The sequence below is a fragment of the Homo sapiens genome, chromosome 22, assembly GCF_000001405.40.
Source record: "Homo sapiens chromosome 22, GRCh38.p14 Primary Assembly".
Lineage (NCBI taxonomy): Eukaryota > Metazoa > Chordata > Mammalia > Primates > Hominidae > Homo > Homo sapiens.
The window spans coordinates 31,678,360-32,161,185 of record NC_000022.11 but is presented as its reverse complement, the minus strand read 5'-3'; the positions used below and the strand labels follow the sequence as shown (position 1 = coordinate 32,161,185).

At 45.3% G+C, this 482,826-nt stretch overlaps 5 protein-coding genes, 6 long non-coding RNA genes, 1 other non-coding gene and 8 pseudogenes across 64 annotated transcripts, besides 24 other annotated features; 8 read left to right on the top strand and 12 right to left on the bottom strand.

The window, feature by feature from the left end:
* The first annotated feature begins 737 nt into the window (after positions 1-737).
* On the top strand, positions 738-12,180 carry C22orf42 (chromosome 22 open reading frame 42). 6 transcript variants are annotated; one of them, XM_011529922.4, is made up of 10 exons: positions 751-1,285; positions 1,964-2,202; positions 6,868-6,942; positions 8,560-8,624; positions 9,092-9,119; positions 9,635-9,699; positions 10,167-10,194; positions 10,707-10,867; positions 11,406-11,433; positions 11,573-12,180. In XM_011529922.4, exons 1-10 carry the CDS (start codon positions 1,251-1,253, stop codon positions 11,644-11,646), a joined length of 798 nt encoding a protein of 265 aa, XP_011528224.1. In that variant the 5' UTR covers positions 751-1,250; the 3' UTR covers positions 11,647-12,180. The 6 variants fall into 6 exon arrangements, with proteins under 6 accessions (XP_016884121.1, XP_016884120.1, XP_016884119.1 ...); XM_017028629.3 differs by lacking the exon at positions 751-1,285 and adding an exon at positions 1,341-1,729; NM_001010859.3 differs by lacking the exon at positions 751-1,285 and having other exon boundaries at positions 1,883-2,202.
* Positions 27,057-27,158, bottom strand: AP1B1P2 (AP1B1 pseudogene 2; annotated as a pseudogene).
* Positions 27,717-39,209, bottom strand: AP1B1P1 (AP1B1 pseudogene 1; annotated as a pseudogene). Its single transcript, NR_040114.1, has 4 exons — positions 39,069-39,209; positions 37,152-37,292; positions 28,679-28,965; positions 27,717-27,974 (listed from the first exon to the last, which is right to left on the bottom strand). The product of NR_040114.1 is annotated as an AP1B1 pseudogene 1 (transcript).
* Positions 37,117-37,617: an enhancer, noted in NCBI's record as "H3K4me1 hESC enhancer chr22:32519556-32520056 (GRCh37/hg19 assembly coordinates)". NCBI's record gives its function as "activates a minimal SCP1, AML or CMV promoter by ChIP-STARR-seq in naive H9 embryonic stem cells {active_cell/tissue: H9 hESC(naive)}" and the evidence as "EXISTENCE:reporter gene assay evidence [ECO:0000049][PMID:30033119]".
* A 307-nt stretch (positions 39,210-39,516) lies between the features above and the next one.
* Positions 39,517-54,329, top strand: LOC105373000 (uncharacterized). Of its 2 annotated transcripts, none has more exons than XR_938172.3 (3): positions 39,517-39,775; positions 41,184-41,331; positions 54,244-54,329. It is a non-coding gene; the product is annotated as an uncharacterized LOC105373000 (long non-coding RNA). The 2 variants fall into 2 exon arrangements; XR_938171.3 differs by lacking the exon at positions 54,244-54,329 and adding an exon at positions 46,103-46,276.
* Positions 48,157-117,925, bottom strand: SLC5A1 (solute carrier family 5 member 1). 3 transcript variants are annotated; one of them, NM_000343.4, is made up of 15 exons: positions 117,770-117,925; positions 111,172-111,243; positions 94,147-94,251; positions 93,160-93,219; positions 92,586-92,690; positions 79,215-79,320; positions 78,032-78,112; positions 76,527-76,747; positions 76,151-76,286; positions 74,859-74,966; positions 69,424-69,574; positions 61,835-62,003; positions 58,949-59,164; positions 56,295-56,400; positions 48,157-51,196 (listed from the first exon to the last, which is right to left on the bottom strand). In NM_000343.4, exons 1-15 carry the CDS (start codon positions 117,902-117,904, stop codon positions 50,973-50,975), a joined length of 1,995 nt encoding a protein of 664 aa, NP_000334.1. In that variant the 5' UTR covers positions 117,905-117,925; the 3' UTR covers positions 48,157-50,972. The 3 variants fall into 3 exon arrangements, with proteins under 3 accessions (NP_000334.1, NP_001243243.1, XP_011528633.1); NM_001256314.2 differs by lacking the exons at positions 111,172-111,243; positions 117,770-117,925 and adding an exon at positions 101,842-102,048; XM_011530331.2 differs by lacking the exons at positions 48,157-51,196; positions 56,295-56,400; positions 61,835-62,003 and having other exon boundaries at positions 59,044-59,164.
* Positions 121,242-121,721, bottom strand: RPS17P16 (ribosomal protein S17 pseudogene 16; annotated as a pseudogene).
* On the bottom strand, positions 123,987-190,363 carry LINC02558 (long intergenic non-protein coding RNA 2558). Its single transcript, NR_149128.1, has 5 exons — positions 190,274-190,363; positions 187,712-187,799; positions 179,781-179,914; positions 173,007-173,104; positions 123,987-124,075 (listed from the first exon to the last, which is right to left on the bottom strand). It is a non-coding gene; the product is annotated as a long intergenic non-protein coding RNA 2558 (long non-coding RNA).
* RN7SL305P (RNA, 7SL, cytoplasmic 305, pseudogene) lies at positions 179,759-180,039 on the top strand (annotated as a pseudogene).
* Positions 191,004-191,113: an enhancer, noted in NCBI's record as "active region_18875". NCBI's record gives its function as "activates an Ori minimal core promoter by ATAC-STARR-seq in GM12878 lymphoblastoid cells {active_cell/tissue: GM12878}" and the evidence as "EXISTENCE:reporter gene assay evidence [ECO:0000049][PMID:35858748]".
* Positions 191,184-191,233: an enhancer, noted in NCBI's record as "active region_18874". NCBI's record gives its function as "activates an Ori minimal core promoter by ATAC-STARR-seq in GM12878 lymphoblastoid cells {active_cell/tissue: GM12878}" and the evidence as "EXISTENCE:reporter gene assay evidence [ECO:0000049][PMID:35858748]".
* On the bottom strand, positions 203,583-216,651 carry YWHAH (tyrosine 3-monooxygenase/tryptophan 5-monooxygenase activation protein eta). The gene is made up of 2 exons (NM_003405.4): positions 216,366-216,651; positions 203,583-205,047 (listed from the first exon to the last, which is right to left on the bottom strand). The coding sequence occupies exons 1-2, from the start codon at positions 216,450-216,452 to the stop codon at positions 204,394-204,396; spliced, it is 741 nt and encodes a 246-aa protein (NP_003396.1). The 5' UTR covers positions 216,453-216,651; the 3' UTR covers positions 203,583-204,393.
* Positions 203,638-203,989: an origin of replication, noted in NCBI's record as "site of nascent strand synthesis determined by PCR of size-fractionated nascent DNA; promotes replication of a plasmid". NCBI's record gives the evidence for it as "EXISTENCE:fractionation evidence [ECO:0000100][PMID:9356241]" and "EXISTENCE:genetic transformation evidence [ECO:0005027][PMID:7690594]".
* Positions 207,680-207,782, bottom strand: LOC124905158 (small nucleolar RNA U13). Its single transcript, XR_007068165.1, has one exon. It is a non-coding gene; the product is annotated as a small nucleolar RNA U13 (small nucleolar RNA).
* On the bottom strand, positions 212,034-216,352 carry LOC124900477 (uncharacterized). Its single transcript, XR_007068065.1, has 3 exons — positions 215,951-216,352; positions 215,508-215,686; positions 212,034-213,722 (listed from the first exon to the last, which is right to left on the bottom strand). It is a non-coding gene; the product is annotated as an uncharacterized LOC124900477 (long non-coding RNA).
* Positions 215,681-215,730: an enhancer, noted in NCBI's record as "active region_18873". NCBI's record gives its function as "activates an Ori minimal core promoter by ATAC-STARR-seq in GM12878 lymphoblastoid cells {active_cell/tissue: GM12878}" and the evidence as "EXISTENCE:reporter gene assay evidence [ECO:0000049][PMID:35858748]".
* On the top strand, positions 215,820-227,665 carry YWHAH-AS1 (YWHAH antisense RNA 1). Of its 4 annotated transcripts, none has more exons than NR_171018.1 (3): positions 215,820-215,953; positions 223,071-223,270; positions 226,737-227,663. It is a non-coding gene; the product is annotated as a YWHAH antisense RNA 1 (long non-coding RNA). The 4 variants fall into 4 exon arrangements; NR_126507.1 differs by having other exon boundaries at positions 215,824-215,953; positions 223,071-223,197; positions 226,737-227,665; NR_171020.1 differs by lacking the exon at positions 215,820-215,953 and having other exon boundaries at positions 222,737-223,197.
* Positions 216,051-216,390: a silencer, noted in NCBI's record as "silent region_13642". NCBI's record gives its function as "represses an Ori minimal core promoter by ATAC-STARR-seq in GM12878 lymphoblastoid cells {active_cell/tissue: GM12878}" and the evidence as "EXISTENCE:reporter gene assay evidence [ECO:0000049][PMID:35858748]".
* Positions 216,461-216,680: a silencer, noted in NCBI's record as "silent region_13641". NCBI's record gives its function as "represses an Ori minimal core promoter by ATAC-STARR-seq in GM12878 lymphoblastoid cells {active_cell/tissue: GM12878}" and the evidence as "EXISTENCE:reporter gene assay evidence [ECO:0000049][PMID:35858748]".
* Positions 216,461-217,331: a biological region, named in NCBI's record as "H3K27ac-H3K4me1 hESC enhancer GRCh37_chr22:32339841-32340698".
* Positions 216,474-217,331: an enhancer, noted in NCBI's record as "H3K27ac-H3K4me1 hESC enhancer chr22:32339841-32340698 (GRCh37/hg19 assembly coordinates)". NCBI's record gives its function as "activates a minimal SCP1, AML or CMV promoter by ChIP-STARR-seq in primed H9 embryonic stem cells {active_cell/tissue: H9 hESC(primed)}" and the evidence as "EXISTENCE:reporter gene assay evidence [ECO:0000049][PMID:30033119]".
* Positions 216,691-216,780: a silencer, noted in NCBI's record as "silent region_13640". NCBI's record gives its function as "represses an Ori minimal core promoter by ATAC-STARR-seq in GM12878 lymphoblastoid cells {active_cell/tissue: GM12878}" and the evidence as "EXISTENCE:reporter gene assay evidence [ECO:0000049][PMID:35858748]".
* Positions 217,061-217,210: a silencer, noted in NCBI's record as "silent region_13639". NCBI's record gives its function as "represses an Ori minimal core promoter by ATAC-STARR-seq in GM12878 lymphoblastoid cells {active_cell/tissue: GM12878}" and the evidence as "EXISTENCE:reporter gene assay evidence [ECO:0000049][PMID:35858748]".
* Positions 217,332-218,189: an enhancer, noted in NCBI's record as "H3K27ac-H3K4me1 hESC enhancer chr22:32338983-32339840 (GRCh37/hg19 assembly coordinates)". NCBI's record gives its function as "activates a minimal SCP1, AML or CMV promoter by ChIP-STARR-seq in primed H9 embryonic stem cells {active_cell/tissue: H9 hESC(primed)}" and the evidence as "EXISTENCE:reporter gene assay evidence [ECO:0000049][PMID:30033119]".
* Positions 227,666-231,092: 3,427 nt separating the features above from the next.
* On the top strand, positions 231,093-235,891 carry LOC105372998 (uncharacterized). The gene is made up of 3 exons (XR_001755494.2): positions 231,093-233,023; positions 233,876-234,087; positions 234,635-235,891. It is a non-coding gene; the product is annotated as an uncharacterized LOC105372998 (long non-coding RNA).
* On the bottom strand, positions 233,602-233,912 carry LOC124905102 (uncharacterized). Its single transcript, XR_007068064.1, has 2 exons — positions 233,824-233,912; positions 233,602-233,736 (listed from the first exon to the last, which is right to left on the bottom strand). It is a non-coding gene; the product is annotated as an uncharacterized LOC124905102 (long non-coding RNA).
* Positions 233,876-234,076: a silencer, noted in NCBI's record as "peak4483 fragment used in MPRA reporter construct". NCBI's record gives its function as "represses an SCP1 promoter by STARR-seq MPRAs in K562 erythroleukemia cells {active_cell/tissue: K562}" and the evidence as "EXISTENCE:reporter gene assay evidence [ECO:0000049][PMID:32103011]".
* Positions 243,716-244,216: an enhancer, noted in NCBI's record as "H3K4me1 hESC enhancer chr22:32312956-32313456 (GRCh37/hg19 assembly coordinates)". NCBI's record gives its function as "activates a minimal SCP1, AML or CMV promoter by ChIP-STARR-seq in naive H9 embryonic stem cells {active_cell/tissue: H9 hESC(naive)}" and the evidence as "EXISTENCE:reporter gene assay evidence [ECO:0000049][PMID:30033119]".
* Positions 248,518-249,017: an enhancer, noted in NCBI's record as "H3K27ac hESC enhancer chr22:32308155-32308654 (GRCh37/hg19 assembly coordinates)". NCBI's record gives its function as "activates a minimal SCP1, AML or CMV promoter by ChIP-STARR-seq in primed H9 embryonic stem cells {active_cell/tissue: H9 hESC(primed)}" and the evidence as "EXISTENCE:reporter gene assay evidence [ECO:0000049][PMID:30033119]".
* DEPDC5 (DEP domain containing 5, GATOR1 subcomplex subunit) lies at positions 253,153-407,218 on the bottom strand. Of its 41 annotated transcripts, none has more exons than NM_001364318.2 (43): positions 407,190-407,218; positions 406,207-406,324; positions 402,553-402,640; positions 400,484-400,530; positions 396,126-396,211; positions 394,518-394,601; positions 392,323-392,372; positions 383,018-383,087; positions 377,201-377,279; positions 376,311-376,372; positions 369,084-369,153; positions 368,369-368,441; positions 363,483-363,586; positions 362,530-362,604; positions 358,348-358,482; positions 356,963-357,024; positions 356,271-356,344; positions 354,995-355,064; positions 351,539-351,575; positions 350,545-350,665; positions 345,974-346,194; positions 341,961-342,164; positions 339,549-339,684; positions 338,396-338,493; positions 327,206-327,271; positions 324,031-324,214; positions 322,341-322,501; positions 317,974-318,091; positions 317,374-317,541; positions 315,949-316,168; positions 314,219-314,352; positions 303,633-303,741; positions 299,753-299,818; positions 290,442-290,596; positions 287,854-287,931; positions 286,781-286,913; positions 284,921-285,029; positions 281,434-281,661; positions 267,435-267,604; positions 263,533-263,704; positions 259,384-259,444; positions 255,120-255,202; positions 253,153-254,981 (listed from the first exon to the last, which is right to left on the bottom strand). In NM_001364318.2, exons 2-43 carry the CDS (start codon positions 406,262-406,264, stop codon positions 254,689-254,691), a joined length of 4,812 nt encoding a protein of 1,603 aa, NP_001351247.1. In that variant the 5' UTR covers positions 406,265-406,324; positions 407,190-407,218; the 3' UTR covers positions 253,153-254,688. The 41 variants fall into 41 exon arrangements, 35 of the variants coding, with proteins under 35 accessions (NP_001351247.1, NP_001129501.1, NP_001229825.1 ...); NM_001136029.4 differs by having other exon boundaries at positions 324,031-324,187; NM_001242896.3 differs by lacking the exon at positions 407,190-407,218 and adding an exon at positions 407,022-407,167.
* Positions 269,386-269,920: an enhancer, noted in NCBI's record as "OCT4-NANOG hESC enhancer chr22:32287252-32287786 (GRCh37/hg19 assembly coordinates)". NCBI's record gives its function as "activates a minimal SCP1, AML or CMV promoter by ChIP-STARR-seq in primed H9 embryonic stem cells {active_cell/tissue: H9 hESC(primed)}" and the evidence as "EXISTENCE:reporter gene assay evidence [ECO:0000049][PMID:30033119]".
* LOC124905101 (transcription and mRNA export factor ENY2-like) lies at positions 269,696-270,074 on the top strand (annotated as a pseudogene).
* Positions 288,549-288,843: a silencer, noted in NCBI's record as "tiled region #5531; HepG2 Repressive non-DNase unmatched - State 13:Ctcf". NCBI's record gives its function as "represses a minimal TATA promoter and a strong SV40 promoter by Sharpr-MPRA in HepG2 cells {active_cell/tissue: HepG2}" and the evidence as "EXISTENCE:reporter gene assay evidence [ECO:0000049][PMID:27701403]".
* On the bottom strand, positions 323,888-323,948 carry RNU6-201P (RNA, U6 small nuclear 201, pseudogene; annotated as a pseudogene).
* Positions 330,950-332,149: an enhancer, noted in NCBI's record as "P300/CBP strongly-dependent group 1 enhancer chr22:32225023-32226222 (GRCh37/hg19 assembly coordinates)". NCBI's record gives its function as "activates an origin of replication core promoter dependent on BRD2, BRD4, P300/CBP, MED14 and CDK7 cofactors, with strong dependence on P300/CBP, by STARR-seq in HCT116 cells {active_cell/tissue: HCT116}" and the evidence as "EXISTENCE:reporter gene assay evidence [ECO:0000049][PMID:35650434]".
* Positions 343,695-344,807, top strand: RPL17P52 (ibosomal protein L17 pseudogene 52; annotated as a pseudogene).
* Positions 370,572-370,631: an enhancer, noted in NCBI's record as "active region_18872". NCBI's record gives its function as "activates an Ori minimal core promoter by ATAC-STARR-seq in GM12878 lymphoblastoid cells {active_cell/tissue: GM12878}" and the evidence as "EXISTENCE:reporter gene assay evidence [ECO:0000049][PMID:35858748]".
* RN7SL20P (RNA, 7SL, cytoplasmic 20, pseudogene) lies at positions 403,688-403,984 on the bottom strand (annotated as a pseudogene).
* Positions 407,093-407,402: a silencer, noted in NCBI's record as "silent region_13638". NCBI's record gives its function as "represses an Ori minimal core promoter by ATAC-STARR-seq in GM12878 lymphoblastoid cells {active_cell/tissue: GM12878}" and the evidence as "EXISTENCE:reporter gene assay evidence [ECO:0000049][PMID:35858748]".
* Positions 410,613-411,172: an enhancer, noted in NCBI's record as "active region_18871". NCBI's record gives its function as "activates an Ori minimal core promoter by ATAC-STARR-seq in GM12878 lymphoblastoid cells {active_cell/tissue: GM12878}" and the evidence as "EXISTENCE:reporter gene assay evidence [ECO:0000049][PMID:35858748]".
* Positions 410,829-411,123: an enhancer, noted in NCBI's record as "tiled region #5994; HepG2 Activating DNase unmatched - State 1:Tss, and K562 Activating DNase unmatched - State 1:Tss". NCBI's record gives its function as "activates a minimal TATA promoter and a strong SV40 promoter by Sharpr-MPRA in HepG2 and K562 cells {active_cell/tissue: HepG2 | K562}" and the evidence as "EXISTENCE:reporter gene assay evidence [ECO:0000049][PMID:27701403]".
* On the top strand, positions 411,054-479,839 carry PRR14L (proline rich 14 like). Its single transcript, NM_173566.3, has 9 exons — positions 411,054-411,193; positions 422,275-422,799; positions 435,576-435,648; positions 443,895-449,103; positions 456,460-456,531; positions 457,465-457,636; positions 459,424-459,530; positions 472,959-473,030; positions 475,383-479,839. The coding sequence occupies exons 2-9, from the start codon at positions 422,326-422,328 to the stop codon at positions 475,657-475,659; spliced, it is 6,456 nt and encodes a 2,151-aa protein (NP_775837.2). The 5' UTR covers positions 411,054-411,193; positions 422,275-422,325; the 3' UTR covers positions 475,660-479,839.
* Positions 411,412-412,044: an enhancer, noted in NCBI's record as "NANOG-H3K27ac-H3K4me1 hESC enhancer chr22:32145128-32145760 (GRCh37/hg19 assembly coordinates)". NCBI's record gives its function as "activates a minimal SCP1, AML or CMV promoter by ChIP-STARR-seq in primed H9 embryonic stem cells {active_cell/tissue: H9 hESC(primed)}" and the evidence as "EXISTENCE:reporter gene assay evidence [ECO:0000049][PMID:30033119]".
* Positions 465,648-466,149: an enhancer, noted in NCBI's record as "H3K27ac hESC enhancer chr22:32091023-32091524 (GRCh37/hg19 assembly coordinates)". NCBI's record gives its function as "activates a minimal SCP1, AML or CMV promoter by ChIP-STARR-seq in primed H9 embryonic stem cells {active_cell/tissue: H9 hESC(primed)}" and the evidence as "EXISTENCE:reporter gene assay evidence [ECO:0000049][PMID:30033119]".
* Positions 479,840-482,826: the final 2,987 nt, after the last annotated feature.

Below are 482,826 nucleotides of genomic sequence, written 5' to 3'. Positions count from 1 at the left end.
GTTGTTCTTATATAACAGTTTTATTTTACGTGACACCTCATTCGCTACAACCATAAATTCAAAGTTTCCCTAAGAAAGTAATCACTAAAAAACTATTATATTCTTAGTATGTAAATGTTAGGAAATTTCCTTAATGGTTTGAGTTACTGTGTGTGTGTTACTTTTGAAAACATGAGTTGGGATGTCACAGAATGGACTTAGCCTACAGAGGTTTACATCCAATTTTCAACCAGACGGTTCCATTTCAATGTGACATTTAAAGAGTTCAAAACTGTCTCATTCCCCACACCTCTTTCTCGTCCTACATTCTCTGTCTAGGGGAGAATCACTGCTATTTACACAGTCCATCAAACTAGGGCCTTAGCAGCCTGTTTTTCCTTCCCCTCTTCTTCCACGTCTAATCACCAAGCACTTCCTGTTCTATCTCCCAAATGATCACAAAACTTTTCCTTCCACTTCAGTCACTGCTGCTGCCTTTTTAGCCTTACTGTTCTCCAGATGAACATAGAGTATCTTAATCAGCCCCACTGCTTTCATAAAGCCCTCTCCACTGCGCAGAGTGACGTCACTGCAAGCACATCGGATAGAGACTCCTCACCCCTGTGTGGTTCAGTGACTCTCGTTTCCAGAATAAAATTCAAACTCTACCCCAGCATCTAATTTTGGGTCAGATAGATCTGCATTTTCATTCCAGGTTGATTCACTGTCCAGCAGTGTAGCCTCAGATAATTGAACCCTCTAAGCCTTTGTTTGCTCATCTGCCTGAACTCACTGAGGGTTGGGACTGTTTCACACATGCAGTATTGGCACTTAGACTTAATGTTGAATGAAGGGGAGGCATTTTAAAATTCACATCAAAAAACTGTTATTCTTTAAAAAAAATACTAATCTACAAGGTCACTTCCCCTCCAAGCATGACGTCTACCTTTACTTTCTGATAATCATGATCGGCTTGTGGGGATCAAGATTACTCAGGATTAAATTCTGGCCCCATCTTGAGCCGTCATGGAAACTTGGGGAAGCTACTTAACTTCTCCATCTAGATTGATTCTGCAAAATCCGTAAAATGGAATGGTTTCTGGGGGTTAAATTAGTATACCACTGTTGGAATACTGTCAGGCTTGCCAGATATTTACTGTTCATCTTCATCAAATGAGGACAGTGGTATCCCACTATATGGTTTTCAATTTTGTGTAAGAAAAACGTGCTTTATGCATTGTTAGTAAAAGAAATATCTGAATATCCCTGCCATGGAAGAAAGAAACAGAGGGAGAAAAGAGAGTTGGTAGGTCCTAGCATTTCAGAACTGGGAAGGATGAGTTCAGTCCCTATTTTATAGACAATGAAGGGAAAGTGTGATGTGTCCTAGGGTTTCATTCAAGTCGCAGTCATCACGCTTTATCGAGAGTGGGACCAGGGCTCTAGGAGTTGCTGTGGTCAAGTTGAAGACAAAAAGTAACACTTGTAAGACAGGAGAGAAGCATTTACTTACAAAGCAGTCCGAAATTTGTGTATAACTACATTTGGTGAGCAAACGAAAGCTGCCAGACTCAGAAAAACAGAGATGCTAATGGAACTGACTTTAGTAACCAGGGTTTTCTATTGAGTTCATTGCCCAGGGTGACTTCCAATAACAACCTCCAACCCCTGCACTTTTCTCAGGACTGGAAAGCTCAGGCAGCCCAGGATGAATAATGCAGTCACCACAGAGGGACAGGGTGGCCACAAGGTGGGCAGCAGCAGGGATGGGCATTGTGAGGCATTTGGTGGGTCTGTGGGGTCGGCCATTGTGAGCCACTAGCCTGACTTGGTTGTTTCCTGGCAACCAGGTGACATAGGAGGTTTTGTGGTTACTAGGCAACGGCCAGGGCCAGCAGCCTTCAGTCGGTAGCTGGCCGTAGAAGGAGGAGGAGCTCCGACTACATTCTGTCCTTGTGCCTCTTGGACTTTTTTGTGTGTTTAGGTGCCCAATGGGGAGCAAACTGACTTGCTGCCTGGGCCCCAGCGGGGGCCTCAACTGTGACTGCTGCAGGCCAGATGTGGGACCCTGCCATGAGTGTGAGATTCCTGAGACTGTGGCAGCCACAGCACCAGCATCCACCACTGCAAAGCCTGCCAAATTGGATTTGAAAGCTAAGAAGGCCCAACTCATGCAGTACCTCAGCCTCCCGAAGACGCCGAAGATGCTGAAGATGTCCAAAGGTAAAGAAGCCATGGGTGCCATTTGCTCTCTGGCATCTCTCTGGCCACCACCGCCCCCACCCCTTTGCAGTCCCTCACCCTCAGAGACATCCTCAGCTTCCAGCTCCCTCCTGCCCATAGCCGGCTTTCCCAGGGCTAGGCATGGGGGACAAAGGCTGGTTCTGCCTCTTGTCTTTGTTGTTGAGCCTTCTTTGTTGAGGACTTTTTGGTCTAGTCCCGGCCCTTTTCTCAGTAAAATTTCAAATACTCCAGTTTTGGAGTCCCCATCCCATTCTCTATCCTTACCCATCCAGCTGGTCTGGTACCTAAGTGAAGGAGCCAGTTAAGGGCCCAATTGTTTCTTTTCTCCCATTCCTTAAGGTAGCTAATAATTGGGATAATTTAGACTCAAATATGTGGAGACTTCTTAAATTCAAAATAGAGTTTGCCATGGAAGAGATTATATGGTATTCTTAATAGATGGTTTTAAGTCACATTGACAGAAGCTGCTTTACTTCTTCCAATTGTAATTTGAAGAAAGAAGGAAAAAAAATTGGGGGACATGCTTCAAATGACTGCAAAAGGTATGAAATGTTAGTGCCAGAGCTGTAAAGAAATTGCTTTTGTGTTGGTTTTACCCAAAGAGTTTAGTCATGGAGCTCTGATTACTTTAAAATTCCCAATTTGACATGAGTGTCTCTTCAGCCCTACTACAGTGTAGTCCCTATATTGTAGACAAGGAAGGGAAAGTGTGATGTGTCCTAGGGTTTCATTCAAGTCGCAGTCATCACGCTTTATCGAGAGTGGGACCAGGGCTCTAGGAGTTGCTGTGGTCAAGTTGAAGACAAAAACTAACACTTGTAAGACAGGAGAGAAGCATTTACTTACAAAGCAGTCCGAAATTTGTGTATAACTACATTTGGTGAGCAAACGAAAGCTGCCAGACTCAGAAAAACAGAGATGCTAATGGAACTGACTTTAGTAACCAGGGTTTTCTATTGATTTCATTGCCCAGGGTGACTTCCAATAACAACCCCCGCCCCCCTGCACTTTTCTCAGGACTGGAAAGCTCAGGCAGCCCAGGACGAATAGTGCAGTCACCACAGAGGGACAGGGTGGCCACAAGGTGGGCAGCAGCAGGGAGGTGTGAGCCATTGGGTGGGTCTGTGGGGTCGGCCATTGTGAGCCACTAGCCTGACTTGGTTGTTTCCTGGTAACCAGGTGACATAGGAGGCTTTGTGGGTACTAGCCATTGGGCAGGGCCAGCAGCCTTCAGTAGCTGGTAGTGGAAGGAGGAGCTCTGACTACACTCTCACGACTGTTTTTTGCCTCTTGGTTCTTGTTATGTCCCTTTCTTTTTGAAATAAGACGGAAGGTCCCCACCTTCATAGACATAGAGATCCCATCTTATTTGTTTTTTAAAATAAATTGAAAAGTGAGGCGGAGCCTTGTGAGGATGATGGGAGAGGGCTTCCAGAGAGGAATTTCTTCTTTGGAATTCCTGAAATGGGAACAAACTTGTTTTGGGAAAAGGACAGAAAGACACAAAGGTGGCTGCAGCAGAGTGAAATGAATATGATGGGCTAAGGCCTTGTACACGTAGTGAGCATTGACAAAGAATATGGACTTTAGTTGAGATGGGAAACCACTGGAGGATTACAGCCTGGGGATTACTGTTAATCCTCCAAGAAGAAGACTGACCAGCGGCTGTGTGAGAATGTCCTGTAATGCAGGCAAGGGTGGAAGCAGGGAGACCAGCTAGGAGGCTGGTGGCGAAGTGCAGGTGAGAGTCAACAGTGAACAGACAGACGATCATGACCTGAAATAGGCTGACTTGAGAATCTCTAGAGTCAAGTGATCCTAAAAGTAGGTAATAAAGTGATAAATAGAGAAGTCACAGAAAAAGAAATGCAAACGATCCTTAAACACATCTTCACACATAAGAGAAAGGCAAATGACAACTATACTGCAGTGTCTCTCCTACTGAGTGGAATTCCAAAAACGTGGCAATACATTCTTTGGTTTGGCTGTAAGGAAAGTTGCATGCATATATTGCTGGTGGAAATGCAAAATGGCTCGACTCCACGAAGGGGAATTTGTCACAATTGCAAATGCATTTAAGCCAGAAATCCTACTTTGAGGCATTTTATCTCGAGGGTATACTCCATAAATATGAAACAACCTATGCACAAAGTCCTTGTTGCATTATTTTCAATAGCTCAATATTGGAAATAACTGAAATGTCTAGTAAGGGACTAGTAAAATTAACTGGTACTTCCACCTAAAGGAGAACTATGGAGCTGTAAACAAGGGTAAGATGTCATTTTACTGCTATGGAGTGATTCCCAAGATAGGTTACACAGAAAAGCAAAAAGGGAGAACATGCGGTAACATACATGAAAGAAAGCAGGGGGAATAATGTGTGATTATTAAAACAAACAAAAAAACAACGCTGGGGAATTCTTGATGCTGACCTGTGACTGTTTTCTCCTTAACTTCAGTGGGTAGCCAAAGTGCGTGTTTTCTCAAAATGTTATTTTGCTATGGGTTTTCCAAAGGATGTTAACTGTTTACTTTTCACTCAGAAGCTTTGCTTTGTAATTGATTGTGCATTATGTAGTAAATAGACTGCTCTTGCATTTTATTTGATCCTCTCAATGTTTTAAGTTAGGTGTAATATGGGAATTTTCCTTGTGTCACATATGAGAAGGCTGGTTCTAAGAAGTATAAAGTGAGTTTTTCAAGGTTTGAAAAAATAAATGTCAGATCAAGAATGTAAATTCTAGACATGGCATATAAAACTAGAATTTATTAAAAGGTACATATGAGCTGCTTTGGATACTACCTCTTTTAAAAAAAATTTCCTTTAGTTTATTAAAGTAGTTAAGCCTCAGGATTAAAACAGTAACATTAGATAATGAGAAATAAAATGGAGATACTTGTAACTCAGTAATGCTTTTTCTTTTTAAGAGACAGGGTCTTGCTTTATCACCCAGGCTGGAGTGCAGTGGCCTGATCATAGCTCACTGCAGCCTCAAACTCCTTGGCACAAACGATCCTCCCACGTCAGTCTTCCACATACCTAGGTAAACAAGAGCTCACTACCACATCTGGCTAATTTTTAAAACATTTTTTGTAAAGAAGAGGTCTCGCTATGTTGCCCAGGCTGGTCTCAAACTTCTGACCTCAAGCAATCCTCCTGCCTTAGCCTCCAAAAATGTCAGGACTACAGCCATGTGCCAGGACACCTAGCCCAGAAATGTTCCTAAAACTCTGAAAAATGAAGTTAAATGCTATTAACAAATCTATAAATGGATAAAAATATACTATGATATATCAAATGTCACAGCTCAGTCATGGTCACAACATTGATTAAAACGTTAAACAGTTTAGGCAAGTCTGAGAACTGAGAGGGAAGTACAGGATTGCTTTGGAAGCCAGAATTAGGATTGTCGGAGCAGGGGAAGCAGAAGCAAGGCGTGAGTGTGCACAGGACTGGGGCACGCAGCAGCTCCATGGTATGCTGTGTGTCCTCTTACATGGCAGGCCACCTCCAGGCCAGCAGATGAGAATCACCTGATGGGAGATTTAGGTAAAATCACCCAAAATAGAGTGGATTTAGGTAAAATCCCAGACTGTGCATCATAACTGAGAGACTTTAAATGTTTGTCTTATGGGTCATAAAGCTAATCAAAGTGAAAATGCAGGGATAATAGACCAGGTGAGTAAATGCAGTAAGCCACCTGCCATCTCTCCAGGGCATCAACCATCCCAAAGAAATATTGGGGCAGCAGGATTTGACAAAGCTTGTGAGAAGAGCTCTCAGTTCAGGGTCCAGGGCATGATCTAGAGGACTCAGATGTTCTGGGATCTCTGTCCCCAGGGAACCAACTACATTCTTGTCCCAGATCTTCATGCCTCACTGTGGTAACTCTGGGCAAGTCACTCAAAACGTCTAAGTTTTAATTCATTGAATTGGAAAATACGGGTTGTAGCCCCTGCTCTGCCTGTCCCTCAGGGCTAATGTGGGGATCAAGGAAATGACAGATCTTTTTCATGAGCTGGAAAGCATCATGCCCATGGAAACAGTGAAGTCACCTTCCACCCTCCCCTGCCCGGGAGCCATACACGCTCCCTCTCTGTATTCAACCACTACCAAGTATCTGGATTATTCTCCCAGACATTGAATGATTGAACACTGTTGGGCATTTACAAAGCATGAGTCTTCTTAAGCCTTTATCTGTATCTCATCCTTTTTAGCCCTATAGATCTTAGTAGGTCTATAGCAGAGATCTACTAACATTCCCACATCTCAGAATAGGGAACTGAGGCACAGAGGGGTTCATTTCACTCTCCCAGGTATGTGCAGATTCTAAGTAGGATTTGAACCCAGGCCATTCTTGGTGACTTGGATCTGCTGCTTTTCTATATTGTCTCATCTAAATAAAGGTATCTGCCTGCACAAACAGTCTGTTTTAAATGCAACGAACCTTGCAAAATCTTCCAAGAACCCAAATCTAATTCAGGTAGAGTTGAAAAGCAGACGGTGCAAACCGGGATCAAAACTTTCATCTGTGAATAAGTTTTTACTAATTTCTCTGCTATCCTCTGCCAGCAACATGTCAAGCACTGTCTTTATTATAATACATTTCCTAGAATCTATAAGAAGTCTGCTCTACCTTGCAGGTTTGGACGCCCGCTCCAAGCGCTGGTTAAAAATAATATGGAGACGGCACGGGATTTGGCCTCTAGAAAATATAGGTAATGTGGAAATTAAATCATTAAGTTCATTTAAGCAAACAATTCCAGTTTATTCATTCAGTGCTCCATATTAGAGAAACTCAGTAAATGCTATGTCATGTTCTTCATTTATTTCATTTGTGCCAATTTAAATGCATTAAATCAATGGTAGATGATACAACTACACAAGTAAAGTAATATTGACAAGTTAGAGTTGTTCTTTTGTGTGTGTGTGTGTGTGTGTGTGTGAAAAGGTCTCATTTGTCGCCCAGGAGTGCATTGGTGCAATCACAGCTCACTGCGATCTTGACCTCCCCAGGTTCAGGGGATCCTTCCACCTCAGCCTCCCAAGTAGCTGGCCATAAGGCACGTGCCACTATACCAAGCTAATTTTTTTTTTTTTTTTTGTAGAGATGGGATTTCACCATGTTGCCCAGGCTTAGTTCAACTTTGATAGTAAAGGACATCTCAAATGTTTAGACATTTGCTTTCAGTTTGGTCAATTATGAATACAGCTATTATAAACCTTCCTGTGTCTTGTTTGGAAACACAATTTTTAAAATGTAACTGAGGAAATACTTAGGATTATGATTACTTGCTTGTATGGTAAGACTACATTTTTCTTTGTAAGAATTTCGGTAGAATTTACCAGTGAAATCATCTGAATATAGTGTTTTAGTTTTTTGAAAAGATATTAATCATTGATTCAATTTCTAAAATAAATATAGGCCTATTCAGATGATCTATTTCTCCTGAGTTTTGGTCTTCTAAAATAGATTTTAACAGTTAGCTCATTTCATCTACTGTATCCAATTGTGAGCACAGATGTGTTCAGGATATTCCTTTATTATTTACTATTTTTTGATTTGACTCTTCTTAAACAGATATTATTAGTACACTGTGACTTCTTTCTTTCCTTTGTGGGTAGCCAAGGTAGAGGTTTATCAACATTACTGATCTTTTCAAAGAACTGGTTTTTGGTTTTGTTGATTTTCTCTGAGGATTTCCTGTTTTCTATTCCATTGTATTCTGCAATCATTATTTATTTTTCCTCTGTTCTATATTACACTGCTGTCTTTCTCTCATTGCCCAAGTTGAAGCTTAGATTATGAATTTAGATATTTCTCATTATTGACACAGCACCCTGAATGTAACTCATTGAATGTAATCTCATTAAAATGCACACTTAATAATTAAAATGATAAATATGTATGCTTCACTACAATTTGAAGAACACAACAGGGTAGATGATCAATGTAGTGGCAGGATATGTAGATCCACAGAAGTTAAATGATCTTGTAACATTTCATAAAATTGGGGATTTGCCTGGACCTTCAAATGGGGAGGAGGTGTGATGAGATGCTGTCGCTGAACCATACAGTGCCTTTCTGTATTAAACTGTTCTTAAGGTGACATTGATGAGGTTGCCCTAGCTGGAAAGCCAAGGCTCTTTCATTTCTTTCTGCCCCTCTCCTTTGCCTTCCCTCAACACCAAGGAGAATGGTCCAGCAGCAGCTCAGTCCATGCCTGTCAACCGCCCACCTCCACATACTCCAGCCCCGGTCCACATCCCCCAGGGCTCCTTGTGGGATTCCTCAGCAGCACCAATGCACTGACTGTCACTCTGTGTTCTCCTAGGTCCCACTGAAGATGTGCAGGCGTCTGCACACGGCGGTGTGGAGGAGAATATGACATCAGATATTGTAAGATGTATTTCTTTCTCTGGAAGAGAAATGCTTTTTGTTTTTTCTGGGGCTTCTAGAATATCAAGTGAGTATCATTTTTGACTGCCATCATGATTCAGGCCTCAGTGTCATGGACTCTAGAGACCGGTCACTGGAGGTTATGACCAACTGAGGCCTGATTGACGATGGCCGTCAAAGGACGGCATCACTTACAAACTGTTTGGTAGTGAGTGTATTTCTCAGTAGCAACCTTTTCTCCTTGAAAAATAATTTTGTATTTGCCAGCCAACATAGACTTGCTAAATATTCCAAAAAACCCACTGCATTTTCCACAAGCATCCTCTATGCTTTATTTGGGGGCCAGTGACTTGATCACTGTTTCACATCCGGTTTTTTATTTCACCAAGTGAATAAAAGGCCTTTGCCAACAGAACCCAGCATGATCTGATCCTCATGGTGTTTCTTTTTCTTTTCTCTTATTGCAGGAAATACCTGAGGCCAAGCACGACCACCGTACGTATTTTTTTTTTAAACAGCTTTATTTACATGTAGTTGACATGCAAAACAATTCACTCATTTAACGTAAGTGATTCAGCGTTTTTACTATATTCACAGGGTTGTGCAACCATTTTACAATCTAATCTTAGAACCTCTTTATTCCCCCTCAAAGAAACCCCACTAGTAGTCACTCCTCTGTCTTTCCCAACTCCCACACCCCTGGATCTAGGCAGCCACGAATGTACTTCCTGTTTCTATAGTACAGCGCCTTTCTGTGTTAACCGGTTCTTAGGGTGACTATTTCACATTCATGAGGTTGCCCTAGCTGGAAAGCCAAGGCTCTTTCATTTCTTTCTACCCTTCTCCTTTGCCTTCCTTCAGCACCAAGGAGAATGGTCCAGCAGCAGCTCAGTCCATGCCTGTCAACCGCCCACCTCCACACACTCCAGCCCCGGTCCACATCCCCCAGGGCTCCTTGTGGGATTCCTCAGCAGCACCAATGCACTGACTGTCACTCTGTGTTCTCCTAGGTCCCACTGAAGATGTGCAGGTGTCTGCACACGGCGGTGTGGAGGAGAATATAACGTCAGATATTGTAAGATGTATTTCTTTCTCTGGAAGAGAAATGCTTTTTGTTTTTTCTGAGGCTTCTAGAATATCAAATGAATATCATTTTTGACTGCCATCATGATTCAGGCCTCAGTGTCATGGACTCTAGCGACCGGTCACTGGAGGTTATGACCAACTGAGGCCTGATTGACGATGGCCGTCAAAGGACGGCATCACTTACAAACTGTTTGGTAGTGAGTGTATTTCTCAGTAGCAACCTTTTCTCCTTGAAAAATAATTTTGTATTTGCCAGCCAACATAGACTTGCTAAATATTCCAAAAAACCCACTGCATTTTCCACAAGCATCCTCTATGCTTTATTTGGGGGCCAGTGACTTGATCACTGTTTCACATCCGGTTTTTTATTTCACCAGGTGAATAAAAGGCCTTTGCCAACAGAACCCAGCAAGATCTGATCCTCATGGTGTTTCTTTTTCTTTTCTCTTACTGCAGGAAATATCTGAGGCCAAGCACGACCACCGTACGTATTTTTTTTTAAACAGCTTTATTTACGTGTAGTTGACATGCAAAACATTCACCCATTTAACGTAAGTGATTCAGCGTTTTTACTATATTCACAGGGTTGTGCAACCATTGTTACAATCTAATCTTAGAACCTCTTTATTCCCCCTCAAAGAAACCCCACTAGTAGTCACTCCTCTGTCTTTCCCAACTCCCACACCCCTGGATCTAGGCAGCCACGAATGTACTTCCTGTTTCTATAGTACAGTGCTTTTCTGTATTAACTGGTTCTTAAGGTGACTATTTCACATTGATGAAGTTGCTCTAGCTAGAAAGCCAAGGCTCTTTCATTTCTTTCTGCCCTTCTCCTTTGCCTTCCTTCAGCACCAAGGAGAATGGTCCAGCAGCAGCTCAGTCCATGCCTGTCAACCGCCCACCTGCACATGATCCAGCCCTGGTCCACATCCCCCAAGGCTCCTTGTGGGATTCCTCAGCAGCACCAATGCACTGACTGTCACTATGTTCTCCTAGATTTGGTCGAAGATCTCAGTGAAAGCCTATCTGTCTGTCTTGAAGACTTCATGACATCGGATCTCAGTGAAAGCCTATCTGTCTCTCTTGAAGACTTCATGACATCAGGTCTCAGTGAAAGCCTATCTGTCTCTCTTGAAGACCTCATGACACCGGAGATGGTAAGATGCATTTCTTTGTCTGGAAGAGAAATGTTTTTTCTGGGTCCTCTTGCCTTATTAATGAAATGAAGATATAAAAATCTGACCATGTATATTATAGAAGACAAATACAATTTTTTTGTTGGCTGGAATATCAAGGGAATATCATATTCGATTGCCATCGTCCACCAGGTCTTAGTGGATCATGGACCCTAGCGACCAGTCACTGGAGTTTATGACCAACTGAGTCCTGCTGGATGACAGTAGTCAAAAATGAGCGCATCACTTACAAACTATCTGGTAGTGAGCATATTTCTCAGTAGCAACTTTTTCTTCTTGAAAAATAATTTTGTGTTTGCCAGCCAACATGGACTTACTAAATATTCCATGAAAACCCATTGCCTTTTCCACACACATCGTCTATGCTTCATTCGGGGGGCCAGTGACTTGATCACTGTTTGACATGTTGTTTTCTACGTCACCAAGTGAATAATAGACCTGTGCCAACAGGGCCCAGCATGATCCGATCCTCATGGCGTTTTCCTTTCTCCTATTGCAGGCAAAGGAGAGATATGAAGATTACCTCTGTAAGTATATATATATCTAGATATATATAGATATATATGTAGATATAGATATAGATATAGATATGTAGATATACATATATGTAGATATATATATATATATATTTTTTTTTTGAGATGAAGTCTTGTTCTTTTCCCCTAGGCTGGGTTAAGATGGCACGGTCTCGGCTCAATGAACCCATCAGCAGCCAGGTTCTAGGACTTCTCCGGCTTTAGTGTTCCAAGTAGCTGGGATTACAGACGCCTGCCATCACGCCCAGCTCAAATCATTTTATGAATGCATATTTCCATCTGGGTGAAAAAAAAATCACAAGCCTCTCTCTCTTCCTACTGAGCACCTGTGAACAGTGACCTGCAGTTTGTGGCTGCAGCCAGTCCTCTTGCAGCCTGGTGTTCTTACATTTCATTCTGAGGCTCACATTCTCAGTCACCATGCAGAAGAACACCCGCCCCATCCTGGGTCATTACAGAGTGGGTCAATCCATCTGCTGCATCTGAAGAGCTGGGTCCAGCTTCTACAGTGAATCCATATATTTCTGTATTTCCTGGATAAGGAAGAGCAAAGGAGCTGAGCTGGTGGAGGAAGAAGAACTAATATTAACTGACTCCTTATTTTGTGCTAGTACTGTGCTAGTTACATATTTTATCTCATGTAATTCTTACCAAACTGTAAGGGGGTTTCGGAGTGATGGAGACAATATTGATGTTATCTCCATTTTAGGGTGAGAAAATAAAGGCTCAGAAATGTTATATTACTTGCCCAAGGTCACTCAGCTGCTAAGAGCCAGGATATGAAACAGAAGCTTTACATTAGAAGGGTTCAAATTTATTTTCAATTTCCCTGCTCCATTCTGAATAGGTATTGGCATTTACCCTTGGGCTATGTAGAACAAGTGCTTTGTCACCAAAACATCTATTGTGAACTCTTTCTGCCCTAGTAGGATTCGTGCATTTTATCTTCTTCAAAGTAAAAACCTTTAAGAGCCAGGAATCTGCCACACTGACTCTCAACTTAAATCTCAGCCACTTTTACCTTAAAATTCAGACTTGTGTAGACCTCTCTAGAAGACTTGGTGGACTAATCTTTAAGAGTTCATTTGCATGAGGGAGGAAGAGGAGCCCACATTTGGACCAAAGACATGCCTAGAAGTCGGCGCAGGAGGGTCAGCAGGAAGTCTGTTTCTTAGAGTTCCTCCAGCCCAGTCTGAGTGGTAGAAATCAGGAACTGAAAATAAATCTGAAAGGTGTTTGAAATCATGGTGAGACATGGGTAACATAATATATTGGGGGTTTGTGTTATAAATGAGGCTATTTTCGTATGTTTAGTATTTTGTATTTTTAGTAGAGATGGGGTTTCACCATGTTGGCCAGGCTGGTCTCGAACTCCTGATCTCAAGTGATCCCCCTACCTCAGCCTCCCAAAGTGCTGGGATTACAGGCGTGAGCCACCGTGCCCAGCCATATATATTACATATATATATATATATATATATATATATATATATATATATATATGTACACACACACACACACACACACACTTACGGTGGGCCAGGCACAGTAGCTCATGCCTGTAATCCCAGTACTTTGGGAGGCAGAGGCGGGCAGGTCACAAGGTCAGGAGATCGAGACCATCCTAGCTAACACGGTGAAACTTCATCTCTACTAAAAATACAGAAAATTAGCCGGGTGTGGTGGCGGGCACCTGTGGTCCCAGCTACTCGGGAGGCTGAGGCAGGAGAAAGGCATCAACCCGGGAGGTGGAGGTTGCAGTGAGCCAAGATTGCGCCACTGCACTCCAGCCTGGGCGACAGAGCGAGACTGCCTCTAAAGAAAAAAAAAAAAAAAAAAAATATATATATATATATATACTAAATACATATAATATATTATTGGGGGACCTGCCCTGATAATCACGTAGATTCTTTTCTATTTTTCCTAAGCGTCAGCTGGCTTGAGAAATAAAGGGACAGAGTACAAAAGAGAGAAATTTTAACACTGGGTGTCCGGGGGAGACATCACACATTGGTAGGATCCGTGATGCCCCACAAGCCACAAAAACCAGCAAGTTTTTATTAGGGATTTTCAAAAGGGGAGGGAGTGTGCAAATAGGTGTGGGTGACAGACATCAAGTAATTAACAGGGTAATAGAATATCGCAAGGCAAGTGGAGGCAGGGTGAGATCACAGGACCACAGGACGGAGGCGAAATTAAAATTGCTAATGAAGTTTCAGGCACCATTGTCATTGATAACATCTTATCAGGAGACAGGGTTTTGAGATCAACCGGTCTGACCAAAATTTATTAGGCGGGAATTTCCTCTTCCTAATAAGCCTGGGAGCGCTATGGGAGACTGGAGTTTATTTATCTCTGCAGCCTTGACCATAAGAGACAGGTACGCCCCAGTGGGGGGGGCAGTTCAGAGACCTACACCCAGGTGCGCATTCTCTTTCTCAGGGATGTTCCATGCTGAGAAAAAGAATTCAGCGATATTTCTCCCATTTGCTTTTGAAAGAAGACAAATATGGCTCTGTTCTGCCCGGCTCACCGGTGGTCAGAGTTTAAGGTTACCTCTCTTATTCCCTGAACAATTGCTGTTATCCTGTTCTTTTTTCAAAGTGCTCAGATTTCATATTGCTCAAACACACACGCTGTACAATTTGTGCAGTTAATGCAATTATCACATAGCCCTGAGGCGAAATACATCCTCCTCGACTGACAAGATTAAGAGATTAAAGTAAAGACAAGCATAGGAAATCACAAGGGTATTGATGGGGGAAGTGATAAGTGTCCATGAAATCTTTACAATTTATGTTTAGAGATTGCAGTAAAGACAGGCATAAGATTAAAAAAGTATTAATTTGGGGAACTAATAAATGTCCATAAAATCTTCACAATCCACATTCTTGTGTCATGGCTTCAGCCGGTCCCTCCGTTTGGGGTCCCTGACTTCCCGCAACAATATATAAATATATATATATAATATATAAATATATATATAATATATACATATAAATATATATAATATATAAATATATATAATATATACATATAAATATATATAATATATACATATAAATATATATAATATATAATATAGATTATATTATATATTATATATATAATCTATATTATATACTATATATAATATATATATTATATACTATAGATTATATATAGTTATATATAACTATATAATATATAACATATATTATATATTATATATAATCATATATATAATTATATATAATATAATTATATATTATATATTATATATATTTATATATAAATAATAAATAAATATATATTTATATATCAAATATATAAAAATATATTTGATATATAAATAATAAATATATAATATATAATATATTATATATTATATTATATTATATATTATTATATATTAATTATATATAATATATATAACATATATATTATATTATATATATTATATTATATAATATATAATATTAATAATATAATATATATTATATATTATTATATATTATATAATATATTATATGTTATATAATAATATATAATATAATAATATATAATATATTATATTATATAATAATATATATGTTATATAATATAATATAATATATATTATATTATATTATATTATATTATATATTATATAATATATAATATATTATATTGTATTATATTATATATATGATAATATATTATATTATCTAATATATATCTTATATATTATCTAATATATTATCTAATATATATTATCTTATTTATTATCTAATATATAAGATAATATATAATATATATTATATAGTTATATAGTTATATAATTATATATAATATATATTATATATTATATAAAACATATAATATATATTATGTAAAACATATATTATATATTATATAAAATATATATTTTATATATATAATTATATAGTTAATATATTATATAATATAATATATAATATATAGTTATATTAATATATTATATTGGCATAATATATTATATTGGCCAATATATTATATAATATAATAAATTATATATCATTATATAATATAATAAATTATATATCATTATATAATATAACAAATTATATATCATTATATAATAAATTATATATCATTATATAATATAATAAATTATATATCATTATATAATATAATAAATTATATAATATATCATTATATAATATAATAAATTATATTATATATCATTATATAATATAATAAATTATATTATATATCATTATATAATATAATATATTATATATAGATATTTGTTTTCTTTGAGGCGGAGTCTCATTCTGTCCCCTAGGCTGGAGTGCAGCGGCGCAACTGCAAGCTCTGCCTCCCGGGTTCACGCCATTCTCCTGCCTCAGCCTCCCGAGTAGCTGGGACCACAGGCACCCGCCACCACGCCTGGCTAGTTTTTTGTATTATTTATTTTTTTAGTAGAGATGGGGTTTCATCATGTTAGCCAGGATGGTCACGATCTCCTGACCTTGTGATTGCCCGCCTCAGCCTCCAAAAGTGCTGGCATTACAGTTGTGAGCCACTCTGCCTGGCCAGGTAAGTATATTTTTTAAAAAACAGCTTTATTGAGACATAGTTGACATGCAAAACAATTTACCTATTTAATGTGGGTGATTCAGTGTTTTCACATTTACAAGGTTGTGCAATCATTGTTAGAATCTAATTTTAGAATCTTTTCATTCCCCCTTCAAAGAAACCCCACAGCCATTAGTAGTCACTTCTCTCTTTTCCCCAACCCGCATATCCCTGGCCCTAGGCAGCCACTCATCTACTTCCTGTTTTTCTAGATTTGCCTACTCTGGCAATTTCCTTTTTTTTAAATTTAATTTCTACTTTAAGTTCAGAGATACATGCGCAGGATGTGCAGGTTTGTTACATAGGTAAAAGTGTGGCATGGTGGTTTGCTGCACCTGTCAACCCATCACCTAGCTATTAAGCCCTGCATACATTAGCTACTTATCCCGATGCCCTCCCTCCTGCTTCAGCCCCCGAGAGCCCCACTGTGTATTGCTCCCCTCTCTAACATTGTACATATTCTAATACTGCTCCCTTCCTAATGACAAATCTAAGTGATGAGTCAGGGAAGATTCTCTTGCCTGCTTTTGTCTGGAGAACCTCCCTGGCTTCAGGTTCCTGATAGGTGTGAGGACCTGGGGTACGTTGTGAGAAACAGATGGCTCACTGAAGAACTGTGATCATCTGCTAGGGTCCCTGGAAACAGCCATATCATTTAGATGGTGTGGGTTTGTGTGCAAAAGGGCTGGGAGGTAACTAGTAGTGAGTTAATATGTAGTGATTATGAGTGTGTTTGTCAATGTGTGTTTCCCCCAGAAAATGTGGACCCACATGCACAACACAGTACAAGTGTGACTGTTTTTGAATTCCTGGCCTATAGTGATCTTCTCACCTCGGCCTCCCGAGTCATGTCATTCGTCTAATAGAAAGGAAGAAAAAATCCCACCACCACCATACACTTCACATAAATCACCTCTTTCCTCCCTCATCACAGCTGTACTGGAAGGCCAGTTGAATATCCTACTTAGATATTGTGGGATGGAGAGGGTACAGAAAAGAATGAACCCAGATTTTAACCTCCTGAATGGAAGAGGCAAACATGAACCCAGAAATGGGTCCCAATGTTGATGCTCTGTGTTACTCAACTGTGTCACTCTGGCATGAGATAAGGTGTCCCCACACCAGGGAGTTCCAGCACTTATGTGTATACTTGAAACTGTAATGGCCTATAAAGCATGCCAAACATTGCCCATCATCCAAGGGGGCCTCAGTGGTCACATAACCCAGGGTAGCAAAAGATACTGGAACAGCAGGCGTTAACATGGGCATTACTGTGAAACACACATAGAAAGCCCACAGGCTTTTGGTCAGCTCACAGATTCGGAGAAGGGTAAGATACCACATAGAACAGTACACATCAGCATCTGTTAGAGCTGGGGTCATTCCTCAGCACTTGGTCAAAGCAGGGGAAAATCAGGAAGATAATTGTATTGTATTTAATAACATGACCACCTCAAGCCTCAGAAATGCTCCAATCTATAGGAGACAGACAAGGGCCAGTGCCACATCAGAATGCAGAGGACAACATTGTTGTTAGCCTGGCACCCATCACCCTCACTGGAGACCTCCTGCATAGCTAGAGTAGTGAGGCTCAGCACTCACCATGTGCTGACCCCCATGATGGACGTTTCACTGCCGGGGGCTGGTGGGAACATGAACAGCCACCGACTCAATGGACGCACAGACAGTGTAAAGAAAGGGAAGACCAGAAAGAGAACTATCACAGGGTTAGCACTCACTATCTCTAAATAATAGGGAAATGCAGCATTTTAAGGGCTTTTTTTATTTACTTGTCTTTGTAACAAAGGATTAGTAAAGATATAATACAATTATTTTGCCTACTGTTCTTTCAATAAATGAGTAGAGTGACAGTCAGTGCACTGGTGCTGCTTAGGAATCCCACGAGGAGCCTTGGGGGATGTGGACCGGGGCTGGAGTGTATGGAGGTCGGTGGTTGACAAGCAGGGACTGAGCTGCTGCTGAGCCATCCTCCTTGGTGGTGAAGGAAGGAAGGCAGAGAGGGGTGGAAAGAAATGATGACCGAGCCTTGGCTTTCCAACTAGGGGAACATAGTCAATGTGAAATAGTCACCTAAAGAATAGGTTAATACAAAAAGACACAGTAACAACTTCATTTAAGACATAAATAAGAAATGTCACCTCTTGCTTAGCCTTTCTATTCCTCACAGCATTTGACTCATCTGTATACTTTACTCCTGCCACCTCTCTCCTTCACCCACCTTTTCTAGGAAAGGCCTCAGAGTTCATCCTCCACAAGCCATCTTTAGCATAGAGAGTGGGGCAGGGCTTGTTCCTCTGAAGTTAGACCCTGGCCCAGCCACATGTGACACTCAGTTGTGGTAGGAAGCTGGGAAGGAAAAAGCTAATGACATCTAACAAATGTTAGATATCTTCAGATAATGTTACTAGAGATAGGAAATGCCATGTTTATGTGGAAACTCAGTCTCTCTTCACTTAGCCTAGTCATAGTTTCTGTGTGCTCTGCTCAGGAAATCCTGTAAAATGCAAAGGGTACAACAGGTTTGCTTGAGGGACTGAGCATCAGGCTGAGCTCTTGGCTTCCTTCCTAGGAGGATAAAGGGTAGGTCAAGCTTCACAAGGTTGGGGAAGACAAACTCAACACTGGGACAGGAGAATCTCCATCATGCCCTGTTGATGCTACTGTTGAAATAGGTTTTTGTTTGCTTCTGAAAACCTTCACGCGCAGAAAGCCAAGGTAGTTGCTTTAAGTCATGATGAATGTGAATAAAGTGGACCACATGATGATTTGAGGTTTCTTTTGGAGCAGGCATTCTATGGAAATACATTGCTTTTCAGTAGAATTTGATTGTCCTGTATGTGTCAGTATCTTTCCATGAACAAAACAGAACAATGAAACTGTTTGATTTGGCAATGTCACTTGTTCACCCGAGAAGTGATTTTCTCATGACCAGATTGCCCTAGACATCTTTCATCTCTAGAGAATAGATTCCCCATGGTGCTTCAGGGGCCCTGCTATGTATGATTCAAGGAAAATATCAGTGTTACCAACATTGAGGTTCTTAGAATTCATGGACAGCTGCCCAGTGGGCTCCATGGGAGAGAGCGAGAGAGAGCCTCATGCTAGACCTGAAGGGGAACATGATTTAGAGGATCAGAAGGAAAAAAAATGAGGATATTGGGACATTGTTGGAAGAGAAGCTCAAGGTTGCAAGGTTAGGGGCATCAGTTCAACATCATCACCGGGGCCCAGGCAGGATATGAGACCCCTTCTGAGTCGGAGTGAGCAGGACCTGGCCTTCCTGTCTGCCGAGAGTATGCTGTGAACATCATCCTAAGTGCTTCGAGAAAGCAGCTTCCTTATTGTACCATGTCTTCCCCATCTCTTTGTGTGATGATGGCAATGACACCAGCAGAAATTGGTGAGAGGGGCAGAACAGGAATCAGGTCCCCACTTTTCTGACACAGAGCAGACAGGACACGAGTCAGTAGGGATGGACTTCAGGGTCAGGCCAGACACAGAGAGGTCCCAGACCTGATCTTCCTGGGGCTGTGACAGATAAGTTTTCATTTTTCACCTCTTCTGGAAGTCACCTGGGGAACGGTCCTTCAGTAGACACTGTTGGCCAATGGTTGTCTGGCCCAGAAATATGTTTCAACTAGACGTACGCCCCAGTTCTTGGCCAGGGCAGTGGCAGCGCTCCCGAGTAGCAGGGGAAGTGGGGAGGGACACGAGTTCCAGTGCAGGGTGAGCTCAGCAAAGGGGTGGGGACTGACCCTAGGGTCCAGGTCATCGAATCCGCAACACCTCAGTTTCCACTTACTTTGGAGATGGTTTAACATCTTCAGTATCAAACTTGGGGTCTTCCCACAGATGGATAGAGGAACCCTGGCCATGGGTGTTTGCTGCCAGGGCAGTGACTGTCTCTTCCTCATTTGTTCTTATCCCAGAGCTCAGTCCTGGGGAAGACACGTTAGGCCCCATGAATGTTTTAATGAACACACCCCAGGGATGAGTTCTAGATCACCCCTGGGCTGGGATCTAGTGCAGGTGTGGAAAGGTTTTCTTCACAGCCTGTCCAGCCTATTGAGCCCCACACTCATCCTGGAGCCTGCCCAGCTTATGATTCAGGGTCCCTGGAGATGAGGGTGAGCTCCTGAGGACAGCGAGTTGCCCCTACCTCTCTGCTCCTGCCGCCGTGATCTTGTCTAGACAGGGTGTGCAGGGCCATGCTCTTCCACTGGGTGCAAGAGCGCCCCCTGCTGGAATCCCTCTGGACCTGGATATTGTCCTCATGGTCATATCCCCAGCCCCACACAGTGACTGGCTCTTATGCAGATGCCCAGGAAGTAACCTTAAATGTATGCTAGGATCAGAGCAGCAAACGATTCTGCAAAAAAAAAAACACCAGGATAGGGGAGTCTTGTCTTCCTCATTTCTGGATCTCTGGAGCTGTCCCGTCTAGTGTGGTTCTCAGTCATATATGTGCCTCTTCATGGTTAAATAAATTTAAATATATACAATTAAAAATTCAGAACCTCATCAACAGAGACCATGCAATGGCCCAGCAGCCACATGTTTATACAGCTCGAGTTTTCCTTCTTTCCACCCTTTGATGAGAACATGATCTTCAGGCTGGTGCTGGTTTACCGGAAATTCTCGGGGTGGTACATGTGCTAAAAGACTTTTAGTTTTGAGGGAAAGGAAAGTGGGAGATAAATCAAGTATATAATTTTTAAGAAATGGACCTTTTATTTTAAATGTGGGGACATCAGCAGTGGACTTTATAGTCCTTGGTGCCTTCTTACTGAGAAATTTCCTTTAGCACCTATTTTTATTAGTTTTTATGTAATGCCCAACCTTGTTTTTTCCTTATTCACCTGGCCTTGTTTCTCCCTTAGCTAAGAGAACCAGACAAACTCCATCTTGGCTCTTTCACTGGCAGACCCTTCCTCAAGGACTTAACTTGTGCAAGCTGACTCCCCAGCACATCCAAGAATGCAATTAACTGATAAGATACTGTGGCAAGCTATATCCGCAGTCCCCAAGAATTCGTCTGATTGATAACGCCCAAAGCCCCGCGTCTATCACCTTGTAATAGTCTTAAAGCCCCTGCACCTGGAACTGTTTACTTTCCTGTAACCATTTATCCTTTTAACTTTTTGACTACTTAACTTCTGTAAAATTGTTTTAACTAGACGCCCCCCCCTTCCTAAACCAAGATATTAAAGTTAATCAAGCCCTTCCCTCGGGGCCGAGAGAATTTTGAGCGTTAGCCGTGTCTCGGTTGCCGGCTAATAAAGGACTCTTAGTTCATCTCAAAGTGTGGCGTTTTTCTAACTGGCTCGGGCACAACATTTAGACCGAAGAAAGCCAAACACCATTTTATATTTGACAATGCTTCCTGTATGTTTATACCACATAAGCTAGATTTCACCTTTATATTAGTGTTATTAATGTTAAACAGTTTTAATAAAACTTTGTAGACATATTTATTCAATTTTTAATGTCTGACCTTTTATAGACTTTTTTAACCTTTTATAATTTTTGTCAAAGAGCAGGTTAGCGCTTTAAGAAAAATCTGTTGTGTTTTTATTTTAATGTCCAGTTCACAGAAAAACTGGATGATACCCCTTTAACTTTAGCCAATATGTTTACACACAGAATTTTCTTTACAATTAATGTTTCAAAACTTGCTTAAACCTTCAAAACAATTTTTGTAACCTTTTAATGTAGGTAAAAATCCACATTCTTATGCTTCCTTATAATCCTTTTACCAAAGGCATATTTTACTTTCCTTATATACCTTGCACATAAACTGTTTCTTCAACAGTTTTACATTCAGGAGGATAATTAATTTAAATTATACAACATTTCTTGCATAAATTTCTTTTTCTAACACTTTTTTTCATGATTTTCACAGACAATTCTTCGACATGTCTCAACTTTCTGACTTATTGGAAACATCCCTTTCCTTAAACAACTAGTTAATTTATTTCAGGACAAGAATTTTCCATATAACATTCCTTTTTATATAAATTCTGCACCCCCACTTTTTTTCTTTTTTCTTTTTTTCGAAGATGATAACCATTCTTTTCCAAAGCAAACTTCCTTCAGGTCTGTGGACTAGACTGTCTAAGGCCACAGATTAGAAGTTACTATCATACACGTTACACTGTTAACTTTTAGCAAAACAACTTTACTTTTGTTGAAAACCTTGTAAGTGTGGGATTTCAATTATCCTTTGCTATTAATAAGACTTTGTTTAGTCCAGATTAACTTAGAATTGGTATAGATGGCTTTTTTTTTTCCTGGTTCTGTAAGTACTTCAAGGCTTGGCTGGGTGGCAAAGTTGAGCAGACCAATTATTAGGCAATTTTCCTAACTCTACTTCTACAAGAGTTTTCCTCAATTACAAAATACCCATTGTGGTTTTTCTCCTTAATCACCTGGGAGGAACTATCTATCATCCTGTCCTGAAGGTAGTTCCTCCTAGGTCTGGTCGGATCTTTGTATGGTAATTAAGATTTAAATTCCCTGTTAGGAAATCTTCTGGGTTAAGGGAATTTTCAGGGGTTTATGTTAAATCATCTTTTTCTAACGGAGTAGCCCCATACTTTAAGATTTTTGAGTTATTAAGCTACCTTTTTGCTTTTTTTTTTTTAACTTAGGATACTTCTGAACTGGTGAGGTGTGCTCACAATGAGGTTTCCTCTAAAAGTTATTTTTCTACTTTCTTCTGTCAGCAAAGCAGTTGCCGCTACAGACTGAATGCATTCGGGCCACCCGTGGGTTAATGGGTTCAAGGAATTCACACCAAATCAGAATCAAAACCAAAACCAAAGTGCAGATAAAGGACACGCCCGTTCGTCAAGCAATTTAAACCAAGTCAAAACCAAAACCAAAACCAAAACCAAAGTGCTGATAAAGGCACGCTGTGGGTGATCAGGCCATGCTTCCACTCAAATGGAGTGGACAAGTTCCCAAGACAGGTCCTGTCAAGCAATTCAAGTCAAAATCGAAACCAAAACCAAAGTGCCGATAAAGGCACGCCCATTTGTCAAGTAATTCAAACCAAGTCAAAATCAAAACCAAAACCAAAGTGCCGACAAAGGCACGCCCGTTTGCCAAGGAATTCAAACCAAGTCAAAATCAAAACCAAAACCAAAGTGCCGATAAAGGCACTCTGTGGGTGATCAGGCCATGCTTCCACTCAAATGGAGTGGGCAAGTTCCCAAGACCAGTCCTACCATGTTCCAGATATACGGACTCCAAGCGCCAGTTCCCTCCCGGTGCTCAGCCACTGCATTGATCCTCTGCTGGGGCCTGCCATGCACTGCTCTGACAAGGCATTCCACCGGGGCAAATGCCTACCCAGGAGCATGCTCAGGATCCACGTAGCTCAAGCTGGCCAGAGTCCCCTGCAGGGATGCTCCACAGGGCAAGCCTAAGCCACCTAAGGGGCTGCTTCACTTCCCGGTCAGGGAACCAAGAAATGTAGCAGGATGAGCCACAGACAAAACTCCTCAGACACCGGGTTAAAGAAGGAAGAGGCTTTATTAGGCCGGGAGGTCAGCAGACTTGCGTCATAAGAACAGAACCGAGCTCCCCAAAGAAAGAGTTCCTGGCCCTTTTAAGGGCTTACAACTCTAAGGGGTCCACGTGACAGGGTCGTGATAGACTGAGCAAGCATGGGGTACATGACTAGGTGGGGGTAAGCAAGGCAAGTATTTCTCCACACCATTGTCTGTGATCTATAGATAGCACAAGCGATTAGGGTGGGGGTTAATCTTCAGCCTACAGGCTAAAGCAACACCAGAGAGGATGGAAGTGAGACCCCTGGAGTTGTGGTTGTGGTCAGATTGGACCTTCCCGTGGCTGCTGAGACTCTGGGGCATTGGGGATACCTGAGGATGCCTCCCTGCTCTTACTTTGTGGTCACCAAGAGATCAGGGTTACCACAACCCTATAACGTAGAGAATCCCTGTCCCCTTCCATGCCACTTCACTCCTTAGGGAAGCAAACGCCCTCCCAGGAGCTCATTCCCATTCCTGGGCCACAATCAAAGGGAAAACCTGATCCAGACATGAATTTCCTTGGGCCTCTGCATTTCCAGACATCCTGTCATTGTATGCATGGGGCTGACTGTCTCATCTCAGCTTCAGAAGCGCAGGCAGAGTTGTGGACACCCTGCTGAGCAAATGCCCACCGGAGTCAGGGGTTCAGCTTTCCTGCACCACAGCTGCAGGTGGGGGCTGGGGAGGGGGGCATAGGGGGTCCTAGGGAGTAGTTTTTGTATGAGCCTGTGTCACAGCGCTTGATGTTTAGCAGAGAGACCCAGCTGACCGTCCTAAAGAAAGGTGCAACCGAAACTCACTTCACGGGGCCTTTATAACTGAATGAGACAACATACTTAGGTATCTGGTCCTTGATATCTGAGAGATGCTGAGTAAATGAAAATGATCCTTTCTCCCTCTCTGATACTTAACGCGGCCCCTTACATTAGGCTGCTGGTTCTGGAGAGTCGCAGGGAAGCAGGATGGCTCACGCTGCTTTCTCCACAAGCTCTGGCACCCGGTAAGAACCAGCACAGCATGCATGGAGCACACACCATACACTAGGCTTGGTGCTAAGAGCTTTACATGCTTGATCTCATTTAACTGCCCTCAGAAGTCAGGGGATGATCCCCATTTCAGAGAACACTGAGGTTCATAAATGTCAAATAACCTGCCTGGAGGAATCAGGTCTGAGAACAAGGTCTGTGCTCATGACCACTGGGTGGAACCCTTCTCAACATGGTACCCGTGGTCCCAGAGTCACAGGCCTTCTTAAGATGTGAAATTTGGTTAGAGATCAATTTCCTATCTCTGGAATCATCATATCCCCTCTCAATTCTTGTGTTTACAGGCAAGGGCGTGTCAACATAGAGACTTAGGAGGACAAAGTGAACTTCCTGAGTCCCAACAGGCAGGAGTCCTGCCAAAGCCACAATGTATGTGTCACCTTGGAAGATGACGCACCAGGAAGAATGCGGAGGAGGGAGGAGGAAAAACTGCTGATGAGGCTGACTTGCTCTTTGGGGCCTGTCATATCAGCAAAGCCAGCTCTTTTGAGATGGAAGAACAAAGATGTTTCTCCTCTGTGAGGAGGTGACAGTGGTGTTCTGGGTGAAGGAGAGCAGCTTTGTCCTGGAAGGAATCTGACTTGGATGGAGGCCCAGTTGTCCAGCAGGTGCCTGCTCCCTTTCTGCTCTGGCTTCCAAAGGGCTCTCTGCAGAGCTCCTTCCCGGAGCTGCTGGCAGGAGGTCCTTTGCTGGGGGCAATCCATGGGGACGTCTGGAGCAGTGGGAGCCTATCTTGGGACCTGGATGGGAGCTGCTCCACCTCAGCACCCGGGTTATGAGGCACAGGGCTGGGCACCACGAGGGCATGGGTGAAAGTGGCCTGGATTTGGATTTCAGAAGAACTGGGCTTGAGTCCTAGTTCTGCCATAAACCATGTGACTCTTAGGCAGTCACTTTATGTTTTTATTTCAGTGGCATTAAAACTGTCATTACCTACAATATGGGAATTGTAAGGAACTACTGAGAAAACAAATCTCAAAATGTTCTGTGCAGACTCTCAAATATTGTGCAAATATTAAACTGTTGTAAAATCCAGTCTCTGCCTTTGAGATTTTAAAATCTGGTGAGCAGGTAAATGCAAGTACACATAACAGGAGAACAATCTCCATTTAGTGCTGGGTGATGGGAACAGAGAGCAAATGCTTTGAGTTTGGGGTAGTGGGCTGGGGTGATGAGGGAAGGCAGGAACACGGGAAAGGCGGACCTTGAATTTTTTTTATTTTTTTGAGAGGGAGTCTCGCTCTGCCGCCCAGGCTGGAGTGCAGTGGCATGATCTCAGCTCACTGCAACCTCTGCCTCCCGGGTTCCAGCAATTCTCTGCCTCAGCCTCCCGAGCAGCTGAAATTACATGTGCCCGCCACCATGCCCAGCTAATTTTTCTATTTTTAGTAGAGATGGGGTTTCACCATCTTGGCCAGGTGGTCTTGAACTCCTGACCTCGTGATCTACCCTCCTCGGCCTCCCAAAGTGCTAGGATTACAGGTGTGAGTTACCACGCCCGGCCTTGAATGGGTTTTTAAAGATGAGAAGACAAGCTGGGTCACGGGGCGCTCCCACAGGGGAAGCATGAGCCAAGGTGCGGCAGCCGCTCTACGCACGACCTGCTTTAGCCATCGGGTGCGACAGAGGCTGCACACCGGTGACAAATTAGAGAAATCCAATCTGCACATATGTTTTATTTGCACCACACAGTGTTTGTTTAATATCATCTGGCCACTTAGGGAGATTTAAAATGAAAAATCCAGATTTCCCATTCTTTTTTTTTTTTTTTGAGACGGAGTCTTGCTCTGTCACCAGGGCTGGAGTGCAGAGGTACAATATCGGCTGACTGTAACATCCACCTCCCAGGTTCAAGCAATTCTCCTGCCTCAGTCTCCCGAGTAGCTGAGATTACAGGCATGCACCACCACGCCTGGCTAATTTTTATATTTTTAGAGGAGACGGGATTTCACCATATTGGCCAGGCTGGTGTCGAACTCCTGACCTTGTGATCCGCCCGCCTGCGTCCCCCAAAGTGCTAGGATTACAGGCATGAGCCACCACGCCTGGCCCAGATTTCCCATTCTTTTTAAAAACTAGAAGACCTGGCCACACTGGGTCCTCTTCCCCAGCCAGTACTGATCCTCTGGAGTTTCTAAGAGAGTTCATGCCACACCCACTCCATCGCCTGCTGCCTTTCCCACCTACTCCAGTTAACTCACTCCATCACCACCTGACCTGTCGGCATCTGGGCTTGTGATTCCTGAGTAAACAAAATTTTCTACTGGGAATAAAGTTTTATGAAGGGAGCTGTATGAGGGGAGACATGGGTCCCTAGACACCCTAAAGGAGAGACTGAAGTGGACCCCAGCTATAAACCCTCCCGTCAGCCAGCTTCCAGCTGCCACCAGGCCTACTCCTGCACACCTGACATCTTTGCCCACGGTCATTGATGCAATCACTTTCTTCACTGCCTCCTCCTCCTTCTCCTTCTTGTCACTATTGAGCTCTGCCTTCAGCTCAAAGATCTCCCCTAAGGAAAGGAGGCAAGCATGAGTGATCCCTCCCTACCCTGGCAGGGGATAATTCCCGGTATCTAACTTCCAAATGAACCAGAGGGAGGCACGTAAGACATACTATGCTGTTGGCTGAGGACAGCTTCAGGTGCCTGGCCTCAGGTGGGACAGGCAACAGTGCGGGACGACTATTAGGATAGGAATTAACAAGATGGAAGCTTGGAGATCAAGTGCAGTAGCTCACACCTGTAATCCCAGCACTTTAAGAGGCTGAGGATCGGCCGGGCACAGTGGCTCATGCCTGTAATCCCAGCGCTTTGGGAGGCTGAGGCGGCGGATCACGAGGTCAGGAGATCAAGACCATCCTGGCCAACACAGTGATAGTGAAACCTCGTCTCTAATAAAATACAAAAAATTAGCCTGGTATGGTGGTGCATGCCTGTAATCCCAGCTCCTCAGGAGGCTGAGGCAGGGGAATCACTTGAATCTGGGAGTCTGAGGCTGCAGTGAGCTGTGACGGTGCCACTGCACACCAACCTGGGTGACAGAGCAAGACCCTGTCTCAAACGAACAAAAAACAAACATGTTTTTTGTAGGAGAAAGATCTAAATCCTGGTTCTGCTGCCTGCTAACCCCCAGCAAGTTGAAATCACTCTGAGCCTCAGTTTCCTCATCTATAGAATCAAGATGATGATGCCTACTTCACAGGGTTGCTGGGGGCTTAACTGACATAACGCATGTAAAGAACAAGGCCAGGCAAGGCTGAGGTGGGTGGACTGCTTGAGCCCAGGAGTTTGGTTGGGTGAGACCAGTCTGGACGACACAGTGAAAACCTGTCTCGACAAAAAATATAAAAATTAGTGGGTATGTTGGCATGCATCTGTAGTCCCAGCTACCTAGGAGAATTGATTGAGCCCAGGAGGTTGGGGCTGCAGCTCCAGCCTGGGGGACAGAAATCCTGCCTCAAAAAAAAAAAAAAAAAAAAAAAAGAACAAGCACAGTACTGGCATGTAGTACATCCTGTATAGATGCCAACTCCCCACTTCCTCTGACTTGGAGGGTATCTTGTTGGTTAAGACCATAAGTCAGGTGAGCCCTAGCTGGGGGACCTGCACATTTCCCTCCACCTCTCTAAGCTGGAGCTCCCTCATCTGGAAAGTGGGGGATGATGATGAAAGTTGCATTAAAGACTAAAGTGTGGAAAGCACCCGGCAGAGCCCCAGACACCCAGTGAGAATTCAATGAGCAGTGGCTCTGGCACCACCCACGTACTGAACTCAACAGAGGTGCCCTGGGCTTCTGTTAGCTCCCAGGCCAGGCCATGCGTATGCCCATAGCTGCCCAAGGCAACTCTCCTGCCTACCTGGCTCTGGAGAGGTGGGAAGCAGGCAGGCCTCCCTTTAGGTGTGTCTGAGGGTGGGTTATGGGGCAAGGTACTAGAAAGGGCCCACTAAGGCCCGAGGCCCAGTGCCTGGTTGGAGCCCCTGAGGACAAGGGTCCTCAGGCTGGGCTGGCAAGCAAAGGGCAGCCCGCTCACCTCTGGGCCTCGCGGTCGTCCTTGGGCGTATAGTTGGTGAGGCAGTCCAGGATGAAGATCTGGCCCCACTCGGTGCACTCAATCAGGGCTGTCAGCAGCTTGTTGATGAACTGTGGGTTCAGATGGAGCAGGTTGTTGCTCGGGTGAGACTCGGCGATTTCTGAGAGCGCTGCCACTGCGTTGGCCACCACCTGGTTGAGAGGGTGGCAGGGGCAGAGGCTGGAGGTGCTGCTCACAGGCCAGGGAGCAGTGGGCTACTGATGCTGGCTGGTCAGAGGTCAAATATCCTGAAAGGAATATGACCTAATGAGGAGGGTCTGGAGCTGCAATGAGACCAACTCCAAGCACTCATCCTGCTGACTCCTCTGCAAATTGGAAAAAAAAACAAGTGTGCCTGCCATTTAGAAAAACAAGAAAGACCTAGCTCCAAGTGCCTAGCCATAGAAAGCATTCCCAGCTTCCTAACACAGCAGCGCCTGTCTACCAGCAACAGCAGCTCACTTCAATGCTTGTCAGCTGTGCTTCTCAGAGATCGGGGATTGCTGCAGAGCTCCTCGAGGCTACTGGGAGTGGATGGGGGCTGGAGAAGAGGGGCTTGCCAGGTGAAGCTCCAGGCCCTCAATCCATTTCCACTAGAGCAGGTGTTTTTGTTTGTTTGTTTGTTTTTTGAGACGGAGTCTTGCTCTGTCGCCCAGGTTGGAGTGCAGTGGTGTGATCTCAACTCACTGCAACCTCTACCTCTTGGGTTCAAGTGATTCTCATGCCTCAGCCTCCCAAGTAGCTGGGATTGATTACAGGCATGCACCACCATGCCTGGCTAATTTTTGTATTTTCAGTAGAGATGGGGTTTCCTCATGTTGGGCAGGCTCATCTCAGAATCCTGACCTCAGGCGATCCTCCCGCCTCAGCCTCCCAAAGCTCTAGGATTACAGACGTGAGCCAATGCACCCAGCCTATTTTGTTGTTGCTGTTGTTTTTGAGATGGAGTCTCACTGTGTTGCCTACTCTGGGATGCAGTGGCTCAATCTTGGCTTACTGCAATCTCTGCCTCCTGGACTCAAGCAATCCTCCTGCCTCAGCCTCCCGAGTAGCTGTGATTACAGGCATGTACCACCACACCCAGCTAATATTTGTATTTTTAGTAGAGATGGGGTTTCGCCATGTTGGCCAGGACTTAGTGGGCCCTTTCTAGTAGCTGGTCTCGAATTCCTGACCTCAGGTGATCTGCCTGCCTCAGCCTCCCAAGTTGCTGGAATTACAGGCATGAGCCACTCGCACCCGGCCTCAGGCAGCTGTTTGGTTGTTTTTTTTTGTTTTTTTTTTTTTGAGACGGAGTCTAGCTCGGTGTCAGGCTGGAGTGCAGTGGCGCCATCTTGGCTCACTGCAACCTCCAACTCCCAGGTTCAAGTGATTCTCCTGCCTCAGCCTCCCGAGTAGCTGGGACTACAGGAGCATGCCACCACGCCCAGCTAATTTTTGTATTTTGAGTAGAGACAGGGTTTCACCATGTTGGCCAGGATGGTCTCAATCTCCTGACCTCGTGATCTGCCTGCCTTGGCCTCCCAAGTACTGGGATTACAGGCGTGAGCCACCACGCCCGGCCCATTCTTCCTTTTCTTTGTGGCTTCATACTTGAGCTGGGAGACTCTCTGGCCACAGTCCTGTTCATTTTGTGTCTTCTCTACTCTTCAAGGCTGAGACAATCCTGTACCTCCAGAAGTCTTGGCAACAGGGTTTCTGCACCATCTCAGCTCCTGCAAGCACAGTCATGTGGCCATCTGGTGTTGTGGCTGTGGCTGCTGCCTCTTAGTCAGGCCCAGTAGATGCCGTGATTAAGTGAGTGCATGTGTTACCACGTGCACAGTGTATGTGTGAGACAGCAAGAATTGTTTCCCCACTGTCATGAGCACAGGAGGTGGCCCCAGACACATTATTGACCATGGGAAGGCTCCCCATCCTGACCTGACCTTGGTATCCTTCTCCACAGAGCTCTGTGTCCACTGGGCTCTTCTTGTCCTCTCACCAATGTGGATATGTTTATTGTGTCACAAGCTGGCTGAGCCTGAGCATGTCCGTTAGCCTCTCAGGAGGTATATCAAGTCTTCTCAGAAGGCAAACAGATCTTCTCTTGCATCTGTGGAAGTGGGGACATAACTGCAGGTAATAAGAGCATCCAGCAGCTTGGCCGGGTGCAGTGGCTCATGCCTGTAATCCCAGCACTTTGGGAGGCCGACGCAGGTGGATCACAAGGTCAAGAGATCAAGACCATCCTGGCCCACATGGTGAAACCCCATCTCTACTAAAACTACAAAAGTTAGCTGGGCGTACTGGTGTGTGCCTGTAGTCCCAGCTACTCAGGAGGCTGAGGAAGGAGAATTGCCTGAACCTGAGAGGTGGAGGTTGCAGTGAGCCAAGATCGCGCCACTGAACTCCAGCCTGGCGACAGAGCAAGACTCTGTCAAAAAAAAAAAAAAAAAGCAGCCAATATCATAGTTATAAATGGACAACTTTACCAGCTTCAAAGGAAGCATCCAGGTCAGCGCCAAGACCTCTGTAGACTTGTGGCCAATGGTGTTTCCATCATGTCTTGCGCTCTCTGCCAGCAGCCTGACATCGGCCATTGCTATCCCATAGTCGCCATTTGCACACCGCTGTGCACATCAGTCACTTCGCTTTTGCTGATCTGGATCAAGTCCCTCTCACCAAACACTGGCGTGTCTTTATGTGCACTGCACTCTCCACTGTCAGCCTCTGCTGCATGGTCCCCTTACAGATGCTGAATGTCCATGCGTGCTGCTCTGAGCCATGCAATATGATAATGTCCAGTCCCTCGGACTCCGTGAACTCCTCCATACTGTCTTCTTCACTCCTCACAAAGCACCCAGTCCTCGTCCACATGAGTAGATGGGCAAGCGCTGTCCCCACAGGCTCTTTTCATTGGACTCCCACGGAGGGCACTGAGGACTAGTTGGGGGCACCTAGGACTACTGACTGTTCTGCCTTTGGATAGACATGGTCTATCCTGGAACAAATTCGTCTTCCAAGGGAGAAGATGAAGGGGCCACTGTATTTATAATGCCCCAGGGACCTGCTCACGTCTGCTCGTCCTTTCTGTAACCTCTACCTTGGTTGGACCTGCCTGTGGGCCGCCTTTAAACCTCTGCAGCCCACTGTGACCCCTCACCGTCACACAACACTGTGTCTGCATCTCCATCTTACACAAAGCCACCCTAGCAGGAAAGGACACCCCCCTCCTCTCAAAGACTGACACTTTTCAGCAAAGGGTGACCCAGAAAAGATGCAGACAGAACAAGGCCAGTGTACCTAAACAATACCTACCCAAGGAATGCTCAACTTTCTATAGTACCAGAAACTCATACTTCATTTCAATGGACTTCACAGGAGAGTTTAGAAATAAAGATTGGACAAACTATAGAAGACACACAGAAGTATAAACACACAGAGATGTTGGGCAGATATGCCAGGCAAACACTCATGAAACAGAAAGTTGATGTGGCTGTGGTGATAAACAGCAAACTCAACATGCTTGAAGACAATGTGGTTTATTTTGTCTTTAGAAGATCAATGCCTAGGCCAGACCAGTGGCTCACACCTGTAATCCCAGCACTTTGGGAGGCTGCGGTCAGCAGATCACCTGATGTCGGAGGTTCGAGACCAGCCTGACCAACATGGAGAAATCCCATCTCTACTAAAAATACAAAATTAGCCAGGCATGGTGGCACATGCCTGTAATCCCAGCTACTTGGGAGGCTGAGGCAGGAGAATCGCTTGAATCCGGGAGGCAGAGGTTGCGGTGAGCCAAGATCACGCCACTGCACTCCAGCCTGGGCAACAAGAGCGAAACTCTGTCTCAAAACAAAACAAAACAAAACAAACAAAAAAAGAACATCAATGCCTATTAATAAATGGTTCAATTCAAAAAAGAGAATTTCAGCTCTCAGCTCCAACACTGATGAGTTGTGTGACCTTGGACAAATCCCTTCGCCTCTCTGGACCTTGTTTTTTGGGTACTTCACATGGGGATGATAATAGCACTGATGACTGGGTTGTGGTGAAAATTAAGGGAGACAATCTGCATAGTAAATCCTCCATAAAAATGGGCTTCTGTGATGTAGGGTGAGCTCCTGGAGGACAGGGTGTTCCTGGAGGACAGGTGTTCCGTTTTTTCCGGGACACCTCCAGGGCCCCACCCCCAGGGCCTTGCTCTGTGCCAGACACACAGTAGGAACACAGATTGCTGAAGGAACTGAGTCTCCATTTCTGTGGCTTCTGGCCACAGACCCAGAGAGCCAAGGCAGATTTTCAGAACACCCTCCCCACCCCGGCCAATTCTCCTGTGTTTATCCAACTCATTTCCTGGCTAGGTGCGGGCAGAGCAGCAGCCCAGGCCTGGCCTTCTGTGCTGAATGTGGTGGGGGCCAGGGGCAGCTGCTCCTCCAGGAGAGCGCCTCCCAGTGGAGGCTAGGAAGGAGGGGAGGGCTGGGAGTGGTGGTGTTACCAGAAAGGGGTCCCGATCCAGACCTCAAGAGAGAGTTCTTGGATTTCTCAAAAGAAAGAATTCAACATTAAATTAAATTTTATTTTCGCATTAGTGCATCTTTAATGCTAAAGTTACTTTTTAATAAAATTTTATGAATCTATCCAATTTTAATTAATTTGACTATAAGGTAAGATTTTGGTAACAATTTATAACTATAATTTTTTTCTTGTTAAAGAACAGATCAATGTTCCCAAAAACCCTATTATTTTGATGTACGGGCCCAGATTCTGGCTCTGTTTCAGCGTCTTGTGTTTAATATTTAATTTATGGAAGAATTAAATAATACCCTTTCATTTTAGTCAACTTGCTCACAGAATTCTTTACAAAGTTTCATAAACCTCCTATAACTTGCTTAAACTTTATATTCTTTCAACTAAAAATAATTCTTAAACTTTCGAAGTTAGAAAAAACTCACTTTTTTTGAAAAAACCATTTTCCCATGTCAAAAACACATAATTTTTCTTTTTAGTGTAAGCAATTTTAATTACATACCAGGTGCGGAGTCTAGGATACAAGACAGAACTGCAGATAAAGTCTGACTCTTTCTAGCATAGCTAGGAGGCATGGTTAACTCCACCTGTCCCCAGGCCTCACCTAGAAATCTAATGGCTCCAAACCAGGTAAACTGAACAATTTTCCAAAGTCAAAGAAGCAGTTTATGACATTAAAGCACTTAGCGAATTCAATCTCTGACTTAATTTAAACCAAATGTCTAAATTTTGAAAACATTTTCATTTTACCAATAACTTTTAAAAGCCTTTATTTCCCAAAGATTACTGAAGTTACATGAACTAAAAGGTATGAGAACTTCTATTTTTCTGATGAAATATTTGGGAGCTTTCATTTTCTTTGAAGCCAATTAAAGCTCCTTTATATAAACATCATACACAGCACTTCCAGACAAGATCGAGCAGTTCTAAGTTTTTCTTTCCCATCTTATGACTTTCTGACTTGTCCTATACTTCCCTTTTTTCATCTTTTATTTTATTTTGAGATGGAGTTTCGCTCTTGTTGCCCAGGCTAGCGTGCAATGGTGCAATATCGGCTCACTGCAACCTTTGCCTCCCAGGTTCAAGTGATTCTCCTGCCTCAGCCTCCTGAGTAGCTGGGATTATAGGCATGCACCACCACACCTGGCTAATTTTGTATTTTTAGTAGAGATGGGGTTTCTCCATGTTGGTCAGGCTGGTCTCAAATGCCTGACCTCAGGGTGATCCAGTTGCCTTGGCCTCCCAAAGTGCTGGGATTACAGGCATGAGCCACCGCACCTGGCCTACTTCCCTCTTCTCTAAATAATTAGTCATTCTACTTTAGAACAATAATTTGTAATACAAGATCCTCTCTCCCACAAAATCTCTTTCCTTCATAACCTTCCTTACCATAAATACATCTTCTTACCCACAATTTTTTTAGCTCTCTCTCCCCTACTAATTTCTGATGTCCACCCACATCCAAAAGGTCAGGTAAAGCAAGGCAAAACAAAGCAGAGCCTTCCCCAGGTTTTGAGAGGGACCTGTCCACTTACACTTCTTGGGGGTCCATGAGGAAAACAGAGGCTCCTCCTAAAATGGAGTCTGTGGCACCTTCTGTTTTTCCCAAGGACTCCCAGGCTGCCAGAAATTACCTTAGCTCCTCTCATGTGGCCATCAAGAGTGGCGACAAGACAGACTAGGGAAATAATTCAGTCAACTGAAAAGAAAAAGAAAAAGTTAGTACTGTCCCCATTGTAAAGATGGATAAACTGAGGTACCACACAGCTTAAAAATTCATGTTCGCATAGAGTTAGGCTCCAAAGCTTGCTCAACCATCCTGTAATTCTGCTAACTCTAGGCCCAGTCACTGATGCACTTGGTATGGTAGCTCATGGCCCTCTGAGAGCTCAGAACCTGGGTTTCATGTCCTCATCTACGGCTATATAATTTAACAATTTTCCTCTGAATTTGTTGGATTCTACCCCTATATATCTCAAATTTTATTAATATTACTGAATCTTAAAGGAGGCTGTGATGCCTTTAGTCTGTAGAAATATTAACCTATAAACAAAGGACTATATGAGGTTAATGGTATTCAAATTTTTTCTATATGCTTTAAAACATTGAGGGAATATATTGAGAAAGACACCTAAGAAACTGCAACCAATCTACTCTGGACAAAAATTTAGACACCATCTCTTCAAAATAAGCTATATAGTGGTACATATGCATATTTTTACGTATATCAACAATATTTTACATATTCATGACCTCAAAAATAATTAAAAAGTGTAAAATTTACAGACCTCATACGTTTCTGTTGGCTTGAAAAAAATGATACAATATAGATTGTTTCTTTAAAGTAGTCAATAAAATGCACAAATTTCTAGAGTAATCAGTTAAAAAAAAAAGTTCATACCAAAGATAATATTATTAGGAATAAAATAGGGCTCAACACTGCAGGCTCTTAAAGGCAAAAGTTAGTGAAGCCTTGTTTGTGGTAGAGAATCTTGGCCTAAAAACATTATACACATGATCCTCCCCTTCCTTTTCCTGTTGCAAAGATGTGGTGATGAACCAAATTTGCTCATGCAAATGACAATACTCTTGAAAATGGTGGCAGAGAAATAAAATGAAAGGAATGTGGTTCACTTAACAATCTCATAAATTGGAACTTATTACCCCTGTGCCTCTTGACTATCTCCAGACTAATATGTGAGAGACATGAATTGGCTGTTTGCTACCAATATTTTATTCAGTGCTTCATTTTTTCATTCCTTGAATAACTACTTACAGGATCATGAAAGCACAGCTACTCAAGTATCTAAATAATTATGCAACAATTTTTTTCCTCATCACAATAATGGACCAATTATTTTTAAAATACAATACACTGGGCCAGTGAAGTGCCTCACCCCTGTAACCCCAGCACTCTGAGAGGCTGAGATGGGCAGATCATGAGGGAGGTCAGGAGTTTGAGACCAGCCTGGCCAACGTGGTGAAATCCCGTCTCTACTAAAAATAGAAAAATTAGCCAGGCATGGTGGTGTGCACTTGTAATCCCAGCTTCTCAGGAGGCTGAGGCAGGAGAATCGCTTGAACCCAGGAGACAGCAGTTGCAGTAAGTGGAGATCGTGCCACTGCACTCCAGCCTGGGCAATAGAGCAAGACTCTGTCTGGGGGGCAGGGGTGGAGGGGAATACAACATGCTGACAAGTACTCTATTTTTAACTCAGGTTTGGATTGTTGTTTGTTAAGGCCATTGCTTATGATAAAGAAAACAAAAGGAGGAGGAGGAGAAACAAGAACAGACACAAGAAATAGAAGCAGCAGCATAAGAAAATGAAGAGGAACAAGAAAATGATGATAAGCAGAAGAAAAACCAGAAAGAAAAAAAGAAAAAGAACAGATAAAGGAATCAGGAGGCCTATTACACATCTTGTCCCCTTCCTGATTCATGAAATTTTAAAAAGTTCAAGACTACCCTAACAAAAATCAAGCAAAAAGATACACAAATAGTCACCTCCACAAACTTTGTTAATAATGACACAATGGTGCCACTCACGCCTGGCTCAGGCACCCGCAGGAGGATAGCACCCTCCAGATTCTGCAGAAGTGGGGAAGACTCCTCCTTCCCCTGGCTATGCCTCCATTCCTGCCACAGAGGCCCACAGCTTCCTACCCACCCCAGGCCAGGCTGGGACAGGCGAGCCAGTCCCACAGTGCTCCCACCTGCCTTCCTGGGCCCCAGACTTGCTGCTGCTGCCACCACTAGCGCTGATGCCAATACAACCACCACTGATGTTACCCTCAATGCACCAGCCCATCCTATGAGGCTCCTAACACCTGGCCACCACTGCAGCCCTACCTGTGCCCTGACAGCAGCCAGCCACCCTCCTACCGCTCTGTCGCTCTGCAGTCTCCATCACTGCTCTCCTACCGCTTTGGCACTCTGCAGTCCCCATCGCTGCCACCAACCACAGCGAGGCGAGCCACAGTGTCGCAGGCTCTAGCCTCCAGCAAGCAGCAGGTAGTCCCTCCTCTTCGCGCGGAGCAACTGGGCAGGCAAAGCCAGAAAAGCCTAGAACGGGATGCAGAGAGTGGTAGCATTAGAGCCTCACCTTGCCATGCTGGCCACTGGGTGGCAGGTGTCAGTTTCAGTGAAGACACTCACACCCACCCTCTAAAGTCCAGCCTCTCCTTTTGGCCCAAGCTGGCCAGTGACTGGGCCCTGGGGTGGGGACTGGAGACACCACAGCGTCCAGGCTTCCTACTCCATAGGAACTGCTGGGCCCACCCTGGCTGCATTTCCTGGGAAGCAGGAGCAGCAGAAACTCAACCCCAGCCAGCCCTCCCCACCCAAGTGCCGGTTCCCATTCCTGACGCCTCCACCCACAGGGCCTGGTCACCCCGTGGTATCCGCTACTCTATGTGCGGGGGTCCCAGGTGGTCTCTGCAACACGTAGCAAGAGGGCGCAGGCCTGGGAACCATCTCGGGGCTGGGGGCTGGGCCCTGCTCAGGATTCCCCCAGAAACTCGAGCAGGAGGAGATGGCCCTCTGGAGCCTGAGTCAGGGAGAGGAGGACTGCTCCTCTGACCACTGCTGTCACTGACACCTCTGCTGCCTGCTGCCAGGGTGACAGTGCAGCCCCCCGATAGCGCCCCCAACACCCTGCCCCCCATCACCAGCACCTGATAGCGCCCCCAACCTGCCCCTGCCTCGGACACTGAAGCACCTGCTGGCACCTGCAACTTGCCCCCAGCCACGGGCACTGCAGCCCAGGGTAGCAACCTCAATCCGCTCCATGCCATAGACGGTGTAGCCATGAATAGCGGCCCCAACCAGACCACCGCCACTGGCAGTGACGCCCCAATATGGCACCCAAACTACCCCCCACTGCAAGCAGTGCAACCCCAGATAGCGCTCCAATCTGCTCCCACCGGGAGTAGCAGCCCAGGATAGCGCCCCCCATGCACTCCCTGCCTCTGGCAGTGCAGCCATGGATAACGCACCCAACCCACGCCCTGCCGCTGGCAGTGTAGTCCCCAATAGTGCACCCAACCTGCCCCCGCCCCCTGAGCCAACGTGGCCCCAGATAGCATACTCACTGGCTCCCTGACAGGCAGTACAGATCTCTGATAGCACCCAGCCCACCCCCCTCCACCCACCATGGGCAGTGTATCCTCAGTAGCACCCCCAACCAACCCCCCACCCCCTCTCCACGGGCATTCTGGTCCCTGGTAGCACTCCCAATAAACCCCGCTACTTCTGCCTCAGTGTAGCCCCCGATAGCAACCTCAACACCCCCCTCCCTGCCGCCAATAGTGTAGCACCCTATAGTGACCCTAACCCGTCCCCCACCACCAACATTGCAGCCCCAGATTGTGCGCTCAACCCACTCCCTGCTGTAGGCTGTGCAGCCATGGATAGTGCCCCCAACCAGCTCCCAGACGCAGGCAATGATGCCCCAGATACCACATGTCCCACCCACCACAGGCAGAGTAGCACCCAATAGCGCCCCCAACCTGTGCCCAACAAGGGCATTGCAGCACCCGATAGTTCTCCCAACTCACCCCCTGGCCGCAGGCAGTGCATCCCCAGATAGTGCCCCCCAAAACCACCCACTGCCGCTAGCAGTACAGATTGGGATAGTGCCCCAACCCACCCCCAGCCACGGGCAGCACACCCCAGATAGGGCCCCAACCCACTCCCCTCCACAGGCAGTGATGCCCCAGATAGCACACCCAACCAGCCCCTCAACACGGGCAGTGACGCCCTGGATAGGGACCCCAACCCACCCCCCATGCCTCAGGCAGTACCTCCTGGGATAGCGAACCTATCCCACCACCTTTTTACCATCCTGGCTGCACTGTCGTCTTCCTTGCCACCACCAACCACAGCAGCAAGGGGAGCCAAGGCAGGCTCGAGTCTCCAGCGTGCGTGGCAAGTGCCTCCTCCTCCTTCTCCTGTAAGCCTGGAATGGAGCAGCTACACCAGTGGACACTGAAGAGCCTAGAATGAGGAGCCGCCTCACTTGGCATCCTTTATATGTGGAGTTGATGCAAATGAAGTTCCTGGACTACATGTTCTGATTGGACAAGAGAAACCTCTAGGCCTAGTCTGATTGGACTTTGTTATCATGTTCTGATTGGTTATCCTAAGACTTCCTCTCATCCAGTCACAACACGAAAATAAAGCCCAATCATAGTAGACCTAGAGATTTTTCTCTCATCCAATCAGAACATGTAGTCCAGGAACCTAATTTGCATAACCTTTGTAAGCGAGAGTCTTGCCATTCCAGGTTCTTCTACGTCTGCCCGCCCATCTGTTCCGACCCCAGATTAGAGAAGGAGTTGTCACCGGTGGCATGCTGGAGGCTTGAGCCTGCAGCAGCATGGCTCGCCTCACTGTGGCTGGTGGCAGTGAGGTAGAGTACAGCACAGCCAAAGTGGTAGAAAGGTGGCAGAGTAGGTGAGCTATCCAGGGACTTGTGGCGGGGGGAGAGGGGCAGTGAGCTCAGGGGCCAAGGATTGGATGCACTATCGTGAACTACACTGCCCAAGGTGAGGGGGGGATTGGGGGCGCCATCTTGTGTGGGGGGTGTGTTAGGGGCAGTACTGGGTGTTGCACTGCCCACGGTGGGGAATGGTTGGGTGTTATCCCAGGCATCATTTCCTGCAGCAGTGGTGGGGTGGGGGCTTGTTGGGGGCCTATCTGTGGCTGCATTGGTCACACGAGGCTCGAGTTGGGGTGCTGTCTGGGACATCAGTGCCCATGGTGGGGAACTCCTTGGGTGTGATATCTGAGGTGTCACTGCCCATGGCTGGGGGCTGGTTTGGGGCGCTATCTATGGACTACACTGCCCACAGCCAGGAACGTGTTGGGGGCATTATCGGGAGTGGACTGCCAGTGGCAGGGGTGGAGGGACGGGTTGGGTGCTATTGGGGGGCTGCACTGCCCAGCAGGGAGTGTGTCGGGTGCACTATCCGGGGTTGCAGTGCCGGCAGTGGGTGGCAGATTGGGTGCACTATCAGGGGCTACACTGTCGCGTCAAGTGAGGGGTTGGCGGCGCTATCCTGGGCTACACCGCCAGTGATGGGGGGCATGTTAGGGTCGCTATCTGGTGCTGCACTCTCGGCAACGGGGTGGGTGGCGGTTGGGCGACCTACCCGGGCGTCACTGCCCAAGGCTAGGGTCTGCTTGGGGGCGCTATCCCGGGAGTCACTTCCCATGGCGGGAGGCTGGTTGGGGGCACTTTCCGTGGCTGCACTGCCAACATCAGGGAGCAGTTTGGGGGCATTAACCTGGGCTGCACTGCCAATGGCAGGGGGCAGGTTGTGGGCACCATCGGGTGCTGCAGTATCCTAGATGGGGATGAGTTATGGGGCATTATCAGGGGCTGCACTGCCAGTGGTGGGTGGTGGACACGTCAGTGACAGCGGTGGTCTCCAAGAGAGGAGCGGTCCTCCTCTCCCCGGACTCCAGACTCTAGACGGCCACCTCCTCCTGTTTGTGCTGAAGTGTGGCGGGCGCACAGTGTTTCCGCGGGAATACTGAGCATGGCAGGGGCCCTAGACCCACTGTGCTTCCTGGATCCACGTCTTCTTACTCTGTTTAGCAGAGACCACCTGGGATCCCCAGGCATACAGTAGCTGATACCATGGGGCAACAGGGCCCTTTGGGTGGAGGTGTCAGGAACGGGAACTGGCACTTCAGTGGGGAAGGCTGGCTGGGGTTGAGTTTCTGCTGCTCCTGCTCCCCAAGGAGTACAACCCGGCTGAGCCCAGCGGTTCCTGTGGAGTGGGAAGCCTGGGTACCATGGTGTCTCCAGTCCCCACCCCAGGCCCCAGTTCCTGGCCAGCTTGGGCCAAAAGGAGAGACTGGACTTTGGAAGGTGGGTTTGAGAGCCCCTGCCACCCAGTGGCCAACATGACTAAGTCTCTCACACTACTACTCTGCATCCTGTTCTAGGCTTTTCTGGCTTTGCCCATCCAGTTGCTCCGTGCCAGGAGAAGGAGTAGCCACCTGCACATGCTGGAGGCTGGAGCCAGGGACACCACGGCTTGCCTCGCTGTGGTTGGCGTGGTGGCAGCGATGGAGACTGCAGAGTGCCAGAGAGGTAGGAGGGCGGCTGGCTGCTGCCAGGGCCAGGGCAGTGCTGCAGCGGTGGCCAGGTGGTGGGAGCCCTGTAGGGTGGGCCGGTTCATTGAGGGCGGCAGCAGTGGTGGTTGTATTGGCATCGGTGCTAGTGGTGGCAGCAGTAGCAAGTCTGGGGCCTGGGAAGGCGAGTAGGAGCACTGCAGGGCCAGCCTGGGCTGGGTAGGAAGCTGCGGGTGCTGTACTGTGGACCTCTGTGGCAGCAGTAGACGTGCAGCCAGGGCAAGGAGGAGTCTTCTCTGAGGGCACCCTCCTCCTTCTGGGGCCTGAGCCAGGCGTGAGTGGCACCATTGTGTCATTATTAAAGTTTGAGGGGTGACTATTTGTGTATCTTTTTGCTTGTTTTCTGTTGGGATAGTCTTGGACTTTTTCAAATTTCATGAATCAGGGAGGGGACAACAGGTAGAATAGGCCTCCTGAGTCCCTTACCTGTTCTTTTTCCTTTTTTCTAGTCTGGTTTTTCTTCTCCTTATCATTTTCTTGTTCTTTTTCATTTTCCTATGCTGCTGCTTCTATTTCTTCTATGTGTTGTTGTTTCTCCTTCTCCTCCCTTTGTATTATTTATCCCAAGCAATAGCCTTAACAAACAACCATCCAAAACTGAGTTAAAAATAGACTACTTGTCAGTGTGTTGTACTCCCCCCTCCTCCCTGCCGCCCCAAGACAGAGTCTTGCCCTGTGCCCAGGCTGGAGTGCAGTGGTGTGATACCGGCTCACTGAAACCTCTGCCTCCCGGGTTCAAGCGATTCTCCTGCCTCAGCCTCCTGAGAAGCTGGGATTACAAGTGCACACCACCATGCCTGGCTAATTTTTGTATTTTTAGTAGAGACAAGGTTTCACCATATTGGCCAGGCTTGTCTCGAACTCCTGACCTCGTGATCCGCCTGTCTCAGCCTCCCAAAGTGCTGGGATTACAGGCATGAGCCACCTCGCCCTGCCCAGTGTGTTGTATTTTAAAAATTATCGGTCCATCTTTGTTTTAAAGATGAGGAAAAAAATAGTTGTATAAATATTTAGATACTTGAGTAGCTGTGCTCTGAGCACTTCCTAAGCTGCATCCCTTAAGTTCTGGTATGTTACATTTTCATTTTAATTCATCTCTAAGTATTTTCTAATTTCCCTTGTGATTTCTTTGACACATTGGTCGTTTAAGAGCATGTTATTCAATTTCCATATATTTATGAATTTTTGAGTTTTTTCTTCTATTACTGATTTGTAATTTCATTCCATGGTGGTTGGGAAAGATAATTTGATGACTTCAATCTTTTAAAATTTATTGAGACTTGTTTTATGTCCTAACATATAGTCAATCCTGGAGAATATCCATGTGCACTTGGGAAGAATGTGCATTTTGCTGTTGGTGGGTGGACTCTTCTGAATGTCTGTTAGATAGACTTGGTTTATCATGTTGTTCAAGTCCTTTATTTCCTTCTTGACCTTTCTAGATGTTCTGTGCATTACTGAAAGTGGTATATTGAAGTCTCCAACTATTATTATAGAATTACCTAACTCTTCTATCATCATCTATTCAATTCTGTCAATATTTTCTTCATGTATTCTGAAGCTCTGTTGTTTGGTGCATATTGTATAAGAAAAAATGTTATTCTGGCACTTGTTAAAACAGTAATGCAGACCTTATCTGTCACTCTTGCAATAGGTGTAGGGACTACTGCAGTGGGTTTTTGCAGTAGGGGAGAGAGATTGGGTTCAACTTTACAACAAGGAAAAATGGAACAGAGGGTTGGCGAATTAGTAGATGGAAAATTACTAAGCACATAAGGTGATGCTTGCTAAACTAACTAAACAGGATTTTTGCTGAAGACTGGCCAAAGTAATCAGATATCACCTGAAGAATGGTGGGAGATGAGGAGGATGATCATATATCAAAGGTGATCTGATATTGAGGGTGGGGGAGTCTGGCTAAATCAATTTGACAGGATTCTTGCTAAAACTGGGTGATGCAAAGATGAACACAGAAGCCCAAAGCTTGGGCCTAGTCAAACAGAGGGCTCAGAGGAGCCTGACTAAAGTTTGTTTGAGAGGATCTTTATCAATATATGTTTATAATTGTTATATCTTAATGAACTGACCCTTTTATCAACATATAATGTTGTTGTTTCTTTTAGCAGTTTTTGTTTTGTTTTGTTTTTTTTGAGATGGAGTCTCACTTTGTCACTCAGGCTGGAGTGGATCTCAGCTGACTACAGCCTCCACCTCCCAGGTTCAAGTGATTCTCCTGCCTCAGCCTCCCCAGTAGCTGGGACTACAGGTGCCCACCACCATGCTCACCTAATTTTTGTATTTTTAGCAGAGATGGGGTTTCACCATGTTGGCCATGCTGGACATGTGCTCCTGACCTCAAATGATCCACCCGCCTTGGGCTCCCAAAGTGCTGGGATTACAGGCATGAGCCACCACACCCAGCCCTCTTTCAACAGTTTTTATTTCAGGTCTTGTTTTCTGATTTTTTCTCATATTGCCCAACTGTCTTTTGGTTATCATGGAGTCTCTTTTTCCATCCCTGCACTTTCGATCTATTTGTGTCTTTGGATCTAAAGTGAATGCTTCATGAATAACACAGTTGAATCATGTTTTTATTACCCATTCTGATGATCTCTGCCTTTTGATGTAATTCATTTACATTCAAACAAATTACTGATAAGAAAGAACTTATTTCTGCCATTTTGCTATTTGTTTTCTGTATTTTATACCTTTTTGGTCTCATTTCCTCCATTACTGCCTTCTTTTGTGTTTAGTTGATTTTTCATAGTAAACTTTTTATTTTCTCATTTCATTTTATGTATATTTTTAGATATATCCTTTGTGATGACCAAGGGGATTAGATTTAACATCCTAAAGTTACCACAATCTCTTTTAAATTGATATCAACTTAACTTCAGAAGCATAGAGAACTCCACTTCTTTTTTTAATGCAGTTTTTACGTTATTGAGGTATGGTGAGGCCAACAGATCAGAAGACAACTGCCATTGAAAAGACAGTTTGTAACTTAACAGTTCCCAAGGCAAAGGGGCATGCCACACCACAAAAATCTACATGGGGAAGCCCCAGGGTTGCTCAGGAGGCAGGGGAATGGGAGAAAAACATGGGCAAGAGCATTTATTATGGTTTTGTGGGAAGAAATGCATAAAGCAAGGTAAGCAGGATTGGCTAGTTTGAATAATTTCAGAGGGCTCTGGGGCATAGGGGAGGAAAGGGATGAAAAGTGAAGATGGAGACTGGTGATGTATGTTCACTGAGGTCCATAAAATAACTGGACCAGGAAATAAGGAATGAGGGGAGATGAATGGGCACAAAGAGAGAATAAGAGAAGGTAAAGGGGCCAGAAGAAAGGTTGAGAAAGAGATGGATGGACTTTTAAGGAAATGATGGTGCAATTCCTGATCAACAGCCTGATGGTGTCCTGCAGCCCTTTGAGCTAACTATAGGAAGTGGAAGGGATTTGTTCTAAGCATGTAGATGTTGGGTAAGATATGGTCAAGTTGGTATGGCCCCAGGAGGAGAGAACAAGGTCTGAAAGGAAGAAGTTTATTATACTCTCAGATCCCAGAGAGGGGATAGTCATATGTCACACAGGGACATAGGGAAAGCACTGGTGTCATTAGGAGGCAGAAAGGAGTAAAGGAATGGGCCAGCACCTTAATTGGAGTTTCCTTGGGAAAGGCAGAACAGGGCAGAGTAAATGGTTTAGGATCGACTAGTTTGAACAATTCCAATGGGCTTTGGGCTATTGAATTGGTCTCTAGTTGCCTGGTGCCTGGCCCTAGGATTATTCAGTGCAGAGGAAATACTGGCTTAGTGTGTGGAAGTTGGATTTGGGGTGATAGACTTGGGATTGGTTGGTTTGTATATGAAAGACATGCTCCCAGGCAAGCTCTTTACTACCTGTAAGATAGAAAAGCAGACCTTGCTATCTGTAAGGTAGAAAAGCAGAAGCTGCTTTGACCTCCCTGGGAAGAGCAGTCTTTCCCTGAGTCTGCAAGATCCCCCAAATACCAGAGCATCAAGAATACAGAAAATAATAAACATATAGTTCATTGGCCTTGTGATAAATTGATACCAACTAGACAAATAAAGAATCTTAAGAAAACACAGAACAGGATCTAATCAGTTTGACAAAGGTTAGGGTAGGTGATCTCGGTTCCAAGTGGTAGCACCTAACACTTCTAGCTGACAGATGTGTATTTTTTGTTGAACCATTTTCTTAAGAGGAAATTCTTTTTATTTAAATTTAATTAATTCTTTTAATTACACCTGTGAAATCCCAATTATGTTGTCATATAATCCCACTGAAAAAATCATAATGTTAGTATTGACTGGTTTCAGGGTAGCTTAGAAAGGAGCTGAGAGTGGTTCCTGTGTATAAACATGGTTCAAAAGGTAAAGGGATGGCTTGTTCTCATGGAAGGAAGGAAATCCACAGAGCACTATTTGTAGTGCCTTCTCAGTCTCCTGAAGCGAGGCAGAGGAGAGGGAAAAGTGGAGAATTTCACTTGGCTGGCGTTCCCTAGAGGACTGGATCTGACATGAAGCTTGTGTTATGTTTTGAGTTTTGAGAGGCTAAAGGGAAAGGAAGAAAAGCCACTGGATGGGTGGACAGTGGAAAATGTCTAGACTGTCCTGGATTCGGTTTCTGGTTTTGCCAGTGATTTGCTGTGTATATTTTGGCAAATTATTTAGTCTCAACTGTGTATTTTGTTTTTTTGAAAAATGAGGACCTTGGTGCTTGTAGCATCTACCTACCTCCTGTCGTTGTGATGAGGACACTTTGAAAACGGGATGGGAGCTACATATGCAAAAGATGCCATACAGATGCTATATTAACCTGCATTATAGTCCCACAAATTAAAATGTATTCCTTTGATAAAAATAAAAACATTAAAACCCCATAACATCCTGATTCCCTGTTCTCCAGAGATTCTGGACAAATACTAAATATATCTATGGTGAGCTTAGTTGGCACAAGATATGGGTCAGGAAGCAGGAGGCCAGGATAGTTGATAATTGGATCTAGCAACTTGAACAATTTTTAAAATATAGGTAAGTTTAGAGATTATTTCAACTGCAGAGCCACTAGTAAACATGAGGTGAGTAACTCTGCCTGTACAAAGCCCCGTTAGAATAGACTGAGCTACTTAGGGTGAGCAAATGATAAATTATGCTACAATAATTTCAGGGGCACTATTCATTTCCCCAAATTGAAGATGGTATTCTAGGCCGGGCGCAGTGGCTCACTCCTGTAATCCCAGCACTTTGGGAGGCTGAGGCGGGTGGATCATGACTTCAGGAGATTGAGACCATCCTGGCTAACACGGTGAAACTCCGTCTCTACTAAAAATATGAAAAATTAGCCAGGCGTGGTGGCACATGCCTGTAATCCCAGCTACTTGGGAGGCTGAGGCAGAAGAATCGCTTGAACCCGGGAGGCGGAGGTTGCAGTGAGCGGAGATCAGGTCACTGTACTCCAGCCTGGGCAACAGAGCAAGACTTAGTCTCAAAAAAAAAAAAAAAAAAAAAAGAAGATGGTATTCTCTATGGGGTTGAATGACTGCCTATCTGTCCTCAATTTATAGAACTGAAAAATCATGCCTTATCAGGCAGAAAAAACTTCTTTAAATATAGATGCCTATTTCAAAAGGAATCTTTCAAAATGCAAAGCCTGGCCTCTGTCCCTACAGAGTGAAGTTGGTCCTGGGGCCTTTGACCTACCTGAGAGCACTACTTTGCTTGTGTGTAGCTGTGCCCGGCATTGCTGTTCCCTCAGTGACATTCCTTCTTTGGAACTCACTGGAACGCACTCTTACCTAGTGCTGAAGTCACCATCTTCTAAAAGAGGTGCTGCAGCTTGTGTTTTCTTGTCCTTCTTCACAAAAGTGAACCTCGAGAGAAAAGCATAAGTGAGCTTGCCTGGATGAAAGGGGTTTCTTAACATCCTTCCTATCCTGTCCAAAGAAAATCTCACCTAACCTCCAAATTGTAATTTGATGGATGAAGTTGTTTCAGTGAGGTGGCATTGTCTTGGTAGTTTGGTGGGGATGGGATTAGGGAGGTGTGGATGAGGTCAGTGGGGCCGGTGTTGTGTGACTGGCTCCAAGGGACTCAGGTAAGTACAATTCAGCCCCAGAGCCCCATGTTGCATCCTTAACCCAGCCAGCTTTTGAAGTCCTGAGAGCCACTCAGTGAAAGAACAGGCAATTTAATACCATGTATCCCATGCTTGGAAAACTGGTAGCAAAAACCCATCTGATAAAGGGACCTTCTTCACACAAGAGTGCTGGCAGCTCACGCACATGCAGTTCAGAACCAGACCAAGGGCTGCTTAGAGTAGTGATTCTCCAGCTATAGCTTGCATCAGAACCCCTGGAGGGCTTGTTGAAACACAGATTTTTGGGATGCACCCCCTCCCCTGACATTTCTGATTTTGTAGGTCTGGAATAGGGCCTGAGAACGTGCGTTTCTAACAAGTTCCCAGATGATTTTGCGGCTGCTGGTCTGAAGATCACATTTTGAAAACCACTATTTAGAGTTAACTTCTAAAGGGGCTTCATTTCCTCACCAACACTGGAAGAATGGAGAAACCTTTTCCCCAGTTCCTCCTTTGAGATTTGTAGAGCTGTGTTAGGACCGAAAGCCTTTTCTGAAATCAAAGGTGTGTAGGTATGGCTGAGGTACATTACAGCACCCAGGGAAAGAAAACTCTGACCCCATTGACTTTTAGGGCCCATCTGCTTAATTCTGGCCCCTCCTCTACGTGTCCAGTGCCTGTCACTTTTTTTGGAAATTATTTTTATTTTTTAAATTCACAAATAATAATTATATATACTCATGGCATACAACATATTTTTATATATGTACATATTGTGAAATGACTAAATTAAGGTAATTAACATCTATTACTGCACATATTTTTTTGTGGTAGAACACTCACACTACTCTCAGCAATTTTCAAGTATATGTTATATTGCTATTAACTATAATTGATACATTGTACAATTGATTTTCTGAACTTATTCCACCTAACTAAACCTTTGTATCATTTGACCAACATCTCCCCAGTCCCTCCCTCCCCCAGCCCTTGATAACCATCATTCTACTCTCTGCTTCTGAGTTTGACTTTTTAAGATTCTACATATCAGTGAGATCATGTGGTATTTGTCTTTCTGGGGCAAGGCCTGATATTTTACAAGCTTGACTTTTGTGTTTGGTACTCATTAAATAGTTTATATGCACAACTCCCCACCCACACTGGTTCTCAAAGTCAGTCTCACAGGTGTAATATTTTTTCAGGCAGTAGGGTGAGGGGGAAAGCAGTAATGTTTATTGGGCATTTTCTACGGACCGGGCCTTTTAAGCAGTATCAATTGACCTCACCTAATCTTTACAACAGCTCTGTGAAGTCTGCATTATGCTTGGAGGAACCTGAGGTTCAGAGAGTTTTAGGGACTCAGCCAAGGTGAGGAACTTGGTGGTCATGGTGTAGGGGTTGACAGTCCCTCCTCCCTGCTGCAGAATGTCCCAAAGCAGCCTTCTAACAGTGATACAACATCTCTCCTTCAATTCTGAAGACCCTGGAATGGGGATGGGATGTAGACAAGTTAGAAGACCAACACCTATTGAGCACCTACTTATTTAAATAAATGTTATACTGATAAATGCTGTCAATGTATAACATTTAAATCTGTGAGCCAGGCATTTATGTCTCTGTTTTCAGATGAAAAATGAAGGTTCAAGGACATTGATCACGTTGCTCGGGGTATATCTGTACTCTGAGCCTTCTCCTCAGGTTGGTCTAGGTGGATATCTTCTCCTGACCAAAAACTGATAGGAGTCAAATATTTTCACGGTCAAAGCAGCTTCTGCTTTTCTACCAAGGCTCTTCCAAAACTTCTGGGAATGGATAACGATGTTTTCTGGTTCTACTTCACCCTGAGCACAAGGGAACCTGGTCCTTGAATGAACCTGCACTCAAAAAATCAAACTAAACACCGGATAGTTTAGATTGGCATAAATGCAAATCAGAGTGTTGGGCTTTGCTTGTATTTGCTGACATGCTATAGTACCAGAGTCAAGGTGCCAGGGTCCTGGGAGCAACAAATGCATTCCCATTGATTTATTGTTGAAAAACCCTCTGATCAGCCTACCCAAAGGCCCTGCCCTACCCTGCCTTGCCTCACCTACATACGTTCAGTTTGTAATTCTTTTTCCTTTTGCTGCACAATAACTGCTTCCGTTTACCTTTTTCACGGGAGACTCTGGCTTGGAAATCTCCAAAATGCATACTTTATCTGTGTTGTGGGTTTGTTTAGTATCTCTTCAAGACTCACTTGCTGACTTCCTAACCCTCAGTTTCTCACAGTGTGACTGTATTTGGAGGTAGGGGCTTTAAAGAGGTGATTAAAATGAAGACATTAGGGTGGGTCCTATTCCAATATGACTGATGTCCTTATCAGAAGAGTAGATTTAGGACACAGACAAAAGGAAGGCCACGGAAGACAGAGTGAGATATGACCATCTGCAACCAAGGAGAGAGGCCTCAGAAGAAACCAACCCTGCTGACATCTTGGCCTCCAACTTCTAGCCTCTAGAACTGTGAGAAAATAAATGTCTGCTGCTTGAGCCATCTGGTCTGTGCTACTTTGTTATGGCATCCCTAGAAAACTAATATAATCAGTTTGACAAATGCATCCCAAGTCATTAGTAACCAGTGAGCATACTTTGTGTAGCCACAAGAAAAGGTTAACTAAGGGCCAGGCTCATGTAAAAAGCAAGCAAAGATTTAAAAATAAATGCCTATGTCATTCATTTATTCAACACGCATTGCTGAAAATCTAAGACATTCCAGGCACTGTGAATGCCAAAATGAGTGGAATCCCAAACACGGGGAACTCACAATGGACATTTTAAGAAGCCCAGAAAATCCCCTGGATTCAGGCTATCTGCCTCCCCCACTAGCTTGAGGCTGGGGCCCGGGTCCCTCCCTTTTGTGGAAGTACTACCTTCCTCAGGCCTCCACTTCAGAGAGCAAACACCCAGGACAGGGAGCCCATCAAGCTCCATCCTCAGCTTCCATGCATTCCTCAGTTTACCTGATTGACACACTTGAGAGGGAAAGTCCAGGCAAAACTCAAGAGGGATATGATGAGGGGAAAACAGCTTTCTTTTAAAAAAAAAATGGGGAGGAGGACGGACAGGAAAAGTGGCAGGAACCAGGGAGACCAAAGTTTCTAAAACAATATTCAAGGATTATAAACCACACTGACACCCGGAATCTACCTGAGACAGACTCACGTCAGACATCAATCACATGGCTTCTGATTCTTAGTCTGCCTTTTTCTGGATGTGACTGAGTGGACTTCCCTTCTGCAGCTCCAGTAGGTACAGATGGCTGTATCACACTGGCTTCAAATGCATAAATTAACAGCAAACTAATGGTTTTCTTCCAGCTAGCCTATAATTACACATGTACACATTTATCCACCTGGGCAAAATTTACAACTGGCTGATTTCCCTTCAACACCACAGGACGAGACTAAAGGAAGGTGAGTAAGAGTCCAGCCATGGTAAATCTACAGCAAAAGGTAGGACTCAGGCAAAATATGCATGGCAAAAGACAGCCACGGTCACCAGGATGATGCCATTGACGTTCAACACTGTCCTCCACAAAGGCTTCTCAGAGGTGTCCGTCATCTTCATCTTCATGGCTTTCTCCTCTTCCTCAGTCATCTTGGGTGCACCGTGCTGCTCTAGCCCACAAAATAGGTCATAGGCTCTCCTGAAGATTCCTTTTTTCTTCTCAGGAACTTGTGTTTCTGGGCAAAGGCATAGAAGAATTATTGGACACAGAAGCAGGATGGACTAGAAAAGTTTTCAGGGGAGAAGCCACACCATGAAGCATCTGCTATTCTGCAGAAATTTCCCAAAAATGAGAAATTTCCCCAAATTTCCCCCATATTTTCTTGTTTTAAGGAATGAAAACGGTAGAAAATGTTCCAACAAACTTAATGACAAAATGGTCTTACTATCTGCATCCTTAGGATCAGCTAGTCTAAGTTTTATCTCTATCAGGCCCAATGCAAATTCATTTTGATTTGGAACAGTCAGATCAAATAATAGTTTATAATAAAGACACATTAATAATAGGCTGGGGAATTGTGCCATAGGAAGGAAAACTCAACTCTGAAACACAAAATCTCATATCTGTTCACTACATCACCAGAAAGCAGTCTGGCTGGCATGATTCAGGAGTGCGTTGGTTACATCTGTCCATTCTAAGGCTTCACAACAGACCCAGCCAGGTGGTAAGAACTGGTCTGAACAGCTCCTGTTGCGGCGCAGCAATGAGCAATACTTCCCAGGCTTAGGATCTAATGTCACATATCAGCACTGCTTAATCAAACTGTCCACACCTGGCCCTGATGCTCAAATTGAATACCCACCAAGGGAACTGATTCCCTCCTCTGAGCCCAGGCGTGGCCCTGGAGGTAGACAAACCTGGTTTCAAATGCCCACTCTGGCACTCACTAGATAAGAGATCAAGCCCACTGTGTTTTCAGCACCACAGTCACAGACCCTGCAAAGCACTTTCCCATTTTTACAAGTCACTGAATTTTATCTTTATTTTTTAAGAGACAGAGTCTTGCTCTGTTGCCCAGGCTGGAGTGCAGTGGGGTAATCATAGCTCACTGCAGCCGTGAACTCCTGGGCTCAAATGATCCCCCCCACCTCGGTCTCCTTAGTAGCTAAGCTGGGACTAAAGGTGCATGCCACCATGTCCAGTTAAATTTTTTTTTGTAGAGTATCTGAGTATGTTGCCCAGGCTTGTCTTGAACTCCTGGACTCAAGCAATACTCCCACCTTGGCCTCCCAAAATGTTGGGATTACAGATGTAGGTCACCATGGCCAGCATCACAGAATTTTAGCTTTAAAACATCACAGAATTTTAGAACTGGAAAGAATCTCAGTGACCAAGTTCACACGAGTCAGAATTGGGACCAAAACCTGGCTTTATGGTCTTGTTAATTCACCTCCCTTATCTTCATGTATCAGAAGAATTGGATAAATAATACCTTCTTCATTGTACTAATGAAGAATTTAATGATTTAATGAGAGAGCCTCTAGCTCTTATTGGGGTAGAGCCTCTCTTATTGTGGTAGAGCCTCTACCACAATGAGACCTTTTGACACTCAAAATACTCCTAATCCATGTCCCTTGACACAGTAGATGTCAAAAAGTGTAGGTCTCTTTCTATTCTCTCTTTTGTCTCACACACTCACACCTCTCCCCTTTGACTCACTCCACCAAAATAGCAGAGTGGGAAAGAAGGAGTAATAAGCTAGGATCACTGATGACCTCAAGTGAGAAATACATGACTTTCTGGGCCAATAAAAAGTTGAATGGCCAGCTGGTGTGGTGGCTCATGCCTGTAATCCCAACACTTTGGGAGGCCAACATGGGTGGATCACGAGGTCAGGAGATCGAGACTATCCTGGCTAACATGGTGAAGCTCCGTCTCTACTAAAAATACAAAAAAATTAGCAGGGCATGGTGGCATGTAGTCCCAGCTACTCGGGAGGCTGAGGCAGGAGAATGGCGTGAACCCGGGAGGTGAAGCTTGCAGTGAGCCGATATTGTGCCACTGCACTCCAACCTGGGTGACAGAGTGAGACTCTGTCTCAAAAAAAAAAAAAAAATTGAATGGCCTTAGGAAATTCTCTGTGTCACATTTTCCTGTTCTGGAAAGGAAGGAAAATTGGAAGAATTGTACTTGCGTTATCTGCCTTAAGAGGATGATGCATTGCTGAAATGAATCACTAAAGTGTTTATAATTAAAACATGTTATGATCATATCATTATCGATGATGGTGGTGGTGGTGGTGGTGGTGAGGATGATGATACTGGGACAGTGATGCACCTGCAAAGCTTCCTTGTGTTGCTGTTTCTCAGAGAATGGTGAATGTGACATTCATGGTCTGTAAAATCCCTAAAGATAGCTTAGTTTATTGTGCTTTAATAGGGTAGGATGTTCAGTCTGATTTCACCCTAAGTTCATGAAGACACAACAGAATTTGAGTGCTGCCATGAACCTCAGAGGTCACCAAGTCAAATCTCTAGCCAGTACGGAAGTTCCCTCTACAGAATCCTTGACAGATGTACACATACTGCTCATCCCTGTCCAGACCAACTCAATTAGAAACTCTTCCTTCAAAGCAATCATGATGGTGGTAAATATAGACAATTCTTACAGCAGAGCATAAGAGGCATGGGTTTTCATTTAGAATACTTTTATGTGATGAATCTGAGCTTTAGAACAATGGAATCACTTTCCCAGAGTATTAGGAAGAGAATTGATGATGATTAAATCCCAGTTCTTCCTGATTCCAAATCTCACAGTCTATCTCTGCACTATCTTGCCTCCTTACTCTGAGTTAAAATCGGATGAATTCTTTTCACCCACCAGTGTTAAGTCTGCCTTCTGGCATAAAAATAATCTCTTCTTCCACAATAAGATCTTTTGACACTCAAAATACTCCTAATCCATGTCCCTTTAAAATCTATGATATTCTTACACAGTGTGGAGACATTTTTGGAGGTAGGAGAAGTAGAGGGCATGTTCCTGCCTGCCTGCCCCAGGGAGGCAGGAAGGGGCTGTTTTCAGCACCATGGCCAGCTGCTGTGGCTCCAGGCTCTCTCCAGTATTTGCAGTCACAAGTTTTAGAATTGAAAGGTACTCGAAGATCAAGAGCAGATTGTAACAAAGCTGAGACCTTAGGCACAGCCTCTCCCTCCCTAAGCCTCAATTTACATGTCTATAAAATGAGATGATAAGACCAAATGATCTCTAGGGCTCTTTCCCCAGGTAGGATTCTATGATGTTCCTGATGGCCAGATTGAGAATCTGTTCTGAGCTACACCTGTGCTCTCCTTCAGATGGAGTGATATGAGGCCTCCAGCCCAGCACCAGGTAAAGCACATATGACCTTGAGCCCCCATAGCTCTGCACACCACACACCTCCACAACCATCCTCCACGTGTGCACGTTTCCCACATAGAGAGGAAAAGTTGCAATACTGAAGTAGAAGAAAGTATTAACTTACAGGATAAGTCTCTGGGCACTGACTAAGCGTTATTTCATTGGTCTTCGAGAGAAATTTGATTTTCTGCATTTGATATTGTAAGCCAGTATGACATAAGATCCCAAGGGCTTCTATCCCCTCATCTTGATGTCACTAGAACTGGCCATAGCTTTGGTTCCATCTGCCCTCAGTTCACAGGCTATGTCAGAAGAGCTCCAACTCTTCTCTTATCCCTGGCCATTCCTCAAATCAAGGCAGGGTGGCAAATTCCTCACCCACACTTACTCACTGAGTGCTGTCAAATATGAGGGGTAAGAATCCAATCAAAAATGGTCTAAAGATTTTAATAGACGTTTCTCAAAATATGATATATAAATGGCTAATAGGCACATAAAAATGTGCTCAACATCATCAATCATAGAAATGCAAATCAAAACTACAATGATATATCATCTCATCACAGTTAAAACGGCTTATATCCAAAAGACAGGCAATAACAAATGCTGGTGAGGATGTACACTGTTGGTGGGAATGAAAGTTAGTATGACCAGTATGGAGAACAGTTTGGAGGTTCCTCAAAAAACTAAAAAGACAGCTACCATATAATTCAGTAATCCCACTGCTGGGTATATGCCCAAAAGAAAGGAAATTAGTATATTGAAGAGATATCTGCACTCCTATGTTTGTTGCTGCACTGTTTACAATGGCTAAGATTTGGAAGCAACCTAAGTGTCCATCAACAGATGAATGGATAAAGAAAATGGGTACATATACACAATGGAGTACTATTCAGCCATAAAGAAAGAATGAGACCCTGTCATTTGCAACAACATGGATGGAACTGGAGATCATTATGTTAAGTGAAATAGGCCAGTCACAGTAAGACAAACATCTCATGTTCTCACTTATTTGTGAGATCTAAAAATCAAAACAATTGAACTCATGGACATAGAAAGTAGAAAGATGGTTACCAGAGGCTGGGAAGGGTAGTGGGGGTCTGGGGATGGGGTAGGGATGGTTAATGGGTACAACAAAAAAATAGAAAGAATGACTAACCTACTATTTGATAGCACAACAGGGTGGCTATAGTCAATGAAAACTTAATTGTACATTTTAAAATTAAGAGTGCAAGGCCGGGTGTGGTGGCTTATGCCTGTAATCCCAATACTTTGGGAGGCCAAGGCGGGCAGATCACCTAAGGTCAGGAGTTTGAGACCAGGCTAACCAACATGGAGAAACCCCATCTCTACTAAAAACATACAAAATTAGCCGGGCGTGGTGGTGCATGCCTGTATTCCCAGCTACTCAGGAGGCTGAGGCAGGAGAATCGCTTGAACCCAGGAGGTGGAGGTTGCAGTGAGCCGAGATTGCGCCATTGCACTCCAGCCTAGGCAACAAGAGTGAAACTCGGTCTCAAAAAAAAAAAAAAAAAAAAATTAAGAGTGCAACTGGATTGTTTGCAACTCAAAGGATAAATGCTTGAGGGGGTGGACACCCCATTCTCCATGATGTGCTTGCTTGCAGGCATGATTGCATGCCTGCATCAGAACATCTCACGTACCTCATAAATGTATACACCTACTACGTACTCACAAAAATTTTTTAAATATGAGGGGTGAGGGAGCTTGAATGATTCTGTACCCTTTCTTTCCCTTGAACTCAGAGTTAACTTCCCCAAACCCACTTATCCATCTCATCCCCACCCTACTCCTCACTGCCCTGGAGGGGAGACATCTGAGCTCTGATAAAATTATTTAGGGAAGAACTTCAGTAAAGTCTTGTTGTTGTAGGAGTAACTTTTATGGTTTAGGATCTGCTCTGGGTCATAAGTCACCTATTTCAATGGTCTCCTTAGGGCCTTCTTGGATGTTCTCCTCTTCCGCATCCAGGTCAATACGCTCCTCTTTGCTGTTGCGCAGGCTCCAACACAGACGGTAGAGCTGCAGAGAAGGCAGAACAGGTCAACAGAAAGATCCAAATAGCATCTTGGGACAAGAAGTTGGGGGGGCAAAGAGATATGCATCAAGGAAGGGAAGGGAATGTGGCATCTCAGTACCAGGAAGAACATACACAACGATTCTCATCCATAACATTATCTCTAAAAACATTGGTAACTTAGATAAAAGTAATATACATGTATATACTAGCCTCTATGATATATGCATATTCAGAGCTAAAAGATTGCCTCATATGGAAATGTTTGTTGAATGAACTCTTTTACGTGTGTGTGTGATAAATAATTTGTTCCTTTTAGCACTGGCAGTAGGAAGCAACAAGACAACCATTTGTCCAGGTTAGGAGTGTAAGTTCAGATTTTTGCACTATGTCACATTATGTGGATAAGAAGCTAGAATCATGAGCCATAATAGAATATGGTAGAGCTGAAGGCACAGTTTCTATTGACATAGTCAAGAGCATGAACCAAATACTTGATCTAGAGCATGAACTCGGTCTAGGGCATCAACTAGAAATGTGTTTGGGTTGTAATACTTTCAAAGACTTGAGACATGAGGAAGCAGTTGATACAACACAAAGAAAGCCTGTGACAGGTCCAGCAAATAGATGTGATTCAGTTCTGCTGCCATAAAAGCAGTCTTTGTTTGACGTTAGGTTTGTCACAGCTCTTAAAAATTTGGCAATGAAGTTGAAGGTCTCTTAGGGATTCCATAGTCTGTGCATGCATGAGTAAAGTAAAGGATTAACAAAATCCTTCTGTTTTCTAGGAATAAATATGACCTTGGGTTAACTTTCTGGCTCTGTTCCCTTGGAAACCTGGAAATCTGTGTTGGGTTACCAGACTACTAATAAAAATGGCTCATAATTGGTCATCTTTATCTAAATTGGGAGAGCCATGAATGAATTCTAAACCAATGGGGGCATCTAGAGTTAAAGAAGAGTAATTGCAACTTTTGAAGTCTTGAATCAATTAGACTTTGATATTGTTAGAAATGTTTTACATCCTATGGTCAATTTTTGGTGGACTAATTTGGAAAAAAAAATCAAGAGGCAAACTATATTTTGGGTTTCCCTGAGTAGACTGATTTTTGTAACTAGGTATGTGCTTTGTTGGGACCTTTGAAAGCTTTGACCATGGGACTGTCAAAAGAAATACCAGTTTCTATTTGGAACATAGGCTTCTAAGCCAGGTAGCCCTGTACCACCCATGTGATCTTACGCACCTGAGCTGTCACTTGGGGAGCAGGTTTCAGAGAATAAGCCCTGGAATAAAGGGTGGACAACTGTGAGGACTCTGACTAAAGACATGGGCTTGATATCAGCCTGTTGGCACACCATGTTTCCTGGCATGTATCCTTCCACGTGAAACCAATGGCAAGTCATGTGAATGTGAATATAAGATGTATAATTTTGCTGAGGCTGACCAAGAATGTTGTGGCATGTCAACATCACTAATCATCAGAGAAATGCAAATCAAACTATAATGAGATATCATCTCACCCCATTTAAAATGGCTTTTATCAAAAAGGCAATAATGAATGCTGGTGAGGATGGGGAGAAAGGGGAATCCTCAAACACTGTTGGTGAGAATGTAAATTATCACAGCCACAATGAAGAACACTATGGAAGTTCCTCAAAGAACTAAAAATAGAGCCACCATATGATCCAGCAATTCTACTACTGGATATATATTCAAAAGAAAGTAAACCAGTATATCAAAGAGATACCTGTATTCCTATATTTACTGCAGCACTATTCACAGTAGCCAAGATATGGAATCAATCTAAGTGTCCACTGACAAATGAATGGATAAAGAAAATATTGTACAAATATACAGTAGAGTATTATTCCACCATAAAAAGAATGAGATCCTGTATTTGCAACAACATGGATGGAACTGGAGGCCATTATGTTAAGTAAAATAAGCCAGGCATAAAAAGACAAATTTCTCATGTTCTCACCATATATAGGAGCTAAAAGTTTTAAAAACCAAACTCATGGAGATAGAGAGTAGATTGATGGTTACCGAGGCCAGGAAGGGTAGCAGGGAATGGAGGACAGAATGGAGATGGTTAATGGGTACAAAAATACAATTAGAATGAATTAAAATCTAGTAGTTGGTAGCACAATAGGGCAGCTATACGTAATTTATTATATACATATAATTTAAAGACAGAGTCTCACTATGTTGTCAGGGTGGTCCCAAACTCCTGGACTCAGGTGATCCTCCCACCTTGGCCTCCCAAAGTGCTGGGATTACAGGCATGAGCCACCATAATCTGTATTTTAAAATAACTAAGAGTGGAATTGGAATGTTCCTAACACAAAGAAATGATAAATGCTTGAGGCAATGGACACCCCAATTACCCTGATTTGATTATTTTATATTGTATGCCTGTATCAAAACATTACATGTACCCCATAATTATATACAACTATTATGTACCCATAATAATGAAAAATTTAAAAAAAATTAAAGAACATTGCAGTGTGAACATGAAACAAGGACAGATCCCCTAAATGGATACTCACATGCACATCCGGAATGGGTTTGGTGAGGAGGGAGATGACCACGATGGTGATGAAAGAAATGGCGAAGAGGATAATGGCAAAGTACAAGTAGTGCACCCCACAGATAATCGTGGGACAGTTGCTGGGCTCCATGCAGCTCCCGGTTCCATAAGCAAACTCAGTAATCATACGTGAAATCCCAATCAGAAGTCCTAGGATCAGTCCCCAAAAGGCTCCCTGTGAAAGAAAACCCTGGGTTAACTCATGCTGAACACACAAAACAGATGGCCTTTCTAACATTCTTTGGAGAGGCATAGGCAGAGGCAAAGGAACAGAGGTAGGAGAAGTGGTAGCTCCAGGCTGTCTGAACCCAGAACACTGAAGTTCAGAATATGGCTAGGAGTGCTATGCACTCAGACAGACACACTCAGTGTGTCTGTCTATCATGTTTCAGCAACATGATTTCACCTCGATCATTAAACAAGGAGCCATAATATAATGGGGTAAAGTGTCTAATAACTGGAATAGAATGTCAACCTACAGACTTGATTCCAAAAATTCCCTTTAACTTGAAAAATAATTTGAGCCTCTCCACCTGCAGCTACTGTCAACACCAATCTCCAGATTTAGGCATATTCAGATGAAAAGTAATTACTTGTGAGGTAATTTGTATTTCACAAAGACATGGGAAAAGAAATTGGGTCTTTGGAAGATGAAGGAGAAAGAAACTTTTCCATCAAAATATAAATAACACTTACTTTTTTAGCCCTCTTTGTAGTTTATTTTATGAACTATTTTTAGTTTGAGAACATAAAATTATACTGTGTTTTTACATTAAATTTTGGGTCTGCATATTAGAATATGGAAGACTTTAAGAGACCAGAAACATGAGGGGATGATTTTTCAGGGTTTTTTTTACTCCTTCCTTCCTTCCCTCCTTCCTTTTTTCCTTTCTATCTTTCCCTTAGGTAAGTCCTCACCTAAAGGACTAGGTTTGAGTTTGGCAGGCCAGTGGCAAAATAGAATGTGCTCTTAGAAGGGTGGCCCAAAAGAGCTTTCACAGTTTTATCAGGTGCTGGTCAGCCTCTTTGCTAGCCATTGGTATCCCTGCACTTTCTATTCCAAATTATCAGCTATCCCCCACACATGGCATGGCATGTGTTTTTGTCTCCAGGTCTTTGTACAGCTCATTCTATCTGGGAGAATACAGGCTCTTCTCTTCCTGGTAACCTCATTCTAGCTTAAATAGGACAAGCTACACAGGGTGGGTGCACCCTTTCTTGCTGTGGCCACAGCACTGTGGACACAGATCCAGGCAAGCACCAACCACACTGCCATGGAATCACAATAGTTCTCTGTCTCCCAATCTGAACCGGGGGATTGCCCAGGAAAGGAAACAGGTTTCATTCACTTTGTGTTGCTAGTGCCTCACCCTATGCTGGCATCTGGAAGTGACTTCTAGATGAAGAAATAAATAAGGAAAAAGAAAAAAATATGTTCCCTATTCATCCCCCATGCACTATTTCACTCAAAAAAATTATTTCTTAGCTGGGCATGGGGTGTGCCTGTAGTCCTCGCTACTTTGGAGGCTGAGGCAGAAGAATCACTTGAGTTCAGGAGTTTGAGACTAGCCTTGGCAATACAGTGAGATTCCTGTCTCAAAAAAAATCAATAAATTTGCCACGAAATAATTTTTTAAAAATTCAAATTTTTTCATAATAAAAACTCAACAAATTAGGTACAGAAGTAACAAACCTCAAAAACAATAAAGATTATAAGCTATATATGACAAACTCACAGCTGACATCATACTGAACAGGGAAAAATTGAAAGCCTTTCCGGTAAGATCTGGAAAAAGAAAAGGATACCCTTTCACCACTTTTATTCAACATAGTACTGGAAGTCCTAGACAGCGCAGTTAGGCAAGAGAAAAAGGGCATCCAAATTGGAAAAGAAGAAGTCAAATTGGCCTCATTTACATATGATATGATCTCATATTTAGAAAAACCTAAAGATTCCACCAAAGGGATCACTGTTAATGAAACCCTGACCTACCTTTCCAGCCACATCTTCCATCTTTCACATTCACAAACTCTCCTTGAGCCAGGTGAGATTCCATACAAGTCCTTCACCCTCACTCCTGTCCTACTTCTGCCTGAAAGGTCTGGGCAGTACTGTTCTCTGACTTGAATGCCATGTCTTCCCTCTCCAACTTCAAATTCTTCCAGCTCCAGCTGGTCCAAGGAGCCTTCCCTGACAGTTTCAGTCCCTGCTAATAAAGCCTTTCTTAAATCCCTTCCTGCTCATATCATGTGCTGTATTGTATCCCTTACTTCTTACGCACTTTGTTTTATGTATAAACTGCTTGTGCACCAGGACTTTGTCTTCACTGGGCCCTGAGAGGTGCTGGCTGGAAAGCCGAGTTCACAGTAGAGCACTGGAGGTACCTTGTGCTAGGACTTTCTCCCACTCACCTAGAGGCTACAGAATGCCTAGGGAGTGCCATGCAGTCAGGTCAAAATCACCAAGATTAGATAGAAAATCTAATCTTGGCTTGTAATCCTAGTACTTTGGGAGGCTGAGGTGGGAGGATCACTTGAGCTCAGGAGTTCAAGACCAGCCTGGGCAACATAGTGAGTCCTCACCTCTATTAAAAAAAATTTTTAAGAAAATCTAATCTTGGACAGAGGAGACAGAACGTGGACCCTCCCATACCAACTCCCGAGGAGCTCACTCCAACAGAGAGCCCCATGGTCCCTGGAGGCTTTCCCTACAAACCCTCAGCAGCACATCCGTGTCTGCTCAAGATCTCTGGGAAATAGAATCCCTCCCACAGAGAATATGCAAACCCACATGGAAACTTCTATGCCAGAATGACTTTTCTGGACATGCCCAGATGATACCTACTGGCTCATTGACTCTCTTCCAGAAAATAGCAAGCAGGAAGACAGCCGCAATGGGTGGTCCCAAGTAACTGGTGATGGACTGGATGTAATCGAAGAGTTGCCCACTTTGTGCTGACTGCACAATGGGCACCCAGGCGATGCTGATGCCAATCAGCACCAGGATAAACAACCTGAAATTAAAGCCCCCACAACAAGGTGTCAATAAATAGCTCTACATGAGTATATATATATATATATATATATATATTTTTTTTTTTTTTTTTTTTTTGAGACAGAGTCTTGCTCTGTCACCCAGGCTGGAGTGCAGCGGTGCATCTCCGCTCACTGCAAGCTCTGCCACCCGGATTCACACCATTCTCCTGCCTCAGCCTCCTGAGTAGCTGGGACTACAGGCGCCCGCCACCACGCCCGGCTAATTTTTTGTATTTTTTTAGTAGAGACGGTTTCACCATGTTAGCCAGGATGGTCTCCATCTCCTGACCTCGTGATCCGCCCGCCTCGGCCTCCCAAAGTGCTGGGATTACAGGCGTGAGCCACCGCACCCGGCCTCTACATGAGTATATATTGCTATGTATTATACATATGCATACATACATATACACACTACCACCACCACCACTACCAGCAGCAAATATAACCACAGCAAGAAAAAATAATTTAAAAATGTATGCTTGAAGCTTTTTTTGCCTATAGGAAAGTCATTCATGCCTATGAATTAGTGAAACACACTTGACTTTCAATAGTAGCCTAGGCCCACTCACCACCATAAGAGAATCTCATTTTGAGAGGCAATAGAGTATGGGAACAAGGTATGAATTTTAGAGCCTGATAGTCCTGGATTCAAATTCTTATTATTTCTGTGTGACATAGGAGACATTTCTTAACCTCTCTGAGTCTCAAGTTCTTCATCTGTAAACTGGGAATAGGACTGACCTTGCAAGGTGGGAATAAGAATTAGTGATAGTAGTAGTGATACAAACACACACATGCACTGAGAGAATATTCTGTGGGAGTCACATGACATACACACCAGTGACCTCAATACAAGACCATATATGATCATGTGTACAATACAAACTAAGATCTACAGCAGTATACTTGAGCAAGAATATTCATGTGTTTTTACAAACATATTTTTTCATTCTTTTGTGTAAATATCAAGGAGTGATACTGCTGGATTATAGGGTAGATGGACATCCAACTTTATGAGAAACTGCCTGACTGATTTTCAAATTGCCTCTACTGTTTTGCATTGCTAGCAGCTATGTATAAGAATTCTGTTTGACCCACACCCTCACCAACATTTGATATCAATCTTTTGAATTTTAGTCACTCTAGTGTGTATGGTTTTGATCTCCATTTCCCTGATGCCTAGTGATGGCATTGAATACTTTTTTAATGTGCTTTGTTAGTCTTTTGGCTGTTTCTTAATTTGGTTGTTTTATTATTGAGCTGCTTACATATTCTGGATATAAATCCTTTGTTAGATATATGTTTAACAAATATTTTCTCCCTTTTCACTTGATTAATGGTGTCTTTGATAAACAAGTTTTAAATTCCGATAAAAAAAGAATTAGTGATAGTAAAACTAATCTAAGTGATAGTTAACTAAGTGAGAGTAAAACCTTGCAAATAGCAGGCACTTAATAAATAGTAAAAACTATTATTATTGTTTTCTTCTTCTCCTCCTTCTTCCCTTTTGTCTTCTTCTTCATAATAATGGAGTTATTAATAAAAACACTACACAAGATGATTTTATAAAGGAATGGTCTAGATAGGAAGAAACACTACCAGGTATTTCTACCTCTCCTCCTGCTGAGTTTCACTTCAAGTCCTGAAAAGACTGGAGATGTCCTTGCAAGCTCTTCTTATTTGTGCTCTTGATTGAATTAGAAAGATGACTGTGATTCCTTTTCTCACTTACTTGCAACTTAAATTGACCTCCACAAAGCAATGTTTTCACTCACACATTTCTCCCTCTGAAATGCCTTTCCACTGTCCCCCTTTTCCATATCCCACCCACCATTATGGACTTAGCTCAGGTTCTCCCTTCCCCAGGAGCCTTTCCCAGCCACTCATGCCACACTCATCACTCCCTTATCTGAGCTCCTGGTTGATCTTACAGTCCCCACAGCAGAGTTTGGAATGGTTTCACATCACTGTGAGCTCATCCAGGACTGGGACAAGCCCCAGGGCAGTAATTACAGGATACACAAAAATGTGAGCCCCAACATAGTCTCAGGGCCATGGGATTCATCCCTAACGAGGCAACAAAACATTTTCTGTAGCATTTTGCATTTGATCCACCTAAATAACTGGAAAAGTCAGTAAGTGCCTTTCTAAGGGAAAATCAATCAAGGTAACAGTGCTACTTTCTATGGTTCAGAGTAAAGATCCTCTGGCACAGTCAGATCTCCTTTGGGTGCCAGGTATCTTGTCAATTGAAAGTGGCCTACCATGTTTGCTTTGCTTCGTTCATTCCAATCTTGAAAATGAGACCTATGAGGTAGCAGCCTATACCCCTCCTGCACTCACTGGGAAACTTTCCCTTGACTGACATCCCAGGGACTTGGCCCACCTGCCCTAAGGAGGTTGACCTGCATTAGCCCCATAGAAAAACAAGCAAGGCTCCTGTTGATCCTCTGTCCAGAGCATCTGCTCCATGGATAATCATGATAATGAGCACACCTGACCCAGGTGTTGATACTTTAATGCTTTCAGGACCCTATTGCATTTATTAGCCCATTTGACAACAAGAAATGTGCACAGTGCTTGGTGTTTTAGACTGACTTTACAGAGTATATTCACAAGCACAACTGAACCTTCACAATCGTTCTGCAGAATGTTGCATCAAGGGGTCAAGTCATCAGAGGCACATGGGCCTCAAAGATGGCCAGTGTGGAGAGCTGCAGTGTGAGGGGCTGAGGAGGACAGTGTGGGGCAGTATAAGGAGCCTTGGACAAGGGCTCAGTTGGCTGCAGATTCCAGTCCTGTCTCTGCCACTGTCCAGACTGTTTGGATTTAGGCAGGATGAGCCTCAACCCAAATGACAGCCTGAGGGGTAAATTAGGTGTTTCTTATGTCCCTTCTAACTCCAGAGGGGCATTGTTCAATGATCTCCAATTTAAAGTTAAACGCCACTGTAGGATCTAGAAAAAAATGGCAGACAGGAGGCAGGACTAAATTGTAGCTCCCACTCAGATGGACAGAGCATCATGCAGAGACTAGCATCATGAACTTTTGCTCCAAGAACTACTGCAGGAATATACCAGGAAAGCCAAGAGGATCCACAGACCCTCTGAAGGTAGCAGATTGCTCCTGCAGGACCCAGGAGACAGCCCAAATACTGTGAGAGCCCAAACTGTGAATGTGGGAAAGGGGGATCATCCGCCCCCAAACACAGACCCTCACTGGGGAACCTGAAGGTCTAGATCACGGGAGAAGTATTTCAACAAATAGCGTGATGAATGGAATAGTACCTCACATCTCAATACTAACGTTGAATATAAATGGCCTAAATGCTCCACTTAAAAGATACGGAATTGCAGAATGGATAAGAATTTATCAATCAAGTATCTGCTGCCTTCAAGAAACTCACCTAACACATAAGGACTCACATAAATTTAAGGTAAAAGGGTGGAAAAAGACATCCCATGCAAGTGGATACCAAAAGTGAGCACAAGTAGCTCTTCTTATATTCTTTAACGTTTCAAAAGAAACTTTAAAGCAACAGCAGTTAAAAAAGACAAAGAGGAACATTATATAATGATAAAAGGCCTTGTCCAAGGGGAAAATGTCACAATCCTAAATATATATCCACCTAACACTGGACCTCCCAAATGTATAAAACAATTACTACTAGGCCTAAGAAATAAGATAGAAAGCAACACAATAATACTGGAGGACTTCAATACTCCACTGACAGCACTAGACAGGTCATCAAGACAGAAAGTCAACAAAGGAACAATGGATTTAAGCTATACCCTGGAACAAATGGACTTAACAGATATTTACAGAACATTGTACCCATTGACCACAGAATATACATTGTATTCATCAGTGCATGGAACATTCTCCAAGGTAGACTATATGATAGGCCACAAAACAAGTCTAAATAAATTTAAGAAAATTGAAATCATATCAAGTACTCTCTCAGACCACAGTGGAATAAAACTGGAAATCAACTTCAAAGGGAACCTTCAAAACCATGCAAATACATGGAAATTAAATAACCTGCTCCTGAATGATCATTGGGTCAACAATGAAATCAAGATGGAAATTTTAAAATTTTTTGAACTGAAAGATAATAGTGACACAACCTATCAAAACCTCTGGGATACAGCAAAGGTGGTGTTAAGAGGAAAGTTCATAGCCCTAAATGCCTACATCAAAAAGTCTGAAAGAGCACAATAGACAATCTAAGGTCACACCTCAAGGAACTAGAGGAACAAGAACAAACCAAACCCAAGCCCAGCAGAAGAAAGGAAATAACCAAGATCAGGGCAGAACTAAAAGAAAGTGAAACCAAAAAAAAAATACAAAAGATAAATGAAACAAAAAGTTGGTTCTTTGAAAAGATAAATAAAATTGATAGACCATTAGCAAGATTAACCAAGAAAAGATGAGAGAAAATCCAAATAAGCACAATTAGAAATGAAACAGAAGATATTACAACTGACACCACAGAAATACAAAAGATAATTCAAGGCTACTATGAACACCTTTATGTGCATAAACCAGAAAACCTAGAGGAGATGGATAAATTCCTGGAGAGATACAACCCTCCTAGCTTAAATCAGGAAGAATTAGATACCCTGAACAGACCATTAGCAAGCAGCGAAGTTGAAATGGTAATTTAAAAATTACCAACCAAAAAAAGTCCAGAACCAGACGGATTCACAGCTGAATTCTACCAGACATTCAAAGAAGAATTGGTACCGATCCTATTGACACTATTCCACAAGATAGAGAAAGAAGGAATCCTCCCTAAATCATTCTATGAAGCCAGTATCACCCTAATACCAAAACCAGGAAAGGACATAACAAAAAAAGACAACTACAGACCAATATCTCTAATGAACATAGATGCAAAAATCCTTAACAAAATACTAGCTAACTGAATCTCAAAACATATCAAAAAGATAATCCACCATGATCAAGTGGGTTTCGTACCAGGGATGCAGGGATGGTTTAACATATGCAAGTCAATAAGTGTGACACATCACATAAACAGAATTAAAAACAAAAATCACATGATCATCTCAACAGACATAGAAAAAGCATTTGAAAAAATCCAGCATCCATTTATGATTAAAATACTCAGCAAAATTGGCATAAAAGCATACCTTAATGTAATAAAAGCCATCTATGACAGACCCACAGCCAATATAATACCAAAAGGGGAAAAGTTGAAAGCATTCCCTCTGAGAATTGGAACAAGACAAGGATGCCCACTCTCACCCACTTGTATTCAACATAGTACTGGAAGTCCTAGCCAGAGCAATCAGACAAAAGAAAGAAATGAATGGCATCCAAATCAGTAAAGGGGAAGTCAAACTGTCACTGGTTGCTGATGATACAATCATATACTTAGAAAACCCTAAAGACTCCTCCAAAATGCTTGTAGAACTGATAAATGAATTTGGCAAAGTTTCAGGACCCAAAATTAATGTACACAAATCAGTAGCTCTGCTACATCAACAGTGACCAAGCTGAGAATCAAATCAAGAACTCAACTCCTTGTACAATAGCTGCAAAAAAAAAAGAAAGAGAGAGAAGAGAAAAGAAAAGAAAAGAAAGGAAAAAAGACTTAGGAATATACCTAACCAAGGACGTGAAAGACCTCTACAAGGAAAACTACAAAACACTGCTGAAAGAAATCACAGATGACACAAACAAATGGAAACACATCCCATGCTCATGGATGGGTAGAATCAATATTGTGAAAATGACCATACTGCCAAAAGCAATCTACAAATTCAATGCAATTCACATCAAAATACCACCATCATTCTTCACAGAACTAGGAAAAACAATACTCACATTCATATGGAACCAAAAAAAGAGCCCACATAGCCAAAGCAAGACTAAGCAAAAAGAACAAATCTGGAGGCATCACATTACCTGACTTCAAACTATACTATAAGGCCAGAGCCACCAAAACAGCATGGTACTGATATAAAAATAGGCACAGAGACTAATGAAACAGAATGAGAGAACCCAGAAATAAACCCAAATACTTAGAGCCAACTAATCTTTGACAAACCAAACAAAAATATAAAGTGGGGAAAGGACACCCTATTCAACAAATAGTGCTGGGATAATTGGCAAGCCACATGCAGGAGAATAAAACTGGATACTCATCTCTCACCTTATACAAAAATCAACTTGAGATAATTCAAGGACTTAAATCTAAGACCTGAAACTATAAAAATTCTAGAAGATAGCATCAGAAAAACCCTCCTAGGCATTGGCTTAGGCAAAGAGTTCACGACCAAGAACCCAAAGGCAAATGCAACAAAAACAAAGATAAATAGGTGGGACTTAACTAAAGAGCTTCTGCACAGCAAAAGGAACAGTTAGCAGAGTAAACGGGCAACCCACACAGTGGCAGAAAATCTTCACAATCTATACTTCCAACAAAGGACTAATATCCAGAATCTACAAAAAATTTCAAACAAATTAACAAGGAAAAAATAATCACCTTACTCCAAGAATGACTGTAATTTAGAAATAAAAAAAATAGATATTGGTGTGGATGTGGTGAAAAGAACACTTTTACACTGTTGGTGGGAATGTAAACTAATACAACCACTATGGAAAACAGTATGGACATTCCTTAAAGAACTAAAAGTAGAACTACCATTTGATCCAGCAATCCCACTACTGGGTATCTACCCAGAGGAAAAGAAGTCGTTATACAAAAAAGATGTTTGCACACGCAGGTTTATAGCAGCACAATTCATAATTGCAAAAATATGGAACCAGACCAAATGCCCATCAATCAACAAGTGGATAAAGAAATTATGGTGTATATATACATATGATGGAATCCTACTCAGCCATAAAAAGGAACGAATTAATGGCATTCGCAGCAACTGGATGAAACTGGAGACTATTATTCTAAGTGAAGCAATTCAGGAATGGAAAACCAAACATCATATGTTCTCACTTATAAGTGGGAGCTAAGCTATGAGGTTGCAAAGGCATAAGAATGATACAGTGGATTTTGGGGACTCACGGGAAACGGGTGGGAGGGGGGCGAGGGATAAAAGATTACAAATTGGGTTCAGTGTATAATGCTCAAGTGATGGGTGTACCAAAATCTCACAAATCACCACTAAAGAGCTTACTCATGTAACCAAATACGACCTGTTTCCCAAACATGAATGGAAATAAAAAATTTAAAAATAATAAAATAAAATAATAAGTAAATAAAGTTAAATGCCACCAAATGGCACATATAACCAGCCACAGAAATTATTCCCATTCTACCCAGGCATCTGCCAACCTTCCCTAGCTTGAGGGGTAACACAGATGGAACCTCTCTGATCATTCAAGCTTTTGTGGCTTGGGGGAAGCTGCATTTACCTTCCGGCAATCATGAGCTCTTTCTCAGATGCTCTCTTGCGGACCTTGGCGTAGATGTCCATGGTGAAGAGGGTGCTGGCGCTGTTGAAGATGGAGGTCAGGGAGCTCATGAGGGAGGCCAGCATGACTGATAGCATCAGGCCTCGCAGTCCTGGAAGAGAAGGATTTTTGAGTGGCACATAACAGCACCTTCAGCTCTTTTGTACTTGAAAAATATATGAGGACTCAAGATTTGTTTGCCTTCTGAAACCATGCCATGTTATCCAATTTCTGTCTCCAAAAAGACTAGAAGCTTTAAGAAGTAGTCCTATGGCTTTAAATTTATTAGCCCATTATAAGCCCACAGCAGCCACAAAGAGCCAGAGACACAACATACTTGAGGTGAATACTTTGCAACTGGACGATGATGAAGGTGGTGGGGTGTGTGTGTGTGTGTGTGTGTGTGTGTGTGTGTGTGTGTGTGTTTGTGTATGTGTGTTTCCATCTGAGGGGATTTTTATAAGGTCTCTCACCTGAAATATTTATGATATAACAGAAAGAGATTTAAACTATTATTCAAAAGATGGGGCTCTCAAGAAAGTAAGCCATCCACAGACTGGGAGAAAATACGTGCAAATCATGTATCTGATAAGGGTCTAATATAAGAACATATAAAGAACTCCTAAAATTCAATAATAAAATGACAACCCAATTTAAAATGCCAAAGGATCTGAATAGACACTTCTCCAAAGCCATACAAATAGCCAATAATGACATGAAAAGATGCTTGACATCAGGGGAATTCAAATCAAAGCCATAGTGGGATAATAACTTTGTACCCACTAGGATAGCTATGATAATAAATTTTTAAAAAACAGAAATAACAAGTGTGAGTGGAGATATGGAGAAATGAGGACCTTCATATATTGCTGGCAGGAATGTAAAATGGTACAGCCACTGCAGAAAATAGTCTGGGTCAGTCAGTTTTTCAGATGGTTAAACATTCAGCTACCATATTACCCATCAATTCCATTCCTAGGTGGAATTTCATTTCTCTCTACCCAAGAGAAATGAAATTCCATTCCTAGGTGGAATTTCATTTCTCTCTACCCAAGAGAAATGAAAACATATGTCCACTCAAAAACTCATACATTAATGTTTGTAATATTATTACTTGTAATACCCAAAAAGGAGGAGCAATACAAATGTCCACCAAATGATAAGTGGATAAACAAAATGCATAAGCAATTGACAAATGGGTAAACATGTGATGGAATATTATTCATCAATAAAAAGGAATGACATACAAATACATGCTAGGACACATATGAACCTTGCAAACATTATGTTAAGTAAAAGAAGCAAGTCACAAAAAAACACGTATTATATGATTCTATTTATATGAAATATCCAGAATAGGCAAATCTAGGAATACAGAAAGTATGTTAGTGGTTGCCAGGGACTGGGAGGTTGGGGTGAAATAGGGAGAGACTGCTCATTTCATTAGCAGGTATAGGATTTCTTTATGGCATGACACAAATTTTCTAAAATTTATTTCAGTGATGCTTGCACAACTCTGTGAATATACTTAAAAAACCACTGAATTGTACATTTTAAATGAGGGAATTGTAGGATAGGTGAATTTAAGCTCAATTAAGTTTTTTTGTTTTTTTTTTTTTTTTTGAAAGACAAGGCTGTATTTCTAACTCTGATCCTAAGCAAGTTACGTCAAGCTCTAGGCCTCATTTCTTGATGTGTTAAACAGGGATACCTTCCCAAATCAGTATACGGAATACTACACCTTCCCAAATAGGAATACGGAACTCTTGTTATTAAAGTTTTCTCAATTATGGCAAGCCTGGTTGGCTATAATCTCTATTATTCTTCCCATACCAAGGAGTGTACAGGGGGACACCTGCTGAGGCTAGAAGGCCAGGCCAAGCTGAGGACCCACTAACAAGAGTTTTACAGTTTCAGGAGTAAAAGTAACCTTAGGATCACCTAGACCTATCATCCATCTGATACATGAATCCCTTCCACAACATTCCTCTGCCCATCTCTATAGCAACAGGAAATCTCCTACCCTACAGGGAACCTGCCCTCAGACAGTTCTGAGTAGGCTGAAATCTACCTCTCTATAGCATCAAATGTAGTCCTCATGGTACCCAACAGAACAGGTCTTACTCCTTATCCATTTTGCCATCTTTCATATATTCAAAGATAACTCATGTTCCCTTGAACTCTCTCTTCTCTATATTCCTATCTAACTGCATTTAGGAGACCCAAATGTTTAGAACTTTACTTATACCTCTATTAAACTTCAGCTGGTTAGATCTGAGTCAGCATTCATGCCTCTTGAGATCTTTTTGGAACACAATTCTGTCTTTCCTCTAGGTTTTATATCTTTAAATAATTTATGGTCTCACCTACAGCCTTGCAAGATGAATTCTAAAGGCTGCCTATTCTAATTATTTTGTCATTTGTTGCGAGGTTTTTTTAATGGCTCTTTCTGAGTTTGTGTGGTATAGATCACAAACTATCAGAGATATAGAAGTTATAAAGATCATCAAGTCCAATTATCTCATTTTTCAGTTGATAAAGGTCCATTTCAAGGAGTTAGTAGGAAGGGCTTTCAGCCCTAGCTCTGCCATTCGTTCAGGATTACTTTGCCTTGAAATTGGTAAGCTGGGATAGAACTTTCCCCACTGTATGACACTCTTATCAGACCCCATTCATTTAATTACTCAACAAATATTTGCTGAACACAATTTTACAGTGCATAATTTTACAGTGGTCTAGGCAAAAAATAATGGTCTATCAGACTAGGGTAACAAAAGTAAAAATAGAGAGACATACATTAGGAGACAAAATAGACACAAGTTGGTGTGGATTGGTGGGAGGATCACCTACTTGCTGAGTGGAGGAGGCTGAATCTGCAAATGGAATGAAAAGGAGCAGCCAGAGAGGATGGGGAAAATTTAAAAAGACAAACAGGAGAATACAGTATGATGGAATCCAAGAGAAGAGAACAACTCAAGAAGGATGAGTGATCGATAATGCTGAATGCCACTGAGGGATCCAGTAAGGTGAGGAATGGAAAATATCTATTTAGTCTAGCACAGGGAGGTCATTAAGGAATACAGTAGGCTGGGCATGGTGACTCACACCTGTAATCCCAGCACTTTGGGAGGCTGAGGCGAGTGGATCACCTGAGGTCAGGAGTTTGAGACCAGCGTGGCCAATGTGGTGAAACCCCGTCTGTACTAAAAATACAAAAAAATTAGCTGGGCGTGGTGGCAGGTGCCTGTAATCCCAGCTACTACAGAGGCTAAGGCAGGAGAATTGCTTGAACTGGGGAGGTGGAGGTTGCAGTGAGCTGAGATCACGCCATTGCACTCCAGCATGGGTGATAAGAGCAAGACTCCATCTCAAAAAAAAAAAAAAAAAGGAATGCAGTATTTACTGAAGCCAGATTACAGCCAAGAGGAGGGACTAGCAATGGCACAGGGAAGCACGGCATTTTATTCTGCATGCCACACATCTTTCTGTTGTGCACAGTCCACTCCCGCATAATGTTTAGTCCTCACTAGGAGGGTCTGCCCACCTAAAGGAATAACATAAACACTCCACAGAGGCCAATGCAATCCATGCCAGAACTTTTCTAGAAGAGTCACTGTGACTCCTGCTAATTGTAACCTTATGAATAAGCAGCCCAGCTCAGTAGGCTAGTTAAGTATTATTCCCATTTTTATATAATTTGAATGCAAATGGTTTGCCCAAAGTCATGCATGAAGTTTGTAGTTTTTTAATTTTTTAAAAGACTCTCCCGAATTCCTCAATTCCAGCCTTGAGCAGCGTTAAGCATGCCAAATGCCAGACACCACGTTCCTGCCTGGCCCTGGAAAACTCACCTCCCCTCTATTGGCTTCCGTTTCCCCAACTGTAAAATGAAAGAATTTGACTAGTCTCTAAGTTTCTTTTCAGTAATACAATTTTATAGGTTTATTCTAAATTTTTCTAGGTAATAACTTTGAAGTTTTGTTCTCCTGAAACCCCCTAACCTAACCCCCTAGCCAGATTTGTATCCCTTGAGCCAGAATTAGGAGATTTTTCTGAAACATGACTGTAATCCCACAGGTCAACTACAAAACTCTAGCTATTCAGGAGTCACAGCTAAGTACTCAGTCTCCTAGGAAAACAGATTCTTTATGGTGACAAGCCGCCTTGAATGCCATCCATCTCCTGCCTCAGACTTTCTCATTCTAGAGCTGAAATCTTGCCTCTTTCCCCATGTGTTTCCTTGGAAGAGCATAAAAGTCAATTCATTCTCCAGGTAAAACCCCTTGGACCTAGTTCAAGCCTTCATTTTAACATCTGTTGGAGAGCTTTTTAAAAATATTTTTTAATTGGCAAGTAAAAGTTATGTATATTGAGGGTATATAATATGATGTCTTGAAATATCTATACATTAGCTCAATTGAGCTAATTAGCAAATATATGCATTACCTTAAATACTTAACATTTTTTGTGGTGAGAACAGTTAAAATCTACTCTTGGCAATTTTCAAGTATACAATACGTTGCTATTAACTATAGTCACTATGTTGTACAATAGATCTCTTGAACTTATTCCTCTTAACTGAAATTTTGTATCCATTGACCAACATCTTCCCAGATCCCCACCCCAACCCCTAGTAACCACCATTCTACTCTCTGCTTCTACAAATTTGACTTTTTAAGGCTCTACATGTAAGTGACAATATGTGGTATTTGTTTGAGTCTAAAGTATTTCACTAAACATAATGTTCTCCAGGTTCATTTATGTTGTCATAAATGACATAATTTCCTTCTTTTTGAGGGTGAATAGTATCCCATTGTGTATATACTGTATATTACATTTTCTTTATCCATTCATCCATTCATTCATTGATAGGCATTTATATTGATTCCACATCTTGACTACTGTGAACAATGCTACAGTGAACATGGGAGAGCAGATATCTCTTCAAAACACTGATTTCATTTCCTTTGGCTATATGCCCAGTCATGGGATTACTAGATCATATGGTAGTTCTATTTTTAATTTTTTGAGGGACCACCATCCAGTTTTCCATAATGGGTGTGCTAATTTACATCCACTGTTGGAGAGCTTTGAAAGACCTTCTGTATGAGTATGGAAAGTCATGTTTTTCTCTAACAAGTTTTCAGATCATCTCCTTTCCAAGCCTGACTGATGGGCAAGTCCCAGAACTCATAGAACCCAACCAAGTCATATGTCTCCTTCCCACTGAGAGAGGACATGTCCAAAAACTGAGGACACCCACAATGATGCTTTCCCTTCTAACCCCCCGGCTAAGAAATGTCTTTGCCCAGAAGGTTCACAGGAATGTAGGTGGTGCCTAAACCCAATCAGCCTCCCAAGAAAGACTCTACCAACCTCCCAAGAAAGAATCTCACCATTGGGCATGAGCTCCACCACTAAGGTTGGATAGGCGATGTTGGTACAGCCAACCTTGGTACCGCAATATTTCTCACATTCTGAAGGGACGACACAGGCAATTTTTTCTGGGAAGAGATGGAGAGCCACGTCAGCAAGCAGACATTGGGGAAATATTTCCAAAATTCACCTTCTTTTTTTTTTTTTGAGACGGAGTCTCACTCTGTAGCCCAGGCTGGAGTGCAGTGGCACGATCTCGGCTCACTGCAAGCTCTGCCTCCCGGGTTCACGCCATTCTCCTGCCTCAGCCTCCCAAGTAGCTGGGACTACAGGCGCCCACCACCATGCCTGGCTAATTTTTTGTATTTTTAGTAGAGATAGGGTTTCACTGTGTTAGCCAGGATGGTCTCGATCTCCTGACCTCGTGATCCACCCGCCTCAGCCTCCCAAAGTGCTGGGATTACAGGCGTGAGCCACCGTGCCCGGCCAAAATTCACCTTCTTAAAACAAGGTTTCAAACAGGATATTCCTTTCCAAGGCTCTGAAATGGTTCCTCAGGAGTGCAGCTCTCCACAGAACCCTTTGGTGCCTGCCCCGCCCTGCTGGCCCTGACACACTGATGAGCTCTGACTAAGGAAGAAAGACAATTTCTAGGCAACGGAGGAAAGAAATCAAAGAAACATTCAGGGTGGAAGGATGACAGCAAGAGATTAAGCAACAATTGAGCAAATATTATTAGGGAGAAGTGACCTGGAGGCATGTCATAACTTTAGAAGATTTGAAAAAAAAAAAAAAAAAAAAGGAGGAAACAATTGTCGACATAAGAAACCAGGGAAGACAACTCCAAAAGTTCCCTCAAGTTGCTCACTGTCTAGCACAGGAGCAATAATGCTTGGATATGACCATAACAAATAAAGAAGAGGGCCAGGCGTGGTGGCTTATGCCTATAATCCCAGCACTTTGGAAGGCCAAGGCAGGAGGATCACTTGAGGCCAGGAGTTCAAGACCAGCCTGAGCAACATAGCAAAATCCCATCGCTACAAAAAAAAAAATTAAAAATTAGGCAGGCATGGTGGTACATACCTGTAGTCCCAGCTGCTCAGGAGGCTGAAGCAGGAAGGTCACTAGGGCCCAGGAGTTAGAGTTGGAGACTGCAGTGAGCAATGATCACACCACTGCACTCCAGCCTGGGTGACAGAGTGAGACCTGGTCTCAAAAAAAAAGAGGAGGAAGCGGGAAGCTATAGAGCTTTAGAAGTGACTTGGAGACAGAAAAAGGGAGAGTGGTTTGTGGGTCCAGCAGAAGTTATTACCTGTGTACAGAATGCGGCTGATCATTCCTGGCATCACCATGATGAACATGGGCATCAGCTTTAGATACCCACACAGGATGCAGCCACCCTTCACGTGAGACATATTCTTGGCTGAGAGGCAGCGCTGCACAATGACCTGCCAGAAAAAGCCCAGTAAGGGAGGTGTGCAGACCAGAGACCCTGTGACACCTTTGTACTTCCTAGCTTCGCCATCTTGGGTCATTGGCCTGGCACTGCTGTATCACTGGGGCGTGGCAACTTACAAACCACCTGAGCTCTCCCCTCCCTGTCCCAACCCTGCAAACCACAGACAGACAGGAGTTCCTGTAGGGCCCTGGAGAAGACTCTGTCCATCCCGCACATCCAGCTTGGGTACCTGATCTGTGCACCAGTACCACAAGGTAAGGATGGACATCCCAAAGATGAACCCAGGCCATGGGAGGTCTCCCGTGAGGGGATCTCGGAAGATGTGGAAGGAGTCGGCCCTTGGAGTGTAGCATTTTTCCTGAAAGGTGGTGTTGCCATCAGACACTATGGTTGGAATGGCTTTCATGTACTTTTCCATGAAGGCGTCATAGCCTCCCACTTCGTGAAAAGCTGGAAAACATCGGTACAGAAATGAACATTCTGAAACCTTCAACTCGTCATAGCAGCTTCTTTCCATAGATGCCTGAGAAACTGAGAGGACCCAACCCACAGACAGAGCCCTCACTGAGTGGCCTTGGGCAAATCACCTTCCCATTCTGGGCCTCAGCTTTGTCATCCATAGAATGAGATTAGTAGCCCTGCCCAGCCCCCTTGGGGGCTATTATGGGGACCAAAGCAATCACTTGTAAAAGTACTCCAACTGTAAACCTCTTTGTAAAAGGGAAGGGACTTTTATTAATCAAAGAAAGACCTTGGTTTGGGACCACATACAAAGACTCTGTTTTTTCCCTCACCCTCTGCTGTCAGCCATGGCCTTTGGAGCCTTGGACTCAGGCCTAGAGACACACAGACCTAGACACACACAGTGGCCTTTGGGACCTCAGACCCACACCTACCACTCCTGGACCCAGCATGTGGTGGGATGGACAGGGAATGGGTGAGGAATCCAGAACCTGCCACCTCTCAATTGTGTGTCCTTGAATAAGTCATTCCACTGCCTGCCTAGCTAACACCCAAGGCCTGCTGGGGAGAACCAAATGAAAGTCCTTAGAAAACAGAAGAGTGGAGAGCAAATACAAGTTTTTGCAGGATACACAGTGGGCCTTGAGCACCTAGAAATAAAATGTACTTTCTATCCTCCCATAATAAGTACCCTTACCTAGGTTCTCCAGTCTCATCTTTAAGATTTCATAGACAAGTAAAATTGCAAAAAAAAAAAAAATTAATTGGAGGGCCAACCCTGAGGAGCCAAGTTTTTAATTTTGCCAAATAGGGGCATTAAAAGGAACATTATCACCCACTATCAACAATTCATAAAAGAAAGGATATTTGACATCAAAATGTAGATAAGATATAGCCTAAGATGGAAGACGCAACATTTGACTAGATTTAGCTTGATGGATATTTAGCCTTATCCTTTTTTGTCCAGTTTCTCTGCAAACAGAACACCATGTTATCACAGGCTCACAGCACAACCACTAGCCCAGACTGGTGAGAGAGGGCAGCAGAAAATCCAGGACCAGCCCCAGCTTCAGTCTTCCAGGGATAAGGAAGCTGACCCTGCATACCCACAATGACAGCCCATCTGGGCTGGACCCTCCGTTTGGAAGGGCAGAGCATGCCTCAGCTCACTGCCTAGTCTGGCAAGCAGGTAGAGAGGCTGGACTTGCCTTCCTCTTCCTGAGGCCCTCTACCTCTGCTCCCACCTCCTCAGCCTGCCCTGGCCCCACTTACCAAACCCAGTCAGGATTAAAGACCCCACCAGCATGATCACCGTCTGCAAGGTGTCCGTGTAAATCACCGCCGCCAGGCCCCCTAAGCAGGCAAGAAGACAACACATCTGACCTCGTGTGGAGGGTGACCTGTCTACTTGCTTCCTTCCCCACTCTCCACCCTCTACTTCTGCTGGCCTTCTGAGAACATCCCCACAGTGGTTTGCCTGCCTCTCCTTCCTTCCCTCCCTTGTCCTGTTACAGTATTTTGCTATTCAGCATGTTCCCACAGCTCCACCTGTCATAGAAGTGGCGAATGTTTCTCCCTACTTGAGGGGAAAGAGTCTGGTGTGACCCTTTTGAGCCAGAAGATGGCTCAAAGGAGATGACTCCTCTGTGGTAAGAAGAAGCGTCTTCCACACACAAGGCAGGGAGGAGCAAAGAGCTGGCTGTGGAGATGGTGGGACATATGTCTACCTTTTTCTTAGTCCCCAAAGCTGTGGGGCTGCAGTCAAGCAGCAAGTTCTAAAGCTGATCCCTCCCACCCCCACCAAGGAGGCAGAGTGACCCCTCTGCAAAGGAGCCCCAATTGCTATTTATGCACCAGCTTCTTGGGTGGCCACTTGAGTCCTCTTCTGAAACCTCTGTGTGTGAGTCACTGCCTTTCTCCCTCCTTACAGGGGCTCCCAGTCCCTGACACATCAAATCCAAGGCCTCTGCCTGGCTTTCCAAACCCCAGTATACTGTGTTCAAAACACACAGTATGCTGTGACCTCATCTGAACTATCAAGCTATATGGTCCCCACAAACCCCCACGATCCTTCAGTGGCCACCCTCCTCCAGCCAAGAGCATCTGCGTGCCCACCCTGCCTCCACTCCCCTGTGCTCACTTATTTCTGCACCTGCCACTGCTCTGATTCTCCCACCTTAGCTAAGTCATCTCCACAACCCACAGGGCCCAGCTCTGCATGCACTCCTGTGAGAAGCTGCCCTGACTATCCCAGCCAACACCACAGCTTTCTGAAACCACTTGTATAACTTGGAGGGTCTATGAGTTGGTACTAAGCAAATACCTCACTCCCAAACTCTTACCTGAGTGTATCTCTCCTCAAGAAGAGAAACCACCTCTCCTACTTCCCTTTATCCTTCACTAGTGCCTGATCCCGAGCTGGGTTTGAGGTGCTGGTTTATTTGAATGGACTCACCTGTAATTGTGTAAAGGGCAGTGATTGCCAATAAGAGAAAGATGGCTAAATACAGATTCAGGCCTAAGGCCAGATTGATGAATATGGCCCCCGAGAAGATGTCTGCCTGGAAGGAGAGGAGAGGCGGAGTTAGGAGGGAGAGTGGTCAGCTGCCTACAGGGCCTGTAGTCTCTCTACTCCTGATTTTCCAAGCAAGCTTTATTCAAGATGATAATACGTATTCCATGAGAAAAAGAATTCCATGGTCAAAAAGGTCTATAAAATGCTAAACAGAATTAAGGCAGTTTCTTTGCCACACAACTTTTCTGAGCCTTTAATATATGCCATGTACAGTCATCCCCAGGGAGGGAACACGGTACATGACATCTCACAAACTCACTCAACTATTGAACTCTTTTTGCCAAGGAACAGCTATTAACACTTAGAGGTTCCTTGCAAGTCACCTGTAGACTGTTGCTCTGAGCTATTGTCCATCTTTTGCACCTCAGTGTACACAGGTTTATCAGAGCTCGTCCCCAAAAGCAAGTCTGAGTGCTGGAGAGTCCATAAGTGAGAAACCCCACCCCCACCCAGGAGCGGGGAGAAACTTAGCAAGTTTGTAATTTTAACTCCCCAACCCGGATGCAGTCCATCTTGACTCAGACACAACCAGAACATCACCAAGCACCTCTTACATAGCAGGCTTGGTACTTGCTGGTTTTATTTAGATTATTTCATGTAATTTCTGGGAGAATTGCTCCCTCCTCACTCCTGAATTCTTGATGCAGTTCTTCCATCTTCACCCTTTCTCCTCCTTCCTGTCTCTTTCAGCCTTCTCCTAATGAACCTTCTACCTGGCTGGATGGTGCAGTTGCTCATATAAACCAGCAGAGAGCACCAGGGTCACCCCAAATGCATGTTCATGTCATCTCCAAAACAATACCAGGGAGGGTAGTATTAAGGGATGATCATGGTGAGTCTTTTTTATTTATTTATTTTTTGACAGAGTCTCACTCTGTCGCCCGGGCTAGAGTGCAGTGGTGCGATCTCAACTCACTGCAACCTCTGCCTCCTGGGTTCAAGCGATTCTCCTGCCTCAGCCTCCTGAGTAGCTGGGATTACATGTGTGCACCACCACACCCAGCTAATTTTTGTATTTTTAGTAGAGACAGGATTTCACCATGTTGGTCAGGCTGGTCTCGAACTCCTGACCTCGTGATCTGCCTGCCTTGGACTCCCAAAGTGCTGGGATTACAGGCGTGAGCCACTGCGCCCAGCTGAGTCTTTTGTTTTCAAATCTCCAGGTGTGGACGAAACTGGACTTCCCTAGATGGAATGAATGCACGAACTGTTTTCACTGCACAAACCCTAACATTTCACGGCACGCAAACAGCACCCAGACGGAGCCTTGGGGATGGGCCAGCAGGGTTGGACTCTTACTTCTCACATCTCCTCTTATATCTTGCATCTCCTCTCTAGTTCCGTTTCCCAGTCCCCATCCCATTGCTGCTCCTGAGGGCCCTCCAGTGTTTAAGTTTCCCACCATACCTGCCTGTCCCTCCTATGAGAATCTCCTATTCCCTCCCTCCATCAGTTAGCAAAGAGCACATCTAATACCAACTCCATGCTTCTGAGCTAACACGTGAGCCCTGGAGGGTGATTCGACCTCCTTCCCGAAGGTGGGCCTTTTGAGGACCTGATGCCATAGTTCCCCTCTGCCCAGATCTCCCCTGAAGATTCTCTCACCCAGGGGACCCAATGTCACCATCTTCCCTGGTGAAGGAGGGGAGGCAGAGCCAGGAGGTGGGAGGAGAGATGGTGAGTTAGAAAGAAACTCCTCTCTCCCTGGAGTTAGCAGTCAGAAGAACCAGCATTTTAGCCCCAGTGCCGCCACTCTAGGCCTGCAAACCTTTGGGCAAAACATTTCCCCTCTCTAATTCTCAGTGTCCTCGTGTTTATGCAGGAAGTCCTGGCTCCAGGGACTTGTGATTCTCAGTGGTTGGAAGTGGGAAAGGTCTGCAGTGAGGAAAGCATTCTTCTCCCGGGTTCTGGACCGCTTCCATTCTGCCTTGCCCTCTGCAGTAGCCCAAGAGGAGGAAGGCGCCTCTGCTGTGCATAAGTCTTGCCAAAAGTGAAATGGCCACTTCTTCCTGACTCTGCACACTGGGCCATTTGAAATTGTAATGAATATTTATAATGCTGGTCCCTCTCCTCTCATGCCTCTACACAGTCACATAAAGTTACTTAAATTCAAGGGGCCCCATTCACTGATTGCAGTGAAATTCTGTTAAATGCACACACGTTTGATTTGGTGGATTAGCTAATAAGTGTAAATAAGATAGGAAAAGATTACAAAGCTGACACTGCCTTTAAACTGCCCTTGGTTGATTTTCCAGAGTAGTTAATTTTTAATGCTTTATGACAACATGCCATCGTAGACTGTGATACCCTCATTAATATGTGCCTTGCTGTCATTAGTCACAAAGAGGCAACACATAAGTTATAAGATAATGCTATAAATGACCTCTATAAAGACTTCTGAAAAGTGTTGGGCTAATAAAAGTCTTGTTTTTATGATATTCTATTTCCTTCTAACAGTACAGATAAAGGATTCTAAGGAAACCTCCCTGGTGAATTGAAGAAACCTAGGACAAATTCTTCCTCGCATGAGTCATTCTAACTTCAGAGATGAATTCTGCCTTGGCATGCCAAAGGCCAGGCTGGGAATACCTTAGCTAAGCTTATGTAGCTGACTCCAGCTGAGCAAGGCCACTCTAGTCTGGGTGCTCTGACATTAGTCTTTGGTCCTTCCTAGCTGCCAAACAAACCCACTAGGGTTGTTTTTTTTTGTTTGTTTGTTTGTTTGTTTTCTTTTCTTCATGTTCAGAGAGTTTTACAGTTTACCAAGGACATTTAGGCACATGCGTTATTTTGATCCTCAAAACAACATTGAAAAGTAAGGGACCTCCTTTCTGCTTTCTGGAATATTTTCTACAGAGAGCAAGGTCTTTTTTTTTTTTTTTTTTTTTTTTTTTTTTGGAGACAGAGTCTTGCTCTTTCGCCAGGCTGGAGTGCAGTGGCACAATCTCGGCTCACTGCAACCTCCATCTCCCAGGTTCAAGTGATTCCCCTGCCTCAGCCTCCTGAGTAGCTAGGACTACAGTTGCGTGCCACCATGCCTGGCTAATTTTTTTTGTATTTTAGTAGAGACAGGGTTTCACCCTGTTGGCCAGAATGGTCTCAATCTCCTGATCTTGTGATCCACCCACCTCAGCCTCCCAAACTACTGGGATTACAGGCCTGAGCCACCATGCTCAGCCAGCAAGGTCTTTTTTAGCAACAAAGAAAAAGTTTTTAATTTACTTTTAAAATAAAATCTCAAATAAAATAATGTATGTGTGGGGGGTTAAAATAAACACCACAGGCCAGGCACAGTGGCTTATGCCTGTAATCCCAGCACTTTGGGAGGCTGAGGCAAGCAGATCACTTGAGGTCAGGAGTTTGAGACACCAGCCTGGCCAACATGGTAAAACCCTGTCTCTACTAAAAATACAAAAATTAGCCAGGTGTGGTGGCGCATGCCTGTAATCTCAGCTAACTGGGAGGCCGAGGCAGGAGAATTGCTTGAACCTGGGAGGCAGAGGTTGCAGTGAGCCGAGATTGTGCCACTGTACTCCAGCCTGGGTGATAGAGTTTTGCTCAAAAAAAAAGAAAAACAAATAAAAATTGAATAAATAAATAACCGCAGAAGTTACACACTGAAAAGTAAAAGTAGCCCAGAAGTGACCACTGTCAAGAGATTTTTGTCCACCAGAGGATTTTTAAATGGCTTTCTAAAAATTATATGTCAACAGTTATGTTCTGCAGCCCCTAAAAATAATAATTATGAAAACTGAAACTGGAACATTTACAATTTGATGGTAGGGGTGGGGAGAAGACAACAAAATGATGCGCATATTCTAATTGCAACTTTGTGAAAGAATACACACAATTTGAGCAAGGCCAAAATATGAAAATATTGGTATTGGAGTTAAAGTGTGCATCTCCCACCCCAAGATTTTTAAATGCCAATGTTACATTTTTCCTACAGTTTCAAAAGTGCAGGAAGCAGAAATTTTAAAACAGAATATATTCTTTATGGCTATACGGGTACCCATATATATATGTAGTAAAAATATAAAAACATAGTCTAGAAGAATCCACACCAAGTTCAAGACAGCATTCACCTTTTAGGAAAGAGGAAAATGAGACCAAGAAAAGGGTATAAATAGGTCTTCGGCTATATCTGTAATGTTTTATTTCTTTTCTACAAATAATATATTGTTAAGATCTATAAAATCTGAGTGGTGAATATAAGGGTGTTTGCTATATTCTTTCTGCATTCCTGTATATTTGAAGTATTTCATTAAATTTTTTATCATAAAAATAGGGGACTGTATAGGGAATGCAGCACCAGCTTTGATATAAAAGAACTGTCCTGTCATCCTATGAGACCATTTGTTTCACAGCTTATCCCAGATTGCTCTTTCCCTAAATTAATGTTAGCCCTTAAAAGAGAGTAGGGGGAAGGATGGAGGGAGGGAAAGGAAAGGGAAGGGAGAGAAGGAAAGAGAGAACGAAAGGAAGGAAGAAGGGGAAAGGAAGAAAGTGAAAAAAGGGGGAGAGAGGAAGGGGGAGGGAAGGAAGGAAAGAAAGGGAAGGTAACAGAGGGAGAGAGAAAGAAAGGAGAGAAGGAGGGAGTGAAGGAAGGGAGGGAGGGAAGGAAGGAAGGAAAGAAGGAAGGAAAGAGGGAAAGGGGAGGCAGAAGGGAAAGAAGAAAATTTCTCCAATGCTGCTAAGCAAAACCAACTTGAAGTGAAATAAAAAATTATGGTCCTCTAGATCAAGAATTTGCAAACTTTCTCTGTAAAGGGCCCGGGAGTAAATGTTTTATGCTTTGCATTTACTGTCTCTGTCACACTCTGTTGTTAAAGCATAAAAGCAGCCACAGACAACACAAACAATGGGCTTGGCTGGGCTCCAGTAAAACTTTACTTACAAAAATAGATCGTGTGTTGGATTTAGCCCAGGGGTGTTGTTCCCATCACGTTGAAAATTTGGCTGAACGATGTCCATGGAATTCATGGGGAATAAAAATACAGACCCCCGTTGGAAAGCATCTGCAAGTAACTGAGTCTCTGATTGGGAGCTTGGGCATGTTGCTTCGCCTTGGCTCTGATGTTTTGAGATCCAGTGATTTTATATGTGTGTGTTTGCTGTCCATTCTGGTCGTAACCAAGATGTATTTGAGCATTCGATAAATCCTGCCTAGCCTCGCAGTTTCAGATGGTGAAGCCCCATTACTCAAATTTCTCTTTCCACTTGTGAAAGTGAGTGGCCCTGGGAATGAGCATTCAAATCTTAAGCAAAAGCAAAAGCTCTTCTTTTCACCCAAGGATCCAAAATGGACAGCAGAATTGCTGTAAACATTTACTGTAGCTGTGATCTGTGATAACAGCCCTAGGAAACACAAATGGGGACATGAACATTCAGTCATCACATGTAAGTCATAAAATCTGAGGCTTTATCTCCAGGGATTGTGCACATTTGCATAAGATGCACATGCCGGGAAATTTTACAGAATGGAATGCTTCTCAGAGCTTGATAAGGCAGGTGCTCGAGGGAGCCAATAAAATTCAGGAGCTCATGGAAGGACAATCAGTTCTGAGTCTCAGAGCCCAAAAATACGTGACCAAAAGATGGTAGCCATAGCCAACGCTCCACATCACAGCTGCCAATGGCCTGGGCCACATCTGGGCTCTGCACCTACAATGCCCTGTACTTTCTCCTCTCTCCCATTAATTACAACCCCACTGGATCCCTACATTCTCCCCAAGCCTTCGTGGCAGGTCCCTGGTTGTTCGCTCTCTGGACAGGAATCTCACACTAACCCTCCTCTCTTCTCACCCATCACAAACCATCCGTGCCCTTCCACACACACACACAATTGGTGAATCTTGGTTTGTGTGGAATATAAATGCCTTATCACCGTATTTTGTTAATGAACAGTTATTTTCTTTTGTCCATGAGCCCTGCATTCCTGTGTGTCTTGAAGTGAGCTTCTAGCAGGTACAGTTGATATCGGTGTAATTCTTTTTAAAATTTCAATGCTCTGTGACCCATGTTGAACCTAAAACCAGCCGAATTTACGAAGACAAAGCCTTGCCTGTCTGCATCCCTCCCTACCCTACCCCCTGCCCAGATGTCCCTCCTTCAGATCCTTCATATACCCAGTGTGCAGCTGATGTTCTCTCCCCATAGTCCTCTCAAATCCTACTCTTGGCAACTCATTTATATTGTGAGGTTCATTTAACTGGCTCTCTTCATTTTTCCCAGGGTCTTGAATTCTAACCTACTCTGTACTGGAAGAATGAAAGACTTAGAAGGTAGGGGGCATATAATGTCAAAAGGTTTAGATTCAGTGTCAGGAAATCTGCTTCTCATCCCAGTTCTGCTCCTGTTTAACCCCTCATAGTCCCTTCCCCTGTCTGGACCTCAGTTTCTCCATCTGTAAAATGAAAGCGCAGAACATAAGACCACATGATCTATCCCATCCCCTCATTCTATGCCTTCATCCCACCCAAGCACAGGGCAGAACACTGAGAACAGACTTTGGCACTGGAGAGACCCTGCTCCCAGTTCTGGCTTTGCCACGTACTAGCTGTGTAATTTGGGGAAATTACCTAACTTCTCTGAGACTCAGTTTTCTCTCCCATAAAATGGAAAATAAAATAAAAATCCCAGCCAGATGTGGTGGCTCACACCTGTAATCCCAGCACTTTGGGAGGTCAAGGCAAGAGGATCACTTGAGGCGAGGAGTTCAAGACCAGCCTGGGTAACATAGTGAGACCCTATCTCTAAAAAAAAAAAAAAAAAAAAAAAAGTAAAAAATAGCTGGGCATGGTGGCACATGGATGTAGTCTCAGCTACTCAGGAGGCTGAGGCAGGATGATCACTTGAGCCCACGAGTTTAAGGTTGCATTGACCCATGATCATGCCACTACACTCCAGCCTGGGCAACAGAGCAATACCCTATCTCAGTAAACAAACAAATAAATAATAGAAATCCCTACCCATGCTGTACTCTTCTGAGAACTGGAGAGGGTGTAAGTAAAACCCCTGTTGGAGACTAAATGACGAGACCAGCACTAAGTAGAGGGCAGCTATCAAACTTCTTATGTATTTGTCAAGGGATCCCTGGTCTTGGGCAATGGATGGAGTAAGTATAATGTTGGTCATGGCCTCCACTAATATCATGATTCAGCCTCCTTCACTTTCTCCTCCTTTCCTTCAGGGTTAGTTTTTAATTATAAGATAAAAGCCTGGGCTTTTCAGTCTTATTTGGTTAGAGACCAGTGTATAGAGTCTGGACTGGGAAATGCTGGGAAGGCTGGAGAAATCAGGCTTCAGCTTCCTGAGGGAGGGCAGTGCATCTGTCCAAGAAGAGAAAGGGAACGTGAGCAGGAGGGTGACGAGGGTAAGGAGCCTCAAAAATCACACAGAGAGGGAGCAGCACACAACACATACAATTCAAAAGCCAAATTTAGAAAAAGCGGGCTCCTCGGGGATGGGCTCCATCCAGATCTGAGCTGAAAGAGGCTGTCCCTCAGCTCCCTGGGGGCTCCCAAGTCCAAGAAGGTTTAATCAGTAACTTGAAAAATAGGTGAGGTGATAGAGAAGGCAGGGAGAGAGGTTGGGCACCTAATTTATTTATATGACCACCCCTGCCACCCCTGCACCAGCTCTGAGGACAAAGAGTGCTCTTACCATGGCAACTGCAGTCCACAGACTTTCACCTGCTTGAACTGTGGACTTGGAGGACACTTGCCTGGGAGAAGGGGAGGCCCAGCACCCTTCTCTACGTGCACAGTAGACAGGTACCACCCTCCTGCTCATTGCAGTGTGACCTCCTCACCCTCCTGCTCACATTCCCTTTTCTCTTCTTAGACAGACACACTGCCCTTTCTCAGGAAGCCAAAGCCCGATTTCTCTAGCCCTCCCAGCATTTTCCAGTCCAGGCTTTGCACACTGGTCTCTAATCAAATAAAATGGGAAAGCCCAGGCCTTTCATCTTATAACTAAAAACCAACCCGGGGGCCGGGCGCAGTGGCTCACACCTGTAATCCCAGCACTTTGGGAGGCCGAAGCGGGCGGATCATCTGAGGTCAGGAGTTCGAGACCAGCTTGGCCAACATGGTAAAACCCCGTCTCTACTAAAAATATACAAAAATTAGCCAGGCATGGTGGCGTGTGGCTGTAATCCCAGCTACTCAGGAGGCTGAGGCAGGAGAATCACTTGAACCCGGGAGGTGGAGGTTGCAGTGAGCCAAGATCGCGCCACAGTACTCCAGCCTGGGCAACGAGAGTGAAACTACATCTAAAAAAACAAAACAAACAAACAAAAAAAACACCAACCCTGAAGCAGAGGAGGAGAAAGTAAAGGAGGCTGAATCATGACATTAGTGGAGAAAGCACAAAGGCATGGGTCGAGGGCAGAAGCAGTGTGAGTCAGGAAGCTACACAAGGAGGCAGCACTATTCCTAGGTGTTGGCCCCAACTCCAAGACAAAACCTTAACAGCATTATCGGCAAGAGCCTGTTTTCACCAAGTTCAGTGAAAACTTACGTGCAAGACCATTCAGTGGGAAAACAATCATTTCTTCAAAAAATGGTACTGGGAGAACTGGATATCCACATGCGAAAGAATGAAGTTGGGCATGGTGGCACATGGCCATACCATATACATAAATTAACTCACAATGGATCAAAGCCCTAAATATAAGCACTAAAACTATGAAACTCTAAGGAGAAAACAAGGGGGTACATTTTCATGACCTTGGATTTGGCAGTGGATTCTTAGAAATGACACCAAAAGCATAAGCAACAAGAGATAAAATAGACAAATTGAACTTCACCAAGATTTAAAACCTTTGTGCATCAGAGGACATTATCAAGAAAGTGAAAAAACAACCTACAGGATGGGAAAAAAATTTTTGCAAGTCATATATCTGATAAGGGTCTAACATCCAGAATATATGAAGAATTTTTACAACTGATCAAGAAATAGACACATAACCCAATAAAAAAATGTTTATTCATGTAGGCCAGGACAGGAAGGTAATAATGTAAAAGGGAAAAATAACTGTAGTAGGCTGAAGACCTACACATGTATATTTCCTTTAAAGAAAGAACCAAATGTGATGTGATCTAGACTTTGTTCAGATCCTGATTCAAACAAACTAACTGTAAGAAAACATTTTTGAGTTTATTAGGAAAATCTTGATATGGGCCAGGTATTAAACTACCTAAATTAAGAAATTACTGTAAATTTTGTTAGATATGATAATAGCACAATGGTTATATTTTTTAAAAGTCAAAGGTACATTCTGAAGAATTTACAGTGAAATCACATGGGATCTGAGATTTGATTTAAAATACTGCTGAGCGTTATTCACAGTAGTAAAGATATGAAATCAACCTAAATGCCCATCAGTGGTGGACTGAATAAAGAAAATGTGGCACATATACACCGTAATACTATGCAGCCATAAAAAAGAATGAGATTACATCCTTTGCAGCACCATGGATGGAGCTGGAAGCCATTATCCTAATTGAATTAATGCAGGAACAGAAAACCAAATACTGCATGTTTTCTCACTTATAAGTGAGACCTAAACACTGAGTACACATGGACACAAGGAAGGGAACAATAGACACTGGGGCGTACTTGAGGGTGGAGGATGGGAGAAGGGTGAGGAACAAAAAACTATCAGGTATTATGCTTATTACCTGGGTGACAAAATAATCTGTACACCAAACTCCCGTGACATGCAATTTAACCATATAACCTGTACATGTACCCCAATCCTAAAATAAAAGTTGGAAAAAATAAAATAAAATAAAATACTGCTGGGGAAAAAATTGGAAGAGGATAGATGAACCAAAAATGGCAAAATGTTGACAATTGTTAAAGCTAAGTGATCAGTGTTAGGTCCGTGAGTGCTTGTTATCCTATTCTATCTTTGCTTATATATGTTTGAAATTTTCCGTAATAAAAAAAATGCAAATGTTATTTAATGTTGCTGTTGTCTCAACTTTAAGTAATCAGGAAAATAGAAACACTAGCAACTGTATTTTCAGAACCCTACCTAGCTAGAGTAGATGGCTCAATTCAGATCCAATCCAACTCACATCTCACCCAGGGCAGATCTTTTGCAAGATACTGAGATTGGACCAATCTCGCCTTTGGTGCTGGATAGGGGAGAACAACAAGAGAGAGAAAAACTGATCATAGGCAACGAGATCACCATTTTGATAGAGCAATGAGCACTTTGCAACTGCTGGCTAAGGGGAAAAGCTGGAGCTACTCCCTATGTGATCTCAGAAAACACCACCTCTCTCTCTGCCCTACTGCAACCCAGAGAGCTTCTTGCAGAGAGTGCTGAAGGCTCTCAGTTAACCATGTTCGTTATCATTATATCTTCATTCATTTATTTATTTATTTAGTGACAGGATCTCACTATGTCACCCAGGCTGGAGTGCAGTGGTGCAATCATAGCTCACAACCTTGAATTCCTGGGATCAAGTGATCCTCCCGCCTCAGCCTCCTGAGTAACTGTGACAACAGGTGCACACCACCATGCCTGGCTAATATTTTTTATTTTTTGTAGATATAGGGTCTTGCCATGTTGTCCAGGCTGATCTTAAACTCCTGGTCTCACGCAATCCTCATGCCTCAGCCTCCCAAAGTGCTGGGATTACAGGCATGAGCCACCGCACCCAGCCTCGTTATCATTATATCTTACATTTCAAGAACACTTTGTGTTTTCAGATAAATTCACTGGATGCTCACCAACACCCAGTGATCTAGGCAAGGCAGGAATTACTATCCCCATCTTACTCATAAAGAAGCTAAGCTTTTATGACATTTGCCCCAGGTCACCTGCTAGTGGGCAGGGGAACAGACTAGGAGCCAGCTCCTTCAATTATTCTCCAAGGTAGTTTTCTTACTAAAGTCCTATTTTCTTTCTCTTATTCCTTATCATTTACATTTTCTTTTCTTTTCTTTTCTTTTCATACCATTGCTTTAACCTTTATCAGACTGACAGTCACCTTGGGGACAAAAAAAATGCACACTAAAATCTACAAGCAAACTTTTCTCTTCCTACCATCTTTTGGGCTGTCAGAAAGATATCTCAGAAGTTTAGTGGTTTCCTGATTGTTTTGTGTTTTTTTATTGTTGCTTTGTTTTGTTTTACAATCAAGAGGAATTGACCTGAACACTTACAAGGAAGAAAAAGTGAAGTAAAGAAGGAACACAAGGCCGGGTGCAGTGGCTCATGCCTATAATCCCAACACTTTAGGTGGCTGAGGCAGAAGAATTGCTTGAGTCCAGGAGTTTGAGATCAGCCTGGGCAACATAGTGAGGCCCTGTCTCTACAAAAGAATTTTTTAATTAGCTGGGCATGGTGGAACACACCTGTAGCCCCAGCTACACAAGAGGCTGAGGTGGAAGGATCGCTTGAGCCCAGGAGGTAGAGGCTGCACTGAGCTATGATCATGCCATGCACTCCAGTCTGGCAGTCTGGGTAATACAGCAAGACCCTATCTCACAAAAAGGAAGACAAAGAAAGTAGAAGGAAGAAGGAAGAAGAAGAATGAAGAAGAAGGGAGGGAGGGGGGACGGGGAGGGGAGGGGGAGGGGAGGGGAGGGGGAGGGGAGGGGGGAGGGGAGGGGAGGGGAGAAGAGAAGAGAAACACAATGTTTGCTCCAGTAGGTCAGCCAAGAGCTCTGCTCAGCTTTCAAAGGTACCCCAGTCGCCCTCCAATCCTTGAGAAATCTCAGCTCTGCAAGGTGGACCTACAGCTCCAGGTTGGCAAGGACAGCAGGCTAGATGGTAGAGGGGCAGCCCCAGTGGCTGGGTTCAGAAAGAGTAAACATCCCCCAGAGAGTTAGCAATTAAAGGCCCACAGAGCTGATTCCAAGAAAAAGCAGGAGCCTTGTGCAGGGAAAAGGACAGTGAATTGAGAATCGGAGACCTGGATTCTACTCCTGATTCAGGAGAAGTTCGTTCCAACTGCAGGGTTTTCATTTCTCTGTCCATGAAAGAAGACAGAATCTCAGCAGTGCCTTCCAGAGTTGGCACTGGCTGCTTGTGTTTCAGTGCATGAGAAATGTCACATAGAGTCAGATTTTACCCTGGCAGGGCACAAAGGCCCATGCCTGCCTCTAAAGTTGGGGCCAACCCTTAGATATCCCTAACTCCCCCCTTTTTTAAATTGACAAATAAAAATTGTATATATTTATCATGTACTACATGATACTTTAAACTATATATTATGGGATGGCTCAGTTGAGCTAATTAACATATACATTACCTCAAACAAATACTTATCTTTTTTGTGGTGAAAACACTTAAAAATCTTTTTTTTTTTTTAAGAGGCAGGTTCTCACTACCTTTGCCCAGGGTGGCCTCAAACACCTGGGGTTCCCATCTCAGCCTCCTGAGTTGCTGGGACTACAGGCACACACTACTAAGCCCAGCTAAAATCTTTCTCTGATTTTCAAAACACATTGTTATTAGCTATAGTCACCATGTTGTACAATAGATCTCTTGAACTTACTCCTCCTATCTAACTGAAATTTTGTATCCTTTGACCAATATCTCCCCAACTCCCCACCCGCTCACCCCCAGACCCTGGTAACCACCATTCTACTCTCTGCTTCTGAGTTAACTTTTTTAGATTCCACTATGCTGTATTTGTCTTTCTGTGCCTAGCCTATTTCACTTAACACAATGTTCTTCAGGTTCATCCATGTTATGGACATGGACAGCATATTCACAACAAATGACAGCATTTCCTTCTTTTTTAAGGCCGAGTGGTATTCCATTATGTATATATGCCACGTATTCTTCATCCATTCATCCGTTAATGGGACTTATATTGATTCTATATCTTCACTATTGTGAATAGTGCTACAATGAACATGGGAGTGCAGATACCTCTTCGATATATTTATTTCAATTCTTTTACATATATACCCAGTAGTGAGATTGCTGGATCATAGGGAATTCCATCCCTAACTCCCTTTTAATCTTCTATTAAGAACTGCTTTCCCTGAACCTTCACAAACCTGTTTGTGTTTTCAGCCTGCACCACAGTGGAGGACAGATTTCCATTGAATTCCATTGGCTCCTCGATGCAGAAATAGGACTCTACTCCAAGGCGCAAGAAGGCTTAAGGGGCCAAGTTAATAGAAATGTATAGAGCCGCCTCTTGGTGGGCAGCATGTGATGAGGAATGAGAGTGGCAGCTTCTGAGACAGCCCAGCCCTCTGGGGCAGTGGACTCACCGAGATCTTGGTGAAAATGTAGAGCAGCAGGGACAGAAGGGAAAGGTAGACCTGGATCCGCTGGCCTCCAAACCGCTTCCTCAGGTACTCTGGCATTGTCACCACCTGCATGGGGTGCGAGGGAGGTCACTGCCAGCCACAGTGACCAGAGGGCCCAGAGCAGACAGAACAGTGACACCATCCTAATATCAGAGCCACAGAAGTGTGGTCAAGGATTCATAACTTTTGCTGGCCAGAGAAGTCTGCGAGGTGGCCAGATGGCCCCTGACCTCCAGCCATTTGCTCATTTTAATCCCATATGCCCTACCACTGTAGGAGTAGCTAGGTGTTATCCCAGCCCAATAAACCTGTCACTGGGCATCACTAAGGAGCCAGACCCTTGCCCTGGAGGAGGAGGAGGAATATATCCATATAATGCCACTGCAGACAGTCGGGAATTTCATAACCTGGGAGTGAAAGCCAATCCACAGATTTTTCTGCCATTTATCCCATAATGTCTCCTCTGCCCTCTAGGAAGACCAAGCTGACAGATACATTTGCCAGCAGGAAATGAAATAACAGAGCAGATACTTACCCCAGCCTTAATATAGATGGGGACAAACAGCCAGCCCAGCACAACCACCAAAACCAGGGCCTGAAATGAACACAAAAGGTGGACTCAAATTAGGAGGAAACTTAGCCCATCCCTGCCACCTGAAGGGCCCCTCAGCTGCTGCAGAAAAATTACCCAGCATGTTCTCCCCTAAGGAGCCGTTAGAGACTGCAGGAGGCCTTTGCTGCCTAACTGACCCATGGAAATAGCAGCTAGAAAACAGCAGAGAGGAGCCCAGGAGGCTGCTCATCAACATCACAGCAGTGGGCCACAGCTAGAGCACTGGGTTCTCCTTCACCTCTTCCCTGGTTTACACAGAGTAAAATGCCATTTAGAGAGCTTTAATAATAACAATAATAATAATTAATAATTACATTTATTATGACGACTACTATTATTATTAGAGGCCAGGAGTTCAAGACAAGCCTGGGCAATATAGTGAGGCCCTGCTTCTACAAAAAATTAAAAAATTCGCCAAGCATGGTGGCACATGCCTGTAGTCCCAGCTACTTGGGAGAGTGAGGTGGGAACATCGCTTGAGCCCAGGAGTTTGAGGCTGCAGTAGGCTATGATTGCACCACTGCACTCCAGCCTGAGCAGTGGAGCAAGACCTTGTCTCTAAAAATAAAATAATAAAAATTTTTTTAAAAAAAATAATAATAATAATAATGGAAATCTGGTGGTAAGCATTTCCAAACCTCAAACATGGCTAGAAGGGCCTTGGCTTTTTAACATGAAGAGAAAACAGAAAAAATACTATTGCTGTCATACCAGTGGTTTTCTCATGCTACTCTGGTGGAAAGGGAGCAGGGCCCTGAGGCTCCTGAAGTCATGCCCCTCCTCTGTCTGCACCCTGGGGTGACCCTGAAGGGTTCCCTAACATCTTCAGCTCCTCTGAGCATAGATTGAACTGGTTGACTGCTAAGGCTCCTTCCAGCCCCAGTGCACCATGGCTGCAGTGTTACTCACATTCCATTCAAAGCCTCCAATGGCGATGCCTGAAGCTGCCCCAGTCCCGGCCAGCCCCACAAAGTGGCCACTTCCAATGTTACTAGCAAAGAGGGAGGCTCCAATCTGGAAACGCAAAAGAAAGTCAGGTGAGGGCTCTGTGCTCTCCCAGGACACTCAGAGTGGGTCAAAGAGAGAGGAGACATGTCAGCCAAGAGAAGGACAAGAAAGAGCAGAGGTGGGCTGGGAGAAAACTGTGCTGGAATCATCAGGGACAGCTGGTTCAGAAGGCAGATGTGGAAACTTGGAAAACAGTAAAGATGAAAAGGAGAGGATTGGAGAAGGAGCAGTGGGATGTATCCCAAAACCAGATCATCTGTGAGTCTTTTGTGGGCCCCGTGTCCAATCCTGAAGAAGATATGGGAAGTCCCACAGCCACCAGGCCTCCCTAAAAATCTCCTTCAAGGCTGTGTGCCTAGGAGCATGAGCCCTTGATCTCCATATCCCCCAGCATGCCTGGTGGCTTAGGGTCTTGCCCAATACAGGCTCTCAGTAAACACTGACAATTTTCTTGAGAGAAATCATTTCAAAGGAAGCCTCTGGACCTTAGTCATTTGGTCAAATGAGGAGGGGCGTGGAGCTGATGATTTGCAAGTGATTCCTAGCTATTAAATTATGTGACTCCATGAACTCCCAAGTAACAGAGATGATATTAATAATAATAATGATTCTCTAGATCATACAGTATTGATACTTTTTACAAAGGTTCTAGGGACCACACGGACACGTGCACAAAACACTGCATTTTTCAAGGATACGCACATGTCTAAATACAGATTATAGAAGACAGATTGGAAGCACATGTATCAAATACCCAAGAGTGGAAGACTGGAAGGGGAAAGGAGAATAAGACTGTGAATGGTAGACAAAAAAAGAAAGTATCAGGTAAAGCAAGAGAGGGATCTTGCACAACCAATCATAATACTGTGTCAGCAATTCAATTGCATTTGAGGCCAAAAAGAACTCCAGAAAGTTCTAAAGTCCTTCTGTATCCAAGAGGAGAAGGTACAGCAGCATTTGATAAGAACCAAACAAGTGTAATTATCCCCATTCTTGCTAAGCAGATGAAGAGTGGCTTGTAGTTACTTATCTAATGTCCCAAAGATGGTCCAAACCTGGAACAAAACGCTTATTTCCCAAAAGAGATTATGCCAAGAAACTGTTCTAACTATACCAGCCCCTATTCCCAGTATAAGGCAGCTGGTGCTTAGTGCCAAATATTAAGTCAGGGGAGAGGGAGATTTCTGAAGGCTTAGCCAGAAGAAGTTCTCAGAATGACAATGAGGAGACAGTGGTTGGTGCAGGTGCATTAATACATTTGCTCAACAAATATTAACTTAGCATCTACTACACGTGTTAAGCACTAATAACAGCTGTGAATAACACAGACAAAATCCCTACTCTCAAGAAGCTTATATTCAAATACTGTAAACATAAATAAATAAACAACAAAAACAATGATCCGAGAGTGGTAAGTGCTATGAAGAGAATAGAGGGTATGACAGAGTGATTAGATTGAAGAGTCTGAGAAGGTGACTCTATGGACTTTCTCTAATATTAAAGAATTACTATTATAATTCAGACCTTTAAGCTGAGATCTAAATGACAAAAAAGTTAATCATTCAGAGACCACAGGAATAGCATTCCACCTAAGCAAAGACCCCCTGACACAGGTATGCACAGTTGAGAAGCAAAAAGAAGGTTGATATATGATAATGATTTGTGATCTTAACATTTTAAAATAGAGTCATTTAGGCTGGGTGTGGTGGCTCATGCTTCTAATCCCAGTACTTTAGGAGGCTGAAGCAGGAGGATTGCTTCAGACCAGGAGTTGGAGACCAGCCTGAGCAACATAGTGAGACCCGGCCACTACAAAAAAAATGTAAAAACTTAGCTGGGCATGGTGGTGCGTGCCTGTAGTACTACCTACTTAGGAGGCTGAGGAGGGAGGATCAATTGAGCCCAGGACCTGCAGGCTTCAATGAACTATGATCGTGCCACTGCACTCCAGCTGAAGTGACAGAGTGAGACCCTGACTCAAAAAAAAAGTTAGTTTTATTCTAAGTGAGATGGGATGACACTGGAGGATTTTAAGCAGGAGAGGGACAGGACCTAATTTGCTTTTTTAAATTGCTCTAAGTTGTGTATAGATTGCAGTGTTGGGGGCAAGGAAGAAAATAGAACAACCAGCTGGGAGACTATCCCTGGCTTAGGTGAGAGGGGACAGTGGCTTGGACTAGGGTGACAGCAGTTGAGACAAAGGCAAGCGTAGAGATTAGGGAGTATGTTTTAGAAACAAAGTTGGCAGGCTCTGTTGATAGGTTAGATGTGGGAAATGTGGGACAGAATAATCAAAGGTAACTCCTAGATTTGGGACTTGAGTAACTGGGTGGACGCCATTCATTAAGAAGGGGAAACTAGGGGAAGGCAGGTTGTTTAGAGACATCTACCTCCTTCTGCTCAAAGCTTGAGGGGGATAACAGTCCACTTTTTTTTTTTTTTCCTAAGACAGGGTTTTATTCCTGTCACCCAGGCTGGAGTGCAGTGGTCCATCTCAACTCACTGCAACCTCTGCCTCCCAGGCTCAAGTGATCCTCCAGCCTCAGCCTCCCAAGTAGCTGGGACTACAGGCGCGCACCACCACAGCCGACTAGTTTTTGTATTTTTTGTAGAGACGGGGGTTCGCCATGTTACCCAGGCTGGTCTTGAACTCCTGGTCTCAAGCAATCCATCCGCCTTGGCCTCCCAAAATGCTGGGATTACAGATGTGAGCCACCCTACCCAGCCTAACAGTCCACTTTTAATCAAAAGTTTCATTCTGCAAGTGGCCTACCTGCCCTGACCCACTATCTTTTCATTTATCACCTCTTGCTTGATAAATAATTAAGCCTAATGCTGTACTATTAAGGACATAATTACCAGAAATTATTAACTGCATTAGATGAGTCATAAGTTCAAAAAGTCCTCTCCAATATCTCTCCCAAACAGGGACATTGTCCTTTAAGCAATGTCAGGCTGTCCTGAAGTCCCCACTCACTATCTGAGAAGAGAGTGGAATGAGGCCAGGAGAGTTCGGGTATCAGAATGTCCTGAGCCCAGGTTCTATTCATTTCTATTAGGGGAACAACCTTCCTCATTCTGGACTCCCTCTCTTTACCCCATGACCTACACTTAATCATTTACCAAAACTCTGACTCTGCCTTCACAATATTATGGCCACCTAGCTCTTTCTAGATAGCCCTTGTGCTGCCTGTCACTATCTCTCAACAGGACCAAGTAGCGGGCTGCTAGAGGATCTCTATTCTCTCCTTTCCATCAGTCACCTCCCCACCCACCCACATGGCCAAGCAACCTCCCTAAAGCACAACTCTGATCATAACACTGACCTATTCAGAGACTTTCCTGGACACCCAAAAGGGCCTGTCAGGTGGTCTTCCTGACAGCTACAGGCCTAAAAACTGTCTTAGGAATATAGCAAGGTTTCAAGGTAAAGTTCCCTCAAGTGCAGAGACAGCATGAGCTTTACAACTCAAGTTTGAATGTTTTCTTGACCTCTTACTCTCTGGGTGATTAGAACATCTGCAAGCCTCCGTCTTCTCTCATGGCAGGGTTGGTGCAGGAGTCAAATGAAATAATGAACCAGTTGTGACTGACACAGCTGATTCTCAATCAGTGTCCCTTCCCTCCTTTCTCCTCCCAAGAGGATAATTACTTCACCCTCAAAGACACTTAGCAAAAGCTACAATGGATACTGTTATAGACAGAATTGTGTCCTCTCTGCAAAATTCCTATGTTAAAGCCCCAACCCCCAAGGTGATGGTATTTGGAGATAGGGCTTTTAGGGAGATAATAAGGTTAAATGAGCTCATAAGGGTGGGGCCCCAATCTGATAGGATTGGTGTCCTTATAAGAAGAGACACCAGAAATCTCTTTCTCTCTCTCCCCATATACATGCACAGTAAAGAGGCCATATATGAGGACACAGCAAAAAGGCAGCCGTCTACAAGCCAGGAAGAGAGGCCTCCCCGGAAGCCAACCCTGAAGGCACCTCAATTTTTGACTTCTAGAACTATGAGAAAATTAATTTCTGTTGTTTAAGCCACCTAGTCTGTGGTATTTTGTTGTGGCAGCCTGAGCCAACTAAGACAGACACCATTGTTTTATGACCTGTACTCCCCTGCCAGGTTTTTACACTGCCACTCCTGTTGCTGGAACTCACCAACAATGCGTTCATCATGCCAATTTCCCAAACATTTTCTCTGTCCACTCCTCATCCATGCTCATGCCCATTTGAGAATGGGCACCACTCCCATGCAGGGAGTGACCCAGTGCCGTCAATCATCACGTCCTTCTCTAGAATTTCTCCCCCATGTTCCTGTGAATTCAGGATTTCAGACTTTATCTAAAATTTCCCCAACTTGATCTCACCTCTCACTTACTACTTTACCAACCCTCCTCACCCTCCAATGGGACTCAAAAGGCCATTACAAGTATGTGGATACTTTTGCTGCTTGTTGTGCAAGATGAACTGAGTCTGACCAAACCCAACAGGTCTGAGAGCATGAGAATTGGGAAAATAACATAATGTCACATCACAAAATGCAGAAAGGCTATTTATTCTTTTGATTTTAGGGAATTAATCACATTTTACCACGTAGATGTCCTATCCTGGAAGGTTGGTGGGAGGGGAGATGTACGGAAAAATTAACCAATCATTGAATCTTTCAGAGTGGAATGGGTCTGTGGATGCCACAGCTTAAGTCCCCTTTGCAACACCTCCCAAGTGATGGTCAGTTCTTAATGCATACCTCTAGTGACAGAGAACTCGCTACCTTACAATGCAGCTGAATCTGTGGTAGAACAACTCTACTTGTTAAAAAGTCATTCTTTATTTGAGCTGAAGTCTACCCATCAGTCCTGCTTCCACCCTTTATAGTGCAACAGAACAAGTAAAATCTCTCTTCCACAAGTTAGCCCTTCCAATATCTGAGGACAGGGATGGTTTCCCTGCTTCAGTTTTCCCCAGACTTCTCATGTGTCTGTTCCTCTTCTCATGTGTCTGTTCCTCATCGACAATGGACTTGATTCTCATCACCATTGTTGTTCTCTGCTGCCCTGAGCCCCATCTCTGTCCCCAAAGTGGACCTCAGACCTGAATAGACTATTCCAAACATGAGCCATCCAAAATGAAGCAAGCTGCCCCTCTTGACTTCCTGTAAGATTTTAACATCATCCACCTTCAAATCCTCTTTGAAACCTGTCACTCAGCCATGAGTTCTTGGCAGTACGGAGGACCTAGGCCAGTCCCTCTAATTGCCATCACTATTAAAGAATCTGCCTCTCTGTTATTTGGAACATTCAGCAAGAACAGATTTCCTCCCATTGCAATTTAGATTCCTGAAAAGACCAATTTGGTTTGCCTTAACAAGACACAATGGCTCTATCACTTAAATTCTTTTTACTTTAGTCCCTCCAGGGTTTGGCACAAATTTAATGTTTCCCCCTTGTGCCTCCTCTAAAGGGAAAACTACCTAAACCAAAAACATCAGGCAAAATCATTTCTCCCTACTGACTTTTTTTTTTTTTAAGACAGAGTCTCGCTCTGTCACCCAGGCTAGAGTGCAGTGACATGATCTCAGCTCACTGCAACCTCCCCGTCCCAGGCTGAAGTGATTCTCCTGACTCAGTCTCCCAAGTAGCTGGGACTACAGCTGCATGCCAGCATGCCCAGCTAATTTTAGTAGAGACAGGGTTTGACCATATTGGCTAGGCTGGTCTTGAACTCCTGACCTCAGGTGATCTGCCCGCCTCAGCCTCCCAAAGTCCTGGGATTACAGGCATGAGCCACCGCAGCCAGCCGCTACTGACAATTAATGTTAGAAGTCAGAAGCTGGCAGGAATTGCATCTGTCTCTCGAACCAAAGACAGGTGTTACTCTATTTAATGACCCACCCAGACCTATTGAAATCAGAGTAATAAGCTCTTCGGGTGATTCTTATGCCCAACAAAGTTTGAGAAGCCTGCCCTAGAGTGTATTGAAAGCCACTGTTTCCTCCTTAAATTTGTTTTCATCACTCTTTGGAAGCAGGGATGCAGTCTGTAACTACACAATTAGAATGCTAAAATCTGGCCTGGTGGTGTGGTGTCTCAGGCCTGCAATACCAATACTTTGGGAGGTTGAGGTGAGAGGACCACTTGAGGCCAAGAGTTCAAGACCAGCCTGGGTAACATAGCGAGACCCCGTCTCTACAAAAAAATTAAAAACTAGCCAAGCATGGTGGCATGTACCTGTAGTCCTAGCTACTTGGAAGGCTGAGGTGGGAGGATCGCTTGAGCCCAGTAATTCAAGGTTGCAGTGAGTGTAATCATGCTGCTGCACTGCAATTGGGGGGACAGAATAAGACCGTGTCCCCTCCAAAAAATGCTAAGATCTGGAGGACAAAAAGTGAAAGAGGCTCTCTCCAAAATTCCCTGCTTAACTGCCAGAGTTTTAAAGATCTGTTACCCGCTGGGCACAGTGGCTCACACCTGTAATCCCAGCACTTTGGGAGGATGAGCCAGACAGATGACCTAAGGTCAGGAGTTCAAGACCAGATATGGTCAACATGGTGAAACCCCATCTCTACTAAAAATACAAAAAAATTAGCCAGACGTAGTGGTAGGTGCCTGTAATTCCAGCTACTCGGGAGGCTGAGGCAGGAGAATCACTTGAGCCTGGGAGGCAGAGGTTGCAGTGAGCCGAGATCGCGCTATTGGGCTCCAGCCTGGGCAACAAGAGCAAAGTTCCATCTCTTAAAAAAATATATATATATATGTGTGTGTGTGTGTGTGTGTGTGTGTGTGTGTGTGTGTGTGTATGTGTATATATATGTGTGTATGTATATATATGTGTGTGTATATATATGTGTGTGTATACATGTGTGTATATATATATGTGTGTGTATATATGTGTGTGTGTGTGTGTGTGTGTGTGTGTGTGTGTGTGTATAACCATGGCCCCTGTGCTGCCCAGTGGGCGGCATTTTCACTTCAACCACATGCCAACATATAGAACATGGAGTGAAAGAAACTTTGACTGATCTCACCAGGGAGGCCCCGGAACTGGAAGGCTTGGTAGAATCAAGACTTCCATGATACCATCAGGCCGCAGCAAAGTTATGAAAGCAAAGATATTTCGACTGGAAATCCACTGAAGCTACTCAAAATCTTGGTGGGAAATCATTCCGCAAACAATTTATCTCCTCAAGAGATGGGATTGTGAGAGTTCTCAGAGGTGATCTCAACCACCAGAGACAACAAAGGTTGTTGACCAGAGCACTTTTCAACCTCTCAGCTGTGGCGTGAAATTCAGAAGAGGAATTACAGGCACTCCAGACTCTCTGCAATAAAGTCAGTCCCACCTTCTCCAATCTCAGCAGCCCTGCCATGCCCTGCCATGTCCCCTCCACTCTGGCAAAACCACACTGGCTCAATTTCCAAGATGTGCTCTGTGCTTTCCTGCCTCCTGCTTTTGTTTATGACATTTTCGTTTTTCCTGGAATGCCCTCTTCATCAAGCTCTGTCTATAAAAACACTTCCCTCATCTGCAGAATAAAGCCCAGTCCCACCTCTCCACTGACACCATCCAGAGCCGATCTCCATCCTCCAATCTCTTACCTCATGTGTTGTCTGTTCCCCTCTCCTGGTGCGTGTCACATCCCCACTTTGATAACTGCTTCCACACAAGTCTGCTGCCCCAAATACCTTCTAGCCTTCAAAGAGCCCACTTTTGGGACAGAGTCTTTTTCTGTCGCCCAGGCAGGAGTGCAGTGGCATGATCTCGGCTCACTGTAACTTCTGCCTCTCAGCTGTGGCATGAAATTCAGAAGAGGAATTTCAGGCACTCCAGGCTCTCTGCAATCCAGTCCTGCTTCCACTTAACAGAGGACATTCTTTGCACATGGCAAGGACTCAGTAAAGATCTGCTGAGTGAGTAAGTGATATCAAATCTTTGAATGTTCCACTTGGGGAAACAACAGAAACCATAGCAACCAAATGTCTGAGAGCTGCATTTATTCCCACTGGGGCATGGAGTCAGGACTCTTCTCAGGGACATGCCAAGGACCACTCTCTCCTGAAGAAGAGGCAATAAACCTAGCCTGCCAGGCCTACCCAGGGCCCATGAGAACAGCAGGGTATACTGGAGACTATGAAGTGGCTCTGTGAAATATCAGTCTGGCAACCCACAAGCTCAGTGTTCATAAGAACAAGACCATAAGGGGAACTGACCTTATAGGTTAGTCCGTCAAATAGGATTTTTTTAATGTTAAATACTTGGTGTTGGCAAATAAATAGGCTCTCCCACATATTTCTGGTAGAGATGTAAATTGATACCATTTTTCTGGAAAGTTGTCGGTTGGTACACGTTAAAATCATTTAAAAGTTTGTCTCCTTCCACTTATATGACCCTATTTTTAGGACTCGGTTTTAAGCAAATTATCAGAGATGCAGACAAAGACTTAGATACAAGGATTTCATCAGTATGTTCATTGCTATGTCATTTACAACAGAGGAATGTTGGAAACCACGTAAGGGCCCAACAATAGAAAAACAATTGGATAAATTCAAGTTCATATTTATGATAGAATTTTAAAAAAATTTTTGTAGAGATGGGATCTCGCTATATTGACTAGGCTGGTCTCAAACTCCTGACCTCAAGCTTTCCTCCCAGTTTGGCTTCCCAAAGTGCTAGGATTATAGGCATGAGCCACTGCACCCAGCCATATGATGGAATAGTGTGCAGCCATTAAAATTATAGCTTTGAAGAATTCGTTATGACATGAGGAGATACAAACCTATATACCCTATGAGCCCCAAAATGTTTAAATATATGCATAGGTGTGTGTGTGTGTGTGTACCTGTGTATACATATATATATCCAAATTTAACAATGATTATCTTGGGAAGACAAAACAATGAGTGCATTTTTAAAATACTTTTCCAGTTTTTTCACAAGGGGTTTGTATAATTTTATAATCAGAACACAATCCTTTAAAATCTTTAAGAATAAGGAACAACAATTCCAGAGCTGTCTCAGATTCACTAGCAGAGCCTGAGGACTGAAAGCAAAGTAGGCATGTAAGTTATGTGTTTTTTGGGGGGATGTAGAAAAAGACGTGAAAATGTCACTGAGTGCTAGCTACAGTTATGTTTTGTGTGCCTGGAAATAGAAAATTGACATCTTAACCCAGCTCATGTGATGTTAGAGCTGGAATTACCTTGGAAATGATTACAGCTGACCTTGTTATTTTCCAATGAAAATAAAATTGTAGCCCAGAAGAAGAAAGTGATTCACGTTTACATATTAATTTTATCTTTACTTTCACACCCTAAGGACAGTAAGTCAGCATGTGCACACTCAGGATCACAAATCCAGGCATCAAGAATTGTCCTGGGGGCTGGGTGCGGTAGCTTATGCCTGTAATGCCAGCACCTTGGGAGGCCATGGCAGGAGGATCACTTGAATCCAGGAGTTTGAGACCTGCCTGGGCAACATAGTGAGACCCCATCTCTCCAAAAAAATAAAAAATTAACTGGGTGCAGTGGCACTGTCTATAGTCCCAGATACTCGGGAGGCTGAGGAAGGAGGATCCTTTGAGCCCAGGAGGTCTAGGCTTTGATGAGCTGTGATCACACCACTGCACTCCAGCTTGGGCAACAGAGTGAGATCATATCTCAAAAAACAATGAAAAGAATTGCCTAGGGCAATGGACAACTGGCTTCACAATCAGAGGCAGCCAGGGGATTTTTAAAAAGGATCCTGTATCAATAATCATACTTGAAAGTACAATTAAATGGCATGGACATCCTTTTCCTCCCCTCCTTCAAAGCACACTGTGAACCTTCCAACCTGGTTCTAATCTTGGTTCCGCCATAGCAAACTATGTGACCTTGAGGCAGTCACTTTACTGCTTTTAGCCTCAGTCTCTTCCACTGTAAACCAAGGATAATAATCTTTTTTGGCCTACCCTAAAGGGTATTACTGGACTTTAATGATGTGACAAAATTTAAGAAAGTTTTGCTCCACAAAGACATGCTATTCTGAAGAAGTATTGATGCTTTTACACAGCCCATGTTTTTATAGATTACCCTGAATTTCCTGAAAGAAACAGAGTCATCGTTTTCTCCTTGAGGAAACAAGGTCATCATAGCCCAAATGGAAAATGCAGTCAGCTAATTTCAGGAAACATTTTTCTTTGTTAACAAACCATCTAAGACCCAGAGTGTCCAGAATTCTGGAGATGGCTTCCTGCTCCCTGCTTTTGTCCTTCTCTTTAAGGGATATCGGGAGATCCCAGGGCGTCTTCTCCATGCCTTCTCTAGGCTGTGCTGGACTCCTCCCTTGGGATATCCTCCAATAGTGGTCCTTAAACTTTAACATAATCAGAACACGAGATATACAGTTAAGTCTGCCTATCTTGAATATGCAGATTCACAGATAATATATTCATTATACATTTGTAGCATAAGTATGTCCCGAATATTGCATGGGACATACTTATGCTAAAAAAAAAAAAAAAAAAAGACAGGAAGGTATGTATTGTTTGCCTGAAATTCAGATTTAACTGGGCATCCTGTATTTTTATTTGTGAAATCTGGCAACCCTAATCAGAATCACCTGGAGGACTTAAAACACAGACTGGTCAGGCATGGTAGCTCACACCTATCGTCCCAGCACTTTGGGAGGCCAAAGGGGGAAGACTGCTTGAGCTCGGGAGTTCGAGACCAGGCTGCGCAACATAGCGAGACCTCACCTCTACTAAAAATCAAAAATTAGCCAGGCGTGGTGGCACGCACCTGTAGTCCCAGGTACTCAGGAAGCTAAGGTGGGAGGATCGTTTGAGCCCAGGAGATCAAGGCTATAGTAAGTTATGATCACGTCACTGCACTCCCACAGAGCAAGACTGTGTCTCAAAAAACAAACAAACAACAACAACAAAAAACATACGCAGATTACTGGGCCCCATTTGCTAGCGTTTGTGATTCAGTAGGTCTGGTTTGAGGCTAGAAATTTTGCATTTCTAACAAGAGTGCAGGTCTTGCTGATGCTGCTGGTCTGGGTACCACAGTTTGAGAGCCCCATCCTGGGAGAATAAGAAAGGGAGAGGAGAATGCTAATTTTTACAGCACCACCTTTGGGCCAAGGGTTGGACCATGTATTTCATTTGCTTTTTCTTATTTAATGCCCACTACAGTTCTGTGAGGTTTGTATTATTCTGATCTTCATTTACAGATGACAATAAGGATCAGAAGGTTGAAGTGACTTGCCCAAGGTCTTATAGCCAAAGGTGACTGAAGTCCCAGGGGCACAGGGAGAGGCTGTAGCACACACTGACTTTCTGGTTTTTCCCAGGACATTCCCTTCTGAATGTCCCTGAAGGGGCACAGTGGGGTGAGAACCTCCTACCCATCCCACTGTAAACTCAGGAATGGAATGTGCTCATCTGTGTCATGTTTTCATATTCCTTCTTCACCTTCTAGGAACTTGTCTTTAATCATGATTAGTGTCTCTCTTAGGAAGCTCTCTCTTTCCACAGAGGAAGTTTGAAAAGATTTAATCTTGGATCATTGCCATCTCAAGGATCACACTTCCTGGATTGGGACAGAAAATCAGATGGAGCTCCTATATTCAGAGTATTTTATTTCTGAGACTCTAGTAAATATTTAGGCACAGGCTTTGTTCCAGAGTCATCACAGTCTCTATTTACTCGGCCAACTCCTATTCCCATGGACAATGGTCCTCTTTCACTCATTACCTTCATGAACTTCTCTCCTTGCCCAAAGAAACAAAGGGGCAAGAAATCAGGAAACCACTGACATTTTCCCACCAGTTTTTGGCACAAAAGGCAGGTGAGGTCTTCCACTGGCGTTTAGAGGTTAAGGAGGCTGAAGACCAATCCATCCTCTCATCGAGATGAGCCCATCTTTGGAATCATCAGCAATTCAGGGTCACTCACTCAAAGCACCTGATCTAAATATACCATCTTGGCCGGGTGCAGTGGCTCACACCTGTAATCCCAGCACTTTGGGAGGCCAAGGTGGGCAGATCACATGAGGCCAGGAGTTCAAGACCAGCCCGGCCAACATGGTGAAACCCTGTCTCTACTAAAAATACAAAAAAATTAGCCAGGCTTGGTAGCACAAGCCTGTAATCCTAGCTACTAGGGAGGCTGAGGCAGGAGAATTGCTTGAACCTGGAAGGTGGAGGTTACAGTGAGTCAAGATTGCACCACTGCACTCCAGACTGGGCAACAGAGTGAGACCCTGTCTCAAATAAATAAATAAATAAATAAATATACCATCTGTACCCCACACTGGCCCCCTTTCAGTTTTTCAAATATCCCAAGCTTCTTCCTACATCAGGGCCTTTGGCCATTCTGTTCCTTCCACTTGGGTTACTCATCCCAGAATCTTCACATGGCTGGCTCCTTCTGATCATTCAAATCTCAACCTGAATGCTCAATCCTCAGAAAGGCCCTCTTTGAGCCTATGTTGAATAAGGAAGACCCTTCTCCCTCCCACTGAACCTCACCCTTGACTCAAATACACTTTCTTCTGAGCACTTAACTATTATTGATAATTTTACGTATATTTTGTAAGAATGTGAGGGACATAAACACACACATGCACATGGATATATCAGCACCTACATGGCATCTGGCACATAGTAGGTATCAACATGCAGTTGTGGAATGAGAGAATACTACTACATAAATAGATGAATGATTCAATTCACAGCTTAAGGAGGAGAAGCTGGAGATGAGAAACAATTACTATTTTATTTTTTTTTAGATGGAATCTTGCTCTGTTGCCCAAGCTGGAGTGCAATGGTGCGATCTCAGCTCACTGCAACCTCCATCTCCTGGGTTCAAGCAATTCTCCTACCTCAGCCTCCCAAGTAGCTGGGATTACAGGCACCTGCCACCACGCCCAGCTAATTTTGGTATTTTTAGTAGAGACGGGGTTTCATCATGTTGGCCAGCTGGTCTTGAACTCCCAATCCAGGCGATCTGCCTGCCTCGGCCTGCCAAAGTGCTGGGATTACTGGTGTGAGCCACCGCACCCGGCTGAGAAACAATTATAATGATGATAATCATGATAGGCATCCCTTGGACAGCATTAACTATATAGTGTCCTAAGAGATTTACATGTATTAACTAATTTAATCCCAGATATATTTCTAATATGAATAATACAACGAATTCATTTTAACTGATAGTTTCACCACCTTTCTGCCTCTTCCGACTTCTACCAACCAGAAATACGGATTACAAAAAATGGTATTTTTTTTCTGTCTACAGAAGCACTAATCTGTTAGAAAATTCTGGGAAGGCAGCCAGTGAGAAAGGAGAAGCCAGATGCTTAGGTACTAACTAGATGGCAGGGACTTGGTTACACATCAATCAATTGATGCCTAGAAACACCAAGAATACATGGAGTGGTGAGTGGTTGTGTATTAATCAGAGAAGCTACTTAGAGGAGAGACTAAGCTATGAAGAATGGGAGGGAAGTGATTCCACCAAAAAAAGAGAAGGATGAAGGGGAGAGAAAGAGGAAAAGAGAAGAGAGGGGAAAGAGAAGGAAGAAAGGGAAGGAGGGAAAGAATGAGGAGAAGGAGGAGAATAAAAAGGAGGAAGAGAAGGTGGAGGAATAGGAAAAGGAGAATGAGTAATAGGAAGAGAAGAAAAGGGAGGAAAAATAAGAAGGAGGAAGAAGAAAGAGCAAAGCAGACACTGCTGTGATAACCCAAAAGCTCCCACCCAAAATATACCAATGGGGAACTACCAAGTTTTGCAAAACCTCGACTCAGACCGAGAAAACAAATGGCCTGAGAGTGAGGAAACATAGCCACACCAAACTTTACCAAGGAGTCCAGTGTGGGCTGAAATTGGGAACTCTGATTAAGGCTTCCTTTTCCAGTTTTACTCCCATGAGCCTAAACAACAACAATTTTTCTCTATGCATAAAAACAGAAATTTGGAGCACTGCTGGAGGCAGGCTTTGACTTAGACCCAGCACCCTTCTAACCTCCTGAATTCTTACCACTGTCTATACTGTGTGGCCCCTGCACCAGAGGCCAGAATATAGACTCAGGTCTCAGGTGACACCACTAAGGGGGACCAGCATGAGGTTCTGGGGACATGTCCCTCTTCTCCCTCATTTCTCTTTAATTCAGCCCATATTTGTCAAGTGCCTTCTTGCAGTGCAAGGCCTTGGTGTTGTGAGGCCAAAAAAAAAAAATTAAGAAAAGCGTAGGCCTAGCTCTCATCACAGGGCACTGGGATAAGTAAGAGCACATGCAGGTAAAAAGCAAGTAGAGCAGGGAGAGAGGGCCAAATGGACCTGGGCCAGAAGAGGTAGGAATTGTTTCCCCCAGGCTTATGAAGAGTCAAGTACTTATCTTTCCTTCTCACTTCTTCCTGGAGTGCATCCCTGCCTCTCTCATGTCCAGTTGCCTGGTTCCCTCTCTTCCTCTCCAATTCATGAGCTCCCCACCCATGTGTTGGGACTACCAGGTTTTTCTAAGACACCCTTTGGCCCCTCTGGTGACATCATAAGTGGCTGGACTTTGACCTGATCATTAGGTTTTAGAAACATAACGATAAAATCAGATATATTTTACCCAAGAGGACTTGAAAAGTTTGAGAACCTGTCCTCTTTCTTCAGGGAAAATTTTCATCAGGGTCTCTGGTCGGCCCCAAATGAAATAATTTCTTGGTTTTCAGACCAATCTTTAGGCCACACCAATTGGCCTCATAAATTTCCATCTCAAAAGACAAGGAGAAAGAGACCTGAATAACCAGAAGATCAGAGGAAGTCTTAGCTCTGTCATTATCTTGTGTAAACGTGGGCAACCCATGGGGTTAATCATCATCTTCACTCTACTTACCTCACTAGATCATTGAGGATTCAATCAGATAAGTGATATGACAGTCCTTCAATAGGTTTCAGTTGCAAAGAAGAACAAGAGCTAAACCTGAGGGTTTAATGTGTGCCAGGCTCTGTTCTGAGACTGTCTGTGTGTGTCCTCAAAACAAGAAATCTGGCCCTCCACCTATTTTTGCAAATAAAGTCAGCCACATCCATTCATTCATCCATTTTCCTTGGATGTTTTTGTGTTACAACAGCAGAGTGGAATAGTTGTGACAGAGATTGCATAGCAGCAAAGCTAGAAATATTTAGAATCTGGCCCTTTACAGAAAAAGTTTGTCAACTATTTTGTTGTTGTTTTGTTGTTGTTGGGTTTGGGATTTTTGTTGTTGTTGTTTTTGTTTTTTGGGGTTTTTGTTGTTGTTGTTGTTGTTTGAAACAGGGTCTCACTCTGTCCCCCAGGCTGGAAGGCAGTAATGCAATCATGGCTCACTGTAGCCTTCACCTTCCCAGATCAAGCGATCCTCCCACCTCAGCCTTCCAAGTAGCTAGGACTACAGGTGCACACCACCACGCCCAGCTAGTTTTTAATTTTTCTGTAGAGATAAGATCTTGCTATGTTGCCCAGGCTGGTCTTGAACTCCTGAGCTCAAGCAATTCTCTCACTTCTGCCTCCCAAAATGCCTGGATTACAGGTGTGAGTCACTGTGCCTAGCTGAAACTTAGAATTTTAGTCCTGGAAGAGCCTTTGAGATTCCTTATCTGACCAGCTCCACATTATAGAGGAGACTCTCAGAGACTCAGAGATTAATGAATTGCCCAATGTCACAAAGCTGGAACAAGCCAAATCCTGTGGCTCCTTGTGCAGTTCCCACTCCCTGCCCTTTGGAATGCTTCTTTCTGAATCTAAGGGAGCTGATCCCATGGAGCTGGCTCTGCCAGTAGTCCTGGTAGGTGTGATCAAACTCTCTTCCAAAACAAGAGTCTCTCACTGGGCTGTGTACCTGGGGCCTCACTTCTCTGTGTAATTTCTGCTGCCAATATCCAAAGAGTGGGGAATTCCCCTTCGAAGCTCAGCCCCTGAGCTTCACAGCTTTCCTACCATCACATCTCCGCACAGACAGCTGTGAGTGAAACGTGGCAAACCCTGGTGCCACATAAAAAGGGAATCCTGGGCCACCAACCAGCCCACAGTTACGTAAGGTACAGTTTCATGGTTTCATGTTACTCAGATGAGTTGCCTTGGCTTGCCTCAAGCATGACTCAGGCTTCCGGGGACCTCCCAGCCCAGATCCCTATGTAAGCTGACTCTTCTTGTAATTTCAATCCTGGAGTCCTTGCTCCTTCCCTCTGATTGTCCCTTGCTTCTATCCTCAAGCCAACACACAAACTGTTTTTCTCTCTGGGCCTCATTCAGTTTTCAGGAACAGAGTCTGTTTCCAGAGTTTCTGAATCTTCACCTGTTTCAGGTCATAACCACTCCTTTCAAAGCCCCCTAAACCCCAGGAATGCCCAAAACCAGTCTCTCCTCTATCCAGTATGTTTTCAGACTTTATGAGCTCTGATTTTCTCCTACTTTTCTTGTGGGTGACAACCCAAACCCTCTCTGTCTCAGGTATATCAACCCAGGTCAATACAAGTTGTTCCTTCTTCCAGAAGCTTCTCTGCTGCCCACTCTTCCTGTGGCACAAAGCGACTGGGATAAAGGCAGATGGAGGGGCAAAGGGCAAGTGAGATGTCAGCAGTGGAGAGCCTCTGACCCCTGTGATATGTTCCTTGGGCCAGCGCATTTGAGAACTAATATTCTGGTTATGGATTTATGGACCAATGATAGGCTTTGAACCAACTTTGTATTTTATTGAAGGACTCTAAGGGTGATTTATTTAAAGGCTATTCCCTTACTACAAGAGATTAAGGGTGCCCAGGAGACCCGATGAGCATGAGACTCACTGTCAAGAATCTGGTTGGGATCCTTGAATCCTAGAATCACCACCACCCAAAGCCAAGAAGAAAATGAGTTCCTAAAGGGAGTATCAGTTAAGCAGTTATGTAAATAGCATTTCAGAGAAAACTTACCGGCCACCACACCATACTTCGGCCTGCCAGGAAGAAGCCTCCAACAGTCCCACGATTGGTGGAAAACATAGCCTGAGGAGGAAAGGGTCAAAAATGTAATCGAAAACTAGAAGAGTGGCCTTGCCAGCCAAAAGGACATACCTCCCCATTCGTGCACCTTCTTCTACCCACTCCACTTTCTGAAACACTTTCACATTCCTTCTTCCCCTGCAGCCTCAAAAGACTTAGATGAAGGAGGCAGGAACCTACATTTGACAGACAAGGAAACTGAGGCTCAGAAGATACATACAGCTTACTGTAGGGCTAGTGCGAAATTAGCTTCCAGTATCACTTCCAGCAAGTCACTCCACCTGGATCTGCTTGCTTGTCTGTTAAATGGCAGGAATGGAACTTTTTATGCCTTTCTTACAAGCATATTGAGGTTCCTAATGAATGCTATATTTATTTTAGCCTCCTGAGTAGCTGGGATTACAGCCACATGGTGGCATGTGCCTATAATCCCAGCTACTCAGGAGGCTGAGGTGGGAGAATCATTTGAGCCCAGGAATTCAAGACCAGCCTGGGCAACATAGCAACACCCATCTCAAAAAAAAAAAAAAGAAAAAGAAATATCATACTTTTAAAAAGTACCATATGGGATGTGAGTTATATCTTTGTTACCAGAAAAGTGAAAAAATGCTCTAAGAATGCAAGGCATTTGTACTAAATATTAAATAAAAGACCAGACAAATTCAAGTCTTTCCTCTCTGAGGGTGTAGGTAGCAGGTTGCTGGAATCATCATATATATAGATATAGATATAGATATAGATATAGATATAGATATAGATATAGATATAGATATAGATATAGATTATATATAATATAGATTATATATATATAATGATTATATATATATAATGATTATATATATATATATATATATTTATTTATTTATTTATTTTAGACAAAGTCTCACTCAGTCACCCAGGCTGGAGTGCAGTGGCACGATCTTGGCTCACTGCAACCTCTCTCTGCCTCCTGGGTTCAAGCAATTCTCGTGCCTCAGCCTCCTGAGTAGCTGGGACTACAGGCATGTGCTACTACGCCCAGCTAATTTTTGTATTTTTAGTAGAGACTGGTTTCACCATATTGGCCAGGCTGGTCGCAAACTCCTGACCTCAAGTGATCTGCCTGCTTCGGCCTCCCAAAGTGCTGGGAATACAGGAGTGAGCCACCGCACCCAGCCAATATATCATGACTATTGTGTTAGTATAGAGGAAGGGGAGGACTTTGTCAGACCAGGGAGCCAGGAAAGGCTTACAGAGAGAGCAGTATTTCAGCAAATCTTGATTGAAGAAAGAGTGGAATTTTATTAGAGAAGAGGGAGGAATGTGGTAAGATTCCAGAAACAGCAGATCTAGAGGTGGAACCTCACCCAGCGTGGAGAAGGAGAGAATGGCGAACAGTGTTATCTGATGAGCCTGGCTGAGGCATTTGAATGGAGAGAGTGGTGAGAAGTGGGGCAGAACACCCACTCACAAATGCCAGGCTAAAAAGTGCAGGCTTTATTGCATAGGCAGTAGGGAGCCACTGAGGGTTCATGAGGAGAAAAATGACATGAATCTTCAATATACGATGACCAGCTCCTCCCACAGATCCCTTGGGATGTTGCCTCTAAGCCTTCGGATTATTTCTGGTCCAGCTCAAGCCCAGGGCCAGTCCTCCAGCAGAAAATGGGGTCAGTGCCTCTGTTCCTGGCCCCTGGCCATCTTCCCTCTTCTTCTGTGTTATTGGCTTCTCTCAGTGAACACTTGCTAATAATGTTAGTAGCTGATAGTGACTTAACCCTGTCAGAGGTGGCACCTTTTTTTTTTTTTTTTTTTTACATGGAGTCTCATTCTGTTGCCCAGGCTGGAGTGCAGTAGTGCAGTCTCAGCTCACTGCAACCTCTGCCTCCTAGGTTCAAGCAATTCTCATGCCTCAGCCTCCCGAGTAGATGGGAGTACAGGCACACACCACCACGCCTGGCTAATTTTTGTAGAGACAGGGTTTTGCCATGTTGTCCAGGCTGATCTTGAACTCCTGATCTCAGGTGATCTGCCCGCCTCGGCTTCCGAAAGTGCTGGGATTACAGGCATGAGCCACCATGCCCGGCCGATGTCTGCATTTTCATAGGTGACCACTGAGGCTAAAAAGCATCACTATTCCAAATCACTATTCCAAAGGCATTAACTCCTGATGGTGACATCTCAGGCACTTAGACACTTGTAATTTATTCATCAAACATGCCTGAGACAGATAACATTTTGCTAGGTGCTCAGTCTGCAACGATGTATTGAACTTAGTCCTTTAGGAAGCAGGGCCATTATTGTGTCCCATCAGTCAACATAGATTTCTTGAGCACCCCCATGTGCTGGGCAGTACCCGGGAGAGCATGGCTTGGGTCTTTCTGGACTCCTGGCAGGGCTCTTCCTCCCAAAGGAGATACTGTGAAGTCCTCTGTAGCAGTTTTTTTGGGAATAGCAAGAGACCTAAGAATCAGAAAAGGTAGCTAAGGGCCAAAACAGAAAAAATTCCCAAGGACCTGGTCTGTAGCAACTGACCAAGGAAAAGCCATTCTGAAGGTCACTGTGAAGTTGAAGATTGATATCCCCAGTTGGTCTCAGAAATGAAGAGCTTAGAGGAAGAATGTGAGGGCAGAGACTAGAGTGGGGAGCTGAAATAATTCAGGAAAGATGATGGGGAGGGACAAAAGGTGAAGAGAGGAGTGTATGCACCAAGTCTTTTCTTCTCTGGAATTTTCATCTCCTCATCTATGCAAGCCCAGATCCTACCTATTCATCCTTCAAGGCCCCTCAAAATCCATTTCCCCCATGAAACCCTACTTGACACTCCCCCATGGAAACCTCCTCCTTCCCTACAGCCTCCTCACTTCTCCAAATGAAAGTCTGTGAACACCCAGATGACTTCACTTATGCCTTGTTCACAGCCATTACAATTTTTTTTTACTTTGTGTTACCATATTACAAATTTTTAATTTCACATAATGCTTTGGGCATAATGCCTTGTGCACAGAAAATCATTGTTCTGTGAGCACAAGAGGCTCAAAGGAAAACTTTAAAGTTCCAGACACCACTTTGTAAACAACAGTGTTACATTCACCTGTCCACTCTACAACTACAAGAGAATGAACTCCCAACTCCAAGCTGCTGGGGTAAAAGAAGGACAATTACTGACCCACAATGTTTTGGTTTGGGGTTTACTTGGGTTCTATCTCCATGGAATACAAATATCATTGAGCAGAAAGGAAGAACTTTAGGCCTCTGTCCAGATGAGGAACAACTTAAGAAACTGAGGATGTTGGGCCTGGAGGAGAGAAGCCTCAAGTGTGGCCTGTTGTCTTCTGAAATGTAAAGTGGGACAGACATGATGCTTGGTGTGGCCCACATAGGACACAACCAGACAAAATGAGAGAAGTTCCAGGACATCGCGTCTGAGCCCAGAGCCAAAAGGAATATCCTCTCTGTCAGAGCTGTCCAGAGATTGAAATAAAGCCACTTGGGAGAGTTTCTACTGGAAGTGTTCAGGTGAAGGCTGTTGACAACTAGTCAAGGTGATTTTGTCAAATGATCTAAAGAAAAGCACCAACTTAAAAAAAAAAAAAAGAGCAAAGGAATTCAGCACCACCAGGACACTGTCACAACAATGCAATGATAGTAAGGACCATGGAGGGAGTATTCCCAGAAAGGCAAGTGTCTTGGGGAGTGGGAAAGGTAGAATAGTGGAAAGAGCATTGGCTTTGGCATCATAAGACCTTGATTCTTGTCCCAGCTCTGGGACTGATTCATCTGAATGACTTCTGGTCACCCTCTCCGATCCTCATCTGTAAAACAGAAAGGTTGGGCTCCCTCAAGGGCCATTCCAATTCAATCATTCAGTGATGCTGTCGGTTCAAATGACTGCATAAGACAGGGGTCAGTAAATTTTTTTTCTTTAAAGAAAAAGGGCCTGATGGTAAATACTGAGGCTTTGTGGAATATACAGGGTCTCTACTGCAAATTCTTCATATCTTGTTTTGTTATTTCTTTTTCACAACCCTTGAGAAGTGTAAAAACCATTCTTGGCTTATGGACCATACAAAAACAGGCTGTGAGACAGATTTGGCCCATGGTCCATAGTTTAACAACCCCTGGCTTGAGGGGATTTCAGGATAGCTTGATGAACTCTTCCAGGAAGAATAAGGTCAGAGATCCAGCTTCAAAGGATATAGAATTCCCTAAGAAACAAACTGATAGGTGGTGAAAGAAAAATGGAAATTAACTCTGAAGAAGTAAGAAGCCAAATTCTAAAATATGATTGGAGGAGGCAGAATTGTAAAAGAGCAAAACAGAACCAAATAATGTTGGAAGAGATAGAGAAGGTGACAGAGGGACATTGACTGTGTGGGTCTTTTCTAAGTTGAAGAAACACAATGGGCCTGGACCATTCTGCCTGTGCAGCCCAGAGATCATGAAGGAGTCAGAGTGGCCACCCCTGAATCAAGCCACTCTTGCCACTTTAATAGCAGACAGAGGAGGATAAACTGGAAGAAATCCAATGCATTAAATGACCAGGGTCCAGAGGCATTGTCTAATGGGGGAAGATTAAACATAGACAAATACTAAACAGGCTATTAAGTAGCATTTAGCAGGACAAGTGATACTGATTCACAGATACTTGAAACATGTAAACACCATTTAAAAAGTATAAACACCTACTAGACTGGCAGGGCTAAAATGAGATTGGTTAAGAGAACCGATATTATCAGAGATTGTCTGGGAAACAGGCAGTACTGTATAGCCAGCAGATGACGGGCTCACACCTTGGCTCCAGCACTTATAAGCTGGGGTGGGGTGGAAGGAGGAAGTCAGTCACAGTGGCAGAGTGCCTGGTACCATAAAAAATCAGGAGTCAAGAGATCTGAGTTCCAGGAACAATTTCATCTATTGTAACCTTAGACAAATCACAACCACATGAGGCTTCAATTTCCTCTTCTGTAAAACGGGGATTAGCATTCTGGCCTTCCCTGTCTTGTGGCTTTTGTAAAAATATACTACCCACCTGACCACTGCTGCCCATTTTACTTAAAAGGATAAACATTGTTCAGAGCCCAGATCATACCATGGAAGGTAAATGACAATAGTAGTTTTTTTTAATCCTAGAGTCCATAAACAGCTTTCAGATTCACCTCTGCGTATCCTCACCACAACCATGGGGGAGTCATTAGAATAGATAAGAGTGTACCTATGTTAAAGTTGAGTAAACTGGAGGCTGAGGGAAGTTACCCAATGTTCCATGATTTGAACCATGTGAAAGCCAGTAGTGAACTTGAGTATCCTGGCTCCTAGTTGGTCAGTTTCCACTATGTCTGGGAAGCTGAGAGTATTGAGGAAAAGTCAGCCATACTGACCCCATGTGACACTTGGGAGGCATTCTGCCACATCTAGTTTCTACAATTCCTTTGGAAAAAAAAAAAAAAACACTTCCTTTTGTCCCTGAAAAAGCTCTGTGTCCACAGAAGTGTTCATGCCTACCTTCCTCTCCTCTAAGTCAAAAGAGTTCAACACAATCACCAGCTGCTACAGCAGCCTCCCTGGGCTTATCACCTCCACCTCCATAACAATCACGAGAATGGCTGGAACATCTGCAAACATTTTATATATTTTTTGTAATTTTTTTTATTTTTGTAGAGACAGAGTCTCACTATGTTGCCCAGGCTGATCTCGAACTCCTGGACTCAAGCAATCCTCCCACCTTGGCCTCTCAAAGTGCTAGGATTACAGGAGTGAACCACCACAGTCGGTCCTGCACACTTTTAAAACATCTCCTCCTCTAGTTGTTGGGCCTGCCACAGTCTGTCATAAGTGAAATGCCCATGTTCCAGGTGGCTGAGAACAAGTTTCTCTGGTTTGCTGTGTCCCCAGAGTCCCAAAAGGAGACACACACATTTCCCTCTCCCCAGTGCCAGGTCACCCCCAGGTCTTCCTCCTCCTCCTTTTCCACCCATCTTTCTCATCTCTAACTTGATCCAGCCCCTGGGATCCTCATGCACAAGGCCTCTGGGTTAGCCTCTCCCAGGAGTGGGGCATGGGTCAGCATCCCTCTGTCTGCCACCTCAGCATCCCCATCTCTGGGGCTGGCAGAGGCTGTGGCTTTCCCACTCCACACCATTTCTTTCCCATCTGAAACTGGATGACTAAAAGGTAGGACAGTAGTCACCTGCTAGAGGCTCATCTCCCAAGCCCCAGAGCCCTCCCTGTAGCTCTAAGCAGCCGCTTTCCTGCCCCTTACACTTTCCAGCGGTCTCTTCAAACCCCCACCTTCCTTCTCTGCTCACAGGCTCAGGTATCCTCCTTGGTCCTTCCTGGCAGGCTGCCCTGGGCACCCTTCTCACTTCTGCTCATCCTTGCTTGCCCTCCTCCCTTCATGCTGTGCCTCTGAGTGCTTCTAAAGTGCTTCCAAGTCATTTCCTCTCCCCTCCACCGACACTTAAGCCTACTGCCCCTTGCAGCTCAGCGAGGCCATTGCTCCTCCTCTGTGCGCACCCTCCCCACCCGCATCCCAGAACCCGCTGCATACCCACAGTCCGACGGCCATCACTACCACGAAGTAGATAACGATGATGGAGATATCGGCTGCATTGCGAATGAGCTCGTGGGTCTCAACAGGCCGGGTGACCGCGGTGGTCTTGGGGCTCCAGGTGCTACTGTCCATGGTGGCAGCGTTGCGTCCTTCCCTCTCGCCAGGGCCGCTAGCTCCTTATACGGCCTCCTGGTTAATGATCAGCACCAGGGGAGGGGACCTGGGACTTTGAGGGAGCAGGGCAGTAGCGCGGGGCCCCTGCGATGCCTTGCGGCTGCACCGTCAGGAAGCAGCTCCGGGCGTGGAGCCCAGGAAGGAGCACCCGGCTGAGCTGTTGGCTGGGGCGGCGGCCCGGCAGGTAAGAGCTGTCCTGCGAATGGGGAGGGGCCAGCCAGGGGGTGGTGCCCGCCTGGCACAAAGGCCCACTGTACTCCCACAGCAGGCACCAGCAGCGCCACCACACCTGCCCTTGCCAGAGCTGGAGTGGCTCCATTGAGGGAACAGGCCACCTGGGGCTAGGAGCCTAGAGGCTTCAGATCACCTGCCACCCATCCTTGGACTAGTCCCATGCCTTCTAAGGACTTGGCTTGTCCGCTTGTAAAATGGGTGCAGCACTCTTCTGAAGAATCAGTCAAGTCTTGTTCTCCCTGGAGAACATTCTTGAGAGGACAGAGAGTTGCTGGGTGTCACTGGAAAAAAACCAGCACAATCCTAATCTCTTGGCCACAAGGACAGCCACCCACCCACCCACATTCCTGACTCCCCCTCCACAGCCTGCAGCCCCCAGGTCCACTGTTACCCCCACTGTAAAGAGGAAGAAACTGAGACTGGGGGAAGGGATCTCACCGGGAGCTATTTCCTTGCCCTGTCCCTCTCCCAGTATTGATGCAGGGCCCTCCAGAGGCAGCAGAAGGGAAGATACTAGAGAACCCTTTCCAAGGAGTTCATCAAACCCTGACCTTCCTGGGGACTCAGCTCACCCATCTGGAAACACATGTCTAAACAGCAAGCCAGGGCTCAGAACAGAGATGACCAAGAGAGGAGGCATGACTTGCCCAAGGTCATACAGGAAACCAGCAGCAGAGCTGGCCCTGCAGCCCATGCCAGGGTTCAGAGGGAGGGCTGTGGGGTATTCTCAGGGGCTGGCTCTAGAGGCCACAGAGCAGCCAAAAGTGACTGTTCCCAAAGAGGGGGGCCTTGCTCTGATGGGGAGGTGCAGGGAGGCAGAGGACCACAGAAACCCTGCCAGGACTCTGGTCTGCCTCAGGCCCTCCCTGCCCACTGCTAGACAACCACCCACTGCCTAAATGTGAGCATCCTGTTCCTTTGCACTCAATGCTTCAGAGGTCTGCCTCCCCTCCTTCCGTATCAGCAACTGTTCTTCCCACTGAAGCTGCAGACAAAGAATCATTATTTGGACAGCATCCCCACAGGTCTTCCCCATTTCCCCCACACATCCCCCAGGACTGCAAACTATATAAGGCTATGTCCTGGGGCCAGTATAATGCCTGCCCAAAGGAAGCAGGAATTCTTACGAGGAACCTGAAAGCAGGGGCTGTCTGCTGTGGATGCCTCCCAAGACTTAGAGCTCAGCTGTCAGCTGCAGCTTGGAGCAACTCGCCTTTTGCCTGTGTTCATTCATTCCTGCATTCAGCCAAGTTTTTTCACCTGAATGTATCCCAGGAAGAGTCCCTGCCCTTAGGAAGCTTCTGTTCTAGTCTGGAAGTGAACCCACCCACAGGAAAAGTCCAGCCCTGAACCCAGGTGCAGGTGCAGGCAGCCAGGCCATGCCAAGTTCCAAAAGTACAAGGCATAGAAAGTGAAGCGAGCAGGAGAGAGAACTGGAAGTACTAAAGGACTTCAAAGGAGGGACAGAGCCATTCTTTGATCTTTTAGGAGAGCCAAACATAAATGGGAAAAGAAAGGAAAGGATGGTGCCCAGGTAGAGGTCAGAAAATGCATCCATTCATTCATTCATTTATTCTTACAACAAAAGAGCAGCTTCTATGTGCCAGATCATATGTACCGACCCTGGAATACAGCTATGAAAAGACACAGAGCTCTTGCCCTCACAGAGCTTCCTGACCAATGACAGAGATAGATCAGCATCAAAGATGAGACAACTACCTGTGAAATTACCATTGTGACACATGCTTTGAAGGAGAAATACTAATACCCCAAATGCCTACCAAGGAATTCAACCTGGGGATAAGGTGAGGTTAGAGTAAGTTCTGTGAAAGCTCTGGTTTGAGCAGGGACCTGAAAGAAAAGGAGGAATAGGCCAAGTAAGCTGGGAGTGAGGGACATTCCAGGAGATGACAAGCATGAGGAGTAAGGAAGGGGTTACAATATTTAGGGAGGGACTAGCTGGGGCTACAAATAAACATATATAAAAAGCATGTCACCTGTAAGAAACTCCCTACCACAGTCATTCCCCAGGCTGCCTGAGGCCCTTTTGCCATCTCTCTTCCTCATTGGTCTCTTCTAAAGGGACACTTCAAACCCAATTTCCCCTGAATGGATGCTTCTAGGAGAACACAGTGTGATGCCCACCTGCTCCCATGCAGCTGGCCTGAGCTGCTGGGTCACTGCTCACTGGTAGGATCCTGTTGGACTCTCTCTTGCCGTCATTGGTGCCAATCAAAACCAGGATCTGGTCACTAAAGGGGCCCTTGTTAGCAGAACACCCGAGAAAGAAAAAAGCCAGCCAGACACTCAGGCCGCAGGAAAGATGAGGCTGATAAGGAAAGACAGAGCTGAGAGCAGGAAGCAGCCCCCTCCCTATCCAAGTATACATAGGTTTACAATCAGTGGTCAGACAAGGATTCCACATTTAAAAATAGATGCCCACAGAGCCACAGCCATACCTGACTGTCAGAAAAAGAACAAATATTCAAATGACTCTGAGGTCACTAGTGTCTACAGATGGCAGGGAGAACCCAGCATTATGCAGGGTAAGGACTCATCACTATGTGGGAACTGTCCTGTCTCCTCTTCCTCCTTCCACACTCATCTGTCCAGGACCCTTGGGGGTTCCACCTCTCCTACCAGCCTGGGAGCTTCTCCCCAGGAGACCCAATGGTACAATGTCCACCTCTCACTGGCTAAACTGTGCTTCTTGGCAAAGGACCCCACAGTGGAATGGCCAGCTCCTGAACTCTTGCCACACAAAGAAATCAACAGCCTAAGTGCAGAGTCTGTGAGTTTTGGGAAGTAAGGGGCTGAAGAGAGAACCTACTTGGCTAGTTTGATTCTCAGCTCAGCTACCAACAAGCAGTAGACCATTGACAGCTCACTTGGCATTTGCAACCCTCTCTTTGAACATCTGTAATACAGCATTGACAGCAATGACTCTCTCAAATGATGGGTGTGAAGGGGCCTCATTGACAATGAGACACCAGCAAAGATGAGGGATGAAGAGAGCTGCTATAATTTTTTCTTCTTTCCCTTTTTTTTTTTTTTTTTTTTTGCTGTTGTGCCAGATTTATTGAAAATAATACAGCACTGCAGAAAAAATTCAAACAGGTCCCCGAGGCATTTTGAAGTTCATCCCAACTGTAGGCTGAGTGACCTGCAGGTTGGACAGACTGCCGAAGTCCAAAAGCTTCAGCATTTCCTTAGTGTCAGGATCTACTTCAATTATCTCCTGATCCAAGGCTGAGACCTCAGGAACATAATTGTCTCTCCTTTCTCTCTCCTCCTCCTGCAGCTTGATGGAGATACCTCTTACTGGGCCTCTCTGAATCCATTTCATCAGATGCGTGACATAGCCTGCTATCTTGTTGCGGAGCTTCTTGCTGGGGATAATGGCGATCTCCTTGCACACGCGCTTGTTCGTGTGGAAGTCGTTGCCCAGGCGTGTGTAGTACTTTTCTATGATGACCCGGGCCGCCTTCTTCACGGTTTTGGTGCAAACGCGGCACATGTTGGCGGGTCCTTGGTAAAAGAGCTCTTTCCCTTTTTCTCATTGGGAGTTCAGTTGTGGAAAGCCCAGAGAAGCAGGCTATCGATTAGCATACAGTCACGTGTCACTTAACAACAGGATATGTTCTGAGAAATGCGTCATAGGAAGTTTCACCCTTGTGGGAACATCACAGAGTGTCTTTACACAAACTAGATGGGATAGCCTACACACCTAGGCTGTATGGTATAGCCTGTTGCTCCTGGGCTACAAACCTGTACAGCAGGTTACTGTAGTGAATACTGTAGGCAACTGTAACACAATGGTAATGATTTGTGTATGTAAACCCAGAAAAGTTACAGTAAAAATACAGTATAAAAGAAAATAAATGGAGCCAGGAGCAGTGGCTCATGCCTGCAATCCCAACAGTTTGGGAGGCCAAGGTGGGAGGCTTGTTTGAGCCCAGGAGTTTAAGACTAGCCTGGGCAACATGGTGAAACCCCATCTCTGAGAAAGAAAAAGAAAGAAAGAAAGAGAGAGAGAGAAAGAGAGAGAGAGAAAGAAAGAAAGGAAAGAAAGAAGAAAGAAAGAGAAAGAGAAAGAAAGAAAAAGAAAAGGAGGGAAGGAAGGAAAGAAGGAAGGAAGGAAGGAAAACTAGCTAGGCATGATGATGTGAAGGGAGGGAGGGAGGGAGCCTGGGAGGTGGTGGCTGCCATGAGCCATGATCACACCACTGCACTTCAGCCTGGGCAACAGAGCAAGACCCTGTATCAAAAAAAAACAAAGATAAAAATGGTACACTTGTATAGGGCACTGACCATGAATGGAGCTTGTAGGACTGGAAGCTACTCTGGGTGAGTCAGTAAGCGAATGGTGAGTGAATGTGGTCTAAGACATTACTGTGCACTACTGCAGACTTTAAAAATACTGGACACCTAGGTTCACTAAATTTATTTTTAAAATACTTTTCCTTCTTGAATAATAAACTTAATTTGCTATAACTTTTTAACTGTACAAATCTTTTGTTTTACTTTTTGATTCTTCTGTAATAAGTTAGCTTAAAACACAAACACATTGTACCACTGTACAAAAATATTTTTTCTTTATATCCTTATTCTATAAGATTTTTTCTATTAAAATGTTTTTTTTACATTTGCAACTTTTTCTTAAAAATGAAGACACAAACACACACATTATCCTTGGTCTACACAAGGTCAATTATCAATTCAATTATCTCCTGATCCACATCTTGCCCCACTGAAAGGTCTTCAGGGGCAATAACACACAAGGAGCTGTCATCTCCTGCGGTAACAATGCCTTCTTCTGAAATACCTTCTGAAAGACCTACCTGAGGCTGTTTTACAGTTAACTGTTTTTTTATAAGTGGAGTATACTATAAAACAATGAAAAAGCATAGTAAATACATAAACCAGTAACATAGTCATTGGTTATCATTATCAAGTGTTATATACTATAGATAATTGTATATGTTATACTTTTTTAAAGTGCAAATGCACTTTTTTATTTTTTATTTCCATGGTTTTTTGAAGAATAGGTGGTATTTGGTTACACGAGTATGTTTTTTATTGGTGATTTGTGAGATTTTGGTACACCCATCACCCGAGCTGTATACACTGAACCCAATTTGTAGTATTTTATTGCTCACCCCTCTCCCCGTCTTTCCCCTGTGTCCCCAAAGTCCATTGTATCTTTCTTATGCCTTTGCATTCTCATAGCTTAGCTCCCACTTATGAGTGAGAACATACAATGTTTGGTTTTCCATTCCTGAGTTACTTCACTTAGAATAATAGTCTCCAATTCCATCCAGGTTGCTGTGAATGCCATTAATTTCTTCCTTTTTATGGCTGAGTAGTATTCCATCATATATATATATATATACCACAATTTCTTTATACACTCGTTGGTTGATGGGCATTTGGGCTGGTTCCACATTTTTCTAATACTTTTATACGTCTGGCAGTACAATAGGTTTGTTTACACCACCATCATCACTGCAAACATGTGAGAAATGTGTCGTGCTGCCATACTACAACAGCTACAATGTCAGGAATTTTTCAGCTCCATTATAATCTTATGAGATCACTGTTGCATGTATGGTCCATCATTGACAGAAACGTTGTTAGGTAGTACACAGCTATATTTGTTTCGTGTGGCTGCTGTAACATATTACCATCAACTTAGCGGCATAAGACAATAGAAATTTATTCTCTTATAGTTCTGGAAGGCAAAAGTATGAAATCAGTTTCACTGGGCTGAAAGCAAGGTGTTAGCAGAACCACACTACTGAGGTTCTGGGGGACAATCCTTCCTTGCCAGCTTCTAGTGGCTGCCAGCATGCCTTGGCTTGTACCATATCACTCCGATCTTTGCCTCTGTGGGGGCTGGTGGGTAAACATAACATAAAGGTTACCATAATAACCATTTTTAAGTGTACTGTTCAGTAGCATTAAGTACACTCACAATGTTGAGCAACCACCACCATCATCCATCTCCAAAACTTCCCCAACTGAAACTCTGTACTGTTAAACGCTTACTTCCCATTCCCCCTCCTCCCAGCCCCTGGAAACCACTGTTCTACTTTCTGCCTCTCTGAATTTGACCATTCCTGGTACCTCATATGAGTGGAGTCACAATTTGCCTCTTATCTTCACATCACCATCTTCTCTGTGTCTGTCTCCCTCCCTCTGCCTCTCCTTTATAAAGCCAGTTTTGATGGCATTTAGGGCCCATCTAGATAATCCAGGATGATCTCTCCTCATCTCAAGATTCTTAGTTTAGGCCGGGCATGGTGGCTTACACCTGTAATCCCAGCATTTTGGGAGGCCAAGGTGGGCGGATCACCTGAGGTCGGGAGTTTGAGACTAGCCTGGCCAGCATGGCGAAACCCCATCTCTACTAAAAATACAAAAGTTAGCCGGGCATGGTGGCAGGTGCCTGGAATCCAGGTACTCTGGAAGCTGAGGCAGGAGAATCACTTGAACCCGGGAGGTGGAGGTTGCAGTCAGCCGAGATCGTGCCATTGCACTCCAGCCTGGGCAACAGAATGAGACTCCATGTGACAAAAAAAAAAGAAAAAAAAGATTCTCAGTTTAACCATATTTGCAAAGATTCTTTTTCAAAATACAGTAGCATTTACAGGTACCAGGGATTAGGACTTGATATCCTTGAGTGGCCATTATTCAGGCTATTACAATCAGACATCTGAATGGGGAAGGATTTGCTGGAGAAAGCAGAATTGGAGATGCTTTGAAGTGGGGGAAGGAGCTGCTGGAGGGGGTGAATCCAGGCCCAGGGGTAACAGCTGAAAAGTTACCAGGTAAAGAGAGGGGCCAGAAAATGAAACTATTGAGCTGGCCTCAGGCTACCCTGGGGAACTGATGTCTAGGCATGGGGGCAGTGAAGAGGGAAGATGGAAAGCTGAAAGAGACAAAGCGCTCCTGACCCTTCCTCTAAAGCTGAAGTCAATAAGAGGTTGACCTCTGGTGGATCTGAGCCCCAGCTCAACCCCTGACATGCTGAGTGACCTTAGGCAAATCCTTTATGTCCTCTGAGTATCACCTCTACAGTGGAGATCAAATTTGATATAATAGAGGCTGGCTTAGTGCCTGCCATGCATGTCAGCTTTGGATTGGAACCAGAGCCCAGGTTACTGGAACTGCCTCATCCTCTAGACCTCAAATCCCAGACTGGCTTCAGAGAGGAGCCATGGGGTAAGAAGCTGCAAGACACCCACCCAGCCTACCTTCCCCAGAGCCCTTCACAGGGAACTGCCTCAACACTGTCCTCAATCTGGGGCAACAGGAAGAATGTGTTGGGTGGAAGTCGGAGGCCTGTGTTCAAGAGCCGGTTCCTCTGGCCTTAGGCAAGTCATTTCCCTCTCTGAAACTGTCTCCGCACCTGTCAAATTTGGCAGAATTTGACCAGCAGGTCTCTTAAGAAGGATCCTGGTGCCAATTCTGACTCTAACCAGGCTCCTGAAGCTCTCTGGGCCTCCATCTATTGTCTGTTTCACTGGGGACAATAAGCCCTGGATAGTTGCATGTCAACCTTACTTCATCCTAAGTTTCATCCCCTGCTATATCTGCCAGGCCCAGGGATGACATTTTCTATTACTCACCACCATTTCTAAAAGCACAAAGTGGGAACACAACCATTGCTGGTAGAGCAGCAAGCTTCTTCCTGGACACTTATCACCCAGTAGACTCAGCAGGGGCCTCACAGTTGGGCACACTTGGCTGCAATTCTGGCTCACCCTCTCATTATCTAGGTAACCTCACAATACATTGTCTAACTTCTGAGGACCTCATTTGCAAAATGGAGATGATAACATCTAAGATAAATGAGAGAGCATATGGAAAATGTTTCAGCACACTGACAAGCACATATTTAATGCTCAATAAAATGATTCACTTTTATCTTTCTTATTATTGACACCTTATCTAGACTCAAAGATGGAGTCTTGAGGTGGGGCCCTGACCTCACAGAGCAGGAGACAGACACAAAGAAGAATATATGAACTATGTCTTGTGACAAGGGGTACAGCTTCAATCTTCACAATGACCCTATTGCTATCCCCATTTTACCGACAAAAGCACTGAGACTCAAAAGGGTTAAGTTACTTGACCGAAATCCCTCGGCTGGTAAAAGGCCAAGCTGGCGCTCAACTCCCTGTACCAAAGCCTGTACCACTAGTGCAGAGAGGAGGAAGAGGAGGGAATACAGCAAGGAGAAGTGAAGCCTTAGTCCCAATTCTGAGGCTACTCCAAAGCCAGCATCCCTCTAGTCCTTCTCCCACTTCACCTCCAGTTTGACACTTGGACCCAGCTGTACGAAAGTGAGAGGCATTTCAATGAGTCATTAATTATAACAAATGCAGGCAAAAGTCAGCAGTGTAATGTAGGCATCATCGTCTGCCAAACACCTTGGTTTTCTGAAAACTCAGAGCCCAGGATGAGAGCAGGTGGAGTGGGAAGGTTAGATGTCACTCAGCACCTGCAGAAGTCGTCTCTCTGTGAGCCATGTCTCAGTGTGACTGTTACCCCACAGACCTCAGCTCCCTCTGCAATGTAAGATGAGGCAGAGAAGCAGCTCCCGAGAGGAGGTGGCCCACAGGCCTGCAGGCACTGCTGAGGACCTCACCACGGCACTCACCTGTGAGCCTCATCCCCCACACTGCCAGCTGACCACCCTTCAGTCAACCTGCCAGTGAGGCTGGGATTCCAGGAACACAAAAACCAGGCCAGGCACAGTGGCTCACACTTGTAATCCCAGCACTCAGGGGGCTGAGACAGAAGGATCACTTGAGCCCAGGAGTTAGAAACTGCAGTGAGTTATGATGGCATCACTGTACTCCAGCCTGGATGAAAGGGCAAGACCTTGTACAGTGATTAGTGTTTCTTGCTTCAGAGACAGGTGTGACCTCTTCAGAGGGTGGTACCAGCCTCTGTAGGCCAAACTCCTGAATTGAGCAGGTAAAAACATGCTCCTGCCTGAGTTGGAGGAATGAAGGAACATCATCCAAAGGCCCAGTGTTACTTCCCATATCTTGGAATTATGGAACTGGGGCAGATGAGTGGATCATCTGAGGACACTGAGCCCAGGAAAGAGGTGAGGCTTACTCAAGGTCACAGGTCATGACAGTGGCAGAGAATCCCGGGGCTCTGCTTCCCACCACAGGTTCCCTCTCATTTGGCAAATAACTTATCAAGCACCAGCTGTTTTCAGGGTACAATGGTGCTGCAACTTGCCTCTGTGCTCCTTATGTTGTGCCTTCTGTTTGGCTCTTCCAGTTTGCCCCTTCAAAATTCCAGGCACATAGTAGGAGCATGATTATTTATTAGTAATATTGGCTTATTAATTGGATTGTTATGTTATCCAGTTAATAAGCCCACATGTAATAGTTAATACTATTAATACTATTACATGCTAATGAGATAATTATATTATCCAATTAATAAGCCAATATTAGTAGTTAATACTATTCATACTATTACATACTAATGAGATAACATGGTATATGCTTAGCACAATGCATATGTTATATCATTAGTCATTACAATAAATTTGTGAAATAGATATTGTGACCCCTGTTTTACAGAGGAGAAAACTAAGTCTTAGAATGGTTAATTTGTTCAAAGTTACACTACTAACAAGTGATAGAGCTTAGACTCATACTTAGGTCTATCAGACTCCAAAACTTTCTTCAATAATTATTATTTTTATTTTTTAGAGACAGGGTCTTGTTCTGTTGCCCAGGCCAAAGTGCAGCGGCATGAGCATAGCTCACTGTAGTCTTGAATTACTGGGCTCAAGTGATCCTCCTGCCTCAGCCTCCCAAGTAGCTGAGACTGCAAGTGTGCACCACCATGTCTGGCTAATTTTTAAAAGTTTTTGGAGAGATGGGGTCTTGCTATCTTGCTCAGACTGGTCTTAAACTCCTGTCCTCAGGCAATTCTGCTGCCGTGGCCTCCCAAAACTCTGAGATTACAGGTGTGAGGCAACACATCCAGCCTCTGTTCAAGAAATTGTTGCTGAAAGAAAGAATGAATCAGTGAGCAAAAGGCACCATACTGGGCTTATGGGAAGCATTTGGACCAGTTGTTTATGTATTTTGCTAATGCATCCTGCTAGGTGAGGAAACAGGTACATAAATACTAAGGCCTAATATAGATCCACCCATAATAGGTTCAGAATAGTGCTTTGAGGTTCCAGAGAAGGGAGCAATTTCTTCCATTGGGAGTGGAGTGTGAGGAAGTTTAACGGGTGAGAGGGCATTTGAACCAAGCCAAGTAGGATTCGGACAGGAAAAGGTGGCAGATGGGGCAGTGGGCAAGGTAGTCCCGCAAACTCATTGGAAGAAACAGCACTGATGAAATTCAGGAGAAGGGAGATCCTGGGGCAACCAGTCCAGCTGAGCTGGACTAAGGATGTGTGAGGAGAGGAGGTGGGGGGATGGGAAGCCAGAAACAGGTTGGCACCAGGTAGTGGAGGACCTTGAATATCAGGCTGGGGCCTTTGGGTTTTCTTCAGTAGATGTGGGGAGCCCCTGACAATTTTGGGTCAGAGAGTGACATGGCTCATTATGCCGGATGGAGTGAAGGAAGGAGAGACTTGGAGGAGGGAGACCAGAAGAGACTGTTGCAGTAATCCAGGGAGGGATGATGTGGCCTGGCCTAGAAGAAGCATTCTAAAGGAATACTCCATGGGGTCCAGAAACTGGCTAAGGGATGAAATGCGTGCAAGAGTCAAAGAAACAGCATGGGGTCAGAAGGCCTGAGTTCTGATTCCAGCTGAGTCACATGGCCTCCCTGGGCCTCCCTGTCCCACTTGTGAAAGGTAGGGGATGAGTTATGCCATGTTTAGCGGCTTTTCCAGGGATTATGTTCAAAGTACTCTCTAATTTCCTGGTCTTCAAAAGATGCTGAGCGAGTTGTGACTGAGGCAAGCAGATTTTGGAGGTGCAGACCAGCTGGCTTCCTTGGGGTGGTGAGCTGATTCTGAGCTCCTCTGTGAGGTAGCTGAGTATCCGTGTATAGTGTTACACATGGATAGTCAGGAAACTGCAATAACCGTGTTAGCTACTCTGCTCCCTTAAGCGTTTTTTGCAGCAGAGGTGTGTTGGCATGACTTAGGTTATTGCCTAAATTGTGTATCTCCAGAGAGGGGAGTGTGCGGCTTCTCGACTTCTCAAAGTACCAACTCACTAGTCGATAAGGCTCAAGTTATGGGACTTGCAAAGGATCACAGAGAAAGATCTAAAGTGTCAGAAATCTAGAGAACTCCCCGGAGTCTCCTCTCAGTTCCTCCACCCACAGGCTGTCAACGCTTCAGGTTCCATCCAGAACCTGAGTCTGACACAGCTGGAGATGTGGTGAGAGGCCCCAGTAGCATGATGCAGGAACCCCAGAAGCTTAAAGGCCAATGGGCTGAGGAATTAGGAAGATGGTGGAGGCAGGTTGCTGAGAAGCAGAGAGGGGAGGGGACTTGTTAGGGTGACACAGTGAGTCAGGTGAAACAAGGACTGGAAGCCAGAGTTTTGAGTTCTTTCTCAGATGTTTCTTTATTCTTTCTTTCCCCAAGGACACCCTCTCTGGGCATATATATACACATATGTGTGTATATGTATGTGTATATGTATATGTACAGAGTGACACCCTGTCTCAAAAAATATATGTAAATATATACACATATGTAAATATATATGTATATATGTAAAAAATATACACATATACATACACACACACACACACACACACATGTCTCACTTTGTAGCCCAGGCTAGAGTGTGAACACCACTCACTGCTGCCTCAACCTCCTAACCTCAAGTGATCCACCCACCTCAGCCTCCCAAAGTGCTGGGATTATAGGCATGAGCCACCACACCTGGCCAACACATATTTTTAATGTGCATTTATGAGCAATGGGTTCAAAATCTAGTTATGTCCTTCATTAGCTGTGCGATATTGGGCGAGTTACTTAATCTCTCTAAATCTCAGTTTCCTTATCAACAAACTGAGGATGACAGCACCTATGTCATAGGGGTATTGTGAGGATTAAAGGAGATAATGTGTGCAAAGCACTTCCTGCAATGCTGTATAAATGCTAGCAAGGAATTGATTAATGATAGCTCTTTTATTCTTCTTCTAACAATGGTCTCTCAGAGAACCACTGCTTTGGTCTAAAGGAGAGAAGGTTTGGTGCAAAGTCCGGAACTTCACCCTCTTACCTGGACCTGCTCCACTGTCCTGTATACTTTGTTTCCTTCCCTCACAACTTTGGACTTGTCCTGGCTCTGACTGTCCCTTAACACCCACACACCCACCCACACACACACACACACACACACACACACACAAAGTGGCAAATTGAGAGCGCTTCAAGCCACCTTCAGGTCATGTAGGCATTTTTTTGGAAGGAGGTTTCTAAAGACAGTCCCTCTCATACTGCCTGTCCTTGGGAGGGGGCTCCAAAGTGATTTTCAGGGTACCCAAGATACCTCTTTTTTTCCCAGTTTTAGGATAGCCAACTCCCTTGTTTAATACCTTCGTTTTAGAGTGCTTCCTTCCACACGGTGAGGGCCCCTTGTTCTCCCAGCCCTTCTATGGGCATAACAGTCATACTCCTTCCCCCTTGAAGAGAACGGCACACATTCTAAACTCTTCCACATCTTCCACCTTCCTTTGAGCCTCACCTGAAGATAGATAAGTAAAGATGATTGCTGGCACTTGATGCATGGGGAAACTGAGTCCCAGAGACTTGAAGTGACTCATCCAAGGACACAAAGCAAGTTACTAGCAGACTCAGGACTTAATTCCAGAAATCTTGATTCCTAGTCCAGTGTTCTGGCCTTTATATTCCTGGAAGAATTGCTATGGCTAGATTAATTGGCATCCACGGACTTTAATCACACAGTCCTAGGTCTGTCTCTCCAACCTTCATTCTCATTCCCTTCATGCTTCCCCCTCAGGGGCCTTTGTACTTGCCCTTTTATCAAGGAAGCCTTTCTGCCAGAAATCCATGTGGCTCAATTAATTCTTCTTTCCTTTGACACCATCAGGAAAGACCCTCCTTGGTCACCTTTCTTCTTCCTGGCCCTCTTTATCTCCTTATTCTGCTTTATTTTCCTTCCTAACACTTAGTATTGCTGGACATATCATGTTCTTATTTGCTTGCTTTTTAAAACCTATCTTTCACAATTAGAATCAGAATAGGGACTGTTTTCTTCACTGCTGTACCTATAGTGCCTAGAGGAGCATGTGTGGCACTTAGATGTCCAATAACTGTTTATTGAGTTGTATGAATATATAGTAAATATCCATCCAAACTGGACCATTCAGGTTCCCCTGCCTTTGCCCATGCATTCTTTCTGTCATGTCAGAAAGTCTTTATATATTAAATGGGCATTTTACTGTTGCTTCCTCTGTAAAGCCTTTCTTGGTTCTTCAAAGATAATGCTGGAAGCGGTGTACACACCTGTAATCCCAGCTACTCAGGAGGCTGAGATGGGAGGATTACTTGAGCAACCCTCAAGTAGCTGGGATTACAGGTGAGCTCGAGGCTGCAGTGAGCTACTATCCTGCCACTGCACTCCAACCTGGGTGTGACAGAGTGAGACCCCATCTCTCTCTCTAAAAAAAAGAAGATGATACTGCTAAACGCGTTAAACTCAGAATACAAAATCACCTGCTACTGTCATCTCCCATCTACACCTGTACTATGGAGGTGCACATCTCTGTATAATGCATTATAAAAATCGCAGCCTTGAACTGGTAAGCCAAATGTCAAGTTACCCTCTTGTTGAATGAAAAAAAAAGAAAGAAAAAAAAGAAAAAAACAAACCAAAGCAAAACTTGCCAGTAGAGTCACCTCTTGTTTCACAGATAGCCTCTTTGACATCCAGCATTATAAAGAATGGTTAGATATGAGTTCTGCCCAAATTCACTTGTTTTTTTCTAATTATGCCTGAAATATATTATTTTATTTGGGAAAAAACCCGAGGAGGCAATATAGATAAGCCAAAAATAAAAAAGTTTTATTATTTTAAAAAATTTTATGGGGTCTTGCTATGTTCCAGGCTGGTCTTGAACAACTGGCCTCAAACAATTCTCCTGCCTTGGGCCTCCCAAAGTGCTAGGATTACAGGTGTGAGCCACCATGCCTGGCTGAAAGTCTTATTCTTAAAACCATATTTTAGAAATTGTCACTGTTAACATTTGGAATATATGTTCTTTCAGACTTTAAAATATATAAAATAAAAGGCCGGGCACAGTGGCTCATGCCTGTAATCCCAGCACTTTGGGAGGCCGAGGCAAGTGGATCACCTGAGATCAGGAGTTCGAGACCAACCTGACCAACATGGCGAAACCCCATCTCTCTATTAAAAATACAAAAATTAGCCAGGCACGGTGGTGGGTGCCTGTAATCCCACCTACTCGGGGGCTGAGACATGAGAATAGCTTGAACCCGGAAGGCAGAGGTTGCTGTGAGCCGAGATTGCGCTATTGCACTCCAGCCTGGGAAACAGAGCAAGACTCTGTCTCAAAAAACAAAGAAACAAATATATAAAATATAATATAGCTATATATTACATACATTAATAATAAGTATCACATATTTGCAAAATTGGATTGCACTGTGCATTGAATTTTGTAGATCTACAACATATTTTTAAATGACCACAAATTATTCTAGCATATTGATATATTTATATTTACTTAATAAATTCTGTATTTTGGGACGTTTAGGGCAGCTAGAGGTATTATTGTAGATATTGCTGAGATGAATGTCCCTCTAACACTCATCTATTTTCTTATGAGAAATTCCTAATACAGAATGTTAATCAAAGGGCTTGATTATTTTTAAGACTGATATATGTCATCAAACTGCCCTGTGGGGTGACTGTCCCAGATGACACTCATTTTGATGGAATTTTTTTATTGTGGTAGAATATATATAAGATAAAATTTACTATTCTAACCATTTTAAAATTCAGTGGTATTAAGTACATTCACATTGTTGTGCAATCATCATCAGTATCTATCTACAGAACTTTTCCATCATTCTAAATTGAGACTCTGTACCCATTAAGCAATAACTCTCTGTTCTCCCCTCCCTTCAGTCCCTGGTAACCACTATTTGACTTTCTGTCTCTATGAATTTGCCTGTTCTAGGTATCTTATATAAGTGGAATCATACCAATTTGTCTTTTTTTTTTTTAGGCTGGGTGCAGTGGCTCATGCCTGTAATCCCAGCGCTTTGGGAGGCTGAGGTAGGCAGATCACGAGGTCAGGAGTTTGAGACCAGCCTGGCCAACATGTTGAAACCCCATCTCCACTAAAAATACAAAAAATTAGCTGGGTGTGGTGGTGGGTGCCTGTAATCCCAGCTACTCGGGAGGCTGAGGCAGGAGAATCACTTGAACCCGGGAAGTGGAGGTTGCAGTGAGCCAAGACCTTGCCACTGCACTCCAGCCTGGCAACAGAGTGAGATTCCATCTCAAAAAAAAAAAAAAAATTGTCTTTTTGTGTCTGGCTTATTTCACTGGGCCTAATATCCTTAAGGTTCATCCATGTTGTAGTATCTGAATTTCCTTCCTTTTTAAGGCTAATATTCTATTGTATGTATATACCACATTTGTTTAGCCGTTCACCTGTCAATGGACATTTGGATTATTTCCACCTCTTGGCTATTGTGAATAATGCTATCTTGAACATGGGTATACAAACATCTGCTTGAGTTCCTGCTTTCAATTCTTTTGAGTATATATACCCAGAAGTAGAATTGCTGGATACTATAGTAGTTCTATTTTTAATTTTTCAAGGAACTGCCATACTGTTTTCCAGAGTGGTTGCACCATTTTACAATCTCACCAGCAGCATACAAGAGTTCTAACTTTTCCACATGCTCACTAACACTTGTTGTTTTCTGTGGGTTTTTTTTTTAAATAGCCATCCTAGTGGGTGTAAAAAGGTATCTAATTGTGGTTATGATTCACATTTCCCTAATGATTAGTGATGCTAGCATCTTTTTGTGTGATTTTTAAAGAATTATTTTAAATATTTGCCAACCTGATACTGTCCACGTTTCAGTTTGGTTCAGTTCAGTTCACTGCAATTTAGTTCACATGTATTTTCACCAACAGAGTTGTCATTCTTCTCAAAGAACACCTGGGGAGGCCAAGTTAGAGGATTGCTTGAGCCGAGGAGTTTGAGACCAGCCTGGGCAACATAGACGTGGGCAACATAGACTCATCTCTACCAAAAATTTAAAAATTAGCTGGGCCTGGTGGCATGTGCCTGTAGTCTCAGCTACTGGGGAGGCAGAGGTGGGAAGATCATTTGAGCCCAGGAGGTCCAGGCTGCAGTGAGCCTTACTCATGCCACTGCACTCCAGCCTGGGCAACAGAGGGAGACTCTGTCTCAAAACAAAACAAAACAAAACAAAATACCTGGAGACAACCTGAATGCCCATATGTAGGTAAATGTCACAATCAACTATTGCACATATATACCATGGAATACTAGTGGCCACTGGAAAAAAAAATGAGGCAGTTATCAATATACAGGAATGTTTTCCTCAATATATAGTTTTGTGGGTTTTGTTGTTGTTGTTTGAGACAGGGTCTCCCTCTGTCACCCAGGTTGGAGTGCAGTGGTGTGATCTTGGCTCACTGCAGCCTTGGTCTCCCGGGCTCAATCGATTCTCCCACCTCGGCTTCCCAAATAGCTGGGACCAAAGGCACACACCACCATGCCTGGCTACTTTTTTTTATTTTTTTGTAGAGCTGGGGTTTCTCCGTGTTGCCCAGGCTGGTCTTGAACTCCTGAGGTCAGGTGATCCACCTGCCTCAACGTCCCACAGTACTGGGATTACAGGCATGAACCACCACACCCAGTCTGGTGAGTTTTGACAAATATACCCACATAACCACCATCTCAATCAAGATGTAGAACATTGACAGAACACTAGAAAGTTCTCTCATACCCCTTTGCAGCCAATCATCCCTCTCCTGCCTCCCACAACTACTCTGTTTTCTATCACCATAGACTAAGTTGTTTTGCCTGTTATAGAGCTGCATATAAATGGAATAATACAGTGTGTACTCTTTTATGTTTGACTTATTTTCTCAATTCAGTATCTACGAGATTCATCCACATTGTATGCATCAGTAGCTTGTTCTGTTTTTTAATTGATGAGTAGTATTCCATTGAGTTGATACACTACATTTTGTTTGTCCACTTACCTGCTAATGAACATTTGGGTTGTATCTAGTTTCTGGCTACTTGAAATAAAACTGCTATGAACATTGGTGTACAAGTCTTTTGTGGATATATGTTTTCATTTTTCCTGAGTAAATACTTAGGAGTGGAAAGGCTGAGTCACAGGGTAGATGTAGGTTAAGATTTAGAAGAAATTGTAGGAGTTTTTTTTTTTAAACAATGTTTTGTTTTATTTTTGATAAAATAGAGATGAGGTCTCACTATGTTGCCCAGGCTGGTCTCGAACTCCTGGGCTCAAGTGATCTGCCCAGCTCGGCCTCCCAAAGTGCTAGGATTACAGGCGTGATGAACAATGTTTTTAGAGATGGCAGAGCATTGGATTAGGAACTCAGAGACCAGGGCATAAATGTGGACAAGTCACTCTTACTCCTTGGGTCTCAGTTTCCTCACTGCAGAATGAGGGGATTGGTTGAATGCTCTTAACCCTTTTCAGTGTGAAGAGTCTGTTATTCTTGGAGGTTGTAGAAATCCAAAACCTGATGTATGCCTGACTCAGGTATTAAAGGAACTGGCCCTCAAGGACCCTCACCAGCAGCTACCTGTGCTCAAGAAGTACAAGCAGTTCTCCCATATCAGGCATGTATGAGGGTAATCACAATGTTAATAACAGTTGCAGTATAAAGAGGCCTTTGCCCCATAGAACCCATACTCTTTCCACATGGCACAATGACTTTGGAGTATACTTTGCACTGAAGGAAGCCATTGCAGACCAGGTGCTTTCTCAAGGACTAGGAGTGGGAAGCAAGCAGTGAGTGACTCAGGATGAGTCAAAACAAGAGATTAAATTGAGACCCAGGATGACTTCTGTTTGGAAAGCACAGAAAATGGGCCTTGCAAGTGGTCTTCCATTAAAAATGAGGCCTGGCTGAGCGCAGTGGCTCATGCCTGTATTCCAGCACTTTGGGAGGCCAAGGCAGGAGGATTGCTTGAGGCCATGAGTTCAAAACCAGACTGGGCAACATAGCAAGACTGTCTCTACAAAAAGTAAAACATAAAAAAATTAGGTGGGCATGGTGGCACACACCTGCAGTCCCAGCTACTTGGGGGGCTGAGGTGGGAGGATCACTTGAACCTGGGAGTTTGAGCCTGCAGTGAGCTATGATTCTGCCACTGCACTCCAGCCTGGGTGACAGAGCCATACCCTATCTCTAAGAAAAAAGGGGGAAAAAAAGGCCCTGTGCTGGGACTCACAGCCTAAGCCCATATAAAAAAATCTCAATTTGACTTCTTGGCTCTTTTCAAGCACAACCCTGAATCATCTTCTCTCTCCCATCAGCAATTGATATCTCAGTAAGGATCTATTCCTCTTTACCCCTACCCATCAGAGCCAAACTGAAGCTGGAGTTCAATCGGCAGCCCCTTTTCCAATATAGAATCACTCCAAAGACAGAGATTTTATGATTTCATATTTGGATAATCATGGCTTTAGAACTGATGGCTTTTCATCTCAGACTTTTATTCTGTGTTTTGGAGTTGATAATTGTGTACATGTCTAAGTGGGCATATATTTATAGGAGTGTTTATATATGTGTTTGTGTGTATATGGTTCCATTTTCATGTGTGTTATATAATACTGAAATCAAAGTTAATTGGATACATTAGGCTACACCCCAGGCGGTTAATTGTTGCTCTTTGTCATTCAAGGTAATGAGAATGACACTCCTCTTTTCTTACTTCCTGGTAAGATTTCCCAAACTTGGAAAAACCCTGTTGAGGAGTTTGACTGAGACCCTTAGAAAATCCCAGGGATCAGGGACAGTTGACAGTGGATTCGGTTCTTTTCCCTATTCCCAAACAGAAGATCATTCTCTGAGTATCTGCCTTAATGCTTTGTCTTACCATTTTTCGTGTCTCAGCAGGGACAGATGAACCATCATTCAGAAAGATGTGTGTGCATGCGTATTTATTTATAATGACTCCTACATAATAGTTTCTGTAGGTAGAGGATGAAATAGTGTTAATTAGTACTGAAAGGTCTTTCCATTGGCTGTGACTATGATGATTAGAAAGTAGATGTAGGAGAGGAAAGCCAGTTTTGTGGTTCAGTTATCATTATGCTCATAAACATTGACTGCATTATGAAGTCCATTTCCTTTGCTGTACTTTAAGCCCAGAATAGGTAATAAAACCAAACAGACTGCAGACCTGGGTTTCAGCCCTAGCTCTCCCACCAAGTCTCTGGTTATCTTGGCCAAGGCCTGTTCTTTCTCTGGGCTTCAGTTTCTTACTGATAAACTGTAAGGTCTTTCTCCATTAGATTGTTTACCCCTATACCTTTGCAACTTGCTATCTATAGCACCTGGAAGTGTCAGGCATATATGAGTCACTCAAGATGTATTTGTGGAGTCAGTGAATGTATTATGGAGTCAAGCTAGAAGATTGCTAGGGTCCCTTACTGCTTGGATAGCCAGTGATCCTAGAGTCGTGTTTGTTCTTCTTCTTTTCCTTTTTATCATTTTTCCCCTCCGTTCCTCCTAACATCTATTGATGCAGTAAATAATACATTCACATGGTTCATAAGGTACATAGGCATATAGAGAGAGAAAGCCTCTCAGTCATCCAAATTTTTTCCCTGAAAGCAATCAATTTTGTCAATTTCTTGTGTATTCAGGAGATTTTTAAATGTACATATAAGCAAATATGTACCTATATTCTTCCTCTACCTCCTCATGTTCTACACTAATGTTAGCATACTATATGTTGCTTTGCACACTTAACTTTTTTTTTTTTTTTGAGATGGAGTCATGCTCTGTCACCCAGGCCAGAGTGCAGTGGCGCAATCTCAGCTCACTGCAACCTCTGCCTCCTGGGTTCAAGCGATTCTCCTGCCTCAGCCTCCCAAGTAGCTGGGACTACAGGCGCATACTGCCACACCTGGCTAATTTTTGTATTTTTAGTAGAGATGGGGTTTCACCATATTAGCTAGGCTGGTCTCGAACTCCTGTCCTCAGGTGATTGGCCCACCTCAGCCTCCCAAAGTGCTGGGATTGCAGGCGTGAGCCACTGCGCCTGGCCACACTTTACTTTTTGAATCCAACAAACTATCTTTGAGATCAATCCATATCAATACACAAGCGTTTTCCTTTTTAAAAATAGCTGGATAGTATTATTCAATTAAGTGGATATATTGTAATATATACTAGTGCTTCGTGGATGGATACTTATATTGTTTCTAATCTTTTTCAATTACAAATAGTGCCATAATAAATAACTTCGAGTGTAGGTCATTTTGCCCTTACATGAGCCAATCTATAGCATAAATTCCTTTTTTTTTTTTTTTTTTTGAGATGGAGTTTTGCTCTTGTCACCCAGGCTAGAATGCAGTGGCGCAATCTTGGCTCAGGGCAACCTCCACCTCCCAGGTTCAAGTGATTCTCCTGCCTCAGCCTCTGACATAGCTGGGACTACAGGCACACATCACCACAGCGGGCTAATTTTTGTATTTTTAGTAGAGATGGGGTTTCAACATGTTGGCCAGGCTGATCTCAAACTCCTGACCTCAGGAGATCCACCCACCTTGGCTTCCCAAACTGCTGGGATTACAGGCATGAGCCACCATGTCCAGCCTGTAGCATACATTCTTAGAAGTAAAATAGTTAGGTCAAAGGATATGTGAATGTATAATTTTTTAAAAATGAACTTTATTCTTTTAGAGCAGTTTTAGGTTCAGAGCAAGATTGAGTGGAAAGTAAAAAGAGTTCCCATATACCCCTGCCAACCCCATGCCCTGCCTCTCCCACTATCATCCAACATTAGCGTGGTACCTTTGACAATTGATAAATCTACATTTACACTTCGTTATCACCCAAAGTCCATAGTTTAGATTAGGGTTCACTCTTGCTGTTGTACATTTTATGAGTTTTGACAAACGTACAGTGACATGCATTCATCATTATAGAATCATGCACAATGTAGCTTTTCTTCCCTAAACATCCTCTGTGTTCTGTCTATTCACCCCATCCTCCCCACTTAGCCCCTAGCAACCACTGATCTTGTTACTGCCTCTGTAGTTTTGTATTTTCCAGAATGTCATATAATTGGAATGATGTAGTAGGTAGCCTTTTCCAGTTGGCTTTTTTCATCTAGTAATATGCATTTAAGGTTCTTCCATGTTTTTTCGTGGCTTGATAGGCCATTTCTTTTTAGCACTGAATGATATTCTGTTGTATGGATATACCATAGTATATTTATCCACTCACCTGCTGAAGGACATTTTGCATTTTGGTTGCTTCAAGTTTTGGCAATTATGAATAATGCTGCTATAAATATTTATGTACAGGTTTTTGTGTGGACATAAGTTTTTAACTCATTTACTAAGGAGCACGATTGCTGGATTGTATGCATAGAAAGACTGTGTTTAGCTTTGGAAGGAAATGCCACACTTTTATTCAAAGTAGCTGTACCATCTTGCATTCTCACAGTGAATGAGAGTTCCTGTTGTTCTACATCCTTGTCAACATTTGGTGTTGTCAAGTTTTAGATTTGGGCCATTCTAATAGGTGTATAGTGGCATCTCATTTTTGTTTTAATTTGTAATTCTCTAATTACATAACATCGAGCATCTCCCCATATGTTTATTTGCCATCTATATATCTTCTTTGGTGAGGTGTCTAGACATTCAGATTTTTGCTCATTTTTAAATTAGGTTGTTAATTTTCTTATTGTTAAGTTTTAAGAGGTTTTTTTGCATATTTTGGATAATAGTCATTTGTCAGGTACATATTTTGCAAATATTTTCTCCCACTTTGTGCCTTATCTTCTCATTCTCTTGATATAATTTTGATAGATGTTCTCAAATTACTGTTACAGGTGGTACCAATTGATGCTCCCCACAGTGAATGTGTGAGAGTACATGTTTCCTCTCACAACGTAATGTGTCATCAATTTGTTTATGATATTTTCCAGTCTAGTAAGTAAAAAATAGTATCTCACTGTAGTTTTGATTGCATTTATCTTATTAGAGAGAGATTTGGTATATTTCAATATGTTTGTGTGCCATTTGTATTTCTTTCTATATAAGCTTTATGTTTTCTTTCCTTTTTCTGTTGAGATTGGTTCTTATAGTTGCCATGGATGGTGAGACTATGTTTGAGCAAATCCTGTGGGCCAGTTCAGCACAGAGCTCAATATCCTCAAGATCTCCTCTCTCTGCACTCTTCATTTATACAAGCTTCTTTGGCATTTGTACTCATTCACTGCCAGTATCCTCTGTGGTGCAAGCTCCTGAATTTTCATTGATACTGTTTATGTTCTTTTGACTAATGTTCCAGTTGTTCTATATTTGGTACTCAATGTGGTTTTACCCAACATGAGTCACTCTCTTCTTTCCCAGGGTTATCACACAGGGAAACCCCATTCTCCTTAGTCAGCAATACCTTAAGTTCTAGTACACAATCCTTTTACTGACACATGCCAACTGTGATCATGAATTATCACAGAGTTACTCATCTTTATAAATATTTTGAAACTCCTCTTAACTCACTACTACTGCCATTGTTACAATGGGATCACTGTTACCTCACAGTATCTCTGATGCCTGGTGTGTCATACATGTGAAAAGTATCACATCCAGGACAGGAAACAGCTCTCCTAATTCTCAGTTCGGAGTGCTTTCATTTATCTATCCATCTATTATTCATCTACCCATCGATCCATCCATCCGTCTACCTACCCATCCATTCATTTATCATCCATCCATGTAACCATGTATCTGTCCATCCGCCCACCAATTCTGTGATTACCTTGCTTTCAAAAAGGACTAAAAATCCCTATGCACCCATGTTCATAGCAGCATTATCCACAATAGCCAAAAGGTGAAAGCAACCCAATTGTCCATCAACAGGTGAATAGATAAGCAAAATGTGGTATATACATACAGTGGAATATTATTCAGCCTTAAAAAGGAAGGAAATTTGGACACATGCTTTAACATGGATGCCGGACGCGGTGGCTTATGCCTGTAATCCCAGCACTTTGGGAGGCAGAGGTGGGCGGATCACGAAGTCAGGAGATCGAGACCATCCTGGCTAACACGTTGAAACCCCGTCTGTACTAAAAATACAAAATATTAGCTGGGCGTGGTGGCAGGTGCCTGTAGTCCCAGCTACTCAAGAGGCTGAGGCAGGAGAATGGCGTGAACCCAGGAGGCAGAGCTTACAGTGAGCCAAGACCGCGCCACTGCACTCCAGCCTGGGCGACAGAGTGAGACTCCATCTCAAAAAAAAAAAAAAAAAAAAAAACATAGACGAACCTTGAGGACATTATGCAAAGTGAAATAAGCCAGTGATGAAAGAACAAATACTATGTGATTCCATTTATAATAGGTACCTAGAGTTAGTCAGATTCATAGAGACAGAAAGTAGAATGGTGGTTACCAGGGGCAACTGGGGTAGGGCGGGGGTGGGAGATTGGGGAGTTATTGTTTTAATATGTATTGTTTAAACAGTACAGAGTTTCCATTTTGTGAGATGAAGGGAGTTCTGTGGATGGGTGGTGGAGATGGTAGCACAACAGTATGAATGTATTTAATGCCACTGAAGTGGATACTTGATGGTTATGAAGGTAAATTTTATGTTATGTGTATTTTACCACAATGAAAAAAATACCTACAATAAGATTTATTGTCAGCAAGGATTTATTGAGCTGCTATAAGTTCCACGCCATGTGTGCTAGGCACTGGAAATAGAGCAGTGAATAAGAAAAAGTCCTAGACCTCACAGAGCTTGTCTTATAGTGGAGAGGACAGACAATAAACAAGTAAGCAAATAAATAAACAATACATTTATATTTTGTTATGAGTACTATGAAAGTCACAGATTGGGGTGGGGGTGGGATTTTCTGATTAAGATGCCCAAGGAGGGTGGTGGTGGCATGATCACGGCTCACTGCAGCCTCTACCTCCTGGGCTCAAATGGTCCTCCCACCTCAGCCTCCTGAGTAGCTAGGACTACAGGTGTGTGCCACCACACATGGCTCATTTTTGTATTTTTTGTAGAGGTGGGTTTCACTATGTTGCCCAGGCTGGTCTTGAATTCCTGAGCTCAAACGATCTGCCCACCTCTGCCTCCCAAAGTTCTGGGATTACAGGCGTGAGCCACTGTGCCTGGCTGGTGGTTGTTCTTAACCTATTTTGGGGTCACTGATCTTTCTGAGAATCTAATAGAAACCATGGGCCCTCTTTGCAAGAAAACACAAATATGGCAATTGTGCATAGAGTTTTAGGGATAAATGAATGTCTGAAACCCCCTCTGAGGGGGTCCATCCATGAGTCTTAGGTTAGAAACCTTTCCTTTTCTGGCTCACTCCTCAGTGTTCGATGGGATGAATTCCAGTATGCTTAGCAAACTGGCCAACCTCCCTGGTGGTTCAGTTTCTACCCACATCTCTGGCCTTATCTCCTGCTGTTCTGCCCAGCCATGCAGACCACAAGCACTTCCAGTTCTCTGAATACATATACCACATGTTCTGACATCTTCATACCTTTTCCCAACTGTGTTGACTCAGAAACTCCTACTTACCCCTTAAGACTCAATGCAAATATTCTCTCTTAATGGTTGTCTCTTTTGCCTCTCTCTCTCTACCTCCCTCAGCAAGACGTGTTAGACAAGTTAGCCATGTTCTGCCTCACCTTGCCTCACTATCACAGCATTTTTCACATTATAGTGGTTTATGTTCATTATTTTAATTCATTTATTCACACAGCTAATATTTATTGAGCATCTATTATGTGCTAGCCCAGTGTTAGGCACAGTGATGGCTAAGAGAGCCTGGCACTGTCCTCATGAAGCTTATAGTTTAGTGGGGAGCATAGATATTAAAAGTATAGTTATACAAATACCTGTAAATTGAAAATTAGGAAAAGTTTAGGAAGGATGAGAGCAGGGATCTTTGAGCTATCTAGGTTAGGGGTGTAGTGCAGGTTAGGAAGTATCTCAGAAGACACTCAAGCTCTCAAGCTGAGATTAAAGGATTGCAAGAGTTTGCCTAGCAAAAGCTAAGAGGGAAGCATTCCTGCACAGGGAACCGTGTGCGCATGTCATATGTAAACTTTCCCTGATTGACCGAGAGGGCCTCTGAAGCAGAGATGGTGTTGTACTCAAGTCTGCAACCCCAGTGCCTGGCAGAGTGGATATTCTGAATAAATGAATGAATGAATGAATGAATGAGTTTCTCAGTGCAGAATTATCAGGCTTAGCCATTAGATGGGAGAGTATTCTTTTGATGGTGAAATAAATTCACTTTTTAATCCTTTTTAAATGACACATTGAACAATGAATGAAGCCCATGAAACTTAGGACCAGTCAACAGGTTGGGAAGAAGTTATCTGGGTGGGGAATTTAATTTTGGTCATCTCCTGGTCCAGTGCTGTGTGCATGTGTTATTTATTTGTTTATAAAAATGAGATGAGTCCCAGCTACTCAGGAGGCTGAGGCAGAAGGATCACTTGAACCTGGAAGGCAGACGTTGCAATGAACCAAGATCATGATACTGCACTCCAGCCTGGGTGACACAACAAAACTCTGTCTCAAAAAAGAAAAAGAGGTGAAATGCACATAACATAAAACTAACCATTGTAAAGTGAACAGTGGCACTTAGCACACTCACAGTGCTGTGAAACTGCCATCTCCATCTAAAACATTTTTCTCATCCTGGAAGGAAAACCCCCCATGGCCGGGCACAGTGGCTCACACCTGTAATCCCAGCACTTCGGGAGGCCGAGGCTGGCGGATCACAAGGTCTGCAGTTCGAGACCAGCTGGCCAACATAGTGAAACCCTGTCTCTACTAAAAATACAAAAATTAGCCAGGCATGGTGGTGGGCGCCTGTAATCCCAGCTACTCGGGAGGCTGAGGCAGGAGAATCACTTGAACCAGGGAGGCAGAGGTTGCAGTGAGCCGAGACCACACCATTGCACTCCAGCCTGGGTGACAGAGCGAGACTCCATCTCAAAAAAAAACCCATGACCATTAAGTACATGCTTGGGTTTTTAAGCTCCTGAAAGGCAGGGATTATAGTTTGTTTGTTTGTTTGTTTGTTTGAGATGGAGTTTTGCTGTTGTTGGCCCGGGCTGGAGTGCAATGGCACAATCTCAGCTCACTACAACCTCCGCCTCCCAGGTTCCAGCAATTCTCTTGCCTCAGCCTCCCAAGTGGCTGAGATTACAGGTGCCCGTCACCATGCCTGGCTAATTTTTGTATTTTTAGTAGGGACGGGGTTTCACCATGTTGACCAGGCTGGTCTCAAACTCCTGACCTCAGGTGATCCACCTGCCGTGGCCTCCCAAAGTGCTGGGATTATAGGCGTGAGCCACTACGTCTGGCCAGGACTATGTTTTTCTTTTTCATTTTGCACCCCTACTTCTTTTTTTCTTTTGAGACTGGGTCTTGCTCTGTCACCCAGGCTGAGCACAGTGGCGCAATCTTGGCTTACTACAACCTCCACTTCCTGGGCTCAAGTGATCCTCCCACCTTAGCCCCAGCCACTCCCCACCAACAGTTGGGACCACAGGATTTTTGAGGCTGGTTTTTGAGCTAGCTGGCCTCAGATTCCATCCACAGAACACCTGGCGTGAAACAGAAGCAATCACTACATTCAGGGTAAAAATAAGCAATTCCAGTAAGGATAAAATTTTTAAGTGAGTGTAAATGTGACTCATCTGATGAAAAACAAATAAATTACATTTAGAAACAATCATATTGAAAGTAAAAAAATTGAACTGTATAAAAATAGTGAACTTTTGTCAATTCAGTATTAATTTAGCTGCTTCATTTAAAAAAAACTCATTCTACTTGATGAAAAAATTTACCTGAATTATGTGCATCATGCAATCCAAAATGATGTAACCAAAAGATCTGGTTCATTTTTTCCATTTTTAAATTGTTCTAGTGTTGTGTATAGTCCTAAAGAGTAGACCAGGTCTCAATCACAGTCCACATCATGATTCACAGATGCAAAAGCATCATCTTGAACATCCAGCTGCTCCAAGAAGGAAGTGAGGGGAAACTGGAGGGCGGGGAGGTGTATTAGTTTTCTATGCTGCCGTAACAAATTACCACAAATTTGATGGCTCAAGATTACACAAATTTAATTCAAGTGACAGAAACTCAGTTTAAACCTACATAAGGATAAAACAAAAAGCCAAGTGTGGGTAACATATTTGTATATTCAACAAAATTGTGCAAAAGGGTGATGGGGGTGAATTTACATGTGACTGGACCCAGAAACCCAAAATGTCAAAATTCCCTGTTCTAACTTTGTATCTCATCTCTGCTTTTCCTTTTTCTTTTTTTTTTTTTTTTTTTGAGACATAGTCTCACTCTGTCACCCAGGCTGGAATGCAATGGCGGGATCTCGGCTCACTGCAACCTCCGCCTCCTGAGTTCAAGCAGTTCTCCTGCCCTAGCCTTCCAAGTAGTTGGGATTACAGATGAGCACCACCACATCCAGTTAATTTTGTATTTTTAGTAGAGATGGGGTTTAACTATGTTAGCCAGGCTGGTCTCGAGCTCCCAACCTCAGGTGATCTGCCCACCTCAGCCTCCTAAAGTGCTGGGATTACAGGCGTGAGCCACTGTGCCCGGCCTCATCTCTGCTTTTTCTATGTTGACTTATTTCAAACTATTCTGAGTGTTTCCATGTGTGGAGTATGAATATTATTGAAAAGTATTTTTAAGTCATCTAGCATCCAGGTAAACACTACTAATAATTTTCCTCACAGCTTTTACGTGTGTTATTGTTTGTACATACACACACACCAAGTATACATATTTGGGGATCAAAGTGTGTACATATAGTTTCATAGCCTGTTTTTGTTACTCAGCACTTTTTAATGAAGATTTTCCTTGTTATTAAATTTTATTTAAAAATGGGCCAGGCACAGTGGCTCATGCCTGTAATCACAGCACTGTGGGGGCCCAAGGCAGGAAGATCACTTGAGCTCAGGAGTTTGAGATCAGCCTGGGCAACATAGTGAAACCTCATCTACACACACACACACACACAAAAATTTTTTTTTGAGACGGAGTTGTGCTCTTGTTGCCCAGGCTGGAGTGCAATGCCACAAACTCAGCTCACTGCAGCCTCCGCCCCCCACCCCGGGTTCAAGCAATTCTCCTGCCTCAGCCTCCTGAGTAGCTGAGATTACAGGTGTGCACCACCAGGCTCGGCTAATTTTGTATTTTTAGTAGAGACCAGATTTCTCCATGTTGGTCAGGCTGATCTCAAACTCCTGACCTCAGGTGATCTGCCCGCCTCGGCCTCCCAAAGTGCTAGAATTATAGGCATGAGCCACTGTGCCTGGCCCCCAAAATTTTTTTAATTAGCTGAGTGTGGTGGCACACACCTGTAGTCCCAGCTACTTGGGAGGCTGAGGTGGGAGGATCACTTGAGCCCAGCAGGTCGAGGCTGGAGTGATCACACCACTGCAGTCCCAGCCTCGGCAACAGAGTGAGACTCTGTCTCAAAAAAAAAAAAAAAAAAAAAAAAAAAAAAATACAATGAATGAATTGAAAAATCCAATAGAGAGCAGCAACAGCAGACTCAATCAGACAAAAGAAAGAATCAGCAAACTTGGAGACAGGTCATTTGAAATTATCAAAAGGAATGAAAATGAGTAAAGAAACCCTGTGAGACTTGTGGGATAACATCAAGGGAACCAATGTGTGCATTATGGCACCTCCAAAAAGAGAAGAGAAATAAGCATAAAAGCTTATTTAAAGAAATGATTACTGAAAAAAATCCCAAATCTGGGGAAAATTGACATCCAGATTTATGAAGCCCAAATTCTCCAAATAAGTTAAACCTAAAGAGTTCTACATCAAGATACATTATAATTGAATTGTCAAAACTCAAAGACAAAGAGGTAATTTTGAAAGCAGCAAGAGAAATGTGACTTTTCACATAAAAAGAAATCCCCGTGAGACTGTCAGTATGTCTCAGCATAAACCTTGCAGGCCATAATAGAGTGAGATAATATATTCAAAGTGCTGGCTGGGTGCAGTGGCTCACATCTGTAGTCCCAGCACTTTAAGAGGCCAAGATGGGAGGATTGCTTGAAACTAGGAGTTCAAAATCAGCCTGGGAAACATAGTGAGACCCCATATCTACATACAAAAATTAGCTGGGTGTGGTGGTGCATGCCAGTAGTCCCAGATGTTGAGGAGGCTGAGGTGGGAAAATCACCTGAGCCCAGGAAGTCAAGGCTTCATCAAGGTTTCAGCGAGCCATGATCACATAACTGCACTGCAGCCTAGGCAACAGAGTAAGACCCTGTCTCAAAACAACAACAACAAAAATAAAAGGTTCTAGGAAAAAAAAAAACCTACCAACCAAGAATACCATACCCAGCAAAACTGTCCTATAAAAATGAAGGAAAGACAAACAAAAACTGAGAGGGTTAATCACCACTAGACTTGCCTTATAGGAAGTGCTAAATAAAGTTTTTCAAGTTGAAATGAAAAGATGCTAAACAGCAACATGAAAGCATATGAAAGTACAAAACTTGCTAGTAAAGGTAAATATATGGTCAAAAACATAATAACATAATAAAGTAATGGTGATGTATAAATTATTTCTAACCCTAGTATAAAAATTAAAAAGGGAATAAAAATAACTTTGTCGGCCGGGCACGGTGGCTCATGCCTGTAATCCCAGGACTTTGGGAGGCCAAGGCAGGCAGATCACTTGAGGTCAGGAGTTCGAGACCAGCCTGGCCAACATGGTGAAACCCTGTCTCTACTAAAAATACAAAAATTAGCTGGGCGTGGTGGCAGTCGCATGTAATCCCAGCCACTCGGGAGGCTGAGGCAGGAGAATTGCTTGAACCCAGGAGGCAGACGTTGCAGTGAGCCGAGATCATCCCACTGCACTCCAGCCTGGGCGACAGAGCAAGACTCCAGCTCAAAAAAAAAAAAATCTTGTCAGCTTTAAAATAAACTGTTATAACTATATTTTATGCAAGCTTCAGGGTAAACACAAAAAACCTACAATAGATACACAAAATATTGAGAGAAAATAATCAAAGCATATCACTACCAAAAAAAATCATCAAATCACAAAGAAAGAGAGAAGAAACAAAGAATCTACAAAATGGAAAACAAGAAAATGACAGCAGTAAGTCCTTACCTATCAATAATTACTTTTAAATGTAAATGAATTAAACTCACCAATCAAAAGACATATAGTGGCTGAATGGACTTAAAAAAACAAAACGATTCAACTAAGTGCTATCTACAAGAGTTTCATTTTAGATATAAGAGCATACAGGTTAAAATTGAGGAGATGGAAAAAGACCCATGCAAATGGTAGCCAAAAGAGAGCAACTGTGGGAACTGATATTAGACACAATAGACTTTTAAGTCAAAAACTGTCACAAGCGGCTCACGCCTGTAATCCCAGCACTTTGAGACACTGAGGTAGGAGGATCGCCTGAGGTCAGGAGTTTGTGCCAGCCTGGCCAAGATGGTGAAACCCCATCTCTACTAAAAATACAAAATTTGGCCGGGCATGGTGGGAGGCACCTATAATCCCAGCTACTCAGGAGGCTGAGGCAGGAGAATCACTTGAACCCCGGAGACAGAGGTTGCAGTGAGCTGAGATCATGCCACTGCACTCCAGCCTGGGTGAGAGAGCGTGACTCCATCTAAAAAACAAACTGTCACAAGTGACAAAGTAGGTCGTTATACAATGACAACAGTATCAACTCAATAGGAAGATACAGCAATTATAAATATATATGTGCCCAACATCACAGTACCTAGATAGAAGCATTAAGGGATCTGAAGGGAAAAATAGAGAGCAATGCAACAATATGTAGGAGACTTCAGTACCTCACCTTCAATAATGGATAGGTTACCCAGACAGAAAATCAATAAGGAAACACTAGACTTGAACAACACTGTATACCTAAAGTACCTAATAGAAATGTACACAACGTTCCACCCAACCGCAATAGAATACGCATTCTTCTGAAGTGCACAAAGAACATTCTTCAGGATAGAGCACATGCTAGGTCATAAGAAAAGTTTTAACAAATTTAAGAAGATTGAAATCATATCAAATATGTATCTTTTCTGGCCAGAGAGGTATGAAACTAGAAATCAATAACAGAATTTCAGAAAATTCACAAACACATGGAAATTAAATAATATGTTTCTGAACAACCAATGGCTCAAAAAAAGGGGGAAACTTTGAGGCAAATGCAAATGGAAACACAGCATACCAAAATTTATAGGATATGACAAAAGCAGTTCCTTTTTTTTTTTTTTTTGAGATGGAGTTTCACTCTTGTTGCCCAGGCTGGAGTGCAATAGCACAATCTCGACTCACTGCAACCTCCACCTGCCAGGTTCAAGTGATTCTCCTGCCTCAGTCTCCCGAGTAGCTGGGATTACAGGCATATGCCACCATGCCCGGCTAATTTTGTATTTTTTTTTTTTTTTAGTAGAGATGGGGTTTCTCCATGTTGGTCAGGATGGTCTCGAACTCCCGACCTCAGGTGATCCACCCGCTTCAGCCTCCCAAAGTGCTGGGATTACAGGTATGAACCACCACACCCAGCCTTCTTTTTCTTTTTAGTTTTTGTTTGTTGGTTGGTTGGTTGGTTGATTGGAGACAGGGTCTCACTCCGCTAACCAGGCTGTGCAGTGGCATGGTTTCAGCTCACTGCAGCCTCAACTTCCCTAGCTCAAGTGATCCTCCCACCTCAGCCTCCCGAGTAGCTAGGACTACAGGTGTATGTCACCACACCTGGCTCATTTTTTTAAATTTTTTGTAGAGATGAGTTCTCACTATGTTGCTCAGGCTGGCCTTGAACTCCTGGGTTCAAACAATCCTCCCGCTTCAGCCTCCCAAGGTGCTGGGAGCCTTGGGCCCGGCCCACAATTTTAATAGATGATGTAATTGACTATCCTATTTCAAGTTCTGTGAGATTTCAAACAGTTACAAGTAATTTTGTTTCCTTGCAGTGCTTCTAAGATCATGGCAGTGTGTTACACTAGAAAGGGCGGGGCTCAAAATCCTAACCCTAACTTTATAGGTATGGACTTTCCACAACTTTTCTGCTACACCCTAGGTTCCCTCTTTTAAGTTCTTTTTAAAAGAGGCACAATAGAGGCAATAATCTGGTTATTGCAATCAGACTCTATTACAAGACTCTAGGAATCCTAAACTCCTCTTTCCCCTTAGATGACATTGCTTTCATTCAATCCTTTTATGATGTTTGGTATATGTATATGTAAAGTACTGTTATATGTGCAGTGGGGTCATGAAAAGTTGAGTCTTGGCCTTCAGGTTGCTCATAATACCTTCTGGGAAGCCTTCCAGCAAAAAAGAGTGTAACACTCCTCTGACCCATGGGAGGACCTCTTCACCCCCTTTTCTTCCCACCTTCACCTTAGCTGGTATGACCTGGTGTTCTCCAATTGCCTCTCTTCACATCTCTATGCCGTTGCTCATCTCTCCCTCATTCAATTTCAGCCTTCAGAAATCCTACCCACCCTTCAAGGCTCAGTTCCAAGCTGCCCCCTCCAAGAAATTTTCCTGGAACTTCCCAGGTCCATTATTCTCTCTCTTTGTCTCTGTTTTCATCTGTTCTGACATTATCACACTCCTTGTATTGTACTTATTTGTGTGCGCGTTTTAGTTTAGATCTCTGCCCTTTTTAACAATTAATTCCACTGTATAGCTTTAATTAACATTCTGCTTTTGAACCTTTCTTTCTCCCTCTCTGGAGGTAACTATCATCTTGAAGTTACCAGTTATCATCCCTATGGTCATTTTATACTTCATTTCCACATATGTTTGCACCCATGAACCTTCTATTTCTGTCTTTGTCTATCCATAAAACACATACACACATTGATAAAGTTTTTGGTGCTTTATTTATGTATTTATGGAGATAGAGTCTCACTCTGTTGCCCAGGTTGGAGTGCAGTGGCACTATCTTGGCTCACTCCAACCTCCGCCTCCCGGGTTCAAGCAATTCTCATGCCTCAGCCTCCCTAGTAGCTGGGACTACAGGTGCACGCCATGCCCAGCTAGTTTTTGTATTTTTAGTAGAGACAGAGTTTCACCACAGTGGCCAGGCTGGTCTTGAACTCCTGGCCTCAAGTGATCTGCCTGCCTTGGCCTCCCAAAATGCTGGGATTACAGGCATGAGCCACTGTGTTCACCCAGTTTTTGGTGCTTTAAAAATGCATATAAGTGCAAGCACATGACACTATACTGTTTTGTTTACTATGGCTTTATAGTGTCAGTCCTCTTCATCTTCAATATTATGTTGGCTATTATAGGTTTTTTGTCTGCATATAAAATTTAAAATCAGTTTCTTGATAGCCCAAAATAACTTGCTGGGGTTTTGATTGAGATTGCATTGAATCTATAGATCAAGCTTAGAAGAATTGGACAACTTGACAATATTGGGTCTTTCTATTTATTTAGTTCTTCTTTCTTCAGAGTTTTGTCCTTTTCCTCATACAGTTCTTGGTACATAATTTGTTAGATTTATACCTAAGTATTTCATTTTGGGGTGCTAATATAAATTGGTATTATGTGTTTAATTTTAAATTTTACTTGTTTTCTGGTATATAAGAAAGTGATTGACTTTTGTATATTAACCTTGTATTCTGTAACCTTGTTGTAATAGCTTATTATTTCCTCCAGCACCATCTGTTGAAGAGGTGTAAAAGGCTATCTTTCCTCCTTTTGCACCATTGTCAAAAATCAATTGGGCATATTTATGTGGGCCTATTTTCAGGTTGTCTGTTATGTTCCATTAATCTCTATACTATACCTCTGCCAGTACCACACTCCCTTGATTACTTAGCTATATAGTTAGGCCTTCATATCAGGTAGAGTGTTTCTTCCCACTTTGTTCTCTTTTAAGACTGGTTTTTTGTTTGGTTTGGTTTTAGCTATTCTAGGGTCTGTGTCTATAAATTTTTGAATGAGGTTATTTTTGTCTATATAAAATGTTGGAGGAAGTGCATTAAATCTATAGGTAATGTTGAATTTGGGAGAATTGACATCTTTTTTATGTTGAATTTTTTTTTTTTTTTTTTTTTTTTTGAGACACAGTTTCGCTCTTGTTGCCCGGGCTGGAGTGCAATGGCATGATCTCAGCTCACCGCAACCTCCGCCTCCCAGGTTCAAGCGATTCTCCTGCCTCGGCCTCCCAAGTAGCTGGGATTACAGGCATGTACCACCACGCCTGGCAAATTTTGTATTTTTAGTAGAGACGGGGGTTTCTCCATGTTGGTCAGGCTGGTCTCGAACTCCTGACCTCAGGTGATCCCCCCGCCTCAGCCTCCCAATGTGCTGGGATTACAGGCGTGAGCCACCGCGCCTGGCTAATGTTGAATTTTCTAGATATTATAATATACATACCATACTTTTCACAGTCTGTTTTATTTTAGTAAAGGATAGAAAACTTACCTCCATATAGATTCATCTACTCTCTTTCCTTTATGTTATAGGTGTAATCTGCATTAAATATATACACATTGCAACTCCCTAGACAATTTATAATTTTACATATACATATATATTTTATATATATACAAAAGTCATATATACCAATTTTTTTGAGACGAAGTCTTGCTCTGTTGTCCAGGTGTCACGCCTGTAATCCCAGCAATATGGCGAAACCCCATTTCTACTAAAAATACAAAAAATTATCCGAGTGTGGTGGCACACGTCTGTAATCCCAGCTACTCAGAGTCTGAGACATGAGAATCACTTGAACCCAGGAGGCGGAACCCACTTGAACCCAGGAGGTTGCAGTGAGCCAAGCATCTGTCTGTTGGCAAATTTCTGTAACTTTTCCGTAGCTTGAGCATATATTTATTTCACCTTCTTCCTGAATAATATTTTTACTGGATATAAAATTGTGGGTTGTCTGGGCCTGGTGGCTTATGCCTGTAATGTCAGCACTTTGGAAAGCTGAGGCAGGAGGATCGCTTGAGACCAGGAGTTTGAGACCAGCCTGGGCAACATAGTGAGACCCCATCTTTATTTAAAAAAATCTGAGTTAGTGGTTCCTTTTTTTCATCCATTTAAAATGTTATTCTAGCTGGGTGCGGTGGCTCATGCCTGTAATCCCAGCACTTTGGGAGGCCAAGGCGGGCAGATCATTGAGGACAGGAGTTTGAGACAGCCTGGCCAACATGGTGAAACCCTGTCTCTACTAGTGGTGTGCACCTGTAATCCCAGCTACTTGGGAGGCTGAGACAGGAGAATCACTTGAAACTGAGAGGTGGAGGTTGCAGTGAGCCGAGATAGCACCACTGCACTCCAGCTTGGGAGACAGAGGAAGACTACATCTCAAAAAAAGGAAAATGCTATTCCAATATCTTCTGGTCTTTATGATTATTTATTCATTTATTGACTTAATTGACAATAGAAATTGTATATATTTATGGTGTATAACATGTTGTTTGATATATATATATATACACACATACACACACATTGTGGAACGGCTAAATCAGGTTAGTCAACATATCCATTATCTTATATATTTATTTTTTTGTGGTGAGAACACTTAAATGTTATAGTTTTTAGTGTACAGATATTTCACCTCCTTGGTTAAATTTATTACTGTTTTATTTTTTGTAGCAATTGTAAATGGGACAGTTTTCTCAATTTTTCAGATAGTTCATTGTAAGCGTATAGAAATGCTACTAAGTTTTATATGTTGATTTTACATCCTGAAACTTACTAAATTTATTAGTTCTAATAGTTTTTTGGTGGAGTCATTAGGATTTTATATATGTAAGATCATGTTATCTGTAAACAGAGAATTTAATTCCTACCTTTCTGAATTGGATAGCTTTTATTTCTTTTTCTTGCCTAATTGCTCTGGCCAGGACTTCCATAGGACTTCCAGTATTCTGTTGAATAGAAGTGGCGAGAGTGGGCATCCTTGTATTGTTCCTGATCTTATAAGAACACCATTAAGTATCATGTTAGCATGGCCGGGCATGGTGGCTCACACCTGTAATCCCAGCATTTTGGGAGGCAGAGGTGGGCAGATCATGAGGTCAAGCATTTGAGACTTCTAGGTCTACCTCACAATAAGAAGAACATAGATTTGAAGAATTCTGAAATGTTCAAGAATATATTAAGTGTGAAGGCTGAGTGCAGTGGCTCACACACATAATCCCAACACTTTGGGAGTCCAAGGTGGGAGGATCATTAAGCTAGGAGTTCAAGACCAGCCTGAGCAACATAGCAAGACCCCATCTCCCCATCTCTACAAAAAGAAAAAAAAAATAGCGAGGCATAGTAGCATACACCTGTAGTCCCAGCTACTCAGGAGGCTGAGGTGATTGTTTGAGCCCAGGAGTTCAAGGTTAAAGTGAGCTATGATCATGCTGCACTCCAGCCTGGGCAACAGAGTGAGATAGATACTGTCTCACAAGAAAAAAAAAAGATACTACATTGTATATTATATGTATTTACTACAATAGAAAATAATTTTTAAGTACTTGAATAGCTTCAGCGGAATATAGTCTCCAGTTTGCCACAGTCCCCACCATTCCACATTGTATTCCACTCAATACTCTCTCACATGGAGGTAGCCTGGACCTGAAGGACATGCCATGAAGGAGTGAATCAGGTGAGTTGGGTAGGAGATGGAGTTGAGGGAGTGTTCCAGGTGAACAAATGCCCAGAACATGAAAAGGCCATGATGTGTCTGAGGAACTGGAAGGTTCAGGTAGCCAAACTATGGAGGGAGGCCATAGCGTCCAACTCCTTTATGTGATACATGGAGAAACTGATGCCCAGAGAGAAAAGACTTGTTCAAGCCACACAAGTGGCAAGTGACAGACTCAGGACTAAACCCCAATTCTCCTGCCTCTCCAATGACCAACTTACACAAAAGACCTACTAATTCCTAATGAAGTCCCAGGGAGTGTCCAGGACCGGACCCATTCATACCAGCTGCCCACAGGGATTCATACCAATCAGGCAAGAGGCCCTGCTCCCAGGAATTGCTCCACAGTGTCCTCTGCTACTTCCTTGAGTGTGAGTCAGTGCTGAATTTACCAGTTGGCAGGTTTCAGGGGCTGGGATAAGGATCTGCCTTATCTCTACTTTCCTAGGGTGCATGATGACAGGAAAATACCTCTCCCAGCCACATGAGGATGCCTAGAATTTCACCATTCTCCCTTTCTTCCTCTCTCCTGTGTTTCAGTGCAAAATACCCTTGGAAGAAATAACCCTGTCATCTTAGTCTGAGTGTAGCCTGAAATCTGGAAAGCCAGAACCGGAAAGAAACCTAAAGATTAGCCAAGCAAACCCTCTTCTGTTACTCATGGGGAGTATAATCCCTGAGAGAAGAATTTAGGATTATCCAGTGACAAAGCCAGGGTGAAACCCTGGTATCCTGATTCCAGTCCAGGGTTCTTTCTACTGCTCCACTCATTAGGTCCTGTCCTAAGAATGTTTTCTTGGAGAAACAGAGGAGGGAAAGAAAAGAGGGCATCACAGAGGTGGGGAAAGGCATTAGAAAAAAAAACAGAAGGAAACTTGCCTTAACTTTATAATTTTTCAAGTCTGGTTTAGTTCCTTCTTTGATTCAACATGGACTTATTGAGATGTAGCCGCACTGGACCAATCTGGTTCAACTTTTTTTTTTTTCCTTTTTTTTTTTTCCCAATCTGGTTCAAGTTTTATGTAACAAAGTTGTGAGTTGTTTTTCAGTTGCCACGGACCCTCAGGTCACATAACCTGAGCGTGTCCAGATGAACCAGGTGTGTAACTATAGGGGGAATCTAATTGCTCAGACCCAAGAGCAGGGACTCAATTGAGAAGCAGACACTGGCTGGGCACAGTGGTTCATGCCTGAACTTTGGGAGGCCAAGGCAAGAGGATCACTTGAGCCCAAGAGTTTGAAACCATCCTGGATAACATAGTGAGACACCCCCCTCTACAGTTTATTTTTAAATTTGCTGGGTGTGGTGGCATGCACCTGTAGTCCTAGCTACTTGGGAGACTGAGGTAGGAGGATTGCTCGAGCCTAGGAGTTCAAGGTTATGCAGAGCTATGATCACGTTATTGCACTCCAGCCTGGGTGACAGAGTGAAATCCTGTCTCTAAAAAAATAAAAATAAATAAAAGTGGATACCGCGTAGCAGGATCCAGGACCCTGGATGGAGCTCTGGTATCACCCCAGAGCAGGATCCAGTCAGATAATGCCTCTCAGGATCACCTCACTGCAAGATCCAATCATATTACACCTCATTACATGCTACTACACAGATGAATCTTGAAAATACTCAACATTATATGAGGTACCTAAAACAGGCAAATTCACAGAGACAGAAAATAGGCTAGTGGTTACCAGGACCTAGGGGAAGGGGAAGTAATGGGAAGTTGAATTGTTCAATGGATACAGAGTTTCTGTTTGGGATGATTTAAAAGTTCTGGAAATAGTAATGATGGTCGTACAACCTCATGAAAGTACTTAATACCATTCAAAGGATCTGAATAGATATTTCTCTACAGAAGACATACATATTCAGGAGGCTGAGGTGGGAAGATGGTTTGAGCCCAGGAGTTCAACTCCAGCATGGGCAACATAGCAAAACTCTGTCTTTAAAAAAAAAAAAAAAAAAAGGAAAAAAGACATACAGATGACCAACAGATGTGAAAAAAATGCTCAATACTCAACAGTACTACTCATCAGGAAAATACAAATTAAAAGCACAATGAGATATCATCTCACCCCAGTTAAAATGGCTTATTATCAAAAGGACAAAAAAATAGCAGATGCTGGTCAGGATGCAAAGAAAGGGGAAAGCTAGTGGGAATGGAAATTAGTATTGCCACCATGGAAAACAGTGTGGAGGTTCCTCAAAAAACTAAAAACAGATCTACCATCCCATTACTGGGTATATATCCAAAGGATTATAAATCATGCTGCTATAAAGACACATGCACACGTATGTTTATTGCAGCACTATTCACAATAGCAAAGACTTGGAACCAACCCAGATGTCCATCAATGATAGACTGGATTAAGAAAATGTGGCACATATACACCATGGAATACTATGCAGCCATAAAAAAGGATGAGTTCATGTCCTTTGTAGGGACCTGGATGAAGCTGGAAACCATCATTCTGAGCAAACTATCACAAGGACAGAAAATCAAACACTGCATGTTCTCACTCATAGGTGGGAATTGAACAATGAGAACACTTGGACACAGAGTGGGGAACATCACACACCAGGGCCTGTAGTGGGGTGGGGGGAGGGATAGCATTTGGAGATATACCTAATGTAAATGATGAGTTAATGGGTGCAGCATACCAACATGGCACATGTATACATATGTAACAAACCTGCACGTTGGGCACATGTACCCTAGAACTTAAAGTATAATAAAAAAGAAATAGATCTACTATATGATCCAGCAATCCCACTGCTTGGTGTATACCCAAAAGAAAGGAAATTGTGTATTAAAGACATATGTGCACACCCATGTTTATTGCAGCAGTACTCACAAAAGGTGAGATATGGAAGGAACCTAAATGCCCATCAACTGATAAATGAGAAAAAATGTAGTATATATACACAATGAAATACTATTCAGCCACAGAAAAGAATAAAGTCCTGTCATTTGCACCAACACAGATGGAACAGGAGGCCATTATGTTAAATGAAAAAGGCCAGGCACAGACGACAAATATATGTTCTCCCTCATACGCAGGAAAAGTGTATCTCATGGAGGTGGAAACTAGAATGGTAGATACTGGAGGCCAGGAAGGGTAGCAGGGGGAATAAAGAGAGGTTGATTAATGGGTACAGACAATTAAATGGAAGGAATAATTTCTAGTGTTCAATAGCACAATACAGTGATTATAGTTAACAATAACTTATTGTATTTTGCAAAATAGTTAGAAGATCTGAAATGTTCCTAACACAAAGAAACAATAAATGTTTGAGGTGAGGCTGTATGCAGTGGCTTACACCTATAATTCCAGCATTTTGGGAGGCCAAGACAGGCAAATTGCTTGAGCCCAGAAGTTCAAGACCAGCCTGGGCAACAAGGCAAAACTCCATCCCTACAAAAAATAGAAAAAATTAGCCATGGGTGGGTGCGGTGGCTCATGGCTCATGCCTGTAATCCTAGCACTTTGGGAGGCCGAGGTGGGCAGATCACTTGAGGTCAGGAGTTCAAGACCAGCCTGGCCAACACGGTGAAACCCCGACTCTAGTAAAAATGTAAAAATTAGCTGGAAATCACTTGAACCCGGGAGCTGGAGGTTGCAGTGAGCCGAGATCATGCCACTCCACTCCAGCCTGGGCAACAGACCGAGACTCAGTCTCAAAAAAAAAAAAAAAAAATTCAGCCGAGCGTGGTGGTGAGCAACTGTAGTTCCAGGAACTCAGGAGGCTGAGGTAGGAGAATCACCTGAGCCTGGGAGGTTGAGGCTGCAATGAGCCGTGATCATGCCACTGCATTCCAGCCCCTGGGTGTTGGAGTAAGACTCTGTCTCAAAAAAAAAAAATTTTTTTTTTGAGGTGATGAATATCCTAATTAGCCCAAATTAATCATTTCAGATTATATGCCTGTATCAAAATATCACATGAACCCTTTAATATGTGTAATTTTTTTTTTTTTGAGATGGAATCTCGCTCTGTCACCCAGGCTGGAGTGCAGTGGCGCGATCTCGGCTCACTGCAAGCTCCGCCTCCCGGGTTCACACCATTCTCCTGCCTCAGCCACCCAAGTAGCTGGGACTACAGGTGCCTGCCACCACGCTGGCTAATTTTTTTGTATTTTAGTAGAGACGGGGTTTCACCATGTTAGCCAGAATGGTCTCGATCTCCTGATCTTGTAACCCACCCGCCTCGGCCTCCCAAAGTGCTGGGATTACAGGCGTGAGCCACCACGCCCGGCTTTAATATGTATAATTATTATGTATCAATGAAAATAATTTTTAAAAAGAAAGTACTTCATGCCACTGAGTTGTTTACTTAAAAAATGGTTTACTAGGTAAATTTAATATTGTGTATATTTTGCTACAATTTTTTTTAAAGTAGCTAGCTGCTCCTTCTAAATTGAGGATGATGGCTGTGGAAGTTGTCTCATGCTGCTGTTCAGTAAAAATTAAATTCACACCAGGTGCAGTGGCTCATGTCTGTAATCCCAGCACTTTGGGAGGCCGAGGCAGGCGGATCACTTGAGGTCAGGAGTTCAAGACCAGCCTGGCCAACATAGTGAACCCTCCTCTCTACTAAAAATACAAAAAATTAGCCAGGCATGGTGGTGTGTGCCTGTAATCCCAGCTACTCAGGATGCTGAATCACTTGAACCCAGGAGGCAGAGGTTGCAGTGAGCTGAGATGGCACCACTGCACTCCAGCCTGGGTGACGGAGTATGACTCTGACTCAAAAAATAATAAGAAAAGTAAAAATAAATTTGCTTCTTCTCTCCAACCCTGACATAAAAATTGACAAAGATGGTTTGCTTGACCAAACTTTTTTTTGTTTTTTTTGAGACAGAGTTTTGCTCTTGTTGCCCAGGCTGGAGTGCAATGATGCAATCTCGGCTCACCACAGCCTCCGCCTCCTGGGTTCAAGCGATTCTCCTGCCTCAGCCTCCTGAGTAGCTGGGATTACAGGCATGCACCACCACACCCGGCTAATTTTGTATTTTTAGTAGAGACAAGGTTTCTCCATGTTGATCACGCTGCTCTCGAACTCCTGACCTCAGGTGATCCGCCTGCCTCGGCTTCCTAAAGTGCTGGGATTACAGGCATGAGCCACCGCGCCCAACCTTGGCCAAACTTTAATCAGGTTCCTGAACCTTCTCCTAGGCCAATATATGTGTACTTCTTCATAAAATACCGTTTCAGTAAAGAATCCTACTAAGTCAGTTTTGCAAAAACACCCCTACCCTTGATACCTGATCACCCTCAATATCTGATCAGGTTCCTCATCCTCTACCATCATTCAGGTAATGACTGATCACCCTGGCCTATCTTCAGCAGGAATCCTGTTAGGTCGGTTTAGCCAGAATTCCACTTCCCCCAATACCTCCTCTTAGTAATTTTCCATTCACTGGCCCCCCACCCTGCCCCTTGGCTACTAATTCCCTCTTGTTCATGCTATATTCAGAGTTAAACACAATTTCTCTCCCTCCCACTACAATATCCCATTGTTCCTACACCTATCATGATGGTCTTGAAAAAAGTCTTCGTTACAGTGCTTTAACCAGTGTCTTTGGATTTTTTTTTCTTAACAAAACACAAATGGTTAAGATCCTAGTGGTTAAGAACAAAGGTTTTGTAGTCAGAACACAGCTGCACATCAAAGTTTGCTTCTGTGAATTGCCAGTTATGTGAACTTGGCAAGCTATATCAAAAAGACTGATGTGTCAGGAGGTAAGGGGAAAGGGGAGGGACAAATACCTAATGCATGTGGGGCTTAAAACCTAGATGATGGGTTGATAGGGGCAGAAAACCACCATGGGTCTATGTATACCTATGTATACATAGGTATAACTATGTAACATGTATACCTATGTATACATAGGTATAACTATGTAACATGTATACCTATGTATACATAGGTATAACTATGTAACATGTATACCTATGTATACATAGGTATAACTATGTAACATGTATACCTATGTAACATGTATACCACATGTATACCTATGTAACAAACCTGCATGTTCAGCACATGTATCCCGGAACTTAAAGTAAAATTAAAAAAAAAAAAAACACTGATGTGCATATAATCCCTTCGGGTACTGGGACTTTACCACAGCCTCAGTCTTCCTGTGAGAAACAATTGGAGTGCTAATATCTGATTCATGGGTTGTTACGAAGACTAGGTGAGACAGTATATGTAAATTGCTTAATACAGTTTTGAGCATTTAGTGAGCACTCAATGAATAGAAACTAATATTCTTCTTCTTTTTTTTTTTTTTTTTTTGTGAGATAGAGCCTCCCTTTGTTGCCCAGGCTGGAGTGCAGTGGCGTGATCTCGGCTCACTGCAACCTCCGCCTCCCAGGTTCTAAGTGAGTCTCCTCCCTCAGCCTTCAGAGTAGCTGGGATTACAGGCGCACACCACTATGCCCAGCTAATTTTGTATTTTTAGTAGAGACAGGGTTTCACCATGTTGGCCAGGCTGGTCTCGAACTCATGACCTCAGGTGATCCACCCACCTCGGCCTCCCAAAGTGCTGGGATTACAGGCGTGAGCCACCACCTCCATCCAGAAACTAATATTCTTAATTTTTTGCTTAGTCTGCCCTTCCAAACTTAAGAGTCATCTGAGGATTTGACGGGTTTGGGGTTTGGCTTTGGATTTTGGTTTTGTTTTGTGGGTGTGTGGTTGTATTAGGTTTTTTTATTTGTTTTTGCTATGTATGTACAATTGGGTAGATAAGAACCCTGGCACATGTGGCAAGTTCTTTGCAAGGTTATTTGTGTTCTAGGGAATATGTAGACTTATGTAGATACACACTCCATGGCAGGCACGTGTTTGCACATGGGCAGCTGAGCAGGTGTGTGCACATGTATCTATGGATATATATAAAACACTGTTTCCTTAGAAGACTTTGTCACCAATGAACTAATTCAAAAGTCATTTTCTCTTACTTATCATGGTATCGGCAGAGGTTAGTGAATGGGAAGATAATTAAAGAGTAATTGGTCAAAGGGGAAGATTGCGTTTTAATTGAAGTCTCTTATCCTACCCAAAGGTTCTAGATATTAGAGAGAAATGTGATGACTGGTCATAAAAATTCTGGTCTGTAGGTTGTTGTGGATCACCAGGCTGTACATTTCACAAGGTCTCCTGGGTCCACTGCCAGTCTTCCCAGTCAGAGGAAGGAAGACTGATCTCAGGTGCATCTCATCTTGGGATACCCTTTGTGCTGCTGATACCCTTTCTGGAGAGGGTCTCTGCGGGATTAGGGAAGCTAAAGCTCTAGGAGGCAGGACCTCTGAGTTCTGACAGGCCTCTGCAGCCGATGCACTTTACCACGCCAGGACTCCAAGGTCACATCTACAGAGGAGTGCAGTGTGCAGTGGTTAGGAGCACAGGCATTAAAGTCAGACAAACTCGGGCTTAGCTTCCAGTACCTCTACCTCTCAACCGGTAAATGTGTGATTCTGTGACTTCCTCTTTCTGAGCCTCTGTTTCTTCAACTATAAAACGTGGATTTTTAAAATTCCTATCTCAACAGGTTATTGTGAAAATTAAAATTTTGCATTGAAAGTCCCTTGCGTATTATCTGGCATAAGGTGGTATTTAATTAATAATAATGACTCATACTTATTGAACATACCATGAGAGGTCTCATTTAGTCCTTACAACAACCCAGAGTGGTAGATACCATTATTATCCCCATTTTACAGATGAAGAAACTGAGGCACTGGTCCCAGTTAACACAGCTAGTAAGAGGGGAATTTGAGTTTAGGCACTCTCACTCTCTTACACTATCTCCCAGGCTGGAGTGATCAGAGCTCACTGCAGCCTCAAACTTCTGGGCTCAAGTGATCTCCCTGCCTCAGCCTCCCAAGTAGCTGGGACTATAGGTGAATGCTACCACACCTGGCTAATTTTCTAACTTTTTTTTTTTTGGTAGAGATGGGGTCTCGCTGTGTTGCCCAGGCTGGCCTGGAACCCCTAGTCTCAAGTGGTCCTCCAGCCTCAGCCTCCCAAAGTGCTAGGATTATAGGCATGAGCCACTGCACCTGGCCAGATCCCTCTAATGTTAATGTGCATCCTCTCCCCCTGCTTCACTCCTAGGCTTTAGCCACCAATCACTTATTCACTCAACAGACATGCATTGAGCTCCTGGCACATAGTAGATGCTCATGACCTTGAGGATAGAGCACCAAATAAAATAAAGTCTCTGCCCTTGCACTGCTGAGAACTAAACAATGAGGCCAGGTGCAGTGGCTCACACCTGTAATCCCAGCACTTTGGGAAGCCAAGGTGGGTGGATCACCTAAGATCAGGAATTCTAGACCAGCCTGTTCAACATGATGAAACCCCGCCTCTACTAAAAATACAAAAATTGGCCAGGTGCAGTGGCTCACGCCTTTAATCCCAGCACTTTGGGTGGCTGAGGCAGGCGGATCACGAGGTCAGAAGTTCAAGACCAGCCTGGCCAACATGGTAAAACCCCATCTCTACTAAAAATACAAAAATTAGCCAGGTGTGATGGAGCGCACCTGTAATCCCAGCTACTGGGGAGGCTGAGGCAGGAGAATCGCTTGAACCCAGGAGGTGGAGGTTGCAGCGAGTCGAGATCACATCACTGCACTCCAGCCTGGGCAACAGAGCAAGACTATGAAATAAATAAACAAACAAACAAACAAAAATTAGCTGGATGTGCTGGCAGGCACCTATAATCACAGCTACTTGGGAGGCTGAGATGGGAGAATCGCTTGAACCTGAGAGGCAGAGGCTAAAGTGAGCCAAGATGGTGCCACTGCACTCCAGCCTGGGTGACAGAGCAAGACTCCATCTCAAAAAAAAAAAAAAAAAAAGAGAGGAGCCAGCCATCTGGAAAACCAGAGGAAGAGTCATATCAGAGGCCCTAAGGTGGGAATAAACTTGGCTGGAATGATCTAAGAAGGGACAGAAAGGCAGTGTGGCTGGAGCAATAAGCAGGAGGAGATGCCTGAGATGAGCCCTTTCCCTCTGTGGAGGTCCAGACTTACAGTTCACAAGCTGAGAGAAGACACCTCCCTGGGTGGTGCCCAGACCCCTTGAATGTCATTTGTCCAAAACAGAAGACATTACTCTCTCCACCCAAACCTCCTTCCTCCTCTTCCCTGGCCAGCACAACCAAACACGCAGTTGCCCGAGCTAAAGACCTTAAACATCTTGAATTTGTCCTCTCCTCTCTCACCACCATGACCCCTGCCTTGGTTCAGACCTTGTCATCAGTCACTTGAGCCATAGAACTGACCCCCTAACTGCCCTCCCTGCCTCTAGACTCTTCAGCTCCAACACCTCCCTCAGGCCAGACAGAGCGTCTCAAAACAACCAGGTGAACATATAACTCCCCCAGTGTAAAAACCCTCACGGTTCCTTTTTGGCTCAGGATGAACTCTAACCTCCTTGGCCTGGCATATAACATCCTTCCTTGTTCTGAAACCATATTTTCAGCCTCATCTCCCACTAGTCGTCCACATGTCTTGGAGCACCAAACATACCCAGTTACTCTTCATACCTGCCAGGAACAGCACAAGCGGTTCCTTCTTCCTAGAATTCCTCCTCTTCTTAGAATTCCTCTCTTGGCCCTCTGTGCCCACAGAACTACAGTTCAACATTTAAGATGCATTCTAGCCAGGGCAACAAAGCAAGACCCTAACTCTACGAAAAATTTTTAAAATTAGCTTGGCACAGCGGCACATGCCTGTAGTCCTAGCTACTTGGGAGGCTGAGGCAGGAGGATCACTTGAGCCCAGGAGTTTGAGGCTGCAGTGAGCTATGATCACGCCACTGCACTCCAGCCTGGATGACAGAGTGAGATTCTATCTCTTAAAAAAAAAATACAGCTCATCTCTTCATTAAATTCTTTTCTGACACCCCCAAGCAGAACTACCCACCCTACCATCCTAGTTCCCATAGCACATTATATTTATCACGTAATGTTAAAAGATAAACTTAGGCACATTACAATGTTAAAGAGTTTATTTTAGCAGACAGTGATTCATAAATCAGGTAGCACCAGACCACAAGCAATTTTGCACTGCACTGGGGGATGGGGGTGAGAAACTTTCATAACGTGTTTGTGGAAGAAAGACAAAGAAAATATATTTGATTGGTTAGAGCAAAAAGTCCCTATTTAGAAGTTAGTTAGACGTTTCTGATTGATGAAATCTCTAATTCTGTTTTACTGTTTACAGTGGGGCTTAATATGCTGGAGCCATGTCAGCCTATGGCTTCCCAATTAAAAATTTTATCTGGGTGCAGTGGCCCACACTTGTAATCCCAGCACTTCGGGAGGCCAATGTGGGCAGACTGACTGAGCCTAGGAGTTCAAGGCCAGCCTGGGCAACATGGCAAAAGCCCATCTCTTAAAAAAAAATAAGAATTAGCCAGATGTGGTGGCACGTACCTATAGTCCCAGCTACTAGGGAAGCTAAGGTGGCAGGATCACTTGACCCCAGGAAGTCGAGGCTGCAGTGAACTATGATCGCATCACTACACTCCAGCCCAGGTGACAGAGTGAGACCCTGTCTCAAAAAATAAATAAATAAATAAAAATTTAACAGTAGCCATAATACTCATCAAATGTGTTTCTCAGGCTGGGTACAGTGGCTCATGCCTGTAATCCCAGTACTCTGGGAGGCCAAGACAGGTGGATTGCTTAAGCCCAGGAGTTCAAGACCAGCCTGGGTAACACAGGGAGACCCTGTCTCTTCAAGAGAAAAAAAAAAAAAGTATTTCTGATTATCTGCTTATATGTCTCTCACCACCAGGGTGAGCTAAGAAGAGCCGAGACCCTGTCCTGTTGAGCACAATGCCTACTACACAAGAGATGCTCAATAAGTGTTTGTTGGATGAATGAGTAAAATATTGATAAAGAGAGCATAGAAAAAAATCAATGAGCCCGAAAGGATCAAATTCCCAGCCTTGGTCTCATTAGCACAAATGAGAATCTACAAGACAGAACGGAGGCCAAGAACAAACCAAAAACTAACCTTGTCTTGTCACCTGTGAATCACAGATCGTCAGAGCTCACCAAAGACCAAGGAGATACTATGACCTTGAGACAAGTTATTTGTCCAATTCCCCAGTCAGGTGTCAACAGAGCAGAACTGGAAGCCAAGACTCCTGCCTCCTAGTCGTAGAAATTTTTATACAGGCCAGCTTCTGTCCAGAGTTTAAAGACAAGAGAAGCATGGTTATCTTGTACACAGGAGCTCCAAGAAGGTACCCCGTAGCTCAAGGTGCCAAAAGCATAGTCAAGCTCTGTTATGGGTTCAATTGTGTCTCATCCCTCAAAAAAATTCACATTGAAGTCTTAACTCCCAGTAGCTCAAAATGGGAGCTTATTTGGAGATAGGGTCTTTAAAGAGGTCATCAAATTAAAATAAGGTAATTAGGGTGGGCCCTAATCCAATGTGACTGTTGTCCTAATAAAAAGGGGAAACTTGGACACAGAGACACACATACAGTGAAAATGCCATGCCAATAAGAAGACTGCTATCTATAAGCCAAGGAGAGAGGCCTGGCATAGATCTTCCCTCAAGGCCCTCAGAAGGAACCAACCCCGCCAACACCTTGATTTCAGACTTCTACCCTCCAGAACTGTGAGACAATAACTTTCTATTGTTTAAGCCACCAGGTTTGTGGGACTTTGTTATGGTAACCCTAGCAAATGAATGCAAGAGTACTACAGCAACGGTTCCCAAAGTGTGGTCCCTGAACCAGCAGCATCAAAACACATGGGATTTGTTAGACAAACAAGACCTACCAATCAGAAGGTCTGGGGATGGGGCTTAGCAAGCTATGGTTCAGCAGGTCCTCCAGGTGATTCTGATGCACACTAAATTTAAGAACCAGTGCTTTAGAGCTACTCTATCTATACTGGGTTGATTGTTGTCTTCCCAAAATTCATGTCCACCCAGAACCTCAGAATGTGACTTCATTTGGAAATAGGGTCTTTGCAGTTGTAATTAGTAAAGATGAGGTCATACGGGATTAGGATGGGCCCTAAATCCAATGGCTGGTGTGCTTATAAAGATAGCAAGATTTGGAGACATACACACACACACACACACACACACACACACAAGGAGAATGCCATGTGACAATGGAGGCAGAGACTGAAGTGATGCATCGACAAGCTAAAGAACACCAAGGGTGCCAGAAGCCCTCAGAAGCTGGAGGAGAGGCCAGGAAGGATTCTTCCCTAGAGCCTTCAGAAGCAGTATGGCTCTGCTAACACCTTGTTTATTCACTCATAGCCTCTGGAACTATGAAAAAATTAATTTCCATTGTTTTAAGTGACCCAATTTGTGGTAATTTGTTACAGCAGCCCTCAGAAAATAATACCCTATTGAATACAGGAGTCACAGGCACAAATAACTATTTAAATTTACATTCATTAAGATGAAATAAAACTGAAAATTGAGTTCCTCAAGTCACCCTGGGCACATTTCAAGTGCTCAGTAGCCACATAGGGCTCATGGCTACTGTATTTGACAGCACAAATATAGAACATTTCCATCAGAACAGAAAGTTATATCAGACATCACTACTACCACAGAGCAGGGTCAGCTAGGTATGGCCCATGGGCTAAACTTAGCCCACCATGGTTTTTTGTGTTGTCTATAAACTAATAATGGTTTTTACTTTCTTTTTTTTTTTTTTTTTTTTTTTAAGAGATGGGGTCTCACTCTGTCACGCAGGCTGGAGTGCCATGGCGCCATCATAGTTCACTGCAGCCTCCAACTCCTGGGCTTAAGCAATTTTCTTGCCTCAGCCTCCTAAGTAGCTGGGACTACAAGCACACACCACCTACACCTGGCTTGATTTTCACTTTTTTTTTTTTTTTTTTTTTGAGACAGGGTTTCACTCTGTCACTCAGGCTGGAGTGCAATGGCACACTCTCTGCTCACTGCAGCTTCCGCCTCCCGGGCTCAAGCAATCCTTTCACCTCAGCCTCCCCAGTAGCTAGGACTACAAGCAGTCGCCACCATGTCCAGCTTATTTTTATATATATTTTTGGAGCGATGGAGTTTCACCATATTGCCCAGGCTGGTCTTGAACTCCTGGGCTCACGCGATCCTCCCCCTCAGTCAGCCTCCCAAAGTGCTGGGATTACAGGTACATGCCACCACGCCCAGCCAATTTTTACATTTTTTAATGGTTCTCACTCATAGGTGGGAATTGAACAACGAGAACACATGGACACAGGAAGGGGAACATCATACAGCGGGGACTGTTGTGGGGTGGGGGGAGGGATAGCATTAGGAGATATACCTAATGCTAAATGATGAGTTAATGGGTGCAGCACACCAACATGGCACATGTATACATATGTAACAAACCTGCACGTTGTGCACATGTACCCTAAAACTTAAGGTATTATAATAATAAAAAAAAAGAAAAAATATAAGAAGAAGACTATTTCAAGACATATGAAAATCACATGAAATTCAAATTTCATTGCCTGGAAATGGTTACTGGAACATGTTCATGATCATCCACTTACATATTATCTATGACTGCTTTTGTGCTACAATGGCAGTCAAGTCATTGTGACAGAGACCATATGCCCCACAAAATAAGATATTTACTAGCTGGCCTATTACAGAAAAAGTTGACCAACTCTTGCTCTAGAGGGTAATGAAGGGAGACAAGAAGAGGGTATAAAAACAAATTGGCACAAGAGGGACCTGCTTTGAGATGTCCACAGGCATGTGCTGCCCAGTCTACAGCTCAGCAAACTTTCCAGATCAGAGTGAAAGCAAGGAGGTTATATACTACTTTTTACTTATATACACATACATATACTAGACATATAAATAATATCAATGTATATACACACGTTGCCTAACAAATCCCAGGTAATGCTGATGCTGTTGGTCCAAGAACCACACTTTAAGAACCACGGCTCTAGGGCACTTGCATTCATTTGCTAGGGCTACCATAACAAAGTCCCACAACTGGTGGCTTAAACAACAGAAATTTATTGTATCGGCCAGGTGCAGTGGCTCACGTCTGTAATCCCAGCACTTTGGGAGGCCGAGGCGGGCGGATCACGAGGTCAGGAGTTCCATACCAGCCTGGCCAACATAATGAAACCCCGTCTCTACTAAAAATACAAAAATTAGCTGGGTGTGGTGGCGGGCACCTGAATCCCAGCTACTCAGGAGGCTGAGGCAGAGAATTGCTTGAACCTGGGAAGCAGAGGTTGCAGTAAGCCAAGATCACGCCACTGCACTCCAGCCTGGGCAACAGCGCCAGACTCTGTCTCAAAAAAAAAGAAAAAGAAAAAGAAATTTTTTGTCTCACAGTTCCGGAGGCTAGAAGTCTGAAACTCACACATGTACATTATATATGTACACACACATGCATACATAAAATATGCATAGAGAAGGGACTAGAGGGACTATTCTCAGGCACTAATAATGGCCATCTAAGGGAGAAGGGGAGAATGGGACTGTAGGGATTATTTCTTCTGCTATCATTGCTCTCTGTGTTTTCTGATTAATCTGTAATTAGGTGATATTGCTTTTTTAACAAGGAAAAGAAAAATCTGCCTAATTCTGAAACCAAGCTCCGAACCTCCAGACTAGATCCTAAAGGCTGGGCCTCCCTGGCTGCCTTTGTCTTTTCATCACACTAAATACCTTCATGCTCTCTTTCCCCATCAAAATTAGCTCTCAGGAAAGGATCTGTTCCCTCCCCCACACCCACTTTACACTGAGTTATGTCATCAACTGATTCAAAGTTTGCTATGAATGTCCCTCCCAGAGCAAAATAGCATTGTGAAAAAGATCAAAGCCTAGAGCTGTGGGCATGAAGCCCTTCTAGTGAAATGGTAGCTATCAGTTAGCCAGGCAGGAACATGGAGGGCCTTCTGGTCACCCCTGAAGTCCCCAGGGCAAGGGAACTGCCCACCTCAGTTACCTGCAGGAGCCTATCCAGTGTGCAATCCTAGGCTCTGCACCCAGAAACAATCAACAAATACAGCTACACTTACAAGTTAGGATCCAAACTCTCAATCCTCCCCAACACTAGGTAAAAACCTCTGAAACCCAGTCCACTTTTAAGACCTAGAAAAGGTACTAGACTCTGTCTCTGGAGACCTGAGCTCAAATCCCTGCATTGCCAACTAACTCCCTGTGAAATCTCAGTCCCTCTATCTGTCTTCCGTTTTGCTTCTGGAATCGGGTCAGGCTTGAGCAGGGTGACCTCCAAGTTCCCCCTCAGCTCTGCTCTGGGCTGCTCTGGATCCCCAGGTTGTGTGTATGTATGCCTGGGACAGGGTCCAAGGGGCCAAAAAGATTAACCATTGGGCTGGGTCAGTTCCAGGAAGGACTCAAAAATTAACCTCGTCACTCTGGTTTTCCCTTTTAATCTTTACCTGTAACTCTGATGTGGCATCATTCCTCTCCTGCCTCCGTAGACCAAGGGCCATCCTGACTCTTCCACTCAGAATACTCCATTACCCCCAATCCCCACCATCTACCCAACCAAATTCAGCCAATCCTCACTACCTCCATGAAACCTTCTCTGACTTCCCAAAGCCCCAAGACCACAACATCTTTAGCACCTCTCTATACTATACTCTATCCCAGTATACGGCTGACTGCTTGGGGTCATAGTGACCAGCCTCTGTGGGTATTCTTGGTTGGCCTACCCCCTAGAGAATAGAAAGTATGCTGTCTTTAGCCCTTTATTATATGAACTGCACAGGGCTCAGCACAGGTTCATTTTTGAGGATGCCAGACTATGTGAAATGCTTTTCACCCAGCTGAAAAGTAAGTCCTGGCTGCTAGGAAAAGTTCTTAATGTTCTTAACTCTTCAAAGCACCTGTAGCTCCCTTAGCTCCTTGGATCCTTTACAGGAACCCCGTGAAACAAGTAACCATGTAAATGAGAATCCCGAGTCCATGAAAGTGAAGCAATTTGCTTAAGTCCATGCAGCAAGTTGGTGGTAGAACCCAAAACTCAAGCCAGAGTTCTTGCCTCCTAGTCTTGGACTTTGAAATGTGCAGCACACAGTGAAATCATAGCATCACCCTCTTTTTAAGAAAAAAAAAAAACAGCAGGCTGGGGCTGCCTCCATACCAACATGTGAACACACAAACACACACACAAACACTTCATAAGTATCTTCACACTGGCTCCAGCCTGCTTGGGGATTCACCCTTTTAGAATCTTAAGACTGTTTTCCTCCACCTATTATCACGGTTCTTAACTTTTTTTTTTTTTCAGGCAAGAGTCTCACTGTTGTCTCCAAGGCTGGAGTGCAGTGGTGTGATCATGGCACACAGTAACCTCCTACTTCTGGGCTCAGGTGATTCTCCCATCTCAGGTTCCTGATTAGCTGGGACTACAAGCATGCACCAACCACCTCTCCTGGCTAAGCTGGCTTTTTCTGTTTTGTTTTTTTTTTTTTTTTTTTTTTTTTTTGGTAGAGATGAGGTCTCACTATGTTGCCCAGGCTAGCAGTAAACTCCTGGCCTCGGGCAATCATCCTGCCTTGGCCTCCCAAAGTGCTGAGATTACAGGCATGAGCCACCATGCTAGCCCTATCATGATTCTTTAAGGAAACAACAGCCAAGGGCAGCTCCCAGCCAGCCCAGTACATTTTCTCCAAGAGATTGCAAGAAGCCAAGAGACACTGAACTTGGTCCTACTTGTAGTGGTGAGGTCTCCTCAGCCCCTTCCCTCCTCCTGCTGTGCAAAATCTAGAGAAGAGAGAAATGAAAGTTCTGGAGTGTCTATTACTTTGCTAGGTCTGCCATAACTAAATATCACAGGCTGGATGGCTTAAATAACAGAAATGTATGTTCTCACAGTTCTGGAAGCTAGATGCCCAAAATTAAAGGCAGCAGGTTTGTTATCTCCTTGAGACTCTCTCCTTGGCTTGCAGATGGCCGTCTCCTCCCTTGTCCTCACGTGGTCTTTCTTTTTGTGCATGCATCCTTGATGCCTCTTCGTACGTTCAAATTTCCTCTTTTTTTTTTTGGTTTTTTTTTTGAGATGGAGCTTCACTCTTGTTGCCCAAGCTGGAGTGCAATGGCGCCATCTCGGCTTAATGCAATCCTGCCTCCCAGGTTCAAGCAATTCTCCTGCCTCAGCCTCCCGAGTAGCTGGGATTACAGGCACGTGCCACCACACCCGGCTAATTTTTTGTATTTTTAGTAGAAACAGGATTTCACCATGTTAACTAGGCGTATCTCGAACTCCTGACCTCAGATGATCCACCCGCCTCGGCCTCCCAAAGTGCTGAGATTACAGGTGAGAGCCACCACGCCTGGCCCACATTTCCTCTTATAAGGATGTCAGATTGGATCAGAGCCCACCCATATGACCTCACTTAACCTTAATTATCTCTTTAAAAGACCTCTCCCCAAATATAGTCACATTCTGAGGTATTGTGGGTTAGGACTTCAACATATAAATTTTAGCAGGGGATACAATTCAGTTCATAACAGAGTGTGTGCAGGCATCCCAGCATACAACCGAGAGGTGGTCTTTCCAGTCCAAAAACGATGTTCTGAACATCATGGCGACCCACATTTGCATATTAAAGGACTAAGGTGGGAGGGCCAGGTTTTTCTTCGGCTACGTAAATGACACACCTGGTCAAACCAATCCCCTGGGCCCTATGCAGACCAGACACCGCCTCCTCCAGCATCCCAATATAAGCAACCACTTTTTCCGCCACACACGGGGTTTCTCTTTGTTCCGAGCCCCCACCTCTGTCTCTGTACAGGGGAGCTGTTTTCTTCTTTTTTTCTTCTTTCTTGCCTATTAAACTGTTTGCTCCTTAAAACTACTCCGTGTGTGTCCGTGTCACTTACCTACATTGGCGCAAGACCAAGGACCCTGGTGTTCCTCCAGTCATCGGAGCCATATCAGTAGGCACCACCTCTGCCATGCCGCCGGATCATTCAGGAATCTGTAAATTTACATACATATTCATATGCATGTATCTATTCCGTGCTGGTGTGTACGGACAGGTGTATTTATGCTATTGTGTTTGGTCTGAATGTGTGTGTGTGTTGTGTAGGTATAATGTGAACATGCATGTGTATCTACAGGTACCCTCCTGCAAATATCTACATGTGTGGATGAGTGTGTGGGTGGGCACAAATATTTGTTCATTCACTGTGCACTCATCAGTTCAACAAAGATGTATTGGTGTTGCAGGCACTGTGCCAAGTTCTGAAGATGAGTAAGACACAGTATACAGATGCGTGTATACCAGGGTACATGAGTGGTAGATGCGTATTCCAGTACTATGTAGGTGCCTGTGAAAACTTTGCATAAACTAAGAGAGTTCCTGATTGCACCTTTAGCATCTCTTGATGCTAAAAGACGCTGCAGTGGTCTCTCCCCAAGCCCCAAGGATCAGATTCCAACAATCCCCATGGAAGCCTCAGGCAACAGAGGCATCCTCTGCCCACCACTCCACTTGGGTGGAAGGCTAAAGTTCTGGGTCCCTCATCATCATCCCAGCCACTCCACCCTCCCCACCCATTGAGAGGTGAGACAGCATTTCTTGATAACAGGGCACCAAGAGTCCAGGCCACTGGAAGCCACCTGACATTCACATGGTTTTATGGTTTCACAGTTAATATTTGGCCTTGGGTTATTTCTGCTCTAAGAGGTAAGCCAGAAAAGGCAGGAGGAGAGATGGGGACAGGAGAGATAAGGTGCTAGGTCACCTGCACAAGGCACCTGCCCTGGTAGCTGCCTCGAGCACCATTATATATGTGCAGAGTTCCAGGTCCTGCCAAAGGAGGGAGGTATCCAAAGAAGGAGAGACAAAAGCCTTCAGGAGCATGGCTGGGAAAGAGAGCCCTTTGCAAAACACTCCCCAGGAGCCTAGAATCCCCCTCTACAACCTCCTAAGGAATCCAGGAAGCCTCTCTACCAATAGCCAGGCTGTGCTTGGTCACCTTCCAGGACATGAGGAGCTCACTACCTTCAGGATGCTCTCTTTTTTGTTTTTTCTTTCTTCTTTCTTTTTTTTTTTTTTTTTTTTGAGATGGAGTTTCGCTCTTGTCGCCCAGGCTGGAGTGCAATGGCGCAATCTCGGCTCACCGCAACCTCCGCTTCCCAGGTTCAGGCGGTTCTCCTGCCTCAGCTTCCTGAGTAGCTGGGATTACACGCACCTGACACCATGCCCAGCTAATTCTTTTTATTTTTAGTAGAGATGGGGTTTCACCATGTTGGCCAGGCTGGTCTTGAACTCCTGACCTCAGATGATCCACCCACCTCAGCCTCCCAAAGTGCTGGGATTATAAGCGTGAGCCACTGCGCCTGGCAAGATGCTCTCTTAAAAATGTCTCCTTTATACGGAGACAAAAGTTTACCTCCTTCCATTCATCAATCCTAATTTCTCTCAAAAAAAAAAGTATCTCCCTAAGAATAACTGTCCTTTGATTAATGACTCCAGAAGGTCCCTGTTTCAAATGCTAATACATCACCTGGGAAAAATACATTATTATTTTTTGGTTATTTGAGTGGTTTTCTTTCCCATTTGAAGTCTTTAAATTCCCTAAGAATAGGAATGGATATATACATATATACATATACACACACACACATACACATATATATGTCATACACTACCTAGTAATATATGTATGTATATGTATATATGTATACTACATATACATATATATACATGTGTATATGTATATATGTAAATTCTATATGTGTATCTTATATATTTATATATTTATAATATATATGTGTGTGCATGTGTGTGTGTGTATATATATATATATATATATATATGTACACACAGACATATATACTATACTGTGTATACCACCATTAATATTTGCTATACTGGGCACCATGCTGAGTTCACATGTGCGCTCTCTTATTCAATCTCCACAGCACTATAGAGCATTATTATTCCTATTTTATAGAGGAGAACAGTGAGGGGTTAAGTACCTTGAATGAGACCTCCCAGCTAATTAGTAGGATTCAAACCCAGTCATTCTGATTTTAAGCCTGTCCCTTTAAGCACCACACTATAACCTTTTCTATGCCTTGCACATACTAAGCCTAAATTAATGCTAGGTGAATGTATTATTTATTGAATTAATTAAATATCCCAGGCCGGGCTTGGTGGCTCACGTCTGTAATCCCAGCACTTAGGGAGGCCAAGGCAGGCAGATCACCTGAGCTCAATAGTTCGAGACCACCCTGGCCAATATGGCAAAACTCCATCTCTACCAAAAATACAAAAATTAGCCGGGTATAGTGGTACACAACTGTAGTCCCAGTTACTCGGGAGGCAGAGGTTGCAGTGAGCCAAGATTGCGCCACTACACCCCAGCCTGGGCAATAGAGCAAGACTCTATCTCAAAAAAACAAAAACGCAGGCCGGGCGCAGTGGCTCACACCTGTAATCCCAACACTTTGGGAGGCTGAGGTGGATGGATCACCTGAGGCTAGGAGTTTGAGACCAGCCTGACCAACATGGAGGAACCCCGTCTCTACTAAAAATAAAAAAATTAGTCATGCATGGTGGCGCATGCCTGTAATCCCAGTACTTGGGAGGCTGAGGCAGGAGAATCGCTTGAACCAGGGAGGCAGAGGTTGTGGTGAGCTGAGATCGTGCTGTTGCACTCCAGCCTGGGCAACAAGAGTGAAACTCCATCTCAAATAAATAAATAATAAATAAATAATAAAAATAAATAACCCACCCGTTCCCAGCAACACAAAACATGAGTGACTTTATCACATCAGTCATTCGCATCTGGAAACATAGAAAAGATGAACTTACGTGGAGGACAAGAGACAGTCTGGGGCCCAGGCCAGAGAAGACAGGGTCTCACTCACTCTGCCACCCAGGCTAGAGTGCAGTGGCATGATCTTCGCTCACTGCAGCCTCAACCTCCAGAGCTCATGTGATCCTCCCAGCTCAGCCTCCTGAGTACCTGGGACTAAGGTGTGCACCACCACGCCTGGCTAATTTTTTTTTTTTGGAGAGACAGAGTTTCACCATGTTGCCCAAACTGGTCCCAAACTCCTGGGCTCAAGTGATCCGCTCACTTCGGCCTCCTAAAGTGCTGGGATTATAGGCATGAGCTACCACACCTGGCCTTAGACTGCGTCTTTCGACTTCAAGGTGTTCCCAGTGTAGTTGGGGAGAAAGACAAAGGAAATGCAGTGGGCTTCTGAGTTTCCTCCTAAATCGCTCTTGAGCCGAGTCCATTCGAAGAACCTGAGTCCTTTACCTAGAATGCCTTTCTCCCCTACGTCAGTCTCTCCTCCATCAAGAACCAACTCAAATGTCACCTTTTCCTTGCAGCTCAAGCTACCCATTTTTTTCTCTCAAGGCAGAGTGATTCCTACTTCAGCTGGGTTCCCACTGCCTTCATACATACCCTGCTATCACACACATCACATCATATTGCATTTGTGTGTTTATCTGTCTAGACACCATGAGGGGCTCAAATGCTGAGCTTTTTAGTCTCAGGGCCCAGCACAGGGCTTTGCAGAGTCAGCACCCAGTAAATGTATGTTGTCAGTGAGTCAGCGAGTGAGCAAGAGATGGAATAAAGAGAGAGCCATCTTGCAGAAAGGAAAAACCCCTGGGCCCAAACTAGACCAGGACTTTGTACCTCACAAATGACATGCGGGTTTTTATCACTGTTATGCTCCTGCTACAAGGGTTGGTATGGCAACCCCCTCCTTCTCCAGAGCCAGGGTCCTCCAGAGACCTCCCCACCACTCCGGTGAGAAGTGAAGCGTGAATGATCTGCCACCCCAACACCCTCAGAGAGGCCAGCCAGCCTCCTGCCCTTCTCCCTAGCTGTGCCAGAACAGCAGGGCCCCCAGGCTGGAAAGTTTGCCAACTGAGTCCACTGGGGAGAGTCCACCAGGACCAAGGGGGAGAGTCTAGAAAACGTTAGAGGCTAAGGAATCTAAGATAACCAGGAATGAGTAGGAGGTGGAGAGAAGAATTCAGTGAGGCCCAAGTGGGCAGAGGCAACAATGAACAAGTTCCAGATAAACAATAAGGAATTTGTCAGGGCAAAAGAGAAGAGCTCCCAAAGACACAACTGTTACCCCTTTGGGAACGTTATGGCCAGCAGGAAAGGCCCAAGACCCAAGGCAAGATCTGGGATGACGCCAGGTAGAGAAGGAGTCTGCAGGACACATGAGGCCAAGAGGGCACTTAGACTGTATATTTAACATCTAAGGCTAGCTGTTCCCCAGAGAAGGGGACTCCTACAGGGCAAGGTTTTCTCTTTTTTTTTTTTTTCTGACACAGAGTCTCGCTCTGTCACCCAGGCTAGAGTGCAGTGGCGTGAGTTTGGCTCACTGCAACCTCCATCTCCCGGGGCAAGGTTTTCTTATAGGGACTGGTGGAGAATTCACCAGGCCTGGATCAAAAAAAAAAAAAATAAAGAAAGAAAAAAGAACAAATGGTAACAAGCACATGAAAAGAAGCTCAACACCATTAGTCATTAGGGAAATATTAAAAAAAATTTTTTTTGAGACAGAGTCTCTCTCTCTCACCCAGGTTGGAGTGCAATGGCATGATACCGGCTCACCGCAACCTTAGCCTCTCGGGTTCAACCCATTCTCCTGCCTCAGCCTCCCGAGTAGCTGGGATTACAGGCACCTGCCATCGTGCCCGGCTAATTTTAGTATTTTTAGTAGAGACGAGGTTTCATTATATTGGCCAGGCTGGTCTTGAACTCCTGACATCAGGTGATCTGCCTGCCTCGGCCTCCCAAAGTGCTGGGATTACAGGCATGAGCCACCACGCCCGGCCAGGAAATACAAATTGAAACCACAAATCAAAACCACAATGAGATACCACTGCCCACCCACCTACTAGGATGGCTATAATCAAAAAAACAAACAATGGCTGGGTGCAGGGGCTCACACCTGTAATCTCAGCACTTTGGGAGGCTGAGGTGGGAGGATCACTTGAGCTCAGGAGTTCAAGACCAGCCTTGGCAACATAGCAAGACTCCATCTCTACAAAAAATCAAAAAATTAGCCAGGCATGATGGTGCATGCCATGTTGGGGTGGAATAGTCCCAGCTACTCAGGAGGCTAAGGTGGGAGGATTGCTTGAGCCCAGGAGATCAAGGCTGCAGTGAGCCATGATTGTGCCACTGCACTCCAGCCTGGGCAGCAGAGCAAGACCCTGTCTCAAAATAATAATAATAATAATATTAATAATAATGTGTTTATGATAATGTGGAGAAACTTTATACATTGCTGATGGGAATGTAAAATGGTACAGCTGCTTTAGAGAATAGTCTGGAGGTTCCTCAACATGTGAAACAGAGAATAATCCTATGACCCAGCAATTCCACTCCTACCCAAAAGAATTGAAAACAGGTATTTAAACAAAACCTGACATACAAATGTTCATATACCCAAAAGAATTGAAAACAGGTATTTAAACAAAACCTGATATACAAATGTTCATATACCCAAAAGAATTGAAAACAGGTATTTTAACAAAACCTGACATACAAATGTTCATAGCAGCACTATTCACAATCACCAAAGGGTGGAAACAACTCAAAAGTCCATCAACAAAGGAATGGATAAACCAAATGTGGTATATTCCACACAATGGACTATTATTCAACTTATGAAAAGAATGAAGTGCTGATACCTGCTACAGCATGAATGAGCCTCAAAAACATTATTCTGGGCCAGACATGGTGGCTCACGCCTGTAATCCCAGCACTTCTGGAGGCTGAGGCAGGAGGATTGCCTGAGCCTGGTCAACATGGTGAAACCCCATCTCTACTAAAAATACAAACAAGGCCAAGCCCGGTGGGTCACGCCTGTCATCCCAGCACTTTGGGAGGCCAAGGCGGGCAGATCACCTGAGGTCGGGAGTTCGAGACCAGCCTAGCCAACATGGTGAAACCCCATGTCTACTAAAGATACAAAAAAATTAGCCAGGTATGGTGGCACGTGCCTGTAGTCCCAGGCTACTCAGGAGGCTGAGACAGGAGAATCACTTGAACCTGGGAGGCAGAGGTTGCAGTGAGCCAAGATAGCGCCAGTGCACTCCAGCCTGGGTGACAGAGTGAGACTCTGTCTCAAAAAAAAAAAAAATACAAACAAAAAAAATTAGCTGGGCATAGTGAACAAATGGTAACCAGCACATGAAACACATGTACAGGTACGTGCCTGTAATCCCAGCTACTTGGGAGGCTGAGGCATGAGAATCGCTTGAACCCAGGAGGCAGAGGTTGCAGTGAGCCAAGATCACGCCCCTGCTCTCCAGCCTGGGCAACAGAGCAAGACTCTGTCTCAAAAAAATAAAATTTTAAAATAAAAAAAATTATGCTGAGTTAAAGAAGCCAGACACAATAGGTCACGTATTGTATGATTCCATTTATATTAAACGTCCAGAGTAGGCAAATTCATAGGGACAGAAAGCAGATGAGTGGTTGTCAGGGCCTAAGGCAAGGGAGGAATGGTAAGTGACTGTTTAAGGAGTATAAGGTTTCTTTTCGGGATGATAAACATATTTTGGAACTACATTAGAGGTAATGGTTGCATAATATCATAAATGTACTAAATGCCATTGAATCATACACTTTAAAATGGTTAATTTTGGTGCATACCTGTAGTCCCAGGGACTTGGGAGGCTGACTTGAGTCCATGAGTTCTGGGCTGTAGTGCACTCTACCAATTGGGCATCCACACTGAGTTTGGCATCAATATGGTGACCTTCCAGGAGCAAGGGACAACCAGCGGCCTAAGGAGGGGTGAACAGCTCAGGTCAGAAACTGAACAGGTCAAAACTCTTGCGCTGATCAGTAGAGGTATCACACCTGTAAATAGTCACTGTACTCCAGCCTGGACAACATAGCAAGATCCTATCTCTACTAAATAAATAAAATGGTTAATTTTATGTTGTGTGAATTTCATCTTTATTTATTTTTTAAAAAAGAACATTGGTTGCAGTGAGCCAAGATTGTGCCACTGTGCTGCAGCCTGGGTGACAGAGTGAGACCCTGTCTCAAAAAAAAAAAAAAAACGAGTATTGGCTGTCAGAGCCATTTAAGTCACTCATGGTCATTGCCTTCTCCACCCAGGTGGACACCAGGTCTCTCTGCCTAACAAAGGCAGGGAATTACAGCTAGGGAGCTTTACCAACCCCACCAGGCGCTGAGGCACAGAACCCCTCTATTGCCTGCCTCCTCTCCACCTCGGCAACTCTCTCTCTGCCTGGTGAGGCCACAGGTGCCCCTGAACCCTCAGAGGTGTCAGGACAGGAAACTGGGGCAGAGGACCAGCTCCTTAGCACTGCCCTTCCCTCAAGCTCACTAAGTGGTTCCTTCATGGGTTTGCACAGTCAATAATTCACCAGCCTGCCAAGGTGCTAGCGGGACAGAAAAGCCCCCCCACTGCTCTCCTGCTAAAGGGGCCCAGGCTGATGAGGGAGATTCTGTCTGCTACTCCATAAACACTGACCGTTTACTGATGGCCTACTATGGGCCAGCACAGCACATGAGATTTGACATGATTATCACATTGCATCCTCATGATAACCCTGTGAGACAAACAGTGTCAAGCCCACAGTAGGATTTTTGCGGGTCTGAGACACCTTTGCTTTTGTGGGCCCCTTCCTCTATAAAAATAATACTAAAAATTATATTTTACAGCTGCATTGATAAAAGAATATTTAATAATGTCTTAATATATCAAGACGTTTTCTTTGACCTAAATTTTCATTTCTTTCTTCAGATGTGAAAAGTAACCAAAACTTTTTTTTTTTTTTTTTTTGTGAGACGGAGTCTTGCTCTGTCACCCAGGCTGGAGTGTAGTGGCGCCATCTCAGCTCACTGCTACCTCCACCTCCCGGGTTCAAGCAATTTTCCTGCCTCAGCCTCCTGAGTAGCTGGGACTACAGGCATGCACCACCACACTCGCCTAATTTTTGTAATTTTAGTAGAGACGGGGTTTCACCATGTTTGTCAGGCTGGTCTCAAACCCCTGACCTCGTGATCTGCCCGCCTCAGCCTCCCAAAGTGCTGGGATTACAGGCATGAGCCACCGCATCCGGCCCTTTTTTTTTTTTTTTTTTTTTTTTTTTCCTAGAGGGAGTCTTACTCTTGTCACCCAGGCTGGAGAACAGTGGTGCAATCTTGGCTCACTGCAGCCTCCAACCCCTGGGTTCAAGCGATTCTACTGCTTCAGCCTGCCAAGTAGCTGGGACTACAGGCACCCACCACCATGTCAGCTAATTTTTGTATTTTTAGTAAAGACAGAGTTTTACTTTGTTGGCCAAGCTGGTCTCAAACTTGACCTCAGGTGACCTGCCTGCCTTGGCCTCCCAAAGTGCTGGGATTACAGGCGTGAGCCACTGCGCCTGGCCAAAAAATAACTAAAACATTTTTATGGACCCTTAAAAGTACCATGGGACCTAGAATATTGAGCCTCTTGTGCCTGATGGATGAGTCAGTCCTGGATATTACTGTTATTTCACAGATAAGAAAACTGAGGCTTAAATTACAGAGCTAAAAAGTGGTAGGTTATAGAAGGAGAAGGGTTGCAAAAAAAAAAAAAAAAAAAAAAAAAAGTGGCAGGGATACATTTGTGGGCAACTGATTTTAGAAAAGGGTGCCAAAAAAATTCAATGGGGAAAGAATAGTGTTTTCTACAAATGGTACTGGTACAGCTGAATATCCACAAACAAAAGAATAAAGTAGACCCCTACTTCATACCATATACAAAAATTAATTAGGCTCGGCACAGTGGCTCATGCCTGTAATCCCAGCACTTTGGGAGGCCGAGGCAGGCGGATCACCTGAGGTCGGGAGTTCGAGACCAGCCTGACCAAGATGGAGAAACCCTGTCTCTACTAAAAATACAAAAAAATAGCCAGGCATGGTGGCGGGCACCTGTAGTCCCAGCTACTTGGGAGGCTGAGGCAGGAGAATGCTGTGAATCCTGGAGGCAGAGCTTGCAGTGAGCCGAGATCACGCCACTGCACTCCAGCCTGAGCGACAGAGCAAGACTCCGTCTCAAAAAAAAAAGAAAAAAGAAAGAAAATAGTCTGGAATTAGATAGTGGTGCTGGTTGTGCAACCTTATCAATATACCAAAAACCACTGAATTGTACACTTTAAAATGGTGAGTTTTATGGTATGTGAGTTGAATCTCTATTTTTAAAAAGTAAAATTATTGTGGTAATGGTTGTGTAATTATAAACATACTAAATATCGAATTGTACACTTTAAAGGGTGAATTGTATGGCATGTGAATTACATCTCAAGAAAGCTATTACCAAAAAAAATTATAGGATTAGTGATCAAATCCAGGTCTTTCCATTCCCAAAACAAATACTCCTAACTGCTCTCCCACTCTGCCTTATTTGCCAACTGACTAGTCCCAAAGGGGCTCTTTACCTCCCTGCTTGCAACACACAAGCTCCTTTTCCTCTCCTACCCTGCCCTCTGAGCACCAAAAAGGCAAATGGTTTCTTCTGTTTTTCATATTTTATTTTATCTCCACAAAAACTGAAGCACTGTATGGTTTCTTCTTTCTAAGCACAGTGTTGTCCAGCTCAGGCCCTCCTCAAAAGCTCTTAAGTACCTGCAATCCAAAGTCCATTCTCTTTCTCTGAATTATGGAAAGAGGGAAAATAAAATAATAAAGTCGTCCAATCTCCTTAACTGGGAAACCAAGGCCTCTCAAGATCTGGCACCATCTTTGTTTTCCTAGGACCCTGCTCCACATGGCCAAACAAATCTCGTTGTCCTTCCTTGAGCCATGTCCTTTGCTGCTGTCCCAGTGCCTGCAAACCCACTCTCCACCCCTCCACTGCATGGCTAAATCCTGACTGTCTGCTCTGATGCTACCTGGCACTTTCTCTCTGAGTTCACAGTTTCACGCACCCATGCACAAGCATTAACTGCACTTCCTCTGAGCTCTCATGGGTCTCTATTTATCCCTCTACACATTTCTCCCTATATTAAATCACTGATACATATATTCCTTGAGGACTGCACAGTCAACAACCCAACTGGTTGTTGGCACACTGTGACACTCACAAAAGTCACACTACGACACTCACAAAAGTCTGGCACACTGCGACACTCAACCAAAGTCACACCAAACCCACTAAAGTGAATTCAATCTCGCCCCCAATCATCCCTCTGCTCTTTTTTCCCTAATGGCAGTTTTCCTGCCAACTAAAAACACTACAGGCAATTTGAACATGATGTTTAGAATTATAATGGATGAAAACCAGTTACAGCCACATTCATTTCATATAAATTAACCTCTGTGAGCTTTATTGCCTTGGTTGCCTTGACTACCCAGCTGTCGGTTGGCATACCCTGCTCAGCCCAAGAGGTGGAAATGTTCCCCTAGCACAGTGATGTCAGCTGGAGTTAAAGGAAGAGAGTGAGATCAGAGCCTGAAGTACCAGCAACTTCTTGAGTGGTTCACACCACCATCTCATGGGGACCCCTCCTACCTGTTCCTCAACTCCAACTGAGACAGCCACGGGGTTGGGAAGTCCAAGGGGGTGTGCCACGGTTGTGCTCTGACAAGGTGTCAGGAAGGGAGCTAGAGAGAGACAGGCCAACCCCTACTCTGGGTTTCCCTTAGGTTGTCTTCATCGGAAATGCCTCTCAATTTCCTAACCACTGCTGCCCCCTGGTGCCCTGATCTGCCACACCCTACAACACACCACCAGCCCTACCCTATGGAACATTAGAAATACATCCCAACAGCCGGGCGCAGTAGCTCACGCCTGTAATTCCAGCATTGTAAGAGGCCAAGGCAGGCAGATCACCTGAGGTCGGAGTTTGAGACCAGCCTGAGCAACTGGAGAAACGCCATGGCTCACACCTGTAATTGCAGCACTTTAAGAGGCCAAGGCAGGCAGATCACCTGAGGTCAGAGTTCGAGACCAGCCTGAGCAACTGGAGAAACACCATCTCTACTAAAAAAAAAAAATACAAAATTAGCCAGCGTAGTGGCGCATGCCTGTAATCCCAGCTACTCAGGAGGCTGAGGCAGGAGAATCACTTGAACCCAGGTGGCGGAGGTTGTGGTGAGCCAAGATCACGCCATTGCACTCCAGCCTAGGCAACAAGAGTGAAACTCTGTCTCAAAAAAAAAAAAAGAGAAAGAAAGAAAAGAAATACATCTCAGCACTTTGGGAGGCCAAAACGGGTGGATCACTTAAGGTCAGGAGTTCAAGACCAGCCTGGCCAACATGGGGAAGCCCCTTCTCTACTAAAAATACAAAAATTATCTGGTTGTGGTGACACATACCTGTCCCAGCTACTCAGGAGGCTGACGCGGGGAATTGCTTCCACCCGGGAGGCAGAGGTTGCAGTGAGCTGAGATCGCACCACTGCACTCCAGCCTGAACGACAGAGTAAGACCCTGTCTCAGAAAACAAAAACAAACAAAAAAAATGTGATTTACATTTTCTAGTAGCCACATTTTAAAAGGTAAAAATAAACAGGTGAAATTAATTTTAATAATACATTTATTTTATGACCAGGCACAATGGCCTACACCTGTAATCTCAGCACTTTCAGAGGCCAAGGCAGAAGGACCTCCTTGCTGGTTTCAAGAGTTTGAAACCAGCCTAGGCAACATAGTAAGGCCACGTCTCTACAAAATAATATTAATATTAATGTATTCTATGTAGCCCAGTATATACAAACTATTAGCAGTTCAATGTATAATCAGTATTAAAAAAAAATTTTTTTTTTGAGACAAAGTCTCTCCTGTCGCCATGCTGGAGTGCAGGGGTGCCATCTTGGCTCACTGCAACCTCCACGTCCCAGATTTAAGTGATTCTCCTGCCTCAGCCTCCCTAGTAGCTGGGACCACAGGCGTGCACCACCACACCCAGCTAATTTTTAAATATTTTTTAGTAGAGACGGGGTTTCAGCATGTTGCCCAGGATGGTCTTGATCTCCTGGCCTCGTGATCCACCCGCCTCGGCCTCCCAAAGTGCTGGGATCACAGTCATAAGCCACCATTCCTGGCCCAGTATAAAAATTATTGAGATATTCTACATTCTTTCTTCCATGCTAACTCTTCAAAATCTAGTGTGTCCTTTATACTTCCAGTACACCTGAAATCAGACAAGCCACATGTCAAGTGCCCAAAAGCCACATGTGGTTCATGGCTACTGTGCTGGAGAGCCTAGTGTCTGTGCTGGACAACTTAGTGCTTGTCCCTTGAACAGTACTGTCTCTGTGGGCCTAACCAGAGCTGCCTGTGCCCTGAACCAAATTTATCTCTAGGCCAGTCCTGTTCCCTGTGCTCCAAGCTCAGAGACCCAGCTTCCTGCTTGTCATCTCCGCTTTCCTGTCTTACAGAAATCTCTAAGTTCATCAAAACTGCATTTGCATTTTCCTCCCCAAAATGTATCTCCCACAACCCACTCCAACTCAGTAAATGGCACCATAATCCACCCAGTTGCTAGAAGTCAAATCCAAGGAGTCTCATTTTCCTTCATCCAAATGGTTATAAAGTCCTGTCAATTCCGTCCATAGATATATCTGTTCACCTGCATCCATCTCCACTGCTATTGCCCTAGTCCAGGCCACCAACATTTTGCCTGGACTACAAAATGATTCCTTTCCATTTATTTATTTATTATTTATTTATTTATTTATTTATTTTTGAGACAGAACCTCCGCCTCCCGGGTTCAAGCGATTCTCCTGCCTCAGCCTCCCAAGTAGCTGGGACTACAGGTGCACGCCACCACGCCTGGCTAATTTTTGTATTTTTAGTAGACACGGGGCTTCACCATGTTGGCCAGGATGGTCTCGATCTCTTGACCTCATGATCCGCCCACCTCAGCCTCCCAAAGTGCTGGGATTACAGGCGTGAGTCACTGCGCCCGGCCTCAATGATTTCTAACTAGTTTAACTCCCACCTTCCCACCTTCTCACTCTATACCCACACAGAGCAGCCTGAGGGACTGGACCACTCCCCTACCCACATCCCTCCACCAGCTTCCCGATGCCTTCTACTAAAATCCAAACTCCTGGCCTAGTTTTGCCACACCCTCCACAACTTGCTCCCTGCACCTCACTGCCCATCACTCTCCCACTGGCCATATGCCTCAAATCTGCTAAACTCGTTTCCACTTCCTGGTCCCTTTCTCTGGAATGCTCTTCCTCCAGACCCTTCCATTGCCTGGCTCCTTCTCATCATTCAGGTCTCCAGAGTGGCCTTCCCTCTCCACCTTATCTGCAATAGTCCCTTCATCCTTAGTCATTTGCTAGCCCATCATCTTTTTATGTTCTCCAGAGCATTCATCATTTCCTGATATTATTTGTCTAATTGGTTATTTGCCTTCTGTCTTCTTCCAGTACAACATAAGCTCCATGACAGAAAGCATTTCTCCTGTATTGTTCATCGCTGTTTTGGGAGCAAATAGAACAGCGTCCAACACAGAGTAACACATGCATGAGTGAGTGAGTGGATGAATGCTATTCCCTCTGTCTGGAACACTCTTTCCATCCCATGGCTCCTCCTCTTTCAGGTCTTAGGCTAAGTGTCACCTGCTCAGAGAATCCTCCCAGAATGGCCTGCTTTGTTCTCTATCTTAGCACCCGCCTTGCTACCCTCACAGCACATACCACAATTTTAACTTTTTTTTTTTTTTTGAGACAGAGTTTCACTCTTGTTGCCCAGGCTGGAGTGCAGTGGTGCAACCCCGTTCACCACAACCTCTGCCTCCCAGGTTCAAGCGATTCTCCTGCCTCAGCCTCCCAAGTAGCTGGGATTAGAGGCATGTGCCACCACGCCCAGCTAATTTTGTATTTTTAGTAGAGATGGGGTTTCTCCATGTTGGTCAGGCTGGTCTCCAACTCCCAACCTCCGGTGATCCGCTGGCCTCGGCCTCCCAAAGTGCTGGGATTACAGACATGAGCCGCCGTGCCTGGTATCAGAATTTTTACTTTAACTAATTCGTGTACTTTCATTTTTGTCTTCTCCCATTGCCCTTATCACCACTTCTAGACACTGCACTCCATAAACAGGGTCAATGTCTGTACAGTTCACTCCTGTCACTCACTGCCTGGCACAAAGCCTGGCATGTGGTGGATGTCCAATAAACACTGGATGTGAATGAATAACCAACTCTTCCTGGGACTTCCCAGGCCTGCCCAGGAGAACAATCCCCTGGGAGTATCCCACCAGGTCCCTACAAAAAACTTGCCTCGCCCAGGTCACCTCTAATTTCCAGGAGCTGTAGCTCCCGCCTCACTGGAACACTGAGGCTGCCTGGGCATGATGTGAGCTGGGGACCCCAGCTTCAAAGAAAGGAGCGGGACTGGGGCAGAAAGAGAGAGGATCGTCGTCCCCAGAGTATACATCTGAGTCTTGCCAATTCCCCTCCCTCCCTCCCCCAGGGTCATCAGACCCCTCCTCCCACCAAGGGTCCCAGGAGTCCACCCAGGTTGGGCTGAGGGAGGGTTTCTGACCCAGCTCCCACCTTCCCCAGTACCTATCCCAACCCCACTGGGCTGAACACACAGCCAGGGACTTCGGTATTCCCACTTACCAAGCCAGAAAGCAACAGAGTCTGTCGGCGGGAGCTCCCCATCCCCACACTGTGGCTAGACAGAGTTCTACAACATCCTTGGGCACACCTGAAATCAGACAAGCCACATGTCAAGTGCCCAACAGCAACACGTGGTTAGTGGCTATTGCACCAGACAGCTTAGCTCTTGCTCCCCGAACATCATGGCCCCAGGATTTCTGTTAGAAACCCTTCCACTCAAGTCTCAAGCCTTAGAGATCATAGAACCCAAGCTCTTCACTGCTGTAAAAGCCCAGAGAGCAGCAGAGACAGGCCCAGGGTCACACAGCCCAGGCCAGAACCCCAGGCTCCTATGGGTGGGGGTAACAGACACAGCGTCCCCTGGAGCCCAGGAGTTCAGGCCACCCCTGCCTTTTCTCATTTCTTTCTTCCATTCTTCCTCCCCTGCATCAGGAAAACCATGAGAGGTCAGGTTATAACTTCCTCACACCTGGGCTTTCACCTCCATGGTTATATTTCCAAACCCACAGTACCGGGCAGGGCAGGGAAGTAGGTGGCAGGTTTGGGTTTGGGGGGATTTTGTTTGTTTGAGAGGGGTCTCCCCGCTGTCACCCAGGCTGGAGTGCAGTAGTGTAATCGAATGCACCACTGGAGTGCAGTCGAGGATCACTGCAGCCTCGACTTCCTGGGCTCAAGCCCCATCTTCCCACCTCGGCCTCCCATGTCCAGCTAATTTTTTTTCTTTAGAGATGGGGTTACTTACTACGTTGCCCAGGCTGGTCTTGAACCCCTGGCCTCAAGTGATCCTCCCCACCTTGGCCTCACAAAGTGCTGAGGTTATGGGTGTGAGCCACCATGTCCAGGCTGTCTCCCCTTTCTGAAAGCTGTCCGTGATGACACCGAGGCCTGGGTGAAGTGACCTGCACAAGCACACACAGTGAGGTGGAAGCACTGCCACGACCAGCACAGGAATGCTCTCTCCAGCTCAGGGCCGGGTCCCACTGCCCTGGCACCTCCTGGAAGGGCCCGGGTCTGGGCCCCCATGCTGCCAGCTCTAACATAGAAGGCAGTCAGTGGATCAGGCCCAGCCCACAGCTGCTCCAGGTCCGGGAAGGATCAGACCCAGCCCACAGCCAATCCGCGTCGGGCGGGGAAGGGCTGAACGTGGAGTAACTCTCAGTACAGCCGCTGAAAGCCAGGGCTCTGGCCCCTCCACTGCCACTCTTCTGCTCCAGGGACAGCTGTGCTGGCCGAGCGCCACCTCAGGAGCGGGTCAGCATCGTTGTCCCCTCTGCCCCCCAAGGGCCTGGGAGATCCTGAGGGGAAAAAACCAAAGCCCTTTGGCAAGTAACTCTGACCAAAAACAGAAAAAAAACGGCCGGGCACAGTGGCTCACACCTGTAATCCCAGCACTTTGAGAGGCCGAGGCGGGCAGACTCTTGAGGCCAGGAGTTCAAGACCAGCCTGGCCAACATAGTGAAACCTCGCCTCTACTAAAAACACAAAAATTAGCCAGGCGTGGTGGTGAGTGCCTGTAATCCCAGCTACTCAGGAGGCTGAGGCAAGAGAATCATTTGGACTCGGAAGGGAGAGGTTGCAGTGAGCAGAGATCGCACCACTGCACTTCAACCTGGGCAACAGAGCAAGACTCAAAAAAAAAAAAGAGGCCGGGCGCGGTGGCTCACGCCTGTAATCCCAGCACTTTGGAAGGCTGAGGTGAGCGGATCACGAGTTCAGGAGATCGAGACCATGCTGGCTAAGACGGTGAAACCGCGTTTCTACTAAAAATACAAAAAATTAGCCGGGCGTGGTGGCGGGCGCCTGTAGTCCCAGCTACTCGGGAGGCTGAGGCAGGAGAACGGCGTGAACCCGGGAGGCCGAGCTTGCAGTGAGCTGCACTCCAGCCTGGGCGACAGAGCGAGACTCCGTCTAAAAAAAAAAAAAACAAAACAACAGCAACAACAACAACAAGAACAAAAAACAGAAAAAGCAAGGCCTGGGCTCCACATATTTCCTCCCCTCACCATCCTCCATGGACTCTGTTCGCCCTCACAGTGTGCAGGGCTCGGGGACCCAGGTGACAAGGGCCGACCTGCCAGCCGACCACCTGGCAGGAACCGCAATGGTTGGGCGGATACAGTGGCTCTGCCTGTGATCCCGGAGCTTTGGGAGGCCGAGGCGGGAGGATGGCTTGAGCCCAGGATGTCGAAGCTGAGTGAGCCGAGATGACGTCACTGCACTCCAGCCTGGGTGACATAGTGAGGTGACCCCTCTCATAAAAAGAAAAAGAAAAGGAAAGAAAGTGAGAGAAATAGAGAGAGAAGGAAGGAAAAGAAAGAAAGAAAAGACAAGAAAAAAGAGGGAGAAAGGCAAGGGAAAGACAGGAAACGCAGGGACTGACTGAGGGACTGATGGAGGAGGCGTGTGAGCCGGGCTGGGGACGCGACTGACTGATCGGCTGACAGGATGACCAGCTGCACTGGGGTTGCTGAGGGGTGGCAGCGACAGCCAGCCTCTCAGCCTCGGTTTCCGCCTGCCTCCTGCCTCAAGCCAACTCACTGCGTGGCCTACCCCGACACTAACCGGCGCCTGAACCAAAACCCACGGAGCCTGGCGGCCGCGGCTCCCTCAGAGAGTCGCCCTAGACCCTGCGCGGCTCCACAGCGCCACCTCGAGGCTGCGCCTGGAAGGGAGGGGCTGGGGAAGTGGGCGGAGTCAAGGGCGGGGCTACAGGTGGAGCGTCGGCAGGAGCTCCAGCATCCCCTTTCCCGGGACGCCGCTCCTCTTCCCCGCCTCCTTGGCTCTCCCCCGGAGCCTCTTCCTCCTCCCCCGTTCGAGTGGGCAGGTCCCCGCGGGAGCCTGAGTCGCACTGCAGACCTATCCTGTGACCTGAAAGAAACTCCCAGTTCCCCATTAGACCCCCTGGCAGCCTGGGCATCCCGGCGGTTCCAGGGACCCGCTGGGGCGGATGACGGCCGAACCTTTGGGCGCCAGGCTGGCAGTAGACGTGATAGAGGTGAAAACCCCACCACCCTCTTAATCCCCAGAAATGCTACAGGATTCTGGGGGGCCTGAGCGAGCAGCTGAGGACAAGGGCCGATGATATTTGCTTTATTTGTTACTGGGCTTGCTCCCTCCCCCGCATCCCGCTGCTCTTCACACTTGCAAGCTCACCTGACTGCCAGGTGGCCGGTCTGGAGCATGGCGAGCACCTTCGAGCCCCATAGATGGCAGCACAGGCCTAAGAAAAGTCGTACCAGAATGGTGTCTCCCTTCCAAACTCAGGCCGGGAGAGATAGAGCCACTTAGGGGAGAAAACTAATGTCCAGAGTGGCAGAAACATCCTCACATCCCGAAGGGTCTTGAACCCTAACTTCTTGCCCCAGGACAAGAAGACAAGGCAGAGTAAAGAGAGGCTCACAGGGAGAGGCAAGTGACAGTTCAGAACACAGGTGCACCATGCCACGCGACTGTGGGCGTCTCCTCACCTCTCTGAGGCCGTTTCCTGAACTGTAAAATCAGGGACAAGAAGGATACCTGCGTCACGGGATGTTCTGAGATTAACTGAGATGCTGCATGCAAATCACTTAACCACAGGGCATGTGGTAAGTGCTCTAATATATGTAAAGCAACGTTCCACTGCTTTTTGTTTGTTTGTTTTTGAGACACAGTCTCGCTCTGTCACCTAGGCTGGAGTACAGTGGCATGATCATAGCTTACTGCAGCCTCAAACTCCTGGGCACAAGTGATTCTCCCACCTTAGCCTCCTGAGTGGCTGGGACTATAGGTATAGCTATCGAGCCCAGCTAATTTATCTTTTTTTATGTTTTGGAGAGATGGTGTCTTTCTACATTGCCCAGGCTGGTCTGGACCTCCTGGCCTCAAGCAATCCTCCCGCCCTGGCCTGCCAACGTGCTAGGATTACAGGACTGAGCCACCATGCCCTGCTGAGTGTGATGTCTTTTTTACTGTGTCAACTTGGCTAGACTAAAGGCCCCAATTATTCCAACACTAAACTGGATGTTTTGGTGAAGTTGTTTTGTAGATGCGAATAAAGTCCATTATCAGTTGACTTTACATAAAAGGAAGATATCCTGGATAATTTAGGTGGGCTTGATAGACGCAGTTGAAAGGCCTTAAAATCAGACTTGAGGTTTTCCTGAAGAAGAAATTCTGCCTGTGGATAGCAACTTCAGCCCTTGACAAGAGTTCCAGCCTGCACTTACTGCACTTACCTAGCCAGCCCCACAATCACGCAAATCACCTCCTTGCAACAAATCTCTTAATCTGTATCCCCTTACTGGTACAGTTTCTCTGATTGAACCCTAATACATTAAGGAAGCAGTATGGCCAGGCGCAGGGGCTCACACCTGTAAACCCAGCACTTTGGGAGGCCGAGGCAGGCGGATCACTTGAGGTCAGGGGTTCGAGACCAGCCTGGCCAACATGGTGAAATTGTCTCTACTAAAAATACAAAAATTAGCCTGGTGTGGTGGTACGCGCCTGTAATCCCAGCTACTCAGGAGGCTGAGGCACAAGAATAGCTTGAACCCGGGAGGCGGAGGTTGCAGTGAGCCGAGATTGCACCACTGCACTCCAGCCTGGGCAACAGAGCAAGACTCTATCTCAAAATAAAAAGGAGTGTGTGTGTGTGTGTGCGCGCATGTGTGTGTGTGTGCGTGTGTGTTGGGGGTCACAGGGCCTAATCTTCGTGTTTATTCACTCCTTTTTTTTTTCGAGGCAGTCTCACTCTGTTCCCCAGGGTGAATTGCAGTGACACGATCTTGGCACACTGCAGCCTCGACCTCCCAGGCTCAAGCAATCTTCCCACCTCAGCCTCTTGAGTAGCTGGAACTACCAGGCCTGGCTAATTTTTGTATTTACTGTTTTGCCATGTTACCCAGGCTACTTTCAAACTCCTGAACTCAAGCAGTCCACCTGCCTCGGCCTCCAAAAGTGCTGGGATTACAGGTGTGAGTCACCGTGCCCAGCCTATTCATTTCTTTTTAATCTCCGGGTAGTTTGTGACTTTTGAGGTCCAGTACTTGGAGGCACTAGCAAAACCATGGTTATTTATTGGTTGGGGTGGGCTATGAGGTAGCTAGAGGCAGAGGGCCCCTTCCACCAGTCCTGCCCCCTGAGGCCTCAGCTTCGTGGATGTGCCTGCTCATTCCCCTCTTCTCCCTGCCTCAGGTGTAGGCCTGGAAATGAGAGCTACAAAGTATGCTGTCCCTGGGAACCAGCTGGTGAGGAGGAGGCTTCTACCCCAGCAACCATCTGTCCCACATGTCCCTGTACCCCGCCTCTCCCGCCTCTACCCCACAGGCTCATGTGTCATGCACAAACACCTTTTGCCCGCCTGCCCTAATTCTTTTTTTTTTTTTTTGAGAAGGAGTCTCACTGTGTCGCCCAGGCTGGAGTGCAGTGGTGTGATCTCGGCTCACTGCAACCTCCGCCTCCCGGGTTCACGCCATTCTCCTGCCTCACTCTCCCGAGTAGCTGGGACTACAGGTGCCCACCACGACACCCGGATAATTTTTTGTATTTTTAGTAGAGACGGGGTTTCACCATGTTAGCCAGCATGGTCTCGATCTCCTGACCTCGTGATCCGCCTGCCTCGGCCTCCCAAAGTGCTGGGATTACAGGCGTGAGCCACCGCGCCCGGCCAGGCAGAACCTTAAAGGCAGGTGGAGAGCACCTGTAATAGAAAGTGGCTCTCATGATGAAGCTCTGCTGAGCTGAGAGATCTTGTCACTTCCTAGACCCTTGGTTTGCTCCTCTGCACCCTCAATGGTGGTGAGCAACAAGGAGGTGGCCAACTTGAAAGCACCTGGGGCTTTATGGGCTCTTGGATTATCTTCCTTTCCTCCCCAGGAAACTCGGGAGGCTGGAGAAACATCACATGGTGGGAAGAGAGTAGGCTCATGAGTCAGCAAGCCTGAGTTTGAGGCCTGCTGCCCCCACTTGCAAGCCATGGGACCTTCAGGAAGATCTGGAACCTCTCAGAGCCTGATTTCCTCATCTATAAGATGGGCCATGGCTGGGCGTGGTGGCTCACACCTGTAATCCCAGCACTTTGGAAGGCCGAGGCTGGTGGATCACCTGAGATCGAGAGTTCAAGACCAGCCTGACCAACATGGAGAAACCCTGTCTCTACTAAAAATACAAAATTAGCCGGGTGCGGTGGCTCACGCCTGTAATCCCAGCACTTTGGGAGGCCGAGGCAGGAGGATCACGAGGTCAGGAGATCGAGACCATCCTGGCTAACACAGTGAAACCCCATCTCTACTAAAAATACAAAAAATTAGCCGGGCGTGGTGGCGGGTGCCTGTAGTCCCAGCTATTCGGGAGGCTGAGGCAGGAGAATGGCATGAACCCGGGAGGCAGAGGTTGCAGTGAGCCGAGATCGCGCCACTGCACTCCAGCCTGGGTAACAGAGTGAGACTCCGTCTCAAAAAAAAAAAAAAAAAATTAGCTGGGCGTGGTGGCGCATGCCTGTAATACCAGCTACTCGGGAGGCTGAGGCAGGCGAATCACTTGAACCCAGGAAGCAGAGGTTGCGGTGAGCCGAGATTGCACCATTGCACTCCAACCTGGGCAACAAGAGTGAAACTCCATCTCAAAAAAAAAAAAAAAGAAAAGACAGGCCAGTGGGTGCGGAGCCCCCTCCCAGAGCTCCTGTGGGGACAGTAACACAGCTGGCACACAATGCTCTCTCCACCTTTAGTAGGGGGTTGGTAAAAGTGAAAGCCCCCATGTTAACATAAGAGTGTCGTTACTACTGCTGAAAAACACGACACCCGATCCCTCTAAAAAAAATCCCAAAAACCTGCTTCTCCCGACGTGCAGCGTTGAAAAAGGCACTCCTTTTTAAGACCACCCCTGAGAGTGTGTGCCTCCTTAAATGTTGTTCCCTAGGCCTGGCACGGTGGCTCATGCCTGTAATCCTAGCATTTTGGGAGGCCTAAGTGGGAGGATTGCTTGAGCCCAGAAGTTTGAGACCAGGCTGGGTAACATAGCAAGACCCCACCTCTACAAAAAATAACAAAAATTAGCTGGTTGTGGTGGTGTGTACTTGTAGTCCTAGCCTCTAGGGAGGCTGAGGTCAGAGGATCATTCCAGGACGCAGTGAGTTATGATCTTGCCACTGCACTCCAAACTGGGTAACAGAGTGAGACCCTGTCTCTTAAAAAAATAAATAAAATTTAAAAATTTAAAAACCTATGTCGTGGGCCAGATCACATGAGGTAAGGAGTTCAAGACCAGCCTGGCCAACATGGTGGAACCCCATCTCTACTAAAAATACAAAAAAATTAGCCAGGCGTTGTGCCACTTGCCCGTAATCCCAGCTACTCGGGAGGCTGAGGCAGGAGAATCGCTTGAACCCTGGAGGCGGAGGTTGCTGTGAGCCAAGATTGCGCCACTGCCCTCCAGCCTGGATAACAGAGTGAGACTCCATCTCAAACAACAACAAAACAACAACAACAAAATATACATATATAATATAATATAGATATAGATATATGTTGTGACCTAGGCACCTCTCTTGCTAACCTTAAGCCCAGCCCTGCACCCCTGCATCATCTGAAAGATGACTACTCATCTTTCACCCCACTACTCACAACAGAAACCTGGGTAGCCTGAGTCCTTCCTTGCCCTCACCCTCAGACTCAGTCCTTTGGCAAATCCTGTCAACTCTACCTCCCAAATAGTATCCACCATGTCCCTCAGTCACAGCCCCCACATAGGTCCCTGCCACTCAAGCTCTCTCTGGAGCAAACTACTCTCCCATCTGTCCCACGCAACAGCCAGGTGAGTTCTTTTTATTTATTTTTTATTTTTATTTTTTTGAGACAGAGTCTCGCTGTGTCACCCAGGCTGGAGTGCAGTGGCGTGATCTCGGCTCACTGCAAGCTCCGCCTCCCGGGTTCACGCCATTCTCCTGCCGCAGCCTCCGGAGTAGCTGGGACTACAGGCTCCCGCCACCCCACCTGGCTAATTTTTTGTTTTTCTTTTTCTTTTTTTTTTTTTTTTTTTTGTATTTTTAGTAGAGACGGGGTTTCACCGTAGTCGCGATCTCCTGACCTCATGATCCGCTCGCCTTGGCCTCCCAAAGTGCTGGGATTACAGGCGTGAGCCACCGCGCCCGGCTTTTTTATTTTTCTGAGATGGAGTCTCGCGCTGTCGCCCAGACTGGAGCGCAGTGGCGCGCACTGGAGTGCAGAGGGAGCACGCAAAGTATCAGGAGTGGAAAGGAGGCTGGCGGCCCAGCGGAAAGCAGGCTGGAGAGGAATTCAAGATGAAGGTAACATGGGCAGGGCGGCAGGGACCTTGAAGGCCTCCATCTTCTCAGCACTGGGAAGCCCTGTGGACGTGTTTTGAGCCGTGAGAGAAACACTCCTGTTTGCATTAAAAAAAATCAGCCAGGCGTGGTGCCTCACGCCTGTAATCCTAGCACTTTGAGAGACTGAGGCGGGCGGATCACCTGAGGTCAGGAGTTCAAGACCAGCCTGGCCAACACCGTGAAACCCCATCGCTACAAAAATACAAAAATTAGCCGGGCGTAGTAGTGGGCGCCTGTAGTCTCAGCTACCCGGGAGGCTGAGGCAGGAGAATCACTGGAACTTGGGAGGCAGAGGCTGCACTGAGCTGAGATCGTGCCACTGCCCCTCCAGCCTGGGCAACAGAGAGAGACTCCATCTAAAAACAAAAAACAAACAAACAAAAAAACATGTCCCTCAAGTGCCTTCGCTTTTCAGCACCATGCCCAGTCCATACCACAATGTGCATTTGGGTGACTGTGGGGTCACCCTCACCCCACCACACACACATGACCCTGAGCACCATTAGGACAGTAATCTGGGCTGTTTTGCTCCCTGTGGTATCCCTAGTAGCCATACACAGGAGGAGCTGAATCAAAGCATGCTGGATGAGCCATAGCTGAGGAAAGAAGGCCGGGCACCTGCCCTGATTATGGGCAGGGGGCCACATACCCTGGTTTGCTTGGGGAGGCCATGTTCACTTGTCTTTCCCACATAATAATAATGGTGCCCTGTTCACTCTCAAATGTCCCAATTTGGTGACATATGATCAATGTAGTTATTGGAAAGGAGAAGGGGTTAGCCCCGAGCTTCTGCTCTTTCCCAGCCCCACACTGGTTTCCCACTTGCCCCCAACAAGCACAACATTCAAAGCTTTTTCTTCTAACTCTTGAGATTTTTTTGTTGCTGTTAATATTTCCCTACATTGCCCTCAATCTCCAGAAAAAACATAAAATTCTCTCTGCCCATTTCACTGCAGAAGTGGCCTCCTGGAGGGTTACCATGGTGATCAGATGATGTCACTGTCCTGGAAACAGTTGCCTAGGAAATGTGTGATGTCACTTCCAGGAGATGATTCCCATGGTAACCATCTCAGTGGAATTGGGGGGTGGCCAGGAAATGGGGGCTGAGGGCGGATACAGAAGGGACAAATGTGAAGAGCGGAAGGAAAGGGGGAGGGGGAGAAATGCAGGAAAAAACCAGGAAGAGGAAGGGGACCTTCCCAGAGCAGTTGAAAATAATATACAGAATCTCAGAAATGGAAAGGTCCCCAGAGACCACTAAATGCAACAACCTCATTTTTACAGAGGCTGCTGAGAGGCCAGGACTTGCTCAAGGTCACACCGCCAGTTGACAGGTTAGAGCCAAGCCCAAGGCTGCATGACTGTCAGGTTTGGGTGGGGTAATAAAGGATTCCTTTCAGCCATTTCTCTTTGTTTTGTTTTGTTTTTTTCCCCGAGACAGAGTCTTGCTCTGTCGCCCAGGCTGGAGTGGCGCAATCTCGGCTCACTGCAACCTCCACCTCTCGAGTTCAAGCGATTCTCCTGCCTCAGCCTCCCGAATAGCTGGGATTACACATGTGCACCACCACACCCAGCTGATTTTTGTATTTTTAGTAGAGATGGGGTTTTACCATGTTGGCAAGGCTGGTCTTGAACTCCTGACCTTGTGATCCGCCCGCCTCAGCCTCCCAAAGTGGTGGGATTACAGGCGTGAGCCACCACGCCCAGCCTCAGTCATTTCTTTTTAAAAATTCTGACCTGTAATCAATGAGTTATTCATGAATTCATTACTGTGAGTTTGTGTGCTGGACCTGGAGAGGACCGTGAGTGACATTTTCCTAGTTACTTTATATCTTTTTAATGTATCTTCCCCACTTTTTTGTATCTCCCCACTCTAACACTGGAGTTAGCCCCCTGGTCCATGTCCATGTCTGTATAATTCACTAAGGTCTCTCCAGCCACCTGCCCAGTGTCTACCCCATAATGGCAGCTCTTCAATGTGTTTGTCAAATGAATGAAGACAGATAAATGCCATTGTGTGGTACAGACCCACAGTACTGGATCCCAAAGAAGGGATCGCAGTAGCTGACAGGGAGGAGGTAAGATTTCATAGATAGAATTCGAATAGGGCAAGAGAAGAAAGCCAGACAGGAGAGTAACGGCTTGAGCAAAAGTAAGAGCAGGCTGAACAAACTGGGTGCAGCTGGAGAGATTCCAGTTGGTGCTTTGATCCACCTCTTGAGTTATACTGTAACGGCAGTGCCTACTGTAACTGTAGTACCTCACTTTTTGAAGTGAAGGAGCTCCAAGCTTTAGGAGTAAGAAGCACATTAAGGTCCAGATTGCCTGGAGATGTGGGTGGGGCAGTAAAAAAGACCAATCTGGCTTAAAAGGCGAATGTAAAGAAGGTGATTGAGCAAAGGCTACCTGGCAAGGAAGAAAGAGGTCTTATCAAGGAAGACCTGGAGTGGCAGGCTTTCAGCCCCTGTCTTGAAGACAACATCGCATCATGAAAAGGATCTTGAAGCCCTGCACAAAGACATGCTCTGCCACTCCTCAGCTATGTGACCATAGAAAGTCACTTTTCCTCTCTGAGCTGCTAAATTGGAGCTATGACCTAATTCACAAGATTATTAGCTTGAACTTTAAAATGTAGGCTGGGCGTTGGCCGGGTGCAGTGGCTTACGCCTGTAATTCCAGTACTTTGGGAGGCCGAGGTGGGCGGATCACCTGAGGTCAGGAGTTCGAGACCAGCCTGACCAACATGGAGAAACCTGTCTCTACTAAAAATACAAAATTAGCTGGGCGTGGTGGCGCATGCCTGTAATCCCAGCTACTTGGGAGGCTGAGGCAGGAGAGTCGCTCGAACCCAGGAGGCAGAGTTTGCACTGAGCCAAGATTGTGCCACTGCCCTCCAGCCTGGGCAACAGAGAGAGACTCCGTCTCAAAAAAAAAAAAAAAATGTAGGCTGGGCGCAATGGCTTATGCCTGTAATCCCAGCACTTTGGGAGGCTGAGGCAGGAGGATCACTTGAGGTGAGGAGTTGGAGAGCAGCCTGGCCAACATGGTGAAACCCTGTCTCTACTAAAAATACAAAAATTAGCCAGGTGTGGTGCCATGCACCTGTAGTCTCAGCTACTCAGGAGGCTGAGGCAGGAGAATCGCTTGAACCTGGGAGGTGGACATTGCAGTGAGCTGAGAGTGTGCCACTGCACTCTAGCCTGGGCAACAGAGTGAAACTCTTGTCTCAAAAATAATAATAAAAAAATAAAAATGTACATAAAGCTTCACTTAGCAGGGTGACTGACTAGCTCACAAAAGACAGCAAATGTTATTTCCCCTCCCCTTCCTAGTACAGAATGGCATGGGAGTAGAACTTTGGGAAATGAATTTGACAATAGATTCCTTCAGGTTTGTTTGTTTGCTTGAGACAGGCTGTCACCCAGGCTGGAGTGCAGTGGTGTAATCAGGGCTCACTGCAGCCTCAACCTCCCAGGACCAAGCAATCCTCCCACCTCAGCCTCTCAAATAGGTGGGACTACAGGCATGCAACAACACAGCTGGCTAAATTTTTGTACTTTTAGTACAGATGGGGTTTTACTGTGTTGCTCGGGCTGGTCTCAAACTCCCGGACTCAAGCAATCCTCCTCCCACCTCGGCCTCCTAAAGTACTGGGATTACAGGTGTAAACCACCTTGCCAGGCTTGTTATAACATTTCTAGGACTCCTTTTCTCTAGTTGGGGATCAAAATATCCATGGCGTAGTGGAAAGAACCTTAAAGTAAGACAGCCCATTTCAATCTCAACCTTGCCTCTTACTAGCTATGCACGTTACATCACCGAATACCTGGTTTCCTCATGTGTTAAAAATATTAACATTCCTCACTGCTAAGGCTGCTGTAAAGATTCAGAGACCATGCATTCAAAGTACCCAAGACACAGTAAGTATTTGAGATGGTAATTTTTATTAGCCAGTCTAATGATTGGGTTTTATAATGAAAGAAGACCTGTTAAGTCACACCCAGCTCTGAATCATAGTGTTTGTGCTTGCCTGATAGTCACATCTGCTAAGATGAGGACCCTCTCAGTCTCTGGATGGCAGATTCTAAGGGTGTATGGGAGGAAGGTATGGAGGGCCTGATGGCCCACGCACAGCCTATTTAATCTTACAGAGCCAAGAGGAATCCTAGCTCCCTGATCCCGAAGGATTTAAGGACGGCCAAGAATTTACCCAACAATAGCTTCATTATCAAGAATCCTACCCCTTCCCCCAACTCAAAGAAATGGACTTTTGAGCAGGGTTTGAGGAGCTACTGGAAATCTGAAGCAATAGCAACAATAATTTTTTCTGGGGGGGGGGGGGGGGCGGGGACGGAGTTTTTGCTCTTGTTGCCCAGGTTGGAGTGCAATAGCGCGATCTCGGCTCACCGCAACCTCTGCCTCGCAGGTTCAAGCGATTCTCCTGCCTCAGCCTGCTGAGTAGCTGGAATTACAGGCATGCGCCTCCATGCCCGGCTAATTTTGCATTTTTACTAGAGATGGGGTTTCTCCATGTTGGTCAGGCTGGTCTCGAACTCCTGACCTCAGGTGATCCGCCCACCTCGGCCTCCCAAACTGCTAGGATTACAGGCGTGAGCCACCGCGCCCAGCCAACATCAATAAATTTAAACATCCCTTTTCAAGTATAATTTCTTCCATTCTAAGTGAAAACATTAAAAACACTGAAAGTCTCCTAAGGGTGAAATGTGTTGTATCCATTTTCTTTCTAGTCTCAACCCAAAGAGCATGGCAGTTAAGAGAACCAGGGACAAGGATTCGGGATCTGAATGCTACTCCAGATGCACCAATTTTGCCATGACCTAGAAAGCTATTTCATTTCTCTGGACTTTAATTTCTCATGCTGTAACATTGAGATGACCCCTTCTTAACGATTTGAGAAAGTTATCTTGACAAGTTTTAAAACGTTTTAAGTAGAATTGGGGAAAAAATATGCAGCAGTGAAGACTTCCAGGCTTACATCACATGTAATTTACAGCACCCTCTTAGGTCCTTTCAAAGAGCCTCATCTATTATTTATGTGGCTAACCTCCTTTTCTTTCTTTTTTTTGAAACCGAGTCTCACTCTGTTGCCCAGGCTGGAGTGCAGTGGGACAATCTCGGCTCCCTGCAACCTCCGCCTCCTGGGTTCAAGTGATTCTCCTGCCTCAGCCTCCATCGTAGCTGGGATTACAGGCACCAGCCACCACACCCAGCTAATTTTTGTATTTTTAGTAGAGGCGGGGTTTCACCATATTGGTCAGACTGGTCTCGAACTCCTAACCTCAAGTGATCCACCCACCTCAGCCTCCCAAAGTACTGGGATTACAGGCATGAGCCACTGCACGCGACCTATGTGGCTAACATTAATCACGTATGTCCATACTTCCCCATACCTCATTCCCAAAGAAGGTGCCTTACACACCATGAACTTAGATTAAAACATAACCCAAATCCTACACTTAAAAAATGAGGGACCTGAACCTCAAAGGTGGCATGGCTTGCCAAGGTTCCCCAGGCCCCCCAGAGGGCCGTTAAAATTCTGAATAAATCTTGGGTGGAAGCTGTCCTCTAGCTTACCAGCTGTATAAATTCCAGAGATCCACAACCTTTGCACTTTAGCTTCCTCATCTGTAAAGTGGGACAAAACCTTTCAGAAGACAGCTGTAAAACGTAAATGTGAATGCTTTAGCAACTGCAAAGGACATTTCAAATGTAAAAGCGACCGGGCACAGTGGCTCATGCCTGTAATCCCAGCACTTTGAGAGGCTGAGGTGGGAGGATCACTTGAGGTCAGGAGTTCAAGACCAGCCTGGCCAACATGGTGAAACCCCATCTCCACAAAAATACCAAAATTAGCCGGGCACGACAGTGGGTGCCTGTAATCCCAGCTACTCAGGAGGCTGAGGCAGGAGAATCACTTGAACCTGGGAGGCAAAGGTTGCAGTGAGCTGAGATCGTGCCATTGCACTCCAGCCTGGGTGACAAGAGTGAGACTCCCATCTCAAACAAAAAAAGAAAATGTAAGAGCCCTTTGTGTGTGTGTGTGAGAGAGAGAGAGACAGAGAGAGAAAAGAGAGAGAGAGAGAGGTCTTGCTATCAGAGACAGAGAGAGAGAGAAAAAAAGGTCTTCCTATCTCCCAGGCTGGGGTACAGTGGAGCAATCACGGCTCACCGCAGCCTCGACCTCCCGGGCTCCATCCTCCCAAGCAGCTGGGACTACAGGCGCACGCCACCATGGCCCAGCAACATTTTGTCTACGTGCTTATCAAAAGCAAGTATTAGCCATATAAAGCTTGTTGACTTTCAAATACCTGACCTACTAACTGAAGTGAAACTCAATAACCACTTTATCTTAAAATTAGGTCAACTTGAAACAGGCTTCCTGAGCCGTATTCATCGGCCCCGGCATGGGGGGCGGGGCTCATACTCTACTTCAGAATAAGAAACAGGTTAAACTTACATGCTTACAAGTTATGTGCTCCACAATATAAATTCAAGGACAGAGATTGTGTCATGGCCATTTCCATCAGTCTAATGCCAAACTTTAGTCAAGAAGGTGTTTAAGGCTGGGCACGGTGGCTCACGCTTGTAATCCCAGCTCTTTGGGAGGCCAAGGTGGGTGGATCACATGAAGTCAGGAGTTTGAGAGCAGCCTGGCCAACACTCAAAACCTCATCTCTACTAAAAATACAAAAATTAGCCTGGTGTGGTGGTGGCGTCTGTAATCCCACCTACTCAGGAGGCTGAGGCATGAGAATGGCTGGAACCTGGGAGGTGGAAGCTGCAGTGAGCCGAGATCATGCCACTGCACTCCAGCCTGGATGACACAGCGAGACTCCATCTCAAAAAAACAAACAAATAGAAAAAGGCGTTTAAGGGTTCTGTGTAACTGAACCAACTCACCTAACAAACGTTCATTCCTAGGTGCCACTCTGGAGGTGATAAAAATCGTGAGGAGCTGGAAACCACCTCACTCAAGAACAGTCAGCCAGTGATGCTGAGGCTCGAGAGACACATTGGGGTTAAGCAAGTGTTTAAGGGGTAGGTTAGGCTTTTTAACTCAATGAGGTTTGCTTTTCTATTTTAAAGAATACTAAATGCTTAACAATAATCACTAAAGATTTCAGGGGTGCAAGTTGTGCCCCTAGTATCTTATTACATTAAGAAAACTTGAGGACGTGTATAAGCTCCGTATTTACCTTCAGTGTTAAATACACTCTCAAGTTCAACAGAGCCCACAATGTTTCAGAGGTGCTATACTGTGGAAGACTGCATTTTGTTCTGCGAGGCTCATTAAAAAGCACCAGTTATCAGGAAAATTGATCAGAGAGGCTATGTTAGCTGGGTTCACAGAAAACTATTTAAAATCTATGAATCCTATGTGTGTGCTGCAAAATATGTAATGTAATGAGAGGGGAGGAAAACTTGGATAATGTACTACAAATGCTTCCATGTTTGAGAGATTCAAACCACAATTTGTGACTGGTTAAACAGTTCCTCGAGGGGGGAAAAATCAAGACCAAACAGAGATAATATCCCCAAAGCAGCATTTATTTACCCATTGAATTCCAAAACATTTATTTTAGAAGTCTGGCATTTCATAATCACCCATCTTGATTGACATGGGCTGACACACATGGCGCTGTCAGGATACACAAGGACAATAGCCAAAGAGTTACAAAAAATAAATCCATGATTCTTAAACAATTGCAACCAAAAAAAAAAAAAAGTTACAAGTATCAAAACTTTCAGATGCATTGCATTGAAAAGAAGGTTTGTGCACGTCATAATTTAAAGAGGCAAAACCAAGGAGCTACTGAAACCTCACGTTAAACAGTTTATTATAAAGCTGATGGAAAGGAGCAAGTTGTCTCTCTGTATCAGCTTCCCTTAACAGTTTTCCATTAATTGAAGAAAGAGGTGGGAGGGGTGAATTCATTTTTGCATGCACAAGATGTACTGCTTAACGAAACACTATCAGCTTGTTTTAAATGGATCTTTTAAATATCAACTGTAGCCTGGTTGGCTAATTCTTTCTAATCTTCCCCATTACTTTCGCCTAGATTTCCCATAGATCAACAGGCATAGTAAAATGCCTCATCAGAACACACTTCTCCACACAATTCAAAAAGGGAGCTCCTGTGGGCTCAAAGCAACCATCAGTCCAGCAATGCCCATGATTTATCTGAAACTGCTTCCCAAGAGACAGGAGTGCAGATCTGAGTAGCTGTGCTGCCAATACAGATAGGTTTAGCACTAGATATTTAGTGATTGTGGCAAGGAAGAATCGGTGATGATGGGGGTGGTGGGTGAAGGAAGGGCCAGGGGACCTGAAGGATCTTCAGTTGCCTTCTCCTGCTTCTTCATCCTGCTGGTCGCTCGTCCAGAGGGTGAGGTTGTCTCGCAGCAACTGCATGATCAGCGTGGAGTCCTTATAGGAATCCTCGTTTAGTGTGTCCAGCTCAGCTATGGCATCATCGAAGGCTTGTTTGGCTAAGAGGCAGGCTTGCTCAGGTGCATTCTGGATCTCATAGTAGAACACGGAGAAGTTGAGGGCCAGGCCCAGCCGGATGGGATGCGTGGGTTGCATCTGCTCTTTGCTGATTTCAAAGGCTTCCTTGTAGGCAGCTTCAGAAGCTTCGACCACACTGTTTTTCTTCTCCCCAGAAGCGACCTCTGCTAAGTAGCGGTAGTAATCACCCTTCATTTTCAGGTAAAACACCTTGCTCTCATACTGGAAATCATTGCAGTTCTTGATCAGGAACTTGTCAAGCAGAGACAGGACATCATTGCAAACTGTCTCCAGCTCCTTCTCAATCTTCTCCCGGTAAGCTTTAACTTTCTCCAATTTCTTTTCGTTTCCATCAGCCATGGTTTTCTGCTCAATGCTGCTAATGACCCTCCAGGAAGATCGCCTGGCACCAACCACATTCTTGTAGGCCACAGAGAGGAGATTTCGATCTTCATTGGAGAGAGGTTCATTCAGCTCTGTCACCTGCAAAACCCCAAAAAGATAAACATTGAAAGCAAAATCTGAAAATCTTGGTAAGAAGCCTTCCCTTCAACATAATCAACAATCCTTCTCAAGAACGGAATTACGAACAGGTCAGTCACTCTGGAGAATAAAAACCACCCATGGATAAAACCAATATAGACATGAACCCTATGTGAAGAAAGACTATAGTCTAACAGAAGAGATAAATACTTGGCACCCAAAACAGAAAATCATAGGGGCTTGAGAAATTCATAATTCGGGTCTGATAAGATGTTGCTTTCACCTTGGTAGAGGAATGGGACTAAGGATAATTATGAAAAGGTTGTACAGCAGCAGTACATAATGGTGAAGAAGAAAACCTCGAGCTTCAGCCATTCTGCAAAAGATACTCTGAACAGGCCGGGCGCGATGGCTTATGCCTGTAATCCCAGCACTTCAGGAGGCCAAGGGCGGGCAGATCATGAGGTCAAGAGATCGAGACCATTCTGGCCAACATGGTGAAACCCCATCTCTACTAAAAATACAAAAATTAGCTGGGCGTGGTGGCACGCGCTTGTAGTCCCAGCTACTTGGGAGGCTGAGGCAAGAGAAACTCTTGAACCCGGAGGTTGCAGTGAGCCCAGATCGTGCCACTGCACTCCAGCCTAGCTAGCGACAGAGCAAGCCTCCGTCTCAAAAGAAAAAAAAAAAAAAAAAAAAGATACTCTGAACAGTAAGATCGTACGGTCCCTTTGTCAAATGTTCAAAGACAACAGACTGGAAGTGTTCCAGACTCTGCTTCCAGCTTTATACTCTGGAAAGAACCAACCACTCCTCAAATACACATTAACAGATGGTGGGGCTTCACAGATCAGATGGAACATCACACAGATCCAGTGGCCAGAGCTTCGCCCTGTGTGGCTACACATGGAACCCTAACTGATACTCCCAGCCCTCTCCCAAACCAAAATGAAGAACAATTCATAAGTGACATGAAAGTACCCCCAGCTCCTAGTGAAAGGAAGCACAGCTACTCAGCAGGAAGTTGTACTCTGACCTACCTCACAGGAAACTCTGGTCATCAAGGATGGAAGCATCAATTATTTTAAGTGGAAGAGTTAAATTTCACAAGCTTTAACTTCCCTTAGTTCTCCATGATGCCAACTACAAGTGAACTAGCTATGCAGTTAGTAGGAAGAGCATTATTAGACTTTGCAGTGGTTGAACTGTATCCCCCGCCAAAAGATACGCTGAAGTTCTGACCCTAGGTTCCTGTGAATGTGAGCTTATTTGGAAATAGGGTCTTTGCAGATGTAATTAGTTAAGATGAAGTCATACTGGACATTAGGGTGTGCCCTAAGTGCAATTACAGGTGTCCTTATAAGGATAGTGAGATTTTGACACACACACAGGAAGAATGCCATGTGACAGTGGAGGCAAAGACTGGAGTGACGCATCTACAAGCCAAGGAACACCAAGGGTTGCCAGAAGCCACCAGAAGCTGGGAGAGTGCCTAGGAAGGATTCTTCCCTAGAGCCTTCAGAGGGAGCGTGGCCTGCCTACACCTCACTTTCAAACTTCTAGCGTCCAGAACTATGAGAGAATACATTTATTATTTTAAACTATCCAGTTTGTCGTACTAGGTTCAGCACCCCCTAGGAAACTAACAGAGTTTCCTAACAAGAGTTCCTAACAGAGTTGCTAACAGAGTTGGTCTGGGCCCAAGCAAAGAAAATGACTTCCTAAATTGACCCAGGACATTTCACAAGCCCTTAAAAGATGGTGTGTCGTCTAAAGTAGAGGGATTCCTTAATATGACCTACTGGTAAAGGTCTTTAATTTTATTAAATCAGTCTCTGCTTATCCAAAAGGTCTTTAATTTCAATAATGAAAAAAAAGAAAGCAAAGCACTTAGGAAACCATAAAACACTAAACAAAAAAGGTATTACTTAAACCAATCTGTAAGGACAGAACCTCCAGAGGGAAAAGGCCAAGTTCATTGGGGAAAGTTATCAATAGCATATTCAAATAGACACACTTAAAATGGATTGAGAAGACTGAGCAGTGGAGTATCAGAAATCATGAACAATGATGGTTTATTTGGGGAATTAGTGGTTCAAGGACATAAGCAGCAAGTGTAATCATTATTACAGGTAAAAATCAGAAAACGTGCCAAGTTCTCACAAAGTAAAACAAGCAATTGTCTGAGTCCTCCCTACCCCCAAGCCCCAGACAAAATAAAAATACCAGCTCACTCTTAATTTCTCCATTTCCCTGTCCCCAGGACCCCTACTCTTCTGCTACAAACCCTTAACACAGGCAAAGTCTCTCCTTTGCCTACCCACTTCTTTCTTCAGTGTGGTCTTTGGCTAACAGCTATCCTGACCATTCCCCAGGGGTGCTGCCTCCACTCTGGTCAAGCCAGGGTTCTCATTATTCATCCTCACATATTCATTAGTAGTCTCCATACCTCTCACTGTGATCTGCCCCAGTCTACCATGAATCTACAATCCATGCTCCCCTTAAATCCAGCTGAACACCTATAACCCCACTAGTTTCCTCCTCCAGTAAGTGCCTTTAAACACTTACATACATTTTCTTACGGAAAATAGAGACTTTGTAAATATTTAATAACTTAGTCTTTTTTTGCCCACATCAGAGGGTCACATGTCTATGTTGTAACAAGGTTTGAGGGTGGCACATCTCACACCTGCATGTCAAAACCCAATCATCACACTTATGAACTACAAAAAGATGAGTAACTACTTAGTCTTTTAACGAACAACACTTCTGAATCAAAATTCCATCCCAAATATTCTGATAAATTTCAGAATGCTTGAATCCTCTAGAATGACTTGCGTTTCTAGAGCAATATTCAATAAAACAAAGCATAAGGCAACAACAGAATTTGGAGAGCTCCTTTCATCTTGTAGTAATTAAACTAAGGCCATTTGGCATTAAAATACAAATAATATCCATAAGGAGTCACAATATACTTCCTCCTGTGACTAACAAAGCTGCTTCTGTGAAACTGGCAAAGATACACCAAGGTAACTTCCCAGAGTATATCATTTAAAGTGAGTACAAATCTGAAATACATGTATGTATAATACAGAATGCTTGCATAACACAAAAGGCGGTATAATTATTAAACCCAAGACATCTGAAGTTTAGTCTGAGCTAGCTATGTGACCTTAAACAAATCACAACCTTTTTGGACATCCAAAGTAAAATAAGCAGGATTAGCCCAAATGATCTCCAAGGCCTCCTTCAGCTCCAATGTTCCATGATTTCGTTTTTCCTGTGCACCAATAAAAGGTGTGGCAGGGCTTCCTACTAACGTGAAGTTTGGGTGTATCTGTAAGCATATTCTTTCTCCATCAGGAATAAGCTGCCAAAAAAGGCTACTGGGCAGTATTTATGATGACACCTTCACAAGAAAAATCATTTACTGGGAGTATTAGTGTTTATGTAAAAATCATCTGGTTGCCTGCCAGTCTGAATGAATCACTATCAGCATTAGCTGAGGGTGACTAACATATCTCAGCAAGCAAATATTGTTCCTAATACCCCAGCCAGAGCCTAACTAGGAAATAACTGGATACATTTAAATACAGTATTTTTTAATACTCCTGGGTTATAATTCAGTTAACAAAAGGAAACATGAAATGAAGATGGCTTACTACTTGACCAGATAACTAAAGAAAACTGAGTTTTTCCCAGACTGGAAAATTATAGACCCATGTAAAATCAGACAGTCCATTAAAACAAAAAGATGGATAGCCAATCTTGATGGATGATACTTAGCACCAGTTCCCAACACTTCAAATACCAAAATACAGGAGCCAGGAGAACTAATGAAAAGTTCAGTCATAAACTGTACTGAGAGGCAAACACCGGGTGGCAACACAGAGTAATGGATGCTCTCCAGGCCCCGACCATGCTACCTAAGATCATCTGCAAAATCTAATGAAATCACATTTGCTGCATCTCCACAAATCAGGAACATGAAGCAACAACAAGACAGAATTTTACAGACAGGCCTAGACAATAGTTTTCAGCCTCTTTCCGCTCTAACACCAAGATTACAACAGTCATTTCTGCCACACGGCACCTTCCCTCAGTGTAGCCACACTAGGCACTGAGTCTTCACCGGGCCACAAACCAGGGGTTTCGCCACCCCTGCTCACAGCCTCTCTGCTTTCTAGGTGTCCTGCCTGCCTTCCCACCCTCTGTAATCCTACTTACACCCTTCCTGAAGGACAACCTTAAACTGATGGGCTCTTCCCATGCACAAAGGCCCTCCTCTCCATTTCTTTTAAGGATTGGACTTCCCTGTCAGCCAGTTTTACTCACGTCCTGACCAAACAGCCTTTGGCTACACCTAGTCCCCACCCCAGGGCACTCACTTCACACATTTTCTCTGCTCCAGGACTACCCCCAACATTACTAAATGTCAAAAATGACCTGGCCTGCTGATCATTCACTTATCTTCCTATGACACTATTCATTTACCCAAAAACCCCTAAGGGCCTCCACCCACTACTCACAAGGCAAAAAACTATGTGTGTGAGTAAAAATAGATCCACTGCCAAAAACAGTACAGGGACTATTTAGGAAAATTTAAAGTTCTCAATCTGGGAAACATCCAACATCAAAAGTAACACTGAGCAAACAAAAATGCCACCCCCGAGCTGCCAGGCCATAGCTGCCTAAGTTAGGGGTAATGCTACCTCACTCGAATATGCTGCCATCCTTCACAGCTCCACACATGCTATGGGCTCATCCTTTATAGCTACCCACACCTACATGCTATCAACCAGCTTGCTTTTGATATGAGTAAATGATTCTCATGATTAAGTAAACATAACCACATCATAAAACCTTTAAGCTTCTTTGGCAGAAGTGTGTGTGTACGTGTATGTGTGTGTGTCTGTGTGAGAAAAGTCAGTTTGAGGGTTTGAGGGGCCAGGTGTGATGGCTCACACCTGTAATCCCAGCACTTTGGGAGGCCAAGGCAGGCGGATCACTTGAGGCCAGGGAGTACGACACCAACCCAGTCAATATAGAGAAACCCCATCTCTACTAAAAATACAAAAATTAGCTGGGCATGGTGGCGTGCACCTGTAATCCCAGCTACTTGGGTGGGACATGACAATCGCTCGAACCCAGGAGGTGGAAGTTGCAGTGAGCCAGGACTGTGCCACTGCACTCCAGCTTGGGCGACAGAGCAAGACTCTGTCTCAAAAAAACAAAAAATGAGCTAGAGGGATGAAAGCTTGCTGAGCTCTTTCCCAAGTTAATGCTTAGGAAGTGAGGATCTTGCCTGGCCTGCCCCAAGCTGGAAAGATATCCACCAACAGACCAAGTCCTACAGGCCACTGGGCAAGAACATCACCAGCCAGGGTCAGGCTGAGCCCCTTATCCTCACCAGGATGAGGCTGCAATTCTGTAAGACCACAAATAGGCTAAACTTCAAGCTCAGAGCAGGCAAGTTCGGGTAAGTAACATCCACTCTAAGCTAAATTTTAGTCAAATAAAACAGCTACCCTTGTATAGCCAAGAGACTGTTTTTGCCTTGCTTTTGACATAACTGAACATTTTCATGGGGATTGGCAAGGATTAAATACAACACCATCTGAATGGCATTACTGCATGCTACTGTCCCTAGAGGCATCCGAATTGAAGGCTTCAGAAGCTGTGCCAGGTTCGGATCATTGGAAGTGCTAACACTCACCACCGCAGAAGGGAATGCCACTGCAGCCAGGAGTAGGGGCGGGAGGAGCACCAAAATGCTGGGACAGAAGACAAGCTGCCTCCACTTGGACACTAGGAGGAATTTTACCAGCAACCTAGAGACAGAAATTTTGGGGCCTGCATAAAAATATACTAAAGGGTGCAGGGAGAAAAATACATTAAAGGCAATATGGAGAAACAACTGGTGCCAAGAATATGAAATAATTTCTTAAAATACCCCAAATAAAATGTAACATAGTCCTGCACTTCTTAACTCAGGAGAAACTCAAATTCAATACTTTGTTAAGCAAAAAAAAAAAAAAAAAAAAAAAAAAAAAAAAAAAAAAGGCCTCCAAGCCTTCAGAACAAGCAAAATCCAGATATGTGAGTTTCCCTCTTATGTTTCTCTGTTGTAGCTAAAACCCATAAATGGCAGATTGTTCTTAATCGTATTTGGAAAAAAAAAATGACTTGCACCCAACAGATAAAATTATTTGTTTAGTAAGCCCACTTATGAAGAGTTCTTGGATTTCAGTCACCAGTGCTGACAATGGTTAATATACCAGAATGTATACTAGACATATTATCCCTTTGCCTCATGGGGCATTGTTACATAGTGGTTAAAATGAGAGCTCTAAATTTGAGTTTGAATCTTGAATTCACAACTTACTAGCTGTTTGACCATGAGAAAATCAACCTCTGAAAGTCTCATTTGTAAAGGGGAGTAACAGTACCTATCCTGAATTGTTAAACAAGAATGTACACATGGAAGGTGGCGGGCACCTGTAGTCCCAGCTACTTGGGAGGCTGACACAGGAGAATGGCGTGAACCCAGGAGGCGGAGCTTGCAGTGAACCAAGATCCTGCCACTGCACTCCAGCCTGGGTGACAGAGCATGACTCCCCCCCCCACCAAAAAAAAAAGTACACATGGACTAACAGCTACCGTTTACCAAGTGCCTAAAAAGTTAAATAAGTTCTAACCAAGCGCAGTGGCTCACGCCTGTAATCCCAGTACTTTGGGAGGCCGAGGCAGGTGGATAACCTGAGGTCGGGTGTTCAAGACCAGCCTGACCAACATGGAGAAACCCCATCTCTACTAAAAATACAAAATTAGGCGGGCATGGCATGGTGGTGCATGCCTGTAATCCCAGCTACTTGGGAGGCTGAGGCAGGAGAATTGCTTGAACCCGGGAGGCAGAGGTTGCAGAGAGCCGAGATTGCTCCATTGTACTCCAGCCTGGGCAACAAGAGCGAAACTGTCTCAAAAAAAAAAAAAAAAAAAAAAGTAAAATATGTTATATAAACTTGCTAAATGTAACACACACACACATAAAACGTTAGGGGTACCCTCTCCGAAACCGTATTTCTGGAAAAGTGTGACGCTACAGTCTGTCACTGATATAAAATCCCAGACAAAGACCAACTAAAGAAAATCCCCACCAAAGAAAATACATTTTTGGTTTCTTTAAGGGAGTCAGTTCCGGACTGTGGAAGTTCTTCTGGGGATAATTCAGGGACCCAAACCCACATGGGGACTACAGTTTCTATTTCAGTGCAAGAAAGCCACGTAAGCTGTTTGCCCACCTGAAAGGACCTTTTAAATTCAAACTATTACAAGAATAATCCAGAGCCTTCTTCCTTCCTCAAAGACGATTACATTTTAAATGCCCAGTTAGTGGGAAACATAGCTCCCTAGTTTTTACATATTTCAAACTGTAGTATCAATGTGGCTTTAAGATTTCCTACTGGTTGGGTGTGGTAGCTCACTCCTGTAATCCCAGCACTTTAATAGGCTGAGGCAGGAGGACTGCTTGAGGCCAGGAGTTTGAGACCAACTTGGGTACCATATAGAGATCCTGTCTATACAATTTAATAATTAGCTGGGCACGGTGGCATGCATCTGTAGTCCCAGCTGCTCAGGAGGTTCACTTGAGCCCAGGAGCTCAAGGCTACAGTGAATTATGATCGTGCCACGACTGCACTCCAGCCTGGGTTCCAGAACGAGACCATCTCTTTAAGAAAAAAAAAAAAAATACTAATCACACCTCAAAATCCTCCTACTCTCTGTGACACTGATCTGTCTCACCTGGGGCAGTCAGCTGTGCACTTTTACACAGCACCTGCTCATTTCCCCACTTCCCAGAATCTCACAGTTGTTGCAACAACAGCCTTTTGCCAGTGGTTGGGCCAAATGCCCCTCCTCTCCGACTCCTGTTTCCTTAAACTGTAGTTTTGTTTCCTGCACTTAAGATTTCTAGGGAGCCGCTGTGGCTCAGGCCGGTTGCCCTGGCACTCGGGGAGGTGAGGCTACACGTTCGAGGCCAACCTGGTCAACACTGATTAAAAAAAAAAGATTTCTATATATATATTCTGCAGGTACTTTAAACGTGTTTCTGCCCGTTTTCTGTCAACACTGTAATCAACTGGTGTATCAGTGTTAAAACACAATGCTAGCCCAGTAATTTTTACATTTGATAACTTTACAGTTACCATCTATGTTTTAATATAAAATAGATGACTTAGGGCCATAATACATGATGAAATTATGTCTGTCTATGAATATCCACCAGAAATCTATCTGGTTATTTTCCCTCTTTCCTTAAATCACTTAGTCTTCTGGACTAACATTTAATCCCACTTTATAGGTTTATTTCAGTTATCAAATGGTATTTACAGAGACTACGAATTGTGTAGCCTAGAATTGCCTAGCCTAGAAAGGACTTAGGTTCTAGAATCTTTCACAATATTTCTTCCCACTATTATACTCTATGCAAGCTGGTAGGTATGAGATAGAGCTTGAAGATACTCCTTTATGCTTCACTTCAGAAACATTTCTTGCTTCTTCAAATTATGGAGAGAAGCAGGGAAGAGAAGTTCTCAACAGGTTTGAGGCAAGACCATTGTTTCCAGTATGCACGATTTTTCTTCAAGCTTACCAACACTGTCCTCCAGGTGACGCTGGTAGAATGAGGAACATCAATCATTACAGGAAGGCAGTATTATCAAGTGAGCATTTTAATTATGAAGGAAACAGAAAACAAGTTAGAAGACTGAAGGCAAAACTGACTTGTTAATAACAGCAACATCACTAGTTTTATACTTCAGAGGACCTAAAGCCAAGATGTAAGTTTCAAGGTTACAGACTGGTGGCATCAGAATATATCCTTAACACATGTGTCCTGCTCCATCCTCCCTACAGCAGGCTACTTACCTGCCCTTCCCCAGCCCTGAAGAAAGCCCAGGTAAACCCAGAGGGTTACTGAAACTTACACCCTTTCCAAAAGCCTTAGTTAAGGCTGATGAGATTAATAACATAGAGACTGAGTCATCCCAGTAACATTAAGAATTTAATCTACAAACACCAAGTTAGCAGGGAAAGTGACCCCTGCCAGTCCCTTCCAATATATTCTTTTTTTTCTTTTAAAGAAAATACCTATAAGCACAATATATTCCATTTAGATGATGGGGGAGAAATGGTTTATCACCATTCTGAGATGGCAGAATTAAAGCTTGGATTGACTCTTCTACGCTGGGTGGCTTTTCCAACTCATTAATTATTTCAAATATAGATATTATAGATTCCTTTGGTTTACAAAAGGCTACCTTAACCCTCCAGAGAAGATCTATGGACACAAGTAGCTTGCTGCAGGAAAGCATTTTACAAGCCTACTAGAAAGCCAGTCTTTTTCTCTGCTCAAACTAGATTTCGTTCTGGTAACATCTCTCCATTCTTGCCTTTTTCCCCCATTTCAAGTTGCCTCAGGTTTCTGATTGTTCCAGAACACACCTTCTAGCCATTTTTCCTTAACCTCCATTTCCCCTTCCTTTAAACCTCGTCCCTCCTTTCTTTTCACCACATTTATTTCCCAAAGGGCTCCGAACACTGCAGTCTTTACGTCTCACTTAGAGGGTGAGCAACCACTTCATGAAAATGTGTGGAGAGGCCTCAGCCTGCATAATCCCAGCACCACTCAGTTACTGGGGAGGAGGGGCTTAAGTGTGACCTGCTGTGGACAGAGGCAGCTTTATCCCACAGAAAATTAAGGTTCAGGGTCCCTTCCAAGGAAATGCATTCGTCAGTCCCATTTTTGTAAAATATGCAAAACTATATTTTAGATTTTCTTTTAAAGGACCCCCTGAATTACATAAAGTTCAGCCTCCAGACCTAGACCGTCCCCCGGTCTGGAAGAAAACCTGCCTCACCACAACAGCATGCTAATAGTGCTCAAGTCAAGATCACCAACAAATCAACATACGGGCAACGGTGTTGCTGGTTTCCAAACACACCCAGTTATGTGTGTAACAAGGACACCAGAGGAAAGGCAACTCTTCAAGCACCTTTCTTACCTGAACAATCCTAAATATTGGCCCCAACTACATATTTCATCTGATATTAACATCAAAAGCCTTCAAATGAGCTTTCCAAATGACTTAAGATTTTAGGGAGCCTTTGTATTGGCAGTTTTTTTTCGGAACTCCCTCCAAAAGGCCAGCAAAGGATACATTTACTATAATCATGGGCAGTAATTCTCAGACTTAAGCCAGCTAAAAATCGCCTGTGAGAGCTGGTTACAATGCAGATGTCTGAGTCTCACCGCCCGAATTTCTGAATGTATAGGTCTAAGGCGGAGTTCAAGGGGATCCTCCCAGGTCTCAGGAGGTTGTACACTGAACATAGGTTGGTGGTCGCAGTTGTTCTACCACTGTGTGACCTTGACGCAGGGAGAGGAAATATTCATTTACAGAAAACGTAAAATAACGTGGAGAGAGAGTGAGATGGTAACCGGAACTCAGAAATGCAGGTGGTGTGTGACCCACGGTATTTTGCTAGGGTGTGGCTGGGCACGACTCATCCACCGGAGAAGCTGCAGAATCGATTTATGAGGGTCTCAGGAATGCAAAGACACACAGATTCGTCTCACCTAGAAGTCACGTTTCATTTTAATCTCCAAGCAGACAGCGCAGCAGCAAACCTGGGGCTGTGGAGTGGGGCCCCACACCCTCCGCCCACTCTCCCGCCCCCGTCCACGCCTAGACTGCAGGAAAGGGGTCTTCGCACACAAAGCCAGACCCCCAGGCGTGGGAAGATGGAACCAGAACAATTCGAACGAGCAGAGCAAAACAGATCGGAATTGCAGACTTCAGGTCGTGGCAGAGAAAACCAGCTGAGACAGGGCGCCACTTACTAGGTGATTCTTTATTCCAAGTTGGGGAACGGAGGAAGACGAGAGGGGGAGCCCCCGGGTCCGGTGAAACGCTCTAGGAGAAATGCGGCTCCTTCGCGTCCCCTAGGGCACCCTCTGCCCCCGGCCGGGTTCCGAACTAAGATGTGGCGACCCCGACCGGCCCGCCCCCCTTCCGGGGCTGCCTTCGCGATCCCGAACTGCACCCTCCCGGATCCCCCACCCTGGGCCCAGCCTCAGGAAGTGGCGGGGCGCCCAGCGGGAGCGGGAAGCGCGGGCTAAGGGCGGGCGGGCGGCCACGCCCAGCCGGGTCGCCGGGTCGCCCATGGCCGGGAGGGGAACGCGCCCGCGGCCATCCCCGTCCCTCCCCAACGCCAGGCCCCCCCCGGCCAGCCGCCCGGGCTCCCGGCGCGCTCACCGCCTTCATAGCGGAGGCCATGTCGTCGTAGCGCTCCGCCTGCTCGGCCAGCCGCGCCCGCTGCAGCAGCTGCTCCCGGTCCCCCATGTCGCTCGCGGCTCGGCCTCGCCTCGCGCCTCACACCGCTGGCTCGCTAGCCCTCCCGCCGGTCAGTCCGCTCCCCGGTCGCTGCGGAGGCCGCCGCCGCGCACGCGCACTGGCTCGCCGGCCGGCCGGAGGCTGCAGGCTGCAGGCTGCAGGCAGCGCCGCCGCTCGCGCCCTCTCGCTGGCTCGCCCCGCGCGCTGTGGCTCGCGCCGCGGACAACGCCGAGGGAGGAGACGCGGCCGCGCTGGGGGATGGGAGGACGGGACGACGCCTGCGCAGTGAGAGTGGCCAGGCCGGGCGGCGGGGAGCGGCGGGAGTGGGAGGGGGGAAGGGCGGGCCGGCCCTAACGGTCTATTTCAAGGTGACGTCACCTACTATAAATAGCCACCGCCGCCGCCGCCGCCCGGCCTGAAAGCCGCGCAGGCGCTCTGCGAGTGCTGCATTTTACCGCCGCAGAGATGGAGGTGGAGAAGGGAAAGCCGGGCAGGAGACTGCGGAGCCGGTGGAGGGGGCGCGGTGATGGCGGCTGCACAGGCAGTGCATTGTCATAGCCCCACCCTGAAACGCGCCACTCCATCCACGTTAGAGATCTGGCTTGAGAAGGGCCCCAAAAGCAAGCAAACATACTGGCGGAGAAGCCGGGAGACCGCGTGCCCCGAGGGGCGGGTCCGCCCAGCCCCGCCCCAGCCGTCCCGCCCGCCCCGAGCCCTGCCTGTCCATGCGTTCTGCTGGGCCACACCTTGTACTGGTCCGGGCAGGATCGAGTCCGACCCTCGGGGACAGCCCCGCTACACAGACACACACAATCGAACCCAACCTGAGACGTAGCCTTGGGCAGGCTGTGCCTTCCACCAGAGGAGGGGACTGGGTGGCCAGGGCGGGACAAGTAATATTCAGGACACATTAGGAGCCAGCCCAGTGCTAGTCCCGTACAAGCATCCTCCTCTTTAATCCTCACTACCCAGCCCACAGTGGGCACAGCTGGTCTCCCCATATTTAAAACGTGGAACCTGAGGAAAAGCGAGGTTAGTGACTTGCTCAGGGTTACGCAGCCTGTAAGTGGTGGGGCCAGGATCTGAGTCCAAACCCAGGCTGAACTTTCTCTTGTGGCAAAGAGCTGGGGTGGCCCAACTGGCTGGTCACTGAGCCCCTCCCAATCCTGGCTGGTATTGGATGCTGAGGGTCCCTTGTGCCAGGCCCTGGACTGGGCTGCCCGACAAGCTAGGAAAATGATGATTAAAACAAGGCCCCCACTTGATTTCAACACGCCAAGGGCAGTGCAGGAGAGGGGGCCTTGGGCTCGCTGAGAATTTTATTGAGCATCTACTGCATGCTCAGCCCACAGGGATAAGCTGGATCTTGAAGGAGAGTCAGGAAAAAGATTAAGGCCTGGGGTACAGCATTGGCAAAGGCTTGGCAGTGACCTGGGAGATGGTGAGAAGAGAGGCCTAAGAATGGGAAGTGAGGTTGGGTAAAACAAGATTACGGAGTCTTTTAAATGCCAGGCCAAAGATTTGAGGCTTCATCCTTAGGTAATTGGGAAGCCATATTTCAGGCCTGGAATCTTGCTCTAGAGAGTAAGACATGTTCGAAGGGAGAAGGGAGGGAACTGGAGACCAGGCCTTTTCTGGACCTGTTTTCCATCTGGAGAATTGGACTTAACTGTTTCAAGGACTTTAGAATAGATATCCACATGCTGAAATGTCAGAGCTGGCAGGACCCTTAGAATCACCCCTGTCTAACCCCTTATCCTGAATAACGGGAAACTGAGGTCTGAGGGAAAGGAGGGGCTGGCCCTAGTTTGCACAGCGAGTGAGCAGAGCTGGGGTCTCCATACCAGGTTTCCTGCCTCCCAGGCCTTCCTCTTCCTGCTATGATGCTGAAACGATCACACTTCTGGGGGCCCATGAAACAGGATTTGAATGTGGGTCTAGGAGGAGGCCACTACCCCAGGCTTCACCATGCTTTGAAGAGTCACTTTTGCTGTTGGAATCGAGGTTAACAAACCAGGCTAATCTTTCCCCTAGTGAATATATTTAAAGAGCATGCTAGATAGTAATGAATCATCCACTCCACCCCCCATAAGGATGGGGTCCCAGTGAGAGATGGGAGGAGGGCCAGCCCTGGATGGGGGGACCTCCTCGGTTCCTTCTAGCTCTTAGAGGGCTTAGAGCCCTTCCAGCTTTTCTGATGAGGTTGGACTAAGATTGATTTCAAAACAGTGAAAATTAGGTAGAGCTGGAGCATTCTAAATAATTGATTTCTGACATGTGTAAAGGACACTCTGGTTCTCCCATGAAGCTTTTCTTCTCACCAAACTTCCTCATCTCCTCTTCCTCACCTCCTACCCACCCATCAGCTCAGTGTGCTCTCACCCTGTCCCTACTCCTCCACCGTGGCCATCAGAGCCCTCCTTGTTGTCAAAGCCAAGGAGGTTTCATAGTGCCCACCTCCCTGGCCCTCTTGGCTGGACTGGGCACGACTGCTCACCCTTCCTTGACCGACTCTCCCAGCTTCCCTTCTGCTGCTCCGGCCATTGCTCTTCTATTTGCTGTATGGGCTTGTCTTCTAGCCTACCCCAAAATACTAGGGTTCCTCAGGGCTTTGTCCCGAGCCCTCTTCACACACTGCCCTATCCTTGGTGACCCCATCCTCATGCACTCTAAGGAACCATCTACCATGTTCCTAGTACCAGGCAAGGTGCTTTGCAGAAACGTGCATTTTTTTTTCCCTCAAGATACCCCTGTAAGGCTGGTCCGATTTCCTTTCCTGTTTTTTTGTTTGTTGGCTTTTGTTTTGTTTTGAGATAGAGTCTCACCCATTCACCCAGGCTGGAGTGCAATAGTGCTCTCTTAGCTCACTGCAACCTCCGCCTCCCAGGTTCAAGCGATCCTCCTGCCTCAGCCTCCCAAGTAGCTGGGGCTACAAGGCGCACGTCACCGCACCCAGCTAATTTTTTCAGAGAAAATTATTTAAACTCTTGTGCCTCATCTGTTAAATGGATTTTTTAGTCTTTTTTTTGGTTTGTTTTTTTCTCTAAGAGATGGAGTCTCGCTCTGTTGCCCAGACTGGAGTGCAGTGGCACAATCTTGGCTCACTGCAATCTCCGCCTCCCAGGTTCAAGCTATTCTCCTGCCTCAGCCTCCCGAGTAGCTAGGACTGCAGGCATGCACCACCAAGCCCAGCTAATTTTTTTGTGTGTATTTTTAATAGAGATTTCACCAGGTTGGCCAGGCTGGTCTTGAACTCCTGGCCTCAAATGTACCTCCTGCCTCGGCCTCCCAGTGTGCTGGGATTACAGGCATGAGCCACTGCGCCCAGCCAGTTTTTAAAATTTGTTTGTTTAATAGAGCTAGGGTTTTGCCATGTTGCCCAGGCTGGTCTTGAACTCCTGTACTCAAGCTATCCACCCACCTCGGCCTCCCAAGTGATGGCACTACAGGCGTGAGCCACTGAGCCCGGCCTCCTTCCCGTTTTACAGATAAGCAAACTGACACAGAGCTGTCCCATGGTTTAAACAAAGTCACACAGCTGGGAATGGGCAAAGCAAGGATTCAAACTCAGATCCATCAGACACCCAAGTCTGAGGGCCTCACACTGCCCCGTGGTGTCAGCTGAGAAGAGCTCAAAGTGTGACTCCCTGTTGGGGTCACTCAGATTATACAAAGCATACATAAGCCTCCCACCATGTGGCCTACACACTCTTACCAGCACACATCTTCTTTGCCCTTGGGAGAGAGTTGCTAACGCCCAAGAGCCTCATCAATAAAAATCAGGGTCACCACCTGCGACAGGTCACCTACTCCCAAGGCTCTACGTCCTATCGATAAACAGGGCCTTTGAACAACGTCAAAGACAGCACCTGAGTGAGGTGAGGGAGGTCAATGGTTAATGTCAAACACACTTTGTTGCCTCAGGGCTCAGAGCAGGTCCCCAGTAGAGGAGCCAAGTCTGGGTCTTCACCTGGTACAGGGTCTCACTCGGGGAACAGAACAAACCGCCCCCCCCCCCGGGTTCCTGAACACACGTGTGTGGTGTGATTTGAGAAAGAACGTGGTTCTTGTCTTGGGTTCGAATCCTACCCTGCCAGTGCACCAGCTGAGTACCCTCCGGCAAGTCACTTGTAAAAAGGGACCAATAGCCTGGCACAGTGGCTCATGCCTGTAATCCCAGAGCTTTGGGAGGCCGAGGTGGAAGGATCACATGAGGCCAAGAGTTCAAAACCAGCCTGGGCAACATGGCAAAACCCCAGTTCTACAGAAAACAAAATACACACACACACACACACACACACACACACACACACACACATTTTATATTTTTTTTTTCTTTTTTTTTTTAATGAAGTCTGTCTCTGTCACTGAGGCTGGAGTGCAGTGGCATGATCTCAGTTCACTGCAACCTCTGCCTCCCAGGTTCATCAAGCAATTCTCCTGCCTTGGCCTCCCGAGTAGTTGAGACTACAAAAAATATTTTTAAAAAAGAAAAACTGGCCAGCCGTGGTGGCTCATGCCTGTAATCCCAACCCTTTGGGAGGCCAAGGCGAGTGGATCACCTGAGGTCAGGAGTTCGAGACCACCTTGGCCAACTTGGCAAAACCCTGTCTCTACTAAAAATACAAAAATTAGCGGGGTGTGTTGGTATGCGCCTGTAATCCCAGCTACTCAGGAGGCTGAGACAGGAGAATTGCTTAAACCCGGGAGGCAGAGGTTGCAGTGAGCTGAGATCGCACCATTGCACTCCATCCAGCCTGGGCGTCAGAGTGAGTCTCCATCTCAAAAAAAAAAAAAAGGTCAGGCATGTTGGCTCATGCCTGTAATCCCAGCACTTAGGGAGGCCAAGGTGGGTGGATCACCTGAGGACAGGAGTTTGAAACCAGCCTGACCAACATGGTGAAACCCCATCTGTACTAAAAATACAAAAAATTAGCTGGGCGTGGTGGCAGGCACCTGTAATCCCAGCTACTCAGGAGGCTGAGGCAGGAGAATCGCTTGAATCCCGGAGGCAGAGGTTGTAGTGAACCGAGATCACACCATTGCAGTGCAACCTGGACAACAAGGCTCAAAAAAAAAAAAAAAATTCCTCACTTGCATCCCACCCTGAGCTAGTGGTCACGACTGCTCCTCACGTGGGACTGCATTTCTAAAGCATTGCCAGAACCCTCCACCAGAGCCCAGTGAATAGATGACCCAGAAAAGGCACATCCTGGTTTTTTTGTTTTTTTGTTTTTTGTTTTTCCACTCATGGATACTCTGAGACACTTACTCTGAGCTGCTGAGAAGTCTGGACACCAAGGGACATATTACAAAGGAGACGTGATGTTGTTCTGGAGAGATGGCATTTGCAATGTTGGCATGGTTACCATCTTGAGCTGGAGCAGCCGCCTGTCCACAAATTATTAATAATGTCACCCAGATAGGATTTTAACTTTTTCTCCCACTGTAGGCCACCTGCAGCCAAGGTGACCTTGCCGACCCAGCCAATGATAATAAAACCACCAGCAATAACATCGACAGCGGCTCTTGTTTTTTTTTTTGTTTTTTGTTTTTTTTTAAGACGGAGTTTTGCTCTTGTTGCCCGGGCTGGAGTGCAATGGCGCGATCTCGGTTCCCCACAACCTCCGCCTCCCAGGTTCAAGCAATTCTCCTGCCTCAGCCTCCAGAGTAGCTGAGATTACAGGCATGCACCACCATGCTCCGCTAATTTTGTATTTTTAGTAGAGACAGGGTTTCTCCATGTTGAGGCTGGTCTCAAACTCCTGACCTCAGGTGATCCGCCTGCCTCAGCCTCCCAAAGTGCTGGGATTACAGGCGTGAGCCACTGCGCCCGGCTCGACTCTTGTTTTTTAATCACTTACCCTCTGCCTGATTTGAGGATGAACACTTTACTCTCATATTATCTCCCCACATCCTCACTCGGAAGGAGGCTGTTAGCCCCACTATATGTATGAGGAAACTGAGGCCTAGAAGAGTCAGATTCTTGCAATCATCTGAAGCCTTCCCCACTCACCCCAACTTTGCACCATCTACTTTGACCCCAGTATCCTTTTGCTGACACCAAATCTCACCCCGTGTCTTAACTAAGAGCATCTTGAGCGCAGAGATTTCAGGATCATCTAGAGCCTTCCATCCCTCTTTCAAAGCGCGCCTTGGAAGCAAACCAGCATCCAAGGCAGCTTTTGGCATTAAGAAGTGCAAAAATGTCCTGTTAGCTGCAATCTGTGAGCTGGTTCTATGAGCTGGTGGAGCTCAGAGCCCCAGTCCCAGCACCCGCCCCCCTCCAGCTTGTTCAGAGGAGCTCAGCTCTGGGGGAGAGCTCAAAGCCGACACCTATTGAGTTGCAGTTAAAATGAGGGCGAAAAAGGCTTTTGTTTCAGTTCTGCAGATGGTCTGGGAGTTTGTGTTTCTTAGCAAGAATTTTCTAGACGTTTTGGCTTGAACCATCTGAAAAACTGCCTCAAGCTTTTGCATGGTTCCCACTGGGTGGGCTGGGTTGGGAGGGGCTGTCGTGCATGGTCCGGGAAAGCTGGAGAAGGCTGTTCCTTCACCCCGAGCCTTGGATTTCTTATCTGTGAAATGGGAGGCTGCAATGATGAATGGCAAAGTACCTTTTTTTTTCAGCTCTGAAAGTCTAGGATATTTTGCCACTGGAAGACCAGCAGACAATGTCATGACAACTCAAGAGGATACAACAGGGCTGCATCAAAAGACAAGTCTTTGGACCATGTCAAGACCTGGAGCGAAGAAGGTAATGAACTCCTACTTCATAGCAGGCTGTGGGCCAGCAGTTTGCTACTACGCTGTCTCTTGGTTAAGGCAAGGTCAGTATTATTGTTTTGATTTTACAGATGAGGAAACTGAGTCCCAGGGAGGTTAAGTGTCTTGCCCAGCCACAGCACAGAGAGCAGGGGCTCTGCTCCATCTTCACCATTCTTCCCACCACTGCCCCTGACCTTCAGAGAGTCTGAGAACATTCTTGTAGCTGTTGAGCTATGAGCATAACTGTCATCAGCTGCTGCTGAAACTGTACCCTGAGAAGCAAGGGAGAGGGTCACTGAATTTTCACCATGGTTCTCTGCCAGGCAACTATGCTAAAAAACATCTTTTCCTCCCCAGTATGTTAGTAGGAGGCAAGCAGATTGTTATAGCCTTCTGTCTTCTTGTAGATAATGGTGGCAGGCTGGCCCTGACTCAGGAGATAAAGGGATCTGAGAGGACCACAGCCACATGAGAAGGCCAACTCCTGTAGGAGGCTGGCTGGCTTCTGCAGAGACAGCACTGAGCTGCCCCTGGGGTCGTGGGTAGGATCCATTCCCTCGTTAAAGATATAACTTCCTCTACCTGGCCCTTCATAACCTGCCCGTGGCCCATCTTCTCAAGGTCATCACCCACTCCCTGGACACATTAGGCCCACCAGGTTCCCAGATTCTGCCCATGAGTTTCCAGAATGTCCTTTCCCATCCCTCCACCCCATTCTCTTCTTCTTACATTCCTTTAATACCCAGCCGAAATCTTACCTCCCCTAAAGAGCCTTCCCAGTTTCTCCAACAAGAAGTACTCTCGCCTTCCACCTACTCCCACTGTGACTCTGGTATCCACTGTCTGCCTAGAGTGACATTGGTAGGAATGTCTGTGGCTTGCTACTGGGCATCAAGCACTTTGTTATGTCATTTAATGCAGTATAAGATCTCATTTAATATGGGAGCTATTCTTCTTACACCCATTAAACAGATGGAAAAATTAAAGCTCAGGAAGGCATCCTCTTACCCAAAGTCATGCTGCTATTAGATGAAGAATTAGGATTTGAACCCAGGTCTTTCTGACTATAAGGTTCACACTCTTTGTTACTTATACCTTCTGCTTCCCACTTCCTTAGGAAGCAGCCATTTCCTTTGTAATAGACTGTAAGCACTGGAGAATGGGGCCTGTGTTTCATTCACCATCTGAGTCCCTGGGATGCCTGGCTGAGTGTCCTGGATCCAGGCGCTGCTCCATGAATGCTGAATTGAATTTGGTTACACCTTCTGCGTATTACAAAACTCCCATCACCAGAGCCCCCTTTGTGAATGGCCAAGATCTTTGGTCCTCTCCCCTTCCACCCCAGGAAGGGGAACACCTGAAATCAGCTGACAGCTAACATTAAGTGACAGCTGAGTGAAAGGCAAGAAGAGGGAGGGAGCAAGGGGGAAGGCAGGCAGGATTGCAGAAGCCGGGAGGGAGCTCAGAGGAGGAGGAGGGCTGTCCTGCTGAATCTGGCCAGCTTGCAGTTACTTAGAGTACAAGATCTGGAGTTACCAGACCCAGCCTCAAATCCTAGCTCTTCCATAGTAACTGGGGAAACCTGGGCAAGTTGTTGGACCTGAGTTTCAGTTTTCTTTTCCATAAAATGGGCATGTCAGGGTGAGTGGGCGGTGCAGTGGGGGGAGAATAAAAAGGGCATGTCCCTGTCCTCACTAGACCTCTTCATTCAGGAGGAATGAGGTTGTGTCTGAGGGAGGGAGGGAGTGCTGCCTACGGGGATGTTACCTACTTGAAATGGGGACAGTTGGAGGACCAGCACAACCTGAAATGGCTTCCCCATGAAGTCATTGAGCCCTGAAGGCCTGGGGCAGCAGGGAACTCACAGAATCACAGACCCATAATAAAGATCTTGGAGACAATTCAGTTTGGCTTTCTTACTCCAAGAGGCAGCACAGCATGGTGGACTGATGGGAAGCTCTGCCAGCAACGGGTTGTTCCCAAATCCTGGGCCCCACTTGCTAATTGTGTAGCCTTGTGCATGCCACTTTGTCGGTCTCAGACCGCTGGTTCCTTATCTTTTTTTTTTTTTTTTTTTGAGACAGTGTCTCGCATGTTGCCCAGGCTGGAGTACAGTGGCGTGATTTCAGCTCACTGCAAACTCCGCCTCCCAGATTCAAGCAATTCTCTTGCCCCAGCCTCCTGAGTAGCTGGGATTACAGGCACGTACCACCATGCCTGGCTAATTTTTGTGTTTTTTGTATGGACGTGGTCTCACCATGTTGGCTAGGCTGGTCTTGAACTCCTGACCTCAAGTGATCCACCTGCCTCAGCCTCCCAAAGTGCTGGGATTACAGGCGTGAGCCATCGCGCCTGTCCGGGTTCTTCATTTTTAATATGAAATTCAAAGTAGTTCCTTTGCCACAGCACTACTGGGAGGATCAGAGACCCAGACAATAACAGCTGGTCATTCGCTGGCCCTGTGGGAACTGAGGCTCAGAGAGGGAAAGTAATTCACCCATGGTCACACAGCAGGTTAGCGAAATCAAGCCTATGCCCAGGCCTCCCAAAGCCCAACCCTGGGCTAATCATCAGACAGCTGTGGCCTTATCACAAAGAAGGCTGAGACTACCCTTGAACATGCAGCCAAGGAACTCATACTGGGAATCACTGGTGGGATTCCGTATCTCACTGAGCTGAAATAATTGCTTGGGTTGCCTGTGGATGGAGTATGGCAAAAAGCCCAAGTCAGAGCCTAGGGTCACATGTCCAACCTGGGGTCTAATCCACAGTATAACCCTGGCCATGTCGGGTCACCTCTCTGACCTCTCTGAGCCTCAGTATATTCTCTGCTTACAAAATGGGAGCAAGAATTCCTGGCAGTGCAAAGGAATCATGTAAGACACAGACTATTTCTTTTCTTTTCCTTTCTCTCTCTCTCTCTCTTTCTTTTTCTTTCCTTCCTTCCATCCTTACTTCCCTTTCTTTTCTTTCCTTTCCTTCCTTTTTTTTTTTTTTTTTTTTTAGACAAGGTCTTCCTGGGTCACCCAGGCTGAGTGCAGTGGTGCAATCCTGGCTCACTGCAGCCTTGACCTCCTGGACTCAAGTGATCCTCCCACTTCAGCCTCCCAAGTAGTTGGGACTGACTACAGGTGTGCACCACTACGCCTGGCTAATTTTCTATTTTTTGTAGAGACAGGGTCTCAGTATGTTGCCTTGGCTGGTATTGAACTCCTAGATGCAAGTGATCCTCTCGCCTCAGCCTCCCAAAGTGCTGGGATTACAGGTGTGAGCCACCATGTGTGGCCCAGAGCTATTTTCACAGCAGCTACCCATGAGCTCCCACTGGGCACCTCACTATGCATCCAGCCTGTGCTGTCACTAGCAATGGCTTCATTTAGTCCTCACAACAGCCCTGCGTGGTGGGAACCTAATTTGTAGATAAATGTCTACGAACAGGTAGAACCAGGATCCGACCTCGAAAGGTATTCTCTATGTCTATTCTCTCACCCCTCCTCTTTCCCTACCTAACTTGGGCTTCTTCTTCAGGTTTCAGTATCAACCTGACTTCTTTTGGAAGGATCCCTTGGCCTCACGCTGGAGTGGGCACCTGCCCTAGCCCACAGAGCTGGATTTCTCCCTTTCTTCAATCACACAGGGAGCACCACTATGCAAAGACCTCATCACATTCACAGCCGTCTCCGCAGAGCCTCGCACTGTGCTTGGCATATAGCAGGTGCTCAATAAATATCTGCCAAATGACTGAATGCATCTCGCTAGCCTCAGGATGCCACCAGGCCCTGAGGGAGCCAGGAAGATCAGAGGAAAGCTTTTGGATTCCTGCCACACCTTACATTAGCAACATCTTCTCCGAGTCCTGACAGCCAGCCTCCTGGGACACCATTCAAGCCAGCTGAATTCCGGTCACCGCTTCACCTTGGAAAGGCATCCGCAGCCCTCACCAAGCGGCCCCGTAATTGACGTCACAGCGGGGCCAGGAGCTGCCCTGTTAATATTTAATGTGGCCTTCACTGCGCAAAATGCAGCCTCTAAGAGCTGGAGGGGCCGTGCAGAGTCTCCATGGGGTTGTGAGGAGGGCACAGAAGGGAAAGGGCTTTATAAACCATAAAGCGCCCAACAGATGAGCATTCTGCCGACCCATTTCAGTCCCTGGCTTAACTCAGAAAGAGCCGGGGCTGCACATGCCTGCAGTGGGACAAGAAGACTGCTGACCAAGCCCGAACACTAAATCAATGGGGGATTAGGGGCTCCTGGGTACATTCCATTGAGACAGCGGGAGAGCAGAGCACTGGTGCCAGCCCAACCTGGACTCCACTCCAGGTTTGCCCCCTGCACAGCTGTGTGACTGGGTCAGCAAGTGCACTGCTGAGCCTCAGTCCCCCTTATCTGTGAAATGGGAATGATGCTTTCCTTGTAGCACTGCTGTGAAGATTCAATGAAACGAGTGATGCCGAAGACCTAGCTTCACCCATCGCAGGCTGTCAACACAGGCTGAGACCCTTCTCCAAAACCAGGCCTGGGACCTGAGGTTGGAGAGAGGAGACACGGGGTCCCTTCAGGCATTCACTGGGCAGAGTGATGGTGGGAGGGAAGAAGGAGCAAGGAGGCACAGGAAGGATGACCTGGGAGCCAAGCATCTCAGGTTTGGACTTTTCACCCTGGTGGGCCCACGCCAGGAGAGGTATCAGAGAGAGGATGGGTGGAGGGCCCCAGGATGGCAGAAGCAGAAGGGCCCTCATGGACAATCTCTCTGATCATCTGACCCCTTTGTTTGGCAGATGAGCATCTGGGAGGGAGTAAACCATGCCAGGGGCTCACATGGCACAGCTGGGGTCTGACTGGCCTGCAGCCCTCTGGGGCTTCATCAGCTAGGGTTTATCCAAGGCCACATGCCTAGTCCGGGAGGCAGATGTGTTGGAAGACATGATGCAATGGCCCCATTCCTGGTGGTGACCTCCACTTCTTTGGCCAGGACAATAGGAGGAACCTCATCCCCCGCCCCTTCCTGGTCTCCCTCCAGTCTATTTTCCCACGAATCCTGGGAGCTTCCCAAAACGTAAATCTGACCTTGTCCTCGCCCTGCTTAAAACCTTTCCATGATCCCACACTTAAGGTCTCCAGAGAAAATACAGGAGGCTCAGTTAAAACTGAATTTCAAGCTGGGTATGGTGGCACACACCCGTAGTGCTACTCAACAGGCTGAGGCAGGAAGATTGCTTGAGGCCAGGAGTTTGAGGCCAGCCTGGGCAACATAATGTGACCCTGTCTTAAAAACAAAACAAAACAAAAAGAAAAACAAAAAAACCCCTGAATTTCAGACAAACAATGAATAATATTTTAGTATAGGAATGTCCCAGAAATTGCATACACATACTACAGAAATTATTTGTTGTTCATATGAAATCCAAATTTAACAGGACAACCTGTATTTTAATTTGCTAAATCTGGTGTTCCTACATACATTGCCCTCAGGAAAAAGGACAAAGCCTTTTTTTTCTTCCTTTCTCTTTGAGACGGAGTCTCAAAAGCCTGTCGCCCAGGCTGGAGTGCAGTGACACCATCTCAGCTCACTGCAAGCTCTGCCTCCCAGGTTTAAGCGTTTCTCCTGCCTCAGCCTCTTGAGTAGCTGAGACTACAGGCATGCACCACCATGCCCAACTAATGTTTGTATTTATAGTGGAGACAGAATTTCACCATGTTAGCCAGGCTGGTCTCGAACTCCTGGCCTCAAGTGATCTGCTTGCCTTGGCCTCCCAAAGTGCTGGGATTACAGGTGTGAGCCACCGCGCCTGGCCAGGAAAAAGGACGAAGTCTTTAGTTAGCCCATGAGACCAGTTTGGCCCTGAGCTCATCCCTCCACTCTCTTCCACATGGACCCTCTGCTTTAGACACAGCTCATTGCCTTTACTTGAGAAACTCAAGCCCTCCCTCCCCTCTGTCCTTTGCAGATGTCCTTTCATTGGAACCCTCTTGGTATCATCTCCTCCTCCCAGTGCCCCACTGTGCTTGACCTGACTCATCCTCAGGCCTCTGAAGCATCATCACTTCAAGACCTGTGTTGTGTCTCCTCTGGATCCTCACAGTGCCTCTGTCTGTCCCGTTCACGTGGCGTATGTAGGGGTTCAGCAAACATTTGTTGCACTGAATTACTAAATTCCACAGCCGCTTATACTTTTCCTATCAACAGTTTCCCCTCCTTCAGCCAAATCCTATGTGCCCCTCAAAGCCCTGTTGGAACCCCATCTCCTCCAGGCCTTCCCTGAGCCCCACAGTCCTCCCAGCTCTTTTCTTCTGAGATGCATCTGGTATGTCTCAGTCACATCCGGGGCAGCAAGCAATCTTTTTATCCCATAAGCTTGGCAAGATCAGCAACCCTCAGACTCCCCAGCTATGACCTGTGGTGCTGAGCACTGTGCCTTCCTGCCAGACAGTGCTCAACAAACGCTGGTGAGCTTGGGGGAAGCCAAGCTGAGCTCCTGTGTTGGCCTCTCCTCCCTGCCACTGGCCAATAACCAAAATCCTAACCCAGCCTTGAAGCAAAGCATCTTACATCCTGTATTCCTATAAGGAGCCAGGGAGACATCCTTAGTTCCCACTTTACAGGACAGGAAACTAAGGGAGTAGAGGAACCCATTTGTATTAGCCAGGGTTCTCTAGAGGGACATAATTAATGGCATATATATATATATGTGTATATGTGTATATATATGTATATATATGGGTGTATGTATATATATGTGTGTATATATATATATAAAGGGGAGTTTATTACATATTAACTCACACGATCACAAGGTCCCACAATAGGCCGTCTGCAGGCTGAGGAGCAAGAAGAGCCAGTCCCAGTTTCAAAACTGAGGAACTTGGAGTCCGATGTTCGAGGGCAGGAAGCATCCAGCACATGAGAAAGATGTAGGCTGGGAGGCTAGACCAGTCTCTCTTTTACATTTTTTCTGCCTGTTTACATTCTAGCAGCACTGGCAGCTGATTAGATGGTGCCCACCCAGGTTAAAGGTGGGTCTGCCTTTCCCAGCCCACTGAGTCAAATGTTAATATCCTTTAGCAACACTCTCACAGACACACCCAGGATCAATACTTTGTATTCTTCAGTCCAATCAAGTTGACACTCAGTATCAACCATCACACCATTGTTCAAGGCTCAGGTCTCTGGATGCCATCCTAACCCAGGGTCTTTGCAGGTGCTTTTCCTCTGCCCGGAACACTCTTCCCAGAGATCTCGACATGGATGATGTCGCAGATTAAAGATGGCCACATAGGCCAGGCATGGTGGCTGACACCTGTAATCCCAGCACTTTGGGAGGCCAAGGCAGGAAGACAGCCCCAGGCATAAGTTCAAGACCAGTCTGGGCATCATAGTGAGACCCCCATTGCTACAAAAAATAAGAAAAAAATAGCCAGGCAGGGTGGCACACTCCTGTAGTCCCAGCTACTCAGGAGGCTCAGGTGGGAGGATCGCTTGAGATGAGGAGTTTGAGGATGCAGTGAACTATGATTGTGTTGCTATAGTCCTGCCTGGGCAACAGGGCAAGATAGCGTCTTGCTGGTGTTGTGGTGCATGCCTACTCAGGAGGCCAAGGCAGGAGGATTGTTTGAGCCTGGGAGCTTGAGGATGCAGTGAGCTATGATCGTGCCAGTGTACTCCAGCGTGGGCAATGGAGTGAGACCCTGTCTCAAAAAATTAAAAAAAAAAGATTTCATACTAATCACAACTTTGGTACACCTCGAAATCATTTTTGTTACTCTCTGCAATATGGATCATGTCTCTTTTTATATAAAATATAATATGTATACATTTATAAATTTATAAAATACAAAGATGGAGTTTCACCATGTTGGCCAGGCTGGTCTTGAACTCCTGGCCTCAAATGATCTGCCCACCCTGGCCTCCCAAAGTTCTGGGATTACAGGTGTGAGCCTCCACGCCCGGCTGATCATGTCTCATAAATAAGGCCACAAATACTTTGCTGCTCCCCTCACATCAAGAAGTGGCATCCCTTTCCTTGCCCTTTGGATCTGGGCTGGGCTTGTGACTTGCTCTGACAACAGAATGTGGCAGAAGTGACCCTTTATGAGTTCAGGAGCTTAGGCCGCAAGAGATCTTGCAAGCTTGTGCCTTCCCCCTCTTGGAATGCTGCTCCTAGACCACCACATAAGGCAGCTGGTCTACCAGCGGGAGGATGGGAGGCCACGTGATAGGGATCTGAGACACCCCAGCCAACAGCCAGCACCAACCACCAGATGTGTGTGAGAGGCCTTCTTGGACCTTCCAGCTCAGCTGTGACTCCAGCTGAATGCAGCTGCATGTGTGACCAGGAGAAACGGGCAGAGGAACCACTCAGGCCAGCCAGACTCATAAAAAATAACAAATGGTTGTTGTAAGCCACTAGGTTTGGGGGTTTGTTAGGTGGCTATAGATAACCAAGACAACTGCCTCCTCCTCATTCAGGTGCCTGCTCCCTTCCCCTTCAGTCCCTTCCCTCCCCCCTCAAACCCCCACCAATTGCTGTTTATGCCGTTATCCTGTTTCATCCTGTCCAAGGCATTTATCACTGTCTGAAACCATGATGTATTCACTTATGGACCTGCAGTGCATTTCCGCCACGAGGCTGCAGTTTCCATGAGGGCAGGGGCCAGAATGGTTTGTTCCCTACCATCTCCCTTGAGCCTGTGTGTGTGGTGTCTGGCACAGAGAAGCTGTGTAATTGTTGATGGAGAGATTGTGTGCCTGCCCCTTGCTGCTGTGGTGCTTGGGGGAGCAGCGTGGCAGGTGGGAACTCCTGCCTGGTTGTGTCTTCCAAAACCGGTGCCCTTGGGAGGGCAGGAGGGCAGGCCAGGTGTCTGGGCTGTGTTTCAGGGGCAAGAGCTTCAGGGAGCCCAAGTTGAGTAGGAAGAAAAGGAAACTGCCAAAATGTTCATTTTCAGCAGGGGCTTAGATTCAGGCCAAGGAAGTTACTGGGGCTTCTCTCCACCAGGTCAGCTGCAAATTACCAGCAGCCCAGCCACGCCCTTCTGTAAGATCACCAAGCTGAGAAACTGGGCAATGGGAGAGAGTGTTGGGGACACTGAGTCACTTCCCAGGGGCCAACTATTTCCAAGTCCCTCAGAGTCCTCAGAGTCTGCTTTTTCCAGTGCCAAGGAATTGGTCCAGTAGCCACAGCTTCAGTTGAGGAAAAAATGCATACCCAAGAGAAAAAGAATCAGCTCCAGGGTGCCTTTTTCTTTTCTTTTCTTTTTTTTTTTTTTTTTGAGACGGAGTCTCATTCTGTCACCCAAGCTTGAGTGCAGTGGCGTGATCTCAGCTTACTGCAACCTCCGCCTCCCGGGTTCAAGGGATTCTCCTGCCTCAGCCTCCTGAGTAACTGGGATTACAGGCATGCACCACCACTCCTGGCTAATTTTTGTATTTTTAGTAGAGACAGGATTTCACCATGTTGGTCAGGCTGGTCTCGAACTCCTGACCTTGTGATCCACCCATCTCAGCCTACCAAACTGCTGGGATTACAGGAGTGATTCCAGGTGCCTCTTTTAGCTATCATTCTGCATTCTGTGGGAACAGAGAGAGCATCACCGTAGTTCAAGCCAGGCTCCTTTAGGTTAGGTGGACTTGTGTTGGTATTATGTCTCCATGACTGTGTGACCTTGGGGATGCGGCTTGACCTTCCTGAGCACCAGTTTCTGCATCTATTAGGAGTGGACAGTGAAGACCGAACTCCTAAGGTTGTGATGAGAATTCAATGAGAACATGCATGCCCAGCACAGCTTCAAGCACACAGAAACAGTAAAACCGATTGCAGGTAAGCTTGTGAGTACTTCTTCACCTGTTGGCAAATGGGGGTTGAGGGGAAGAGCAAGGTTTGCAGTTAAAAACAGACCCTTCCTGGAGACCAGGGTCACATTGAGGGGTTGCCTGGCTGAGACTAGGGCTATGGTATGAACCCTTGGTCCACAACGGACTGCCTGATTCTAACTGGCTTCTGTAACAGAGGAGACCACTCAGAGAAGCCCTCAGAGGGCCTCCAACCCTCCTGGAACCCCCCTGGTATAGATAGGTCAGTGGTTTGGAAGGTAGACCTCTGACAAGGATTCAGAAGGCCTGGGTTAAAGGCCCGGCTCTGGCACTAATGTGCTGTGTGTCATGGAACAAATAATTTGCCTTCTCTGGGCTCTAGTGTCCTCATCTATAAAATGGGTCATTAATCTCTGACTTACCGAACTCATAGGGTTGTTGAGATGATGAGATAATTTAGATGAAAGACTGCTTTGAAATGCATTTGCTGTTTGGTGAATAAAAAGGGGATAGATATTAAAACTGAGAGGACCCCTGGATTCTCTAGCAAAGCCCCTCTAAAGCCTTTAAACCAGGCAATATAAATACGAGTTCAAACCCTGGCCTTTATTAGTAACTTGCACGACTTTGGGCGAATGAGTTAAACTCTGGCACTGCTAGTGGTGTGATTTTTCTTCTGAGGGAGACAGGACCCATGGAGCAAGAAAAGGCTGGAAGAAGCTGCAAGATACAGGGTAGACAAGATGAGGAGGAGAAGCCCGCCAGCCTCCAAAACCCCTGGGCAACTGGTGGCGGGGAGGTTCCCACCTGACTGTGAGCTTAGGTGGGGGCTACCTGTTCCCCTTTCCATCCCCCACAGGCAGTTCTCTGGATCTCAGCCCACCCCAGGTAGATGGTGACTCAAGTTGTTCTGCAGAGACTGGTCCCCCTGCCTCTGTTGCCATGGCACTGCAGCACAGCCTGGCCAATCAGGAAGGAGATGAGTATCTGAGTCTCTGTTGCTAAAGCTGGAGCAGGACACCTAGCCAATGGGAAGGGCAGCAGAGTGGAGCCACCATGGAAACCTAAGCAGTGAGGTTCAAACCATGTTTTTTGTCTCTATGTCTCATTTTCAGGGGGTGGGCTGGGTTTTCTGCATTCCTTTTTTTTTTTTTTTTTTTGCAAAGAGCATCTTGCAACCCCAGGAGGATATTCAGGAGTCACGACTGGGTGCATGACAAGAGGCATCTTTAAAGAGTCAGAAAGGACTCCAACTCAGCAGGGCACAGCTTCAGATGAATTATTCCCCCAGATGCTCAGCATCACCTGTGTCTATGATCTTAGCTCATCGCCACAGCTCTACCTAGCCCCACTGTCCTAGGAAATAACTGCAGGCTGCAGAAGAATCCCCACCCCCAAAGTAAGAAAAGGAATGTGGGGTCACCTCCTTATGCCCAATAGCTTTGTGGCTTTGGACAAACTCCTTAACCTCTCTTCCTGTAGGCAAGGTAGTAGAGTAGCATAGAGACATGGGTCAGACACGGGGGCTGCCCCAGTGTAAAATTAGAAGATTGGGAAAATGGGCTCTGTGATTCCTTTCAGATCTCACATTCTAGACTTGATGATTTTTCACCTTCAGGCTCTGGATAAAGTGGATCTACAAGAAATAACTTCCCAAGGAGGAGTCCTGTAAATAGCATGAGTGGACAAATACGACTCAGGCTGCTTTTTGCCATGAAATTGCCAGACAAGGAGGGATGTCTGTTTCAGAGTCCTGGGCCAGGGGAGTGAAATCACACAGTTACCTGCATGCAGAGCCCAGAGTAGAAGACCTAGCTCCCTTTACCCTGCAACATGCAATCTTCTTAAACCAGTCTTCTTATCCTTGGGTGGGCAGTCAGGGAGCTGTGCACGCCCACACCTCCAACACCCTTTATTTTGCAAACATGGGCATAAAAACAACTGCAAGGGAAAATGTGTCCCACCCCTTCCCCACTCCCTTCTGGCTTTCTCTCTGTTGCCTGGCAACAGTTTTATCCAGAAACCTGGGTGTCATCCTAGATAACTCCCTCACCCTTATCCTTCCCACAAAACCCATGGCCCAATCATGTCCATTTTATCTCCTAAATGGCCCTCAAGTCCATCCACTCCTCCCCTCCCCCCATCACCTCCCCAGTCCAAGGTTCCATCATGAATTTCCTGGACATCTACATTGGCTTCCCACAGGCCTCCGGCTTTCACACTTGCTCATCCCATCCCCCGCTTCCATCTTCTGTAACCACAGCCAAAATAATCTCTTAAAAATACAAATCTGATCCTGTCACCTGCTCCTTGCTTAGAACCTCTAAGAATCAAAATCAAAATCTTCAGCATGCCCAAGAGCACTGCATGGTCAGGCCTACTTCCCAACTTTATCTTGCCCTGTGCGTGCCCTTCCCTCTCTTCCTGAACATTTTTTCCTCCCCAATTCTTCTACTTAATCCTGCTTACCCTGTAGTTCTCAGTTCTATGGTCACTTGGAGAGCCTTTGCTGACCTTCATGACTAGGTCAGATTGCCCTGTGATGGACTCTCCTAGCACCATGTGCCCTTTATGTCTGTAGCACTTATCATTGTCACAATTTTACCCTTATTTACTATTATTTGATTTATATCTGCAAGCCCTGCCTCACTCAATTTAAGCTTCATGAATGCAGTGATTTTGTCTTGTTCTCTGCTTGAAACATGGATGGATGGATGGATGGATGGATGGATGGATGGGTGGATGGATGGATGTTTGGATGAACATGAGTTGGATGAGTAGGTGTATGGATGGATGGGTATATGGATGAATGAATGTTTGGATGTACAGGAATTAGATAAATAGATACATGGATGGATGGGTATATAGACGGATGAGTGAGTGTATGTATGTATGTATGGATGGATGCATGCATGCATGAATGGATGGATGGGTAGATAGATGGATAGGTGGATGTTTGGATGAACAGAAGTTGGATAAATAGGTGGATGGATGGATGGACAAGAATTTGATCAATAGGTATATGTATAGATGCATGAATGGATAGATGGATGTATATATGGATGGATGGATGGATGGATGGATGGATGGATGGATGGATGGATGTTTGGATGAACACGAGTTGGATGAGTAGGTGTATGGATGGATGGGTATATGGATGAATGAATGTTTGGAATCAAGCGATTCTCGTGCCTCAGCCTCTCGAGTAGCTGGGATTACAGGCATGAGCCACCACACCTGGCTAATTTTTGTATTCTTAGTAGAGATGGGGTTTCCCCATGTTGGCCAGGCTGGTCTCAAACTCCTGACCTCAGGTGATCCTCCCGCCTCGGCCTCCCAAAGTGCTGGGATTACAGGCGTGAGCCACCGCACACGGCCTCATAAACTGTTTTTCTCTGTGAGTCTCTTCCTCTCCACCAGAGAGTGGCATTCCTTATTCCCCAGGAATTAGTAAACTCCCTGGAGACAGATGTGCCAGGAATGTGCCCACATCTCACAAAATGCCCTTTTGTGGCCTGGGCACCCCTTCTTTCTTTTATTTTTGAAACAGGGTCTCACTCTGTCACCCAGGCTGGGGTGCAGTGGCACGATCTTGGCTCACTGCAGCTGACTTCCTGGACTCAAGCAATTCTCCCACCTCAGCCTTCCGAGTAGCTGAGATTTCAGGCACATGCCACTATGCCCAGCTAGTTTATTATTAATAGTAGCGGTAGAGACGAGGCCTCACTATGTTGCCAAGGCTGGTCTCAAACTCCTGAGCTCAAGCAATCCTCCCATCTTGGCCTCCCAAAGCACTGGGATTACAGGCGTGAGCCACTGTGCCCGGCTGGCACCCCTTCTTTCAATCCTCACAGGACTCTGAGGGAGGCGTGATTTACCCCCATTTTAAACAGCAGGAAACTGATTTGCCCCGGGTCACACAGATAAAAAGTGGTAAAACTAGTGCTGAAACCCAGGTCGATTTGAATCCAAGGCCAAAATCCTTAACCAGTACCCGCAGGCGGGGATAGTCCCTCCAACAGCCCAAATATGGCTGCCACACCTGTGCCTGGCCACCATGGGTGGGGTAGCCCATTCTATTGTTGAATTCCTGCCTGTCAAAGAGTTTATTCTAACCCACTTGAAATATGCCCCTCTGAAACTGCTACCCAGTGACCCTGACTCTGCTCCCTGGTTACAGAACCAGTGCTTCCCCTCTTCCACATGGCAGCCCGTCAATAATTTACAGCCAGCCGTCCTGTCTCCCCTGCATCTGATCCTCTCCAGGGAGGGGTGGCAGAGGGGAGAGACTGCAAACCTGGAACTACAAAATCCAAGTTCTCATCCTGGCTCAGCCACTGTCCACAGACCAGTAAATTTCAAAAGAAAATTAAATAGGTGATTTTGACAAACAAGGACACTGAAAAAAATGGCCAACTCCTAGCACCCTTGTTTCATAAAAGAAAGGGCATCCTGACACAGAAAAAAGTAGGGCAGACAATTTCAGAATTAATTTATCTTCATAAAAACTCCCGACTTTGTCCCTGTTTCTCTGATTTCACCATGTCCTGGTGCTGACTCTGTGGGGGACTGGCCCAGGTCTGTAGGCCTTTGAGAACCTTTGCTCCAACCCATTAAAGAAAACACTGCTGGCCAGAAAAACCAAAGTAGAGGATTCCACCATCAGGACACGGTAAGTGACCCTGTTTGAAGAGGGAAGGAAGAGCTGAAAGTGCCTGGCACTGAGAAATGGCTGAGCTCAGGAAATGAGACAGACTTCTCCATTGCATTGTGGTTTCATATCCAGTTTCTATCTCAGCTTAGAGGGACAAAGGCTTTTCCTACTCCACGGGTACCCTGTGACCACCCAAGGTCACGTCTCTAGCCGGCAGAACTCACTGGAAGTCAAGAAGGCTGTTTCTGTCCCATGGCAGGAGGCCAGTGAGAAAGGCTGGTTTTATTCAAAGGCAGCAGATTTTCTCTTGGGGAAGTTTTGGGCTTGGTCTGAAGGATGACCGTCTAACCCAAAGGCTTTCTCATTACTCATTCATTCATTTATTATTTACGAGATATCTTCTATGTGCAAGGCACTGTTCTAACGTTAGGAGTACCAAGGTGAGCAAAGAATGATATGGTCTCTGTTCCTGTGGAGCTTAGTGTTGATTAGAAAAGGCTGACATTAATTCAAGTTGAAGGAATAAGTGTAAACTGACGGCTGTGATGAAGGCTACAGCAGAGGCACATGTTACTCTGAGAGTGTGATATAAGGAGGGTTCCCCTAGTCGGAGGTCATGGAAGGCTGAGATAGTAATGGCCGAGCTGAGATCGAAAGAAGGAAGAGTAGGCATTCACCAGGTGAAGATGGAGGGAAAGCATATTCCAGGGAGAGTGCTTGGTGTGGGATGAACATAAATCACATGAAGAACTGCAGTGAGGCTGGTACGACTGCAGGGCGGTGACCAACAGGAAAGAGCATGCAAGATGAGGCTGGAGAGGTAGGTGGAGGCTCACATGTTGCTGGATAGGTAGGTGGGGTTTTCTCCTTTTCTTGAGTGAAACAGGAAGCCACTGAAGGGCACTGAATGTGAAAAGTGGCGTAAGTATTATTACTTGAAGGCAGAGAGGAATCAACAGCTGCCTCTTCCAGGAGTCAAACTGATGATGATAGTGGTGGTAATAAAAATAATGATTGGCTGGGCGTGGTGGCTCCTGCCTGTGATCCCAGCACTTTGGGAGGGTGAGGTAGGCAGATCACCTAAGGTCAGGAATTTGAGACCAGCCTGGGCAATATGGCAAAACCCCGTCTCTACTAAAATACAAAAATTATCCAGGCATGGTGGTGCATGCCTGTAATCCCAGCTACTCACAAGGCTGAGGCAGGAGAATTGCTTGAGCCCGGGAGGCAGAGCTAGCAGTGAGCCGAGATCGTACCACTGCACTCCAGCCTGGGCGACAGAGCGAGACTCTGTCTCAAAAACAAAACAAAACAAAACAATAATGATTAAAAAATAATAAGTGGCTGGGCACAGGTGGCTCACACCTATAATCACTACACTTTGGGAGGCTGAGGCAGGAGCATTGCTCGAGCCCAGGAGTTTCAGGCTGCAGTGAGCTACGATCATGCCACTGTGCTCCAGCCTGGGTGACAGAGAGAGACCTTCTCTCTAAAATGAATAATAGTAATAATAGTAGTAATAATAATAATAATAAGAGAGCTCATGTTACTAGGCCGGGCACCTGTAATCCCAGCACTTTGGGAGGTTGAGGCGGGTGGATCACAAGGTCAGGAGATCCAGACCATCTTGGCTAACACAGTGAAACCCAGTCTCTACAAAAAATACACAAATTAGCCAGGCGTGGTGGCGGGCGCCTGTGGTCCCAGCTACTTGGGAGGCTGAGGCAGAAGAAATGCTTGAACCTTGGAGGTGGATGTTGCAGTGAGCTGAGATCGTGCCACTGCACTCCAGCCTGGGCAACAGAGCAAGACTCCGTCTCAAAAAAAAAAAAAAAAAAAAAAAGAGTTTGAGGGACAACAACTTCGAAGACACTTGGTTTGTAACTTAGGCCCTTAATCCATGTGGTTTGTTCTGTCAATAAGCATGCATGCATGGAGTGCCTGCTACGTGCTAGGCACACTGAGGCTACAGCAGGGACCAAAAACAGTCCCAGTGCTTACATTCCACTGAGCAGAAAAGACAATGCAGAAGCAGGCAGATAATGCAGAAAATTTTAGATGATGTTAAGGGCTATGGGGAAGAGACGAGAGGACACAGAGGTGCTGCTTTCTAGACAGGATGGTCAGGGAAGGCCTGAGAAGGCAACGAGTGACACCCACAATAAGGAACCAACCAAGCCACAATCTTGGGAAGAGGGTTCCAAGAAGAGGGGAGACATGCAAAGGCCCTGAAGCAAGGGCAACCTTGGGGTGTTCACGGAACAAAAAACAGGAAAAGCTGCATCATTCTGAGTAGGAGGAGATGAGACTGGAGAATGGAAACTTCTGGAAGCCCAGGCAGGCCTCACAGGGCCTTATGGGCCCTGGCAAGGAGTTGAGGTTTCATCCTGAAATGATGGGAAGTTGCTGAAGGATCCTCAAGCAGGGGAATGATACAACCTGTTCTATGTTTGTTTGTTTGTTTGAGACAGTCTCACTCTGTCCCCCAGGCTGGAGTATAGTGATGTGATCTCAGCTCACTGCAACCTCCACTTCCCGGGTTCCAGTGATTCTCTTGCCTCAGCCTCCTGAGTAGCTGGGACTATAGGCACGTGACACCATGCCTGGCTAATTTTTGTATTTTAGGTAGAGATGGGGTTTCGCCATGTTGGCCAGGCTGGACTTGAACTCCTGACCTCAGGTGATCTACCTGCCTTGGCCTCCCAAAGTGTTGGGATTACAGGCGTGAGCCACCACACCCGGCCTGTTCTGTATTTTAAAGAGGGCATGCTGTTGCTGTGAGAATATATTCCTGAAGGCGAAGGAGGGTGCAAGAGGACAGTTAACGTTGTGTCGCATCAGATGGAAGTGGAGATGGGGAGGGGGGTCAGATTACAATATATTTTTGCTAATGGGTTAGATGTGGGGGATGAGGGAAGGGGAAATATAGGATAATTCCAAGGCTTTCTGCCTGAATAACTGGGTAGATGATGGTACAGTTACTAAATCCGGGAAGACTGTGGGTGGAACAGGTTTGGGTGAGAGCTGGGGGTTGGGTGCAGAGCTAAATCAAGAGTTGTGTTTTAGACACATCAAGTTCACTGTTCTCTTAAATCTCTAATGAGAGGCCAAGAAGGCAACTGGACTGATAGGTTGGAATTCAGAGGTGGGATGGGCTAGAGATCTTGAGACTTGTGGGCATGTAGATGGTAATTAGGATCTCAGGATTGGGTCACTGGGGGAATGCAATGAAGAAAAGAGGTCCAGGAGACACAGATTGGGGTCTTCCAATGTGTGGAGACTGCACAGAGGCCAGCAAGGGAGGGTGAGATAGAAAGCCAATGGAGGAGGGCACCAGGAGAGCCCCAGCTCCACTGACCAACCTTGTAACCTCAGGCAAGTTGCTTCCCTTCTCTGGGCCTCAGTTTCCCCTATGTGGACAAGGGGATGGCCATATTCATCACTGAGGTGGTTCCAGCTTGATCATCCTGGGACACTCCTGAGAAAGAGCGGCAGCAGTTTCTGCAGCCACCTACCACAGGAAGAGATCAAAGCTCAGGCTCCCCCATCTCGTTTCCAGGACTCCTACAATGAAACTGAATGAAATCCCAAATACAACAAAACATAGCCCAAAGGTCGGCCACTCAGAGTTAGGGGCTGGGTAAGGTCATGGTGACCTGGAATAGAATCCAGCCTTTTTGTCACTTGCCAGATGGGTGACCCTCAAGCCTCAGGTACTTATCTGTAAAATGCAGCCAACAGGACCCACAGCAGGGGTCTGTTGTTAGAACTAAGCCAGGTATGGGTGGACACGGTGGCTCACACCTGTAATCCCAGCACTTTGGGGGGCCAAGGCAGGCAGATCACCTGAGGTCAGGAGCTCAAGACTAGCCTGGCCAACATGGTGAAACCCCATCTCTATTAAAAATACAAAAATTAGCTGGGCATGGTGGCGTGTGCCTGTAGTCCCAGCTACTTGGGAGGCTGAGGCGGGAGGATTACTTGAACCCGGGAGGCGGATGTTGCAGGGAACCGAGATCACACCACTGCACTTCAGCCTGGGTGACAGAGTGAGACTCTGTCTCAAAAAAAAAAAAAAAAAAAACAAAAAACAACTAAGCCAAGTAGCAAGCAAAGCATCCTGCATGGCTCCAGGCATGCATGCAATCAATGATCAGCTCCTTCCTGCTTTAGGAAGACTCCTTCCCTGAATCAGGAGAGAGGGAGTCCAACCTGGCTGCACTCTCAGAATGATGTAGTCCTACTGCTGGTCAAGCCTGGGGCTGCCAGCTCTGTGCCACCCTGCATCTCACTTGCAGAGTACGTGGTTACCCAGCTAATCACAGGAATTAGGGATCTGCAAAGACTGACTAGGTCATCTAGCTGGAGCCTGGGGCACTGTGGAAGGTGGGAGGAGGGAGGGGGGACAACAGCTTCTAAGGCTGACCGTAGCTGTAGACTCACCCCAGCCTTTTCCCAGGCTGCGTTAACCTGGCTGGCAAAGGGCAGTGATATGACAGCAGGGGAACACTATAGCAGAGAGTGAGCTGGAACTCGGGCCAATGTGTTCAGCCCAGTGACAGCTCCTGGCTCAGTGTCTCCTAGAAGCAGCCCTGGAAGAAGACAGGGACTGCAGGGGCAGCTGCTGGAAGGCGAGCTGGGCACGCAGCCTGGATTCCTGCCCCACCTCTGTCACAACCATTAGGCCAATGGCTCCACTTATTGGGCACCTCCAAGGTGGCAGGTGCTGTGCTAGGTGCTTAACTGAAGAGCTCTTCAACAACCTTGCAAGGAGGGCAAACATGTCCCTGTTGAAAAGATGAGGAAACTGAGGCTAACAGAAGAGGAAGGCTTGCCCAAGGTCACCCACCCTTCTAGACGTTCCTTCTTTTCAAGACATAGACAAGACACCCTTCCGCAGCACACACGGTCCTGCGCAATTGGTTCTGCTTCCTTCTCCTGCTGCACCTGCCCCTTCCTCTCCCTTGGCCTTCCATCAGGTCTCCATGGAAACATTCAGAAGCCTTCCCTAGGCCCCAGAATAGGTCAGGCTCCCCCTCACACCTTTTTTTTTTTTTTTTTTTGAGACAGAGTCTCACTCTGTCGTCTAGGCTGGAGTGCAGTGGTGTGATCTCAGCTCACTGCAGCCTCCGACTACCGGGATCAAGTGATTCTCTGCCTCAGCCTCTCCAGTAGCTGGGATTATAGTATAGGCACCTGCCACCACGCCGGCTTTTTATTTTATTCTATTTTTTTGAGATGCAGTCTCGCTCTCTGTCTTGCCAGGCTGGAGTGCGGTGGTGCAATCTCGGTTCACTGCAACCTCTGCCTCCTGAGTTCAAGTGATTCTCCTGCCTCAGCCTCCTGAGTAGCTGGGATTACAGGCACATGCCACCACGCCTAGCTAATTTTTCTATTTTTAGTAGAGACGGGGTTTCACTATGTTGGCCAGGATGGTCTTGATCTCCTAACCTCATGATCCGCCCACCTCAGCCTCCCAAAGTGCTGGGATTACAGGCGTGAGCTGCCGCGCCTGGCTCCCCTTACACCTTTCACAGTGGCCTCTCCTTTGTCTTTTGGGCACTTTTCGCAACTATACTTATTACTTCACAACCCTAAAAATCGTTATTTGTGTAATTTTTTGTTTAATATCCTTCCTCCTGCATCTACACGATGCCTGGCACATGGGTGACTGTTAATACGTATGTGTGGAAAGCACGGTGACTAAACCTGTAAACAACAAATGAGCGAATAAACCACAAACAAATCTCCCTCCCGCGGCGATGGGCTGGCTGCGATTCCACTGGGACACAGGGACTTGTATAAAGGGGCAGCTCCCTTAGAGTCTACATCATCAAACCTAATAGGAACAGTATCTTGTGATCACTGTGACCTGCAGCCCAAGGGGGTATGCACAAAGCAATCCCAAGATGTGTGCAGTGGGGGGTGGACACCCAGCTCCCTGCATGGGTCAGACCCCAGAGCTGGCCAGTTTCTCTGTTGTCCTCCAATCTGGCTTCCAGTGGTGGCAGCCACTCTCCTGGTTCCTGCAGGAGAGAGACGAAAGTGGCGAGGGGGTGTCTCACAAGGAGAACTGTGCCGGTTTCATTTCTGCTTTGAGGCGAGACACATCCTGTGTGTCAGACTACCCAGGGAGTGCTCCTGTTCTCCCAGCGCCAACCACCAACAGTGCAGTGACCAGGAGCAGGAGACCCTGGGGAGTCGAGACCAGGGACATGGCTGTCATGGCTGTGCAGGGAGCTTGGCCCCAGGCCCCACCCTGCCTCCTTCCCTGCACGGCGGCCTCTCCACAGAGGCCACTCTCACTGGGTTTCTGTCTTCCACACCCCATCTCATTGTGAGGAAAAGCCCAGCCTGGCTGGAGGGGATTAGGAGCAGGTGGGAGAATGCAGACAGGTGCGATCTCTCCTCTGCTCTGTGTGCTCAGTAACCCCAGGCAAGTCCCTGAACTTCCCTGAGACTCAGTTTCTCCTCTGAGAAGTGGGGGTCCCCACTCACCTCCATCAGGGCTGTCCCCAGGCCCTAGCAGGTTGGTGGACACACACTTGTTTGGGGTTCAATATACAAAATAAGCTCTTGCTGTTATCTTTTTTCTGCTTTCTTTCTTTTCCCAAGCTTCAGACTAGCTAGTGGTATATCATGTTCCTTGTACACCTGCTAGGCTCATTCAAAGCAAAATGTTTAGGCAGAGCATGGTGGCTCATGCCTGTAATTCCAGCACTTTGGCAGGCCCAAGGTGGGTGGATCACTTAAGCCCAAGAGTTTGAGACAGCCTGGACAACATAGTGAGACCCTGTCTCTACAAAAAATTAGTGGGGTGTGGTGGCATGTGCCTGTAGTCCCAGCTACTCGGGAAGCTGTGGTGAGAGGATCAACTGAGCCTGGGAGGCAGAGGTTGTAGTGCGCTGTGATCACGCCACTGCACTCCAGCCTGGGTGATAGAGCAAGACCCTGTCTGAAAATAAAATAAAATAGAAAACCAGAATGTTTGGCCTCCGTTACGGGAGCATTTACAGCACTGCCTTAAAATGGGGGAGCACCCTGCACCGCTCAGACACCTTTGCAAAGCTGACTGCCTCGGGTCCTCACCATGATCCCTCAAAGAAAGCTGGAGAAACGCCGTCATCACTGTACCCTCAAACTTGAGGTCGAGTGAGGTGAATGGACTTATTCAGGATCACAGGTAGTTGGCACTATTGTCAGACAAGAGTAACAGTGGCTTTTCCTCAGACTCAGTTCTCAAAATGCTGCCCCACCACCCCCCCCTTTTTTTTTTTTTTGAGACAGAGTCTCCCTCTGTCACCCAGGCTGGAGTGCAGTGGTGCGATCTTGGCTCACTGCAACCTCCGCCTCCCGGGTTCAAGTGATTCTCAGCCTCAGCCTCCTGAGGAGCCGGGATTACAGGCGTGCACCACCACACCTGGCTAATTTTTGTATTTTGAGTAGAGACGGGGTTTTGCCATGATGGCCAGGCTAGTCTCGAATTCCTGGCCTCAAGTGATCTGCCTGCTTTGGCCTCCTAAAGTGCTGGAATTACAGGCATGAGCCATTGCGCCCAGCTCAACAACCCTTATCTCCCAGGTTCTCACACCGACTTCTTGAGTTACGTAACGAAGTCTTGATGATTCCCATCTTGTCGCTAGACGGATGAGGGTCAGGGTGGTTTCAAAAGCCTATGCAGGGTCACCTGGTGAAGAAACAGCAGGTTGAACCTGGGCGCAGCGTTCTGATTCTGAGGAGAAAGGGAACATGAAAGAGATCATTTCCCTACTTGTCTTATCAGACACCGGCTACCACCGTGGAGCTTGGGTGTGTTCAGAGGCCATTGTTCTACCTACATCTGGGGCCAGGAAGAGCAAAGGCTGACAGGTGAGCAAGGCCTTGTGTGGCATGACACCAGGGGACAGGCTGGCTCAGGGCTTCCAGACAATGGGCCATTTTTTGGCTCCAGTGTGCACCCAGGGACTTGCCAGCACTCACCTCTAGTTGTTGAAAGGGCAGGCTGGGTGAGGCAGGTCGGGGAACTCTCTCTGCAGTTCTTCCTTTCAGTTTTTAGTCGTCTTCTCCTGACTGTTCTGTTGCCAAAACCCCCCAGCCCTCCAGCATCCCCTTCCCCACCCCATCCTCCTCACCTGCTAGAACTCTTATGTAGCTGTCAAGTCCCAGCCCAAATGCCCCTTTCTCCAGTCTTCCCCAGCTCCCCTACACAGACTGAAGCCCCCTCCTCTATTTCTTTTTTTCTTGAGACCAAGTCTCGCTCTGTCACCCAGGCTGGAGTGCGGAGGTACGATCTTGGCTCACTGCAAACTCCCCCTCCCGAGTTCAAGTGATTCTCCTGCCTCAGCCTCCCGAGTAGCTGGGATTACAGGCACCCACCACTATGCTTGGCTAATTTTTTTTTTTTTTTTGTATTTTTAGTAGATAGAGATGGGGTTTCACCATGTTGGCCAGGGTGGTCTCGAACTCCTGACCTCAAGTGATCCACCTGCCTCAGCCTCCAAAAGTGCTGGGATTACAGGCGTGAGCCACTGCACCTGGCCAATTTCTTTCTTTCTTTTTCTTTTTCTTTTTTTTTTTTTTTTTTTTTGAGATGGAGTATTGCTCCGTCACCCAGGCTGGAGTGCAGTGGCACAATCTCGGCCCACTGCAAGCTCCGCCTCCCGGGTTCATGCCATTCTCCTGCCTCAGCCTCCTGAGAAGCTGGGACTACAGGCACCCACCACCATGCCTAATTTATTTGTAGTTTTAGTAGAGACGGGGTTTTACAGTGTTAGCCAGGAAGATCTTATCTCCTGACCTCGTGATCCGCCCGCCTCGGGCTCCCAAAGTGCTGAGATTACAGGTGTGAGCCACTGCGCTCGGCCAGCGCCCGGCCAGTTTCTGTACTGCATTACAGATAGCCAATCTGAGACCTCTTCTAGAGGGCTATGGTGGCTGCTTTGCATGTCTGCTTCCCTCCACGAGGAGGGCAAGGCCCACGTTGGTTCAACCTTGCATAAATGTTGGCTGAATGAATGAATTCAATAAATTCTAAATAAGCACCAAATGTGTGATGGGTGCTTGCTGTGGAGGATACAAGGATGAGCAAGATGTGTTCTCTGCCTCCAAAGAGCTTACATTCGATGGGAGAGGCAAGGTACGTGAACAAGGAAAGTGGAAGGAAACACAGAAGCCATGTCCCAGCAAGTGAGCACTCAATATGGCCAGCATTCTAATCTGGTGCTGCCCGTAACTTGCTGGAAGCCTCTAAGCAGGCTTCTTAGCCACTCTGGCCTTGGAACCCAGCAAGAGTAATTCCTATAGATTGACGATGGGGCTGCCATTGGATTCAGATCACAGGAAGGGGCAAGTGACAGGTGCCTCTTCTTCCAAAGTCACAGGAGGGAGGGAGTCCCCCCGTCTAAGCCTCTTACCTGACCACAGTCTAGTTCATGGTGTCTGAAGCTGACACGATTGACATTGGAGGCTGGATAATTCTTTGCTGTAAGGTCTATCCTGAGCATTGTAGGTTTTTTAGAAGTACTCACTAGAGGCTGGGCACAGTGGCTCACACCTGTAATCCCAGCAGTTTGAGAGGCTGAGGTGGGAGGATCACTTGAGGCCAGGAGTTCAAGAACAGCCTGGCTAACATGGCAAAATTCTGTCTCCACAAAAAAAAAAAAACCAAAAATTAGCCAGGCATGGTGGCTCCAGGTACTCAGGAGGCTGAGGCACAAGAATCGCTTGAACCCGGGAGGTGCAGGTTGCAGTCAGCCAAGGTTGTGCCACTGTGCTCCAGCCTGGGTGACAGAGTGAGACCCTGTCTCAAAAAAAAAAAAAAAAAAAAAAAGCATAGAGCAGAGAGACAGCCAGGCATGGTGGCTCAGGCCTGTAATCCCAGTGCTTTGGGACGCTGAGGCAGGAGGATCTCTTTTTTTTTTTTTTTGAGACGGAGTCTTGCTCTGTTGCCCAGGCTGGAGTGCAGTGGTGTGATCTTGACTCACTGCAAGCTCTGCCTCCTGGGTTCACGCCATTCTCCTGCCTCTGCCTCCAGAGTAGCTGGGACTACAGGTGCCCACGAGCATGCCTGGCTAATTTTTTTTGTATTTTTAGTAGAGACGGCTTTTCATCGTGTTAGCCAGGATGGTCTCGATCGGCAGGAGGATCTCTTGAGGCCAGAATTTTGAGACTACTTGGGCAACATAGCAAGAATCCCGTCTCTATAATATTTTTTTTTTAGACGGAGTTTCGCTCTTTTCGCCCAGGCTGGAGTGCAATGGCATGATCTCGGCTCACTGCAACCTCCGCCTCCCTGGTTCAAGTGATTCTCCTGTCGCAGCCTCCCAAATAGCTGGGATTACAGGTGCCTGCCACCATGCCAGGCTAATTTTTGTATTTTTAGTAGAGACGGGGTTTCACCATGTTGGCCAGGATGGTCTCGATCTCTTGACCTCATGATCCACTCACCTCGGCCTCCCAAAGTGCTGGGATTACAGGCGTGAGCCACTGCGCCAGGCCTTTTTTTTTTTTTTTTTTTTTTTTTTTTAATTAGCTGGGCGTGGTGGTGCACGCCTGTAGTCCCAGCTACTCAGGGGGGCTGAGCTGAGAGGATTGCTTGAGACTGAGTTCAGGGTGGCAGTGAGCTGTGATAGTGCCACTGCACTCCAGCCTGAACAACAGAGGGAGACCCTGTATCTCTGAGAGAAAAAAAAAAAAGAGCACAGAGAAGAGGCAAGAAATTGCGTTCCAGTGGCAACTGTGGGACTGAAACAGACTGGAATTCCCCCCTCAGCACTCATCCATCCTGTTGGTTGAGAAAGGAAAAAGTCTATATATAATCTTATGGTCCCCAATGTTTCTCCCAGATGAGTTCAGATGAAAATTCTGGGGCTCAGGGAGAAAAGACTTTTCCAGAGATTGCATAGCAATTCCCCATCTCCCCTCATCCCCATGGGAAAAGAGATTTTCTTGTTGGAAGGACTATGTGCTGATTCACTGAGGAAACAGGAATCTTGCTGCAGCCAGAGAAGCAGATGGAGGTCAAATCTGAAGGCTGGTAGGACTCAGTACTCGGCACCAGCTTTTGCTACATGCAAATGCTACATCCCAGGCATTTCAGGCCAGGTTTAGGGCAAGTGTGTGGCACAGTCTGAAGGCCAGGAGCTGCCTGAAGCACTTGCAGGCTGAAGCCACAGCTGCAGACCAGAAGAGAGGGCACACACAGTGCCTTCCAGATAGAAGCCTGGCAGGGAGGAAAGGCCACTGGTCCTGCCTCAAAGTCACTGAGTCACTGCCCATTCCCTACCAGAGAACCTGTATATGAGGCCATGTCTACATGTTACACTGCATCTGTACCCATGCAGAGATTCACCATACACGTAAGGCAGTCAGTTGAAAGGAACGAAGGGGTCCCCAGGCAGGAACCCAGGATGGAGCAGTGGGTGGCATCTCATTGATACAGCACCACAAAAAGGTGAAGAGGGCAGCACAGTTGGTGGTGACTGGGCTGATTCCCATGAACCTGATTCCCAGTCCAGCTGTTTGTTAGCGTATGGGCGTGGACCCTACTTCCTGGGGCCTTCCACCCCTCAGCTGGTATGTTGATAAGATTATACAATGAGTCAGGTGCAGTGTCCCATGCCTGCAATCCCAGCACTTTGAGAGGCCGAGGTGGGTGGATCATTTGAGGTCAGAAGTCCGAGATCAGACTGACCAATATGGTGAAACCCTGTCTCTACTAAAATTACAAAAATTAGCTGGATGTGGTGGCATGCCCTTGTAGTCCCAGCTACTGGGGAGGCTGAGGCAGGAGAATTGCTTGAACTTGGGAGGCAGAGGTTGCAGTGAACCAAGATTCTGCCACTGCATTCCAGCCTGGGCAACAGAGCAAGATCTCGTCTCAACAACAACAACAAAGATCATGCAATGAAAAGGTGTATGACACATTGCCCAGGACACAGGAAGCACTCAATGGAGTGACCATTGTTATTCTGTGTTTTTCTGAACTTTTCTGGGTAACTGAAGAGGCCTGTAAAATGGCTTCTATTCAGCATTCCCTCCCAGTATTCGCTATCTGCTTCAGCAAGGCCTCACAGATTTGCGCAGTGTCTCTGGCATACATCATGTATCCCTTCCTTTTTTTTTTTTGAGACAGGGTCTCCCTGTCGCCCAGGCTGGAGTGCAGTGATGCGATCTCGGCTCACTGCAACCTCTGCCTCCCAGGTTCAAGTGATTCTCCCGCCTCAGCCTCCTGAGTAGCTCAGATTACAGGCGCCCGCCACCATGCCTGGCTAGTTTTTGAATTTTTTTTTTTTTTTTGAGACAGAGTCTTGTTCCATCGCCCAGGCTGGAGTGCAGTGGTGTGATCTCAGCTCACTGCAACCTCTGCCTCCCGAGTTCAAGCAATTCTCCTGCCTCAGCCGCCCGAGTAGCTGGGACTACAGGCACGCACCACCACGCCCAGCTAATTTTTGTATTTTTAGTAGAGATGGGGTTTCACCATGTCGGCCAGGATGGTCTCGATCTCTTGACCTCTTGATCCACCCGCCCTGGCCTCCCAAAGTGTTGGAATTACAGGTGTGAGCCACTGCGCCCAGCCCTAACTTTTGTATTTTTAGTAGAGACAGGGTTTTACCATGTTGGCTAGGCTGGTCTCGAACTCCTGACCTCAGGTGATCCACCCACCTTGGCCTCCCAAAGTGCTGGAATTACAGGCGTAAGCCACCGTGGCCGGCCCTAACTTTTGTATTTTTAGTAGAGATGGGGTTTCACCATGTTCGCCAGGCTGGTCTCAAACTCCTGACTTCAGATGATCTTGGCCTTCCAAAGTGCTGGGATTACAGTCGTGAGCCACCGCACCTGGCCTGTATAATCTGGTGATAGGCTTCTGATCGGCATGCACATGTCCTCCATGTCTGACCAAACCCACAGATTCCCTGTGGGCTGAGCTTTGTACCTACAAAAAGGTGGATGAGTCTAAGAGACAGGATGAATGGATGGGAGGACTGGAGGATGATGGAGGAGGAAGGCACTGGGTTTGACTACCAGATTCTGGCTTGGACAAGTGGGTGGAAGGAGATGCCCACCAGAGAGAGGAGGAATCAGGAAAGTAGGCAGCAAGGAGACTGGGGCTCATGGGCAGGAAAGTTTGAGGTCCCGCTCTGATGGGGGAGTGACCCAGCATCCTAACGCACCAGCCGCCCCTTCTTCCACCAAATCATTCTGTGGGCCTTCTGCTGGGCAATTGCAGGGGCAGTTTTGGCCTCACACACAGGACACTGAGGATCACAAGTGATTGTTCAGTTCGTATGTGATCTGAACAGGCCAGCGTTTGCTGTGTCCAGCACCATCACTCAATGGCTTGAGAGCACAATGGAGACTCCCATCCAGGAATGTGAGAGCAGCTGTTCAGCTGTTTGAGAGCAGACATTTGCTTACTGTCTTTTTGTAAGACCTTTCATATACGTGGCCTTTTTTTTTTGAGATAAGGTCTTGCTCTGTCACCCAGGCTGGAGTGCAGTGGTGCAATCACAGCTCATTGCAGACCTCCTGAGTTCAAGCGACCTTCCCACCTCAGCCTCTCACGTAGCTGGGATGACAGGTGTGAGCCACCATGTCCAGCTAACTTTTGTTTTTTCTTAGACGGAGTCTTGCTCTGTCGCCCAGGCTGGAGTGCAGTAGCACAATCTCGGTTCACTGCAACCTCCATCTCCCGGGTTCAAATGGTTCTCCTGCCTCAGCCTCCCAAGTAGCTGGGATTATAGGTGCACACCACCACGCCTGGCTAATTTTTGTATTTTTCATAGAGATGGGGTTTCATCATGTTGGCCAGGATAGTATCAAATTCCTGACCTCACATGATCCGACCACCTCGGCCTCACAAAGTGTTAGGATTACAGGCATGAGTCACTGCACCCGGCCCCAAGCTAATTTTTTATTTATTTTATTTTATTTATTCATTTTTTTTGTAGCGACGGGGTCTTCCTATGTTGCTCAGGCTGATCTCAAATTCCTGGGCTCAAGTGATCCTCCCATCTCAGTCTCCCAAAGTGTTGGGATTACAGGTGTGGGCCGACCGTGCCCAGCTACATGTGTCTTCTGATTCTCCAACCACCCAAGGAGATAGCTTCCCATTTCATAGATGAGGGGATTTACATATCTTAGAAAAGGGAAGGTGAAAAAGGAAAAGAAAACAGGTTTTTATCAAAGGCCTGCTCCATTTCCAGGAATTATCCAGGGCTCTTTCACATATATTAACAAACCTATTCTCTCAAAATCATTACATGCAGCATCCATAGCCACGTTTTAAGTTCTAAATAAGTTCAAGTTCTGTGAAGTAACTAAGGAGCCTAGCTAGGAAGGTGGAGACTCAGATGTAAAATCCAGTGCCCAGGCCAGGCGCGGTGGCTCACGCCTGTAATCCCAGCACTTTGGGAGGCCGAGGAGGGTGGATCATGAGGTCAGTGGATCGAGACCATCCTGGCCAACACGGTGAAACCCCATCTCTACTAAAAATACAAAAATTAACCAGGCGTGGTGATGTGCGCCTGTAGTCCCAGTTACTCAGGAGGCTGAGGCAGGAGAATCGCTTGAACCTTGAACCGGAGGCGAAGGCTGCAGTGAGCCACTGCACTCCAGCCTGGGTGACAGAGGAAGACTCCGTCTCTAAAAAAAAAAAAAAAAAAATATCCAGTTCCCAGCCCTGGAATCCAAAGTTCATTCAGTTACTATACATTCAGTCAACAACCATTTCTCCAACATCTACTATTATCATGTACACTTGGGAACAAAAAGATGAACAAAATAGAGAAGCTTTGGCTGGGCACGGTGGCTCACGCCTGTAATCCCAGCACTTTGGAAGGCCGAGGCGGGTGGATCACAAGGTCAAGAGATCGAGACCATCCTGGCTAACACGGTGAAACCCCGTCTCTACTAAAAATACAAAAAATTAGCCGGGCATGGTGGCGGGCGCCTATAGTCCCAGCTACTCGGGAGGCTGAGGCAGGAGAATGGCATGAACCTGGAGGCGGAGCTTGCAGTGAGCTGAGATCGCACCACTGTATTCCAGCCTGGGTGACAGAGCCGGACTATGTCTCAAAAAAAAAAAAAAAAAAAAAAGAAAGAAAGAAAAAAAAAGAAGCTTCTGCCATGGTAGAGTGTAAACATGTTGAGTACCATGCTGGAGAAGTACAAAGTGCTGTGGGAGGATGTAACAGGGCCAACTCTGCTTCTCTGGAGAAGTGACAGTTGAGCTAAGAGCTGATGGCTGACCACCAGGAGTTAGTGAGACAGAGCGGGCATGGAGGGAGGCATGTTCCAGGCAGATGGAACAGAGGGAACAGCAAGTGCAAAGCGTCTGAGCTGGTGCAGAGTTTGTGATGTTCCAGGGACTGTGTGATGGCCAGGGTGGCTGTACAAACAGCCCACCAGACCAGACTGTGCAGGACCATGTGGGCTGCATCTAAGATTTTTGAAGTTCAAGTCACCAAAAAGTTCTAGTTAAGTGGTGGGCAAAATCACAGTGGTTTTATAAAAAGACTGACTGACAAGTGGAGTGAAAGCAGAGACAAATTAGAAGGTTTTCCTGGGGATCTAAGAGAAAGACAAAGGAAGGCTGGACTGAGTGGCAGCTCAGGGCCTGGGAAGAAGAGAATGGATGCAAAGCCATTGAGGAGGCAAATCAACAGAGCTTGTGATGAACTCCACGTGGTGAGATGGCACAGCAAGAAGTGGCAGTCACTGTCGGATTCTCCCCTCTGACCCACAGCTCCTGAACTGCCCTGAGTAGCTTAAGGCAGGGTGCTGAGGTGAAGCACCAAGCTGAGTCTTATCTCAGCAAATCTAAGTTAGGCCGGGCATGGTGGCTCACACCTGTAATCCCAGCACTTTGGGAGGCTGAGGTGGGTGGATCGCCTGAGGTGAGGAGTTCAAGACCAGCCTGGCCAACATGGTGAAACCCCATCTCTACTTAAAATACAAAAAATTAGCCTGGTATGGTGGCAGGTGCCTGTAATCCCAGCTACTCGGGAGGCCGAGACAGGAGAATCGCTTGAACCCAGGAGGCAGAGGTTGTAGTGAGCTGAGATCACACCATTGCACTCCAGCCTGGGCAACAAGAGTGAAAACTGTGTCAAAAAAAACAACAAAAAAAACAACAACAAAAAAAACCTAAGTTAGAGTCTACAAAATGTTTCCTTTGATTTTTTTCAGAATGCCATCATATCTGCGTCCCAGAGCTGAGCTCACCCATTTAGCAAGATTCATTCTGACAGCATGAGCCTGCAGTTACCTTGTAAGTTATACTGCCTGCTCACTGTCCTCACTGGAACCATCCTTGCTCCTGCCCAGTGGCCTATGAAAGAAATCTCTCAATAAACTCCCAGCCAGACTCTAAGCCAGTGAATTCTGAAGCCCTCTCACCATCTGTGACCACTTCATTGACTGCCATGACCCCGGCCACCTGGCACAACTGCCCAGCCCAGGATGGGACTGCTTCTGTGGGGAACTGGGTGGGGAAAGAAATGATGCACGTGGAGCTCTTTATTTGCTTCTGATATGTACAGGTATATACAGTTGGTGAGAGTCTATGGTACATTATTTCACAAAATTATCTTACATCTGTGCACACTCCTGGGCAAGAAGTGGCAGATTCTGCCCCTAATATCCCATAGATGGTGAAGGAAAAGGATGCTACCAGGAGCCACCCCCTTCCGAGGACATTCATGGGGGCCGCCTGCCCTCTTCCCAGACACTGGAGCCCTCCCACGGACAATCTGTGCCTCCCACCTGCTCTGAGCACTTGCTGACAGGAGTGGTGGCAGCAGCAGCAGCTGCTTCCAAAGTCTTTCTTCTAGAGTAGAAGACTTGTCGTGGGGGCCAAAAACAAACAAACAAACAAACAAACAAACAAAAAACAATGGCCCCCACTCACTGATAGCAGCAAACGGACACCTGACTCCTAGAGCCTGCCTGGAATCCTCCGCCCCGGGTTTGAGGGCAGTGGCTCACCCACCTTCCCCCAGCACAGGTGCAGCCTGGCCTCACGGGGCACTGGCATGCATCTTCTCCAGGCAACTTGTCCAGAACGTGACCAGCCGGTTGTCACGGTTGATGCAGAAGTCCGTGAAGTCCTTCAGCAGCCGATCAGCAAACTTTTCATCCCCTGTGGCGCTGGAGCGCCATGTTTTGGTGAGCATGGTGTTGTAGGCCCAGTTGTAGCCGACCCGCTCCTCGCAGAACATGTTCTGGTTGGTGGAGCTGGTGGAGTTCCGCCGCCGCCGCTGCTGCCCTGAGAACTTGCGCTTGGAGTAGGGCAGCTGCAGAAACACTGTTCCTGAAGAGAAAGGGGAGCGCCTGTGTGGCAGCCACCAGGAGGGCTCCTGGAGCCTGCTGAGGTGGTTCTGCAGCCATAGGCTTGGTGCAAGGAAAGGGATGTGGACCCACCTGCCCAACTCTGCCCGTAGCTCCTCACCTGTAACGTGGATATACTGAGGCTTGTTCTCAGCAGGGAAGTTAAAAGCAGAGGCAGAATATTTATCTTGTACAAACCCAAACCTAGGGAAGGACAGGAAGACATGCTAATCAGCGCCTCCTTAGTTAAAGGGGCAAGGGAAGAGAATGTAGCTGATAGGACTCTCGGACAGCCTGAGACACAGAGATCTGGAAAGATCTCTTTCCAGATTGCACATGCAGGCTGCTTATTTTTGTCCTCACCCTCACCACTTTCTGACCTCTACCTCTTCCAACACCATGGCTTACCAGACCTCCTCACACCCAGCAGCCCGTCATCTCCGTGGTCCACCATGTCACTACCACCATAGTGAAAGAAAGCCTTCCCACCGGCTGCACTCTTCATCCAGCCTTCATCTCTGCTCAGACAGCCCGTCCCTCCTACCATGTTCCCTACCCATCCCAGCAGACCTTCCCACTGAGCGTTCTCCCCCATCCCATCCTGGGCCTCTCACTGGAATCTACCTCATGTCTTGACAGGCCACACATACCCACCCGCATACTCGAGGCTATCCATTCCTCCAGGGAAGGTCCTTATCTTTTTTTTTGGTGAGAGGGAATCTCGCACTGTTGCCCAGACTGGAGTGCAATGGCATGATCTCGGCTCACTGCAACCTCTGCCTCCTGGGTTCAAGTGATTCTCCGCCTCAGTCTCCTGAGTAGCTGGGATTACAGGCATGTGCCACCATGCCTGGCTAATTTTTGTATTAGCCAGGATTGTTCTGGAATTAGCCAGGAGAATCACTTGAATCCGGGAGGCGGAGGCTGCAGTGAGCTAAGATCATGCCATTGCACTCCAGCCTGGGTGACAGGGCGAGACTCCATCTCAAAAAGAAAAAAAAAGAGGAACGCCAAGCTGGGGCTCTCTGCTTCCCTGTGCTCTGGAAATGGGCAGGAGGAGCCATTTTTCATCTATGGCTTGTTCTATTCCTGGTTTTTCTATTTCCATAAGGCACATTTATTACAGTTCTACCTGCTAAGAGCTGTAAAGGACGTGGTAACAGATGTGGCTCCTGCCCTCTAAGTCTGAGGGGTTTATATAATGGAGACAGTGATGTAGGCAGAACTAAAGAAGGGAAAATGCCTGTCTTCTTTCCTGGACTGAGTTCCTTGGGGAGGTGCTGTGTTGTATCCTCTACATAATCTGCATTCCATAATTTTTTACCAAAGAATACATGAAGTCAAATATGCAAACTAAATGGGTAGGCTACTATGCACTGTAAGCTCCCTGTCTACAGGCTGATTATATGATGAGGATTGGCTCTGGATTTTGCCTTTGCAAAATCCTCTCTACTCTTGCTCTGTCATCCAGGCTGGACTGCAGTGGTACAATCTTGGCTCACCGCAACCTCCACCTCCCGGGTTCAAGCAATTCTTGTGCTTCCAGCCTCCCAAGTAGCTAGGATTACAGGCACGCGCCACCATGACCAGTTAATTTTTGTATTTTTAGTAGAGACGGGGTTTCACCATTTTGGCCAGGCTGGTCTTGAACTGCTGACCTCAGGTGATCCGCCTGCTTCGGCCTCCCAAACTGCTGGGATTACAGGCGTGAGCCACCACACCCAGCCTGCTTTCTCTCTACTTTCTAATTAAGGCTACTGATTTCCTCAGCATGGATCAGCCTGATTTTTTTTTACCAGAGTAATTTTTTTTTACCTCATTTCTTCCTTAGGTCACCAGGAAAGAACAAAAAGGCAATTTAACCACATGGTTCCTGGCCACCTGACTGTCCACTCAGGGAGAATGCAAGACAGAAACGCAGTAAGGGCAGGGGAGGGGATATAATCATCTCCACCTGCCCCAAGGAAGATGAAGGAGGAGCTGTAGGTCACAGCCTAGGGGCTGAGGAAGATGAAGGAGGAGCGGTAGGTCACAGCCTAGGGGCTGAGGAAGATGAAGGAGGAGCTGTAGGTCACAGCCTAGGGGCTGAGGAAGATGAAGGAGGAGCTGTAGGTCACAGCCTAGGGGCTGAGGAAGATGGACACTTTTTTAGCTCTTTCTGAGATGGACCTTATGGGTGGGCTGATGTGTCATTTAGAGCCACAGTTGCACTTAAAGCTCCACCCTATGCAAAAGCTACATATGAAACTACTCTAGGCAGGCACCTTGCTAGGCATTATAGAAGGAAACACAAATAGGAAAAAGCATACCCCTGCCCTCCAAGGGCCCCCAAGTCACTGGAATACATTCAGAGTGTTTTGAAAGAAAGGGAAAGAGGAATTCAGAGAGGAAACATTTGGGAATCCCTGGAGGAAGATTCTGACAGGTGTGGAACAGGGGAGAGGTTTAAGTGTGAAAGGTGGGAGAGGTTAGGTGTGGAAGGTGGGGGGGCTTAGGTGTGGAAGGTGGAGGGGTTTAGTTGTGGAAGGTGGGGGGCTTTAGGTGTGGAAGGTGGGGGGTTTAGGTGTGGAAGGTGAGGGAGTTTACGTGTATAAGGGGGGGTTTAGGTGTGGAAGGTGGGGGGAGGGTAGGTGTGGAAGATGGGGGGAGGGTAGGTGTGGAAGGTGGAAGGGTTTAGGTGAGGAAGGTGGGGGAGTTTAGGTGTGGAAGGTGAGGGGGTTTAGGTGTGGAAGGTGGGGGGTTTAGGTGTGGAAAGTTGGGGGGGTTAGGTGTGGAAGGTAGGGGGATTTAGGTGTGGAAGGTGGGGGGGTTTAGGTGTGGAAGGTGGGGGGAATAGGTGTGGAAGGCGGGGGTTTACGTGTGGAAGGTGGAGGGGGTTTACGTGTGGAAGGTGGGGGGGTTTAGGTGTGGAACGTAGGGGGGTTTAGGTGTGGAAGGTGGAGGGGGGTTAGGTGTGGAAGGTGGAGGGGGGTTAGGTGTGGAAGGTGGAGGGGGGTTAGGTGTGGAACGTAGAGGTACAGAAGGTGGGGGTTTAGGTGTGGAAGGTTGGGGGTTTAGGTAAGGAGCACACTGCAGCACACTGGTACAATGATGCAGAGGACTGGTCAGAAAACAGGTGAGGGTATCTGTGGTAGAAAAAGCTGGCTGAGGAGGAAAGTACAATAGTTCCTGGGAAGATAGACCAGGATCTGGACTGAGGGGGATCAGGAGGAGGATGCAGTGAAGGAAAAAAGCAGATTTAACAAATAAAGGCCACGTTCTGAGTGACATCCTGCCAGCAGGGCAAGCAGGGTAAGAGCTACTTAGAAACTCGTGAGTTAGCAGGGTCCCCCCTGGTGACTGCTGTCTACTGAGGGCTCACTAGGTGCATCACCGGGCTCTCCAGAACATCAGAGAACCCTCCCAGCTTCCCCGTGAGGGGTAAGAAAATGGAGGCTCACCAGTTCCAGAATTGCTCATGGTTCCTCAGCCAGATGCTGGTGGAGGTGGGAGTGGATAAGGCCTGTCTACTTCGTACATCAAGGCCCTTTCCCATTGACTGCTGCACTCTCTACCTTCTGCCCTGAATCTGCACCACCCACTGTTAGTGGAAGGAGGAAATCAGCCACCCTTGCCTTCATTCCACAGTCTTTGCTAAGCACCTGAGCTAGGTCTGTGAAGGGGTAGACCTTAGACGAAGGTCTAAGGTAAGCTGGGGCCATCGTGGGTGTGAGAGGCTAAATAGTCCTGTGGTTGTATGAGTATATATAAGTATATATATATATATATATATATATATAATAAGGAGATGACAGGATACTGGAGAAGGTGTAATGAGAGGATTACCAAAGCAAGAACAAGGGGCTTTGTTTTTACCATGACTAACATGAAGTGGCCATCAGATACCAGGCTGGTGATGTTTGGAGACAACACAGTCGGCTGGACTAGTCTAGTGGGAGACAGTGAAGTCTAGGACAGGCTTTCCCTGGCACACATATTAGGTGCCAAGAAATATCTACTGACTCATCTATTGCTTTTTAACCATTCATTGTCTTTTCAACCTGTGTTGGGCTCTTGACACATTTTTTAATTTTTCATTTTATATTATTTCCTGAATAGCTTGGCCTAGGGTCTTGTTGGAGGCTAAGGAGAGAGTTCTATGTTCTCCACTCAACTGGAAGAAGAAAATAATGAGGTCTGAAAAACAATAGTTACAGGAAACAGGGAGGCAGCGCTTATCTCAAAAACCAATGTAAAGAGTCCTGTTGGAGATAAGCAGTGAATTTGCCATTGGTGGAATACATCCCTTTCTCTAGGAGCTAAAAAAATGAGTTTCACTTTGGTAACTGCTATTCAAGATAAACACTGATTTCCTTCCCACTCTTCACACTTGCTAAGGGACAAACCTGTGTGCAATGGCTTCCTGGAAGAGGTGCATTCGATCCCAGTACGTTTCGGGTTCAAAGCCTGAAAGGAAAATAAGAATAAATATTGGGTTGTGATCACAAGGTTTGTAATTCTCTCTGGGCCAGTCTTCTGTACCCTTTACTACTCTTGGCAATCAGTCCCCTTGAGCCTAACCTCTGCTTCTCCATACTACGCCCTTTGAGAAAGACTGGCCTCCATCCCAAGGGTCAAAGAAAGGACAGCTGTGTGTTCACACCATCCCTTCCCCCAAGCAAGCTATAGCTGGGTCTAGGAAGGTGAAGTCCTCAGCAGTCAGTGTGAGCTACCAGAACTCAATATAAGGCTCATTCGAATGACTTCTTATACCCAAAGCTGAAAGGAGCATGATATTAAAGTACAAACAGAAGATAAACTGTAAATGCATGTTAGTTGCCATGGTCATAGCTCACTGAAGCCTTGAATTCCCGAGCTCAAGTGATCCTCCTACCTTAATCTCCCAAGTAGCTAGGACCACAGACATGCACCACTATGGCCAACTAATTTTTTTTTTTTTTTTTTTGAGGGAGAGTCTTGCTTGGTCACCCAGGCTGGAATGCAGTGGTGCGATCTTGGCTCACTGCAACCTCGGCCTGCCGGGTTCAAGTGATTCTCATGCCTCAGCCTCCCGAGTAGCTGGGATTAGAGGCACATGCCACCACACCCGGCTAACTTTTGTATTTTAAGTAGAGACGGGGTTTTACCATGTTGGCCAGTCTGGTCTTGAACTCCTGACCTCAAGTGATCCGCCTGCGTCGGCCTCCCAAAGTGCTGGGATTACAGGCGTGAGCCACTGTGCCCGGCCCCAACTAATTTCTACATTTTTAAAAATTTTTAATTTTTAAATCTTTTTGTAGAGATGGCATCTCACTATGTTGTCCAAGCTGGTCTCAAACTCCTGGCCTCAAGTGATCCTCCCACCTCTGCCTCTCAAAGTGCTGGGATTACAGGCATGAGCCACTGTGCCTGGACCATGTAAGCTGCTTCTAAGGAACAACTACTACCCCCACTTTTTTTTTTCTTTTTGAGAGGAAGTTTTGCTCTTGTTGCCCAGGCTGGAGTGCAATGGCACGATCTCGGCTCACCACAACCTCTGCCTCCCAGGCTCAAGTGATTCTCCTGCCTCAGCCTCCCGAGTAGCTGGGGTTACAGGCATGTGCCACAGCGCCCAGCTAATTTTTGTGTTTTTAGTAAAGATGGAGTTTCAACATGTTGGCCAGGCTGGTCTTGAACTGCTGACCTCAGGTGATCTGCCTGCCTCGGCCTCCCAAAGTGCTGGGATTATAGGCGTGAGGCACTACACTCGGCCCACCCCCACTTTTTTGTATTACCAATCTTCCCACAAGAAAGGGCAAATATTATAAGCTCCATTCTAGAGGTAGGAAAATTGAAGCAAATAAATATAAAAATAAAAATTTGGGCCAGGTGCGGCGGCTCACACCTGTAATCCCAGCACTTTGGGAGGCTGAGGTGGGTGGATCACCTGAGGTCAGGAGTTTGAGACCAGCCTGGCCAACATGGTGAAACCCCGTCTCTACTAAAAGTACAAAAATTAGCTGGGCGTGGTTCCACATGCCTGTAATCCCAGGTAATCGGGAGGCTGTGGCAGGAGACTCACTTGAACCCAGGAGGCGGAGGTTGCAGTGAGCTGAGATTGCGCCACTGCACTCCAGCCTGGGCGACAGAGCAAGACTCCATCTCAAAAAAACTAAAATAAAGTAAAATAAAATAAAAGTTTGAAGAGTAATCAGCTGGGGAGGAGAGCAGAAAAGATAAGTCCGCTCCTCCATAACCCACTTTGTTACTCCAGCCTCATGCCTTCTGCAAGGCTGTTGCTGAGAACCAAGAGTGGAGGGGGAAGGGTGGAGGGCTGTGGAGGGCTGGGGAAGGCTGTCGCACAGCACCAGAGGACAGAGTCCGGGCTGCTCTCAGGGAGGAGGTGCTGAGGCCTGGGGTGGTAATTGCACAGCCATCCCAAAGACAAGAGTGCCTGCGGTGGTTTTGCTAATCTTTCCACATTTGGAATTTTCTACCTGGGATGGATTTGAGGATTTAGGGCAACTAAAGAGCAAAAAGCCAGGCACAGTGGCTCATGCCTGTAATCCCAGAACTTTGGGAAGCCGAGGCGGGCAGATCACCTGAGGTCAGGAATTCAAGACCTTCCTGGCCAACGTGGTGAAATCCCATCTCTACAAAAATACAAAAAAAATTACCTGGGCATGAATGGCGTGTGCCTGTAATCCCAGCTACTCAGGAGGCTGAGGCAGGAGAATCACTTGAACCCAGGAGGCGGAGGTTGCAGTGAGAGGACATCACGCCACTGCACTCCAGCCTGGGTGACAGAGCGAGACTACGTCACAAAAAGAAAAAAAAAAGGGCAAAAAGCAAAAAAGACTTTGGCTTTAAACAGAGAAAATCCACACACACAGCACACTCTTGTCAGATTTTTAAGATTTTGAATTTGCTGCTATAGGAAATGGCAAGAACAAAAAGAGAAGAGGCACAGAAGCAAGAAAATTGATTTTTAGATTCAAATCCTTATTGCTTTAAACTGGGACCCTTTCTGCAGCTGTAACCATGGCAACCAACAGAGGCTGCTGGTCTTGAAGACTGAGTTACAACTGGCAGGGAAAAACAACTTGCACAAAAATGTCCTCCAACGCCAGCCCTGTGGGCAATCCTGTGCTGTTATAGCAAAGGTGAAAAACCCCCAAAGAGTCTTTGGACAGTTTCGGGGGAAGATCTCTCTGTTCCTTCAACATAATAAAAACAATAGTACCAGGAGCTGCTTGGCTTAAAACTGCCCCATATGAACACAATCATCTGGCATTTCAGGACTGCATAAATGGTCCTCTCTCAGCCACATCACTGTGAGGTTAAACAAGAACATGTGTGTTTCAAGGGGGCTTTGTAAGCTCTGTGTGTCCCACAGTCTATAGCCCCCAGCAGGTAGGGCCTCTGTGGGGCTTGCTTGGGACCCCGATTATCACTTAGAACATTGTGTCTATAAAAAAAATCTTCCAAACTGCAAACAAAAAATACACGGATGGGCTTTTGGAAGAAAAGCTGTTTGCACCATGAGGGCAGCCTGTCACATGGAAATTGCAGGAATACTTTGCTTGGCCTAATCCACCTGGGGAGATCTCCTTATCTTTTGGGCTGGTTCTCTGCCGCTGATCACGACACAGACTTACAAGGGGACAAGAAGAAAGCATCTCTCTTACGTCAAATGTTGTTTCCTTCACAGTTCTAATCTTTATACCTGAGAAACCTCAGGGCTCCTGACGTATCAGCATCAACCCTAGCTTTGCGTTTTAAAAAAGATCATCTGTGAACTCATCAAAAGCTTTGTAGGAGCTATTTATATGTGCATCCACAACGAGCACTTGGTAATAAAAAGCTATATGCTGTGTCAAGTACAGCTCAGCTCGTCTTTGATCTGTCCTAAACCTGCCCTCTGGGTTCTGGGCTCTGGGGTAGAGCAGCAGGTCCAGGCTGACCCTGGGTACTCTCTTTCTGATTGAAAACCTTTCCCAGAGGGAAAGGCTCTGATTTGGTTCCTGCTATCATCCTCTGATCCTGCTTTGTCTTCCCTGAGATGCATGACTCGAGTCACACGCACCATTCCAGAGGCTGACATGCCACAGCTTTGCACAAAAGGATGCTGTTTCCTGTTTTGCTTTTCATGCCCTCCCTTTCCTGGCCTTTTTGCACGAAATAGCATATGCAAGTCTCCCGTGAGGTTTAAATCCCTGCAGCCCAAACCAGTTAGGCTGGAGCATATGAAAGGAGAGCGTGGGAGAACACCAGTGCTGCCTGTGATTTATAGAGTTTAGCGCCCTCTCCCACCCACCACTTTGCTCCAGGCAGCTCTAGACACTCTCATTTTAGGAATAAGGAATTCGAGACTCAGAGACATGAAATGATTTGTCCAGAGTTATCCAGCCACTAAGTCAAGAATCAGGATCCTTTAGAACCTTGATCCTTTTGGCCCCTTGTTGAAAGGCTGTCCCTTTTCCCTAGTCCGTGTTGACTGGATACCCAGAGTGGTGTCCTTGTTAGGGACGGGGTCTTACTGGTTGAGACAACCTCCAGAAGGGAATATTTCTTACTATCAAACAGGTGCTCGCTGCCCTCCTTGAGCAAGCAGCTGATGTTGAGTGGGATGAAGAGCTGGGCACGAAGGGGGTCGCCATACAGGTAACTGGGCAGTGCAAAAGGCCCCTCCAAAACTGGGACTAACAAGAAGCCACAGGAGGTGGCTTTCCGATGCCAACCTTGGACCTGGCGGAAAGTACAGAAACAAACAATATCATCTCCAAGTTCTTTCAAACAAGAGAAAATACTTCCCAAGGAGAAAACCCGCCAGAAAGGCAGCATGCATATTGATTTGCATGCTCATTTATTCATGTTTGCTGGCTGCAAATTGGTCCTGGACAGGCAAAAATGCAGTTTAACATCCTGACAAATACTACAAAAACTGTGAGCTAAGCACACAGCTCCTCTTTACAGCCCAAACTTCTGCACCTTCGGTGTTTCTTTTAGAAAGAACGGTCTGCAGAGAGTTGAAATCCTTCCCATTCTAGGGGATGTTGGAGAAAGGTCACAGGATAGAGGTTAAGTCCTTCTAATTTTGTCCTTTTTTTTTTTTGAGACAGTCTTTCTCTGTTGCCCAGGCTGGAGTACAGGGGCCAGATCTCAGCTCCCTGCAACCTCCGCCTCCCAGGTTCAAGCAATTCTCCCACCTGAGACTCCCAAGTAGCTGGGACTACAGGCGTGCACTACCACATCCAACTAATTTTTGTATTTTTAGTAGAGACGGGGTTTTGCCACTTGGCCAGTATGGTCTCGAACTCCTGACTCAGGTGATCCGCTGGCCTCAGCCTCCCAAATGCTAGGATTATAGGCATGATCCCAGCCTAATTTTGTACTTTACCAGGAATTTAATAAGTTCAAAGTATCAAATAGGAAAACAACTCACTCAGGCTGGCTGAGAGAAATGTGATGGAGGAGGGGAAATGACCACAGTGGCTTCTGATAATGGTAAGCCCTGACCTGACAGAGTGAGAGCCACTCTCTGGCAGAGTCCCAAATCCTATCTGTCCAAAGATGAGAACAAAAGTTACTGGGGCAAAAAGATAAACCTACCATCAATAACATTTTCTTAGGGAACAGTGGCAATTTTCTAGATCTTGAGATACTCTTTTTAACCATAAAAATGATGTATGTTAAAAAAAAAAAAGGTTGATCGATGTGGTTCTGGCATACAGATGATTTTTGTGTCAAGTATTATTTCCAAAAAAATAGAGTTGGGACACAGCTTGACTTAAACAAATGATTATGTAAAAAATTAAAGGGTACCACCCTTATCTTTTCTCTCACGGAATGTTCATAACAAAAATAACAACAAAAAGCCGAGATCTCTGTTTGACCGAAATAATTCCTAAGCCTTGGTCAAAAACCTTTTTATTTTATGTAGTATTTGTCTCAATAAAATCTGATTTTTAACAAATGTGGACATTGCCTTAAATAATAATTAACTTACATACACTGAAGTTTTAAAAGCTTAATAAAATAATGATAAAGAGATTAGCAGCTTTCAGTGGGTTTTACATGAACAGATGTGAAAGGTGTACTTTACAGAGACAGTTGCTAAATTCCTCTAAGGAAATGAACACTGTCCTTCCTGCCCAACTATAACTATATGTGTGTGTCTATCAATGCTGTGGTCATGCTGTTTTGGGATATGCTTATCTAGTAGGGCCAGCAAGGAGAGTGCTTATGCCTACTGGGTCAGAGAGTTAGTTTTACCTGAAAGAAGTGGTCATGCTGGTATCAGTGAGCTGGGGAAGGGCTGGTGTCCTCTGTGAGCTGAGCAGAATGAGCAGCAGGCTGTCTTTTTTTATTTGGACCTTAAGGATGTTCCCCAGATGAGAGTCTTTCCAAGGGAGGGGTCCTTGAAGATGCTAATGCCATGTGGAGGCAGACAGAGACCTGGAAAAATTGCTTTCCCAGGATACCATGTTTTGTGGGACAAAACTTAGCCTATGAGCTCTGGACAAAAAAAAAAACCTGCTGGCTCATGCTGTACTCATTTCTCTTTGCTTATCTCCTAGCTTTTAGTAAACTCTTTTTGAACTTCCCAGCTGTTCTCTGTTGTATGAAGAGATGGCTGGGCTGGTGTTGAGAGAAGCGAGATTCAGTAGAAGCCACAGAAGAATATTCTTTTTGGCTATATTGGAGAGTGTATAAAAAGGAGTGGCACACTATAAAGATGGTTAAGGAGCTGTCCTGGAAGATACTGACAACTTGGCTAAGGAGTGAGCACTGCGATGGGGGATGGTCAGGTATGGCTTCTTAGTGTAGGAGCAGTGAATGGCCTGATTACAGATGCAGGCCAGGATGAACTAGAAGGAGAAAGGACAGGCAGGAAGACCAGTTAAAACAGGGCTTCTCAACCTTGGCACTTGTGACATCTTGGGCTGGTTATTCTTTGTTGTGGGGGCTGCCCTGTGCATTATAGGATGATGAGCAGCTTTGCTGGTCTCTACCCACTAGACACCAGTAGCACCCACCCTGCCCTCACCCCTTTCTTTCTTTCCTTTTTTTTTTTTTTTTTTTTGAGACGGATTCTCGCTCTGTTGCCCAGGCTGGAGTGCAATGGCGCGATCTCAGCTCACTGCAACCTCCACCTCCCAGGTTCAAGCGATTCTCCTGCCTCAGCCTCCCGAGTAGCTGGGATTATAGGCAGTGCGCCACCACGCCTGGCTAATTTTTTGTATTTTTAGTAGAGACGGGGTTTCTCCATGTTGGTCAGGCTGGTCTCGAACCCCCAACCTTAGGTGATCCTCCTGCCTCGGCCCGGGATTACAGGCGTGAGCCACTGCTCCCGGCCTTCTTTTTTTTTTTCCTTTTTTTTTTAAGATGAAGTCTCACTCTGTCACTCAGGCTGGAGTGCAGTAGCATGATCTTGGCTCACTACAACCTCCATCTCCCAGGTTCAAGTGATTCCCCTGCCTCAGCTTCCCGAGTAGCTGGGACTACAGGCGTGCACCACCATGCCTGGGTAATTTTTGTATTTTCAGTAGAGACAGGGTTTCACCATGTTGGCCAGGCTGGTTTTGAACTCCTGACCTTGAGTGATCTGCCTGCCTCGGCCTCCCAAGGCGTGAACCTCCGTGCCCAGCCACCCTTTTCTGTCTTCAGATATTGCCAAATGATCCCGGGTGGCAAAATCCGCCCAGGTAAAGAACCACTGAGTTCAAAGCAGTGATGTTTATTAACAGGGGACTGGTTAACTATGGTTAAACAAATAATAGAAAACTCTCCAGCCCTTAAAAACAACGAGGCAAAACAAAAACAAACAAAAATCCCAATAACAATAATAATAAAAAAAATCCCAAGGCAGATTTATTTGTACTGACATGGAACACATAGGTGATAGAAAAAATGCAATGTAAGTAGTATGTATCCAATGCTACCATCTCTGCTGAAAAAAAAAAAAAGTAACGTGATTTTGTCCATGCTTAGAATCTCTCTGGAAGTTTACTCAACAAAGCAGAAGTAGATCCCAGGGAATGAGAGTGGGAAACAGACTTACTTTTCACTCTAAACCAGTGATTCTCAAGAGGGAGCAATACTCCCCCTTCCTGGGGACATGTGACAATATCTGGGGACATTTTGCTTACCACACCTGGGGCTGTGCTACTAGCATTTAGTGGGTAGAGGCTAGGGTTGTTGCTCAATTTCCCATAAGGTGCAGGACTCCCCCACAGAGAATTATCTGGCCTCAGATGTCAATACTGCTAAGGCTAAGAAACCCTGATTCTACCTTTTTTGATTGCTTAAAATTTTTACTATGTTTAAATTTTTTAAAAAGGTTACTCCAATAGTCCCGATGAATGGTAATAAGAGCCTGAACTAAAAAATTAAAGTGACATGAATCTCTATCAAGCATCTCCATGCCCACTGTGAGGTGAGCCAAAGGCCTGACAACATGCATGAAGGTTCTCACCATCTCGAAGAGTACTGCTGCGGTCACCGCCATCCAGTGCAGCTTGATCTCAAAGGCTGCATTCAGAGAAAAGTTGCCATGGTAATAACAGCTGCACCACTCCAGCCGGTCTGTGCGGTTGTTCACGTCAACATCCAGGGTCACAGTCCTCTGCTCTGGGACAGTGGCAGCTATGTCAGCACACAGGAGGGGCCCCAAGAGAGTGAGAAAAGGAGTGGGATGAAGAAGAACAAATAACTAAGTATCCAGATATGAAACTATATACAAGTGCCTAAAAGAAAACTGCAGATTCCAGAAGTTTCCTGGAAATCATCTAGATATTGGAAACCTTTCTGTAAAAGGCCCCATTATAAATATTTTACATTTTGTGAGACATATGGTTTCTGTTGCAACTACTCAACTCTGCTATTGTAGTGCAAAAGCAGCCACAAACGTTACATAATGAAGGTGCCTGGCTGTATTCCAATAAAACTTTATAAAAGCAGACTGAGTTTTAGGGCGGTTAAACTATTCTGTAGGATATCATGTTAGATACGTGTCACTATACATTTGTCCAAACCTACAGAATATACAACACCAGCCGGGCACAGTGGCTCACGTGTGTAATCCCAGCACTTTGGGAGGCCGACGCAAGCAGATCACGAGGTCAAGAGATCGAGACCATCCTGGCCAACATGGTGAAACCCCATCTCTACTAAAAATACAAAAATTAGCTGGGTGTGGTGGTGCACACCTGTAGTCTCAACTACTCAGGAGGCTGAGGCAGGAGAATCGCTCGAACCTGGGAGGCAGAGGTTGCAGTGAGCCGAGATCGCGCCATTGCACTCCAGTCTGGCAATACAGCGAGACTCCGTCTCAAAAAAAAAAAAAAAAAAAAATACACCACCAAAGAGTGAACCCTAAAATGTAAACCATGGATATTCTGGGTGACAATGATGTCAATGTAGGTTTATGGATTGTACCTTGTAAAAAATGGACTACTCCGTCTGGGGATGTTGATAGTGGGGGCAGCAGGTTGTGGGGGTGGAGGTCAAAGGATGCATAGTAATTTTCTTTCTTTCTTTTTCAGAGATGGAGTCTCACTATGTCACCCGGGCTGGAGTGCAGTAGCGTGATCTTGGCTCACTGCAACCTCTGCCTCCCAGGCTCAAGTGATTCTCTTGCCTCATTCTCCCAAGTAGCTGGGATTACAGGCATGCGCCACCACACCCGGCTAATTTTTGTATTTTTAGTAGAGACGGGGTTTTGCCATGTTGGCCAGGCTGGTCTCAAACTCCTGACCGCCGGTGCTCCACCCGCCTCGGCCTCTCAAAGTGCTGGGATTACAGGCTTGAGCCACCATGCCCGGCCAGATGTACAGGAACTTTCTATTAGATTCTGCTATGAACCGAAAACTGCTCTAAAAGAAATAGTCAATTATAAATGAACAAATGGTGAGCCAGATTTGGCTGCTTAAGCCATAGTTTACTTCTCCCTAAGTAATCCAACCCCTTCATTTACAGATGAGGAAATGGCAGCCAGGGAGGGAAGATGCCTTGGCCAAGATGATGGAATCAGAACCTCAGCCAGGCTAAACCCCAGATCTTTTTATTTCAGTGACCTATGAAGAAACACAATGGGCAAACAGCACAGACCACCAGTGACAAGTCTTGCTTTTCAGGTTTCAACCCAGGAAGACAGTAGTTCTACAATCTTTTCTCAAGAAATGAAACCTTATAATGAAGCTTAACACCCTGTCCTATCATTGACATGTTGCTCAAGGATGCTGGGTGAGTACCAAGCTTACTCATCCTATCTGGGACTTCTGCTCAGAAATCCTACCAACTCAAGATAGGATGTTTCAGAGACGTGTCAATCAAGTTCCTGACCAGGCTAAGGCCCTAAAATACGCTCAGAAGCAAAGAAAAGGTCAGGCTTCTGTTCTGCCTGGCTGGGCACTGCCAGACCTAGGGTTTCTGTTTGTTTTTTGCCTCCCTGAGGCACAGTCTTAAGAGATCCTGAGAACATGTACCCCCAGACCTAGGGTTTCTATAAACTATAATCCACCCCTCATTCTCCCTTACCCCCATGAATTCAACAGTTTTCTTCAGCTGAAGTGGTCAGTTTAGTTCTGGGTTCTGCAGATAGAAGCCCTGAGTGGGTTTTTCTCACTGACAAAGATAAACAGCTCTTGCGTCAGCAATTTTAATGAGCTTCTGTTGTAAGGCAGGAGAGCTCCAGCTAGGTCACTAATGGCATTCAGGCAAACTGGCATTCAGCTGCCAGATGTACCACTCACCATTCTCTCAAAAGACTAAGTCCAGGAAGTGTGGTTAGCAAGATGAATATGAGAGCAGAGATTAACCAAAAGTTGACAGAAACCGGAGTAAGAGAACGCCTGAAAGAGCTGCTGAGCTAAATTAATTGAATGTGGCTGAAAGGATGAGTTGATAAAGATAATGTAAAGATAATGATTTTAAGTGATATGTTTTTTGCTTTTGCATTAAGAGGTAATTAAAGAGAAAGGACTAGAACACGTTATTGTCGATGACTTGGTGGCTGAAATCACTCCAAAAGGCAGAGCCCTAGTACTTGACAGTTTAAAGAAGGAGCTCCTACAAAAAAATAAAAACATTCCTTGCTCAGCCTGTCAGTCTTTAAGATTGACCTAGATTGTGTTGTTCTGTGGTATTATTTTTGAAAGTAATATCTGCCATAAATTAGAAAACCATTCCCAAAATAAAATTCATTTTTTAGCCGGGCATGGTGGCTCACGCCTGTAATCCCAGCACTTTGGGAGGCCAAGGCAGGCGGATCACCTGAGGTCAGGAGTTCAAGACCAACATGGAGAAACCCCGTCTCTAATAAAAATACAAAAAATTAGCCGGGCGTGGTGATGCATGCCTGTAATCCCAGCTACTCGGGAGGCTGAGGCAGGAGAATTGCTTGAACCTGGGAGGCAAAGGTTGCAGTGAGCCGAGATCGCACCATTGCACTCTAGCCTGGGCAACAAGAGTGAAACTCCATCTCAAAATAAAATAAAAATTTTAAAAATCTTTTTTTTGAGACAGAATCTCACTTTGTTGCCCAGGCTGGAGTGCAGTGGCGTGATCTCGGCTCACTGCAACCTGGGCCTCCCAGGTTCAGGAGATTCTTGTGTCTCAGCCTCCCAGGTAGCTGGGCCTACAGGTGCACATCACCACGCCCAGCTAATTTTTGTATTTTAATAGAGTTGGGGTTTCCCTATGTTGGCCAGGCTTATCTCGAACTCCTAGCCTTAATTGACCTGCCCACCTCGGCCCCCGAAGGTGCTGGGATAATAATGAGCCACCATGCCTGGCCAAAATCCCTTTTTGTATGATGATATATGGTTTTCAGTAGTGATGTCTATGTTGTATTGATTTTTTCCCCCAAATGTGTTATTTTAATAAATATCTCATGAATGGAAAAACAAACAAAAACCTAGAACATGCAAATGGGAAAACTTATTGATTTGAAGTTGGAAGATCTAAGCTCTGCCATTTAGTAACCATATGTCTCAGAGAGCATTGTTTCACCTCTCCTGATTTAGTTCCTGAACTACAAACTGAGATGTGCCAGCCCAGATGGTTCATAGAGACAGGATGAGAATCAGGTGAAGCATGGATGAGAAAGGAGTGTGGACCTCCTCTCTTGCCTTACCCAGCCACCTAACTTGTAACTCTCCTCTTTTCCTTCTGTTCCTGCTGGTCTCTTCTCCCAATTTAGGCCATTAGTTTGCCAATGTTCAATCTGAGGCCTGTCTGTGCCGCCCATGGACACTGGTTGGCTGTCTGTGACATTTAAGGCTAAAGAACTTGGTCACTCCAATGCTAAAAGGCTCATCAAAACTACATTCTGTCTCTGCTTCATGTTATGGATTCCTGATACTGCCAGAATAACCCTTTACTTAGCCAAAATCAAAACAGTGGCTCACACCTGTAATCCCAACACTTTGGGAGGCCGAGGCGGGTGGATCACGAGGTCAGGAGATCGAGACCATCCTGGCTAACAAGGTGAAACCCGTCTCTACTAAAAATACAAAAATTAGCCGGGCATGGTGGCGGGTGCCTGTAGTCCCAGCTACTTGGGAGGCTGAGGCAGGAGAATGGCGTGAACCTGGGAGGCGGAGCTTGCAGTGAGCGCCTCTGCACTCCAGCATAGGCAACAGAGCGAGACTCTGTCTGGAAAAAAAAAAAAAAAAAAAAAAAAAGAAGTTTTGCCCTCTGGTCTTGGACACTGTGTGTTTCTTCCCAAGTGAAAAGTCTGTGTCACAAAGACGAGGATATTCAATAAATACCAGCAGTGGCCTCATGCATCTCTTCTCTCCCATCTGGCATGTTAAGTTCAGAACATGCTGGCCTGGGCCAGGAAGTACGCTGTTCAACCAAGTGGTTACAGGCTGAAGATACTACTGGCCCTGTACTTTGGGGATAGATTTGGCAGTACATATGTTTCTAGCGGATTATGATGTTGATAAAGATATGAGACCAGCTGAGTTCAGCTTTCAGTAAGTTCATAGAATCATTACGTGAGTTCCATGAGAACCAACTTATTCACACAAGACCAATAAATACATGCAAGCCCAGAGGAGGAATAGGCTGAGCATCCTTCACCCAGGTCATAGCTAGGGGGTTATCAGTAACCTGGGGAAGGGGACAGTGTCAGCAGAGGAGAAAAATGCAACCCCAGGTAGGGGAGTGATACTCTACGTAACAATCAGAGGTGCCCAGGTACAGAACAAGCAGTCTTGGGAGTGAGTGCCATGTTGAGGGGGTTTTTCAAAGAGAAGCTTGCTCCCCACTTATCAGGAGTGCTGCAGAAAATATTCAAGTGTCAGGGTTTGGACAGAGGTGCTCTAAATTCCCTTCTGATCCCAAAATCCAGTGGGCCGTCAAGAAAAGGCTGGGGCCGAGCGCAGTGGCTCACGCCTGTAATCTTAGCACTTTGGGAGGCCGAGGTGGGAGGATTGCTTGAGCCCAGGAGTTCAAGACCAGCCTGGGCAACAAAGACCCTGTCTCCACAAAATATCAAAAAATTAACCAGGCATGCTGGCACATGCCCGTGTTCCCAGCCACTTGGGAGGCTGAGGCAGGAAGGTCACTTGAAACCAGAAGGTTGACGCTGCAGCAAGCTAGGATCATGCCACAGCACTCCAGCCTGGGCAACAGAGCAAGACTCTGTGTCAAAAACACAAACAAAGAGCCGGGTGTGGTGGTTCACTACTGTAATCCCAGCACTTTGGGAGGCCAAGGCAGGTGGATCACCTGAGGTCATGAGTTTGAGACCAGCCTGACCAACATGGTGAAACCACATCTCTATTAAAAATAGAAAAACATTAGCCAGGTGTGGTGGTGCACGCCTGTAATCCCAGCTACTCGGGAGGCTGAGGCAGGGGACTTGCTTGAAACCGGGAGGCGGAGGTTGCAGTGAGCTGAGATCACGCCACTGCACTCCAGCCTGGGCGACAAAGCAAGACTCCGTCTCCAAAAAAAAAAAAAAAAAAAAAAAAAACCACAGACAAAACAAGGCTGAGAAGGAAAGGCATGTGAGTGGGCCTAAGAGCTGCAGGGCTGCTGCTTCTAGAGTCTCAGATGCTCCTGCTGCTTCCCAGGTGAGCAGCCCAGGGTGACTGCAATGAGAAAGTGGGAGCCCCCATGAGCCAAGCCAGAGAAGGTCATGTGTCAATGTCAGGCATTTCAAAACAGACTTCCAATGCTAACTTCCAACTGAGTATCCTAAGTGTTTAAAAAGGAACATGTTGAAACAAAAAACAAAAAAAGGGACAAGTCACAAATGATACACAGGCCTTCTTCCCCCTATAAATCATGTTATTTTTTTTCTGAAGAAAAACCCAAACAATGAATACAGCTCAATTTAAAGAAAACAGATCTTCCCCACTTGAGTAAATGACACAGTAAAAGACTACATTCTAACCTGAAAAAATGCTGGGAAGAAACCTCTCATATCCTAACACAAAGGGCTGAGAGCTGTTATTGGATAGAATTAGCTGTATATGGCCATATCAGGTTTAAAAGGAAAAGAAACCCATTTCTTTTGGGAAGACGGATGGGCAAGAGGCTGATGGAATGAAATTCCTTGTAACAACTATGGAAACCACAGGAAAACTAACAAAAGGATGTTTTCCCAGGAAACATGGGCACACACAAAACTCTGCCTAGTTTCAGACTCACTGACCCCCTAAGGCCCACACAGAGACCCCAGGAGAACACTTGTTTAATAAACTACCTGCTATGGACATAAACCCTCTCTTCTTCCCAAATCTCCCTATTTTTTGGACATATGACTTTTCTCTTTTTTTTTTTTTTTTTTTTGAGACAGAGTTTCGCTTTTGTTGCCCAGACTGGAGTGCAATGGCGCAATCTCGGCACACTGTAACCTCTGCCTCCTGGGTTCAAGCAATTCTCCTGCTTCAGCTCCCGAGCAGCTGGAATTACAGGTGCCCACCACCACACCCAGCTAATTTTTTGTATTTTTAGTAGAGACAGGGATTCATCGTGTTGGCCAGGCTGGTCTCGAAATCCTGACCTTAGGTGATCCACCCACCTCGGCCTCTCAAAGTGCTGGGATTACAGGCGTGAGCCAACATGCCCGGCCTATGACTTACTTTTCTATATACTGCTTCTCTCTCTCTCTCTTTTTTTTTTTTTCGAGATGGAATCTCGCCCTGTCGTCCAGGCTGGAGCGTAATGGCACGATCTCAGCTCACCGCAACCTCCACCTCCCGGGTTCAAGCAATTCTCCTGCTTCAGCCTCCCGAGTAGCTGGGATTACAGGCACACGCCACCACGCCATGCTAATTTTTTGTATCTTTAGTAGAGATCTTCAGTAGAGATAGGGTTTCACCATGTTGGCCAGGCTGGTCTCAAACTCCTGACCTTGTGATCCGCCCACCTTGGCCTCCCAAAGTGCTGGGATTACAGGCGTGAACCACCATGCCTGGCCTCTCTCTCTCTCTTTTTTTTTTTTTTTTTTTTTGAGATGGAGACGTATTTTTTCAGGCGGGAGTGCAGTGGTGCAATCTTGGCTCACTGCAACCTCCGTTTCCCAGGTTCAAGCAATTCTCACACCTCAGCCTCACGAGTAGCTGGGATTACAGGTGCATGCCACCACACCTCGCTAATTTTTGTATATTTAGTAGAGACAGGGTTTCACCATGTTGGCCAGGCTAGTCTCAAACTCCTGACCTCAAGTGATCTGCCTGCTTCGGCCTTCCAAAGTGTTGGGATTACAGCCGTGAGCCACCATGCCTGGCCTATACACTGCTTTTCTTTAAGCACTAAGAATTATCAAAGCTAAACTGAGATGATCTGAATTTCATCTTGAGCTGAAGACCAGAAGTCAAGAGAGGGTTTTACCAGCCTGCATTAGAAGAAGGCTTTGGAAACGAGGATATTCCTATAGAAACTGTCAAGAGAGGGAATCAGCTCATGCCTTAGTCCCAGCACTTTTGAAGGCCAACTGGGAGGATTGCTTGAGCCGAGGAGTTCATGACCAGCCTGGGCAACACAGAGAGAGATTGTCTCTACAAAACCAACAAAAAAACTAGCCGGGCATGATGGTGTGCACCTGCAGTCCCAGCTACTTGGGAGGCTCAGGTGGAAAGACTGCTTGAGCCCAGGAGTTTGAGGTTGTAGTGAGCTAGGAGTAAGTAGTGAGCCTGGGAAACAGAGTAAGACCTTGTCTTTTTTTTTTTTTTTTGAGAGGGAGTCTCGCTCTGTCACCCAGGGTGGAGTGCAATGGAGTGATCTTGGCTCAATGCAACCTCCGCCTCTCGATTCAAGAGATTCTCCTGCCTCAGCCTCCTGAGTAGCTGGGGTTACATGTGCCCGCCACCACACCCAGCTAATTTTTGCATTTTTAGTAGAGACGGGGTTTCACCATGTTGGTCAGGCTGGTCTCAAATTCCTGACCTCGTGATCCACCCGCCTTGGCCTCCCAAAGTGTTGGGATTACAGGCGTGAGCCACTGTGCCTGGCCAACCCTGTCTCTTTTTTTTTTTTTTTTTTGAGATGGAGTCTCGCTCTGTTGCCCAGGCTGGAGTGCAGCGGCATGATCTCGGCTCACTGCAAGCTCTGCCTCCCAGGTTCACGCCATTCTCCTGCTTCAACCTCCCGAGTAGCTGGGACTACAGGTGCCCGCCACCATGCCTGGCTAATTTTTTGTATTTTTAGTAGAGATGGGGTTTCACTGTGTTAGCCAGGATGGCCTCAATCTCCTGACCTTGTGATCCACCCGCCTCGGCCTCCCAAAGTGCTGGGATTACAGGCGTGAGCCACCGCGCCCAGCCCACACATGATTTTTGGACAAGAGACTTGAAGCAAGTGAGGGAGGGAGACCCGAGGGTATCTTTGGGGAACAGTGCCCCAGGCGGAAGGAAAGCACTGGAAGCAGAGATGTGCACGGCGTGTTCACGGACACCAGACACAGATGGAAGCCAGCGTGGTGCAGCAGAGTACATAGGAGGCGGACAGGGGACAAGGCAGAGAATGAGGGGACCACATCCTGGGGTCCTGTAGGCTGCTGAAAACTCTAGCTTTGGTTTCGAGTGAGCTGGGAGCTACAAGAGGATCCTGCCCAGAAGGGGAACATGACCTGACTTCCATTTGAAGAGGTCTCTCTGGATCCTGTGTGCAAAGCAGTTTATAAGGAGCAGGGGAGGAAGCCAGGAGGCCAGTGCAGAGGTGACAGCAGCAATGCAGACAGAAGATGAAGGTGGCTCGAACCACGATCATAGAGGAGACAGAGTAAGGAATAGTTAATCCTGAATCAATATTGAAGGTAACTAAAAGGTAAACTGAATTTGCTGATGGGCTGGATGTAGAGCAGGAAAGAAAGACATGAGAAGGCAACTGAATTTTTCTACCTAAGTGACTAGAATGAGAAGGCAAGACGAAGGTGTTGCGGGGAAACAGCAGGGCTAGCTGGTTCTGAACACTGTACATCCAGTCCTCTAAGTGACCATGTCAAGTAGGTAGCTGGAGGGATGAGTCTCAAATTGGAGACATGGTCTAGGATGGAGATAGAAATTTGGCAGTGACCAGATCTTGGGGTAATAAAGGCCACTGGACTGATGAGACACTTTAGGGTATGGAGATGAGGGCAGGCTGAGACCCGAATGCTATAATATTAAAAGATTAGGTTGCTGAAGAGAAACCAGCAAAGGAAACTGATTTTAAAATGAAGAAGGAGAGCCAAGCAAGGTAAGGGTTTAAAGGAGGAGTCAGAGATCATTTGACAAATGCTGTTGCAGGGCAAGGAGGACCAGGACTGAGGACTGGCCGCCAGGCTAAACAACATGGGCTCCCTGCATTGGGAAGGCTGTTCCAGCGGAGGGAATAGACAGAAACCCGATTTGAGTTTTGCTTTGCCAGCAGGAGAGAGTGTGTGCCTGTCACAGATCGACAGGGATGCTTTAGCAGAGAGGGAGAATTCAGGGAGGGGGATGACTGCCAAAGTGCTACACTGAGTACTGCGAGGGCTGGGGTCTTGTGTGCAGGTGGAGATGCTGCATCAGGGGGAGGCAGAAGAGTGGGGACAGACACAGCTACTGGGCGAGGGCAGATGGCAGGTGGGAGTTTTCTTCTGACCGCTTCAGTTTTCACAGTGACACAAGATGCTGATGATGAGGGTGGGGAGCGGGGCTCAAAGCTGTGTAATGAGGTTTGGCAGCTCAAAGCTATGATTACATAAAGTGAGATGTGAGGTGGGAGAGGGAGAATGATAGCAAGATCAATTGGTTACAGGTCCTGGTGGGGGTCAAAGAACTGTTGAAGCCAGGACTGGAGGGAGTGCATTGGGAAGACCAGCAGGGATGGCATAGAGGGGAAGAAAGGACACACCCAGAGAGTTGTGGTTCTGTAGCAAGGGCCTGGGACCTGAGTGTCCCTCATCACAGGGCAGAAGCCACTCCTGGAACTGGGCTATTGTGCAAATCATCCAAAATCCTGACAGGCTTTGACTTTTGTCTCCTTGGGCCGAAATGCAGTGTGCTTGGAGTTCAGGCTTCAGGGCCAGGCAGTCCTGAGAATAAACTCCAGCTCTAGCACTTAGTGGCTGCAGAGCCTTGGGCAAATTACTTCGCCTCTCTGAGCCTCACAGTTTCCTAAACTCTAAAGCATAAATTGTAGTACCCATCAGGAGACTGACGTAAAGATTAATGAAGATTTTCTGCTCTGTACAGGACCTGACACATCAATTTTCTACAAATCATGGCATTAATGTTATTACCATCGCACCACAGCAGGCAAGACTGAAGCAACCACCACTGGCACCAGTGAAAGAAAGCACAAGAGGAGCCCAGGGGCCAGAGCAGAGCAGAGCAGAGTGGAGGACAGTGCTTCCCTCTAACATCTCAGCTCCAGCTCTGACCATTCATCCTACCCCAAAGTTCTGAAAGCACGCCCTTATCACGCATCAACTTGACACCTGCTTAGGGAAGTTACTGATGGGCTTCAAAGCCTCTCAGGTTTTGCTCTAATCTTGGCTCCTGATTGGAATCCTTCAGTTCCCCCTAGGACAGCGGTTCTCAGCTGGGGGTAATTTTACCAACCCCAGGGGACATTTGGCAATGTCAGGAGACATTTTATCACACTGGGTGGGGCTGGTAGTGCTACTGGGTAGAGGGCAGGATGCTGCTCAACATCCTCCAGTGCACAGAACACTTCCCCACAAGAAAGAATGATCTGGCCCAAAATGTCAGTAGTGCTGAAGTTGAGAAACCCTGCTCTTGGGTTTTGTATGATCTACTGGAGAAGATTCACATTAGAATAATTCCTTTCGTTGAACACTTTCAAGAAAAGGAAGAACAGGCCGGGCGTAATGGCTCCCACCTGTAATCCTAGCACTTTGGGAGGCTGAGGCAGGAAGATTCCTTGCACCCAGGAGTTTGAGAACAGCCTGGGCAACATAGGGAGACCCTGTCTCTATTTTTAAAAAGAAGAGAAGAGAAGAGGAGAAAGAAGAGAAGGAACAAGAAAATAAAAAAAAAGAGAAAGAATGAACAAATGATAGTTACTTCCCACCTTAAAAGATCAAAATTTAACAGATTTATTTTGCAAAACATTTTGCTAAAATGTGTTATACACTTGCTGCCATTAGCTGCCTCCAATTTTCTGCTTCTAATCTGGGGTCTTACCAAGAGATCTGTAAACACACTTCCAAGAAATCAGTGGAGTAAATATGCTCTATGTGCTGGTTCGAGCGCCTCTTACTACAAGGAGGTGTCACTTGGATTCGTGGCATTTATTTGAATATTTGAAATTTATTTGAAAGGAAGAAATCTTTTTGCTTTCTTCAGCTCTCACATAAATTGTCGCCATGCATGATCCAATATTTACTTATTGTAATGCATTGTGTCTTTTTCTCAGAAAGTAACCCCGAGGGGAGTGGGAAGTTGACTTTTCAGCTCTCTCTTTGGTGCGTATCTGAAAGCACCTAGCTAGCTTTCAGGCTTAGTTCCTTGTTCCGCAGAGATGAAAATTCTTAATTTTTATCTATGAGGAAAAAGTAGACTTTAAAACTTGGCTACTAAAAATAAACTTGATTTCATGAGAAAAATGGTGTAAAGTTGCTTCTTGAGAAGCTTCTCGTATGCAGCCTAGTGCTATAAGTGAATGATTAACACTGTACTTATCAAGTTCTTGTGTTTGTTATATTTGTAACAGGTTTTCCCCACTCCACCTTTGTTGCTGGACTATTGGCTTCTGCTTCCCACTGACATCAGGGTAGGTACCTGCCCTTTTCTTTGCTATTCTTTTTTTTTTTTTTTTCAGATGGAGTCTCACTCCATCACTTTTGAGATGGAGTCGCCCAGGCTGGAGTGCAGTGGTGCCATCTAGGCTCACCGCAACCTCTGCCTCTCAGATTCAAGCGATTCTCCTGCCTCAGCCTCCTGAGTAGCTGGGATTGCAGGTACCCGCCACCACACCCAGGTAATTTTTGTATTTTTAGTAGAGATGGGGTTTCATCATGTTGGCCAGGCTGGTCTCAAACTCCTGACCTCAAGTGATCCTCCTGCCTCAGCCTCCCAAAGTGCTGGGATTACATGCATGAGCCACATGCCTGGCCTTATTTGCTATTTCTAATAGGTCCTCCCATGACATAAAATCACAAGGTTGCTGCTTGCTATTCAAAGGCCTTAGGTCTCAAGCCCTGGTAGTGCTCTAGGTGGTTTAGGTTGCTGGAAGTGAGCACCCCAGGGTAACGGGTATACGGCTTCTTTAATCCCAAAAAAACGTCAAGGAAGTAGACAGTTAGAAATGCAATGAAGGGAGAAGAGCAAGTCATGACTGCCTAAGGGAAAGGAGGAGGAGCTGCTCAAGGTTCTACCCTATCCTCCCCACCCCTTCACTTCTCACACACAGCAACAGGCAATGCTGGAGTGAGCCACACCCAGATCCAAGTGAATCTGAGGATCTGAAAACTTTTTTTTTTTTTTTTTGAGAGATGGAGTCTCGCTCTAGAGTACAATGGGGCGATCTCAGCTCACTGCAACCTCCACCTCCCAGGTTCAAGCAATTCTCCTGCCTCGGCCTCCGGAGTAGCTGGGATTACAGGCGTCTGCCACCACACCTGACTGATTTTGGTAGAGACAGAATTTCATCATGTTGCCCAGGCTGGTATCAAACTCTTGACCTCAGGTGATCCACCCACCTCAGCCTCCCAAAGTGCTGGGCTACAGGCATGAGCCACAGCGTTTGGCCCTTTTTTTTTTTTTTGAGACGGAGTCTTATTCTGTCACCCAGGCTGGAGTACAGTGGCGCGATCTCGGCTCACTGCAGGCTCCGCCGCCCAGGTTCATGCCATTCTCCTGCCTCAGCCTCCCGAGTACCTGGTGCACACTGTCACGCCTGGCTAATTTTTTGTATTTTTAGTAGAGATGGGGTTTCACAGTGTTAGCCAGGATGGTCTCGATCTCCCGACCTTGTGATCTGCCTGCCTCGGCCTCCCAAAGTGCTGGGATTACAGGCATGAGCCATCTAATTTTGTATTTTTAATATAGAGAGGGTTTCACTATGTTGGTCAGGCTGGTCTTGAACTCCTGACCTCAAGTGATCCACCCACCTCAGCCTCCCAAAGTGCTGGGATTACAGGCGTGGGCCACCGTGCCCGGCCTGGATCTAGAAACTTTGATGACGATTAACATCTCCGTTTTACCAGCTAGTAAAGGATTCCAATTAGCTGGGCGATTACAGGCAAACAAAGCAGAACATGGAATTTCCCTGGAGTTTGGTTTATGTTCTATTTGCTTTCTTCCTTTCAGAGGGCTTTCAGGATCCTCCAACTTGCCCTTAAGATAAATCCCATGGTCTTTGCCCAGAGCAGGTATTTTCTAAAGATGTTCACATTTCAACCCATCAGTCAGGTCCTCTAGCTCAGAGTTCCCCATTTCCTATCAGAGGTCATTGCCTTTCAATAAGCAGCTGTTTACCCCCATCTTAGAGCTGCAGGAATGGTGGAAAGGAGGGAAGTGTTTCAGTTTACATCCTTCAATATGGTAAGCACATTTGGGGAGGAAAGGAAGAGGAGAGAGAGAGAGAGACTTTTGCTCTGCATGAGTGTCTGGAATGGATGACCTTTTAGGTTCCTTCCTCTTCTGAGATCATAGGATGCTATGGTTGTAGGGAGGGGCTCCGGCAGGAACTAGCTGGTGCAATGAGCACTATCTCACATCTCCTATATCCTACAGAACCCTCGGGAAAATTGGCCACATATTTCTTCTCTCCTATCCGAACAGGTCTGGCACTATGTTCTGATTTGAGAGGTGCTAAATACCGTCTGTTGGTTGGGACAGTCATAAAACCACTCGGCAAGTGGAAGTCAGCAACGGAGCCAACAGTGCCGACAGACACAGTGGCCTGTGTGACGGCCTCAGCGACTCTAATCCTGGTTCATGTGGCATCGTTCCCTTGGCTGGCCACTACTTTCCCGCAGCCACCCACTGGCACACCCTCAGACCTTGTCTGGGTTGAGCATGTACCTAAAAGTGCTGCCGCCTGGCTCCGTCCTCCAAAACTTCGGCTAAAGGAGCTGTGCCTACTTGCATAGGAGGCTGGCCGGCTAGGCAGCCAGGGCAGGAGAAAGGCAGGAATCTCAGAGTGCACGAGCTCTTCTGCCACAAAGGCCACCTCAAACCACTTGCGCTGGAAGCTGGCGAAGTCGTCCACTCCTGCTGTGTGCCAGGTGGTGGCGGGCTGCTGCATGGCCACTGGGAAAAGTGGAGGGGAGAGAAGGAGTACTCAACACAAATGCTTATTTTCTTCATGATGCATGCTACAACTTGATAAACCTTAAAAACACGCTAAGTAAAAGAAGCCGACACACAAGGCCACATACTGTATAGTTCCATTTATGTGAAACGTAGCAAATAGGCAAATCTTTGAGAAAGAAAGCAGATTATTGGTTGCTGGGGGTGGGAGGAGGAGTTGGAAGGTGACTCCTCAAGGGGATGGGGTTTCATTTCAGGGTGATGAAAATGGTCAGGAACTAGATGGACATGATAGTTGTACAACACTGTGGATGTACTAAATGCACTGAGCTGTTCATTTTTAAATGGTTAATTTTATATCATGTGAATTTCACTTCAATTAAAAATATATATGTATATATATATGTGTATATATATGTATATATATGTGTATATATATATACGTGTGTGTGTGTGTATATATATATATATATATATATATTTTTTTTTTTTTTTGAGACGGAGTCTCGCTCTGTCGCCCAGGCTGGAGTGGTGCGATGGCACGATCTCAGCTTACTGCAACCTCTGCCTCCCAGGTTCAAGTGATTCTCCTACCTCAGCCTCTTGAGTAGCAACATGCGCCACCACGCCCGGCTAATTTTTGTATTTTTAGTAGACGGGATTTCACCATGTTGGCCAGGCTGGTCTCAAACTCCTGACTTCAGGTGATCCACCTGCCTTGGCCTCCCAAAGTGCTGGGATTACAGGCGTGTGTCACCGTACCCGGCCCTAAAAAATATTTTATGCTCAGTTTATTTCTTTTTTTCTCTTAGAGACAGGGTCTGCACAGCTTTGCCAAGTCTTCAGTGCAGTGGTACAACCATGGCTCACTATAGCCTCAACCTCCTGGGCTCAAGCAATCCTCCCATTTCAGCTTCTTGAGTAGCTGTGAAGACCAGCATGTACAACCACACCCAGCCAATTTTTTTTTTTTTTTTCCTGTAGAGATGGGGTTTCGCTATGTTTCTTGCCCAGGCTGATCTTAAACTCCTGGCCTCAAGAGATCCTCATACCTCAGCCTTCCAAGGCGCTGGGATTATAGGCACGAGTCAGCACCACACTTGACCTTATGATCAGTTTCATACCTCAAATTTCAGAATATATAACAGTAACCTGGTATGTTTTCAACTTGAAGGTAAGATAGGTATCTACTGGTCAAATGTATAATTTAAAGGGAAAAGTGTCAATGGATATACAAAAAAATCCCACACACGTCCACTTCTGCCATATTCTTGGACAAGAGAGCATGGGGAGTGGCACTAGCTGCTTCATCTCATGTAAGATTCTTTTTTTTTTTTTTGAGATGGAGTCTCGCTCTGTCACGAAGCTGGAGTGCAGTGGCATGATCTTGGCTCACTGCAACCTCCACATCCCAGGTTCAAGTGATTCTCCTGCCTCAGCCTCCCAAGTAGCTGGGTCTACAGGCGTGCGCCACCACGCCCAGCTAATTTTTGTATTTTTTAGTAGAGATGGGGTTTCACCATGTTGACCAGGATGGTCTCGATCTCTTGACCTCATGATCCACCCACCTCGGCCTCCCAAAGTGCTGAGATTACAGGCGTGAGCCACCGCTCCCGGCCATGTTTGATTCTTTAAACCCAGAGGCAGAGAAGCCATTTGTCTGCAGGATAGGAGTCACTTCCAGAACAGGCAAGGTCCCCTTTTGCTATAGGTGTACTGGAGATGCTGGTCTGGTTTTCTGTTTTTGCTGTTTTTTTTTTTTTTTTTTTTTTTTTGAGATGGAGTCTCGCTCTGTCGCCAGACTGGAAGTGCAGTGGCGTGATCTCATCTTACTGCAACCTCCATCTCCCGGGTTCAAGCAATTCTCCTGCCTCAGCCTCCCGAGTAGCTGGGATTACAGGCGGCCACCACCATGCCCAGCTATTTTTTGTATTTTTGGTAGAGATGGGGTTTCACTGTGTTGGCCAGGCTAGTCTCCAACTCCTGACCTTGTGATCTGCCGGCCTTGGCCTCCCAAAGTGTTGGGATTACAAGCGTGAGCCACTGTGCCCGGCCTGTTTTTTTTTTTTTTTTTTTTTTTTTTTTTTTGAGATGGAGTCTCACTCTGTAGCCCAGGCTAGAGTACAGTGGTGTGATCTTGGCTTACTGCAACCTCTGCCTCCTGGGTTCAAGCGATTCTCCTGTCTCAGCCTCCCGAGTAGCTGGGATTACAGGTGCCTGCCGCCACACCCGGCTAATTTTTTTGTATTTTAGTAGAGGTGGGGTTTCATCGTGTTGCCCAGGCTGGTCTCGAACTCCTGAGCTCAGGCAATCCACCTGCTTCGGCCTCCCAAAGTGCTAGGATTATAGGCGTGAGCCGCAGTGCCCAGCCGGCTGTTGTTTTTGAGACGGAGTTTCACTGTCAACCAGGCTGCAGTACAGCAGCACAATCTCGGCTCACTACAACCTCCGCCTCCCGGATTCAAGCGATTCTCCTGCCTCAGCCTCCCAAGTAGCTGGGATTACATGCATGCACCACCACACCCGGCTAATTTTGTATTTTTAGTAGAGACAGGGTTTCCCAATGTTGGTCTTGAGCTCTTGACGTCAAGTGATCTGCCAGCCTCGGCCTCCCAAAGTGCTGGGATTACAGGTATGAGCCAGCATGCCCGGCAAGATGCTGGTCTGAATCTGGGGTGCCTCCAGTTATGTGAGTCAGCTCTGACCACGCTAAAAAAGTTTTCCCTCTGGGGAATTACTTTTTCCTCATTATTTAAAAAAACCAAACAAAAGAAAAAAAACCCCACAGATACTTAAAATATTACTTGGAAAACTTGCTAGGACTTGATAGTTTCCTGGGGTTAGAAATGGAGCCTGAACTGGAGATCTAGCAAGTGAAAAGTGCTATAAATCACAGACTGGAGCCCATGATAATATAATCAGAACCACCTGGGCTGGGTGGGCAAGGGGGTGGGGCACTCTAATTAAAAACAGCTACCAAAAACTGATGTGTGGGAATTTCCTCACACCAGGTCCCTTGGCCTCTTTTAGCTTTATCTTTCACCCACACTGTTCTCACCAAGAACACACTGTAGCTTAAGAAACCCTTGTCACTCTGGCTATGCTTAAATTAAGTACAAAGGCTCAAGGAAGTTGACAGATCTGTCAACTTATAATACAAAGTCACACATGCAGCTCAGGAAGCACCATCATGTGAAAGAGCAAGTCACCAGGAAAAACACTTGCCCCTGTGGGCAACCGCATTCGCCTCGGCTCTAACCTCGGTCGGGCTCTTTGTCCGTTACTATCTTGTAGAAATAGAAGCCGTAGATGAAGGTCCGCCAGGCTTCGCCAGATGCATGTGTGATGAGCTGCTCTTCCAGCATTTTCTAGGAGAGACATTGAAACTCTGAAATTCCTGCAGAGAGGCATCTTGAAGGGGCAGCCCTCAGTCATGCTCTGGAGACAAGGGAGTGACAGGAGCACTGAGGAGACCCTACCCTCCACCCCCAGATTAGACATGTTGTACTTGATATAAATTATATTTTAAAATGTAAACTCGTATCATCATCAAATATTTCAAACATGCAGAAGGGCATGAAGAAATTCAGATGGCCGGGAGCAGTGGCTCACGCCTGTAACCCCAGCACTTTGGGAGGCTGAGGGGGGTGGATCACTTGAGGCCAGGAGTTCAAGACCAGTCTGGCCAACATGGTGAAATCCCATCTCTACCAAAAATACAAAAATTAGCTGGTATGGTGGTGCATGCCTGTAATCCCAGCTACTCGGGAGGCTGAGGCAGGAGAATCACTTGAACCTAGGAGGTGGAGGTTGCAATGAGCTGAGATTAGCACTACTGCACTCCAGCCTAGGCGACGAAGTGAGACTCTGTCTCAAAAAAAAAAAAAAAAAAAAAAAAATCCACATATGCCACTATTCTACTTTCACAAATTTGACACTTCTCTATACTGATTTCAGATATTCTTATTAAAAAAAAATCTCCTTAGACTCTCCCACTCCCATTACTCTTTCTCTCTCCCCAGAAATAAATGGTTAGTGTAATATTATTCTTAAATAATTTTATTATATAAACACGTATGATAGAGAATATAAGGTATTCTTTCGGGATTCTAAGTTTTTAAATAAAGGGCATAATATTATATCATTTTATAAGTTGGTTTTCCAGTCCACATCATGCTTCTGACATTTATCCATGTTGATACATGTACCTTCAGCTCATTCATTTAAACTGCTGTAGTAGCATTTCATTATTTGAATAAGGAAATCGTATTCTCAGGGAGACGAGAGTGTATACGGCAAAGGCTGTGCAAAACAGCACATCAAGACCCTCAGAGTGAGAACTGAGAATCACATGCTTTTTCAAATCAGTTATCAATTTTAACATTTCCATGATGACAACTCAGCTGGTAAGGAAACAGTACTGACTTCCAGTTGGGGCCTCCGTATAGACAGGATGGCATGAACTGGCTCAGTCAACTGGCCGTTTCCCATTTCCTTGTTATTCCAGTTCTGCCATATTCCAGAGTTCCAGTTCTGAGCAGCGTAATTAAATCCAGCAAGCATGGTGCTAAGTGCCTACCAGGTGCCAAGCAACATGCCTGGCACTGGTGATACAGAAATGGAAAATAAGAGGTGATCCTGCTCTCAAGGAGCTGGTTGAGGCAGGAGACAAATGAGAGAAAGATCTTCATTCTGTTGTGCTAAGAGCTCTGACAGAGTAAGTACAAGGTGACAGAAGGCCCCTGGGTCAGAGCCTTGAATCCAGCATTGAGTCTTGAATAAGCATGCATTGACCAGGGGAAACTGGCGGCTTGAGGTCAGAGGGAGGGCATTCCCCCAAAAATCATAGAGATTTTTCTGAGGTTTATAAATGCACAGATTCTGTCCAAAACATTTCAGTTCAGACAATAAATTCTGCACGGTTTTTAAGTCAAGATACAGTGTATTTCAAAGCAAGACTTGTTCTTTCATCAATTCCAGAAAGGCCTCCCACTTATTAAAAAAAATCCTCACCCCAACCTGCAGATCTCATTACTGGAAAGGGTGATGGCTTCTAAGGCAGGCCCTGATTTTTCGGGACCTAAGCAAACAGCTCTATGGGCCCCTCTTGCTGTCTCACCTGCATGATGTCAATGGCCATCGCCTGTGTCTGGATCCCCTCCACGTGGTTCACCAACCAGTGTACCACCTCCGCGCTGATGAAGCAGTACGGTGAGAGGCCCTTCTGTTCAGAGAGCAGCTGGACTCCTGTCCTGGGTTCCAACACGGTGAACGGGGAGCAGGGGATGTGTGTGCCCCATGGCAACAAGTGGAAGGAAAGATGAAAAAGAAGGGACTCCCACTAGAGCATTTAATACCATAAAGCAATGTCCCTATGCTATTCCTAGACTCAGAGAAACACCCATGAGAGGACAAAAGAAACTGTTACCGGGGGCCCAGCGTGGTCGCTCACGCCTGTAATCCCAGCACTTTGGGAGGCTGAGGCGGGTGGATTACCTGAGGTCAGGAGTTTGAGACCAGCCTGACCAACATGGCGAAACCCCGTCTCTACTAAAAATACAAAAATCAGCTGGGCGTGGTGGCGGGTGCCTGTAATCCCAGCTAGTCAGGAAGCTGAGGTGGGAGAATCACTTGAACCTGGGAGGTGGAGGTTGCAGTGAGCTGAGATCGTGCCACTGTCCTCCAGCCTGGGCAACAGAGTGAGACTCTGTCTCAAAAAAAAAAAAAAAAAAAAAGAAGAAGTTGTTATGGGGAAAAAGGAGAAGGGGGAGAGAAAGGAAAAGATGGGAACTCACATTCGGAGAATACCTATACTTGTCAGGCATCATACTAGGTACCTCACATAATTATTTCATTTAATCTTTACATCAACCCTGTGGCTTAACTACTTTTTAAAAAATCCCTTTTAAAAAAATCCCATCTTGAGGCAGAGGTTGGGTGAGCCAAGATGGCGACACCGCACTCTAGCCTGGGTGACAGAGTGAGACTCTGCCTCAAAAAAAAAAAACAAAAAACAATTCCATCTTACAAACAAGGAAACAGAGGCTCAGAGAGGTCAAGTGACTTGCCCAAGCTCTCAAAACTGGTGAGAAGTACAGTCATGTACAAATCTACCAAACCACGCTGCCTAAACATGGCTGTGGCACAGGCTTCTGGGAACCTTCCAACCCTACACTGTGGTGAGCCACTTACGAGGGGTGCTTCATGGCTTCCAGGATCTCTGTCAGGGTAGAGGATGAGGTCAAGGAGCTTGCCACCAGCTGCTGAGAGCTGTAACACAGGGTGTCAGGTCAGCAAAGCAAGATGGCACGTATGCAGTCAAGAGCACGAATATTAGGAACAGTCTCCACTTCCTATGGAGCCAGAAACCAGGACAATGTTGACACTAAAGGCATTTTAGTAAATTCCAAACAGCTATATCAGGGGGTTATCTCATAGGGGGTTTCCTATTTTAAAATATACACATTTAGGGCCGGGTTTGGTGGCTTACGTCTGTAATCCCAGCACTTTGGGAAGCTGAGGCACGTGGATTATTTGAGGTCAGGAGGTCAAGACCAGCCTGGCAAACATAGTGAAATCCCGTCTCTACTAAAAATACAAAAATTAGCCAGGCATGGTGACGTGCGCCTGTTGTCTCAGCTACTTGGGAGGCTGAGACAAGAGAATCGCTTGAAACTGGGAGGTGGAGGGTGCAGTGAGCTGAGGTCGTGCCACTCATGCACTCCAGCCTAGGCAACAGAGCGAGACTGTCTCAAATAAATAAATAAAATAAAATAAAATAAAATAAAAAATGTCCACATTTAGAATTCAAAGTACTTTTGTGTCCAAACTTGCCCTTAGTAAGCATCTCTCCTTTTAATAATATTCCTCAGGCCCAAGGCCCAACCACTTCCAAGAAACCCCCTGGACTGCTCTGGGTTTGCCCCAAGAGCCTTTCACAGGTAGCTTCATTGAATCCTGACCAGAGTACTAGGTAACACCCTAAGAGCATGGGGAATGGAATCCCAGTATCATCACTAACCTGCTACATAGCTTTTCTTGGCCTCAGCGCCCCCATGTGAAAAATGGGGTTAATGCTGTTCCTGTCTTTGAGGGCTGATGTGAGGCGAATGTTTATACGATGCTGAGCACATGTACAGGGCTGACACACAGGAAGCCCAAAGTGGTAAACAATACTAAAATAATTAACACCGACCCTTTGAAACTGACTAAAGGAACTGCTGAAGGTCAAAGAGCCAGAAGTACCAGGATGTGGATCTGAATCCAGGTCAGTCTCTCTCCAAAGTCCTTTCCACCACCTGCTGCCCACATTCTTGCTCAAAGGTGTGATGGTCCCTTAAAACGTGCTTAATACTCAGCAGCTGAGTGGCCACCCACTATACCGAACTGGGCCAGCTGTGGGGCTTATCCAGAAGCTCCTCAAGTTCTTTGAACTTCTCCCTTTCCTCAGTCCCAGACTACTCTTCATGACTATTCAGAGGGTCCAGAAATCACTGGAAGTGTTTCAGAATTTCAGGGTTAGAAAAAGTTTTCAAAGACCCTTGAAATGAACTTCCTTCTAATGCCTGAGTCTCTGCTGAGACCACGTGTCTGGGCAAGAGGCTGTCCTATCTGTGTGAACATCTTCAATGGCAAAGAACTTGGCACCTCTAAGTGCAGCCCATTTCCGTGCAGCAGGACCCACTGCTAGTAAGTTCTTCATCATGAAATAGAATCTGTTCTCTGTATTTTTCAGTCATTGGTCCTGATTCTACCTGCCATGTCATTTTTGGTCTTTTCACCTCCAGCCTAAATATCCCCGATTCCTCATTTCTTCTGAAAGCAGAAGTAAACCTACTGTTCTACCCTTGTAAGCAATGAGGAAGCAGATTTTTTCTATGCATTGGGCAGCCTCTCCAATCTCCTCCACGCCTACAGCCAAAAAGCCAGGTAGGCTTGATGGGTATAAGGGCATGAGCGAAGGCAGGGAGCAGAGAAGTTCAGACCTGCTCCTGCTTCTGAAATGACCATCACCTCTACTGGCCAGAATGAACAGGCTGCAGTAGATGAGACACAGATTACACCAGCACAGAATTTATGACATAAGGGAAATGGAGTGACTCCTGACAGAGGCCAGCCAGGTGAGCAGCCCCAGAGAACTTTCTGCTCTCAGGGCAGGGGTATAAAAGTTAAGTCTCTTAGATGATTTTGCCAAGGACTGCTTCGTCAATACAGTGAGACAATAAGAAAAGACTGCGGCATAATTACTATAAAGCAAACACAGCTGGGAAGAAAATAAAACGGTTTCTCAGAATTGACAACAGTAGTAAAAGCTGGTGCACTTGCTCGAGCAAATGAAGTACACACAGCTTCCTTTTCCTCCGGATACTAAGGAATAGAAGAAGAACAGTCATGTTTGGCCACAATTAGTGATTCATCCACTGTTTGTTCTTTTCCTTACTGACAGCATGCTATGACGTGCAAGACATTGTGCCACAGGCACCACAGTGAACAAGACAGACTGGACAGAGCCCCCTTCCGGAAGCCCTGTACTCCTGTGTGGTGCCTGACACTTTCCTACATCTCTGTGGGAACCTCTTAGCTATCCTGTGAGGATGGCAGGAAACAGATCATTAGTCCCATCATACAGATGTGGTTAAGGACTAACTTGCCCAGGGTCGCATGTGACTTGTGGCAGAGTCAGAACTCGGCCCAGAGCTTTGGACTTCAGCCTCTGCAGCCTTTGAGATCAGACTGTCCCCACTCCCCAGGAACATGAGTTTGGCCACTCTGAATCTCACCTGCTGTCACTGGAGTTTGTGGAGGAGTAGCCCTGTTCTCCTATGTTCTGGGAGTTCCCAAAGGTCTGGCTGTTGCCTCTGTCCATGGATTGGCCTGTGCATATGCCCAAACTGGTGCCGTCCAACATAGGAGTGGCTGTTTGGTCCACAGATACCTGCAGGAGATTTAAAAATGAATACTTGATTCCAAAAATAACTGACAGGAAAACACAGTAAATAAGCTGTACTGGCTTATTCACTCAGTAAGCATTCACAAAAAATAAACAAAAATTAATGCAATCCTTCCCATTCTGCTCATTCCCACTACCCCTTGGTCCCTAGTGGCACAGCTAAAGTTGTCTAGAGACTCTACCCAGTCTTGTGTGCACTGCCTTCTATCAGAGCAGCTGGGAACTCCCACCCTCCAACCAGGGCAGATGAGAGGCCACTCTTCACAGTAAATCCCCAGGACCAAAGAAATCGCTTCAGCACCTGCCTCAAACCACACGATTTACACTAAAGAAAAATCTCCATAGAAAGAGTGGAGAAGTCAGAATCACTCCTTATGAGGACAGCAGGACTGAAAGACCACATTTAGAGACAAATAGGTGAACATCACAATGTACATCTTCTGCCTACCGTGACTCACCCTTTCCCACCCAAAACCTCCTTTCTTCTACCTTTCAGTTTGCTCAGGTTCAACTCTCAGAGCCATCTGATAGCTCTCTTCTCCAGCTTTGCATCTAAAGACAGGCCTAGTCCCACGGCCTGCCCTCTGCAGATTCACATGCATCTCTAAATCATGCCTGTACTTCCTCTGGCCAGGGAGGGCTGTAACATTCTTCTAAATAGCCCCTGATTGCAGCCTCTCCCTCAAAAACCCTCCCTGTGAGCCAGCTCCATTTGCATCGTCTGTCAAGAACAGTTCCAATCCCATCATTCTGTTACTCTGAAAACTTTCAAGTCTCCCCATGAACCACCACACTGAAAACCGACTCACAGGACATCACGGGTCCTGCACAACATTGGCTTGACCTGAGATCTCACCACACTGCCTACCATTCACCCATGTGTATGTGTCCAGCCAAATGACACCGTGTGTGTATAAATCCTGTCTATGTGCCCCATATCGCCCTGGGGTGCTCTTCTCCACAACTAGTGGCTAAAAACCTATCAGTCTTTTTTTTTTTTTTTTTTTTTAAAGACAGACTCTTGCTCTGTCACCGAGGCTGGAGTGCAGTGGCGCAATCTCGGCTCACTGCAACCTCTGCCTCCTGGGTTCAAGCGATTCTCCTGCCTCAGACTCTCAAGTAGCAGGGATTACAGGTGGGAGCCACCACACCTGGCTAATCCCATCAGTCTTTAGGGCCATTTTAAACGCTGCTCCCTTAGCAAACTGTTCCGATTCAGTCCGCCCGAGGCCTCAAGGAGATCCATCTCCCTCTCTACTCTGGACCTCTATGAGCTTCTGGTAGCTGCCAAGCTGTGCCTCATGTAATGGTGCTGCATCTTTTTTTTTTTTTTTCCAGAGACAGGGTTGCCCTCTTTTGCTCAGGCTGGAGTGCAATGGTGCCATCACATCTCACTGTAACCTCAAACTCTTGGGCTCAAGCAATCCTCCTGTCTCAGCCTTCCAAGTAACTGGGACTACAGGCATGCGCCACCATACCTGACTTTTTTTTGTGTGTAGAGACAGAGTCTAGCTATGTTGCCTCGGCTGATCTCAAACTCCTGGGTTCAACTGATCCTTCCGCCTCAGCCTCCCAAAGTGCTGGGATTACAGCCTGTAATGTTGTTATATCACCTTTAAGGGTCCTGGAGGCAGGATTATAACCTGTTCACCCGGAAGCCCAGCAGCATGCATCAAAGATTATACCCAGAGCAAGTATATGAAGAGAATGACTAAGTCTTTTAGAGCAATTCTGGAAAAGTGTAAGGCTCTTAGAACCTCCTAACTTGAGGTTTTTAGGTACTTCCAGAAGGGATCTTTCTATCAGATATTTTGTTAGCAAAAATTGCTTTCTAAAACAAAGCTTCTCAGCTGGGTGCGGTGGCTCACGCCTGTAATCTTGGCACTTTGGGAGGCGAAGGCGAGTGGATCACTTGAGTCCAGGAGTTCGAGGCCACCCTAGGCAACACGGTGAAACCCCATTTCTACAAAAAATGCAAAAATTAGCCAGGCGTGGTGGCACACGCCTGTAGTCCCAGCTACTTGGGAGAGTGAAGTGAGAAGACTGCTTCACCCGGGAAGCGGAGGTTGCTGTGAGCTGGGATCCTGCCACTGCACTCCAGCCTGGGCGACAGAGAGAGACCCTGTCTCAAAAAAATAAATAAATAAAATGAAGAAAATAAAACAAGGCTTCTCAGTCTCAGCAGTATTGCCCTCTGGGGTCAGATAACTGTTTGCTGTGGGGGGCTGTCCTGTGCATTGCTGGATGTTCAGAAGCATCCCTGGCTTCTACCCACTTGATGCCAGTAATACTATCAGCCCCAACCCCCAATTATGACAAATAAAAATGTCTCCAGATATTACCAAATGTCCCTTGGGGGGTAAAGTTCCTCCTGGTTCTCATAGAACCATTTTGCTGTTCTATAGCAGGCTCAATGATTTGTTAAAAAAATAACAATAATAATAAAAAGGACCACACAGGTTTTGCTGGCACCATAAACACACAGAGAAATGCAGCAAGAGACAGCTTGCAATTACCAATTACCACCTGCCTCTAACCAGTAAGGTTTACCATGCTGTAAATTTAAATGAGACCATGCCGTAAATTTAAATGAGAATAAGCTAACTAAAGGGGACTAGAACCAGCTCTTATGCATATAAGAGTGGCTCTTAGGCATTGCCTTCTGGGCCCCTGTAGTGGGGTTCTCTCATGTACTATAACAAGAATTGCTCTACCAGCCTAACGTGAAGGCCATTACCAGAAATGCACATTAGTCCTGCAGTCCTATTTTGGTGGGAGCCGGGGTAGGGGGTGGTTAAAGAGTTGTCCTCTGGATCAGGAATTGGGAAACATTTTTTGCAAGAGACCAGAGAGTAAATATTTCAGGCTTTGTGGGCCATAGGGTCTCTGTCACAACTACTCAACTTTGAGTAAGAAAGTGAGAAAGCAGCCACAGGCAATATGTAAATGAATGGGTGTGGCTCTATTACAATAAAACTTCATTTACAAAAGCAGATGGTAGACCAGATCTGCCCTATAGTTTCCTGACCTCTGCTCTATCTATGTATCACACAATGTGTATCTTTTAAGAGGCTGCACAGAAAAGGCATTTTGTTTAGATCCTAATACCAGGAAAAGGTATGCTTCTCCCAAGGAATCTGGTTGTCTTTATTTTATAACCACTATGAGTCTTGGAACAGAGGTTTCCCACTTTTCTTTGGCTACCAGGAGGTTCAGAGCTGAATTTGGCACAAAATTCTATCTACTTTACAAGGCCTTATATTACATCCTGTCTTATTTTTTTTCTTTACCTGAATTTCCCCCATCTAGTCATGTTTTTATTTTAGGGGTTGCATTTACTTCCATGATCCACATGAAATAACTTTTTGGAATAAGATCAGTGGTGAACAAAGATAAATAGCAGGTAGGATGGAGAGAATGGCAGATGTCGCACGTAGATTCCTGGCAAAGAGCCAAGTAAAGGGAGATGCCTTTCATCTTAAGAATCTTATGAACCTTGTCCGAAAAAAGGACTCCACTGAACATATGTAGATACTCCCCCCTCCGCTTTAGAGTGGGCTAGACTTAGTGATGTGCCTCCAATAAATGGAGTATAAAAAAGGAAAACATAGTAACTTCATAGTAGAGATGGCTAACAAATATGACATTAACCAAGTGATGAAGGAGTGATGAAGATTATCGTCGCCAGTGATGTTGTGTGGATCTCAGGTACCTACTGATGTGATGTGATGAGAAGGGCACTTCCCCTCTGGGGTATTCTTTTTGAGTATCTGTAACTCCAGTCTAACCATGAAAAAAAACCTCGGACAAACCCAGATTTGGGGACATTCTACAGGACACCTGGCCAGGACTCCTCAAGGCTGTGAAGGTCATTTTAAAAAGTAAGGAAAGGGCTGGGCGCGGTGGCTCACACCTGTAATCGCAGCACTTTGGGAGGCCGAGGTGGGCGGATCACAAGGTCAGGAGATGGAGACCATCCTGGCCAACATGGTGAAACCCTGTCTCTACTAAAAATACAAAGATTAGCTGGGCATGGCAGCGTGTGCCTGTAATCCCAGCTACTTGGGAGGCTGAGGCAGGAGAATCGCTTGAACTCGGGAGGCGGAGGTTGCAGTGAGCTGAGATCACGCCACTGCATTCCAGCCTGGCGACAGAGCGAGACTGTCTCAAAAAAGAAAGAAAAATGTAAGGAAAGCCTGAGAAACAGTCACAGATTAGAAGAGACTGGGAAGCCAGGCAATGTGGTACCCAAGATTGGATCCTAGAATAGAAAGAAGACATTAATTGAAAAAAATGGCAAAATCCAAGTCTGGCGTTTGATTAAAAAAAAACCAAACCTCTCAGCAGCAGCACCAATCCCCAATTTCCCCCCACTTTCTGGCACTCCCAAGCTACAGGAGAAAGTAAGGGAGGGAACCCTGTTAGAGATGCCTCTGAGATTAGCACCACCCACCACAGGCATCCCCCATGGGTCTTCTACCTTCCACCTCGTGGGCTTGTCACAGCCCCACTTTCTCATGCTGGTGGGTCATCAGCTACAAGGAAACAGCTGGATCTGCCAGCCCAGCTCTCCACTGTGCCTGGAGGCTGGTAGAGATGACACTCCCCTTTGTCTTACCCGGAGACAAATGGGCTAAGTGGGCTCCTGCTTTCCAGTCACTCAGCTCCTGCCACGCAGACAGAGGCATTGCAAAGGGATCCACAACAGAATCCCATATGCCTTGCAGAGAGGGAAAGCTTGGGAATAACTTGCAGACCCACAGCTCAGATGTTCTCCAAGGTTAAGATTAGGGAAGGGGAATATTATCCCAAATTAAAACCTTCTCTCTGCCCTCATGAAGCTTGCCATCTAGCGGTGAGCAAAGACAGGCATTAATATTCATAAAGGATTTTATTCATCCCTGTTATTTCCCACAACACTTGGCACAGCCCTACACCCAGCAGGTGCTTGGAATTTGCTATCTCAATTGATATGAATTTTGTCACAGAGGCAGCCTCCTTCCTCTATGTGTCCATCCTAACCCCTCGCTCCAAATGGTTATATATATATGTTTTGTTTTGTTTTGTTTTGTTTTGTTTTGAGACAGGTCTTGCTCTGTCGCCCGGGCTGGAGTGCAGTAGCACAATCATGGTCACTGTCCCCACCTCAACCTCCCAGACTCAAGCACTCCTCCCTCTTCAGTCTCTCAAATAACTGAGACCGCAGGCATGCACCACGACACCCAGCTAATTTATTTTTATTTTTTGTAAAGACAAGGTCTCACTGTGTTGCCCAGGCTGATTTCAAACTCCTGGACTAATAGGGATCTTCCTGCCTCCACCTCTCAAAGTGCTGGGATTACATGCGTGGGCTGCTGCGCCTGGCGTTACTTATATTTTTACATCTTACATCATTCCAAAAAAGGTGAGGCTACTAATAAACAGACATACAATAAGATAAAAAAAATACGGCTGGGTGCGGTGGCTTACGCCTGTAATCCCAGCACTTTGGGAGGCCGAGGCGGGTAGATCACCTGAGGTCAGGAGTTCGAGACCAGCGTGGCCAACATAGCAAAACCCCGTCTCTACTAAAACTACAAAATTAGGCCAAGCGCGATGGCTCACTTCTGTAATCCCAGCACTTTGGGAGGCCAAGGCGGGTGGATCACTTGAGGTCAGGAGTTGGAGACCAGCCTGGCCAGCATGGTGAAACCCCATCTCTACTAAAAATACAAAAAAAATATCTGGCTGTGGTGGCAGATGCCTGTAGTCCTAGCTACCTGGGAGGCTGAGGCAGAAGAATCACTTGAACCCAGGAGGCGGAGGTTACAGTGGGCTGAGATCGCACCACTGCATTTGAGCCTGGGCAACAGAGCAAGACTCCATCTCAAAAAAAAGTGAGATCCCAGTACTTTGGCCTCCCAAAGTGCTGGGATTATAGGCTTGAGCCACCACGCATGACTGAGAAATGGATATTATTTCTAATCCTCAGAACAACCCTACAAAGAAATTATTTTTTATTTCCTTTTACAAATGAAGAAATACACACAGTAAATAAATAAATATATAAATATATATATATATATATATATATTTTAATGAAGAAACAGGTTCAGAAGGTTAATTCATGTGCCTAACACAGCTCCCTAACATTGCACAGAGGTCAAGATTTGAAAGCAGCCATCTGGGCCAGGTGTGGTGGTGGCTCCTGCCTGTAATCCCAGCACTTTGGGAGGCTGAGGCAGGTGGATCACCTGAGGTTAGGAGTTCGAGAGCAGCCTAACATGGTGAAACCCCATTTCTACTAAAAATACAAAAAATTAGCCGGGCATGGTGGTGCATGCCTGTAATCCCAACTACTAGGGAGGCTGGGGCAGGACAATCACTTGAACCCGGGAGGCAGAGGTTGCAGTGAGCAGAGACTGCGCCATTGTACTCCAGCCTGGGCAACAAGAATGAAATTCCATCTCAAAAAAAAAAAAAAGAAAGCATCCAACTGACTCCATTGGCCTCCCTCCTCCATTCTATGCTGCACATCAGAAAATACACAAAGCAAGTTTTATGTTGTGTATTTTACCACAGTAAATAATAAATAAACATAAGGTACAATTTAATTTTGTGTATGTATAATGAGCTCTTACTACTTCTGATATAATTTTTTTTTGTTTTTTTTCAGATGGAGTCTCACTCTGTTGCCCAGGCTGGAGTGCAGTGGCACAATCTCGGCTCACTGCAACCTCTGCTTCCTAGGTTCAAGCAATTCTCCTCCCTCACCCTCTCAAGTAACTGGGACTACAGGCGCACGCCACGAGCCCGGTCTAATTTTTGTATTTTTATTAGAGATGGGGTTTCACCATATTGACCAGGTTGGTCTCGAACTCCTGACCTCAAGTGATCTGTCTGCCTTGGCCTCCTAATATAATTTTTTTATGTATATATTTTTAAAAAATTACAGACAGGGTTTTACGATATTGTCCAGGCTGGTCTTATTCTCCTGGGCTCAAGTGATCTTCCCACCTCACTTCCTGCCTTTTCAACAAAACACCTGGTGGGTAATATAATCCTTATTTGTGTGCCTCTCCTGAGTCTAAAACTTTCCATAACAGTCTCCTATAAGAATGTAAAAGGTGGCCAGGCACAATGGCTCACGCCTGTAATCCTAGCACTTTCAGAGGCCAAGGTGGGCGTATCACCTGAGGTCAGGAGTTCAAGACCAGCCTGGCCAACATGGCGAAACCCCTTCTCTACTAATAATACAAAAGTTAGCCGGGCGTTGTGGTGCACACCTGTAATCCTAGCTACTGGGGAGGCTGAGGCAAGAGAAATGCTTGAACCTTCGAGGTGGAGGTGGCAGTGAGCTGACATTGAACCACTGCACTCCAGCCTGGGCAGCTAGAGTGAAACTCTGTCTCAACACAAAAACAAAAAACCACAAAGTAAAAGGTTAATGGCCAGACACAGTGGCTCATGCCTGTAATCCCAGTGCTTTGGGAGGCCAAGGCAGGAGAATCACTTGACACCAGGAGTTGACCAGCCTGGGCAACATAGCAAGACCCTACCTCTAAAAAAATAAAAAATTAGCTGTGTATGGTGGTTCATACCTATACTCCCAGCTACTTGGGACGCTGAGGCTGGACTCCAGCCTGGACAACCGAGTAAGATACTACCTCTAAAAAAAAGAAAGTAAAAGGTGAAAAGGATCAACCAATGTTTGTTTTAAACCAAAAACACAGTGTGCTACCCACACTCAGATTTTAGAGATGCTTAGATTAGGACTCAAAGGTCCTTACAGGGATTTGCCTATGGTTACACAGCTCACTGGGAAGAGGCAGGTGGGGATATCCGAAGACCTACACAGAAAGGCATGGTACCTCTGACCTGTTCCAATGTTAACTAAACCCTTACCCTCCCAGTGCAGTGGGCAGAATGATATAAGAGCTCAGTCACTCACTAGCTATATGCCCACTAACCAGCTAACAACTTTTTCTTTTCTCATTTTAAAAAATTCTATTTTGTTATTATTATTTTTTTTGAGATGGACTCTGGCTCTGTCGCCAGGCTGGAGTGCAGTGGTGCAATTTTGGCTCACTGCAACCTCTGCCTCCTGGGTTCAAGCGATTCTCCTGCCTCAGCCTCCTGAGTAGCTGGGATTACCAGCATGTGCCACCATGCCCGACTACTTTTTGCAATTTTAGTAGAGATGGGGTTTTGCCATGTTGGCCCAGCTGGTCTCAAACTCCTGACCTCAAGTGATCCTCCTGTCTTGGCCTCCCAAAGTGCTAGGATTACAGGCGTGAGCCACTGTGCCTGGCCTCGTCCAAATCTTTTATTTTTATTTATTTATTTATTTATTGAGATGGAGTTTCGCTCTTGTTGCCCAGGCTGGAGTGCAATGGCACGATCTCGGCTCACTGCAACCTCCACCTCCCAGGTTCAAGCAATTCTCCTGCCTCAGCCTCCCGAGTAGCTGGGATTACAGGCATGCACCACCACGCCCAGCTAATTTTTTGTATTTTTAGTAGAGATGGGGTTTCTCCATGTTGAGGCTGGTCTCAAACTGAACTCCTGACCTCAGGTGATCTGCCCGCCTCGGCCTCCCAAAGTGCTGGGATTACAGGCGTGAGCCACCGCACCCGGCTCATCCAAATCTTTTAACTGACAAATAATTTAAGTGAAATCCAGAAGCTAGGTGAGCTACACCTTTGGCCTATGCATTAGCACATGCCTATGAATAAATATTTGCTGTGTTTTTTCACCACTTCCTGCCACACTGTTATAAATTTATCTGGTTGTATTGGGAGGGGAAAAAAATAAGTGTTCAGCCCTTAACTAAGCATATTTCATGTTGCTCATAAAACCTAAAAGTGAAGATGCTGCAAAGTGGCAGAGAATCAGTGACAACTATGTGAAACAGACAGTGATGAGAAACACTTGAGTCATCACTGGTACAATCATATGTTCTTCTACATTAACCTCTTCCATCCCCCCCTTCGCCGCCACAAACAACATGGAAGAGAATGTACAATTCTGAGACCAAATTCAAGTTCAACTGCCCCCCAAACTTAGTTGCAGCCCAATTCCATGTGTTCAGAGCCTAACAGAAGGCCAGCTCATGGCGTCTGCCAGTGGGACAGGCATGCGAAGCCCTGGAGTTGGACTAACCTGAGGGTAGAAGGCGGACGATGCTGTGCGTGGGCTGCGGACAAACTCCATAAAGAAGGCCCCGTCCTGAAGTCACAGGAGGAGGAAGCAGCAGCAGCAGTTGCAAGGAAGCGAAGAAACGGAATGTGTACCAGTGGTTAACCATCAGGGGAAGGAGACAGGTATAAAAAACAAAAAATAAAAATAAAAACAAGGAGGGAAGGAGAGAAACAAGGACATATGAAGAGGATAGGGAAAATTAAAAAAAAAAAAAAAGAGAGAGAGAGAGAGAGCGCCACCCAGAAAGACAATATCCAAATGCGAAGCATTAGCAGAAACTCACACCTTCCTGGGCAGAATATCCCATCTGTGTGGGAGAAAGCACCCAGGTTGGAAGGTGTGTCCAAGCTCTCTCAGGTCTCATCAGAGTGTGGCTTGGATGCTCTCACCCTCCCACATAGCTCTGAAATTCCTTCAGACCTATGCCAAGGAAGATGAAAAGGCCGCAGAGCAGCTTGGTGGGGCTGCAGGGTAAGGGCTTTGGTGGCAACATCCTGGCCTCCCACCTGGCTGGGTGACCAGTCGCCCTCTTGGAGAGATACATTGAGCCAGGAGGTTTTTTCTGCCTGTTACTAAACATGGGCAGCCAGATGGGAGGAGAGGATTCAAGGCAGGGTAAGTTCTTGCTTAGTTTTTTTTTAGCAAACAGGGGATACAGAAGCAGCCATACCTTCTCCTCCACTGGTTGTGTAACAAAATCATCAGCAAGCTAAGACATATATAATGTCAGATACACAAGCACTCACATTGTGAGGGGCTTTCTAAAGCTGTCATTCCCTCCCTACCCTACCCTTGTGGAATTCAAGCAGCCATGTCTGTGAAACAAAAATGACACGGAGGACTTTTTCAATGACCCCTCCTTCCATCATTCTTAAGTAGTACCCTCTTTCCTTTCGGAATCTTTTTACTTTTTATGTCTGGTTATCATAGAAATTCAGGAATGGCACTTGACACATCTCAAGTTCTCTGCTTTTCTGGAACTTTTCCTCAATTCCAAAGGTAGAATAACTGAAATATTTGGGTGCCCATTTTATTGATACTGCTGCCACTTCCCGTAAGTGACTGCAAACTCCAATACGAAACCTTGGAAACTTGTGGCTGCGGAGATGCTGATGCAGGTACCCCCAACGCATTCTAACATGAAGTGTTCCTTGGGGAAACAGTTGGGCATTTCTGAGCATGTCAGCAGGGCTCTCTGCTTTGGCCATCTCATAGCATTTTGTTTCCCCTGACTATTCAGGAGTTTACTTCCAGCCCTACTGATGGGTCATGCATGTGGATTTTAGCGTTCACCTGGACAATCAGGAGAGGGTTCTAAACAGCAATCTAATATATTTGCGACTATAATTTCTCTGCTTTTCAGTCATGTCCTCAGCACTGTTTCTGACCCTCAAAGATGGCAATGAGTAGAGGCAAAACCTGGTGGACAGCACACAGGGTAATTTTATCTCATTGTTCCACTGTGTCCCTTCTAACTGCCAGAACATATAGAAGCAGAGGTGCTGATGGTGTTGAGGTTTATGTACATGTGAAGGAGTTCAGGTGAAAAGACTCATGGTCAGCAGATCATTCCTTACACACAGACTGTCCTTGGTACCTAATGCCACTCCCTAGAGCAGCAGTTGGTAAACTACAGCTTGCAGGCCAAATCTGGCCAGCCCTCTGATTTTTTTACAGCCAGTGAGCTAAGAATGGTTTTTACGGCTGCGCATGGTGGCTCACGCCTGTAATCCCAGCACTTTGGGAGGCTGAGGTGGGTGGATCACTTGAGGTCAGGAGTTTGGGACCAACCTGGCCAACACGGTGAAACCCTGTCTCTACTAAAAATAAAAAAAATTAGCTGGCCATGGTGGTGCACGCCTGTAATCCCAGCTACTGGGGAGGCTGAGGCAGGAGAATTGCTTGAACCCGGGAGGCTGAGGTTGCAGTTGCAGTGAGCCAAGACTGTGCCACTGCACTTCAGCCTGGGTGACAGAGCAAGACTGTCTCAAAAAAAAAAAAAAAAGCCGGGCGCAGTGGCTCACGCCTGTAATCCCAACACTTTGGGAGACAGAGGCAGGCGGATCACGAGGTCAGGAGATCAAGACCATCCTGGCTAACACAGTGAAACCTTGTTTCTACTAAAAAATACAAAAAATTAGCTGGGCGTGGTGGCGGGCGCCTGTAGTCCCAGCTACTTGGGAGGCTGAGGCAGGAGAATGGCGTGAACCCAGGAGGCAAAGCTTGCAGTGAGCCGAGATCGCGCCACTGCACTCCAGCCTGGGCAACAGAGTGAGACTCCGTCTCAAAAAAAAAAAAAAAAAAAAAAAAAAAAACAAAGGAATGGTTTTTACAACTTTAAATAGTTATGGAAATACTATACTTACACAATAGCTTTGCTTTGCCTCTTGGCCACAAAGTCTAAAATATGTATTTAGGTTTGCCAACGTTTGGTTTACAAGTTGCCCACAGCCTTGGCTGATACTTCTTCTCAGATTTTTATCCCTCTACCCATGTAGTGTAATTACAGTATTTATGCTAAGGAATTATCAGTGGTGTGGTCAAATGATTATTCCAAGCATATTCACTGCAACATTATAACTGTGGTATACTGTAGAATAATTCTTAAAGTTTATAGAAAAATACCAAAAATCATTTAAAAATCACCATCTACAATTTTAACCAAAAGAAGTTATAAATTAAGGCATATTCATATGATAAAATGATATATAGCTATTTTTTTCTTTGGGGTTGCTTAGGGGAAAAAAAACGAAAGAAAAAAGTATATAATTATTTTTAAAAATCATGCTTTTGTAAAACATTTAATGACATGAGAAATTTTCATGATATGGAGGTAAAATAAACACAGATATACCATTTGACCACAATTTTGAAAAATAACATATATGTATTGAATCTCCTTCATCTCCCAGTGATAGGGACAAGAGAGAGGTAAGTACAGTCAGCTTGTCCTATCACAACAGAATGATCTGAATCTGAATTTCCCAGAAGGAGCTGACAGAGCCAAGTCTATTGGTCTTAAAAGACCCATGGAGTTTTTGGCTTCTTTATTGTACTTGTTCCTGATAGAGGCCTAAAGTCTCAGGTTTTCTGTATTTTCCCCCCACCCCAGGATACTCCCATTTGACTGTATTTCTCAGCAGTCTGAGAAAACTGATGGGAATTTCATTATCAAAGAAGAGCGAGCTCTGGTGGAAGCTACTTCAGTAGCTTTCTATTCCCCTCTGGGAAAGCTAAAGATGAGGGTGAAGGAAAACCAGACGGCCAAATACAAAGCTCAGGCCAGATCTTGGGCATTGAACCAAAGAGGTTTAGCTTAACTGTTGTATTTTATTTTTTTGAGGCAGGGTCTCACTGCGTCACCCAAGGCTGGAGCGCAGTCGTGTGATCATGGCTCACTTCAACCTCAACCTCCTGGGCTCTAGGGATCCCCTCACCTCAGCCTTCTGAGTAGCTGAGACTACAGGTACACACCACCACATCTAGCTAATTTTATTTTTAATTTTTTTAAGAAATGGTGTCTCCTTATGTTGCGTATGCTGGTCTCAAACTCCTGGGCTCAAGTGATCCTCCAGCCTCGGCCTCCCAAAGTGCTGGGATTACAAGCATGACTGACCGTTTTATATCCGGATTTAACTAGAAGTTAGCTTCCTTACAACTGTGAATAAGAAAGTCCCTATATAAAAGTAGTAACAGTAATAGAACCTTTAAAGGGTTCAGGGTAGAATTCATCCAAAGCCTCTGCACATGCAATCCCGGATCTGAAGGGCGATCTGTTTTACCCTCCACACTGAGTCTCTGAGAGCACAGAACAGCTCCCTGCTACCGCGGCTTCCTTTACCTTTCGTGGGCTGTCCATGTAGGTGGGAGTCATGGCAACGCTGCTGCTCTCGGCTGACTGGGCGGAGCTCTTCCCACCATGCACAGCTGCCTGCTGTTCTCCCAGGCACCTGAAAGGAGGAAAAGCACATGACAGCAGCTTGCTCAGAGCTCCCTGGTGAAGGATCCATGTCGGCCAAGATGCAGACAGCTCTGTTGCTGTCATCTTTGAAACACACACTTCTGCCTTGTTTCCCTTTCCAGACCTTCATGATACCCTTAATTTCATTCATTGTGCTGAACAATCACCAGTCCTCCACAGTAAATCAGAAAATAGCCCAACTTTAAAAGCATTCTGGCAGCATCTGGTGCTTATATATGACCTTAAAAAGGGGACTGACATGGTTTGAGTGACTGTCTGTGAACACCATTTTTAAAATTCTTGTAAAAGTACTTTTTTCTCAATTTTTATTTAATATACCAGCAAAAGCACATTCTGAATGTTAAGACTGTGTGGTGGCTCATGCCTGTAAACCCCGCACTTTGGTAAGCCAAGGTGGGTGGATCATCTGAGGTCAGGGGTTTGAGACCAGCCTGGTCAACATGGTGAAACCCCATCTCTACTAAAAATACAAAAAATTAGCCCGGTGTGGCAGTGCACGCCTACAGTCGCAGCTACTCGGGAGGCTAAGGCACGAGAATCACTTGAACTCAGGAGGCAGAGGTCGCAGTGAGCTGAGATGGTGCCACTGCACTCCAGCCTGTGCGACAAAACAAACAAACAAACAAACAAACAAACAAAAAACTGCATTAACATGCAGCATAAAACAGGAGAAGATGTGTTAATTCTCTATACATTTTGAAGGGATTTATAGGTTAATCTTTCAAATGTACATAGCTACATCACCCTCCAAACCAAACTAACAGACATTATCTCATAACGCAAGACAAATACAGTATCCTTACGACATCTCACCCCATCTCGGTTCTGATGTACATGAATGAATATTTTCATGTTTATTTTCCTAATTTTTTTCTGTTCTAAAATTAACTACACTTTATTTTAGATTAAATTATGTTGCTTTAATATATCACTGTTTTATTGTTAGGTTTCAGAAGGCTCACACTGAAGTCTTAAGTGCTTCATTATTACTATAATATATATTACTTCTTGTGATGGACAGTGCGAGGCAGGTCCCAGCCCCCTCCACCATGGCCTTGTTGTTGTCCCAGCACTGAGAGGGCTGTCTAGGAGGCTCTGTCTCAGTTGTTGGCCCCTTCAGGGACAGCCCCAGCTGCATGGGCTGCCATAGGCAATGAAGTGTGTGTGTGTGTGTGTGTGTCATAGGCAATGAAGTGTGTGTGTGTGTGTCATAGGCAATGAAGTGTGTGTGTGTGTGTGTGTGTGTGTGTGTGTGTGCGCGTTGGCCCAACTCAGCACATCTCTGAGGGCTGTTCCAGTGGGATCTCCTGAGGCTGTCACTGGGTCTGGGCTGTAGTCCAGCTTCTCTTGGCACCCACTCCGGTTTCTTCCCCATCTCTCCCACAGGTGTTGTGCCCAAGGGCTCTCCTTAATAAGCATCCTATATGCTACACCCCATCTCAGTCCGCTTCCCTGAGAACCCAATTTGCAACACTTTTCTTATCTTAAATTCTGACACTTTTGTTACTCAATGAGAAGTAATCACATACCAGGGATGCAAAAATATGTTTCCATAGTAACCTGTTGCACTCTCCCTTAAATTTTTTTTTTTACATTCTGAAAAAATACAAACATATACAAAAGTAAAGAGGACAATATAATGAACCCCTACATATCCCTTACCAAAATTATATCATTAGAGCCATTCCGGTTTCATCCATACACCCTGCCTACCCACATGAAATATTTTGAAGTTGGCCAGGCGCAGTGGCTCACGCCTGTAATCCCAGCACTTTGGGAGGCCGAGGCAGGCGGATCACGAGGTCAAGAGATCGAGACCATCCTGGCTAACACAGTGAAACCCCGTCTCTACTAAAAATACAAAAAAAATTAGCCGGGCGTTGTGGCGGGCGCCTGTAGTCCCAACTACTTGGGAGGCTGAGGCAGGAGAATGGCGTGAACCTGGGAAGCGGCACTTGCAATGAGCCGATATCGCGCCACTGCACTCCAGCCTGGGCGACAGAGCGAGACTCCGTCGCAAAAAAAAAAAAAAGAAATATTTTGAAGCAAAACTCACACATTGTTTCATCCTTAAACATTTCAGTATCTCTAAAAGATAACAATTTTTCTAATGTCAAATATTTCCTCAATTGTCTCAAAAAAATTTTTTTAGCTGGGCACAGTGGCTCACACCTGTTATCCCAGGACTTTGGGAGGCCAAGGTGGGTGGATCACGAGGTCAGAAGATTGAGACCATCCTGGCCAACATGGTGAAACTCTGTCTCTACTAAAAATACAAAAATTAGCCAGGCGTGGTGGCGCACGTCTGTAGTCCCAGCTACTCTGGAGGCTGAGGCAGGAGAATCGCTTGAACCTGGGAGGCAGAGGTTGCAGTGAGCCGAGATTGTGCCACAGCACTGCAGCCTGGGCGACACAACAAGACTCTGTCTTAAAAAAAGAAAAAAAAAAAAAAAACCAGCAAGACTCAATTAAGTCCTTACATTGTCATACATTATATCTCTTAAGTCCTTTTTAAGGTATAAGCTCCTCTTCATCTCTCCTTATCCTTGCAATTTATTTGTTAAAGAAAGTAGCTCTTTAGCCCTGTAAACTTACACAGTCTGGATGTGCTGATTACATCCCTTTATTATATAACATGTTCTTCTGTGCCCTGTACTTCCTGAGAAGCAGAAGTTACATCAAGGGATTTGGGCAGATTTTGGTCAAATTTTGGGCCACTATTCTTCCTAAGTGGTACCGTGCACTTCTGCCTGGAGGCCCAGAATGGCTGCCTCTCTCTTATGATGTGAGCTGCCACTGATAATCTTTGCTAGATCCATTCATTCATCAGAGACTATACACAGTGACAGTCCATCATTCCTTCTGTATTTATTAGCTGGGATATTTTAAAAAGAGAAACTTCCCCACACCAATTACTTGGATGCTCTAAGGTGTAATTCACAGGACAAAAAACTAGGTGCTAGATTATTTTCCTTGTCCACTGACACCACAGTCTCTCTTTCTATCACAATGCAGTGTGTTTTCCTCCAAGCCTCATCCACAAATGCATGCTGTGAGATTCTTGCATCCCCAGTGACCACTTGGATTTGTCATCTGATGCACACGACAGTCCACATGTACTGAGTCACCTGCTATATGCTGATGCACTGACTAGGAGTCAGGGATTCTGAGAAGAAGACTGACCCTGTCCTTGCCCTTAGAAGCTCTTCTTCTAATGGCTCAGGAAGAGGGGACTGCCACAAAACCACCAGGTACAATGCATATGTGTATACATGAGAACATACATGAGAACATACATGAGGGCATGCTCAGGTATGTTCAGCCAGGAGGGGGTCACTAGCCACACCTCCATGGAGGTAGTGACACATATGCACCGGGTGGGCCTTAAAGGGTGGGCAGGAGGAAGACACAGCCTACACAGAAGCAGGAAGGGTAAAAGCACGCAGACGCCCTTCACGTGCCTCTGCAGGCAGATGGCACACTGTGGCTCATTGCTGGCAGGCTTTCCCCAGAAAGGCCTGAGTAAGACGCACATACTAGAGCCACCTTGGACAGAACATGAATGTCCATCTGCTTTGGTGGGGTCTCTCTCTCTCTGCCCTGACTTGGCTGTCATCCTCATCTAATAGGAACAGAAAAGCCCACTGGCCAGCACCTGCTGCCCAGACTGGTCCCACTGCTATTAATCAGCACAAAGCTAAGATTCCAGGGTTTCTGTCTTTCACAAGAGCCCGACTAAATGTATATGCCTACAGATAAAGATGGGAAGAAAACTGGAAGAAATATACACAGTTAAGATGGTGGGACTACAGGTGAAATTCTGTAAGCGCTTTCATGCTGCTGTATGTTGTCTGCTGTATGTTGTTTTGCATAATAAAATGGAATCTGGGGCAGTGAAAGAAAAAGAAAAACACATAAATAAAAAATTCTGTGCAAGCAAATGTTATACAAATGTTATATAAATGTCTGGTTCCCTCTACTCTACCTCTATTCAGAAAATGTAGCACGTCTCCCGGGAGCAGTCATCCGTGGCAAGGAGGAAGTCTTGGGTCTCTTTGTCCTGCCTCCTGCCTTGGGGTTGGCTGAGAATCTCACCCTTCACACTGGGGGTACCACTACCCCCAAGATATGCTTCTTCAGTGTGAGCAGAAACAGGCTCCTTGGTGCATACTAAACAATGACTCACTGACAAAATAAGATCCCTTCACCTCACCCCCAGCTTGACACCCCTCCCAGCAACATATGTTCCTTGTTCTCTTTTCCAGTGGGAAAAGTCTGTGATTAGTTGCAGGGAGAAATTGCCACACAGAGTCCTGGCATCTTCCTTTGGTCTGATAAAGATATGTTCAAAAGAAGACCCAGTGCCCTCAGTAACAAACCCAACCTATCCCAGTTATCTTTCTCTCATCTGTCCCCTCACCGTAGGCACCCTGCCGTGTTCTTCATCCCTTCCTTTTCATCTCATCATCACCCTCCATCCAGCTTCAGCTGCCTCTTGCCTGGACTAGCGGGAGCCTCCTGATAGGACTCTGCCTCCTGGCCCCCGCCCACCAAGCCTTCCCACACAGGGAGCTCATCTCCGAAAAAACCACTTCTGCCAAAGACACCAACTGGCTATTTCATGATATTAAGGAATTGTTGTAATTTTAAAGGTAAATTATAATACCATGGTTTTGTTTTTTTAAAAAAGAGTACTTGTCTTTCCGAGGTACATTCTGAAATATTACAGATGAAGGGAAATGACATCAGGAATTTGATTTAAAAAAATAAAAGAAGCCAGGCTCGGTGGCTCACGCCTATAATCCCAATACTTTGGGAGGCCAAGGCAGGTGGAACACCTGAGGTCGGGAGTTCAAGATCAGCCTGACCACCACGGAGAAAACCCATCTCTACTAAAGATACAAAATTAGCTGGGGTGGTGGCGCATGCCTGTAATCCCAGCTTCTCGGGAGGCTGAGGCAGGAGAATCACTTGAACCCAGAAGATGGAGGCTGCGGTGAGCCAAGATCGTGCCATTGCACTCCAGCCTAGGCAACAAGAGCGAAACTCCATCTCAAAAAAAAAAAAAAAAAATAGTAATAAATAAATAAATAAAAGGAAAACATAAGTTGGATAGAAATGAAATAAGGTCAGCCATGAGATGATTCTCACTGAAGCCGCGTGATGATGGGTAAGCAGGAATTTATTATACCAGTCTATTATTCGTATCCCTTTGAAATTTTCTAATAAAATTTTTATTTTCATTTTTTATTGAGACAGGGTCTTGCTGTCGCCCAGACTGGAATGCAGTGGCGCAACTGAGGCTAATTACAGCCTAGCCTCAACCTCCCAGGCTCAAGCAATCCTCCCACCTCAGCATTCACCACCACTCTAGGCTAATTTTTTGTAGAGATGGGGTCTCACTATGTTACCTACCCTGATCTTGAACTCCTGGGCTCAAGTAACCCTGACCTCTCAGTCTCCCAACGTGCTGGGATTACAGGCGTGAGCCACCACGCCTGGCCTGTAATAGAATTTTTAAAACTTTCAAAGGATTCCTCTTGCCATGAGAATGTGTAAGGACAGCCTAGCATCCAAATTCCCACACTGTCTTTCCAATTCCATGTCCCCACCATACCTCACGTTTGCTTGTTCAATGTTACTTCTGGAAAGCCTAATGTGTGCAGGTTCCTGCGGGCATGACAGACCCTCATACCATACAGTCAAGGTCTAGCCTCCCCTAACATGCTCACCTCACATCTCTACAGGGAGACCCTCAGCATCCCCCAACCCATCATTCAATAAATATCCATTACACACCTACTATGTGCCAGGCATGGCACACAGCCTCTGGCCTCAGAGCACACAGTCAAGTCAGGGAGAAGTCAACTGACAACTGGCTCCCAGCAGAATACTGGTAAGTGCTCTGATGGACGTAGGCCCAGGATGCTGGCAAGCACAGGGAGGAACCTGATCTAGCTGTGAGGTGGAGAGGGGCAGGGAAGGCAGCCCAAGGCAATGTTTTCTCTTCCTCAAGTCTCACCCACCCCCATGTAAACGCTTTGCTTCCTACAATGCCAGTTTGAATCCCACCTCCCATGACACCACACTCTTCCTGCCTTCCCAACCAAGTGTGGTCCCAACAGTGTCTTATCAACTGTTAACACTTACTGTTTATAAAGAGGCCACATACCCAAAGGCCTAGAAAAGCCAGCCAGCTAGCATGACTGAGTGTGTGAGACAAGTTTAAGACCAGAGTGTGAAACCAAGGCATATGCCCCTTCTGAAGTGCCAGCTCACTGTGGCTGGGTGCAGATGTGGACCCTGTGTAAATCCAGTAAAACTGGATTTTTTTTTTTTTTTTTTTGAGACGGAGTCTCGCTCTGTAACCAAGCTGGAGTGCAGTGGCGCAATCTCGGCTCACTGCAACCTCCGCCTCCCAGGTTCAAGCAATTCTCCTGCCTCAGCCTCCCGCGTAGCTGGGACTACAGGTACGTGCCACCATGCCAGCTAATTTTTGTATTTTTAGTAGAAATGAGGTTTTGCCATGTTGGCCAGGATGGTCTCAATCTCTTGACCTTGTGTTCCACCCGCCTCAGCCTCCCAAAGTGCTGGGATTACAGGCATGAGCCACTGCGCCCGGCCTCAAGCAAAACTGGGTTTTATATATTAACTATAATTTTTTTTTGAGATAGGGTCTCACTATGTTGCCCAGGCTGGTCTCGAACTCCTGAGCTCAAGCCATCTGCCCAACTTGGCCTCTCAAAGTGCTAGGATTATAGGCATGGGCCACTGCACCTGGCCAACTTTGCATTACAATAGTCCTAACTTATCTGAGGGGTATATGTTCCAAGATCCCCAGTGGATGTCTGAAACCTAGGATAGTACCAAGCCCTGTATGTACTATGTTTTTTTCCTATAAATACATACTTATGCTAAAGTTTCATTTATAAATTAGGCACAGTAATAGATTATCAACAATAACTAATAATAAATGAACAATTATACCATATACTGTAAGAAAAGTTACGTGAATGTGGACTCTTTTTCTTTCTCAAAATATCTTATTGCACTGTACTCGTCTATTTTTGGACCACAGTTGACCTTGGGTAACTGAAATTGAGCATTGAGAGTACTACAGTATATTATCCACAATATATTGTTTTACATATTATATAACATCATGTATCATGTCATATATATAATGTATATTATATTTTTAATATAAAAATTCATATACAATCTATACAATCCAGATTTTTATATGGAATCTTCAAATTTAAAACCCGGCTCAAATTTTGTTGTTGTTGTTGTTGAGACAGAGTCTCACTCTATCACCCAGGCTGGAGTTTAGTGGCACAATCTCGGCTCACTGCAACCTCCGCCTCCTGAGTTCAAGCTATTCTCGTGCCTCAGCCTCCAAAGCAGCTTTGATTACAGGCATGCGCCACCATGCCCAGTGATACGGTTTGGCTGTGTCCCTACCCAAATCTCATCTCAAATTGTAGTTCCTGTAATCCCCATGTGTCTTGGGAGGGACCCAGTGGGAGGTAACTGAATAATGGGGGCAGTCTCCTCCAAGCTATTCTTGTGATAGTGAGTGAGTTCTCATGAGATCTGATGGTTTTATTTTATTTACTTATTTTTTTTTTTTAGACGGAGTCTTGCTCTGTCACCCAGGCTGGAGTGCAGTGGTGCAATTTTAGCTCATTGCAACCTCCGCCTCCCAGGTTCCAGCAATACTCCTGCCTCAGCCTCTTGAGTCACTGGGATTACAGGTGTGTGCCACCATGCCCGGCTAATTTTTGTATTATTAGTAGAGACGGGATTTCACCATGTTGGCTAGGCTGGTCTTGAACTCCTGGTCTCAGGTGATTCACCCACCTAGGCCTCCCAAAGTGCTGGGATTACAGGTGTGAGCCACTATGCCCACCAAGATCTGATGATTTTACAAGGGGCTTCCCTTCCCCTCCACTCTGCACTTCTCCTTGCTGCTGCCACGTGAAGAAGCACGTGTTTGCTTCCCCTTCCACCATGATTTTAAGTTTCCTGAGGCCTCCCCAGCCATGCTGAACTGTGAGTCAATTAAACCTCTTTCCTTTATAAATTACCCAGTCTCTGGTATGTCTTTATTAGTAGCATAAGAATGGACTAATACAGTAAATTTGTACTGGGGAGTGAGGCACTGCTGTAAAGATACCCGAAAATGTGGAAGCGACTTTGGAATTGGGTAACAGGCAAAGGTTGGAACAGTCTGGGGGTGCTCAGAAGAAGACAGGAAAATGTGGGAAAGTTTGGAACTTCCCAGTGACTTGGAGGGCTCAAAAGACAGGAAGATGTGGGAAAGTTTGGCACTTCCTAGAGACTTGTTGAATGGCTTTGACCAAAATGCTGATAGTGATATGAACAATGAAGTCTAGGCTGAAGTGGTCTCAGATGGAGATGGGCAACTTGTTGGGAACTGGAGTAAAGGTCTCTCTTGCTATGCAAAGAGACTGGTGGCATTTTGCCCCTGCCCTAGAGATCTATGAAGCTCTGAACTTGAGAAGATGATTTAGGGTATCTGGCGGAAGAAATTTCTAAGTGGCAAAGTGTTCAAGAGGAAGCAGAGCATAAAAGTTTGGAAACTTGGCAGCCTGATGATGTGACAGAAAAGAAAAACCCATTTTCTGGGAGGAAATTCAAGCCTACTGCAGAAATTTGCATAAGTAAGGAGGAGCTTAATGTTAATCACCAAGACAATGGGGAAAATGTCTCCAGGGCATGTCAGAGACCTTCATGCAGCCCCTCCCACTACAGGGCTGGAGGCCTAGAAGGAAAAATTGGTTTCCTGGGCCTGGCCTCCTGCTGTGTGCTGCCTAGGGACTCCGTGCACTGCATCCCAACCACTCCAGCCATGGCTAAAAGGGGCCAATGTACAGCTCAGGCATGGCTTCAGAAGGTGTAAGCCCCAAGCCTTGGCAACTTCTATGTGGTGTTGAGCCTGCAGGTACACAGAAGTCAAGAACTGAGGTTTGGGAATCTCTGCCTAGATTTCAGGGGAGGCAGAAGTTTGCTTCAGGGGCAGGGCCCTCATGGAGAACCTCTGCTAGGGCAGTGCGGAAGGAAAAAGTCTCCACTGGGGCACTGCCTAGTGGAGCTGTGAGAAGAGGGCCACCATCCACCAGACCCCAGAATGGCAGATCCACCGACGGCTTGCATCATGCATCTGGAAAAGTGGCAGACACTCAACACCAGGCCGTAAAAGCAGCCCGAAGTGGGGTGGTACCCTGCAGAGCCACAGGGCTGGAGCTACCCAAGGGCCTGGGAGCCTACCTCTTGTATCAGCATGCCCTGAATGTGAGACTTGGAATCAAAGGAGATCATTTTGGAACTTTAAAGTTTAATGGTTGCCCTATTGGATTTCAGACTTGCATGGGGCCTGTAGCCCCTTTGTTTTGGCCAATTTCTCCCATTTGGAATGGGTGTATTTACTCAATGCCCATACCCCATTGTATCAAGGAAGTAACTAACTTGCTTTTGACTTTACAAGCTCATAGGCAAAAGGGATTTGCCTTGTCTCAGATGAGACATTGGACTTGAGTTAATGCTGGAATGAATTAAGACTTTGGGGGACTGTTGAGAAGGCATGACTGTGTTTTGAAATGCAAGGACATGAGAACTGGGAGGGGCCAGGGGTGAAATGATATGGTTTGGCTGTGTCCCCACCCAAATCTTATCTTGAGTTATGGTTCCCATAATCCCCACGTGTCATGGGATGGTCCAGGTGGGAGGTAAATTAATCATGGGGGCAGTTACCTCCAGGCTGTTCTCATGATAGTGAGTTCTCACGAGATGTGATGGTTTTATAAGGGGCTTTTCCCCTACCTTCACTCTGCACTTTTTGCTGCTGCCATGTGAAGAAGGATGTGTTTGCTTCCCTTTCTGCCATGATTGTAAGTTTCCTGAGGCCTCCCCAGCCCTGCAGAACTGTGAGTTGATTAAACTTCTTTCCTTCATAAATTACTCAGTCCCAGGTATGTCTTTATTAGCAGTGTGAGAATGGACTAATATACCTGGCTTTTTTTTTTTTTTCCCCAGTAAAGATGGGGTTTTGCCATGTTGGCCAGGCTGGTCTCAAACTCCTGGCCTCAAGTGATCTGCCCACCTTGGCCTTCCAAAGTGGTGGGATTATAGGCCTGAGCCACCACACCTGGCCCCGGCTCAAATATGTTGAAATACTTTGTGGGCTAAATTAAATGAGTCTGTAATTAAAATTAAGTCCCAATCTAAAAGTTTATAACTTCTGGCCTATTTCATGTTATCCAACACCTACCAGGTATTAGCCTTCCTTTTCACATAAATGCCTTCTCCCTAATTACAAGCTCCTTGTAAAGGAAATATTTCACCCCCTCAAGGGAACAGGGCACTGAAAACCCTCAGGGCTGTCAAGGTGGGGACAAGTCAGTCTTCCACCAAGCACTTACTTCTGACTGGCCTCCATCTCCAACAGGGCAGAGAGAGCTGAGGTTCCCTTCTTCCCCACTGGGGGTGCAGTTGACTCCAGAGAATGCGTGGAAATGGGCCCAGTCATCTGCAAGCCTTTCATGGCGGTCCCTTTCTAAAGCAGAGAAGAGGAGACAAGGCCATCAGCCAAGTGGGCTCTCAGTGGAAGCCACTCATGCCCCAGGGCATGCTGCAGCATTCCCAGGCCCCGGGAATCCCATGGACAGGGTCAAGGAACACAGGTTCTCAGTGTTCAGTAAGTGACAGAAAACCGCCTTTCATTCAAATGCCTGGTCAGCTAAAAATAAACTGCCCCTTTATTTGCACATCCTCATTTCACCCTCACCACAGATCTATGATGTAAATAATGTTAGCCCTATTTTACAGAAGAAGAAACTGAAGCTCAGAGAGGTTAAGGAACTTATCCCACATCCTACTGGAGCTGGAATCCAAACTCCAGTGACCTCACTTCAAAACCAAAGTTCTTCCCACTATCCAAGCTCTCCCAGACACGTTTCTAATCGTAAGTGATGTTGTGTACATAAGGCAGCTGGTGTGAGAGGAAGAATACTGAACTTGAGGTTAAAAACAAAAAAAACATGGCTGATGATGGAACATTCCCTGGTGATTAAAAAGAGTGAACTACTTACACACACAACTTGGATGAATCAGAAGGCATTATGCTAAGTGAAAGAAGGCAGCCTCAAAAGGTCACATATTATGTGATTCTCTTTTCTGTGATGTTTGGAAAAGACAAAAGTACAGTGATAAGGAACACACCAGTGGTTGCCAGGGATTAGAGATGGGGGAGAACATGACTATCAAGACTAGCATAAGTCCAGGCATGGTGGCTCATGCCTGTAATCCCAGCACTTTAGTCCAGGAATTTGAAAACAACCTGGGCAAAATGGGGAAACTCCATCTCTACAAAAAATACAAAAAATTAGCTGGACATGATGCACACCTTTAGTCCCAGCTACTTGGAAGCCTAAGGTGGGAGGTCAAGGCTGCAGTGAGCCATGATCATGCCACCACACTCCTGCTTGGGCAACAAAGTGAGACCTTGTCTCGAAAAAAAAAAAAAAGACTAGCATGAGAGAATTTTTTTGAAGTGATGGTGATGGTTGCATGAATCTATATATTTGTTAAAATTCACAGACCTGTGTACACACACACACACATACACACACACACACACACGTCAATTATACTATATGTTTAAAAAAAATGCTGAATCCCAGTTCTGCCCCTTATAGCTGGCATATTCCATAACCCCCAGAAGCCTGAGTCTCCGCACTGGGTGGTGTGTGACTGAAATAAGGCACAGGGTGCTGGGAACTCTGGAGCAAGAAGAGTGAGGAAGGACTGCTGCTGTTCACCTCCTGAGAGTTTCTACTCAGAGGTTCAGCACCCAGTCACACAAGCAGCTGTGCTCAACATAGGGTCCCACTTGGGGAGCACCTCAAGGCACCATGTCCTCAGGTGGAAGGGAATGGCTCTATGCCACAGAACACCACCCAGTCACTGCCTGCACTCTATCCCTTCCTCCTTTACCCCGCGGTGGAGGAGAAAACACTGTTTTGGATTTAAGGTAAACACTGGGCAGCTGAGGAGTAAATAAGTAGGCTGATGATGAGAGGCCCCTAATAGAGGAGGTGGCAGGCCCTGCATCTCACACCAGGCGCACTCCCTGAGTCTAAGGAGCCCTTACCCGCATCATGCGATCCGAGCGATGCCGCCTGCGAATGCGATTCAAGCCCTCCACAAAGCGGACAAAACCATCCAGGAGTTGCCACTCGTCCTCGTCTGCACGGGGCCTGTCCCCATAGATGTCGCAGTGGGCCTCCCCCTCCGTGATGCGCTTGGTGGCGGTGACACAGGCTGGCAGCAGCAGGAAGCGGGTCCTCCAGAACTTCAGGGACTCAATTAAGCTAAGGGGGCAAGGAAAACACAGGGTGGTGGTGAGAGAAAGGAGATAATGAAAGCACTCTCAGTAAACTCTCTGTGGAGTTGGTGTGTGAAGGTCCATCTCCCCATGAGTATGTGCTCATTTGATGCTACAGCTCATGGCTTTGTTGAAAATACAAGTTCTGAGAATGGGCATGGTGGCTCACACCTATAATCCCAGCACTTTGGGAGGCCGAGGCAGGAGGATTGCTTGAACTCAGGAGTTGAGACCAGCTTGGGGAACATGGCGAGACCCCATCTCCACCTTGTCTCAAAAAAAAAAAAAAAAAAAAAAAAAAGAGCTCTGAAGGAAGACCACAAAGGCAGTTTTTGCTTTGATTCCAGAGATATCAGAATGCTTCTGCACACCCAGGCCCAGTGAATTTGTGGCTATCATCACAATCACAAATCATGCATAGAAATCAAAAATTAAAAATCAGGCGTCACAAAGCTACCAGCCAACTAGTGGAGAGAACGTTAAGAAGGCAATCTGCACTGCCACTTGCATCAAGGGCACGTCATCCCTGAGCTTCATGGGGTTTGTTTTTTCAACTGTGGCAAAATACACATAACAAAAAATTTATCACATTAACCTATTTTATTTTTTTGAGACAAGGTCTTGCTGTGTTGCCCAGGCTAGGGTGCAGTGGCACTATCAAGGCTCACTGTAGCCACGACCTCCTGGGCTCAAGCACTTCGGCCTCCTGAGTAGCTAGGACTATAGGGGTATGTCACCATGCCCAGTTAATTTTATTTTTTTTTATTTATTTATTTTTTGAGACAGTTTCACTCTTGTTGCCCAGGCTGGAGTGCAATGGCTTGATCTTGGCTCACTGCAACCTCCACCTCCTGGGTTCAAGCGATTCTCCAGCCTCAGTCTCCCAAGTAGTTGGGATTACAGGCACGCACCACCACACCCAGCTAATTTTTGTATTTTTAGTAGAGACAGGATTTTGCCATGCTGGCCAGGCTGGTCTCGAACTCCTGACCTCAGGTGATCTGCCAACCTCGGCCTCCCAAATTGCTGGGATTACAGGCATGAGCCACCGCGCCCAGTCAACCCTGTCTCTTTACAAAGAAAAAAAAAAAGAAAAAGGGAGAGAGAGAGAAAGGGCAGAAAGTGTTAAAATACACATACACATCCTTGCCCAAGGATGCAAAGATGGAAATCCAAAGCCCACTCTCTGACCTGAAGTCTTCAGAGCCGGCAGAACAGATATACTGATCTAAGTAATTCCACTTGTACTCCTCCAGCCGTTCGTGGGAGAATTCCACCCAGCAGGAGACGAACTCTGAGTCTGAGTGGGAAGGACAGAGGCTGTAGGTGTAGTGGATCTGGGCAGATTCATAAGGATACCTGCAAAATAAAGGGCAGGTCCCCAAATTCAAAAGAGTTAGAGACAAATTCCTGCCAATTCTTATTTTCTATCTCTATACACTTAGAACCATCCTTGACATTTACCCCTCAACTGTAGTAACCAACTTATCCCAGGGAACGGTACTAGAAATTTCTCAGATCTTCTTAAACTCTTTCCTTCTTCTCTCCTCACAATCTTTATTTGAAATAGGCTTGTCATGAATCATGCTAAACATTATAAGATGAATCAAATCCCTTTTGGAAGTAGGTAAGCTATAACCCTAAAATAACCCTAGAAACAAACAAACAAAACTCCAAAAGAAAAACCAACCACTGAACTTCCTCAGTTTGAATGATGTACTATACACACAATTTAGTATGTGGCCATAATTCAGGACAATAACTGAAGACTTTAAATATCCAAATACTCACTTGGGAAGGTATCGCGTCACTGTGATCATCTTATCCTTCAGCGTCACTTTGTGGAACGTTCTGCCCATACTCAGCCAATACTGGTCCTCCTCCTCAGGGCGGTTTCGGGACACAAGGCCTAACAGAAAAATAATAATTTCCTCCATCTGTTTGAAGCTCATTCCTATAACAGACAATTGTTTCTCATCCATATAGATTCAGAAAACAATGTAACACTTTCTCTTAGGGGCAGTTTCATGGAAGAAAGTTATTCTTGGTTAAAAAAAACAAACAAAAAACTCCTGAGGTTGGCAGATTTTTCTGTTATTAAACCAACCAGGAGCAGATTAGAGCCTGAAGGTGCTAGCTGATAGCACCTAGATGGCACACTCAAAGCTGAACAACCTGATACCTCATCCTCTGGAGAGGAAAGTTCTGTAAGAGATGACTGTGTTACTAAAATGGAACTCTACTACACCAGCATAAGCTGCCCACCTTGGCATTCGAGGTTCTCACTCCAAGGTGGCAGCCAACCTAGCTTTCTGGTCCTAGCTCTCACTAATCCTAAACTGCTATACCAAGTTTCAGTCTAAAAGGACCATTTATTGATTTGCTGCAAATATTTGCTCATGTTGTTTCTTTTTTTTTTTTTTTTTTTGAGATGGAGTTTCGCTCTTGTTGCCCAAGCTGGAGTGCAATGGCCCGATCTCGGCTCACTGCAACCTCCACCTCCTGGGTTCAAGCAATTCTCCTGTCTCAGCCTCCCGAGTAGCTGGGATTACAGGCACGCTCCACCACCCCAGGCTAATTTCGTATTTTTAGTGGAGACGGGGTTTCTCCATGTTGGTCAGGCTGGTCTTGAACTCCCAACCTCAGATGATCCACTCGCCTCGGCCTCCCGAAGTGCTGGGATTACAGGCGTGAGCCACCGTGCTCAGCCTGCTCATGTTGTTTCTTTTGCATTCTCTTCCTGGGCCACCACTGAAATCCCAGATCATCTGAAGTCACCATCAAATGCTACTTCTTCCAGAAAGCCATCAGGCCCCATCAGCAGTCTGAATCCTACCTTGTATATAGTTCCTTGTGCGTATATCTGTCACCCCTTACAAATTAAAACTTCCAGGAGGCCAGGGCTCAAACGTTGTTCCTCCTTACATTTTTAGAAGCACCTGATAAAGTGCCATGTCCAGTATTAGCTGAACTGAACTGAACGCAGGAAAGAGGAAAATAATCAGGAATCAAGAAAATGACAAGTGTTCAAGAGAGTAAAAATCATGCCTCAAAGAACAACCAAGCCAAGCCAAGATTCCTTTGATCTAGAAATGAAAGGCAGTCCTCTTGAGGCAGGAGAACAGGGTCTGGAGGCAGGGAACCTAAGACTAATTCAGGCTGACTTCCTAGAACTAAATCAAAAGGAAAACCCCAACTTTCCACACCTAAGTAACAAAAGGACCGGAGGTTACTCCCTTCACAAACCACTCTCCGCTTTTTCTGTGAGGCAGATGGAAAACTGAAAGTGTCTCTGATTGGTTTGATTTTTACAACCAAACAGACGTTTGCATAGAAGTGTAACTTTGTAACTTCACTTCAGCAACCAATCAGACTGATTGCGAGCCACCACTTCATTTACATAGCGTGTACACCAAGTAACCAACGGGACACTTCTAGAAGGTATTTAAACCCTAAAAAATTCTGTAAAGGAGCCCTTGAGCCCCTATGCTCCAGCTCACTCCCACACTGTGGAGTGTACTTTCATTTTCAATAAATCTCTCCTTTTGCTGCTTCATTCTTTCCTTGCTTTGTTTGTGCATTTTGTCCAACTCTTTGAGGTGCCAAGAACCTGGACACCTTCCACTGGTAACACTCATTCAGCTCTGAGACAGTCACACAGTGACAGGCAGCATGTGAGCGGTCAAGAGGAGAGAGGAGGACAGCAGAGGCTGAAATAATATTCACTGTGAATGTGGAAATTTCCCCGATGGTGCCAAGGGAGTAGCAGGCCAGCTGCATACAAAACAGAAGCTACTCAGGGGACCCCAGGTCCAACCCCAGCACTTTCACTTGCCAGCTTGTGTGATCTTGGGCACCAAATCTCACTTTCTACAGCAAGAAAGAGGGCAAGCCCTCATCCAAGCATTCCTTCTTCATTCATGCAACAAACACTCTGCTGGCTGTTGGGAAGACAATGCCATGGGACAAGGTTCATGAGCATCTGACATCGTACCTGACACCCCCATTCTAAATTAGGTGCACCCCAGTTATTTCTGTGTTTATCCTGCATGGTATTTATTCTTCACAATCTGTGATCAAATATATACTTGTGGTTTATTAGTTTAACATCTGACTCTGCCATAGACTGTAGACTCTGAGGGGAGGGCTGATGCTGTTCTGTTCCCTGCTGGAATAGGGCCTGGCTCACACTTAGTATTCAATAAATCTCTGATGAATAAGCAGCACAGGCCTGGTTGTGATGGCAACTTTTCCAGTAATTAGGATAACAATGGTACCCTTTCTGTTACTATAGAAATTAGAGAGATTAAATTTATCACAGCAAAAAAATAACCAGAAAGGATACAGTCAGGCAAGCAGCCTCTGGCCAACTAACCATCACATGAGGCTCATGGATCAGCCAGGAACAGAACTGGACACAGAGGAACTCAGACCACTGAGGGACATCCACCAGCTATTCCAGAGAACAACAGGTGGGCAGCCTGGAAGGTGCCAGTGACATGAAAGGTGAATTCATCTTATTACTCTTGGGATAAAGGACAAAATCCTTCAGACAGGCTTGGGTCTCCTGACATCTCTGGCTGCACCTCCGGCTTATTCCTTGTGCTCCATCATATCAGCCTTCTTTTTGGTGTCCAGAAAGTATCTCAATGCTTTCTGCCACAGAGCCTTTGCACAAACTGGCCTCTGCCTGTTATGCCCTTCCCTTCTACTCCTGCCCTCCATTTCCAACCTGCCGCTCCTGGTAACTCCTACATGTACTTTGGGTCTAATCTCAAACCTCATCTCCTCAGGGAAGCTGTCCATGACCCACCAGATTAGATAGGGCCCCATATTAAATGTTCTGACAGCCCCATGACTTCTCCCTCAGCCTTTATCACAACATATAATTATATTTCATAGTTTGACTAATGTTATTTTCCCTGACTGGGCTATAAATCCTCTCCCCAGCCAGGCAGAGTAAGTGCTTCAAAGATACTGTAGAATCAATGTGTGAATAAATGGATTCATATATTTATTTTTCTTTTCTTTTCTTTTTAGAGACAGGGTCTCCCTACATTGCCTAGGCCAGTCTTGAACTCCTGGGCTCAAGGGATCCTCCTGCCTCAGCCTCCCAACGTGCTAGGATTACGCCCAGCCAAATTCATATACTTATTAACCCATACTGTTGCATATTACTGTATGCCAGGCATGTAGTTTCCATTGTGGAGGACAAAAAGATGAACAGAAATAGTCTTGGCACTCAAAAAGGTTAACATTCAGTAGGGTCTGGAAGATGAATACAAGGCAACATGTGATAAATGTCACAAGGGGCTTTCAAAGAAAATCCAGGGGGAGTCCAAAGCTTCACACATAAACAACAGGGCCTGGACTGGATGACCGCATGCTCCAACAGGGCCACAGTTCTCTGATCCTCTGGCCCAAGAAGCTTTCATGGGGACAAAGATGATCCAAGGTTATCACTAGGTGATCAGGGGAGGGGGGGTCTTGTTAGCAATAATGAAGAGACAGGAGACTAAGACAGCTCATTGATTGTTCCAGGAAGTGATTACTGCTTTCTGATTCCAGGCACCTGCACTTAATTCCCTCTGTTAGACTTATTTTAGAGGAGCTCTCCATTGCCTGGCTCTGATTCAATTAGCAACACCGATTCTCTGTTACTTACTAGCCTAATCTGCCACTCATAGATGACCCATTCTTGCTTCAAGCCACCAAGCTTCAGTGATAAAGAAGAGACAGATGAATCCAGAATAAGAAAATAAGAACAAATGTAAACTTCAGGTTTAGGTAACATCTGACAATCTGCTGTGTGCCAGGTACTGTACTAGAAACAATTAAATATAGGTTTAGAAACGTTGACAGCTCAGTAGTGACTCAGCTGCCTACTATTCCCAGGTGTCTGTCCAAGCCAGGCTGTCCCATTCCTGAACTTGGCCACATCCACTGCCTTAAAGGGAGAGTTGTAAATTAAAGAGAGCATTTAAAATAAATCCATACCTAAAGGAGACTTTATTCCTCACTTAAGTAGAATTTATAAAGAAAACTTCTATGTCGAAAACGATTACTACTAAATTTATCTACTACCTACCATCTTGAAAACCCACTTCCACATACACAGTAGAAGAGAAAAAAATAGAAATCCAAGGAGAAAAACTCACCTCGGCTATAGAGTGGGCTACTGCTCAGCGGGGGCGGGACAGCAGGATTGGGTTTCTGTGTCTTGGGCTGCACTATGATTTGGTAGCCCTGCATGAGACGTTGGCAAATAAACTCTTCAAATACCTGCTGGGCTGTCATCTGCACACCATCTTCGTCCCTCCTGAAAACAACAGATGATTGCTCATACAGATGCTTGGCCCGAGACAGTGACACTTAAGAGTGCACAGTCTCATCATCTCCTTTGCTTCATCCCCTTATAACCATTCTATGGTGGTTCATAAAACTAACAGTTTGAGCTGGGCATGGTGGCTCATGTCTGTAATCCTAGCACTCTGGAAGGCTGAGATGGGCAGATTGCATATGCATAAGCCCAGGAATTCAAGACCAGCCTGGGCAACATGGCAAAACCCTGTCTCTACCAAAAAATATACAAAAATTAACCAAGTATGGTGGCACGCGCTTGTAGTCCCAGCAGAGGTTGCAGTGAGCCAAGATTGCATCACTGCACTTCAGCCTGGATGACAGTATATAAAAGAGATAGAGAAAAGAAAATATAATAGAAAATATGAAAAAAAACTACTAACAATTTGTAAATCAGTGTTTTGGGGAAAATTAACAGTTCAAAGAGGTGAAAAGAGGCAGGTAACTCAATGCCCAAATGAGTAATTTTAGAAAAGAAGATCAGATTTAGTGTGCCCAAAATAATTGCATTAGAAAATATGAGAATAAACATCAAAGCCAGAACCAACTGGAGTTAAAAATAAATCAATCAACGAGGAGAAATAGTTGATGTCAATAGAACTCTGGAGAAACGAACAGTTCTTACATCATAAAATTACCCACAGCCAGTGCAGCAGCTCACACCTATAATCCCAGCACTTTGGGAGGCCGAGGTGGGTGGATCACCTGAGGTCATGAGTTCGAGACCAGCCTGGCCAACATGGTGAAACCCTATCTCTACTAAAAATACAAAAAATTAGCCATGTGTGGTGGCACACGCCTGTAGTCCCAGCTACTCAGGAGGCTGAGACGTGAGAATCGCTTGAACCTGGGAGGTAGAGGTTGCAGTGAGATGAGACTGCACCACTGCACTCCAGCCTGGGGGACAGAGTGAGACTCTGTCTCAAAAAAATAAAAAAAAAAGTTACCCAAATATAAAAAGAGGACACAGGCTTGAAAATTCAGTGTTCAGCCAGACACAGTGGCTCAAGGTAGTAATCCCAGCACTTTGGGACGCAACAGATGGGCAGATGACTTGAGCCCAGGAGTTTGAGACCAACCTGGGCAATATGGCAAAATAGCGTCTTTATAAAATACACAAAAATTAGCTAGATGTGGTGCTGCCACTCCCAGCTACTCCTAGCTACTTAGGAGGCTGAGGTGGAAAGACTGTTTGTACTCAGGAGGTAGAGGCTGCAGTGAGTTGTGATCATACCACTGTACTCCAACCCGAGCGACAGAGTGAGACCCTCTCTCAGTTAAAAAAAAAAAAGGAAAAAAAAAGATAAAATACAATTCAATGTTTTTTTAAAATTTTTTATTTAACGGCCATGCTAATCTCCTCTATATCGTTCCAATTTTAATATATGTGTTGCTGAAGCCAGCACAAATCCAGTGTTCTGATGCATGTGTGGGATATATCCGAAACCCTCACCAACCAAGCCAAGTGCCTTTTTCTCTGACACTGACCTGTCGATGTCTGCTTCTGGAAGGAGATCATAACAGCCCTCTGTGTAGTCATTCTGCAGGCCCTGGCGGTCAGGGAAGTAGTCGGTGGTAAGGGGGAGGCACGCCGGAGTAGTGAGAGACTTCCAGTCCACTCCAACTGTGCAACAGAAGCCTGGCACTACAGGGGGAGCAGACAGTGTCAGAACTGCCTCACGTAACAGGGGGAAAAGGTACATGTGGTCACCATGGCAAGTGTGGGATGGGGGGCCAGGGGAGGGAAGGGGAGGGAAGAGTGGGGAAAAAAGTTCAGGGTGAAAGATGGTAAAATTGCCAGGATTGGGAAGAAACAGGGTAGGGGAGGGAGAAAGAGAGAGAAACAGAGTTTGTTAGACAATGCAGTGCACATGCTTATCCAATCCCATCATGCAAATGGGATTCACAGCTGATATTTTTCATTTTCTGCTGACTGTGAGCTGCAGCCGCAATGCAGGTGAGATTACGGCAGGGCAGGCAGAATTACATGTCGAAGCACATCAACGTTCCAAGAGCAGGGAGGCCCAAGCACGAGCCTCTCCCAAGGACTGCAGAGTGGCTAGGTGGGGAAAGGAGGGGAGCTCAGCCTCGTTTGGGAGCAAACAGCATACAGTAGCAGAAATAAGGAATACTTCTAGCACTGCAAAAATAAGTAACAGATTCAAAAGGGTGGGAGGAAAAATCAAGTAAGGATATCTGGGAAAGTTAGGAGGCTGGAACTTTAAGAGACAGAGTTTTAACAATCCAAAAATGAAGGCTGCAGTTAGCAGAGCAGTCCTGACCACATGGGTCTGTCCCGAATTGCCTGCTCCTCAGTTAAAGCAGAGTTTCTCAGCCTCGGCAACAACAGAGACTTTGAACCAGATAATTCTTTGTTGTGGGGGCTGTCCTGGGTACCGCAGCAGCATCCTTGGACTCTACTCACTAGATGCCAGTGGCATCCCCTAGCTGTGAAAACCAGAAATGTCTGCAGGCATTGACATGTTCCCCTGGGGGAGGGAAATCCTCCCTGGTTAGGAAAATCCTCCCTGGTTGAGCTTCACTGAGTTAAAATAATAGGGCAGTTACCTCTTTAAGTAATTTAAGTGAAGACTATCTTTTAACTTTCCAAAGAAGGGAGCAATACGAAGCCGAAAAACTCTGAGCGTTTGTCTCTAAGTTCTGAATGGGATACTCACTTTATTTTTGTACCATGCTAACAGCTTATAATGTGTTGTAGCCCCTGCTGCCTCATCAGCCCTCCCGTCAATGAAGAACAAAATTTGTGTGCTAAGTCACAGCAGAAAGATGCCCCACGTGGCACCACTGACTTGGGGAAGATGATTTAGCCTGCAACAGATCTAATTCATGCTCTACACAGGCCTTATAAACTCATTAATAATTCAGGAATCCAAAACATAGGCCCGAATAGCCTAATTAATCATCTCCATTTTTCTATATGGCAGCCGAGAAGGTGAGCTTGTTTTTACTTCCTGGCTAAAACAGAAGATGAGGACCTGATCAAAGCCCCAGTGGGGAAGCCAGAAACAGAAGACAAATCTATCTTTATGTCCTCTTAGATCATCCTGGCCATCATCAGCCTTCTGACCCTCAGGATTACAAAAATCTTGTAGAAATGCTTTCTGCTGGGCACACAACAAGACACAGACTGTTCAAATGCTTAGTTCGAGATCTCATGATGAGAAAGGATCCTGATTGTAAGTTTAAGGGTGTTCTGTCTCTAGGAAAAGAGTGCAGCCTCTTTTCTAACCCCAGTATCTTCTGGTTCTGAAAAGAGGGACTCTGAGGAAGTTCTACACCTCAGAACCACTAAAATAACAATGATGAGCAAAGGTAACAAACTCCGGTGACAGGGTTGTAGAGAAATAGAATCATCTATTCACTGCTGGTAGCTTTCTGGAAAATAGTCAATCTGCCAACCATACTTTGGGGAGTGTAATCCAAAGACATTAACCAAAAGAAAAAATACACCTGCTGCACCATGTATTATGTATTATTATTAACTTCTAATTTAATAGAGACAGGGTCTCACTATATTGCCCGGGCTGGTCTCAAACTCCTGGGCTCAAGTGAAGCACCCACCTCAGCCTCCCAAAGTTCTGTGATTACTGGCATGAGCCACCATGCTCAGCCCACCAGGTATTATCATAGCTGCATTATATGCTATGGCTAAAAAGCAGAAAGCCATCCAAATGGTCATGAATAAGAAATGACTACTCAAACCAAGATACAGTAATATGCTTAATGTTGCCATTACAAATGACTGCTAGGAGGGACCTGAACAAATAGTAAAAGGATTATTAAGTGGGGACAAAGGCTGGGCGAGGTGGCTCACGGCTGTAATCACAGCACTTTGGGAGGCCAAGGCGGGCGGATCACGAGGTCAGGATCACGAGGTTAGGAGTTTGAGACCAGCCTAACCAACATGGTGAAACCCCGTCTCTACTAAAAATACAAAAATTAGCCAGGCGTGGTGGCGCGCGCCTATAATCCCAGCTACTCAAGAGGCTGAGGCAGAAGAATCACTTGAACCTGGGAGGCAGAGGTGGCAGTGAGCCGAGATCACGTCACTGCACTCCAGCCTGGGTGACAGAGCAAGACACTGTCTCAAAAAAAAAAAAAAAAGTGGGGACAAAAAGACTCAGTGATATACATCCATTGGTCACAGCTAAGTAAAGTTTATCAAATGGTAGGATTTTCTCTGCTATTTTATTATTACAGATATTTAGACATTCTCTTACTGCATAGCTATTCAAAAAGACAATCAAAAGGAATGCAATTCAGCCAAATATTTCAACTACAGGCAGGTAAATGATTCCAGTTAACAGCCTATTATGTCTTTCCAACTTTTTCATGGAGATATCATTAGGCAGTTAAGGGTGAAGGCCAGCTCTGGACCAGCATGGGGGCCTTATAGGGAATCTGCTACCTTTCCCAGGTGCCCCTGAATCACCTTCCAAAACAGGTCATTCAGTCACACACCCCCTCACTTTCCATCACAGAGTCCAGAGAGTCCTCCCTCACCACATCGCCTTCCCATACCCCAGAGGTATGTGTACCTCAGGACCACTCACTTCCCACAGGGCTTCCTCTTGTTTCCTCATGCTCTGACCACCCCACACTCCCTGTCTACCCCTTTCCCCAGTCAGCTGCCCCCTCTTACTTGGGTCTGGAGAGGTAGAAACACTGTCCTCTAGAGAATCCTTATTCTGGGTCCTAGGATTCATACCTATGGAAAGATAAAAACAGCTTGTCTTAAGAAGGCTCACTCTGCAAAAGAGTTCTGACCAGTTATGGTTGAAAAAGGCAAACTGGAGCTAAAAATAAAAATGTAAACCAAGTGCAAATTCTGTGCTGAGTATTTCAAACAGTACAAAAGAATCGATCAAAGAAAAATGATCAATCTAAAATTGGGAATGAGCCAGAACTTTACTCTGAGGTTACTGGTATCATTCTTTGCTAAAAGAGATCACACAAACACGAGCAACCTGCCACTTATTTTAAGAAAACGGACACATTTCAAAGTCATTTCAACTAATTAGAGCAATCTTTAGTGAATATAAATGGCCTATTTTTGACAGTGAGCTTTGATCGTGCCACTGCACTCCAACCTGGGCGACGACAGAGTGAGAGAGACCTTATCTCTAAAAAATATATAAAATAAAACAAAATGACCTATTTAAATTTAATCCACTCATCAGCCATCCTTATCTTCTGGAATTTTCTTCCCCAAATCATGGCTTTCTACAATATGACACAGGACATCAAAACTCACTACTTTAACATAAAAACAATGATTTTACCTATAACTGGGCTGAAAGGAAAAACCGGAAGATTCTTTGAAATGCAATTTATTGACTGTCGAGTAATACAATTAATTTTAAAGCACACCTATCAGTACTTAAATGTCCCTTTCAAAACATATATTTATCAGAAAATTCTGATGCCATAAAAAGAATTGAGGTTGAGCATGGTAGCTCACAAGGCCAGGAGTTCAAGGCTGTGGCAAGCTATAATCACTCCACTGCTCCCCAGCCTGGGTGATAGAGTGAGACACCATCTCTATGTAAATACACATAAAAATATTTTTTTAAAAAGGACTGGAAAGATGCTCACTAAACATTCAACGGTGGCTAACTCTGAGAAGAAAGCTGGAGGAAGGGATAGGAGGTAAAAGAGAATTTGTACTTTTTACTCTAAATACTTCTGGGTCATTTGAATATTTTATAACAAGAACAAGTATTTATAAATTTCTTGTGAAAGCTTTGAAAAAACAATCTACAACATGACAGAAAGCACTTGCAAATCATGCACCTGGCAAAGGACTTGCATCCAGAAGATATAGGGAACTCTCAAATTCAAAAGCAAGAAAACGAACAACCCAATGAGAAAAGGACAAACAACATATGCAAAAGGAACATAAGTATATTAAAAGATGCTTAACATCAGTAGTCATTAAGGAAATAGCAAATTAAAAGCACAGTGATTTGCCAGGCATGGTGGCATGCACCTGTGTTCACAGCCACTCAGGAGGCTAAGGCAGGAGGACTGCTTGTGCCCAGAAGTCCAAGGTTGCAGTGAGCTATGACTGTGCCACTGCACTCCTGCCTGGGTTTCTGAAAGAGCAAGACCCCGTCTCAAAAGAAAAAAAAAAAAAAGTGCAGTAAGATACCACTACATGCTTATTTGATTTGAATGATGAAATAATGAAAATGACTGGATATACCAAGTGTTGACAAGGATATGGAACAACAGGAAGCCTTACACATTGTTGATAACAATGCAAAATGGCACACCACTTTGGAAAACAGATTTACCATTTGACCCAGCAATCTACTCATAGAAATTTATACAAGAAAAATGAAAACTTAAGTTCGTACGAAAACTTTGTTCATATAAAATCATGTAAACATTTATAGAAGTCTTATTCATAGTTGCCAAAACCTGGAAACAGCCCAATTATCTTTCAACTGGGGGAAGGATAAACAAATTGTAGTTCATCCATACAATGGAATACTACTCAGCAATAAAAAGGAGGCAACTATTGACACGTGGCAACGTGGATGAATCTCTCAAATGCAATATGGTGAGTGAAATAAGCCAGACTCAAAAAATTACATACTGTATGATTCCATGTATGTTACATGCTGGGAAAGGTAAAACCAGAGGGACAGAGAACAGATGAGTGGTTGCCAGAGAACACATGGACGGACTGAGGACAAAGCAACAGCACAAGGGAATTTTGGGTGGTGATGGAAATTTTCTTATCTTGATGTGTTTGTTTGTGGGTATACAACTCTATGCATTTGTCAAAACTCACAGAACTGTACACTAAATATAGCACATTTTACTGGACATAAATTTTTAAATAACTAATTTTTTTATTTAAAAAGATGGGCTCACGCCTGTAATCTCAACCCTTTGGGAGGCCGAGGCGGGGGGATCACTGAAGGTCAGAAGTTCGAGACCAGCCTGGCCAACATGGTGAAACCTCGTCTCTACTAAAAATACAAAAATTAGCCTGGCATGGTGGTGGGCACCTATAATCCCAGCTACTCGGGAGGTTGAGGCAGAAGAAGCAGCACTTGAACCCGGGAGGCTGAGGTTGCAGTGAGCTGAGATCACACCACTGCACTCCAGCCTGGGCCACAGAGCAAGACTCTGTCTGAAAAAAATAAATCAGTAAAAATAAAAATAAAGATGACATCACCTGGCCAAAACAATTTTAGGACTTTTCTTTTGGAACTGCTTGGAGCAGATTTTTAAAAACTAATATTCGTTATACTAGAAGATACATGTATTAAGTCAGACAAATACAGTATTTCATTTAATTCAAACCCACACCAGTAGATATGAGGTAGGTATGATCCTTTTCCACAGATAAAGAAACTGAGGCTCAGAGAAGTTAAGCAACTTACTGAAGATCTCACAGTAAGTAGGAGGAACCTGAATTTAGATTCTTTCTGCTCAACTTTACAGATGCTCTATTTCTTGACTATCCATCTGGGGCACCAATTTTTAGCTGTTGAAATGTTATCTGTTCTTTGTCAATAGCCAAAAGCCACTTGGAGCTAAATTTTCTGGAAAAAAAAAAAAAAACCTTGGCTGACAACTTTCATTTTCATACAAATATAAAGCATGATTATAAAGAAGCAACGAGGTGGATTTTCTTATTTAGCTTGAGAACTGGTATGAAGGCAAACTGGCATTTGCAAAACACTCTGAGCAATAACAGAATTGTTACCATATCACCTCCCAGGTTTGGCTGCCAAGTTTGCTCATTTGATCACCTGTTTTTGTTTTTAAAGAAAACCTGTTCTAGACTTGGTCTGCAAGACAACTCAAATTCTTACACTAATAAAGAGTTCAAAAAAAGAAAAAAAAAAAGAAAAGAAATAGTTCAACTTAACAGAGCAGCTTTGAATCCTAGGCCAAAAGTAGATCTGTGCCATCTCTAGTGGACACACCTACCTACACACACACACACACACACACACACACACACACACACACGTACACGCATACCCCGAAAAAGCAAATATTTTCAGGACTTCCAGGAAGCTATTATGCTTTTAAGCAAATATTTTAAGGACTTCCAGGAAGCTACTCACACACAGTTTCCTTGTAATTCAAGCCCAACACACTGCCTTTCCCACTGGCTCTCTGAGGTCTTATTTTCAGTCATAAAGACTTGCTGTTGGCATATGAAGAGTCCCACCAGCCTGCAATGATGGAGGTGAAACCTCATGGTCAGCCAGCTCTGCTCCAACCCAACATTTGGGAATGAAGTCTCACACTCAAAGTTCAAAGCCAGACATAGACTTCGGAAGCCAATGCTGGTAAGAGTCATCTCAGCTCTGTCTCTTTTGACATCTGTTCAGAATTGTGAATGTGTTCTCTGGCTGAAAACCTCAAGGTCAAAAAGGTTACTCAGTGTGGAGCCTCTAGGGCTAGTTCCAAGCCCATATCTAGAAGCCTGTGCCTGGGGCAAGTGGTTTCTCTTCTCTGGGCTACAGAGGCAGCACTTACCCATAAAAAAAACTGACCTGGCCTGGAGAAATGACGGAGGTCCTTCCATCCAGTCTCAGTATGCTATGAGTTACTTTTACTTTGGCTCTCAGGCCAAATATACTGCATGCACCTAATATTCAACACAAATATCAAGTTGCAGATTCTAAGCCTCAACACTAAAGAGAAAGAAAACATGGCATCCACTTATTTTCTTTTTCAAAATGATTTAACTCCAATAAAGGAAGACATTTACTAGCAAGTCTTCTAAAATGGTGCCCAGTTAAAGATACAGAGGGATAAAAACTATCTGCCCAGTCACACCAACTGCCCTGTCTCTGCTGGGCAGCAGGGTGAAAAACAAGTGAAGACTGCAGCTACCAGGTCCCCACCAACAACACTCCAAATGAAATTCTGTGGGGCTGGGAGGGAAACCCACAGAGATGATACTCCTGTGAATCATGATTCACATATGAATCATGTCCAAATGCAGGAGAAAGACTGAGTCACGCTTGAGTGCCTGCAGATGGTGCAAAGAGGTGAAGGTAGGGTCACAGATAAGGTTTCTCTGTTTGGATTTTTCTCTGATTTTTTTTTTCCCCTGGGATGGAGTTTCACTCTTATCACCCTGGCTGGAGTGCAATGGCATGATCTTGGCTCACTGCAACCTCCACCTCCCGGGTTCAAGCGATTCTCCTGCCTCAGCCTCCCAAGTCGCTGGGATTACAGGCGCCCGCCACCACGCCCAGCTAATATTTGTATTTTCAGTAGAGGCGGGGTTTCAACATGTTGGTCAGGCTGGTCTCGAACTCCTGACTTCAAGTGATCCACCCGCCTTGGCCTCCCAAAGTGCTGGGATTACAGGCGTCAGACACCGCGCCAGTCTTCTCTGATTTTTTAATGAATGAAATGTTAACCAGTTGTGAATTCAGACCCCACCTTGTCCCAAAACAAGGACTCTATGTGGTAATCTAGCCCATAATGTACCCAACCTACTTTTGATCCAGACAACCGCTCTGTGGGACAGGCAGTCAGGAAGGGGAGGATCTTTATGCCCATTACACAGATGAAGAACCTGAGCCTCAGCTTGAAAGTCCAGTGAGGGGCAGGGGGAATTCTGATCCTGGTTGTTTTCATCACAGCACACTCCCTCATCTAGCACATCCTCATTTAGCAGAGATCACATGTTCAAACCACACTGAAACCATTCACAGTTCAATCCCCCACAAGACGGCTTTCCTTTCATCGTCATTACCCCACATGGGAATTGCTTGAAAGAGAATCCCAAGTGCATGAGGAAGCAGAGCTCCTTGAGGTCGGGAGAGTCAGTGTCTTAGTAGTTTTTGTTTCTTCTCAGGCCTTAGCACAGTGCCTAGAGTTCAATACACTTTTCTCGAATGGGTAAGAGTTTAGTGAGTTTGAAGAAGGCAAAACATGTTCCATGAAAACTGAGGATGGCTTGAAAGGAAAGTCACTTAAAAACCAAGCAAGGAGAAAAAGACTACCCAAGTCTTTGAAAAAAAGGAATCTAGTTAATTGTTTAAGAAGGTTATAAGAAAGAAAAGCATTAGAGAAAAATTAAATCATGCTTCAGTAGAGAGAAAGCTAACTTCAGAAGATTTTTAGCATTCATTCAACTATCTATTATGTGCCAGGAACTGTTTTTTTTTTTTTTTTTTTTTTGAGACGGAGTTTTGCTCTTGTTGCCTAGGCTGGAGTGCAATGGCGTGACCTTGGCTCACTGCAACCTCCGCCTCCCGGGTTCAAAGCGATTCTCCTGCCTCAGCCTCCCAAGTAGCTGGGATTACAGGCATGCGCCACCACGCCTGGCTAATTTTGTATTTTTAGCAGAGATGGCGGTTTCTCCATGTTGGTCAGGCTGGTCTCGAACTCCCGACCTCAGGTGATCCGCCCGCCTTGGCCTCCCAAAGTGCTGGGATTACAGGCGTGAGCCACTGTGCCCAGCCACCAGGAACTGTTTTAAGCTCTGGGAATACAGTCATGAGCAAAACAAAAATCCTGACAGTCATGGAACTTACAATAAAAAAAGTACAAAATTTAAAAATCTAGCATGCCAGGTGGCACAATGGAGAAATATTAGGTAGAGAGGATAGGAGGGGAGTGCTGAAGTAAAATATGGCAATTCAGGCAAGACCTGAAGGAAGCGAGAGAGCGAGCTGTGGGAAGGGTGGCCATGTCATTTATCATCCAATACAGGACACCTCTGAGACTGGAAGGGGACACTATTAATAGTCATATGGGTTCACAAATTCAAACCAGGACTGTCTTGGGCAAATGCAGACATCTGGATCTTAGCCATGATGCTCTCTGGAGTAAAGGCACAGCAGAGGGGCGAACAAGAGGAAGGACCTGCAATTCAGAGTGAGCCTGATCTATCTGGGGAACCTCCAGAGTGAAATGAGAGGGAGAAAGCAGGAGACGAGGACTGAGCGTAACAAGCAGCCACATGACATGAGGGGTCTATCTGCCACCATAATGCCTTGGCTTTTACTCCAAGTGAGCTGGGAAGCCCTTGGAAAATTTTGTGCAGAGAAGTTCATAATCCAAATTCTATTTTATAAAGGTCACTCTGATTTGTTGTGTTGAAAATAAACGATATGGAAGGGCAAGGGAGGAGCCCAAGACCAGGTAACTCGCTACTGCATCCAGGCAAAAGATGATGGCACCTTAGGCCAGGCTAAGACTGATGGAAGTAAGACTATGGATATATCCTGAAGATCTGACATTAATTGGTTTTGCATATGGTTATAACAAATTAATGTCCGATATATGGTTATAAAAATTTGAATAATTTTATCTAATTTCTTTCAGTGGCTCATTAACATAATTGATCAGGTAGCTTAAGGTCAAAGATGGGAGTTCAGTTCCCATGTGGCTATAGATCACCTCTTGATGGCCACTAACCCCTTTGAAAACACATGCTATAGGTTACATAAAGGGACTGGGAAAGGGAAAAGATGACCCCACTTAACAATATCACCCTGACTAGAAAAACAACCCCAGGATCCCACACCATCTATGAGAAGCCAAGCATTCAGAGCATACGTATATAATTAAGCCAGGTGTGGTGGTATGTGCCTGTAGTCCCAACTATTTGGGATGCTGAGGTGAAAGGATCACATCATCCCAAAAGGTTGAGGCTGCAGTGAGATCAAGCCACTGTACTCTATCCTGGACAACAGAGGAAGATCCTGTCTCTTAAAAAAAAAAAAAAAAACTATGTATAATTAAATACTTGCATACCAATTAAATAATAATATTGTGTGTTATTCAAATTCTTCTCACATACGGCAACTTGGTCTTGGAAATATAAATTCATTTGTCCATAAATGTGTTAAACATTGAGTGGAGAAAATGAATAAAGATAAGCTCTTTCAGTCTAGTGAGGAGACAGACATGGAAAACAAGCAGTGAGATCACAACATGCCAAGTTGTACAATTGGGTTATGCATACGGAGCTGTGCGGAAACATGCCTAACACACCCCGGGAGGGCATGGGAAGGAGGGGGAACCACCGGGGCAGGCTTCAAAGAAGAGGTATTGTTGCAGCTGAATAATAAACTAAGTTCATGCCTGCCAGTCAGAATCAGGGGTTAAAGACAGGGAAGAAGCATATTCTATAGAGAGGAACCTATCTATGCAAAGGAACACGAGGACACAGTTCTTTTGAGGAGCACAAGAAATGCCTGGAATACAAAATATGTTATTGTAATGACAACAACAGCTCCTATTTGTTGAGTGCTCACCATGGATGTCCAGCACTGTCCTAAGAATTTATGTGGATTATCACATTTAATAGTCAATCTCCAGCCAGGTGTGGTGGCTCATGCCTGTAATCCCAGCACTTTGGGAGGCTGAGATGGGCAGATCACAGGAGGCCAGTAGTTTGAGACCAGACTGCCCAACATGGCAAGACTCCATCTCTACTAAAAATACAAAAATTAGCTGGGGGTGGTAGTACACACCTGTAATCCCAGCTACTTGGGAGGCTGAGGCAGGGGAATTGCTTGAACCCGGGAGGCAGAGGTTGCAGAGAGCTGAGATCGCACCACTGCACTCCAGCCTGGGAGACAGAGTGAGTCTCTTCCTCAAAAAAGAAAAAAAAAAAATTCAATCTCTTCATGATAAAGACACTGAGATACCCAGAAATTAGTGTAGTAACTGGCCTGAGGGCTTCACTGCTCATGAGGTGGAGTCAGGCCTCATGTCCTAAGATCCTGGAGCCTGCGCTCTTTCCACCTGCAGTACCATGTGGAAGAGGAGGCAGGTGAAGATACAACCACAGGGAGGAGCTGGGTGATGATCAGCACTATAGCCATGAAGAGCCATGAAAGGGTTACATGTGGGAAGGAGTGGCTGATCAGATCTGCATCTGGAAACATCAGTGACAGTATGGACTATGAATCAGAAGGGATGAGAACAGAGCAGGAAGATCATTTTGAAGGCTACTGCAATAATCCTGGCCACAAATGACAGGAGTCTGAACAATGCAGTGAGAACGGAGGTGAGGAGCCAATCAGAAGAAGGAGTGGAAGAGGAAGCATGGGCTGAGGAACAGGGAGACATGAGTTTGGCTGTCAATGCATTAAGGATGAGGTACTTGGGGGCCATCTGAGCAGAGAGGTCCATCAGGTGGACACACCTACAGCTCAGAAGCCAAAGAGAAGGCTGAGCCAGAGCTTCAGGTTGCAGCAAATGCTTTTCCAATTTGAGTCTGCCAGGGAACCCTTAGCTCAGAGGACTCCACAATGGTGTCATGTTAAAATCTTCCACAACCACCCCAAATAAAGATTCTTTGAAACTTCTTTTCCCTAAAATGATTTTAAAATTCTAAAACAAATTTTATGGGAAATCAACTGGTCCACCTGAGCTATCCCAGGCCCCAAACAACTTCCAAGACTACCTGGGTACATTCTGGTGCTGCTACCATCAGAACCTGTAATTCCCCCTGCTTCAGTTAACCAGTGAAACTAGTTCAAGTATAGTCAAATGAGTCCCAGAGTAGCCCTCCTCGGCGCAACTCTACCCCAAACAGCCTGAGAGGCTCAAACTCTGGGTTCCTAAAAATGGCTCCTTGGCATAGCAAAGCAATAGCCCCTCTAAAGGTACTTTCTTTTCTTCCTTTTTTTTTTTTTTTTTGAGACGGAGTCTTGCTCTGTCGCCCAGGCTGGAGTGCAGTGGCACGATCTCGGCTCACTGCAAGCTCCACCTCCCAGGTTCACACCATTCTCCTGCCTCAGCCTCCCAAGTAGCTGGGACTACAGGTGCCCGCCACCACGCCCAGTTATTTTATTTTTTTTTTGTATTTTTTTGGTAGAGACAGGTTTCACTGTGTTAGCCAGGATGGTCTCAATCTCCTGACCTCGTGATCCACCCGCCTTGGTCTCCCAACGTGCTGGGATTACAGGTGTGAGCCACAGTGCCCGGCTAGGTATTTACAAATAATCTGGCAGCCAGAGGTAACATTTTCAGCCCTCTGAGTACAGAGGGGCACAGTGTCTTTCTATCCCTACATTTGTATTCAATGTGTTTTCTCATCTAAAATAAATGAATGCTGGTAAGTAGGTTAACCAAAAAATAAGTGAATGAATTAATAAATGAAATAATAACCATTTAGGGATTCTCTTACTGCCAACCCAGATTCCTAGCCTTAGACATAGGCCTCTAGGAATATTGCTGGATGAACCTACCAATGAATAAAGGAAAATATCATCAACCAATTTGATATAACTTCATTTTCATGACACCTTTCTTTTTTTTTTTCTTTTTGAGACAAAGTCTCGCTCTGTCGCCCAGGCTGGAATGCAGTGGCGCAATCTCAGCTCACTGCAACCTCCGCCTCCCAGGTTCAAGCAATTCTCCTGCCTCAACCTCCCGAGTAGCTTGGATTACAGGCATATGCCACCACACCTGGCTAATTTTTGTATTTTTAGTAGAGATGGGGTTTCACCACGTTGGCCAGGCTGGTCTCGAACTTCTGACCTCAGGTGATCCACCTGGCCTCCCAAAGGGTGAGCATTACAGGCGTGAGCCACTGTGCCCAGCAATGACACCTTTCTTAAGCTAGGTTTTAGAAATTCAAGTTAGCTTATAGAACACTAAAGCACAACGTAGTAGCCCAATTTTTTTAAAGTTTTAATGTTTTCCACACTCATTTTGTACAATATCTCTGTCCTCTGAGGCTCCACAAATGCTGCCCCTACTGATCCAAGCTCATGTTACTCTATCCCTTAAAGGTACTCTGAACAATGTCACGAAAAGAGGACAGCAGCCTGAGTCAGGATACCTGGCTATTGGTTTGAGAGGTTACTTTAATATTTCTACCTCTCTGGACGTTAAGTTGCCCATGTATAAAATATATTTAATAACTTAAATATATTTTGATCACCCACTGGGGTGATAAGACAATAGATATAAAAGTATTTCCAAAAAGCATAAAACCAAAGTATCATACCAAACCAAATTCATACTGCTTCCCCCACCCGCACTGAAACTTCACCTTCTAACTGTCTACCTAACCAAATTCTACCCTTCAAGTCTTTGGTGCGTGCTCACTTCTCTTTTTTTTTTTTTTTTTTTTTTGAGATGGAGTCTGGCTGTGCAGCCCAGGCTGGAGTACAATGGCACAACCTCAGCTCACTGCAACCTCCGCCTCCCAGGTTCATGAGATTCTCCTGCTTCAGCCTTCCCAGTAGCTGGGACTACAGGTGTGCATCACCATGCCTGGCTAATCTTTTTGTGTTTTTGGTAGAGATGGGGGTTTTACCATGTTGGCCAGGCTGGTCTCGAACTCCTGACCTCAAGTGATCCACCCACCTCAGGCTCCCAAAGTGCTAGGATTACAGACATGAGCCACTGCGCCCAGCCCTGGTGCATGCTCACTTCTCTAGGCAACTATGTAATCCTTCTCTTTTCTGGTCTTAAAACTGGACACATACTTCTCCCCTCTGGGTCTCTCCTGTTATGGAGGTGGGTTTGCTCCCCATTGCCCCTGACAACCAAAAGTCCCTCTAGAGCACAGACCACTCCAGCTCTGTCCATGGTGTTGCCCTCAATACTATGCTCCTAAGCTGCCCTCAATCACAACTCTGTGACAGAATGATGATAAATGTGGCTTGACCAACATGTTCTGAGCTAAAAATGTTAACGTGCAGCCCATTTTTAATTCCATGCATTATAGAGCACTGTTTCTAAATAGGTCACCCAAAAGTGTGGCTGAAATGATCTCAAAATAGACATGGCCCTGCTTTTCTGGCCCTTGTGTCATTTCCAGATGTGAGCCTGATCTAAACATCCCAACTCTATTACCTCTTGGATTGGTTACCTGCACCACTGTTGCTAAGCAGGCCGACAGAAAGCTCCTCTGTTCCACTGAAGTTCAAGAAGGACATGCCGTCACCAGGCTGGCGGGAATTGCTGTGCCTGCAGAGAACAGAGCCCAGCCACCTGGCTTAATGTAGATCATCACCTCTTTTTCCTGCTCACCTATATCCCGGGGGTGGGAGGTAGGTTCATAAAAATCAGGCCTGAATATTCAGCCAACTCAAGCTGGCAGCCACTGGAATCCTTATCTTAAGCCACCAGGCCACAGTGCTTAGTTTGTGTGTCAGTGCCGGCTCCTTGTGACCCTGGCACCCCTGCTGCTTTCCCACCACCAAGCTAGACCACCCGCCCTGTCTGCCCTATGCCTCCCTATGCCTCCCTATGCCCTATGCCTCCCTTTTACAAACAAGGATGGGTGTGAGGTGCTTGAATATATGGACCTGAGTTCATCTGGTTAAGAAGGTCACGCCCTCCCCATATCCCTTATCTATCCCCTAGGGTGTCAAGGTGACTGAAAGAGGGGCCAAAGACTGCATTTTGCAAAGTGTTTTCTAAAGCAACAGGAATATTGAGTCCAGGTGTAACCCGGGCTCACGCCTGTCAAGGCTTAAATGACTTTCCTCCTACACTGACTCTCACTGGATGTTCGTAACACATTCAGAGCATTGGTTCAAAAAGAGTTGTTTCTATAAACATAAGCCTTCATTTCCATTGCCCTTAGCATTAACTTATTCTAAACTCAACAGTGGGATTTATTTCTGAATGACCAAAATCACAAAAGTCAGAGAGGTTGCCCAAAACACACAGCATGAATCTCCTGTCTCAGCATTCCAAATCCAAAGAATTTCCTCTCTTGGATTCACCTTTGACTGAGGTTTAGAAAAACCCACGTTTGAGGTTTACAAAGTGTGTTCTGGATTCAAAATAAACCTAAAACAGGGCCTAGGTAACATCTCAGGCAAAAATGTCAGGATGTTTGCTTTGCCCTTCACCAACTGAAGGGAATGCCACTGGCCAACAAAGGAAGGCCCTGACCTCATACTGTCTTTTCAAGTCTTCTAAACAACATTTTGTCAATAGTCTGTTCTGCACATTGTCCTGGGTGCTGGAGAGTGTTCTCAGGTTACCTTCCAGAGCCCTGTGCACATCCTCACCTTCCAGCAGCTTCATGATATGCTAACTCCAGCAGCTCTGCAGAGGAGTGAGTTGGATCCCTCTGCCCGCTGCCTTGTAGCTCCGCCATATTCTGTCGGGTCTGGTGGTGGATCTGGATGGCTTCTCCGGATGGCCCTACCCAGATAAAGAACCACTGAGCATCATTCCCACCTGATAGCTAGTGCTGTGCACTTAACTATACTCTCCCTTCTTTCCAGCTACTGGGATACAGATGTTGGTGAGATTGAAAGAAGAACACACCACAGAGGGTGGCTCCCAAAGGACATCTGCTCTTCCAAGCAGGACCCATCCTACTAAGGAGCCTCACCTTTATCATCCTGTCTAATCTGTTAAGAATATTTTAGGATATTCTGCCTCAGGTGTGTCAACTGAATAGCCACAGTGAAATATACAAGTATAGGAGGCATGGCCCCTTGCCAGGAGGGCTAACACAAACTCAGTAAGAGGGAAATACAAGTGAAACACCAAATGATTCTGTTAATACCTAGGAGAGTAACAACTGTGACTCTAAGAAGCAGAAGATGTTTAAGTGCAAAAAAGGCAGAGTAGGAAACAAATTACAATTAGTCAAGTCTACAAAATGAGGCTTCCTGGGAAAGGAGAACTTGTAGAGCTAAGTGTTCAACAAAGTTAACAGCGATTGAAGGAAGAGGGCATCTGGGTAGATGAAATGATACCTGTGAAATCCCAAACCTGAAAGAGGCAAAACGTGCAGGAGACCACAAGATTAGCCAAGAAGGAAGAGAGCCTCTGAGGATAGGAATGAGGAAGACAGGGAACCCTGATGAAGGAGGGCCTTGGCTACTGAAAGGCCAGCTAAACAGGAGGAAGAAGCGAAGCAAACTGTTTGCAGAATATGGTTCCAATAAAGTGTACATGAAGAGTGGGAGGAGGAGAAGCACAGAAGCATGAAAAGATGAAGGTCACTGAAGAAACACCAAGAGTTCTAAGTGACCTGGAAGGGAACCAGTGGAGACAATAATGGAGGGGAAAGGACACAGAAAGAAACAAGTAGTGTGACTGATTATAGCAGAGATAAGGGGGCAGAACGGGGTTTAGGCATGACCCCCCAGTTACAGCCAAATGATTCAGATCTATTTCTCACTTATTTAACTTTTAAATATTAAAGGCAAGTACAAAAGAAAATAGGCATTTCCAGGTATTCAGCAGGATGGTTTCCATGAAAAAAATAAAATAAAAATTTGGCCAGGCACGGTGACTCACGCCTGTAATGCCAGCACACTGGGAAGCCGGGGTGGGTGGACTGCTTGAGATCAGGAGTTTGAGACCAGCCTGACCAACATGGTGAAACCCCGTCTCTACTAGAAATACAAAAATTAGCCAGGTGTGGTGATGTATGCCTGTAATCCCAGCTACTTGGGAGGCTGAGGCAGAAGAATTGTTTGAACCCAAAAGGCAGAGGTTGCAGTTATCTGAGATCACGCCACTGTACTCCAGCCTACGTAACAGAGTGAGACACTGTCTCACACACACACACACACAAAATCCTGGAGTTTAATGCATTTGTTCCTTTCCAGCTCAATAAGAGCCCATTAAGCTAAAGTTTAATTTTAGCCACAGCTTGAGACAATCTTACTGTCATCTTCTTGAGAACAGAATATAGATAAAAAAGAATGGACTAGGAAAAAGTGAATTCAGGGGAAAATTTTTTTTCAGTTGTCAGAGAGACCTAACAGAAAACAAAACAACATAACTCCTTGTAACCAAGACAGGATATCAATATCCAAGAGATCTAAGAGAAGAAGGAATGAACAAGAATGAGGGACATCTGACTTAGGAAAGAAAGCAGGTGGCAATGCATAGTTCCTCTCAAATAGAAACAAAGGGCCGGATGCGGTGGCTCACATCTATAATCCCAGCACTCTGGGAGGTTAAGGTGGGCAGATTGCTTGTGTCCAGGAGTTCAAGACCAGCCTAGGCAACATGGTGAAACCCTGTCTCTACTAAAAATACAAAAAACTAGCCAGGCCTGGTGGCACGTACCTACAGTCCCAGCTACTTGGGAGGCTGAGGTGGGAGAATCACCTGAGCCCTGAAGGTTGAGGCTGCAGTGAGCTGAGACTGCACCACTGCACTCCAGCCTAGGCAACTAGAGTGAGACCCTGTCTCAAAAGAAAAAAAAAAAAAAAAGGGCAGAAACAAACAAAAAAGCCCTCAGGTTTATACAGCTAATTAGTTACAAAGCCTATTCCCAAGTGCATCTTCAAGGATCTTTACAAGAACCCCTGGGATGGCCAAAGTGGGCATGGTTATCCCATCTTACAGGTGGAGCAACAGAGGCACCTGACCAAGGACACATGGGTGACCGACACTGAGGACCAGGGCTAGGAGCTCCTAGTCCAAGGCTCTCTCTTAAGCAACCAACTTACCCACAGGAAAAGTGTGCATCCAGCGCCTTCTGTTGGACGTAAGCTTCATGGGCATCCGAGAGGGAGCGAAGGGGTTAATCAGTGCTCTCTGGGGCGTGTATCCACCAGGTCGAACATGCAGCATGGATTCTGCACTGCCAACGTGAAACCTCCCTGGTGCACTGGAGTCTCGCTGTGGTGGCTCCATCATGTTCTCCAGGACATCTGCCAGTTATCATGGAGTTGAGTCACAAAGAAAAACCACAGAACCACAGTGAAACCAGAGCTAGGTAGAATGATAAACCAAGGCTGACAAGAATCTTGGGCATTATAAATGTCAGGGAGTGAGAGAAATGAGCAAAACTGTCAAACTATAAAGAAATGAAATATGTTTGCATTTGTTTGCTTTTAAATACTTGGGAGAAGGGAGTTTTGGTTCTAAATTACTGGCAAAATGAAGTCACAACCAAATCTGATGGGAAGGACACTGCCTGAAGATCCTGAACTTTGAGCTGGAAGCAATGACTGAATGATGGGACTTGAGTTGTCTCCCTTGGGAAAGGAACGAGTATATTCTCTAAGAGGGAGGAACAATAAAAATAGCTATGTGGTCACCAGAAGGGCAGATCTTGGCAGAGCTAGTCAATGTCTTCACTATAAACCCATTTGATTTTCCTACTGGACACAAGACTATAGTTCCCAGACCCTTTGCAATAAAGCCAAATGACTTAGTTCTGGCCAGGTAGAAATTATATGCTTCAAATCCAGGCCTGGACCACAATGATCTCCACAAATGATCTGCATTCTTTTTCCCTTTGTGGCAACCCAGGAGACCAATGTTGATAATCATGGCATCCCAGGATGGAAGGAACCTGAGTTCCTGAATGGACTGAGTGGATCAGTAGCCCCTCCACTGACTTAGTGGGCTGGGACATGAGTAAGCAATAAAATGTTATTATGCTAAAAAAATTACTGAGAAAAAAATAACGAAGAAATGGATGCCTCCAGCCTTGACCAGGCAAGGAGATGGTATGATATTTAGACACCACCTGTCTGGCGCAATGGTAGACAGGTCCCATTATGGAGACAGAGACAGCATGCCTGAGTGGATCAAAGAACTGAAATCCACAACCAACTCTTCTTGTGTGTATTCCATGTTCATTAAGCAACCACCCAGATGAAAAAGTGGGTCCAGCAGATGCAAACTCCAAGGAATTTGTCTTGGCCATCATTATCTACCCAATGCCTAGCACAGAACCTCATACACTGTAATACTGTATTTCATTCCTCAAGTTGCTTTGCAGGAAAGAAGAGAATGTTCAGATTTCTGTGAAAGTTTTACTGTTCATTGTAAATTAATGAATTGATGCTCTAACTTACAAAATAAAAAAGAACATAGTCTAGTTAGTTATTAAGGAAATAAAAGAGAAAAACCTAGTAAAAAAAAAAAGATGAGTACAGGCCAGGTACAGTAGCTTATTCCTGTAATCCCAGCACTTTGGGAGACCAAGGTGGAAGGATCACTTGAGCCCAGGAGTTCGAGACCAGCCTGGGCAACAGATTGAGACCGTCCCTACAAAAACTTTAAAAACTAGCCGGGTGTGGTGGTGCACACCTGTAGTCCCAGCTATTTGGGAGGCTGAAGTGGGAGGATCACGTGAGCCCAGGAGGTTGAGGCTGTAGTGAGCCAATATTGTACCACTGCACTACAGCCTGGGCAACAGAGTGAGAACCTGTCTCAAAACAAACAAATAAAAGAAACCACCCATGAAACTGCTCAGGCCATCAAGGGTATGCATATATAAAAAGCCACCAAGTATATGAAAGATGTCACTTTGGCCAGGCAAGGTGGCTCACGCCCGTAATCCCAGCACTTTGGGAGGCTGAGGTGGGCAGATCACCTGAGGTCAGGAGTTCGAGACCAGCCTGACCAACATGGTGAAACCCCATCTCTACTAAAAATACAAAAATTAGCCAGGCATGGTGGCAGGCACCTGTGATCACAGCTACTCGGGAGGCTGAGGCAAGAGAATTGCTTGAACCCGGGAGGCAGAGGTTGCAGTGAGCCAAGATCACGCCATTGCACTCCAGCCTGGGGGACAAGAGTGAAACTCCATCACAAAAAAAAAAGAAAGAAAGAAAGAAAGAAATATGTCACTTTACAGAAACAATGTGTACCATTTCCACATTACAATGATGGAGATAGTAGGTGGTCCCAGGCCACACAGCACGGCTGCACACGGGGTCAGTGGCCAAAAAAGAGTACTGAATTATTGCTACATATGCTTAAAAATGCACAGTCATGCCGAACTTAAGGGTTCAGGTGCAGATCCTCTGGTCATTGAGCATGTCCAGGTGAACAAAGCACCCAAGATGTGCTGCCTGATGTAAAGAGCTCATGGTCAGATTAACCCATACATGAGCTCCCCCTGCGAAACCAAGATGATCCTCATGGAAAAGGAATAAATTATTCCTAAACCAGAAGAGGACATTGCACAGAAGAAAAAGATATCCCAAGGCCAGGCATGGTGGCTCACGCCTGTAATCCCAGCACTTTGGGAGGCCGAGGTGGGTGGATCATTGGAGGCCAGGAGTTTGAGACCAGCCTGGCCAACACGGCAAAACCCCATCTCTACTAAAAAAACAAAAATTAGCTGGTGTGGTGGTGTGTGCCTGTAATCCCAGCTACTTGGGAGGCTAAGGCAAGAGAATCACTTGAACCCAGGAGGCAGAGGTTGCAGTGAGCTGAGATCATGCCACTGTACCCTAGCCCGGGCAACAGAGCAAGACTCTGTCTCAGAAAAAAAGAAAAGAAAAAAAAAGAAAAGAAAGAAACTGAAGAAACAAAAACTGATAGTATGGGAATAAATTCGGTACAAAATCAATGCAAATAAAAGTTAAAAAAAAACAGGTAAGTGAAAAAAAAAGTTTTTTGTTTTTTTTTTTTTGAGGTGGAGTCTCCCTCTGTCACCCAGGCTGGAGTGCAGTGGTGGAATCTCGGCTCACTGCAACTACGCCTGCCAGGTTCAAGTGATTCTCCTGCCTCAGCCTCCTGAGTAGCTGGGATTACAGGCACCCGCCACCACACCTAGCTAATTTTTGTATTTTGAGTAGAGACGGCGTTTCACCATGTTGACCAGGCTGGTCTCAAACTTCTGGCCTCAAGTGATCCACCCGCCTTGGCCTCCCAAAGTGCTGGAATTACAGGTGTGAGCCACTGCGCCCGACCGGTAAATGAGAAACTAAAATGCAACATTAAGACAGAGGTTGTTTTATATATGGCACAAATGGAAATCATAAGGAAATAAACCCTTTTGACCCTAGGCCTAAGAAAAGCTTTCCATTAACATATGGAAAGGCATACAGTTAAATGATGGATGAAGAAAGGCTAAACAAAAAATAGTATAATAGAGGCAGGGTGCGGTAACATTGGTTCATGCCTGTAATCTCAGCACTTTTGGAGGCCAATGGGTGGATCCCTCGAGTCCAGGAGTTCAAGACCAGCCTGGGAATGGTAAAACCCCACCTCTACAAAAAAAAATATGATAATCAGCTGGGTGTGGTGGCATGCTATAGTCCCAGTTACTTGGGAGGCAGAAGTGGGAGGATCAATTGAGTCCAGGAGTTCAAGGCCGCACTGAGGTGAGCTGTGATTGCATCACTGCACTTCCCCACCTCTACAAAAAAAAATATGATAATCAGCTGGGTGTGGTGGCATGCTATAGTCCCAGTTACTTGGGAGGCAGAGGTGGGAGGATCGATTGAGTCCAGGAGTTCAAGGCCGCACTGAGGTGAGCTGTGATTGCATCACTGCACTTTATCCTAGGTGCTCTGTCACCAAAAAAAAAAAAAAAAAAAAAAGAAGTATAATATATACATAGCTAACAGCTAAAGTGATTTGTACCTACTGCACTGGCAAAGAAATCATTAAGATGTGGGATTTACACCCCACCTCTGACCAATCCTCCCACCTCCAGTCACCCACTATATTAAGAAAGATGTCCCTGGCTCTGTCTGTGCTTCAGCACTCTTACCTCGAGTGCTGGTGTATCCCAAGGAGCTGCTGACTTCATACTGGTGCAGGTGGGGGTGTGGGATCATCAGGATGTTGGCACTCTTGCCTAGGGAGCTGTCGTCAGAAGCCTGGCTCCTCACTTCCTCAGTGGGCAGTGTGCGGCTTGGTAGGGAAGGGCTGGATGAAACATCACAGGAGCTGGCACTCTTTCGACTGTGACTCTCTCGCTCTCGCACAGATCTGCCAGGCAAGAGACAAAAAGTTACCATCAAGCGAGGGATGCTGTCCTACCTTGAGTTAAAACTAAAACCCATCACCAGCCCAAGCCACATGGAACCCAATAACAAAAATCCCCAGTGTGATCTACAAGTGGGAAACCTGTATGCGGTACTTCACCCTTAACAGCTTGAGATGTTATATAAGAGAGGGGGGAAATGACAGACATTATGCAGCCAAAGTCCTAGGATCATAGTTGTAAAGAAAGGACTGCTCCAGGCTGACCCCACCTAATCCCACTGATTAATCTCTCATCACTAAAAACAGAATGAGAAGAGAGGTATGATGTGATGTGGGAGAAAGAACATAGTGCCCAAGAAGTCTACTTGCCCTCAAATTTGAATCTAAATCTAATCAAGCTTCCAGAGATAATTGCCAGTTTACAGGGAATCTGCAGAATAGAGGAAAACTGAAACACTACAAGGCAACAATCAGCCAAATGTAGAAAGCAAGACATTCTACTGTCACACACACACACAAAAGGCATTATAACCAAATGCAAAAAGTGGATCTTGTTTAGGTCCCATTTCAAACTAACTGCAAAAGCACATTTTTGAGGCAATTCAAAAAACTGACTATGCACTGGCTATTAGAGGGCATTTAGGGATTAGTGTTAATTTTGTTACCAATGATAATGGTACCGTGATGGGTTTTCTTTTAGTTCTTATTTGTTGAAACATATACTAATCAGCTTTGTGCCAGGCTGGGTGACACTAAATAAATAAATAACATGTAAAAAAAGAAAGAAACTTACGCTGAAGTATGTATTATTGAAAAAAAATAGAGGCTGCCTGGGGTTTGTTTTGTTTGTTTGTTTTTGTGAGACGGAGTCTCACTCTGTCACCCAGACTGGAGTGCAGTGGCATGATCTCAGCTCACTGCAGCCTCCACATCCTGGGTTCAAGTGATTTTCCTGCCTCAGCCTCCCAAGTAGCTGAGATTACAGACGCCCACCACCACGCCTGGGTACTTTTTTCGTATTTTTAGTAGAGACGGGGTTTCACCACGTTGGTCAGCCTGGTCTCAAACTCCTGAACTCAAGTGATCCACCTGCCTTGGCCTCCCAAAGTGCTGGGATTACAGGTGTGAGCCACTGTGCCCGGCCAATCCTGGGATTTGTTTTTAAAATATTCCATCCAAAATTTAAACGTGGGAGAGGTCATGAAACAAGGCTGACAACATGGTGATAACTGTTCATGATACTATTCTCTATTTGAGCACGTCTGAACATTTCCTAATAAAAGTTTATATATGCATATATATATATATATATATAGCCTTATTAAAACATAAAATTCCCTAAGGGGAAAACCTCTAAAAGCAACAGGAAGAAGGATCAAAAAGAAAGAAGCCCTATAGAGAAGCAAAAGCTCAGAACGAAAAAGCAAGCCCACCAACGGGGCTGCCCTTCTGGCATCAGAGCTGCTCCCTTTCCTCCTGGAAGGATTTTTTTAGTAAGAGCTTAAACGGAGCCTGAAAACAGATTCCAAGTGCTGACTACATGTTTGTTCTTTCCACAGTAAATATTTAAACACCAGTATACGCTTAGCCATGTGTGAAGGTAGCACCAATTAAGACACAATTTGTGCCTTCAGAGACCACACAACCTGGGTACCACCAGGTCTTGTCATCTTTAATTAGAAAAAGAAAATCAATCTTGAACTATGAGAGCATTTTTAAAGACTACAAAGAAAAGCCCCTAAGTAGCTCTTACTGAGCCCCTAAGCAGCATCCACACATAGGAGAGAGGCTGCTGACAGCACTTAATTCTGAGCTCTAAGCCTTCTCAGGTAGGACTGGATGAGAGAAAAGGGCAGAAAACAATCATGTGGTCACTCTAAGTTCATTTGCCACAAAATTAAGAGACATAATATTCTTCCACTCAGTTGCGCTTAAAGCTACAGAGTTAAGAAATCTGGCGGGGGCAGTGGCTCACACCTATAATCCTAGCACTTTTGGAGGCCAAGGTGGGTGGATCACCTGGGGTCGGGAGTTCGAGACCAGCCTGACCAACACTGAGAAACCCCGTCTCTACTAAAAATACAAAATTAGCCAGGCGTGGAGGCGCATGTTTGTAATCCCAGCTACTCGGGAGGCTGAGGCACAAGACTTGCTTGAACCTGGGAGGCGGAGGTTGTGGTGAGCTGAGATTACACCATTGCACTCCAGCCTGGGCAACAAGAGCAAAACTCCAACTCAAAAAAAAAAAAAAAGAAAGAAATCTGGAAAATTGGCCGGGCGCGGTGGCTCACGCCTGTAATCCCACCACTTTGGGAGGCTGAGGTGTGCGTATCACGAGATCAGGAGATCGAGACCATCCTGGCTAACACGGTGAAACCCCGTCTCTACTAAAAATACAAAAAATTAGCTGGGCGTGGTGGTGGGCGCCTGTAGTCCCAGCTACTCGGGAGGCTGAGGCAGAAGAATGGTGCGAAGCTGGGAGGCAGAGCTTGCAGTGAGCCGAGATCGCGCCACTACACTCCAGCCTGGGCAACAGAGCGAGACTCTGTCTCAAAAAAAAAAAAAAAAAAAAAAGAAATATGGAAAATTGATTCACAGTATTTGGTACACAGGGAAAAAAATATAAGCTAGAGCTGTTTCACACATTCACAAAAAAAGAAAGTCAACATAAATAATATAAACATAAGCATAAAATCCAAGATGAGGCCGGGTGCGGTGGCTCATTCTGTAACCCCAGCACTTTGGGAGGCCAAGGCGGGTGTGGGCCACTTGAAGTCAGGAGTTTGAGACCAGCCTGGCCAACACAGTGAAACCCTGTCTCTACTAAAAAATATAAAAATTAGCCGAGTGTGGTGGTGCATGCCTGTAGTCCCAGTTACTTGGGAGGCTGAGGCATGAGAATTGCTTGAACCCAGGAGGCAGAGGCTGCAGTGAGCCGAGATTGCAGCACTGCACTCCAGCCTAGGAGACAGGGCAAGACGCCATCTCGAAAAAAAAAGAAAAAAAAAATTCCGCCAAGACTATAAAGTATTTGAAGAAAATATGAAATACACATCTGTAACTCTGGGGTAGAGAGTGCTTTCTTACACAAGACCCACAAATGAATAGATGAGTAGATCTAACTACATCACAATTAAAAACTACTACATGGCTGAGTGCAGTGGCTCATGCCTATAATCTCAGCACTTTTGGAGACTAAGGCGGGAGGATGGCTTCAGCCAGGAGTTTGAGACCAGCCTGGCAATATGTGAGACCTCATCTCTACAAAAAATTAAAAACTAGCTGGACATGATGGTGCATGCCTGTAGTCTCAGCTACTTGGGAGGCAGAGGCAAGAGGATCACTTGAGCCCAGGAGGCAGAGGTTACAGTGAGCTGTCAACGTGACACTGCACTACAGCCTGGGTGACAGAAGGAGATCCTGTCTCAAAAAAAAAAAAAACAACTACCATATGACCAAAACACCACAGAGCAAATTTTTAAAAGCAGGACTTAAAGAAAGAAAAGTTCATGCCCACTCAGAATAATAAACTTAAACGCTGTGTCCAAGGATAGAGCCAGCCCAGTGAGAGGAAGATTCTGGAATTTGTGAATTGTTTCCCTTGGCTCAGAAAAGCATAAGAACCAGCCAGGCATGGTGGCTCACACCTGTAATCCCAGCACTTAGGGAGGCCGAGGCAGGAGGATCACTTGGGGCCAGAAGTTCAAGACCAGCCTGGCCACCATGGCGAAACCCCATCTCTACAAAAAACACAAATATTAGCTGGACGTGGTGGCACGTGCCTTTAATCCCAGCTACTCAGGAGGCTGAGGCAGGAGAATCGCTTGAACCCAGGAGGCGGAAGTTGCAGTGAGCAGAGATTGTGTCATTGCACTCCAGCCTGGGTGACAGAGTGAGACTCCGTCTCAAAAAACAAAACAAGCCAGGCACAGTGGCTCACGCCTCTAATCCTAGCATTTTGGGAGGTCGAGGCGGGCAGATCACCTGAGGTCGGGAGTTCGAGACCAGCCTGACCAACATGGAAAAACCCCATCTCTACTAAAAATACAAAATTAGCCAGGCGTGATGGCGCATGCCTGTAATCCCAGCAACTTGTGAGGCTGAGGCAGGAGAACCGCTTGAACCCAGGAGGTCAAGGTTGCAGTGAGCCGAGATCACACCATTGCACTCAAGCCTGGGCAACAAGAGCGAAACTCCATCTCAAAAAAACAAAACAAAACAAACAAAAAACCAAAACGAAACAAAACAAAACAAAACAAGATTTTCAAGGTTGCTCTCTTAGAGGTCACTACTGAACTTCAGGTTTTCCTACACAATTTTTATATGCACCCCCAAGTGAATCTGGCAGAAAACCTGCAGGTGGTGAGGCACTGGGCCCGGGATGGGCCGGGCAGCCTGAACACTTGAGCGTCATAGGCGTCATAATCTACTTGGATGGGAAGGGCGTTCTCAGATTCTTTTGGACTCCCGAGAGCTGAAATACACAAATAATATAAATTGTCATCAAATACATTTCAAACACATGCCTGAGAGCTGAAATACACAAATAATATAAATTGTCATCCAAATACATTTCAAACAGAGGCCTTCAGATAATCTTCACCAAAATCTGCAAGGCACAGGTGATCACCCTCTCCCCTTGAAAAAATGGGATAACGACCTATTCATCAAGTAGAGACTAAATGACGTATATGTCAAAGCAACATAGAAATAGTATAGCACTAAATAAAGGCAAGCTGTGGGTAGCATTTCATCCTTTTGTGACCCTTCTTAAAATAAATCATCTTAATATGTTTAGTAGTTTAAAACTTTCTACGTGATCCCTACAAATGGCCTATGGAAAAGAAAAACAAGGTTTTTTCAATTTGCAGATGGCGGGAAAAAATACAAGGTAATTAAGGGATCCTGCATACATGACACAAAGGGAACTCAGGTCTCCTGACTTTTCCATAAACTTTTTATGGCACTTCACATAGTTTTGTTGTCATGGGTTAGCTGATGCTCTTTTTTTTTGAGACAGAGTCTTGCTCTGTCACCCAGCCTGGAGTGCAATGGCATGATCTCGGCTCACTGCAACCTCTGCCTCCCGGGTTCAAGTGATTCTCCTGCCTCAGCCTCCCGAGTAGCTGGGATTACAGGCACCCACCATCACACCCAGCTAATTTTTTTTGTATTTTTGTAGAGACAGGGTTTCACCATGTTGGCAAGGCTGGTCTTGAACTCCTGACCTCAGGTGATCCACCAACCTTGGCCTCCCAAAGTGCTGGGATTATAGGCGTGAGCCACTGCACCCAGCCAGCTGACTCTCTTTTTAAAAGCAAGAAAAAAAATCTCAAAAAATACTCACATGTATCACGGCCATTTTTTGCTTTCTCAGAGGCGGGCTGAAAAATTAAATAGATAATTAATCACTCCTTCCTTCGCTAGAAAAGAACTTATCACAAGGCACAGTATATATGTGCTGCTCCCAGGGAAGACAGCCTGTAACTGACAGAAAGGCAGGAGCTAACATCTGACACCTACCTACCACGGTCCTTTATTCCCGTATCACATCTTGTTGCCTCTCACAAACCTGTCCACTGGGGGAATGGACTGCCCCTTACAAGTGGGGATATTCAATTGCAGAGAGAATAAGGGACTTTACCCAAAGCCACACATTCAGCAGGTGGCAGAGCCAAAATTCAAGACCAGATCTTTAGATTCTTGGTCAATCCACTGTTGTGTTTGTCCCACCTGACCCAAATGCTGCATGCCTCCCCCTTCACTACGGTGCTGTCACCTGTCTGCCTACACCTACCAGAGCTGAGCACTCTGTATATCACCCAATTTGCTGAAATGAAGTACAAGGGTAGAGGAAAAAAAACTAATAGAGCTATCACTTTTTACATTTTCTTAAAGATCTTTTTCAGATTAAATAAATAAATAAAGGCCAGGCACAGTGGTTCACGCCTGTAATCCCAGCACCTTGGGAGCCCAAGGCAGGAGGATTGCTTGGGCCCAGGAGTTTGAGACTAGCCTGAGCAACACAGTAAGACCCCATCTCTATTTTTATATATATATATTTAATCTTTCAGGACCCTGAAAACTTTCACAACAATACTAACTCTTGCTTCTTTAAAATGATCATGGTAGCCGAGTACAAAGGCTCATGCCTGTAATCCCAGCACTTTGGGAAGCCGAGACAGGTAGATCACCTGAGGTTGTCAGGAGTACCAGCCTGGCCAACATGGTGAAACCCCATCTCTACTAAAAATACAAAAATTAGCTGGGCATGGTGGCTCACACCTGTAATCCCAGCACTTTGGGAGGCCAAGATGGATCACCTGAGGTCAGGAGTTCAAGACCAGCCTGGCCAACATGGTGAAACCTCGTCTCTACTAAAAACACAAAAAATTAGCTGGGCGTGGTGGCAGGCACCTGTAATCCCAGCTTCTCTGGAGGCTGAGGCAGGAGAATCACGTGAACCCAGGAGATGGAGGTTGCAGTGAGCCGAGATTGTGCCATTGCACTCCAGCCTGGGAGACAGAGTGAAACTCTATCTCAAAAAAATAAAAAATAATACAAAAATTAGCTGGACATGGTGGCGCACACCTGTAATCCCAGCTACTTGGGAGGCTGAGAGAGGAGAATCACTTGAACCCTGGAGGCAGAGGTTACAGTGAGCCAAGATCGCACCACTGCACTCCAGCCTGGGCCACAGAGAGAGAGACTCCATCTCAAAAAAAAAAAAAAAAAATTAGGCATGGTGGCATGTGCCTGTAGTCCTAGCTATTGGGGAGGCTGGGGCACGAAAACTGATTGAACCCAGAAGGCAGAGGTTGCAGTGAGCCGAGATCCCACCACTACACTGGGCATGACAGAGCGAGACTCTGTCTCAAAAAAAAAATAAAATAATCATGGTGCAGAGAAGTTTTTCCATGTTCTACTTTGCTGAGAATGCTTGTGGTGAAGGCAAGAGAGGCCCTTTCTATACAGAATCCCATCTCCTAGCACTTCACTATCTGACATGGCTTATGTCAGGAGTCCTCAGATTGCTCCAAATTAGTATTTCCCTTATTAGAAGAGTAACATTAACAGCCCTCCCCCCTAAAAAAAGAAAAGGGAATAAGAGGCCCTGACACACAGCCACAAATGGAGCAACCCTCAGTGAATTCAGCTCTACTAGGAAAGGGCAGAGGGGTGAGAGCACTCGGGTGTGGGGCCTGCAAACATAACAGCCTGCTTTTCTTCTCACAGTACATCAAAACCACTTTTTCGAGTTCTGGCCGGGTGCAGTGGCTCACGCCTATAATCCCAGCACTTTGGGAGGCTGAGGCGGGTGGGTCACTTGAAATCAAGAGTTTGAGACAACCCTGGCCAACATGTGAAACCCTGTCTCCACTAAAAATACAAAAATTAGGCTGGGTGTGGTGGCGGGTGCCTGTAATCCCAGCTACTCAGGAGGCTAGGGCACAGGAATTGCTTGAACCTGGGAGGCAGAAGTTGCAGTAAGCCAAGATCACGCCACTGCACTCCAGCTTGGGAGACAGAGCAAGATTCCATCTCAAAAAAACAAACAACGACAACAACAAACACTTGTTAAAATTCTTAAAACTTGCATTTTTATCAGTTGCAAATATATTCCATCAAGTGGATATTTCATATTTCAGCCATTGATCTATTGTTTTCAACTTCTCACAATTATAAATAAAACTAAACCCAGATGTATTTGCATATTATCACTTCAATTATTTCCTTACATCGCATGCCCCAAAATGGAAGTGCCTGGTTCAAATAGCATAAACATTTGCTCTCAATACACATGGCTGAAATGCTTTGCAAAAGTATGGTACACCAACCAGGTACTCAAGTGTCAATTTCACCACACTTTTTGTAGCATGTGATATAATTATTAATATATTTTAAACCTCTTTGGAAAGAAGAAAACAAGAATTCCCACTCTTGTTACAATTTTCATTTATTTTCTTGGTTTGTTTGTTTCCAGAGACAAGATCTCACTTAGCCACCCAGGTTAGCGTGCAATGGCGCAATTATAGCTCACCACAGCAATGGATTCCTGGGCTTGGGCAATCTTCCCGTTTTAGCCTCCCAAGTAGCTGGGACTACAGGTATGTGCCAATACACCTGGCTAATTCTTTTTTAGTTTTTACAGAAATGGGGTCTCACTATATTTGTTGCCCAGATCGGTCTCAAACTCCTGGCTTCAAACAATCCTCCTTCCTCAGCCACCCAAAGCACTGGGGTTACAGGCAAGAGCCACTGCACACAGCCAGAATTTTCATTTCTTTATACTAAGATCTGACCTTTTTATCATATTTCCCCTTTGCTGCAATGCATATCTGCATCTTTGTCTTTATCCCCACTGGTATCTGAGTGGCTTCAACATCTGAATAAAACAGTCAGGTCACAATAAAACGAACTCTTAAACAAACAAACAAAAAATGAACTCTTGGTCTTGGTCATATTTTTCTCAAAGGTATTTCACGCAGTCTGGCCTTGGCCTTGTTATTTATTTATCTAATGTATAAAGTTATAAAGTTTGGGGATGAATTTCTTAACCCTGTTCATGGCCATTGGGAAAGATGAGGGTACCTCAGGACTAAAATAACCCTATCAATGCGTGATAGTCCACAAAGGCTCTCTGCTGATTAATGAAATCTACCTTCTTGGCTGGGCAGAATGGCTCATGTCTGTAATCCCAACACTTTGGGAGGCTGAAACAGGAGGACTGATTGAGTCCAGGAGCTCAAGATAAGACTGGACCACATAATAAGACCCCGTCTTAACAAAAATAAAAACCTACCTTCTTTCCTGCCAGTTTTATTCGTGGGGTGAAACTATTACAAAAGAGCTGGCTTTTGGATGTGTAGAAACTGTAAAAGAAACAAACAGAGTCATTAATCTAAATTCCCTTTATTTTAAAACTCAAAACACAGTTAAAATACTAGGCATGGATCAGCCCTCCTGACATGGGCTTTGTTCTCAGCTTCACTAATCTTCCCAATTTTAACTTCTTTTACAAGAATTCACTACAAAACATTAGTTATGTTTTGTTTTTTGGTAGAGACAGAGTCTGGCTACACTGACCAAAATGGTTTCAAACTCCTGGCCTCAAGCATTCCTCCCACCTCAGCATCCCAAAGTGCTGGGATTACAGGCATGAGCCACTGTGACCGGCCTGAAATTGCTACTTTTGTAGGTCAAAAACAGTCTAATATCATGATATCAAATAGTATAAACTAATAGCTGCAGCTTTGCCATGAACTTGCTATTCAAGACCAGGTTGGCCAACACAGTGAAATCTCGTTTCTACTAAAAATACAAAAATTAGCCGGGCGTGGCGGCAGGCACCTGTAATCCCAACTACGCAGGAGGCTGAGGCAAGAGAATCACTTGAACCCGGGTGGTGGAGGTTGCAGTGAGCCAAGATCATGTCACTGCACTCCAGCCTGGGTGACAGAGTGAAACTCCGTCTTAAAAAAAAAAAAGAAAGAAAGAAAGACAACCCAGAGAAGGATAGAATGCTCTGGAAGCACTGAAGAAAAAGTGGCTGTTAGCTATCAGGGCAGCACAGGAGGAATTCATAAAAGAGAGATGCTGGAGTTGGATCTTGGAAGAAAATAGGCATTTTCAGGAGAAGGGTAGGTGGAATAAGATTAGTGTCATAGTTCAAAAAGATGAGGCACTGGCACTGGCAGAGGGATGAGAAAAGCCATCCCTGAGCTGGAATCAGCAGGATTCCATGTAAAGAGGCGCGGGGACTTCTCTAGAGCTGAAGGAGGTCAGGTACAAATGTTGGTCTTCTACAGTCTGTGGGAGTTGGGAATAGAAGGACATGGGAACTGCAGAGGAAGTAAGTCCTTCAAATTTTGTTTTTATTCTTTTTCACCATAGACTGTTCCTATGATACTGCTACTGCTTTGTGTGTACAGAGCTTTGAGCAAATGTTAGAACTTGGTTTCCACATTTTCTTAACAAAAGGTTTAGTGCCATAATAAGAACTTAACAGATTTAAAGAAAAATGGCAAGGAAGCTGTTCAAAACGCTTATCACCTACTATTGATCGAGATCGCACCCACCTGTGGTTTATCCAGTGAGGGATATTATAGTCATCGCCCAGACGAGAATCACGGGGAGCACTCCGATTATGGAGCTGCAAGGAGAAAAATGAGAGCACAGATAAGCTACAGAACAAGTAGGTTTTGGAACTGCTCTAACTTTTCTGTTTTTCAGGTTTTTAAAAAAAATTTTTTAGGGCTGGGCGCTGTGGGTCATGCCTGTAATCCCAGCAATTTGGGAGGCCAAGGCGGGCGGACCACCTGCAATCAGGTGTTCAAGACCAGCCTGGCCAACATGGTGAAACCCCGTCTCTACTAAAAATACAAAAATTAGCCTGGCATGGTGGCAGGCGCCTGTAATCATAGCTACTCGGGAGGCTGAGGCAGGAGAACTGATTGAACCCGGGAGGCAGAGGTTGCAGTGAGCCAACATCGCACCATTGCACTCCAGCCTGGAGGACAAGAACAAGACATCGTCTCAAAAATAATTTTTTTAGAGATAGAGTCTTGCTTTGCTGCCCAGGCTGGAGTGCAGTGGTTATTCATAGGCATGTTCATAGCAAACTATACCGAAACTCCTAGGCTTAAGGGATCTTCCCACTTCAGCCTCTCGAGTAAGTGGGACTATAAGTGCATGCCACAGCGCCTGGAATTTTTCTCTTTCTAACTATACTCCAACTGGCCTTTAGTAAACAAATCCGAAATCTAATTACCTTGAACAATGGGACAGCATGTAACGGTTGCTCTCCCATGCACACCAAATCCACACCAATTCCTAAAAAAAGAAAAGACAAAAAGAATTGTGGGGAGGGAATGGCAGAGACAAGTGTCCCTATCTATAAATCATGTTATTTAAATGGGTAGTAGGCAAAGCTAACTTACCATTGTATGATTTATAACCTCATAGTGCTGCCTATCCAACAAAGAAGTAAATACATTCATTTTGTCTGTTTCCTCTTTTCCAAGTGCCCTACTAACGTATCATTATTCGGTGCTTGACAATTAGCCTTTGACTGTCCTACAGGTCATGACTTGTTTAAAAAAAGACAACCAAACTTCCATGTTTAAATTTTTAAGGCCAGAAAGGAACAGTAACTTTGTAATATCTCAGTAAAAAGTAAAACAATCCACATCACTTAACAGAGCTTCTTTAGTGGCATCAGGATTTACTTTCCAAACTCCTTTTTTTTTTTGACAGTCTTGCTCTGCTGCCCAGGCTGACATGCAGTGGCGTGAGATCACGGCTCACTGCAACCTCCACCTTCTGGGTTCAAGCAATTCTACTGCCTCAGCGTCCCAACTCCATCTTGTTGATGAAACAAATCAAATTGGGGGGTGTGGGGCTGAGTTGGGGATACGAGGCACATCATGGAGGAAGGACTGGACTAGATGACCTGATAGTGCATCTGAAAATGGGCTGACAGCGGCTGGGTGTGGTGGCTCATGCCTGCAATCCTAGAACTTTGGGAGGCCAAGACGGGCGGATCACAAGGTCAGGAGATCGAGACCATCCTGGCTAACACGGAGAAGCTCCACCTCTACTAAAAATACAAAAAAAATTAGCCGGGCATGGTGGCGGATGCCTGTAGTCCCAGCTACTTGGGAGGCTGAGGCAGGAGAATAGTGTGAACCCAGGAGGCGGAGCTTGCAGTGAGCCAAGATCACACCACTGCACTCCAGCCTGGGAGACAGAGCGAGACTCCGTCTAAAAAAAAAAAGAAAGAAAGAAAATCGGCTGACAGCACATGGGTCCCTTGAAATCATCCCTCCAGGAAGGCTTCTCTAGTGCCAAATATGTTTGGGGAACTCAGAGTACCCTGACACAACCTTTAGAGAAAAACAACCTACACTAACATATTAAAAACTGAGGAAGACCTGTCATTATGGAACCTGCTTATCTTTGCATGACCCAGCATTTCCCAAACTGATTTGACCATGAAATTTTAGCACCTGACACCTATTGACATCCACAGACGTTGTGACACACAGAACACTATGTAGAGCTCCTCACACTCTAAGAAGTCAGTGAAGCTCACAGTTCTAAGGGGAAATCAGGCTAGGAACATGTGGAGACAGGGCACAAACCAGAGAGCATTACCATTATCTATCATCCGCTGCTTGGTCAGGATCATGAGTAGGCGGTCCACTTCAAAGACACCCACCCCGGGCGTGATCACCACTGACATCTGCCCAGTTCGGTCAAAGTTGCGGTTGATGTAGTGCTTATCAAACACTAGAAATAAAACAAAAATTCCACAATAATGATGTTACAGCTTTTCAGAACCCTGTCACAGACAAGCATCTCTACACTCTCAGAGCATTCTGCCCATATTTTTATTATAGCAACTGCCACATTCTAGTTAAATGTATACGCATCTGTCTTTTCTCTTCCATATTAAGAACTACTTGACCACAGGAATAAGTCGCTGTCACCTTTGTTAATACCCCTCATTGACACCTCATACTTGCCCTGTGCAGCCTTAAATGCTCAAATTTCATGCTGTGAGGGCTGGGTATGGTGGCTCATGCCTGAAATCCCAGCACTTTGGGAGGCCAAAGCAGGCGGATCACTTGAAATCAGGAGTTTGAGACCAGCCTGGCCAACATGGTGAAACTCCATCTCTACCAAAAAATACAAAAATTAGCCAGGCATGGTGATGTGCACCTGTAATCCCAGCTATGTGGGAGGCTGAGATGGGAGAATCACTTGAACCCAGGAGGCAGAGGCGCAGTGAGCCAAGATCGTGCCACTGCATTCCAGCCTGGGCAACAGAGCAAGAACCTGTCTAAAAAAAAAAAAAAAAAAAAAAAATTCATGCTGTTAATTTAAACCTTCCATAAATGAATCTGTAGTAAAACTTTGATTATATTATTTTATATATTATATATTATTTTAATATTATATATATTAATGATATAATTAGATTATATTAGTATTAATTTAAGACACTATTTAAAAGAGTAGACCAAAATCTTGGGATGACTTTGTAAATCTGGCAAGTCACTTTTTATTTCTAGCCTCTATGATTCTTACTATGAAAAATCAGTGATATTCCAATATGACAAGAAGATTTACTAATAGAAGACATTATGCTCTAGAATTCCCTGAGCACCTGGGTACAGACATGTGGGAAGATGATATACATAGTGATGTGTACGCGTATCATCACTTCCACCTCTGGCCAGTGGCAGATGGACACCTAACTGGAGCTGAACAGATCAGACCCTCTCTACCAGGAATGTAAATTCTGAACAGAGAGCAGAGACAGGGTTGCTGGAAGCTGAAATATGGCTCTCATAATTCCTGCTGCTATGGTTCCCAGAGCCACTAAGGTTCTTCGACATGGTGTTTGAGCCTTTCCTGGCTGCTCCATTTAAGCCTCTGTATCCTTACAGTAAATTTCGCTTTTTGTTTAAACTAAATCAGTACATCTCTGTTATTTGCAAACAATATATTTCGGCTAACACATAAATGCCGGGATAATCATACCACACTGCTAACAATGGTTCCCCTTAAAAAAGGACTCACACTGGGGAGCAGGAGAAGGGTATCATTTTTTACTTGATATACCTCTCCATATTCAAATTCTAGTAACATGGTTACTTTTACAATTTTATTTATTATTTATTTATTCATTTATTTGAGACAGTCTAACTCCATCACCCAGGCTGGAATGCAGTGGCACAATCTCAGCTCACTGCAACCTCCACCTCCCAGGTTTAAGTGATTTTCCTGCCTCAGCCTCCCAAGTAGCTGGTATGACAGGCATGCACCACCATGCCTGGCAAGTTTTTTATGTATTTTTAGTAAAGATGGGGTTTCGCCATGTTGGCCAGGCTGCTCTTGAGCTCCTGACCTCAGGTGATCCCGCTGCCTAAGCCTCCGAAAGTGCTGGTATTACAGGTGTCAGCCACTGCAGCCAGCCTATTTATTTAAAAAAAAAAAAAAGAATTTTTTTTTGAGATAGTGTCTTTTTCTATCAACCAGGTTGGAGTGCAGCGGCGTGATCTCTGCTCGCCACAACCTCCACCTCCCAGGTTCAAGTGATTCTCCTGTCTCAGCCTCCTGAGTAGCTGAGATTACAGGTGTGCGCCACCATGCTGGCTAATTTTTGTATTTTTAGTAGAGACAGGGTTTCACCATGTTGCCCAGGCTGGTCTTGAACTCCTGACCTCAAGTGATCTGTCCGCCTCAACCTCCCAAAGTGCTGGGATTATGGGTGTGAGCCACCATACCTGGCTATTTTTGTAATTTTTTTTAAAGTAGATTTTAATTTTTTAAAATTTTTATTTTAATTCTTATTTTTTAAGTAGATTTTTAAAATATTACCTAGAAGCAGTTGAGGGATGGGGTGGAAAATAATAACACAGTTCGAGTAAGTCAAAGAACCCAAGGAAGATCCTTCCAGTTCCTGACCATGAGAAGCAAATGACTACCAAATTAACTGGCCAACAGAAGACCCAAGAGCTAAATGTTGGTCATTACAACCATCCAATGAGAAGCTATTGCTTTAAATTAATTTTGGGGGTAGGTGAGTGGGGGCATCATCACCTAGGTCTGGGTCTGCAGGCATTCATAAAGAGACATGCATAGCTGTCAGAGGCCTTTGAACCAGAGCAACTCCATCTTGAATAGGGGCTGGGTAAAATGAGGCTCACACCTGCTAGTCTGCATTCCTAGGAGGTTAGACATTCTTAGTCACAGGGTGTTTACAGTTAAGGGAACAGGATAATAATGTTTCTCCAACAGACTCAGGACTTAATAGACCCAGGAAATGCCCTGATGTCCCAATATCTTAAAAACAAAAGCATTCTTAGTTTAGGAGTAAGTTTTGCAGCCAGGTGCAGTGGCTCACACCAGAAATCCCAGCACTTTGGGAGGCCAAGGTGGGCGGATCACGAGGTCAGGAGATCGAGACCATCCTGACCAACATGGTACAACCCTGTCTCTACTAAAAACACAAAAATTAGCTGGGTGTGGTGGCACGTGCCTGTGATCCCAGCTACTTGGGAGGCTGAGGCAGGAGAATCGCTTGAACCTGGGAGTTGCACTGAGCAGGGAGATCATGCCATTGCACTCTAGCCTAGCGACAGAGTAAGACTCTGTCTCAAAAAAAAAAAAAAAAAAAAAAAAAAAGGCCGGGCATGGTGGCTCATGCCTGTAATCCCAACACTTTGGGAGGCCAAGGTAGGTGGATCACGAGGTCAGGAGCTCGAGACCAGCCTGGCCAATACGGTGAAACCTCATCTCTACTAAAAACACAAAAATTAGCCGGGCATGGTGGTGCACACCTGTAGTCCCAGCTGCTCAGGAGGCTGAGGGCTACTCAGGAGGCTGAGGCAGGAGAATCACTTGAACCTGGGAGGCGGAGGTTGCAGTGAGTCAAGATTGCACCACTACATTCCAGCCTGGATGACAAAGCGACACTCCATCCCAGAAAAAAAAAAAAAAAAATAGCATTAAGAGAAATACCTAATGCAGATGATGGGTTGATAGGTGCAGCAAACCACCATGGCACACGTATATCTATGTAACAAACCTGCACATTCTGCACGTGTATCCCAGAATTTAAAGTATATTTAAAAAAAAAAAAGGCCAGGTGCTGTGGCTCATGCCTATAATCCCAACACTTTGGGAGGCTGAGGCAGGTGGATCATGAGGTCAGGAGATCGAGACCATGCTGGCCAACATGGTGAAACCCCGTGTCTCCTAAAAATATACAAAATTAGCTGGGCGTGGTGATGCGCACCTGTAATCCCAGATACTCAGGAGGCTGAGGCAGGAGAATCGCCTGAACCCAGGAGTGGGAGGTTTCAGTGAGCCAAGATCGCATCACTGCACTCCAGCCTGGCGACAGAGCAAGACTCCATCTCAAAAAAAAAAAAAAAAAGTAAGTTTGCTTTAAAGATAATAATATAGATTCTTGAGAAAGACAGCAGTTACACAAAGATGAACAATCCTTTGTCATGAGTGCTTGCGGCAGAGCATCTCTCCCCCATGACTTTTTGCTTTGTTATATATAAACAACCACTGTACCTAAGGTGGACGTGTTCCTCCTCTTGCTTTCGGGAATGCCCTGCTCTTTCTATGGAGTAGCTATTCTTTTATTCCTTTACTTTCTTAATATACTTGCTTTCACTTTATTCTGTGGACTGGTCCTGAATTCTTTCTTCTGCAAGATCCAAGAACCTTCTCTTAGGGTCTGGATCAGGACACCTTTCCGGTAACATAGCCATGTGGTAGGCAAGATGCTGGCTCATGGCCGGCATCCTTACTCACCATTGAATGACAGATTGATGGCCTCCAGGTAGTTTCCTTGTGCTGAGGTAGAATTATCTCCTTGAGGAAAGCCCTCTGAAGCAAAATATGCAAGAGAAAGAAAAACATCTCATGAAACATGAACTTTTTTTTTTAATTTTAAACGAAGCCTTGCTGTGTCACCCAGGCTGGAGTGGAGCAGCACAATCTTGGCTCACTGCAACCTCCACCTCCCAGGTTCAAGTGATTCTCCTGCCTCAGCCTCCCGAGTAGCTGGGACTACAGGCGCACGCCACCACACAAGGCTAATTTTTGTATTTTTAGTAGAGACAGGGTTTCACCATATTGGTCAGGCTGGTCTTGAACTCCTGACCTCGTGATCCGCCTGCCTTGTGCTGGGATTACAGGCATGAGACATCACACCTGGCTGAAAGATGAACTCTTAAATAAGTGGCAGCTGAGCATGGTGGCTCATGCCTGTAATCCCAGCACTTTGGAAGGTGGAGGCAGGAAGATCGCTTAAGACGAGGAGTTTGAAACAAGCCTGGTCAACACAGCGAGACTCTTGTCTCTACAAAAAAATGAAAAAATTATCTGGGCATGGTAGTGCATGCCTGTCGTCCTAGCTACCCGGGAGGCTGAGGCAGGAGGATTGCTTGAGCCCCAGTGGTTTAAAGTTACAGTATAATTGCTCCACTCCAGTCCAGCCTGGGTGACAGAGTGAGACTCTGTCTCAAAAAAAAAAAAAAGGAAGGCATCTGGCTCCACAAGGCCTCACTCCCTGTATTAGGGACACTGTTGAACTTACGGCATACGAAATGTACAATTGGATCCAACTGGAAACAGAACCCTGACCAAAAGCAGAAACTACACACGGCAATGGGAGAGAAACAAGCACACATCTCTTCTCTGTCTCCCAGACCCCTCCTACACTTCCTTTCCCCGCCGCACCATCTATTACATGAATGCAGTACCTGCCTGTTCCAGTCGCACCAACACTGGATACTGGATGAAGAGTTTTTTAATGGTTACGAGAAGTGAAGTCCATTCTTCTCTTCTCTCATTCTGCACCACCACTCTGAAAAGAGTATTATCATAAAATGGATATTGAGCAGCTGATATGGTTTGGCTCTGTGTCCCCTCCCAAATTTCATCTCAAATTGTAATACCCATGTGTCGAGGGAGGAACCTGGTGGGAGGTGACTGGATCATGGGGGTGGTTTCCTCCATGCTGTTCTTGTGATAGTGAGGGAGTTCTCACGATATCTGATGGTTTAAAAGGGGCAGTTTCCCCTGAGCTCGCTCTTTCTCCTGCTTCACCATGGTAAGACATGCCTTGCTTCCCCTTCGCCTTCCACCAGGATTGTAAGTTTCCAGAGGCCTCCTGAGCCATGCAGAACCATGAGTCAATTAAACCTTTTTTCTTTATAAATTACCCAGTCTTGGGTATGTCTTTACAGCAGTGAGAAAATGGACTAATACAGCAACTTTACATACAGAACATCAGGTTCTTTACAAGGTTTCAAAAAGAGTGTAATTGGAGTACAGTGAGCTGAGATAACCCCACTGCACTCCAGCCTTGGTGACAGAGCAAGACTCTGTCTCAAAAAAAAAAAAGATTCAGTGAGCTTGTTTTTCTTCCAATCCAATTGGGAAAGAAGCATTAAAAAAAAAAAAAAAAGAGGCTGGGCATGGTAGCTCATACTTGTAATTCCAGTACTTTGGGAGGCCCAGGCAGGTGGATAAGGTGGTCAGGAGTTCAAGACCAGCCTGGCCAACACGGTGAAACCCCATCTCTACTAAAAATACAAAAATTAGCTGGGTGTGGTGGCAGGCACCTGTAATCCCAGCTACTTGGAAGGCTGAGGCAGGAGAATTGCTTGAACCCAGGAGGCGGAGGTTTCAGTGAGCCGAGATCGAGCCACTGCACTCCAGCCTGGGAGAAAGAGCGAGACTCCATCTCAAAAAAAAAAAGAGCACTCACTGTTGGTGAGAACACAGAAATTGCTGCTAGGAAAACAAGATCTTCTACTTTAATGGTTTTGGAGCATACACTGGCTGTACAAATAGAAAGCCTTGAAAACACAGACTATCCTTTGACCTAATGGCTCCATTTCTGGCAATTTATCATAAAAACTAAGGATATGCTTAAAAACCTATCTGTAAAAATGTTCACTGGCAATACTGTTGAGAATAGTGAAAAGCTGGAAGTCACCTCAATTTTCAACAATAGTAACCCAATGTAATTTCTATGTAGAAATAAAAAATGATACAGTGGGCCAGGCAGTGGCTAACGCCTGTAATCCCAGCACTCTGGGAGGCCTAAGCAGGCAGATCATGAGGTCAGGAGATAGAGACCATTCTGGCTAACACGGTGAAACCCTGTCTCCACTAAAAAATACAAAAAAAATTAGCCGGGTGTGGTGGCAGGCACCTGTAGTCCCAGATACTCAGGAGGCTGAGGCAGGAGAATGGCGTGAACCTGGGAGGCAGAGCTTGCAGTGAGCCAAGATCCCACCACTGCACTCCAGCCTGGGCGACAGAGCGAGACTTCGCCTCAAAAAAAAAAAAAAAAAAAGATACTGTGGAGCAGTGTGTTTAACATGGATTGGCATTTGTGATACAGTAAATAGAAAATGAAGGTTTATGGCCGGGCACAGTGGCTCACGCCTGTAATCCCAGCACTTGGAGAGGCCAAGGTGGGGGGATCACCTGAGGTCGGGAGTTTGAGATCAGACTGACCAATATGGAGAAACCCCATCTCTACTAAAAATACAAAATCAGCCAGGTGTGGTGGCACATGCCTGTAATCCCAGCTACTCGAGAGGCTGAGGCAAGAGAATCGCTTGCATCCGGGAGGCGGAGGTTGCAGTGAGCTGAGATCGTGTCATTGCACTCCAGACTGGGCAACAAGAGCGAAACTCCGACTCAAAAAAAAAAAAAGGAAATGAAAGAAAATGAAGGTTTAAAACATATAAAAAGAGAACCATATGGGTCAGGCGTGGTGGCTCATGCCAGCATTTTGGGAGGCCAAGGCAGGCGGATCACCTGAGGTCAGGAGTTCGAGACCAGCCTGGCCAACATGGTGAAACCCTGTCTCTACTAAAAATACAAAAATTAACCAGGCATGGTGGCGGGTGCCTGTCACACCAGCTACTCAGGAGGCTGAGGCAGGAGAATTGCTTGAACCTGGAAGGCGGAGTTTGCAGTGAGTTGAGATTGCACCACTGCACTCCAGCCTGGGTGACAGTGAGACACTGTCTCAAAAAGAAATAAAAACAATAAAACATGTAAAAAAATCACATGGAGGCCCAGCGCAGTGGCTCATGCCTGTAATCCCAGCACTTTAGGTGGCTGAGGGCGGTGGATCACCTGAGGTCAGGAGTTCAAGACCAGCCTGGCCAAGATGGTGAAACCCCGTCTCTACTAAAAATAAAAAAATTAGCCAGGTGTGATGGCAGATGCCTGCAATCCCAGCTACTCCGGAGGCTGAGGCAGGGAATTGCTTGTACTAGGGAGGCGGAAGTTGCAGTGAGCTGAGATCACGCTAGTGCACTCCAGCCTGGGCAACAGAGTGATACTCCATCTCAAAAAAAAAAAAAAAAAAAAAAATCACATGGAATGTGTGATCACATCTCTATGAAAACTAATTTTTCTCCTAAATACAGATAATAGGGGTTGATTCACCAAAGTAATGAAGACTATATTTGGTAGATGGAATTGAGTGTGCTTTGAATTCCTCTCTACTAAACTATACTGGTGTGCTTTTGTTGTTGTTGTTTTGTTTTTTTTGAGACAGGGTCTCACTATGTCACCCAGGCTAAAGTGCAGTGGCATGATCTTGGCTCACTGCAGCCTCAACTTCCCAGGCTCAAGTGATCCTCCCACCTCAGCCTCCCAAATAGCTGAAACTACAGGCGCGCACCACTGCACCCAGCTAAGTTATGGTATTTTTTTGTAGAGACAGGGTTTTCCATGGTGCACTGGCTGGTTTCAAACTCCTGAGCTCAGGCAATGTGCCTGGCTTGGCCTCTCAAAGTGCTGGGATTATAGGTATCAGCCACCACGCCTGGCCTATTTTGTGATTTTCCTAAAATGAACCTGTATTGTTTTTGCAGTAAGAAAAAGATAACCAGTTTCTCTCAATCTAAAAAACGTTGAGGATGACTTTTTAATGACATAAACTTTCATATATTAAAAATATATAGTCATATACACCTATAAATCTACATTCATAATTCATATATTCATATTCATGCTTTATATAGTATTTTGTATAACTGATCATGCTCAAATTAATTCATATTCATTATACAGATAAAACTGCATATACTGTTAAGTCAGAAGAGCTCTCATGGTTCCTGGAATTCACTGAATTAGAGGAATGCAGAATTCATCTGCATAAGGGGATGAGTGGAGGTGTCAGTACAGCAGATGGCCCATCACTCTCATAAAATTCTCCTAGGGGTACAGGATCCAACAAAAGATCAACAAATAATTTAAAGTATAATCTGTATGAGGTTGAGGAATACAGTGGTCAAAAAGCATCGACTCTGAACTAGATTGACTGTGTCAGGTCCATGCTCCACCACTTAATATTGTGTGGACTTTGGATAAGTTACTGAAACTCTGTGTCCAAATTTCCACATCTGTAAAATGGGGTAACAGTATCTATCCCACAGGGATGCTGTGATATTTAAATAAATCAAGTCATGTAAAGTGCTTAGAAGAGTAACCCATTCATGCTAAGTCCCGTAAAAACAGTAACTATTACTATCTGATAATCATCTCAATTAGATAGTGGTGTCAGCCAGGCATGGTGGCTCCCGCCTGTAATCCCAGCATTTTGGGAGGCCGAGGTGGGTGGATCAGCTGAGGTCAGGATTTGAGACCAGGCTGGCCAACATGGCGAACCCCATCTCTACTAAAAATACAAAAAAATTAGCCAGGCGTGGTCACGGGCGCCTGTAGTCCCAGCTACTCGGGAGGCTGAGAAACGAGAATCCCTTGAACCTGGGAGGCGGAGTTTGCAGTCAGCTTACATGACCACTGCACTCCAGCCTGGGCGAGAGAGTGAAATTGTGTCTCAAAAAATAATAATAATAATAATAACGTTAAACATGATCATGATATTGTGGTCAGATATAAAAATGCCTTTTTTGAATATGTATAGAAATAAAATATTACAATATTGATAATTTACTTAGTCAATGGCACTGAAAAAAACAGATGAATCAAATATGACAAAATAATAACTGTTAAATTCAGGTATTGGGTATACGGGCTCATTATATTATTTGCTCTTCTTCTCTGAATGTTGAAATTTTTCACAATAAAACATTTAGAAGGTCTAAATGCAACATGATATCTTGGAGACGGCAAGTACGAGTGCTAAAATCTAAAAAACATCTGAATTTCCTTAATAGTAATGTACCAATGTTAACCTAGTTTTGACAAATGTAACTTGGTTATGAAATGTTAATATTAGAGGAAACAGAGCAAAGACCATGCAGGAACTGTGTTATCTTTGAAACTTCTCTGTAAATCTAAAATCATTACAATTACAAAATTAAAAGGTTTATTTATTTATTTATTTATTTATTTATTTTGGAGACAGGGTCTCACTCTCTCCCAGGTTGGTGTGCAGTGGTGTGATCTCAGCTCACTGCAACCTCCACCTCCCAGGCTCAAGTGATCCTCCCACCTCAGCCTCCCAAGTAGCTGGGACCACAAGAGGCGAATTTTTTGTATTTTTGGTAGAGACAGGGTTTCGCCATGTTGCCCAGGCTGACTTATTTTTAAGTTAGGAAAGAAACAACTAATAAATAAATAAAAAGTATAGCAAAGCACCCAAACATACTTGTAAAAGTCTTCATAGAATCTCCCCTTGTGATCCTGTCGAATTGAGGCTCGGTTTATTTCAGGAAATTCATCTGAAATAGAGAAAACGGAGTATGTAGTTCAGGCTGAGAAGAGAAATTCAGTTTTGTCAGCTTCCTCTTCTGGGTTAAAGATTTGCATCACAAAAAAATAAAGATAACTGTCTTTTTTTTTTTTTTTTTTTTTTTTTTTGAGACAAGGTCTCACTCTGTCACCCAGACTGGAGTGCAGTGGTAAGATCTCAGCTCACTGCAACCTCTACCTCCTGAATTCAAGCGACTCTCCTTTCTCAGCCTCCTGGGTAGCTGGGACTACAGGTGCATGCCACCACACCTGGCTAATTTTTGTATTTTTAGTAGAGATGGGGTTTCACCATGTTGGCCAGGCTGGTTTTCAACTCCTGACCTCAGGTGATCCGCCCACCTCAGCCTCCCAAAGTCGTGGGATTACAGGCGTGAGCCACTGCACCCAGCCAACTGTCTATCTATTAAGTTGGTTTTAAGATGAATCACAGCCCACAGACCTCTTGCATCCACTAACGGACTGTGCTACTTTCCCTTTTACACTGTCCCCATAACAGAAAAGATGGGAAGGGTGGAAAAGTGCAACGAGGAAAAAAATGAAAGGAAATGGCTGGGGTGGGGTTGGGGGAAGCTTAACAAAAACATAACTGTAGGAGAGAAATAGTTACTCACCAACAGATTTTGCATCATAGAAAGTTCTAGAAAACAGGACCACTGTCACTTCATGACTACAGTTCTTCTCCTAAGCATGAGTAGAGAACAACAGGGTTGAAGTTTGTTTCATTTACTTCACTATGAAGCAGACTGCATGCATATAATATTCTTTTTTTTTTTTTTTTTTTTTTTTTTGAGACGGAGTCTTACTCTGCCACCAGGCTGGAGTGCAGTGGCGCTATCTTGGCTCACTGCAACCTCCGCCTCCTGGGTTCAAGCAATTCTCCTGCCTCAGCCTCCCAAGTAGCTGGGACTACAGACGCACGCCACCATGCCCAGCTAATTTTTGTATTTTTAGTAGAGATGCGGTTTCACCATGTTGGCCAAGATGGTCTCGATCTCCTGACCTCGTGATCCGCCTGCCTTGGCCTCCCAAAGTGCTGGGATTACAGGTGTGAGCCACTGTGCCCAGCCCTTTTTTTTTTTTTTTTTTGAGGCAGTCTCATTCAGTTGCCCAGGCTGGAGTGCAGTGGCACAATCTCGGCTCATTGCAGCCTCCACCTCCCAGGTTCAAGCAATTCTCCTGCCTCAGCCTCCAGAGTAGCTAGGATTACAGGTGGGCCACCTGGGTAATTTTTGTATTTTTAGTAGAGACAGGGTTTCACCATGTTGGCCAGGCTGGTCTCGAACTCATGGCCTCAAGTGATCTGCTTGCCTCGGCCTCCCAAAGTGCTGGGATTACAGGTGTGAGGCCCAGCTGCACATAATATTCTTAATCCAGGTGGCTCAGCAGCAGTGCACAGTATTGAATAGCTTCAGGTAATTATAGGCTGCAGTGCAGGGGACAGAGCACTGCTGGGAGTCAGAAGCCCTAGATGGAGTCCTGAACCTGAAACTTGCCACTATGTGACTTTAGGAAAGTTATCTAAAGTGCCAGGAATGTGGAAAGTGATTGGAAAACTGCAAATCAGCATTAAGTAATGGTGACTGTCTCCCAGTTCCCGAGTAGCTGGACTACAGACACGCGTCACCAGGCCCAGATAATTTTTGCATTTTTTATAAAGACAGGGTTTCGGCTGGGCGTGGTGGCTCAAACCTGCAATCCCGGTGCTTTGGGAGGCTGAGGCGGGTGGATCACCTGAGGTCAGGAGTTCGAGACCAGCCTGGCCAACATGGCGAAACTCCATCTCTACTAAAAGTAGGAAAATTACCCAGGCAATGTGGCACGCGCCTGAAATTGCAGCTACTCAGGAGGCTGAGGTAGGATAATCACTTGAACCCAGGGGGTGGAGACTGCAGTGAGCCAAGACTGTGCCATTGCACTCCAGCCTGGGCGACGGAGCGAGACTCCGTCTCAAAAAAAAAAAAAAAAAGAAAAAAAAAAAGAGAGATAGGGTTTCATCATAATCCCCAGGCTGGGCTCAAGTGATCCACTTGCCTTGGCAAAGTGCTGGGATTACAGGCGTGAGCCACAATGCCAGGCCTACAGTGTTTTTTAATTTCTGCAGAATTGTGGTCTAGGGAACAAGAACAGCACCCATGGTGGTGGATTTAAGAATCAAAGGCACTCCCACACCCTACTAGTCTCATAGGATGAGGGTGGGGTTTGCTCTGGACTCAGCGGTATAAGCCAAGGCAAAGAACTACCTTTGGACAGGGACAGGGACTAATGAGAATAAACATTTCCATGGAGTCTGGAGATCAATATCCTAGAAGTAGGGTGTTTACAGATGAACATCAAAAGTGGCTTGCAACAGTTAGCTAGCAAGCGCAGTTTCAGTTCCTCCTGGGTCTCTGAAGACAACAGCCTATACTGACCAACCCCATCTTTATCTTAAGTATGCTTAGTGACTACAGAATTCAACACTCACTATATAAGGCACATAATATAATGTACATTTCATGGATGTATCTCAAGTGGACAGAAATTCCTAAATACAAGCCACAGTACCCAGAGCAGAGTGCTAGGAAACAGCAGACCTTCACTGACTGCCAATTAATTCACGGGAGTCCAAGAGCTCCAAAATCAGCACCCTTATCTAATTTTAGTGCAAGTGATATACAGGAAAACACAACGGGCTCACAATGGGCTGATATGGGCATGGAGTGTCTCAACTCATAAGTGATGTGGTGAGAGGGTCTATTATTATCTCCATTTTGCAGCTGAAGAAATGGAGCCTCAGAGACTAATCCTTGGAGACCAAAAAGCTAATCAGCCAGGCATGGTGGCCTGCGCCTGTAGTCCCAACTACTGAGGAGGATGAAGTGACAAGATCCCTGGAGCCCAGGAGTTCAAGACCAGCCTAAGCAGCATAGCAAGACTCTGTCTCTTAATCAAAAAAGAAAAAAAAAAAAGCAAGCTGATGAGATCATTTAAAACCCAGTCTGCCTTAATCCAAACTCTACTCTTTTACACTACATAATGTGACTTCAAATACTTTTTCATCAAAATGTTTTCATGTGAAATCAAGGTGAGATAATCGAATGAAATAATTTTTTAATTGTGGCAAAATACATATAAATATTGCCATCGTGACATTTAATACATTCACAATGTTGTATAACTATCACCATTATTTGGATCCAAAACATTTTCATCACCCCAACAGGAAATCCCAAACTGATGAAACAGTCACTCCCCACCCTCAGTCCCTGGCAACCACTAATCTCTATATTATATATTTACCTATTCTGGACATTTCATATAAATAAGATCTTATGATTTGTATTTGATCCACTATGTCTGGCTTCTCTCACTTAACATGTGTTCAAGATTCATCTATGCTGTAGCATGTGTTAGTACTTCATTCTTCTTTATAGCAGAATAATACTACATTGTATGGATATACATTTTATTTATCTATGCTTTAGCTGACAGACATTTGTTATTTGTGTTATCCTACTTTTTAGCTAATATGAATAATGCTGTCAAGAATACGGGCTAGGCCCATAATCCGGCACTTTGGGAGGCCAAGGTGGGGAGATCACTTAAGGCCAGGAGTTCGAGACCAGCCTGGCCAACATGGTGAAACCACATCACTACTAAAAATACAAAAATTAGCAGGGTAAGGTGGCGCACACCTATAATCCCAGCTACTTGGCAGGCTGAGGGACGAGAATCGCTTGTACCTGGGAGGTGGAAGTTGCAGTGAGCCATGTTCGAGATCGCAGCACTGCACTCCAGTCTGGGCGACAGAGCGAGACTGTCTCTAAAAATACATAAATAAATAAAATAAAGAATATGGGCCCAGTCGCGGAGGCTCACGTCTGTAATCCCAGCACTTTGGGAGGCCAAGGCGGGCGGATCACCTGAGGTCAGAAGTTCGAGACCACCCTGGCCAACATGGTGAAACCCCGTCTCTACTAAAAACACAAAAAAATTAGATGGGCGTGGTGGTGGGCGCCTGTAATCTCAGCTATTCGGGAGGCTGAAGCAGGAGAACTGCTTGAACCCGGGAGGCAGAGGTTGCAGTGGGCCGAGATCACACCATTGTACTCCAGCCTGGGCAACAAGAGCAAAACTCTGTCTCAAAAAAAAATATGGGCTAGGCACTGTAGCTCACGTCTGTAATCTCAGCACATTGGGAGGCCAAGGTGGGAAGATCACTTAAGCTCAGGAGTTCGAGATCAGCCTGGATAACATAGTGAGACCTAGTTTCCACCAAAAAAAAAAAAAAAATTGCCCGGGCATAGTGGCACATGCCTGTAGTCCTAGCTACTATAGGAGGCTGAGGAGGGAGGATGGCTTGAGCCCAGGCGATCAAGGCTGCAGTGAGCTATGATTGCGCCACTGCACTCTAGCCTGGGCAACATGGCGAGACTCTGTCTCAAAAAAAAAAAAAAAAAAAAAAAAAAATACAGTCATCCTAGTGGGTGTGAAGTGGCATTTCATTGTGGTATTAGGTTGCATTTTCCTAATGACTAATGATCTTGAGCATCTTTTCATGTACTTGTTGGACATTCATGTATATTCTTTAGAGAAATGTTGATTCAAGTCCTTTGCCCATTTGTTTTTTTAATTATTTTAATTATTTTTTAATTTTTATGGGTACATAGTAGGTGTTTAATATCTGTGGGGTACATGAGATGTTTTGATACAGGCATGTAATGTGAAATAATCACATCATGGTGAATGGGGCAGCCTTTGCCCATTTGTCAATTAGGGTTTTTTCTTTTCGTTCTTGAGTTACAGAAGTTCTACATATTTTCTGGATAACAGACTTTTATCAGAAAATAATTTGCAAATAATATTTTCTCCCATTCTGTGGGTTGTCTTCTTTTTTCTTCTTCTTTTTTTTTTTTTTTTAAAGAGACAGGGTCTTGCTCTGTCCTATCACCCAGGTTGGAGTGCAGTGGTACAATCATACTGTAACCTCAAATTCCTGTGATCAAGGGATCCTCTTGCCTCAGCCTCTTGAGTAGCTGAGACTAGAGGCATTTGCCAATGCAGCCAGCTAATTTTTTTCTATTTTTATTTTTGTAGAGACAGGGTCTCGTTTTGTTGTCTGGGTTACTCGAACTTTTGGCTTCACACGATTCTCCCACCTCAGCCTCCCAAAGTGCTGGGATTAAAGGTGTGAGCCAGCAGGTCTGGCCTCTTTACTTTCTTGACAATGTCCGTTGATGCACAAAAGTTTTTAATTTTGAAGTCTGATTCAACTGCTTTTAATTTGGATGCCGTGCTTTTGGTGTTATATCTAAGAAACCACTGCCAAATTCAAGGTTATATGAATTTCCCAGCCAGGCATGGTGGTTCTATCTGTAATCCTAGCAATTTGGGAGGCCAAGGTGGGTGACCGCTTGAGCTCAGGGGTTTGAGACCAGCCTGGGCAACATGGCAAAACCCCATCTCTATAAAAAAACACAAAAAATTAGCTAGGTGTGGTAGCAAATGCCTGTAGTCTCAGCTACTAAGGCTAAGGCAGGAGAATCACTTGAGCTCAGGAGGTCAAAGCTGTAGTGAGCCATGATCGCTCCACTGCACTCCAGCCTGGGTGACAGTGAGACCCTGTCTCAAAAAAAAAAATTATAAAACTTTTTAGGCTAGGCACGGTGGCTCACATCTGTAATCCCAACACTTTGGGAGGCCGAGGCAGGCGGATCACCTGAGGTTAGGAGTTCAAGACCAGCCTGGCCAACATGGTAAAACCCTGTCTCTAGTAAAAATACAAAAAATTAGCTGGGCATGGTAGCGGGCACCTGTAATCCCAGCTACTCAGGAGGGTGAGGCAGGAGAACTGAACAGGTGGAGAATTGAGGCAGGTGGGAGAATCACTTGAAAACAAAAGTTAAAGAGTAGCCCGGGCAACAAAACGAGACCCTGTCTCTACAAAAATAAAAACAAAAATTTTAGCTGGCTGTGTTGGCAAATGCCTATAGTCCCAACCACTCAAGAAGCTGAGGCAAGAGGATCCCTTGAGCACAGGAATTTCAGGTTACAGTATGATTGTACCACTGCACTCCAACCTGGGTGACAGGACAGAGCAAAACCCTGTCTCTTAAAAAAAAATTCAGTTCTTTTTTTTAGGTTGTTTGAACCTGGGAGGCGGAGGTTGCAGTGAGCTGAGATTGCACCACTGCACTCCAGCCTGGGCAACAGAGTGAGACTCCATCTCAAAAAGAATAAATAAATAAAATAAAAATAAAACTTTTAAACATAAGGAAAATTTTTTCCCTTTTTTTTTTTTTTTTTTTTTAGCTACCACATCCAGCTAACTTTTTGTATTTTTTGTGGAGACAAAGTTTTCCATATTGCTGGGGCTGGTCTGCAATTCCAGGGCTCATGCAATCTGCCCACCTCCGCCTCCCATGAGCCACCACACCTGGCTCAGTTTTATAATTTTAGCTCTTTATTTATTTATTTATGAGATGGAGTCTCACTCTGTTGCCCAGGCTGGAGTACGGTGGCATAATCTTGGCTCACTGCAACCTCCGCCTCCCAGGTTCAAGCGATTCTCCTGTCTCAGCCTCCTGAGTAGTGGGATTACAGGCACCAACCACCACGCCTGGCTAATTTTTGTATTTTTAGTAGAGACAGGGTTTCATGACGTTGGCCAGACTGGTCTCAAACTCCTGATCCGCCCACCTCGGCCTCCCAAAGTGCTGAGATTACAGGTATGAGCCACCGCACCCAGATGACTTTAGCTCTTATATTTAAGTCTTTGATTCACTTTGGTTACATTTCATATATGATTTGAGGTGAGGGTCCAAATTCGTTCTTTTCCATATGGACATTCAGTTGTTCCAGAATAATTTGTTGAAGAGAATATTCTTTCTCTCATTAAATGAACTTGATGCCCTTGTCTAAAATCAACTGACCATAGATGTACGGGTTGGTTTCAATTCAATTCCATTGATCTATATATCTATCCTTATGCCAATATCACACTATTCTGATGACTGAGGGTTTTAGTAAGTTTTGAAATTAGGAAGTGAGAGTCCTCCAACTTCGTTCCCCTTTTACAAGATTGTTTTAGCTATTCAGGATCCCTTGCAATTCCACATAAATTTTAGGATCAGAAAAAAAAAAAAAAGGCACTGGTATTTTGATAGGAACTGCATTAACCTGTAAACTGCTTTGGGTAGTATTGCCAAATTCACAATATTAAGTCTTTCAACCTGTGAACACAGGTTATCTTACTATTTACTTAGGTCTTCATTAACTCCTTTCACAGTGTTTTATAGATTCTAGTGGACCAGTCTTACAGCTCCTAGGGTAAAGTATTCTAAGTATTTTATTCTTTCAGATTGTTTATTGCTGGTATATAGAAATACAATTGATTTTGTGTGTTGATTGGGTATCCTGAAACTTTGCTGAATGCATTAGCTCTAATACTTACTTTGTGGAGTTTGAGGATTTTCTACATATAGGATCATATTATCTGTGAATAGAAATAGTTGTACTTCTTTTTCGATTTGGATGCCTTTTATTTCTTTTGCTTGCCTAGGTGGTCTGTCTAGAACTTCTAGTTAGTATAATGTTGAATATCAGTGGCAAAAGCAAGCATACTTACCTTGTTACTGATCTTGGGGGAAAGTTTTCAGTCTTTTACCATTGAGTGTGATGTTAGCTTTGTGTTTTTCATAAATTCTCATAAATTGAGATTATTAGGGTAATTTAAATCTGGAGTCCGGGTTTTACCTAAAATAGCTCAATTTAGGGCAATTTAATAAAAACAGTGCATTTTAAAAATCTGATTGAGTAATGTTTACATAATGAGACTTAGTGTGTAAGAAGAAATGTACCTTCCACTTGGTAAATAGATCAGCAAGGAAACCATTCACAGCTTTCTCAAAATACAAATCCCCTGAAAAGAAACAATGAAAAAAGGATGAGAACATGAGAACAATCTTTATTTCTTGCTTGCAATTTCTTCTCTAATTTCTTCTCTAAGTAAATTCTTCTCTAAGCAATTCCCTAAGTAAACTGCTTGCAACTTCTTCTATAAGAAAGGGGACCAAAAAGAAGGTGTATTTTGTACATCTTTTTTTTTTTTTTTTGAGATGGGAGTCTCACTTTGTCTCCCAGGCTGGAATGCAGTGGCATGATACTGGCTCACTGCCGCCCAGGTTCAAGCGATTCTCCTGCCTCAGCATCCTGAGTAGCTGGGATTACAGGCGCCCACCACCAAGCCCAGCTAATTTTTGTATTTTTAGTAGGTATGGGGTTTCCCGATGTTGGTCAGGCTGGTCTCCAACTCCTGACCTCAGGTGATCCGCCCACCTCAGCCTCCCAAAGTGCTAGGATTACAGGCATGAACCGCTGTGCCCGGCCTGTTTTGTACATCTTAAAACAAGATCATAAAAGCCAGATGTACAAAGTGGTTTCATTCTCAAACTAAGAAGCCAAGTTTATTTATTTCTTTATTTTTTGAAGCCAAATTTAATATCTGCCTCACTACTAAGAGGCTATGACTTCAACATACAATGCAGTTTGAAAAAAATTTGATTATTGAAAAAAGTAGTGTATCTTTAGAACGAGAAAACACTCTAACCTCCAAATATGATTATTCTCACAATGATATTTAAAGTTTGTTAGAAGATGATGTGGGGGACCCTGGGCATTCATGAATTAGCATTTGCAGTTCCAGAAAATTCTCCCCTTAGCAGTTACAATCAGCACATAGACACAGTACCATAAATATCAAAATCCCACATTTCACAGCTCATCTGAATAAATATGTAAACCATAGCCGACGTAGAACGAAACACCACCTGAAATAAAAACACAATTGTATTAAAAAGCAATGCCATATACAGTTTCAGTTCTATAAGATGAAAAAGTTCTGAAGATCTGCTTCACAACAGTGTAAATGTTCTTAACACTATTGAACTATACACTTAAAAATGGTTAAGATGGTAAATTTTATGATAGGCTTTTTAACCACAATTTTTTTTAAAGCAATGATAAAAGAATCTTGCAATGTTGGACTTCTTTTTTTCCTTTGTTTTGAGACAGGATCTCACTCTTGCCACCCAAGGCTGGAGTGCAGTGACACAATCACAGCTCACTGCAGCCTCAAACTCCCAGGCTCCAGGATGAAACGATCTTCCCACTTCAGCCTCTCGAGTAGCTGGAACTATGGGAGTGCACCACCAGGCCACAAAATTTTTGTATTTTTTTGTAGAGAGGGGGTCTCCCTACGTTGCCCAGAGTGGTTTCAAACTCCTGGGCTCAAGCAATCCTCACACCGTGTCCGGAGGTGGTTCCTTCAGGTGGGTTCTTGGTCTCACTGACTTCAAGAATGAAGCTGCGGACCTTCATGGTGAGTGTTAACAGCTGTTAAAGGTGGCACGGACCACCTTTGCTCACCAACAGTGAGCAGCAGCAAGATATATTGTGAAGAGCAAAAGAACAAGGCTTCCATGTGGAAGGGGACCTGGGCTGCCGCTGCTGGCTGGGGTGGCCAGCTTTTATTCCCTTATTTGTCCACACCCATGTCCTGCTGATTGGTCCATTTTACAGAGCGCTGATTGTTCCATTTTACAGAGTGCTGATTGGTGCATTTACAATCCTTTAGCTAGACACAGAGCGCTGATTGGTGCATTTACAATCCTCTAGCTAGACAGAAAAGTTCTCCAAGTCCCCACTCGACCCAGGAAGTCCAGCTGGCTTCACCTCTCACCACCTTTGCCTCCTGAAGTGTTGGGAATAAGCATGAGCCACAGCTCGGGGCCATGACTTGGGACTTCTAAAAGCAAACTTCATCCGAGCATTCTTTGTTTCATTTAAATAGTTACTGAGCTCTTAACTCTGAGCCCTGTTTCAGAGACAGTGAAAATAAGATCTGGTCCCTGCCCTCCAGGAGCTTACAGTACAAGATAAAAACATGCAGAACACTGCAACATATACAAAGGTTCTATGAAGATTTACACATGAAATGCAGGAGAAAGGGCAGTGAATCTACCTAGGAAAGTTATGGAAATCTCATTACGGAGACAGAACTTGGGCTAAGATGTGCCAGGTGATGAGTTGCCAGTCTAATAAATTATAATTCACATTGTACTTCCACTACACTCAGACTGCCTCAAGGAAAAGCAAAAGTGGTTTTCTAGCCCTGTGTGCTATACCACAGAGCCTTTGCTCCACAAGGCTCTAAAGAAGTTTAGAGGGAACGTAAAATGTAAATCTCTTAACACTCCTTTAGTTCATCAGAGACCTGCTCCTTAAAGACTGAAGCTCCTGGCCGGGCACGATGGCTGACACCCATAATCCCAGCACTTTGGGAGGCTGAGGCAGGTGGATCACCTGAGGTCAGGAACTGGAGACCAGCCTGGCCAACATGGTGAAACCCCATCTCTACTAAAATACAAAAATTAGCCAGGCATGGTGGTGAGCGCCTATAATCCCAGCTACTGGGGAGGCTGAGGCAGGACAATCGCTTGAATCCGGGAGGCTGAGGATGCAGTGAGCCAAGATCATACCACTGCACTCCAGCCTGGGCAACAGAGTGAGACTCCACCTCAAAAAAAAAAAAAAAAATTTTTTTCAGAGAAATGAACAGAAATATAGGCTATATTGTCTAAATGTTATCATAATAAATATGCAAGGTTCTTAATAATTAAAGTTGTTTTTGTCTGTCTGTTCATAGAGACAAGGTCTCACTCTGTCTCCCAGGTAGGAGTGCAGTGGCACCATCATAGCTCACTGCAACATCAAACTCCTGGGCTCAAGTGATCATCCTGCCTTAGCCTCCCAAGTAGCTGAGATTATAGGTGTGGGCCACTACCCCTGGCTAAATTTTTCTTTTTAGAGATGGGGTCTCCCTCTGTTGCCCTGGCTGGTCTCAATCTCCTGGGCTCAAGCAATCCCCCCCACCTCGGCCTCTCAAAGTCCTGGGATTACAGGCGTGAGCCACCATGTTCAGCTCCATCTTATTTAATATTTTTTTGGCCAGGTGTGGTGGCTCATGCCTGTAATCCCAACATTTTGGGAGGCTGATGTGGGCAGATCACTTGAAGTCAGGAGTTCGAGACCAGCCTGGGCAACATGGTGAAACCCCATCTCTACTAAAAATATAAAAAGCCAGGTGTGGTGGCAAATGCCTGTAGTCCCAGCTACTCAGGAGGCTGAGGCAAGAGAATCGCTTGAACCCCGGGGGCGGAGGTTGTAGTGAGCCGAGATCACGCCACTGCACTCCAGCCTAGGCAACACAGTGAGACTCCATCTCAATAAAAAATAATAATAAATAAATAAATAAACTCATGTTTTTCTGATTGGTGTGGTGGCATGTGCCTATAATCCCAGATACTGAAAAGGACTGCTGGAGCCCAGGAAGGACCCCTGAATAACACAAGACCCCAATCTCAAAAATAATTAATTTAATGGAAAACCTGAAAGTCTTGTTTCTCTAATCAGATAATAAATTCTTTGTTTTTTTTTTTTTGTTTGTTTGTTTGTTTTTGAGACCGAGTTTCGCTCTTGTTGCCCAGGCTGGAGTGCAATGGCGCGATCTTGGTTCACCGCAACCTCTGCCTCCCGGGTTCAAGAGATTCTCTTGCCTCAGCCTCCCAAGTAGCTGGGATTACAGGCATGCACCACCAAGCCCAGTTAATTTTGTATGTTTAGTAGAGACGGGGTTTCTCCATATTGGTCAGGTTGGTCTCAAACTCCCGACATCAGGTGAACCACCTGCCTCGGCCTCCCAAGTGCTGGGATTACAGGCGTGAGCCACCGCGCCCGGCCCAGATGATGAATTCTTGAGGCAGGGGAGCCTATCTAATATTTCACTCCACCAACATTTGAGAGACTACTAGGTGCCAGTAGACATGCCAGAGAACAGTGGCATATAAAGGTTAAAGATGCAGTCCTTGCTCTGAGGGCGCACACAGTCCAGTGACATGGCACACAAGCAAGCGCACCTACTGCAGTGTGGGAACTGCTAATGAGTGCACAGATCCAGGGTGCCATGGAGGTACTTCCAGCCTGGTGGACCAGGAAGGCTCTCCAGAAGCAGGGAATCCTGAGACTAGAGCTGAGACCTGGATGAGTGGCTTGGGAAGGGGAAAGGCAGGGTCTAGGCACCCTAGGATACAGAGGGCAGCATGTGCGAAGACATGGTGGCAAGAGAGAAGGTGGCATGTTGGGGAACAATGAGTGGTTTGCGTGGCGAGGACACTGGGGGGCAGTGGGGAACAACACATGGGAGAAGTGATTACGAGAACTCCAGACTCAACTGCCTCCAGTGATTCCTCCACTCAGGCATCCAAAAGACTTTTCCCAAACAGAGCTTCCTAATCTCCCCAACCTGCTTCTTCCCTGTCTTCCCCATCTCATAAATGGCACCACCATCTACCTAGCTCTTCAGTACTTCTCTTTCCTTCACTCCTCACATCCAATCTATGAGCAAGTTCTGTGGACCCTATCCAGAAATGTGTCTCATACCTGCCCACATCCTTCCATTGTTATAGCTCTCACCTTAGTCCACACCACCATTTTCTTGCTAGACTATAGCGGGCCTCCTAACTCACTTATCTGCTTTTACTCTTGACCCTGGAAATAACTCTCTATACCAGAGCCAGAAGGGCTGCAGCACTTAATGCTAAATGCCTATCCATTCTTCCCTTCTTCTGATTCTGTTCTGGAAGGCAAGAGACCCAACTGAAAGACAAAACTTCCCAGCCTCCTCAGCAGCTACAAGTGACTAAAATCTGGCCATCATGATTTAAATGGAAGTGTTGTGTCCATAAAGGAAGTTGACTTGGTGGGAAGGTACACCTCTCTTGTCTCTCTTCCCTTCCTCTCTCCTCTGCCTGGAATATGGAGGTGATTATATCAGCTCTTGGTGGATCATGGAATTCCTACCCTGAGGATAGCAGAACAATAAGACACAAGGACGCCAATAATAGTGACACTATTGTACCAACCATGAATTACATATCCATGATTTCTTTTACATGACAGAGAAAAGTTGACCTTTGGCCATTAGAGCCGGTGATTTGGAGGGTTTTATTCAACAAAACACAACTGAATGAGTAGTGATCTCTTAAAAGCATAATTCAAGTATCACTCTCCCACTTAAAACCCATCAATGGATTCTAATTCTCCTTAGAAACACTCTAAACTGGTTCTAACCACCTTGAAGGCCCTGCATGAACTGGCTGGAACCTGCCTATCTCCTCACCAACATCATTCTCCCTACCTGTCTGCAATACTTCCACCACACTGACTTCTGAAAATTGTTTCCTTTGCCTGGAATACTCTTCACCCCAGCATTTATAAACTAGCTAAGTCTCACTTTTCAGACACCTTTGCAGGAAAGCAAAGGCACGATTATGGTGAGCACTCTGGCAATTAATTGGGTCATGTGTATACACACACGCACAAACATACATGTATTTACAAACAATGTAAATACATCCAATGTAAACAATAGGAAATTACAAAAATGAAGTTCATGGAGTGGTTCCCTCTAAGGATACACTGGGTCTCAACCAAGGGTGATTTTACCTTTCAGAGGACATTTGGCATGTCTGGAGAAATTTCTGGCTGTCATAACTTGTAGATTTGTAGGGTGAAGGGTGGTAGGTGATACTGGCATCTAGTGAGTAGAGGCCAGGGATGCTGCTAACCATCCCACAATGCACAAGACAACCCCCACAACATATTAACATTTTGGGCCAGATAACTCTTTGCTCTGGAGGCCTGCTCTGGACGTGTAGCATGTTTAGCAGGATTCTCACTAGATGCCAATGGCACAACCCCTCAGTTGTGACAACCAAATATGTCTTTAGACATTGTCAAAAGACCCCTGAAGGGAGCAAAATCACCCCTGGTTGAAAACCACTGCTCTCAGAGAAGGCATGGAGATGGGAACGAGAAAAGGTAGACATACAGTTTTACCAGCATGGGTAACGTTCATTGGCAAAGGTCTCTCTTCATGTTTATGACATGATCTTCCATGGGGCTTAACTTTTGCTATGTATGAGTGGGCATGGCATAATGCAGGCCAGATACTCTAGCTCTCTGTTTGACATTAAACAGACCCCTTCAGAAGAAAATGAAGATCAACTCCAAACTGGAGAAATCCAACTGTAAAACAGTTTCAGGAGAACTTGATATTACATGTGGGCAAAGAGTAGCTGTCAAGAGCTTAGCAGATTTTTGTTTGTTTGTGTTTTTTGTTTGTTTTTGAGATGGGGTCTTGCTCTGTTGCCCAGGCTGGAGTGCAGTGATGCAATCATGACCCACTGCAGCTTCGAACTCCTAGGATCCCGGTAATTCTTCCACCTCAGCTTCCTGAATAGCTGGGACCAGAGGTACCCATCACCATGCCTGGCTAATTTTTGTACAGGTGGGTCTCTCCATGTTGCCCAGGCTTGTCTTGAACTCCTGGGATAAAGCAATCTGCCCACCTTGGTGTCCTGCCCCGCCCTTGTTTTATTTTTGATTTTAGGACTTAGCCATAATAGTATGGAGAGATAAAACCAAAAAAGCATTTTATAAATCTTACCCTGGTATCTTCACTGATGTAGCCACACATGACCTTCTCATTCTTAACCCACAGTTCACCAGCCTGTGCTCTGAAAGAATACACACACAAGTTATTACAAGTCTTACATGAAACCAATACATGCCTGGTGCAATAGCTCACGCCTGTAATCCCAGCACTTTGGGAAGCCAAGGCGGGCGAATTACCTGAGGTCAGGACTTCGAGACCAGCCTGGACAACATGGTGAAACCCCATCTATACTAAAAATCCAAAATTTAGCCGGGCATGGTGACACATGCCTGTAGTCCCAGCTACTCAGGAGGCTAAGGCAGGAGAACTGCTTGAAGTCACGAGGCAGAGGTTGTAGTGAGCCAACATCATGCCACTGCACTCCATCCTAGGCAACAGAGTGAGATTCCGTCTCAAAAAATAAAAATAAAACAAACCAAAAAGAAATAGGGGCAACTTCAGGTGGCTCTGCTACTTATACTCAAATGACCTAACTGGTTACAGATTTCCAGAGAACTCCGTGAACAGATTATCCAATATAAAGAACTCTCATACTATACTGAATATGAACAGGGGCTCTTAATCTGGGAGTCCACATATAGGTCTAAAGAAGGGCTTCTTGGCCAGGCATGGTGGCTCACGCCTGTAATCCCAGCACTTTGGGAGGCCACGGAGGGCAGATCACGAGGTCAGGAGTTCGAGATCAGCCTGACCAACATGGTGAAATGATGTCTCTACTAAAAAAAAAAAAAATTAGCTGGGCGTGGTGGCATGCGCCTGTAATCTCAGCTACTCAGGACGCTGAGGCAGGAGAATCACTTGAACCCAGGAGGTGGAAGTTGCAGTGAGCTGAGATCGTGCCACTGCACTCCAGCCTGGGCGACAGAGCGAGACTGTCTCAAAAAAAAAAAAAAAACTTAGGGCCAGGTGCAGTGGTTCATGCCTATAATCCCAACACGTTGAGAGGCTGAGGCGGGTGAATCACCTGAGGTCAGGAGTTCGAGACCACCCTGGCCAACACAGCGAAACCCCATCCCTACTAAAAATACAAAAATTAGCTGGGCATGGTGGCACCTATAGACCCAGCTACTTAGGGAGGCTTAGGCAGGAGAACCGTTTGAACCCAGGAGGCGGAGGTTTCAGTGAGCCGAGATCGCACCACTGCACTCCAGCCTGGGCAACAGAGCGAGACTCTGTCTCAAAAAAAAAAATAATAATAATTAACTAATAGCAACTTGGTATTACATTTTTGGGAATGATGTTTTTTCCTCCATGCATTTTTGAGGGCAAGAAGTAGATAGTACGAGAATGGGTGCAGTGGCTCATGCCTGTAATCCCAGCACTTTGGGAGGCCAAGGCAGGTGGATCACCTGAGGTCAGGAGTTCAAGACCAGCCTGGCCAATATGGTGAAACCCCCTCTCTACTAAAAATACAAAAAATTAAATGGGCATGGTGGTGGGTACCTATAATCTCAGCTTCTCAGGAAGCTGAGGCAGAATCACTTGAACCCCGGAGGCAGAGATTGCAGTAAGCCAAGATCGTGTTATTGCACTCCAGCCTGGGCAACAAGAGCACAACTCAGCCTCAAAAAAAAAAAAAAAAAAAAAGTGAATAGTACAGTAGAAAAAGTAAAGCATGGCTTTCAGACTTGACTGGCCTGAAGAGAAACTGGTCTAGGCAAGAATCCCAGCTGAGTGACACTTACTACGTGAATGGCCATAGTAAATTCATGAGGTTCAGTGGCATTATCTTTAAAAATGAGACAATGGGCCGGGCACGGTGACTCACACCTATAATCACAACACTTTGGAAGGCCAAGGTTGGCAGATTGCTTGAGCCCAGGAGCTTGAGACCAGCCTAGGTAGCATAGTGAGACCCTGTCGCTATAAAAAATACAAAAAATTAGGCAGGTATGGTGGCACATGCTGTAGTCCCAGCTACCTAGGAGGCTGAGGTAGGAGGATCGCTTGGGCCTCACAGGTCAAGGCTGTAGTGAGCTGTGATCGCACCACTGCACTCCAGTCTGGGCAACAGAGTGAGACTATTGCAAAAAACAAAACAAAAAAACAAACAAAACAAAAGAGACAATGAAGCCTACGCCTTACAGAGCTGCTTTCACTTTTTTTTTTTTTTTTTTTTGAGATGTAGTCTCGCTCTGTCGCCCAGTCTGGAGTGCAGTGGTGCGATCTCAGCTCACTGCAACCTCTGACTCCCTGGTTCAAGCGATTCTCCTGCCTCAGCCTCCCGAGTAGCTGGGATTACAGGCACGTGCCACCATGCCCAGCTAATTTTTTATATTTTTAGTAGAGATGAGGTTTCACCATGTTGGCCAGGCTGGTCTCGAACTCCTGACCTTGTGATCCGCCCGCCTTGGCCTCCCAAACTGCTGGGTTTACAGGTGTGAGCCACTGTGCCCAGCCTTCTACAGAGCTGTTTTCAAATTAAACCAGATAATGTGGGGAAACTGTTCAGGACAGTGTGAGGATAGGGCGTGCTCAATTAGTTTACTAGCAAGAACTAGAACTACAGCAGGTATTAACACAAAATGCTATCCTGGAGAGAAAGTGGTAGCTATTAGCTGAGCACCGTGTAATCAATCATCCCTCAACCAACCACCTCAAGCCCTTATCTTCTACCAATTTCACTCTTTCTCCCAACCTGCCTCACCTAAGCAATCAGTCCTCATAAAAAAGGAAGACAAAGGCCAGGTGCAGTGGCTCACATCTGTAATCCCAACACTTTGGGAGGCCGAGGTGGGTGGATCATGAAGTCAGGAGTTTGACACCAGCCTGGCCAACATGGTGAAACCCTGTCTTTACTAAAAACACAAAAATTAGCCAGGCGTGGTGGCAGGTGCCTGTAATCCCAGCTACTCGGGAGGCTGAGGCAGGAGAATTGCTTGAACCTGGGAGGCAGAGGTTGCAATGAGCTCAGATCGCACCATTGCACTCCAGCCTGGGCAACAAGAGTAAAACTCTGTCTCAAAAAAAAAAAAGGAAGGAAGACAAAATCAGATAAAAGCCAGGAAAATGCTGTGTACCATGAGTCATAGTTCAGGCTACCTAGGAAATGCTGGACAATCAATCAATCCCTCTGGGTCTACCCCATGCCAAAATGAAGAAGGCTGGACCAGGCCCATGGCTTATACCAAGTGGGATGCTTTTTCATACTCCTTTGCCCAGTTACGTCTGTGAATGAACAAGTGTCACAAGCCTGACCTCAGAAGAGACTTGTATTTCTTTAATATTGTAATAAGGAGGTCAGGCACGGTGGCTCATGCCTGTAATCCTAGCACCTTGGGAGGCCGAGGTGGGTGGATCACGAGGTCAAGAGATCGAGACCATCCTGGCCAACGTGGTAAAACCCCGTATCTACTATCTTGCTATGTTGCCCAGGGTGGCCTCAAATTCTTGGGCTTGAGCGATTCTCCCACCTCAGACTCCCAAGTAGGTGAAACTACAGGCACAAGCAGCCACACCCAGCTAATTTTTTTGTATTTTCAGTAAAGACGGGGTTTCACCATGTTGTCTAGGCTGGTCTTGAACTCCCAGACTCAAGCAATCTGCCCACTTAAGCCTCTCAAAGTGCTGGGATTACAGGCATGAGCCACCGCACCCAGCCAGCTCTGCTTATAATCGTCAGAACCCCACATTCACAGGACCTCTAAAACAAGCTTGGTGTGGCTGGAGGTGGTGGCTCACGCCTGTAATCCCATCACTTTGGGAGGCCGAGGCAGGCAGATTACCTGAGGTCGGGAGTTCAAGACCAGCCTGAAAAACATGGTGAAACCCCATCTCTACTAAAAACACAAAATTAGCCAGGCATGGTGGCGGGTGCCTGTGATCCCAGCTACTTGAGAGGCTGAGGCAGGAGAATTGCTTGAGCCTGGGAGGCAGAGGTTGCAGAGCCAAGATCACGCCACTGCACTGCAGCCTAGGTGACAGAGTGAGACTCGTCTCAAAAAAAAAAAAAAAAGTTACAATGTGATCCAACAGGCTAGGGTTTAAGGTCATTATTTTTTAAAAGCAAAATGTTAGTCAACAGGAGACAAGATTTTGCTACTATATATATATTTTTTGTTGTTGTTGTTGTTTTGTTTTGTTTTTTTGAGACAGGGTTTCGTTCTTGTTGCCCAGGGTGGAGTGCAATGGCACGATCTCGGCTCACCACAACCTCTGCCTCCCAGGTTCAAGCAATTCTCCTGCCTCAGCCTCCCGAGTAGCTGGGATTACAGGAGCCTGCCATCATGCTCAGCTAATTTTGTATTTTTAGTAGAGACAGGGTTTCACCATGTTCGCCAGGCTGGTCATGAACCCCTGACCTCAGGTAATCCACCCACCTTGGCCTCCCAAAGTGCTGGGATTATAGGCGTGAGCCACCACACCCGGCTCATGTGTTCTTAACTATGTAACTATTACCAGATTGAAAGTTAAATTGCAGGGAAATTATTTGACCATTTGTAATGACTTTAACTATACAAATGACTATACTTTATTTTTCTCACAGGAGGCCCACAGCATCTTTTTTCTCAGGCATTCACGAAGTCAGCAAAAGAAAGTAACCTTTGATCCAGTGTAGAAATACTGTAAGTCTTCTGGAGAAAAGATAGAAGACTGTAGTTTACATTTAACCAAGCCTGAGCAAAATATCAGGACAGATCTTTAAAAGTCTAAAAGAGGCCAGCTGCGGTGGCTCATACCTGTAATCCCAGCACTCTAGGGGGCTGAGCCAAGAGGATCGTTTGAGCCCAGGAGTTGGAAACCAGCCTGAGGAACATAGTGAGACCCTGTCTCTACCATAATGAAACAAAAACAAAAACAAAAAAAGAGCCAGGCATGCTGGCACGCACTTGTAGTCCTAGCTACTCAGGAGGCTGAGGTGGGAGTATTGCTTGGGCCTAGGAGGTTGAGGCTGTAGTGAGGCATGATGGCACAACTGCATTCCAGCCTGGGCGATAGAGGAAGCCCATCTCAGAAATAAATATATAAAAATAAAGTTAAAAAGTGACAATCTGTCAGGGTTTTCTTTTCTCCATCTAGAACTGTGTGTATGAGGGTATTTACATAGAGAAACAAAGAACTTAAAAAAGAAAGAGATCAGCCAGGCGTGGTGACTTACATCTGTAATCTCATCACTTTTGGAGGCCAACGTGTGCAGATCACTTGAGGCCAGGAGTTCGACACCAGCCTGGCCAACATGGCAAGACCCCGTGTCTACTAAAAAAACAAAAATTAGCTGGGCATAGTGGTGCATTCCTGTAGTCCCAGCTATTCAGGAGGCTGAGGTAGGAGAATCACTTGAAACCAGGAGGCAGAGGTTGCAGTGGGGAGATATCATGCTACTACACTCCAGCCTAGGCAACAGAGAAAGACTCTGTCTCAGAAATAATATATATAATATATATATAATTTAAAAATAAAAGAGGAAGCAATAGAAAAAAAAATGAGAGAGATCTGAATAGGTTTCCAAACCGAGGCTGGCAAACTACATACAGCCTTCAAGCCAATTCTCGCCTATCTCCTGTTTTCATATGGCCCATAGCTAAGAATGGCTGTTACATTTTTAAATGGTCGAAACACACAGAATATGCAATAGACCTGAGATCTATTGCTACTCACAAAGTCTAAAATATTTATTAACTGGTCCTTGACAGAAGAATATTCTAAACCAACTACTCCATTTTGCAGATGTGAAGACTAAGGGTTTACCGAAGTTACCCAACATCACTCGAACCACTAATCACAGTGATGGCTAAACACTGGCTCTGCAGATACAGATCCAGGCTTCCTGACCCTGGATACCCATCCAGTAGAGATCTGCTGATACTGGAGGCATAAACCTTGGTTACATTTTTTGTGCTGCTTGAGATTTAGTCACTTCTTGGGTTGTGCTTTAGTTGCTTGGATGTTTTAAAGAACACTGACCCGCTAACAAATTTTTGTTTGTTTTCAAAGATGGGATCTCACTCTGTTGCCCAGGCTGGAGTACAATAATGCAATAATAGCTCACTGCAGCATCGACCTGTGCTTCAGTGCTCCTCCAACCTGTTTCCCAAGTACCTCAAACTAGAGGAGCCCTGACACCAACCCCCGTTCTTTTTTTTATTGTTATTTTAGCCAGAGTCTGACTCTGTCACCCAGGCTAGAAGGCAGCAGAATGATCAAGGCTCACTACAGCCTTGAACCTCCCTGGATTTAGGTGATCCTTCCACCTCAGCCTCCCAAGTAACTGGGACTACAAGCGCCACCATGACCAGCTAATTTTTGTATTTTTTTGTAGGGATGGGGTTTCAGCATATTGCCAGGTTGGTCTTGAACTCCCAGGCTCAAGCAAACTACCCACCTCAGCCTTCCAAAGTGCTGGGATTAGAGGCATGAGCCACTGCACCTAGTCCTAACTGTGTGTGTGTGTGTGTGTGTGTGTGTGTGTGTGTGTGTGTGTGTGTGTGTGTGTGTGTGTGTGTGACGGAGTCTTGCTCTGTCACCAGGCTAGAGTGCAGTGGTGTGATCTCGGCTCACTGCAACCTCTGACTCCCTGGTTCAAGCGATTCTCCTGCCTCAGCCTCCCGAGTAGCTGGGACTACAGGCACAGGCCACCACACCCAGCTGATTTTTGTATTTTTAGTAGAGATGGGGTTTCACCATGTTACCCAGGATGGTCTCGATCTCCTGATCTCGTGATCTGCCTGCCTCAGTCTCCCAAAGTGCTGGGATTACAGGTGTGAGCCAACCAGCAATTTTTTAAAAATTACTATTTCTGTAGAGATGAGGTCTTACTATGTTGTCCAGGCTGGTTTGAACTCCTGGCCTCAAGTGATCCTCACGCCATAGCCATTTTACCTGGCTCCCCACAACAAGTTTCAAAATACCCTTTTTGGGAGAAAAAATGAAGCCTCTATCCTTTCTTTCTTTTTAGGATCAGTATTTCATTCTGGTCAAATAGACCTAGTTGATGATGAAAAATTATTTACAGAAGGATTCTGGCTAATAAATGTAGAAGGGATGACTTAATTAAAAAATCACCAAAAAAAGGAAAGAAAATCACCATCTTACAACAATCCTCAATGGATGAAACCATTAGGTGAAAAGTTGATGGGGGCCGCGTGCGGTGGCTCAACGCCTATAATCCCAGTGCTTTGGGAGGCTGAGGAGGCGGGATCACCTGAGATCAGGAGTTTGAGACCAGCCTGGCCAACATGGTGAAACCCCATCTCCACTGAAAATACAAAAATTAGCCGGGCATGGTGGCACGTGCCTGTAGTTCAGGAGGCCCAGGCAGAATAATTGCTTGAACCTGGGAGGCAGAGGTTGCAGTGAGACAAGATCACACCACTGCACTCCAGCCTGGGCGACAGAGTGAGACTTTGTCTCAAAAAAAAAAAAAAAAAAGAAAAGTAGATGGGGATCTTTATAACGAGGGACTACACTGCACCCTGTGACCCCACTGAACAAGCTTAGGATCACCACAAGTCAGTTAACAAGACAAATATGCCGGGTGAGGTAGCTCACACCTGTAATCCCAGCACTTTGGGAGTCGAAGGTGGGCAGATCACGAGGTCAGGAGTTCGAGACCAGCCTGACCAACATGGTGAAACTCCGTCTCTACTAAAAATACAAAAAAAAAAAAAAAAAATTAGCTACGTGTGGTGGTGGGTAACTGTAATTCCAGCAACTCACGAGGCTGAGGCAGGATAATTGCTTGAAATCAGGAGGTAGAGGCTGCAGTCAGCCAAGGTCCCACCACTGCACTCCAGCCTGGGTGACAGAGCAAGACTCTGTCTCAGAAAAAAAAAAACAAAAAAACAAGACATAAATATGATTGTGTGTACACAGTAAATTTCAGGAAAGAAACAAGTTGTTTCTGGGGAGAGGAATGTATATTTCATGAGATACCTTTCTGAATTATTTGAATGCTTAATTATGTGCATGTTGTACTTTTTTTTTTTTTGAGACAGTCTCACTCTGTCACCCAGGCTGCAGTGCAGTGGCATGATAATGTCTCACTGCAGCCCCAACCTCCCAGGGCTCAGGCGATCCTCCCACCTCAGCCTCCTGAGTAGCTGGGACTACAGTCGCACACCACCATGCCTGGCTGTTTTTTTTTTTTTTCTCTTTTTTTTAGAGACTATTTGTCACGTGGCCCAAGCTGGTCTTGAACTCCTGGGGCTCAAGCACACTCAGCCCACCTTGGCCTCTCAAAGTGCTGAGATTACAGGTGTGAGCCACCGCACCTGAAATACTTTCTGAATTTTTTTTTTGAGGCAGGGTCTTGCTCTGTCATCCAGGCTGGAGTGTAGTGGTGTGATCCCAGCTCACTGCAGCCTCTACCTCCCAGGCTCAAGCGATCCTCCCACCTCTCAGCCTCCCGGGTAGCTGGACTACAGGCGTGTGTCACCACACCCAGCTAATTTTTGTATTTTTTTGTAGAAATGGGGTCTCACTATGTTGCCCAGGCTGGTCTTCAACTCCTGGGCTCAAGCAACAATCTACCCACCTCAGCATCCCAAAGTGTTGGGATTACAAGTGTGAGCCACCACACCCAGCCACTTTTTGAATTTAAAGGGGATTTCACAAAGTCTCTTTTTTCTTCACAAACTAAAATATAGAAATAGTTTTAATAAATCAAGAGTACAGCAATATAGTTAAAAAGGTAACAAATCAGGAGCCAATGTGCCAGTCATTTTATGTTTCTAAACCTGTTTCCTAATTTGTAAAATGAGAAAGTATGATTCAATACGTGCATCTAGGGTTTTTCCAGTTGTAAAATTACGAGTCTCTATCTCCTTTTTTTTTTCTACTTCCTTTTTTACAGAATGCCAGGGGGCTTCATCAACTTTTTCCATTAATAAGCCTCAAACTACTATAGTGCATTTTGTGGTTTGTTTGAGCTACAACAATCTAACTTTTTTTTTTTTTTTTTTGAGACGGAGTTTTGCTCTGTCGTCCAGGCTGGAGGGCAGTGGCGTGATCTCGGCTCACTGCAAGCTCCGCCTCCCGGGTTCACGCCATTCTCCTGCCTCAGTCTCCCAAGTAGCTGCGACTACAGGCGCCCGCCACCACGCCCAGCTAATTTTTTGTATTTTTAGTAGAGACGGGGTTTCACCGTGTTAGCCAGTATGGTCCTGATCTCCTGACCTCGTGATCCGCCCACCTTGGCCTCCCAAAGTGCTAGGATTACAGGCGTGAGCCACTGTGGCCAGCCAACAATCTAACATTTTATACTTTTACACATTTTATTATATGGACATCCATACGCCTCCACTGCTTTATGTAGCCCAGTTACTGCACAGATAAGGCAAGAGTGATGTAATATCTACCTGATGCCAGCAAACTCCACCTTCTGGGTGATATAGGCACATGTGCTGACCTAAGAGGAGGGGGAGAGAGGGGTAGAGAGAGGGAGGGAGGGAGAGAGGGTGAGAAAGAGAGAGAGATTGATTAACATATTAAGGCCATGAAAAATCACAAACAAGAACTCCTAGCTTTCTAATCTCTTCTACCAACCCAAAGTTGAACTAGCTTGTGAGTAATAGATTTACCCACAGGAAAACCTGTTAGGGTAGGTATGACAGTAGGTGCTTAAAGAGTTTGGCAAGTATAGATAATAGCAAAGACCAGGTGGATGATAAATGACCAGCTTTACAAATATCCTCATCTTCACATATGTTTACATACATATCTGCATTTACATACTCATTTAAATATTGTGTTGTTTCTCATTTTATCTCTCACTTTAGAAAATGGAACCCTCAACAAATTAAAATTAAGCAGATTTTTCCTGAAAATATACCCTGTATGGAAATTCTACCTATAATTTGTGGTTACATAGTATACAAAAACTTCATTTCTTTTGATTAGTGTCAAAATGGAAAAAAAAACCTCAAATGAGAATTTTCAGAACCAGTTCATAATTCTGATGAACTAATCTTTTCAAGTTGAAATGTTCATTAAAAAATTAATAAATGTGGGTGTGGTGTACTGTTTGGGTAATGGGTGCATCAAAATCTCACGAATCACCATTAAAGAACTTACTCATATAACCAAACACCACCTGTTCCCCAGTAACACGGAAATAAAAAAAAATTAAAAAAAAAAACAATTAAAATATAATAAAAATATTTTTTTTTAAAAAATGGGGCCGGGTGCACTGGCTCACACCTGTAATCCCAGCACTTTGGGAGGCCGAGATGGGACGATCACGAGGTCAGGAGATCGAGACCATCCTGGCTAACGTGGTGAAACCCTGTCTCTACTAAAAATACAAAAAATTAGCCGGGTGTGGTGGCGGGCGCCTGTAATCCCAGCTACTCGGGAGGCTGAGGCAGAAGAATGGGTGAACCCGGGAGGCAGAGCTTGCAGTGAGCAGAAATCGCACCACTGCACTCCAGCCTGGGTGACAGAGCGAGACTCTGTCTCAAAAAAAATAAACAAATGAATAATTAAAAAATGGGCCGGGCACGATGCCTCACACCTATAATCCTAGCACTTTGGGAGGCCAAGGTGGGCAGATCACCTGAGGTCAGGAGTTCAAGACCAGCCTGGCCAACATGGTGAAACCCCCACCTCTACTAAAAATACAAAAAAAAAGCTGGGAGCGGTGGCTCACGCCTGTAATCCCAGCACTTTGGGAGGCCGAGGCGGGCAGATTGCCTGAGGTCTGGAGTTCGAGACCAACCTGACCAACATGGAGAAACCCCATCTCTACTAAAAACACAAAATTAGCCAGGTGCGGTGGTGCATGCCCGTAATCCCAGCTACTGCGGAGGCTGAGGCAGGAGAATCGCTTGAACCAGGAAGGCCGAGGTTGTGGTGAGCCGAGATCACGCCATTGCACTCCAGCCTGGGCAACAAGAAACTCCGTCTCAAAAAAAAATTAGCCGGGCATGGTGGTGGGTGCCTGTAATTCCAGCTACTTGGGAGGCTGAGGCAGGAGAATCGCTTGAACCCAGACGACAGAGGTTACAGTAAGCCAAGATCCCACCATTTCACTCCAGCTTGGGGAAAGAGCGAAACTCCATCTCAGAAAAAAAAAAAAACAATGAATACATGTGGAAAACGGGAAGAGGGTATAGCAAAAAGCAGTGTGATCTGGAAGCCACAGGATCTGGGTTTTGGCCAAGAGTCAACTTACTATCTAGCCTTGGGCAATTACCTAACTTCTCAATCTCAGTTTCTACCTCTATAAATTAGGGATAATAAATACCTGTCCATGAGGAGATGTGAGGAGCAAATGGGATAAAGTGAAAACCTGAAAAGTACGGTTCTATTCCAATGTAAAATACAGTATAACTTCCTATCTAAACCAAAAATGCTGAGTAAAAATCTGTAACAGTAAACAAAAGATCAAAAGAACAGTGAAAAGAGAATGGAAGAACACAGAAGACGTTGACAATAATTGTCTGTAGATGCTGATATAAAATCAGAAACGATTTTATATTCTTCTCCCATAATAAACAGGGATTATTCACATAATGGAAAAAGTAACAGACTTTCAAAAAAAATCACATCTTACCAAACTTTTCTTTAGTCGCCACATATCCCCACGGCCAATATACTGATCCTTAAAAGTTAATTCCACTAGGTCAAGGGTCACATCCTAAAAGGAATAATCAAATGATATCTCTGACATTACTTTGCCACACTTTATAGTCAGAAGGTAATGCCCACTTACCATGGAAAAAAACTTATTGCAAAAAAGAAAACTACTGGAAGACCATTCAGTAGCAGAACTCTGATGAACAGAATTATATCCTGCAAAAGCACACTTTTCAGTATAGTTGGTAAATCTACAACTGATCCTATAGCTGCTGTAGCACATTGAGTGTGATGGGTAGTGGGGGACTCATTCTGTATTTTAGTCTGGATTCTGGCACACAAACATGACACTTACCTATGTACTTTATTTCCCTATTAATGTCAATAGTACTTTCTGGACAATAATTTTTATCTATTATAACATCACTTCTTGAAGAAAAATGAGAATACATTTTAAAATGTTAGTATTTTAATAGAAAGTTTTACATATAGTTTCACATACAGAAAATGGTTAGGACAAGCTTCAAGAAAAGTGGTGGTGGGTTTTAAATGCAACCTACATACTGCCTACATTCTAAATGACATGTAGGCTACATATTTATTTAGTTATTATTATTTTTTGAGACAGGATATTGCTGTTGCCCAGGTTGGAGTGCAGTGGCACGATCTCAGCTCACTCACTGCAGCCTCCGCCTCCTGGGCTCAAGTGACTCTCATGCCTCAGCCTCCCGAGTAGATGGGACTTCAGGGGTGCGCCACCACACCCAGCTAAGTTCTGTATTTTTAGTAGAGACAGGGTTTCACCATGTTTCCCAGGCTGGTCTCAAACTCCTGACCTCAAGTCATCCGCCTGCCTTGGCCTCCCAAAGTGCTGGGATTACAGGCATGGGCCACCACCCATGGTCTACATGTTTAGTTTTACAAGACAAGGTCTTGTTCTGTTGCCCAGGCTGAAGTGCAATAGCGCACAAGCAATCCTCCTGTTGCAGCCTTTCACGTAGTTGGAACTACAGGCATATACAACACACCCAGCTAATCTTTTAGAAAAGTTTTAGTAGGCAGGACGCGGTAGCTCCTACCTGGAATCCCAGCACTCTGGGAGGCCAAGGCAGGTGGATCACCTGAGGTCAGGAGTTCAAGAACAGCCTGGCCAATATGGTGAAACCCTGTCTCTACAAAAATACAAAAATTAGCTGGGTGCGGTGGTGCAGGCCTGTAATCCTAGCTACTCAGGAGGCTGAGGCAGGAGAATGGCTTGAACCTGGGAGGCACCAGTTGCAGTGAGCCGAGATCACGCCACTGCACTCCAGCCTGGGCAACAGTGATACTCCATTTCAAAAAAAAGAAAAAGGAAAGTTTTAATAAAGACAAGGTCTAACTATGCTGCTCAGGCTGGTCTTGAACTCCTGGCCTCAAGTGATCCTCCTGTCTCAGCCTCCTGATGTACTGAAATTACCACACCTAGCAGGCCACACATTTAATAGGCTAACACTACACTTAAGTAACCCATTGTTTCCTTAGTAATCTAACCTTGAGGAAGGGTGCTTATTCCAAAAAGATATTCAAGTACAAAACAAAGACATACCTTAGGGTCTACGACATTAACATAGACATCCTGATAAGGTCTCAGCCGGAACACTTGAGTCACAGTCTGGTCCACACTGATAGTTTCTAAAACAGAAACAATATCTGGCTCAGATAACATATTTTGAAAAAGCAGATCCATATATTCTAATCTATAAACACTCAACTCAGTAAGCAACACAATTGATCATCTGACACGGGCAACACACAGTCTCTTCCTTTCAGGAGCTTAGAATTTAAACAATTCTCTGCTTTTTAGGTGAAATAAGACCAGAGCCTAAGCAATCAACAAAAATGGAGAGAAAAAGGGAGAAGGGAGGGAAAATAAAGAATTTAAGAAGGAAGAGGCTGGGTATGGTGGCTAACACCTGTAATCTCAGCACTTTGGGAGGTCTAGGCAGGAAGATCACCTGAGGTCAGCAGTTCGAGACCAGCCTGGCCAACATGGTGAAACCCTGTCTCTACTAAAAACACAAAAATTAGCCAGGCATGATGGTGGGCGCCTGTAATCCAAGCTACTTGGGAGGCTGAGGCATACAAATCGCTTGAACCCCAGAGACAGAGGTTGTAGCGAGCTGAGATCGTACCACTGCACTCCAACCTGGGTGACAGAATGAGACTCTGTCTCAATAAATAAATAAATTAAATAAGAAGGAAGATAAGAAAGTTCAAAGACCTGTAAAACTCCAGAAGAGAAAGGAGATCTTCTCTTTGGAATGAAGTTATCAGTGGTAAAGAAGAAACAAATTTTTCAATGAGCCCTTAAGTCTGGTAAGAAACGTAACATGGGGCAGGAGATAAGGGGAAGGTATGAAGGCCATTCTTAGGATTAAGGTTTTATAGAATTCTTTTAAAATCTTTAAATTGGCTGCATGTGGTGGCTCAGCAGATCATGAGGTCAGGAGTTCAAGACCAGCCTGACCAACATGGTGAAACCCCGCCTCTACTAAAAATACAAAAAAAATTTAGCCAGGTGTCGTGGTGCGCACCTGTAGTCCCAGCTACTCAGGAGGCAGAGGCAGGAGAATTGCTTGAACCTAGGAGGTGGAAGTTGCAGTGAGCCAAAATCACACCACTGCACTCCAGCCTGGGCGACAGAGGGATACTCCATCTCAAAATAACATAACATAACATAACAAACATAACATAACATAACATAAAAAACATAACACCACACAACATAACAATAAAAATGAAAACTTTAAATTTTTTTTTTACTGCTCCTTGCAGAGCAGGGATAACCCATAGGCAGCGTAACCAGAGTAGCCAGGTTTTATAGAATGTTTTCTCCTCAAATTGAAATATTGAATTGTTAAATATGAGTGGATAGCCAGGCATGGTGACTCATGCCTGTAATCCTAGCACTTTAGGAGGCCAAGGCATGAGGACTGCTTGGGCCCAGGAGTTCAAGACCAGCCTGAGCAAAAATTAAAAAAAAAAAAATTAGCCAGGCATGATCCTGTGGGCTGGGCGTCTGGGGTCTTAGCTACTCGGGAGGCGGAGGTGGGAGATGGAGAATCATTTGCACCCAGGGAGGTTGAGGCTGCAGTGAGCCGTGACTGCACCACTGCACTCCAGTCTGGACAACAGAGAGAGGCCCTGTCTGAAAGGGAAAAAGAAAAAAAAAAAAGGCAGGGGCAATGGTGCAGTGGCTCACGCCTGTAATCCCAGGACTTTGGGAGGTTGAGGCAGGCAGATCACCTGGGGTGAGGAATTTGAGACCAGCCTGGCCAACATGGTGAAACCCCATCTCTACTAAATATATAAAAATTAGGCCGGGCATGGTGGCTCATGTCTGTAATCCCAGCACTTTGGGAGGCCGAGGAGGGCGGATCACGAGGTCAGCAGTTCGAGACTAGCCTGGACAACATAGTGAAACCCTGTCTCCACTAAAAATACAAAAATTAGCCAGGTGTGGTGGCGTGCACCTGTAATCCCAGCTACTGAGGAGGCTGAGGCAGGAGAATCCCTTGAATCCAGGAGGCGGAGGTTGCAGTGAGCTGAGACCATGTCATTGCGTTCCAGCCTGGGTGACAGAGTGAGACTCCATCTCAAAAAAATAAAAATATAAATATAAAAATTAGCCAGGCATGGTGGTGCACGCCTGTAGTCCTAACTACCTGGGAGGCTGAGGCAGGAGAATCACTTGAACCCAGGAGGCGCAGGTTGCAGTCAGCCAAGATTGTGAGACTGCACTCCAGACTCCAGCCTGGGCAACAGAGTGAGACGCCATCTCTTTAAAAAAAAAGAAAGAGTGGGTGACATCAAAGCCCTTTATTTTATTTATTTATTTATTTAGAGACAGAGTTTTGTTCTTGTTGCCCAGGCTGGAGTGCAATGGCGTGATCTCAGCTCACCACAACTTCTGCCTCCCAGATTCAAGCAATTCTCCTGCCTCAGCTTCCCGAGTAGCTGAGATTACAGGCATGCGCCACAATGCCTGGCTAATTTTATATTTTTAGTAGAGACGGGGTTTTACCATGTTGGTCAGGCTGGTCTCAAACTCCTGACCTCAGGTGATCCACCTACTTCAGCCTCCCAAAGTGTTGGGATTACAGGCGTCAGCCACTGCACCCAGCCATCAAAGCCCTTTAGAGCAACCCAGAATTTTGTTTTTTTCTCTTAAGAACTATTTAAAAGAGTATCTTATTTACTTTCAATTAACATTTTGGTTCCTTGAACAGCATGGCATAGCCATTAGAGGGAAAAAGAAAGGATTTGAATCCAGAATAAGTAAGCAGGAATCACTGCTTCTGGCTACGCCTAGACTGTATAGTCCGGCAGATAATAAACTTCCTCACTCACTCAAGAGTTGTTGGGAAGATAATGCTAGATTACACAAAGCTCCCAGGATAGTACCTTGCACAATGTGGTGGGCGATCATCAATATATATTTCTTCCTCCCCAATCCCTACTCACCCAGAGTAGGCATTTAACAAATAGTTTGTGAAAAAATGGGACAGATGTGGTGGATCACACCTGCAATCTTAGCACTTTGGGAGGTCAAGGTGTCAGGAACTCCACTTGAGGCCAGGAGTTCAAGACCAACCTGGGCAACAGGCAGGTTGTGTATTTTTTTTTTTTTTTTTTTTTTGAGCCGGAGTCTCGCTCTGTCGCCCAGGCTGGAGTGCAGTGGCGTGACCTCGGCTCACTGCAACCTCCGCCTCCCGGGTTCAAGTAATTCTCCTACCTCGGCCTCCAGGGTAGCTAGGATTATAGGTGCATGCCACCACACCCGGCTAATATTTTGTATTTTAGTAGAGACAGGGTTTCACCGTTTTGCCCAGGCTGGTCGCAAACTCCTGAGCTCAGGCAATCCGCCTGCCTCAGCCGCCCAAACTCCCAGGATTACAGGCATAAGCCACCGTGCCTGGCCTATTTTTTTTTTTTTTTTTTTTTGAGATAGGGTCTTGCTCTGTTGACCAGGCTAGACTGCGGTGGCACCGTTATAGCTCATTGAAACCTCAAACTCTTGGGACCCAATGATCCTTCCACCTCAGCCTCCAGAGTAGCTAGGACTATAAGCGTCACTTTACAATTTTTTTTTTAGTGGCAACATAGTTTGATAAGAAGAGAACTACAGTCATAAAAAAATGGAATCATGTCCACTGCAGCAACATGGATGGAGTTGGAGGCCACCATTATCCTAAGTGAACTAACTCACAAACAGAAAACCAAATACTGCATGTTCTTACCTATAAGTGGGATGGAAATAATAGACACTTGGGACTCCAAAAACAAGGACAGGGAAGAGAATGAAGGTTGAAAAATACAATGTTCAGGCTGGGTGTGGTGGCTCACGCCTGTAATCCCAGCACTTTGGGGGGCCAAGGCAGGAGGATCATGAAGTCAGGAGATTGAGACCATCCTGGCTAACACGGTGAAACCTCGTGTCTACTAAAAATACAAAAAATTAGCCAGGCGTGGTGGCAGGTGCCTGTAGTCCCAGCTACTTGGGAGGCTGAGGGAGGAGAATGGTGTGAACCCAGGAGGCGGAGCTTGCAGTGAGCCGAGATCGCGCCACTGCACTCCAACCTGGGTGACAGAACAAGACACTGTCTCAGAAAAAAAAAAAAAAACAATGTTAAGACACAGATACAACATTCTTTATCTGTATCTGTTCTGTCAGATACAAGGTTCACTGTGTAATGGATACAATAGAAGCCCAATCCCCACCAGTACACAATATACCCATGTAACAAACATTCCCATGTACTGCCTGAATTGAAAGTTAAATTAAAATTTGTTTAAAAAAGAAGAGAATTACTTGCCCTCATCCCTTGAAATTATGAAGAGAGATTTCTTACAGTTTCTGAGGCAGTAAATAAAAAATTCTAAGAAGAGTGATATAATTCTTACCCTTCTGTAAATCTTCCTTAAGAGACTTGACCTGCAAAAGCAGAGGGCTGAAAAAGAAAGCAACAAGAGAGTTGGGATACCGTGAACAGTAACTCCCTAGCAACCTTCATCCCCGACAAAAGGCAAATAGGTCACTCTGGCCATTCTGTGACTTACAGCACAACAACGGGAGAAAGCTCCCTCAGAAACAAAGAAACTCGGCCAGGTGCGGTGGCTCACGCCTGTAATCCCAGCACTTTGGGAGGCCGAGGCAGGTGGACCACGAGGTCAGGAGATCGAGACCATCCTGGCTAACACGGTGAAACCCCTTCTCTACTAAAAAATAGAAAAAATTAGGCCGGGTGTGGTGGCTCATGCCTGTAATCCCAGCACTTTGGGAGGCCGAGACGGGCGGATCATGAGGTCAGGAGATCGAGACCATCCTGGCTAACACAGTGAAACCCCGTCTCTCCTAAAAATACAAAAAAATTAGCCGGGCATAGTGGTGGGCGCCTGTAGTCCCAGCTACTTGGGAGGCTGAGGCAGGAGAATGGCGTGAACCCGGGAGGTGGAGCTTGCAGTGAGCCAAGATTGTGCCACTGCACTCCAGCCTGGGCGACAGAGCAAGACTCCGTCTCACAAAAAAAAAAAAAGAAACAAAGAAACTCCATACGCACTAAAGGAAATGGACAAATGCTACAGAACCTTTCAGTTGTCATCTCAGCTTTAAAACCAGAAAGAGGCTGGGCTCGGTGGCTCATGCCTATAATCCCAACACTTTGGGAGGCCAAGGCAGGTGGATCACCTGAGGTCAGGAGTTCGAGACCAGCCTGGCCAACATGACGAAACCCTGTCTCTATTAAAAATACAAAAATTAGCCAGGTGTGGTGGCCCACACCTGTAGTTCCAGCTACTCGACAGGCTGAGGCAGAAGAGTCACTTGAACCCAGGAGGCAGAGGTTGCAGTGAGCCGAGGTGGCACCACTGCACTCCAGCCTGGGTGACAGAGCGAGACTCTGTCTCTTAAAAAAAAAAAAAAAAAAAAAAGGCTGGGCGCGGCAAGGTAGCTCATGCCTGTAATCCTAGCACTTTAAGAGGCCAAGGCAGGCGGATCACGAGGTCAGGAGTTCGAAACCAGCCTGACCAACATGGTGAAACCCCGTCTCTACTAAAAATACAAAAATTAGCCAAGCATGGTGGCACGCGCCTGTAATCCCAGCTACTCAGGAGGCTGAGGCAGGAGAATGGCTTGAACCCGGAAGACAGAGATTGCAGTGAGCCAAGATCCCACCACTGCACTTCAGCCTGGGTGACAGAGTGAGATTTCATCTCAAAAAAAACAAAAAAAAACAAAAAAAACAAAAAAAACGGCTCGGTATGGTGGCTCATGCCTGTAATCTCAGCACTTTGGGAGGCCTAGCAGGATGGATGACTTGAGACAAGCCTGGACAATATGGTGAAACCCCATCTCTACTAAAAAACACAAAAATTAGGCCAGGTGCGGTGCCTCATACCTGTAATCCCAGCACATTGGGAGGCCAAGGCCAGTGGATTACCTGAGGTCAGGAGTTCAAGACCAGCCTGGGCAACATGGTGAAACCCTGTCTCTACCAAAAATGCAAAATTAGCTGGGCGTGATGGCGCATGCCTGTAATCTCAGCTACTCGGGAGGCTGAGCCTGTAATCTCAGCTACTCAGGAGGCTGAGGCAGGACAATCACTTGGGGCTGGGAGGCAGAGGTTGCAGTGAGCTGAGATTACACAACTGCACTCTAGCCTGGGTGACAGAGCTAGACTCCATCTCAAAAAAAAAAAAACGAAGGAATGGACCACTTTTGAAAAATTATTTGTTGATCAAATCCTAGAAGGCATGATCATTTTTTTTTAAGACAGGGTCCCTCTATGTTGCCCAGGCTGGTCTCGAACTCCCGGGCTCAAATGACCTACCCACCTCAGCCTCCCAAAGTGCTGGAATTACAGGATTGAGCCATCACAGCATGAGCATTTTGAAAGGCAAAGAGAGCTATCTGCCTTGGACATCATTTGGAAACAGTGAATTGCCCAGTTCCATGGATCCTATGAGACACTCACCTGTATTCATCGTTGGGGTGTGCAATCTCTACAATGTCTCCAAGCTTGATGTGAGGGAACACTTTGGGGTTCACAACTAGCTCATCATCTGAAAGACAATTCAGCCACTTCAAGTAGAAAAACACTCATTAGGTACACTGTATGTTCTCATACTGGTTCCTCACAACCCCATCAGGATGGTATTGCCACCCCATTGACAGATGAGGTTCTATTTTGAAACGAGGCTTACAATGACTAATGGATTCACACAGGAACACCAAGCTACACAGCAGCAGAGTGGGATGGCGCTCAGGTACCTTTGTCTCCATACCCTGTGCCCTTTCTACTACCGCACTGCTTCCAGGGGCAGAGCAGCCCTTAGTATCTGGGAATTAGGCTTCTGGACAGCCTTTTACCCCCTCAAATATTGTGTATCTGGCATATAACAGGAACAAAACAGGCTGGTTCCCACAGATACAGCACAATTCGTTACAGTTATTCAATGTTCAAAGAATTTCCCAAACAGTGTCTTAATGTGACCGTCACAATAAATCTTTAGATCTAACAGGAGTAAGAAAATAACCTCAGAGAGTCCAGGAGCAGTGGCTCATGCCTGTAATCCCAATACTTTGAGAGGCCGAGATGGACAGATCACCTGAGGTCAGGAGTTCAAGACCAGCCTGGCGAACATGGCGAAACCCCGTCTCTACTAAAAATACAAAAATTAGCCAGGTGTGGTGGTGGGAGCCTGTAATCCCAGCTACTTGGGAGCCTGAGGCAGGAGAATCACTTGAACCCGGGAGGCAGAGGTTACAGTGAGCCGAAATCACACCACTGCACTCCAGCCTGAGTGACAGAAAGAGACTGCATCTCAAAAAAATAAATAAATAAAATAAGAGGGATGTGGTTTCATGTTTATCTACCCCTGCCCCTCTACTAGGGATGGGGAGAACTCTATCAAATATTGCAAACTCAGAAGCATAAAGACAGAATGACTGTTTTGCTGTTTTAATTTGCAAGGAAAGACATCACCTTTAATTATGCTAATATCATGACAATTAAGTTTATCTAGATTTCAAATATAATCAGACCCAACAAAAATTTAGCCTAGTAAAATGAAACATTGGCTTACTCCCAAATTTTTTTGTTTTCTTTTAGAGATAAGGTCTTGCTGTTGCCTAGGCTGGCGTACAGTGGCTATTTACAGGGACAATCCCACTGCTGATCAGCACAGGAGTTTTGACCTGCTCTGTTCCCAACCTGAGGTGGTTCACACTTCCTAAGGCAAGCTGGTGGTCCCCCACTCCTGGGAGGTCACTATATTGATGCAGAACTTAGTGCAGACACCCAATCAGCATAATGTACTATAGTCTGGAACTCCTGGGCCCAAGTGATCCTCCTGTCCCAGCCTCTTGAGTAGCTGTGACTACAGGCATACACCACTGCACCCAGCAATCCCTAATTTTATTTGCTATGTTTCCACTGACAGTTTCACGACAAATGCTCTTTGGAGCTTCCTCCCTAATTTACATAGTCTGAATTAAGGTCCCTGAGAACATATCCCCTTCTGCTTGGTTTTATCATTTCCTTTTTGCATGTCTATCTTACCAAACTGAAAACTCTTTAGGGACAAAGAACCTTGTGGCATTCATAATCATTACGTCTGGCACAGGTATACACCTAATAAATATCTGTTGGTTGTTTCTTTTTTTTTTATTATTTTTTATTTTTTTAAAGACAGGGTCTTGCTCTATTGCCCAGGCTGGAGTGTAGTGGCATGATCTCGGCTCACTGCAACCTCTGCCTCCTGGGTTCAAGCAATTCTCGTGCCTCAGCCTCCCTAGTAGCTGAGATTACAGGCACGCACCACCACACCTGGCTAATTTTTGTATTTTTAGTAGAGATGGGGTTTCACTATGTTGGCCAGGCTGGTCCTGAACTCCTGACCTCATGTGATCTGCCCACCTTGACCTTCCAAAATGCCAGGATTACAGTCATGAGCTACCATGTCCAGCTGTTAGTTGTATTTTGACCTATAGTCTTGCAGAAGACTGGATACAGCATCTAACTACCTTTGTATTTTATACATAAAAACATGTATTTGTATACGTTGTATATACTGTATCCTTGTATTCTTTTCTCTGCCAAAAGTTATTTGCTTTATTCCACTCCACAAATATTTAGGCAACATCAACAGCATCAAAGTAATAACAATAGACTGTGCATTTTAGCAGAAATTGTAGTTTAAATATAGCAATGCCTGTAGCCTGGTAATTACAATGGCTACATTTATTGAGCACAGAGTCTAACACTCTGCTAAATGCATTACATGTATCACTTTACTTAAGCCTCACAATGCTCTATGATAGAGAAACTATTGTTTTCCCTTTTTGGCAGTCCTTCCCCTCTGGAGGCTTATACCTACATAATGTAGAAGTAAATACACCCTAAAATACAATGTTAAAAAGACTCATGCCAGCGCGGTGGCTCTTGCCTGTAATCCTAGCACTTTGGGAGGCTAAGGTGGGCGGATTGCCTGAGCTCAGGAGTTCGAGACCAGCCTGGGAAACATGGTGAAACCCTCTCTACTAAAATACAAAAAAAAAAAAAAAAAAATAGCCAGGTGTGGCGGCATGCACCTGTAGTCCCAGCTACTCGGGAGGCTGAGGCAGAAGAATTGCTTGAACCTGGGAGGTGGAGGTTGCAGTGAGCTGAGATCACGCCACTGCACTCCAGCCTGGTGACAGAGCGAGACTCTGTCTCAAAAAAAAAATGCCAATAAATAATAAAATAAAATAAAAAGATTCATTATATTGTTAACTCCAATTTCTGAAGTAAATAATGCTGTTAAGACAGAATGGAAAATTATTCCCTTACAAAAGAAAAAAAAATTATACTAAGTGCCCTTTTATTCTTCAGATTTATGGATTCAAGGCACTAAGGAGAGCTGGGTACAGTGGCTCACGCCTGTAATCCCAACTATTAGGGAGGTTGAGGTTGAGGTGGAAGGATCTTTTGAGCTCTAGAGTTCCAGACTAGCCTGGGCAACATGGGGGACCGTGTCCCAAAAAAAAAAAGAAAAGAAAAGAAAGGAAAAAAAATAGATGTTAAGAGAAACTATTCTAAAGCCCTTCAACTTTCAGATAAGGTACACTAGGAGCTTGCCCAAGGTCACCAGGAAAATTAGAAGCAGAGTAGATACTCAGACTATAGCTCAGTGCAGAATAACATGCTGTATCCTGCTCCTTCTTCCCATGCCTACAAGCCAGGCAAAGGTTCATGCTTTGATCATACCTGCTCTATGCACATCTATGCCACTTCTCTCTCACTCAATGTAAAAACTGATAAACGATTTTAGTTTCTCTTATCTGCCAAACCAGTGCAGGCTGGAATTTTATGGAACATACACGGAAGATTTGTAATTAATAATGCAATTCAACAAATGAAGGGTAGTAAACCGGCAGCATTCACAATGTTCCTTAAAAGTCTGAATGCAAATGCATTAGAAGGGTCCTGCCATCCTCCTATTGTTACTGTATGACAGTTGCTGCTTTAGTCTGTTTAGTCGCCTGTTTAGCCTCAATTGTCACACGAGTCAGTGTGTAATTTCTAGGTATTGCACACACCAGAACCTCAGCCAACTTACAAAACCTCTAAAGACCAATCGATACTGACCACTGCCCCCAAAGCCCTTCTTGTGGATGACGAGTTTGTAGACCTTTGTTGTTCTCATCTTGCACTGTTTTTCCCTTTAGCTGTTCCAAGCTTGGGGCAGAGAAGTCATCTTGCCTCCCTGCCACAGAAATACAAACGAAAAGGTTGGAATGTCAGATTTTTCCTTGCAACCACTCTTTGATTTTAGGCCAGTGAAGATACTGGTGTTCCTCTGCTGTGAAGTGGTGCCAAGTGACTCTCGGAAGAAGTCACTCCTCCAGTTACAAGGAGCGATGGAGAACAAATAGAACCACAGAATCCAGGAACTAAGGGGAATTCGGGCCAGGGGCTAGTCAAACCTAGGAGAAGATATTCTATCACACCCCCATAGGGGAAGCATTGCGCTGAATGGGTGCTCATCACCTTGTCTCCATCTACACCAATAACACCCAAATAGTAAAGAGATCTTAAAAGAGGTTAGCCCACTCATTTTGTAGATGATGAAAGTGTGACTCCGGGCAAGGGACTTGCTCAAGGTCACTCGAGACTTAAGAGACACTCCCACCATTCTCGTTTTGCTGCCAATGTCCTGAGCAAGGCAACCACAAAGAGGAGGAAGGCAGAAGTTCCTTCCCCAAACCTCGGTCTGTGCGAACTCTCAGCAGACCTTCCCTGACTCCGTTTCACAGCTGAGGCCGTTGAGGCTCAGAGAGGGAGAGAGACTTGTCCAAGGTCACACAGCGGAATGGGGATGGAGCCTGGAACTCGAACCTGGGCCAAGGTCCCCTATCTCAAGCCCCCCCAATCCCCAGTCCGGGGCGGGCAGCTCCACTCACCGAAGCTCTAGAGCCCCTTCCCGCCTCTGGCCGGGGCACTGAGGGCTGGACCCTCTCCAGGTTCCCTGCGCCTCCTCCAGATACCCCGCCTACGCCCGCGCGGCCCGCGCTGTTCCGCCCCTAAGCCTGAAGCGCCTACTAGGCCCGCCCCGACCGTGTAGCGCTCACCTGAGAACCCGCGCCGCTCCGGTGGCTCCGCCCCGGGGCCCCGCCTCCTTCCCGCCCTCGCGCCCCCGCGCCGCTCTCGCCGGGCCTCCGTCTCGTCTCGGTGGCCGCACCACTTCCTCATCCGGGGCTCGAGCCGGGGGCGGGGCGTCGTGTGCGGCCTCTTCCTTGGGCCACCTCCTGGCGTTTCCTGCCCTCGAGCACTAGAGCCTCCCGCCCCACGGAGGAAATCCATTTCCTCCTAGTCTATCCGAAGTAGATCCATGGCCACAGAGCTTCGTTTCCGACTCAGTGATCTCCCCACAGGGGAAACGAGATCCGTCAGAGCTCCGTTTTCTGTTATATGAACGAGGTTAATGACTCATGTGGCCTCATTGGGCAGCTAAGAGGCGCCAACGAGAGTTTCTGGGAGGACTTCTGTAAAATGCAAGGGGCTGAGCACGCGAGAGTTAGGGTGATGGCCTCTGCTGGGAAGTGTCCACTTACGGGGGGCTTTTCAAACCCTTGCAAACTCTAAACGACGTTCTGCGCCCCTCAGGTTATTAATAAGAATGGCTGCCGTGGCTTCATAGTCCTTATGTAATCATTGCATCCCTATTACCTGATGGATGCAGGAGGCAGATACTATCCTATTTCACAAACCAGGAAACAGCCTGAGGACACAAAACCCTTCAGAAGGAAGCAAGGACGAATCCTGACCCGTTCCCAGAACGGGGCCTTTAACCAACATCCTTTGGTCATACCCAGGGCACTGCCTAAACTCGCGTCTGTCAGGATATCTTTCTCTCCAAGCAGAAAACCAGAGAGCTGGGTGGGCTGGGTCAGGCTCTGGCCAAGGACTCCTGACAATTGCCAGCTCCGCCTGCTGCCACTGATACCCCCGCCCCCTAGTCCAGTCCACCGTTTCTGACCTGAGCGGCAGCAACTCGATAGGGACTCCCTGCTTCCCCTCTTGAAGCCAGAGAGACCTTATAACTAGAATCGGTGTCTTGGGTCACGCCTCTCCTCTGCTGCTTCTAATCACACTGACTGCTAAATCTAAACGACACAGCACTTGTCTTAAATTTCTTTATATCTTTAATACTAACAGTGCCCATTTCTTACGGATTTGGAAAACTTAAAAATGTTGAAAGAAAAAACATGTTACACTGTAGTGAAAGATTCTGCAGTGGACCAAGGGGACCCTGGGACAGGACAAGCAACGTTCTTAAGCATGGATGCCTTTATGTTGGGACTCAGGAGAAGTTAGGTAAATAATGCAAGTGTTAAGTAATTGCAATTTTTTTGTTTGTTTGTTTTTTTGTTTTTGTTTTGAGATGAGGTCACCCTCACCCAGGCTGGAGTGCAGTGGCATGATCCCGTCTCACTGCCATCTCTGCCTGCCTGGCTCATGCGATCCTCCCACCTCAGCCTCCTAGTAGCTGGGATTACAGGTGCATGCTCAGCTAATTTTTGTATTTTTTGTAGAGACGGGGTTTTGCCATGTGGCCCAGGCTGGTCTCAAACTCCAGAGCTCAAGTAATCCGTCCGCCTTGGCCTCCCAAAGTTCTGGGATTACAGGCACCAATCACTGTAGCCGGGCCTTTTTTTTCCCCCAAGACCAGGTCTAGCTCTGTTGCCAAGGCTGCAGTGCAGTGGTTCTATCATAGCTCACTGCAACCTCAATTTTCTGGGCTCAAGTGATTCTTCTGCCTCAGCCTCCCAAGGGACTGGGACTACAGGCCAAGCCACCACTCCTGGCTGAAATTGTTTATCTTGTAATAAAACATATGTGATACAGTGGATTGCAACAGTTACAAAATTTTTTAAGAATAACAATGTTATGTTAAAAAATGTTTCTATGTTGCCACTTCAGGAGATACACCTAGATCCCCCAAGATAGTTTTTGTCTTTAGCAATGGTGGTTGATGGGACATTCTTCCATCCCTGGGGAAGCTAATAGGATTCTCTCTTCTTAGCCCTCAAGGGAATTTGATTCCTTCTCCTGAGAGATGTCCATAATGGGACATCTTAAAAAGGCAAATTTTTTTTTTTTTTTGAGACGGAGTCTCCCTCTGTCGCCCAGGCTGGAGTGCAGTGGCCCGATCTCGGCTCACTGCAACCTCTGCCTCCCGGGTTCATGCCATTCTCCCGCCTCAGCCTCCCGAGTAGCTGGGACTACAGGTGCCCGCCACCACGCCTGGCTAATTGTTTATAATTTTTAGTAGAGAGGGGGTTTCACCGTATTAGCCAGGATGGTCTTGATCTCCTGACCTCGTGATCCGCCCGCCTTGGCCTCCCAAAGTGCTGGGATTATAGGCTTCAGCCACCACGCCCGGCCAAAAGGCAAATATTTTAACTTTTTAATTTGGCAACTCTCATAAAGAAACTCTGAAGGCCAGGAGTGGTGGCTCACGCCTGTAATCCCAGCACTTTGGGAGGCCGAGGCAGGCGGATCACTCGAGGTCAGGAGTTCAAGACCAGCCTGGCCAACATGGTGAAACCCTGTCTCTACTAAAAATACAAAAATTAGCTGGGCATGGTAGCATGCGCCTGTAATCCCAGCTACTCAGGAGGCTGAGGCTGGAGAATCTCTTGAACCTGGGAGGCAGAGGTTGCAGTGAGCCGAGATCCTACCACTGCACTCCAGCCTGGTGTCAGAACGTGGCCCCGTCTCAAAAAAAAAAAAAAGAAAGAAAGAAACGAAACTTTGAAGCATTCAATTTTTTTTTTTTTTTTTTTTTTTGAGACAGTGTCTTGTTTTGTTGCCCAGGCTGGAGTGCAGTGGGGGCACCATCATAGCTCAATGCAGCTTCAAACTCCTGGGCTCAAACGATCCTCCTGCTTCAGGCTCCCCAGTAGCTAGGAGCACAGGTGCATCAACACCTGAGCAATTTTTGTTTTGTTTTGAGAAAGAGTCTTGCTGTGTCATCCAGGCTGGAGTGCAGTGGCACTATCACTGCTCACTGCAGCCTCAACCTTCCAGCCTCAAGTGATCTTCCTGCCTCAGCCTCCAGAGTAGCTGGGATTACAGGCACACATCACCAGACCCAGCTGTTTGTTTTTTGGCAGAAACGATGTCTCACTATGTTGCCCAGGCTGGTCTCAAACTTCTGGGCTGAAGTGCTTCTCCCGCTTTCGCCTCCCAAAGTGCTGGATTACAGGCGTGAGACACCGCGCCTGGTCGATTTCTATTTTTTAACACAAAGCCGTATTATTTGGGGCAAGTCGATTTCATTATCTGGACCTCAATTCTTCCACTGGATAAACATTTCTTCCTTCCTTCAAATGTCCATTGAGCGTCTAGTTTTGTGCCGGACACTGCTCTTGGTGCTGAGCATTAAGTGATGAACAAAACAGACAAGGTGGAGGAAGATAAATGATAAACAAGTCAATAAAGAGATGAGACATAGAAATTTCAGCTAGTGTTAAAGCTATGAAGAAAATAAAACAAGGTTCTGTAACCAACTGGAGGCAGAGGTGCCATTTATTTAGTGGTCAGTGTGATTAGAAGAAGCAGAGGAGTGTCATGACCCAAAACACTCTTTCCAGTAGAATAAGATCTCTCGGGCTGCCAGAGTGGAAGCAGGCAGGCCCTTAGAATTGTAGCCGTCCAGACTAGAAAAACGGTGGACTGGAACAGGGTGACAGCAGCGAAGGCCGGCACTGGGTCCTGTGGCTCAGCAGGAGCAGAACCAAAAGTTGTGTTTCCCTTTAAGAGTTTGAGCCGCAGGGGCGGGGTTGAGGGAGGCTGGGGCTAGCAGAGGGCGGGAGGTCAGAATCAGGAAGAGCCTTCCCTTGGAGTGCGCGCGCGCGGTGCGGGGGCGGGATTTGGGCGAGTCCGCATGGCTGGCTCGGGCCCCGGATGAGGAAGTGCAGGGGGACCATAGAGACGAAGAGGTGGCGGCGGCCGGAGCGCCCCCGGCCTCTGTCGGCTCCGTAGGCTCAGGTAGACCTGGCGACGACGGGGCTGCAGCTGCAGGGGCTGAGCTGGCTGGGCAAGCGCGGGCCGCGGAGGAGGTCTCAGGGTAAGAGGCCGGGACTGGAAGGCTTCGGGCGTAGCCGCCCCGCCCCACTCCGCCCTAAAGGGACCCTCCGCCGGGTGGTGCTGCTAAAGGGGAGTCCAGGCCCCCCGCCCTCTCGGGGCGCGGAAAGGAACCAAGGCTGCCCTGTGGGCGGCGGAACGACCCAGGGAGAGGGAGGAGACCAGGCCCCGCGTCGCTAGAGAAAAGCGGCTTCTCCGAGTCATGGCTCCGACGCGGGAGAGAGACTCCTCTTCAACCTCGATACAACAGGGATCCCCCAACTTATCTCCTCGGAGAGGACGACGCCCCTTATCGGAGGCGTACGCTCTTTCTTAGCGCTCATCCGTTGGTCAGCAGAGGGAGACCCACTCCCAGGGTTCGAGGGGGATTCTGAACTTATCCTGAGGAGGAGTAAAAGATAACCCCTAAATGAGACCTTTCCCCCAACTTTGGTCAGCGTCACCCAGGTGAAGAGTGAGACCCAACTTGCCTGAAAGTGACAGAGGGGATCTTTCTTCCCAGTAAGAAAGAGACTTACCTTCCTCCTTTATTTTTCGCCTGTACCCCAAGATACGGAGAGGAAGACCTTGAAATTTTACTTTATGGTATCAGAAATCAACCTTTCTCCCTCTCCCCTCGTGATGTCCACAGAGAGACCCTCGCTTCTCTTCTTCCCTTTAAGCCTCTTGGTGTGCAGTGAGCTCCTTTCCCTTGCATTATTAAGAGCATGGCTTTTGGAGTGTAATCGTTGCAAACCTGGGTCTCTCACTTAACGTCTTTGTGACCTTGACTATTTGTTTAACTTGTCTGAATCTCAGTCCATCTCCAATTTGGGTTCTGTTTTCTTAGAATTGTCATGCGGGCTAAGGGAGCATTTGTGTAAATACTAGTTATATAGTAAGCTTTTGGTAAGCTGTTGCTATTACTATTACTTAATCTGTTAAAAAAGAAAACTAATATCTTGCACAGAGAAGCATATTTTTCCATGCATGCCCCTCGCAGCCTCCATCACAAGTGTTCAACCATCCTTTCTCACTGGAGTGGAAGACTCCCTCCCACTTAGGGGTTAGAGAAAGAGACACTTCCAGTCCCCTTAGATCCTGCTGTTCAATACTTTCCCAAATTAACAAAGAGGGCCTCACTGAAAATAATCAGTAAAAAAAAGACTTAGCTTTTGGAAACAGGTCTGTGCTCTTAAGAGAAAGTGAGACCTGATGCCAGACGCCAGCACTTCCTTTGTCCACAGAAGGTATCACTTCTTCCTGACTGGTTAGAGATGCCCTCTCCCACTTCCCTGACTTACTGTAGTGACAAAAAATCTTCCATCTGCACATCCTTCCCACCCCCCCAAGTGGGCGATTCCATATTCTTCCTGTCTTTTGCTCTCCCAAGAAAATGAAGACTCTATACCTTTGAGGAGAGATCTCTTCCCTCTTGTATATGGAAAATGACACAGATTGTTTCTTTTCTCCTTTTCCTTTATAAAACAGAGGAAAATCTTTTATACAGGAAGCCTCTGTCAGTAGAAATCAGGAGCATTTTCCAGTTTCACTCCTTACGTGGAGACAGGGATCCTTTTTCTGGATGTTATTAAAGGGAGGAAATGGGAAATAGTCCTTGATGCTTTAGAGATTTTCTGCACGCTCCATGTTGAAGCGCTTGCCCTGTTTAGTGTATGAACTTCCCTGCCTCACTTTTGGTTTGTCTTGGGATTTTATTAAAAAACTCTTCTTTCTTTGTTTCTCAAGAAGAGGCCCATTCTCCAAATTCCCTCTTGGAGGGAATGGCTACAATGTCTGAATCTTTGGAAAAGAAAGCCCCTTTCTCAAGGTGAAAAGAGTGTTGTGAGCTTCTGAGGGCCTGGTCATTATTGTGAGTATTGTTCCTGAAGCAAGCATGGCAGCGCCTAGTGTTATTAACAGCCCCTATGCATTGGAATTAAAGGGAGGGGAGACTTTCAGATTCGGGATTATTGAGGCACACGGTTTTATGTTCTGTTTTTTTTTTGCTTGTTGCTGTAAATTTTGTACCTCCAGAACTTTTGTTTTGGGGAGTGTTTGAATGACTAAAAGTTGCCACTTTGTCAGGTTTTTAGTGTTATAAAATGTATTCTGATGAGATTGAGAGCAACAATGTTAATCCTTCACTGGTAGGTTTGTTTTCCTGTTTTTGTTTTTTTTTTTTTTTGGTGGGATAGGAATTAACACTGCCAAATTACCTGAAAGCACACTAAAGAAACGCTTACCATCTTTTTTTGTATGTAAAGTGTTCTTAAATTACCTCAAACGCCGTTGAGTAATTGCAGAGGGGATTAGTGGGAGCTCTATACCACCATTGTTGGTGTCTGTAGGTGTGCTTTTCTGAAACAAAGGGAAATAGAAAAGTTATTCTTTGGAGTCTTAGGATATTTATGGGTGACAAGACCCTTTGAGCTTATTTTGATGAACATGTGAAAAACAAGCCCGGGAAAGTTCACTTAACTTTCACTTAACACACTCAAGACTCTGCATCTAGTATGTGAGAGCAGGATAAGGGACCCTGGCTTCCTGATGAAGAGACCAGCAGTTAAGACTGCTGGGAGAGGCCAGGCGCGGTGGCTCATGCCTCTAATCCCAGCACTTTGGGAGGCCGAGGCGGGTGGATCACCTGAGGTCGGGAGTTTGAGACCAGCCTGACCAACATGGAGAAACTCCATCTTTACTAAAAATACAAAACAAATTAGGTGGGCATGGTGGCACATGCCTGTAATCCCAGCTACTAGGAAGGCTGAGGCAGGAGAATCGCTTGAACCTGGGAGGCAGAGGTTGCGGTGAGCCGAGATCATGCTGTTGCACTCCAGCCTGGGAAACAAGAGTGAAACTCTGTCTCAAAAAAAAAAGACTCCTGGGAGAGGGTCAGGCGCGGTGGCTCACACCTGTAATCCCAGCACTTTGGGAGGCCGAGGCGGGCGGATCACAAGGTCAGGAGATCAAGACCATCCTGGCTAACTCAGTGAAACCCCGTCTCTACTAAAAATAAAAAAAATAAAAAAATTAGCCAGGCGTGGTGGCGGGCACCTGTAGTCCCAGCTACTTGGGAGGCTGAGGCAGGAGAATGGCATGAACCCGGGAGGCAGAGCTTGCAGTGAGCCAAGATCGCGCCACTGCGCTCCAGCCTGAGCAACAGAGTGAGACTCCGTCTCAAAAAAAAAAAAAAAAAAAGACTGCTGGGAGAAGTATTTGTGCGTTTGCAAAGAAAGAACATGAAATAATTGTCCTCAACGTAAAAGAATTTCTACTTTTACTGGAATAATAATTTTCATACTTCCTGTAAGTATTAGTCAGTTTTTGGGAATAAATCCATTCCCTACACATTCTAATATAGTACTTATTTGTGTTGTGATAAAGACGACAAGCCAGTAGCAGCTGTCAAAAGTCGTTCATAAATCTATGGTTTATTTTTTGCTTATACCTCAAACTAGGTAATTATCTGGTATCCTCACCCAATAGGTTGATTATAAGTCATTAGCAAAGATTAAGCTGTAAATCCCTGTCTACATTTTATAAGCATGTGTTACTCACTCTTCCCTTTTACTTCACATTTAACACTTTAATGTAAAAGCATTGGTGGTTAAGGCAGAGAGCTGACAGCTGGAAAAATACTGATAAAACATACTGATAAAAAATACTGAAAATACACTTATCAGCTGTTTTTATTGCTGTGTGTTTAGATCTTGAGAAATAATGGTTAGACAACATTTTAACATATGTAATATATACTCACTGTTTTGAAAAATAAGTACAAGGCTGGGTGCAGCAGCTCACTCTGGGAGGCCGAGGTGGGAGGATCACTTGAGGCCAGGAGCTCAAGACCAGCCTGTGCAATGTAGTGAGACCTTGTCTCTACAAGAAATAAAAATATTTGCTGGGTTCACTGCCTCGCGCCTGTAGTCCTGGCTGCTTAGGAGGCTGAGGCAGGAGGATTGCTTGAGTCCAGAGTTTGAAGTTATAGAGAGCTGTGATCAAGCCACTGCATTCCAGCCTGGGCCACAGAGACCCTATCTCCAAAAAAAAAAGTTCAACATACAGATAAGTCATTGGTGATCCTATTGTCCAAGGTAACACTGTGATACTTGGCTTATATATATATATATATTTTTTTTTTTTTTTTTTTAAACTGAGTCTCCCTCTCACCCAGGCTGAAGTGCAATGGCGCGATCTCTGCTCGCTGCAACCTCTGCCTCCCAGGTTCAAGCGATTCTCGTGCCTTAGCCTCCCAAGTAGCTGAGATTACAGGCTCCTGCCACCACGCCCAGCTAATTTTTGCATTTTTTAGTAGAGATAGGGTTTCACCATGTTGGCCAGGCTGGTCTTGAACTCCTGACCTCAAGTGATCTACCCGCCTCAGCCTCCCAAAGTGCTGGTATTACAGGCATGAGCCACCACGCCCGGCTGTAGAGATGTATTTCTACATCATCCTTTTAGATTGCTCCATTGCATTCAGGAATTTAAAGAACTTGAATGTCTTCTCAAAATCGGGTTCTGTCACTGCAGTCTTGTGGCATTACCAATATTTTGATAGATGGTGTGAGCTACTGAGCTGAAAATAAGTTTATTTTTATTTTTTATTTTTTATTTTTTGAGACGGAGTCTCGCTCTGTCGCCCAGGCTGGAGTGCAGTGGCACAATCTCCGCTCACTGCAAACTCTGCCTCCCAGGTTCATGCCATTCTCCTGCCTCAGCCTCCCGAGTAGCTGGGACTACAGGCGCCCCTCACCACACCCGGCTAATTTTTTGTATTTTTAGTAGAGACAGGGTTTCACTGTGTTAGCCAGGATGGTCTCGATCTCCTGACCTCGTGATCCGCCTGCCTTGTCCTCCCAAAGTGCTGGGATTACAGGCGTGAGCCAAAGCACCCGGCCATGTTTAACCTGCCACTCTAGGCTTGCATTTAATATCACCTCACCTCTTAGGGTTCCAGCTGTTCTTGGTAACGTATCTGCAATTCTGTTCAGAAATTTGAGGACCCAGAATTAGTCCAGGAGAAAAAGGAGGGGGTGTCTGTTTTGGTTCTCTAGCCAATGTGCCTAGTTGTTTTACAGGTTGAAATTCTTAGAATTTGGTCCAAACAAGAGTATCAAGAGGTGAACCATTTTATGTGATTATCAGTATTCACTGTTTATGATAAAGATCTGTTTAGTAAACCTGTATTTGTGTATGACCGTATGTGGAGCAACATTTGGAACAAATGTTGAGCTAGAACTGTGGGGATGGAAATGAATATGATTTACTAGAAACACTGCAGGGAGTTGAGTCCACAGGCTGCAAGTGCTGATTGAATGGTGAGGGGAAGTCAGATATGGTTATGGCTGGGGATTCAAATCTAAGCTCTAGAATATTGATGGTGCCTTTTCTGAGAAGCAACAGGATTAAGAATCAGCATGTGGCTAGTCACAGTGGCTCACGCTTGTAATTCCAGCACTTTTGGGAGGCTGAGGTGGGAGGATTGCTTGAACCCAGGAGTTTGAGACCAGCCTGGGCAACATAACAAGACATACAAAATTATCTACAAAAATAAAAAAGTAGGCCGGGCATAGTGGCTCACGCCTGTAATCCCAGCACTTTGGGAGACCAAGGCGGACTGATCACCTGAGGTTGGGAGTTTGAGATCAGCCTGACCAACATAGAGAAACCCCATCTCTATTAAAAAATACAAAATTAGCTGGGTGTGGTGGCAAATGCCTGTAATCCCAGCTACTCAGGAGGCTGGGGCGGGAGAATCTCTTGAACCTGGGAGGTGGAGATTGTGGTGAGCTAAGATCGCACTGTTGCACTCCAGCCTGGGCAACAAGAGCGAAACTCCATCCCAAAAAAAAAAAAAAAATTAACCAGGCATGCTGAGGCAGAAGGAGTTCAAGGTTATAGTGAGCTATGATCGCACCACCACACTCCAGCCTGGGCGACACAGCAAGACCCTGTCTTTTTTTTTTTTTTTTTAATGAATGAGCATGTAAGTTTGCTGAGGGCGTCTTATTTATACCTGTTTCTCAAAGCTGTTTGCGTGTAGAAAGACTCAAAGACTCAGTTATTCAATAGATTGAATGAATTCTGTTTTAAACTTGGTAAGTTTTGGGGGTGCCATTCTTGCAAGTGAAATGTAGGTTAGGAATTGAAAGAAAGGTTGGGGTCAAGGTCAGGTTCTTTTTTTTTTTTTTCGAGGCAGGGTCTCACTGTGTCACCCAGTCTGGAGTGCAGTGGCCCCATCTCAGGTCACTGCAGCCTCCGCCTTCCAGGTTCAAGCGATTCTCCTGCCTCAGCCTCCCAAGTAGCTGGGATTACAGGCGTTCGCCAACATGCCCAGCTAATTTTTTGGATTTTTAGTAGAGACAGGGTTTCACCATGTTGGCCATTCTGGTCTGGAACTCCTGACCTCAAGTGATCCACCCACCTTGGCCTCCCAAAGTGCTGAGATTACAGGCTTGAGCCACCGCTCCCGGCCAGGTTCTTTTTTAAAAGAAATCATTTTTTTAAGATTTAATTCATATGCCATACAATTGACTGATTTAAATTGTACCAGTCAGTGGTTTTTGGTATAGTCACAGAGTTCTACAGCCATCACCATAATTGACTTTAGAACATTTTTATTACTCAAGAAAGAAACTCTGTGTCCCTCAGCTGTCACTCCCAATTTCTCCAAGAATCCCAGCCTTTTTTTTGGACAGACTTTCGGTTTTGTCTCCCAGTCTGGAGTGCAGTGGCGCAATCTCGGCTCACTGCACCCTCTGCCTCCCAGGTTCAAGTGATTCTCCTGCCTCAGCCTCCAGAGCAGCTGGGACTACAGGCGCGTGCCACCATGCCCAGCTGATTTTTTGTATTTTTAGTAGAGACGGGGTGTCACCGTGTTACCCAGGATGGTCTCGAACTCCTGACCTCATGATCCTCCCACCTTGGCCTCCCATGGGCGTGATCCTCCCCTCTTAGTAGCTGGGTTCATAGTAAGATTTGCCTAGTCTAGACATTCCTATACAGGGGATCTTGTAATATGTGATCTCTGTGACTGGCTTCTTTCACTTAGCATAATGTCTTCAAGGTTCATTCATGTTGTAACGTGTTATTTCTCCATTCCTTTTTATGGCTGAATAATATTCCATTGTAGGGCTATACCACATTTTGTTTATCCATTCATCAGTTGATGGATATTTGGATTGCTTATACTTTTTGACTATTGTGAGTAGTGCTGCTAAAGACATTTGTGTACAAATTTTTATGTGGACATATGTTTTGTGCATGTATGCATATGAGGGGAATTGCTGAATCCTATGGTAACTCTGTGCTTAAAGGAAGAGTTTTAGGCCAGGTGCAGTGGCTCACACCCTTAATCCCAGCACTTTGGGAGGCCGAGGCGGGCGGATTACTTGAGGTCAGGAGTTCGAGACCAGCCTGGCCAACATGGTGAAACCCCGTCTCTACTAAAAATACAAAAATTAGCCACGCGTGATGGCATGTGCCTGTAATCCCAGCTACTCAGGAGACTGAGGCAGGATAATCCTTGAACCTGGGAGGCAGAGATTGCAGTGAGCTGAGATGGCACCACTGCACTTCATCCAGCCTGGGCGACAGAGCAAGACTCCATCTCAAAAAAAAAAAAAAGGAAGAGTTTTGAGTCATCCTCATTACAGAGGCTGCAGAAAAAGATGACGTTATCAAGAAAGTGAAGCCTAAAAAGAGAGTAGTCAAGGATTAAGTTTTAAGAACACCCATATCTCTGTGGTAGGCAGGATCAGATGCATAAGGTGGCAGAGACCCAAGGAGCCCATCTCCTTCGAAAAATCTGCTCTTTTACAATATCCTTTCCTGCATTTACTCTTCAAATCTGTATGTGCTGTGACAGGTGAAAACTGGACTGTGTATGTTGTTGGGAAAGGAAAACTGAACCAAATTAAAATTGAGCACTTCCTACTTATTTTTGGCATCAAATAGCAACTCCACGTTATCTCTACTAACCTCCCCCATCCCCCACCTTACACATACATAAATGGCCTAAAATCTGAAGTGCCCCTAGAAAGATGTTTCTGTATCTGGAAATAAAGGAGAAAGGGGAAGATTCTAGATCTAAAAGGGATACATTTCTCTCAGCACTGTTTTTGAGACGGAGTCTCACTCTGTCACCCAGGCTGGAGTGCAGTAGCGTGATCTTGGCTCACTGCAACCTCCGCCTCCCAGGTTCAAGCAATTCTTCTGCCTCAGCCTCCTAAGTAGCTGGGACTACAGGTGCCTGCCATCATGCCCAGCTAATTTTTATATTTTTAGTAGAGACAGGGTTTCACCATATCGGCCAGGTTGGTCTCTAACTCCTGACCTCAGGTGATCTGCCTGCCTGGGCCTCCCAAAGTGCTGGGATTATAGGCATGAGCCACCGCACCCAGCCTTACAGCACTGTTTATGAAAGCTTTTCACATCCAGAATCTCATTTGATTCTCGCTCTTCCCCTGTACACACAGTTTATCTCTTGGTAATGTTTTGTTTTGTTTTATTGCTTGTTCTTTTTTTTCTTTGAGATGGGAGTCTTGCTTTGTTGCCCAGGCTGGAGTGCAGTAGCAAGATCTCGGCTCACTGCAACCTCTGCCTCCCAGGTTCAAGCGATTCTTGTGCCTCAGCCTCCCGAGTAGCTGGGATTACAGGAGCCTGCCACCACGCCTGGCTAATTTTGGTATTTTTAGTGGAGACTGGATTTCACAATTTTTTTTTTTTTTTTTTTTTTTTTTGAGACAGAGCCTCGCTCTGTCACTCAGGCTGGAGTGCAGTGGCGCAATCTCGGCTCACTGCAAGCTCCGCCTCCCGGGTTCACACCATTCTCCTGCCTCAGCCTCCTGAGTAGCTGGGACCACAGGCGCGCGCCATCATGCCTGGCTAATTTTTTGTATTTTTAGTAGAGATAGGGTTTCACCGTGTTAGCCAGGATGGTCTTGATCTCCTGACCTCGTGATCCGCCCCTCTCGGCCTCCCAAAGTGCTGGGATTACAGGCGTGAGCCACCATGCCCCGCCTTGGATTTCACCATATTGACTAGGCTGTTCTCGAACTCCTGACCTCAAGTGATCCACCTGCCTCAGCCTCCCAAACTGCTGGGATTACAGGTGTGAGCCACTGCGCCCAGCCTAATCTTTTGGATTTAATTTTTTTAATTCGCCTTTCTGTGTTACCTAAACATCATGGAACAGCAATCTAATTTCTTATCACTTCTGATATTTAAGTTAGTATTATAACGTTACGCTCTTTTACCTTTGGGAAGGTTCGTTAAAATTCATCTTTTCTCTCCTTGTTTAGGGTTAGGGAAAGCATCAAGAATGAAAGTGTGGGTCAGGCATGGTGACTTGTGCCTATAATCCCAGCACTTTGCGGGGCCAAGGCAGGAGGATTGCTTGAGCTCAGGAGTTGGAGACGAGCCTGGACAACATATCAAAACTTTGTCTCCACCAAAAAAAAAAATTAGCCAGGTGTGGCCTGGCACAGTGACTCATGCCTGTAATCCCAGCACTTTGGAAGGCCGAGGTGGACAGATCACGAGGTCAGGAGTTCAAGACCAGCCTGGCCAACGTGGTGAAACTTTGTCTCTACTAAAAATACAAAAATTAGCTGGGCGTGGTGGCACACGCCTGTAGTCCCAGCTACTCTGGAGGCAGAGGCAGGAGAATCACTTGAACCTGGGAGGCGGAGGTTGCAGTGAGCCAAGATTATGCCACTGCACTCCAGCCTGGGTGACAGAGTGAGACTCCATCTCAAAAAAATAAAAAAATTAGCCAGGTGTGGTGATGTGCACCTGTCCCAGCTACAGGAAGCTGAGGCAGGAGGATCACTTGAGTCTGGGAGAGGGAGGCTGCGGTGAGGAACGATTGCACCATGGTACTCTAGCCTGGGTGACAGAGCAAGATCCTGTCTAAAAAAAAAATGAAAGCATGAAGTATCTTATCTGGCTGACCCATTTCTGCTTTGGTCAGGTCAAAGCAGATTTTTTTTTTCCCCTACTTAGGCAAGATTTATTTCAAGGCCTGTAAACATTCAGACTAATCAGAATGGTCAAAGTGGATTTTGTTGTTGTGGAAACTGCATGTTTGGTACACTAAACTGGGAAAGTTAGGAGCCAAGAAACCCTGGCCCTGAGTATGTGTGTGTTTTGGCTACTTGTATAGTGCAGTATTACAAACTGCATAGATATAAGTGTTTCAGCAAATAACCTGTTACTTCCATTCACTGCAAGAAATGAAACATTACGAACACAGTGGAAGCTCTTTCTCTCTTAATATACCTCCACTTTCATCCTCTCAGACAACCATGTAATATTTTAGGCAGGTCATATTTAACCTCCTCAGGTGTGGTGTTAGGATCTAAAACAAGAAGCTGATAGCTGCCCTACTTAGCTCAAAGGGTTGTTAAGAGAATCAAATGAGTGATGACTGTGGAAAACACTTGGAAAATCTAAAGATGCAGGATAAAAATCAGGAAGGATTCTGCTAACGAGCTGGTTTAGTAGTGTCTTGTGCTAGCCTGGGTAGAGAGAGCTGAAGTATTTAGTAAGCAGTAAAGGAATGGAATCCCACTTTATCCCTATCCTCCCTCAAAGAGGAAAAGTCAGTATATGAAATTTTCCAGAGTTCCTCAGTATATATTCATTCAACAAATATTTGCCGAGTACGTACTATGGGATAGCATGGGGATATGGCAGTGAACAAAAAAGGTAAGGTTCATGCCCATGAAAACAAACAGAAAACCATCTTTATTTTCTCATTTACATCAGGTCTATCCTTGGATGCTTTAGGCATGTCTTATTCTCTTCTACATTGGCAGGCCCTTCACGTTTAAATTGAGAATTGTTCATAAGGCAGTATTTGAATTGAGATTTGATTGAGAGCTGTCTAATCTCAAACGTTATTAAAGGTTAAGGTATTTATTTTTCTACAAATTCATTAAGGAGAAATTTTTGGTGCCAGATAATGCTGGCATTTAAAGTAGAACTTATTTTCTTCGTTGTAGCCGGTTTGAACTGAGGCAGCCTTCTTCTAACCTATCAAGGTTTTAAACTTTTATCCCTTCCTGTGATTTGTGTCAGGGTGAATCATTTGATGTAAAAGACTTGACTCCATAATCTGCATCTGTCCTAATGCTGTCATCTGGAGTAGAGACTCAGCCAGTTCCACTTGATTCCTCCATGTCTGCCGTGGTACAGGAATTATACTCTGAACTCCCAGTAAGTGTCTCCAGAGAGCTTCATGCTGACCCTGAGCCAAGTGTGATTCCAGATGTAAAACCTGGAGCCTCAAGCTCTCTTTTAAGTCAGAATAGGGCATTGCCCTTGGAGCTGCAGAGGACTCATGTGGAGAGTTGTTGTGAAGAAACCTATGAGACCTTGGATCATGGGAGTGAGCCTGGGCGATGTGGGCTAGTGGACTCCACAGCAGGAGGTTCTGTGGCATCTGGGATCTTGGATAGGGCAAAGAGAAGCGAGAGCATGGAGCCAAAGGTCTTCAGAGATCCAGGGGGCCAGGCAGGAATTATAAGAGAACCCTCTGAGGGAGCAAAGGAAGATCCACATCAACATTCCACAGCTGCTGAAGAAAAGACTAGCCCGAGTCAGGTAAGAAATGAAATCTCCATTCCGAAGAGTTGAGTGTGAATGACAGCTTTCTCTGGATAAAATACAGATGCTGACGGTTGGCTCATGATTTATTCTTGAAACATTTCCGAAATGTCGATTTTGAAGTTAACTTTGTTTTGATGATCTTTTAAAACATTTATGTCACATCAGACACTTGAAGAGAGGAAGTGCTTAGTAAAAAAGTGTCAGTTCTCTGAAGCAGCGACTGTATATGAAATGTTGAGTCTGTGAAAATCATGGTATTTCAGCATTTGATGTTAAGAAATGATATAGATATACTCAGTCCTTATGTTTTGGTAGGTTGGAGTGAGGTATCACAGAGAAACCTTTGAAGGGAGGCTTTTTTTTTTTTTAAGAAGGTCTCATTCTGTCACCCAGGCTGGAGTGCAGTGGCACGACCTTGGCTCACTGCAACCTCTGCCTTCTGGGTTCAAGTGATTCTCTTGCCTTAGCCTCCCAAATTAGCTGTGATTATGGTATAAGCCACCATACCCAACTAATTTTTTTGTGTTTTTAGTAGAGACGGGGTTTCGTCATGTTGGCCAGGCTGGTCTCGAACTCCTGACTTCAAGTAATCCACCCACCTCAGCCTCCTAAAGTGGTGGGATTACAGGCATGAGCCACCATGACCAGCCGATGTGTGCTTGAAATTATACCCAGAGAGGTTGGTTAGTTGAGACTAATAGTGAGCTATGATAGTGTGATGGTCTCAAATTCTTTTTTCTTCTTTTTTTTTTTTTAATAGAGGCAGGGTCTTAGTATATTACCTAGGCTGCTCTCAAATTCCTGGGCTCAAGCAATCTTCCCACCTCGGCTTCTGAAAGTGTTGGGATTACAGGTGTGAGCCACTGAGCTGGGCCCTCCAAATTCTTTTTTCTTTTTTTTGAGACAGAGTCTTGCTCTGTCACCCAGGCTGAAGTGCAGTGGTTTGATCTCGGCTCACTGCAACCTCTGCCTCCCAGGTTCAAGCGATTCTCCTGCCTCAGCTTCCTGAGTAGCTAGGATTATAGGCACCTACCATTACGCCCGGCTAATTTTTGTAGTTTTAGTAGAGATAGGGCTTCACCATGTTGACCAGGCTGGTCTAGAACCCCTGACCTCAGGTGATCCGACCGTCTTGGCCTCCCAAAATGTTGGGATTATAGGCGTGAGCCACCGTACCCTGCTGGGCCCTCCAAATTCTTAAAGGAATGTACCTGTCCAGCGGACTCTCTCCACAGGGTGGTTTTCTAACCCAGGGGTCAGCAAATTTTTTCTATCAGGGGCCACGTAGTAAATCTTTTAGGCTTTGCAGGTCATATGGTCTCCTTTTTTTTTTTTTTTTTTTTTTTTTTGAGTCTCTCACTGTCTCCCAGGCTGGAGTGCAGTGGTGTGATCTTGCCTCACTGCAACCTTCGCCTCCTGGGATCGAGCAATTCGCCTGCCTCAGCCTCCTGAATAGCTGGGATTACAGGCGCTGGCCACCACGCCCGGCTAATTTATTGTATTTTTAGTAGAGACGGGGTTTCACTGTGTTGACCAGGCTGGGTTCAAACTCCTGACCTTGTGACCCACCTGCCTCAGCCTCCCAACGTGTTGGGATTACAGGCAGGAGCCACCATGCCTGGCCTCATATGGTCTCTTTTGGAACAACTCAGCTTTGCCATTGTAGCATAAAGTGGGCAGAGGCAATACATAAATGAATGAATGTGGCTGTATTCCAATAAAACTTTATTAGCACAGGCTGCTGGCCTGAGGGCTGTGGTTTGCCAACCCCTGCTCTAGACCCACCATCAGGTTCATATGTTCTTTGGGCTGCCTAGGCTAGGCTCCCATCCCGCTCTTGATACATATATCTTTTCTTTACACAGGATAAAGGGCAGTTAATTGTTGTTAGTGGGCTTCATACAGTGACTATGATTAGGAATGAATGAAGCATTAAGTAACATTTGAACATGATATTTGAGTTTACACTGTGATGCCTTTTTTTTTTTTTTTTTGAGACAGAGTTTCGCTCTTATTGCCCAGGCTGGAGTGCAATGGTGCGATCTCAGCTCACTGCAACCTCCACCTCCTGGGTTCAAGCAATTCTCCTGCTTCAGCCTCCCGAGTAGCTGGGATTACAGGCATGTGCCTCCACACCCGGCTAATTTTTTTTTTTTTTTTTTGAGATGGAGTCTCGTTCTATTGCCCAGGCTGGAGTGCAGTGGCGCAATCTCAGCTCACTGCAAGCTCCGCCTCCCAGGTTCACGCCATTCTCCTGCCTCAGCCTCCTGAGTAGCTGGGACTACAGGCATGCACCACCACACTTGGCTAATTTTTTTTTTTTTTTTTGAGATGGAGTCTTGCTCTGTTGCCCAGGCTGGAGTGCAGTGGCACAATCTCAGCTCACTGCAAGCTCCGCCTTCCGGGTTCACGCCATTCTCCTGCCTCAGCCTCCTGAGTAGCTGGGACTACAGGTGCCTGCCACCATGCCCGGCTAATTTTTTGGTATTTTTTAAATAGAGACAGGGTTTCACCATGTTGGTCAGGCTGGTCTCGAACTCCCGACCTCAGGTGATCCGCCCACCTCAGCTTCCCAAAGTGCTGGGATTACAGGGTGAGCCACTGCGCCCGGCCAATGCCCTATCTTTTAAAAATACAGTTAAATAGGTAAAAGGCTAAGGATCCCAGAGTTCCTATTGTGTTACTTCTTGATGTGGTGGGCTGAGTCTAACAAGAAAAGTTTCTTTTTTTTTTTTTTTCCAATTTAGGGACCTGCCACTTCAGGAGAGAAAAGTTTTTTAATGTAATGTTTGATATAAAAGCATGCGTAATACACATAAAGTATAATGAACACACACATGTATATATGTGTTTATATATGCATACATATACATACACATGCTTACATAACAATCAACCTAAGAACTAGATTACTATCTCAGTGTTCTTTTTTTTTTTTTTGAGACAGATTCTTGCTCTGTCACCCAGGCTGGAGTGCAATGGCACGATCTCAGTTCACTGCAAGCTCCACCTCCCAGGTTCATGCCATTCTCCTGCCTCAGCCTCCCTAGTAGCTGGGACTACAGGCGCCCGCCATGACGCCTGGCTAAATTTTTGTATTTTTTTAGTAGAGACGGGGTTTCACCGTGTTAGCCAGGATGGTCTCGATCTCCTGACTTCGTGATCCGCCCACCTCGGCCTCCCAAAGTGCTGGGATTACAGGCGCAAGCCACCGCGCCCCGCCACCCTGTTCTTTTTTAAAATCATTCCTTTTCTCCCTCCCAGCTCCACCAGTGTATATTCCATTTTGAATTGTATAAAGCAGAATGAAATTTAATTGATATAAATGTTAACATTTTGTACTCAGTTTCAAAAAGTGATCTCCACAATTGAAAAGAAACAGAAATACTTACGGGGAAAGGGGAAACGGAAGACCTGCAGGTTTTAGCAGGTCAATTAGAATTGACTTTGTTCCAGGAAAAGCCAATTTGCTCTTAATATCATTAAGGGAAATGTGTTATCTGGACTGAGAAGTGGTGGTCATGCTCTGTTGTGTGCTGGTTAGGCCACAGCTAGAGTATTATACTTTCCTGTTGTTGTCATGTGTGTGAGAGGTATAGAAAACCAGGAATGCATTCATGGATAAGTATTCACACTAATGACACAACCTGAAAATATGCATCTGGAGGCCAGGTCATTGGGTGTGTAACTTGTGAAAGAGAACAGTCAAGAGACGTGAGAGAAGCCTTCAGCAATTTAGAGGTCATTCAGCAGAAGTGGTCCTGTGGGGCACAGTTAGGCCAGTGGAAGATGTGGGGCAGCAGCAACAGCTCCTAATCACTCTCAGGTCACAGGACCCTTTGGAAATCTGAACACTGCAGACCTTTCAGAAAAGCAGACATACCACTTGCATACCATTTCAGATTTGCAAACCCCAGGCATCCCCTGATCTCAATTTATAAGAGCTCTTGCTATATTGACAAAATATCCCACAGTCAAAAGACAGCTGACAAATTGAGAGAACATATTTGCAATGTATATCAGAGATAAAGGGTCTATATCTGTAATACATGAAGAACTCTTGAATTGAGGAATGAAGAACCAAACCCAATAGAAAAATGATAAGACTTGGGCTAGGTGTGGTGGCTCACACCTGTAATCTCAGCACTTTGGGAGGCTGAGGCGGGAGGATGATGAGGTCAAGAGATTGAGACCATCCTGGCCAACATGGTGAAACCCCATCTTTACTAAAAATGCAGAAATCAGCTGGGTATGGTGGTGCATGCCTTTAGTCCCAGCTATTCGGGAGGATGAGGCAGGAGAATTGCTTGAAACTGGGAGGCAGAGGTTGTAGTGAGCCGAGATTGTGCCACTGCACTCCAGCCTGGCGACAGAGTGAGACTCCCTTTCAAAAAAAGAAAAAGAAAAAAATGGGAAGACTTGATAATGAACTGTGTGTGTGTGTGTTTGTGTGGTGTATGTGTGTGTGTGTGTGTGGTGGTGGTGGTTAAACATAAGAGATGGTCAGCCTCGTGTAATTAGAGAAATGCAAAGTTAACCAGAGATACCACTTTTTTCCCTTTGATTTAAGGGTGTCGCTTTTTGACTATCAGATGGGTGAAAATGAAAATGTATGACAACGTATCTGGTTCAAGCAAGGCTATGAGGAAACAGACATTCTAATACATTGCTGGTGGGAATGCAAACTGATACAACCTTTCTGAGGAGCAGTTTGGCAACATTTAACAAAACTATTGGTGCCTCGACCTGTTCACCGAACACTTTAAGGAAACCTGCCTTAAAAGATAGACTTCTAGGCCTGTAATCCTAGCGCTTCGGGGGGCCGAGGCGGGTGGATCACCTGAGATCAGGAGTTCGAGACCAGCCTGGGCAACATGGTGAAAGCCTGTCTCTACTAAAAATACAGAAATCAGCTGGGCGCAGTGATGCATGGCCGTAATCCAAACTACTTGGGAGGCTGAGGCGGGAGAATCGCTTGAACCCCAAAGGCGGAGGTTGCAGTGAGCCAAGATGGCACCACTGCACTCCAGCCTGAGTGACAGAGCGAGACTCCGTCTCAAAAAAAAAAAAAAAAAAAAAAAACAGTGGCCAGGCGCGGTGGCTCACACCTGTGATCCCAGCACTTGCGAGTACGAAATGGGTGGATTGCCTGAGGTCTGAGGTCAGGAGTTCGAGACCAGCCTGGCCAACCTGGTGAAACCCCCATCGCTACTAAAAATACAAAAAATTAGCCGGGCGTGTGGCGGTCGCCTGTAATCCCAGCTACTCGGGAGGTTGAGGCAGGAGAATAGTTTGAACCCAGAAGAAAGGGTTGTAGTGAGCCGAGATTGCACCATTGTCACTCCAGCCTGGGTGACAAGAGCAAAACTCTGTCTCAAAAAAAAAAAAAAAAGATACACTTCTAGCAGTATAACAATACTTAATACACAAGGTTGTTCTTTTCAGCAGTTTTTAATTGCAAAATATTGGAAACAACCTAAATGCCCATATATAGGAGAGAGATTGAATACATTATGGCATAAGGTATTTACATACATGGAGTATTATCCAGCTATAATAACAAGGAAGATCTCTATATACTGATATGGAGTGATTTCCAGGTGTGTCAGGGGTCCCCAAAACCAGCAGGTTTTCAGAGTTGCTGAAACTCACAGGACTCAGCATTTAGTTGTTCTCACAGCTACAGTTTATTGCAGTGAAAGGATACAAAGAAAATCAGCAAAAGGGAAGCAGGCATAGACCAAAGTCCAGAGGAAATCCAGTGCAAGCTTCCAAGAGTCCTTTCCTAGTGGAGTCATACACACTTAACCTCCTTCAGGAACAAATTGTGACAACACGTATGAAATATTGTCTACCATGGAAGTTTGTTAGTGGGTCAGTGCTCAGGGATTTTACTGGGGACTGGTTGCATGGACATCCTCTGCCTGGCACATAGCAAAATTTCCAACTCCTAGAAGGAAAGCAGGTGTTTAGCATAAACCACGTTATAGTGTAGGCACAGTGAGACACTCCTGTTTAGGGAATGGTGGAAACTCCCAAACTCTAGTTCCCAGATGCTAGCTAAGGCTGACCCTGCAGGTAGACCTTTCTAAGGACAGCAGTCAGGCCTGCTCTGTTGACTCACTTCTGTAAACTAAGATATGCTGTTAAGTAAAAAATGCAAATCAATATCTATAGTGTTGTCCTTTCCATGCAAGAAAGAAGAGGAAATAAGCATATATAGAAGTATCTGCTTATTTGTATAAAACCTATACACAAGTACACATGGGAAGGATAAACCAGAAACTAATGAATTTGATTACCTATCCTGAAAGAATGGGGGAATGGAAATGGAATAGAAAGGGTAGGAGAAACTGGCACTTCTGTAAGTACATCTTTTGGTATAGTTCTAACTTCATACTTGAAAAATAACTAACTAGACAACTGGGATGTGAGATGGGCCCAAAGCTGAATAGAAACTATAACAAGTGAGTCTTAACTGTATTACAAATGAATAACAAAACCAATGGGGAGGGTAGCCCACATTACTTTAGCAAACAGTAATTCGACTATATCCTCTTAAAGAATAAAGTCAAAAAAGAATAGAAAATATTAGTAAATTTGTTTCTCACAGGGGTAGGACTTAGCCATTTCTAAACAAAATGCCTATATGTGTTCTAGGATTGGGGAAATAAGTAAATATATGTGGATAATGAGAGCCAGTTTTCTCTCAGAGAAATAAATTACAAAGGAGGGGTGGCAAACATGAACCCTGACCCAAACATGAACTCCATGAATTGGAGTTATCTTTTTTTTTTTTTTTTTTTTTTTTTTTTGAGACAGTCTCACTCTGTCACGCAGGCTGGAGTGCAGTGGTGCGATCTTGGCTCGCTGCAACCTCCTCCTCCTGGGTTCAAGCAATTCTCCTGCCTCAGCCTTCCAAGTATCTGGGACTACAGGCTCATACCACCAGGCCTGGCTAACTAATTTTTTGTATTTTTAGTAGAGACGGGGTTTCACCGTGTTAGCCAGGATGGTCTCAATCTCCTGACCTCGTGATCCGCCCACCTCGGCCTCCCAAAGTGTTAGGATTATAGGCATGAGCCACGGCGCCCAGCCTAACATGGGGTTCTTAATATATACACATAGAAATGGAAATACTTGAGTGTATACGATAGGGCCTAGAGGTAGCAACAGACACCTTGTAGCAATGAGCACACCTAGTCTTGGCTCTAAATACTTTTTTCCGATAAAAGAAACCAAGATTCCTTGGAGAAATGGCTGTTCCAGGACAGGAGAGGGAAAAACGCAAGATGTGCCCGGAGCAATTTGTGGCCAAATGCTCAGAAAATTATGGGGATATATCAGAAGGACACAGCAGCCAACTTGAAGGGGCTCCCAGTGGCCAAGTATGGGATGATTTGAGCTTAAAATAAATGATAGTGATGAATTATTCGACACTTACTTTTGCAGCAACCTGTAGTACCCATAGAATAAGACAAATACCCATGAGCCCGTTTGCTGACTTTCTTTGTATCCTTTCACTGTAATTGAATTAAAAGTGAGAAAAGAAAGGTCTTACAGAATTCCAATTAATATATATGGAATGATGGAAATAGAAAAAACACTGTTTGGCAACCATCACAATAATAATTATCTCAAGCAGGAATCATTAATGGTTGTTAAAGCTAGTGGCTAAATGTTTGGGAAACAAATATTTACATAGTCTCGAAGTATTTCCCTACAAGATATTTATTAGTTACAAAGGTGGAATAGTAACTTCACAATGGAGAAACCTGGCAGAATCCACCCAAACCAAGTGATAGAAGTTTGCCCCCAGGAATGAGGCACCCTAACACCGTGATAGGACAGTGCCTCCTGATAGGACACTGCCCCCAATAGGACACCATGAGGAGAACCAACATCACTTCTGTGGTATTCTTTTTTTTTTCTTTTTTGAGACGGAGTCTCGCTCTGTAGCCCAGGCTGCAGTGCAGTGGCACGATCTCAGCTCACTGCAACCTTCGCCTCCCGGGTCCCGGTTCAAACAGTTTTTCTGCTTCAGCCTCCTGAGTAGCTGGGATTACAGGCACGTGCCACCATGGCCAGCTAATTTTTGTATTTTTAGTAGAGACAGGGTTTCACCATGCTGGCCAGGCTGGTCTTGAGTTCCTGACCTTGTGATCCACCCGCCTTGGCCTCCCAAAGTGCTGGGATTACAGGCATGAGCCACAGCGCCCGGCGATTTTTTTTTTTTTTTTTTAGACTGAGTCTCATTCTGTTCTCCCAGTGCAGTGACATGATCTCAGCTCACTGTAACCTCTGCCTCCTGGGTTTAAGCAGTTCTCTGCCTCAGCTTCCCAAGTAGCTGGGACTACAGACATGCAACACCATTCCTGCCTAATTTTGTATTTTAGTAGAGATGGGGTTTCACAGTTGACCTCAGGTGATCCGCCCACCTCGGCCTCCCATAGTGCTGGGATTACAGGCGTGAACCACCGTGCTCGGCCCAAAAATATGCAGTTCAGTCACATTAAGCACATTCGTAGTGTTGTGTAACCATCACCACCATCCGTCTCCAGAACTTTTCTTATCATCCCAAACTGAAACTCAGTACGCATTAAATAGTAACTCACCATTCTCCCCTTACCCCGTCTTTGACAACAACCATTCTACTTTCTGTCTCTATGAATTTGACTACTCTAGGTACATCATTCAAGTGGAATCATATGGTATTTGCTGTTTTGTTACTGGTCTTAATATTTTTAAAAGTTAAATATTCCAATCATGAAACAAATATTTCAATCATGAGAAGTTAAACCAGTAAAATAATAATAATTTCCTGTCTTAGGATCGTGTCCCAAAGTTATTAAAACTTGTAACTAGGCCGGGCGTGGTGGCTCACGCCTGTAATCCCAGCACTTTGGGAGGCCAAGGTGGGCAGATCATCAGGTCAGGAGATCGAGACCATCCTGGCTAATACGGTGAAACCCCATCTCGCCTAAAAATACACACACAAAAAATTAGCCGGGCGTAGTGGCGGGTGCCTGTAGTCCCAGCTACTCCGGAGGCTGAGGCAGGAGAATGGCGTGAACCCGGGATGTGGAGCTTGCAGTGAGCGGAGGTTGTGCCACTACATTCCAGCCTGGGCGACAGAGCGAGACTTCGTCTCAAAAATAAATAAATAAATAAATTTGCAACTAATAATTTTGGGATTTGATCAAGATCACCCTGCTGAGGGTGAACTATCTTAGAACAGGCACAGTGGAAGGGACAGCTGCAAGAGCCAAGCTGAATTGTGAAAGAATGTATTCAGTTCTGAACTCCACTCTTGTAGGAGGAAGGTCAAAATCTGTTACGCATGCAAAGGTTACTAGCAAGGATGTGGAATAGATTGGTCTTATTTAAGAACTGTGCACCAAAGATAATCAGAGATGGACATGTGACATCCCACATGGATGATTTAGCATTGAGAACTCTATACCATGCTTGGTTTTTATTGTTTGTTTTTTTGGTGCTTACATATAAGCTATAGAGTGTTAAACTTTTTACATATTTTTTTCCCCATAATGGTAGATCCACCTGGGTTGAATATGTTGTAAACACTTTGGTTCTAGGATACAATACATTGGTTGTATTCAACTCAGACACAGAAAAAGTTCAGAATTTTTTTTTTTTTTTTTTTTTGAGATGGAGTCTACTCTGTCGCCCAGGCTGGAGTGCAGTGGCACAATCTGAATTGTCTTTTAACTGTAACATACAAAAGCGTAGTATACGTTTTTTTTTTTTTTTCGAGATGAAGTCTCTGTCACCCAGGCTGGAGTGCAGTGGCGCGATCTCCGCTCACTGCAACCTCCGCCTCCTGGGTTCAAGCCATTCTCCTGCCTCAGCCTCCAGAGTAGCTGGGATTACAGGCACCCGCCACCATGCCCAGCTAATTATATATTTTTTAGTAGAGACAGGGTTTCTCCATGTTGGTCAGACTGGTCTCAAACTCCTGACCTCAGGTGATCCGCCCTCCTCGGCCTCCCAAAGTGCTGGGATTACAGGTGTGAGCCACTGCCCCCGGCCCTAGGACTCTTAACTTTAGGAATCCTGAAAGTTAGAACATTTAGCTGATAAAATATTGTAGAAAAAGGAAATTGCATCTGATACATTTCTGCTAGTTCATCATATGATTGGCTATTTTGGAGCAGGTGGGGGACGTTACAGAGGTTATCATGTTACATGTCCATTGCATCCAAGTAGGTTGTTCTGTTGCCCTCATCCATATTCAGGAGCCCAGACTAGCAGAGCTCCCACTGGATCTGGAGGTTGCCCACCACCATGGTAAGGCTGTTGGGGGAGGTCTCTCACATTTGACCTCAGCCCACACTCTTTTATTGTCGATTGATTCAATTTCTTTTCTTTTTTTTTTTTTTCTGAGACAGTGACTTGCTTTGTTGCCCAGGCTGGAGTGCAGTGGCATGATCTTGGCTCACTGCAGCCTCCTCCTGGGTTCAAGTGATCCTCCTGCCTCAGCACCCCTAGTAGCTGGGATTACAGGCACGCACCACCATACCCAGCTAATTTTTGTATTTTTAGTAGAGATGGGGTGTCATGATGTTGGCCAGGCTGGTCTTGAACTCCTGACCTCAGGTGATCCACCCACCTCAGCCTCCCAAAGTGCTGGGATTAAAGGCGTGAGCCACTGCACCCGGCCCTGATTCATTCAATTTCTGATTATATTTCAGATTAACACAAACCTTGTAGAGTCTCCAGCCTTCCTGTGAGGGATAACTTGCTTTTCTTAACTCAGAACCTTTTAAGAGAAGTCAATAAGTCAGGGAGGAAGTCTCTCTTTCCCTGTTAAGAATTGTGGCTAATCAGCCGCGCATGGTGGCTCACGCCTGTAATCCTAGCACTTTGAGAGGCCAAGGTGGGTGGATTGCCTGAGCTCAGGAGTTCGAGACCAGCTTGAGCAACAACGGTGAAACCCTGTCTCTACTAAAATACAAAAAATTAACCAGGTGTGGCGGCGTGCACCTGTAGTCCCAGCTACTCAGGAGGCTGAGGCAGGAGAATCGCTTTAACCCAGGAAGCAGAGATTGCAGTGAGCCGAGATCGCACCACTGCACTCCAGCCTGGGCAACAGAGTGAGACTCCATCTCCAAAAAAAAAAAAAAAAGAATTGTGGCTAATCAAGGAAAAGGAACATGGTCGAAACAGTGGGCTTGGCACTCCACCAGGGTATTTTGGGGCCTCCAGCTAGCGGCACCTTAGAGCCACAAGTGGGACGAAGCAAAATCCCACCAACCCCTCTGGGGCTGGATCCACTAAGATTTCATTGCATTAGCTCACCAGAGACCTTTGGGATCTGAAGGAGCCTGTATGTCACTGGCCTGTGCTGTCACTTTACAGAGGCTCCAATAGCCTTGGAAAAGCTTATGGAAGTCATTCCAGAAACGTGCCAGAATCTGTCCGTGACAGCTCTGTTGGCTTTTCTCACAGAACGGGATGGATAACAGGTGTCTACAGTCTCATGAAGAATGGAAGCTTCTGCTCATGGAGCACCCTGTCCTGACTGGGTGTTTTGCTGGGTGTTTTATATGGTTTCCATGTATTCTTTCAGCCACTTGTAAGGTTGCTGTCAGCACCATGTAGTTAGTAGGTGAGAGTCCTTGGGTTGGAACAGAACTCAGGCACTCTCCCTTTTCCATGAAGTGTTAACTTGAAAGAATATTTTAAATAGCATCTATTCTCACACCTCAAACATTCAGCCTGAGAACTGGAAAAGCAGAGAATAGTAACATTTGGGAGAAAGGATCAAATATAACTACAGATAAATATTTTCTTGGCCAGGCGCGGTGTCTCATGCCTTTAATCCCAGCTCTTTGGAAGGCTGAGGTAGGCAGATCACTTGAGGTCAGGAGTTTGAGACTAGCCTGGCCAACATGGTGAAACCCTGTCTCTACTAAAAATACAAAAATTAGGCCGGGCACAGTGGATCACGCATGTAGTCCCAGTACTTTGGGAGGCCGAGGCAGGTGGATCACCTGAGGTCAGGAGTTCAAGACCAGCCTGGCCAACATGGGGAAACACTGTCTCTACTAAAAATATAAAAATTAGCTAGGCATAGTGGTGGGCGCCTGTAATCCCAGATGCTTGGGAGGCTGAGGCAGGAGAATTGCTTGAACCCATGAGGCAGAAGTTGCAGTGAGCTGACAGCGCGCACAGTCTTGGCTCACTGCAACCTCTGCCTCTAAAAAAGTTTTTTTTAGACCTCTGTTATTGTCACAACTTTAAAAAGTTTTCAGGCTCAAATTCTAGATAAGTAGAAATTTTTATTGTTTACCCTTACTTAAATTTGAGGTTTCCTTCAGTGCCCAATCCTTGTGACTGCTAGCTAATTTCCCAAAGTCATAAAGAAGTCTCTCAAAAATAACTAATATTCAGCCAGGCGTGGTGGCTCACGCCTGTAATCCTAGCACTTTGGGAGGCGGAGGCGGGCGGATCACTTGAGGTCAGGAGTTCAAGACCAGCCTGGCCAACATGGTGAAACGCTGTCTGTAGTAGAAATACAAAAATTAGCCAGGCGTAGTAGTGGGTGCATGTAATCCCAGCTACTTGGGAGGCTGAGACAGGAGAATACCTTGAACCTTGGAGGTGGATGTTGCAGTGAGCCACGATCTAACCATTGCACTTCAGTCTGGGAACAGCAAGACTCTGTCTCAAAAAATAATAATAATAATAATATTCATTAACTCAGAATCTTCTGAATCCCCCTTGACCACTGGATTTTCTTACTGTAGGAGGATCTCCTGATGCAGTCCAGCAAAGAACTTTCACATGTGGACCTCCCTGAAGATTTTCTAAGGAGCAAAGGTATTTATTTCTCTCAAATCTCTTCCTTTATCCACTTACTGCAAATACTGTTTTAGTTCCGCTTCCATTTTGCATTGAGAATATAAGGGTTGTAAGTCCTTGCCTTGTAAGGTGTACTTAACTATAGAAACTGTAACTTCACTGTAGATCGTATCTTAGTATTGCCCATGGATGTACTTGCACAGTGCACTGCAGCCTCAACCTCCCGGGCTCAAGTGATCTTCATACCTCAGCCTCCCAAGTAGCTGGGACTACAGGCGTGACCCACCATGCCTGACTGATTTTGTAAATTTTTTTTTGTATTTTGTAGAGGCAAGGTCTCACCATGTTGCCTAGGCTGGTCTCGAACTCCTGGGCTCAAGTGATCCTCCTGCCTCTGCCCCACAAAGTGCAGGATTACAGGCATGAGCCACCGCACCCAGCAAGTCCCTTTCTTTTGAGTGTGTTGAACCTTTGTTGGATTTTATATCATCAAATATACTGTATTTGCCTGTTTAGAAGGGTTAACTGGAACAGGGGAGACATGTACCCAGTATAGTTCAGCATGTGGTAGTGTATCATTTTCTTGTTCTGTGGGGTCAGGGATGAGATAAAATGTTTACTCCAGGTCACCCTGAGAGTTTTCAAGGCAGTTTGATTACCTCTTTTTGCTCCTCAAAACAATGGTTGGGTATAGAGTTCTGAGATTATTACTTTTAGGTTGGTTGACTGATTGAGGAGGAAGCTGAGGTCCAAAAGAGAGTAGCTGAGGTAAGGTTCTCCTCTTCTCACCCCAAGGCTAAAAATAAACTTAGATTACTTTAGAGAGGTCTATGTGTCAAGGCTAATACAGAATCATCAGGCTGGGCACAGTGGCTCACGTCTGTAATCCCAGCACTTTGGGAGGCCAGGGTGGGAGGATTGCTTAAGTCCAAGAGTTTGAGATTAGCCTGGGCAATGTGGCGAAACCCCTTCTCTACAAAAAATGCAAAAATTAGCATGGCAGCACACACACCTGTGGTCCCAGCTACTCGGGAGGCTAAGGCAGAAGGATACTTGAGCCCTGGGAGGTTGAGGCTGTAGTGAGCCGTGATCACACCACTGTACTCCATCCTGGGCAACAGAGCAAGACCCTGTCTCAGAACCTCACAAAGAGAAGATAAAGTGAATACGCTAAGTCAGTGGTCCCCGACATTTTTGGAGTCAGGAACCTGTTTCGTGCAAGACAGTTTTTCCACAGATCTGGTGGGGTGGATGCTTTTAGGATGATTCAAGTGCATTGCATTTATTGTGCACTTCGTTTCTATTATTATTCCATTGTAATATATAATGAAATAATTATACAACTTCCCATAATGTAGAATCAGTGGGAGCCCTGAGCTTGTTTTCCTGCAACTAGGTGGTCCCCTCTGGGGTTGATGGGCGACAGTGACAGATCATCAGGCATTAGATTCTCATAAGGAGCTCACAACCTAGATCCCTTGCATGTACAGTTCACAATAGGGTCCACGCTCCTATGAGAATATAATGCTAGTGTTTATCTGGCAGGAGGCGGAGCTCAGGCAGTAATGCAAGCATGAGGAGCAGCTGTAAATGCAGATGAAGCTTTGCTCACTTGCCTGCTTCTCACCTCCTGCTGTGCCGCCCGATTTCTAACAGACCAAGGATGGGTACTGGTCCATGGCCCAGGGTTGGGGACTGCTGCATTAAATTATATGACTATTTTGTTACTGTGATGAAACATCAGATTTGACTCTTAGCTTCTCGGCAGCCTGGACAGAAAAGGAAGCACCAATCTTTCTTATGAAAAAGGACATTTGTCCCAGTTTATCACCCAGCTTCCTGCTGCTGCAGATTTCTTCTGTGGCTCAGAGGCTTCACTGTCCAGTGTAGATTAAAGGACATTCCTCCGAAGATGAGAAATGGTGTTTTGTACATAAATCTCACCCTGTTCTTAGAGGCTTACTAGGGATACAGTTTAGTGGGCCCCTAACCCCACCCCCAAGATCTGTTTAGTTGGGCTCCAGTATTGCTGTATTCAGTCTTTGGTATATTTTCACCCACATCTTACCACAGAATTTACTGTCTGTTGAACTACACTTTCATTTAACCACTGAACTGGCCTTTTAAACAGGAGAACCAGGGTTATTTTCTGCTTGGAAATCTGCCTTTTCAAAATTACCTGGCTACTCTCCACCTAAGAAGCTGGTCCACATTGGACATAGATAAGATGAACTCTCCTGAACAGTATCTGCAGCTAAATTACTCTGTGACACTTTTCTTCATGTTCTAATATCATGCTTATTTAATGACTTAAATTGGTAAAATATTTGATTTTTTTTCTCCCCCAAACCCATGGATAAGGGTCTCAGTTTGGTATAGGCGAGCTTGAAATCAGCATCTCTACTAGAGTTTTTAGCAGCAATGGCCTAGTTCATTCTGTCCCCCAAGAACATTCCAGGGTATTCCTGTGTTGCATGTGAGGAAGCAGGCTCAGCTGTCCAAAGTCATAGCCAGTCATAGCAAGCCAGAGAAGAAGATTCTGTGGAGACAGGCCTGTGAAGATGTTGAGCCCTGGGAGCATGAGCAATATATGCCATCACCATGGATTTGATTTAAATAGACCCACGTTCTCTTCTGTAGTGTGGCCAGCATTTTGGCTTGCTCTGCCAAGGTCAGGCATCTGCTACTTTATCTTTACTGTGGAATTAAGAACTGAATGATGCCGGCTGGGCGCAGTGGCTTACACCTGTAATCCCAGCACTTTGGGAGGCCGAGGCAGGCAGATCACGAGGTCAGGAGATCAAGACCATCTTGGCTAACACAGTGAAACCCCATCGCTACTAAAAATACAAGAAAAAAAACAAAATTAGCCAGGCATGGTGGCGGGCGTCTGTAGTCCCAGCTACTTGGGAGGCTGAGGCGAGAGAATGGTGTGAACCCCGGAGGTGGAGCTTGCAGTGAGCGGGGATCGCTCCACTGCACTCCAGCCTGGGCAGCAGAGCAAGACTCCGTCTCAAAAAAAAAAAAAAAACTGAATGATGCCTCTTAGAAACCAAGCTTGTCTCCAGGGCTCCAGCTGCCAAAATCTTCACTCTGCCCCACCCAGATTTAAGTTTTCTTTCTTTTTTTTTTTTTTTTCTTTCTGTCACCCAGGCTGGAGTGCAGTGGCACGATCTTGGCTTACTGCAACCTCCGCCTGCCGGGTTCAAGCAATTCTCCTGCCTCAGCCTCAAATAGCTGGGACTACAGGCACGTGCCACCATGCCCGGCTGATTTTTTTGTATTTTTAGTAGAGACGGAGTTTTACCATGTTGGCCAGACTTGTCTCAAACTCCTGACCTCAGGTGATCCACCCGTCTCAGGCTCCCAAAGTGCTGAGATTACAAGTGTGAGCCACCGCGCCCGGCCCAGATTTAAGTTTTCTCGATGAAAATCTAATATATACTTACTACCTTTGTTTCATTAAGTGTTTGCATGGTTGAGCACTGTGCAAATTACTTTACTTGATTTTATTTATTACGTTTTGGTTATTCTGAGTGGGAGGACTTCAGTGTAATTATAAATTGGCTGAGGAATGATTTGGGATCCCCTGCACCAAGTTGTTTAGTAAGTGAACCTCTGCTACTACACTCTCCCCTCAGTGCATTATTTTTACTTCTCTATATAAATGTCCCACTGTCAGTACTATCAAATTACCATGGTATTCCAGAGTTTTGGGATTCTTTTATTTAATTGATATGTAATGTGCATGGTTTGGGGGTATATGTGATAATACATCGTATAATTTGAAAAGATCAACTTGTGTACTTGGGATTTCCATCACCTTAAATATTTGTCTTTTCTGTATGGTAGAACCATTCAAATTCTTCTCTTCTGGCTATTTTGAAATATGTAATAGATAATTGTAAGCTATAGGCACAATCATATGTCTGCTGCTTGCTGCTGCTCAATTAGCTAAAACGGCAACAGATTGAACCTTTTTTTTTTTTTTTGTGAGTCTTGCTCTGTCGCCCAGGCCAGACTGCAGTGGCACTATCTCAGCTCACTGCAAACTCCGCCTCCCGGGTTCACGCCATTCTCCTGCCTCAGTCTCCCGAGTAGCTGGGACTACAGGCGTCTGCCACCATGCCCGGCTAATTTTTTGTATTTTTAGTTGAGACAGGGTTTCACCATGTTAGCCAGGATGGTCTCGATCTCCTGACCAGATTGAACCTTTTAAAAGGACTTTTGTTGTAATAACCAGAAGGAGCCTTTAATTGGTAGGATGCACTTTTGCCTATCATTCCTTATTTCTTGATTGCTGTAGGGCAGACACATGAGAAGTGGACCTGGGGGAGCAGTGGTGGGAGTGTTTGAGTTGACTGGCCATCTCACAGGGGAGATCTTCCCCATCATGGGAGATCTTCCCCATCAGGCACTCTTGCTGGTTCCTCACCCTTTCGGCTGTCCTGACTTTTAATATGCCTCTTTCAACATAATTTTCTGTTTAGTTAATTTTACAAAACTGATGTTATCAAGTTTATTTGTTTTATCTTGTTTTTCAGAGAGTTCCCTATAACTGGGCTTGTCTGGGAAGTTTATGTGTAAGAAAGGTGAAATGGTATCAGGAACAATGGCAATATTAGTTCCTACTCATTATTGTGAGACTTAATTCCCACAGTAGTGATTTCCATGAAGACTTATTTAGGAGGGTCACCAGAAATTGGAAGAGCATTCAGGAAATATATTTTGAGGAAGAGGTGAAAGTAGTCAAGGAGGGAAAATCTACCTTATATAATTTGGAGAACTGGATGTTTATTTTTATTTTATTTTATTTATTTTGAGATGGGTTCTCACTGTGTCGCCCAGGCTGCAGTGCAGTGGCACGATCTTGGCTCACTGCAACCTTCGCTTCCGGGGCTCAAGCGATTGTCCTGCCTCAGCTTCCCAAGTAGCTGGGATTACAGGTGCCTGCCACCGTGCACGGCTGATTTTTTTGTATTTTTAGTAGAGATAAGGTTTCACCATGTTGGCCAGGCTGGTCTTGAACTCCTGATCTCAAGTGATGTGCCCACCTCTGCCTCCCAAAGTGCTGGGATTACAGGTGTGAGCCACCACGCCCAGCTGTGTATTTACAAATTCTTGAATAGGGTAGCACCGTCTGCTGTAATAGGGAAAGCAGGCTAATTTCACAATGATAAGTATTGTGTGTTGAATCAGGATTTTGAGGCTGCCTTTTGTAAATGATTGGTATCTGAAAACCTGTGGCTTGCAGTATATAGTTGTTAATCTAATATTTGCTGACTCCAAACATTTTAAAACGCTGTGTCTAGCCTAGTTATTCTATTTTAACTGTTCTCAGGTCCAGTAAAATAAAAAAACAGAGCAAAAGAAAGGCACCTTTTATATAGCAGGCACTGTCCCACATGACATCTTACATGCATTATTTAATTTAATCCTCAGTATAGCACTGAGGTAATTGTACTTTCCCCACCTTTTACAATAAAAGAAACCAAGGCTTAGAGGTAAGTATCACAGAGCTGCAGGGCACAGTGAGTCACACCCATAATCCCAGCACTTTGAGAGGCTGAGGCGGGAGGATTGCTTGAGCTCAGGTGTTCAAGGTCAGCCTGGGCAACATAAATAACCTTGTTTCTACAAAAAGTACAAAAATTAGCCGGACATGGTGGCGTGTGCCTACAGTCCCAGCTCCTTGGGAGGCGGAGGTGAGAGGATCACTTGAGCCCAGGAGTTGGAGGCTGCAGTGAGCCATGATGGCACCACTGCACTCCAGCCTAGGCAACAAAGCGAGACCCTGTCTCAAAAAAAAAAAAAAAGTGTCACAGAGCCATGATTGAAGCTTAGCTGGTCTGGCTTCACAGTCAGGGCTCTTTCTCACAGTAATTGCTGCTCTCAGGACCTATTGAGAAATGGATAGGGAAGCCCTAGAAACTTGGTATTAATAACATTTGTTTATTTGACCTAACTATATTCGTTCATTAATTTTGTGAATATTTATTAAGTGCTCTTGTGCTTTTATATACCAGGCATTATGCTGAACTATAAGGAAGAGAACAAAACAAGATCCTTACCCTCACAGAGTTTACATTCTAGTAAGAATTAGATTTTAGATTTTTTGTTCTTTTTTTTTTTTCTTTTTTTTGAGACAAGGTCGCTTACTCTGTTACCCAGGCTGGAGTGCAGTAGTGCAATCACAGCTTATTGCAGCCTTGACGTCCTGGGCTCAAGCATCCTCCTGCCTCAGCCTCCCAAGTAGCTGGGATTAAAGGCACACACCACCATGCTCAGCTGATTTTTTTTTTTCTTTTAAATTTTTTGTAGAGACAGAGTCTCCTTGTGTTGCCCAGGCTGGTTCAAACTTCTGGGCTCAAGCATTCCTTCTGCCTCAGCCTCCCAAAGTGCTGGGGTCACCATTGTGAGGTACTGCATCAAACTCAGGAATTAGATTGTTTTGTTTTGTTTTGTTTTGTTCTTTGTTTTTTGAGACAGAGTCTTGCTCTGTCACCCAGGCTAGAGTGTAGTGGCATGATCTTGGCTCACTGCAACCTCCGCCTCCTGGATTCAAGCGATTCCCCTGCTTCAGCCTCCCCAGTAGCTGGGATTACAGGCATGTGCCACCATGCCCAGCTAATTTTTGTATTTTCGGTAGAGATGGGTTTTTGTCATGTTGGCCAGGCTAGTCTTGAACTCCTGACCTCGTGTGATCCATCCACCTCGGCCTCCCAAAATGCTGGGATTACAGGCATGAGCCACCATGCCTGGCCGATCTTTAAATAGATTTGCATTTTGCTTTTTCTGTTTAATACAGTTGTCCTGTTTTTTATATATATATATAAAATCATGTGTACATATACCCATGTTCATGTGTATAGTGTGCTAGTCAGGGTTCTCTTAGGGGAACAGAACTAATAGGAGATCACCTGAGGTCGAGAGTTTGAGACCAGCCTGGCCAACATGGTGAAACCCCGTCTCTAGTAAAAATACAAAAAAATTAGCTGGGCAGGCCGGGCGTGGTGGCTCACGCCTGTAATCCCAGCACTTTGGAAGGCCAAGGTGGGCGGATCATGAGGTCAGGAGATCAAGACCATCCTAACATGGTGAAACCCTGTCTGTACTAAAAATACAAAAAGAAATTAGCCAGGTGTGGTGGTGGGCGTCTGTAGTCCCAGCTACTCGGGAGGCTGAGGCAGGAGAATGGCATGAACCCGGGAGGCGGAGGTTGCAGTGAGCCGAGATTGCGCCACTGCACTCCAGCCTGGGCGACAAAGCAAGACTCTGTCTCAAAACAAAAACAAAAACAAAAACCCCCCCAAAAAATTAGCTGGGCGGGCCGGGCGTGGTGGCTTATGCCTGTAGTCTCAGCACTTTGGGAGGCCGAGGCAGGCGGGTCACCTGAGGTCAGGAGTTCGAGACCAGCCTGGCCAACATGGTGAAACTCCGTCTCTACTAAAACTACAAAAATTAGGCGGGCATGGTGGCGGGTGCCTGTAATCCCAGCTACTCAGGAGGCTGAAGCAGGAGAATTGCTTGAACCCAGGAAGTGGAGGTTGCAGTGAGCCAATATCGTGCCACTGCACTCCAGCCTGGGCGACAAGAGCAAGACTCCATCTCAAAAAAAAAAAAAAAAAATTAGCTGGGGGTGGTTGCAGGCACCTAGAATCCCAGCTACTCAGGAGGCTGAGGCGGGAAAATTGCTTGAGCTGAGAGGTGGAGGTTGCAGTGAACTGAGATCGCACTACTGTACTCCAGCATGGGCAACAGAGCAAGACTCTGTCTGAAAAAAATAAATAGGTAAATAAATAAATAAAGTTTTAGGTATAGTTGTTTTTTTCCAAGGACTAATTTTATCGATGACATCTAATTTCAAGTACTGAGAACATGGTCATCTAGTAAAATAAGCTGTTATTGTGAGTCTGCTTTATTAATGTTTTAAAATGAAAGCCTCTTAAGACTGAATGAGAATACAACATAGGAACATATTTCTATGTTGTATTCAGTTGTCCAGCATTGATCTGTGAACTCTGTATTAAACTTTCAGCAAGAGGCATTTGTTGAAAATTACGTTTCTGCCAGATATAGTTTTGGCCCTCTGTTATATTTTCAGAGAAGAACAAAATCAATGGTATAGCATGCTAACTTTCCAGTTTTCTTTTTGAGTTGGGTCTTCTGTTGCCCTTGGTAGCATAGCATAATAAAATGCATGAAGGTAGACCAAGTGATTTTTTATTACTGCATATTAATTTGGATTTATTTCTCTTATTCAGAAGGAAATGTACAGATTACAGCTGAAACTCTGCTAAAATCCGCCGAAGTACAAGGTATGAAGGTCAATGGGACTAAGACGGATAATAATGAAGGACACAAAAATGGCAATGTGAGTAAAGATCTCTCAGCTGGATGCGGTGAATTCCAAGAAGTAGACAAAATCATGACCAGTGATGAGGTTTCAGAAACCAGCACATTAGTTACCCCAGAACCTTTAACCTTTGTGGACCCTGTATTAACAGAAGCAACTCCTAAAGAAAAAGAATGTGAAGAATTAAAAAGTTGTCCTTGGTTGTCATTACCAGGAAACAGTGCCATTTCTAATGTGGACAATGGGAAGGAAGAGTTGTGTAAACCAAACCTGGTCTGTGAAGCAGATGACAATCACCAACAGCTTCATGGCCACCATAATGAACAACCCAGTTCTACACATGATAGTCCCACAGCCACAAGCCCTTTGAAAGAAAATTCTGAAGTTTCATGTTTCACATCAGACTTGTCTGGTCCAGAATCCAGAACAATATCCTTAGAAAACTGTGGTTTTGAAGGTGGTGGTTTGCTAAAGAGATCTGCTGAAAAGACAGACAGTTCTTATTTTTATAGGGGGGATGATCAAGGGAAGAACTTGGCTTCTAGAGAAGAAAATGAGGAACGGCTTTTGATTCCTAGGAGTGAAAGAGGTGGACCTTTTCTTTTTAATGCCAGGGAACCAGAAAAGGAGATTAGTGGTCGTTGTTCTGGTGAAAAAGAGCCTGTTGTTTCTCCAAAGGAAAATATCCACAATAACTGCATTCAAGACAGTCTCCATACAGGGAACTCTAGTTCTTTAATGCCCAATTCTTTTACTGAAGCCACAGAAGTAATGTTAAATAAAAATGATTTGAAAATTACTGTACACGTTCAAGGTAACTTGACAAACCCTGAGGACCATAAAGAAACTTTTACTAATATGAGCCATCCTGGTGGACACTCTGAAGAAAGCAGTTTTTCCTCCTTGATGCAGATTGAAGAGGCAGGACAGACAACCCCTGTAGAGCCCAATATATTAAGTAAATCTTTTTACACTAAAGACTGTAACTCCTTAGTCAGCATCCAGAGAAATCTGGAAGGCAACACCCAGTTAAATGAAGCATCATGTAATGATTTTCTGTTTGAAAGAAAATCCATTGTGAGTTTAATGCCAGAGGATCAAATAAGTCCTGTAAGTGAGGTATTAAAACCCAAGCAAGGTACTGCTCTGTTGCTACCATCCCCAGAATTTGATTACAGACCTGAGTCAGAAAAAGTTATACAGACCTCACATGATGATATTCCACTTTTAGATGAACAGAGCATAGCCTGTGAGATGAATGAACTTTCTTGTACCAATGAACTGGTTGTAAACAAAGTAGAAAGTGAATGTGTTTTAAATCAACAAGTGTCCCTTAATTCTCAAGAACATGCAAATTTGCCAACTGACTCTCTACTGCATTTAAACAAAGAGATGCCTTTAGCAACAGGCAGAGATGCCCATCAGAGCCATCACCCTCCATTAGAGGGTAGAGCAGATGTCATTGCTGATATACAAACCATTCCCATTCAGACAAAAATAAAAGACATCTCTCCACCAGGTAACCAAACCTGTGGTGCCTCTTCAAACTGTCCCACCTTAAACATCAAACCAGTAAGCCTAGAGAGAAAAAAGGAAATGGCTGATTCAGGAACAAAAGCTCTACATTCCAGGCTGCGCTCAAATAAGAGAGAAGCAGCTGGCTTTCCTCAAGTGGTCTCTGTCATAGAATGTCACAGCGTTCAATCTCAGGATATCTCTAGCTGTCATCGTGTAAGAAAAAATGTATCCCAGGAAAACATGTGTTCTGCTTCTGCTGCTTTCAAGTCCAGCAAAATCAGCCTGCAAGTTGATAACTCTTTGATAACAAAATATGAAAATGCATTTCAGCACCGTGATCACTGCTGCCAAGGAACAGGACACTCTGTGGAAAAAAGCAGCTGTAAAGTGAGTTACACATCACAGGAAAGGGAACTTGATGGGAAAGAAACGAATGGCAGCCTTCCAGGAGATAAGATCAGAAACAAAATGGTAGCAGGCTTGTTAAATAGTGGAATTTCAAACAAAACCATTCACACCTCCAGTAGCATCAAACTCAGTGAGGAAGGGCTGGAAGGAAAGGAGCAGGATGTATCCAAAGAAACTGTATTTTGTAAGTATAACATCTCTGATCATGCTATACAAGAACTAAACCAGACTGTAAACATTCCAGGTCCTGAAAAAGTGTTGGACCAGTCTCCTACTGTTATGTTCTCCAGTTTTAAAAATGTAAAATCAGTTGAAACACTCGATCAGAAGGCAGATGAAGTCCTTGACTGTCAGAGTAACCAAAACAGACCAGATGAATGCAAAAGTGAAGGTCAGTCAGCCAAGGAGATGCTAAGTAGTGACCAGAGAGAGACTGTCACCGAGCCTCACGGGGAGGTAAACCACAACCAAAAGGATCTGCTGGTCAGCTCAGGCAGTAATAACTCACTACCTTGTGGTAGTCCAAAGAAATGCAATTTGAAAGGAGCCTTTGTCAAGATGTCTGGTTGTGATGAGTCCACAGAAGGTATGGTAGACATCGTCTACACGGACTGTAGTAATAAGCTTGCAGAAGGTGTGCTGGACGTGAAGGCATCTAATCTACTGGATTGTGGTGCAAGGCAAGAGAAACTGGCATTTCAAGAGGACTCCAGGAGTACCTTGTCTCGGAGAGAACTGGATGCTGCACATACAGGAACAACTGGTCAGGATTCAGATTTCCCAGTTACTGCTGCTTCTACAGTGGACTTTCTCAAAATAAAAAAATCATGTGAAGAAAACGTATGCAGATCTTTAAAAGACTGTGAAATGGAAAAGTGTCCAGACTCTTGTGCCCATGAGATGGAGTCTGTTGCAGATCATGAACCAAATAAAAGAATATTGGGCAGAGTAAATTTGTCTTTAAATGATAGCCATTATGGACAGCAAGATAAAGGAACATCTCTCAGAGAAACACAAGAAATGACTGAAGGATCAAGACTAGAACCAAACTCTGAGTTTGGCAAAGAAAGTACCTTTGGAATTTCCTCAAAAGAGTCGATGTCTTGCCATGATGAAAGCTCTGTTTCCCTAAGAAGCCTGAAATCCATTGAAATAATGCCTTCTCAAGAAAATTCAGAAACTAATGTTAACAGTGAAGAAACTGACCTGAAAAATCTTTGTAAACCAAAAGATGGTGAAATGCTTTGTGAAAATGTAAAGGACTGCACAGTCCTTCCTGAGATGAAGGAAATAGTATCAAGAGATTGGAGTAATTCTAGTGACAGAGACAGCGTATGTACCTGTGTGGAAAAGAATGCTTGCAAAGCTTGTCACCCTCACGAGAATTCCTCTGACAGACATTTGCCTTTGACAGTGAAAACAGATATTAAAGTGAAAGGAGAAGAAACCGAAGAGCATCAGAGGGGACGACTGGGTTACTTAACTGTTGGGGAGCAATCTGAGGAGTTGGTTACCAGAGAAACTGGCGATGGCGATCCCGTGAGCAACATCTCTCAGACCCATTTTAAATGCCGGGGGATACTTAATCATGCTGAAAAACAGCAGAGCCCTGAGGTTTTGGACTACATGTTGCAGAAAGAAGAGAAATATATACGTCAACAAAAAGCACATACGATATCGCAACAGTGCATATCATCTAGTCTGTTGTTAGATGATGCACAAAATCAGAACCAACCGAAGGCTGACAAAGATGAGTCCACCATGATCAATGAAATCACCCTAGCAAAGCTGGCCAAGGACAGCATTGTGGCACAGACTCAGAAGTTAGAAGACCAGAAGGAGGAAAGGTTACATCATCCATTAAGGAAGGACACTGAGTCATGCACAAGTCCTTGCCTTCTTGGTGCCCCTCGGAAAGCACAAGACCCCTCCTCTGCTGGGTGTGATCAAATACATGGTGCCTTTGCGAAGAAAGGAGTTCTTCCCTTAAAGAAGCAGCCCCATCGAACTTGTAAGAAAGTTTCCTATCAGGAGCAAATCATTGTTGGGAGAAAAATAGGTAAAATCAGAAGTTCTGCCTTTTTAAAGAGTTCTTCCAATCCCATCCCCACAAAAGCGCACAGACTTCTCAGTTTGTGTACTCTGTCTGCACCTACACGATTAGAACCTGAAACAGCACCTACCAAGAGCTTGGTTAGTCACATACCAAAGCAGATGTCTACACCGTGCCATCCCTTGAGGAGCCTGAATTTTAGGAAGACTACCAAAGAATCAGCCTTACTAAACAAGCTGTCCATCCTTGCCTCCAAACTGGCCCCAGCCATGAAGACTCAGAAGCTAAGATACCGACGGTGTTCCTCTGAACTTCTTCCAATGGCTAAAAGCTACAAGCGCCTCAGATATAAAAGACTCCTGGACGGATTTTCATCCAGCACAGAGCAGCTGAATCCATATTTGGCAGCTAGTGGATGGGATAAGAGGCCTAACAGTAAGCCCATGGCACTTTATTCTCTCGAATCCATCAAGATGACCTTCATAGATTTGAGCAACAAGATGCCGTCCCTGCTGTTTGGTTCTGAAATCTTCCCAGTATCCTTTCATGTGAAATCATCCAGCTCAGATTGCACGACTGAGTCCTCAAGGACTTTTCCTGAGCACTGTGCTCCGGCAAGGCTTGCCTTAGGAGAGGCCCTCCAGTGCCCGTCTCAACCTCCCAAGTGGACCTTTTCTTTCTTCTTGTCCCACGGTTGCCCTGGGATGGCAACATTCAGGGAAGACACTGGCGTCCATAGTCAGACCCACACTCAGGCTCCTCCCCAGCCTCCAGCTCCTCTCCAAGACTATGGAGGCACTGCCATAGTCCAGACCAGAGCAGACTGCTCTGTCCTTGGCCTTCACACACTTCTAGCACTTTGTTCCCCAGGATGTTACCGAATCTGGACAAAAAAACGGAGCTTCTCCAGCCACATGCCTACCATGCAGAGGCTCTTCATGACCCAGTTTACACAGGGCCTGAAAGGGTTACGGTCTCCAGCCTCCATAGCAGACAAGGTCTTCTGTTCTCTGCCCTACTCGGTGGGCAGAGTCCTATCCATTTGGAGCCAGCATGGTCCTTCTGTCTGCTCCTTCGAAATCTCTTCTCTTCATTCCCCTCACTGCAAGCGGCAACCAAGTCTGGGCACCACAAGCAGGTAAAATCTGTCCCCTGTTCTTTACAAATGTCCCATATTTGCTTCCTGTCTCTGGGGAGATGAGAGGGGAACTGCGGGAAATGCAAGGCTATTTAGAGTCCTCTTGGGTCTGCATTTTCTATTTACCTTGCGAAATCTCTGCTGAGAAAAATCCAATAGTAATTCTTAAGCATAGGACCCCCACCCCCTGCTCAGTTTTCCTGTAGAACCTACTTCTGTATTTCACACCATTCTTTTTTCTGTCCATTTCATTCTTCAAACCATCAAATCTGTTGAATCTTCTTTTTTTTTTTTTTTTTTTTTTTTGATTAACTCTTCTTGCCCAGGCTGGAGTGCAGTGGTGCAATGTCGGCTTACCGCAACCTCCGCCTCCCGGGTTCAAGCGATTCTCCTCCTTCAGCCTCCTGAGTAGCTGGGATTACAGGCATGCGCCACCACACCCGGCTAAGTTTTTGTATTTTTTAGTAGAGACGGGGGTTTCTCCATGTTGGTCAGGCTGGTCTTGAACTCCTGACCTCAGGTGATCCACCTGCCTCGGCCTCCCAAAGTGCTAGGATTGCATGCATAAGCCAACCAGGCTGCTTTTATTTATTTGTTTATTTATTTATTTTTTGAAACAGTCTCATTCTTGTCACCCACGCTGGAATGCAGTGGCGCAATCTCGGCTGACCACAACTTCTGCCTCCCGGATTCAAGCGGTTCTCCTGCCTTAGCCTCCCGAGTAGCTGGGATTACAGGCACGTGTCACCATGCCTGGCTAATTTTTGTATTTTTAGTAGAGACGGTTTCACCATGTTGGCCAGGCTGGTCTTGAACTCCTGGCGTCCGGTGATCCTCTCACCTTGGCTCCCAAATTGCTGAGATTACAGGCGGTAGCCACCACACCCAGCTGAATCTTCTTTTCTACTCTTGCGCCCATCTTGCAGAAAACAAACACCCATTACAAGTGAAAAACTATAAATAGTAACACACAATCGCTTGTAACATTATCTCCTTCACAAAGCACTAAACAGCCAGCACCTAACTCTGATATGTAGAGAACACAGAATAAATATATTTTTAGTTAATGAATAAATTACACAGGTATCACCAGATATGGTTTATGAACCCCTGCCTTTTGGCAATGTAGAGGCTTCAAAAATTGGCATTTACATACTTCAGCTTTAGGGTTTATAGAACTTAAAGTGAACTGGGAAGGAGTTCTTGGGGTGTGATCACTGAGAATAGTTGGAAATAATTTCGTCAATATCATTGTACCTTCTAATTGAAAATAAGAGAAGAAAAAGAATTTGAGAGTTAAACTACTCATCTCAAGAATCCCTAAAGAGTGGCCAGGTATGGTGGCTTACACCTATAATCCCAGCGCTTTGGGAGGCCGAGACAGGTGGATCACGAGGTCAGGAGATCGAGACCATCCTGGCTAACACCGTGAAACCCCGTTTCTACTAAAAATACAAAAAAAATTAGCCGGGCATAGTGGCGGGTGCCTGTAGTCCCAGCTACTCGGGAGGCTGAGGCAGGAGAATGGCATGAACCCGGGAGGCAGAACTTGCAGTGAGCCGAGATCACGCCACGGCACTCCAGCCTGGGCGACAGAGTGAGACTCTGTCTCAAAAAAAAAAAGAATCCCTAAAGAGCTGCTATACACATGATAGATAAACTCTCCTCTTTGTAATTATTTAAGTAAACAAAATATTTTTTAATTTGCCCTTACTATTGCTGTATTTGACAAATTAGACATCAAATAAAAAGCCTTAATATTCCAAATAGCTTAGGAGGGCCTTGTTCATTGTGTGTCTCTAATGTAGAATCATTGTGTGTCAGTAAAGTGGACTGGTTCAGGCGGGACGCAGTGGCTCATGCCTGTAAGCCTAGCACTTCGGGAGGCCAAGGCAGGTGGATCTCTTTAGTCCAGGAGTTTGAGACCAGCCTGGGAAACATGGCATAACGTTGTCTCTGCTAAAAAATACAAAAATTAGTCAGGCATAGTGGTGTATGCCTGTAGTCCCAGCTACTCAAAAGGCTGAGATGGGAAGATTGCTTGAACCCAGGAGGCAGAGGTTGCAGTGAGCCAGGATCACACCACTACACTCTAGCCTAGGCAACAGAGCTAGACCCTGTCTCCAAAATGTTTAATTAAAAAAACAACAGGCTGGCTACGGTGGCTCATGCCTGTAGTCCCAGCACTTTGGGAGGCTGAGGCAGGCAGATCACGAGGTCAAGAGATCGAGACCATCCTGGAAGCTGGGCACCGTGGCTCGTGCCTGTAATCCTAGCACTTTGGGAGGCTGCGGCCGGCAGATCACCTGAGGTCAGGAGTTCGAGACCAGCCTGGCCAACATGGGGAAACCCTGTCCCTACTAAAAATACAAAAATTAGCTGGGCATGGTGGCACACACCTGTAGTCCCAGCTACTTGGGAAGCTGAGGCAGGAGAATCGCTTGAATCCAGGAGGCAGAGGTTGCAGTGACCCGAGATCGTGCCACTGCACTCCAGCCTGTCAACAGAGCAAGACTCCGTCTCAAAAAAAAAAAAAAAAAAAAAAAAAACCCCACAGGCGTCTGGGTGCAGTAGCTCACGTGTGTAATCCCAGCACTTTGGGAGGCCGAGGCGGGCCTGACCGACGTGGTGAAGCCCTCTCTCTACTACAAATACAAAAAAATTTTAGCTGGGTGTAGTGGCTTATGCCTGTAATTCCAGCTACTCAGAGGCTGAGTCAGGAGGATCCCTTGAACCTGGGAGGCCGGGGTTGCAGTGAGCCAAGATCGTGCCATCGCACTCTAGCCTGGGCAACAGAGCGGGATTCTGTCTCCAAAAAAAAAAAAAAACAACAACAAATAGGCCAGGTGTGGTGGCGCATGCTTGTAATCCCAGCACTTTGGGAGGCCAAGGCAGGTGGGTCACTTGAGGCCAGGAGTTCAAGACCAGCCTGGGCAACCTAGAGAAATAAATCCCATGTCAGCTGGGCACAGTGGCTCATGCCTAAAATCCCAGCACTTTGGGAGGCCAAGGCGGGCAGATCAGCTGAGGTCAGGAGTTCGAGACCAGCCTGACCAACGTGGAGAAACCCCATCTCTACTAAAAATACAAAATTAGCCGGGTGTGGTGCACACCTGTAATCCCAGTTACTCGGGAGGCTGAGGCAGGAGAATCACTTAAACCCAGGAGTTGGAGGTTGTGCTGAGCCGAGATTGCACCATTGCACTCCAGCCTAGGCAACAAGAGTGAAACTCCGTCTCAAAAAATAAAAAATAAAAAAATAAATCCCATCTCTACTAAAAATACAAAAATTAGCCAGATGTAGTGGTGCATGCCCATAATCCCAGCTACTCAGAGGCTGAGGCACAAGAATCAGCAGAGGTTGCACTGAGCCGAGATCGTGCCACTATATTCCAGCCTGGACGGCAAAGTGAGACTCTGTCTCAAGAAAATTTCAACAGCAACAAGACTGCTGGTGGCCAGGCATGGTGGCTCATGCCTGTATTCCCAGCGCTTTGGGAGGCCAAGGCGGGCGAATCATCTGAGGTCAGGAATTCAGGACCAGCCTAGCCAACATGGTGAAACCTCGTCTCTACTAAAAACAGGAAAATTAGCTGGGTATGGTGGTTCATGCTTGTAATCCCAGCTACTCAGGAGGCTGAGGCAGGAGAATTGCTTGAACCCAGGAGGCAGAGGTTAGGGTGAGCCAAGATCGCACCACTGCACTCCAGCCTGGGCGACAGAGTGAGACTCTGTCTCAAAAATAAATAAATAAACAACAAACCTGCTGGTTTGTATTGTGTAGTTCCCTGAGCATCTTAGCAGAAAACTGAATGAATAGAAGAGTGTCAGAAAAAAAACCCAGAACATGAACATTGCTGACTAGAATTGAAAGATGAATTGCTGTTACAAGTACATGTCCTACAGTTTTTGTTTTTGTTGTTTTTTTTTCCTGAGATGGAGTTTCACTCTTGTTGCCCAGGCTGGAGTGCAGTGGTGCAATCTCAGCTCACCGCAACCTCTGCCTCCCAGGTTCAAGCGATTCTCCCACTCCAGCCTCCTGAGTAGCTGGGATTGCAGGCATGCACCACCACATCCAGCTAATTTTGTATTTTTAGTAGAGATGGGATTTCTGCATGTTGGTCAGGCTGGCCTTGAACTCCTGACCTCAGGTGATCTGCCTGCCCCAGCCTCCTAAAGTGCTGGGATTACTGGCGTAAGCCACCGCGCCCGGCCTTTAGAGTTATTTTTAAAAGTTCTCTTATTATAAAGACAGCCATGAAAATACGTTAGAGTGATTCACATTGTTTTAAATGCTGGTGTACTGCTTTTATTGTCTACTTTGTTGATATGCCTCTAAAATCTCATAATTGCTCTGCTATGTGTTTAGGGCACACAGCTTTAAATTGTGTTACTTCCGGCCAGGTGCAGTGGCTCACGCCTGTAATCCCAGCACTTTAGGAGGCTGAGTCAGGTGGATCACAAGGTCAGGAAATTGAGACCATCCTGGCTAACATGGTGAAACGCCATCTCTACTAAAAATAAAAATACAAAAATTAGCTGGGCTTAGTGGCACATGCCTATAGTCCCAGCTACTCGGGAGGCTGAGGCAGGAGAATCGCTTGAACCTGGGAAGTGGAGGTTGCAGTGAGCCGAGATCACGCCACTGCACTCCAGCCTGGGCGACAGAGCGAGTCTCCGTCTCCCAAAAAAAATAGGTTGTGCCACTTCCTCCAAACTGTTTGTTCCTGAGGTTAGGATAGATGGTAGTTACTCATTTCACCCTGTGGAGGTGTAACCCTTTTGCCCCTTTTCGTCTTCGAGAGCTCTTTCTTTCCCACCTCATGTTTCTGTTTCCTGGTGTTGAAAATTTTCTGTTTCCCTCCCTATTTCTAGCTTTTTATTTTATTTTACTTTATTTAAATTCAAATGGAAGGTAGAGGGGGTGGTATTTGTAGATACTTTTCATTGGCTCTAAAAATACCTTAACATCATGTGCCTGGGCTTAGAGTTTAGAAGTTTGCTGTTTTTCTTTTCTTTCTTCTTTTTTTTTTGAGACAGAGTTTCACTCTTGTCTCCCAAGCTGGAGTGCAGTGGCGCGATCTCAGCTCACTGCAACCTCCACCTCCCGGGTTCAAGCGATTCTCCTGCCTCAGCCTCCTGAATAGCTGGGATTACAGGCATGTACCACCACGCCTGGCTAATTTTGTATTTTTAGTAGAGACAGGATTTCACCAGGTTGGCCAGGCTGGTCTCAAACTCTTGACCTCAGGTGATCCACCCACCTCAGCCTCCCAGAGTACTGGAATTATAGGCGCGAGCCACCATGCCTGGCCAGAAGTTTGCTGTTTTTCTAAACAAGCTTACAAATGGTTTCTAGCAGGCCGGGCACTGTGGCTCATGCCTATAATCCCAACACTTTGGGAGACTGAGGTAGGCAGACCACAAGGTCAGGAGTTCGAGACCAGCCTGGCCAATATGGTGAAACCCCGTGTCTACTAAGAATACAAAAATTAACCCGGCATCCTGGCAGGTGGCTGTAGTCCCAGCTACTCGGAGGCTGAGGCAGGAGAATTCCTTGAACCCACAAGGTAGAGGTTGCAGTGAGATGAGATCGCGCCACTGCACTCCAGCCTGGGTGACAAAGTGAGACTCCGTCTCAAAAAAAAGAAAAAGGAAGAGTTTAATTATAAAGGAATTAAACTTTTAATAGTTTTCTCCTTTTTTTTTTTTTTTTTTGTGAGATAGAGTCTTGCTCTGTCGCCCAGGCTGGAGTGCAGTGGTGTGATCTCGGCTCACTGCAGCCTCTGCCTCCTGGGTTCAAGCAGTTCTCCTGCCTCACCCTCCCGGGTTCAAGCAATTCTCCTGCCTCACCCTCCCAAGTAGCTGGGATTGCAGGCATGTGCCATCATGCCTAGCTAGTTTTTGTATTTTTGTAGAGACAGGGTTTCATCGTGTTGGCCAGGCTGGTCTTGAATTCCTCACCTCAGGTGATCCACCCGCCTCAGCCTCCCCAAAGTGCTGGGATTACAGGTGTGAGTCACTACGATTGGCCATTAATTTTCTTCTATATAGCTATGTTGTTTTGTTTAGTTTGGTTTTTGAGACAGAGTCTCCCTCTGTCGCCCAGGCTGGAGTGCAGTGGTATAATCTCAGCTTACTACAATCTCCTCCTCCCGGGTTCAAGCGATTCTCCTGTCTCAGCCTCCTGAGTAGCTGGGATTACAAGTACCCACCACCACACCCAGCTAATTTTTTGTATTTTTAGTAGAGATGGGGTTTTGCCATGTTGACCAGGCTGGTCTCGAACTCCTGGCCTCAAGTGATCTGCCCACCTCAGCCTCCCAAAGTGCTGGGATTACAGGTGTGAGCCACTGTGCCCGGCTGTATAGCTATGTTTTATGTGTAACTTGGCTTTAAAGAAAATAATTGGGCCAGGCGCGGTGGCTCATGCCTGTAATGCCAGCACTTTGGGAATTTAAGGTGGGCGGATCACAAGGCCAGGAGTTTGAGACCAGCCTGGCCAATATGGTGAAACCCCATCTCTACTAAAAATACAAAAATTACCCGGGCATGATGGCACGCGCCTATAGTCCCAGCTACTTGGGAGGCTGAGGCAGAAGAATCTCTTGAACCCGGGAAGTGGAGGTTGCAGTGAGCCGAGATCACACCATTGCACTCCAGCCTGGGCAACGGAACAAGACTCAGTCTCAAAAAAAGAAAAAATAATTGGTTTCTCTCTAATATTTTATAAGGTTATAGAAACTGTCAGATTTTATTAGTCAGTACACAACTGAGTGGTATAATATATTCTTTAAATTTTTTAAAATTTATTTTTATTTAGAGATGGGGTCTTGCCCTGATACTCAGGCTGAAGTGCAGTGGTGCAGTCTTGGCTTACTTCAGTCTTGATCTTCCGGGCTCAAGCAGTCTTCTCACCCCAGCCTCTTGAGTAGCTGAGACCACAGGTGCACTCCACCACCCCTGGCTAAATTTTTGTATTTTTTGTGGAAACAAGGTCTCGCCATGTTGCCCAAGCTGGTCTTGAACTCCTAGGCTGAAGCGATCTGCCCACCTCAGCCTCCCAAAGTGCTGGGATTATAGGCATCAGCCACCTTGCCCAGCCACTGTTCTTTCTTTCTGTCTCTGCCTTCTTTCCATTCAAGTTAGAAAATAATCTTCCTGTCAGTCTGCCTCCATTCCAGTGATGGGCACATAAATATAACTCTCCTGGTTGGAAAGCTTTCCTCTTTCTGAGTAACTGACATTTCTTGTCTTCTTGGGGCTATCATGTGCTAATACCCACAATAACATCAAAACCTTTCCTGTTATCCCACTGCCCTTACCTATTGCTTTTGTACTTTTGCTTTACTTTAGCCACACCATGTTACCATATGTGCCTCTTCCAGGCATGGAAGCTACATATAACACCAGCGGCAGTCAGACGAGGTAAGCACATGAGACTCAGCGTGTGTGTGCGCGTGTGCGTGTGTGTGTGCAAGAGAGAGAGTGCATACATAGGTGGTGTGGATCGTCTGTGGCATGACTTTGACCTCTTGTCCTTGTAAACCTGATCTATGTCTCTCAGATAAACATTTCTGAGATTGAAATCTGTTCTATTACAAGCAGCAACTAGGAATGTGTAATAATACAATTTGTTAAAAAAAAAAAAGTGAAAATCACTAACCAGCTTATTGTACCAGAAGTCCCCTCTCAAGCTATTTCATGTCTTAACAGCCAACTTCAGTCCCTGGACAGGATTGATCTTATCTGAGTACTGTTCATTTGTGCGGTTTACCAGATATCTTCCTCACCCAAAAAGTCTGTTCCTTTTTACATTTTTCCTTATAAAATTCCATAGCAATAAAATGGATTACACATTCTTGTAATTTTTTTACATATGTAGATACAGGCTATGTCTGGAAGTGACTAGAATGCAGGTTGACTGGATATATTATTCTCTGGAAAGAAAGAAAAAGTATTGAGGCCTAGATGTTAAGAAGTTGAGGCTGGGCGTGGTGGCTCACACCTGTAATCCCAGCACTTTGGGAGGCCGGTGCGGGTGGATCACCTAAGGTCGGGAGATCAAGACCATCCTGACCAACATGGAGAAACTCCGTCTCTACTAAAAATACAGAATTAGCTGGGCGTGGTGGCGCATGCCTGTAATTTCAGCTACTCGAGGGGCTGAGGCAGGAGAATTGCTTGAACCCGGGAGGCAGAGGCTGCATTGAGCCGAGATCGTACCATTGCACTCCAGTCTGGGCAACAAGAGCAAAACTCCTTCTCAAAAAAAAAAAAAAAAATGAAGAAGAAGAAGTTGAATGTGCTGGAAGTAGAAAGGGAACCCCTCTCATATCTTCTTTCTCTTCATGGTGCTAGGCTGGAGCCTCCATTCCCTGCCTTGGTACCAAAGTCTTGCTTGGTAGCAGAATCAGCTGTCAGCAAGCTCCTGCTTTCAGCCTCTGAGTTCCAGGTTCGTGGATTGGATGAGCTGGATGGTGTGAAAGCAGCATGCCCCTGCCCACAGAGCAGCCCCCCAGAACAGAAAGAGGTAAGTGTAAAGTGCTGGTTGGGTCAGATGATGGTGGCATTGGAGGTGGCCATTGTCAACTCACATCGCATTATAGCTACAGACTGGCTTCTGAGTATCTTTACGTACCACCTTCAGTGTCAGCCGAGTTCTGGAGAGTACTAAGCCAGGAGTTTTTCTCTTGGCCAGTAAAGGACACAGTGGATTTTTTAATCTGCATTGTTTTCCAGATACTTTTTTCTTGCCAACAGCATGTAACAGTGTTTAGAGAATTGGACGAAAGAGCTGCTTTGTGCATTCAAAGAAGATGAGTGGATGGTGATGATGTTCAATTTTGCAACGTCTGTTGTCTTCAACAGTTGCAAACTTTCATGTTGACAGTCTCAATATCTGAACTGAATGTACAATTCTTGTTTTGATGATATGAAGGGAGTAGTTGCTTAAAACACAGCAGGGGCCAGGCACGGTGGCACACGCCTGTAATCTCAGCACTTTGGGAGGCTGAGGCGGGCGGATCGCTTGAGTCCAGGAGTTCAATAGCAGCCTGGGCAACCTGGCAAAACTGTGTCTCTACAAAAAAGACAAAAATGAGCTGACTGTGGTGGTGCACACCTGCAGTCCCAGTTACTCGGGAGGCTGAGGAGGGAGAATTGCTTGAGCCCGGGAGGCAGAGTTTGCAGCAATGACCCCAGATTGCATCACTGCACTCCAGCCTGAGTGACAGAGTGAAACCCCATCTTAAAAAAAAAATAAAAGGCCGGGCACGGTGGCTCACGCCTGTGATTCCAGCACTTTGGGAGGCCAGGGCGGGCGGATCACCCGGGGTCAGGAGTTCGAGACCAGCCTGGCCAGTATGGTGAAACCCCATCTCTACTAAAAATACAAAAATTAGCCAAATGTGGTGGCACATTCCTGTAATCCCAGGTACTCTGGAGGCCGAGGCAGTAGATTCGCTTAAACCCAGGAGGTGGAAGTTGCAGTGAGCCTGGATTGCACCACCACACTCCAGCCTGGGCGGCAGAGTGAGACTCCATCTCAAAAAATAAATAAGGCCAGATGCGGTGGCTCACATCTGTAATCCTAGCACTTTGGGTGGCCGAGGTGGGCGGATCACCTGAGGTTGGGAGTTTGAGACCAGCCTGACCAACATGGAGAAACCCTGTTTCTACTAAAATACAAAATAAGCCGGGCGTGGTGGCACATGCCTGTAATTCCAGCTACTCAGGAGGCTGAGGCAGGAGAATGACTTGAACCTGGGAGGCAGAGGTTGCGGTGAGCCAAGACCATGCCATTGCATTTAAGCCTGGGCAACAAGAACAAAACTCTATCAAAAAAATAAATAAATAATAAAAAAAGCAGGAATAGAAGTGGGAGCTTTGTCATAAACTGCTTAATAGAGTCATCTCTAGAGTGAGGTAGCAATGTTTTAAGTGTCAAGATGGACTTTATATATTTAAAATATCTTACAATATGCCAGGGGTGGTGGCATACACCTATAGTCCTAGCTACCGCAGAGGCTGAGGCAAAAGGATCAGTTGAGCCCAAGAGTTCCTGGCCAGCCTGGGCAATATAGCGAGACCCCATCTAAAAATAAAAATTCCCAGTTACGGTGGCTTATACTTGTAACCCCAGCGCTTTGGGAGGCCAAGGCAGGAGGATCATTTGAGTCCAGGAATTCAAGGCTGCAGTGAGCTATGATTGCACCACTTCACACCAGCCTGGGCCACAGAGTGAGACCTTGTCTCAAAAAATATATAAATAAAATGTCTTACAGCTTGACCATCTTTCTTCTTAATCCTTAAAAATAGGCTGAGCCAGAGAAGAGGCCAAAGAAAGTCTCACAGATTCGCATCCGGAAAACCATTCCTAGGCCAGATCCTAATCTTACCCCCATGGGCCTTCCTCGACCCAAAAGGTGAGCTCCTTCTCTGTTACAAGCTAGGTTCACTTTTTTGGAAAATTGTTTGTCATAATATAATTGCCCTTTAAATGGTCCTACACTCTGAGCCATTTATTACATTTCTAGGAATTTATCCTAAAGAATTAATTAGTAATGTCGCTAGATATTTATAAGCAAGGACATTTTAATACATTGCCTACATAATCTTAGTAAACCCTCCAAATGAACCTGTGTTAGGTCGTAGCATTGATGCTGGCACATGTGATTTCTGTGTGTCACAGGATTTACCCAACCCCAGAGCTCAAGCTCCTAAATACTCTGTGCACTAAACTGGAAAAGGACCTAAAAGTCCTAAGTTTAGTTTTTCTTAAAAAAGATCTCCAAGCCGGGTGCAGTGGCTCACACCTGTAACCCCAGCACTTTGGGAGGCCGAGGTGGGGAGATCACCTGAGGTCGGGAGTTCGAGACCAGCCTGACCCACACGGAGAAACCCCATCTCTACTAAAAATACAAAATTAGCCGGGCTTGGTGGCGCATGCCTATAATCCCAGCTACTTGGGAAGGCTGAGGCAGGAGATTCGCTTGAGCCTGGGAGGTGGAGGTTGTGGTGAGCCGAGATCGCACCATTGCACTCCAGCCTAGGCAACAAGAGCAAAACTCCGTCTCAAAAAAAAAAAAAATCGCCAAACTTATATTTTCTTCTGATCGATTTTGCTTCTCCATTTCTTATCAGCAAATGGAAGCCTGACAGTGGTCTCTCAGGAGCTTCCCTGTAAAATATGAATAAGAATTCCCAACACTTAAGCTTTCTATACAGGGCCAGGCGCGGTGGCTCACGCCTGTAATCCCAGCACTTTGGGAGGCCAAGGCGGGTGGATCACAAGGTCAGGAGTTTGAGACCAGCCTGACCAACATGGAGAAACCCCGTCTCTACTAAAACTGCAAAATAAGCTGGGCATGGTGGCACACGCCAGTAATCCCAGCTACTTGGTAGGCTGAGGCAGGAGAATCGCTTGAACCCAGGAGGCGGAGGTTGCGGTGAGCCGAGATCGTGCCATTGCACTCCAGCCTGGGCAACAAGAATGAAACTCCGTCTCAAAAAAAAAGATTTCTGTACAGTCTAATTGAGAAAAGAATGTGTACTACCTCCGTTATAGTGCTTCACACAACACGAATAAAATAATCATTTGTTAGGGTCATGATTGATGTTCCACTTCTGTACCATAATCTTTATCTTAATACGTTGTATTTTTGTCTTATGTTTCTTTTGTTGATCTATTGTATGTCTTTTCAAGAGAAATTTTAAAAATATTTCAGATATCCGAGATCGGGTAGTATTTATTACTCGAATGAAATAGGATTCATTATCAGTTCTATTCTCTCTTGCATTTATATGTCTGAAGAACCTTGTTTACATAAATAAGTAGTTGGGAGAGGAAAGAGTTTTAATATAGTAAAGTCATTCAATTATTTCCACTTCTTTCAAGTTATATGCCAAAAAATCATAGAGTGATCTAGCATTATATTTAAGGAAAACAAAAGATTGAAAAGCACTCAGTCACAAAGGTTCTGTTGCCCAGGCATTAGTGGCAGTTACTGTCTCAGTGTCTGGCGCAGACCGAGAAGGGTCCGGCAAATGTCAAATGCCAGATCCTCTTTCCCTTAGAGGTACCTTATTCATTCCAATATACAGAAAGGGGGTTGAGAAAAATAAAATTTTTAATAAATCTTTGCCTAAACCTAGGATGTCTTTTGATAAAAATGCTATTAATCAAATGTACTTTTGTCAAAAAAAAAAAACCCTTGAAGCTGCAGATTTTAGTACATTAAGTTTATGGAAAAGCCTGGGCATATAATTTAATTGGTGGAAGCAATCTTTTATTTAAGCCCATCAAGCAAATCATTCTTCCTGACTTTTCTGTTTTCCAATTCAAGTAAATATGTTAATTTATCCTTTCAGGAAAATGATATAAAACACTGAGAAATAAATTATGGAGTACAAATTGTGAGGTATATTTCTAAAAGTCTTAAAGTCATCATTTATCCATTTTAATAATGCAGGTTGACTATCTCTTCTCCAAATTCTTGGGACCAAAAATGTTTCAGACTTCAGATTTTTTCAGATTTTGGAATATTTGCATTATACTTACCAGCATCCCTCATCTGAAAATCCCAAATGCTCCAATGAGCATTCCCTTTGAACATAACCTTTGAGCATCATGTTGGCACTCAGAAAGTTTCAGATGTTGGAGCATTTCAGATTTTGGATTTTCAGTTATGGATGTTCTTAATAACCCAATAGTGCCAACCTGTGCATTACTAAAACAACATGAGGCCAGGAGCAGTGGCTCACGCCTGTAATCCAAGCACTTTGGGAGGCTGAGGTGGGTGGATCATTTGAGGTCAAAAGTTTGAGACCAGCCTGGCCAACATGGTGAAACCCTGTCTCTACTAAAAATACAAAACTTAGCCAGGCGGTAGTGGCACACGCCTGTAATCCCAGCTACTCGGGAGGCTGAGGCAGGAGAGTCGCTTGAACCCGGGAGGCGGAGGTTACAGTGAGCCGAGGTCGCGGCACTGCACTCCAGCCTGGGCTGGGTCTCAAAAAAAGAAAATATTATTTCTCAGTTCTAAATTTATAATAAAGCATTGTATGTTTTGAAGTGAGGAGTATGGTAGAAAGCATGATACTGCTTTACTAAATGTGTATGCATACATGAATTAAACTCTGGTATTAGACTTTTTTTTTTTTACACAGTCTCGCTCTGTTGCCCAGGCTAGAGTGCAGTGGCACGATCTCGGCTCACTGCAAGCTCCGCCTCCCAGGTTCACGCCATTCTCCTCCCTCAGCCTCCCGAGTAGCTGGGACTACAGGCGCCCGCCAGTACGCCCGGCTAATTTTTTGTATTTTTTTAGTAGAGATGGGGTTTCACCATGTTAGCCAGGATGGTCTTGATCTCCTGACCCCGTGATCCGCCCACCTCGGCCTCCCAAAGTGCTGGGATTACAGGCGTGACCCACCGTGCCCAGCCACTTTAGTATTAGACTTTTAAGAATGATTCAGAATTATTGTAAAAATCAGAACTAAATCTATTGATTTATATAAGTCTCAATGATTGCTTTCTTTTTTTTTTTTGAGATGTAGTTTTGCTCTACATAAAAAAAAAACTCATTGTTTTGAGATGTAGTTTTGAGATGTAGTTGTTGCCCAGGCTGGAGTGAGCCACCAAGCCCAGCCTGCTTTCATATTTAATATAAGAGAAAAGTATATTGGACAAACCAATTGGCAGGGCAGTTTATCACGTACTTTTTGGTATTGTTAATGGGGATAGAAGTTATAACATCTGGCCGGGCATGGTAGCTCATGCCTGTAATCACAGCACATTGGGAGGCCAAGGCGGGTATATCAACTGAGGTCAGGAGTTCAAGACCAGCCTGGCCAACATAGTGAAAACCTGTCTCTACTAAAAATACAAAAATTAGCTAGGCATGGTGGCAGGCACCTGTCATCCCAGCTACTCATGAGGCTAAGGCAGGAGAATCGCTTGAACCCGGGAGGTGGAGGTTGCAGTGAGCCATGATTGAGCCACTCCATCTCAAAAAAAAAAAAGAATTACAACATCTTATAGGATCAGATCAGAAGGGACTGACTACTTGAATTAAATATTTCATTATATGAATTGATAAAAGTTCATGCCTTAACCAAAGGAAATTACTTAAATTTTTTCTGTGGGTTTTGTACACTTCAAGTGTTTGGTAGTCCCAGTAAACATCTTGATATATATATAGTTACAGTTTGTTTGTTTTGTGACAAGGTCTCGCTCAGGCTGGAGTGTAGACGCATGATCATGGCTCACTGCAGCTTCAACTTCAACTTCCTGGGCTCAGGTGATCCTCCTATCTCAGCCTCATGAGTAGCTGGGACTACAGGCATGTGCTACCATGCCCAGCTAATTTTTGTATTTCTAGTAGAGATGGGATTTTGCCATGTTCCCCAGGCTGGTCTTGAACTCCCAGGCTCAAGTGATCTGGCCACCTCCACCTCCCAAAGTGCCCAAATTACTGGTGTCAGCCATCGTGCCGATCCCATGTATATGTTGAGTGGAACTTTTCTAAGTGATGACATATTGTTAATGAGAAGTGAGAATAGCTAGAAAAAATATTGTATATAATTAAATACACGAACAAGCTATTTTTAGTGTTTGAAGCTCTCTTTCCTAAGTAAGGTTTTTTTCTTAAGTAGACATTATTTGATGATAATCAAGGTGAACGAGGCAAAGTCACTCTGACAACTCCTTTCCATGAGATACCTGAAATCAATTGTCCAATTGCCCAAATACCCAATTTCTTTTTTTTTTTTTTTTTTTTTGAGACAGAGTATCACTGTGCCACCCAGGCTGGAGTGCAGTGGTGCAGTTTTGGCTCACTGCAACCTCCACCTCCTGGGTTCCAGTGATTCTCGTGGCTCAGCCTCCCGAGTAGCTGGGATTACAGGCACCTGCCACCATGCCTGGCTAATTTTTTGTTTGTTTGTTTGTTTGTTTGTTTGTTTTTTGAGAAGGAGTTTCACCCTTGTTGCCCAGTCTGAAGTGCAATGGCATGATCTCGGCTCATGGCAACCTCTGCCTTCCAGGTACAGGCGATTCTCCTGCCTCAGCCCCCCGCGTAGCTGGTATCACAGGCACACGCCACCACACCCAGCTAATTTTTGTATTTTTAGTAGAGACAGGGTTTCACCATGTTGGCCAAGCTGGTCTCAAACTCCTGACCTCATGTGATCTGCCCGCCTTGGCCTCCCAAAGTGCTGGGATTACAGGCATGAGCCACCGTGCTCAGCCCCTAATACCCAATCTCTAAAGGCACTCTTCTCTCTTAACTGAATAATGTGTAGTAAAGGAAAAGAAAAGCCCAAGACAAGTTTATGGTGATTTCATTAATCACTGGAAAGGGCTTAGCAAAATGAGTGTTTTGATTGATGTATCAAAGAAGAATTCAGGATGGGTAGGAGCTGTTCTGAGAGAATTTGTGGGAACAGAGAGACCTGCAAGAGCAATTCAGGACACTTCTTAGATGTATCACTTTTAGAAATTAGAGATTGAGCTGGGTATGGTAGTTCACACCTATAATCCCGACACTTTGGGAGGCCAAGGTGGGAGGATCACTTGAGCCCAGGAGGTTAAGAGTAGCCCGGGCAACATGGTGAGACCACATTTCTACAAAAATTAATAATAAGGCGAGGCGCGTTGGCTCATGCCTGTAATCCCAGCACTTTGGGAGGCTGAGGTGGGTGGATTGTGAGGTCAGAAGTTCGAGACCAGCATGGCTAACATGGTGAAACCCCATCTCTATTAAAAATACAAAATTAGCTGGGTGTGGTGGCGTACACCTGTAATCCCAGCTACTGGGGAGGCTGAGGCCGGAGAATCGCTTGAACCCAAAAGGCGGTGGTTGCAGTGAGCCGAGATCGCACCACTGCTCTCCAGCCTGGGCAATAGAGCAAGACCCCATCTAAAAAAAAAAAAAATTATAATAATAAAGAAAAAATAGAAATTAAAGATTGAGTGGTTGATTCTCCTACAGCCGGGTTCTCGTGTACTCTGTGGAAAGTTTTTAGGTACACTAAAGACCACTGGTCTAACATATTTAGTAGCAACCTAATTTAGCTCTTAGGATTTTTACCTTAGTATTACGTATTGGTTCAAGTCCAATCAGGAGACAGAAATCACACAGTATTTTAGACAGGGGAAGTTTATTATAAAACATTAAACTATGACAGGGAGTAACCTTAAATGTAAAGAGAATCCTGAAGGGTACACTCGGGTTAAGGGAGAGTACCCTAGGAAGGGCAAACTTGGAAGGGACACCACCTCCCTCAAGGTTGGAGTTGAGACTTGGTTGGAGAAGGTGAGGTTGCAGCCCATTGGATGGGTGGGTTGCAGAGGCCAGAGCTGGGCAAGCAGGAAATAACAACCACCTTCTCAAGCATAGACAAGATAAGGCTGCTGCAGACGGAGGTAGGGCACTGCTGTGATGCAAGGCCTGGAGCATGTGGTTTTTGCTTCAGGAGAGTGACAGGAAATGACCATCAGGAAGTCAGGTTACCACTGAGGGCATAAGGCCTGGAGTGCCCTATGCGTGTTGGGAAGCCTGCAGCAAAGTGGTCGCCAAGCTAAGGCTGCAAAGTCACTGAGGGACTACATGTCCTGGCCGCACCACTAGGGCAGAGAAGCCCCAAGACACCCCAACATATATTAATCACTGATGGCCCATGGTGCAGGAGCAAGAAAAAAAGCTCACCAAACCGGAAAGAGAAGCTCCCTTCCACCTGCATTGTTCCTCCAACACCTTGTGACAAAGTTTAGCATCATACTCACTGCAAAAGAGAAATGCTTAAAGGGCCTAGGATTCCGTTATCACAGAGCAGGTACTGCAGGGCAGATTTTGAGCTGAAAAGCAATAATTTCATCATTGGCATATAGTAAACAGTAAAATTTTGATACATTATTCGCTTCACAAAGAGCTGTTCTTTTTTTGGGGGTATATTATTTGCTTGACAAATAACTGTAGGTTTTTTTGTTTTGTTTTGTTTTGATGGAGTCTGGCTCTGTCACCCAGGCTGGAGTGCAGTGCCGCGATCTGGGTTCACTGCAACTTCAGCCTCCTGGGTTCAAGGGATTCTCCTGCCTCAGCCTCCCGAGTAGCAGGGACTACAGGAGTGTGCCGCCACACCCAGCTAATTTTTGTATTTTTAGTAGAGACAGGGTTTCACCATTTTGGCCAGGATGGTTTTAATCTCTTGACCTCATGATCCGCCCATCTCGGCCTCAAAGTGCTGGGATTATAGGCGTGAGCCACCGCACCTGGCCTAATTTTGTATTCTTTTTCTTTTTTTTTTTCTGTTTTTGTTTTTGTTTTTGTTGAGACGGAGTCTTGCTCTGTCACCCAGGCTGGAGTGCAGTGGCCCGATCTCAGCTCACTGCAAGCTCTGCCTCCCGGGTTCACGCCATTCTCCTGCCTCAGCCTCCCGAATAGCTGGGACTACAGGCGCCCGCCACCACACCCGGCTAATTTTGTTTTTTGTATTTTTAGTAGAGACATGGTTTCACCATGTTAGCCAGGATGGTCTCGATCTCCTGACCTCATGATCCGCCCACCTCAGCCTCCCAAAGTGCTGGAATTACAGGCATGAGACACCGTAATTTTGTATTCTTAATAGAGACAGGGTTTCACCATGTTGGTCAGGCTGGTCTTGAACTCCTGACCTCAAGTGATGGTCCAAAAAATGTTTAAAAGTTGCTGCTGGCCGGGCGTGGTAGCTCACGCCTGTAATCCTAGCACTTTGGGAGGCTGAGATGGGTGGATCACTTGAGGTCAGGAGTTTGAAACCAGCTGGCCAGGCGCAGTGGCTCACGCCTTTCCCGGCTGGAGTGCAGTGGCACGATCTTGGCTCATCGCAACCTCTGCCTACCAAGTTCAAGCGATTCTCCTCCCTCAGCCTTCCAGAGTAGCTGGGATTATAGGTGTGTACTACCACATCGGCTAATTTTTGTATTTTTAGTAGAAACAGGGTTTCACCACGTTGGCCAGGCTGGTCTCAAACTCCTGGACTCAAATGATTTGCCCACCTTGGCCTTTCAAAGTGCTAGGACTACAGGCGTGAGCCACCGTGCCTTGCCTATAGTGTGTTTTATATGTTAAAGAAATACAAGTGGGTTGAAAATATGAATAATGAAGCAAGATATACTTAAAAATAACCAACTACATTTAAAGTAGAACTGTACAGAATTTCTAAAAATGTAAAATTGAATAATCAAAATAAAACTTTAATAAATGGGTTAACAGCAGGTTAAATAGAGCGAAATAGTGTTAATGAACAGGAGCACACCAGAACAAAATTTTCACAGTGAAGTACAGAAACAAAAAATATGATCAAGGGAGAGAATTGAATGAGGATGTGGAGCAACAGGCACTCTCATTCACTGCTGGTGGGAATGCAAAATGGTATATAGCCTCTTTGGAAGACAGTTTGGCAAGTCCCGTACAAAACTAAACCTACATACCATACCATACAGCAGCTGCACTCCTTGGTATTTACCCAAATGAGTTGAAAACATTTCACACAAAATCTGTACATAAATGTTCATAGCAGCTTTATTCAGAATTTCTAAAACTTGGAAGCAACCAAGATGTCCGTCAGTAGCTGAATGAATAAACTGTCTGGACAATGGAATATTACTCAGTACTAAAAAGGAATTAGCTATCAATGATATAAATGATATGGAGGAATCTTAAATGCTTACTACTGAGTAAAGGAAGCCAATCTGAATAAACTACGTACTGTATGAGTTCAGCTCTATGACATTCTGGAAAAGGCAAAACCATGGAGACAGAAGTCACCAAGTGTTGAGGGGAAGGAAGGGATGACTAGGTGGAGCACAGAGGGTATGTAGGGCAGTGAAAACTGTTATGTGTGTTACTGTAATGAGGGATACATGGCATTATGTGTTTGTCAAAACTCATAGAAGACAACAACAAGGGTGAGCTCTGACATAAACTGGACTTTTGGGTGATAATAATGTATCAATATAGGTTCATTGTACAACAGTTGTACACTCTGGAAGGCTGTCCATGTGTGAGGGTAGGGGCTATATGGGAACTCTCTACTTTCTGCTCAGTCTTTCTGTGAACATAAAACTACTATAAAAAATAAAGTATAAAAAAAAGAAAAGATGACCAGGCATGGTGGCTCACGCCTGTAATCCAAGCACTTTGGGAGGCCAAGGTGGGAGGAATGCTTGAGCCCAGGAGTTCAAGGCCAGCCCGGGCAGCATGAGACCCTGTCTCTACAAAAATAAAAATAAAATGAACCAGGCATGGTGGCACACTCCTGTAGTCTCAACTATTTAGGACACTGAGGTGGAAGGATCACTGAGTCTAGGATTTCAAGGCTGCAGTGAACTGTCATCAAACCACTGATCTCCAGTTTGGGCAAGAGAGTGAGACTGTCTCCCCCTGCCCAACTCTCTCCCACAAAAAACAAGATAATGTATAACCCACAGAATTGGAGAAAATATTTGCAAATCACACATCTAATAAGGGTCTGGTATCCACAAGCTATAAAGAACTCTTATAGTTCAACAACCAAAAGACAATAACCCATATTTTTTAAATGGACAAAGTGTTTCAATAGACATTTCTCCAAAGAAGATAGACAAATGGCCCACAAGCATTTGAAGAGATGCTGTTGACATCATGAGTCATCAGGGAACTGCAAATCAAAACCACAGTGAAATACCACTTCCCACCCACTAGGATGTAAAGAAACAATAAAACAGAAAATAAGTGTAGTAAGGGTGTGGAGAAACTCAAACCCTTATACACATCTCTTGGGAATGTAAAATGGTATAGCCACTGTAAAAAAAAAAATTGGCAGTTCCTGAAAAAATTAGTTACCATATGACCCAACAATTCTTCTAGGTATATACCCAAAAGAATTGAAAACATGCCAGGCACGGTGGCTCACGCCTGTAATCCCAGCACTTTGGGAGGCCGAGGTGGGCAGACCATCTGAGGTCAGGAGTTCGAGACCAGCCTGGCCAATATGGTGAAACCCCATCTCCACTAAAAATACAAAAATTAGCCAGGAGTGGTGGTGCGTGCCTGTAATCCCAACTAATCGGGAGGCTGAGGCAGGAGAATTGCCTTAACGCAGGAGGTGGAGGTTGCAGTGAGCTAAGATCATGCCACTGCACTCCAGCCTGGGTGATAGAGCAAGACTCTGTCTCAAAAAAAAAAAAAGGAATTGAAAACATACATTCACCAAAAAACCTGTGCATGAATATTCACAGCAGCATTATTCATAGCTAAAAAGTGGAAACCAAATGTTCCTCAGTTGATAAATGGATAAAGAAAAGATGGTATATCCATAGATGGCGTATTATTCAGCCAGGAAAAGGAACGAAGTACTGATACATGCTACAACAGGAGTTAACTATGAAAACAGCACATTCTATATGATTCATTTTATATGAAAAGTCTAGAATCCTTAGAGACAGAAAGTAGTTTAGTGGTTACCAGTGCTGGGTGGCAGGGGAGAGTCCAGGTGACTGCTAAAAGTAGGTTTCTGTTTGGAGTTATGAAAGTGTTTTAAGGCTGGTTGTGGTGGTTCATTCCTATAATCCCAGCTCGTTGGCAGGTAGAGGCAGGAGGATCACTTGAGCCCAGGAGTCTGATACCAGCCTGGGCAACATAGTGAGACCACATCTCTACAAAAGATCAGGTCAGGCATCGTGGCTCAACCCTGTAATCCCAGCACTTTGGGAGGCTGAGACTGGAGGATCGCTTGAGCTGAGGAGTTCAAAGCTAGCCTGTACAACATAGACCCTATCTCTACCAAAAATAGTTTTTAAAAATTAGCCCGACATGCCTGTGATCCCAGCACTATGGGAGGCCGAGGTGGGCAGATTACCTGAGGTCAGGAGTTCAAGACCAGTCTGGCCAACATGGTGAAACCCTGTCTCTACTAAAAATATTTTAAAAATTAGCCGCGCGTGGTGGTAGGCGCCTGTAATCCCAGCTACTCGGGAGGCTGAGGGAGGAGAATCGCTTGAACCCGGAATGCGGATGTTGCAGTGAGCCTAGATCACACCACTGCACTCCAGCCTGGGTGACAGAGTGAGACTTGGTCTCAAAAAAAAAAAAGAAATAGAAAAGAAAAAAAAATTAGCTGGAGGCCGGGCATGGTGGCTCACAGCTGTAATCCCAGCACTTTGGGAGGCCAAGGTGGGCAGATCACAAGATCAGGAGTTTGAGACCAGCCTGACCAATATAATGAAACCCTGTCTCTACTAAAAATACAAAAATTATCTGGGCATGGTGGTGCATGCCTGTAGTCCCAGCTACTCAGGAGGCTGAGGCAGAAGAATCACTTGAACCCAGAAGGCAGATGTTGTAGTGAGCCAAGATCACGCCACTGCACTCCAGCCTGGGCGACAGAGCAAGACTCCGTCTCAAAGAAAAAAAAAAAAAAAATTAGCCAGGGACTATAGGTCCCAGCTACTTGGGAAGCTGAGAGAGGAGGATTGCTTCAGCCAGGAAGGTCGAGGCTGCAGTCAGCTATCATTGTACCACTGCACTTTAACCTGGGCAAGAGAGCGAGATGCTGTCTTTAAAAAAATGAAAAAATAGGCCAGTCACAGTGGCTCACGCTTGTAATTCCAGCACTTTGGGAGGCCGAGATGGGTGGATCACCTGAGATCAGGAGTTCAAGACCAGCCTGGCCAACATGGTGAAACCCCACCTGTACGAAAAAATCAAAGTTACAGCTGGGCATGGTGGCTCACGCCTGTAATCCCAGCACTTTCAGAGGCCGAGGTGGGTGGATCACCTGAGGTCAGGAGTTCGAGACCATCTTGGCCAACGTGATAAAACCCCATCTCTACTACAGAAAGTTACAGCTGGGCATGGTGGCTCATGCCTGTAATCTCAGAACTTTGGGAGGCCGAGGTGGGTGAATCACCTGAGGTCAGGAGTTCGAGACCAGTCTGGCCAATGTGGTGATACCCTATCTCTACTAAAAATACAAAAATTAGCTGGGTGTGGTGACACGCACCCGTAGTCCCAGCTACTCGGGAGGCTGAGGCAGGAGAATCGCTTGAACCCGGGAGGTAGAGGTTGCAGTGAGCCGAGATTGCACAACTGCACTCCAGCCTGGCAACAGAGCAAGACTCCATCTCAAAAGAAAAAAAAAAATCAAAAATTAGCCAGGTGTGGTGGCGGATGCCTGTAATTCCAGCTACTGAGGAGGCTGGGCAGGAGAATCGCTTGAACCCGGGTGGTGGAGATTGCAGTGAGCTGAGATCGCGCCATTGCACTCCAGTCTGGGCAAAAAGAGCGAAACTCTGTCTCAAAAAATAAATAAATAAAATAAAAAAATAAGCCGGCTGTGGTGGCACACACCTGTGGTCCCAGCTACACGGGAGGCAGAGACAGGAGGATCTCTTGAGCCCAGCCCAGGAAGTTGAGGCTGCAGTGAGCCATGTTTGAGCCACTGCAGTCCAGCCTGGGTGACAGCACAAGACCCTGTCTCAAAAAAAAACTGGTCTTGATTAGATAGTGGTGATCAGGAATAACCTTGCGAATGTTTTAAAAATCACTGAATTGTACATTTTAAATGGATGAATTTTATGATAGGTGAACCTGGGCTCCTTGGAGAGTGATTACAGGTCTAGGGCAGGAAATGAATAAGATGAATGTATCTTGTCATACCAGAAGGTAGCAAAGCTCTCAGAGACTCCTAGGGTCATGTCAAAGGGATTCAGGGCCAGTTTTTTCTTTATTTTTTAATTTTGTATAGAGACAGCGTCTTGCTTTGTTGCCCAGGCTGGTCTCGAACTCTTGGGCTCAACAATTCTCTTGCCTCAGTCTCCCAAGTAACTGGGACTACTGTTGGGAGCCCCCATGCCTGGCTCTCAAGAACCAGTTTGAAGAGATTACCTCTGGCCACAGATGAGACTCAAAAGAATAATAAGTTCAATAGATTAAAACATATCAAATATAAACCCAATAGTTAATAATGATACTTTAAAAAATTTAAAACCATTGGCCATCTTTGGAAGATACTGGGGAACCAATTCATTGTTTTGGAAATTGGTAATAAAAGGAAAAAAGCAAGCATATGGCCTGCTTTTACTATTCAAGCTGTACCTCAGGGTTACTGTATAATTGATAGGTGTGAAGGGTTTTTGTGTGTGTGTGTGTGTGTGTGTGTATGTATATATTTTTTAAGAGACAGGGTCTTTGTCACCCAGGCTGTACCCAGTGTCAGACTCCTAGGCAACAGAGCAAGACCCCATCTCTAAAAAAGAAAAAAACAAAAAAGAACAGAATATATAGTTTTCTAGTCAGTGGAGGGAGATAGAAAAAAAAGAACAGTCAGTTCACAAAAAGAAACATTGCAAAGCAGCACAAACAACAGCTGTAAAGTAGATATAAATCTATGAAAAATAATATATATAAATCTAAATATATCATTCCCAGTAAGTATGAATGGGCTCAGTTACATAAAGTTGAAGGTTGGTACCCTGGAAAAGAAAATCCAGTACATATTGTTTGCATGAGACACATCTAAAACATATTACAGACAGGTTGGAGCAAACGAAAAGGATAGCATTGGGAAATAAGTCTCTTCCATCTTAGGAGAACATGAGGCTGTGCACAGTAGCTCATGCCTAATTTTTTTTTTTTTAATCTAGCCTGGCATGGTGGCACACACCTGTAATCCCAGCTACTCAGGAGGCTGAGGCTGGAGGATGGCTAGAGTTTAAGGCTGCAGTGAGCTATGATCATGTCACTGCCCTTCAGCCTGGGCAACAGAGCAAGACCTTCTCTGAAAAAAAAAAGAGAGAGAGAACCTGAAGAATTTTTTTCCTTATTTCTTTTCAGGTTAAAGAAGAAGGAGTTTAGTTTAGAAGAGATATATACCAACAAGAATTATAAATCTCCTCCTGCAAACAGGTAGGTACTTATAGCTGGGAAATAAAAGGGAAGAATTTGAAATGATTGATGTGAATCTCCAGCCCTTTCACTTTAGAAAGAGTTTATGTTCAGTTGTACCAATATTGGGTCTTTTTTTTTTTTTTTTTGAGACAGAGTCTCTGTCGCCCAGGCTGGAGTGCAATGGCGCAATCTCGGCTCACTGCAAGCTCCGCCTCCTGGGTTCACGCCATTCTCCTGCCTCAGCCTCTCCGAGTAGCTGGGACTACAGGCGCCCGCCACCACACCCGGCTAATTTTTTGTATTTTTAGTAGAGACAGGGTTTCACCGTGGTCTCGATCTCCTGACCTCGTGATCCGCCTGCCTTGGCCTCCCAAAGTGCTGGGATTACAAGTGTGAGCCACCGCGCCCGGCCAATATTGGGTTTTATAAATAGCTAGAATTGGTATTTTCAATTGCAGCACTTGAATTAGGGTCAGTAATAGGATAGGAAATAAAGTGTATTGGGTTACGTAAAGAAAATGTAGCCAGGCACGGTGGCTCACGCCTGTAATCCCAGCACTTTGGGGGGCCAAGGCGGGTGGATCACGAGGTCAGGAGTTCGAGACCAGCCTGACCAACATGGTGAACCCTGTCTCTACTAAAAATACAAAAAATTAGCCGGGCATGGTGGCTCACACCTGTAATCCCAGCTATTTGGGAGGCTGAGGCAGGAGAATTGCTTGAACCCGGGAGGAGGAGATGGCAGTGAGCTAAGATCACACCACTGCACTCCAGCCTGGGCAACAGAGCTAGACTCTGTCTCAGAAAAAAAAAAAAAGAAGAAAGAAAATGTAGTCTCAGCCAGGTGCAGTGGCTGACACCTGTAATTCAAGCACTTTGGGAGGCCAAGGCGGGCAAATCACCTGAGGTCAGGAGTTCAAGACCAGCCTGGCAAACACAGTGAAACCCTGTCTCTACTAAAATACAAAATTACCCAGGCGTGGTGGCACACACCAGTAATCCCAGCTACTCGGGAGGCTGAGGCAGGAGAACCGCTTGAACCCGGGGGGTGGAGGTTGCAGTGAGCCGAGATCGCGCCATTGCACTCCAGCCTGGGCAACAAGAGCGAAACTCCATCTCAAAAATGAAAAAGAAAAAAGAAGTATAAACAAGTAGTTTGTGTTTGTATTTTTACCAAATATGCTGACTTCAGGACTGATAATCATTGATTTTTCAGATATGATTGTAAACCGAAATACAGGAAGAGTTTCACTTAGGTCTGAATTCAATTCAAGTCAGTGAACATTTATTAAATGCCCACTGTTTCTAGAATATAGAAGGAGAATTGTAGGATTTTATCCTAAGATTTTGTATGTCTGCTCTAACACATTTGTACAATTACTTATAATTAATTCCTTATAATGGAATATACTGTGTAACCATTTAAAAAAAACGAATCAGAGCCAGGCACAGTGGCACATGCCTGTAATCGCACCACTTTGGGAGGCCAAGGAGGGAGGATCACTGGAGCCCTTGAGTTGGAGACCAGCCTGAGCAATATACCAAGACTCCATCTCTACAAAAAAAAAATTCTTTTTAAATTAGCCAGACATGGTGGTACATGCTTGTAGTCCCAGCTACGTGGGAGGCTCAGGTAGGAGGATAGCTTGAGCCCAGGATGTCGAGGCTGTAGTGAGCTGTGATTGTGATTGTGCCACTGCACTCCAGCCTGAGTAACAGAGTGAGACCCTGTCTCAAAAAAAAAGTTTTTTTTTTAAAGATGAGTCAGGGCTGGGTGCAGTGGCTCACACCTGTAATCCCAGCACTGGGAAGCCGAGGCGGGCGAATCATGAGGTTAGGAGATCAAGACCATCCTGGCTAACAGAGTGAAACCCTGTCTCTACTAAAAATACAAAAAAAAAAAAAAAATTAGCCGGGCGTGGTGGTGGGCACCTGTAGTCCCAGCTACTTGGGAGGCTGAGGCAGGAGAATGGCGTCAACCTGGGAGGCGGAGCTTGCAGTGAGCGGAGATCACACCACTGCACTCCAGCCTGGGTGACAGAGTAAGACTCCATCTTAAAAAAAAAAAAAAATTAACCTGGCATAGTGACACATACCTGTAGTCCCCACTACTTGGGAGGCTGAGGCAGGAGAATCGCTTGAACCCAGGAGACAGAGGTTGCAGTGAGCCAAGATCATGCCATTGCGCTCCAGCCTGGGCAACAAGAGTGAAATTCTGTCTCACAAAAAAAAGAAAAAGAGTTGGCGCAAGTAGCTTTCAGTCCCTGTTGACTAGAAGGGTTGTTGACCCAGCGTCAACATCCTGACCCTGTTGACAGGATGGGCCATGTGAGTCAGTCTGTTGGTGATTGTTTCGTGCTTCATCCTTAGGTGTTTAGAGACCATCTTTGAGGAACCCAAGGAACGAAATGGTACACTAATCTCAATCAGCCAACAGAAGAGGAAGCGAGTTCTAGAATTTCAGGATTTTACAGTCCCGCGAAAGAGGAGAGCTCGAGGCAAAGTCAAGGTGGCAGGCAGCTTTACCAGGGCCCAGAAGGCAGCTGTGCAGAGTCGAGAGCTGGATGCTCTTTTGATACAGAAACTAATGGAACTGGAGACCTTCTTTGCCAAGGAAGAGGAGCAGGAACAATCATCAGGCTGTTGAGAAGCGATTCAGTTTGAGGGTCTCAATTTTAGGGTTTTTTTGTTTTGTTTTGTTTTTGGGTTTTTTTTTTTTTTTTGGACCTCCTTGGAAAAGGTTGCCTAATTTTGCCCTACCGCCAAACCACTCAAAAATGCACAGTCCATGAATTTTTACCTATTTCAAGGTGCAACCTTTTTAGAAACTGGTGAAGGAGGGTCCTCTACTTTTACTGCTGAGTATAGAACCTCAGGAATGCTCCCTTTCTCCTGGAAATGGACCTGAACGACATCCAGCCACCTCCTCAGTCTCTGCCATCCACAGGAGGAAGCAGCAGCCTATCTTCAGTAACACTAGGATTCCAAGGACACACAGGATTTGCACGTCCATATGAAAGTTCCGCTTTGTTTACGGTGGTGCTAGACCAAGATTATTAGAAACGTGGCCTAGGGAGGGGGACCTGGCGTCCTGTCCTGTGTGGTCTCACTGGCTCATTTCAGTAGTTGAGGAAAGATGAGCTGTTGTGTTTTCTTATCTTTTGTCTGCCCAGGACCTATTGATGTGAGTGTATGTGAGAGTGTTTGTGTGTGTGTGGCTTTTTCCCATCGTTTTCTCCCCTCTGTGACTGGGTCACTAGTGCCAGAGGAGCCCGTCCAGGCCCCATTCGAAGTAAGTTGCACTTTTTAATGTTGTGGTGTGGATTATTTTCATTTGTTTTATTTTCTTTTTTGTTGTTGTTTTTGTACTATTATTGCTGCATGTGTGGAGCCTTTAAATGTGATTTTAAAACATTTTTTTAAGGAGAAAAACAATACATGTCTTAAGAATACATGATAGGCATTTGACCCAGTTGATCGCTGCATGGAAGAGACATTTTTCCTATTCATGTGTTTCAGGCAATCCCTTCCCCATCTCCAGCTTCTAGTGTAACTCATTAGAGGGAGCACTTTTTTTCATCTGGGTTCTCATTCTTGCCCACCAAATACATGTATTTATTTTAGTGATTTAAGTAAGAGCAGGTTTCTCTCCCGATCATTGAAAAACTACTATGGTTGGGTGTGGTCTTAATGGTTTTTATCTGAAATGGTGTTAGGTAACAAAATTGAGTACAACGGCTTGGGCAGTGATACAGGCTGACCCACAGTATTTGTGGCTTTCCAGGCAGCCCGCTTCAAGTGTGGGGAGAGAGTCGGGGTCATGTTTCAGACCCAGAGATGTGTTCCTGCAGTGGGATCTCAAAAATCCCCAGCCAGCCTTCTTTGAGGGCCACCTCATTGTACTCTGGGCTCCTACGTCACATCTACCGGAACTGTCAAATGCTGGAGTTAGCCGAGTTTCTGGGTTTGTGCCTGCAGGAGTCTGTGGGCAGAGGGATGCTGTGGGTCAGCAGCCTCGAGGTCTTGTTCCTTTTCCACTGAAGTCCTGTGTGTCCATATCCTGCTCCCCTTCCCCTCCTTCTCTAGGGGTTTCTCTTTCTCTCTCAAAACAAGAGTTTAGAGAATTAACATTCCATGGCTAGTGAGTGGGATGCAAAAGTCATCGTCAGGACACCAGCATCACCTCTTCATATCCTCCTGGGAGCCACTGGCATGGAGCAGCCGCCGATGGGAACCGTCAGAGTTCTAGGGACATTTCCAAGTCAGTCTATTAGAGAAGAGTGAGTGGCACGTCCTGGAATGTTGGCCAACTCTCCTAGGTTTCTTTTGCTTCCCCATTTGCTAGTGGATGGGGAGATGGGTTGGGGGTGGGGGGTCTCTATGTGCCTTGCTTTTGCAGGTTGACAGTCTATGCCACACTGGAGCAGAAAAACTGACATGAGCCAGAGGGAAAAGTGTGCCACGGCTATGTTCTAGGCCCACTGCCTCAGACATAGCATTGAGACGAGTGAAATACACACTTGGTCATCCACGGAGGCTTCCAAGGCCATGGCCAAATACAGTTAGAAGAGAGCCAGGCTTCCGTACCAGCTCTGAATGATGCTAACCAGATTCTGTCATTCTACATCCACTTTGCCCAGACTGTATAGACACGACCTATGTTTCACCTCAATACCTCTCCCTTCCTGGGACAGGGTTCTTAGACACTAAATGCTTCTCTCTGACTTTTTTGCTTAAGGGAGTGGGATGAGTAGTACATTTTGCCCTTGTCCAGGCATGTTTAAGGAGCTCCTACTGGACAGGTTGCAGACTAGCAGTGAGTCAACAGAGCCCTGTTTGCCAGCTCTGTTGCCAGTATAGATGCAGTGATGTGGCGGCTATGTTTCCCAGAGACAACAGTGGGCACAGCTATAGTGTCACCAACATGGCAGAGATAGTTTCAACTGTGCCTGTTACAGGTGTGGCACTCGAAGGACCAGAAGCAGCGGTTTGGAACATGGGTAACTGGGAGCAGAGGACTGGAAGAAACAGAGCTGGGCTCCTTCCCTGTCCTGACAATGTAGGAGAGGAGTTGTTGTGAGGCCAGCCCTGCCCGTCGTTGAAATTCTGGACCTACCCTCTAGCTAGGTCCCTTCCCCTGCTCCAAAGTTGAGAAGGGGGCCCCACTGCAAACTTGAAATTACTTACCTGAAGGTGATGTATATACCTAGGCTCCAGCTGCGCTCAGCCACACCTGTCTTAACATTCAGTTTCGGCACTGAGCCAGCTGCAGTGTTGTCAGGGGTCCCCAGGCCCGTGGTCCCTAACCACGATGGGACATGGTAATCGGCTGCTGGCACACCACCTGCCCAGAGCTACAGGAGGTCTGGTTCTGGGGTGGAGTTGGTACAGTTTCTGAGTATGGGAACTTCCCTCCCCAAGTGGTGGGAAGTTACAGTTAACTACAGCTTACTCAACTATCACTTCCAGAGGTTTAGTGTTTTTAATATGGGAAAGAGGAGAAATCTCAGGTCTAATCAGGGTTCTGCCCATCAGCTTTTCACTGAAACTTTCAACTGTGTTTTGTTTTTTGTTTTTTTTTCCATCTTTCAGTTTCTAGCTGTGTTTGCCTTCTCCCTCCGCGTTCCCTCCTCTTTTTTTGCTTTTGGTCTCCTTTCCAGCTTCATGTCTCCATGAGTTCAGCTGTACCTCATCTCCTGTTAAAGCAGATCATGTCCACTTTTTCTTACTGACCTTACTCTAAGCTACAGTAGCTGAGGGAGGTACGGTGAAGACATGTAGCGTTTGCCTTATTCGGAGCCTGAGGAGCCCAGAAACCCATGCTGTGAATCCCAAAACTCAGCGCTCCTCAAGAGCTGTGAAAATCATGATACTTTGTCACAATTTTGCCTGAAAGGGTCTTTGGCACGGGCTCCAGAGCCAACCTGAGGTCCATTCCAGATCCCACTATCTGGGCGTGAGACCTCCCCCGTGGCTCCTTCCTTGCCCACTGAGCCAAGAGCAGCAGGGAGCGTACAGGACGGGAGCAGCAGATCCAAGGCCGCGGTGCAGCCAATGAATGCACGGCCGTCGCTCCGTCTCCAGGCTGGAATTCCGTCTCATAATCAATGCCATGTACATTAAGATCTGCGAAAGACCAACTTTTAGGCAGTGATACTTTTCTCCCATTCCCTGGGGTGGGGGGAGTATGCAGTTGGTGCTTTCTGTAATTCCCTTGTTCTGTTTTGTTTCTGTAAGCTTTTCCCCTGGTGTCATGGAAAGGACTTCTTAAATAACCACATTGTGGGTGGCTGTATCCAAAGTTTAAATAATTGGCCAGAAGTGCAGAGTATCCTTTCCTGGATTCGTGTCAGAAAAGGGCTCCTTGCCACAACTGAACTTACTGTATAAAAACCTGGCTAGGGAGATTTAATTTTACTAAAATTACAGTTTAATGTTACCGTCTAGCCACAAATCAAGCAGCAAAAGCTATTTTGATGATGAAAGGGGGTCCCCGTTGAGCTGGCCATCTAGTGCAGTGTGCTCTCAGATTCCATGTTTGTTGATTGTGTGTCTTCACAAGCCCCTCTCTGGTGCTGAATTGGATTTGAATTCTTGGTGAGAGGCCTCAGCATCTCCTTGGGCTGGTCTGGGCCAGTAAAAATAGCTGCCTGACATGTTTATATATTATCATGGTCAGTAGTTCAATGAAATTTGTACATTTTTGGTAACATTGGTATACATGATGCCCCTGCAGTTCCTTTTCTGTTTGGTAGTTTGTGACTCTAAGATTTCCACTGTTATGTGTGTTAATTTATGAAAATAAATTTTTTTGAAAACCTTTCAAATAACTCTCAAGGCCGTTACTTTGTTCTCGTGGCTTGGCAATAAGTTAAAATAGACATTCCAAAGTTATATGTCACAGTAAGCATCGTTCCTTCCAAAGTGGTCACCATTTTCTGAGGAGTATCCTGTTGTAACTGTGGGACCAGCTCAAACTGATTAACCATTGCTTAAGTTGTTACAGGTGAGACAGCCAAAATTGCCTGAGCGTGCACAGTGGAAAAAAGCTTTAACGTTTTAATTGTTACCACCACGAGCCTGGCAGGCCGACTGCATTGGCATCACCTAGGACTAGATAGGAATGCCATAAAAGCTTGACCCACTTCCAGATCAGGGAGACATTTGAGCATTGCTTCCTGTCTCTGTGCCAATTGACTTTTTTTGGGGGCGGGGGGTGGAGTTTCACTCTGTCGCCAGGCTGGAGTGCAGTGGCATGCAATCTCAGCTTATTGCAACCTCCACTTCCTGGTTTCAAGGGATTCTCATGCTTCAGCCTCCCAAGTACTGGGATTACAGGCACCCACCAACAAGTCCAGCTAATTTTTGTATTTTTTTTAGAAGAGGGTTTCACTATGTTGGTTGGGCTGGTCTTGAACTCCTGACCTCAGGTGATCCCCCCACCTCGACCTCCCGAAGTGCCCGGATTGCAGGCGTGAGCCACTGAGCCCAGCCTCATTTACTTTTTTTGAGACAGAGTTTCACTCTTGTTGCCCAGGATGGAGTGCAATGGCACGATCTCAGCTCACCGCAACCTCCGCCTCCCAGGTTCAAGCGATTCTCCTGCCTCAGCCTCCCGAGTAGCTGGGATTATAGGCATGGGCCACCACGCCTGGCTAATTTTATACTTTTAGTAGAGACGAGGTTTCTCCATGTTGGTCAGGCTGCTCTTGAACTCCCAACCTCAGCTGATCTGCCCGCCTCGACCTCCCAAAGTGCCAGGATAGCAGGTGTGAGCCCCCGTGCCCAGTCCCTCGTTTACTTTTTAAAAGATCTCACCACTTAATACTTGTCCTTCCCAGCTGTTTATGAGGTTACGCTATGAATCTTCTGCTTCTCATTTAGCCAATGGAAACTGGTAAAAGAATGACTGAAAACACCTCTGTAACACCACACTGATATATTCCAGAAAGAAGCATGATTCCTGGTGACATTCTTCCTCTGCCCAGAGCAAAAGCAGTGAGTGCCCAGTTTCCCTTCTTGGCCTCAGAACTGCAACAAGGAATTCTATCCATGTAGTCTTCTATTTACAGAACTTAACTGCGTGACAGCTGTGCTTCTTGTTAGGTTTCATGGTTATTTGGAGAAATGTACTCTCCTACACCATTTCTTGAGAAAAGAGTTGCTAATTAACAGTTAAGGCAGTATAATCTCTTTAACCTCTCATTACAGAATCTTGTGTTGGTAGAGCCTGGTGAAGACTGATCAAAACTAATTTAAGGCTGAGCGCTGTAACTCATGCCTGTAATCCCAACACTTTGGGAGGCCGAGGCAGGTGGATCACTTGAGGTCAGAAGTTGAAGACCAACTTAGCCAACATGGTGAAACCCCATCTCTACTAAAAATACAAAAATTAGCCAGGCATGGTGGTGCACGCTTATGATCCCAGCTACTCGGGAAGCTAAGGCTGGAGAATCACATGAACCTGGCAGGCAGAGGTTGCAGTGAGCCAAGATCACGCCACTGCACTCCAGCCTGGGTGATAGAGCGAGACCCTGTCTCAAAAAAAACAAACCACTGATTTAAGAATCCTGGCCAGGCGCAGTGGCTCACGCCTGTAATCCCAGCACTTTGGGAGGCCGAGGCAGGCAGATCATGAGGTCAGGAGATCGAGACCATCCTGGCTAACATGGTGAAACCCCGTCTCTACTAAAAATACAAAAAAATTAGCCGGGCGGGGTGGCGGGTGCCTGTAGTCCCAACTACTCAGGAGGCTGAGGCAGGAGAATGGTGTGAACCCGGGAGGCGGAGCTTGCAGTAAGCTGAGATCGCACCACCGCACTCCAGCCTGGGCGAAAGAGCGAGACCCTGTCTCAAAAAAAAAAAAAAAAAAAAAAGAATCCTCTCTGTGGTGTCCTGTCCTCTTCCAGCAATGGAAAACACATTTCTATTTACTTTCCCTTTTTTTTTTTTGAAACAGTCTCACTTTCGCCTAGCCTGAGTGCAGTAGCACAATCACAACTTAGCTCACTGTAGCCTCGAACTTCCTGGCTCAAGAGATCCTCCTACCTCAGCTTCCCAAGTAGCTGGGACTACAGTCATATGCCACCAAGCCCAACTAATTATTTTTTGGAAGAGACAGGGTCTCACTATGTTGCCCAGGCTGGTCTCAAGTGATCTCCTGCCTTGGCCTTCCAAAGTACTGGGATTACAGGCATGAGCCACCGCGCTTGACCTCCCCCGCCACCACTCCACCTTTGAGACCGTCACGCTCTATCACCCACGCTGGAGAGCAGTGGCATGATCACGGCTCATTGCAACCTTGGAACTCCTGGGCTCAAGCCATCCTCCTGCCTCAGCCTCCTGAGTAGCTGAGACCACAGTGCCATGACACCAGGCTAACTTTTTATTTTCTATAGAAGCAAGGTCTTGTTACATTGCCCAGGCTGGTTTCTAACTCCGACCTTCAAGCAGTTCTTTCACTTTGGCCTCCCAAAGTGCTGGGATTACAGGTGTGAGCCACTGCACCTGGCCAATATCACAATTCTGCGGTTCATTCTGGGATTTCTCCTTTTTATCTTATTATTTTTTTGAGACAGAGTCTCACTCTGTCCCTCTGGCTGAAGTGCAGTGGTGCGATCTCGGCTCACTGCAACCTCTGCCTCCCAGGTTCAAGTGATTCTCCTCCCTTAGCCTCCCAAGTAGCTGGGACTACAGGTGTGCATCACCACGTCCGGATAATTTTTGTATTTTTACTAGAGACGGGATTTCACCATGTTGGCCAGGCTAATCTCGAACTCCTGACCTCAGATGACCCACCCGCCTCGGCCTCCCA

Coding starts and splice junctions, on each gene's coding strand:
- C22orf42 (XM_011529922.4), top strand. CDS start 1,251: ATGGAAGAAAGAAACAGAGGGAGAAAAGAGAGTTG. Junction 9,120..9,634: donor TGAGGCCAAGCACGACCACC/GTACGTATTTTT, acceptor GTGTTCTCCTAG/GTCCCACTGAAGATGTGCAG. Junction 9,700..10,166: donor AGAATATAACGTCAGATATT/GTAAGATGTATT, acceptor CTCTTACTGCAG/GAAATATCTGAGGCCAAGCA.
- SLC5A1 (NM_000343.4), bottom strand. CDS start 117,904: ATGGACAGTAGCACCTGGAGCCCCAAGACCACCGCGGTCACCCGGCCT. Junction 76,748..78,031: donor TTTAATCCTGACTGGGTTTG/GTAAGTGGGGCC, acceptor GATGTTTTCCAG/CTTTTCACGAAGTGGGAGGC. Junction 74,967..76,150: donor CAGCCGCATTCTGTACACAG/GTAATAACTTCT, acceptor ATCTCTTCCCAG/AAAAAATTGCCTGTGTCGTC.
- YWHAH (NM_003405.4), bottom strand. CDS start 216,452: ATGGGGGACCGGGAGCAGCTGCTGCAGCGGGCGCGGCTGGCCGAGCAG. Junction 205,048..216,365: donor TGGCCTCCGCTATGAAGGCG/GTGAGCGCGCCG, acceptor GGGGTTTTGCAG/GTGACAGAGCTGAATGAACC.
- DEPDC5 (NM_001364318.2), bottom strand. CDS start 406,264: ATGAGAACAACAAAGGTCTACAAACTCGTCATCCACAAGAAGGGCTTT. Junction 392,373..394,517: donor GGCGACTAAAGAAAAGTTTG/GTAAGATGTGAT, acceptor CCCTCCTCTTAG/GTCAGCACATGTGCCTATAT. Junction 355,065..356,270: donor CCTCACTGGATAAACCACAG/GTGGGTGCGATC, acceptor TTTCTTTTACAG/TTTCTACACATCCAAAAGCC.
- PRR14L (NM_173566.3), top strand. CDS start 422,326: ATGCTGTCATCTGGAGTAGAGACTCAGCCAGTTCCACTTGATTCCTCC. Junction 449,104..456,459: donor AGTCTGGGCACCACAAGCAG/GTAAAATCTGTC, acceptor GCTTTACTTTAG/CCACACCATGTTACCATATG. Junction 456,532..457,464: donor ACCAGCGGCAGTCAGACGAG/GTAAGCACATGA, acceptor TCATGGTGCTAG/GCTGGAGCCTCCATTCCCTG.